General features: G+C 48.8%; 2 protein-coding genes, 2 long non-coding RNA genes and 1 pseudogene across 14 annotated transcripts; 4 read left to right on the forward strand and 1 right to left on the reverse strand.

Moving 5' to 3' along the window:
- The first annotated feature begins 4276 nt into the window (after window positions 1–4276).
- On the forward strand, window positions 4277–26324 carry LOC100608164 (uncharacterized). 2 transcript variants are annotated; one of them, XR_001708287.3, is made up of 5 exons: window positions 4277–4456; window positions 10848–10936; window positions 16470–16559; window positions 21460–22571; window positions 23008–26324. It is a non-coding gene; the product is annotated as an uncharacterized LOC100608164 (long non-coding RNA). The 2 variants fall into 2 exon arrangements; XR_001708286.3 differs by lacking the exons at window positions 16470–16559; window positions 21460–22571 and having other exon boundaries at window positions 4320–4456.
- A 72733-nt stretch (window positions 26325–99057) lies between these two features.
- CUX2 (cut like homeobox 2) lies at window positions 99058–418460 on the forward strand. 8 transcript variants are annotated; one of them, XM_016924219.4, is made up of 22 exons: window positions 99058–99266; window positions 279922–280032; window positions 283612–283659; window positions 332024–332102; window positions 359625–359759; window positions 361646–361769; window positions 363528–363604; window positions 364662–364728; window positions 366562–366610; window positions 371898–372002; window positions 374602–374793; window positions 374880–374938; window positions 375966–376014; window positions 376108–376207; window positions 377737–378378; window positions 379799–379900; window positions 387691–388454; window positions 390092–390251; window positions 402337–402606; window positions 406198–406386; window positions 409668–409941; window positions 415430–418460. In XM_016924219.4, the coding sequence occupies exons 1-22, from the start codon at window positions 99204–99206 to the stop codon at window positions 416229–416231; spliced, it is 4461 nt and encodes a 1486-aa protein (XP_016779708.2). In that variant the 5' UTR covers window positions 99058–99203; the 3' UTR covers window positions 416232–418460. The 8 variants fall into 8 exon arrangements, with proteins under 8 accessions (XP_016779708.2, XP_054519519.1, XP_016779710.2 ...); XM_054663544.1 differs by lacking the exon at window positions 99058–99266 and adding an exon at window positions 99873–99954; XM_016924221.3 differs by lacking the exon at window positions 99058–99266 and adding an exon at window positions 140503–140677.
- Window positions 418461–430524: 12064 nt separating this feature from the next.
- Window positions 430525–437140, reverse strand: PHETA1 (PH domain containing endocytic trafficking adaptor 1). 3 transcript variants are annotated; one of them, XM_063786056.1, is made up of 4 exons: window positions 436910–437140; window positions 434079–434223; window positions 433530–433617; window positions 430525–431423 (listed from the first exon to the last, which is right to left on the reverse strand). In XM_063786056.1, exons 3-4 carry the CDS (start codon window positions 433530–433532, stop codon window positions 430638–430640), a joined length of 789 nt encoding a protein of 262 aa, XP_063642126.1. In that variant the 5' UTR covers window positions 433533–433617; window positions 434079–434223; window positions 436910–437140; the 3' UTR covers window positions 430525–430637. The 3 variants fall into 3 exon arrangements, with proteins under 3 accessions (XP_063642126.1, XP_063642128.1, XP_001145381.3); XM_063786058.1 differs by lacking the exon at window positions 436910–437140 and adding an exon at window positions 436328–436896; XM_001145381.7 differs by lacking the exon at window positions 433530–433617 and having other exon boundaries at window positions 436910–437136.
- A 38-nt stretch (window positions 437141–437178) lies between these two features.
- On the forward strand, window positions 437179–444341 carry LOC129136554 (uncharacterized). Its single transcript, XR_008538367.1, has 3 exons — window positions 437179–437318; window positions 439967–440068; window positions 441910–444341. It is a non-coding gene; the product is annotated as an uncharacterized LOC129136554 (long non-coding RNA).
- Window positions 444342–453373: 9032 nt separating this feature from the next.
- On the forward strand, window positions 453374–456272 carry LOC104001717 (heat shock cognate 71 kDa protein-like; annotated as a pseudogene).
- Window positions 456273–472670: the final 16398 nt, after the last annotated feature.

Genomic DNA, 472670 nt, shown 5'->3' on the forward strand with positions numbered 1-472670 from the left:
TGGTTCAGAACACTGACCTCATGGGGGCGCTGTGAGGCTGGCTCGAGATAATTTTGAGCAAAACCCTTCGTTCTTCATAAATTCTGTTCCCGGGGGGCTAATCTGTGCCTGTTCTCAGATGAAAAGTCAGGATTTTTCCTCTCACTGTTGGGGAAAAGGACAACCCTAAGATCACTGAGTCCCAAATGGTCTTTTTTTTTTTTTGAGACAAGGTCTTGCTCTGTCATGCAGGCTGGAGCCTCAGCTCGCTGGAGCCTCAGCTCACTGCAACCTCTGCCTCCTGGGCTCAAGCAATCTTCCACCTAAGCCTTCCAAGTAGCTGGGACTACAGGTGTGCACCACAACACTCAGCTAATTTTTGTATTTTTTTTTTTTGAGATGGGTTCTTGCTATGTTGCCCAGGATGGTCTCCTGAGCTCTTCTGGGCTCAAGTGATCCACCCGCCTCAGCCTCCCAAAGTGCTGGGATTACAGGCGTGAGCCACCACACCCGGCCCCAAATACAGTCTTAATTCAGTATGTAGAATGTGCAGCCCCAAGCGGTCATCATAATTCAGAACTCCTCCCTAGAGTTCATGTCTAGTCTCCAGGCCTGTGGTGAGCACACAGCCACCCAAGGCCACACCCGCACACCCGCTCTCCTGGTCTCTGCTTCCGCCTTTGCCACCCGGCAGCCAGAGGGACATTAAAGAAAAACAACAACAACAACAACACCCAGCTCGGTCATCACCACCCACATTGTTTTTTTTTTGGATGGAGTCTTGCTCTGTCGCCCAGGCTGGAGTGTAGTGGAGCCAACTTGGCTCACCGCAACTCCCGCCCCCCAGGTTCAAGCGATTCTGCTGCCTCAGCCTCCTGAGTAGCTGGGATTATAGGTGCCCACCACCTCGCCCGGCTAATTTTTGTATTTTTATTAGAGACGGGATTTCACCATGTTGGCCAGGCTGGTCTCGAACTCCTGACCTCAGGTGATCCACCTGCCTTGGCCTCCCAAAGTGCTGGGATTACAGGCGTGAGCCACCACACCCAAACACCCGCATGTTTAAATGGCTGCCCACTCTCCTAGGATGCAGACCCTTCCATCTGCCTGGATCCCCCCCTCCATCCCCTCTTTGTCTGGATGGAGGTCTCTCACCTTTGGCACTGCTGACATCAGGGCCAGGTCATTCTTTGCTGTGGGGCTGTCCTGTGTCTCGGAAGATGTTGAACAGCATCCCTGGCCTCTACCCACCAGATGCCACCCAGTCATGACAACCAAAGATGTCTCCAGACATTGCCATGTGGCCCCGGGGAGCTGGGGCAAAACTGTTCTCCCTGAACTTCCAGACTAGGCCCTCCCAGCACTGCGTTCCTTTCTCCCTCCCAGTGTTGAACCACAGCTGCATTCTACTTTTTTTTGTCTGATTAGCTGATGAACACCCAACTTTCTGCTCAGACCATAACTCTACGGGACAGGCACCATGTCTATCTTGCCCACCGCTGCTTCTCCCGCACCCAGTACGGCACCTGGCACATAGCGGGCACTGCGTCAGCCCTTGTCGAATGACTGCTCTCTTGTGGCACTTTCTGCATTCTGCTTCATTGTTTGTTAGTCTGTTTCTTCCACTAGAATCTTCTGGGCCAGGGGCCAGGATTCATGCATCTCTGCGGTGCCCTCGCTCCTGGCACATAGTAGGTGATCATGATAGATTTGTTCCGTGGGACTGAATTCAACTGAGACCAAAGACGATCCTGGAGTAAGTCCAGGACACATGCCAGAAGGGCCTGAACAACTCTCTGTGCTGTGTCTCCAGGGCTGAAGGCATTGATCCTTGCACACCCACCTTGCTTGCCCAAGCCTCTCTGGGCCAGCTAGGTTCCCTCTGGCTAAGAGAGAATGGGGGTGTCAGGCCTCAGGAGAATTTTTTTGAGGTGAGTGTGAACTTTACTCTTTATCCCCTGTCTCCAGCCATGTCACAGAGGTCAGGGCTTCAGCTCATCTTCCCTGCCAACTCCACTCAGTAAGAAAGAGTGCTGTGGTTGATTAGCAATGTCTGCCATGGACTGAGTGAAGGAAGGGTGACATGTATGCCATTGCCACATGCTATGTATTTGCTATTCCTCCTTCGTAGGTGTCCTCTGAGACAGAAAGAAAGTTCTAGGGCCATGCATGGTGAAGAGAATAGGAGAGACTTTTGGGGTTGGGACACACAGTGAAACAGTTTCATTTCCCCCAGGAAAAGCCAGCCAGAAAAAGTTAGGCTGGCCCTGTTCTCTTGGGTGACTTTGGACAAGGGAACAGGAGCCCAAGGGATTAAGGGGGAGGGTGTGCTAATACCTCTGTATCCTCGTAGGGGGCCAGGGCATTTCACAAAGGACAAAAATAGATGAGAGAGAAGAAAGACAAAGAGGGATGGCTCATGGAATCCTCTCTGGAATGAAGGTGTGTGGCCAGCAAGGGCCTCGGAGGTGAGTCATGGTTTTACAAAGGGAACAGGCCCCAGGGAGGGGTATGGGCTGCCTGGTGCAATGCCCAGACACTGTCCTCAAGGTGAACCAGAGAATATTTAGACAAATGGAGAAAACCAGGATGATTTTAATTCGGAACAGAGAACTGGGACCCTGGATCAGTGAGGAATGTTCTGGGGTGCAGGTGATGGAAATCCATTAGCAGCAGCTTAAACAAACGGGGGGTTCGTTTTCTCTCAAGAAGTTGGGGAACAGACAGTTCCACGGTTGTTCAGCAGCTGGACATGATTGGGGACCCCAGAGTTGTCTCTGTGACTCTGTGGGAGTTCCATCTTGTGGTCCCAAGATGGTGGCAGCAGAGCCAAGTGTCCTGTCCTCACGACACTACGTTCAAAGCAGGAGCTGGGGCGGGGGCGGTGGCAGTGGGGGTGGGGTCAGGTGCAAATGTTTCTTTACTTCTCATGGAGGACAGTATCTTCATGGGGAAGCCCCTAGGAGACTTTTCATACATCTCACTGGCCAGAACAAGGTAAGGCGCCCACATCTAGACCAAGTCTGACCTACCTGCTTTGACATCCAAGGTTCTTTGGCCTAATCCTGAACATAACCAGAGTTCTATTAGCAAGAAAAAAGACAGGAAATGGACTTGGGGTAGGCAATGAATAATGTCTGCTCCACCCACACCCCCAGTAACTGAAGTAATGTTTCCCCAATATATATGGTAGAGCACACAATATCCTGCAACAAAATGGTTCTATAGGCTGGGCATGGTGGCTCACGCCTGTAATCCCAGCACTTTGGGAAGCAGAAGTGGGCGAATCATTTGAGGTCAGGAGTTCGAAACCAGCCTGCCCAACATGGTGAAACTCCGTCTCTACTAAAAATACAAAAATTAGCTGGGTGTGGTGGTGCACGCCTGTCATCCCAGCTACTTGGGAGGCTGAGGCAGAAGAAGCTCTTGAACCTGAGAGGTGGAAGTTGCAGTGAACTGAGATGATGCCATTGCACTCCAGCCTGGGCGACATAGTGAGTCTCTGTCTAAAAAAAAAAAATTTCTATAGCCAACAAGTGAGTCTAGTTCAACAGGTTCCCCAGTTGCAGATCTTCTCAGAGCCTTTAAACAATGATGACTACTTATTGACTATTTGCCAGCTGCTGTGTCCATAGCTACATCTCTATTATCTCATTAAATCCTTATAATAACTCTAAGGGACAGAGGAAATAGAAACTAAGGAAGGGGGCAGAGCCAGGAATTGAACCCAGGACTCTGATTCTAGACTTCTATGCTGTTCTTTTACTACAGAGCAAACATCTACTAAAAGGGACAAGTTATTCTTCTCTGGGGGGATACTGAATTAAGACCGAAAGCCTGGAAACTTCCAGCTTCTCTCTTGCTATTCCTTTCTCCCCGTAGATTGCCCCTGGCTCCTGGGAGAGGAATTCAGATAAAATCTCATGTCTTCGGTGTGGATTCCCAAAATTGAAGTCTGCTCTTTAAAAAATTTTTTTTGGTAACACCTTGTTTTTCTCTTTCAGGGCACTTACCTTAGTTTTTAGTCAGATATTTTCATTTATTTGTGCGTTAGGGACCTGTCTCTTTTACTGTAATATCGGCTCCATAAAGGCTGAGGTTTTTGTCTGTCTGTTTTGCTGCTGTAGCCCCAGTACCTAGAACTGTGGCTGGCACACAGTAAATTCACAGTAAAAATGTCGAGTCAATGAACAATCTTGACTTGGCTAATTGATAGGGTTTGGCTGTGTCCCCACTCAAATTTCATCTCCAATTGTATTCCCCACTTGTCGGGGGAAGGGCCTGGTGGGAGGTGATTGTATCATGGGGGCGGAGCTCCCCCTCCCCCTTGCTATTCTCGTGATAGAGCTCTCCTCACTTCTCTCTCTGTCTCTCCTGCCACCACGTGAAGAAGGTGCTTGTTTCCCCTTTGCCTTCCGCCGTGATTGTAAGTTTCCTGAGGTCTCCCAGTCATACTGCTGGTTAAGCCTGCGGAACGGTGAGTCCATAAAACCTCTTTTCTTCATAAATTACCCAGTCTCAGGTAGTTCTTTATAGCAGTGTGAGAATGGACTAATACACTAATACATTTCCTCTTTCTGAAACTGCATGTGCACATTTGTTAAAAAGTCTGGGTAAAAACTTGTTTTGAAATTCTGGTTTTGTGGGGTGGGTTTGATAAAAGGATACATGCTCACCACAAAACCTGCGAGGAAACCTAGGGAAACCAGAAATTCCAAAAAGAGATCCCTGGGAGTTGGCCTTGAATTGCACCTGGCTTCCATCACGGTCAGCCTTGGCCTCAACAGGAGAAACCCATTCATTGCGAGACGTGGACTCTGCTTGAATCCGGGTCCTGCAGCTGAGAGAATGGGCTGCATTTTTTTTCTCGGCTCCTCTTCCTTTCTGAAAAGGCCTCCCGCTGATCCATCTGGCTGCCTCACCCCCGATGACCTTTCCATCCTGTTCCTTTCCAAATTCCCAGGTGTACTTATTTGAAATGTATCTGGCCCAATCGCTGAGCGTCCGCGTTGCATTTCTCCAAACTTCCCAGCAGGGGGCGGTGCCACCTCAGGGCTCCGCGCAGCCACGGCTTCCCGCTGGCGAACCAAGGGCGCGGAATCTGGAGAGGGCGAGGAACATCTTTCCTCCCACCTGTCCCCCGCCAGGCCTGCCAGACCCGTCTCATCCGTGCTGCTGCTTCTGAAAATCAGAAGAGTGAGGATGAAATAAAGTCTTCATAAAGGAAAACCATTTGCTTGTTTAGATTTCATTCATTCATTACTCAAATATTTACTGAGCTCCTACTGTGTGCCAAGCCTTGTTCTACGCCCTGGGAGTCAACAGGGAACAAAACAGACACAAATTCCAATTCCTGCTTTCCTGGAGCAGTCTTTCCTGCTGGGGGCCGGTGGGCAGGAGGTCTTAGATGACAAACGTAATAAATAAGCAAACGACCTAGGAGGTTAGAAGTTGATACCTTCTATGGAGTAAAATAGGAAAATAGAACAAGGTAAGAGGGAAGAGAGACAGAGACAAAAAGGAAGAAAGAGAGAGAGAAACACGATTTTTTTTTTTTTTTTTTTTTTTTTTTTGAGACGCAGTTGCACTCTGTCACCAGGCTGGAGTGCAGTGGTGCGATCTCGGCTCACTGCAACCTCTGCCTCCCAGGTTCAAGTGATTCTCCTGCCTCAGCCTCCCGAGTAGCTGGGTCTATAGGTGCGCGCCGCCACGCCCAGCTAATTTTTGTACTTTTAGTAGAGACGAGGTTTCACCATGTTGACCAGGACGGTCTCGTCTCTTGACCTTGTGATCCGCCCGCCTTGGCCTCCCAAAGTGCTGGGATTAGAGGCGTGAGCCACGGTACTCGGCTAATTTTTTTTTTTTAATATACTTTATTGAGACAGAGTCTCTCTGTGTCACCCAGGCTGGAGTGCAGTGGCACCATCATAGCTCACTGCCGCCTGGAACTCCTGGGCTCAAGCAATCCTCTCACCTTAGCCTTCGAGTAGCTGGGATCACAGATGTGTGCCACCATGCCCAGCTATTTAAAAAAAAACTTTTTTTAAATAAAGATAATGTCTCATTTTGTAGCCCAGGCTGGTCTTGAACTCCCAGCCTCAAGCCATCCTCCCGCCTTGGCCTTTCAAAGTGCTGGATTACAAGCGTGAGCCACCGTGCACAGCCAAGACACAATTTTAAATCGAGCGGTCAGGAAGCCTCCTGGGGAAAATGACGTTTGAACAAAGACATGAAGAAAGTGGAGAATATTTGGGGAAAAGCATTTCAGGCAGAGGAAAGTGCCAGGGCAGAGGCCCCGAGGTGAGACTGTGCTAGCATGTTATTTAGTTTTTAGTTTTAAAAAGTGCAAAATAATATCCATTTACTGTGGGAAAATTAGACATTAAAAAAATCACTTCCTGTCCCTCTACCCAGAAATAACTGGTAACACGGTGGTGTATATTTTTGTGTTCTATTTTTAAGCATACACACATACATACGTGTGTGTGTATATCATATGTATTTTTTTTACAAAAATTGGGGTCATACCATCATACGGTTTCATAACCACTTATTTGCCTAATAATATAACAAGGCAATCATTCCATGTCAATAAATATTGATCCACATCATTACTGAAACGGTTGTAGAATGTTCCATCTCACAGATGTTCGGGATTTATTCAACCATTCCCCCACTAATGGGCATTTAGGTGATCTTCCCAATTATAAATAGCGATGCAGCCACCATTCTTGTAAAATTTCTACACTGTCTGAGTATCCAATTATTTCCTTAGGATGTGCTTCTAGAGTGGGAATGTTGGAGCAAAGGTTGTGCACTTTGCTCAACAGTCTGTGAGGCCTGCGTGTTTCTCAAGAGGGTTTGGGAGGGTTTCAGGGGGACCCTATAGCAGCCTGAGAACGTTCCATTTGGCAGGAAATCACCTTTTCTGAAGAGAAATGAGTACCCTACCACATTGCCAGGGCTTGCCTCTGGAGGGCTGGTCGTTTGGGTAATTTTAATTTTCTTCTTTATTCATTTCTATATTGTATTTTCGGTATTGGACATGCATTGCTTTTTGTATTAATTTTTCTAACGAAAGCAATTTTTCTTGTTATCAAAACCAAACACAAGAGAAGTACGTACAGTAGAAAGAAAAGGCCCACATCTCCCCAGAAGTTGCCCGGGTTCATTTTGTGTGTTCACCTGCTAGACATGGTTCAGCTCCTGCATAAGTTTTGTTATGGGAATTTTCCCTCAGTAGGAAGAAAATACTGTCATAAAAATAAAAAATTTAAATAAAAGTAGTATCACGTTACACGTTACAAAAACCTCCAAAAGGGTTCATTTAAAACATGATTTCTATTCCTTGCTTTCTTCTTTTTTTAAAAACATTATTAATTTTTGATTCTTTTGTAGAGAGAGGGTCTTGCCATTTTGGTCAGGCTGGTCTCAAACTCTTGGGCTCAAGCGATCCCCCAGCCCTGGCCTCCCAAAGTGTTGGGATTACAGGCATGAGCCACTGTGCCTGGCCCTTGCTTTCTTCTCTTAACAAGACAGTTGTCCCTTGGCATAGGTGGAGGATTGGCTGCAGGACCCCTTTGTATACCAAAATCCTTGCATACTCAAGTCCCGCAGTCAGCTTGAAAAAAATCCACGTGTAAGTAGATCTGCATAGTTCAGACCTGTGTTGTTCAAGTGTCAACTATCTTAGAAATTGTTCCCTATAGGGGCACATGGGCTGCCTTGTTCTTTTTCTTTTTCTTTCTTTCTTTTTTTTTTTTTTTTTGAGACAGGGTCTTTCTCTGTCACTTAGGCTTGAGTGCAGTGCTATGATCATAACTCACTGCAGCCTCGACCTCCTGGGCTCAAGTGATTCTCCTGCCTCAGCCTCTGGAGTAGTGGGACCACAGGCACGTGCCACCATGGTTAATTTTTTTATTTATTTTTTTACTGTTAGAGACAGGGTCTCACTATGTTGCTCAGGCTGGTCTTGAACTACTGGCCTCAAGTGATCCTCCCACCTTGGCCTCCCAAAGTCCTGGGATCACAGGCATGAGCCATCATGCCCAGCCTGCCTTGTTCTTTTTAATTGATGCAGCAATTTTCATTATGTAAAGGTCACATGAGTTATTTATTTGATCCCCTATGAATGGATAGCTGGGTTGTTTTGCCATTAAAACAATGATACATGGAACATCTCCATGCTCTAGTCTATGATGAGAGCAGGACCGGGCTGAGCAGGGCTGAGAGGGCCCACAGCCTCCATCAGGCTCACCTCTCAGCTGCATGACTACAGTAGCTCAGCTAGCCTCTCAGAGCCTCAGTTTCCACATCTGCCAAATGGGTACAATCACAGTTCCACTTCATGGTTTTGTGAAGATTAAGTGGCCAATGTTTATAAGTGTGTGGCACAGGACTTGCCACATCGTACATTCTCAGGACATTGTAACTAATATTTCTGGTGGGTATTTCCATCATTTCATTTCCATGAGTGGCTAGCTTGAGAAAAGTCCAACTGCACCAATTTTACAGGTAAAGAAGTTGAAGAAAAAGGGTACACACAAGCCAGGTCACCTAACCCATAACCCATGCATGGCAAAGAACTTGCCCAGGGCTGCACCATGTTCCCCAGCCCACTAGCATCTCCCTTGGTGTCATTCCTTGCCTTGATGAAAGACCCCAGAGGGTCAGGATGGGAACTGAGACCTTGGGCCCATCCCTGACTGCTCTGAGCCACCCACTACTTCACCTTCAGAGGAGGGTTTCAGAAGAGCTGGCCTCTGCCCTTTCAGCCTGAGATCCCACCAAGACTGACCCAAAACATCGGCGTCCCCTAGAGTGTCAATGTCACATCCTCACTTGAGAACTCCCAGCTCTCCTGGGGGCTGGGGTGGGAGAGCATTGGGGCAGGGCCCCTCTGCCAGCCTCTGTTGCTTGGCTCTGTGGGTGCACGAATGACCTCATTGCCAGGAAAGCTGAGATGTGAGCCCCTGGCACCTGCAGGATAGCATCTGTCACTGCCTTGAGCTGAGCTCCTAGCAGATCTCAACACAGAAGGGATGCACAGGGTTGGTTCCTGGGGAGGTGGAGGTGGGAAAGACAGGCAGGGAATTTTCCTTATTAAAAATAGCTGCCTTTCTTTGAGCGTTTCCCATGTGGCAGGCGCTCAGTTAAGCCTTGGTGTAAATTATGCCTTTTAGTCCTCGGGCCAACCTTGAGAGATAGGCACCATTATTACCACCCTCGTTTCACAGATGAGCGCACTGAGGCTAAGTGAGGTGCTGGGACTTGCTCATGGTGAGGGGGGTGGTGACCGTGGAATGTGCCACTCTCCCTTCAAGAGAGCACCTCTTTCCTCAAGGTGTTGGTGACAGCCCCCAGTGCCACATCTCCAGATTGACATGGTGTCCATTGACTGCTCCCAGCCAATGACTGGGCACAGCCGGGGTGGGAGAGCTGGGTCACGCCTGCCCAAGACGGGGACAGGCAACCCTTGCTCTGGGCTCCCCATCAGCCTGGGGACTTTCTCAGAGCTGTACTGCAATCTGAGGCTCCTCCTCCCATCTTTTGTCCTTATCATTCCCCTCTCCATTCCCAGGTGTCAGACCAGCATCAGGATCTGAAGGTGCTCCCTCCCACCTCCTACTCTCTCCTCTTTATCCTTTTCATTTTCTTTTCTTTTCTTTGTTTCACTTTTTTTTTTTTTTTTTTTTTTTTTGAGATGGTCTTACTCTGTCACCCAGGCTGGAGTTCAGTGGTGCGATCATAGCTCACTGCAGCCTCGACCTCCTGAGCTCAAGTGATCCTACCATCTCAGCCTCTTAAGTAGCTGGGACTATAGGCGTGTGCTACCATGCCTGGCTAATTTTAAAATTATTATTATTATTATTATTATTATTATTATTTTGTAGAGATGGGGTTTTGCCATGTTGCCCAGGCTGGTCTTGAACTCCTGGGCTCAAGTAATCTACCCGTCTTGGCCTCTTAAAGTGCTGGGATTACAGGTGTGAGTCACAGTGCCCGGCCCTTTCATTTTTTAAAATTTTTTGTAGAGATGGGGTCTCACTATGTTGCCCGGGCTGGTCTTGAACTCCTGGGTTCAAGCATCCTCCCACCTTGGTCCCCCAAAGCACTGGAATTACAGGTGTGAGTCACCCCTCCCCTTTATCCTTCCTAGGTATCTTCCTCAATAAATCTCTTGCAAGTTCACTTCCACCTTGGTGTCTGCTTCCCAGAGGGCTGACCTGGAACTCTGGGGGAACTAGAATTTGAATTCAAATCTTTCTGAGACCATGGTCTGCACTCTTCATCACTGTGCTATTTGTTAAGCTTAAAGCAAATGCCTAGGTTTGAGGACTCTCCAGAGAACCAAGAAATGGCCTAGTTAACAACTATTAACAAGGCTGTTTGTCTTCTGCCTTGGCTGAATCATGTAATGTCATAGGAAGAGTCCTCAGATTAGTGTAAACTTAAGCAAGTCACTTATCTTCTGGAAGCCTCAATTTCCCAGCTGTGAAAGGAAGATGGCAATGGTACCTCCCTTGAGGGTTGTTACGAAGATTAAATGAGCATAGAGAAGAATTGCAATAGAGAGAACAACAGTGCTGCCAGCAGTTGAAAGGGACACACCCCCTACACAAACACACACACACACACACACCCCACAGCCTCTACACTTAGGGCCAAGCCCAGGCATTGTGGACGTGATGGAAACCCCAAGAGATCAGTTAGGATCATCTCTGCCTGTAAACCTCTGATAATCTAGCTTAAACATAATTTATTTCACAAAATAAAGAGTTGGGAGCAGGCAACTCAAAGCTACGCAAAGCATCAAGGAAGCTACCCAAGATACCAGTTTCTTCTAATTTCCTGCTTCATTTTCTTAGGATATGGGACTTCCTTGTGGACATAAAATGGCTGCTGCAGCTCCAGGCCACACATGCACCTTCCAGGTAGAAAGAACTCACTAGGAAAGGTAAGAAGAAAACTGTTCTCCCTTAACAAGAACCTCCCCAGTTTCAGCTTTCTTTGTGGGGTAGTGGAGAGGCAGCATTCAGAGAACCCAGAATCAGACTCTGCTTAGAGAAGGTTGGCTTCTGGGGACATCTTTTGATCATATCTGCTCAATGTCACCATCTTAAGGCAGGAGGAAGCAACAGAAAACAGGGAAGCAGGTGTCCCAGGAGGAGCCCAATGCCATGGAAAGATGGGAAAAGAGGTGGTGGATGAGATCCTGGATTCTTACAAACTTTATCTACTCCACTTGCACAGATGATGGAGGATTTGAGGAGTGTCAGTGAATGCTCTGTGTGGACTGAACTTGGAGCAGACTGGGGCTGGAACTCTCCAGGGAGGGCAACTTTGACCGAAACATCTTAGGGTTTGCCAAGTCCTCAGCAGATGTTTTTTGATGTGCCTTGAGATCCTCAAATGAGAAGGGCAGTGGGATTCTTCCCTCTCCCGCCAGGACCACATCTGTGCTTTTCTGTAATTGTGTAAAAAAAAGGTCTTCTAAAATTTTCTGATGGAATATATGCTCATAGCCCCGAAAAAGAAAAAAAAAGAAAGATGAGTGTAAGGAAGAAAAAAATTATCTGGAGTTCCACTACCCACAAATGAGCATGGTTAACATTTCTTCTAGACTTCTAATGTATTCAGACACATGCACTTTCCGCCCCCATACTGTACATATTGTCTCTTAATCTGCATCTTTTTCACTTAAAATATGTCATGCACACCTCGGCATGTCAATAAATATAGAAGAATGTCGTCCCTTTTAAAGTTTGCATAGTCCATGGTTGTGCCAGCATTTATTTACGAACCTCCTCTTACTGGGGGTTGTAGGTTGATTTAAACTTTTGTCTGATTATTAGCCATCCTCTATTGCTTGCCCTTGTATGTATTTTATCTGACTACTGTTTTATACTTAATTCCTAATAGTGTAATTGGGGGGTCATGGAACTTTTTAAAAAAAGATTTCATGCATGGAACCAAACTGCCTTCCAGAAAGATGCTAATTTACACGCTCAACAGCTATATATGATATTATCCCACACATCACTAAAACTGCTCACTAGAGAGATTGGATATATTTCCAAATTGGTTTTTAGCCATTTTTATTTCTCCTCCTCATCCTAATTCTTCTTATTTTGCATTGCATGTTTCTATCTTTGCCTATGTTTTTAAAAACTGGCAATATATAGCCGTTATTTTTGCAAATATTTTTCCAGTGTTCTATTTGTCTTTGAATTATCTTGTTTATTGTGGTAAAATACACATAACATAAAATTTACCCTTTTAACCATTTTTAAGAGTCCAGTTCAGGCTGGGTGCAGTGGCTCATGCCTGTAATCCCAGCACTTTGGGAGGCTGAGGTGGGGTGGATCACTTGAGGTCAGGAGTTCGAGACCAGCCTGGCCAACATGGTGAAACCCTGTCTCCACTAAAAATACAAAAAAAAAAAAAAAAAAAAAGCTGGGTGCGGTGGTGCATGCCTGTAATCGCAGCTACTTGGGAGGCTGAGGCATGAGAATCCCTTGAACCTGGGAGTGGAGGTTGTAGTGATCTGAGACTGCGACACTGCACTCCAGCCTGGGCGACAGAGTGAGACTCAAAAAAAAAAAAAAAAAAAAAGAGTCCAGTTCAGTGGCATTAAGTACATTGACACTGTTGTGCAACCATTACCACCATCCATCTCCAAAACTTTCATCACCAAAATTTGAAACTGTGCACCTATTAAACAGTAACTCTCCATTCTCCCTCCCCCAGCCCTTGGTAGCCCTTATTCTACTTTCTGTCTCTATAATTACTCCAGGAATCTCACATAAGTGAAATCATACAATATTTATCTTTTTTGTGTGTCTGGCTTATCTCACTTAGCATGATTCTTCAAGTGTCATTCATGTTGTAGCCTATGTCAGAACTTCCTTCCTTTTTAAGGCTGAATAATATTTCATTGTGTGGATAGACCACATTTTTGCTTATCCATTCATCCATCGATGGACACTTGGATTGTTTCCATCTTTTGGCTATTGTGAATAGTGTTGCTATGAACATGGGTATACAAATATCTTTTTAAGTCCCTGCTCTCAATTTTTGTGTATATATACCTGGAAACGGATATCTTTAACTTTTAATGTTGTCTGTGACTCTTTTTGGTATGCAGAAGCTTTACATTTTAAAATACTCATCTATCAATATTTTTCTTATTGCTTTGGCTCTGGGTTCATTTCTATACTATTTTTAGAGACCTCTAGGTAAAGGTTCTATTTATTCATTACTGTGTAACAATGTACCCCATAACTTAGTGGCTTGAAATAAATAATAATCATTTATTTTGCTTGTGAATCAGCAATTTGGACAGGACTTAGTGGGGTCAGCTTGTCTCTGTTGCATGGGGCTTCAGCTGACACAGCTCAATGTGGGTGGGAAGATCCACTTCCAAGATGGCTCACTCACGTGGCATCTTGGTGCTAACCATTGGTTAGGAGCTCAGCCAGGGCATTAGACTGAGAACTCTGGCTCCTCTCCATCTGGGTCTCTTCAAAGGCTACTTGGGCTTCCTCACAGCATGGTGGCTGGGTTTCAAGACTGAGCATCTCAGTAAATCGAGGCAGAAGTATATGGTATTTTTGTGACCTAGCCTCAGAAGTCACATGGTATCACTTTTACTATACTCCACCAGTCAAGAAAGGCATAAATGCCAAACCAAGTTCAAGTGGGGATGGAACATAGATTCCACCTCTTCATGGAGGAGTTGCAAAGTTCCAGAAGGGCATGTGGGTTGGGAAATATTACTGCAGACATTTTTTGGAAAATATAATGTGCCAAGCTCACTCTCTGGCCACAACAATTCATATCCCTTTCACATGTAAAATACACTCCTCTGAGACCTCCCAGGAGTTTCATCCCATTGCAGGATCAGGCTTAGTATCAAGGTCCAGGATTTTATTATCTAAATCAGGTCCAGGCCCACATGATGCTCCTCAGGTATGATACTTTGGGGACAGCTCTTTGAGTACTTTTCTTTTTGACCTGAACATCTGTAAAATAAAGAGCAAATTAACTGCTTCTTACACACTCAACATGCAGTCATGGGTCAGGCACAAGACAACTGTTACAGGCACTCACATTTAAAGAGGTAGAAAACAGGAGGTAAATCACTGGTCCATAGCAATTCTAAAATCCAGCTGGGCAAGTGTTGCTAAATGTTGCCAATTCCTTGACTGGGACTCAGGATTGTTCCCTAGATATGATTCTGAGTCACTGTTACTTTCCATAAAGTACAGCCATGTTTGCAGCTGAGGGTTTTTCTTGGCTTGCTTCCTCCCTATAGAAGTTTGGAAAACCAAAGACCCCATTTTATTTTCTATTCTCTCAGTTCCTTTTAGTTCAAGCAGGCACAGCTTCCACCAGAACAATTCTATTAAAAACATCGTGTGTTTCCTACGAATCTTATCGAGATTCATGCCATTAAAGAAAAGCCAAAATCACAAATCTCTTTGAGATAAGCCCTTTCTACCGTGGGTTCCCATTGAGATCACTGTAGATCAATGCCTTTAAGATCTTAAAAAGGCTTGTCATATAATGGAAAGCGCCTGTGAGGCATGGCCTATAGATCCTTAGAGAAGCTTTTCTGTACTGGAAAGGTTCTATGAGGCACTGCCATAAATCTTTCTTGTGTCTTAAAGGAACTTACAATCCCACCTGGATTCGATATTTGGTCTGAGGCCCTTCCTTTTTTTTTTTTTTTTTCTGATGGAGTTTTGCTCTTGTCGCCCAGGCTGGAGTAGAATGGCATGATCTCAGCTCACTGCAACTTCCGCCTCCCGGGTTCAGGAGATTCTCCTGCCTCAGCCTCCCAAGTAGCTGGGATTACAGGTGCACACCACCACGTCCAGCTAATTTTTTGTATTTTTAGTAGAAATGGGGCTTCACCATGTTGGCCAGGCTGGTCTCAAACTCCTGACCTCAGGTGATCCACTTGCCTCGGCCTCCCAAAATGCTGGGATTACAGGTGTGAGCCACTGCACCCAGCCATTTCCTTCTTTTTCTTTGCTGTGTCTCTCACTTCTCCATTTTCTAAGTCAAAGTTACTGAAGTAAAATTTATATAGAGAAAAATTTGCCCTTTTTAGGGGTATAGTTCTGTAAGTTCAACAAATGCATACAATTATGTAACTACCACTACAGTCACCCAAAAAACTTCCCTTGTATATGTTTGTAGTCATTTCTATCACCCACCCAGCCCCTGGCAGTTCCTCATTTATTTCCTGTCCCTGAAGTTCTGCCCTTTTCAGAATGCCATATACAGGGAATAATGCAGTATGTGAGTAGAATCCCATTGCATGGATATTCCATAATTTGTTTATCCACATTGGTGGATACTTGTCTATTACAAATAAAGCTGCTATGGACATTGATGCTTACAAGTCTTTGTGTGGATATATGTTTTTGTATTTGTTTGCTATGGGTGCTATAACAAATCACCACAAACGTAGAGGCTTCAAACAACACAAATTTATTATTTTATAGTTCTGGGGGTCAGAATTTTAAAATGAGTTCCACTGGGATAAGATCAAAGTGTCAGCACAGCTGCATTCCTTCTGGAGGCTCTAGGAGGAATCTATTCCCTTGCCTTTTCCAGTTTCTAGAGGCCACCTGAATTTATGGCTTGTGGCTCCTTCCTCCATCTTCAAAGGCAGCAATGACCAGTCAAGTCTTGTCACATGATGTCACTCTCACACTCACTCTTCTGCTTCCCTCTTTTACTTATAGGGACCCTTGTGATGACATCAGGCCCACCTGGATAATCCAGAACAATCTCTCCATCTCAGGATCCTTAATCTAATCACATCTAAAAAGTCTCCTTTGTCATGTAATTTAACATGTTTATGGGTTCCAGGGATTAGGGCATGGACATCTTCAGGGGCCATTATTTTGCCTACCACGGCTTTCTTTTCCTTGGGTAAATACCTAGGAGCAGAATGGCTGGATCCTGCAGCAGGTGTTTAACTTTTTTAAAAAATTGCCAAACTGGTTTCCAAAGCGCTTGTACTATCTTACATTCCCATCAGCAATGTACAAGAGTTCCAGTTCCTCCACATTCTTCCCCAGCATTTGGAATGGTCAATATATTAGATTCCAAGGGTTGCTGTAATTAATTGCCACAAACTGGGGGTCTTAAAACAAGAGAAACATGTTTTCTCACAGCTCTGGAGGCCAGAAGTTTAAAGTCAAGAGTCAGCAGGGTTGATTCCCTCTGGAGGCTCTCAGGGAGAGAGCTTCTTGCCTCTTCCAGCTCTGGTGGCCACAGATATTCCTGGGCTTGTATATACATCACTCCAATCTCTGTACCTGGCTTCACATGGCATTCTCTTCTCTGTGTGTCTCTGTGTCTTCATGTGGCCTTCTTAAGGACAACAGTCAGTCAGTAGATTTAGGGCCTACCCTAATCTACTATTACCTTGCTTTAACTAATTATCTGAAAATATCTTATTTCCAAATAAGGTCACATTCTGAGGTTCCAGTGGACATGAATTTGGAGGCGACCCTATTCAACTCAGTATAGCCAGTCTTTTAAATTTACCATTCTAATAGGTATGTAGTGGTGTCTCATTGTGGTTTAAATTTGCATTTTTGTAATGACTAATAATGCTAAACAACTGGTCCTGTGTTTATTTGCCATCTTGTTTGGTGAAATGTCTGTTCAAATCTTTTGCCCATTATAAAAGCTGGGCTGTTTATTTTCTTATTATTGAGTCTTGAGAGTTCTTTATGTATTGTGGATACAAGTTTTTGTTTTTCTTTAATTCAGATGTGTAACTTGCAAACATTTTCTCTCAGTCCATGGCTCACATTTCCATTCTCTTAAAAGAGTTATTCAAAGAGCAGAAGGTTTTAATTTTGATGAAGATCACTTTTTCAATTTTTTTATGGCTCATGCTTTTGATAGTGTATCTAACAACATCCCGTTTGCCTAACCCAAGGTCACAAAAATTTTCTTTCTTCAGAAATCTTTGTAGTGTTGTATCTTTACATTTAGATCTATAAGCTGTTTTGAGTTAATTTTTACATATAAGATGTAGAATGCCTGCTGTCACCCATTCCTATTCAACACTGCAGTCGGTGTTACAGCCATTTTGATAATGCAAGGCAAAGACATAAAAGGCATTAACATTGGAAAAAAGGAAGTAAAATTTGCACATGATATGATAATCTTTATATAAAATCTGATGATTTTCTAGGAATTGAGAACTAGTAATTGAGTTTAGCAAGGTTGCAGGATACAAGATCATTATACAAAAATCAATCGCACTTCTAAATACAGTCAAGAACAACTAGAAATTGGAATATTAAAACACAATCTATTTACAATAGCATCAAAAGTAAAAAGTGTTACGGGATAAATCTGACAAAAAAGTGATGAAATACTTCTAGAGTAAAAACTACAAAACACTGCTGAAGGAAATTTAAAAAGAGCTAAATAGGTGGAGAGATATATCCTGTTCATGAGTTGGAAGACTTGGTATTGTTGTGATGGCAATTTCCCCCCAAATTGAACTATAGATTTAATGCAATTCTGATCAAAGATCCCAGAAGGCTTTTTTTTTTTTGGTAGAAAGTGATGTTTATTCTAAAATTCATAAAGAAAGAAAGACAAAGGACTTAGAAAGCCTTTGAAAAATAATAAAGTTGGAGAACTAACACTATGTGATTTCAAGACTTATTATAAAACTACAGTATTCAAGGCAGCATGGTATTGGTATAAAGACAGGAATATAGATCAATAGAACAGAATACAGAGTCTATAAATAGATCCACACATAAATGGACAACTGATTTTTGACAAAGTTACAAAGGCAATTCAGTGGAGAACAGATAGTCTTTTGCCCACTTTAAATTGGGTTGCTTTATAATAACATTGAGTTTCCTTTCAAAATTGAGTTTTGAGCGTTTTTTTATCTTCTTATTTTGGAAACCACTCCTTTATAAGGTATGCATTTTGTAAATATTTTCTCCCAGTTTCTTGTCTTTTCATTTTCTTAACCAAGGCTTTGAAAGAGCAGAAGTTCTAAATTTTGATGAAGCCCAATTTATCAGCTTTTTTCTTTTATGATTTGTGTTTTTGTGTCCCACATGAGAAATCTTTGCCAAACTTGAGTCACAAAGATTTTCTCCTATGTCATCTCCTGAAAATTTCATAGTTTTAGGTTTTACATTTAAGTCTATGATCCATTTAAAGTTAATTTTTGTACAGGGAGCTAGGTATGAACTGAGGGTCATTTTATTTTGCATATAATGTCCATTTTTTCTAGCCCTCTTTATTGAAAAAGACTATCTTTTTTCTATTGAATTGCCTTTGCACCTTGGTTGAAAATCAATTGACCATATACGAGCAGGTCTATTTCTGGATTCTCTGTTCTGTTCCATTGATCTATGTGACTATCCTCTCACCAATACCACACTGTCTTGATTACTGTAGACTTACTTTACAGTAAGTCTTGAAATCAGGTAATAAAAGCCTGAGGCCTTTTCTCAGTTTGAGAAGTTTTTGCCATCTAGAGAAGCTAGGAATGAAAAATAATTTTGTTTTCAAGTCCAGCAGATCCTGGCTCCTTTATATTTAATAGCTTGTTTTAGTTCGTTTCTTTCCTTTTACATTTTATCATAGGTAGCAAGAAAAGGCCAGATAACACTTTTAATATTCTGCTATAACAGTGAGTTCACTGGATACATGTCTTCTTTCTATGTTACCGCAGGTGACAAACTTTCCACCACCACATAACAAAGTTCCCCTTTCTTCCAGTTTCTAATAACATTTTTCTTAATTCGGCACTGACATCCTTCTCAGGACTCTACAAGCTTTTAGTATGTCCCAGGCCCTGCCAAGGTCTCTGATGCCTGGATCTGGCCCAGAGCCTCTTGCACAGTTACAGTCAAATGGAGCTGGTGCTGGGCTAGCAGGGGGCAGCTGGGTGTTCCTGAGCCTCTCTCTCTCTTCATGGAGTCTCCGGGCTCTCTGTGCAGTCACTCTGCATAGGCTAGTTTGGGCTTCCTCACAACATGGCAGTCTCAGGTTGGCCAAATTGTTTACATGGAGGCTGTAGGCTTCAAGAGTGAGTTTTCTAGGTCACAAGGAGGAAGCGGCACCATCTTTTCAGACTTAGCCTTGGAAGTCACCTATGGATGAAAGCCACTTCCACCATACTCTATTGCTCCAGGCAATCCCAAACTCACCCCAATTCAAGGAGAGGGGACACCGACTCTTACCTCTTGACAGTAGAGTGGCAAAGTACTAGAAGAACGTTTGGGAATACAAGATATTTTGTGGCCACCTTTGGAAAATACAATCTACCACAATAAGGAAAACCCCTCATTTAGGAAAAATTGTTCTTAATGCATAATTTTAAAAATCTCTCATGTCCCATAATTATTTAATGCATTTCCTCTTTTGTTGTTCTTGAAGCTTCCTCTGGGGATTTAGCTATCAAAACCAGAGGTATGCTGGAGGTAGCTCACACTGGCTCATGAAAGCCAATTGTTAAACTTCTAGAAATTTTGCAAGCTAGTTGTTAAACAGCAATTATTTTAAATTAAATTATATAACACTCAAAGAGATTAAATTAAAAACATATAATAAATGATGCACTACTCATTACTTTCTGATTATTTTATAAATTTTGCTATTATCTATGCTCTTGAGATTAAAGTCTATTGTATCTATATGGTGGAAATAATGTATAATGGTGGGTCACTCACTGTGCCTCTCTTTCCAACTTCATATTCAGTGACTCTATCTTGTTAGCTTGAATATAGCCATAGTGGGAATATTTACACCATGAAAATAGACAGATGCTACCAATCAGGGCTTTGGCTGATTGTCTAGACCTCAGAAAGAAATGAAGAAAATGTTATAATACAGATTAAATTTTAAAGTGTGTTGTGTTATACCCATTACATTGTGAATAGCAATAAAAATTGGAGTAAATATTCTTCCAGTATTAAAAACTATTATCCAATTTAGCAAAGAAGTTGATGGCTGAGTGAAGTCTCAACATATGTCTTCATTGTCTCACTTTCATTTTACTCATTAATGGAAATGAAAAATCAGCCAACATTCATGTTGGAAATACACTCATGGTTGGGGTGCAACTCCATTTGTCAAATCATGGTTGGCTTGCAGCCCGGATAACACAGAGAGACCCTATCTGTAAAAAAATTTTTTTAAAAATCATTAGCCAGGGATGATTGGTGGGCGCCTGTAGTCCCAGCTACTGAGGAGGATTCCTTGAGCCCAGGAGTTCAAGATCAGCCTGAATTATATCAAGATCCCATTTCAAACAAATGAAGGAAGGAAGGAAGGAAATCATGGTTAACTTGCAATTACAGATAGATAACAGCTACAGAGCTTGGCAAAACTAAATGAAACTTTATTATTATTTGCAAAATTTGCACCACACATCCTTTAAATCAGTAAAATTCATCACACAAAAAAAGTATGTATGTACATGCATACATGTATACATTTTTTAAGAGATGGGAGCTTGCTATGTTGCTCAGGCTGGTCTCAAACTCCTGGCCTCAAGTGATCCTCTTACCTTAGCCTCCCAAAGTGCTGGGGTTACAGGCATGTATCACTATGCCTGGCCTACAATTTTTTTAGGACAGCTGGTTGCTACTAGCCTGCCACTGATCAAAACCCACCACTGAAAGAATGACAGTTTTCATTTACTGAGAAGTTCGTGAATGTTGGAAAATAATAATAGCTAATATTCATTGTGTGCTGTTCTAAGCCCTCTACATGTCTCATCACATTTAATCCTCACAAGAGCCTGCGAGGTGGGTACTATTATTATTACCATTTTCAAGATCAAGAAACTGAGACACAGAGGGGTAGAATAACTTGCCTAAGGTCGCAGAGCTGAAAAATGACAGAGCCAGGATTTAAAGTCATGAAGACTGAATCCAGAGTCTGTGTTCTTAGCTCCTGCTCTGTGCTGTTTCTCCAAGGGTAATGTGCTATCTTGGAAAGGCATAAAATAATTGTAACGATTCTACTGACAATAAAATAGCTAATTTTTGGCTGGGCGCAGTGGTTCATGCCTGTAATTTCAGCACTTTGTGTTGCTGAGATGGGTGGGCTGCTTGAGACCAGTAGTTTAAGACCAGCCATGGGAAACATGGTGAAACCCTGTCTCTACAAAAAAAAATACAAAAAATTAGACAGGTGTGATAGCACACCCCTGTAGTCCCTGCTACTCACGAAGCTGAGGTGGGAGGATTGCTTGAGCCTGGGAGGTTGAGGCTGCAGTATGCTGTGATTGCACCATTGCACTCCAGCCTGGGTGACAAAGCGAGACCCTGTCTCAAAAAAAAAAAAAAGCTATTTTAAAAAAATCAATTACTTTCATTGTGTCAGGCTCTGTGCTAAGAGATTTGCATGTTCTGTCATTTAACTTCCAAATATACAATTTCTGCTACTATCCCCATTTTACAGGAGAGGAAAATGAGACCCACAGAAGTTCAAGTCACCAGGCCAGTTATTGTTGGGCTAGCACTTGAAGCCAGGTCTGCCTGAATTCAGGGCCTCAGCTCTTTCCCACGCATTTTTAGCCCAGAACCAAGCTGTTCATAAAAGGTGTGCCTGCAAATAGGAAACTAGAGAGCATGGGCCCTCAGAGAGAGCTCTGAACCCCATCTTCGACCTCGAACCTGTCCTTGGACTGAACCTGTCTTTAGGAGGTCTGCCCATACGGATGAATCTGGAGCAGAGGCCGGGCTCAGCAGGAGAGCTTCACAAAACTGAGATTCGATGAAGCAGAGCCCCGTTTTAAGGGCTGCACCAATCCACCCGGAGCCTTCCGTGTTCTCTCTCTCTCCAACAGCCTCCCTATGAGGAGCAACTGTAGGGACCGAGAGACAATAGCAGGCTGGGCCATGGGGAGGGATTTTTTTCCCGGGATCTCAGTGGAGATGGGGAGGTAGAGTGAGGGAAGGAAGCAGCCAGGCAGAGAGGCGCGGGGCTTTATTAATTAATTGAGGGAGAGACGTAATGGAGGGTGGAATCCACAGAGGGAAAGCGGGCTCCACCTCGAGTTTATGGGTCATTTTTCTGGTGGCAGTTCAGTTGCCCCAGAGAGGATAGCACCTCGGTCTGTCGCCTCCTGACAAGCACTAGGGGCCCTCAAGGCAAGTGGGATGTACCCCCCTCCTGGCCTGCAATAGAAAGAACTCCCTTCCCGGATTCCAGGCGCGCTGGCTTTGGCCACGTGGAATGGTCATGGTGGGCTGCACTGGGAACCACATTGCAGGTTCGAATCCCAACTGCACTGTGTAGGAGCTGCGTGACCTTGAGTGAATTGGTTGACATTTCTGTGCCTCAATCACCTCCCCTGTGAAGTGGGAACAACAGTACCTTCCTCGTAGAGTTGGGACGAGGATTAAATGCTTGAAATGACGCCAGTCCCACAGTAAAGCTTTCGGCAAAGGATGGGATTATTGGACCTGGGAAGGAGAAGACAGGTGCCTCAGTTTACCACGGATTCCACATGTGACCCAAATGCCAGCATGGGGGAAAGGAGACGTCTCCTTACCCCTTAGGCCTGGACAGTAAGTGGACTCCATCAATTCCACAGCCTGCCAATTTCTGGTAAATTCCTGTGTTCTTTTCTCCTCCACGGCCTCCTTCATCCACCATCTCTGCTCCTCCATGGGTACCTACGCAGACCCCAGAGACATCCCAGGGTCCCTCGGACACTCGCAGCTTCAGTTTCCCAGCATTGATTGCACTGCTCTGGGGAACAGTGCCCGTCCCTCCCCAAGGGCCCGAGGGCTTCTGGGAAGTGACATCCTCTTCCAGGGGTGGGGCCTGTGGCTGAGGTCTGAGCCAATCAGGATAATCCCTACCCCTTGGCTACAGTGATTGGCCCAAGGATGGGCATCTGACCTGAGCTTGTTCATCAGAATAAAGATGAATGTTTTCTACAAATTGAGGGAAGAGACTCCTTTGCTTGCTGGTCTAAAAAAAGGAATGATCTTTCTCCAGGTGCTGCTGACAGCCATCGTGTGCTGCGGAGGAAGATTGCCTGAGAATGGAGCCATTCAGGAGGAAATGGGGCAGAGAAATAAAGAGAAATCAAATCCCATCTTTTCAGTCCCGCTTCCCTCACTCCCTCATCCATTCTTCCTAGCAGACTATTCAGTTGTGCTTTTTAAGATTTATTCTGTTTTTGTTTTTCACCTAAGACGGTTTAGCTTGTTTGTTTTTCTCTTGTTTGCAACCACTGTGTTCTAGCGGTTATTACGAATTTAATAGACTTTATACAAGATTTTGTAAAGGGCAGAAAACTCAAGATTGGACAGTGACTTTCTCCTAGGACACTATCTTGCCGGTGCCCTCACCTCAGTCTCCACCCTGGACCTCCGATTTTGTCCCTGAAACTTCAAATTCTTTTCCTTCAATTATACAATGCAGCAGCTCTCCTTTCAGTAGTGCTACTTTGTACCCTACCCTGGGGAAGAGGTAGCTCACCTTCGAACCTGAGCTCTTGGCAAGGTCTTTTTCCAGATCTAAGGCAGTTCCCTTCCTAAGGGAGAGTCAGATGCCACTGAGGAGAGAGAAAGGTATTTGGAGGGAATGTTATGGCAGACACTGTGGTTGCTCACTAATGTAACATCCCTTCTCTTCTTCCTTGCTGTAAGGACTCTAATCTTGTTCCGGGATTTAAGGAAGGTGGGTTCAGCCTCTGGCTTAGAGGATGGGCATGTAACCCAGTCTGACCAGCAAGGTATAAAGGTCAATTTATGGGCAGTCTGGGAAAGTTTTTCTTCCCTGATAAGAGGAAAACATAAGGGGATCTCTCTGCTCTAAGCCTCCAGTTACTTCCTTCTCCAAAAGCAGTTATGTGAGGATGTGATGCCTGGAGCTGTGGAAGCCATTTTGTGACCATGAGGAGAAAGCCAAGAGAATAACAGAGACACTATCCCAATGTCCTGAGTATTGTTCAGCTATGAAACTAACCCTGGAAACTCCTTGGGCCACATAGTAGATATTTTAAGTTTTGCCAGCCATATGTCTCTGTCATGACTACTAAACTCTTCATTTATATCGTGACAGCAGCCTTTGACAATATGTTAACATATGGATGTGACTATGTTCTGAGAAAACTTCGTTTTCAAAAACGGGCTAAGGGCCAGATTTGCCCTGTGTGCCACAGTTTGGCACAACCTGTATTTTTGGCCATATTAGCTGGATTTGCAGTTACTTGCACTCAAAGCATTTCTAACAGAGCATGTATGGGCTGCCCTAGAGGGCAGTCTCTCACCCCAAACACAGCTGTGCTCACAGGCTCAATTGCCACTTGCTGGAAGCAACAGCTTATTTTCTTCTGTCTACCAACATTCATTCACTCAACAAATGTCTATTGAGTGCCTACTCTGTGTCAGGAACTGTTCTGATGCTGGGGCTAAAATAGGAGATGTTGAACCCTGTCCTTGGGGAGTTCTCTTTATATAACATTGGGAATCAAGAAAGCCTTCCTAGAGGAGGTGATAATTAAGTTAGCTCTGAAGGGTGAATAGGAGTTAGGAAGATAAAGGGCAAAACATGTGGGCCTGGGCGGGTAGGAGGGCATTCCAGGCAAAAGTAAGAGGGGACATGGCGCATATGTGAGTAGAAAAGGGAAAATGAGGGAAAGAGTGGAGGAGAGTGAGGCCAGAGAGGTTAAATGAGACCAGATCACATGTGAGCTGGTAGGTCATTGGTTTTCACACTGAGTGAGATGGGGCAATTGATTGGAGGGCTTTGAACAGAGGGGGACATCAACCACTGACAGCTGCCTGGGCTAGGGTGATGAAGAGGTCATGAACAGGAGATGGCCTTGAGAGATTCCAAGGGGTAAAATAGGACTTGAGGATAAAGCAGATGAGGGAAGTGTCTAGGATGACATGCAGGGTTCTGATTCTTAACTATTTTGTTGTATCTCTAAAGAAATAGACATAGAGCAGAGGAGAATTCAGAAAGTTTTTTTTGTTTGTTTTTGAGACAGAGTCTCACTCTGTCACCCAGGCTGGAGTGCAGTGGCGTGATCTCGGCTCGCTGCAACCTCCACCTTCCAGGTTTATGTGATTCTCCTGCCTCAGCTTCCTGAGTATCTGGGACTATAGGCACCCGCCACCACGCCTGGCTAATTTTTGTATTTTGAGTAGAGACGGGCTTTCACCTGGTCTCAAACTCCTGACCTCAGGTGATCTGCCCACCTTGGTTTCTCAAAGTGCTGGGATTACAGGCATGAGCCACTGTGCCCAGCCCAGAAAGTATTTTTGAGGCCTTTGTGCAGTGGCTTTATCAGAAAGAAAGGAGCAAAAAATAGACAGGAGCTTGGGCTCCTACCTCATAATCAAGTTTTGCCTTGCATTTGTCCCAGAAAATTCACTGGATTAATTGGACTTCAGCACAATTGTCTTAATTTATAGCATTAAGTAAAATCTATATATGTCAAGATGCAAAGTGCAGGAATGTAATGGGGACTGTCACAGAGGCTGCTACATGTGCAGTATTCTTTCCTAACTGCCTAAGAGGTGTTTGCCTGAAGAATGGGGGAGGACATGGTCTAAGAGCTATGCAGGAACTAGGAAGGGACCTGGGCCTCGACCAAAATTACATGAGAACACCATGTGTGCCAGGCAGTCCCTGAGTCCAGGGACTATTTTACTAACGACTAACACTCTACTAATCTATTTTAAAATTTCATTTTAATGGTTATCAAAATACTGCAGATACATTGATTTTTTAAAAAAATAGTCAAACAGTCCTTATATTTGCTATGGATTGCACATGGCTGCAAGTAACAGAAAACCCGATTGCTGGTAACATAAACTATAAGAATTGATTTTAATATTTTTGGTGTTATTCACAACCAGAGGTCCAGACGTGAGCAGTTTGTTAAGTGGCTCAACAGCATCAGGTCAGATGTTTTTCCATTTTCTTGGCCTTTCCCTCATGATCACAAAATGGCTGCTGCAGCTCCTTAAGTCATCAATCACATCTGTGTTCCAGGCAGAAGGAAGGTAGCAAAGACTTTCCCAGAAATCCCCAGCAGGTTTCTGATTGTGGTATTGGCAAGAGCTGTGTCTTAATTACCCCCAGCTGCAAGGGAGTTTAAGCTGGTGAGAGTTTTTCTTTTTTTTAGCTTTTCAGCCTATATAGTAGAAAGTCAAGATAAAGGAGGTTGGGATGGGTGTCAAGTGGTCAGTATCCACCATGGTCCCCGTTCCCTGTCCCACCTCTCCTCATCCTGAGTTCTTACTCTCCTGAAGTAATTCTCTTCCTCCATTTTTCTAAATAAAATGTTTATTCTGTAATTTCTTGATTTTTTCCTCCATTCAGATACTGATTTTCTCTCAACTATGAAAGGTAAAGATATCTTCCTTCATCACTATCCCCACATGCCACGCACATGCCACACACATACACAGTCTTCACCACTTCATATTCCAAGTATAGATTGGTGCCATTTAAATTTTTAAATTATATTTTACTTCTACTTTATGTTTAATATTTTAAAATTATTTAAGTGACAAACAGTACCTTAGGTGATCAAGATCAACATCAATAGTGATAAAACATGTTGATAATATATGTACCATTGGTATGATATAATGAAAACGGCACTTTACCACTGTGATCTTCCTCCTAAACACCCACAACTTAGGCTAATGGTGAGAAAAACATTAGACAAACCCCAGTTGAAGGACATTCTGTAAAATACTTGATCAGTACTGTTCAAAACCATCAAGGTCATCAAAAACAAGGAAAGTTTAAGAAACTGCCACAGTCAAGAGGAGCCTAAGGAAATACATACAAATAAATGCAGTATGGATTCCTGGATTGAATCTTAGAACAGAAAAAAATCATTAGGAGAAACTAAGGCAATGTTAATCACCCATGGACTTTAGTTGATAATAATGTATTGAGATTGGTCCATTAAATGTAACAAATTTCATGTCAGATAGTAATGTCAGATGTTAGTGATGGGGGAAACTGGATATGGAGCATATAGGAACTCCCTAAACTATATTATTAATTTTCCTTTAAACCTAAGACAGTTCTTTAAAAAGTCTATTCAAATATTGAATTAATATTTGATGGTTATATTATGATGATTGGGTTTTGTTGTTGTTGTTTTCTTGTTGTTTTTGAGAGACAGGGTCTCACTTTGTCACCTAGGCTACAGTGCAGCGGCAGAATCATGGCTCACTGCAGTCTTGACCTCCCAGGCTCAAGCAATCCTCCCACCTCAGCCTCCCAAGGTTCAGGGATTACTGGCAGGGAGCCACCATGCCCAGCCTGATGATTGTTTATATTATTCACAACTGGGCCACTTCGTGTGCTATGACTATAACATTTTGTTTTTCCTAGAGTTAGCCATTGCCTCTTTTTTTTTTGTCTTCTGTGTTCTTACAATAACTCATCCCAGGCTCTCTGCTATTCTTATAAATCTCTCAATACATTCAAGAACACTGAGTAATTTATCAGTTTAATTTATTTTTTGGCTTCAAGCGCTACTGCATTGTCCTAATACTCCATTGTCGTAATACTCCCTCAATCAGAAGGTAGCAGGGTTTTAAAACACTAAAGTAGTTTTAAATCTATCTCTTTTTTAAAACAAAATCTCGATTTTACTGCTGGAGAAGGCTGTAGAATTCATCAGAGAAAGAATAGAAACTGGGCATTCCTCTAACCACTGAACAGTTCTTTCCTTCCAACACCTAGCTCCTCTTAGCACATTTCTTCGTGTATTACAGTCAGAAAATAACAGGATATTGGACTTTCCAGGGCTTTTCAGTCTTTGGTTTAGGACTTCCCCTTAGGCTGATGGACAACAATTATCATAATAGCTACCATTTCTTGCATATCGTCTGGATGCCAGGCACTGTGCCAGGCACTTACATGCAGGATCTTATGTGACCTGCATAGCAACTTACTAAATTTGTCACCTTGGGTGTGGCACATGCCCAGTGAAACACCATCCTCAGGATTATTGTTTCAACCTGCCAACTTTATTCATTTATCTCCCTGTCTAGCCCCCTAGATGCCATCTGAGGCTTTGACGTTCTTCTCTAGGAAAGACCATATTTCCAAGTTCCAGATGGAAAATGGACTGGTTATGGCCAGTCCCTGTGGCTTCCTATGGCAGCTTAAAGGACTCATCTTGCAGGATCCTGCCCTGGGCTCCCTCTTCCTCCTGTGTGCTGGATATGATGACAGCTGTCAAGAGGGACAAGGCATTTCAGGTGGGAAGTTTTCTAGACCCAAAATGGGGATCAGAAGTCACAGTTCCAAGCACCAGGGCTTGCCCTGGGGCTGACTTCTCTTGAATCATTTCCTCTGAGATTCATGTTTTCCCATAAGAACCACTTGAATCCCCTCTTATTAGTCTCCCTCTGTCCTGAGCACTGGCCACACCCCTGTTCCTGTGTCTACATTCTCCTGCTTCCCCAAGGGCTGTTTCTTGGCTGAGGTTTATCAGGCATCAGAGCATCTACTCCACAAGGTCACATGACTCTGGCATCTTCCCACTCATGCATTTCTTTTTTTAAAAATTTTTATTTTATTTTATTTTATTTTATTTTTGAGATTGAGTCAGGCTCTGTCACCCAGGCTGGAGTGCAAAGGCATGATCTCGGCTCACTTGCAACCTCAACCTCTGCCTCTCGGGTTCAAGTGATTCTCCTGCCTCAGCCTCCAGTGTAACTGGGATTACAGGCACGCACCACCCCCGGCTAATTTTTGTATTTTTAGTAGAGATGGGGTTTTGCCATGTTGGCCAGGCTGGTCTTGAACTCCTGACCTCAAGTGATTCGCCCGTTTTGTCCTCCCAAAGTGCTGGGATTACAGGCGTGGGACATCACGTCCGGCCCCTACTCATGCATTTCCATCTAGCCATGGCCTGGCTGCCTGCAGCCAGTGTAAAATACCAATCCATCTTGATCTATACACTTTTAATGAGCAACTACTATGTACCAGGCATTGGGCATTTTTTCAGTGTTTCTCAAACTTCAGTCATTTGAGTTCTGCTTCCCAGGTTTTCCAAGTTTCATCTGTACTACTTTTGACTTAATAGTTTTCTTTAAATTAGCTCCTTTTTTGTTTCAATAAATTTATTTTGAAAAGGAACTTTAGAGCACTGCCATCAGTGAAAAAAACAGTAGACAGTAACATTTTTCAAAAGTAGACAGTAACCTTAAAATAAATGCATAACTATTAAAATAAAAACTTTTGCTCTCTGTCCCCCTAGTACCCACCAATGCTGCATATACCTGGAATGATGCTGCTTTTCACCCCATTCCCACAAGGTGGGTTTCATTGCCATCTCCATTCTACAGATGTGGGAACTAAGGTTCAGAGGGGTGAAGGGACTTGTCCAAGGAAAGAGGTTTGGAAAGTGGTGGGATCGAGGTTCAAATCCAGGTCCGTCTGGAATGAACACCAATGAGCCTCAACCACAAGGCTTGGGGCCTCTGAGGCCCAGTCTTGGTTCCCAAGGTGCATGCAAGGGTCTTCTGTCTTCCCAGTGGTGGTATGCATTGATTCCCCAGGACGATGAAAACTTGCCGTACCCCCTTCTCCATTTATCCACATATAAAAGAGGCAGAGATTACTGTGAAAGCTTCCTGATGGTGTGAGAGAGTCACAGAGGTTCAATCTCACATCACATGACCCAGCTTTGTTCTCTGCCCATTCACTAACCACTATCTGTACTAATCTCTGGCGGGAGCTGATTGGCCCAAGCTAGGCTCCTGGCTCCGGCTGGGCCAATAGGATTCTCTCCTCTACTCTCTCTTTCTCTGTCCTCTAGCTGGGCTTGGGTCAAGGTGAGGAGACAATCAGCCCAAAGCGGACCCCGAGTGGAAGGTGGTTGGTGTCCCAAAGGCAAATTAGGGTGCTGGTATCTGAGCAGGAAAAAGAGATATCAGGAAGGCCAAACAACAGACATTCCCTGTGGGCATAAAGTTGGTATTTGCAAAACAGCGCCAATACCTGGATATTCCTGTTACCAGAAAAACAAAGAGCTGGATCGCCTTCCCAGTTTCTCGGAAGGACACCGTGGTGTTTCTGAGGGAAGGTCATCAGGGCCCAGGAAAGTCGTTTTCTTTTCAGCCCCCACCCCGACCCTGGTTCCCTGAAAAGGTTGGAAGAGCTCCATCCCGGCCCTGTGGTGATGCCAGGAGATTATGTCCAGGGCACCATGTCTGGAATAGTTGACCGAGAGATCTCGAGATCCCTTCTCTCTCACCACAAACCTCAGCCAAGAAACAGCCCTTGGGGAAGCAGGAGAATTTAGACACAGGGACAGGGGTATGTGCTCAGGAAAGAGGGAGACTAACGAGAGGGCATTGGCAAAGAGATGGTGATCCCTTTCCTTCCCCACTCCCCTCCACCCCCCCCCCCCTTTTTTTTGAGATAGGGTCTTGCTCTGTCAGCCAGGTTGATCTCAAGTTATCCTCCCGTCTCGGCCTCCCAAAGTGCTGGGATTACAAGCATGAGCCTCCCCACACAGCTTTTCTTTTTCCCTTGTTCTCTCCCTCCCTCCCTCCCTCCCTCCCTTCTGCCTCTCTCTCATTCCCCCTCTCTTTCTATCCCTCTCGGTAGCCCAGATTCTCCCTTCCCAGACACGTGGCCTAACACCACTTCCCCACTGCGCCCAAATTTCCTTCCTTTAAAGGTCTCAGTGCAGCTTGAGTAGAGGAGAGAATCCGATTGGCCCAGCCAGAGCCAGGAGTCCATCTTGAGCCAATCAGCTCCAGCCAGGGTGGGGGTCACGTGATTTCCAGCCCAGTGATTTCAGGCGAAGGTGCCCAGGTCTCAGGAAGAGGGTGGTAGGGCCCAGGCTCCCGTCCGGAGAGAAGCCGTTAAAATCCACCAGCCTCCAGCTTCAGTCTAGTGACTTTTAAATTTCTATATTCAAATCAGGCCTCTCTCTCGGGGCATGTGTGTGGCGGAGAGTGTGAGGGCTGCCTTCCGAGTGATAAAAAAGAGATTTAATAACATTGTTCAAATATGGGAAAATGACACTGCGCCGTCCTTGTGAGAAGACAGGACTGCCCGAGCCACCGCTCAGCTCTGCTCAGAACTCCTGGGCCTGAGATAACATTGATTTGGGCGCTTGCATCACACATGTGCCACATGACGGATTGCTGGACGTTGACAGCATGGCTCCGCTACTAAAAACATATGACTCCATATGGAACGCCGTGGTGTGGGGTGGAAATCCTGGACGGCTCCAGGCTGCAGATGGCCATGTATAATTCACGGGATTTGTAAGACTCTGCATCTGCTCCGTTGCTCATTCTTCAGTTGTCAGACAGACATAATCCCGAGCCTCTTATTTTATAACACAGATCTGCCAACGGGAGTGGGGAGGGGAGCCGGGGAGGCAGAGCCGCTGCCAGTAGAACTCAGAAATAATTTGGGGAGAACATTCGGCATGTCAGCGAGGACAGAAGCGCGCACCGCAGGAAGCCCAGGCAAAGTTGGAAACAGGGCTGCCGGTTCCCTGGTCCCTCCCTGGAGGCCGGTTCTTGAAGAGGCTTCTGGAAGGGGGTGTGCTTTGATCTTGTCTCTGCATTCAGCTTCACCATAGCATTTAGGCTTAACCTGGATCGGCCTCACGGGTGAGCCAGCAGGCCAAGTGTCAGGATATTGAGGCATTCTGTACATGAAGTCTGCCTCTCTTAGAGGCTGTGTCATTGTCAGATTGTCGCACTATGTGACCAGCAAAGGTTAGAATTTTTGCACCACTACCTTAGGAAGCTTTTCCTGACTCTTCTTCACTAAATTAGGGACCTGTGGCAGTCATTGCTGGTAACCCATAGCTTCTCTAGGCCCTCACTGGAGTCATCTGCACACAGTTTTGGTGCAAGCCCCGGGGTTCTTCCATCTGCTTGGCTGGGGGCTTTTAATATTCTTTAGATGCCAGAGCTCGCTGGGTCCGTGCATGGGGACAGGCCAGAGTGCCAGGGAGTTGATGTCCCCAGGAGCAAATCTCAACCAACAAGACACAAGAGGTGGTGGCTAAACATCCCAGCATCTCACCCCTCCTGGGGCAACACCGAGATGTGTTCTGCACAGTTTCCTAGAGGGTCCTTGGTTGGGGGGTGGCAGGGTTGTGCCCTAGTTGCCACAGCATAAAGTCTGTTTAGTAACACACGCTTCAACACATATTCTCTCCCCTGTCTAACTTCCCGAATTCCCCTACCGTCACTTCCTGGGATTACCTCCCCCAAATCTATATGCTCTTAAATTCTTGCTTTAAGGTTGGCTTCTGGGGGACCAAAATTAAGATAGGGACACTCTTTCATGCTTTCTCAGACCTGGAGATTTCTTCTGCCATAACATTGATCACATTTGGTTGCCATGACTTGTTTAACTTTCTACCTCCTTGTTGCTCTGTGGGATCAGAGACTGTCTGTCTTATTCCCTTCTGTAGCCACAGTGCCTGTCACTTGGTAGGTGCATAATAAACATTTGTTGAGGTCCTCCTGGCCTCCCCACTTACCAGCTATAGAATCTTTAGCAAGTCACTTAACATGTCTCAGCCCCATCCATTCCCTCATTTGTAACACATGGACAATAATATCTACCTCACTAGTTTGTGGAATTGCAGTGAAGATTAAATAAAAGGATGATGGAGGAAAAGCTTAGTAAATTCTGAAATGCTCAACCAAAGTAAGGACCCTACTAAGTCAGAATTTCTAAAACTGTCACTGCACTGGTTTACATGAATCAATTTCAGATGATACCCAGAAGCAATCTTATTGATCTAATTGCATGTTTATTTGAATTAAAATAGAGAAAAAATATAAGCAGCCACTCAAACTTAGATGTATTAATTAGGGATGCATTTGGTTTCAAATAACAGAAAACTCAACAAGTAGTGGCTTAAACAAGTAAGGGTTAAATGTTTTCAGTTAACAAGATTTTTGGACTTCAACAGTCCAGGGTTGGTGCAGCTATCCAAGGACATTGCCAAAGACCTCGTCTTCTAAGGCCAGGGGTAGTGGATCATGCCTGTAATTCTAGCACTTTTGGAGATTGAGGCAGGATTGCTTCAATCGAGGAATTAAGAGACCAGCCTGGGTAACATAGCAAGACCCCATCTCTATTTAGGGGTGGAGAAAAAAGACCTAGTCTTCTAGCTTCCTTCTTTCATCCTTAGCATGAGGCTTTTATCCTTATAGCCTCAAAATGATGGCTCTACCTCCAGGCATTGCATCCTCATTCCAGGGAGGAAAAAGGGAAAGAGAGGAGGAAAAAGGATATACTATCTGAGTCTGTCCACCACCATCATTACCACTACCACTATCGCAATTTTTAAATTAGGAAAACAAGGAGTTATCTGGGAACTCCACCCGACAGACTTTTGCCTACATTTCATTGACAAGAGCTATGTTCCCTGACTACTCTTAACTACATGGGAGTCTGAGAAAGCTTATTTATTTATTTATTTATTTATTTATTTACTTACTTATTTATTTATTTACTTTGAGCCAGTGTCTTGCTCTGTAGCCCAAGCTGGAGTGCAGTGGTGCAATCATGGCTCACTGCAACCTCAACCTCCCAGGCTCAAGTGATCCTCTTGCCTCAGCCTCCCAAGTAGCTGAGATCACAGGTATGCACCACTATGCCTGGCTAATTTTTTTGTTTTTTGTAGAGATGAGGTCTCCCTGTGTTGCCCAGGCTGGTCTCATACTCCTGGGCTCAAGTGATCCTTCTGCCTTGGCCCCTCCCAAAGTGCTGGGATTTGAGAGTAAGTTTTTGCCAAGTACAATGCTAATCACTTAGCGGGTCCTCATGGTTATTTTTTTACCTAAATGAAGTTCAGGCTGCAAATGTACCTGTTATGGGTTAAATTGTATCCCCCCCAAAGCTATGCTGAAGCCCTAACCCCCAGTACCTCAGAATGTGACTGTTGGGAGACAGGGTCTTTCTAGAGGTAATTAAGTTAAAATAAGGTCACGAAGATGGGTCCTATCCAATACAACGGGTGTCCTTATAAAGAGGGGAAATTCAGACACAAAGACACACACAGGAAGAGGGTCATGTGAAGAAGAAGATGGAGATCGGGGTGCTGTTTCTACCAGCCAAGGAACACCATGCACTGCCAGCAACCCAGAAGCCAGGGAAGCGGCCTGGAACAGATTTGCCTTCACAGCCCTTGGGGGGAACCAACGCTGCCAATACTTTGGTCTTAGATTTCTGGCCTCTAGAACTGTGAGACAATACATTTCTGTTGTTTAAGCCACCCAGTGTGTGGTACTTCGTTATGGCAGCCCTAACAAACTAATACAGCACTCTTCTTCCATCTTATTTTGTTATTGTTGGATTTTTTTTTTGTCTTTCCCCGAATATTTTCTTTTCTTTTCTTTTTTTTTTTTTTGAGACAGAGTCTCACTGTGTTACCCAGGCTGGAGTTCAGTTGTGCCATCTCGGCTCACTGCAACCTCTGTCTCCCGGGTTCAAGCAATTCCCCTGCCTCAGCCTCCTGAGTAGCTAGGATTACAGGCATGCACCACCACACCTGGCTAATTTTTTTGCATTTCTAATAGAGATGGGGTTTCACCATATTGGCCAGGCTGGTCTCAAACTTCTGAGTGATCACTTCAAGTGATCTGCCTGCCTCATCCTCCCAAAGTGTTGGGATTACAGGTGTGAAGCACCACACCAGGCCTCCCCCAGTATTTTCTTATGAAAAATCCCAAATATACAGAAAAGTAGAAAGAATTGTGGATACCCATGTACCCACCTTCTACATTTTGTTATAATGTTAATTTTGATACGCTTAAGAAGTGCTCTGGCCTGACATAGTGTCTTACACCTGTAATCTCAGCATTTGGGAAGGCTGAGGCAGGAGGATCATTTGAGGCTGGGAGTTCAAGACCAGCTTGGGCAACATAGTGAGATTCCATCTTTGCAAGATTTTTTTTTCTACAAAATTTTTTAAAAATTAGCCAGGTTTAGTGGCACACACCTGTGATCCCAGCTACTTGGGAGGCTGAGGCAGGAGGATCACTTGAGTCCAGGAGGTCGAGGCTGCAGTGAGCTATGATCTCACCACCACACTCCAGCCTGGGTGACAGAGCAAGACCCTGTCTCAAAAAAGAAAAAAACAAAGGGTGATGTCTGCCACTGGGACCTTTCCCGAGGCCCTTCTCTGTGCCCAGCACAGTGCTAGACACTTTGCATGCAAAGCATCAGTCAGGTTTCTCATTGGCAGGCCATAGACACCCACCTAGCTGGACTGATTTAAGCAGATGAAGAATTAACGGAAGGACGTGGAGTCGCCGCAATATCACGTGGAAGAAGCAGCAGCTTCAGAAGGGGAAAAGGGCCTAAGGGGGACTATGCATCCCCAAGCACAGCCAAAATCACACCCCAAGCCAGCCTGGTGAAGGCTCCTGTGCTAACCACTGACCTAGGCGTTGCTGACTGTGCTAACCACTGACCTAGGCATTGCTGACTGTGTCCCCCACTGCTGGAGCTGGATGTGACTGCCATTGCTGATGCCCCCCAATAATATGTTTCCCTGTCCTGGTTTCTTCAAACCTCAGCTCCCATTTCAAAGTCTGAGGCCAGTGCACCTGATTGGCTGAGCCCATGTCATATAACCTATGACACAGGACACCCTGGCAGCCAGGGAGACTGGGAGAGCAAAGGCCAGGCTTCCAACTTCCAAAGAGAGATGAGGGTTCTGCCTTCCCATCCCCCATGACTGATACAGCCAAGAATTCCCAAAATGTAGAAAGGGACTTCAGATACCAAATGGCAAAAGAAGTGACAATGCCTTCTATGTAAATTCTTATTTAACCCTCATAGTAATTCAGTGAAGTAGGCCTGATCATGACGACCATGTTATAGCCAAGAAAACTGAAGCTAATAGCTGTTCTAGGTCACACAGTGTAACAGTTCTAACCAGGATTGCAACCCAGGCAGTCTGTCAAGAGTCCACACATTTTCCATGACATCTCCCAAAGCCGCCATACTGCTCAACTCCAGTGGGAGGGTCCACTTACATTGAATGCTGAAGCTGTGCAGCCCAGTAGCCCCAATTCATCTCCCAGCCCCAGGAGCCTGAAAGTTTTTGTCCATTGAGCTGACATTATGAGGTCAATACACCTTAAAATTCAAGCAGGAAGTGTGTCATTTGAGGAGTGTGTTACAGACCCAAACAGTAGCCATATTCAAAGCCTTCCCTGGCCCAGCCTTGATGAATGGGGCCAGGAACCTACCAATAAACAAAATAATTCAGTACATTATTTTCCTATTATCTTTTCACTGTGTGAGAAATAGTCCCAAAACTTAGTGGCTGAATACAGCAACCACTTTTATATTGCACAATTTTGTGGGTCAGCAAATCAGGCAGGGCTTAGCTGGGTGATTCTTCTGTTCTACATGGTGTTGATGGAGATCACTCAGGAGTATTCAGCTAGCCAGTGGCTTAGCCCAGAGGGTCCACTCCCATGTCTGGTACCTTGCTAGGGATGGCTGGAAGGCTGGGCTCTGCTAGGGTCCCCCAACTGAGGCTCCAACATGTGGCTTCTCTAGCATGGTGGCAATTACAATCCCATCCTGATTCAAATGATAAGCACGAAAGACCTCACTTCTCAATGGTGAACTGTCAAAAACTTTGCAGTCATGTTTTAAAACCACCACACCCATCTAGAGAGATGTTATCTGCTACCTAGTCTGTCCTGTCCCTGTAAGCAGAGAGGAGAAAGAAGTTTCTTATCTCTGCATCAACAAAGAGAAAAAATGAAATCAGAAAACACATTACTCTGTGACCTGCTTTGATCCCAGGCAGTGAGGGCTTCTTTGGCCACACACTGCAGACAGGACAGATAGCAGACAACAGATCATAGCACCGGAAGATTGCTACAACTGGCTGTCTTCCTTCTGCACCATCACAGTCCCTGACATTTTGACTTTGAGTGACCCAGTCACCCTTCCTCCCATCCCTGCTTAGCCCAAACCTCCCACCCTCGGTCTCCAGGCTGAACAAACTATCTTACTTGGGGACAATGGAAGCTTTTGTCGTCTTTTCCTTCCTCGTGTGGGCCACTGTCTGTACGAGAATCCAGATTACCCTTGAGGGCCACGCTAGTGATTACCTCAGAGAATCTCTTCATACCAGCCTCTCCTGGAAGTGAATCAGGGCTGCACAAAGGGAAGAATGTTATCACGGTAAACCAGGACGAGCCTGGCTTGGCTCGGTTGCAGAAAACACACTTCACTCATGCAGAACACGCCAAATTGAAAAGATCGTGGGTTAATCAAATCCTTTTCTCCTCTGTTTTTATCAAACTCGAGAGGGGCTGGCCTATTAATTAGAAACGCTTTTTCATGTAAAACACGGGCACTTTGGAGATAAGGAGGGAAGACCCTTGATTCTACAGTCACAATGATGTTTCAGTTATTTCATTACAAGGCGCCACATTCATCGCTGGCCCTATGGACGCAGCGCAGACCTCCCATCACTCTCGTGGAAAAACTCCCTGAGATTCAGAAAGTTTCTCTGGCAGCAGACAAGGGCAAGAGAGTTTCTTTTACTACAGACCAGATGCATTGAAGATCTCACATTTCTATCCAATGCTAACAGAAAAACTTAGCAGGCTTTTATTCTGTGTTGTCTGATTACAGCAGCCACCGGCCTTGTGTGGCTATTTAAATTTAAATTAATTAAAATGAAAAATTCAGTTTCTCAGTCCCACTAGCTGCATTTTAAGAGTCCAGTAGCAACGTTGTAGCTTGTGACTTCTATACTGGACAGCACAGATATAGAATGTTTCCATCATTCCAGAACATTCTTTGGAACTTCTCACACCAAGCTCACAACACCTCTTATTTGTCATTTGAGAAAACTGAGAACAGAAAATCAGAATGGCTTGATATGATGCATCTCTTCTACTGGAAAAAGAGGGGAAAACCCCTACTACATTTCTGCAGCAACACTTCTTGGTGTTGCTCTGCCTGGTGTCCACTTCCCTTCTTTTGGAAAAAGCACCTGATTTAGTCACCCTTCTCCTACTCTCTGTCCACATGGTTCAGGCAGGGCTAACCCTACTGCCCGGCCCAGGGGCATGCCCAAGACCTACTCCTGACCAATCAGCCACCTCCTTTCCCTTGGCCATGGTGACTGAGTCAGTGAAGTCTCAATAGGAGTGAGCCCTGGGACTTTTGCTGGGAGGAGTCAGGCCCTCTTCCTGTTGGGGTTGCCAAGGTGGTAGGATAAGTCAGGAACTGCTGGGGCCTTTGCACGTTACCCTGGAGAGGGTTGGCCTGTGAATGCCTCCATCGCAGAAGAAAGTGGAGTGGAGCAGAGAGGGTGGGGGGTGGGGAGTGGGGAAGAAAGAGTCTTGGTGACATTGTAGGCCTCTTGGCTGTAGCTGTGATTGATGACAGATCTACCCCCTGAACTTCCCAGTCACATGAGCTGATAAATATCTTCATGCTTAGGCCAGTTTAAATTGGATTTCTGTCATGTACAACCAGAAGAATTCTGATTATGTTCCAAGAATGATGATCCATTTACACACACAAAAAAATTAAAAGGATGCTATTTTCTTCTCTTCCTACATATTTTCATTCTCAAGCCATTATTAAGATGCACTTCATGGGATAGGAGGTTATCAGTTCCATATGGGTCTCACTGGCTGCCCATAATTCGACAAAGGAATCGTCTAACATAGAGGAGCCAGTCCCATAGGCTGAGGCTCCACCAACCAGCTTCTCTCTTTCTTGAGAATTTGGATAAAGTTGAAACGAAGACTGAGTTGGCAGAGTCAAGTCAATGGGAGCATTAGACTGAGAGGCCATGAACTTTGACTGCTGAGAACCCTGAAGTTGCTCTGCTCTCACCCTTCCTAAGGTCTGTGTCCTTTTAATAAACCACCTTGAATTTGAGATAGTTCAAGTAGCGATCTATTCCTCACAACCAAATATGACTGGTTCAGAGAATGTCAAAAGCCTGAAAAGTGTTTTATTTAGATCAAACAATTCTACCTCTAGGAATTTATTTCCAAAAAATAATCAAAGTATAAGTTCAAAGATTTAGCTATGAGCATAATTAATATAGTGCTCTTTATCCTAGTAAGAAGTTGGGAGAAATTATACATAATACTAGAGGCTCTCTTAAATACATCCTGAGACACAAAGTCACTCAGTAAATGCTTGCTGAGTGAATGAATGAAATACACAATAATCATACAATTATATTGGAGAAATATATTTATTAACATGGAATATAATTGTGATGTGTTAAATTAAAAAAAGATTAAGAAATGGCATACTCTGTACAATCTCATTAAAAACGAGATTCATCATACACTTGCATATGCATAGAAGAAGATTTGGAAGCTGGGCCAGGTGGCTCATGCCTGTAATCCCAGCACTTTGGGAGACTGGAGCAGGAGGATCACTTGAGCCCAGGAGTTCAACAGCAGCCTGGGCAGCATAGCAAGACCCCATCTCTGAAAAAAAACTAGCAGGGCATAATGGTACACACCTGTAGTTGCTACTATTCAGGAGGCTGAGGTGGGAGGATCACTTGAGCCCAAAAGGCTCAGTGAGCCATGATTGCACCACTGCATTCCAGTCTGGGTGACACAGCAAGATTCTGTCTCAAAAAAAAAAATTTTTTTTTGAAAGAATCATTAGCACCAAGATGTTAATAGTAATAGTGCCTGAGGAGGTAGAGCTATAGTTTGTGTGTGCGTGTTTCAAACATTTTCTTCTTTCTGCTTGTTTGGTTAGTTTTCATGTTGATTTCTGGTAATGAACATTGGTCTTATGACAAGGGAGCACCAGCCTCCTCCTCCCTCGTATAAAATAGTCAAATGGCATGTTTACATTAAAACAGTTTTATACCTCCAAAGGGGCCGGGTGCAGAGGCACATGCCTGTAATTTCAGCACTTTGAGAGGCCAAGGTGGGCAGATCACTTGAGGTCAGGAGTTGAGACCAACCTGGGCAACATGGCAAAACCCCGTATCTACTAAAAATACAAAAATTAGCCAGGCTTGGTAGTGCCCGCCTGTAATCCCAGCTACTCATGAGGCTGAGGTGGGAGAATCGCTTGAACCCAGGAGGTGGAGGTTGCAGTGAGCCGAGATAGTACCAGTGCACTCCAGCCTGGGCGACAGAGTGAGCCTCAGTCTAAAAAAAACAGAAAACAAAAACCCTCCAAAGGAACTTAAGTTCTGGGACTACCATGCCAGACTTTTCAGTTAATCTTGATAATTACAGACTGGACAACACTTTCAGAAAGAGGGTCTCCATTCACCTCCCTCCCATTCCCCACTCCTCCCGCCACCACATCATGTGATTCAGGAGGAAGACTGGTTAAGAGCAGAGATTTTGGAATTCAAATCCCTGCTTCGCCACTTCCTAGGTTTGTAATTTGGGGCAAGTTGCAGGATCTATTTAGGCCTCAGTGTCTCCACCTGGAAAATGGGGGTAATAAGTGTATATGCCACAGAGAGTTGCCAGAGGCTCCAACGAGCTGATACAGCTAAAAGGCCTAGCACCGCGCCTGGCAAGTAGCCAGGGCTCCCCAAACATTATTATTGCCACTGGTAGGGGGGCGTAGTGGGGTGATGGGAAACAAGAGAATTCCTGTAGGACCCAGCATTTCTACTCCTGGGCACATCCCAAAGAATTTAAATCAGGGACTCAAGCAGATGTTGCCATTCTGATCATTTCTGAGTATACTATTCAGTGGCCTTAAGTACATTTGCTTAGTTTGTTTAGTTTTCATGTTGATTTCTGGTAATGAACATTGCTCTGGTAATGAACATTGTATAATCAGAAATGGTCAGAATGGCAATATCTGCTGGAGTCAGTGTTGTGAAACCATCACCACTATCTCTTTCCAACACTTTTTCATCATACCCACTAAGCAATGCCAATATTGTTCATGGCAGCACTGCTGGCAGCAGGTCTTCATCCTCACGGTCTTCACGATGAAGGGGTTGGTCCTGCTGTCTCAGGAGTGGCAGAGGTGGAAGAAAAAAGTGGAAATGACCCAAGTGTCCAGCAACAGGTGAACGAATAAGCAAAATGTGGCCCCTCTGTACAGTGACATATTATTTAGCCATGAAAAAGAATAAAGTCCTGATTCTGCTAAAGTGTGGATTACAAACCTGCTAAAGTGTGGATGAACCATGAAAACATTGTGCTAAGGGGGAGACACAGACACAAAAGCCATATATTGTATGATTTCATATACAAGTGTCCAAAAGAGATAAATCCATAGAAACAGAAAGTAGACAGTAGATTAGAGGTTACCAGAAGCTGGGAGGAAGGAGGGAGGGGAGGAGTTATTGCTTAACGGATAAGGCTTCCAGTCCGCAGTTGATTAACACATATGTTGTATGTTACATGTATTATATACTATATTCTTACAATAAAGTAAGTTAGAGAAAAGAAAATGTTATTAAGAAAATTATAAGGACGAGAAAATATATTTACCGTGCATTAAGTGGAAGTGGATCATCATAAAGGTCTTCATCCTCATGGTCTTCATGTTGAGTGGGTGGAGGAATAAGAGGGGTTGGTCTTATCTCACGGGTGTCAGAGATGGAAGAAAATCCATGTGTAAGTGGACCCAGGCAGTTCAAACCCATGTTTGAACAGTCAACTGTACAAGGAAACTTTAAAACATGTTGTGATGTCCCCCACATCCCAATACTGTTTTGGAGAAAGGTACTTGCATTTGCATTATGGAAATTATTTGTATTATTTCAAACATTTGGAGCATCTGCTTGCCTGGTACCCTATGCATAACTGAATATTTTCTCAATGGTTGGAAGAGTGTTCTGGACAGAGGGAACAGCAAGTGCAAAGGCTCAGAGGCAGGGTGGGCTTGGCTTCTACTAGGAATTTTCTGTCCTTGAGTGGTGGGGCCACAGGATGGGAGGCCAGATGTGAAGCTGGACAGGTAGGCAGGACCCAGTCATGACGGGGCTTATGGGTCATTTGAAGAGTTTCAACTTGACCTTCAAGGCAATGGGAAGTCATTGAGAGGATTTAAATTGGGAGATGACATGCTACAGCATTTTTAAAAAGGCCTTCTTTTAGAGTCAACAAAATGAGATATTATTAGCCACAGTGGCTAGGGAAATTGCTTTTTAAAAAAACCCCGCAGGCACGATTTTTAGCTTGACAGTATTTTGCAGACATTCTGGAGTGGGTTTTTTTTTTTTAATTCATTATGCTGACACTAACTATCAAACCCCATTCCCTTGAGCTCAGCTGTGTTGTAGCTGAAAACTTGCTCAGTGTGTTTACTCCACACAGCACCCAATTTTCCAAATCTCTGCAAATTTGCCCTTAACTGTAAAATACCGGGTACAGAGCATCTTCCCACTCCACCCAAATTATCCCCCTTGGCGTGTGCTAACAGTCTGATGCTATGATTGTTGTTATGATGGGAAAGACTGAAGCTGTGTCTTTGTAAGCCTTTCTGGAGGAACCTGTGGGAGTTTTCTGCTTTAACCTTGTTGATGTCACAGATGAGGGTCATTGGACAACTCATTCACCCTCTGTAGCAGTCAGGGGAGACTGGATTATGCTGCAGCAACAAACATCTCCTAAGTCTCCATGGCTTACAACCATACAGGTTTATTTCTTGTTCAGGTTCCATGTCAATGGTGGGTAGCTTGAGGCTCTGTTCTGTCATCTTCTTGTTGGGATCTAGTGGCGTGGCCTCTGTCTGCAACGGCAGAAGGAAATGGGAACATGATGAACCATGTGTTGGCTCTTAAAGCTTTTGCTGAGAAAAAAAAGGAACCCATAATTCGCCTAACCTTTCACTCTGCCTGTGCTGACCACCTTTTAGGCATTCTTAATAGTATCCCAAATAATTATAACGATAATGAAAGTCATTATACTATTTCCCATTCACTGAGGGCCTACAGTGTCCCTGTGTCCTACAATAGTGCCTTATGTGGCACAACTCATGTAATCCTATGCAACAGGTGTTATTATCATCAAAAAGATGGAAGCTTACAAATTTCACAAAGCTTCCATCTCCTTGTCATTGGATGAGTGATAATAAGGTTAAGAGACTTGCCTAAAATTAACAGCTGGTATGTGGGTGGAGCTGGGATTCAAGGTCACACAGTATCAGTCCAGAGCCCATGCTCCCAACTGGCAAGTCTTTTCTTCCTCTTTTTTTTTTTTTTTTTTTTTCCTGAGACAGATTCTCTCCCTGTCACCCAAGCTGCAGTGCAGTGGCATGGTCTTGGCTCACTGCAACCTCTGCCTCCCGGGTTCAAGTGATTCTCTTGCCTCAGCCTCTCGAGTAGCTGGGATAACACGCACGCACCGCTATGCCCAGTTAATTTTGTATTTTTAGTAGAGATGCAGATTTACCATGTTGGCCAGCCTGGTCTCAAACTTCTGACCTCAGGTGATCCTCTCGCCTCAGCCTCCCAGTGTTGTGATTATAGGCGTGAGCTACCACACCCGGCCTATTTTTTCTCTTTTTCATCAATCCTCTCTATACCCATTGGTCCCATTATTTATAGCATCCATCACCTCCTTTCTAGTTCTTTACCTATGTCAAGCCCTATTACTTCTCACTTGGGCTATTGCAGTACCCTCTTGCCTGGTTTCCCAGCCTTCAGGCATTGCCTCATCTTGGGCACACTGCTATATTTCTCTCTGGGAAGCATGGGTTTGATAACACTCCTCTTCTGCTGAAGAAACTCAAGTAGCTTCCCATGGTCTACTAAAACAAATGGCAATTTGGCATCCAAGCCCTCCATGATCTGACCCCAGCCCATGGAACCCCAGTTTGTTCTTCCTGTGTTGTTGTTAGATTGCACTAATTGTGTGAGATCACTCTTTACATTCTTGCCTTCATCCTTAGAGATTCTCATGCTTCCTCCCAAATTCACATTGAAACTCTGCATGATTGTTACTTGAGTATGAATGTTAGCTTTCCTTCTAGATTATGAATTCTAATGAGGAGTAATATCATGATGGGGGGCAATGCATAAAAGTAATTTAACAGTGCTCCTTAAAAATAAGCTAACAGGAGCAAAGAACACAACACTTTCTGCCAACAAACAAAGCCAATAGTACAAAGGACAGCAAAAAATAGAGAAATTTTAGCACAAACTTGCATTGTAAAGAAACTAACTTGCATACATCTATTTTAAAATTAAGGTATAACATGATAAAGAGCACATATCCCTATGTGTTCAATTCAATGAATGTTGACAAACATTACATACACCTATGTGACCAGCACTCACATCAAGATACAGGCCGGGCATGATGGCTCATATCTGCAATCCCACCACTTTGGGAGGCTGAGGTGGGAGGATTGCTTGAGCCCAGGAGTTTCAGACCAACCTGGGCATCATAATGAGACTCCTGTCTCTACAAAAAGATTAAAAAATTAGCTGAGCATGGTGGTGTGCACCTGTAGTCCCAGCTACTTGGGAGGCTGAAGCAGGAGGATCACTTGAGCCTGGGAGGTCAAGGGTGCAGTGAGCTGTGGTTGCACCACTGCACTCCCAGCCTTGGCAACAGAGCAAGACCCTCTCTCTCTCTCAAAAAAAAAAAAAAAAAAAGATACAGAGTATGTCTAGCACCCGAGATGTTTCCCTCACACCCCTTGACCACCTTACCAGAGGGAAATGTAATTTTGACCCTCATTCATTTTGCGTGTTCTTTCCCTTCACATAAATGAATTCATACAATCTCTGGCTTCTTTCACTCAACATAATGTCTGTCTCACATAGTTTTGATTACAGCATAAAGCATAAAATAATTTGCACAAACTTAAAAGAAAAAGGCATTATTAAAATGATTATTTTCGGTCAGGCACGGTGGCTCATGCCTGTAATCCCAGCACTGTGGGAGGCTGAGGCAAGCGGATCACTTGTGCTCAGGAGTTCAAGACCAGCCTGGCCAACATGGCGAAACCTCGTCTCTACTAAAAATACAAAAATTAGCCGGGCATGGTGGCAGGTGCCTGTAATCTCAGCTACTCGAGAGACTGAGGCAACAGAATTGCTTGAACCTGGGAAGTGGAGGTTGCAGTGAGCCGAGATCATGCCATTGCACTCCAGGCTGGGCGGCAGAAGGAGACTCCATCTCAAACAAAAAAAAAAGAGATGATTTTCATCAAGAAAGAACGTGGAGGATCTTATAAGCACTCCCCAGTAGCATGATGGTACAATGATGAAAGGAACCAGAAATTTGGGTTTAATTTAATCCTAGGGCAAATAGCACATTAAGAGTTTTATAAAAGACATTAGGTGTATGAATTGGGTGGAGGGGTGAGAGGGAGCAAAAGAAGGAAGGGTTTGTAGTTTTGTGTAAATGTGCAGATCCGAGCATGGTCCAAAGTACTGGAGTGAGGCATTTCCTCCACCACAGCGCCCAACTTGCGTGGGCTTCGGTGGAGGAAGGAAATTCTGGCCCGTAACCAGGATGAGGGTTGAGCTCTGGGGCACAGCTGGGCAGACCCCTGACAAGGAGCCGGCCTCCTCTAGAAGCCAATGCCTGACCCTGGCATGCCTGAGCTTGCAGAGTTGTTCCAGGCCTATCACAAAGCTCCTTCTCACTGTTCTTTCTTAAATGCAATGACAGTATTTCAGAGCTGAAATTACCGAGGAGGCAGAAAGTTCAAGGATCAGGTTAGTTTTCCAGCTAATTTCATGTGATTGTGTCTACAGGGTAATTACTATCGGCCTCGGAGAAATTTGCTGTATTTCTTTACTGAAAAGCCTTGTTTCTGCATATGTGGAAGTGGAGGGGGAGACAGATGAGCTCACATCCAGCTGGGTGTGGCGTGTCACACTCAGAGCCTATCCCAGTGATATGCACACAGTAGGTGCTTACTAAGAGCTTGCAGAGTGGAAGAGAGAGAGAGACAAAGGGAGAGGAAGAAATAGAGAGACAGGAGGGAGGACGGAAGGCAGGTGGGAAGAGAGAGAAAGTGGAGGAACAGACATGAGGAAGGAGTGAGGCAGGGAGGGCTGGTTGGCTGGCAGAGAGACAAGGGCCCTCCTCACCCAGGTGAGTGGCTGCAGACCCAGGTGCCCAGTGGTAGGGACATGAGCTCCAGGCCAATGGCTGCTCCCACCTCCACCCCTCAGAAACACAGACCTCTGCTGCCTCCTGATAGTGCCAGCATCCCTGTAAGCATCCTCTGAAGAAGCTTCCAGAATGAAGAAGCTGTCCTGATCCAAACTGCTATGAAACTTGGGACAGGGGACCAGGCATGGTGGCTCACGCCTGTATTCCTAGAACTTTGGGAGGCTGACGTGGGTGGATTGCTTGAGGCCAGGAGTTCGAGACCAGTCTGGCCAACATGGCGAAAACCCATCTCTACTAAAAATACAAAAATTAGCTGGGTGTGGTGGCGCATGCCTGTAATCCCAGCTACTTGGGAGGCTGAAACACAAGAATTGCTTGAACCTGGGAGGCAGAGGTTGCAGTGAGCCAAGATTGTGCCACTGCACTCCAGCCTGGGCAACAGAGCAAGTCTCTGTCTCAAAAACAAGCAAACAAACCTGGGACAGGGGACATCTGTAAAATGGACATCACAGGGCCCAGTTCCCCAGTTCTCCTCAACACCCTCTCTAACACCCACTTTATCCACAGACAATACCTGCTGGCCCCTAAATGTCAATGGGGCCTGCGACCCCTGGTCTAGAGGCCACGTGTTTTTGTTCTCCACTGAATGACAAGGTGTCATTTCCATGCTTCATAGAAATGTGCATCAGGCTGGGCGCGGTGGCTCATGCCTGTAATCCCAGCACTTTGGGAGGCCGAGATGGGTGGATCGCCTGAGGTCAGGAGTTCGAGACCAACCTGGCCACTACACTGGTGGTGGCCCATCTGGCGAAACCCTGTCTATACTAAAAATACAAAAATTATCTGGAGGTGGTGGCCTGCACCTGTAATTCCAGCTACTCAGGAGGCTGAGGCAGGAGAGTCGCTTGAAGCCAGGAAGCAGAGGTTGCAGTGAACAGAGATCACACCACTGCACTCCAGCCTGGGCCACAGAGTGTGACTCTGTCTCAAAAAAAAAGAGAAAAAGAAATGTGCACCAGATTCCTGACCACACACCCAGCATCTTGGGACACACAGAGTGGTAGAGGCAAATCTGCAGATTCTACAGCAGAAATTTTTCATCCTCCGTTTATTCTTTCTATGATCATCACCAAATATTGAGGAGCTTTGCTATTCTTGGAAATATTTCCACTAAACAGAAAACACTCAGTTCATTGGCTTTCCAATTCAGGCATCCTTTGATTTGGATTCACTTCTTGGTTGACTAGAATATATCTTCAAGTAGCTTTTTCAAAAGATCATACAAGTATTACATTCTCTGAGCCCTTGACTATCAGAGAATGTTCCTTAGTTGCTTTCACACATGAGTAATAACTTGATTGAGTATAAAATTACTATGAACATAATTTTGCTCTGTAACTCTGAGGCTACTGCTCCATATTGGGGTTGCATATGTGAAATTCAATTCTTACCTTTCTCAGGCAACCTGTGTTTTCAACTTGGACCCTTAGAGGTTTTTCCTTGAAATATTTTTAAGGGCATGTTGGTAGGGATGGGAACTTGTTTCCAAGATGGCCACCATCCATTCCTTCCCTTCCTGTACATGCAAGCCTTTCCCGATTGAGAAGTACAATCTCTTTCTCCACTTCTTTGACTTGACCAATAGAGTGAAATGGAAAAGAAGACTCTCAGAAGACTGTGTGCCTTCTGAAGCTAGGCACAGAAGAAGCCTTGAAGCTTATTCCGGGGCTTCTTAGAACATTCAGTTTGGAGGAAGCCAGCCACCATGGGAGAAGCCCAGTCACCTTGATTGAGACTGCCAGGCTGTGAGGAGGCTCAAGCTAGCCCACAGACAGGTAGAGTGAAGAGAAAGAGATGCCCAGCCAGCCCCTACCTGTTCCCGCCATCCCAGCCCAGATCCCAGACACAACGGTAGAAGCCTTCAAATGATCTAATCCCTGCCACCAGCTGACTGCCACCAGAGACCCTGAGCAAGCTCACCCAGCTGTGCCGAGGGCACCCACAGAATCATCAGAGATAATAGTGAGATGATGGGGTTCATTACAAAGCAAAAGATAGCCAGAAAAATGTGCGCTTCTTCTCAGTAATTTTGCCTGAATTGTGATAAGTCCTTTTTCCTGTATAGTTGGCCTTTTTTTTTTTTTTTTGGAGGAGTCTCACTCTGTCACTCAGGCTGGGGTGCAGTGGTGTGATCTTGGCTCACTGCAACCTCCAACTCCCAGGTTCAAGCAGTTCTTCTGCCTCAGCCTCCCAAGTAGCTGGGATCACTGTCATGCACTACCATGCCCGGCCAATTTTGTATTTTTAGTAGAGATGGGGTTTCACCATGTTAGCCAGGCTGGCCTTGAACTCCTGACCTCAAGTGATCTACCCACATCAGCCTCCCAAAGTGCCGGGATTACAGGTGTAAGCCACCACACCCAGCAACTTGGGCTTTATTTTTTTCTGACCCAGAATGCTTTCTGTAATTTTTGTCCATGTTTGTTTTTGCATTTTATTTCTTTTTTTCCATCATGAATGCCCATTTTCCTTAAGCTGATATTGCCCCTCATAAATAATCTTTCTGTCCATAACATTTATCATTTTTCCTCTTTATGCTACAAGAGCTTCTCGAGCTTGGCTCCCATATTACTGATTTTGGTTTCCTGCAAGGTCACTGCTGCACTTTAACCACCCCCACTGGGGATTTAAATTCTGTCATTGCAATCATAGTTTTGCTTTTGTTTTTTAATCTCTGTCTACACTGTCCTTAGAAACTTCTGCTCCTATTTTATTGAAATTATCCCCTTTGTGTATGTTCTATGTAGCACACAAGACAAATTTCCATTGTTTTTCTTCTGGGACACACAGTAAATATTTTTTAAAGGTAGCTTCTTCCTTTTAGAAAGACATTTCCTTCCTCTCATTATGCAGTAATTTTTTGCATACTCTCCACCGATTGACTTTTGTTTATTCATCTTTGCAGAAGCTGGTTATTACCTAGGCTTGTGTTTACCGACAGACAGGTTGTGTGAATTGCCCTCAGTACCTCTCATTGTCCACTAAAGTACCGGTTGACCCCAGCTCCTCACCCCAAACGCCACCATTTTATTTGTTATTTATTTATTTATTTATTGAGACAGGGACACTCTGTTACCCTGACTGGAATGCAGTGGTGCGATCTCGGCTCACTGCAACCTCTGTCTCCCGGGCTCAAGTGATCCTCACACCTCAGCCTCCCAGGTAGCTGGGACTATAGGCACCCACCACCACGCCCAGCTAACTTTTAAAATATTTTGTAGAGATGGGATTTCACCAAGTTGCCCAGGCTGGTCTTGAACTCTGGGCTCAAGCCATCCACCCGCCTTGGTCTCCCAAAGTGTTGGGATTACAGGCATGAGCCACTGTGCCCGGCCACCACCACTTTATAATCTAAACCTGGAGAGGAAAGGCTGGCTGGTCTGTACAGCAACTAGAGGCAGTGTCAACCAGGCGCTCGCCTATTACACTGCGTTGAACTGAGGAGGGAACCCCTTCTATCCCACTGCACTGTTGGCTCTTTGGCACAATGAACTAAAAGAAATGCATTAAAAACTATAATCCCCAGCACGCACTCCATTCCATGGGCAATAGCCCTTCTGGGAGTTGTCCCTCTTGGGAATCAAAGTGCTTTTGACATTCTTCCCTCTATTTTATCTCCCCTGACCTATATAGTCTTCTAGAAACTTCATTTTTTAAAATGTTTTAATTTTTATTTTTTTGAGACAAAGTCTTTATCTCTCATCCAGGCTGGAGTGCAGTGGTGCAATCATAGCTCACTGCAGCCTCAAACTCCTGGGTTCAAGTGATCCTCCCACCTCAGCCTCCCAAGTAGCTGGGACCACAGGTGTGCACCACCACACCCAGCTAATTTTTGTATTTTTAGTACAGACGGGGTCTCGCTATGTTGCCCAGGCTGGTTTCTAACTATTGGCCTCAAGTGATCCTCCTGCCTCAACCTCCCAAACTGTTGGGATTTGAGGCGTGAGGCACCATGGCTGGCCTTGGAAACTTCAGTCTCTAACTTCAGTAGAACTATGGGCCAGTAAGAAAAAGAGTACTTCGCCTACAAAATTACACACCCCTCCTCACCACACAGTGGAGAAAACTTCCACCCCTCCTCCAACCCCAAGTTTCTGATTGGCACAGACTCCGGGTCTCAGAGACTGGGGTTGCAAGCAGGGAAATTGTTGAGTACTTTTCGACCTCTTTTTGGCTTGGAGTGGTTCCCCTAACTCAGGAGATAAAACCTGAACAGAATCCCCATTGTTTATCTCAACCCATCTCCATCTGCCTTGTATTTATGGAAATTCCTCCCAGATTCTAGCAAAAAGGGCCTGTCAGTCTTGGGTGTCAGCACTGTGAGTTTTCAATTCTTTCTGCCTTCTTAGGTATTTTAGTGGAAAGCTGGGAAAATACATCTCAGGAGCTTCTACTCTGGTGCCAGTTTAAGTTGACCCTCTTCCCCTTACAGTTTCACCTACTTTTTCACTCATTCACTCATTCAATCAACAAACATTTATGGGAAACTTAAAGTGTGCGGGGTATGATACCATACACTGGGAAGCAGAAGGTGAATTGAAGCTTCTCCTTGCCCTTGGAAGAGCCTCTCTTTTGGAGGAAGCACTGTCATAGTTCTAGTATGAGTACAGGAGTGGTGTGTGATGCTGAGACTTCGATAAACCAGAAAGGTTAAGTGACCTGTGCAAGGCTGCACAGTAAATTGGAGCAAGATCCAGAGAAGAGGCTGGTTCTCCTGGTTCTCCAGTCCACATTCCTCCCACTGTGTCTCCTGGCCTCCTCCTTCTTATCATCCTGAGTTTCCTCTCCAGCTCTCCCATCGCTGGGATAACTTATAGCCATTGCTCCATTCCTTACAGATATTTATGTGTGGAGTTCAAGCTTCTCCCCAGTTCTCACCCAGCCCCTGGTCCTTCTCACCCTAGAGCCCCTTTTTGGGCTAGGAACACCTCATATCACAAACTGGAGAAGGTGCCAAGAGGTCTCTGCTACACTCTTCTTATGTTGGTGGCCTATGACTTAACCCCTTTGCTTTTCTCCTTTGACCAGGTCTTTAGAGCAAATGGGCTGATGTCTGTGACCTTCAGATTCAGACAATCTGCTCAAAGCCCCACTCTGACACCTCTTTGCTGTGTGCCCTTGGCCAAGTTACTTGCTGTCTCTGAACTTCATCTCTTCACCTGTAAAATGCGAATAATAACACTGTTCCCACTATTGACGTGTTTAAATGAGCTTGTTTGAGCATGCATTTAGCACAGTGCCTGGAATGTAGCAAATGCTCAGTAAATGAGAGCTGCTATTATTACTGTTGTTGTTGTTAGTGCTAGTATTCCGCCTGGTTAGATCATGTTCTCCTTGAGGACAGAGACTGTGTCATTTCCAGGCTGCCTCCCCAGCACCAACACACACAAGTCTTTGACAAATGTTCATTCAGTGTTTGGTGACACACTTACGTCCAATCAAGATGATCAGGCTGCACCCTCAATTGTAAGAAGGTAAACTTGGAAAGGAAGGTGTAACCCAGTGGCTCCCAAAGTGAAATCCCTGGAACCCCAGTTCTTTAGCTTGTTTTGGGAAAAAAAAGCGTTCTCTATGCAAATCAACTTGGGAAACACTAAATCCTCTACCCCTTCTTGGGAAAGTCAAATGAGCCTTAAGACATTAAAAGCTCTGACAATTTCTGCATGAAATAAACCGTGGAACTTTGTTAATCTCGCTGTTGCCCATACTTAATTGACCAGGGAATGCTTTTCTCGTAGAACATCTATTATCAACTCACTAACTTTGTGTTCTAGAGGATACTCTCAAAGAGCCCCTGGTGCACACCATTCCTGAATCCCATCCTGTAGCTGCCACTCTGTAGGTATAATCTGCCAATTAGATTGCTTTCAGAATACCTGATAGGGGCTAGGCGTGCATTTGCTGTATCTTTCATGGGGCACTGCTACCAAAAACTCTGCCAATATCCCTCATGAGGCCAAAAGCCAAGGGGGAAGCCAGAGCACAGTGACTTCTTTTTAAACAACAGAATAGTCATCAACATGCATTTTTAAAAAAATCCTCAGTTTATTGTACGAACAATAATGAATAATTGGTTTGCTATAAAGACAGAAGAAAGATAGTTCCTGTGCCCTTGCCAAGGGTTATTTTGAACAATGATACCTTTGCAACTGACCTGAAACCTTATTCCTGTTTTAATCCCTGGGGTTTAAAGGGATTACATTAACATTAAAGAACTGGGGTTCCAGGGATTTCACTTTGGGGAGCACTGGGTTACACCTTCCTTTCCAAGTTTACCTTCTTACAGTTGAGGGTGCAACCTGATCATCTTGATTGGACTTAAGTGTGTCACATGGAAACTACATATTTATACTTTGCAATAAATGCTGTGATCAGATGAGGTCCCCCACTAGCATGTTCAGTTGGATCCAGAAATAGACTGGTTTCTCCCACCTTCCCTCATCATGCCTGTGGGTGTCTCTAGCCCAAAGTAACACCTTGCAATCCACAGCCCAGGCAATCTCCCTGCCTGTCTCTCTGCCTTTACCCTTGAGCACCTTTTTTCTTGCCTGTAATGGTAATAGTAACTGCCATTTGTTGATCACTTACTGTGGGCCAGGCTCTGCTGTAAGCTTTACCTGATTTAATTACCTGATTTAACTGTTACTTGATTTAATTCTTCTGGCAACTCTGTGAGTGGATATTTATAATCTGCAATTGACAGATGAGGAAATTGAAGCACCAAGAGGTTAAGCAATGTGCTGACACCTAGTAGGTCCCGCCCACACCTAGTAGGTCCCGCTCCTCTTCACATGGCTAGGTAGGAGGGCGGGTGGAGCTGCATTTACTCATCTATGCCTCCAGTTTTTGTTTCCATTGAGGTGAAATTCGCGTAATATAAAATGAACCATTTTGAAGTGTACGACTCAGTGGTGTTTATTAAGTACATTCACAGTGTTGTGCAGTCACCCTCTCTATCTAGTTGCAAAACATTTTCTTTGTCCCAGAAGGACACCCCAAACCCACTAAGCAGTCACTCCCCACTTCCCCCTCCCCCAGCCCCTAGCCCCTTTCATTCTGCTTCCAGCTTCCAGTTGATTTGGTCCATCCAGTATCTAATGCCTTGCCTGGAATAACACCTTACCTTCCTCAGGGAAATCATCCTTTCCTTGTGCAAAATCAGTTAGTCCTTGGATTCCTGGAGAGGAGGGGCTGGGTCTTGGTCCCTTCCGCATCTCCAGCAATCAGCATGGAGCACAACACAGATTTGTTGAAATAACAGAAGCTCCACCTCATTTCTAGCGGTTTACCTTTAATGTCTATTGAGTTTATTAAGGCCCCACCATGTGCCACTATGGAACTCTAGCAGGAGGCAGAAAAGATGATCCCTATCATACAGAAGGGGGAATTGAGGCTCAGAACATTTAAGCCACTTACCCAAAGGCTGATTTCACTGTGACTTTGTAATTACTGTTCCCTTGAACACCAGAGCTTTCTGCCCATCAATGCCCTTGCCATCCCTCCCCTCTCTGTTTGGGGTCTGGGTTTACTCCCGTGTTAAAAAAGCAAAAGGCCCGACACACAAAGGGAACCCACATACCCGTAAGGCCACCCAGCCTTCTTCAAACACCCAGCCGCTTTGCTCTTGGCTGGGATTCTCTGGGCTTTGGGAGCCTCCTGCTAATCAGAAACCCTGGTCTGCAGTTTGTACGTCTTTGATGAATAAAAAATGGGGAAACAAATTAATTATTACTTAATAAATTCAGTTTGGTTGACAAAAATTTTTCAGAACATGAGGCCTCCAAAGTTGGAGTCAGCCCAGGTGTCCATCAACGGGTGGCCAGTGAAATGGACCATGACGCCTTCTCATGGTGGCATGCCTGGGATGGGGAGCTCCGGGCAGTAACGTGGAAAGGTGGGAAGGTGTCCGGGGCATCATGTCTAAAGGGAAAAGAAAATTGCAGGGGAGTTTGAGTTTGGACAGCACAAACTCATTCTTGTGGATGGAAAATAAATGTACATGGGCAGGGATGTAAATATGATGTAGTCACAGAGAAAATTCTTAAAAAAACGCCAAATTTCAACAACAGTGATCTCTGGGTAAGAGGGTAGAATTAAGGGAAATTTCTGCTTCCTTTTCCTCACTGTGGGTAATTTATTTTAACTAAAAAATGATATAGAATCGATGTAAAAACTTTTAAACATTACAAAAATGCATAAAATCTAGAGAAATATCCCTGGTCTTCATGCATCTTATAGAAGTATAACCATGGTTTGGAACATATTCTTCCACAATTTTTTCTTTGCACACATAAACACATAATATGCATATATGTACTTTTGGAAGCTAAAAACTGAATTGTAGAATTGCATAGCATGCTCTGTCCCTGGGACTCTATATTGTGGGCATCTTACCAAGTCCGTTCATGTCGACCTAGTTTATTCTTTTTAACGACTTCATAATATTCCATGGTTTTTGTGCCCCAAGTGTATTTAAGCAGTCCTCTCTCATAAACACTTAATGTTTAGGTTGCTTCCAGTTTTTTGCTACTACAAACTGAGGTGCACTGAATATGTGTGAACATTCATCTTTGCACTAGGTGAATATGACTAGTTACAAGATAAATTCCAAGAAGTGAAATTGCTGGACTAAGGGGGATACACTTATAAAAATGTGGATGCAGCACTCCAGCAGGGCGCTGTGGTATCCATCTGTAGTCCCGGCTGCCCGGGATGCTGAGGCTGGAGGATCAATTGAGCCCAGGAGTTTGAGACCAGCCTGGGCAATGTAGTGAGACCCCCGTCTCAAAGATAAATTCATTAAATATGGATGGGTATTGCCAAATTGTCTTCCAAAAAAGTTGGTGAGATTTACCCCATCATCTGCATGAATGGAAGTGCCTTTTAACCACATCCTCACCAACAATGGATGTTCTCCCTTTTTTTTTTTTTTTTGTTTTTTTTTTTTAGATGGAGTCTGGCTCTGTCGCCCATGCTGGAGTGCAGTGGCACAATCTCAGCTCACTGCAAGCTCTGCCTCCTGGGTTCACACAATTCTCCTGCCTCAGCCTCCCAAGTAGCTGGGACTACAGGTGCCCACCACCATGCCCGGCTAATTTTTTGTATTTTTAGTAGAGACGGGGTTTCACCATGTTAGCCAGGATGGTCTTGATCTCCTGACCTCATGATCCGCCTGCCTCGGCCTCCCAAAGTGCTGGGATTACAGGTGTGAGCCACCGCGCCCAGCCTGTTCTCCCATTTTTTTAATCTGATAAAGATGGAGCTTATTATGGTTTCAGTCTGCCATCTTCAATTCCAAGTACAGTTGAATTCGTTCTCAGCTTAGTGGGCAGTTGTTTTTCTTCTGTGAATATCTACATGCTTTGCCCACTTTTTGTTTAAGGCTTTTACTTTCTACATTATATAGACTTTCTTATGGCAAATAGCCAGTTCAAGTCTACAATCCTTTATCTGAAACCTTTGGGGGAAGATCTATTTCAGGATTCAAAATCTGTGTGGCTCTTAGAAAGGCAGCGGGAGCCGTGTCTTATCTAACACTCCCAGAGAGGTTTGGGGCAGCACTCTATAATCAAACACATTAATATTTCTGCAGTGAAAGGTATAAACATTTCCACAAAGGGGGATGAATAAGTAATATAAATAACCTCATATTGGTTCCGATCAGCTTTTGCCACCACACATGTTAACCAGGAAGGACTCAACAGTTTCCAGAGCTTTTAGGACTTCAGAATTTTGGCTAACAGACGGTGGACTTGCATTATTTTTGTTTGCAGAGGGGAAAAAAAATGATAAAGTTGATATGGTTTGGCTCTGTGTCCTCACCCAAAACTCATGTTGAATTGTAATTCCCAGTGTTGGAGGAGGAGCCTGGTGGGATGTGATTGGCTCATGGGGGTGGAATTCCCCCTCAGTGCTGCTCTCGTGATGGTGAGTGAGTGTTGCAAGATTAGGTTGTTTAAAAGTGTGTGGCCCCTCCCCATCCCCTCTCTCCTGCTCCACCATGTGAAAATCTGCCTACTTCTCCTTCGCCTTCCGCCATGATTGTAAGTTTCCTGAGGCCTCCCCATTCAGGCTTCCTGTATAGTCTATGGAACTGTGAGTCAATTAAACCTCTTTTTTTTTTTTTCATAAATTACCCAATCTCAGGTAGTTCTTTTTTTTTTTTTTTTTTTTTTTGAAATGGAGTCTTGCTCTGTTGCCCAGGCTGGAGTGCAGTGGCACAATCTTGGCTCACTGCAACCTCCATCTCTCAGGTTCAAGCAATTCTCCTGTCTCAGCCTCCCAAGTAGTTGGGATTACAGGCATGTGCCACCACACCCGGCTAAATTTTTTTTTTTTTTTTTGTATTTTTAGTAGAGATGGTGTTTCACCATGTTGGCCAGGCTGGTCTCAAACTCCTGACCTCAAGTGATCTGCCCGCCTCGGGTTCCCAAAGTGCTGGGATTACAGGCATAAGCCACTGCAACTGCCCTCAGGTAGTTCTTTATAGCAGTACAAGAACAGACTAATAGAACAGTTAACCTTAAAATTAAGGCCGTGCTGGTTCACACCTGTAATCCCAGCACTTTGGGAGGCTGAGGCAGGTGGATCACCTGAGGTCAGGAGTTCAAGACCAGCTTGGCCAACATGGTGAAATCTTGTCTTTACTAAAAATACAAAAAAATTAGCCAGGCGTGCTGGTGGGCAACTGTAATCCCAGCTATTCGGGAGGCAGAGGCAGGAGAATCACTTAAACCTTGGAGGCGGAGTTTGCACTGAGCCGAGATTGTGCCATTGCACTCCAGCTTGGGCAACAGGAGTGAAACTCCATCTCAAAAAAAAAAAAAATGAAATGAATAATGCCCATGCAGGGAAATTAACAGCAAGTGACAAAGGGCCAGGGTTCCTTCCTTCATCTGCAGACTTTGGGAGCATCAAGGCAGGTGGGACGAGATGGGGAATATGTATGTTTAGCCCGAGCTCTCAGGGACAGAAGCACATACACCCCATCACAGTTGCCTTCAGTCAGCTAGCTTCAGCCCTCTCCCTAGCATGCTTTTTCCTCTTCCAGCCCTGTGGCCCTAACCCCACTCCCCCGATCCCCCATTCCCAATGCCTGTCTCCTGTGCGTCAGGGGCCACCTGTGCATCGGGGCCACCTGTGCATCAGGGCCAGCAAAGACCACCTTTCCAGCAGCCCCTTCTCCCCTGACAGCTGTGTAACATCTCCTTCACACCACGCCTGGATGCAGATGAAATTAATTCAGTCTCACGGAGCACCCTGGCAGAAGAGCCTCTCACCTCCCTGCCGTCCAAGAGCATAAGTCAGTGATTTCCACGAGGAGGCCCTGATACTAATTCTTTCCCCAATATATAAAAACCAGGTGCTTCCAGGAACTGTAAATATGAATCTACTTTAGGCTCTTAGAGCTACTGTGGAATTGAATAATCATAAAAGATACTTCTTTCATAGAGATTTATGCCTTCCTTGTGCCCCCACCCCCAGTTCCCAACCGATAAAAAAACCATATTTTACCAAAATATATCTCCCATCAGCGGTCCTGGAACACCTCACTAACTGACTATATTTATTGGGAAATGATTCACATTAATTTCAGGCATCATCCTAATATTATATTTATGACAGACTGTGTGAGCAGAGGCAAGGGCCCTCGCCTCGTTCCTGGCATACATTTTCTGTCTCTGCAAATACATATTGTAAACACTGCCTAGAGAGATAGAATCATAAAACCAAAATAGGTTATCTTTGGAAAATCTGTTAATCCTAATCAAATAAGACAACTGCTTGCCTGATTTGAGAAGCTGAGAGGCTTTACCCAAGGTCTGGGGGAGAATTTCCCTTGGAACTTTCTTATTCCCATATCCTTCCCACAACCATTTTTATTCTAAGATGTGACTCGACTTTTTCATGCTGGGGAGACCCTCACAGTGAATGAAGCTTGACTTTCAAATCCTGCCAAGTGAATAGTTGCTCATTGTGTGGAAGGAGGAACTAAAGGGTTAAAAGGAGACAAGGTAGGAAGATAAGATCAAGGTATGTTTGTTCAGTGAATGCATTTTGTGTCGTTTGATGCAGAGAGATGTCGTTATGGACCCAGATAGAGAAACCACAAAACGTCTGCCCCTAGGGATAGGGGGACTCTGGACAAGCCAGAGGCTCACCAGAGACAACTCCCTGATGCTGGGAGGGAAGAACCTGAAGGCTTTTAAGAATAGGAGATCTAATATTTAATCTTAAATTGCATTGTGCAATGTGATGTAGAGACACACACACGCACACACCATTGCAACTGTCATGTCTAATAAAAGTCATACACCCAGTATAACCTAGAGTTGGGGGCACTCTGGGGAAAAGGGACAAAGGGCTTTGTCCCACTTTGGGGTTGCTATCATCTGCCTGCCTGTATTCATTCCCGCATCTAGGAGCAGCACCCCTCACCCCTCCCTCACCCCAGTGCAAGGTTTGGGTGAAGCCCACCTCAACCCTTGGCTCCAAGGATGAGCACATGACTTAGACCTGGCCTATCAGAGCATTTTATCTGCCTCGACATAATGATTGGTTCCTGACACCCATGTGACTCGGGCCTAGCCAATTGGAGCATTTAATCCTCCTAGACACAATCACTGGTGTCAGACCTGGCCAATCAGAGCTTGTTGTCCTTCTGGCTACAGTGATTGGTTCTGGGATTGGCACACATCTAAGACTGGCTCATAAGAACAGGCTCTCTCTCTGGCCCCAGAGTTTGGTACAGGAAAGGGCAGGACTCAAAGACAGACTGAAGAAAGCCGATCCAGGATTTTTGCTGGAACTTTGAGGAAGGAAACGACAAGCTCTCTTTAGACTGGGGTTTTTGAGGGATGGGATGCAAGCTTGAGTACCTAGCAGGTATTTTCCCACCATAAGGGTGGAAAAATTTTGCCACATGACTGAGAATAAAGACCATAGACAAAAACAGCAGAGCAGTAAGAAAAGCTAGATTCCCAATGAGATAAACATGATGACAAGAATACGAATACTAATAACTCATATCTTGTGCTTACCATTGTCAAACTCTACTCTAGAAGCAATACCTATATTTACGTGGTCCTCTAACAACCCTAGGAGCTTTTATTACTTCCACTTCACAGATGAGACGATGGAGGTACAGAGAGATCACCCAGTAAGGGGCAGAGCCAGAACTGGAAGTCAAGCAATCTGGTTTCATAATCCCTGTTCATAACTACTGTGCCTCATTCAACAAACATTTACTGAGCACCTACTCTGTGCCAGGCTGTGTGAGGACATGGAGAGGAACCAGCCCTAATCCCTGGTGCATCAGTTTGCTAGGGCTGCCATAACAGAACACAACAAACTGGGTGGCCTAAAGAACAGAAATTTATCTTGGCTGGGTGCAGTGGCTGATGCCTGTAATCCTAGCACTTTGGGAGGCGAAGACGGGAGGATCACTTGAGCCCAGGAGTTTGAGACCAGCTTGGGCAACATGGCAAAACCTCGTCTCTAAAAAAATTTTTTTTTAATTAGCCAGGTATCGTGGTACATGCCCGTAGTCCCAGCTACTCAGGAGGCTGAGGTGGGAGGATCACCTGAGCCTGGGAGGTTGAAGCTGAGGTGAGCCATGATCGTGTCACTGCACTCCAGCCTGGGTCATAGGGTGAGAGCTGGTCTTAAAAAAAAGAAAAGAAAAGAAATTTATCTTTTCACAATTCTGGAGTCCAGAAGTCCAAGATCAGGATACCATCAGGGTTGGTTTCTAGTGAGGCCTCTCTCTTCCAAGCTTGTGGACAGTCACCTGCTTGCTGGGTCCTTAAATGGCCTCTTCCTTGTGTGTGCAGAGAGAGCAAAAGCGTGAGAGAGATCTATTGTCTTCCTCTTCTAAGGACACCAGTCCTGTTGGATAAGCCCCCCGGCCTTATGATCCCATTTAACATTAATTACCTCCTTAAAGGCCCTGTCTGCAAATACACTGGGGTTTAGGGCTTCACCATATGAGCTTTAGGGGAATGCAATCCAGTTCATAACTCCTGGTCTCCAGGAGCTCAGGGTCGAGGAGGGGGTCATGAAGGACGCAGGCCGGTTGGCCACTGGGTGGACTGAGCCACAAGTGCAGTAGGTGCCCTCAGCCCGCGACTGTGCTGCCACCTGCTTCCATTTGCAGAGACACTCATTCTCTTCAGGAGAGCAGCTCTGGCCCTAACAGGCCTTCAGAAATGTCAGGGGTATTTTTAGCCTGGAGAGTTGGTGCGTCCCGTGGCACATGAAAGAAACGAGACTGCTGTGGGAAGACAAATGGGAAGCCACAAGAGACTATTTCAGGAGAGGGGCTGGGTGCAGGGGCAGCCTGGGAGCTTTGTAGGGAGGAATGAGGGGAAAACAGCCAGATCACTGGGTATCTGGAACTGGGGAGGGGGCTGCTACTTGGAGGAGCCTGGAACCTTCCAGAAAGTGCCACCTTAGCCTGGGTGCGGTGGCTTGTGTCTGGAACCCCTGTACTTTGGGAGGCTGAGACGGGCAGATCACTTGAGGCCAGGAGTTTGAGACCAGCCTGGCCAACATGGCGAAACCCCATCTCTACTAAAAATACAAAAATTAGCCAGGTGTGAGGGCAGGTGCTTGTAATCCCAGCTACTTAGGAGGCTGAGGCAGGAGAATCGCTTGAACCCAGGAGGCAGAGGTTGCAATGATCCAAGATCCTGCCATTGCACCCCAGCCTCAGGGACAGAGCAAGACACTGTCTCAAAAAAAAAAAAAAAAGTGCCACCTTAGCATTTTCAGGTACATGAGGGAGTAGCACTCAGAGTGAGATGGCCAAATGAGCACAGAAAATGGAAATAGGTCCTTTAGCCATTCAACAAACTCACACTCTGTTGCTCCAGAGCCCAACACGCCATCAGTGCTGGAACATTTTGTTGAACGAAGAGTACTTGTTCTCTGAGCATGCATCCGCAGTGGTTCAGAACCATATCAAGAGCCAGAAATACAAAAAAGAAAGCACAACTGCTGTTCCTACATTAGCTGGAGGTGGAACATCGTAGAACAGTGTGGTAACCTCAGGGGCTCTGCTTACACTTAGCCTGTTTTGCAAGGTCAGGGAAGGCTCCCTAGAAGAGGTGACGCTTGAATTGGAGGCTTCAAAGGCAATCCAAAGAGAGCCAGGCTGAGAGGGGAGTCAAGTGCAGAGGCCTGGAGGTGTACTGGCAAGAAAAAGAAAATAATAAATAAAAATAACAGCTCCCCAGCCTGGCCGATATAGTGAGACCTCATTTAAAAAAAAAAAAAATTAGCCGAGCATGGTGGTATGCATCTGTAGTCCTACCTACTCAGGAGGCTGAGGTGGGAGGATCGCTTGAGCCTGGGAAGTAGAGGTTGTAGTGAGTTGAGATCGCATCACTTCACCCCAACCTGGAGAACAGAGCAAGTCTCCGTCTCAAAAAAAATTAAAATAACAACTCCCTGAGGAGCAGGCACTGTGCTAATTGTGTAAAGGCAAGACTGAGTTTCATCCCCACAACAACCCCAGGAGGAAAGTGCTATTATAACCTCTGATTTGCAGAGAGGAAAAATCTGGCTATAAAAAGTTAAGAGCATGGACTTTGTGGCCAGGTGCTCTGAGTTGGAATCCTGACTTCAACATTTACAAGCTGTGTTACCCAAGGCAAGTGACAGTTGTAAAAGGGAAATTATAATAGCGTCTACCTCATTTAGGGTTGCTGTGGGAGTCACATGAATTGCTGTAAGGAAAGTGCTTAAAACACTGCTCAGTGTGAAAGCCATTGTTCAGTAAGTGCGGAATGGATGAATGAATGGAGAAGTGAATGAATGAAATTAGGGCTTGATATGGTTTGTCTGTGTCCTCACCCAAATCTCATCTTGAATTGTAGCTCCCATAATTTCCACATGTTGTGGGAGGGTCGTGGTGGGAGATAATTGAATCATGGGGGCAGTTTCCCCCATACTGTTCTTCTGGTAGTGAATAAGTCTCACGAGATCTGATGATTTTATAAGGGGTTTCCCCTTTCACTTGCCTCTCATTCTGTCTTGTCTGGCGCCATGTAGGGTGCCATCTAGGGTGGTTCTGAGGTTTTGATGTAAGAACACATGTCAAAGGCTTAACCAGGGCTTCAAACATAGTCACTGCTCAAAAAACATTAGCCCCTTGATGATTCTTGTTAGCAAACACTACTATGTGTGTCCTCCTTGTTGGCCCTGCCTCTTGGTGCATTCACCCTTCTTTGCAAGAGCCCAAGTTTGGGTCCAGAAAAGCAACACTCAGCCTGCCTTTGCTGTTGGTCATGGCTCTGATTTAGGAGACGCTGGGAGGGGCCCTTTCTGTAGGTGCTCAACTAGTATGGACTGCTGGGTGGATTTCCAGGAACCAGGATTCACACCCAGGCCCTCGTGTTGATGCTGAGGTACAAAGAAGAATAAAAAAGTATTCCTGCTTTCAAGGCGTTGTTGTTCACCTGAATGACTTCTCTTCAGGCTATTCCAATGGGCTGGTTTGATTAACAACAACAACAACAATGATGATGACAGTCATAATAGTTAGGAAGCCACCTTTGTAAAGATAAAGAAAATTATGACCATGAAAGAGATTTCACCAAACTGACTCCATCTTGCCTTTCACCTTCAGGCTGCCCTTGTTCATTCCTGGGTGTAGGCAGAACTAACTTTGGGGGGAATTTTATTTATAATTTAGCTTTAAAATAAAAGTGATCACAGTGCCTCCCCAAAACAAACCTCCTCCTTGCTTAGGGACCAGACCGTCTTTGTAAAGCTAACACATTAGCCACAAGATTAGAAATAATGGCTCAGGAGTCATGCAGTCAGAGGCCACAAAATTTCTAACCTCCCCATTTGCTCCTATGGATAATGTTACTATTGTGAGACTTAAGATTGATGTTTCAGATATTTTTCAGACCCTACATTCTGATGGATCAGCTGGTGCTGCCCAGACAGGTAAGCTGGCTCATCTGTTCTTGGGGCCCCCGTGCAGGAACTGATTCAGCCCAAGAGGACAGCTTTGAATCCTTGTGATTTCATCCCCAACCCCAACCCCAACCAATTGGTACTCCCCATTCCCTAGCCCCCTGCCCACAAACTATCTTTAAACACCCTAGCTTCTGAATTTTCTGGGAGGATGATTTGAGTAATAATAAAACTCTGGTCTCCTGTTTAGCCGGCTCTATGTGTATTAAACTCTTTCTCTGTTGCAACTCCTCTGTCTTGGCAAATTGGCTCTATCTGGGTAGCAGACAAGAAGAATCCATTGGGTGGTTACAGCTGCAAATTTAATGACTGTTTACAACATGCCCGGCATCATGCCAAGGTCTTTATTCACTGCCTTCACGTGATCCCTCCCAACCCAGAGAGTAGGCAATATTATTACCCCTTCTACAGGTGAGAAGACTGAGCCCGCAGAGGGAGTGAGTGGGCCTCAGCCCCATGGCCGGCCTGGAGCTATGTTGTGAACATGAAGCCCATGCCCTTTCTGACCACTCAGAATTGAAACATGGATTTGTTTACTCTTGATTTTGCCACAGTCCTGGAATTAACCCAATCTTGGCTTTTTATCTAGCTATAGATGCCAGTTTGGCTGAGGTATCCGGTGGGTAACTTCTGAGACAGGCAGGTATCAAGGCTTTAGTCAGGCCAGCACCTGAAGGGACAGTCTTTGTTACAGCTCAAAGGGTCACTTTTTGGCCTGATTACAGGAAGCAACTGAGCCTTCAATACTTAAAGAATAGGCACTCTGTTAGATTTGATTTTTCCTACCAGGTGGCAGGCCTTTCCCTCCAAAGCCCTCCCTGCCTGCTACCTTCTTGGTGACCCTGCCTGTTGGTGCATTCACCATCATTTGCAAGACTCCAAGACCATCCAATTTGGGTCCAGAAAAGCAACACTCAGTCTGCCTTTGCTGTTACCCATGGCTCTGATTTAGGAGAGGCTGGGAGGGGCTCTTTCTGCAGGTGCTCAGCTTGTATGGACTGCTGGGTGGATTTCCAAGAACCAGGACTCACACCCAGTCCCTGGGACCTCCCAGACCAGATGGTGATCCCTCTGGTCATGCCAGTTAAGGGGCCAAAATGCCCATCCCAGTGGCTGCCTCCCCTCGCCTGCAGGGTGAGACAGAGGGTGAGTTCAGGGTCTCTGGGCCTGGGGGAACCATAGAAGACCCTCTAAGGCTCAAAAGACCCCAAGAGCACCCTCTCCCAGCCCGACAGCTTTGCTCCACCACCTTCCAGCGGCTTTTGCTGCACCGACTGGGACAAGAGCTGACTCTATCCTGTGTCTCTAAAACAGCCACCCAGGAGCCACCTTTCATAGTATCTTCCCATATGTACTGTTGTCACTTATTTTACACTTTTCTTCAAATGGACTCAGTTTTCTTTTTCTTCTTTTTACTGTAAATATATGTATTGGAGAAGGAAACATTACGTTGCTACTTTAAATGAAACATCAGTTTTCCTTTGCAGAAAAAAAATTAACAGAAAAATAAATCTACATATGTTAATTTTAAAAAATTCCATGTTTAACTTGGTATGGTCTTATCTATAATAGCTCCCTTTATATATTTCTTACTAATTACAAAGGGAAAAATTATAGTGGAGAAACCTGGCAGATACCACCCTATTCAAGAGGTAAGTAGGTATGACACCAGTGGGATAGACAGATGCCAGGTGCCTCCTGCTACAGTGCACTGAGGGGGACATAGCATCACTTCTGTGGTATTCCTGCTAAAAGTGCATCACCTGAATCTAATCTCCAGGAAACCCAAAGTGAGGGAAATCCTCCAAAATGGACTCTTCGAAAATGTCAAGACCAACACAAAGAAAGGCTAAGGAAGGATTCCAGATCAAACGAGACCAAAGAGACATGATCGCTGATTTCAGTGTATGGTCCTGCATTTGCTCCTAGACTGGAAAACCAATCGCTATAAAATATAGCATTAGGACAATTGGTGAAATTTGAAGATGGAATCTAAAAAATTCAGATCATAGAACTACATCAATGTTAAGTTCTCTGAATGCGATAATTGTACAGTAATTATGTAAGGGAATGAATGACCTTATTCTTAGGAGAGACACACTGAACTGTGTGTGTGAAGGATCGTGGTAGTGACTGCATTAACTCACAAATGCTTCAGGGGTTGGGAAATAGAGGCAAGAGAGATACAGTAAATGTGGCAAAATGTCAACATTTGGCAAATCTGGGGAAATTCAGGGAGCTTGTTGTACCTTACTCTTCTTGCAACTTTTCTTTTTCTTTCTTTTCTTTCTTTTTTTCTTTTTTTTTTTTTTTTTTTAGATTCTCCCTGTGTCATCCAGGCTGCAGCATTGACCTCATGGGCTCAGGTGATCCTCCCACCTCAGCCTCCCAAGTAGCTGAGACTACAGGCACACACCACCACTCTTGGCTAATTTTTATATTTTTTATAGATATGGGGGTTTTGCTATGTTGCCCAGGCTGGTCTCAAACTCTTGGGCTCCAGCGATCTGCCCACCTCGGCCTCCCAAAGTGCTGGGATTACAAGCATGAGCCACCACACCTGGCCTACAACTTTACTAATATTTTTCCCCAGTAAAAAGTTTTGGAAAATGTCCACCTGAGGAGAGCAAGAGCAACTCACACATCACAGGAACTCATCCTGCGCTGTGGAAAATGCTACTCAGTTGGTGCGATTTCTCCTTTATGTATTTATTTATTTTTTTGAGACAGGGTCTCATTCTGTTGCTCAGGCTGATCAGTGGCGTGATCACAGCTCACTGAAGCCTTGAACTCCTGGACTCAAGCAATCCTCTTATCTTTGCCTCCTAAGTATCTGGGACTGCAGGTGTGCACCACCACTCCTGGCTAATCATGTGTGTGTCTGTGTGTGTGTGTGTTGTTGTTGTTGTTGTTGTTGTTGTTGCTGCTGAGACAGGATCTCACTGTGTTGCCCAAGCTGGTCTCAAACTCCTGGGCTCAAGTGATCCTCCCGCCTTGGCCTCCTGAAGTGCTGGGATTACAGGTGTGAGCCACTGTACCCGACCTCTAATTATTATTTGTAATTCTTCTCCTCACAGCTCAATGATATCTTTGTAGACTCTGCCTACTCATTTCCCTCTTAGAGATTCATGACCCACATTAGCATACTAAAGGCTCTGAAAAGTCCTGCATCCACAAAAATGTGTTCAATATGTTTTTGCTCGAGGGAAGAGCTGCCATTTGTCGAGCCCCTACTATGTCCCTGGCACTATGCTGAGTGCCCTAGGAGGTGGATGCTATCATTATACCTGTTTCGCAGATGAGGGAACCAAGGCTGAAAGAGGCAAATCACTTATCCCAAGATTCCCAGATAGAAAGCTGCAGAGCCAGGATTAGAATACTTTCCCTTAATTGCCATGTGACGCCTCCTTCTGAAGCCACAAAGCAATTATTGGAGGCAATCTAGTGGCTGAGCGCACAGACTCTGGTTCAGGTCCCAGCTCTGCCACTTGCTAGCTGGAGTAGAACAAGTCACTTACCTGTACCATGGGGTTACAGAGCCATTGGAACAAATCAGTCATATACAGAGTGATCAGAGCAGTGTCTAACAGCGCCTGGGGGAAATGGAGATTCAGAGAGGTGAAGTGATTTGGCCACAGTCACACAGGAAGTGGCAGGCGCAGGGTTTGGACCCAGGCCTGGGTGACCCCAGAACCTCATGGGATCCTGTGTCCTGTTGACCCTGAGCTCACTTCCTGATTCTGGTCCCCGTTTGTCCCTGTATCTCAGGCTTCCTTCCGGCTCCCCATGTCCTAGTGGGTTCACCTTGCCTCCTGCCTAGACAGAGCCGATTTATCAAGACAGGGAAATTGCAGTACAGAAAGAGTAATTCACGCAGAGCCAGCTGGGCAGGAGACCAGAGTTTTATTATTACTCAAATCAGTCTCCCCCAAAATTTGGGGATCAGAGTTTTTAAGGATAATTTGGTGGGTAGGGGGCCAGTGAATCGGAAGTGCTGATTGGTTGGCTTGGGGATGAAATCATAGGGAGTCGAAGCTGTTCTCTTCTGCTGACTCAGTTCCTGGGTGGGGGCCACAGAACTGGTTTGCATGTCCAGGTGGGGCCATCTGGTTTTAGGAAATGCAAAAACCTGAAAAGACATCCCAAAAGGCCAATCTTGGGTTCACAACAGTGATGTTACTTTTTTTTTTTTTTTTTGAGATGGAGTTTCGCTCTTGTTGCCCAGGCTGGAGTGCAATGGCACGAGCTCAGCTCACTGCAACCTCCGCCTCCCGGGTTCCAGCGATTCTCCTGCCTCAGCCTCCTGAGTAGCTGGGATTACAGGCATGCGCCACCACACCCAGCTAATTTTGTATTTTTAGTAGAGACAGGGTTTCTCCATGTTGGTCAGGCTGGTCTCAAACTCCTGACCTCAGGTGATCCGCCGGCCTCAGCCTCCCAAAGTGCTAGGATTACAGGCGTGAGCCACCACGCCCAGCCTGAGCCACCACACCCGGCCGATGTTACCTTTAAGAGTAATTGGGGAAGTTGCGAATCTTATGAACTCCGGGATAATGGCTGGTAATATTTAGAATTCCAGCCCCTCTCATTCTAACTTGGTGGCTGGTGGCCTTTCATTCCTTTTACAAGAAGAGTTTAGCTTTTGGGAAGGGCTGTTATTTAAACTATAAACTAAGTTCCTTACCAAGGCTAGTTCGGCCTATGCCCAGGAATGGACAAGGACAGTTTAGAAGTTAGAAGCAAGATGGAGTTGATTAGGTTTGATAGCATTCACTGTCATAATTTCCTTAGTTATAATTTTACAAAGGCAGTTTCAGTAGTCAAGGCCTGCAGTGGGTGCCATGATGAAGACTCCATTTTCCTAGTCTAGGGGTGTCTCCAATCAGTCCTCAGGGGGGCAGGGGATATTTCTTCTGGGCCCTCAGCCTGGATCTTCTGCTCATATCCCACAGCCAGCCTGGGTGGGCAAGCTGGCTGCCCCTTCACTGCCACCCTTAACTGCCGCTGAAGTCAGTGCCACTCACAAACCCATAGGTTACCAGAATGTTCCCCTGGCTTACTCACTACCTTCCTTCAAGTGAACTGGGCCACATTAAAGCCATCGTGTGAGATATTTATTTATTCAGCAAAAGAGAATAAAACAACAACAACAATGAGAGCAACAGGGTTCGAATCCATTTCAGCCTAACTGATATTTTACACAATTGGATACGTTTGACTAAACTAATACATATGTATGGATACTGGTGCATTTCCATTCAAACCAATGTAAATTACCTTTGACCAATATATTTTTCTGAAAATCAATGCATTTTAAGAGGAGATAATATTTATGAAATTGAATTTTTTATTGAAGCTAATGCAATTCTATTCTATTTTATGCATTTTTATTAAACTAATGCATTTTAAATTAATCCATTGTATATTAAGTACAACAGACATTGGTACTTACAGTAAAATAATACATGCCCACTGAAATCAATACAGTTTCAAAACCCAGTGTTTTCCATTTAACTGAAGGGCGTCAAGAATACACAGCCATGAGTTCAGGCCATGTAAATGTAAAATCCTGTCTTTCCTTTTTCTATTTTTCAAAATCATTCTCACATAAAAGATATCGTGCCTCAATGTATTGAGGATTTAGAATTTAGAATGTATTGCAGCCCAAGGATTTAGAATTAATTCACGGTTGTAACAGCCAACCCAATCACATCCGAGCTTACCGACTTTTTGACCAAGTGGACAGGTGATTCTTAATCACAAGATGTAACACAAGTCACTTGTAGCTACTAATGAAATACCAAAGTTTGCAAATAACTTTGGGGAAACAAACAAACAAACAAAAGCTAATGAATCAGTCAGTGTCCTGGTAGGAAAAGGCAAAACCCTCCAACTGGCATTTACAGAGGAGTTTAATAAAAAGACATTTATGCATTTACTTTTAGAGACAGTGTCTCTCTGTGTTGCCTAGGCTAGAGTGTGGTGGCGGGATGATAGCTCACTGCAGCCTCGAAATCCTGGGCTCAAGTGATCACCCCATCTCAGCCTCCTGAGTACCTGGGAACTACAGGTGCATGCAACCAAGCCCAGCTAATTTTTTAAAAAAATGTTTGTAGAGACAGGGTCTTGCTTTGTTGCTCAGGCTGGAAGACTGTTTATGAAGGTGAAGGCAGATTTGGAAACAGCAATTGTGCTAGGAGCCACAGGGAGCTGTTCCCTTGTGGGCATCACTGAGATACAGAGCAAGCAGCTGGCAGAGAGAGAGAAGCCATGGCCATCGGTAGAGAAGCTCAGCCTCCCTTGGCAGTCCCCCAGGGAGGGAGCCAGAAGAATACATACCTGACCTCCCTCTCCTTCCTGCATCTGATCTCCTGTCAATATCTTCCATTGGCCAAATCCAGCAGAAGCCAGAGCTGAGGGAGGCCGTTGCAGTCCTGGGGCAGCACAGAGCAAGCTGGAGAGAGGTGAAGAGTGGATCTGGACAGGCAAAGTGAAGATATCAGTGCACTTACTTATTATAGCAAGTGCTTATTACAGGCTAATAAGCTTTCTCAATTAATTCTCACAACACCTTATCAGGAAGGTGCTATGATTACTCCCATTTCCAAGATGGGGAAATTGAGGCTCAGAGAGATTAAATGGACAGAGATCCAACTTTGTGAAGGAAGGGGACAATCTCTGAGGAAGATCATCCTTTTAAATAAAAAAAGAAAATGGCCAGGCGCAGTAGCTCACGCCTGTAATCCCAGCACTTTGGGAGGCTGAGGTGGGCAGACTGCTTGAGTCCAAGAGTTCGAGACCAGTCTAGGCAAAATGGCGAAACCCTATCTATACTAAGAGTACAAAAAATTAGCGGGGCGTGGTACTGCGCACCTGTAGCCCCAACTACTTGAGAAGCTGAGGTGGGAGAATCACCTGAGCCCAGGAAGTTGAGGCTACAGTGAGCCATGATGGCACCATTGCACCCCAGCTTAGGCAAGAAGAGTGAGACCCTGTCTCATAAAAATAAAGTAAATAATAAAAGAAGACAAGATTCTCTTTAGACCCATCATACCTCTTCCCTTCTGCATGGGACTCAGATGTGAGGACCTGATGTCTGGGGCTGTGGCAGCCACCTTGTGACCATGAGGGGAGACATCACCAGCACACTGAGTCTAGCAGAACAGAAAGAGCAGAGGAGTCTGTGTCCTTGTTGCCTTGGTTGAGTCCCTAAACCAAGCCCAGAACTCCCTACCTTCAGGCTTCCTGCTAATTAACAATAAATGCCCTTTTAAGTCTTTTAAGGAGGTATTAGTTGAGTTTACTGTTACTTGTAGCTAGAAGCATTCCTAACTGAAACACCGTCACCTATACATTGCTTGCATTTTTAATAATGCATATGTATTACCTTTGCAAAAGACACAAAAGCAAATAATAAACAGCTGTTAACCACATCCCTCATCCGACTTCACCAAACCGGTGGTAGGATTTTTTTCCTTCAGGACAATACCCAGGTGCACATGATGTTTTAAAGTTGAATTCACAGACCTATTTTATTACATTTTTATACAAGTTTTTTCATTATGCACATTCAGACAGCAGAACCACTCAAGCGTATGCATCTCGGCTCCCCTGTCACTGAGGACCCCATCCACAGCTCTCCCAGGGCACAACACTGCTATCATTGCATTTCCCGTGGGGTTCCCTTAAAAGCCTTCTCTCTCCCACATCCACCAGCTCTGAGTCAGTTCAGGGAAACTGCCAGGGTTCCCAGGGACCCGTGGGGAGCTCATGGCATTTTCCCAGAATTCTCCATGGATGTTAGCATCTTTCCTCTACGAGAGGAAAATTTTGCTCTAAATTTCCATCTTGCTCCTGTCTCTGAATATGGACTTGTAAAATTCTATACCTCAAGGGGTTTGGGAAATTTACTCCTCCCTCAGTGGTTTTCAATGGTGAGATTTCTGTGGAGCTTCAGTTTTGTCATCTGGAAAATGGGGGTGCCACTAGGATCTACCTCATAGGATTGATGCGAGAGGGAAAGAGTGAAAACATGTGGAGTGACCAGCACGGGGAACAGGCTCAGTGACTTCAGGCTCTTGTGAATAGCAAAACCAATACCATTATTATCACTTGGAGAGTCAATAACAGTTTGTAATGTGCCCATCCACATCACGACCAGCTTCCTCAGTGGCGTCTGCTCTTATGAAAAAATTTAGGTCATCACAATGTCTCAACTTGGGATGAGTATCTGTTTTATGAGCTCATCCATGGAACTGGTTAGCCAGTAGGAGTCAGTGGGGAGCTAAGAGCTTGGACATTAAATCCAGAGAAACCTGGGCTGGGCGCAGTGGGTCATGCCTATAATCCCAGCTCTTTGGGAGGTTGAAGCGGGCGGATCACTTGAGGTCAGGAGTTAGAGACCAGCCTGGCCAACATGGTGAAACCCCGTCTCTACTAAAAATACAAAAATTAGTTGGGCGTGGTGGCAGCCACCTGTAATCCCAGCTACTCACTTGAGAGGCTGAGGCAGGAGAATTACTTGAACCCGGGAAGAGGAGGTTGCAGTGAGCTGAGATCATGCCACTGTACTTCAGCCTGGGCAAGAGAGTAAGACTCTGTCTCAAAAAAAAAAAAAAAAAAAAAAAAAAAAAAAAGAAAAGAAAAGAAAAGAAAAGAAAAAATCCAGAGATCTGAGCTCAAATCTCAGCTTCACCCAGCCACGTGATCTTGGGCAAATCACTTTGACTCTCTGAGCCTCAGGTTCCTCATCTGGGAAACGGGACTAGTCATGGATGCCTCATGGGCTGGCTTGGGGATTAAATGAGGTTTGACACAGAAAGCCCTGAACACAGGGCACTTAAAAGCATCTGCCATCTCTCTTTATAGCTGCCATTTTTTTTTCTCTTGCCATGGAGGGAAATAAGTAGGAAACAAATGAATCCAGAGTCCTGTAGTCTACGTGCTGTTCTGTCTCCAGAGACAGATGGAGAGAGGAAGAAAGTGCAAGGAGGTTATTGGTTGAGTTAGAAATTTCTTTTCTTGAATAAAAGTGATTGGAAAGTTACAGAAAACATAAAAGAGATCCATTACTGGTTTTTGGTTTTTTTTTGAGACAGAGTCTCACTCTGTCACTCAGGCTGGAGTGCAGTGGCGTGATCTCAGCTTACTGCAACCTCCACCTCCAGGGTTCAAGCGATTCTCCTGCCTCAGCCTCCTAAGTAGCTGGGATCACAGGTACACGCCACTACACCTGGCTAATTTTTGTATTTTTAATAGAGATGGGGCGTCACCACGTTGTCCAGGCTGGTCTCGAGCTCCTGACCTCAAGTGATCTGCCCGCCTCAGCCTTCCAAAGTGCTGGGATTACAGGCATTAGCCACAGTGCCTGGCCCCATCATTGACATTTCAATACTACCTCTAGATTCCAAGCTCTTTGTGCACTGAGACTCAGCGAATGAACCTTGGCATTCTGCATGTGTCTAGCACTTAGCAGGTTCACAATAAATGCCTGTTGCTCTAAATGGAACCCTACATTCGTCAGCTGGGGCTGCCATAAAAAAATACCATAGACAGGGGGCTTAAACCACAGACATTTATTTCCTCATAGTTCTAGAAGCTGGAAATCCAAAATCATGGTCAGGTTCTGGGGAGGGCTCTCTTTCTGGCTTGCAGATGGCTTCCTTCTTGCTATGTCCTCACATGGCAGAGAGGGGAGAGAGAGAGCGCACACGCAGGCTCTCTGGTGTCTCTTCTTATAAAAGCCCTAATCCCATCATTAGAGCCCTGCTTTCATGACCTCATCTAAATCTAATTATCTTCCAAAGGCCCCATCTCTAAATACTATCACCTCAAGGTTAGGGCTTCAACATGTGGATTTCAGAAGGATACACTTCAGTCTGTAGCAAGCCCCTAAAATGTCATGCTTCAGCTGCAAAGTAGACACAATCTCGAGCTAAGAAACATGTGTGACAATCCTTGGATAAGGAGGATGGCAGGTGAAAGGGAGTCTACAGTGGGTGTCATAGGGAATCACAGACTCACCTGCCCTCTTCACTCTTGCTGGTGGCAGTGGAGTGGTTAAGAGTTCAGGAGCTGGAGTTCATTGCTTTGATCCACTGCTGTGAGACCTTGGGCAGGTGTCTTACCCTCTCTGGGCCTAAGTTCCTCTATCAGTAAAATTAAAGCCAGAGGAGACAAGCACTGCCTTTGCCTGCATACCATTTTTCTTTCTTGTAAATGTGGCTTCTTCATTTCTCTTTGGCTGGTGTACTCTTGTTACTCATTAGCACCCTGCCACAGCTATAGAATTGGGCATGTGATCTGGGCCCCATCTTGCAGAATCCTGGTGATTGGTTCAGGCATAGGCATATGATCCACTCTGGACTAATGAAAAGCTTCCCCAGGATTTCTGAGGGAACTTTTGGGAAGGGGCATTCTCCTTTCCTTAGGGATGTTAGGCTGGGAGGATGGAAGTCTGGGCTCTGGTAGCCAACTTTGCCCCTCTGAGAGGAGACGCCTGTCTAGATTGAAGACAACACAGAAGAAATTGGAGCCCAGAGAAAGAGAATATTGAAGTCAAAAATTCAACTGCAGAGGCTCTTGATCCAGCTATGACTGAAGCCCATCCATACCATTCAACTTTCCAGGTAAAGCCAATACATTATTTTAGGCCTAAGCCAATTTGAGTTGTGTTTCTGTCACAGAAGCCTGTGACTTACACAAATGCATTGGGTGGAGCTAGCTCAGGGTTTTGCATCTGTGCCTGTGGTATGTGATTTTCTCAGGTTTGGGATGGTCTCCGTCCCATATTTTCTCACAATGTTGAAGAGAATTACAACTTTTCTGAATCTTACTTCCCCCCTGAGACGTAGCTGAGCAGCTAGTGTCATCTTGTATAGTTCACACTGTTGGTTGCCTTTCCAGCATTCTTGCCCCTCTTCCGCCCCCCATTTTGTTCAAGTTCCCAGGCCCCTCCCCACCAAGTCACTTGCCTTAGGGGAAGGCGAGCCCACTGGGTTGCAGAAGAATCTCATTCCTCCTCTCAGGCACTGATTCAGGAATGGGTGTGTGACCCAGCTCTGGCTGTGTTATTCTGTTCTCACGCTTCTAATAAAGACATACCTGAGACTGTATAATTATAAAGGAAGGAGGTTTAATTGACTCACAGTTCCACATAGCTGAGGAGGCCTCACAATCATGGCAGAAGGCAAGGAGGAGCAAGTCACATCTTACATGGTGCCAGATAGGAGAAGAATGAGAGCCAAGTGAAAGGGGGAACCCCTCATAAAACCATCAGATCTTGTGCAACTTAATCACTACCAGGAGAAGAGTATGGGGGAAACCACCCCCATGATTCAATTAGCTCCCACTGGGTCCCTCCCACAACATGTGGGAATTATGGGAGCTACAGTTCAAGATGAGATTTGGGTGAGGACCCAGCCAAACCATATCACTGGCCAAAGGGATATGAGGAAAAATTTGCTGGGTGTGGTTTCTAGAAGCCTCCCAAGATCTATGAGAAAACCTCTGTGAACTTTGTCCCAGTGGAACCATTGCCATGTCCCAGTGGAACCATTGCCACCATCTTGCTTTGTCCTGAGGAAGAAACCCTGAAGATGGCAAAACAAAGAGATGGAACGTGCCTGCAACTGGGGTGACATGGTTGAACCACAAAGTCACCCACCTTGAGATCTGCTCCACTTGCAGGATCCCCGTTATGTGAGATCATAGTTGTCCCTCTCACTTAAACCAATTTTGAGTCTAGATTTCTGTTACTTACAATCAAAACTGTCTTGAGCAATACGCTCTCATTTTATAGATGAAATAAATAATTTCAGAGAAGGAAAGTAGCTTTCTCCAATATCTTGTCAAGATTATTTGGTTGCAAGTAACGGAAACCTGACTCAAACAGCTTGAGAAATAAAAAAGGAATTTAGGGCAGAAGTAAATTCAGAGTACAGAAGTAGACAAATGGCCCTCCACTGGTACATGGTGAATATACTGTAGCATATTCATACACTGGACTATTATTATCCAGTAATGAAAAAGAATAAACTACCGAATGTCAACAACATGAACCTCAAATGCATTTTGCTAAGAGGAAGAAGCCAGACTCAAAAGGCTGCGTAGTGCATGATTTCATTTATATGACAATCTGGAAAAGACAGAACTTTACAAACAGGAAACACATCAGTGGTTGCCAGGGGCTGCAGGGTGGTGGGGAGTAGGAGAGCAGATTACAAAGAACCAAGGAATGTGAGGTCAGGGGATAGAACTGTTCTGTATCTGGATTGTGGTGCTGGTTACACAACTGTATGTGTTTGTCCAAATGCACAGTAAAAAGGGAGAATTTTACTGTATGTGTATGTTATACTTTAAAAAATAAAAATAGGCCAGGTGTGGTGGCTCATGCCCGTAATCCCAGCACTTTGGGAGGCAGAGGCAGGTGAATCACTTGAGGTCAGGAGTTTGAGATCAGCCTGGCCAACATGGTAAAACGCCATGTCTATTGAAAATACAAAAATTTAGCTGGGCATGGTGGTGCATGCCTGTATTCCCAGCTACTCAGGAGACTGAGGCAGGAGAATCACTTGAACCCGGGAAGTGGAGGTTGTAATGAGCTGAGATTGAGCCACTGCACTCCAGCCTGGGCAACAGAGCAAGACTTATCTCAAAAAAATAAAAATAAAAATAATTAATTAATTAATTAAAAATAAAAGAAGTCCTGGGGTAGAAGGGGAGGTATTGCTTAAAGAGTACAGAGTTTCTGTTTGGGGTGATAAAAAATTTTAGAAATAGTGATTTTTGTTGCACAACCTTGCGAATGCCATTAATGCGTTGAACATTTAAATGTATTATACAACTTTCTCTTATGTAGAAGGGTCTTATTCTGGATATTAAAAGAAACTATAAATCTGGAAAGTGAGAAAATGGAGGAAGTCTCAAGTTATAAGCTCACTTCTAAGCAAAGTTGGATTTTTTTTTTACAAGACCCTAAGATTTTATGGAATAACCAAGAACAACACAACCAACAACACCTCATGAGAAGCTGAGGATGATGCAACACGAGACTCTTCTTGAAGATGTGTCCTCATCACAGTAGACCCAGTCTAACTTTTCCCTTTCTGAATATTATGACATTTCAAAATAGTGATCGATTCTCTAAAGGCTAAGAGCATTTCTGAGTAGCATAGTAGCCACACTCCCAATCTCCTTCACACTCACATTTTAGAATCGAATGCCCACATGACATCAGATATTTGCATCAAAGGAATCAGAGTGGGATGTGGGAAGGTGGGCAGGGACCAGATCAAAGGAGACAGCCAGGAGATGACAGCACTGGGGTTTGTTCTGTTAGCTCCACGTGGCTGGGGGAGCCTCACAATCATGGTGGAAGGCAAGGAAGAGCAAGTCACGTCTTACACGGATGGCAGCAGGCAAAGAGACAGCAATTTTAAAGACTCTAATACAAGGGAGAGGACACTATGGGCAAGCAGTGAGAGGGCTGGCTGGGCAAGATGGTAAGGATTCACAAAGGAGGTAGAGCTGTACATTTAAAAATGGTTGAAATGTGAATTTTATGTTATAGATAATTTACCATGATTTTAAAAGGAAAGGAGGAGGAAGGAAAAGAAAAGAGAGAGGAAGAAAGGAAGGAAGGAAGGAAGGAAGGAAGGAAGGAAGGAAGGAAGGAAGGAGATTTTTGGATTTCAGGCATGGCTGGATCCAGGATTCTCTCCATCTCTCAGGCTCCTTATTCCCCCACCTTGGCTTTATTCTCAGCAGGCTCTCTCCAAATGGGGACAAAGTTGGTATTTGGCAGTTTCAGGTACCATTTTAGGTATCAACCAGCTACTTTACAAGAGGAAAGTGCCTCCATGCCAGTAGCTCCTGAAAGTCCAGGGTTGTGTCTCATAGGCTTGCCTTGGGGCATGAGCTCCCCCCAACAACCAATTGCTGGGGCAAATGGGTTTGAATGACCTGATTGGCCAAACCTGGGTCACATGCCCGCTCCTAGGGACATTGGAGGAGCCCCATCCAAACCCCAAGAACAGAGAGCAGGGAGAGACAGACCTCAGAGAAAACCAAGGCACTTGTGCCAGCCGCCCCTATACCCAAGTTACATGTTGAATGGCCCAGCCCCAATTCTCTGCCCGACATTTCTGCAGGCTGTGCATTCTGTCCTTGCATTCTCTCCAGCAAAGCCCACGTAGGTACAACATACACTCATCATTCCGTCCCTGGGTTTGCATAAAAACCCACGTCCACGAAGTAGCAACTGCAATGTTTTTCAATCACACAGCAAAGATATTTAAAAATATCACCCATATGTGTTTTAAATACAGGCAAATAGCTGGCAAGGCAGCCGGCTTCACACCCGCGTGCCATTCTGAGTTATAATCTTCTCGCTTCCAACTCTCAAAATCACACGTTGAAGGCCAGATGAGCCCAGAACGCAAAGGCTGTGCATCTCCCCGGAATCTTCCCGACCTGCGCAGTCCAGCTTTCTTTCCTGGTGGAGGAGATGTGAAGGATCCTGGAAAGAAATTGAAGGGCCCTGGGCTTGAGCTGAAATCATTTGCTCTCCACTGAGAATACAGAAATGGAACCAGGAATTTGTTAATGACTTTCAATCCAACCTCCTTCCTGAAACCCTCCTTTTCATCCAGCCCAGCCAGCTCTCTCACTGTCCCCTTCCTGCCTGCCTCTAGTGTCCCCTCTCTCATGTTAAAATCTTTAAGATCCAACATCTCAGCTAGGTTGCTAGCTGATTTATAGTTTCCTTTAATATCCAAAATAATGTCCTTTTACTATAAGAGATAATTCCAACTCAAACAGGCTAAAAATAGAATAGATTATCTTAATCTTACACAAGAAATGCAGACGTAGGCGAACTCAGGTTTGGGTGATCAGTGGCTATGTGATATCAACTCTCTCTGTGTGGCCTTTAACCTTGGCCTGCTTCCCCTAATGGCCCCAAAGTGGCTGCCCCAGCACCAGGTATCAACACCTGGACACAGAAGCATCCACAGTAAACCTTCGCTAGAAGCACCTCTGCAGACCTTCCCTCACATCTCATTGGCTAAAACAGTCACATGTCCAGGCCTAGACCAATCACCAACAAGGGTAATGCAGGCATCGTAATTGGTATAGACTTTAGATTAATCAAGATTTAGTTCTGAAATTGGGGAGAGTCATCCTCAGCTTCCTCTGAGTCAGGATTTTGGGCAGATGGACATGCCCACAAAATTGAGAATGTGCCAGCAAGGAATATGGAGAGCATGGTTGTGAGGTTAATGTAACAGGCCCCATCAGTACCCCACCCCTGTTTGCTTATCATCTCATTTCAGGACAAGCCTTCTGACTGCCAACTGCTAGCACCTACATGTCACTTGCAGAAGGGTTTCCCTGGCTGCGGTAGCCCACCTTGCCCACCCACACAGGAATCTGGAAGAGCCAGGGAAGGTATGCCCCTTGGTGGTACCCCTTGGCAATGACTGATGGCTGTTGGTGTGTAAATACCCCAGCTCCCTCACTCCTCAGACAGGATAAGGCTGAGGGCGTGTGTTACTTTGTCTACAGCATTTCCTGGTGGATTAAACCATAGGCAACCAAGTTGATAAGTCATTTTTTAATGGGCTTCCTTCCCTTCCCTGTCTCACTTCCCCATTGCTCTGTGTGTCTGCCCTACAGTCATGCACCATATAACAACATTTCAGTCAATGTTGTACCACATATACCACAGTTGTCCCATGATGTTATAATGGAAATGAAAAATTCCTATCACTCAGTGACATGATAGCCATCATCACATTGTAGCCCAATGCATTACCTTTTCTATGTGTAGATATATTTCGATGCACAGATTCTTACTACTGTATTGCAGTTGGCTATGGTATTCCATACAGCACTATTCTGTGCAGGTTTGTAGCCTAGGAGCAATAGGCTAAACCGTATGGCCTAGATGTGTATAGGCTAGACCATCTGGGTTTGTGTAAGGACACTCCATGATGTCCGTGCTATGTCATTACCTAACCACGCATTTCTCAGAATGTATACCCATTGTTTAGTGACACATGACTGTACTTGCATTTGAGTGCTAATCTTGGGGTCTACTACTGGGGGTACTCAAAATCAAGCAGTTGGATAGGACTGCCTGCTGCAGAATGAAGATGGAAGAAGAAGAGGGGGAATAAGAAGAAAGAGAATCCGGGCATGGTGGCTCATGCCTGTAATCCCAGCACTTTGGGAGGCCAAGGGGAGCAGATCATGAGGGGTCAGGAGCTTGAGATCCACCTGGCCAACATGATGAAACCCCATCTCTACTAAAAATACAAAAATTAGCCAGGTGTGGTGGCACCCATCAATAATCCCAGCTACTCGGGAGGCTGAGGCAGGAGAATCACTTGAGCCAGGTAGGCAGAGGTTTCAGTGAGCAGAGATTGCACCACTGCACTCCAGCCTGGGTGACAGAGTGAGACTCCATCTGGAAAAAAAAAAAAAAAAGAAGAAGAAGAAGAAAGGGGGAAGAAGGAAGAAGAGGAGGAAGAAGAAGAAAGAGGAAGAAAGAAGAAGAGGAGAGGCAGGGTCAGCTCGGAGGAGGCGCTTTCTCAGAAATCTGGGAAGCTCTTATAATCCGCAATCCATGGATGGCATCCCTTGCTTTCTCTAATCCCTTCCTCTGGGCTCTGGCCTCTCCCTGCTCCCTCTGCCTTGGTGCTGCATGAGCTTGATGGAATGCATATCCTGTGCTGGGTATGCTGGATGTTTCTAGCTCATTTAGTCTTGTGCACCCCGACCTAACCTCCTATGAAGCTGGTGTAGGTCCATAGTCCCTTGTCTGCAATTTCAAAATCCCCAAAGCTTTGGAATTCGAAAGGTTTTATTTTCAAGTTTACGTGGCAAGTTCGTTTGACTGAAAAGTCTGACCAGGACTTGTAGGATGTATAGACTTAAAAAACAAAACAAAACAAAACAAAAAACACTTAATATGAACAGCCTTCCATTTGCTGCAGAAATATCAATGTGCTTGGTCACAGGGTGCTGCCCAGATCCTGCGTGTAACTAATACTCAGTATACAGTATTCCAAACCTCTGAAGAATTCTGAACTCCAAAATACATCTTGTCCCAAAGAGTTTAGATGAAGTGAGTTATGGAAGTTTGATTAATTTTATTATCATCTCCAATTCACAGATGAGGAAACTGAGACTCAGATAGGGTCAGTAGCTTGCCCAAGTTTGTATAGCGAGTGTGGCCTGGATTTAAACTTGGCACATCTAATGTCAAAGCCAAGGTCAGTACCCAATAGAATCCTTCAATCCTTGCCACCCACATTCTCAAATTTTGCCATATCCATGTATCATCTATGTTATTATTTTTTAAATATTTTTTCTCTAACTTGGCTCACTTTTTACTTAAATAAGTGTATTTGTAAAAGGAAACTTCCTATCACCACTCTAAGTAGAAAACTGGCATCTCTTGCCCTAAATAGAAAGGAGATACTTATAAATAAATATGTTGAGAGTAATGAATTACATTTTTGCCTGCCAGAGGGACTGAGCCTGTAACCTGCTCTCTCTCTATTTAAAAGAGAGATTTCTTTTTTCAAGTTACAGATGCACTAGCATCTAACTGAAGCTTGCACTTTGGGAATGATCAGAAAGATTGAGAGACATTTGAAATAGGGCCAGAGGAGGAATGTAAGAACAGCTGCTGTCAAATTGCCCATCTTCCATTTGAGATGTGGATGGGGTTTGAAGTGGAAATTAAATTGGCTTAAAGAACATAAGGAGGTCGGGCATGGTGGCTCATGCCTGTAATCCCAGTACTCTGGGAGGCCAAGGCGGGCGGATCACTTGAGGTCAAGAGTTTGAGACCAGTCTGGCCAACATGGTGAAACCCTGTCTCTGCTAAAAATACAAAAATTAGCTGGGCATGGTGGCACGCACTGGTATCCCCAGCTACCTGGGAGACTGAGGTGAGAGGATCGTTTGAACCCAGGAGGTGGAGGTTGCAGTGAGTTGAGATCGCACCATTGCACTCCAGCCTGAGCAATAGAGCGAGACCCTGTCTCAAAAAAACAAAAAACAAAAAAGAATATAAGGAGACCCACTGTTTCTTGTACACCTTGTCTGTGAACTGAGATGTGTACCTAATACCCATGGAGCTGGAAACCAGGTGTCCCCATACATGCAAAGTCTGTCTGGCACATCTTTCCCCAAGGAGAGTCTTGGTAGCCCTGCTGCAACCTGCTCCTTCCCCCAGATTGTCCCTTCTCTCAGCACTCTCTTCTTCGAGGACAAGGACTTTCTTACCAGTATCTGTGGGACTCCAGGATGAGGCTACAGATTTGTTGGCATCCTAACAATTTCTCTACCTAAGGCCGTCTATGCATTTTTCCTTGATTAAGAAGAGCAGAGCTTCCAGCATAGACAGAAGAGGATTTGAGCGATGCCAAGCCTGGCATCCCCTGCTTAGACCAATGTGATGTTAACCATGGAAGGCTGTACGAGACAATGCTTTACGAGGTGCTGTGTTTCCATTTGTCCCACCATGACCCCCCAGGGATAGAGGCTCCATCGTCCTGGGTGCCTGAGTGAGGGTGCTTGGGCAGAGCCCTAAGCTGACCCACAGTGGACACATAACAGGAACAAGAAACATACATTTGTTGTCTTAAGCCTCTGTGGTTTGGGGATTGTTACTGAGGAGGCCAGGAAAAGTCTGATGCACACAAATCCTACTTTCTCCAAGGAACCTTCCTTGTAACTCCAACCCAAGCTCTCCTTTTTCCTACCTTGACTGTCTACAAATACCATCTTTTCCCTCCTTCCCTTCCTCCCTCCTCCCTCTCTCTTTTACCTCTGTCTTTCCTCCCTCCCTTCTCTTCTTCTCTCTCTCATCCTTCCTTCTTTCCTTTTTTTTTTTTTTAACAATTTTTTTTCCTTTTTTTTTTTTTGAGACAGAGTCTCACTCTGTCACCAAGGCTGGAGTGCAGTGGCACGATCTCGGCTCATTGCAACCTCCCACTCCCTGATTCAAGTGATTCTCCTACCTCAGGCTCCCAAGTAGCTGGGATTACAGGCGTGTGCCACCATGCCCAGCTAATTTTTGTATTTTTAGTAGAGACGGGGTTTTGCCATGTTGGACGGGCTGGTCTTGAACTCCCGACCTCAGGTGATCCACCTGCCTCAGCCTTCCGAAGTGCTGGGATTACAGGTGTGAGTCACTGCATCCGGACTTAAGAGGTATTTTCTGAGTGCCTACTATGCAGAATTCACGCAGAATTCTGTGACATCAGTGCTCCATTCCAGGCTATATTGTGCCATGTTATCCTCGAACTGTCTCTCACCTGAGGCAGTTTCATGTCTTTTGGACTGTGATAGCCAAAAGGATAGTAACTCTTGAGACGTCGTCATTGTTGTGTCTCCAACACCAAGCACAAAGTGGGTTTGATGAATTACCTGTTGGCTGATGGAGGGAACAAATCGTAAGCTCCTCTGGACCTTGCACCATGAACATATTTTTGCAGACCCACTGGCCTCTTGCAATGGGCTCATAGAAATATGTTCTGGTTGGATTGGATGTATCTGAAAGTGTCCGGGAATCCACGTCTGGAGCCCACTCATTGTGTCCACTGGGTCTTCTTCTAGGAGATGCTGATGGGCAAGACCTCATCTCTTTTCAGCACAGGCATCACCATAGAAGCAAACGCCAAGAGGATAGCTGCCTCTCCCTTACCCTCCACAATTCTCATTTTCTTGGGTACCCCTAGACACCTTGCTTTAAGAAAACTGACATGAGGCTGGGCATGGTGCTCATGCCTGAAATCCCAGCATTTTCGGAGGCTGAGGCAGGAGGAATGCTTGAGGCCATGAGTTAGAGACCAGCCTGGGCAGGATAGCAAGACCCCACCTCTACAAAAAATATTAGCTTGGTGTGGTGACATGCACCTGTAGTCTCAGGTACTTGGGAGGCTGAGGCAGGAGGATTGCTTTAGCCAAGGAGTTCAAGGCTGCAATGAGTTATGATCATACTGCTGTTCTCCAGCATGGGTAACAGAGCAAGACCCTGTCAAGAGTAGGAAAGAAGGGAGGGAGGCAGAGAGAAAGAGAGGAAGGAAGGGAGGGAGGGAGAGAGAAAGAGAGGAAGGAAGGAAGGATGGAAGGAAGGAAGGGAGGGAGGGAGGGAGAGAGGGAGAGAGGGAGAGAGGGAGGGAGGCCGGGAGGGAGGGAGGGGGACATGAAGATTGGAACTTACCCAAATGATCAGTAGTCATCTTCAACAACTATCATGCACTTACTCTGCACCAAATCCATTCACTAGATGATTTCAGATCTTCACAGTTGCCCAGCAAGGACACTGAAGTCCAGAAAAACAAAGAACCCCCAGGGTCACACACTAAGTGGCAGAGAGGATTTTTAGTCCTTACATGTCCCTCAAACCAAACAATACTCCACTTCCCTGTTGCAAAATTTATTTTGATCTATTACAGATATGAGAAGAAGTGAAGAACAACATTACAGCATCTGTACACCTGCAACCCAGCTTAAAAAAATACAAGATGACCAGCTAACACCCCTCTACCTATCGCTCCCCAAGTTCAGTCCTTCCTCACCTGACCAGATTATCTCTATCTTGAATTTGGGGCTTATTATCCCTATGAATTAATGTGGTTTTTTGTTTGTTTGTTTGTTTGTTTGTTTTGTTTGTTTGTTTTTTCGAGACAGAGTCTCGCTCTGTCGCCAGGCTGGAGTGCAGTGGCGCGATCTCGGCTCACTGCAACCTCCGCCCCCCAGATTCAAGCAATTCTCCTGCTTCAGCCTCCTGAGTAGCTGGGACTACAGGCACGTGCCAGCATGCCCGGCTAATTTTTTTTTAAATTTATTTAATAGAGACGGGTTTTCACCGTGTTAGACAGGATGATCTCGATCTCCTGACCTCGTGATCTGCCTGCCTTGGCCTCTCAAAGTGCTGGGATTTCAGGCGTGAGCCACCGAGCCCGGCCAGTTTTTTGTTGTTGTTGTTGGGTTTTTTGTTTGTTTGTTTGTTTGTTTTTGAGATGGAGTTTTGCTTTTTTTTGCCCAGGCTGGAGTGCAATGGCATGATCTCAGCTCACTGCAAACTCCCCATCCCAGATTCAAGTGATTCTCCTGCCTCAGCCTCCCGAGTAGCTGGGATTACAGGCACGTGCCACCACACCTGGCTAATTTTGTATTTTTAGTAGAGACAGGGTTTCACCATGTTGGCCAGGCTGTTCTCAAACTCCTGACCTCAGGTGATCTGCCCACCTCAGCCTCCTAAAGTGCCAGGATTACAGATGTGAGCCACCGCGCCCAGCCTGAATTAATGTTTTATTGAGACTTGTGAATGTGTCCTGAAACAATATATAGCAGAGTATTGCCTGTTTTAAAAGTTCATATACATAATATTCTATTATTTGTGTTTTTCAGTCCCTCGCTTTTTTCACTCGGCGTGACTGTGTGAGAATCATCCATGTTGACTTATGTAGCTCTGATTCATTTATTTTTCCCACTTATAGAATTCTATTGTGTAAATACTGTACAATTTATTTATCCAGTCTACTGCTGATGGGCATTTGGTGACTACCTTTTTCCTTTTGTTTTTGGTGACAGGATCTTGCTCTGTCATCCAGGCACAAGTGCAGTGGCATGATCACGGCTCAAGGCAGCCTCAACCTTCCAGGCTCAAGTGACCCTCCCTCCTCAGCCACCCAAGTAGCTGGGACTAGAGATGCACACTACCATGCCTAGCTAATTTTTGTATATATATATTTGGTAGAGATGGGGTTTTGTCATGTTGCCAGGCTGGTCTTGAACTCCTGGGCTCATGTGATCCACCTGCCTCAACCTTCCAGAGTGCTGGCATTACAGGCATGAGCCACCACATCTAGCCCCTCTTTTTAATAACTGTTGTGAACAATCTTTTATAAACAATCTTATATAAAGATACAAATCATTTGCGTTCTGTCCTGGTACAAGAGTCTCTGCTGGGAATATTCCTAGGAGTAGATCGCTGGAACATACAGCATGCATGTTATCTGCTTCACTGGATGTAGCTGGATTGTGTTCTAAGGCGGTTGTACTAGTTAGACCCACCTCCTGCCCCTAGAGTGTATGAGGGCTCCAGTTGCTCCACATCCTTGCCAACACTTGTTCTTACCGGGCATTAACATTTTGGCCAATCTGGTGAGTGGGATACCTCATTTTGGTTTTATTTTGAAGCTTTCCTAATTATCAGAGAGGCTGAGCAGCTTTTCCTGTACTTACTGGCCATCTGAGTTTCCTCCTCTGTGAAATGCCCATTCATGGCTGTCACATGCAGTTCTAGAAAGGGATGTTTTGGCTGAGCATGATGGGTCATGCTTGTAATCTCAGCACTTTGGGAGGCCAAGGCGGGAAGATCACCAGAGCCCAGGAGTTGGAGGCCAGCCTGGGCAACATAGTGAGACTCTATCTCTACCAAAAAAAAATTAGCTGGGTGTGGGGGCAAGCACTTGTAGTTCCAGCTGCTTGAGAGGCTGAGGTGGGAGGATGGCTTGAGTCTTGGAGGTCGAGGTTGCAGTGACCTATGATCGTGCCACTGCATTCCAGCTTGGGTGACAGAGGGAGACCCTGTCTCAAAAAAAAAAAAGGAATCTTTTTCCAGGGCCAGTGGGGCTATGTACATCTTTATTTCTTTGTCATTGTGAGCTTGGCAAAGAAGCTGACATTCAAGACCTTCACGCAAAGGAGGAAGCAGGGAGAGGGTTAAGGAGAAGCTGGGCAAAGATCTGGGATTCTCCTCTACTTATCTCAGTGATGCCCCTTGAAGTAAGATTGGACGGCGGCTCTCATGACCCCTTAGCGCTCTGGAGGACTCATCTTTCCAAAGTGATGAATCTTCATGCTGACAAACTTGAGTCATGCAGAGAGTGGCACTCCCCTTTCACAGATGTAAAATAAGAAAAACGAGGCCTGGGAGGTGCTAGACGGCAGTAGCTTGTCCGAGGACACGTGGTATCATGACTCTGGCTAGCTGTGCGCAAGACCTGCTGGGACTGCAGAACACAAAGTGGCGCAGGCCACCAGGAAGACTGGCAGGAGCACCAGGGAACCTCATTCCTGGGCCAGAGTGGGTCCCCTCAAGGCAGTTGGATGGCCTAAGGGTGGACTCAATGGGAACCCACAGCTAATTGCAAGGAGCCCATAGTCTTAGGTCAGGGGGCTACAGCGGCTGAAAGCACAAAGTCCCATGGTGCCCAGGCTGTGTGACCTCAGGGGTTCATCCAGGTTGGCAAAGCCACAGGATTGGCTCAGGAAGGGGTGCTGGGTCCAGCTTCCAGGCGGATGGCTATAGATCCATCTGCTGCAGTTACAAGCAGGACCCACAGCATACAGACTCAGTGCGTGAGATGTTGGTTTCTTAGCCACGGACCAGTCCTCAGCAGGTGTTTCTGGGTGCCAGAGGCTTCCCCCAACCTGCCATTCAGAAACCCTGCCTCCTCCCTACCCTTAGGTCTTGCAGCCTTCTCCTGGGACCAGTGGGCTAGCCCAAAAATGTTCTTTCCATGGCAAAGGCAATGGCCCAACAAAACAAGTGAAGCACACAACATTTCTTGAGACGTGGGCTCAGAACCAGCAGACCAACACTTCTGCCTCGTTCTGTGTGCCAAAGCAGGTCACATTGCCAAGTTCAAGATCAAGCGGCAGGAAAATCACCCTCACCCACAGTGGGAAGGTCATTCGAAGTCATCTGGCATTGGGCACACAGAGAGGGAAGGGGAAGAACTGGTGCCAGTGACACCATCTACCACAGGCAGGTATTATTATTCTCATTTTCTTTCTTTTTTTTTTTTTTTCCTTGAACAAGGTCTCACTCTGTCACCCAGGCTGGAGTGCAGTGGCACAATCTCGGCTCACTGCAACCTCCATCTCCCAAGTTCAAGCAATTCTCCTGCTTCAGCCTCCTGAGTAGCTGGGATTACAAGCGCCCATCACACCCGGCTAATTTTTTATATTTTTGGTAGAGATGGGGTTTCGCCATGTTGGTCAGGCTGGTCTCCAACTCCTGACCTCAGGTGATCCACCCACCTTGGCCTCCCAAAGTGCTGGGATTACAGACATGAGCCACCGCGTCCAAATTAAGCTGATGTCCAGAGAGGTTAAGCAACCGGACTTAGATGCAGCCAGGTAGGCGCAGAATCAGGATTCAAAGCCAGTAGCTCCTGCACCACCCCCTGCCACGTTGAAAGTTGACCCCTCTATTGCTGGCATCATCGGGCAGTCATTTTCCATTGACTTTTAACTAAAGTGTGGGGTGCACACTTTCCCTTGCAGAATCTCTCTTTTCTAACAGCTTCTTGTCTGGGCCACCATCTGTCCCTCTGCCCCATGGCGTTGCTTCAGCAGTGGGGCGAGGCCCCACCAGCCAGGTTTCCCCCAACCTTCACGCTACTTAGCAACATCTAGCAGATGCAAGTTTTCTGACACGGGCTCCCAGGATTAGCAGATGCTCTTTCATGAGCATCATTTCCATCATGTTTATTACTTCCCTGAGATTATCTTAATTCCATAGTCCCCAGGAGACACATGATGCTTTTGTGGCCATGTGGCCCCCTGGAGATTGGAAGGAAGTGTAGGCCTGCTGGGGCTTCTTGTGGTGGAGGACTTGCCCTCTAAAACAGACTTCAGCTCCTAGAGAAGCTTCTAGACCTGGGGGAGGCTGGGAGGTCCAAGCTGTTATGACAGCTCGGTGGGAGTAGGAAAAGGGAGAAATCCAGAGGGCTCTGGAGTTAGCCTGTCTGTCTAGCTCCATGACCCTGGACAAGTTACTTCCCCTCTGTGCCTTCAGTGTCCTCATCTGTAAAATGGGGATAATAATAAAAGTGCTGGCTGGGTGTGGTAGCTCCTACGTGTAATCCTAGCACTTTGAGAGGCCAAGGTGGGAGGATCGCTTGAGCCAGGGAGTTTGAGACCAGCCTGGGCAACATAGTGAGACTCCATCTCTTAAAAAAAAAAAAATTAGCTGGACATGGTGGCACACATGCCTATAGTCTTGGCTGCTCAGGAGGCTGAGACGGGAGGATCGCTTGAGCCCAGGAGTTCGAGGCTGCAGTGAGCTGTGATTGCACCAGTGCACTCTAGCCTAAGGCAACAGAGTGAGACCTGTCTCAAAAATAGTAATAAAAGTGCCTACCTGTGGGGTCGTTATGAAGTTATATGAATTAATTCTTGGTGCTTAGATCAGTGCCTAGCACATAGTGATTAATTATAATTGATTTGAATGATGTAAGTATTATATTGGGCTCCTAAGGGTCAGCTCCACCCAGGCCTCCAAGTATCACTCATTTCCCCCAAACCTCGATGCTGATCATGCAGCCTGCATTCAGGGGGCACCTGTGGCTGCCAGGCTCTTCGCATGCATTGTCTTATTGTCACAACACTAGGAGGTCCCCATTAACCAGACTGGGAAACTGAGGTTCATAAAGGTGGAGTGATGGCCAGGTGGAGTGGCTCATGCCTGAATCCAGCACTTTGAAAGGCTCAGCGGGGAGGATGGCTTGAGGCCAGGAGTTCGAGAAAGGTAGAGCAACTTGCCCAAGGTCACAACTACAAAGTGGCAGAGGTAGGATTCAAATCAGAGTTCAAACCTGGTTGCTGTGATTCCAGACCTGCTTCTTGCAGTCCCTAAGCATTCTTGTGTTTGGTTTGGGAGGAAGGAGGAGGGAAACAGACTTCGCTTCCACGATGTTGATGGTTTCTTCCAACCACCCTTTTGGGGGTTTTGACCCACTTTACAGCTGAAGAAACAGGTTCAGGCAGGTGGAGTGACTCACCCAGGGTCACACACCAAGGAAGAGGCACAGCTGGGGTTTGCATCCTCATTTGGGCTTGGGTCTGACTTCAGACTCGTCCTAGGCTCTGTCCTGAGATACATAGCAATTGCTTTGTGTTCTGGTGTTACCTGCTTCCTCTGAATATCCGTTTGAGAACTTTACACCCATTTTACAGCTCGGTGGATGGGGCCTGGGAGAAGCCAGCGAGTGACAGAGCAGCGACTCAAACCCCTGCCTCTGGATCTGATCCTCTTTTTTGTCTTGGGCAAGGAAATTGCTGCTTGGGGAAAGGAAAAGATAGGAGGAGAGAAGGAAGCTTTAAGTGGGTAGGGGTGCCCCCAAGTCTAGCTTTGGGCTCCCTCAGTTATTACCAGTCAGGTTGGGGGCTGCCCAGAGCCCTCATTCAGGTCCCAAGGGCGCCCAAGCTTGGCGTATACACCGAGTGTCCACCAGGTGGGGCTTTTGCCAAAGGCCAGGCTCCGGGAAGCCCCAGGAGAGGCCAGGCTGCCCCACCCAGGGAAGGGAAGGTACAACCGGACATACCCTCCTGCCTGTATCTTGGCAGGATACTCACTCGTGTGCACATGCAAGCTGTGCAAACGTGTGTGTGAGCACACAGCCATGTCTCAGAAAACCTGTTTCTGGCTCGTGTGCAAATGTGCATGAAAAGATGTGCATGGGACATGCAGGTGTGTGTGCATGTGTGTGTTAATTTATGTGCAAACATGAATACATGTGAGCAGTGCAGAATGGGTGTGAGTGCAGGTGTGAGCAAGTGTAGACAGGAGCATGTGCAGATGTCTATCTGTGCATCTGTGTGTGCACATATGTGCAAATATGTACATATGTGAGTGTGTGCAGAAAAGGGTGTGGGCACATGGGTGGCAGATTAGACCCTGACCTTGGGTGCTGAGGTTCATTTTAGAGTCTCTTTCTTAGGCTCCAAAAATGGAGGCAAGGGGATGCAACCGATGACCTCTTGAGGTCCCCAATGCCTGGTACATTTGCCAGAGACCCTGATGGATGCCAAGGACTTGGAGCAAGAAGAGTCATGGCACAAGGGGCTGGATGTGCTTCCCGGGTCAGGGAGTGTGGCAGCGGGGCTGGTTGTGCTTCCTGGGTCAAGGAGTGTGGCAAGAGGGGCTGGATGTGTTTACTGGGTCAGGCAGCGTGGCAAGAGGGGCTGGATGTGCTTCCTGGGTTAGGGAGTGACTGAATGGGGGGATTTTGCTCCCCCAGATGCTGAATTCTTTAGTACTCAGAGGTTTCTGCAGTGTGAGGGATGGAGACGCACCCTTCAGAGAAGAGCTTTGAACCTTCCTCCTGGATGCTCAGAGCTCTGGGGAATGTGGCCCGAATCTGTGGCCGCAAGAGGGGGTTGGCTCTGACTTCCAGGCCTGACTCAGCCCCTCACCAGCTGTGCAGTAAATGTAAGGTCCCACGAAGGAGTTAGAGGTAGTCGAGAAAGGGAAGGGGTGGCATTAAAAGTCAAGAACTGGAGCCTTGGCATCAAAGAGAACAGGCTTTGACCCCTGCCTTTGTTGCTCACAGGCTGGGTGACCTCGGACAAGTCACTCACCCTCTCTGATCCCCCATTTCCTCAGCTATTAAAGGGAGGAAACAGCCACGCTTACCTCCAAGTGCTGTCGGGGAAGGAAATTAGATGACGGGGAGAGCAAGCCCAGCCCCATGAGGCCAAGTGGATCAGTTTTTGGTTTGCGGAAGCCAAGAGCTGAGAATCCAGAAGTTCCAAGGGGATTGAGGGAGTGGAAAGGCAGGGACTGGCTGCCAGGGCAGCAGACACGTTCCTTCTCCCCTCCCACTTGTGCCCCCCCAACACCTGCCCCCGTTGGCTCCAATTTGTCTGAATGGCATCTTTATCCCTGCTTCTCTCCTGCCCTGAGCACTGGCAGCAGAAGCTTAAACAGGGCAGGAAGGGAGGGTGGGAGGAGGGAGAAGAGCAGGCTTTTGTAGCAGGGCTGCCAAAGGGTGCACGTTTTCCTGACCAGCTTCTAAATTGTGCTCAGCCATCGTCCTGCTGAGTGAACTCAGGTGGGCTATTCCACCTCTCTGAGCCTCAGTTTACTTATCTGTAAAATGGACACAGGCATGCTCAATGTGAGATTTGGGGAGAATGCTGGGGATGGCCTCAGTGCATAGTAGGCACCATTATGACAACAATGATGACGATGACAATGATGATGATCGTGGAGAGGGACAGAGAAAATGTAAGCATCCACATATCCCTGGCTTACCAAAGGAATAAAAGAATTCTTTCTTTCTTTTTTTGCTTGGCTCCAGGCCCATGTTTTGCTGATGAGACTAAATGTGAGAACCTCCGATTTGAAGAAGAGGGAGGAGAAATGTGAGCCCAAGGAGGAAGAAGAACAAAGGAAGAGGGAGAAGAGGAGAAGGAGCTGGAGAATCGGAGAGTGAGTGATGAGAGAGAGAAGACGAATGAGCCGTTTGTAGGGAGAGAAATTAAAAATAGAGCCTGGAGAGGCTGCTTTAATGAAGGGGACTTAGGGGAGAGAAAGAAGCAAAGAGGATCTGAAGGCGGTAAGCCCTCCATGCCTTGCCCTTAAGAAAACCTGTAGCAATAGTCTGCACTCTTCATTGAGGCTTTGGGGGCCCCGTTTGTGGAGTTTTGTTTGGGTGGGTGAAGGGGTGTGCTGGAGGGCTCAGTTCTTCGCAGAGCACAGACAAGGCTGATGTTGCCTTTGGGAGCCCACAGTTCTGGATGCTGATGGAGGAATAGGCCACTGCCCAAGCCAGAAGAATGGGATCTGGGTGAGATGGAGGGTCAAATGGGTGCCCGGAATTCCACAGTGATTGTTTCTGAGGACTTCAGTCACTGTCTCACTTACGCACTGGGCTGCTAAAATAGGAAGGCAGACCTGGAAGGCAGGTGCTTGCCCTGGGGCCAGCTTCTCAGAGGCTCGCACGTTGTGTGCCCAAGGAAGAGCTGTACAGAGCAGGGGCCTCTAGAACATTTGACCTTTGGTGAGCGAGTGTCTCTAAACCTCCTGGAAGCTGCCAGCTGTCAAGTGGCGTTTCATTCCGGGGGTGCTCAAAGAAAATTCAGTCCTTGTTCTGGCCACAATCCAGTTCGGGAAGGAATCCTGGGCTATTACGTGACCAGAGCTATTAGGATGCTTTAAAACAGACAGACAGACAGGCAGACAAACATAGTATAGTGAAGTCAGATTAATCACAATATGATTCTTCCATTCCAATGTTCTGTGCTGTTGGAAAAAAGGAACAAGTTGAATTTCTTCAAATTCATGGTGTGCCGACATCTCCACCTGGGGTTGATCTTGGTGTATGGTGTGAGGTAGAGATCTAATTGTATTTTTCCCATATGGGTAGCCAGCTGGTCCAGCATCATATTGAAAATGAAATCTATCCTTTCCCCACTAGTTTATTATGCCAGCTCTGCCATCTACTCATGTGTTGGTTCTAAATTTGTATGAGTCTGTTTCTGGGCTTTTGATTTTGTCCCCTGGGTCAATGTGTCTTACTTGCTCTCTGTTATTACAGCTTTATAAGAAGTCTTCTTCTCTTATAGAAATGATTCTCCTATCTTGTTACTCCTCAAACTTGCCTCAGCTGTTCTTGACCCTTGCATCTTTGTAAGAATTTTTGAGATGGGCTTGTCATGTTTCATGAAAACTCTTATTGAGGTTTTCATTGGAATTGCCTTAAATGTATGAATTAATTTGAGGAGAAATGACATCATCCTGTTAATTCTTCCAGCCCATGAACAGGGAATCTCGCTATTCAGTCAGCTCTTCTTTTATAGACATCTCAGGTGGATGTGGTATGTGTATGAGTCAGGGTCCCAGGAAGAAAGAGACCCCCACCCCTCCCACAACCAAATGAAGATTCCTGATGAAAAAATAAATTTGTGCTCATAAAAAAGCTTAAAATGATGATGTAGAAATTATCCGGGCATGGTGGCTCATGGCTGTAATCCCAGCACTGTGGGAGGCTGAGATGGGAGGGTCACTTGAGTCCAGGAGTTTGAGACCTCCTGGGCAACATGGCTGGGGTCACAGAGAGACCCCATCTCTACATAAAGTAAAAAATTAGCTGGACATGGTGATGTGCACCTATAGTCCCAGCTACCTGGGGAGCTGAAGTGGGAGGATCTCTTGAGCCCAGGAGGTTGAGGCTGCAATGAACTATGTTTGCACCACTGCACTCCAGGCTGGGCAACAGAGCAAGACTCTGCCTCAAAACAAACAAACAAACAAAAGCAACAATGACAAAAAAGAAATGATAAGGGCCTGTAAGCCCATTTTCCAGAACTAACATCTGTTAACCATTTGATATCTAGTTTTGTTGACTTTTCCCAAAGCACCACATTTTAAGGAAAGAGATTATTCCATAATGCTGTTCTATAACCTGCTTATGTTTACTTTACCATATATCATAGACACATATAAATATATGCCTCAACATATATAAATAGCCCTCACTTTCTTAACAATTGAATTGCGTTCCGTGGTAGGGGTCAGTCAGGGCCCCAGCAGGGACACTCAGCTGGGATTTTTTTGTTTTTTGTTTTTTTTGAGATGGAGTCTTGCTCTGTCACCCAGGCTGGAGTGCAGTGGTGAGATCTCGGCTCACTGCAACCTCTACTTCCCAGGTTCAAGTGATTCTCCTGTCTTAGACTCCCAAGTAGCTGGGCTTACAGGTACCTGCCACCACGTCCAGCTAATTTTTGTATTTTTAGTAGACACAGGATTTTACCATGTTGGCCAGGCTGGTCTTGAACTCCTGACCTCCAGTGATTCATCTGCCTCGGCCTTCCAAAGTGCTGGGATTACAGGTGTGAGCCACTGTGTCCAGCCTTGGCTGGGATTTTTAAATGAGGAGACCATCTGCAGAGGTGTGGGCAGAGGAATGTTGAGGCCACCAGGTACCAGCAACAGGGGAAAGCCATTTCCATCCCGGACCTGAAGCAGGAGGAAGAGGGAGCAGTTGCTGGGACCCAGTGAGAGCAGGAGAGGGACAGCTTGACAAGGACTGCGTCTGTAGAAGGACCCAGTCACAGCCAAAATGGCAGCAAAGTAGGGAGGGAGCTGGGGAATGAGCACCCCAACCTTCTCTCCTCCTGCCTTCTTATTTCCTACCAGGGCCTCCCACTAGCCAAACCCAAGTGAAAGCCAGACAGCAAGGAAGCCTGGGAGATGTGGTCCACAGAGGTCAGCTTCCTGGGCACTGAGCAGGTGGAGAATGGTGCAAGAGAAGAGAAAAAGGAGAATGACCAACACAGCTTGAATACAAGATTGCTTATTTAACTAGTCCCTGGCATTGGAGGGGAATCAGGTCAAGGGAGCCTGTCCTTCTTGTGTTATTTCTCTCCACGGAGCATTGGCCACTGGGCATCGGCACATGGCTCAGGCCGCAGCCTTTGCTTTCTGGGAATCTGCTTTTGCAGCCATTCTCCCCCTCCATGAAAGGCAGAACAGCCTCAAGTGCAAAGAGCTCCAACTTGCTGTGAGTGAACCCAGGTAGTAACCCTGGTTTTGCCCCTTTACAACCATGTGACCATGAGCCAACCACTTCTCTCCAGGCCTCAGTCTTTGCATCTGCAATATGGGAATACCAATCCCTGCCCAGTCCATTGTGAGGCCAATAATAATGAGATCTAGTAGATGCTGCACGTTTACACAGTGCTTTACATGGATTAACTAATTAAATCCTCATCACATGTATGCAATGGCGCAATTATTAGCGCCATTGCATACATGATGAAAATGAGGCACAGAGAGGTAAAATAACTTGCCCAAGGTCACAGAGCTTGTAAGTGGCAGAGTTGAAATTCACACCCAGACAATCTGGCTCCAGATGGCTGTTAACCACTATGTTCTAGGCTCCTAACCACTATGCACCTAGCCACTGTGTTATGCTAGTGGTTTATTTATAAAGCATCCAACAACCAGGAGGTGTTTACTAATGGCAGTTGTTGACAGCATCGTGCCAGGATTGGACCTTGTAGCAGGTCACTCTAGCCACAGAATCCTGGACCTAACCACGGGCCAGCCTCCAGGAACACACCCTGCAGGTGTCCAGCAGACAGTCCCATATCCCTTACTCCTAGTGCTGTTTAATACTTTCAGATGAATTCAGATTCTGTAGTTGTTTTTCTCCCTGCCTGGCAGCTGCAGTGGGCAACGCGGAGCTACCGAAGGACATTTTCTTTTGTTTCAGCTTTGATCCTGGGGATTTCGCATATCATTATGTATGTGGCTAAGGACCTGCCATTATCTTCCCCGGGATTCTTGCACAGTTAGTGAATTTCCTAAAGGATCCCGGCTCTCTGCTTGCTTCTGCTGTTAGGATAGGCTGCCCCAAGCTGCCCTCTGATTCCTCTGGGGGAGGGGAGGTACTTTCTTTTCTACAGTAATTTTTTAATACTCATCTTGATGTGTGAGTCTTTGGGAATCAGGAATTAATCTGGAAACTGTTTAAGTTTTTGCCTTATCTATGTACGTGTGTGTGTGTTTGTGGCAGAGGGTGTGCTAAGAACATGAAAAACAGCTTTTCACAAAAATATTTAAAACGTTAGTGCTTTAGTTCTTAAATCTAAGGCCATTGTCTGCTGACAAAGTCTGAATTTCCTGGCTTATTATCCTTCATTAAGGACCACCCATAATATTTCCCCAGCTAATTCTGTTTGGGGGTAAACACTTATCTGCTTAATTCATTATTGCTAAGTCTGAGATGGTTACAGATGCCTTTGGAGTAGAAGCCCCCACATCTAATAAGCACAGGCACACGATGCACTTGGAATATGGTGGGGAGAGACGGCTGAAATTTATTTTGTGAATAAAGCAATAAGCCACTAGGCAAAGCTAATATGTTTCAGCCCAGACAGAAAGACACGATCATTCAGTATTTATGTAGCAACCCATTCCTCTGTGGGACTACAAGTTTCTACCATTAAAATTGTTGGAATTCTTCAGAGACCCACTGCATTAAGTCATTTAAAAATATCACAGACTTAAAACAATCTGAATTATTGGATTTTCTCCCTGCTCGTCGGTAAGCATGTTTGCTGTGGCAATTTCCTGCTGGGTCAAAGGTGCAGCCTACTTCAGTCAGGAAAGTAGAAAGTCCTGTGCCGAATTTTTATTTGGAAGCCAGTAGTCCCTAACAGGTGAAACGAAGTCAGACCTAGATTTATCTATTTTTTTCTTTTAATGCACTTTCAGATTCCTAGAAATCTTGCCAAGAAAGTAGAAGGAATTTCTGTGTACTGGTCACCTAGAATCTTCAAATGTTAACATTTTGCAACATTGCTTTATCACTGTGTCTAGGTAGACATATATAGATAAATAAATAGGTACATATTATTTTCATCTGCATTGCTTGAGAGTTGGAGACATGATGTCTGTCCCTTTATCCCTAAATACTTCAGTGTGTTCTCTAAAAACAAGGATATTTTGTTACATAGCCACAGTATAATAGTCAAAATCAGGAAATTAACATCGATATAACACTATTATCTGATCTATTGACTTTATTTTAAATTTGTCATTGGTTCTAATTCATCCACTTTATAGTAAAAGAAAATCCAGGATCGTACGTTATAATCACTTGTCAAGTCTCTTTAGTTTCCTTTAATTGGAAATAGTTCCTCCATTATTCTGTGTGTTTCATGTGCCACTGATGTTTTTGAAGTGAACAGGCTGTTTATTTTGTAGAATTTTCCCCTCCATTTGGGGTTGTCTGATATTTCTTCACAATTAGATTTAGATTATACCCCTTTGGCAGGAATACCACAGAAGTGATCTGTCCTTCAAGCACAACATATCAGGAGGTACACGATGTCAGTGCGTCCTGTTCCTGCAAAATCACACATAAGTTTAAAATAATTTTCTTCATCAAACCCTTGGCTTGTTAAACATTGCTTGGAAGGGTTTCACACTCACTCTAGTAGGACTTTAAAAAGCAGACCCAAAGACAAGGAAGCCACAAGCTTTACAGATGCTCAGGAGAAAAATGTAGCCATTTAAAAAATTGTAATGTGATAGTTATGAAATTTCCCTAAATTCATTTTGCAGAATGAGAGCTGTAATTTAAACCTGAGGTTATCGAGAGCTGAGATAAACCACACATCACGTGCAATTTAATCTGGCAGGGAAACAGGCCACTCGGAATTGCTAACTAGGCCTAATTCATTACATCTCGGTGAATGCAGTACTTTTGGTCTTACGCGTCTTTCAACTCCTGTATTAATATATTTACCCAGACCTCATGGAAAATGTATGGGGATGGAAACAGAAATACTGTATCCTTGTTTAAATCACATTTCATTTTTTAAACAGCTCAAATGATTGCTCAGAAAGATCACATCTTCTTCCGAAGCATTTATGAAACAATTATTTACATTACATTAAAAACTTTAATTGCCTCAAAGCACGTGCTCTGAGACACAAATATTGGAAAATCATCAAAAATATCCATCATGATTCTCTCTTCTTTATAACTCTTCTAAACTTTATCTTTTTTATAACCCACTGTATTGATCTATTGTCCCAGACCAAGAGTGATGTCAGAAGTCTAAGCTGGGCCATAAAAAGAATATAATTTCCATTTGCTGTCCATAAAAGCAAATCTTTTGATCAGAGAAAAAGGAAAAACATGTCCCCTTTTTTTGAGTGGGGAAGAGGGTGCAGTGCTATGTGTCAGGGGAATAAGCCAGAGAGGAAGGGTGACCTCACCTTTAAGGGTGGTGGCAGGGATAGGCAAGGGGGTTGGTGATGGAGGGGGCTGGGAGTATGAGTTCCCCTGGAGGTGACATCTCACCTCCAGGGGAGGTGGAAACAGAGGACCTCGAGCTTGCACAGAGGCAAAAACAAACAAACAAAAAAACAAAACAAAAAAGCAGACAGAAAAATGTAAAACAAGAAATCCAGTCACCCCGGTTGTTGTCAAGAGTCCGAAGAATTGCAAAGGACCGGAACCTCCCTCTAGCCATGCTAAAGACCCTCTCCCCAAAGACAATCACAATAAAGGAATGTCATGTTGCAAAGAACGGAGCCCCAGATAATAATGATGATAACAACAGCAGAAACCTCCGAGGTTTTTAAGGATCCGGAGCCCCCACAGCAGGGGTAGGGCACCCTCAACAGTCATAACAATAAAACAAGCCCACTGGGGGAAAAGGCCCTCCAGAAGTTTGGTTCAGAACCAAATAATAACAAAACCTCCAATAATCATCATCACAGTAAAAGGGTTTCACCTTGCAAAGCTGCGGGGGAGTCCCTATAATTGGGTTAAAGACCCCCCAAATAATAACAACAGAAATCCCTATTCCAAAGGACCTGAGGCCCCGCCCTCGGCCCCCGCCCGTAAAGAACCCTGAGCTACTACTCAGACGAAGCCCCCCTCCCCGCCAATAATAATAATATAATGGCGCGGAAACTGTGGGCGGCGGTGGTGACATTTCCCACGACTCAGTGGCGCCCCCGGGCGGCTCCCACCCTCCCTCCGGCCGGCGCGTCTACGCAGCCCCAAGTGCTGGCTGCGACCCTCGGATCCCAGGCATGTCTGGCGGAGGAGCGGCGGCAGCCCGAGGCACGTGTTGTGTGTGCTCCGATTGCAAAAGAAAAAAAAATGCATTTCAAACTATTAACTTTTTTTTAAGTGTGCAATGCCGGGAGCTGGGGGTAGACAGGTGCAAGCGGGGGTAGGCGCCCCGCGCGCCCGCCTCCCGCAGCGCCCCCTCCCAAACTTCCCTTTGCATTGATCAGCACGTTACGTCAGTATTGATAAGTTTGCAAAAAGCCAAAGTCAAGTGCAATCGCGCGGCACACCGACCCCGGACTTGGGGGGGAGATGCAGCGAGCGCTCCGCGGGCCCGGGAGCCGGCGGCAGGCAGGGCAGCGGCGGCGCCGGCGCCTCTCGGAGAGGCTGCCTCCCCCCTACCCCTCCCCTCCCACCCCATCCCCGGCTGCCTCCCCCGGGCGGGCGCCGAGCTCCCCCCCCGGCGCGCTCCGCCCGCGCCCTCCGGGGGTCGGGGGGGCGCACGGCTCCCGGGCCCGTTGGCGGCGGCGGCGGCGGCGGCGCGGCGGCGGCGAGGGGCAGCGGGTGGCAGGAGGCCGGAGGGCGCCCGAGGGGCCCCGGGCCGCGGCGCTCAGGGCCCGGGCGGCCGGCGGCGGCCCCGGGGCTGGGGGGAGTCCAGCCCGGATATTGAGTGCAGCCATTGAGAAAAGCCAAACTCTTGTGTGTGCGCGTCTCGATAGCCCCCAAGATGGCCGCCAATGTGGGATCGATGTTTCAATATTGGAAGCGATTTGATCTACGGCGACTCCAGGTTAGTGCGGGCAGCGCCTGCCGCGCGGCCGTGGGGAGCCCCCGGGCGCGCCCTGGGCGCATTGGGGAGGTCCCCGGGCGGGCAGGCGGACGCCCTGGGGCGGCGGGCGGCGGCTGCCGGGGCTCGCCGGGGCTCGGCCGCCCGCTGCCCATCGATAGGTATTAGGAATTGATCTCGCCGCTGCTCTTTGTTCGGTTCAGTCATCGATTAGCTGCCGCGACCATGGAGAAGCGCTAGTGAGCCCTCGGTCGGCGGAGCGGCCGAGCGGCCAGGCGGCCGGGCGAGGAGCGGGGAAGGCAGGGGCTGCGGCCCCGGGCAGGGGGCTGCTGGCGGGACCCCCCGGCGGTCCCCCCTGAGCCGCACTTTGCGCGCCTCCCAACTTCGCGGCGCCCGGGGAGGCCGCGGAGCGCGCCGCTTGCCAGTCCGCACCCGGCTGGGGCTCCGGCGAGGGAGGGAGGGAGCTGGCGGGCAGGGAGGAGGAGGAGGAGAGAGGAGGAGGGAGCCGGGGTTGGCGAGGAGGCGGCTCCGCGCCCCGCCGCTCGCCGGCACCTCAGCCTTCGCCGCCCGCCTGGCTGCGCAGCCCGGACGCGCCGCCACCCGGGGGCCGCCGCCGCCGCCGCCAGAGCCGCCGCCGCCGGACTGGCCGCCCGCGCCGGCAGACCTCTTCTCCTCGGGCCGGGGTCTTGGGGTTCGTCTTGCTTCTTGCCTTCCCCCCCCCCTTCCATCCCCTTCCCAAGTCTAGATGCAGACGGGCGGTGGAGGTGGGCCCCGGCGCTCGCAAGTTTGCGCTCCTGCCTCCAGGGCGGTGGAGAGCCGGGAGCGGCGCAGAGCAGGTGACTCCCAGCCCTCGGGCCCGAGGGAACTTTAAATGAGAGATTTCCTCGCTTGTTCTGCCTCCTGCGTTTCTCCCCGCTGCTCCCCTCGTCTCCTCTCTCCCGTCTCTGCTTTTCTTCTGTTTCTTTCCTCTCTTCCCTGCTCTTTCTCTCTCCTTCCCTAGGGCGACTCTTCGAAACCCCATCACTTTCTCCCCATCCTCCCTTTGTGGGAGTCTGTGTGCCTCCCCTAGATTTGGAGGTGTTCTCTGCGGACCCCCTAGGAGCCGGGGCTGGGAGGTGGAATCTCAGAGAACGCACCGTGGAGGCGCGGCTCCGGCCTCTGTTCTTTCCCGGAGTGCCCCGGACGCGCCTGGCAAGGCCCCCCAGCCTTGGAGTCTCGCAAAGTCTCGGCGGGTGCGGCGGGGATCAGGGGCGGGAAAATGGTGCCGATAACAGGGCGGTTAGAGCATCCTGCCTTGACCGTGACATTCGCGGAAGACGCGAGATCATCAGTCTGGAGATAAAAAGGGACCCACTTTTTTTTTTTTTTTAAATCCGCCGGCAAATCTCGTTAAGTTTCTTCTGATAAGTGGTTCCAGCACCCGCGCCTTCTCCCCGTCCTGGCCGCTTCCCAGTCCCCGTCCTTCCGAACGCCCCACTCCTCGCTCTCCCCCTCCCCCAAAGCCATTGAGCTGGGGAGAAAATCGGGGCACTGAGGCATGCAGTTAATAACTGCCGAGTGCCTTGCAATTCCGGGTCCGCACTCGAGTTGGGGCTACAGTTTGGTGGCCAACTGAGACGGGCAGGGCTGCGAGCTGTGCCTGCCGGCTTAAATGATGCTAAAGTGGCCTTTCTGGAAGAGTGGGGGTTATGGAGGCAGAGAGAGAGAGAGAGAGAGAGAGAGAAAGAGAGAGAGAGAATTGGGCAGCCACATTGGGCTTGGCACGAAGGCCAATGGTAATCGTATTCCCTGCTAATGTTTGTAAATGAGACCCGGGCACGGCTGGGGGACAGCGTCTTTATTTATGATTGATGTTCTGTAACATAAGGAATGACAAGAACGTGGCACACAAGAGGAGAGGAACCAGAAGGGCTGGCGAAAGCCCTTTGCAGGGTCCTATTGTTATTCTGGGCTGGAGAAAATTTCCGCGGCGAGATTTACAGCGCTGGTATTTGCTCCCGGTCGGCCGGAATGTCAGTTAACACAATTTTCATTAGATAACTCGTTTTCAATCCGGGGAGCTCGGGCTGCAGCCCGGGGAGAGGCAGGGGCTGGGTGCTGAGGGGAGGGTGCGGCTCCCGGGGGGTTAATGTCTGAGCTAGGGTGGTTGGAACCTCACTGTCTTCAGTCTTCTACCCAAGGGGTCTTTTGTGGAACGTTTGAGGTCACCCAAATCTTGATTCCAGCTGGACGCCCATTAATCTGGGAACCCTTTGTTAGGGTTTTAGAAGATGCATAGATGGAAAGCAAATTTGAACTGGAAAGGATAAAGGTAGGGGGTGGTGGAGGGGTTTGTTCAGGTGATGGGGAGATAGGACCCAGACCTCCCAGCCTACAGGGTGTATATGTGAAGGGGGGTGTTGTTCGTTAAAACAATGGCTAGTGTGTCTGGCACACAGGAGAAGGCTCTCAGGAAAGGGGGGTAAACTCATTTACATCGATATTAAGTGGAGGGGGTGTCCCTGTGGGAGTTTGCAAGGCAGCACACTTCTAGAAAGCAGAGAAATAAACGTGGCAGCCGTGGCCGCGTGCAAACATTTTGGCCCTCCATCTGCCGCGTTCCCCACCCCCAGCCTGAAATCTTCAGCTGGTCCCCTGGCCAACAGGCCCGCAGCCCCCCACCCCCACCTCACCCCATATCCTCACTGATGGCATTTTTGTTGGAAGTGGATTAGGAGCCTAAGCACTTTGGCCTGGGATCCTCTCTTGTACATAATGCCAGTGACTCCTACGACACAATTTTATTTTCATTTTTTCCCCCTCCCCTACTTTCCTCTTATAGGGGAGATAGCCAGAAAGGAGAACTTCTGCCGGCTTTTTCTGAGATCCAGGTAGGAGAGGCAGGTCCCCGTGCCCAGCCCCAGGCAGCCGGAGAGCCGTGGTCCCGCGTCCCGAGGCTGAGCTGCCTGTGATGTGAGGAGGTGCGTGGCTTTCATTCCTGGCTGTTCAGGTTGAATGGTTTCTCGCAGCGTGGTTGCTGAGCATTAAAGTGGCCGAGGCAACATGGGCGGCCCCGTGTCCCCAGGCCATACCACGTCGCTGACGCCATACCGATCCTGGCAAGAAAGGTGACCTTGTACCAGCCCGGCGTCCAGCCCTCCGGAAACGTATATTTTTCAAAAATGGAAGCGTTCCAGTTATTATTCCTTCCAGCGCCGTCTCTGTACACAGCAGGGCTGTTTTCCTAGGCTGGAAGTCAGTCAACAACCTTAATGACTTTGGGCCGATGGTAAAGGTGATCTGACATGTGCCACCCTACTCCGGCACTCCTGAAACTACCTCCCCCCGTCTTTGCTTCTTTTTTGCCTTTGCTGCTAGCAGCTCAGGAAACGAGAAGAAATAAAATTCCATCCAAAGATAATGCTAGGCATATTTCATTTGGTTATAAGATTGCTTTATGGTGAACATTACTAATGCAGTATTTTTTTATAGCTTTTCTGTGTATAATCGTCGTAACCGGATTCAAACCTTTATGATTTTCTTTTTCTGCTTAACTTTCTACTTTTTTTTTTACCATGCTCTGGGTCCAGTCTCCCATGCTGTCTTCCCTGACTCCAAAGAGGGTTAATTGAGCTAACAATGAGCTGGGGGGCACCCAGTCCAAATGAGGGTCCTCGGTCCAAATGCCCATCTGTGTTTCTGGGGAGAAAGGAGCTTGGCCAATAGGATTACATAGTACTAATTTGGGAGGAAGGGGCAAATTCTGCTTCGGGTGTCAGCAGTTGGGAGAAAGATCAACAGGATAAGCAAAGAGAGGCCGGACTTTTCCAAGGAGTTTGGAGAAACTTCCGGGAACACTCAATCTCCTGGCGCAGGAGAGCAAGATGGTGCTTGATGGAATATTTTCCCCTGCTCAAAGTTTAGAAAAGAGCAGGGATGTGATTAAAATATTATAACCTTATGATATTCTGAAGTGCATAAATTTTACATATCAGCCACAGAGAGTTTAGACATCCATTAGAGCCTCTGACAGCTTGACTTATCTAAATGTGCTATCATTTAACAATGTGTCAAAATTCCTCTTTCTATAGATGACAGCAGTAAATAAGCTATCAGCCCTGTTGGCGGAATCCTAACTTTGGAAACTTCACCATAATAGAATTGCTGCCGAGGTCCAATTGCAGCCGAGGTGGGGAGCGTGAGCCCGCAGAGCTTGGCATGGCTCAGCCCCCTGAGAGGGGTTGGCATTAGGTGAAGACAGCTCTGAGAATAAGACAAACCCTTGGACTCTCTTCTAACTCCAGCCAGTGGGTGACCCCATTCCCTCTGCCTCTCCAAGTCCGTAGAACCCACACCCTGTGGCCCTTTTCTGCAGAAAGAGCTAGAAACAGGTGTTGAGAATTTATTTAAAGAACCCAGCAGCCTTTTCTGGGTATCCCAAAATTGTAGTTTCTCAACTTGACAGAGATTGCTTCTCAAAAACGGGCTCTCTCTTTGAATGCTAGAAGAAAAAACAAGCAACATCTCGTCCCTCACTGGTTTTGCTGTTGGGGGTCTTGAAATTTCTTTTATTAATACTTGAATTCACTGTAGAAAATGGAGAAACCACGGACCAGCTAAAAGAAGCAAATAAGTGTCTCGGTGGGTTATTTCAGATGAGCACGGTGCTATTTTGACCAGAGGGAACAGCTTTTCTGATGGTGGTGGTGGCTTTTCTTTCTTTTACTTTTTTCTTTATTTTTTTTTTTTAAACTCTCCTGTTAAAAAGAGGATTCTATCTTCGAACTTGACATTCTGTCGTGGTAACCTTTCTTCCGGCAGATGGGATTTCAAACGTGAGCACCTTGGCTGGTGCTAAATATATGGTCCTGGATGATGGTAGACAAGGCTGCCCAGAAACTGTGGTTTTCTGTGCTGCTTCTGAAAGGGCTGAATTTCCGGTGGCTTCCTGGCTATCTAATTCAAAGGCCGGGCCTGGCAGAGGTGAAGCATTGGAAGGGGACTCAGGTGGTGACCTGCCTTTGTTCCTGGCCTTGGGATTCAGGGTCCCATCTTCTGTTTGATATTTTTCCTCCGGGGGTGCTCGTTATTTATGATGGTGTCATATACTGGAGGGTGTCAGGGATGGTAGAGGTTGGCAGGGGGGAAGGACCCCAAGAACTGTATTCTGTGTGGCCTTTAGTGTTCCTGGGTGAATCATCCCACATCCCAAGTCTCCTGCTTCTTAACCCTTGAAGTCAGCTGGCTGTGCCCAACTTTGCTGTACGAGTTATTGTAAAGGTGAAGGATGCTGACACCTTTGTGGGTCACTTAAATGCATTGTCTTCTTCTTTTTTGTTTTTTCAAGATGGAGTCTCGCTCTGCCACCCAGGCTGGAGTGCAGTGGTGCAATCTCAGCTCACTGCAACCTCCGCCTCCCGGGTTCACGTGATTCCCAAGTAGTTGGAACTATAGGCGCACGCCACCACGCCTGGCTAATTTTTGTATTTTTAGTAGAGACAGGGTTTTGCAGTGTTGACCAGGCTGGTCTTGAAGTCCTGACCTCAAATGATCCACCAGCCTCGGCCTCTTAAAGTGCTGGGATTACAAGTTTGATGACCTTGGGCCCCTCCCCTTCTTTCTCCATCATGGTCATGGTGGTGGGGCTATTGACCTTTTAAGCAATATTTTTGAAACAAAAAATTATGTCTAGGATGGAGTTATTTGGTTTCTAAGCCTCAATGAGCCCTTCACCAAAATGGCTTGTAGTGTTTTGGAGGATGTAGACATTATATTCCTATCATGGCCCAGGCGAGGTGGCTCATGCCTATAATCCCAGCACTTTGGCAGGCTGAGGCGGGAGGATTGCTTGAGGCCAGGAGTTTGAGACCAGCCTGGGCAACATAGTGATACTCCTTCTCTACAAAAAATAAAAAAATTAGCTGGACATGGTGGCACCTGCCTGCAGTCCCAGATATTCAGGAGGCTGAGGTGGGAGGATTGCTTGAGCCCAGGAGGTGGAGGCTGCACTGAGCTATGATCATACCATTGCACTCCAGCCTGAGCAACTGAGCAAGACCCTGTTTAAAAAAGAAACGGAAAAAAAGATACTCCTATCATGTTTAGATTAAAATTCAAATTCCTTTCCCCTGACAGATCCCCCAGGATCTGCCCCATTCTCTCAATCTCTCTGGCTCCCTCTCCAACCACTGTCCTGCAGCGGCCTTCTCTTTGTCCCACAAACACATCAAGCACATCCCCACCTCAGGGCCTTTGCATGTATGCTTTCCTCTGCCTGCGACCCTTTTCCTCCCATCTCCCTGTGGTTGGCTCCTTCATTTCTTTCATTCTGAGCCCAAATGTCGTGACCACTCAGCCTAAAGAAAACTAAAGAAGCTTCCACCACTGTTTCCCCACTGTAATATGCAGATGTGCTCCCATATTGCTAAGGACACCCCAGAGGGTTTTGACCATAGAACCCTCTCAGGGTATGGTCTCTCTCTACACATGCTAGGTTTACCATCAGATGGGGCCAACCTTTTTCTGTAGAGTTGGATAATAATACACTGGGCTTCGTGGACCATAAGCCTCCACTCTGCCATTAGCATGAAACAGCCACAATGAGAATGAATGGACGTGGCTGTGTTCCAATAAAACTTTATTTATACCAACAGGCAGGGGGCCAGTTTTGGCCTGAGAGCTGTAGTTTGCCTGCCCTGGGTCTACTGGTCTATGTCATGGCTGTCATATGTAGGCTGTGGCATGGCTGAAATTTTAACTTTTCAGTTAAGAGTATTAAAGTGGATCAAACTCAGTTCCCAAAACTTGTTCTTGACCCTTTCCCTCCAGAGAGAAGCATGAAGAGTCAGAGCAGTGAGAGGCCCCTGCCTGGCTTCAAATCCTGGCTCCATCACCTACTAGCTGTGTGACCTTGGATGAGTCACTTAACCTCTCCAAGCCTTACTTTCTTTGTCTTTAAATGGGACTAATAATAGTCTCCGCCTTCTAGGTTGTTCAGGAAGATCAAACCACTTTGAACATGAAAGTGTTTAGCACAGTGTGGGGCACACAGTTGCTGCCCTGTGAATCTGAGTGACTTCGTATTGTCATTGGTATTTTTAGAGTATGAGAGGAGAAAACCAAATAAACAGCAGCGGCTGGAACTTGCTGGCCTTGTAGGCTGTTTTAGAGATTTCTGAGCAAGTTTTCTCTTCTCTCTTACTCCATTGGGGTTACTATATTAGTATTGTACTAATATTATATGTAGTATCTTATATTTTGGGAGCTCTGACCACAGAAATTGCAGACGGGGAGCTATGTCTGGCCCATGGATGTGTCTGTCTAGATTAGTGAGATATTTAAAAACACTTTTGTGTAAGTTGTCAGCATTTAAAACACAAGAGATTTACCTAAGAAATCTAGGTGACCAGTGTCCCCTGAAAATCAGGAGCTCTGGCCACTGTAGGCAGGTCCAATGGAGAAGGGGAGTGGAGACCTGGGAGGGACATTTCCAGGCAGAGGGAACACCCAGTGCCAGGGCCCTGTGCCAGGGGTCCTCAGTGGGTCAGGCCAGCTGTCGGGGTCCTGAGGAGGGTCTTCTCTGTAGTTCAAGGCCACAGGCCGCACCTTCCCAGTGCCTAGTTCCAGAAGAGGCTGCATTTCCAGAACAAATGAAAGGCTCCTGACCAACGCATGAAGATACCTGGTTAGTAGGGTTCAGAGCCTGCTGTCTCTGCTTCTTCCCAGGAGCCCACACCCCCAAAAGTGGGCCTGTGGCTGTCCCCCGAAACCCCTCCGGAGCACACCCCAGCCTCTGCCAGTCTTCAGTTCAGCCCGATGAAACAGCAGTTCCAGGATATGCATTTGTCATTAAAAACAAAGAAAGAAAGAAATCAATCCTTCGGCCTCTTTGGCCTGAGCTGGTCGTCTGCCCAGAGACGCTGGGGGGCCCAACGGTGCTTAAGACTCTGTGAGCCACCGTCGCTCAAGCTGGACGAGGTAAATGGCTCCCGGGGAACCATTATGGTCGATTGACTTGCCCAGCCGCCGGTGTGGACTGTGGGTGCTGCGGATCCGGAGACCACAGGGGTCACAGGGGCCGCCAGTCCAGGGCAGATTTCCCTGAGTGGGGCCATCACTCCTAGGCCTTGCTGCTACAGACGCCTGTGAGTGTCTGTCATCTGCTACGAGTGTCTGTGGGTGCGGGTGTCCCAGGGGATGTGGTGTGAGCTGCGGAATCAAGCCCTACACCCTCCACCCCCAAAGACTACCTGGACTCTGGAGCCAGGAGGCCTCGGTTCAAATCCCAGCTCTGCCACTTACCAGCTGTGTGACCTTGGATGAGTCACTTAACCTTTCTGAGCCTCACTTTTCTCATATATAAAATGGGGATAATAGTAGTAGCCACCTCCTTAAGAATTGTTGTGAGGACTTTTATTATTATTTTTTTGAGACGGGGTCTCAGTCTGCCACCCAGGCTGGAGTGCAATGGTGCCATCAGGGCTCACTGCAGCCTCAACCTTCTAGGCTCAGATGATCCTCCCATCTCAGCCTCCCAAGTAGCTGGGATTATAGGTGCACCGCCACGACGCCCGGCTTTTTTTTTTTTTTTTTTTTTTAACGTAGAAGTGGAGGTCTCACCATGCCACCCAGGCTAGTCTCGAACTCCTAAGCTCAAGTGATTCTCCCAACTCAACCTCTCAAAGTGCTGGGATTACAGGTGTGAGCCACCGTGCCCAGCCTGTTTTGAGGATTAAGTGAGTTAATGCATATGAAGCGCTGAGATCCATGCCGAGCACATTGAAACATGATATAATGTTAAAGTAAATAATAATTGCTGTTATCCTTCACTCCAGAACTGTACATTCACCACTTATGGTGTAAATAATTATATATAAAAAACAAATACAATAACTAATAATTACATATTAAAGATGATATAGTAAGCAAGGAAGGCAAGGTGCCAGCTCTCTCAGAGCCCACAGGCCATGGGACGAGTGGATGCACATGCCATTTCACAGACGGGCAAGGGGAGTAGATTCCGAGACAGCATATGGCAAAGGAATTGCCTGGGTCTGGACCTCGGGGGATGCTTCCTGGAAGAAATGACCCTTCTGTTGAGATCTCAAGGACAAGGTTAGAGAAAAGCATCTCAGAAGAGGGAACAGCATTTGCGGAGACCCCGAGAAGGGTGGAAGAATTGTGCCTCCAAGGAACTGAAGAAAGCAGTATGGCCGGGAGAAGATTCTGAGCAGGTTACTGGGCCTGTCTCATTCTCACTTTTGCCACCTGCCAATGAGGAGTAGGGATGGAGGGTGTAATACGACACTGCATGGTGGCCGGGTGCGGTGGCTCATGCCTGTAATCCCAGCACTTTGGGAGGATGAGGCGGGCAGATAATTTGAGGTCAGGCATTTGAGACCAGCGTGGCCAACATGGTGAAACCCCTTCCCTACTAAAAATACAAGAATTAGCCAGGCGCGGTGGCTCACGCCTGTAATCCCAGCACTCCGGGAGGTACCATTGCTACACCCATCTTCCAGATGAGAAGACTATGCCTCTGAAAGGGGAAATAACTTGCCCAAGGACACATATCTAGGAAGAAAGAAGTAGAGCTAGGATTTGAATCCTAGTTGCCCTGTACATACTCACGAGACAGAAATGGTAGTAGGAGAAAGGGCATTCCATGAGAATGCATCTTGCCCATCTTCGACTTCAGGGAGCGTGATAGGACCCGTGCTGCACTGGAAATCCATCCCATAGCTGGCCCAGCCAGGGGCAGAGTGCAGCAGAAATTCTGGCACAGACTCGTACCTGGGACACACGGGACCCCTCTGCTAACTCCATGGTAGTCTAGGAGCTTCCGTCAACCAAACAACCTTCCTCCTGTCCTGTCCTCTCTCCTTCACACTGGCTCCCTCCGGCAGGTGCAGGCGTTGACCCTTACAAATCTCTTTGCCATATAACCCTGCCTTCAAGTCTGTTTCTTGTCCCACAGGAAAGAAGAAATGGGATTGGGACATCTGCATAAGGCTCTCAGGGTGTAGGAGACGCTCCGTTGAGGTCGCTGTCATGTCTTGGGGGAGGCTGGGGAGCTGTCACTCCCAGCACTGTCTCTTTCCTGGTTGCCTGTCCTTACTTGCCCTCAGGTTTTAGGATCCCCTCATCCTATCCCCCTCCCATCCCCTGTCATTCTCCCCCTCTTTATTCAAGCCCCTGTGGCCTCCTTGCTGAGCCTCAAACAAGCCAAGCAGGTCCCAGCTTCAGGGTTTTGGCACTTACTGTTCCCTGTCTCTGAGACAATTTCCAAACACCTCCCTTCAGTTAGTTCGGTCCTTTGCTTGAATACCACCTCCTCAGAGAAGTCCTCCTTGACTTCTCTTTCCAAATCAGCTCCCCTCTCCTCACTCTGCCTCACCTGATGTGATAATATTTATTTGTGTATTTATTTGTTCGTTTGTTTACTGTCTGCCTCCCTCTCTGGGGAGGGCAGGGACATAGTAAGTGCTCAATAAATATTTGATTGATGGGGTGGCTGAATCCACAGGAGGGATGAGGTAGGGGGCAGTTGCCCCTCGACTTCACCTTGAGGGGCAGTCTTGGGGGACCCTTGGCTGCTTCACCCCTCACTGGCTCTTGAAAGTTGCTGGGAATTGGGCACCGGCCTCAGGCCTGTGGCGAATGAGGGTTTGTTTACCTTTAGCTCCATCAGTCTCGCCTTAGGGTGACCTCAATTCCAACCTGGGAGGCAGCTCCCATCTAATTAGTATATCTATTTATTAATTGCTGGAAGGCTGCAGGCCATAAGCGATGATTTGGTGGCCTCAGCCATAGAGAGCTGAAAGCATCCCTACAGCCTGTGAGATGGCTGTCATCCAGGACACAAGACAGCCAGTTAATGTCCTCGGACCCGGGTGACATTCCTGACACTGATTCCCAGGCCCACTGGATCATCCCAGCAGGCATGAGAAAGCAGCCTGGGTCTCTGCACAGTGATCCCAGGGTTGAGGGGCTTTCTTTCCCACCATGCGCAGGGACCCCTCGTTTATAATCGGGGGGAGACCCATCTTTCCTTCTTTGGCTGGGCCCCAGTTTTTCTATCTAGAATGGAGCATCCCTGGTTTGTTGAGACAGGTCATTTATTCATTTGATGAGCATTATTCAGCCCCAGCTATGTGTCCCAAGCTGCCTGAGGTGTTGGGAGTGTAGCACAGAACAAAACAGACCAAGTCCTGCCCTCATAAAGCTTCTACTTCATAATCATTTGGAGGTAGAACTACTTTTCTTCAAGGATCGTGAGAAGTAGAAAGTGACAGCTCCATATAGACACTTGGCCTAGGGCTGGGCATGTTGTGAGCCTTTCCTAATGGTGATTATTATTGCTATTTATTATCTTTATTAGCAATTGTTATTATTATCTTTCTTAAAATGGGAGGGCATTTCCTGTTGAATTTCAGTTGCCTTGGGAGCTGCACCTGCAATGATGGGAGCTGGGCTCGGAGCAGTCAGATCTTGCTTCAGACCCCGGTCTTGCCACTTCCTCACTGAGAGGCTTTCGGCAGCTCCCCAGTTTTGTAAGCCTCAGCTTCCTCATCTGTAAAATGGGACTGAAACACAGCCCCTACCTCATAGGGACATTGAGAAGACTTGATTTGATGCAGAGCCCATAACACACATTTGGGACACCATCATTCCCCAGTAAACAAGAGTGACTAGTATTACCTTTATTATTATTGCCATCATTGTTGTTTGTCATTCACCTCCAGGCCCTCACTGCTCAGCTCAGTGGTGCCCAAATCTGGGTGGAGCCTAGAGATTCGTTTGCAGTATTAGCTGCTCAGGTATCAGATGAGAGAAGCTCACCTGAACTCCAGCCAGGTGCAGGAACCCCCACCACACCCTGAAAGGACAGGAATCTAACCTGGGTCTTCCTCCCAGCCCGGCCCACCCGGAGCCAGCAGCCAGCAGCCAGGTGCGCTGGCTCTTTGCAGAGAAGCTTGGGACAGGAGGTCAGGCCTCCCTGCATGCCGCTTGGCAGGGCTTAGCAAGGCTGGGCCTGGCTTTGTGGGTCAGAAGACAGCTTGCGGAGAGACCAGTGCAGGCCTGGGATTTCTTTAACAAATGGCGCCTGCACTCTTACTGCCATGCCAGCCAGTGTTCACAGCCCTTTGTATTGTCTTATTTTTAATTCCCACAGCAACTTTATGAAGGGAAAACTATGACCATTCCCATTTCACAGATGAACAGAGTGAGGCACAGAAGGCTCAGTCCCTGGCTACATTGCCAGGAAGCGGCCCAGCCTGGACTTGAACCCAAGACCCAGGGCTGTTGGCCACCCGTGTTCCTGCTCTGGACTCACTAATGGCCAAAGGTGCCCCTCCCAGGACTGATGGCTGTCTCACGCCACTGCCGAGGTCCCCCCATCTACAATCACTATGTCAGTATTTTTCTCTTTATGCTTTATTTTTATTTATTTGTTTTTGAGACAGAGTCTGGCTCTGTCGCCCAGGCTGGAGTGCAGTGGCGCAATCTCGGCTTACTGCAACCTCTGCCTCCCAGGTTCAAGCAATTCGCCTGCCTCAGCCTCCCAAGTAGCTGGGATTACAAGCGTGTGCCACCACGCCTGGCTGATTTTTGTATTTTCAGTAGAGACGGGGTTTCACCACGTTGGCCAGGCTGGTCTTGAATTCATGACCTCATGTGATCTGCCTGCCTCGGCCTCCCACAGTGCTGGGATTGCAGGCGTGAGCCACCACGCCCGGCCCCTTGCTGTTCTTTTTAAAAACCTCTGAAGATACCTTGCCACTGTCAACTCATGGAAATGGATTTGGGCCCCAAAGCCTGAGAAGCATGGGTCGGGGGAAGGTGAGAGAAAGCTCCCGGTTCCCAGCGTGTCTCCCAGCCTGGAGAATGAGCACCACCCGGCCATCCATCCCCGGCCCCCGCTGGGTCCCGGAGCCCCGTGGCGCGCCCTGTCGTCCGGCCTGCATTCCGCGAGATGGAATTCTCGGCTGGGGCTGATAATAAGCAGGTATTGATTGCTGCCGTGGTCATTATCAAGATTTATTTAGTCAATATGGCCTCCCCGGTCAATAAATCGTGTCGTTGATAAAGAAGGAAGGAGATAGACTTGTAGCCTTTATTTAAAAAGTTTTTTAGATTTTTTTTTTAAAGCCAAGTCCAGCCCTCCTTTCTGTGGCTGTACCAGCCACACTCTACAGTTCGCGTTTTTACCTTATAAGCTCTTTCTTTCCATGGCAGACCTTATACTCATTGCTCTGACTCCAAGAAGCAAGGACTTGGGGCTGGGGCTAGGGCTGGAGAATGGTCCCTGACCTTTGTTCTTTCATTGAATCCTCCCAGCATCCCTTGGGGCAGGCTCTGGTGTCACCCTATTTTGCAGCTGAGGCTACTGAGGCCCAGGGAGGTTCATTTACTAGCCCAAGGTCACACAAGACTCGAACCCAGACAGTCCGGCCAGAGTCTTTGCTCTGAATCTGACATTCATCCATCAAATAGCAGGTATTTCTTGAGCACGTGCTATAGGCCCTGCGCAATGCCAGCTGCTGGGTGTGGAAGGGCAAGCTAAACAAATAAATGTGTAATGACAGAAATAGAAAGAATGGAGGAAAGAGCACTGAAATCACATGGAGGGGCCGCCTGTTTATTTAGGGTGATGATGGAGGCCCACACTGGGTAGGTGACATTTAGGCTGAGACGTGAACCATGAAGAGGAGCTGTGCAGGCACAGTTCAGGCAGGGGAGCTCACAGCTCCAGGAGGAGCCTGTGCAAAGGCCCTGAGGTGGGACTCAGCTTGGAAAGTCCTGGAACCAAAAGGAGGCCAGTGAGGCTAGAGAGGGGAGAAGAGGGGAGGGAGAGAAGTCACAGGGGGAGGTGGTTACTGCTCACGCAGGCCCTTTTAGACCACGGTAGTGGCTGGATTCCTTTGAATTCTATTATCATGGAAGTGGGAAGATACTGAGGGTCTAAAACGGGAGAAACGAGATCCAATTTATGTTTGGCTCCCGCTGGGTTCAGCCTGATAGGAAACATTGAAGGGAGGGAGGGGACGTTTGGAAAATAGGCAAAGGAGAGCATCTGTGATGAACTGGATGTTGTCATCTCTGCCCAGAGAGGAGTTCTTCGTGGCGGGAAGCCTTTGGGCACGCAAACGTTTCGAGGACTAGCACTCTACAGCATTGTGGGAGTGGAGAGATTGCCATGGGAACATGCCTGGTACCCCCAGCAAGGTGGGAGCTGTGCTTCCTTGGTAAGGGTATGGCTGGTTTTCTGTGTGAGTGGCCAGCTGGTGTGGATTTGTAGGCTTTTAGCGGCAGGCATGCAGTGGGCAAGGGGCGCCTTCTCCTCTCCTGGACATAGAACTGGTGCAAGGAGGGTCATGGGGGATTGGGTTATGTTCTGAGAAGGGCCCTTTGCCCAATGGTCTCTGTGGGCATTATTACCAGTGTGTTTCCAGGTGCCACTTGTTAGGAAAGGCCATAAAAAGATGAGGTGACTAAGACGGCGTGGCTGTAGAGCCTGGGCCACATGCAGGTGTTCTGTCCCAGGGGGTCGTGTGCTGACTTTCATATATGGGGATGCTGTTAGGTGTAAGAGAGGTTGAATGTCTACCTGGGGGACTGCAGGGGATGTGGGCTGGAGTATGGAATAAAGAGAACTTTTTCACCTTTTAGTTTTGTCTAATCTGTGAGCACCTGTGGACTGGAAGTAGCAGGGGTTGGGGGATCACCTCTTTATCATCCATCATCCACTCATCCACCACCCACCCAACATTGTCTTATCTACTCATTCATAAATCTGCTCTCTCATCCACTGTATCCATCCACCTAACACTTTATCCAGCTGTACTTCCCCATTTCTTACTGATCTTAACTATCCATCCATCTCTTCACTCATCCATCCATCCATGAATCCATCCATCTATCCATCCATGAATCCTTCCATCCATCCATTCATGAATTCATCCATCCATCCATCCATCCATGAATTCATCCATCCACGAATTCCTCCATCCATCCATCCACCCATCCACGAATTCCTCCACCCATCCACCCACCCATTCATCTATCCATTGATCCACTTAGCCACCCAGCAACCTTCTCATCCACCCATCCACATATTTGTGCATCCAACAAAAATCCCTTCCTCCATGCATGCATGCATCCATCCAACATCTACTCAGCCAACACTAGGAATGTAAAGATGAAAAGAAAGCAGTCCCTGTTCTTAAGAATGCTTTAGATTGGTGGAGGAGTCAACTGTAGTGAAATAACCCCAAAATGACATAATTAGCACAGTAATCAGAGGCTGTACACAGAGCTGTGGGGAACAAGAGGGGAGACAAACACTGGCCCTGCAGGCCTGTGAGGTTGGTGAGGGCTGCTGGAGAGGGTTCTAGACTTGGGACGTGTAGTTCTCCCCTCCTTCCCCATCTGGATTCAGTGATGTTCTCTAGCCTAGGTAGAGGGTGGGTGGTCTCAGAGGGAAGCCTGCCTTCAAGGAGACACCACAGGAACCATGGTCACCAAACCCTGGATGGGCCCAGGAAGGACCAAGCTCTGTCCTGTAGCAGATTGGAGCCCAGCAAGGTCTTTTTGGGAGAGACTTTTTTGGGCAAGGGGGATGGTCTGTGACCAAGGAGGTGGACAAGGCAGATCATCAGGTCTGCCACTAGGACAGGGGCTCCCTGGTTTTACTGTTCAGTGGAGATTAGCAGCCCCTAACCTCTGCATGGTGCTTGGAGCCTGTCAGAAATGGTTCCACCCACCTATGCTGTTGGACCACCTCCCATTCTGCAGAGGAGGAAACTGAGGCAAAAGGATATATGAAGGAAGGCAGGGCAGAGAAACCCTTCACCTACATCCTCCTCTCCTGCTCAGCCACATTTATAGAGCATCTGGCTCACACTGTATCTCCATTTCTGTATCTCCCACCCACCCTGCCGCTTCCCCCACAGAGCCCCCTCTTGGCCCTCCTGATACTACATTCTCTTCATTTTCCTCCTACCTCTTGCCGCCACTTCCCTGTTTCTTTTCAGACCCATCCTCCTCTGGCTGGCCTCTAATTATGTTGGTCCTTTCAAGGTCCATCTCTTCTCACTCTGTGCCCTGACCCTGTGTGACCTCATCTGTATCCACAACGTCACTGCCTCCCAGCTCTCCAGTCCCTGCCTCTGGGTGTCAAACCTCTCTGTACAATAGCCTTCTTGACATTTCTGTCTTTCTTTTTAAGCCACTTTATTTGACTTTTCTTGAATGTCTGTCTCAAAGATGTCTCCAGGTCAAGACGTTCAAAACCTAATTTTCCTCTCCATTGTAGGGTCTTCATCTTAGGGATGGCTCCATCCGGGTCTACAGGACAGAAACCTGGGAGCTACCCTGATTACCTCCCTCTCCTGTATGCCCCCTATGTCCAGTTCATCACTAAATCCTGGGGATTTACCTCCTAGATACCTCCTGCATCCCATCTCCTACCTCCATCTCCACCATCGTCACTTGGACCCATGCCCCCATTGCCTCTCCCGCTGGACTTTGGTTCCTAATTTCTTCCTTTGCTGACTCTGGCTTCTCCACTCTTTTGACCACAGCAGCAAGTGAGGTTATTAAAAACTTGTTAAGAATTTTTTAATAGAAGTTTAGGAAGAAGAATTTCCAGGGGACGATGAAGAGAGGTTGGTTAATGGGTACAAACATACAATTAGATAGAAGGAATACATTCTAATGTTTGATAGCAGAGCAGGGTGACTATAGTTAACAGCAGTGTATTGTGTATTTTAAAATTGCTAGAAGAGAGGACTTGGAATGTTTCCAGTACCTGGGTGATGGATATCCTAATTACCCTGACTTGGTCATTACACATTCTATGCATGTAATGAAATATTACATGTATCTCATAAATATATACAAATATTATGTATCAATTAAAAATGCATTTTGTTTTAAAAAGTACCATTTCCAATGGCCCTCCATTGCCTTTGAGGTGAAAGCCTCAATGTAACTAACCTTCCATGCTCAGCATGGACTGGTCACTGCCCTCTGTTCTTGGTTTATAGTGTTGTTCAAGTCTTCTATTTTCTTGTTGATTTTCTGTCTAGTTGTTCTTTGCACTGTTGAAAGTGGGGTGTTGAAGTCTCCAACTGTCGTTAATTTGTCTATTTCTCCATTTCTGTCAATTTTTGCTTCATATATTTTAGTGTTCTATTAGGTGCATATATACATTTATAATTGTTATCTCTTCCTGACAGATTGGCCCTTTTATTTAGCAAAGGTCCTTCTTTCCCTAGTAACTTTTTTGTTTTGTTTTGTTTTAGAGTCTATTTTGTCTGATATTGGTATAGTTACTCCCAGTTTCTTATGGTGGCTGTTTGCATTATATATCTTTTTGTATCCTTTAATTTTCCATCTGTTCATGCCTTTGAATCTAAAGCGTGTCTCCTATAGACAACATATAGTTGGATCATGTTTTTTATTCAGTTGAAAAACTCTGCTCTTTGATTGGATTGTTTAATCCATTCATATTTAATGTTATTATTGCTATGGTAGAATTTATGTCTGCCATTTTGCTTTTTGTTTTCTATATCTTTTTGTTCCTCTCTCTTTTACTACTTTCTTTTGCATTGAGTGAATATTCTCTAATGTAGCATTTTAATTAGTGAGGTTTTTTTTTTAACTATATTACTTGAGGATTTTCTTAGTGGTTTGCGCTAGGGTTTACCATATATATTGTAACTTATAGGAATCAAGTTCAGATTTATAGCAGTGTAATTTCAGCATGCCTTTCATTCTTTTTTAATCGACACATTATAATTGTACATGCGCCCTCTGTTCTTGATCCTGAGCCACATTCCCTATGCTCGCCATGTTCCAGTCACACGTGTCTTCTTTGTTTCCCCAGCACCATAGCCCCCATGGGTGACCTGCTCTCTCTGCCTGCGACACTCTTCCCATACTTCTTCCCATCAACTCCTCCCAGATCCTTGGAGCTTACTCAATATCACTTCCTTGGGGCAGCTGCCTGCTCCACATTGTATGACCCCTTGAGGCTGTGCACCCCAACTTTACAGCACTTACCATAGCAGGTGTCAGACATAGCTCTGTGGGTTACTGATGAACACCGGCCTCCCTCTGTGGATTGTCATCACCATGAGGGTATAGAGCAGCTTGTCCCCAGAACTAAGCAGCAGAGGGCAGAGCACATAGTAGGCCCTCAAAAAAAAAAATCAGTCAAACAAACAAACAGGGATGGATGTGAGTGTGATGTGAGTGTAATGTGAGTGTATTTGTATACTTACGTGTGTATGTCTGCATCTTTATGGGCACGTATCTTTGAGTGTGTTTGTGGGTCTTTTAATTTTTGTGTCTGTGTCCTTGTATGTGTATCTTAGTGTGTTTCTGTGTGTGTGTCTTTGTATCTGTGTTTTTCTGAGTATGTCTCTGAATGTGTGCCTGTGTATCTGCATCCACATGTGGGGATCTGTGTGTGTGTGTCAGTGCGTGTCTTTGTTTATTTGTGCACCTTAGTATGTCTGTGTATGTGTTTGTGTGCTCATGCTCCCAGGCAGAACTTCTTTCAACATCTCCTTGCCATGCAATTGTATTCTGTCTAGTTTGGTGTGGCATTTAATGACTTCCCCAAAGCTAAGCATGGCCACTGCAGAGTTGATCTCACTGTGATGGAGGTGACACGGGCATGTGGGGCCAGTGGCAGGCACTGCCTCCCCAGGATTGCCTGCTGTACCTGCTGAAGCTCCCCTACCCCCACCTTCATCCCTTTGAGGGGAAAACCCCAGACAGGTAGCTAGGTGCAGGGGCAAAGCAGGGTTCTTGCCGAACAGACTGGCTCTGCTCTTGCCAGATACATGAGGCCGCCAGAGGACTGCTCAGTGCCTCAGTTTTCTCATCTGCAAAATGGGGGTAGCAAAAATAATCCCCTCATAGCATCTCCACATGGAGGAAATGAGCGCCTGTACATGCAGGGCCCAGCACGGCGCCTGGCACATACCAGGGGCTCCAGAAATGTGATTTTGTTTCTCGTGCTTGCTCCCCGGTGGCTCTTGCCCCAGCAGTGGGAGAGTGATTTTCCACTAAGTCCCACTAATGACAAGAAACGCTCTTCCTTCAAGGGGGCCCTTTCCCAGTGTCATCTCTGGGGCCATCCAAGGGCTCTAGTGAAAGCAAAATCCTAACCCACTTAATGCTGAGATGTTCAGAGGCCTCCCATGGACACACAGCATTTCCCCAGCAGAGATGGGATTTAGCCCCAAGAGTATTCTATGAATCTGCCACGTACTTCCATAGTCTCCATCCTTAGCATTCTGTCTCACTATCTCCGCTTCTACATCCTCCATACTCCTCACGCCTCCCAGCATTGCATTTTCTGTTTCCTCTGCCTGGAACACCATTCACATTGCTCTTCGTGGGCCCCGGCCGTCTTTCCCTGACTCTGCGCTGGGTTGGATGTCTTCTTTTAGGTCTCACTTGGACATCCCTGGCCTGGGCTGCTTTCCGTGTTTCCAGATGATTCCCCAGTTCCTTGTTGGTCTCCCCTATCAGATGGTGAACTCATTACCATACATTAAAGCTACAGTACTTGGCATGGTGATTGGTAAACATTGAATGCCTGGTGGCCTGATCAAAGGTCACCTTTTAAAAACTCAGAGCTGGGCGCAGTGGCTCACGCCTGTAATCCTAACGCTTTGGGAGGCCACAGCGGGTGGATCATCTGAGGTCAGGAGTTCGAGACCAGCCTGGCCAATGTGGCGAAACCTGTCTCTACTAAAAATACAAAAATTAGCCAGGCATGGTGGCACACGCCTGTAATCCCAGCTACTCAGGAGGCTGAGGCAGGAGAATTGCTTGAACCCAGGAGGTGGAGGTTGCAATGAGCCGAGATCGTGCCACTGCACTCCAGCCTGGGTGACAGAGCAAGACTCCATCTCAAAACAAAAACAAAAACAAAAAACAGATTCCTGGCTTTCTCTTCAGTGTGAGAGCTGGCGTCCCCAGGCCTGCATTTCACACAGGGCTGGGTTCTGGGGGTGTGGGTTTCCCATTTTGCAAAACCTCTGCTGAGCCCAGGCCTCCCTGTGCAGCTTTCAGTGTGGCCCTCATATAAGCATGTGAGTTATAATAGCAACCTCACCCTAGGCATTAGCTGTGCCAACTTTGTGACTGGTGTGGAGGTGACTCTGCCTTCTCTGGCCTCAGTATAGCCATTCCAGATAATGGGCAGAATTTACATGACCTTTCAGCAATGAGAGCAGCTCAGAAGAGCTTTTTAAATTTTTTTTAATTTTATTTTTATTTATTTCTAGTTTAACAAGCACTTGCCAAGGGTGGCTATGTGACTCTAAGTACTTTCTAAATACCATCATTTAGTGGTTTAATTCCCATCACAATTTTATGGTGTAGACATTCTTTTTTGAGATGGAGTCTCACTCTGTCACCGAGGCTGGAGTGCAGTGGTGTGATCTTGGCTCACGGCAGCCTCTGCCTCCCGGGTTCAAGAGATTCTCTCACATCAGCCTCCTGAGTAGCTAGGACTACAGGCGCACACCACCACGCCCGCCTAATTTTTGTATTTTTAGTAGAGATGAAGTTTCACCATGTTGGCCAGGCTGGTCTTGAACTCCTGACCTCAGGCAATCCACCTCCCTCAGCCTCCCAAAGTGCTGGGATTACAGGCATGAGCCACCTCACCCGGCCCTAGACACTCTTAATATTCCCATTTTGCAGAGGAGGCAGCTGAGGCACAGAAAGGTTAAGTGACTTGTGCAAGGCCACACAGCAGAGCCAGGCAGTCTGACTCCACAGTCCATGTTCGTACGCTCTCCTGTCTCTTGTTATTTCTCTTTACTATGCAAAGCAGAGACTGTGTATCATTGGGACAGGGCTACTACATGTCCAGGTTCCCTCTTTTCTCCCCAGAAGCTGCTGTATGTGCAGATTGGCCTCATAAAGGTCTAATGTGATGGTGGGTGGCTCTTGGTGGACCATGTTGTCTGGCAGGAGTGGGAGCCTGGGCCCAAATTACTGGGACAAGCATCAGGGATGTCAGAGTCCCAGGGGCCACCGTCAGAGCTGGTCACCATGGCAGCATACACTGGGGGACTAGGCCGATTTCCTGTCCTTCCTATCCTGGGGTAGCTGGACCCTGGGACCCTCGGGCCAGCAGCCTGGAAGTCGCAATGAGGCGGCCCTGGCCCTCGGAGGACATCCTCTTCAGCCTCCGCGAGCAAGGGGGTTGGTCCCACGGCCCTTGGCCTACTTTGTGAAATTCATCTCTGGAAAAAAATTATTCTCTGAGCAGAGCAGAGCATCTTGGCATATCACAGTGGGTGAGGCCTGCTGAGGCCGTCTGCCTCCCTGGAGGGGGCGAGGAGAGAAACCAAGGCCCAGCTCCTGCCTCCCGCCTGGCCCCCAAGGTGGGGCGCCTGAGGAAGGCGGCCCCCCTTCCCCCAGCCCCCGGAGCTTGCCCGACTGCCCCAGCGGTCCCATCGGCGCACGTTTCCTGTCCCCTGCCCAGGATGGCACCCCTAGAAGGTTGGGGCTGGCCCAGCCTCCCTACAGGTAAGTAGGCTTGAGCCAGAGGATAATTTGTTTCTGTGGGATGTATTGATGAGCTGCCCTAATTAGGCACCTTGCTAATGAGAATCAAACCACTTGGCTGGGAGTCGGGCTGATCGCAGCCTAGCTCTGCCGTGAAGCAGCCATGGTCCTGAGCAGGCCACTTAGCCGCGTGGCTCTCAGTGTCATCTTCTGTAACACGGGGCTTCCTGCGTTCTTTCCCCTCCACAGCTAGATCGTTTGCTATGCCCCTGGAGACCTCGGGGGCTGTTGAGATCCGAGGCAAAAGGCGGAGGCCAATTGTGGCTTTCTTTGGGTGTTCTTGTCACTGGTGGACAGATCCATGGATGCGTTTCTCATGCCGGCCTCTTGGATGGATCTGCCAGGGAAGGAGGATGCTAGAGATGAGGACTGTTCTTAACATGTGTGACTGCATGTGTCTGTGTAAACGCAGCAGTCATTTGTTGCTGGGTAGCAAGCCACCCCAAACTTAGTGGACAGAAACAACTCTTGTATACCTGATTCTGTGGGCTGGAATTAGGACGGAGCCCAGTTGGTTCAGCTTGTCCCCACTCCATGATAGCTGTGGCTTCATCTGGGCAGATTCAACATTTGCGGGTAATTTGACAACTCCCACATCTGGCAATTGATGCCAGCTGTTGGCTGGAACCTCAGCTACCTGTGGGAACCCCAGTTTATGGCCTCTCTGCAGGGTCTCTCTGTGTGTGCTCCTTTGGGCTTCCTCACAGCATGGTGGCTGGGTTCCGAGAGGCAACATCCTGAGAGAGCCAGGTAGAAGTGAAGGTGTTTTCATGCTCTTGCCTTGCAAGTTGCTAGTATCACTTCCATCTACTCTGCTGATTGGGGCAGTAACAAAGGTGGGCCCAGGTTCAAAGGGAGGAGGTCATAGATCCCACCACTGGGTGGAAGGAGTGTCAAGGTCACCTTGCAGGAAGCCTTGGTGGCGAGGGATATTATGGCAGCCATCTTTAGAAAAGACAGTTGGCTACAGTGAGGGTGATGGTGGTGGTGATTCAGGTGACTCAGGCTGGTTGTGACAGGCTGTAAAGGGAGCCAGTGCGGCAGGAAGTGGCTGAGCAGGAGAGTAGATGTGACAGGAGGTTGTGTGAGGTGAGTTGGTGTGACAGGAAGTAGTCAAGTAGGGAGTGGGTGTGACAGGAGGATGTGTGGGGGAGTGAGTGTAACAAGAAGTGGCCAAGCTGGAATGGTTGTGACAAGAGGTTGTGTGAGGGAATTCAGTGTGACAGGAGATTGTGTGGGGGAGTGAGTGTGACAGGAAGTGGCCAAGTAGGGAGTGAGTGTGACAGAAAATGGCCAAGCTGCAATGGTTGTGACGGGAGGTTGTGTGAAGAGAGTGAGTATGACAGGAAGTGGCCTGAGCTGCAGCGGGTGTGATAGGAAGTGGCCCAGTAGCAAGTAAGTGTGACAAGAAATTGTGTGGGGGAGTCAGTATGACAGGAAGTTACCAAGCTGGAGTGGATGTTACAGGAAGCTGTGTGAGGGCAATGGGTGTGGCAGGAGATTATGTGAGGGAAGTTAGTGGGACAGAGATGGCTATGTGAGTGGAGTGGAGTGGGTGTGACAGGAAGTGGCCACTGGAGATCTGGCTTTGTCTGCCATGATGGAAGTGGGCCTGCCAGTGACAGGGCCCTAGATGCTGACAGCACCACCTTTCCTTGCTTTCCAAGCTGCCCTCTTGAGGGCCTCAGGGTGACCAGGCCGATTCCAACGTGGGGACCCAGACCTCCTTACACGGGCCCCATCTTTCTCCCTGCCCTAGCCTCCACCATCTTCCTGTCTTCCTGTGGGCCCCTTGCTCCCCACTTCTGCCAGCAGCCTCCCCTTCTGCCAGAAAGAGTGACTCCCACCTCAACAGCCTGGAAGCACTCCAACTACCGTACTTTTCTTCAAATAAAAGCAGCTAATTAACATTATTCTTTAATTATTGCCTTTATCAACAAGGGGTCTGATTTCTACCAGCAGGATAGTTGCTTTCCCTTAAACTACCCAAGTGAATGCTTCAGTTCCTGGTGCTTTTGAAATGAATTTGATGTCATCTGCCCAGAGTCACTTAATGGGGACGCCTGGGTAATGACTGAACGCGCTAACTCCGTTAGCAGCCCTGGAAGCATGTAATTTGGCCCCTCAGGCAACAGCACTTTTGAAATCTCTGGATAGTTTTGAACTCTCTGTTCTTAATTAAATATGCAATTTTTCACGGTAACCAGGTTAATTCTTTTGTGTTGTGTTGTAATACTGTTAGGAATTTTCATAGTTCTTATTAAACATTATTCAGGCATTGTGAATTCCATAATTAAAAAAAATGAAAAGAACAAAGCTTGATTCACTCCTTTCTTTTCCCTGGCTAATTTATCAAATGAATTTTGCAAATTTTTCTTTCTGTCCCCAGACAGTGTGGCAAGTGTTTTAAAGGGGAAGGATTTAATTGCCCTGTAGGGATTGGCTGGTTATGAAGGATTTGGCTGTTTGATTAGTAAACCCAGTTGGGAATGGTCTAATGCTCCATGATCTTAAAAATTGTCTGATTGTACCCTCTCCAAGGAGGCCTCTCTCTTCGTTATGTAGAGCATCAACTTCACACAAGTGTGATTATTAGGTAGTGAGGAAAGGGAAGAGAGAAAGATCTGACTTTACTTTAAATTGGGGATCTTGGGAGATTTTTACCCCCATTTCCCTGGCTGGGGAGGAAGGGAGAACACTGAAGAGACACAGAGAGAGAGAGACAGAGAGAGAGAGAGAGAGAGAGAGACAGACAGACAGAGAGAGAGACAGAGAGGGAGCAATTCTCTCATCTCAGATACAGGAGAAGCTGGAGGGTGGCTGAAAGGGTGGGGTCCAAGGAGACGTTTTAGTGCACCCTTGCAGATAGTGGTGTTACAGGAAAGGGGTCCCGAGCGAGACCCCAAGATCTCACGCAAGAAAATTCAGGGAGAGACCGCAGTGCAAAGTAAAAGCAAGTTTATTAAGAAAGTAAAATGGTGAAAGAACAGCTACTCCACAGACAGAGTAGGACATTCCTGAAAATAAGAAGAGGAACACATCCACCCTAGGTACAATACTCGTATATATGGGGAGATGTGCTCTGTGACAAGGGTTTGTGATAAAGGATTAATTTTCTTAATTACTATATTTTGCAATAATCAATATTGTTATCTTTAAAGCAAAATTAGGAATCCCTTTGTTCTCCAAATATTGGGATATCTGGACACTCCCAAGTCTGGGTGTGTTTAGTAAACATTATTAATTTGTTCCCTTAACCGTAAACATCTAGAGGCTCGGAATGCTGAACTTTCTGAGGATGCAGCCCAGCAGGTACCAGCCTCATTTTCCAGCCCTCGCTCAAAATGGAGTCGCTCTGGTTCAAATGTCTCTGACAGTGGCACCTGCCACACTGGTCAGCTGGAGGGGGCCCCTCTTTGCAGGGCTTCTAGGGGAGGTGGGAGGGGAGGAGGGCTACATTTCCATTCTGGAATTGGGCCCGGTCTCTGAAAAAATGTGCAGACTCCACACGGAGCAAACTGGGTAGAAATAACCATATCGCCCAAATGTTCTTGATAAGGCTAGGTGCCCCTGGCCCCAGCGAGGGGCTTCTTGGCAGAGATAGCCAGGCCAACTCCCAGTGAGGGGAGCAGGACTACTGCCTGATTCCTGGACCATTTTGTTTTCTATGAGGGCCCCATTGATGCCTCAGTTTCCCTCACCTTCCAAATGGGGCACGTGACTCTTCTGACTTTCCTAGGTCCCCCCACCCAGGGTCAGCTTTCTGTATCCTAGAGGTGGGGAGGTGGGAGATGAAGTGGGGGCAGGGTGGCAGGAGCCAGATCACCTTGAGGGCTCTGGTGAGGAGGTGGGATTGTTTTCTAAAGATAGAGCCCCTTAGATATAGGAGGAGGGGAGGGTGATGTGGAAGGGGTGCTACCAAGGAGAAGGTGGTCGTGGGGGGTCCTCAGTCCTGGCTGGGATGCCGAGGGTGGGGGCAGTGAGGGAGGTGTTGGGGAGAGCATGGGCCCCTTTCTCCCCAGCTTACCCCTACCAGACTTAAGCCTGACTTCTGGGGAAGCCCCCTTCCCTGCCCTCGACCTTGGGATCCTGACTCACATGGTCTTTCCAGCAGGTCCAGGGCTCCATTTAGAATCACTCCCAGGAAATCATGGCAGGGAGGTGGCAGTGACTTCTGTTAGGTCTTGTGGCAGTGTCGTTTGTTGATTCTCTTGGTTAAAACCAAGAGTTTTGGACCCTGAACTCTGCTGTGAGAGATCTTTATTGAAACCGAATCATGACCCCACACCCTCTCCCCAACTGAAAAGCTTTCAGTGGCTCCCTATTGTTTATGGGACAAAGTCCAAACTTCTACCTTATGAGGCTGGTCGTGAGCACCTCCCCTCACCCTCATCCAATCCCACCATGTCATCTCTTATAAACTTCCTCGTCCCCAAATCCCCCAGCCAGGGTTAAATTATTACCCAGCCCTCAAATGCCTTACGCTGTCTTACATCCAGACTTGGCATATCCTGGTCTCCCTGCCTGGAACTCCCTTTTTAAAATCACCATACAAACAGACACACTTCTCTCATCTTTCGTGTCTGATCTGGGAGGCTCTCCTGAACCTCCTGGCTGGATTAGGGGGCTCCCCCATAATAATGCACATCATAATTGATTGGAGTTCCTTGGCTAGTCTTCTTAAGACCCATGAGGGCAGCATTTGTATCTGTCTTCTTGACTCTTGTCACAAGCACAGAGTTTGGCACATATTAGAGGCTCAATAAATGCCCATGGATGGGCCAGAGTTTTGGGAAGCAGGGATCTCACTCCTGAACTTGCTGGAACCCAGTAGGAAGCAGGGGTTCTATCTGGTTTGCGGATACTGAGACGAGCAAATTCCCTTTCCCTCAGGCCCAGCCCGGCCCAGCCTGTAGCTCTGGAAGGTTCTGTTGGAGCTGACAGCCTCTGGGAAGTGAGGACTAGACAAAGTCCCTTCTCTAAGGGCCAAGGAAAAAGTTAGGCCATTGTGGCCACCCTCGGGAAGCAGAAACGGAAGCCTTAGCCCCCTCTTCCTTCTACCCTCTTGTCAGCTTCATCCTCTGGAAGGCCAAGTGCCAGGGACAAAGATGAAGGGATGTGACACAGTTATCGTCCCTCCAGGAGGGGCGTGAGGCCTTCAGAAAGGAAGCAGTGACACCTGCCACCTCCCAGCCTTGGGATGCCAGGACCTCCAGCTGGCCCTGCTGCCCCCTCCCCCGCTTCCTTGGGGCTGTTCATGGGAGGCTTCCCCTCATGGCTGTGGCCCTGCAGAGGCCAGCCCCTGATCAGTGAGTCTCTGCAGGCCCAAGCTGTCCCCAGATGTGTGCATGCATATGCACACACACACACACACACACACACACACACACACACACACACACAGCAAGGAGGATGCCTGGCTTCCTGAGCTACAACCCAGGACCCATGCACACCACAGTCCATGGCATCCTTTGCTCTCCTTTCTTCCTATTTTTATTCCTGTTTGAGTCACTATGGGACAATGAGGAGAGCCACTGAGGAAAGCTTTTCGGGATGGGGGAGGAGGAGGGAAGCATGGGCTGTAGAAGGGTTTTCGGGGAATCCCACGACTGCAAGTGAAAGAAGGGCTTTTTAAAAGTAATTTTGCATTATGGAAGACAAAGTCGCCCCATTATCGGAGGGCTTTACAAATAGAGAAAAGAGGAAGAAGGAGACTGGAAGAACAGCCTTTGGCATGGTGTGTGTTTCTGTCTACACCCTCGTCCTGCTTTGCCTGCCTAAGTACATCCAACTCTGCATCACGGTCTTTCCACTTATACCCACATAGCATTCTCCACGTCATTTTGCTGTCTTTCGGACAAGCGTTTTACCTGCCCGATGTTCTGTGAAGTGAGTGGGTCACTCTCCCCTCAGCCTGGCCCTGGCCCTGGGCATCTCTGGGTTTTTTGTCGTTTTCTTTTTTCTGCTGTGATGGAAACACTGTGCTTCCAGTTTTATGTACTTGGCCTTGTTCTCAGCAGGCAGGGATGTGGGGGGCGCCTCGTGGCCAAACACCAGGCTTTAGAGTCAGGCACAGTCAGGTTCAAATTCTGCCCCTGCCAATAAGACTTCAGCGCGTGCACTCCATCTGTGCCTCAGCTTCCTCGCCTGTGAAATAGGTTGCCTCGCAGCCTCACTCACAGGGAGTGTCGGCAGGGTTAGATGAGTGAATTTGCCTGAAGCATGTAACCCAGGACTGTTCTAGCACGGAGTAAGTGCCCAATCCATGTTAGCGCTTCTGCTATAGCCGCCGGCGGGTCTGCCATGCTTAGTGTATACTGGGTGCTCACTTAATCCTTGCGGAATGAATGTGGGTGGCACCTTCCCATGTAGGTACTTTTCTGCCTGTGTGGCATGCACGTTTCTGTTGGGGACACCTTGTGTAGAGATAGATGTGTATCACACACTCACACACGCTCACTCATCTACACCAAAGGGAGTGCACAGGGCTGTCCTCCTGGTTGAGGGTCCACGAGCATTTTATTGTGATTAAATATTTATCCGGGGCTTGTACTATGAACATTGCACTTTATGGCAGATAAAATGATGTCATGTAAAAAAAGGCTTGAAAAGCTGTGTGGCCCCATTCACAGAAAAGGCAGCTGTCACTAGGGAAGCAGAGCTGGGAGACGGCTCGAGCGAGGGGAGTCATCCATTCAACAAGTATTTATCTCAGCACCTACTGTGGGCCTGGGCCCAGGCCACGTGCCGGAGATGCCCTGGTGATGAAAACAGACATGCTCTCTGCTCTCGAGGTGCTTTGGTCTCTGTGGTGTTTAGAAATCAAATCCCTGAAGAGACCCACATTAATCAAATAATCACATATTTGAAGTTGCAAGCCCAGCTAAGGGCTGCAGAGGAAATGAGCTAGGAATGATGAGACCGTATTACAGGGACCAGCTTTAGTCTGGAAGTCAGAGAAGGGCTCCTGAGTTAGCCCAGTGAGGAGGCGCATGGTAGTCCAGTTAGAGGGTAGGAGCGAGATGTGCGAAGGCCCTGGGGTGGGAGACCATACCTCTGGCTCCAGCAAGTGAAAGGTGGGCAGTGTGGCTGGAGTGCAGGGTGAAGGGCAGATAGGCAGGATGTGGCTGAGAAGCAGGGGACAGGGCAGGGTCCCATGAGGCTTGTAGGCCCTGCTGAGGTCGTTATCATGAATGGGAGGGGACGAAAGAGGAGGAGGATTGAAGGGGTTTGAGGACGGAGAGCCTGGGCTGGGAGACCTGGCCAGACAAGGAGGCTTAGTTGTTGCCTCCACCATCCTCTGGCCCAAGTCTGTATGTCTGGCCTCCCTGGGCATCCAGAAAGTTCCCCAGTCTCCCAAGGTTGGCACAAGAATAAAGCAATTTCCCTGGGCAGATGAGGAGGGGGTTGAGGGTGGTCCTCACCACATTCAAATACAGGCTTCTTTTCTGCCATGTATTATTTACCTAGGGGCTTGTGAAAAAGAGAAGGATCCAAAAAAAACAACAGCAAGCAAACACCCCCTCCCCCCACCACCCCGCAGTCCAACATTGCTCCAGGCGTGCAGCCTGAGGGAATGAGTATTTTTTTTCCTCCAGTATCTGTACGTGTGTGAGCATGTGAGACGCTGTGCTAGAGCTCCAGGTCCCAACCAGCATAGGTGGCTCTGGGGCCTTTGGGACATCACGAGGCGGCACCATCGCCTCCCACAGCCCCGGCAAAGGTTGGCCTCACGGGGCCTGCACTTTGAGATACGGTGGGCTTCCGTTTTAGATCAGTCTGGTGCTCCAGTAACTCCAGCAGGGCCTGCCTTGGGGGCTGGGGGTTCTCAGGCAGGCTGGCTCCTGGAAGGGTAAAATTCCCAGAGGAAGGGAGGTAGCGAGTCCGGGGGATTTGGCGGCCGCCCCTGCATAGCATTATTCTGTGCCTCACACATTCTTATTAGCATCGTAATCGCTCCAAAATACTGATTCATTATTGCACTCCGAGCTGCAGACGGAGGCAATGGGGTTTAATAGTTCCATATGAGCCATTCTGGGCTGTTGAGTAAATATTGCTCATTGTGAAAAATTGGGTAAATGTGTGTTTATGCTGTCGAGGAGCGAGGCACCAGCCAAGTAGGTAGCTGGTGTCTGGACATGCACCCGGCAAGGTGGTGGGGACAGGGGAATGAATGTTCTCTGGGAAATATTTGCTTCCTGTCTGGCTGGCCTTGGAAATGTTCTTTGGACATGGACGTTGGGATCAAGAAAGGGGCTTTACCTCAAAATCAAGGTAGAAGGAGCCTCATGTTTCTTGTGCGTGTACAAATGGCTTAGGAGTGGGCAGGAAAGACCCTGGGCCTTCCAAGCTTGTAGAGACAAATGATTGGATTCAGAATCAGAGAGCTGGTTACCACCAGCAGCAGGAGGCGATGTGGCAGGTGAGAAGTGTGCAGGTGAGAGGGTTTGACTCTGGGTTCCCTGTTCAACCACCTGCTAATTGTGGGATTTCAGGCAAGTTACCTGACCCTTCTGTGGCCTCAGTTTTCTCATCTATAAAATGAGGATAAAATAACTTCCTCGTAGGGCTATCATGGGATTTAAACATATGCTTATAACATTCAAGTGGTGTCAGTTGGCATCATGCACAAGAAATGTTCACCATTAATATGATTCTGGTCTAGCGTGGAGAGAAGGCCTGGATTTGAGTCTGGCTATCTCAGGGCTTTGATTTTGAGAATCTGATGAAAGCTATGGATCTTCTTTTTGGAAATATGATGGAGACTTAGCATTTTGCATGTAGTTTCAGGGAGTTGCAAGATTCCCCCAAATCTAGCCATGTACCCCAAGTTAAGAGCTCCTAGTTTTATCATGCACCTTGCTCTGGGGTGGAAGTGAGGCATAGAATTTGGAACTGCCTAGAAGTGGGTTTCAACCCAAGGCCTGGGTTTTATCCTGGCTCTGCCTCATATTTGCTGTGAAATTGGGCAAGTGAATGACCCATCTCTGAGCCTCAGTCTTTTTTACCTAATGTTGAGTGGCTTCATGTGGAAAGGACTTGGAGTATATAAAGCACTGGGCCCAATGCCCGGCATACAGTACTCAGTAAATATCATCCTCATAATTCCTTCTGGTTAAAGACCTAAGAGTTGCTAAATATAGACTCTGACTCTCTGCTGTTTTTATAGTCTGTGTATAATAATTTCATTATCTGAAGTTCTTGGGTGTGATCCTGCTAATGTTGCCTGTTGATCTATGGTAGACCAGTTCCCCATGTGTTTTGTAATTTTGGATTGAGAGGTCATCTTTGGTAGGCTTGTATCTCTGTGAATTCTATGTGACCAGGATTGACCTTAGTGCAGAAGTCATCCAGATAGCAAATATTTTTCACTTTGCAGACTACAGTCTCTAACACAATGACTTAACTCTGCCTTTGTGCAAAAGCAGTGATAAACAATAAATAAACTAATGAGTGGGGCTGGATTTGACCCAGGGCCGATGGGATTTGGCCTACAGGTCACTGTTTGCTCACCCTTGTTTTTTTGTTTGTTTGTTTGAGACGGAGTCTTGCTCTGTTGCCCAGGCTGGAGTGCAGTGGCACGATCTCGGCTCACTGCAAACTCCGCCTCTCCTGAGTTCAAGCAATTCTCCTGTCTCAGCCTCCTGAGTAGCTGGGACTACAGGTGCACATCACCATGCCTGGCTAGTTTTTGTATTTTTAGTAGAGACGGGGTTTGACCACATTGGTCAGGCTGGTCTCGAACTCCTGACCTCAGGTAATCCACCAGCCTTGACCTCCCAAAGTGCTGGGATTATAGGCATGAGCCACCGCACCCAGCCACCCCTGTGTTATTAATAGAAATATTTTGTATTTGTTTTGGCTTAATGTCCAGCAGTATTACCATGTGAGAATGATTTTTAAGTTAATTTCTTGGCAGAGAACAGTAGTTCTCAAACTGTGGTCCCTGGACCAGCAGCATCAGCATCCCCAAGAAATTTGTTAGACATACAAATTGTCGAGCTCCAACCCAGATCTCCTGAGTCAGGAATCCTGGCAGTGGGACCCAGCAGTTTCTATTTTAACAAATTGCCCAGGTCATTCTGATCCATACTCAAGTCTGAGAATTCCAAAGGGACAATCAATTTGAACTCCAAACCCATGCGAGTGCAGGATTATGGTTATACATTCTCAGGGGAAGCTACCTTTTGGTTTTCCAAACTAGAGGCAAGGCAGAGACAGATCAAGGCATGTCTTCTTCCAGTGTTAGTGGATAGAGGTGTTCTGATCCACATACTCGCTGAGTGTGAAGGCCTCTTCAGTACTAAGATGGGCACCTATCCCATGCCCCACTCCTTTATTGCAGAGGGCACTTAATTATTAGTTCACATACTTAGCAGTCTGAGTGAGTTCCCTCTTCAGTTTTGGCCCTTGGGAATTTCTTACTTTTTCCAGAACTGACCTATATATTTAAAGGGATGCTGGTATACCTTATCCAGTATTTCTGGGTGTTTTATAGTGGGAGCATTTCAGGTTATATTGTCTTCCATGTTACTGGACACTGAAGTCCTCTCAATGTAATGAAAATTAGTTTCTCCTTTAGAATTCTTTTTAGAAGGTCTGGTAGCCTCCTGCTTCACTGGTGACCTGACACTTTTCACTTACCCTGGGGTCTGAGCCCACTTTGTCACTCACAGGGACCAAAGGCTGAACAAATCCTGGGAGTCTCTCTACCTTACCTCTGCCTGGAGCTGGAGTCCAGTTCAGCCAACGTTTGTTAAGCACCCATTGGGTGAGGGGTGAGGGGAGTTCACTTTATACAAGTGACAAGTATCTCTGCTAGAGGACACCACCCCATGGTCAGTGTATTCCAGCATGTAAATCCCCTTGCTCTGCTCTAGGGGAACTTGACTGCTCTAAGGAGGAGGGTCAGAATGGTGTCAGGGTGAAGAGCTCTGGCTTTAAAATCCATTGGAATCAAGTTCAACTCCCAGCTCTGCCTTTTACAAGCTGTGTGATCTTGAGTGAGCCTCTGCGCCTCTCTGAGCATCAGCTTCTCCAACTGCAAGGTGGGATGACAGAGGGTTGCTGTTAAGGATCCAGTGAGATCATTCATGGAAGGCACTTGGCCAAGCACCTGGTACATGGTGAGTCCTCCAGGGAGCACCTCCAATGAATGTTTGTGACTGGAATGGCCGTTATGAGTCTGCTTCTCATGATAACCGACTTGGAGAAGTCAGGCTGGGGAGGTGGACTGGCCCTTGGGTGCTCCAGAGGCCATCCTGTCACAGATACAACTTGGGGCAGCAGCTCTGCACCCCACCACTATTCCTGTAGTGACCTTTCTTCATGCTTTCCACCTCTACACAGTCATGTGACTCAACCCAGGAAGACAGGGAAGCTGCCAGTCATAGTATGCCATCCCTCTGGCTACAGTGATTGGACCACCAGAGAGTCACATGACTTAAGCTGGGCCAATCAGAATTCTCTGGTACTTTTCAGCTGGAGCAGGTCTCTGTTTTCCCTATAGCTGAGATGTGGGAAGGAAGAAAGGAAGGAAGCCTGAAGGAAGGAAGTCTAGAGCCGCCTGGAGGCAGGGTTTCAGACAATTTCATGGGGACAGAGTGAAACCAGCCTGCAGGGAGAGGCTAAGAGACAGAGTCCTGATTTGAATCATCCTGAGGGCATTCTCTCTCTTTATCGTTTGATTACAGGAGCCCAACCCATGTTTTTATTTGTGTATTTGGTTGTTTAAGCTTGTTCAGACCGAGTTTCTGCCACCTACAATCAGAAACACCCCCAAAACATGTCTCCCCATGGAAGGTTCCAGGAACTCTTGGCCACTCCATTCTGTGTGACCAAAATTCTCCAAAGGTGAATCAGACACAAGTCATGTCTGCCAACCTGGCCTGGTGTTGATAGGCGGGTCTGGTGCAGGATGTACCCTGTTGTTTGAAGAACATCATGTGGAGAACAAGGGGACAGAGGGAGGCCATAGGGTGTGCCAGGACACAGGCCTGGGCAGAACTCCACCACCCTTGGGATTTGAGTATCCCAGAAGAAGGAACATTTGGGCAGTGACATGGCCATGTTCGTGTCACTGAACCACCCTGAGAAATAAGGTCCCGCGCAGAGCTTCAGCAGATGTGGAATAGTTCCACCCCCCGCCTCAGATTCTTTTCAGGACAGCCCATCACGACCCCTCTAGCAAGAGTTACCTGCCCTCCCCACCGATCATACCCTAGCCCAGCAGGGAATGGCTTTTGCCCACTTTTAAAAAGTGGCCTGCAGAGCCTGGCGAAGTCCCTCCCGTGTCCCCAAGCCCACCACACCTGCTTCGTTCTGCATAGTTCTCCCCGCTTTATCTTTGATCTCAAAAAAAGATCATCTTGGAAAAGATTGTTTTGTGTGCAGTTTACCCAAATGCCACTTTTTCTAATTTTGCCGGAGTTGCCCTCCCCACTTTCCCTCTTCCTTTTCTTTCTTTCTTGGATTTGCTCTGGGGTTGGCTTCCTCGAACCAAAATAACTCTCACAATGCACAGGGAAAAGTGCTTCCTGTGGATGAATGACATCTGTATGAAAAGCCAGCCAGCCGGCCGATTTCTGTCCTTTGAAGACGCTTGTCAGCGAGTGCTGCGGTGAAGTGTCAGGCGTCACCCGGGGTGACTGTGGAGACGCCTGCAACAGTGAGCTTTTTAATTTTTTTCCAGAAAGCCTTCAGCCCAAACTTTGGGCTCTCCGGGGACCCAGGAGCGCATCCATTTTCTGAGGAGATGAAAAGCGATGCTGGTTTGAGCAGCTGGTGTTTTCTCCTGTGTTCCCGGCAGGGCCCTGCAGCAGTGCCTTTGTAGCTCACCTGCTCTGCCTTGCGTGGTTCAACTCCGCTCCCTTCTTCCCTGATTCGTGTGCCCATGTCAGGGGCTGTTTGCACCCTGAGAGGAGAGGAGACGGGGTGCCGGTAATGCCCCCATGGCTCTCCTGTTGGACAGGAGGGGAAAATCTCATGGTTAAGAATGTGCCGCAATAAACATACGTGTGCATGTGTCTTTATAGCAGCATGATTTATAGTCATTTGGGTATATACCCAGTAATGGGATGGCTGGGTCAAATGGTATTTCTAGTTCTAGATCCCTGAGGAATCGCCACACTGACTTCCACAATGGTTGAACTAGTTTACAGTCCCACCAACAGTGTAAAAGTGTTCCTATTTCTCCACATCCTCTCCAGCACCTGTTGTTTCCTGACTTTTTAATGATTGCCATTCTAACTGGTGTGAGATGATATCTCATTGTGGTTTTGATTTGCATTTCTCTGATGGCCAGTGATGATGAGCATTTTTTCATTCACAATAGCAAATACTTGGAACCAACCCAAATGTCCAACAATGATAGACTGGATTAAGAAAATGTGGCACATATACACCATGGAATACTATGCAGCCATAAAAAATGATGAATTCATGTCCTTTGTAGGGACATGGATGAAACTGGAAACCATCATTCTCAGTAAACTATCGCAAGAACAAAAAACCAAACACCGCATATTCTCACTCATAGGTGGGAATTGAACAATGAGATCACATGGACACAGGACGGGGAATATCACACTCTGGGGACTGTGGTGGGGAGGGGGGAGGGGGGAGGGATAGCATTGGGAGATATACCTAATGCTAGATGACGAGTTAGTGGGTGCAGCGCACCAGCATGGCACATGTATACATATGTAACTAACCTGCACAATGTGCACATGTACCCTAAAACTTAAAGTATAATAAAAAAATAAATAAATAAATAAATAAATAAATAAAAAGAATGTGGCCCCGGGCAGGGTTTGGTGGCTCATGCCTGTCATCCCAGCACTTTGGGAGGCCGAGGCGGGTGGATCATTTGAGGTCAGGAGTTCAAGACCAGCCTGGCCAACATGGTGAAACCCCATCTCTACTAATAATACAAAAAATAGCCGGACTGGGTGGCCTGTACCTGTAATCTCAGCTACTCGGGAGGCTGAGGCAGGAGAATTGCTTGAACCCAGGAAGCTAAGGTTGCAGTGTCCGTAGATCGCACCTCTGCATTCCAGCCTGGTGACAGAGCAAGACTCGGTCTAAAAGAAAGAAAAAAAGGAATGTGGCCCTGGAGTCAGACTGGGTCTGGGTTCAAATCTCTGAGCCTCAGTTTTCCTATCTGAAGAATGGGGTTGTTAGGTTTAGTGAAGACAGTATGGGAAAATTACTTCCTTGGCACGGAGCCCAATACATAGTACGTGCTCACTTCTCCAGGTTCACCCTGGCTGACCCTTCCTCTCAGCCCATGTGCTGCCATATTGAAGTTAGCGCAGCTCTGGAGGGCAGTATTTTCTCCCTCTTCCATGCTCTTCCCCTTGCCCACAGTAACTTTCCATACTTCGTCTGTCCAGTGGACTCCTGTTCATCCATCAGGGCCCAGCTTAAAGCATCACCTCTCTGTAAACCTCAGTCAGCAACCCCTCCATCCTAAGGCTGGCCAGAAACAAAGCCTTGCTCTGTGTGTGTGTGTATGTGTGTGTGTGCGTGCGCACGTGTGTGTGTGTGTTATTTTCTCATAGCTCTGGAGGTTAGAAGTTTGAGATCAAGGTTTCAGCAGGTTCTTTCTGAGGCCTCTCTTATTGGCTTATAGATGCCTGTCTTCTCCCTGTGTCTTCACATGGTCATACCCTGGGCATGTCTGTGTCTTAATCTCTTATTAGAAGGACACCCATCAGATTGAATTAGGGCCCACTGTCATGATCTCATTTTTACCTTAAATACATCTTTAAAGGCCCTGCTCCAAGTACAGTCTCCAAACACACATTCTGAAGTCCTGGGGGTTAGGACTTCAGTTGGGGAGGCGGGAGTTCAGCTCCTAATAAAAAAGTCACCATGCCTAGGTGTGCTTCTAGATGATACCTGTGTGGGCTTCAGTCTCTACAGGACCCTAGAGCATGGCTTTAGACAGCCCCAGGGCCCAGCTCCTGTGATGAGGATGGGAGGGTCGCTGCATGGGGGATGCCGGCCTGGGAGCTCCTGGCCGCAGAGCTTGGCTGCCTTCCCTGACTTGAGGCCTAGGCACACACCTCCATGCTCTGCCTGGTCTTACAAGGAGTTTGTAAGTCTCTGAACTGCCCACAGCAGCCATGGAGGCATAGGGAGCCAGAGTCTCAGATATCCAGGGAGTGGGAGAAGGGAATGGGTGTGCCTGAAGACATCCTGCCCAGCTTCAGCAAGTGGGGGTCTCTGGACAACCTTCTAGGGCCACACAAGAAATAAAACCGTTGTTAACACTATCTATGGGTTTGTCCTCCCTCTCTCCCTTCCTTCCTTCCCTTCCTCCCTTCCCTCTCTCCCTCCCTCCCTCCCTTCTTCCTTCCTTCCTTCCTTCTTTCCTTCCTTTCTTCCTTCCTTCTTTTTCAAGATTTTCTTTACAGCAGTTTTAGGTTCACAACAAAATCGAGAGTTGCCGTATCCTCTCTGCCCCAATATGTGCATAGACTCCCCCATTATCAGCATCTCCCACCAGAATCGTACATTTGTTACAAATCAATGTACATTGACACATCATTACCCAGAGTCTGTAGTTTACATTAGGATTCATTCTTGGTGTGGTATGTTCTATGGGCTTGGACAAGTGTATAATGACATATATCTGCCATCATAGTATCATACATAGGATTTTTGCTGCCCTAAAAATCATCCGTGCTCTACTACTTCATCCCTCCCTGCTCCCTCCAACCTCTGGACACCAGTGACCCTCTTATTGTCTCCATAGTTTTGCCTTTTCCAGAATTCCATATAGTTGGAATCATACAGTATGTAGCCTTTTCAGATTGGCTTTTTTCACTTAACAACCTGCATTTAAGATTCTTCCATGTGTTTTCCTGGCTTTTTAGCTCATCTTTTTTTAGTGCCGAATAATATTCCATTGTCTGCAGGTACCACCGTTTATTTATCCATTCACCTACTGAAGGACATTTTAGTTGGTTCCAAATTTTGGCAGTTATGAGTAAGGCTGCTGTAAACATCTTTCTCTAGGTTTTTTTTTTTTGTGGACATAAGTTTTCACCTCCTTTGGGTAAATATGAAGGAACAAGATTGCTGGATCATATGGTAAGAGTATGCTTAGTTTTTTAAGAAACTGCCAAATTGTCTTTCAAAGTGGCTACACCATTTTGCCTTCCCACCAGCAATGAATGTGTGTTCCTGTTGCTCCACATCTTTGCCAGCATTTAGTGTTATCAATGTTCTGGATTTTGGCCATTCTGATAGGTGTGTAGAGGTATCTCACTATTGTTTTAATTTGCATTTTCCTGATGATATACGACTTGGAGCATCTTTTCATATGTTTATTTGCATATACTGTATATCTTCTTTGGTGAGGATCTGTTAAGTTCCTTGGTCAATTTTTTAAACAGGCTATTTTCTTATTGTCAAGTTTTAGGAGTTCTTTGTATAAAAGTCCTGTATCAGATGTGTCTTTGGCAAATATTTTCTCCCAGTCTGTGGCTTGTTTTCTCATTCTGTTAATACTCCCTTTCCAGGAGCAGAAGTTTTTAATTTTAATGAAGTCTGGCTTATCAAGAATTTATTTGCTTTTGGTGTTGTATCTAAAAAGTCAACACCAAACCCAAGGTCATCTAGATATTTTCCTATGTTATCTTCTGGGAGTTTTATAGTTTTGCATTTTACATTTAGGTCCATGATCCATTTTGAGTTAATTTTTGTGAAGAGTATAAGGTCTGTGTCTCTATTGATTTTTATTTTTTATTTTTGGCATGTGGCTGTCCAGTTGTTCCAGCACCATTTGTTGAAAAGACAAATATCTCTTCTCCATTTTATTGCCTTTGCTCCCTTGTCAAAGATCAGTTGACTATATTTATGTGGGTCTATTTCTGGGCTCTCTATCCTGTTCTATCGATCTATTTGTCTATTCTTTCTCCAATACCACACTGTCTTCATTACTGTAGCTTTATAGTAAGTCTTGAAGTTCAGTAGTGTCAGTCCTTGACTTTGTCCTTCTCTTTCATATTATGTTGGCTATTCTGGGTCTTTTGCCTCTCCATATAAACTGTAGAATCAGTTTGTCACTACCCACAAAAATAGCTGGCTGGGATTTTAACTGGGATTGCACTGAGTCTATAGATCAAGTTGGGAAGAACTGACAACTTGACAATATTGAGTCTTCCTATCCATGAACATGGACTATCTCCCCATCTATTTAGTTCTTCTGTGATTTTATTCGTCAGAGTTTTGTAGTTTTACTCATACAGATCTTGCACATAGTTTGTTACATTTAGCCTTGCTTTATTTATATATAGTATTTAGTCTACATGTGTTTGTGTTCCTGTCAAGAGCAGGTTCCCACACCCTGTGGGCCTCCCTGCCCCCATGCAGTTCCCTCTGTGTTTGTAACCCTTTGTCCATCTCTCCATCACAATACAGTGCTGATTGCAATATCTACCTCAAGGAATGGCAAACTCCCATGAGCTTAGGGACAGGCAAGTAACATGAATGGTGGATCTGGCTCTGAGTAAAGTAGGAGGAAGTTTGTTGGGGGTATGGGGTGCTAGGCAACTGGGGAGACCTGGCCCTGCCCCAGGGAAATAAAATTGATTAAAATACTGGGCTGGATGGATAAAATACCTGATTACTGGCTGACTGTGGCCCTTGGGCCTGCTTGTTTACAGTCTCTGGTTCTATTTATGTCCTCTTCCCAGCCCCATCAAGGCAGGGAGCCCTTTGAGGGCAGGGACCCCTCCCCCAACCCCAACTTCAGTGTCCTCTGCTGGGGGGCACACACATTGCAGAAGTGAGCAAATTTTTGATGAATGAAGAAACACATTTGCTGTTATCCTACTCATTCTTTTGAAAAGTAAAATATATTCAATGTGGCCATTATAGAAAGAACAGATAAGCAAAAAGAAGAAAATAAAAATGGTCCACTTAAGAGATAAATTTTTGTCACGGTTTCTTTAGATCTTTTGTTGACATGTCACAGACAGAAAAAGGCACAGATCCTATAGGTTCAGCTCAACTGTCACAAACTGAACATACTCGTGGAATTTCCACTCAAATTAAGAACTAGAAAATCCCTGGCCCACTTAGAGGCTCCTTCATATCCCTTCCAGTCACTGCCAACCACCCACCCCCCAGGGTGAACCCTGTGCCCACTTCTTACAGCACAGATTGGTCTTACTTGTTTGGAATCAACCAGCCTGTGCTCTTCTGTGTCTGGTTTCTTTTACCAACATTATGTTCTCAAGATTCACCTGTGTTGTGCGGCATTACAGTTTGTTGTCATTGCTGTGTAGCATTCTCTTTTGTGACTACACCACAATTTTTCATCCATTCCCCTATTAAGGTACATTTGAGTGGCTTCAGTTGGGGGCTCCTACAAACAGTGCTGTTAGAAACATTTGTTCATTACTGTCTTTTAGTGCACAGGGGCACACAGTTTTCTTGGGTATAAATAAGGGTTTCTCAGTCTTGACACCATTGACGTTTGGGGCCAGAGAATTCTTTGTTGTGGGGGCTGCTCTGTGCGTTGTAGGATGCTTAGCAGCATCTCTGGCCTCTATCTACTCAGTGCCATAGCATCTCCCAAATTGTAACAATGAAAAATGTCTCCAGGGGCTGGTCATGGTGGCTTATGCCTATAATCCCAATGCTTTGGGACGCCAAAGCAGGAGGATCACTTGGAGCCAGGAATTTGAAACCAGCCTGGGCAACACAGGGAGACCCTGTCTCTATGAGAAAATTTAAAAATTAGCTGGGTATGGTGGCAAGCGCCTGTAGTTCTAGCTACTCCGGAGGCTGAGGCAGGAGAATGTCTTGAGGAGTTCAAGGCTGCAGTGAGCGATGATCACACCACTGCACTCCAGCCTGGGGGACAGAGGGATACGTCATCTCAGAGAAAAACAATTGAATTTTAGATAAACAGTGAATGATTTTCAGTATAAGTATATCCCATGCAATGTTTGGGATATACTTATACTAAAAAAAAAAACATACATTGTTGATCTGAAATGAAATGTGTCTGGGTGTCCTGTATTTTATCCAGCAATCGGCTTAATTCCATTTCTTCTGTCTTCTGAACACTGCAGTGAATAACATCCTGGAAGCTGAATCTTTGCATACAAACCATGTTTCCCAGTCGAGGCTTCTCATTTGAATCACCTGGGGGCTTGTTAAAGCCCAGCATCTGGCCCCACCCCAGGTCTCTCGAAACAGATTGCAAATTTGGTTGAGACTGAATCTGTAACTAAGTCCCCAGGTGATTCAGAGCCAAAGAAGTAGGGTAAACACCTGAGTAGAGTAAATTGTGAGGGCCACCCGCCTATTTCGCTAAAGTGGAAGATGGGGCAGGGAAACATTCTAGCTGTTTCCTGCCTGATCAGCTGGGTCAGCTCTCTGCTGTGAGTGAAGATAGAGGCTTGTCTTTGCCCAACCTTGCCTGGGACCTCTCTGCCTGTGGCCTTCAGCTTGGACAGGGGGCTGAGGGGGTGCCCCTACCTTGAGCTGCCCCTCAGCTCAGCCCAGAGCCTGCCCTGACTTCACAGGAAGCAGCAGCTGAACTTTGGCAGCAGGAGGGAAGTGGGGGGTTGTGGGCACCAGAACCAACTGCATTGATTTCTGGCTGCAGTTCTTGGAAGGCCTGTCATGAGGAAAACAGGCAGCGGGTAAACAGCAGACGGCGGCAGGGCCCAGCAGCTGGGAGGACCTGGCTGGACCTAGGAACCTGTCTTAGCTCGTGGTACCGGCCAGGTCTGGCCACCACTGTTGGGGACACCGTGCCCCTCGGGCCCAGGCCTGAGCCTCTCGAGACCCCACCATCTAGCCAGGTAAGGTTTGCCCAGACCTGGTCCCCCAGAACTGTCTCCCTTGCTCTGCCCCTGCCTGTTCAGAGCCTTAGGGATTCTGGGTTCATTCATCCAGTCCCCCACAGGCCTTCTCTGGACCAGGCCTGGCGGAGTCACACCTGAGGGCTGCAGAGGATGGAGGAGACAGCCACCACCCCCACCCCCCACCCCCCCAGCCGCACCCTGAGCCCTGCTCACAGGAGCAGCCGCTCTCCCTGGCTCTGGAGGGCAGATCTGATTTCTGTTCCATCCCAGCTGCTGCCGGGCACCCCTGGAGCCATCAGACCGCAGCCAACTAGGCGGGCCGACCCTGTCTGCGCAGAGCCACCGCAAAATTACAGCTCAGACAGGATCAATAGGATCAGGTCGAGGGGCCTTTGGAGGATGATGTTGCTTTGAGGAGAGGTCAGAGGGGCTTCAGACTTATAAATTTATTATTTAAGGGAGGATTCCTGGTGGTCCGTAAGAGTTTGTTGGACAGGGAGTTGGCCTCTCTCTGGTCTCCTGGATGTTCTCTGGGGTGGAGTCAAAGCGTCTAGGCTGTTTGCGATGGGATAAGCTGGGTGCCTTCCCCGGCAATGGGTAGAGGGGATGATCAGGGTTTGGGGGCAGCGTTTGGATGCGGAGAGGGAGCTGCTCACCTTCCATGTCCATTTGCTGCTGATGTTTTTTGGGGAGAGCTCAGTTGACAAATATATTTGTGTGTCATGCTGTCTTTTTACTTATTTGGGCGCTTATTGTAGGCCTGGCATTATTCTAGGCTGAGGGAATCAGGTCATGACCAAGCCAGATGGAGCTTATAAGTCTCATTATTTGTCCTTACTGGGGAGGAATCCAAGGCCCAGAGTGTCTGAGTGATTTGCCCAGGGTCACTCAGCAAGAGGCCCCTGCCAGGTTCCACTCTGCCTAGGAAATGAGCAAAATAGTCTCCATCAGACCAAGTGGGAAACTGAGTCGGAATAATAATTATGATGATAATAACCAGCCTTCAGTAAGGGCTTAGCAGGTGGCCGGGAACTGTGCTAAGTGAACCCTATGAGGTTGGTACTATTGTCTTCCCATTATAAAGTTGAGAAAACTAAGGCTCAGAGAGGTGAATTCACATTCTTGAAGTCACACAGCTAGTCAGTGGCAAAGCTAGAATTTGAACTCAGGACTTTGGCTTTCAAGCTTAACCACACATCATGTGGATACTTTCTGAAGTTCCCACTAAAGCCTTGTGCACTGGAGAGGCAAGTCAGCATCATCATTTTTATAAAGATCAGGTCCTCAGGCTGGGATGTGCAGTTGAGGAGGATGCTAATCCACCACCACTGACTTTATCCAGAACTGATCTAAGGAGCAAAACAAAACACCTGGCATATAATAGCAATATTAACAATGGAAACAACAGATGCCATTTTTGAGCAGTTGAATAATTCCCATGTGCCTCCTACCATGTAGAGATGACCTAGAGAACTTCAAATCCATAGCTGCATTCTTGTTCCCATTTGATGGATGAGGAAACTGAGGCTGGGAGACTCACTTGCCAAAGCTCACACAGCCAGGAAGTGGCAGAGCCGGGATTTGAATTCTGTTGGCTACACAGCTCACAGAGCCTCCTTGCTGGTCCTACCAGCAGCTGCTCCAAGGAGCCAGTGGGAGCTTCTGTGCTCTTCTGGGGTCTCTCAGTAGCTCAGAGCATAGATACAACTCACCCTTCTCTCCATCACTCAGCAGACGGGCTAGCCTCCTCCCAGGTTCCAGTCTGTTTCCAGCCCTGCTCGAGACTCTTATATTTTCCCCTCCCAAGTCCTCCTTTCTAATCAGGTCAGCCGTTGACTACGGGCCCCAAAATAATGCCAAGTGCAGCCTTTGCTGCATTGGATTTCCTGCTTGCTTAGCAGAATGGAAACTTTGGCATGGGTATATGTGTGTCCTTAAAAAAAAATCCTTTATTTACTCTGCTCTTGTTTTTATAAGATATGACTCTTAACGAGGCTTTAATTCAAGGTCAAAGAGTCGAGAAGTTGGTGAGAAAACCCGTCGCCCCTCGGGGCCCTGCTGGACACATAAACGGCCAAAGGATGGCTCTTTTCATCTCCTCTTTTAAACAGTCCCATTGCAACAGAGCTATTCCTTGCACGAGGAGGTAAAATATTTGAACTGATTGTATTGCCTGTTCCTAACTGTTTGCAGAATACATCTCTGCCCCCCTTGACTATTTATTTTTTCCTTTGCTGTAGTTCAAGGGAAATAATTTATTAACTTGGGAATTCCAAATAGTGCTCCCAAACCCCGCAGCCCCCCCGAGGCCCAAGCTGGCCTCTGCCTGCCCTGCTTGGGTTGTTGAAAGAGGCCTTTCCTTGAAAGGCGCAGCCATGTGGCAGGGCCTGGGCAGACGTGGGTAATGTATTCACAGACATGACTCCCAGACCCCGAGTGTCTTGAACCCCAGCCTCTGGGGACTGGCGCGGCCATGCCATCGACCTGAACCCCCTGGACTTCTGCCCCCCTGGACTGATGGCCTAAATCCATCAGGCTCACCAGCCCCGGTCTTGGACCACTGAATAATTTACGGTCCCTCGGAGCGGCGAGGAGCAGGTCACTGGAGTTCATGGGTTAATAACAGGTTTGGTTTTCGATGTCAGCAGCTCTCTTGATAACGTATGAAAGAATCCTATTCTGTTGATTAGATTTTGAAATGGATCAATTTTTAATCAGCCAAACACCTGACTCACTCAATAAGCGTTGCATTGTGGAGACAGGATGGAGGCCAGCTTTATTTACAAGAGTGTTTGTTTTTTGGGGGCCATACGCAAATTCCCACCCAGATCCCTCCTCCTGGAAGAAATTGACCAGATTATCTCCCACCTCAAATGGCAGCGTTTGATTCATCTTCTGATTAGTTGGGAAATCCATGGGTCTGTTTAAGAGATAAGAACAGCAGCTAAAGGTTTGATTTAGTCTTCTGTGGTTATTGATGGGAAAAGCATTTATTTGTCAATGAAGAAATTTTTGCTTAATGTAACAGCAAGAAAGAAGAGAGGAAACAAAGGGAGTCCAGGTTGTACCCAGGGGTGGCAAAGGCATCTCAGCTCTGGGGGTACCTGGGGTTTCTGTCCCTGTCCTTGGAGATTTTCAAAACAATGATATAGAAATCAGCAAATGAGTACATTGAATTTGTAGGTGGCTAATTGTGGAGCAGTGGGGTGTTGCTTCTGGTCATTGTGTTTATTCATTCAACAACCAGTTGAGCCCACACTGTGCCCGGCACCAGACTAGGCATCGGGGATGAGCCGACATTGAGAGAGACAAGGCTTCTGCCCTTGTAGAGTTTCCATTCTGGTGGGAGGAGCCAGGCAGGAAAGAAAGGACAAAGTGTTCAATCACTAAGGCATGCTGAGCATTGGGAGGAAGCAGAGAGGAAGTTACCAGAGAAAGGAACAAGAGCATCTCATTTCAGGTGTTGGGGGCCAGGTGCAGCAGCTTATGCCTATAATCCCAGAACTTTGGGAGGCTGAGGCAGGAGGCTCACTTGAAGTCAGGAGTTCAAGACCAGCCTGTCCAACATAGTGAGACCCCCCATCTCTACACAAAAATTTAATAAATTAGTTGGATGTGGTGGCATGCACTTGTGGTCCCAGCTACTCAGGAGGCTGAGGCGGGAGGATCACTTGAGCCTGGGAATTTGAGGCTGCAGCGAGCTATGATCGTGCCACTACACTCCAGCCTGGGCGACCGAGAAAGATCCTGTCTCTAAAAATAAAAAGTCAGCGAAGGAGTTTGGGTTTTCTATACAGTGCAATGGGGATCCACGGACAGGTTTTGAACAGGGGGGTGGCTTGTTTGAGTTTGGTGATGGAAAAGGTCACTCAGAGGCGGGTGGGCTGGGAGACCCCTGAGGGGTCTACTGTAGCCATCTGGTGAGTGATGATGGTGGCTTAACTGGGGGAAGCGGATGGATTCGATCATTCTGGTCAGGGGCCAGGTGGCTGAGGAAAAGGAGTCGTGCGTGGGAACACCTGGGGTCCCAGCCTAGCCTAATGAGGCCTATAACCCCAAGCCTATCTTGGCCTGGTCCCATGGGGGCTGAGGAACTACTTGCAGCAGAACATTAGCTGTCTATGGACTGGGAAGAGCTGGGACCTGGTGGCCCAGAGCTTGCAAACTTGGGCTCTAAGATCAGATAGATGTGGGAGCTTCCCATCTCACTGCCTTTTACAAACTGGTGGCCTCAGACAAATTGTCATTCACACGTACAAGCAGGTTAGAATAATTTTTGGTCTAAGACTTTCCTTCTGGAAAGAAGAAACTACCAAAAGTGGTTGCCCCTGGAAAGGGATTCTTGGGGTGGGTGGGGGATTTACTTTCTCCTCTGGTAGCCTCTGAGTTTATGCTATAGGTGAGTATTATCTAGTCAAAATTGTCCACATCATCTGCGACACACAGCAGCATGGACCTGTGGTGGCCTTCTGAACGAGGACTGGTTTTGCTGCCCCATTTTACAGATGAGGCTCAGGCAGGGGCAGTCGCTTGCCTGCAGTCACAAAGCCCTACCTGGTCGCTCCAGCCCCTTCCCAGGCCCTGACCCCTCCCTGGCTTCCCTTCCCTGCTGTGTTTTCGGCTTGTCTTCCTCGTTGCTGTTGGTTAAGTTTGTAGACTTAGTGAGACCTAGAAGAGCAAGATTTTTCCTGGCACGAGTAGTGATTTCTCATTCCCCCATGCTCTGCTCTAAGAATCATTGATTGGGCAGCTTTATTAGCTTAATCTTTGCACATCCCTCAGCGGCACTGTTCTCCCACCTGCTTTGTCCAGGGCAGAACAGCCTGTGCGTACACCTGTGTGCATGTGTGTCCAGGTCAGTTTGTGTGGGTGTCCACATGGGATGTTCCAAGTGTGGGTTTGGGACTGGGTGGGAGGACGCCTCACTTCACAGCTCTCCCTGGTGACAAGCAGGTGCCCACAATCATCTTAATCCAGGCGCAGCACACAGGAATTGCTCACCGAGAGATGGCAGTGGAAAAATACCCTCTGGTCTAATGTCAGAAGTCCGGTTCTAGTCCTGTCATGCCCACTTGCTTGCTGTGTGACCTTGATCAAGTCACTTCTGTTCTCTGGGCCTCAATTTCTCATCTGTAAAACGGGGATGATGATAATATCTGGCCTTCTTGTTTCTTGAACAGACTGAGCACTTTCTCACCTCAGGGCCTTTGCACTGGCTGTTCCCTCTGCCCACGGCAGCCTGCCCTGCTCCTTTGCTCTGTCTGGTGGTCTTTCAGAAGTTACCTTCACAGAGAGGCTTCTCCAGCCACCCTGACTAAAATCCCGTAACACACACACACACCTACACACGCAGCCCTCACTTCCCTTCCCTGCTGTATTTTCTTTCTTCCTTAGCACTTAACATGACTGAACATTTATATTTCACCCATTTACCTTGTTTGCTGATTTCTCCCATTAAAATGTCAGCTCTAGGGCCCTGAGTGGTGGCTCACGCCTGTAATCTCAGCACTTTGGGAAGCCGAGATGGGAGGATTGCTTGAGGCAAGGAGTTTGAGACCAGCCTGGGCAATGTAGCAAGACCCCATCTCTCTGTCTCTCTAAAAAAAAAAAAAAATAGCCAGGCATGGTGCTATGCACTCATAGTCCTAGCTACTCAAGAGACCGAGGCAGGAGGATCACTTGAGTGCAGGAGTCTGGGGCTGCAGTGATCGTACCACTGCACTCCAACCTGGGTGACAGAGTGAGACCCTGGCACTCAAAAAATAAAATAAAATGTCAGCTCTAGAAGGGCAAGGATTTTTGTGTGTTTTGCTTACTACTGTCTTCGTAGCACCTAAAATGGCACTTGGCACAGAGTAGGTGCTCAGTAAGTATCTGTTGAAGGAATGAGTGAAATAAGTCAATATAATATAGGCACTTCCTGGTATATAATAAGCACTCAACAAATATAAGTTATTGTTATTATTACTGATATTAACTGCTATTAAGCTTTCTTGAGCCTTAGTTTCCTCATCTATAAAGTGGAGACGCTGCTGATAATAGCTATGATAGAGTTATTGTGAAGTCAGTGCTGTAACTGTCGGCTCCTAAAATTATTCAATACATAGGAGCTCTTATAGCTGTCGGTACAATGAATAATAAGGGCCAGTAGTGGGAGTGTTTTTGGAGAGTGGAGTTTGTGTCCAGGACCCAGGCCTCAGCCCTCACCATGCTGTCACCGTTTCTGATTGACTGCTGCAGCGGTGGGAGGATTGATCTTTTTGTTTGCCCCCTACTGTTGTCCACCCAGAGTGTCCAGCTGAGGTTTACAAACACCCCTCTGGGAGTCCAGCTTTCTCGAGCGGTGTCTCAAATTCTTCTAGATAAAGTTCATTTTATTTTGTTTTTATTGTCTTTTTAAGTATGGGAAGTTTCTGTTTGGGAGGGGAAGACCAGTGGATATTTATTGTCCTAGGGAAACATCCCTAGCACATTGCTCTATGGATGAAAGCCACTGCCAAGCAGCATGTGTGGTGTAGTTTCTGTAAATTAAGAAAGCAGAGCCTCCTCTGACCAGGGGAATGAGATCTAGTCTCACCCCTAGAGTCAGGGAAGAACCTCACCCAGGACTCTTAATTGCAAACAACAGAAACCGACTCAGCCCCCACCAAGACTCATGTAAGGAGGGGCTTCTCCACCTATAGGAAGGAGATTCTGATTCTGACTGGCCATAAAGCATGACAGATGTTGGTGACAATTGGGAGAAGTTAGGATGAGGTGAGGAGGGGACCCCAAATGAGAATAAGGAGTGATTTCTGGATGCAGCGGGAATTGGTGCTGTGGTGGTGACCAGCCACTGTCCACTGTGTAGCCTGAGATAGGGCAGAAGATAAGCAGGTGCTGTTCTGTTCCCCTTGGACTTTTTAGTGTCTTCCACGAGCTTCCGCCTGCTGGTGACTGCATCTCTGTTTTTTTTCCAAAATTGTAAGACCACTTTGCCTGAGAGAGGGCAGGCCAGAAGTATTGAGGCCGTAAACCCCCAGGTGCAGCCCTCCAGCCTCAGGAGTTGGCATATAAATGCCCCGGCTCCCTCACCCTGAGAGGAATGACACAGATGCCTGTTTTGCTCTTCCTTGGGGTGGTGGAGATTATAGGCAATTTTCGTGTTTGGCTTTCTTAAGGAGGATTTTAGGTTTTCAGCATAGAGAATGTATCATTTTGCCATTTTAAATCAACCTTCTACAAAAGGACAGGAATATCCCTGGGAAGGTTGGGGATGTCTGTGTAGGGACAGCAGGTGTTTTGAGGCATCTCTGTGTTGTATCTGCTCATGTTGTGGACAGAGCAATTCGGGCTTCTTCATCCAGCAGAGATGAGCGGGAGAGAGAGAGAAGGGAGAAAGTGGAAAATCACAATATATTGGAAGGAATATGATATCTGTAAAGGAATTAGAGTCAGTCCAAATAAAAGCCTGGTGGCCTGAATTGGTTTGATTCCAGGAGTTTTCTGAATTTGCCACTTTAGTGGGAAGAGGGATTTGAATTAATTTCACACCTCTTGAATGCCTACGGTGTGCCAAGGACCGTGCTGGGCAAGTGTCCGAAAATGTCTGAGAAAATCAAAAAACAGCAGGGACCCGGGTCGGACTGGAGTGGCAGGTCGCCCCTGGGATGTTAAAGCCCAGGGTGTAGGGACAGAGGAAAGAGAGTGGTTAGACCAGCCAGGGAGCTGGGAGAGAGGACACAGCTTTGAAACCAGACAGAAACTTCCCCTCCCAAACAGAAGCTTCCCATGAAACTTCCCTGAAACCTGGAAGACTCGCCGGGAGGTGGAGGAGGCAGGTGCCCCAGAGCAGAGCATGAGCAAAAGCTCAGAGGGGAAGGCATGGCCACACCCTGGGGGCCCTGAGCAGGCTGGTTTGACTTGTCTGGGAAGCGTGAGCAATGTGGAAGTTAGGCTGGGAGATTGCAGGAGCATGGGTGTCGTGAAGAGGGGTTGCTGGGTAGCTTGGTGGGCCATGGGGAGCCATGGAGGACATTTGAGCAGGAGGAGGAGGTGTTCCGAGCTGTGCTGGAAAGAGTCTTCTATCACAGTTTCTCGACTCCACATTGTTGACATTTGTGGCCGTTTCGTGGTAGGGGCTGCCCTGTGCCTTTTAGGGTGCTTAGCAGCCTTTCTGGCCACTCCCTTCTAAGTGGCAGTTGCCTCCCCTGCTAAGTTGTATCAACCAAAAATGTCTCCAGATACTGCTGAATGTCCATTGGGGGTCACGAGCAACCTCAGCCAAGAACCACGGTACCACCTTAGGAGAGAGATGAGCAGGGTGACCAGCCAGAGAGCAGCCACCAAGCAGGTGACCATTGAGGTCGCCCAGAACTGGGGCAGGGCAGGGGAAAGAGGGCATGGGTGTGAGAGGCCTTCCAGAGAAAGGATTAAAAGGCCAGGGATCAGCAGGCCAAGGAGACCACGAAGGAGACAGATGTTGGAGCCTGGGGCCGGGGTCCAAGGTCTAGGGCCTGATGGGTCTATGGGACCAAGGACAGATGGGAAGGGAAGAGGAGTCCTTTGGGGTGCGTGGAGCTTGAGGACCCCAGAGTCAATGCATCTTGGGGTGCCATCCAGGGCTTAACATAAAGTGGGTCTGTGGTGATGGGGTGGGTGTTGCTGAGTGAATGAATGAGCCAGATATAAGTCACTTAGGCAAAAGAGGACTGAGGTTTAGGAGGGAGTTAAGAGGCTGCTTCCTGTGCTGTTCAGTGAGAACCTGCTATGTCTCGGATTCCATGGAGAATACAGCCCAGTGGAGGGGACGCCCACCGAGCAAACTCACAGGTAATAGAAGATGACAGCTGGCGCTGAGAGCTCCAAGAGGGAAGCACGAGAGTTTGTAGTCATGAACCTTGGGGCTGGCAGGGAGATTGGGAGAAAAGGCCAGGCAACCAGTCAGGGGCTGCCATCCACAGGGCAGCCCGCCTTTGGCCCAGAGAACGTGCTTGTTCAAGGTTACTTTGATGGGGGAAGAACAACAAGCCAGCCCTTGGCACAAAGGGCAGTGAGAGTAGACAGCAGGGCCATCTCCTCGAGTACCAGGGTGGGAGTAGTCAGGGAGGGCTTCCCTGAGGAGGTGAATGCTGGAGCTGAGGACGGAAGGATGAGTAGAAGTGTACATGGGGAAGTGTGAGGGAACAGCATATGCAGAGGCATCACACTGTGCTTGTCAGAGACCAGAGGCAGATAGAGCCCTGACTTGTCTTACTCCTTACAAATAAATATGATTTTTCTCCTGGTCTACAGCGGTGAAGACTGAATCAGCAGGAGTGGAGTGGTTAGTGGGGCCTGGGCTGGTGGGCATTCTCTGAGCCCTGAGACATAAAGGATTTCAGCCCCCGCCCTTTCCTCCCATTCCTGCCCAAGTACCATCTGTTTCTAGGGGAGCAGGTGGAGGGACCCCAGATGTCCCCTGTCCCCTGCTTTAGCAGTTGACAACCTGTGAATATTTAGAAAGTGTGATTTTCAGTTCCTCAGTGCACCGCTGGAGAAAGCAAACTTTAACTTTTTCCTCTTTTTTTCTTCTTTGTTTTTTCAAGGCCAATTTGAACAGAATCTTTTTTTTTTTTTTTTCCCCCTAGAACAAGCCACTGGCTATTACAGAAATAGTAAACAGGAGTCAGGGCTGGGGCATAAGTGGCCTGTTTTAATTAGAACATTAAAGTATTTTAACGCTTACACTTTATATTTCTGCGAACTTGATTATATAGCATTTTAAATACCTGTGAACGTTTTAAGGACTCACAGCGATGAATTATTTGCAGGTTCACAGGAAACTTCTATTTTAAAAGCAAAATGGTATGAGAGTGGCTGTGAAAGCTTTGCAGCAGCGACGGCGCTGTATAATGAGGGGCCACATGGCGGGCGGGCTGGTAGACAGCCCGCTGTACCTGCTGTCACTCGAGCTCCGGGGTGCCCACCTTCTGGAGAGGCTGCTGCGGGGTGCAGGGGATTGGAGGGACCTCACCCCCTCTCCTCCCATTCTTCCTCTTCTCACCACAGTGAAGCCACATGGACCTTCTCATCATTCTTTTATTCTCTTGGTATTCATTGAGCATCTACTATGTGCCAGGCATTGTTCCACACACTGTGACAGAGCAGGCAACACTCCCTGCCTCCGTGGAGCTGACCTTCTAGTCTGGGGAGACAGGTGGCAAAGAAAAAAAAATAAATGAACATCATGATGATAAAAATGGTGAAGGAAAGGAAAGTAGGATAGAGGATGGGGATGGAGGTGCTGTGGTGTGCTGGAGTTGGCTCATACCAGCTCCTGAGAGCTGACTGTGTGTGTCTCTTCCCAGCCTTTCATTCAGTGACATTCCATGGGCAGCTTAACATCAGCCAAGGTGGAAGTATTTACCCCATGGAAATTGGCAGATGCCACAAATCAGGGCTTACTCCTTAGAGAGCCCATTGTTAACCATTTACCAGCATGCATCTGAGCAGGTCATGCAGAGATCTGGGGGAGGGTTGGGAAGGGTGTTCCAGGCATTCCCTGATGTGGGAATGTGTTCAGAAGGGTTGAGGAACATCCTGGAAGCCAGTGGGGATGGGATGAGTGAATGAAGGGGAGAATGGAAGGAGATAAGGCCAAAGGAATTCTGTGAATACTTTTGGTCTCTGAAATCCTCTAATCAGTTTACTTGTGCCTCCAGAACTTTGTGCATGCTGTACCTCTGCCCAGAATGCTCTTCCCCTGGCTGATTCCTTTGGTTCCTGTCTCCCCTAGAGAAGTGTTCCGGGACCATTTTTGCCACAGCACATCTTTCGCCTTTATTCTTATATCAGCACTACTTGGTTCCCTTCCCAGCATTTGTTTCCAGTTGTAATTGGGTATTGGGTTGTTTCTTTGAGTTTGGAATCTGTCTCCCTCATTGGACTGTAAGTTCAGAAAGATCTCGTCCCCTGCCATCTCCCCACCTTCCAGCAAGGGCTTACACAGGGCAGATGCTTGAAGCATTATTGTCACATCAGTGAATGCTGGTGGAGAGACTTTTCTGCACTTATTATTGGTTTGGGAAATGCCCTGAATGGTGTGAGATCAGGGATCAGGAGCAGATGTAGCTGATGGAGAAGCTAGAGGCTCCTACCTTGTGCCAGGCCTGATCCAGGAGCATAATTCCTAGGTCCCTTCTAGTTAACTTTGAAGCAACACAGTGGCAGATTGAGGCCACTCTAATGATGGTCATAGTAATTACCCCCACCAGCTACCAACCTGTCAGTGAGAAAGAGCATTCTCTCTGCTCCTGCTAAAGACATCGGCCACTTCAGTGGTTAAATATTTCTATTATATCATGGTAGTATCACAGAGCAATGGATGTGAATTCAGAACTTAAGATGAAGATTGTGTCACTGATGGAGAAAGTACTTAGTTCACAGGCAACTGGAACTGTGTAGCCTGGGGTGCATCAAAGAAGGAAACATTTTCATCAAAAGAATCAGGTTTGGCTGACCTGATTATTTCTTTTTCTAATGATGAGAGCTTAGAACATAATGATTGAGGTAATCAGCATTTAGGCCTTTCATAGTTAATGAGGAACTGTCCAATTTATCTTAGAAACAATTGCTATCCAGGGCCTTTAGTGAAGTGTGCAGTGCCTGGGAGAGAAAGACACTTAACATCACAGAGCTGGGTGCAGACAGGGAGAGGAAGAAGGCTCCTCTTTTAGGACATCAAATTGACTCTGTCTCTGAGGGTTTAAATCCTGGCTCTGCCCTTGCCAGCCATATGCCCTTTGGCCACTTGTTTAGCATCTTGGAACCTCAGTTTCCTCTTCTTTAAAATGGGGCTGATGGAGCAGTTATCTCAGGGAATGGTTTTTGGTTTATGAGGATTAAAAGTGATGAGGCACAGCTGGGTGCAGTGGTGCATTCCTGTAGTCCCAGCTACTTGGGAGGCTGAGGCAAGAGGATCACTTGAGCCTAGGAGTTTGAGGCTACCCTGTGCAACATAGCGAGACCCCATCACTAAAAAAAGTGACGATATGTGTAAAAATCTGAGAATGGTGCCAAACATGGCACTCAAGAAATGTTACCCATTGCTATTTGAGCTGTCAAGTGACATACTTTTTATAGCCTATGAAATAGGAATGGACATAGTAAGTTATTCTACCGTAACAAGGGACTTACTAAAGAAAATGCTGTGGGACGGGCCCAGTGGCTCACACCTGCAAGCCCAGCACTCTGGGAGGCCGAGGCGGGCGGATTGAGGTCAGGAGTTCATGACCAGCCTGGCCAACATGGTGAAACCCTGTCTCTACCAAAAATAAACACACACACACAAAAATTAGCTGGGCGTGGTGGCGGGCACCTGTAATCCCAGCTACTCGGGAGGCTGAGGCAGGAGAATTGCTTGAACCTGGGAGGCGGAGGTTGCAGTGAGCCAAGATCGTGCCAGTGCACTCCAGTCTGGGCAAAGAGTGGGACTCCATCTCAAAAAAAAAAAAAAAAAGAAAGAAAAGAAAGAAAATGCTATGAAGAAGTCACCAGAGTTTTCTAGCCTGCCAACTGGTGGCTTCATCTTGATGCAATGCATGTTTTACTAGCAGGTAATACTATTCCTTGAGAAAACACACGCAACTGCTTTGCACTTAACCTGGCTCACTGGAGCAGCTACTAATTTGATCATTAATCAGAGAATGCTTTTCATTTCTGTGTGTGGCTGTAGAGTTGACTTAGCCATAAGTTGTTTGTTCAGTCATTTTGTTTTGTATCATCCAAGAGGACAGAGGCTTTGTCTGCCTTTGTGTGCTGTCTCCTCAGTGCCTAGAACAGCCCCTGCACATAGTAGGTGTGTGATGGATATCTGTTGAATGAATGAAATTATATGCCTGTATGGGTTTAAAAATGAAGGACTATATCCTAGGGAACTGAAAACTGAAGTTTACCCCAAAACATGCACACAAATGTTCCCAGAAGCTTTATTCATGAGTAGCCAAAAAGTGGGAACACCCCAGATGTCCTTCACCAGGCCAGTGGTTCAACTGTGGCACCCCCACACCAAGGAGCACTACTCAGTGATGAAAAGGAACGAACTATTGATAAGCTAATGATGTGGATAAAGCTTGAAGGAATCGTGCTGAGGGAAAAAAGACTATTTCTAAAGGGATTATTTACTGAAGGATTCCACTTACTTAGCATTCCCGAAAAGACAAGGTTGGGGAACAGGGAATGGAGTGGGAATGGGGTCAGGGAGGAAAATAGGTGTGCTTATCAAAGGGCAGCACAAAGGCCTGGGGGTGATGAAATGCTCTGTACCTTGACTGTGTCAATGTCAGTATCCTGGTCCTGCTGTCAGTGTTGTAAAATGTGACCCTTGGGGGAAATTGGATGAAGGGGGCAAGAGATCTCCCTGTATTCTTTTCCAAACTTCTGACCTCAAGAAATCCTCCCTTCTCAGCCTCCCAAAGCACTAGGATTGCAGGCATGGGAGCTACCACGCCCAGCCTCTCTGTATTCTTTCTGCATGTGAATTGGCAATTATCTCAAAATAAAAAGTTCAATTAAAAAAAAAAGTAAAGGACTGAAAGCACTGCATTAATTATTCAAAATGCAGCGGGCTGAATCCCTACGATGTGACGCATTAACTGGAGTCTTCATAGCAGCGGACTGAATCCCTACGATGTGACGCTTTAACTCTAGTCTTCATAGGAGCCCTGTGGAGTAGATGGAGATGATGTCACCATTTTTCAGAGAAGGAAAAGGCTCAGAGAGCTTAAGGGACTTGTCTGAAGACAGACAGCTGGCAAATGGTAGAGACAGGACGCAGACCTGGGAGTGTCAGGCCCTGAGCCCTTAGTTCTTTCCTCTAGACGTGCAACTCTGAGCGCCTCAGGTTTGGACAATGAGCTGAGCTATGAAGCTCACCTGTCGTGCATGGACATGAGATGTCCGACCGGGCAGCTGGGTGCTATGGTACCCCCGTCTGACGAGGCTGACAGCTCTGCAGTGGGGAGAGGCGGTGGAGAGTCATCTTGGGTTTCCCACCTGCCTGCTCCTGAGTGAGCTGCTGACCCCTCAGGAGTTACGACCCCCTCCCCACTCCACTACGTTTGCCTTATCCAGGGGCGGTGGTGTGCAGTGTTGGGTGGTATTATGACATTTTACAGGTGGGGAGACTGAGGCACGGGGCGAAGGGACCTGCAGGATATTCCAAGTGGAGATGCAGTTCTCCCTAGCTCCAGCATCCTGTGGTAATGATCACGGTCAGTTTGCTTTGTCCTGTGTAGTTCCTGTTCTCAGAGCATCTTCTGCCCTGTGACAGTGATCAAGGGCACAGGCCCTGGAGGCCAAGTCCAGCAGCGCTGGGATTGAGTCTTGGCTCTGTAGATCACCAAACTGTGGCCTTAAGCAACTGATTTCTCTTCAAGCCTCAGTTTCCCCATCTGAGAAATGGGAGTAATGGGGATTAAATAGAAAATATGTTTGATAACACACTGTAGGGGACAAAAAATGCTAGCAGCATCTGAAGGCTGTAATTTGGAACCCTGGTCTGTCTGCTCTGAGGCCCAGGGCTCTGAGCTGAGAGGAGCAAAGCCTCCACCTGAATTATCCGCCCTGATATTACCCCTCCAGGCCCTGCAGCGCTCTCCTGGACCCAAGTTCTGCTAGGCTGTTGGTTTCCTGAGCAGGGCAGTATGTGTTGCAATAGCGGCCATCCAGAGGGCCTGGAAAGCCCTCTGCAGGAGGCATCATCAAAGCTGAGAGCTGAAAGATGGCTGGGCATTCCTAGGTTAATGGGAGGAAGTAGAGGGAAAGGCATTCCAGAGAGAGGGAACAGCAAGTACAAAGGCTCAGAGGTCAGAGAGTGCAGGTGCTTTTGGGGAACTGTAACCAGAGCATTCATGCTTGAGCATTAAGCAGGCAAAAAGCAGAACCTAGTTACTGTGGCCCTGGGTCTCCTCTTCAGTTAAAACATCACAAAGCAGGCTGGAGGCCTTTCAGGGGGCTCATGGGCAGATAAGGAGTTTGGACTACATTTTGAGGGTGATGGGAGCCATGGAGGTTTTGGGGCAGAGGAGTGATGCAGGTGGGCTTAATGTGAGGAAGGTGCCTCTGGCCATCATGTGCAGTGGAGGGGAGCAGAGGTGAGCTCCAAATGGAGGCAAGGAGGCCAGGGAGGAGGCAGCTGCAGCATCTTGATGAGTGATCTGATCCCCTGTCCTGGAGCAGAGTTGTGGGAATGGGCTTGGATAGGAGTGACCAGCTAGGGACATTTGTCAGTGCTGAATTGACAGAGCTCTCCATGGGGCCAGATGAGGGAGCATCTCAACTCAAGTGAGCGAGGTTTCTGTCTTGGGTTCTGGGCTGGCCCGAAAGGGGCAATCCCTTTACCTCTTTTTTGTTTTGAAATGGAGTCTCTCGCTCTGGAATGCAGTGGCATGATCTCGGTTCACTGCAACCTCCGCCTCCTGGGTTCAAGCGATTCTCCTGCCTCAGCCTCCTGAGTAGCTGGGATTACAGGCATGCGCCACCACACCTGGCTAATTTTTTGTATTTTTAGTAGAGATGGGGTTTCACCATGTTGGCCAGGCTGATCTCAACCTCCTGGCCTCAAGTGATCCACCTGCCTCAGCCTCCCAAAATGTTGAGATTACAGGTGTGAGCCACTGCGCCCGGCCTGCGATCCCTTTACTACACTATTCTTTGGTCTCTGTAAAACAGAGGTGATTTCCACCTCCCCATCTCTTGGCATCCTTTTTCTGGGTGAGGGTCAAATGATATCCTCCCTGAGCCCACACCTTGCAGTGAACTGCAAAAAATCCCAAACCTCACCAAGAGGCCCCTCATGTTAGAGATACAAGCTCCATCATTTTGTCCGGTGGTTTTTCAAATGTGCCACCAACCCATCAGCTGAACAGAGATGCTACTTCTCACTCTCTCTGTTTTTTTTTAATTGTAAAAACCAGTTTGAGGTCTCCTTCTCATCTCAGGAGAGGCGCTGAGAAACAATGCCATCACCAAACAGCAGGTTCTAAGCAAGCACAAGCCAGCATTGATGGAGCACCTACTGTGTGCCGAGGCTCCCTGTGTGCTTCTCCTTGATCTTCTGGGTTAAGGCCACGGGGGAGTGAAATCTGACAGAGTGAGTCTGTGCCCGGCTGCGCCGCGTCCTCACTACATGGGACCTTGAGCCAGGAATTCAGTCACTCTCAGCCTCAGTTTGCACATCCGTGTGCACATCCATGTAAGGGGTTACTCACTGGACTCACCCAAAAGGTGGCTGAAGGAGTCAGTGTTCCCACTCCAGCCAGGGCCAGGTGAGCGGGCACCATGGACTGGATAAAAGACAGTCTTGGACTTGGCCCCAGGAGGTTGGCCTTATTGTTCCTATTTGCGGAGGGAAGTCAGATCCGCAGCCCCAAAGCTGCCAGAGTGTACTTCCTGACTCAGCCGTGCCCTTTTCACAAAGGCCCGGAGGAGACACAGCTGGGGTTGCTGCTGGCGGAGGTCAAGTGCAACCGGGCAGCGTTCACTCCTCCCTGTACAGACCCCTAAGAACAGAGATCAGGCCATCGAGGGGTACAGGATTGGGCCACCTCATCCCAGTTGCCCAACTGATGGGGCCCACTTCAGTTTTTCACCCCACCCAGCCTGGAACCTTCCCAAAGCCCAGATAATTGTCACCTAGGGTTCTATGCACTTTTTATAGAAGAACACTGTATTCCTTTCTGAGGACCCTTGTAACAAATTACCACCAACTAAAGGGACTTAAAATAGTAGAAATTTGTCCTCTCATGGTTCTGGAGGCCAGAAGTCCAAGATCAAGGTGTCTGCAGGGCTGTGCTCCCTCTCCAGACTCCAGGGGAGGGTCCTTCCTCACCTTCCCCAGCTTCTGGTGGCTGCCAGCCCTGCCTGGTGTTCCCTGGCTTGTGGCCACATCACTTGGATCTTGCCTCCATCACCACATGACTGTCTTATCTTTGCGCCTGTCTCTTCTTATAAGGACAAGGGTCGCTAGATTTAGGGCCCACCCTAATCCTATATGCTCTCATCTTAACATAACTGATTAAATCCACCCGCCTTGGCCTCCCAAAGTGCTGGGACCACAGGCATGAGCCACTGCGCCCAGCCAAGCTCTAACAGATTTAAGTTTCTTTCTGACCTTATCTTATTTCCAAATAAGGTCACATTCTGAGGTTCAAGATGATGTGAATTTTAGGGTACCACAATTCAACCCAATACCAGCATCTTTAGAAAACGTTGAGAGCAAGGGTGTCCTTTTCACCCTGACCTTTGTTAGGAGTTTTGTGGGGAAGAAGAGAGAGGGTGTGCGAATGTCTCCCCCATCCGCAGGCAGGAAGAAGGGCTCCAGCTATTAGTCCCAGATGTGTCTCTGAATGAAACACTGAGACTTGAAGTCTTGGCTGCAAACAGGGGGCTGTGTGGTCAGGCAGGAGGAGCAGAGTCTTCTGAGCAGGCTGAGCTGAGGTCTAGGCTATTGGCCTTTCCTCACAGCTTGCCTTTCCCAGACCCTCAATTTTCATCTCTGTAAATTGGGCATAATAATAGTACCTTCCCAATGCGGCTGTTGGGAAGACATCACTGTGGGTTTTAATGCTAGACACTGACTAGTCCAAGGTCTCATTTGGACAAAGAATCTGGGACTGGGAGAGGAGCCGTAAGCAAAAGTGACAGGCCTGGAATCAGGGCTGGATCTGCTGCCTCCAAGAACAGTGTTCCTTTCTCACATCCAGCCCTGGTCCTGCCAGCGATTGGCTAGGAGGGTCTAAGACCTTTAATAATAAAGCTGGCAAATAGGAATGGCAGAGGCTAATCTTTGCGGTGACCCTCTGAGGAAGGGACAGCTGTAGTAATCCATATTTATTTTCCAGATAAGGAAACCAAAGCTCTGGCAGATTTTTTTTTTTTTAAGAAAAGTTCTCGCTATGTTGCCCAGGCTGGAGTGCAGTGGCCCGATCATGGCTTACTACAGCCTCTGCCTCCCAGGCTCAAATGATCCTCCCCACCTCATCCTCCCGAGTAGCTGGAACCACAGGTACATGTCAACAAGCTTAGCTAATTTTTGTATTTTTTGTAGAGACAAGTTTTTGCCATATTGCCCAGGCTGGTCTCGAATTACTGGGCTCAAGAGATCCACCTGCCTTGGCCTCCCAAAGTGCTGGGACTGCAGGCGTGAGCCACTGCACCAGGCCAGGCCCAACAGATTTAAGTTTCCTGCCCAAGGCCACGCAGTTGGAACGTAGTGGAGCTGAGATTCAAATGCAGGTACATCCACCTCTATGTCTCACTTCCTCAGGCTCCCCTGTACCTCAGTTTCCCCATCTGGAAAATGACACCTGTTTCAGGTTCCCAGCTTAGATGACCCCGACTCCAGTAGAACTGTGCTGTTACATAAACTCTGGCTCGCCCAGGAGGGTGTCCTAGCTTTTGCATCTCCTGCCCCTCACACCACGGCGACTTGAGATTTTTACACAGACGAGAACTGTGTGTGGGGCGGTGAGCAAGTAAGTGCGTGTTTGCAACAAATATTTTATAATAGACAAGCCTCGTCTGCCACTTCTAAAAGTAGTGAAAAAAAAAAACCCACTTTGAGAAAGTAAAAATAACCCAACGCCTGAGTCACTGAAGTCACTGAACTCAGCCGGAACCGGCAGCTCCAAGCTGAACTGACTGCTTCAGCTCACCCAGGGCAGCAGGGCTGGGGCCAGAAATTTGACGGGGGGGCGATGAACACCTGAGCTTTTAGGGGGAAGTCCCAGTGGTTAGTTTGTGGGTGAAGCGCCTGTCGCTCTTCCTTTTATTTTAAGCTGCGGGATGAAATGGCTCCCTGAAACCCTCTATCTTCTTTTTCTTTTAAAAGTGACTTGACAATTGATAATTTTGCCCTGGCGATGGACACCTTAGAGCTTTTATTTCTTGGAGGCCAAACATTGATGTTGTGTGAAATGGGAGCTTGGCGGAGCCTTTGTGCGGATCTCAAGCTTCCTGAAAAATTTATTTACTGTGACTGTGATCCGCAGGAGCCAATTGATGTTTATCTATAGTCGTTCGCGCCAGCAAGGAGGGGAAAAATGCATAACTGCACTTTCTTCGGAAGCCTTGCGAGGCTGTTTAAATAAGTATCTAATAGTGAACTTTCAATAGCAGACAGGCAGTTTGACGGACAGGGGACAGTGTATTATTAACCATAAGCAGGCTTAATCTTTCCCCCACATTTTAGAGGAAGCTTTATAACCTTCTGGCAGAGGAATTCATGAAAACCAGGTAATTGAAGCTAAGCAAAAATTATCCTGGCCATTCCCGTGGCAGAATCGATCACTCCAAGAGCCGCATGAAGGAGGGGAACAGGCTGCGGCTGGGCCCAGTGTGAGCAGCCCTGGCCACCTCATTGTGGCGGAAGGGCCCGAGAAGTGGACAGGGACCGGGAGCGGGCAGAGGGAGGCAAGGGTCGTGCTGGAAGCCTGGTTTTCCTGCCAGGTAAGTAACTTCTGCTGTTAACTGAGCTTGGGGACTGGGGTCAGAGACCTGTGTCTTCCCCCTGTGCCCCGGTTGCAACAGCACCTAGCTTTTGGCAGCATCCACCTTTTTTCTTTGAGACAGGGTCTTGCTCGGTTGCCCAGGCTAAGAGCAGTGGTGCAGTCCCAGCTCACTGCAGACTCAACCCCTTAGGCTCAAGGCATCCTCCCACCTCAGCCTCCCCAGTATCTGGGACTACAGGCGTGTGCCACCATGTCTGGCTAATTTTTTTGGGCTGGGGGGAGATGGAGGTCTCACTGTTTGCCCAGGCTGGTCTCCTACTTCTGGGTTCAAGTGATCTTTCCATCTCAGCCTCCCAAACTGCTGAGATGACAGGCATGAGCCACTGCAGCTGGTGCATCCACCTTTTAAGCAATAGAAGTGATTTATGTGATACTGTTCAATGCATGTCTGTCTTGTTCATTGGGCCGGAAGTTTTGTGCAGCCTGGAGGCTGTCTTATTTAACCAAGGAGGCTCTCTTGATCTCTGGACGAAGGTAGACTGGCTTAGTTACAGAATTGTCCCCTGGCCCCCTGCCTGGCTGTCATCACCTTGGGAGTAATGCAGCCTTCAGTGTCTGTCTCCTCCTGTTTAGAGGGTCAGCCGCAAGCACCCAGGGACTTCACCTCAGTCTGCCCAGCACCAGATACCCCATAGCATCTCTTATGCTGTTTATTGAATGACTAGCCATGTGTTTTCCTGGGGTGGGAACAGCTGTGGTTAACAGCATGAGGGTGGCCAGGCGCAGTGGCTCATGCCTGTAATCCTAGAACTTTGGGAGACAGAGGCAGGTAGATTATTTGAGCTCAGGGGTTCAAGGCCAGCCTGGGCAACATGGTAAAACCCCATCTCTACAAAAAATACAAAAATTAGCCAGGTGAGGTGGCGCACGTCTGTAGTCCCAGCTATTCTGGAGGCTGAGGTGGGAGGATCGCCTGAGCCCAGGAGGTTGAGGCTGCAGTGAGCTGTGATTGTACCACTGCACTCCAGTGTGGGCAACAGAGTGAGACCCTATCTCAAAGAAAAAAAAAATGGATGAAGGTTAGATACTCTTGGTATCAAATTCCTGTCTGTTACCCACTGTGTGTTCTTAGGCAAGTGGTCTGCCTTCTCTGAGTCTTTATTTCCTGGTCTAATGAGGTAAGGAGGGAAATGACTTCACCATTTTAAGTCTCAGTTTCCTCATTTGTAAAGTAAGCATAGCAGTGCTCCCCTCCTTGAGGGCTGCAGTGAGAGGTAGATGAGAGGGTGCAGGTGGAGGACTCAGTGTGTGAGTTATAGCTGTTCTTATTAAAATTGTATTGATCAATATTACCGTTACTACCATCACTACTTTTTCTCTCCGTGAAATAAGCGAAACTCACAGCCTCCATTTTGTCTGCTTCAGACATTGTCACCCCTTTCAATGTCTCAAAGCCAGAATGAAGGAGCATGCTGGGTGCCATGTAGGGTCAGGAAATGCTGGGCCTGGAGTGAGTCCCTGCACATGGTGGTTGCTCTCATGCATCTGCTCCGTGCAGGAGCAGTGAGCTGACCCTGGAGCTGAGTCCCCTTGTGCAAGTCCGAGCCTCCTCGAGCAAGGGCTCAGAGGCTGACAGGGTCAGCAGTGATGCTGGGACAAGAGAGAGTGCCAGGGGCTCAACAAGTGGCTCGTGGATGAGTGATGGTTCCAGGATTAAGTGTGCCACTGAGCCCCCCATCAGCAGGGAGAACCAAGAGCTGCCTGGTGCCCAGAGCAGTTATCACCAGAGTCTGGTCCGCATTCTTGCCGACAGCCCAGAGAGTACAAAGTGGAGCCCTCTGGTGGGGGTGAGGGGAAATCAGACCTTGGAGGTCTCAAGTTCCCTACCTGCCTGGGCTGAGGTTCTTTGTCTGCCCCGGGCTGTTCTATCCCCTACCCCTCACATCCTTTCTTGCTCTCCCAGAAGCCAGTTGGGTTTACCCAAATTATCATCCCCATGGCCACCACAGAGCAGAGTGGGAGGCCGGGCCCTTTGCTGGGTGCTCCCTGTATGGAATCTTAGGAGCTTTTATCACTTACACCCATTTTCCATAAGAGGAAACTGAGGCTCACAGAGGCAAAGTCACTTGCCCGAGGCCCCATAGCCATCCCGTGGTCCTGTCCCTCTTCTCTGATGCTTCACATCCCTGCTTCCCAGCTCAGTGGCACCTCCAGCCTCCTCTTTCCCTCCAGAAAGCAAGGCCAGCTCAGCCACGGGGTGTGTTTGTGAGTTGAGCTGGAATTGTTCAGGAGATCTGGCTTGAAGAAGTTGGTAGGCTATAATCCCAACACTTTGGGAGGCCGAGGCAGGTGGATCACTTGAGGTCAGGAGTTAGAGACCAACCTGGCCAGCATGATGAAACTCCATCTCTACTAAAAATACAAAAATTAGCCAGGCATGGTGGTGGGCACCTGTAATCCCGGCTACTTGGGAGGCTGAGGCAGAGAATTGCTTGAACCCAGGAGGTGGAGGTTGCAGTGAGCCAAGATCACACCACTGCACTCCAGCCTGGGCAACAAAGCAGGGCTCCGTCAAGAAAAAAAAAAGAAAAAGAAAAAGAAGAAGTTGGGAGGCAGCTAAGATCTTGGCTTCAGAACGTGAGTCCCTGTTGTCAAGATAAAAAGGATTAAATCCTAAAAGCAGAGCCTTGCCAACGCATCGGACAGAGCCCAGCACCCCCGAATGTTCTGCACTGGGCATCCTTCCTGTTCCCTTCTCATGCCTCTGATGGGAGCTCTGGTCCAGATACACTCAGGAAGGTGACATGAGACCCTCAAATGTGTGTGTGTCACCTGAGACCACCAGGTGTGGCCTTGGAGTGAAAACCCATGTTGTTCTGGGCTCAGGTACTCAGATGCCTGTCTTGGGGTGACAAACCCCATCTCCCACTGCTTCCTGTTCAATTTTGGGAAGTGTTTTGGGAAATGACACACTGCTCACCTGCTTGTCCCCAAGCCCTCCATCTCAAGAGAGCAGGATGGGAAGTTGGGGAGGAAGCAGAGGAGCCAGGGTCTTTCTTTTTGGCTTTATTTATTAGCAACAAACTAATATGAGAGCTTAGAGCAAGGCACCAGCAGCAGAGGGATCCTAAAATGATATTAATCACAGCAGCAATAACTAATACATATTCATGTGCCTACCCGGGGCCAGATCTGGGGAGCTCCTAGATAACTAAAATGGGCTCCTGCTCTCAGGGGGGTCACTGGGGTGAGCAGACCACCCGTGACTGCACAAGACAGCGTTTTCTCACAGCAGCAGGTCCTGCTCGGCAAGCGAGGCGCTCAGAGTCAGGAGCCAGGGAGGATCCGCAGAGACTGCAGCGAGCAGGCAGAGGATGGGGGTGGCTGTTTTGTACCTGGGGCACAGCATTGGGCACCAGGAATGGCGTGGGCATTGGCACAGAGAACCCAGGCTCCAGGGTGTGTGAGTCGTTTTGCTGGGTTAGAGGTGAGCTTGGAGTGGTTGGTGGGTGTCAGATCAGACAAGGCCCCAAGGCCATCACATGGAGTTTGGACTTTTCCCCGAGGCTCAGAGTAAGGATTTGGGGAGTTTAGTTCTAAGAGCTACAGGAAGCCATTGAAGGGTGTAAGCTTGGGACAGTAGTGACAGGATCCACTTACCTTTTGCAAAGAAGTCTCAGGCCACCATGGAGAGGAGGGTCGTAGGGGTAAGAACAGAGTCGGGAGCTGGGCGCTGTGGCTTTACGCCTGTAATACCAGCACTAGGGAGGCCGAGGCAAGTGGATCACTTGAGGTCAGGAGTTCAAGACTAGGCTGGACAACATGGCAAAACCCTGTCTCTACTAAAACTATAAAAATTAACCGGGTGTGGTGGTGCCTGCCTGTAATCCCAGCTACTTGGGAGGCTGAGGCAGGAGAATCACTTGAACCTGGGAGGTAGAGGTTACAGTGAGCCAAAATCATGCCACTGCACTCCAGCCTGAGCGACAGAGCGAGACTTCGTCTCAAAAAAAAAAAAAAAAAAAGAACTGAGTGGGAGAGACAGGGAGGAGCTGCTGCAGTCATCGGCCTTGGCACCGGGGATTCCCGGGTACAGGCCAACGAGGGACCTTTCAAAGTAGATACGCATCTCTGGAGGGAGGCCACTGAGGCTGCTGTGAGCTGCCTTGCCAGCATTTCTCCTTTCCATCCCACATCTTGACGCTCGGGGACTGCGGAGCCCCAGTTGACAATATGGTGACATGTTAACGGGGGAATGGCCGGAGGGGACCTATACCCCCAGCCCCAGAGGAGCTCAGACAAGAGCAGGAAGCCAACGTCACCTCCCTCTCTCTAGCAAGGACTCATGTTGGTCTCCTGATTCCCTTTCTCTTCGTGAGTTCAGAGGAGGAGGACAGTGAGCCACGCTGGAGGGACTTGGCCTCGGCTGGCACAAGCTGGGTATTCATTTATTCATGCACTTAGCAGCCGCCCATGGGGCTCATGCCTGGTGCAGGGGAAAGGGGGAGCACCGCAGACTGCCTCCTCCCCTCAGGGAGCCCCCAGACAGGGACGGCCAGAAGTGCAGCATGTAGAACCAGCCTGAGAAGAGCTGTCCCTGAGTAGGAGCCGGGAGGCCTCTGGAGTTAGGATAGGTGCTCAATATAGCCTGGAAGGCCAAGGAAGTCTCCCAGAGGAGGCCGCCTACATCATATGCTCAGTGAAGGCAGGAACTGGGTTGCCCCATTCAATACAGGATCCCAAATGCTCAGCAGTGTGGAAGGAAGTGACTTGGAAGCTCAGACCTGAAGGGCGACCAGGTCCTGCCCCAGCAGAGGCAGGAACGTGTGTTCAAGGTGGAGGAAACGGCCTGGCCAAAGGCTCGGAGGTGGGCTTTGTGCAAATCACTGTTCAGAGTGCCTGGGACCTCCGGGTGAGCAGGGTGTGGCAAGAGCTGAGGCTGGAGGTCAGAGGCAGTGCTGCATTTTGGGGTCTAGGCCTCTGAGCTCATAAAAATAGCTCGGTGCTTTCTTAAACCGTTGTGTGGTTTCTCTTCTTCCTTCATTTCTTGCCAAGCCCGGAAAGCCAGGTTGGGTCACTGCTGGGAGGTATGAGGTGAGACTCGGGTTTGCAGGCAGGGCAAGTTGTGGGGAGGTGGGGGTGGCCCCCTATTTGTTGGGGGCAGACCTGCCATTTGAAAGCCACCATCCTCATGTGTAGCCCTCACATGGGAGAACAGGATTGGACCTGCAGGGATCCTGGCTGGGGTGAGATGGAGTCTCAGGGGAAGGTGGGGGATGTCTCTGCCAGCTTTGGGGCTCCCAGTCTCTCTGATCACCTATTGGGTTTATTGGGCGCCGAAACTGGGGCCTGCACGGATGGTGTAAAATCAGACCCAGGCAGCCTGGGTCAGTGCCCATCATGCAGAGTGACCCTCTGTCCCCTCCATGCCCAGCGGGGCCGATGGGCAGCTAGGAGGCGAGGTACCGTCTGGCTCAATCGAGAGCCAAAGAGGTAATGCTAATGTCTTTTAAAATTAGAATGAAAATGTTTATTGCAGAGCAGAACCTGCGTCAGCTCAGAGTCCTGTGGGAAGGGAACGACTTTATCGCAGCCTTTCGCTTTTATTTTTGCACATTCGCTTTTTATTTGCCGGTGGTGCTGCTGACGGGCCCTCGGAGCGGGGCTGTGTCTGGACACTTCTGGGAGCCTTGGACGGCTCTGGAGAGGAGGCAGGAGCTGCCCAGGGTGAGTGCAAGGACCCGCCGAGGGTTGAGAGGACTTGGGGGATGTGAGAGCAGGAGCCTGTGACTGTGTGTGTGTGTGTGTGTATGTGTGTGTGTGCTTGTGTCTGTGTGTGTCCTTGTGCCCCTTTGTGTGTCCAGCTCGATGTATGCGTGGCCTGTGTGGCTCTCCGTGTGTCTTTCTCTGTGTGTGTGGTGGCCGCGAGAGCCGTCCATGCATGAGATTGAGTGTGGATCTCTGCCTATCTCTGTGTGTGCACTCATGAGTTGTGTGTGTGTCTGTGTGTCTTTGGAGGTGGCCATGGGTGTGGCTGGGTGTGGGTCTTGGCCCTCTGTGTCTTTCTGTTTGTGTGGATGTGTGTGTGTATCTTAAGGAGACACATGGGTGCGTGACTGGTGGGTCTGTGTGGGTGCAGACACCCATGTGTGCAAGTCAGAGGGGTATGCATGCGTGTGTGTAAGCATGAGTGTACACCCACAAGTGTGTGAATTGTATACATTTGAACATGTGAGCTTGCATGGAGGAGGGTGTCACGTGGCAGAGTGAGTTGTGTGCATGTATTTTGCATGTGTGTGCTACATATGAGAGCATGTGGACTGAGCACACGTTGCACAGGAGGGTGTGAGCAGTGCTCATGTGCTGGAGCACCTGTGTGAGTATGTATGTGAGCACATGTTGCATGTGTTGCATATGAGCACATGTGTGGGGCACTTCCATCTTGCATGGGGGAGCCCCCAGTAGAGCCCTCCCTGGGCAGCTCAGCTTGCCACCAAGGAGGTCACTGTAGACTCCCAGCCTCTTGCCTCAGCCCCAGCTCCAGTCAGAGCCTGGAAAACCCTCCCCGGTCCCTCTGAGGGCTGTGGCCATTTTTAACCCACCCTATTCCAACCAAGATGGTTTTGTCAAGATTTGCCTTCTGTAGCTTGGGCTATAAAAACAATGGGTGTTTTGTTTTTGGGAGGGGTGTTGCTTTCTAAATACCAAAGCATTTTGTGACACGAATGCACTTTTTCAAGGTGCACTCACCCCTCGTGATGAGGACCCCTGGGTGACAATGGGTCAGTGCGGCCCGGGGGAGGCTGGTGCCCCAGGATTGGTTCCTGGGATGCACCTTCCAGGAAGGCTGCCCTGAGCTGTGTGGTAAGGGACTCTGGCCACAGCCCTGGAGACTGTCAGGGTCCCCCAGATGGCCACACCACAGCAGCCCTGCATCCTGCCACCTGCAGGGTGTGACCCCCTACAGCCGCTTCTCCAGGCTAGAAAATCCATGCCTTGCAGGGAACCTGGTGGCTGCCGGGCTTCTCCACAGAGCCATGGAGCCAGAGGAACCTCCTTTTGATCTCTGTCCCTGTCCGGCTCACTGTCCCTTCACTGGGATTTGTCATGTTGTGGTATCACCCTCTGCAGATCTGGGTGGGTGAGTGGGTAGGGGGAGTCACATCTTACAAAACAGAAACCAGGTACTCTGCAGAATAGAAGATGGTCGCGCCAGTGCCAGATGCATATCTGGAGCCTGGCTTCAAACACTGTGTGGCCTTGGGCATGTTGCTGAGCTTCTCTGAGCCATAGTCTTCCCACCTGTAAAATGAGAGTCATAACAGAGCCAGGCTCAGGGCTGTCTCTTACTTGTTACCTTGGGGTCTTTCTGGAACAAGGCAGACTTCCGTGGGCCAGATTGGTTCGGTGTGTCCTAGCTATGTGTGATATCAGGCAGGTCACTTTATCTGTGCCTCAGTTTCCTTACCTGCAAAATCGGGCTAAATACAGTACCGACTACATGGGGATGTTGTGAGAGTTAAATTTCTTACTTTAAATAAAAGGTTATAGTAAGTACTATAGAGCAGGAGCTATTATTGTTATTTCTGGAACGCCTGAACTCAGATTAAAACGTCCTGTCGGCACATAATATCCTCTTTTTTTAAAATCACACAATGTGTAACCCACTCTTTCTGCAGCCTTGCCCACTGTGTGCTGCTGTCAGGCAGCTGCTGTGTGCCAGGCATCTGGCTGGGCATGCCCGAGGCATCGTGGTATGGGTTATGGGGTGGGTGTCCTGCGTGGGTGGGCCGCGCCAAATGCTGTGCCTGTCTCTCCTCCAACAGTCTGGTGAGGTGGGCAGGGACTCAGGTTAAATCACCCTGGGCAGCAGCCAGGTGTGGGAGCCAGCCGACAAGGAAGCCACCTGGCAGCTCTCCCTCCGAGGGAGGATCTAGCAAGCTCAGGCTTGTGGCAGTTGTGGGCACCTGAGACTGTTTTGTGCACTTGTTCAAAGCCGACTGACATCTGAGCATTGGTGGCAGACAACTGAGAGGAGAGTGGCATGAGATTTCCCCTGAGCCTGGCACCACACTGTGCCCTGAGCCCACCCCACCTTCAACCATGTCACGGACATGTTGATGATGAAATACTCAGGCTCATTCAGTGAGGCCCTCTGCCTGGGCCAGGCCTTGTGCTGAAACAGCTTGCATGCATGATCTCGTCTAGTCTTTGTAGAAACCCCTCAAAGTAAATCCTTATTCCTATTTTATGGGGAGAAAGCTGAGGCTTGGAGACATTTTGGAGTCTTCCAAATCTGTGTAGAAGTTCTAGTTCTTCCAGTTGCCGAGTGACTTCAGGACAGCTCCTTAACCTCTCTGAGCCTCTGTTTACCCACTTCATAGTGGGTAGCAAAAGTTCAATGAGACAGTGTAGCTAAAACATTTAGCTTGGCAGTTTGCGTAGTAAGTGATCAAAAAAAAGCTGTTATTGTTATTACTATTGTTACTATCTTATCTTTTTGCAAGGTGATATTCCTTGCCAGTTTAATGATGATACCAACAAGATTTGAAGTGGATGCCTTGATGTTTACAGAAAGGGGTTATTTTTTAGGAATAAAACACTTTATTTTTATTATTATTAGCAACAGATAATTTTGTAAGTTTCCTGCCTAGAGGGGACACTCCTCTTACCTTGACGGTCTTATTGGATGGGGGTGAAGCTTTTTCTATTTCATGGATTTTTGCCTCCCTCATTGGGATGCTTTGAGCAAAAGGTCTGGTGTATAGTAGATGCTCAACCAATGCTTGTTGGATGGGTGGACAAGCGGTGCACCATGCTCACTGTGGCTAACGGGTGATTGGGTTCGGGAACGACCTGGCAGTTTCCCATAAACAGGGCGCCTGATGGAAGCATCTTCCCTTTGCAGAGTTGTTCCTGGGTGCTGGGAACATACCTTGGAGTCAGTCACTTAACTGAGTGTGATGGCCAGAGATAAAGGAGCTGGCAGGAAACTGAGATGCTATCTCTCAACTCGAAGACCAGGGAATGGGTTAGAGGGAGTGAATATGACCTTGACAGACAGGCGTACATCAACTGTGAGGGAAACTTCATTCATTCATTCATTCAGTGAACATTTCTGTGCTCAGTGCTGGGATGCAAGGAGATGCCCTGTTGGGGCCAAGTGAAAGAAGAGAACTGGTTGATGCATGAATCTCAAATAGACTTTTCAGGGACTTTGTCACACTTGGGGAGGATCTGGGGCCACTGTCTACTATAACAGGCAGGACTCTTACGGTTCTATCTGAGAGAAACTTATCTGGAGTCAACTTAAACAAAAGAAAATTTTTATTGGCTCATGTGACCTGAAACGGTCAGGTGTCTGGCTTCAGGCATGGCTGTATCCAGCTGCTCAAATGGTGTTATCTCATCCTACTCAGATCTTGGCTCAGCTTTTCCCCTGTATGGGTGGGCTTTGTTCTGAGCCAGGATTCTCCCCTGGCAGCTGTTTCACCACCTTGGCAACTCCCAGGGAAAGAAAGCAGCTCTTTCCTAGGCTTTAGCAAATGTCCTGGGATTCCCCCTGATTGGACCAACTTGGATCCATGCATTTGCCCAAGCCGTTCCGACCACCTGGAATGTCTTTCTTTTACCTAAACCTAACCTATTTGTGCTTTGAGTCCTGCCTAAGCGCCACGGCTACTACTAAGAGCCTCCTCTCTTTCTGTCTTTATTGTTGTCTGCATTTTCTCTCTCTTGGGGCACAATCATCTTTTTTATGTCTTCTAATTCCAGCATGTCCTGGCTGCACCATGTTCATGTTAGGTAGACTAGGGTCCTTCATAGGCCAAAGCTTCCTTTTTCTGCCTTTCACTCTTCCCCCCTCACATAGTATAAAAAACAGGATCCGTGTTGAATGCATGCATGGATTTGGGGCGTTAAGAAGGATTTAATCGAGAAGCCAAATCTCAGGATGGCTCATGGGAGGTTTGTGGGCTAACAAAGTCCAAAGAGAAGCCCAGGAATTATCTTCTGAACCCCATCATTTGCAGAGGGTTCCAAAGCTTTGGATAGTCACACTGGCCAGGTGGGGAGCTGGGAAAAGGGGAAGAGCCTGATTCAAAAGCCAGGTTTCCCTGGTTCAAATTCCAGCTCTTCACCCTCTGGCTGTGTGATGCAGGGCAAGTTGCTTTACCTCGCTGTGGCCCTGGTTCCTCGTCTATAAAATGAGATAATTCACACAACATATTGAAGGAAAGGATCTGGCACGCAGTATGGACTGCTGGCCATTATCTTTATTGCTGGGTTGTTTTCAGAGCCGCCAGGCCAGAAGAGGGGTTTTAAAGTCCGTTCCTGGTTACCAGAGGAGGAAACAGCAGCCCATTGAGCTTCAGAGACACCTGCAAGTTCATGGAACACCAAGAGTCAGATTGGCCCCACCTGGTGACCTTGACGCCTTTCAGGACCACCTGGGCTCGCAGCCAGCTGTGGCCCTCAGAGAATGTGGATGCTTCTTTTGGAGAAAGGACAGGGATAGGGAGGGGACCCTGTGGCTCCCATATTGGATGAATGGGGCGTGAGTCTTGGTGGTTCTACCCGAAACACTCTGTTTCTCCCAGCCCGGTTTTCCCAGGTATGCCTTATAACCTGTTCTCCTCTAAGGAGCCGTCCTTGGCTGATCTGTCCAGGGACCTGGGCTCATCGCTATCCCCAGAATTGACTCGGGGGCCACATTGAGGGTCAGGGCCCTGCGCTGGGGAGAGCCACTGCCCTGTTCCCTGGGTAGTGACCTTCACTGCTTCTGGTGCTAAGATGTATGGCCTGCCTCTCCCCAGGCATTTATTTCTGCCTCTTCAGAAATATTTGGGGGTGATTAAAAGGAAATATTCATTTAACTGTAATGAAATGGGGTTTGGGGGTTTTGGAATGATCAGCCATGGCCTCGGGGGCCCAATGCTGGTTGATTTGATCACTGAGTTGATAGGCAATGGCTATTGATTTCTGTCCGCCTCCTCCCAGGAAGGGGCTGACGGAAGAGGTGACTCAGCAAAGGGGAGATGTTTTGAAATTCAGGAGAGGGCTAGTGTGGGAAGCTGGAAAGCTCTGTGTGTGTGTGTGTGCGTGCGTGTGTGTGTGTGCGCGCGTGTGCATGCGTGTGCTCACGCACGTGTGCATGTGAGCTCTCCCTGCCTCTCCAGAGCCTATACTGCACACCCCCAGGGAGATGGGGACTGTAGATTGCTTCCTCTCCAGCTGCCTTTCCCAGGAGTATCAGGAGAATAACTGGGATTTGGAGCCACACAGACCTGGGTTTGAAGCCTGCATCTGTCATTTCCCAGCTAGGTGGTAACCTTGTGCAAGTGGCTTTACCTCTCTGTGACTCAGTTTCCTCATCTGTAAAGTGGGTGAACAGTAATACCTGCTGCATGGCTGTTCAGAGACTTAATTGAGAATTTCTCTAATGGTAATTCATGGCAGCTCTGATTTCACTGATATTAACTAATAATGAGCCTTTTTTTTTTTTTTTTTTTTTGAGACAGAGTCCCTCTCTGTTGCCCAGGTTGGAGTGCAGTGCCATGATCATGGCTCACTGCAGCCTTGACCTCCTGGGCTCAAGTGATACTCCCATCTCAGCCTCTTGAGTAGCTGGGACTACAGGCATATGCCACCACACCTGGCTAATATTTTTATTTTTAGTAGACATGGGGTCTTGCTGTGTTGCCCAGGCTGGTCTCAAACTCTTGGGCTCAAGCGATCCCCCCACCTCAGCCTCTCAAGTAGCTGGAACTGTAGGCTGGTACCACCATACCTGGCTAATATTTTGTAAGGATAGGGTTTTGCCATGTTGCCTAGGCTGGTCTCAAACTCCTGGACTTAAACAATCCATCCACCTCGGCCTCACAGAGTGCTGGGATTACAGACATGACCACAGCTGGAACTACAGGCAGGTGTCACCATGCCCAGCCCCAGCTAATATTTTTATTTTTAGTAGAGATGGGGTCTTGCTATGTTGCCCAGGCTGGTCTCAAACCCCTGGACTTAAGCAATTCACCCACCTTGGCCTCCCAAAGTGCTAGGATTACAGGCATGAGCCACTGCCCCCAGTCCTGGCTAATATTTTTATTTTTAGAGGAGATGGGGTCTTGCTATGTTGCCCAGGCTGGTCTCAAACTCTTGGGCTCAAGTAATCCTCTCACCTCAGCCCCAAAGTATTGGAATTACAGGTGTGCACCACCATATCTGGCCTAATAATGAGTGTTAATTCCTGATAGAAATAAGAAAAGGTACCAGGTAGGTGCCAAGGAAGGGGTGATAGATTTTGACTGAGGCAATCCTGGAAGACTTCCGCGAGAAGGGCCTTGAATGATGACACTTCCAACAACATGTGACAGAAAGGGGTGGGACAGAAAACACATTTCTGGTTCAGGAATTCATAGGCACAAAGGCAGGGAGGCATAGAATCTCTGGTGAGATGGAAGAACAGATGCTGTCCATTATGGCCGGGAGAGGAAAGAGGGACAGGGGACAACCTGGGGACAGGGAGAGGCAAGGATGTAGTGGAAGAGAAGTGTTGGGCTTTGTGTCAGCAGCTCAGTTGATAGGGTTGCTGGACAGGCTGTGTGCAGGCAAGGCCCACATGGTGGCAAGATTGTTGCATTTGAAATTCAGAAGCAATGATAACACGCAATGCCACCTTCCATTGGCTGGACAGTGTGTGCCAGGCATTGCGTTAACTTATACCATCTCATTAAATCCACACCTCTGTCCCCATTTTACAGGTGAGGAAACTGAGGCTCTTTGTAACATCTACAGGTGTACCCAAATGTACAGTTTTTGGTGACAGTGGGCCATGTCCCTTTGAATCACACCTAAGGTCTGCCAAGACCCCCCGGTGGCCTTCCTGCTCTGTGGCCAAGCCCACAGGCCCCTCACACAGCCTGCCCACCTGGTGTGCACCTGGAGTCCTTGAACCCATGTAAGTTTCTCCTTTGCAGGAACTTTTTTGACATCTGACTGGGGTGCATCCATTCTTCTTCAGGATTTCCTGCCTAATCTAATCAGGCAAAGATGTCATGTACATGTCACTTATAATTCTTTTCTCCGTGTTCCCAGCTAAGTTCTTCTGTTGCCTCAGGGAGTTCCGGGAGCTGCAGGTTTCACCTGGGGAGGGCCCAGTGCTGCAGTTCCCACCGTATTCTGTTCTTGCTGGCTCTAGGAAGTTGGGAGTATTGGGACATGTGCCCTGGCAGGCAGAATGCCCGTCCTCTAGGTGAGGGAGCAGAGGGTGCAGGGAATGGAAAGGTCTGGGATGGGGCTTCTAAGTTACAGTGAGAAAACAAATGCCTGAAATTAAAATTCAAGAGGATGAAAAGCAAATAAATGAGATAGGGCAGTTAGGGAAAGCTTTGGGTGTAATTTATTTAAACTTTTTTTTTTTTAACTTTTCATTTTGAGATAATTTCAAAAAGATTGACAAAAAGTTACAAAAACAGTACAAAGAATTCCCCAGATTCCCTGAATGCTGACATCCAGCCTAACCACAACACAATTACAAAGTCAGAAAAATTAACGTGGCTGAAACACCATTACATAATGGACTGACCTGACTCAAATTTTGCCAAGTGTCCCACTGATGTCGTTTTTCTGGTCCAGAGTCCAGTTCTGGATCATGTGACGCATGGAGTTGTTATTTCCCCATAGTCTCCCTTAATCTCGAACAGTTCTTCAGTCTTCTTTTGTCTTTAATGACCTTGACACTTTTGATGAAAACTGGCCATTTATCTTGAAGAATGTCCCTCCATTTGAGAATGCAGGGTGTTTACTTATGATTCAATTCAGGTTGTGCATTTTGGGCTACAGGAGTGATGTTGTGTCCTTCTCCATGCATTGGATCAGGAGGCACCACTGCTGTTAACTTTGGTCACTTGCTCAAGGTGAGGACTGGCTGGATCCTCTGCTGTAAAATTATTATTTTTCTCTTTGTAACTAATAAGTGCTTGTGTGGAAACATTTTGAGACAATGTAATACTCTCTGTCATCATTCTTTTGCCCAATAATTTTAGCATGCATCGATGCTTCTTGCTTGAAACAATTATTGCTATGGTGTTTGCCAAATGGTGATTTTCTGTTTCCATCATTACTTCTACATTTATTAATTGAAGAGCTTTTTTCCTTCTTCCCCATTTATTTATCTATTCAGTTTTTTATTTATATCAGTGTGGATTCAGATTCATATTTTAATCTGTTTCCCCTCTCTCTCTGCCACCTCCATACCCACTGTCTCTACCCACTATCTTTTCTCTCTCTTCCCCCACCCCATCTCCCCTCTGTCTCCACCCATTTTCCCCCTTCTCTTTGCCCCACTCTCTTCTCCTTCACTTTCTCTTTCTCTCTCTCTCTCTTTTTTTGCAACTTTTTTTCTTGCTGAAGAAATCAGGCTGTCCTGTAGAGTTTCTGTCCATTGGGTTTGGCTGAGTGCATCTTCACGGTGTCATTTAATGCTCTCCTCCATCCCCTGGGTCTCCTGTGAACTGGTGGTAACCCCAGAGGCTTGATCAGATGCCAGATTGACATTTTTGCCAAGACCACGTTGCAGGTGGCCACATGCCCTTCTGGTAGAGGCACACGAGGTCTGGCTATCTCCCTTTCAGGACATGGAGATTGATTGGTGGGTTCAGGAGCTGTCAGCCGGTCCATCCATTGTCAAGTTTCCCATCAGCTTTTCATCTGCTGGGTTTCATGACCACTGATAATCATTGCCTGGGTCCATGAATTCATTAGGGGTTGCTAAATGTGCTTACGTTCTTCCTGTCCCTCTTTCTCTTTCTTAGCTGGGCAATTTTCTCTACAGGGAAACCGCCCCTCATCAATTATTTGTTTACCCTGAAGGAAAATATGTTTACAAAAGGGAAGATAGATGCTTAAATCTTTCTCTTTATTTGCTGGTTTTCAAAATAATGAGCTGGTTCCCTAACATCCTCCAAAGATGGCCTACGAGAGTTTTAAAAAATATCATTGTAAGCCCATAGTTGCAACTGTAACAGAAGTGTCTTAATCCATTTCAGTTACTGCCCTTATTTATGCTCCGACTGTCCCATCTCTGGCATGTGGGGGCCTCTGACCCCTCTGGACTGCCCCAGCGACCTTGGATGCCCTTCTTGCTTTCTGGGAGGACAAGTTGATCCAAGCTCATTCCATATGTTTCCCACCTCAGTCTTGGACTCAGGCTTTGCTCCAGGGATCCCTGGACCAATGGTATTTAGAGACCACAGTCTGGGTGCTGAAAGAACAAATGTACAAAACATCTGTTATCACACAGGTTGGGGCATTTTTGGTAGTCCACAGTGGATAGGATGGTGGAGAAGGGGAAAGGCAATGGCTTTGATCTTGGATCTCATCTCTTTCCTAACCCAGTTGCAGGTTAATGAGCCACTGGAAACCATTAAATTACTTCTCCAACTTCTTCATTTAGAAAGCAAGGGTGGATCTCCCCCGATCTCTAACAACTTCTTTTTGTTTTTTGGTTTGAGATAGGATCTCACTCTGTTGCCCAGGCTGGAGTTCAGTGGTACAATCATAGCTCACTGCATCCTCCAACTCCTAGGCTCAAGCCATCTTCCTGCCTCAGCCTCCAGAGTGGCTGGAACCACAGGTGCCCACCACCACACTCAACTAATTTTTTTTTTTTTTTTTTTTAAGTAGAGACGAGGTCTTGCTTTGTTGTCCAGGCTGGTCTCAAACTCCTAGGCTCAAGCAATCCTCCCACCTCAGCCTCCTGAAGTGCTTCATCTCCAGCTTCTTAATTAGTATTGGCATTTTACTGGGGAAGGTCTTTGAGGTCAGAGACGCCCATAGACAACCAAGGCCACTTGTGATCCATCCATCCCCAGTTGGATGCTACATGCTTTTGTTTTGCTACTTGACATGATACAATCTAGCACAAGGAGCTTGTCACTGCTGTTTGCCTCTTAGCATCTTAGGGTTGAGGGGTGGCAGACATCAAGAGAGTTCACTGAGGGACCTCTTCTTCCCCCAGCAAATCCAGACCAGACAAATGCCATATAATATCCCTTCGCCAGAGTGACTCAAACATTAATACGGGCCTCCAAGTGTTACCTCTGCCTTTATCTGAGCAGGCTGCATTCTACATTTGAGATTAAAACTCACATTTCATTTTTATATGCTGTGCTTAATCCAATAATGATTTCTTGTTACAAACAGCAATAATATCTTTCAGCATAGTTAATCAGAATAGACTTAATGCTGTCACTATTTATTAACCTTTGTTGAAAAGCAAGAAGTTTCTCTCTAATCTGTGATTGCTGGTCTTGTCAGGCTCTATCAAGTGAAAAAACAGTTTTGGCATTCATTAAAACAGTGCGAATCCTGAAATGACAATTGGAGCTGGATGGTATTTGGTGCATGAAATCTTCGTTGTGTTCACCAGGATAACTGAGAAGGCTGGGGAGGCGTGAAGGGGGAACCCACACATTCAAAGGACTGAGTGTTTCATCCCCAAGTCCCTCTTGGATAAAGAAACTGTTCTTACGAATTGGGAAAGTGGGGCAGAGGATGGGGTGCAGGGGAGGGGAAGGGTGAGGCCTGCTGGTGCCTCTTGCCAGAGAAACATCATTAGTTCAAGACAATGGCTTTTGGCCAGGCACAGTGGCTGACGCCTGTAATCCCAGCACTTTGGGAGGCCAAGGTGGGCAGATCACCTGAGGTCAGGAGTTCGAGACCACCGTGGCCAACATGGTGAAACCCCATCTCTACTAAAAATACAAAAATTATCTGGGCGTGGTGGCGTGCGCCTGTAATCCCAGCTGCTCAGGAGGCTGAGGCAGGAGAATCGCTTGAACCCAGGAGGTGGAGGTTGCAGTGAGCCGAGATTGCGTCACTGCACTCCAGTCTGGGTGACAGAATGAGACTCTGTCTCAAAAGAAAAAAAAAAGAGAGACAATGGCTTTGAACTTGGATCTCAGATGCCTCATCTCTTTCCCAACCCTATCCAGCGCTAATGATCTACTGGGAGTCATTTATTCACTTTTACTCCTCCCCACAACTTCTTTTTCATTTAGTAAACAAGGTTGGGTCTCCCCGATCTCCAAGGCCCACATTCAGTTGGAGTCCAGTTGAAGATGTCCATCAAAGCAAAATGGCAGCCATCAGATGTCAAACTTCTACGTTAATAGAATCCTTTGGCAGTGATCTCAACTGGTAGTCCTCAAACTTCAGCATGCATAAGAATCTCCTAGAGAGATTCCCCATTCCCAGGAATTTAATAGGCCCGGGGGTACTTGAACTTCTGCATTCCCAGGTGATGCTGATGCTGCCTAAAGCACACCACACTCTGAGTAGCAAGGCTTTGTCAAATAACAAGAAAACCCAACAGTACAGTTAGCCAATTGCTGGGCCTTTCTGGACTTGAATTATAGAGTTTGAGTCTTGCTAACGGCAGCAAGTCCCCTAAAGGCAAATTTGCCTTTAAAAAAAAAAAAAAAGAAAGCTTTCAACTTGCAGTAGCCTCTTGCAAGGGGAAACGGTTCTCCCACGGGGCTTCTCCTTTCTTTTTCCCTCAAAGAACCCACAGACATGTTTCTCAGGAAGTCCCTGTGGGGTCTGTACCTCCCAAAGGTGATTTGGAGAAAAATCTAATCTAGTAAAGAAGTCCTGATGCTGGGAGGCCTGGGCGGGATAGTCTGCTAAGCAAAGAAAGTGGTTGCTCAGGACTTGGGTGAGGGATCGAGGTCTGTGGCCAATTGATCTCTCCTCTCACAAGAAGGGTCGAGTGGCTCAGTGAGTTTTGCCTATGTCAACGGGGAGGTGAGCAGGTGCTGTTAATTATTTAGGAAGAATTAAGCAGTCTGGGTGGGTGGGTTTTATGCTCTGTTTGGTAATAAAGATTGCTGCAGAAAGGAATTTTAAAATTCAGTATTCTCATTTGCCTCATATTGCAAAGAAGCCGAACCTGGGTTTGACTGGTGGAAGCATCTGGAATTAATGAACCACCTTCTTACAGTGCAGAAATCAATGTTTGCTGCATTAATTGCACGATGCTGAAACCCCGCTTTTTATTTCTGACTCGCAGAGCTATGGCCTAAGAAATCTCTCTTAAGCGGCGTTCTGGGGCTTTTGCTGTTTCCTTAATCTGTCTGGGCGTGGGGAAGGAATTGCTTCATCATGGAGGTGTGACACAGGGGGACGTGGGGGGAACTTTTGGACAAGCTGTGTGCTTTGGGGACCTAATGGGGAGGGCCTGGGAAGCCCACAGCAGGACTTGAGGATCTGGCTTCTCTTAGGTAGCCGTACTCTGTCCTGACTTCCATCTCCTGAGAGTTTCCAGCTCATCGAGTTCTTTTAGGTTAAAATAAGCCTTAATAAAGAAGTTCATGTTTTTCAGCTGGACAAATGTCCCTTGCTTCTCCTGCGTTTTATATTATAACCCTTTTGGAATGTGGACACCTTGATCCGAGGCATAACTTGGCCAGCATTTTCCTAAGTACTGGGTCATTGGACAGCACCACTGTGCTCACCCCGGCTGGGTTCAGCGTCTCTGCAAACTGAGCCTCAGTGCTTGGCACTTTGGACAGAAAGTGACGCGTATCCGAGGATAGACATATTTGGAGGATTTGAGGCATATTTGACTTGATTTGAGCCATATTTGGAGGAAAGCATAGGAGCTTGCCAGGGAGGGAGGAAAGTAAGGGCATCCCAGGCAGAGGGAACAGCATGAACAAAGACCCCGAGGCCTGGAGCCCCGAAGTTAATAGAGTAGGAGTGATGGAGGGGAGCCGGGAGGGGTAGAGAGGACCAGCTGGGGGGGAGCCTAGGAAGGTGCATCAGGCCTTGACCATCTGACTCAGAACTTGTGATTCTCTCCAGTAGATGGTGGCAAGACTGGCAAAGTGTCTAAGCAGGGGATGAGATGACTGGTGGAGTTTTAATTTTCATACTGTAATTTTTTTGTTTTTGTGTATATTCCATGAGCTTTGACCACAATCAGAATATGGAACAGTTCCATCACCCCCTGAAATTTCCTTGTTGCTGCTCCTTTACATCCAACCCTTCCCCCACCCCCTACACCTGACAACTGTTCTCTGACCACATTGCTTTGCCTTTTTCCAAATGTCATGTAAATGGGATGATGCAATATGTGATCTTTTGAATCTAACTTCTTTAATTAATTAATTTTTTATTTTTATTTTTTGAGACAGAGTCTCGCTCTGTCACTCAGGCTGGAGTGCAGTGGCACGATCTCAGCTCACTGCAACCTCCACCTCCCAGGTTCAAGTGATTCTCCTGCCTCAGCTTCCTGAGTAGCTGGGACTATGGGCATGTGCCACCACACCCAGCTAATTTTTGTATTTTTATTAGAGATGGGGTTTCAAACCATGTTGGCCAGGCTGGTCTCGAACCCCTGACCTCAAGTGATCCACCTACCTCAGCTTCCCAAAGTGCAGGGATTACAGGCGTGAGCTGCCGCGTCTGGCCTCACTTCTTTAATTTAGCATAACACATTTGGGATTCATCCACATTGTTGCAAGTATCTGTAGTTTGTTCCTTTTTATTACTGAAAAGTGTTCCATTGTGTGGTCATAGCACAGTTTGTTTATTCATTGACCTGGTGAAAGATGTTCAAGTCATTTGCAGTTTCTAGCAGTTTCAAATAAAGCTGCTAAACATTTGCATATAGGTTCTTGTTTGACCATAGCTTTTATCTCTCTAGGATACATACCTAGGAGTGGGATTGCTGGATCATTTGATAAGTGCATGTTTAACTTTTTAAGAGATTGCCAAATTTTTTCTAAAGTGGCTGTACCATTTTGCATTTCTACCAGTAACATATGAGAGTTTCAGTTGCTCTACAAGCTCACCAGCATTTGATATTATCAATTTTTTTTCTTTTTCAATTTTATGCATTCTAATAGGGGCATAGCAGTATCTCATTGTGGTTTTCATTTGCATTTCCCTAATGATTAATGATGTTGAGCATCTTTTCATTGCTTATTTGCTGTCCGCATGTCTGTTTTAGTGATGCTTCCCTTCATATATTTTGCCCATTGTTTAGTTGGGTTGTTTGTTTTCTTCTTGTTGAATTTTGAGGATTCTTTATATATTCTGGGGATCAGTTCTCTGTTAGATAGGTGATTTGGAAATATTTTCTCCCAGTGTGTGGCTTGTGTTTTCATTCTCTGAAAGTGCAGGTAAAGATGCTGCAGCCGTGAATGTCTCTAACTCTGCCACACTCCAGCCATACTGGCCTTCTTTCAGTTTCTCAAGAAAATGAACCTCTTTCCTTCTCCAGGGCCTTGTCCTAAGCTGTGCCCTCTGTCTGGAATACACCTTCTCTCATATCTGCTGTAAGAAATCTTTGCTTAGCTCCAAAGATATTCTCCTATGTTTCTTTTGGAAGTGCTGTTGCTTTAGCATTTATGTTTGGGTTTGTGATCTGTCTCAAATTAATGTTTGTGTATGATGTGAGATAAGGGTTTGAGGGTCATTTTCTTTTTTCTTTATGGATATCCATTTGTTCTAGCACCATTTGCTGGAAAGATTTTATTTATCACTTTCCATTGTTTTGATTCCTTTATTCAGAAAGCAAATGAGCATCTAGGTGTGGATCTATTTCTTGGCATTTTATTCTTTTTCATTGATCAATATGTCTATCCTTATAGCATTACCATACTTTATTGATTTCTATATCTTCACAGTAAGTTCTGAAATTGGATAGATTAAGTCTTCCAACTTCATTCTTCTGTTTCAAAGTTTCTTTGGATATTCTGTGTCCTTTTAATTTTATGTAAATTTTAGAATTGGCTTTTCAATTTCTACAAGAAACAAGCAAACCTGCTGGTATTTTGATTGACATTGCGTTGAATCTGTAGATCAATTTGGAGATAATAAAATTTCTTTTTTTTTTTTTTTTTTTTTTTTGAGATGGAGTCTCGCTCTGTCGCCCAGGCTAGAGTGCAGTGGCGTGATCTTGGCTCACTGCAAGCTCCACCTCCCAGGTTCACGCCATTCTCCTTCCTCAGGCTCCAGAGTAGCTGGGACTATAGGTGCCTGCCACCATGCCCGGCTAATTTTTTGTGTTTTTAGTAGAGATGGGGTTTCACCATGTTAGCCAGGATGGTCTCAATCTCCTGACCTCGTCATCTGCCCACCTTGGCCTTCCAAAATGCTGGATAAAATTTCTTAATAATATTGAATCTTCCAATCTATGAACATAGTATATCTCCATTTTCTACCCCATGCTCTTCCCCTGCTTACTCTTACTCCTCTATCAGGTGCCAGTTTAAGTGTCATCTTCTCAAGGAGGTCTTTGTTATCTCCTGACTGGATGATCCAGCTCCTGTTATACCCTCTGGTGCCCCCTCTTTTTCTTCTTGGAACTAATCACAGTGGTATTAATAATTATTAGTGTGAGTATCTGTTTTGCATTTGTCTCCCCCACTAGACCATGAGTTCCATACAGGCAGAGATCAGGTCTGCCTTGTTCACAGACTAGCACACAGTAAGTTGTCAATGAAGATTTATAAATGAATGAATGAATGAATGAACGAATCCCCTCCTATTCTTTGACATAGATCTGAGAACACTGGCTGTTGTCATTCACAGTTTGATGAATACCTTGGTCTCTGTTTGCTGATGGAGAACCCAAGCCCTAATCCCTCACCCCTTTCTTGGCCTTCTGCCTAAGGCTTAGTTCCTGCTGATATGCATTATATGTTGAGAACTCCTATTCATTTGACAGGTAGATGTGTGTAATTATGATTTCTAAAAATGAAATTATACATCTACAGAGAATTTTTAGGTAATGATTATAATACAGAAGTTTAATTTATCTGGGGGAACGAAAGATGTTGCTTTCACAGCATCAGTCAGAGCATTGGAAAAACCAGTGGTGGAATCTTGATTGAATTAGGCTGTGCTTATAATTAGGAAATGCCAAGGCCTGCAGAATATTGAGAAGTGGTGAGGACAAAGTGATGCAATTAAGAGTCTCTTTTCCCCCCTTTCAGCAGTTTAGAAGCATTGTGTTGTTAACTAATTGGTTTGTGGATGTTACTTGGACTTATAGATTTCATTCTACATTTTGATCCCAAGTCAATATATAGGCCCTGGCATTAATTAAATCCCCAGGGTGAGCATTTCTACGGAAGACTTTAGGAAGAACTTTCTGAGAAGGAGTGTGATTGTTGGGACAAGTTCCCGAGGCATATTACAGAATGTTGGTGATTCAGAGCAAGTTGAGAGAGAGAAGAAGCCCAAGAATGGAGAGTCCTGTGGAGGACTCGACTTCTGGAAGAGACCAGAGATAGTTTACTCTGAATTGGATCTGGAGCTGGTTAATATAAACAAAACAGAAACTCAATCGGAATTCCTTCAGGGCTTTCCTGAAGAGCAATGGGAAAAAAAATCTAACTTTATCACAACCAGAGATCATAATTTCCTCCAACAATAATAGCTTATGTTTCTATGGTGCACTATCTCATTTTAGTTGGAGAACATTCTGGTAAAGCAAGGGCACATACATTCATCCTTATTATTTTCATACCACGGACTGTGACTGGCCTGAGGTTGCAGAGCTGGCAAGTGGCAGATTCAAATGTAAATCATTAGACAGCTAATACTGTGCTCCATTCCTTACACTTTGCCAATGAATTCATATTAATTGAAGTTTTCCTCTTAGAGGCATATGATCTAGGTTGAAAAGAGGGTAAGAGGTTTTAGATGAATGTTTGTGGTTTTGGAGAATATGGTGATATTGCTAATAGTAGTCATGAATTCCACTCATTGAGCAATGTATCAGTAAGTACAGGCTACATTATGCTGCAGTAACAAAAGACCCCCAAATTTCAGTGGCTAAACTTAACAAAGCAACTTTCATACTCGCATGACCCATTCATTGGCTACATGTACATCATATATGGGCAGTGGACTTGGCTCATCAGTGTCTCTTTAGGGACCCAGGCTGATGGTGCAGCCACCAGCTCTGATGTGCCATTCACCATGCTAGAAGTACGGAGACCTCTAAGGGTCTTGTACCTACAGTAAAATGCTCCACTCTGGAAGTGACACATCACTTACTCATTGGCCAAAACTAGCAACTTGGCCTCATTCAACCACAAGAAGCCAAGAAACACAATCTTACCTTGTGCATGGGAGAGAGAAATCCAGAAATATTTGACAAAACAGCATGAATGATGACCATAAGCACTCAGTAAACAACAAGGAGTTCCTCTGACCCTACAACAGACCTCCAAGATGACACTGAGAGCTAATGGTTATTGACTATTTACCACATGCCATGTACTGTTTACCTACAGAGCACTTTTAACCCCACAACAATCCTATCAGGTAGATACTCTGAGTATTTCCATTTCACAGATGAGAGGACTGAGATTCCAAGAGGTGAAGTTACTTGCCCAAGATCACACAGCTGAGGAAGCAGTAGAGCCACTTGGCTCCGGGTATTTGAATGCAGGCCAAGCTTGGCTACAGAACCCATATTATAATAACCCCATTTACTTGATGAGAAATCTCAGGCTCAGAGAAGCAAACCAACATGCCCAAGGTCACACAGCCAGGAAGCAGCAAGCCCTAGTTCCTTTGCCTTACCGTATTTCCCAGGTAAAGGCTGGGAAACCTCCCTTTGCAGTTTCAGTTGGTGATGACCAGACATCCTTCCCCAACTCTTTCCTGTGCAAGTGACTCCCAACTCTTGGCCTCTGATATGAATTCTGTGCTAGTGCTAGTTTATATCAGCTCACTAGAGCCAAATGTTAAATTTTCAAGACTTTTGCAAACTACTTACTAAACACAGATATTCAAAGGTAAGTTATATAAACTTACTAGAGTGTAATTATATTTCAAACCAGGTACTCAAAACTCATCACTTCCTAATTATTTTACTGCATTTTACTATTATATGCTCTTTAAGGTTATTTACATCCACCAAATGTGTATGGTGGAAATACAACATGTTAAAGCATGATAGAGTGCCCCTGTACATCTCTCCCTAGCTGTGTGCTCAGTGATGTCCAGTTGGTAGATTGAAATTGGCCATGATGGGAATATTTACACCCCAGAAATTGGCAAGCATTACCAGTCAGGGCTTTTTTCCCCCTGTAGATCCATTGTTAACCATTTACCAGCATACCACTGCCTGAAGCCCCCTGCCTCCACCATCAAGCTGTACCATTCGCCTCCACCATCAGCCTCAATCCAGGACCACCTGGCCCTCCCAATGGATCCAACTGGTCCCAGGGCCGGACCAGCTTCCATGAGGCTGCTGCATTGGGACAATAGGCCACATTCATCCTTGCAAACATGCTAGACTGATATTCCTCCCCCTAAGACAGTGGTTAGACCCTTGGCTGCCCATTAAAATCACCTGAGAGAGCTTTAAAAAAATACAGATATACAGATTTTTTTTACAGGACACACCACCAGAGATTCTGATTTAATTGGTCTGGGGTGTGTCTGGCTTTTGGGATTTTTTCTAAGCTTTCCAACCAATGTAGAGAAGTACAACTCCAAGCAAACTCAGTGTGCAAAAAACATGGGCTATCAAAGGAGAAAACATGTTAGGAAAATTGAGAAAGTTTGCCATGAGTTAAATCACCCGTCTCCTAATCTGGGCTCCTATCAGATTGCAAAATGGGTGATTTAATTCATGGGAAACTTTCTCAGTTTTCCCAACAATAATCTGGAAGGAACAGCAGCAGAGGGCAAACCTTTTCTCTAGAGGGCCAGATGGTAAATATTTTTTACATTGTGGGCCATAGGGTCTCTGTTGCAGCTACTCACCTCTGCCATGGCCATGTAAAAGTAGCCATAGACAATCTGTAAAGGAAGGTGCATATGCAGGGTGCATGCCAGTCCCCATCTATGGTGTCCCTTACAGGGTAGCCTGCCTTGAGATTGTTCTTAAAATCTATGCACATTGGCCAGGCATGGTGGCTCATACCTGTAATCCCAACACTTTGGTAGGCTGAGGTGGGTGGATCGCTTGAGTCCAGGAATTTGAGACCAGCCTGGGCAACATAGCGAGACCCCATCTTTACAAAAAAAATTTTTTTTCTTCATTAAAAAAAATAGAAAAATCTATGCACATAATTACCTTGAATGTTCCCACTGAGCCAACAGATTAGTTGGGTCTGTGGAGTGTCCCTCTGGCCCCCCAGATTCTTGAAGCAGTTTTAACTGAACTTACTCATCTGATAGGCAAAAACGTTGACTCGAGCATTGATGGACTGGAAGTTCTTTCAAGGGGAGGATCCCGTGAGTCTTGTTCTCTCAGTCTAGTGCCCGACCTTTGGGTCTCATGTAACAACAAAAAAATGGTTGCATGAATACACTGAAAAGATAAATAACGTTTACTATTGTTAAAAAACATTATGAACTGGGCACAGTGGCTTGCGCCTGTAATCCCAACACTTTGGGGGGCCAAGGCGGGAGGATCACCTGAGGTCAGGAGTTCGAGACCAGCCGGGCCAACATGGCGAAACCCTGTCTCTACTAAAAATACAAAAATTAGCCAGGCATGGTGGCACGCGCCTGTAATCCCAGCTACTCAGGAGGCTGAGGCAGGAGAATAGTTTGCACCTGGGAGGTGGAGTTTGCAGTGAGTCAAGATCACGGCACTGCACTCCAGCCTGGGCAACAGAGTGAGACTCCATCTCAAAAAAAAAATTTTTTTTTAACATGGAGAATTGCAAAAGGGAATAGCCTGGAGAATCCCCACATCCCCATGGCCTCGCTCCATCATGATATTGAAGTCACTCTTTTGGTTGTGTTTCTCTAAATTCTATGAGGACAGCAACTCTCTTCATTATCCTCTATATCATTGCTATGCCCTGGTGTTGTGCCCGGGGTACAACACGTAGTAGGTGTTCAATAAACTCGGGTTGGATAAATGGAAGAATGAATGACTGATGAGCTGGTGCACTTAGATGTGATTTATAAGACTTCTAGGGGGATCACCGGCTATTACTTAGAACTGTATTGTGGGTCAAATCACGTCTCCTTCCCCTTAAAACCACAAATAGCCGGGCTTCAGCATCTGCAGTGGACATCAGAATTCCTGAGAACCTTCTGAACCGTGTTGGCTCCCAGGCCCCACTCCTGGGAGTTGTTGGGCTGTTGAGTAGACTGACATATTGGGAAGCCTGGTAGAATCTCACAGGTGTAGGAAAATCTAGCTGCCTAGGGTTATAAAGGATGCCCTTTGTCCTCAACTCCTTTGACACCTTCTCTCTGGAGACCTGCTGAATAAGGAAGGGAGTGACCACAAGGAAAAAAAAAAAAGGCAACAAAAACCAACTGGTCTAATTTAAACCCCTTCAAAGTTACCAGGCTGCTGGAGATTAGCGTAGAGAAAATATGTCGGGGTCCACTTTGATTTGCAATTTGAGATAAATGCGGGAAACGTGTTTGTGCTTCCTCGGAGAGGATTATGTTGCCTTGCAAGTTGGGTTGTTGTCACTTTTGATTTTAGAATACTTACTTGTGCCTCCAGTAATGAACAAAAACCAAACCACACTGAAACCAGCCCGTGGGGGTCCTGCTGTCTCAGAAGCCCAAGGTATTCCTGTTTCTACTGAATTGCTATTTCCAGATTCCTGCCTGTCACCCGCCAGACTTTTAAGGGTTCTACGCTTGGGCTGCATCAACGCTGGTAGTTTATTTCAGACATAAGCAAATTGTCTTAAAGTTGTTACCACAAAAAAAAAAAAAAAAACAACCCACAACTAACTCGATATCTTATTTTTGAGGGGGTGAATCATTCTTTACCATATTGATTTAATGTGCATTAATAATATAGTCCTCGCTCCAATAACCTTTCTATGTCACCCAATTGCCCTCAACCAGAGTAGCAGCGAACTCAGTCAAATTTTAGATGCATTAAACATGAGCCTGGAACTTAAACTAGAAGGCAGATTCTGAAATAAATGTGTTTTTTCTTTCTTTTTGTTTTCTTTTCTTTTTTCTTTTTTTTTTTTTTTTTTGAGACGGATTCTTGCTCTATCGCCCAAGCTGGAGGGCTATGGCGCGATCTTGACTCACTGCAACCTCCGCCTCATGGGTTCATGCGATTCTCATGCCTCAGCCTCCGGAGTAGCTGGGACTACAGGTGTGTGCCACCACACCCAGCTAGTAGAGGTGGGGTTTCATCATGTTGGCCAGGCTGGTCTTGAACTCCTGGCCTCAAGGGATCCGCCCACCTCTGCCTCCCAAAGTGCTGGGATTACAGGTGTGAGCCACTACGCCCGGCCAATAAACGTATTTTCTATAAATAGTACTTTACCCAGTAATTGAACTTTTAAGAAAAACAGGATTTTAAGATAATTTTTCCCCCATTGAAATATGCCTGTATAAGTTATAGGCCACAGATGCTTTCATGGGAGGTGTCATTATAGGTATGAATCTGACAGTTCTTGAATGCAGGGGCATTTGGGGTAAGGTCTTGCCTTTCCAAATTCTTAGGTAACTGCTCAAGAGCCCCTTCCACTGAGACCTAAAATACATGTGCTATTTCCAGGTGCTACGAGTTCTCAAAAACAAATCATTCCTAGGAGGTTATATTCCGTTTCCACAGCTCATATCAAAACACCATCCTCCATCCCTCATGCAGTCCCCTGCTGGAAGTTTCTGGTTTGACTGGCTGACTGCTCTGTGGTCTAAATATAGCCATTTAAAAAGAAGATTATGGCCCGTCCACCTGGGACTGCCAAAAAGCCTTTCACGAGAACTCTTGAAAGCCTGATGCCTTTAATCCTCAACTTTAATTTAAAGAAATCTTCTCAACTCATATTCCATTTTCTACATTCTCTCCCCCACCCGTCCTCCACGACAGATCTTTTAATTTCCCCTATCCCACCTTTCATTACCGAGGAATAAGACTCTTTACAAGTAGTTTCTAGAGTAAGGATGGGCTAAGCTGTTTTAATTTCTTGCAAGGATGTTTTTATAGAAGAAAATCAAGTCAACACTCAAGAGTATACACAGCCCTTTATGGAGATGGAGAGAATTAATCAGGCCAGAAAGTTCGGAATATAAAACGGGACGGGGGAGGGGAAGGATGTTTCATCAAACCGAACTGCTCTGGGAGATGCAAAGATAAAAGGATTTCCCTCTCCGAGTGCCTTAAATATTGGCAGGCAGTAGGGTCAAGATTTTTTCTTTTGTTGTTATGGAAAGCCATACAGATAATTAATGCTGTTGAAAGAAGATTGTTCTGTTGGCGTCTGCAAGGCTGGCCCCCTAGTCTGGGATCTTCTGGAAAGAAACAAGTCAGGGAAAAAAGTTATGCACCAGGGGAGATCCTGCCAATTTGCACAAGCAATAAATAATGTCCAGAGAGAAAACAGCCACCGGCTAGTTGCTCGTGGCTGCAGATATTTGATATGGGGACACAAGTCAGTGCATGCAGTGAACTTCAAATGGGGCAGGGGACTGACCCACCCCGCCCTGTCACAGGCTGCTTCTTTTAAACAATAATTATTAAAGAAAGGAAGTTGCAACAGAAGCCCAGGAAGGTTATGCATCGGCTTTGATATTTACAGTTTTTATTTCTTCCTGGATGGATAACTCCTGCTGTAATTTAATGGGCAGGAAATGTTTGATCGCCTCCTTGGATGTCCGATGCAGCCACAAGGTCTGGGAGTCCTGGCCAGGCCTGCTGGGCCCCAGGAGCCTTCCGTGTCTCTGGCTGACCCAGTCCTGAAGGGACTCAGAAAACTCAATAAACCCCAGAGTGATAACAGAAATAGCTAATGCTTACCCGGCATATAGTTTCTTTCTTTCTTTTTTTTGAGACAGGGTCTCCCTCTGTCGCCCAGGCTGAAGTGCAGTGGTGCCATCGTGGCTCACTGCAACCTCCGCCTCCCAGGCTCAAGTGATTTTCGTGCCTCAGCCTCCCAAATAGCTGGGATTACAGGGGCACACCACCACGCCCAGCTAATTTTTTGTATTTTTAGTAGAGACAGGGTTTTGCCATGTTGGCCAGGCTGGTCTCAAACTCCTGGTCTCAAGCAATCCACCAATCTCGGCCTCCCAAAGTGCTGGGATTAGAGGCGTGAGCCACCACGCCCAGCCATTACCAGGCACTTTGTATGTGTTGGATCACATGCACTTTCTATACATTAGCTCACTTAATTTTTTTTTTTGAGACAGGGTCTCACTGTATTGCCCAGGCTGGAATGCGGTGGCACAGTCATGGATCACAGCAACTTCCACCTCTCAGGCTCGAGCGATCCTCCTACCTCCACCTCCTGAGTAACTGAGACTATAGGTACATACCCCCACACCTAGCTAATTTTAGTGTTTTTGGTAGAGACGGGGTTTCACTATGTTGCCCAGGCTAATTTCAAACTCCTGAGCTCAAGCAATCCCCCTGCCTCGGCCTCCCAAAGTGCTGGGATTACAGGCGTGAGCCACCGCGCCCAGACAAACTTAATCCTCTTAAAACCCACAGAGGGTGATGCTACTTTTGGTCCCCTTGTATCAATAAGGAAACAGGCTCAGAGGGGTAAAACACAGCAAAAGTCAGAGCTGGGATTTGAACCCAGGTCTTCTGGCTCTAGTCAACATTTTTTCCTAGACGCAGTGAAAGTCACATAACATAAAATTAACCATTTCAGAGTGAACAATTCAGTGGCTTTAGTACATTCATAGTGTTGTGCCACCATCACCACTATCTAGGTCCCAAACATTTTTATTCCCCCAAAAGGAAACCGCATACCCCTGAGCAGTGTAGGGGCCAAGGGAAACTTCCCTTTCACTCTCTGAAGGTTCCTTGAAAATCGGTGGATGAAAGGCAAATTCATAGGAGAAAAGGCATACAAATTTATTTGATCATCGTTTTACTGACATGGGAGCCTTCAGAATGAAGACCCAAAGATACAGGGAAAACTATTCATTTTTACGCTTAAGTTCAATCAAGTGTGGACAGCCATGTAGAAACAGGATTGAACAAAAAGATATGATGAAATGCTCAGACACTGAGTTGGGAAGCCCAGTAAGGCCTATCTGTCTGGATTCTTCTTGGCCTCCGTGCAGCCTGCCTGCCTTGTCTGTGTGAGGCAGGACCCTTTCTGGATTGGGGCTCTTATGACCTACAGTCAAACAAGGCAGGTCAGATCATTTCTTTATGGCCAGTTTTTATATAGAAAGGTAGTGGGAAGTTCAAGTAATATTTTTAGGTTTTATGGCTGGTTTGGGGAAAAAGGAGTTCTGAGTTCTTTTTTTCTTTGTCTTTTTCAACTTTTATTTTAGATTCAGGGGGTACATGTGCAGGTTTGTTACCTGCTTATCTTGCCTGATGCTGAGGTTTCAGGTACAAATCCCATCACCCAGGTAATGAGTGTAGTACCCAACAGTTGGTTTTTTGACCCTTGCTTCCCTCCTTCCCTTCCCCTTCCAGGGGTCCCCACTGTCTATTGTTGCTATTTTGATGTCCATGAGTACCTGATGTTTAGCTCCCACATACAGGTGAGAACATGCGGTATTTAGTCTTCTGTTCCTATGTTAATTTGCTTAGGAAAGGGTTCTGATTTCTAATGATTCACCCTGGGGAAGAGGATTCTAGTTTCTGTGGCCAGTCTCAGAGAATGAGGGACCAGAGACAGGAGGGCAGGAGAAGGCCAGAGAAGAACCTTTGCTTCTGAGGCTGCTTTTGAGGCCTCCATTTTGGGGTACCATTTTCTGAGCCCTAACAGGAGCAACTCCCCATTCTCTCAGCCCCTAGGAGCCACCAGTTTACATTCCCTCTATGGATTTACCTATTCTGGAATTTTTTTTTTTTTTTTTTGAGACAGAGTGTCCCTCTGTCACCCAGGCTGGAGTACAGTGGTGTGATCTCAGCTCACTGCAACCTCCGCCTCCTGGGTTCAAGCGATTCTCCTGCCTCAGCCACCTGAGTAGCTGGGACTCCAGGCACGTGCCACCGCACCAGGCTAATTTTGTTTTTAGTAGAGACAAGGTTTTGCCATGTTGACCAGGCTGGTCTTGAACTCTTGGACTCAGGTGATCTGCCCTCCTCGGCCTTCCAAAGTGCTGGGATTGCAGGCATGTGCCACTGCGCCCGGCCTGGATATTTCATATAAACAAAATCCTCCACGGCGTAGCCTTTTATGTCTGGCATCATGTTTTCAAGGTTCATCCATGTTGGCACATGGATCAGTAATTCATTCCTTTTTATGGCTGCATAACATTCCATTGCCTAGATATATCACATTTTATGTATCCATTCATTTGTTGCTAGGAATGTGGCTTGTTTTTTCTTTTTGGCTGTTGCAAATAGTGCTGCTGCAGATTCCCCATGGATAGGATAATGAGGGAAGCAGAGCAGATATGAGGCTTTAGGGAGTGGTGGAGACTGAGGCTAATTAGAGAATGGGCACCCAGGCAAATGGCTCTGAGGATTGCCAGTCAGGAGTGCAAGCACAGTGTGGTCAGATGTTCCAATTTTTTCCAGAGAAAATGAAAATTTAGATCTTTATGTTAAATATCTGATATTCAAGAAAAAGCAGAAACTAAATGAAACACATCTGCAAAGGCCAAATGGGCCACCGGGTTATGAACTATATTAGGGTTCTCCAGAAAAACAGATTCAACACGATGTATTATGTTTGTTTGTATGTGGGGTGGTGGCGTGGGGGGGGGATTTATTATAAGGAATTGGCTCATGTGTTCATGGAGGCTGAGAAGTCCCGAGATCTTTTTTTTTTTTTTTTTTTAAGATGGAGTCTCGCTCTGTTGCCCAGGCTGGAGTGCAGGGACGTAATCTTGGCTCACTGCAACCTCTGCCTCTCAGGTTCAAGCGATTCTCCTGCCTCAGTCTCCCTAGTAGCTGGGATTACAGGCATGTGCTACCATTCCTGGCTAATTTTTATATTTTCAGTAGAGATGGGGTTTCACCATGTTGGCCAGTCTGGTCTCAAACTCCTGACCTCAAGTGATGATCCACCCACCTTGGCCTCCCAAAGTGCTGGGATTACAGGCAGAAGTCCCAAGATCTGAGTCAGCAAGCTGGAGACCCAGGACAGCTGATGGCGTAATTCCACTCTGAAGGCCAGCAGGCTCAAGAACCAGGAAGAGTCAGTGTTTCAGTTCCAGTCTGAAGGCAGGAAAAGACTGCTGTCCTGGCTCAAGTAGACAGGCAGGAGGAACTTGCTCTTACCCGAGGGAGGGTCAGCTTTTCTGTTCTGTTCAGGCTGTCAGCTGATTAGAAGAGGCCCACTCACATTAGGAAGGGCTGCCTGCTTTACTTGGTCTTCTGACTCAAATGTTCATCTCATCTGGAGGCCCCCTCACAGATACCCCCAGAATAATGTTTGGCCAAATATCTGGCTACCCCATGACCCAGTCAAGCTGACACATAAAATTAACCATCACAAGTCCACCCCTTGTCAACTTGGCACCCATATGCATCTCCTTAAGCCATGTTTAATCTCCAAGTAAAGATAATAACAAGGTCATAATCCCACGTAATGTGATACAACTATCCTGTGTACAACCAAAAATGCACTAACTCCTTCCTTGGAAGAGGAAGTAAAGGCCTTCAGTGATGTTTACTCTTTTCCTTGATACCCTACAGCTTAAATACTGTGATGTAAAATTAACAATATTCAAGTACCGTAATATAAAGTCAATATATCTTATGTTACCTAATAAGGGAATGAGAAGAAAGAAAACAAAGATAATTGCTTAATATGTATCTTTATACACACACACACAAATAAGGAGGAAATACTCATGAAAATTACAGTCCTCAGTTCTGTAACTGATCATGTGGTCATAGCTGGTATAACTACTTTCTTCCACTTTGGGGTTCCCAGTCCATATTCCCTTGGCCTTCGGCAAACAACTCAACTGGTCATGGTTCTTTACCTGGGCAAGTGACCCAACTTTCATTCCTGAAGGGTCTGGGCCATTAGCAGTCCTGCCTGGACTGGGTTGTAGTTTTCCATTGACCTTAGTTTGTCACAGGGCATGGTAAAACTAAGGGATCTCCTATATTCCAGGCATTCTTTCTTACCCCCATTGTGGCCTAGTTGTCCAGTGACCCTCTGATAGGGTCGTCACATCAGCCAGCACAGTAACTCCCTTCTTCGCCTGTTGTTCAGAGGCATGAGAATCCCAAAGTGGCCAGCTAACAGTCTTAACTTCCTTTTCAGTGGAATAAGTGTATCTCCTAGTAGAAACAGTCTTTTCTCTGGAACTAAGACCTCTAGACCAGCAAAGTATAAGGCCACAGGGTAAGAAGCAAACATTTCATTAGTGGCTCTTTACAGGTGTATTAATCTGTTCTCACGCTGCTAAGAGACATACCTGAGACTGGGTAATTTATAAAGGAAAGAGGTTTAATGGACTCACAGTTCCACGTGGCTGGGGAGGCCTCACAATCATGGCAGAAGGCGAAGGGGGAGCAAATGCACATCTTACATGGTGGCAGGAAAGAGCTTGTGCAGGGAAATTCCCACTTATAAAACCATCAGGTCTTGTGAGACTTATTCACTATCACAGTATGGGGGAAACTGCCCTCATGATTCAGTTATCTCCACCTGGCCCTGCCCATGACATGTGGGGATTATTACAATTCAAGGTGAGATTTGGGTGGGGACACAGAGCCAAACCATATCAGTGGGTAATAGTGAGTGGTGCCACTCCCACTTCCACCCCTTGATTCTTGGATCACAGGCTTCGTCCTCAAATTTTCTTGTCACCAATTTTCCAATTATGTTCCTTCCAAGTCCCTGACCATCGAACCAAACCATTAACCACAGCCCATCAATTGCTATAGAATTGCAGGACTGGCCATTTCTCCTTCTAAGCCAAGTAAACAACTAGGGGCACTGCTTGAGGTTCTGTCCACTGGGAAGATTTCCCTTCACCGCAGTCCTTCAGGGATGTCCCAGGAAGGAGCTGTCTGCTTGCCAGTGGTGCCTACATATCCTGGAGAACCATCTGTAAACCAGGTCCGGGTCAATTCTGTCAGTTTATCATAGGGAATTCCCCATGAGGCCATAGGTGCAGGCTGGGAGAGAGAAGGCAGTGCAGCAGGAAGGGGGACCATGGGCATTTGGGCCACTTCATGTAACTTACTGGTGCCTTCAGGGCCTGCTTGGGCCCAATCACATATATACCACACCATTTGATGATGGAATGCTGCTGTGCATGCCCACCTTTATGGCTTGGAGGGTCAGATAACACCCAGTTCATGATGGGTAGCTCAGAGCACAGGGTCATTTGGGGGCCCATGGTCAAGCATTCAATCTCCACTAAGGCCCAGTAGCAAACCAAGAGCTGTTTCTCAAAAAGCAGTTATCTATAGATGATATAGGGCCTTGCTCTAGAATCCTAAGGGCTTGCACTGTGATTTATCCAGATAGGGGCCTGTCGAAGACTCCAGATAGCATCCTTATCTGCCACTGACACCTCGGGCACCATGGCATCTGCTGGGTCATATGGCCCAAGCAATAGAGCAGTTTTCACAGCAGCCTAGACCTGTTGCAGAGCCTTCTCCTGTTCTGGGTCCCACTCCAAACTGGCAGCTTTTCAGGTCACTCCACACATGGGTGGAATTAACACACTCAAATGAGAAATATGTTGGCTCCCAAATCCAAAGATGCCCACTAGGCATTTTGTCTCTTTTTTGGTTGCAGGACCAACTAGATGCAACTTCTTCCCTTTAAAGGGCTCTCTCCATTTGCCTCCACACTGTGGAGCCCTAGATATTTCACTGAGGTGGAAGGCAGCTGAATTTTTGTTAGATTTATTTTCCACCTTATGGCATGCAAATGTCTTACCAATAAGTCTAGGATCATTGGGATTTCTTGCTCACAAGGTCCAATAAGCATAGTATCATAAGTGTCATGGGCTAGGGTGAAATCTTGTGGAAGGGAAAGGTGATCAAGGTCCTTGCAAACCAAATGATGACGTAGAGCCAGAGAGTGCTGTACCTGAGCTAGGACAGTGAAGGTGTGTTGCTGGCCTTGCCAGCTGAAAGCACAATGCTTCCAGTGGGCCTTATGGAAAGGGTTGGAGAACAAGGCCTTTGCCAGATCAATAGCTGCATACCAGGTCCCAGGAGATTCAGGCAATGAAACCACATCTGCAATTGGATGTGGTACTGCAGCTGCAATTGGAGCCACCACCTGGTTAATCTTACAGTAATCCACTGTCATTCTCTGAGATCCATCTGTCTTCTACATAGGCCAGATCGGCAAGTTGAGTGGGGATGTGGTGGCAGTCACCACCCCTGATCTTTCTAGTCCTTTATAGTGACGCTAATCTCTGCCAGCCCTCTAGGAATGCAGGATTACTTTTGGTTTACTAATTTCCTACATAGAGGCAGTTCTTGTGGCTTTCACTTGGCCTTTCCCACCATAATAGCACTCACTCCACAGGTCAGGCATCCAGTGTGGGGACTGCGTCTGCTGGGTATGTCTATTTCAATTATGCATTCCAGAACTGGGAAATAACCATAGAATGCATTTGGGACCCCACTCAGCCCCACTGTGAGATGAACCTGAGCTAAAACTCTATTGATCACCTGACCTCTATAAGCCCCTACTCTGACTGGAGGGCTACGGTGACATTTTGGGTCTCCTGGAATCAATGTCAGTTCTGAGCCACTGTCCAGTAGTGACTGAATGTTCTGATTACTTCCTTTTCCTCAGTGCACCGTCACTCTGGTAAAAGGCTGCAGGTTCCTTTGTGGGGGGCTGGGAGAAAAATTAACAGTATAAACTTTTGGCAGTATACCAAGGTCCTCCCTTAAGGGGACCCGGCCTCCCCTTCATTCAAAGGGTTCTGGGTTTATAAATTGGCTCCAGTCTGTGAATTGATTGACACTCTGTTTTTATGATTCAGGTTAAACTTTTGATCCCTTGATCTAGAACTTTACTGCTCATACAGATCAAGTAAGAATTTAGTAGGTTTCCTCTGCACTTCTAGGAACACCATCACCAACTAATTAATGTCATATAGGTCTGTGTGATTACACTATTCTGACTGCTGCTTTGATGCTGCTGTCTGTTACAGTGAGTGTCCCCACTTGGCCCCTCCCACTCTGGGATCCAGTTATACCCTTTGTATTTAGGTTTCCAAATTCAGTGACCTCAGTTCCCATGGTAAGGATTGGCTTACAGAGAAGAATGATCTCAGAGCTCTTCAAGGATGATGGGGCTCCCCCAACAAATTTATTTCTCGCAGTGTTGGTTGATAATCATGTCTTCTGGTCCTTCCCAGTGTGGGTGCATAGGTCTTAAATAACAAATCCACTCTACTGTCCCAGTCTTCAATCTCTTCCTTTTAGGTCCTTGAATCTCTTCCTTTTAGATTAAACCAAGGCAGTTTTGGCATCTCCATCTCCCTCACTGTGAGCCACCTTTTGGTCCATGTTTCAGCCAACCAACCCAACACATGGTTAGAACCCTTTCTAACTCCCAGGCTGCAACATTAAATGCAGAATCTCTGCTTAGTATGCCTATATCCATAAATTTAGCCTGATTCAATTTTATGTTCCTTCCACCATTATCCCACACCTATTGCCATGCATGTTCCCCAGATTTCTATCTTATGAATTAGAAAACTCAAGTTGTTCTTTTGGAGTGTAGCACACCTCGTGGGTCACTTTTTTTATGCCTCCTATATTAGTTTGTTTTCACACTGCTGATAAAGACATACTTGAGACTGGGAAGAGAAAGAAGTTTAATTGGACTTACAGTTCCACATGGCTGCGGTGGCCTCAGAATCATGGCAGGAGGCAAAAGGCACTTCTTACATGGTGGTGGCAAGAGAAAAAAACGAGGAAGAAGCAAAAGCAGAAACCCCTGATAAACCCATCAGATCTCGTGAGACTTATTCACTATCACGAGAATAGCATGGGAAAGACCAGCCCCTATGATTCCATTATCTCCCCCTGGGTCGCTCCCACAACACATGGGAATTCTGGGAGATACATTCAAGTGGAGATTTGGGTTGGGGCACAGCCAAACCATATCTTTCCACCCCTGGCCCTTCCAAATCTCATGTCCTCTCATTTCAAAACCAATCATGCCTTCCCAACAGTCCCCCAAAGTCTTAACTCATTAGAGAATTAACCCAAAAGTCCACAGATGAGCCTTGTCTCATCTGAGACAAGGCAAGTCCCTTCCACCTATAAGCCTATAAAATCAAAAGCAAGCTAGTTACTTCCTAGATACAGTGGGGGCACAGGTATTAGGTAAATACAGCCATTCCGAATGAGAGAAATTGGCCAAAACAAAGAGGTTACAGGGCCCATGCAAGTCCGAAATCCAGTGGGGCAGTCAAATTTTAAAGCTCCAAAATGATCTCCTTTGACTCCAGATCTCACATCCAGGTCATGTTGATGCAAAAGATGGCTTCCCATGGTCTTGGGCAGCTCCACCCCTGTGGCTTTGCAGGGTACAGCTTCCCTCTCAGACACTCCCACGGGCTGGCATCGAGTATCTACAGCTTTTCCAGGCTCACAGTGCAAGCTGTCAGTGGATCTACCATTCTGGGGTCTGGAGGACAGTGGCTGTCTTCTCACAGCTCCACTAGGCAGTGCCCCAGTAGGGACTCTGTTGGGGAGCTCCCACCCCACATTTCCCTTTTGTACTGCCCTAGCAAACGTTCTCCATGAGGGCCCCACCCCTGCAGCAAACTTTTGCCTGGTCATCCAGGCATTTCCATACATCTTCTGAAATCTCGATGGAAGTTCCCAAACCTCAATTCTTGACTTCTGTGTGCCTGCAGGCTCAACACCCTGTGGAAGCTGCCAAAGCTTGGGGCTTCTGCCCTCTGAAGCCATGGCCCGAGCTGTACACTGGCCCCTTTCAGCCATGGCTGGAGCGACTGGGACACAGGGCACCAAGTCCTTAGGCTGCACACAGCATGGGGACCCTGGACCCAGCCCATGAAATCACTTTTTCCTCCTAGACCTCTGGGCCTGTGATGGGAGGGGCGGCTGTGAAGGTCTCTGACATGGCCTGAAGACATTTTCCCCCATGGGCTTGGGGATTAACGTTAGGCTCCTTGCTACTTATGTAAATTTCTGCAGCTGGCTTGAATTTCTCCCCAGAAAATGGGCTTTTCTTATCTACTGCATCATCAGGCTGCAAATTTTCTGAATTTTTATGCTCTTGTTTCCTTTTTTTTTTTTTTTTTTTTGAGACAGAGTCTCACTCTGTCACCCAGGCTGGAGTGCAATGGCACTATCTCAACTAACCACAACCTCTGCCTCCCAGATTCAAGCAATTCTCCTGTCTCAGCCTCCCAAGTAGCTGGGATTACAGGCATCCACCACCACGCCCAGCTAATTTTTCTATTTTTTATTAGAGATGGGGTTTCACCACATTGGCTAGGCTGGTCTCAAACTCCTGACCTCAGGTGATGCGCCTGCCTCGGCCTCCCAAAGTGCTGGGATTACAGGCATGAGCCACTATGCCTGGCCTGTTTCCCTTTTAAGATGGAATGCTTTTAACAGCACTCAAAGCATATTTTGAATGCTTTGCTGCTTAGAAATTTTTTCTGCCAGATACCCTAAATCATCTCTCTCAAGTTCAAAGTTCCAAAAATCTCTAGGGCAGGGGCAAAATGCTGCCAGTCTCTTTGCTAAAACATAACAAACCTTTGCTCCAGGTCCCCACAGGATCCTCATCTCCATCTGAGACCACCTCAGCCTCAACCTTATTGTTCATATCACTCTCAGCATTTTTGTCAAAGCCATTCAACAAGTCTCTAGGAGGTTCCAAACATTTCCACATTTTCCTGTCTTCTTAGCCCTCTAAACTGTTCCAACCTCTGCCTGTTACCCAGTTCTAAAGTCGCTTCCACATTTTCAGGTGTCTTTTCAGCAACACCCCACTCTACTGGTACCAATTTACTATATTAGTTCATTTTCACGCTGCCGATAAAGATGTACCCAAAACTGGGAACAAAAAGAGGTTTCATTGGACTTACAGTTCCACATGGCTGAGGTGGCCTCAGATTCATGGCAGGAGGTGAAAGGCACTTCTTACATGGCAGTAGCAAGAGAAAAAAAATGAAGAAGCAAAAACGGAAACCCCTGATAAACTCATCAGATCTCATGAGAGTTACTATCATGAGAATAGCACAGGAAAGACTGGCCCCCATGATTCAGTTACCTCCCTTTGGGTCCCTCCCACAACACGTGGGAATTCTGAGAGATAAAATTCAAGTTGAGATTTGGGTGGGGGCACAGCCAAACCATATCACCTCCCCTTTAGGGGCCTGCTGGGAATTCAGTCTAGTTACAAGTCTAGAAGCAAAGAGGTGGTTGGGGGCGGGGGTCTTTAGGAGACTTAGGATTGTCTTGTATGGCAGCTACATCAGGGGAGGCTGTAAGAGTTTCCCCAGGCAGTGCAGGGTTAATTCCCTCAGTAGGACATGGAGAGGCCACTCCAGCTGGTGGTGGGGAGACTTCTTCCACTGGCAAGGAAGACTCAGAGTTTAGGGTCTCAGTGTGCCCAGCTTCACCAGGGTCTTCCCACCTGTCCCCATCCTAACTTTCAGGGTTCCATTCCATCACAATGCCTTCACTTTAGCAGCAGACACCCTACAAGGCTAGGAGTTCAACTTGCATTGTAATTCAGCCAGTCACAGAATGAGATTCTGGGTCTGATTTTCAGCAATCTCAGCCCTGCAGCTACAGGAGATTAGAGTCTCCCTCAGGGCATGCATGGAAGCTTTCAGGCCATTTATGTGGCACTTGAGCTGGTAACTTAAATCTCTAAACTCATCCTTTTCTTTCCCCATTGTGTCCAGAGACATTAGGAGCAACCAGCCAATGTCATTGTATTCCTAGTTTGCCAAAAATGTTTCAAAGTATCTGGCATATCAAGTGGGCCTTAAAAAAGAAAGTATTATGGACACTGTCACCCACATGCGTGCTTCTTATCAGTGGTTGATTTGGAATATCTATTGGAGATAGTTTGCATATCTCTATTAGGGAATAAACACCATGGACTATCAGCGTTCTCTTTACTACTGGAAATAGAGTCATTAGCATCTTTATATCTAATTGAATTAGAGAGCCAACCCCAGAAATCCCAAAACCATGTCTGAAAACTCATCCTTAAAATTCTGTTCCTCTCTAACCACTCCTGGTGCCAAAATCTGTATTAGGGTTTTCCAGAGAAACAGAACCAATAAGATCTCTTTCTCTCTCTCTCTCTCTCTCTCTCTCTCTCTCTCTCTCTCTCTCTCTCTCTCTCTCTGTGTGTGTGTGTGTGTGTGTGTGTGTGTGTTTCTGCTGCTGGTATAGTCAAACCAAATATGTACCTAGAGCAATGTAAGCTGATATAGGTGGTAAGGAGATGCCCAGGGAGATCAACTGAATTTTGCCTGGAGAGGTCAAGGAAGACTCCCTGGAGGAGGTGACACTTGAGCTGTGTTATGAAGGATAAAAGAGGGTTTACCAGAAAAACTGGGTGGGAAAGGGAACTCCAGGCAGAAGGACCATGTGTGCTTGGGTTCCTACAGCTAGTTCAGTGTGATCTAAACACACGGTACATGTGGGGACATGACAGGGACATGTCTGGAGAGTAGGGCAAGGGATTTTCCCTTGAGGGCCACAGAAGCCATTCAGGGCTTTGAGCAGAGCAGTGGCTGGGGTTCAATTGTGTACTAGAAAGACTGCTCTGGGGACTGTTGATTGAGCACCTGCTGTGTGCCAGGCCCTGGAGTTTCAATGGCGAGACAGAAAAGGTCCATTTGGAGCTCTATTTTAGAGAGAAAGACTGTAAATAGTAGAAAGGTATGTGTGTGGTCTGTCCACAGTGATAAGTGCTATGGAGAAAAAAAAAAAGAGAAGAAAGAATGGGGTGCAGGGGAGGGTGGGGTGTGGGATAGGTAGAGCTCATGCAGTTTTAAATAGAGTTTCACTGAGACAGTGACATTCGCACCTTTGAAGGATTTGAATAAGGCAGCCATGAGGATATCGGGGAAAGGGCATTCCTAGCTGAGTGAACCACCGATGCAAAATGCAAAATGGTGCAGCTGCTGTGGGAAGCAGTTTGATGGTTTCTCAGTAAGTTAAACATAGACTTAACCATGTGACCCAGCAATTCTGCTCCCAGGAATATACCCAAAAAAATTGAAAACAGGTGCTCCAACCAAAACATATACACAGATGTTCACAGCAGCACTATTCACACTAGCCAAAAGGTAGAACCAACCCGCATGTGCATCGCTCATGAATGGATAAATACAATGTGGTCTGTCCATACAATGGAATATTATTCAGCCATGAAAAAGAATGCATCTCTGACACAGGCTGCAACAAGGATGAGCCCCAAACACAATGCTGATTAAAAGAGGCCAGACGCAAAAGACCATGTAGCGTAGGATTCCATTTATACAAAATGTCCAGAACAGGCAAATCCATAGAGACAGAAAGCAGATTAGTGCTTTCCAGGGGCTGGGGAAAGGAGAATGGGAAACGGATACTTGCTGGGTCTTGGGGTGATGAAATGTTCTGAAACTAGATAGAGGCAATGGTTGTACAATATTGTGAATGTACTAATAAGTGCCACTGAATTGTGTGCATTCAGATATTAATATGCACTCCTACAATTAGTGTCTGGTTGACTGAAGGAGGAGTGAGGGGGCAGGTGGGTGCGGGGCCCGGGTGAGGACTTCAGCCTTTGCTCTGAGTGAGCTGGGAGCCTCAAAGGTTTGGAGTAGAGGGGTGAGGTCATTGACTCCGGCGGCCACATGGGGAACAGGCCTAAGGGGTGTGGATTGGAGCCAGGACCCCATGAGAAGGATGCAGGAACATCGCGTGTTCCTGCACGTGATGAGGGTGGGAGGGAATGGAGGGGTGAGAAGTGACGCGATTCTTGGTAGAATTTAAAGATGGAGCCAACAAGACTTGCACGTGGGAAGTGAGAGAGAGAGCGGAGTCCACAATTTGGCCTGAACTATGGGAGGATGGAGCTGCCCTTTCCTGAGATGGTGGTGCCTGGGAGAGAAGAGGGAGGATAAAGCCAGGTGGGGGCTCTGCTTTGGGGCCAGAGGGGGCTGCTGCATTGACCTCGCCAGACCCAACAGGGGCAAGGCCTCTTGATAGGGAGACCCCAGCTGCATTTGAGCAGCCTCTGGAAAAATTGCAGGTGCAGCAGGGCCAGGAGGTTTTGTGTCAAGAAATAAAATGACAGGCACATCTATGAAGCCCTCAGCTCTTGGTTGGGCACTGTGCTGAGAGCCTTTTGCCCTTCATCTCATTTAATTGATGTAGCATCCCCTGGTGGTTGCTACAGTTATTAACCCATTATACAGGTAGATGTGGAAGGCTCAGAGAGATTTGCCCAAGGTCACCCAGCAAGTAAGTGGCCAGCCAAGGTTTGGATCTCTGGGAGCCTGGCTCCAAGACCCAGCCATTTGTTTGTCAGGAGTTCTTGCCTTCCAGGACTGGAAAGGTCAATGCCTTTGAAGTCAGTGCAGGAACTTACAGGGTCTCACTAAACAGTCTCAAGTGGCTGAGGCAGGGGAGAGTGTATGTGTCAAGATTTGGTCTAAGAATCCGCTGTGTATTTTTTATGGCTTTTTTTTTTTTTTTTTTGAGACAGGGTCTTGCTCTGTTGCCCAGGCTGGAGTGCAGTGGCACGATCTTGGTTCATTGCAACCTCTGCTTCCCAGGCTCAAACAGTTCTCCAGCCTCAGCCTCCCGAGTAGGTGGGACCAGAGGCACGAGCCACCACACCTGGCTAATTTTTTTTTTTTTTTTTTGGTAGAGATGGCCATCTTGGCCAAGCTGGCCTCAAACTACTGAGCTCAAAGTGATCCCCCTGCCTGGGCCTCCCAAAGTGCTGGGATTACAGGCATGAGCCACCACTCCCATCCAAAATCCACTGTAAAGGGACACTGTAAAGTCCACTATAAAGGGACAGAGGCAAGAGAAGTATTGACCAAGTTGGTCTTAGTGCTGTCACCTCTCTTCTGCTGATGTTGTTGTTGTTGTTGTTGATGTTGTTAAATAGAATTGAAATCAGACACTTTGGGGAAAGGTAAATTCTGAAGGGGAAAATGGTAGAGCATTACTAGAGGTTATTTCTGAATGATGGGATTTTTATAAACTTTATTTATTTACTTATTTAATTTTTTTTTTGAGACAGGGTCTTGTTCTGTCACCCAGGCACAAGTGCAGTGGCCCAATCACAGTTCACTACAGTCTCGACCTCCCCAGGCTCAGGTGATTCTCCCACCTCAGCCTCCAGAGTAGTTGGAACTCCAGGTGCATGCCACCATACCCAGCTAATTTTTAAATTTCTTCATAGAGATTGGGTCTCACTATGTTGCCCAAGCTGGCCTCGAACTTCTGGCCCCAAGCGATCCTCTTACCTTGGCCTCCCAAAGCGCTGAGATTATAGGCATGAACCAGCCACCATGCACAGCCCACCCAGAATTTGCTTAGGGGTGAGCGTGGGGCAGGAATGAAGCACTGGACCACCACTTCCCTGCCCTGACATTGATGGCGGAACAGTGGAACAAGCTCTGGTCATGACAGAATCAGGTCACCTGAGTCCAGCCCTGCTGTCTGGCTTTGGGCAAGTGTCTTAACCTCTCTGGGCATCTGGAAAGAGACCGTATGGGTCGGCCATGTGACGGCTCTAGCCTGGACTGCTGAAAAGGTGGGGGCTCCAGCTGTAGGAACCCCTACTCCCATCCCCTTTACCCCTCCCACAGAGGATCTGCCACTGCCAGGCTGGCCGAGGGGAGGGGCTTGGCATGAGGACCAGCAGATGCCAGTCTCGCTCCACGCACAGATGTATCTGCCAGTTTCTGATGGGGAGAAGCGATCTGGGAGTCGCTCACTTCATTGATAATTAAATTCAAATTAAGAGAGATTTGCATTTATCAAAAGCCTGTTTGACAAGGTGTCACTGTTGTCATCCAGCACCCGGGCGCTGGGGAGCCAGCAGGGGGAGGTGCAGTCATGTGGGGGTGGGGAGAGAGGAGGGGTAGGGGTGGAGGAGAGGGGAAAACAGCAGAGAGGCTGCCTGTCAGCCCTTCATTATTCCAGAGGGTCGCAGCTCCATGGTAAGTGGCAGGAAATGCTGTGTGGCCTCGGTCAGGCTGCTTGACCTTTCTGAGCCTCAGTTTCCCCATGGCAGCCCCCAGGGTTCCCTCCTCCATGGACTGCTACCATTTGGCTTCTGCTTAGGTTAAGAATCCCCCATCCCTACCACCCTTCTTGATTGAATGCTAGGAAGGAGAGCCATACAATCTCCAGGGGACATTGTTGGTGGCCCACCCAGACCCCTTTGCCAGGCAGCACCCATCCCCGCTGTGACTTGACTGTTCTGTTCTCCAGGGAATTGCAAGATGTTCCATCCCATCCCACCCTAGGGGCAGCCCACAGCCCCTGAGTGACTTGATTCAGGGGAAGAGTAAAAGCCTGGCCCGCTTCCCTCAAGTTGGGACTGCACTATGGTACCATTCACCCCACACAGCTCCCAGGGGCGACACTGGACTCTCGCTGAGCCCACATTTCCACCCAGCTCCTCTCCTGCCCCCACCTGCTTCCCTTACTCCTGCCAGCTTCCTCTTGAGGGCATATCCCCGTCCCTCAATAAGTCACTAGCCCCCAGATCCCCATCTCAGCCCCCAGAGAACCCAACCCAAGACAGAATCCCATCTGGACTACAGGCCCGTCTTTGATCGCCATGTGACCTCCAGCAGATTGTTAAACTCCCTGAGCCTCAGGGACTTCGTAGGGGGCATGAGGATAAGATAGCCCTCACTCTTTGGGATGGTCTACGAGGACCAAGGGACATGATGGATTTGACATTCCTTCTTGTAAACCAGAAGGTTTCATGTAACTGGAGGCTCTCTTTGGAGAAGAGAGAAAGATCCTGCTGGCCCGAGTGGTCCACAAGTGCTCAATAGGAGGAGAATGGATGGGGTTTGGGAGAGAAAGGAGAGGGGTATGTGATGGGGACATTTTCTGCCTCCCTGGCCTGGGATGAGCTGCAGAGAGTGGATGAACCACAGATGGCATTTGTGGCAAAGGTTTGAGCAATGGGCCTATGTTCAGAAATAATGGTGGTCGAAGTTATGGTCATTGAGATCGTTATTTTTCCAGCACTGCGTTGGGACAGATACTTTCCAACCCCTCAGAGGAGGCTCTTCTAAGGCAGCGGGCATTTCTGGCTTTATCTGATCCAGCATCATCTCAGCCACAGCCGGCTGCTATTCTTCCTTGGGAGGCCTTTGTATCATGAACACCTGATTGACAAAAATCTGCTATACAAAGTGGATGAACAAAGGAATAGTTGTATGCACTGCATACAGTTCATCCATTCCTTCCACGGAGCTGAGCTTCCCAAGGTCATGGCAAATAGGATAAGCATTCAGAATAATTTTCTCCCAAGAACTGCCTACTGTGTCAAAGGTGGTGGACCCACCTTCACTCTGCCCGAGAGCCACTTGGACTTACAGGTCCAGATGTTAAAATCGGACAAACCCAGGTGCTAATCCAAACTCAGCCCTGAACTAGCCATGTGACCTTGGGTAAGTCACTTCCCCTCTCTGAGCCCCCATCACCTGGTCTGTGAAATGGGGATATAAATGAGGGTGGTTAGGAGGATCAGTGAGGCAGTCGTGGGACCTGCCCTACAGTGTAAATGTCAGTATTTGGCATTTCCAGTAACTTCTCTGTTCTTTTTCTTCCCTCTGCTGGCTCCACTCCCTGTCCCTCACTGTGTTCCTTAAAGACATTTTTTCAGTGTTGAAACCTTCCAGGACAGCGCTGCTTGCAAAAATAGCAAAAGACTTGGGGTGAGCTGGAAACCCATTTAACAACTTTCTGAGGACCCCTGCAAGGCTATACAGGGACTTAATTTCCCAGGCAGAGGAGCGAGAACAGCAGGTCCTGCGGCCATTGATGGGGGACAATTGACAATTGAAGGCAACTCTCACTTTTTCATCAATACCATAGATTGAGCTAGCAGCGAAGAGATTTTCAGAGTTTTATTCTTTTTGTGAGTCACAGCACCACCTATCAAATTGAGCACCCCCTCTTGATCTAGGAATATTAGTACAGAAGATAATATTATTTTCCCGGCCATGGTGAAGGCAGGTCTTCAGAAGCACTCAGCTTCCAGCTTCGTGGCTGGGTGCATCCTCCTCTTTTATATTAATAGGTTTCATCCACTAGATGTTCTCCATTTACACGCGAAACTGGAAAAAAGCAGCAGCTAAATATAGCCCCTGCACAGGCAGGCTGCCGTGGTCCGAAGCTAGGGGAACAGGCAAAATCAGAATAGGGGTGGGGGAATGCGCAGCCCTTGTCACACTCCAGTTGTGACTCCAGGGTGGCAGAGGTCCCTAACGTGAACTCGAAAGCTGTGTTACCTTTGGCAGTTTACACTACCTCTCTGAGCTTCAGTTTTCCCCTCTCTAAAGTGACATCATTTCTCTTGATGATATTTCAGTTTTATTTCCTTGGCTCAGTGTTCCCACCTGGGGACGATGCCTGAGAAGTGAGCAGGGAGCCTCAGGTGACGCCTGCAGGATATGTTTCTCTGGTCTCATTTTTTAGTGTCGTTCTGAAGATTGAGAGGAGATGGCACGTGAAGGGAGATGTTCTATGTGGACCACCAAACTTTGAGATGAAGATGAATCAGATAAAGCCAGAAATGCCCGCTGCCTTAGAAGAGCCTCCTCTGAGGGACTGGAAAGCATTTGTCCCAATGCAGTGCCGGAAAAATAACAATCTCAGTGATTTCTCAGGCCCTTTGAATTAAGACTATAGTTTAAATCCTCATCTTAGGTACAAATTAGGGACTCAGGGGCTTAGGTCAACACACACACACACACACACACACACACACACACACACACACACACATTCTTCTTGGTAGAGGTGTTCTTCCTTTTGCTCTTCAAAGGAGACAAATCTTTGGTGGCAGTTAAGAGACCTGTGCCTGTACTTGTTTGGTAACCTGGATAAAGTATTTCCTGTCTCCAAACCTCAGTTTCCCCACCTGTAAAATGGGCACAGTGCTAACTCCTCGGACTAAACAAGATGAAAATAAAAATGATTGACATTTATTGAGCACCTACTCTTTATCTGGCCCCATGCTAAGCCTCATCTAAGTATCTAAGCATCTAAGAACAGCCCCATTAGATAAGTACTAGTATTATCCCTATGTTACAGGAGGGGAAAATGGAGACTCAGAGAGGGAGTGACTTTTCCCCCAGGTCACACAGCAAGTAAGTAGAGCCAGGACATAAACCCAACTCTGGGCAATTTTAAAGCCTAGATGCTCTTGAGCTCCCAAGTCATGTGTCCCCCAATGAATGTCAAGGTCTTAGTTCCATGCATGGTACCTAATAGGCACCCAGTAAATATTTGCTATGGTGACCGTGACATTGATGGTGATGTTTGGAAAACTAGGCTGGGCAGTGGCTCACGCCTATAATCCCAGCACTTTGGGAGGCTGAGGCAGGCAGATCACTTGAGGCCAGGAGTTCGAGACCAGCCTGGCCAACATGCGAAACCCTGTCTCTACTAAAAATACAAAAATTAGCAGGGCATGGTGGTGTGTGCCTGTAATCCCAGCTACTCAGGAGGCTGAGGCAGGAGAATCGCTTGAACCCTGGAGGTGGAGGTTGCAGTGAGCCAAGATCACGCCACTGCACTCCAGCCTGGCTGACAGAGTGAGACTCCATCTCAAAAAAAAGGGAAAACTATTGCCTGGGGGCAGGGGAATGGAATATAGGATGCCTTTCCTAGCAAGATTTATCATGGAATTTGTAAATTTCCATTAGATTTCCAAATGGGAAGGATCATGCTGACATGAGCCACATGCAAAGTATGGCCCCTCCAATTCAAAATAAAAGGGATGTATTTATATATCCACATCCTCACATTTTGGTATCTCAGAAACCAGGCAGAATACTGTGAGGCAATGTACAGTGGCATAAAAGATCGTCCCAATTTAATCCATCTATCTAGTGTTCCATCTAATTACTATATTAGAAAAGTCTTCAGACCATGTATTGAACATTATAAATGGGAATAAAATGATTCTGGTAATGGCTTAATAAAACAGGTGAGGTAGCTCCGTCTGTCTGCCTGTATCCTTGGACCATGGCCAGATTGATTTGTCAGGGAAGGAAAAAAAAAAAAAAAACAGAAATGGGCTTGTGTTGTTGCACTTTGGAGATTGTCTCCATTAGGGGCCTTTGATTTTATTCTTGTTTTTCCTTATGAGAAGTGCTTATCGGTTCCTTTTGTTAACAGCAAAATATGTAGAACTGATGGAAAAACTGACAGCAGCCGCTTCATATTTTATAAAGCTGCTCCCGGCTTGTAATTTGCTGGTTGGGATGAATCGAGGAACCCTGAAACTCCTGGTGAATTTCTAGCTGATGACTGCAGTCTCATTGGAGGGCCTGTGTAACCGCTGGGATTTTGCTGCTGTGGGGAGCTGCAGCTGGGGGAGGCAGAGAGAGCCCAGGGTCAAGAAGCGATGTGCCAATCACAGAGGGCTGGCATTGCCCAATCAGAAGGGATCTGAGATCCATGTGTATTAGATCGCCTTTTCTCCGAGTGCCTAGAAGGTGTTCGCTTTTTTTGGAATCTCTGAGGCCTTCTGTATCTATCAAAAAAGGACTTCCTCCTTCTCTCTCTACAAATGCCCACTGTCTTTGCACTTTGTGCCATGAAGTCTCCTGTCCCCTTTCCTCAAGAGCTGCCATTGCTACTGAGACTTGACACATCCTGTCTGAATTTGCTCCTGGCTTCGGGGCTGGTATCCAGCAACCAGCAACAGGAGGGCCACATGACTCCTTGGTGCAAATCCCTTCCGGCTTCCAAGGAGCTGCACTGGATGAAGGAGCAAAAAACGCCCTTCTCCCACAAGTGCCTTGGGTGTTTCCAGCTCCAAACTCTAATTTCTGCCTCCAAGTAGACTAATATGCGGGTGTTGGAGGTTAAATTCCAGTGCATCAAGGAGGTGCCCATTTTTCACAGAGCCCTGTCATTCGCACCAGGCGTCGTCCACGTTGTCATGGCTACACAGGCCCGGGACCCCAGAGACGGGAGTGCAGAATTAATGGCAGTCCCGAGTAAAGGATTCCTGTCTTGGCAAGGTTGATGGATTACATTGATGTACCATTTGTCATACTGTAATTGTTCTGGCAAATGTAATACCCACTAGTATAAACATTGTACTGCTTTGCTAATAAAACCCAAAATAGGGAGAGAAAGGATGATACAGTGTTATGCTCACTTAAAGAGACAATGCCGACTTTCCAAGTTGGAGCTCACTTCTTTTTCTGGAGGCCTCGCCGCCTGATGCCTTCTCCATCAATGTGCGTCCCTGTGCTAAGCACTGTCCACCACCCGGCTTCCCTGCATGCCTGGCATGGGCCATCTGGGGTGTGTGGGGGGGTTTTTTTCTTGGAAGCTCTGGGGACTCAGTTTCCCTCTCTGTCAGCACCTCCCAGGATTCCTCTTGGGAGTTGTTGCCCAAAACCTCTTTGTGTTTCCTTGGTGCCTGCTTGACATCACTAGCAGAGTCTGTTTATCCAAACTGACTCGGCATTCAAGCCTCTGCTCTGAAGTGGCTGATGCCTCCAAGAAGCCCTCCCTGACCAGCCAGGCCTTCTCCAAATTCTCAGACATTGCTCAGGCCTGTGTGACAGGCAGCGGACCCCCCACTGCCTGGTGCCTGTACTGCTGTATGATCCCCCCTATTAGATCATGAGGTCTTTAAAGGCCAGGCCTGGGCCTTTAATATCTCCATCTCCTCCTGTCTCACTAATGATGCCCAGAACTGTGTTTGGGACACAGAAGGTGCTTAATTAGTTCTCAATTATTGACTCACTGGTTTCCCATTGGGCATGAGAGGCTTAACTGAGCAGCTTCATTGGCCTATCTCAACCTTTCAGGACCCCCAGACACCCACGCTGCCTTTTCCGGAGCCATCAGTAAAACCCTGCTTTTCCTCCTATTCGGAACGTCTCTTTTGGCCTCTGCCTGGCCTTTATCCATGATCTTCCCGGTCACTAGGCTGCCTTTTCCCAGCTTTTTAGCTGATTAACTCCCAACTCAAATGTCACCTCTTCTGGAGAGCCTCCCCTGACCCCAGATCCCCACACTGGGTTTGTGGGGGGCTTCTCCTTGGGCTTCACTCTGCAGAAGCACATATCACAGTGGGGGACATGCATATTTCCTCTCCTGTGCATCACTGAGGGCACCTCTGTGTCACATCTCCCTCGTGCTCAGCTCTGGAGCCCAAGCATCCAGCTTGAAATTCCTGAATGCTTAAAGATGAACGAATGAATGCCTTTAGCTTACCACTGCTGTCCGTGGGTTGAGCTATGCTTAAATCCCCATTGTTGAAGGCAGCAGTTGAGGGTGAAATTGGGGGCCAGGGAGGGGGTGCCTATCCAAGGATCTTTACCCGGAGGCCTGAGGATGGAAGACTGTGGGCCGGGCAATAGCTCTTTCTCTTGTCACTGGGTCAGGCTGTGAGTGAGCTGGGGGTGGGCTCTCTGGTCATACCTTTTTCCTGTCCCACCGTCTTCCACCTGAGATAGGCAGGGCAGAGGCTTCTGCTGGGAACTTGGGGAGTGCCCTGGACGCAGCTTGGCCTCCATCTTCTTTCATCTCACCTCCTAGCCTCCAGGCTGAGTTTCTGCTTTCCCAAGAAGTCTTCTGAGCCATAAGCATTGATCTTTCTGATCCCTGCAACCCTCTTTCCTCGAGCTGTCAGGGCACAGGGACAGAAGGGCCTGCACAGAATCTGTGATCTCATATAATGCTTGTCCAGGCATGGCTTGGCTTTCATGTGTTAACATGCAGGATTTCTTTACTCTGTCCAAACCCCCTCTATCCATGTGGGGTGAGCCCATGGCCCTAGCACCTTCTGAGGTTCACTCCTATGAGGAATGTATTCAGCTGCAAGTAACTGGAAACCCAGCTAACCAGTGCCTTAAGCTTCATTCATTTATTCATTGAAACAGGGTCTCACTCTGCCATCCAGGCCAATGATTGGAGTACAGTGGCATGATCATAGCTCACTGTAGCCTCAAACTCTTGGGCTCAAGCAATCCTCCCACCTCAGCCTCCCAAGCAGCTGGGAATACAGGTACACGCCACCATGACCAACTAATTTTTTTACTATAGAGATGGCGGTCTCCCTATCTGTTGCCCAGGCTGGTCTTGAATTCCTAGCCTCAAGTCTTCCTCCTGCCTCAGCCTCCCAAAGTGCCGGGATTACAGGCTAGAGCCACCATGCTCGGCTATTTATTTATTTATTTTGAGACTCCATCTTGCTCTGTCACCCAGGCTGGAGTGCAGTGGCGTGATCTCGGCTCACTGCAGTCTCTGCCTCCCAGGTTCAAGCAATTCTCCTGCCTCAGCCTCCCGAGTAGCTGGGATTACAGCCATGCACCACCACACCCAGCTTTTTTGTTTGTTTGTTTGTTTGTTTGTTTGTTTTTGTTTTGTTTTGTATTTTTAGTAGACGCGGGGTTTCACCATATTGGCCAGGCTGGTCTGGAACTCCTGACCTTGTGATCCACCCACCTTGGCCTCCCAAAGTGCTGGGATTACAGGTGTGAGCCACCACACCCGGCCCTGGCTATTTATTTTTAAACAAACTTTGTATTTAGAGAAGTTTTAAGTTCACAGCAAAATTGAGCAGAGCATATAGAGAATTTCCATATATGCCTCGCCCCTACACGGCACATTCTCTACCACCAGCAACACGCCCACCCAAGTGGGACATGTGTTATAACTGATGAACCCACACTGACACCTCATTATCACCCAGAGTCCACAGTTGACATTAGGCTTCACTGTTGGTGGTGTACATGCTATGGGTTTGGACAAATGTATGACGACGTGGCTCCACCATTGTAGTATCATGAAGAAGAGTTTTCCTGCCCTAAAAATCCTCTTGTATTCCACCTACTTATCCCTCTTTCCCCCAACATTCCTGGTACCCACTGATCATTTTACTGCCTCCATAGTTTTGCCTTTTTCAGTATGTTGTATAGTTGGAATTATACTGTGTGTGATATGGTTTGGCTGTGTCCCCACCCAGTCTGTGATACTTCTGCATGGCAGCCCCAGGAAATGAGAACAGATGACAGCGGGGAAAGGGGTTGGGATAGCTTGTGGGTGGCCAATCTGTAGCGTTTGCCACAGGTAGATTCTGTTATTATCACATTTTACAGAAGAGCAAGCAAAGCGAGAGAGGGTTAGTAACATGTGTATTTGATCCAAGGACACTAACGTGCGGGTGTGAGAGGTTAAATTCCAGCGTGGTCTAGCATGATCATCAGAGTTTTAGTCCCAGAGTCAGACCCCGTAGGTTTAAATCTCAGCTTCCCCACTAATAATTCTGTGTGACCTTGACAGAGTTGCTTCAGCTCCTGGGGCTCGGTTTCTCCTTCTGTAAAATGGGCATAATAATAGCTCTGGGGCCAGGTGCAGTGGCTGACACCTGTAATCCCAGAACCTTGGGAGGCTGAGGTGGGCAGGTCACTTAAGGTCAGGAGTTCAAGACCAACCTAACCAACATGGTGAAACCCTGTCTCTATTAAAAATACAAAAAATTAGTTGGGCATGGTGTCACGTGCCTGTAATCCCAGATAATCGGGAGGCTGAGGCAGGAGAATTGCTTGAACTCGGGAGGCAGTAGTTCCAGTGAGCCGAGATCATGCCATGCACTGTAGCCTGGGTGACAGAGCGAGACTCTGTCTCAAAATAAATAATGAATGAGTGAATGAATGCATGCATGCATGCTCTGATCTCCAACATGAGATTTAGATGAGATGAACTGTGGGGAATTATTTTCAGAACTATTTTGGTAGATGCTAACAAAGCTGGAAATTGAACCAGTTCTATCTGATTCCTAGTCCTAGCAGTGTTTGGGGAGGGGAGAGGAGGTCCTAGCATTAATCTTGCTCCCCCAGCCAGGTGGCCCACTCAGAGCAATACAAAATCACCTGGGATTTATGTCCCCGTGGTCAACTCTCACCACATTTGTCCCCACTGCCCGCCAGGCTCCCACTGTGCCCCTGTCTTTTCCCTAGTCCCTGCCCAAGGGGCCCCCTTTCCCTGGCACAGTTCCAAGCTGGGATTCAGAGCCTTTTTCAAGTTCATGGTTCCCACCCTCTCGTGCTCTAGGCTCCCAGGATCCAGCTGTCATAGGTTGGGGGCCCCCAGATTGCTCGATTGCATGGAGCAGGGTGTGATAACAGAGCCCGGCATTGAGAGGAGACAGGATGAAGATGGATGGCAAGCCTGCTCAGAGCTGGGCACCTGCAAGGCTGTCACAAGGTCACCTGGCAGAGGAGGGAGAGGGCGAGGGAGGTGGCCTGGAGCAGATCTCTATGATGCCACAGCAAAGGTAGCAAAAGCCCAGGTAGGCATGCCCAGGAAGGCGATGTGTCCAGCAGGTCTCAGCAAACGAGTCCTCCAGGGGGCCCAGGCTCCCAGACACAGGGGCTGACTTGTCAAGGAGGTTTCCCACCCAGGCGCCCAGTCATTGGCCTAGCTCTAGAAATACTGCTTCCAATACAATGCTGCAGCCACTATGGGAGACAGTACGACAATTTCTTAAAAACTTAAAACTAGAAGGACCATTTGATACAGTGGTTTCGCTTCTTGCTACACACCCTAAAAATTGGAAAGCAGGGACTCAGCCATGCTCACAGCAGCATTTTTCACAAGAGCCAAAGGGTGTAAGTAACCCAGGTTGCCATCGGTGGGTAAACAGATAAATAAAATGTGGTCCATCCATACAGTGGAATACTATACAGCCTTAAACGGGAAGGAAATTCTGACCAGGCCACAACACGGATGAACCTTGAAGACATCATACTAAGTGAAAGAAACCAGACCCAAAGGGACAAATACTGTATGATTCCACTTATAGGAGGTCCCTAGAGTAGTCAAATCCACAGAGAGAGAAAGTAGAGTGGTGGGTGTCTGGGGCGGGTGGCGGGGAAGAATGGAGAGTTCGTGTTTGATGGGTACAGGATTTCAATTTGGGAAGGTGAAAAATTTCTGGATAGTGGTGATGTTGCACAATTATGTGAATGTATTTAATGCCACAGAACTGTACATTTAAATAGGGTTAAAATTGTAAATTTTATGTTATGTATATTTTACAATAAAAAGTACTGCTTTCATTATTACTACAGCTACTGCTGCTACTACTATTAATACTATGTTACTGCCACCACTAAGTAATGCTGCAGTGCGTACGTGACACAAAGTATCTCCTGTAATCCCTCCGATAATCCTGAAGAAGTAGATACTATTAAGAAGTAGGTAAGGGGCTGGGCCCGGTGGCTTACACCTATAAATCCCAGCACTCTGGGAGGCCGAGGCCAGATGATTGCTTGAGCCCATGAGTTCGAGACCAGCCTTGGCAATACAGTGAGACCCCTTCTCTAAAAAAATTTTAAAAATTAGCCAGGTATGGTGGTGCATACCTGTAGTCTCAGCTACTCGGGAGGCTGAGGGAGGAGGATTGCTTGACCCCAGGAGTTTGAGGCTGCAGTGAGCTATGATTGCACCACTGCACTCCAGCCTGGGTGACAGAGCGAGACCCTGCCTCTAAGGGTGGAAAAAAAAAGAAGTAGTAGGTAAGGACACTTACCTACACAAACTTAATAGTATTGCGTTTCAGAGAGGCTAAATCATTTCTCCAAAGTCACACAGCCAGCAGCAAGTGGCCAAACTGGGACTTACCCACAGGGTGTCTGTGTCTAAGACCCAATCTTCAACCATATCATCCTGGCTAAGCTTGTCCAACCTGTGGCCTAGGACAGCTTTGAATGTGGCCCAACACAAACTGGTAAACTTTCTTAAAACATCATGAGTTTTGTGGGTTTTTAAAGCTTATCGGCTACTGTTGGTGTATTTTATGTGTGGCCCAAGACAATTCTTCTTCTTCCAAAAGATTGGACACCCCTACCCTAGACCATCCTAGAATGACTGAGGCAGGGTTTTCAACCTTGACACTTTTGACATTTGGGCTGGATAGTCTGTTGTGGGGGGTTGCCTGTATATTGTGGGGTGTTCAGTGGCATCCCTGCCTCTCCCCACTAGATGCCAGTAGCACACCGCCCCCCACAATCCCAAAGTGAAATGACCAAAAATGTCTCCAGATGTTACCAAATGTCCCCTGGGGGGCAAAATCACCCCTGGTTGAAAACCCCTGCTTTAATGGGGGCTTCCTGGCAGTACGGAGGATATTGGACAGTCACTCGTGTTTTAAAGCCACACCAATCCATAGAAATCAATCAGGTTGTGCAAAAGAGGTCATTTGGGGGCAGGGGTGGAGTAAAAATGCTTTCTTTACCTGTTGAAAGTTATTTTTTCACTGGAGTGCACCATCTCTTCACACCCTCTCTCCCTTAAAACGCCAAGACATTTTAAGTTTCCATTTTGGCCTAGGCTAGGCACACCCTTACTTGTAGCCTGAACAGTTTTTCATTTGGAAATTGGTTTATTTTGCTACAAAAAGGTCCTGCTCAGGTCTGGGTAAGTGCACAGTCTGCACACACAGTGGAATTGTAGCCTTTTAGTTAAAGATGTCCAGGACATCTGGACAGTGACTTTGTGGGGTGAATAAAGCCAGGAGTAGTACATGATCATTTTGAGAAAATGTACATGTCAGCTGACACATAGAGAAAAACCTGGAAGGATGCAGACCAGAGTGTTCCAAAGGTTTGTCCACTGCTGCATTCCCAGCGCCCTGGCACATAGTAGGTGCTTGCTTCATTACTATTTGTCGACAGCTAAATGCGAAGTGGCAAGACAGGGCTGTCAGCTTTCTCTTTGTGTTTTTCTCCATCATTTGAATGTTTTAGAATGAGCATATATTAACTTGGTGGGTTAAAAAAATTTTTTTAACCTTCCTCCTCCCCCCAAAAAAGGGCCGGGAAAAAGAAAGAATCATGCCTTGAACTTGCCTAGCTTGTCCTTCCACAGTGCTCCAAACACACATGCCCCTCTTGCCAAAGCCACGCAAAGAAACAAGTCTGGTGTTTTACGATCCTTGTTCAGCTGTGTGTGGGTAACATGGGGCTCCGGGAGAAAGCTGGTTCTTTATTTCTCTCACTTTGGTTTTTCCCCCTTGGGCTTTTGGAGTGGGGGAAACACAACAGATGAGTGGGTGTGGACAGGAAGGCAGTTAGGGAAGGGAATAAGGAGCCTGAAATCTTCATCTTACTTCTGCCCCGGGCAGGAGGCAGACGGCTGGACCAAATCATCTCTTCATGAGCAACCAGTGCCTATTTCTGTGGCTTCCTCTTTCTGTAGCTTCAGGATCCTTCCAGAGCTGCCCAAGAGCTGGGAAAAGCCTCAGGGGGTGGGAGGGGTGGGGTGTGTGGAGGCCAGGGAGGAAAATTAGAAATTGGCATCTTTCAGGGAGCAAGTTTCTGGACCACGAAGACGAGAGGTCACGTCATGTTTTATTTTGTTACTATTTCGCAGCAATGGTGGGAGGGGGAAGGAAACCCCCCCAGCCTCCTGATTCCCAACAATTCCAAAGGTCTTTGAGTTTATACAGTTGCATCTCAAACGTTTTAAAGTTTTCAACTGATCTGATTCCTAGAAAAAGATAAACACCCTTCCTATGTTTGGAGTCATATGTAATTTTTATCTCTTGACCTTTAAATGTAAGCAGCAGTAAAATGAAGAACTATAGCAGTCATTTAACACTCCGGCTGTACTAACTGGTTCCTGCCTGAGAACCGTGGTTTTAAATTGGCTAATGCAGAATACTTGCAGAGCTAATAATAATTCAGATTATTCCTGTCAGCTATTCCGGTTTCATGGGTAATTTAGTAGTTGAATAAATTTTTAAAAAAATTCATTCGTTACCATGCGCTGTTATGAATCAGTAGATGGTTTACCATTGGCAGCAGTAACTGTAAGAAGATTTAAATTGCTACTGAAAAGGATTTGAGTGAAGGTAATGTTTTATAATGTTCTAAGCCATATGCACTACTTTCAGGCCTCATCAGTTTTACATTGATTCCTAGTGAAGTGTTTAATTGCATCATGAATGCAATATAATTCAGTTCTTTCTGCTAATATGGTATATATCTCAAAGTGATATACAGCACTGACAGGGAGAATTCGCAGTTTCGTCTGGATTTGGGAGGGCAGCGAGAATTGGGCACCTACTGAATGCGTGGAGGGCAGACGGCAGAGGAAGACGACTGACGCTTGGCTCCATCTTGCCGAGACTTAGGGGCGGTGGACTGTGTCTGTCACCGGCTCTCAATGCTGAGGGACAGCCAAAGAGGGATCTGGTGTTAATTGGCCTCCCCTAGGAAGGCAGGGAGATCTCTGTGCTGTCTGGGAGACTCCTGAGGGCTGGCCAGGCTCGCTCCGGCCATCACAGTCTGATGGTTCGGGCATCTCTGTTTCCAAGTGACTACTGATGATTGGGATTCCTGTTGCTGTTTGTTTAGTCATTCGAGTATTTACTGAGGACCTACTGTGAACCAAGGCCGTCAGTGACCCAGGCGATTGGCCTGGATCGCATCAGTCATTGATTTTGATAGAAACCTCACGTGCTCTGAAGCAAAGGTTTAAGAAAGACTCAAGGCCGGTGCGATGGCTCACACCTGTAACCCCAGCACTTTGGGAGACTGAGGCGGGCAGATCACCTGAGGTCAGGAGTTCGAGACCAGCCTAGCCAACATGGGGAAACCCCATCTTTACAAAAATACAAAAATTAGCTGGGCATGGTAGCACACGCCTGTAGTTCCAGCTACCTCAGGAGGCTGAGGCAGGAGAATCGCTTGAACCCGAGAGGTAGAGGTTGCAGTGAGCCGAGATCATGCCTCTGCACTCCAGCCTGGGCGACAGAGCAAGACTCTGTCTCAAATAAATAAATAAATAAATAAAAAGAAAGGCTCAAAACCTCACAGCCCCAGCTGGTGGTGCAGGCAATAGACCTGGGCGAGGTGACCAGACCCTGGGACCTCAGCTCTCAGGGCAAACTGGAGCACCTATGGCTCATCTAAAGGGACAGTAGCCCCACAGCTCCAGCAAGCGCCACCATTGGCCTTGTGTTGTCAGAGTTTTAAATTTCACATGAGAGGCTGGGCCTTGGGGTTTCTATGCAAAATCACCCATTTTTAAAGGAAAATTAAAAGATATACACGATGCAGGCCAAACTAAATATGACTGTGTGCATATTCTGCCCGAGGGCCACCTGTTTGCAATGTCTGTTATTGGGCCTGATTCTGCTGTGAAAGCAAAAACCATTTGCTCTCGGGGCCTGAAAAATATACGCATGTTAGAGGCGGTAGAACTCGCAACGCCTTGGCAGGCAGGGGTGCGGTGCTGCGGGAGCCTTGGATGTGCGTGGGGGACGGAGGAAGGAGGTGTCAGCTTCCCATCTGGCAGTCAGGGACTGGGGACAAGCCACTCTAGATGGGGCCTGTGAGGCCACTTGCTGCATCTCCAGAAACATAAAGAAGGCACCTTCTGGGAAACAGAACCAAAGAGAGAAGGGACAGTGTGGCTTTGGGCTTGTAAATGGGAGATGCAGGAACGGTGAGGTGTGATTTCTGCTGGTCAGGAACCCCGCAAAACAGTGGTGGAGATGGGGTGGTTACAGCTGGAGCAAACCTTTCTTTTTGGCTTTTTCTTCTCTGAATCCCGAAAGCCACCCGAGGTTCAGGGATATTCTCACTGGGGAAGGCCCCTGGATTCTAGTTTTAGAGGCATCTCTGGCTTCCATCCTTCCAAACCGCAATGTATGAAAGCTATTGGGCGCCTGCTGAATGCATGGCATTCTTCCTGGCATTCACTCATTTATTCACTTATTTATTCATTCAATAAGCGTATTATGATAAGCCAGGCACTGTTCTAGGTGCTGGGGATATAGTGGCGACCAAGACAGATTTACAGTCATGCATCACTTGACAACCGGGATACATTCTGAGAAATGCGTTGTTAGTCAGTTTCATTGCTGTTGAACATCATGGAGTGTTCTTACACAAACCTAGACAGTAGAGCCTGCTACACACCTGGACTGTTGCTCCTAGACCACAAACCTGAACAGCATGCAACTGCACTGAACACTCTAGGCACTTGTAACTTGTGGTAAGGATTTGAGTATCTAAACATCCCTAAACATAGAAAAGGTACAATGAAAATATGATACTAGAGTCTTATACAATGGAACCACCATTGTATATCCATCCATCACTGAGCAAAATGTCATTATGTGGTACATGACTATACCTGCCCTCTTGGAGCCTCTATTCTATCGGAGACAGACCATAAGCAAACATATAGTTAAGAACACAAATTGGCATCACTTACTACTGAGGGCCTCACCCCAGGAATGTATCTCAGTATATTCGTTTGCTAGGTCTGCCATGACCAAGTGCCACACCTGGGTAGCTCACACAACAAGGATTTGTTTTCTCATGATTCCGGAGACCAGCAGTCCAAAATCAAGATGTTGGTCGGCAGCGGCGGTTTCTTCTAAAGCCTCTCTCCTTGGCTTGTAGATGACCACCTTCACGTTCATTTCTTCTGTGTTTCTGGGCCCCAAGTTCCCCCTTTTTACAAAGACACCAACGATATTGGATTGAGGACCACACTAATGAGCTCATCTTAGCTTTTTTACCTCGTTAAAAGACCCTGTCTCCAAATAAGGTCACATCCTGAGTTCTGGAGGTTAGGACTTCACCCATATGGATTTGTGGCGACACAGTTCAGCTCTTAGCACCCCACAGAGAAAGCCAGCCTGTGTGATTGCAGCAGGCTCGCTGGGGCTCTCGGTGAAGGGGACAAGAAAGCAGCACCACATGTAGTGTCACTGGAATGTTCTTTCTGTTAAGTCCCGTGAATGATGCAAAAGTCAGATGTGCCTGACGTGTGCATCCCTCCTGGAGCGAGACTTCAGATCCGAGTTCACATGTTTGTGGCAATCTGATTGTCATGCAGTCCACCAGGCAGGAGCCCAGGCCACAGAGCTCCTCCCTCAGCCTGGCGCCACGATGTAATCAGAGCCTTCTTTTCCTCCTCACTCTTGAGGAAGGCCAGCCGGGCCACCTTTTTGATCATCGTAACCTTGACGTGGAAGAATAATTTATCCATGCCCCCAGACAAGGAAATTGCAAAATATTATTTATGAAGGCAAGTCGGCACGTCATAATTCTGGCCCTGCATTTCTGGATGTGTCTGGCCAAGACGGGGAGATGCAGTTGATGTTTGATAATAAAATGGGACCTCGTGCCTGGGAGATGGAGCTGTGCGGGAATCAGAGAGGGAAGGGTTTTGCAAGAGAGACTCCAGGGAAGGACTGTTCCAGAAACTGACCCGAATTGTTCTTCTGTGGACTCCCGGGTCAGAAGTGGTAGGACAAAAGTCTCCATGAAAAAGCAGGGAAGCCAGAATGGGTGGGGATGTTGGACATCTGTTTGGGGAGGCCAGAGATGTGAGGACCTTCCTTTGGGGATGATAGCCTTGCTTTGGGGCACTTGGGCAGTTGTGTAGCACAGTGGTTGTGAGTCCTGGCTCTGTCACTGCTGCTGTGGTAGGTGCTATGGGGCAAGTCAGGCAATACTTCCAAATCTCAATTTGTTCATCTGTATGATGGGAATAAGAACATATCTACCTTAAGGATTGCCTCCAGGTTAACACGCGATAATACAGGTAAGACATAATTGTCAGTGGGCCTGACTTCAATTAAGTTGAGTGATTAAAGATGCAGCTCTGGAGCTGACAACCTGGCCTGGCATCCCAGCTCTGTTCCTTACTGGCTGTGTGACCTTGAGCAAGTCACTTCACCTCTCTGAGCCTCCATTTTCCTCCTCTGTCAAATGGGTACAAAAAGGGTCTCTAGTTCATACAGTAGTCTTGAGGGTTGAATGAATGAATGGAAAAAAAGAGTTTAAAACAGTGCTTATCTCATAGTAAATGTTCAGCAAATGTTGGCCATTAATATTACTTCCTGGGCCATGATTCTTAGTGCTCTTTCTTTGAAAAGCTTTACTTGGATTTACAAGCAGCTTGTCCCATTGCTGATGCCATCAAACAACATGCTTAGTTTAAAAATCCAAACAGACTTGCACTCCCATTGATAATTGCAAAATTTTGCAAAATTTTCATTGGGAAAATTCCTCTGAGCATTGGAAAGCTTCTCCCAGGGTGATGAGGTTTCTCCCATATGTTCCCAGGGAAACCACCCTAGCCTCTGTCCACTGCAGAGGGAATGGCAGACCCGGACAGCTCTGACCGCCCGATTCACTAAACCGCACACACCAACTCCTGAAAACGCCACCACACGCTCTCAGGCACTAGCCGGAAAGTTCAGCCTGGCAAGTGTTTTGCAACCTCTCAGCATTTTGTGGTTCTACCGAATTAGCGTTTGGTATTGAATTAGTATTCATTTTCTCTAATATGATATAAAAGTATAATCACATTAGTGACTTTTATAGCACATTAGATTGTACATTTGGAACACATCCCTGCCTGAAACAGCTTAAAAATTAAAAAAAAAATAAAAATAAAAACCAGCCAACAATAATAACAAGCAAACCCGCTCACAAGCCCTGGCTTTTCCAGCTGGACTGCAGCAACCTGGATAGAAAATTCTTGCTTTCTGCCTCCTGGTCCCTACAGAGAAAGAATTTTCATTCCACCGCCCTGATTTGTGAAGCATTGAGTTTAAGACTTTAATAGTCGTTCCAAATGAATGTTTCTTTAATCCCGGGGCAGAAACGTAGGCTGTGGTTGAGATGTAATTAATAGCACTAATTACTCTTCCCTTGCTCTGTATCCTTTCCCTCCTGCCCTCATCCCTGCTTCCCAAGAAACCTGATGGAAGCACCAGGAATGTTCCCCTTTTGCTCTAGGATGTTCCTCTTTTCTTCCTGCCCTCATCCCTGTTCCCCAGGAAACCAGTTAGCAGGCTCAGACTATCCCCATTCTAAACTCCTTATTTCGGAATATTTTCTCTTTCTCCCAGTGGTTCCTTCAGCTCTTCGGACTTCTGGGCTTTCCAGAATGTTTGATTTTCTAGAACCTGTTTTTCAGCCATCCTGGTGACTCAGCCAGTCATGAAGGTGATGCTCTAAAGAAGCAGCAGTCCATCACCTGACCCCTAGCGTCTTTCTCTGCAGTGACAGCCTCACTGATGCACTGGTCCAAACATGGGAAAGACCCCTGAAGGTCCCTGCCACCAGATGCCCAAAGCCGAGGAACCCCATTCAGCAGCCTGGTGAGCCCAAAGCACAACCTTAGCAAACCATTTTCCACTACAAAAAGTAAACAAAGCTGAGTGCGGTGGCTCACGCCTGTAATCCCAGCACTTTGGGAGGCTGAGGCAGGTGGATCACTTGACATCAGGAGTTCCAGACCAGCCTGACCAAAATGGTGAGACCCCATCTCTACTAAAAATACAAAATTAGCCAGGAGTGGTGGCGCATGCCTGTAATCCCTGTAATCCCAGCTACTTGGGAAGCTGAGGCAGGAGAATTGCTTGAATCCAGGAGATGGAGACTGCAGTGAGCCGAGATTGTGCCACTGCACTCCAGCCTGGGCAATAAGAGCAAAACTTCTCTCAAAAAAAAAAAAAAAAAAAAAAAAAAAAACAGAAACAAACAAAAAACAGGAGTAAAACACTTTGTACATATTATGAAAGAAAATAAGCCGATCAAGGGGGCTACACTGATTTTTTTGCACACTGCTTCATTCCCAAATAGTCAGAGATGGGTAGAATCGCCCAGTATCAGAACAGACTTTGAGGGAGGCTGCATTTTGCATGCTAACCCTGAGAATTCACTGGCAGCTTCCTGGAGCTCTGCGTTGACAAGGATTCTTAGACTACATTCTAGATCAGCAAAAGAGAGTCTCATTCAATCTATAAACATTTTGGAGCACTTACTATGTGCCAGGCACTAGTCGGGAGAGGCTGGTAATAGATACTAAAAGACCAGCTCATGCAAAACTCAAGCACAGGATAGAGTTGGCATCTTATTCTGAATGCATTGAGAAGCTATGGGAGGATTTTCTATGGGGAAGTGCTAGGATCTGGTTTATGTTTCAAAGATTACAGCTTTAAAAAAAAAAATCACTCTAGGTTGTGTATAGAGAATCAATGGAAAGGAGGAAGGAAGAGATGCCAAAAGACCAGGTTCAAGGTTATTGCAGGTGAGGATGGGTGATGGATAAGAATTTATTTGATTTGGGCTTTACTTGAAAAGTCCAGTTGACCAAATTCATCGATGGTTTGGATTGCAGCATAGGAGTTGGTGATCCATTAGTAATGTCTACCATGGACACGGGAGGTGGCAGTGAGCATGCACATGCTACATATTCGTTATCTCTGCCTCGTAAGTCATTCTTAGGTTGATGGGAGGGAGTGGGGAAGATGAAGAATCACTTAGAGATAGTAGTTTATGGCTTTAGCAACAGCTACAGATATTCCAGGAGATGTATTTGAAGAGGAATGTTCACTGGCCATTCCTGCAGACATTAAGCAAAGACATGGATTAGCACAACATCCATGAGACCACATGAATGCCATGTTGTCTCCACCTGAAATTGTTTAGGAATCAGTAAAGCAACTGGGACCCTCAGAAGATGTAAAAATTAAACCAAATCCCTGGAGAGATGTGCAAAGGACCAATGTGATTCCACAGAGATGCAATCAGGAAGGTTCAAAGAAAAGAGGCAAGGCAGGAGGCCAACGATGGAACAGATAATAGAAAAACAGTTTTCAATTATGTCAGGTGAAAACGGAGGATCAGGGATAGTCTCCTTCCCCCTCTTTTCCTCACCTCACAAACAGGAAGAACCTAGTAAGGATGGGTGGGGTGTGGAGAGCAAATAGCAAATGACCTACTGGAAGCACCTTTGATTTTTTGTTGTTGTTTTCTGTCAATCCCCATCTTTAAGAAGAATGAGCTCAAGCACGGTGGCTCATGCCTATAATCCCAGCACTTTGGGAGGCCAAAGTGGGAGGATCTCTTGAAGCCAGGAGTTTGAGGTCAGCCTGGACAACAAAGTGAGACCCAGTCTCTACCAAAAAAAAAAAGAATTAATTTTTATTAAAAAAAAAAAAAGCTCAGCCATGATCAGACACTTGGAGAAAGTATGCCGTTGTGTGAGTGGGCAGTGCAAAGATAGCCTGGGCTGGGGAAGGGAATGGGACTCTGGGGAGGAACAGCTGTTTTGAAAGCTGGGAGCATCTGCATGAAGATGGGTGACAGCAGCCTGGGGACCCTGCCTGTTTTACACGATTTAAAACAAACAAACAAAAAATCCTTTAGGAGAAGGGAAATGTTGTGAGATTATTATATTGAATAGGGCTATAAATGTAATTATAACTTTCTACTTAAAGAAAAAAAAAGATATGAGGGCAGTCTGTGATTTTTGGCCCGGTCAGCCCAGCTTCCCTTCCTGGGAAGAGTCTAGAAAAAAGCTGTCAAGTCGTGAGCCAGTCTCTGCCCATGTACTCTTGGATGTAACAGCAGCAGTGTGGCCTTGGGAACAACACTCAGCCACAGAAAAACTTATTTCCTTCATGGACAGACAGGCTGGTCGTGAACACAGAGGGGCGCAGGAAATGGGAGCAAGGTGCTGTCCCTCAGGCCTGGGAAGGGGCTGTGTGGACCCCCATTTCTCAAGCCCAGGTGGTGTTCCGATCCCTCATCCCACTCAGACAGGTGTTGATAGTACCCACCTGAGAGCCAAACCCAGCTTCTCCTGCCAGGATTTTGTTGTTGTTGTTGTTGTTGTTGTTGGAAACAGGGTCTTGCTCTGTTACCCAGGCTGGAGTGCAGTGGCGCGATCGTAGCTCGCTGCAACCCCAGCCACCTGGGATCCAGTCATCCCGCCTACCTCAACCTTCAAAGGTAGCTGAGATTACAGGTGTGCGCCACCATGCCCAGCTGTTTTTTTTTTTTTTCTAGAGAGAGGGGCTCACTATGTTACCCAGACTGGTCTTGACCTCCTGACTCCAAGCAATGCTCCTGCCTTGGCCTCCCAAAGTGCTGGAATTACAGGCATGAGCTACTGAGCCCGGTCACCTGCAAGGATTTTAGAAATACTTCCCAAGGGTTCTGAAGCTGGACCAGTTTGAGAACATTTGGGTAGCTCATTTAAAAATATTAATTTTTTAAAGATGCATTATTTCATAAGCAACTGATCTGTAATTTTTAAAAATCAAGACATTAAAAATGATTTCAGAATAAACAATGAGTCTCCTGAACTTCCAGCCCCCTTCCGGCTATTCACATACTTCTTATTTGTTTTCTCAGGACATTTTGACACATAGGCAAGCATGCAAGTGCAGCCCTGTTTAAAAACAGAAAAGGAGGCCAGGCGCAGTGGGTCACGCCTGTAATCCCAGCACTTTCGGAGGCCGAGACGGGTGGATCACCTGAGGTCAGGAGTTTGAGACCAGTCTGGCCAACATGGTGAAACCCCATCTCTACTAAAAACACAAAAATTAGCCAGGGAGGGTGATGCACACCTGTAATCTCAGCTTCTCTGGAGGCTGAGGCAGGAGAATCTCTTGAACCCGGGAGGCAAAGGTTTCAGTGAGCCGAGATTGTACCACTGCACTCCAGCCTGGGCGACAAAGTGAGACTGTCTTAAAAACAAAACAAAACAACAACTACAAAAAAAGCAAAAGGAGTTAGGGGATGATTCCTTCTTTCCTTCAATATTCATTGAGCTCCTACTGGGTGCTGGGCGCTGGGAATACAGCAATGAACAGAAGAATGTCTCCTGGGACAGGCAGCATAGGACGGGGCTAGGGGGACATTTGCTAAGCATGTCAACAAGTTGTGATAGAAGAATTACAAATTGTGGTTCTGCAAAGAAACAGCATGCCATGGTTTGGAGGGCTATTAAATGGACCCCCTAAGGCTGACGAATCAGACCAGTCAGAGATAGGTGTGTCTGGCCTGTGTGTGCAGGGTGCGTGTCAGAGTGTGTATGGGCAAGCATGTGTGTGCGGGCATCTGGGTGTATTCGGGACGTGTGTGTAGTGCAGGGTGTGTGTGAGTGTGTCTGAGCCTTCATCTCTGTGCCTGTGTGTCTGCATGTGCACACGTGCGGTGTGTCAGGGAGGGCCCTTCCTGGTCCAAGAACTCGCATGACCCGGCACAGAGGGGGCGCGAGATGCGAGCAGGGAGCAGGGTGGCACTTGGCTGTGGAGGTCTCCTTGGCCACACGAAGGGGCCTGGGTTTTTGTCTCCATGTCCAGGGAGCCAATGGAGGGCTATGCAGAGGAGTGACGCAGTCCAGTGGCATTTTCAGGGGATTCCTCTGGAACAGCACCGTGGGGGGCAGGCGGTGGCCTGGAGGAGGAGGCTTGGTGACAGAAGATGGCTTGGACTTGGCCTTAGGAGTGGGGCTGATGGGGCTTGCGGTGATGATGTAATGTGTCGGGATGGAATGAATGAAGATGACTCCCGGGCTCCTGGCCTGAACAGCTGGGTGGACTCCGTGCCGCTTCCTGCCATGGGGAAGATGCAGGGAGGAATAGTGGGAGCAGATGGGACGTGAGAGTGCAGAGTTCCCTTTTGGCTACGGGTTTGAAACCTGAGATGCCCATGGTCTCCCAGAGGGGTTATCAGGTCCGCAGTGGGTGGGTGGTGGAGCTCAGAGACCTGGGGGCTGGAGGTGAGCCCTGGGCTCGACCACAGACGGGGCAGACTGTCTCCTTGGCTCAAAGGGCCAGCCCTTGCCTGGCTGCCCTGGGCTCTGAGCCAGAGCCCTGGATCACTGGAAGGGTACTTAAGCGTGGCCACTTTATCCCCATCAGCTGTCTCAGCACAGCCCCTGGGCTCTGATGGGTGACACCCATTAAAGGGATGCACCCTCTGGGGACTCAGCCCAAAATGAACCAGAACCACAGCAGCAGGGCTCCATAGGGCTGGGGGATCGTGAGGTTGGTTCCCCCAGCGTTGAGGCCTCAGAACACTGGGTCACCTGGGGGCTGGGACCAGCTTCCCAGAGTCTGGTTCATGTCACGCTTATCTCAGAAAATAAGGACACACTTTGTTACTGAAACACTCTCTTGCATGCCTTGGTTGACGGTAATCCTAACAGCTAATGTTGAGTATTTTACTGTGTGTCCCCCCTGACTACCTATTGGCTCAATTAATCCTCACAACAACCCCAAGAGGAAAGTTCTACAATTATTCCCATTGTACAGATGAGGAAACTGAGGTTCAGCAAAATAGTAGTTGCACAGCAGTATGGTGTGGACAGGACTGAAACAGGGCAGTTCAACTGCAAAACCCGTTCTCTTAGCTCTCACACTCTATGCTGAGTGTCGCTAGATGCCATTTCTTTTCTTTTTTTGTTTTCTTGAGACAGGGTCTCACTGTGTCACCCAGGCTGGAGTGCAGTGGCACGATCACAGCTCACTGCAGCCTCAACCTTCCAGGCTCAAGCAGTCCTCCCACTTCAGCCTCCCAAGTAGCTGGGACTACAGGCATGCGCGAACATACCCGGCTGATTTTTGTATTTTTTTGTAGAGACAGGGTATCCCTATGTTGCCCAATGTGGTCTCGAACTCCTGGGCTCAAGCGATCCTCCTGCCTTGGCCTCCCAAAGCACTGGGATTACAGGCGTGAGCCACCGCACCTGGCCAGGATGTCATTTCTTAAAGTCACATCTACCCTTCAGCAGGGGTGTTATTGTTATGCCCATTTTACAGAGGGGGAAAGCTGAGGCCCAGAGAAAGAAAATGCTTTGTTTAGAGTCACACCACTAGTAAGCAGCATTACCGGGCCTGGTGTGAAGCCCTGAATTCTCTTTCAGAGGTGAGACCTGCCCCTGGCCACCAGCCCCTGCCTTCCTCCACTGGAAGTGAAAGTCTCTGTTCCCCTACCCCAGCCCAAAGTATTCCAGTGACTGCCACGGGTGGGAGGTGGGGCTTTGTCCTTGGAGCTGTGGGCTTCTCAGAGCTCTGGGACCAGAGCTGGTGAGATCCTGTTGCAAGAGAAGCAGGCTTATCACTGGAGCCTGTGCATGGAGCCCTGGTGGGTGGGCTAAAGCCCATGTTGGATTGGAGCTGTATTGAAGCCCTACTGCTGGGATGTGCGGCCTTGGCCCACTTTGGGCGCTTGAGCCACCCTGTCCAGGAAGAACCCAATGGCTCACTGGGACAGCTCTCTCCATCACAGCGATGATGGGACAGTGCTGAACAGCTCACAAGCAGAGGAAGCTCTGTGGGTGATTGACTACTTGTTTTAGCAAGTGCATGTATGTTTCTTGAACCCATAATTGGAAACTCACACCCTAATTTAGACACCTACCTACTGAAGCTTCCCAGAAGACCCTTGCTTGATTAGCAGAGAGATGAAGAGCATAGAATTTGGGGTAAGGGCCGGGTGTGGTGGCTCACGCCTGTAATCCCAGCACTTTGGGAGGCCAAGGCGGGCAGATCACCTGAGGTCAGGAGTTCGATACCAGCCTGGCCAACATGGTGAAACCCCATCTCTAATAAAAATACAAAACCTAGCCAGGCATGATGGCAGGTGCCTGTAATCCCAGCTGCTCGGGAGGCTGAGGCAGGAGAATCACTTGAACCTGGGAGGCCGAGTTTGCAGTGAGCCGAGATCCTACCACTGCACTCCAGCCTGGGTAACAGAGCAAGACTCTGTCTCAAAAAAAAAAAAAAAAAAAAAAAGGAATTTGGGGCCAAGCTGCTGAATTCGAATCCCAGCTCTGCTGCTGACTGGCTGCCTGACCTTGAGCTTGACCACTCCTAACCTCTTCATGCCTCAGTTTCCCCACCTCAAAGAATTGTTGTAAGAAGCAAACAAATGCTTAGAACTATATCTGGCATATAGTACTCACTCGGAGGGTGTTAGTTAAGTATTATTGACGGCATTGCTGTCTAAAATAGGTTTTTCTGCAAATGGCCAGACAGTAAATATTTTCTGCTTTACAGGCCGCATGGTCTCTGTTGCAATGACTCAACACTACCATTGTAACCGAAGAGTGACGGTGGACAGTACCTCAATGAATAGATGTGGTTGTGCTCCAGTAACACTTCACTGTGACTTATATATGAGCCTGGGGGAGAAAAGTGTTTTTACCTGTGGGAGGATGTAACCCTAGGGCTGTCAGCAGCCATTGTCCCTCCATTCCTGGAGGAAGCCAGCCATGGTAGGAGAGAAGAAGGACAGCTCACAGGGGGTCAGATCCAACAGAAAGAGATCAAACCCTGCCAAGGTTGTTTGAACTGCTGGATCCAGCCATACCTGAAACTACCTTGGCACTGTTTGGATATGTAAGCAACAGTTTCCTTTTTATGCTTAAGCCACTTTGCATTAGGCTGCTGCTGCTTACAACTTGAAGAGTGCCAAATAATACAGGACTCTTCTCCTTCTTCATCCCCCTGAATCCAGCCAGGAGGAGTCACTTGCCCACTTATTTCTGCTGACTCACGCCCACCCATGCCTGCCAGGGGTCAAGTTACCCAGGGGCGTTCCTTAGTCCCCAACATAGAACCATGCCCCACACCTACTTTTCCTCTAGGAGTTTAAATCATTTCTCTTTTCTTTTCAAGGTTGTATAACCTTGAGCAGGTGACTTTGTCTCCATGAACCTTAATCCCTTCATCTGTCAAATGGGGCTAATCATTGGACCTAGGGCATAGGGTGAGTTAAAAAGATTAAATGGATTAATATCTCTATAGCACTTAGAACAGTCTCTGGCATGTAGTAAGTACTGTCTAAGCATATGCTGTTACTATAATACTACCTGGAAACTGAACTCACAGACTCTCTGGGGGTTTTCCTGCAAAATGAAGGGAATTGTCAGCTCCCTGAGGCAGGGATTGGGCCTTCCCATATTCCCAGCACCCTCCTAGGCCTGGTATTGACTGGACACTTGGTGTTTGTTGAGTAGGAGTTAGAACAGGGGCCGGAGGTGGTGGCTCACGCCTGTAATCCCAGCACTTTGGGAGGCTGAGGCGGGTGGATTACTTGAGGTCAGGAGTTTGAGACCAGCCTGGCCAACATGGTGAAACCCCATCTCTACTAAAAATACAAAAATTAGCTGGGCGTGGTGGCACGTGCTTGTAATCCCAGCTACTTGGGAGGCTGAGGCAGGAGAATCACTTGAATCTGGAAGGTGGAGGTTGCAGTGAGCAGAGATTGTGCTATTGCCCTCCAGCCTGGGCAACAGAGTGAGACTCCATCTCAAAAAAATAAAAAAGAAAAAAAAAGAGAACAAGCAAAAGACAATAACGGAAAGTGAGCATGAGGGATCCACACAAATTGGATCAGCCCCCCAAGGTGTTCGTAGTTAGAAGTCACACAATAATTGCTTTGGGAGTTTATGAAACCTTGAGGCACAGAGGAATGTTAGGGGTCCCATGAGCAATTTGGGGATGTGAATGTTGGGGATTCACATCCTCACTGCTAACAGTGTGGTCCACAGTAGAACTGAATTGCTCATTAGAAATGCAGAGACTTGTCCCTGCCTGTACCCCCTGTAGCAGAATCTGTACTTTAACAAGATCTCCAGGTGACTCATGTGAAAATTAAAGTTTTAGGGCCAGCCATGGGGGGAGAGGAGGAGGACAGATCAGAGGGAAGCAGAGCCAAGAGACAGAAATCAAACCCTGTGAATAGCATTTGAACTGCTGGATCCAGCCATACCTGAAGCCACCACTCCACTGTTCAATTATATGAGCAATGGATTCCCTTTTTTTCTTAAGCTACTTTGTAGATGCTGTCACCAGGGCCTCTGTGTCATAAGGGACTAGGGGCTATTTATGCAGGTAAGGATGGGGTGGAGGCTATGATCCTATGTGCCGTTTTATTAGGAAAACATTTGGTGTTTAGCTGTCTGGGTAGGGAAGAGATGCATCTTTCTGCCCCCTGAGAAAAGAGAAGTAGGAAGGTCATGGAGGGCCATGGTGACCCACATGGCAGGACGTCTTCAGAGCCAAACCAGAGTGACCTCATTGAGACAGTGGCCTCCAGAAGTTGTCAAACAGAGTTAAGCACAGAAGATGCAAGGGTTTGGTAGAGGGTGGACACAGACTGTCGTCTGTCTCTACCAAGACGGTCAGTGTTATTGTCTAATGGCGGGGAATTTGGGCCACGTGCAGAGAACATGAACTTTAAAATCCACACAGAACTGGACTCAAAATTCTGGTGCTGCTGCCACTTGCTCACTGTATGACCCTGGGTGAAGAAATATGTGTATCTGGGCCTCATTGTCCTTGTCTACAAAATGGGGGTAAAAATAGCACTGACCTCATTGGGATGTGGAGAGTGTTCATGCAGCAGTGACCGGAGCTGGTGGGTGAGAACCAGCTATAAGCATCGCCTCCCAGCTCCACGTGTAGTGACATCACAGCAGGGCTTGAAATTGACCATGGTGGGAAAATGTACACCATGGAAATGGTAAATATCAGAATTTGTCCTTTTTCTCCAGAGAGCTGGTTGTTTAACATTTACCAGCATCCTACTGGTGAAATGCCAAGATGTATTTAAATTGCTATCCACAGTGTTTGGTGGTTGGTGATTACTAATTACGATTATATTAAGCATGTTACTCTAATATTACTAATATGAAATGGTTTTCATGATTGCGCTTTCAGTGTGTCCACTTTGACTCTTTTTTGTTGTTGTTGTTTTTATAGACTGGGTGTCTCGCTGTCACCCAGGCTGGGGTGCAGTGGTGTGATCACGGCTCACTGCAGCCTCAACCTCCTGGGCTCAGGTGATCCTCCTGCCTCAGCCTCCTGAGTAGCTGGGACTATAGGTGTGCACTATCACACCTGACTAACTTTTTTCATTTTTTTGTAAAGACGAAGTCTCGCTATTGTTGCCCAGGCTGGACTTGATCTTCTGGCCTCAAGCGATTCTCCTGCCTTAGCTTCCCAAAGCACTGGGATTACAGGCGTGAGCCACTACGCCCAGCCTGCGACATTTATTTTAACTGCTTGGAAGCCTTTTCTTCTAACCCTCTGGCTCCTAGCTTCATTCTGGAAAGCTGACATTATCAGTTAGCTGAGTTCTGAGTAGACGACATACTGTAGATGGTAATACCCAAACTAACGTTTATTGAGCATGGACTAAGTGCCAGGCACTGGAAAAGCACTTCCTGCAGATATTCTCATTTAACCCACCCGACAACTCTATGAGGTATGAACCCCATGTTGTGAACACAGCCCGAGGCTCAGAGAAGTTAAGTGACTTGCTCTGGTTTGCACAGCTGCTTGATGGAGGGGCCAGGCTTTGAACCCTCGCATTTTGACTCTAGAGTCTGTGCTTTCATCAGGAGGATCTGCAGAGGCTAAACGTGGAAGGGGCCGGTGTTTGGTCCCCGAGAGTGGACCCTCCTTGCTGGGAGGCTTGGGCGGGGGTAGCGGACACTGCCCAGGACCGAGAAGTCCTGACGGCATCATCTGCTTGGCGAACAGCAACCGTCCAACTTTCTGGGACGCGTGCCGGCCGCATTCTGATTGGCGAGGGGATGTCTCTGTTGGAAGGGAATCTTGGCCACTTGCCCCTTGGCAGCAGGCTGCTGGCTGCCACGTGGAGTGCCGTTTGGAGGCGGTGGGAATTATTCGGCAACCTTGCCTGGGATAGCTTGGAATGGATTGTGGCAGGGCAGGGCGGGGGCTCTGCCAGTCTCCTAGACAGGCTGGCAGGGAGAGCGAGAGCGCCAGCACTGTCACAAGAAGCTCACAGTCTCAGCTTCTGCACTGTCCTCCCTGCCCCTGTCTGTCTCTGTCTCTTGCTATCCCTTGGCCTCTCTTTCTGCCAGGACTTGAGCTGACAGGTGGTTTGGCACCAAGGGAAGCACCATCCCCTGTCCCCACAGGCCTTCTTTCCTTCACCTGCACTGAAGCTTAGGGGCTTTTGCTTCTTCCACTGTTCCCTATTTCCATCGAGATAAAATTCACACTCCTTGACTTGGCTCGAAAACCTCTTGTGATATGACCCCTGCCTCTCGGTTCTGTAGCTTGTGCCCCTAAGTAGACCATGGGCTTCTCGAGGGGGAGGGCCTGTTTCATTCTCAACTTTTTATTTTTCTGTAATGCCTAGCCCAGAGCTCACTCAGAACAAGTGGGTGAACTTGAAAGGCAAGGAGGGGTGACCCCTGTCCATGGTGGAGGGGACCAAGTCACTTCCGGATTTGCAGTCATAGCCTGTGCTGCATCTTAAGGCAGATTTACCACGTGTCAGATGCCATGCAAGGCTCTAAGTTTTTTCTGTTCCTATCTCATTTAATCCTCCTAACAATCCTATTAGGTTGGCCCTGGGTTTTTTTGTTTGTTTGTTTGTTTGTTTTTTGAGATGGAGTCTTGCTCTGTTGCCCAGGCTGGAGTGCAGTGGCATGATCTTAGCTCACTGCAACCTCCGCTTCCTGAGTTCAAGTGATTCTCATGCCTCAGCCTTCTGAGTAGCTGGAATTACAGGTACACGCCACCACGCCCAGCTAATTCTTGTATCTTTGTAGAGGAGGGGTGTCACCATGTTGGCCAGGCTGGTCTCGAACTCCTGACCTCAAGTTAACCACCCACCTCCGCCTCCCAAAGTGCTGGGATTACAGTTGTGAGCCACTGCGCCCAGGGTAGGCCCTGTTTTATCCCCATTTTACACAGGAGGAAACTGAGGCACAGAGAGATCACCTAGAGAGGGCAGTGATAAGATTTGAACTCAAGCCAGTCCGGAGCCCAGCTGGCTGGAGTGAAGTCTTTCTAAACTGCCCTGACAGATGTGCACCGTCTCAGCGCCGTTCCTCCCCAACCCATTTCCTGAGGGCTCATCAGACAGCAACCCAGTTTGTGGCTCCTCACATCACCCCAACTCTGCTGTGTTCACACATCCTTGATGAATTAACCTGGGCAACACCAGCCCTGCCTGTCACACCGATAAAGGTAGAGCTGTAGAGATCTGGGTTGCAGAAGATGTCACAAGCCCTTCTCTCTGTCTGTCACCTGTCCCCTGCAGATTCCAGGGCTGCTCGGATGTTTTGGAGAATAGCTGGAAAGATCCTTAATTGGTCTGATGGGTGGGTGTTTGGAAACAAGGAGAGACGCACTAAGTTGGTTCGTTCCAAGCACGACCTCCCACCACACCAGAACCTCGTCCTGTTGGTCAAGGGTGGCCCATGTGGCTCAGCATGCTGGGGACTGATTGTTTCCGCGTTCCCCAGCTCTGCCTGACAACAGAGCGACATTCCTGTGCCATCACAGGGGAGAGTCGCATTGTGTTAGTGACTCCCCATCAAACTGTGTCATATTGGGATTGTATTGTATTCATAGTTGTTTCCACTAATGTGATATGAAAGTTACTAATCGGAGAAGACTCCTGCATTGTATTAGGGAAAACAAATATTAATATGAGTCGATGGAAGTAGCTAATAAGAAATGCAAGTTGCTAATAGGACATGATGGATCAGTGGGAGGAATTTGGGTCGGGTGCTTGAACTTTTCTGGAATGCTCAGCCGGGTGGGGGTTGCAAGATGGCAGGAACTCTATGTTATAGTTGCTCAGAGTATGAAGGTCCATATCAGAGCCCCCTGCCTGCCCCCTCCCCCCACTGTCATCACTACCCCTCCATCTCACCTCTGTCCTGCATTGAATGGCATCCCCCAAAATTCATGTCCACCTAGAACCTCAGGGTATGACCTTATTTAGAAACAGGGTCTCTGCAGGTGAAATCAGTTAAGATGAGGCCATACTAGAGTAGGGTGGGCCCTAAATCTAATGACTGATTGTACTTGTCAAAAGGCCACATGAAGCCAGGGACACTCAGGGAGAAAGTCATGTGATGACAGAGGCAGGGATGGGAGCGATGCCACAAGCCCAGCAACACCAAGGATGGCCGCGACCACCAGGAGCTGGAGGTGGCGAGGAAGGACCCTCCCCTGGAGCCTGCAGAGTGAGCGGAGCCCTGCCAGCCCACACCTTGATTTCAGACTTCCAGCCTCCAGAAGCGGGAGAGAAGACATTCCTGTTGTTTTAAACTCCCCTAGTTGGTGGTAATTCATCACAGCGTCCGTAGGAACAGAACCCCCTTTCCCCACCATGCCCCAGAAAAGCAGGGATGGCCACAACCATACTCGTTTTATTCAAAGATAGCCAATCGGATCAGGGACATTCTTCCACCCCCAGCGGGTCGGCCTGGCTGCCTAACCAGCCCTGAGGATGGAGGGCTGGCTCTCTCCCCGACTTTGTTCTTTTAAAGAGGAAAAAGCCTCCTCAGTGGCAGGGTGGTTGGCATATGGGCTCCGCAGCCTGCTTCGCGTCACGTTAATATGTGATTAAAGGGGTCTTAAAACGCCCATTAGTCCCCCTCTGGTATCTAATAGTGCTTTTGGATTTAGAACAGAATATTATTTACTCATTAGCTGATAATAGACCCTGAGTACACGCCTTATGTATTGGGACAATTATTAGAGTCGATTACACACAGAGACATGGTTCTGCTGGGGTGGCTGGTGGCAGGCCAGGGTGGTCCAGAGGGCATGAGGGTGGCAGGGAATGACTATGGGCCATATGTGGACAGCAGGGAGCCCGCTAGAGATTGTGTGTGGCAGCTGTGGATGGAAGCATATTCCCTGTGCAAACAGGGCCACTGGATGCCCCATGCAAGGTACTAGGGGGAAGAATTTAAGGAAACTGCCTCCAAGAATTGGGGTGCCAACAGTAACAGCCCCTATGCAGCAGTAAGGGATTGCACTTGAGCATTCGTCCTGAGTCTCCCAGGATGAGAGTATTAAGAACAATAACTGGCCAGGTGTGGTGGCTCACGCCTGTAATCCCAGCACTTTGGGAGGCAGATCACCTGAGGTCGAGAGTTCAAGACCAGCCTGACCAATATGGAGAAACCCCTTCTCTACTAAAAATGCAAAATTAGCCGGGAGTGGTGGCACATGCCTGTAATCCCAGCTACTCGGGAAGTTGAGGCAGGAGAATCACTTGAACCTGGGAGGCAGAGGTTGTGGTAAGCCAAGATCATGCCATTGCACTCCAGCCTGGGCAACAAGAGCAAAGCTCTGTCTCAAAGAAAGAAAGAAAAAAACAAACTGCCCCCACCGGGGATCACAGGATAGGGTGATGTGCCCAGGATACACAGCTAGGAAGTGACTGAAGCTGGATGCACACCCCCAGCTCTTCTTTTTTTTTTTTTTTTTTTTTTTTTTGAGACGGCGTCTCACTCTGTCACCCAGGCTGGAATGCAGTGGCACGATCTCAGCTCACTGCAACCCCTGCCTCCTGAAACCCAGTTCTTCTGATGACAAAGCCTGGGTTCTTTTCAACATCCTCTCCACTTGCTGCAGAAACTGCTCAATGATTCCAATCTTCCCCATTCTCCGACAGAAAGAGGAACTTTGACATCACTTCCTCTTATGTGTGGTGTGTTGGAAAGATGAAAATAGCAGGTTGTTCCTCTCCGTGGCTGGGTTCCTGACCTCAGGCCCAGCGTGGTAGGAAGGCCGAGGTGGAGGGAATAAGCATGTGGAAGCCATGGGAGTGTCTCCTGGGAAGCGGGAGAGATTAAGGAGGGATGGACCGGGCCCATGTCTGGCATCGGCAATTCTGGTCAAGGTGCATGGGAATGGGAGGGGAGTGGGGAAGCGCCAGGCAGGGTTCAGCAAGGTGTTCTGGTTGCCCTGGTGATGCCTCTTGGGCTGTGACCCAGAGTGGCGTTGGCATCTAAGGAGAGAATAGGTGCTGGTGACACCTGGAGTCATCCCAGCAGGTGTCAGTGGCTGATTCCACTTGGGGGTGACAGATGGAGAAGTTGGGCAACCCCCAGTCTGATGGACGGGGTGCAGAGTATGGAAGGAAAGCCTCGAGTTTGACCTTCACACACGCCTTGACCTTGGCAAGCCCGATCTGCAGGTCATCAGTTTGCAGTGATTTTGCCAGTGAACACATGAGCCCCTTAGTGCATTGTGCGGCCTGCTGAGAGCACCAAAAACCTCCCCTTAATACCCAGACTCACTGCGGCTTTTCTGAGACCGGCCAGAAGGACAGACGAGAGGGGTTTCTTATGTACCAGTGGGAGTGGGTCTCTCTCTGACCCAATGCAAGCAGCCCGGAGACATCTTGCTTCCTTGTTTCCATGGCTTGTGGGGAAACCCCGGTCCCGTGTCCCTGTGCACGCAGATGGCTAGTGGCTCAGTGGGTCTCCGGAGCACAGCCACCTGACACATCTGGGGCTATGGGACGGAAAAGCCCAGAGTGCCCTCTCTGAGGAGTCATCCCAGCCTGTGGCCACAGTGATGCTGAAGGGGTTTGCAGGCCATAATTAGGGGCTCAGTGTCACCTTTGTCCAGTGCCTGCGCTGAGAACAGGGCTCCCTGGTGAAAGAATGGCAGGGTCCCTTTTCGCCTCCCGGGGAAGGAGCCGGGGAGAAGGCAGAGCTTGGGAAATTGGCCCTCTGTCTTCTCCCATCCAGATATGTGGGTCCGGGGCCTTACCTGTACCAAATAAATAACCCATTTCCCAATGGGCAGGCAGCATATGCACTCTCTGTGTGTGCGTGTGCCTGTGTACACGTGCGTGCGTGTGCATGCATGTGCATGCACCTGTGTGTGTGCATGTGCCTGTGTGTGCGCATGTGTGTGCATATGCCTGTGTGTACCTGTGCCTGCGTATACATGTGCATGTGCACACATGTGTGCATGCACCTGTGTGTATGCATGTCTCTGCGTGTGCATATGCTTGTGTGTGTGTGTGCATGTGCCTTTGTGTGTGCATGTGCCTCTGTGTGTGTGTGTGTGTGTGTATGTGCATGTGTGTTTGCCTGTTTTTTAATAAAGCTCACCAGGAGCCAGATATCAATTTCTGTCAGAGAGACGCAGAGCATCTGAACCAGAACTAAATAAAAATAAACATTAAACAATTATTGGAATTTAGGTTTATTTAAAAAATCAGCAGGGTTGAGGGAACCAGCCACCCATTAGTGAGGCAGAACTATCGGGCCTTTTAACAACCCGCTGGTTCTTGGCTGCCAGAGAGATTTGGGCTGTCCAAGCTGTAGAAACTCCAGATCCTATTGATTAAAGGTGATGCAGTAATGAACAAATTATATCGTCGTGGCTGCTTGTGGCGCTGGCCGACACTGGCCACCTGTTTGTCTTGATGGAAATGGCTCTATTTCGGGGACTCCGGGAGGGTGGTTCAGTGTCCCCATCCCAGCCAGCGCTTTCCACTCTGTGCAGTTCCTGCAGCTGGGTGGAGGCTCCGAACCTCGAGCTGTCTGGGGTTCTTGCGTTTTTCTCCTCTCTGTCCCTTCCATGGACATCTGTAGTTTAAAAGGAGTCTGTGTCTTGTCAACCAAATCAATGCAAATAACCAGTGAACGTTTCTCGACTTTTCAGTAATAATTGATCTTCCCAGAACTGATATCGTTTGGAAAACGTAAGTAAGGAGATCAGCAGTGAGCCAGATGTCCGCACTAAGAGAATATAATTGCTCTGAGTTATAGGAAAAGAAATGATTTCCCTTCCAGCTTTAGCTCCAAGAGCTGAGCAAACTGCCGTGCAGCATCGAGAAGCTTCCAATAAACTCGGGGCTTAGTTCGAGGCAGCCTCAGCCTCTCAGCCAGAAGACTTGGGTGAGTGCGGGATTGGAATCTTCCAAGCTGATGGGCAGACTTCTTGCCTGCAAATTTTTGGTCTCTAGGTTTTTATCTGGAAGCTGTCTGCACAGCCAGTTGCTGTCAGGGAGAGAGAGGTTTGTTGTTCTTCTTGAGGGATGTTCAGGCTTAGACCCTGAGCTGGGCATCCACTGCATGGGAGTCTCCCCTTGGCTGGTTCTTTGGTTGATGTTCTTGTTGTTCTAATTTGATGGTCATTCCCATACATTGCTGTGATTGGCTCCTGACTTGACCAGGGTGATACTCAGAAAGTCAAATGGGGACGGGGACAGGGTTGATCTGTGGGCTGGTGGATGGAAAATAGGATGCCAGGGGGCACTTTCTTTATGAACACTGTCATTCTTCCAGAACTCATTCATTTGTTCATTTGAGCATTCATTCATGTGCTCATGCAACATATAGTTCCGGGGCACCTACTCTCTTCTAGGCACGATGAGGTGCTGGGCGCACAGGGGTACCTGCCCTCCTGGAGCTTTTAGTCTAGCTATGAAGAGGCACAGACTTGAAATAGTTCCTGATGACATCACAGTTGCCATAGTGCTTCATAGAGGTGAGGAGGCAGCAGCAGGGGCTCACGACAGCAGGAACCTGGCCTCATGTTGGGGTGTTGGTCTGCTGGAAGTAATGTTTAAGCTGCAACTTGGCTGAGGGGTAGGCCTGAGTTAGGCCATTGATTTTCAGACTTGAGCATGCATTTAAATCACCTGAAATTTCCTTGAAAAAAATCGCCAGGCTCTACCCTCAGAGTTTCTGATTCAGTAGGTCTGGAGCCCGTCCAAGAATTTGCATTTCTAACAAGATCCCAGGTGACACTGATCCTGCTGGGCCAGAGACTTTGGAAACCACTGAACTGGGCAAAGAATTGGGAGGAGAGGGCATTCAGGTAGCGGAAACTGCACGTACAAAGGTCCTGGGGCTGGTATGGGCTTGGCAGTTTCCAGGAACCAAATGAAGGGCCAGAGGGTGGGAGCAAAGCACAAGGACTGTGGGAGGAAATGCTGTAGAGAAGCAGGCAGGGCCCTGACCACACAGGCCTTGCAGACTGGGCTGGAGAGTTCAGATTTGATCTGAAATGGAATGGGGAGTCCGGGGAGGTTTTAAGCAGGGAAGTATCAACATCCAGTTTACATCTTGAAATGCCCTGTCTGGCTGCCAGGGTGGAAGTGAGATGGCAGAGAATTGCATGGAGCCAGGGAGGCCCCTGCAAGCATCCAGGCAGGAATTGGCAGTGACCGGACCAGGCTGATGACAGCAGGCATGGAGAGGCACGGGACGTGTCTGAATGAGTCCACGCTCCTGCTTTCCAGGAAGTTTTCCTGATCAGTTTGGTTCCACCCTTCAATCTGTGAACCCTAATTTCTCACTTGAAGAAGTTGTCCTATGTTGACGTGACGTTAGCAGTTCCTTGAGGGTAGGGCTGTGTGTGTCATATGTGAGTCACACACAGCCCTTGGTTGGATACACAATACCTTATACTAGCTGGCCGAAAGCACGGGACGGTTTACCTGCAATGGTTACCACATCCAGTTTTCCAAATACCCTGCAGGAAAGGTGGAGTTGTGCCCATTTTGCAGAGGCGGAAAACTGAGATTCAGAAAGGGCACGGGATACTCCCAAGCTCCCCAAGGTGGGCTGAAGGAAAAGCAAGATTCCCTCTACAGACTGGGGTGCCCTCTGGTGACCAGACAAAGGGAACAGGGACATCGCCACCCGTGAATCCTAGACAGCAACCACAATTCTCTTTGGAGGTATCAGCAGCCTTTCCCAAGATGATGATCAGGCCACCAGAAATATTAAGCAGATAGAGAAGAAATTGCAGTTTTGAAGAAGTCAAAAATGGCCAAATAGCAGCAGTTTCCTGTGGTTCAACTGAAATCGAAATATAAAGAGGAAATCTTACAATTCCAGAAAATTCTGCTACAGCATGAGGAAGAGGAGTCGCCATGCAGTCTAAATTGTCTCTGGAAGCAGCTCCCCACCACACACAGAAGAGGGGGCCGTACAGGGATGCAGCATCTTAGAATCAGTCTATAATGCAATCAATTTTGTACATCCCTGGTGAAACAGCAACATTTATTTAACGTCTTTTATAGAGCAGCTGAGTTTTATCACAAATCACATTCCATTTCTATTCATCTGGGACTCCTTGAAGGCTAAAATGCACTTACTTTTCTCCGAGGAAATTTACCAAATCTTCAGTAAAGACCCATTTGCCTCTGTATGTAAAATTGACACATTTATTGAATATTAAACATTTAAGGTTTTTTTTTACCAACCCCCTCCTCACCCACACCTTTTTTTTTTTTTTTTTTTTTTTTTACACTTTTCCACAAAGCTTCATAGTCATTAGGGAACCTTCCTCAAAGTGGTGAGAAACACGTATTTATGGGCAGAAACCAGCCGACATTTAAATTTGGGGCTTTCTGATTACTGGGAAATGGTCAAGTGACATCAAAAATTTATAGAGCAGCACCCCATGCCTTTGAGTGGCCTCTCTAAGCTGTGTGCTTTTCCCATCTCTTTGTGGCAGGCTTGGTCACGCGGCAATATCGTGTTGGGTTCTCAACAAAAGTTTTTTTGTCTACACTCATAACATTTGCAGAAGGTAGGGACTGCCTCCCTGGCAATAAATTGTGCTAATTAGCATGAGGGCCTATTAATAAAGCAAGTTTTCTTTTATCCATGTTACTGAATGGTCGGAGACATCAATTAAAGTGTATGTTCAAGACAATGTCTTTTTCACCACCGGTTGCGGTGTTTTTGTTTAAAAAAAAAAAGTAAGCGGGGATCTGGGCAGCTTATTGAACATGTTTTTGTGTCTTTAACATGAGAGACGGCTGAACTGTTGAACTTAGGTCTTGAATGTTGGGTCCAGATCTCCTACCTCTGTCTCTAAATCAAGGCATTAGGTGGCAGGGGCGGGAAGGCAGTGGGTGCTTTTCCCTAGATTGGGGGGAGAACTGATGGGGTTTGAGGAGTCTCTTCTTCTTCTTTTTTTTTTTTTTTTTTTTTTTGAGAGACAGAGTTGTTTCACTCTGTTGCCCAGGCTGCAATACAGTGATTCGATCATAGCTCACTGCATCCTCAAACTCCTGGGCTTAAGTGATCCTCCTGCCTCAGCCTCTTGAGTACCTGGGAACACAGGTGTGCACCACACCTAATTTTTTTTTTTAATTTTGTAGAAACAGGGTCTCACTATATTGCCCAGGCTGGTCTTGAACTCCTGGCCTCGAGCAATCCTCATGCCTTGGCCTCCCAAAAGTGCTGAGATTACAGGTGTGAGCCACCATGCCCAGTGTGAGGAATATCTTCCTAATGAGCTTGGGGATCGGGGATACTCAGGCTCCAGTCCTGACTTCCCTACCTGCCGTCTTTGTAACCTTAAGCAAGTGACTTTTACCTCTTGAAGCCTCAGTTTCCTCTTCTATTACATACGGATAACCACAGTGCCCATGTCATGGGGCTGTGGGCAGGATTAAATGAACTAATCCATGGAAGATTCTGGAAGGAACCCCAAACATCATTGCTCTTGTCCTGGGGACTTTATTCAGTGCCAGGTTTGGATGGGGAAAAAAAGGTTGTTGTGTCCAACCCCCACTCCAGGCTCGATTTTCCCTCCACAGGATCTATCAGGTCACCAGTATATGCTGGGCCACCTTTGGGGACAGGGCTCCTGACCATCAGGGCTGCTTTCCTTTGTTGGGCTGAAACTTGTTCACATGTGACTTCCTTGGCCCACACAGATCTGAACTCCTCTCCCATTCATTCCCCAATTCCTCCAGTCTGTTCACCGGAGGAAATGCCTGCAGGTCCTTTGAAATCCAGTTTTCTCAACCTCGCACATGAAGGGCATTTTGGACTGGAAAATTTCTCATCGCAGGGCCGTCCTGTGCCTTGTAAGATGTTTAGCAACATCTCCAGCCTCCACCCACTAGACGCCAGTAGTACACCCCTAGTTGTGACTATCAAATATATCGTTAGACATAGCCAAATGTCCCCCAGAGGACAAAATCACCCCTGCTTGAGAACCACTGTTCTAGAGTTTTGGGTCTTCCCCGTGCTGGGCTCCTTCAGGATGTCTTATCTCTGTGCCCTCTGGCATGCCAGCACCCCTGTGGCTTATGCATCCAAAATGTTTTCCGTGCCTACTTGGGAGCAGGGCCCGCGTTTACTTGGCACAAGCTAAACCTTGTTGAGAGCCTGAGACCCCAAAAGCAAACATCATGAAAAATCAAATAAAATTGCCCCCACTTTTCCCCCCTGCAGCCATCTCTGCAAAAGACAGGTACCACCGGGACCAAGGGGGTGGCTGGGGCTTCCTAGTTGCAGTTTTCATTTTGAAGACAAGAATGATTTTTTTTTAGCGGAGTCTCACTCTTTCACCCAGGCTGGAGTACACTGGTGTGATCTTGGCTCACTGCAGCCTCTACCTTCCAGGCTCAAGCAATTCTCCTGCCTCAGCCTCCCGAATAGCTGGGACTACAGGTACGCGCCACCACGCCTGGCTAATTTTTGTATTTTTAGTAGAGATGGGATTTCACCGTGTTGGCCAGGCTGGTCTCGAACTCCTGACCTCAAGTGATCCGCCTGCCTCAACTTCCCAAAGTGCTGGGATTACAGGCGTGAGCCACCGTGCCCAGCCGAGGATGATTTTTCTGGTAGCGTTCATCTGAACAGTTAGAGCTAACTTTTCATGGAATGGAAGGTCAGTGGTCATTGAAGGTTTCTGACCAGGGCTAGCCCGAGGCCTGGGTTAGCATTCGGGTTTTGCTGTTGATTGTCCTAGTGACGATACCTCTGTGGACCTCAGTTTCCTCATCTCTATAATGGGAATAAAAATATAACTGTCTCAAAGCATTGTTGCTGCCATTCAGAGAATCACCCCATACAAAATGCCCAGCGCGTAGTAAGCAATCAATAAGTTATAGCTGTCATTGTTTGTTCTTATTGTTGTTTGCCAATAAGAAATACACATCCAAAGAATGAGAGTAATTCACCCAAGGTCACTCAGTGGTTCTGTGTAAAAACACTGGGTCGAGCATCTTTTTTCCAGAAACCCTGGGGTTTTCTGCAAAGGTCTGTCTGTGTCTAGAAGAAGAGATTCCAAGATGATCTATTTTATGTGATTCTCACCCCATTAACAGCCTGCAGCTTTGCCAGAATATCCTCTTTTCACTTTCATTTTAAAAACCAGCCAGTGTAATAAATCTTGCCCCGAAATCTCGGCAGCACATCTTGGCTGGAGTGTATGATAAATCTAATATACTGTGGCCTCTCTGTATGAGAGACCCTGGTACATATCTGTATTTTGGGCAGACAGCCCTGTGGTCTGGCAGGAATATAATTTGCTGTCAGGTTGACAAGTCCAGCCCTCTGACTGGGTTCATCCTTGTTCCACAACTTCCTTGGCTCAAGGGTGGACTTATGACCCGGTCTAGCCACTCCCCCTCCCCCATTTAAAACACAGAACGTGACTGAGAACTAGAACTGGATTTGCAAGGGACCAGCTGGGATGGAAAGGGAATGGTCACGGGTGGGACACTGGGAGGGAGGGCAGGGGTCCCCACTTTGATCAGTCAATGAATATTTCTTAAATACCTACTATGTGCCTGGCATCATGCCAGGGGCTGGGTACACAGGTGAACAAGACCGAGTCAGGGTTTAATGAGGGAGATGGACATTTATGGGATGGCCGTTTGGAATGAAGTCCAATGATTTATGCCTGTGATGAGGGCTCAGATGGAAGCGCAGGGGCCGTGGGGGCTTGGGGATGTCCTGTGGTGGTGATATCCCAGGGCTGAGCTGGAAGACCGTGTGCATGTGCCAGGTCCAGGAGCGTGTCTGGACTCTGCAACGGGGAATGACAGCAAGGGGGTCAGCGGTCGGCGCAGGGGAAAGCAGGGCTGAGAGAGGCCTGGGAGCAGACTGTGCAGGACCACACAGGGCCTTTTGCTCAAAGCCAGCAGCAGCCAAGGGGGGTTTGGAAGGATTAGTTTACCTTTCAGATGTTCCCTGAGCTACCGCACAGAGATCAGACTGGACAGGGCAATAGTGGGAGCCCTAGAGGGGACTGTGGACTCCCCTCCTCATTGAGGATCCCCTCACAGGGAGCCTAGCAGGACCCCTGGAAGGCCAGGAAACAGTGCCCAAAAGGGTCAAGGACTTTGGAATGCATTTCAGCCCCAGCCCTGCCCCTGACTGACCTGTTTAAATCACTTCCCCTCTCTGAGCCTTGGTTTCTTCACCTGTAAGATGGGCATAATACCAACACCCGCCGTGGAGGAGTATTACAAAGATAAATCAGGAGACCACATATAAGGTGCACAGGATGGGGACACCAAGCACCCAAGAAATGTTCATGATGAATTCTGTTTACTAGCTGTGTGACCTGGGGATGTTTAACTTCACTTCTTTGGGCCTCAGTTTCCAAATCTGCAGAATGGCATTAATAACGATCCTACTTCATGGTGGTGTTGAGAGGATTGAATGGGTTAGAATGGTGCGTGGCACAGAGTTCATTCCGGCTGATCTGAGCCATCACCGTGGTTGTTGTTGTTGTTGTTTTGCCTGCCCTTTCCTTTAGTTTCGTGTATGACATGATTGGTCAGCAGGGGCCATGGTTTTGTTTTTTTTTTTTTTTGGTGTTGAGTCTCACTCTGTACCCCAGGCTGGAGTGCAGTGGTGCGATCTCAGCTCACTGCAACCTCCACCTCTCGGGTTCAAGTGGTTCTCCTGCCTCAGCCTCCCGAGTAGCTGGGACTACAGGCACATACCACCATGCCACCATGCCCAGCTCATTTTGTATTTTTAGTAGAGACAGGGTTTCGCCCTGTTGGCCAGGCTGGTCTGGAGCTACTGACCTCAGGGGACCTGCCCGCCTGGCCCACCAAAGTGCTGGGATTACAGGCGTGAGCCACCGTGCCCAGCCCCTGGGACTGTGATTTTTACCCTGACCCCGGATCATGCCGTGGCACTAGTCCAGATCCTGTCTTGTGCTCCACTGCATCCCTGGCAGAATTCCAGCCCCCATGGGGCCCCCTGACCCCACCCTCCCCCCACCTCACCCTGCTGGGCTTCTGACCCTGTGTCCCTCCTCACCTCGGACAACAAGCTCATCAGAATTAAAGGAGTCTTCGGGAACCCTCCACACCCCTGACTGGTGCCTGCAGGTGTTCCTCTCTACAGTGTCATTCATTCCCTCACTACTTCCTCCCTCTCCTGCTTTCCAAGAAGCAGAATCACCTTCCACTTCTCCAGCGCAGGACATGAGCAGATCCCTCTACAGGGAGGGAAACCAATTCCACGGACCCTTAAGAATTGCTCCTCTCAGCCTGAGTCTGCAGACCTCCACCGAAGAACCCTTGACATGTGGCATTCAAATCTTGGGCTAAGAAATGATCCTTCAGCCGCCAGCTGTCCCTGCAAAGGAGAATTTGGGCCTTTACGACAGGCCGAGAAATAATTTCTTTGGATTCGTGTCAACATAGAAAAGTAAAAGGAACGGTTAGGGGACACACAGTTTGGAAAACGCTGGCTTTGGCTCTCATATTCTGGAACTTTCTTCCTCCCAGTCTGATAGGAACAAAGGGCCTCTGAGGATCTGGTGGGACTGAGGCCTCCAGTCCTCTCCTCTCCTGGACCTCTCAGCTCCTGCAGCTGTGGTGGCCCCATGCCTGGGTCCCAGGGAAAACCTAGTCCTCCCCCAGCCTCCCCAGACCCAAGGTTGCCTCCCCTCCTCAAAGTGAGAAGGCCAGTGGGCGAGGCTCCCCTGAGTTATTGAGGGAAGAAATACGGCCGAGAACCCTTTCTGTAAAAATAACCTCCCGGCCTCCTCCTTTATGGGTGAGGGAAAGTGCTTAAAATGCTTAGAGGGAATAAACAGCTTTTAATGAAGTTACATTGCCACATAATGGGTATCATAAAATTGCCTTCATACTACAGGGTCCCAGGATGGCATTTATTATCGACTGCGCCGGAATAGTCTTTGCAGAGCTCCGGCAGCTGCAGAGAGAAGAATGCAAAAGTCTCCTTAAATTACCTGATTGAAATAACCGGGCGGAATATTCCGCGGGGCCGCCGCGTGCCAGGGAAGCCGCCTTTGGGGTGGTCTGTCAGAGGCGGTTTGTGCATTCTGAGGAACACAGGAGTTTCATTGCAGCAAAACAGATGTTCATCTTGTTTCTCCATCGGCTGTTTGATGAGAAATTTATTGCTCTTCCGCTGGGCAGGAGGCCCCTCTCGGCTGTGGAGTCTATTAGGCAAGCCAGCAGCTGGCGGGAAGCCAAGGTGAGGCTGTTTTGATGAAACCCATGAAAAGCTTTGGCTTGGAGGCGCCGGTAATAATGCACTGGCTAGACTCTCCTGATTGGGCGATTGATTGGCCTGATTTGATTTATTGATCAATACCCTCAAATTTGGCGTCTGAGAAGCTGCACTAATCTTTAACTGTTGTGAACATCTCTACCTGCTGGAGAATTAGACCCTGATAAGGAATGTATGAAAGGAATCGGGGCTTATCTTAATCACACACCGGGCCCCAGCACTGCCCGAGCCGGCGAGGGCCTCTGTGCACCAGCCCTATCGCCAGGCAGGCCTGCGCAGATCTATAAATTGATGGAATTCAAAGCCTCCAGCATCGATTACCGTTATAACAAACAGTGGTGCACAGAATGTCTGATTATTTTTAGACAAAGATTCTGTTCTCTCAGCAGCAATTTTGCTGAGGCTGTCACTGTGTCAGATGTCTACTGTTGATTGCAATTAGATGCAATACAAAAAAAAATTAAACTATCTGCATCCTCACTCTTATTTCCAGTTATTAAATCTCTCTCTTTGTTTGCCGTTTCCTCATGATATCTACAGCTGGATGAAATATTTGGTTGGCAAGAGAAATCCTTGTAATTCATGGGGGGTGCAAGGACCCACTGACTCATCGGATTATCTCCGACGGGTGCACCTAATCTGGGAGGAGGGGAGGCGCACAGGGAGGTGGGGGGACATTTGTTTAAAAATGTGCAAAGGGAAGACTTGATGCAAAGATGTTTCAGGGCAGGGTCGGGGGATAAAAATCAATCTCTGAAGCCCTCCCGAATGACTGTGATGGGTTTAATCTGTGTTCCGTTCCCTTCCACATAGAGCAGGACCTAACTAGAGACATGCCCCCATCCTAGGGCCCCGGGGAGGTTATCCATAGTGATCAGAGCTCAAAGGTTGGCGCCACTTGAAATAATTAATTCCTCTAAACAGAGTACCCCTTCCACGCTAAATCATACCTGAAGAGTGGGCTCCAGGTAATTGCAGGTATGAACAAATTAGGCATTCTCTTTTACATACAGCCCGGCGGCCAGCACCCTGGCGTTGGGCAAATCCATTCATCATCCTGACGTTCTCCAGTTGATCCGTCTTCTCAGAGCCATTAGCCCCCGCGTCCTTGACGGTGGAACAGCTGTAAACTCGAGACCATCCGTGGGGTGGCTGAGACTGACAATTCATTACGCAGTTGGATGGAGAAGGCGGCTCAGGTGACAATGCCGAGGCCTCCCAGTTCCCAGAAGCTGGCTCCGCTTGGAATTGGCAACTGCCGGCTAATTTTAGAACAGTCATAGTTGGGGATGGAGAAGGAGGAGGAGGAGGCAGCTTTGACTTTGGGGTCAGACGAGCGGGTCCTGCAGAAATTGGCTGAGCTCAGTAACACATTGATCACCAAGGCAAGTGGTCATCTTCGTTCAGGTGGGCATGGGACAGTGGTCCCTGAGCCAGCCCAGGATACATTCAAGTGCCCCCAAAAGGACATTCCAGGGGAGCCAATGAAGGGACTCATAGCTCCCTGGTGACGGGGAAAGGGCCAGTCTCGTTCAATAATCGGAATAGCACCAGCCATTTATTCGCCACCAACTGCCCCGGATCCTGTACCAAGCATTCGACATGCACCTTCCTCCTTCAATCTGCCCGGGTACCTTGGGAGGAGGTTATAATTCTACCTATTTGGGAGATGCAGAAACTGAGGCTCAGAGGCCTTGAGCAACTTGTCCAAGGTCACACAGCTAAGAATGGGTGAGGCTGGAAGTCAAATTCAGGTCAGTTTCTGAAGTTTATGTGCTTCACCCCAGTTGAGAACTCAATGAATATTTGTGGAATGGCTGGATGAATTACTGAATGAATGAATGATATGTGAACATCCAGTGGGGACTCAGCTGGGCTCTGGGATAGCCAAGAATGACAGGGTCAGGCTGTCCCTCAGGCAGGCCTGGCATTTGGGCCTCCAAGCCTGCTGGGGGTGGCTCCTGCTTCATCTTCATGGGCATAGAGCTGTGCCCAGGCTCCAGTCCCCTCGGAGCCAGTTTAACATCACCAGAGAATTCTGTGCAAGGAAATCTCAGGGTCTGAGGGGTCTGGCAATAGGCAGAAGCAACGCCGGGGTCTCAGAGGCAGGGTGAGGTTGTTGTTTACCTGGCTGGGAACCAGATTGCTTCGAGCCAGGATAGCATGGGGGTTAAACGCTCAAACCCTAAAGTCAACAGACCTTGGTTTGAATCCCAGCCTCATCACATTCTTAGCTCTGTGTGACCTTGGGCAAGTGACTAAACCTCTCTGGGCGTCACTTCTCCATCCTGCAGGTAGGGCTGATGACAGTGCGTCCCTGTCCAGGTGACTGTGAGATAGAATGAGGTCCTACGCATCAGTGCTCACACAGTGCCTGGCGCGTTCTGTTTGGTGGCAGTAATTATTGGCCTAGGGCATTTGGGGAGTCCCACCACCCCCCTGCAGATATTTGTGACTAACAAGCTTATTTAGCTCAAGGAGAATTCCAGGTCAAGGCAAAGATGTATCAAGTGACCTCCCTGAAGTCACTGTGAGACTTTTTCCTTGGGTGGCTGGCACCCATTGCTACCTATTGTCACCTATTGCCACCCTCTTCTGGACACACTTCAATCATCCGTATCCTCTGCCTTTTCCCTTTTACATCCCCGACGTCCTGCCCCTCATCCTCGGCATGGCTGCAGGAAAGAGGCAGTCCCTTGCGGGGTTGATGGGAGCAGCCATCAATGTGGTCCCTTTGAGGGGCAAGCTGGCAACATCTATGACATTTACATAGGTGCAGCTGTGTGACCCAGTCCTTCTTTGTCTAAGAACTTATTCTTCAGATACACCCATATGTGACTACCAAGATGTACATCTCAGTGTGTTGGTGTGGCATTAATAGTAAGAGGAAACCCTGGAAAAAACCTAAGTATCCATGAGTCGGGGATTGGAAGTAACCTAAGTTTCCACAAGGCGGGGACTGGAAGTAAACTAAGTGTCTATGAGTGGGGAATTGGAAGTAACCTGAGTGTCCATGAGTAGGGGATTGGAAGTAACCTAAGTGACTGAATAGATAAGACTCATCCATACAAAATATTCTGCAACCATAAAGAGGCAGAAGGATGCTCTTTATGTACTGATAAAAAGGAGCAGACAATAAATTCTATGAAAATGGCACACTGTCAGCCTAGGCAACATGGTAAACCTTCTCTCTACAAAAAAAAACAGAAAAATTAGCTGGGTAAGGTGGCACGCACCTGTAATCGCAGCTACTTGGGAGGCTGAAGTAGTAGAATCACTGGAGGCCAGGAGTTTAAGACTGTGGTGAGCTATGACCACACCACTGCACTCCAGCCTGGGCAACAGAGTGAGACCCTGTCTCAAAAGAAAAGAAAATGGCACATCGTGGCTGGGTGCGTTGGCTCATGCCTGTAATCCCAGCACTTTGGGAGGCCGAGGCGGGCGGATCACGAGGTCAGGAGATCGAGATCATCCTGGCTAACACAGTGAAACCCCGTCTCTACTAAAAATACAAAAATTAGCCTGGCATGGTGGTGGGCACCTGTAGTCCCAGCTACTCAGGAGGCTGAGGCAGGAGGAGAATGGGGTGACCCAGGAGGCGGAGCTTGCAGTGAACCAAGATGGCGCCACTGCACTCCAGCCTAGGCTACAGAGTGAGACTCCGTCTCAAAAAAAAAAAAAAAAAAAAAAGGCACATTGCATAACAAGGTATGGGATATCCTCTGAGTAAAACAAAGGAAAGAAAGATTCTGCTTCTGTATTTGCTTGAATATGAGTAAAGTATCTTTAGAAGGACACAGAATAAAGGTGGGCACCTCTGGAGGAAGAAGACTTTGATGTTGAACTCTTCTGTGCTGTTGCCATTTTTATCCTATGCATATCATACTTTAGCAGTGTCAAAATGGTACTGTTTTTAAAATGAGTATCATGGAAAGAGAACCTGGATTCTTGGAGTCAAATTTGGGAGCAAGTACTGGCTCTGTTATTTACTGGAGGGGTGACCTTCGATAAGCAATGGCAGCTCTCTATGCCTCACTTTTGCCATCTGTAAAATGGTGGTCACCCAGAGCAGGGACAGGTGTCGGCGTGATCGTGTACTGAAACCACTGAGCCAGCCTGCGCTTCACCCACAGTTCCTAGCTGTTCTTATCGCCAGCTGCAGGCTGGAAGGAGGTGCTGTTTCTGGCTGTGGTAGGCCCAGAGCCCTTCGTGGGGGTGTCCAGCACTGGCTGAGTAGGGTGCTGAGGACAGAGGTCTGGCCCTGAGCCCCGAGGGGACCCCGGCACACACTCAGTGCAGCCCCTGAGCCCATTAGCCTGGGAAGGCTCAGTAATGGAGCCCTCCCAAGAGGCCCAGCCCCTACAGTCACAGCTCTTCTAATGAGGCCCAGTCCCAGCTCAGCCTGGCCGAGGGGGACAAGCCGGGGGCTTGACAGTACCTGCCTGTGTCAGCTCCACAGTCCGAGGGGGGCTGCCTGCAATGTAGGAGCTGCTAGGCAGTAGTTGGTCTCTCTCTCTCTCATACTTCATCCCTCCCTCCCTGTCTTTCTGTTTGTCTCTGTGCCTGTCTCTCTCTTCCCCTCTCTTTCTGTATTTCTCTGTCTTTCACTCTGTCTTCAGACTCTGTTTTCTGGTCCTCTCTCTTTCACTCTCACTCTCTCCCTCCCTCCCTTCCTCCTCCTGCCCTCTGTTCTGCCCTCGCCCCCTTTCTGTCTCCGTCTCACTAGATTTTGCTTTCACATCCTCTCTCTTGGCATTTCTCCTCTTTCCCACTCTCGGCATCCATCCTGCCTTCCCTTCCCTTCTCTCCTTTCCCACATCAGCTATCTAAGGCCTGCCTTAGTTGTCACTGTGGATGCTTAGTCAGGTGACACTTATGGGGACTGGCTGTGTACTGAGCCAGGTGCTGGGAATAGGAGGCAGGAATGTGGTCCACCCAGGCCCCTGCCTTCAGGGGTGGACACTCCATGGGGGACGCAGGTGCTGAGAAAGTGGCATGAGGGCCTTGTGGGGAAGGCTAAGTTGCTATGACGTTAAGCTGAGACCCGAAGCATAAACTAGGCGGGGAACAGGGGAGCGAGAAGGGCACAGGCGCAGGTCCTGAGGTCGGGTGGGGAAGAGGGAACTGAGCACATTCTGGCCACACCCGGCCACCAGGACCCATGGTTGCTGAGAGAGAGAAGGGCGACTCTGTGGAGTGAGGCTCGCAGCTGCACAGAGGCAGGGTCCCTGGGCTCGCCTTCAGCGCCGCCATCTGCCAGCTGTGTGACCTTGTATGACCTTGCCACTCTGAGCCTCTGTTTCCTTCTCTGCGAACTGGAGATGGTGATGGTGCATACCTGAGAGGGTCGCTGAGACATGTGCAGGTATTAAAATCGATATGATGTATGTATGTTTTTTTTTTTTTTGAGACAGAATTTCACCGCATCACCCAGACTGGAGTGCAGTGGTGCAATCTCAGCTCATTGCAACCTCCACCTCCTGGGTTCGAGTGATTCTCCTGCCTCAGCCTCCTGAGTAGCTGGGATTACAGGCACGTGCCAACCATGCCTGGCTAATTTTTGTATTTTTGGTAGAGATGGGGTTTTGCCATGTTGGCGAGGCTGGCTTCAAACTCCTGACCTCAAGTGATCCACCCGCCTCGGCCTCCCGAAGTGCTGGGATTACAGGCATGAGCCACTGTGCCTGGCAGCATGATGTATATTTTTATGCTCTAAGTATGAATGTGCTTAGAACTTGCCAGTGCAGAGCTGGGGCTATCCAGGTGTTCACTTGTGCTACCCTTGGTGGCGTTATTCGTGCTTCCTGCTCACAGTGCAGTGCCAGGCCTCCATATCACCCAGCAGCCTGCAGGTTCAGTGACGCCAGCATCAGGACCCATCCTTCCCTTGCTCGTGACTCCTGTAGCATTGGGGCCTTTGCATCTGCTGTGCCCCCTCATAACGGACTGTTGCCCAGAGAGCCACGTGGCCTGAGTCCCCGCTCCTTTAGGTCTTTGCCTAAAAGTCACCTCTTCCATGACCCTCCCCTGGCCCCCCCACTGCTCTGTGTGAAATTGCAGCTCTCTACCACCACCTCCCCCTACTCCTGACCCCTTTCCCTGCTTGAGTGTCCTCCCTCCCCATGTCCACACCTAAACGCATTTCAGTGGCTCATGTGGCTCATAGGTTGGAGACCTGGGTGGGGATTGGGGTACCCTGGCCTTGGGGCCTGCCACCCCTGGGCACCCCCATGCCACTGGTGCCTGGAGTCGGCCTGTCTGTGCACAACAGGCCGGCTGGGTCTCCTGAGGTGCCACTCAGTCTCCTGAGTGGCATCTGTCCATGCAGAGCTCCAGCCTGGGGTTTCTGTGGCCCCCTGTCCAGGTGACCATGGACTGGCCCACTGGCCTGCTTCTTCACTGCTGGCTTTGGCCCACAGATGTCTGTGCTGGGGGCAGGGGTGATGGGGCTGAGAATGGGCCTGGAGTGCTGGCTCAGATCTGTTGAAGAGCCAGGTCCAACAGAGCCCCAGGTGGGCACAGCTGCCAGGCACCCTGCACCCCAGAGCCATCGATCACAGGCTTGCACTGAGTCACTCTGTTTTTAAACTTGGCCTATCTCATTTTCTTACGTCCCTCAAGGACATATTTCGAAAACCTTCAGTGGGCTGGCCAGGCTGTGTGGCATAGCCCTGGAAATCGATGGCAGCTGAGCAGCAGGGGGGCTCAGGAATACTATGCAAATGCATCATTTGGCTCTCCAGGCCACTTCTGGCCTTGTTCCTTCAGCAAGCATTTATTGAGCACCTACTGTGTGTACTTTGTGGAATGGATTTTCTACGTCAATAGACAGGTTACTAACACAAGTGTCTGCAACATCAGAAATCAAGAGCAGGTGAGAAATGGCGGAGGAAGAGCACGATGCAGTGTGGAGGAGGAGCAGGTGCTGTGTGCCAGGTGCTGCCCTGGGCTGGGACATGGCAAGAGAGACATGGACCCTGCCATCAGCATTGGGCAGGAGAGACTGCTAGACACCAGCAAAGGTGCTATCAAAGCAGCATGCAGAGCTCTGTGAAGGAAGCCACCAGGGGCCGAGGGAGAGGAAGAACAGGGGTCCCATGTAGCAGGATGGCCAGGGAAGGCCAGCAGGAGCCAGTTATAGGAAAAATCTAGGGAGAAAGAGGTCCAGGCATGGGAACAGCAGGTGCAAAGGTCCTGAGGTAGCCAGATGCTTGGCCAAAGAACACCAGAGTGGTTGGAACCCAGAGAGCGGGGGGGAAAGGAGGGCAGAGAAGTGGGTGGGGCCAGGTCACACTCAGCTTGCTGGCCCTGGGGAGCATTTGGTGCCCCAGCCTCAGGAGCAATGGGAAGTCACCCCTCTTGTCATGGCAGGTTTTAGGCTGCGGAGCGGTAGGATCTGATTCATGTTTGTGAACGCACCCATGGTTGTTGGAAGAGAGGGCAGCAGGAAGACCAGCAAGCAGTCTCCTGCACCAGTCCAGGTGAGAGAGGATGGGCTTTGTGGCCGTAGAGACAGCAAGATGTGGGCAGATTCAGGAGTATTTGGGGCAGAAGGAAAAAAGCTGATCCTCCCTCCCTTTACCCCCAGAACATTCACACAGAAAGGTGCACAGACCAGGCACAGTGGCTCACAAAATCCCAACACTTTGGGAGGCTGAGACGGGTGGATCACTTGAGCCCAGGAGTTTGAGACCAGCCGGGGCAAAGTGGGGAAATCCCGACTCTACAAAAAATTAGCCAAGTGTGGTGGTGTGCGCCTGTGGTCCCAGCTACTCAAGGGGCTGAGCTGGGAGGATCTCCTGAGCCTGGGAGGTTGAGGCTGCAGTGAGCCATGATTGCACCTCTATACTCCAGCCTGGGTGACAGAATGAGACCCTGTCTCAAAAAGAAAAAAGAAACAGAACATTCCCTGCTACCCAGAAACATCCCTTGTACCCATTCTAGTCCATGTCTAATCCACCCTACCCTGCCAGCAACATAACCATTCTCCTGCCTCCGAACTACACAGGCTTGATTTGCCAGTTTCTGTTTCTTACGTAAATGGAATCGTACAGTGTGTGTGCCCTTGCACTGGGCTGGTTTTGTTGCACATTGCATTTGTAAGATTTATCAATATTGTTTGTTGTGGTAGTTCATTCATGCTCGTGGCCACACTGTAGTATTCCATTGGGTGAATAGATCACAATGTATTTATCCATTCTCCTGTTAATGGGCATTTGGGTTGTTTCCAGTCTGGGGCTATTATGAATAGTGCTTCTATGAACATTCCAGACCAGCGCTTCTCAAACGTTAATGTACTCATGAATCACCTAGAGAACTTGTTAAAATCAAGATCCCGATTCAGTAGGTCTGAGTGTTTGCATTGCTCTTAGGTTCTCGGGTGATGCTGACGCTGCTGGCCTGTGACCATACTTTGAAGACTGGGGCTGTATTTTGGTGAACATATTTCTCTGGGGTAGGTACCCAGGGGTGGCATTGCTGGAGCATGGGGAGGCATATGTTTAGCTTTAGTAGATGCTGCAAGTAGTTTTCCCAGATACTGACATTTCCTCCAGCCCTGTGTGAGGTTCCAGTTGATCCACATCCTTGTCAACACTTGGTATTATCTGTCTTCCCTTGTAGCCATTCTGGTGGGTATGTAGTGCTATCTCCTTGTGGCTTAAATTTTCATTTCCTTGGTGACAGATGAGGTTAAGCATCTTTTCGTGTGTTCATTGACTGTTGGGATCTCCTCTTATGTGAGGCACTGATTTCAGTCTCTGGCCCATTTTTCTATTTGATCATCTCTTCCTTACTGAATTTTTAGGAGTGCTTGATTCTGCACACATCAGATAAACTGTACATTCCTTCTCTCTCTCTGTGGCCTTGCCTTTGCGCTTTTATTGCACTTGTTCTTTTTAATGCAACAATTACTGCTCAGGACTCGGGAGTAGGGTGCAGAGGTTCCCATTTTGCCCGTCCTAACCAGATTACAGTATGTTGCTGGTGGGATTATCTTTCAGCTAGTTATTCACGCACACACCCCACACTCTTGTTCCTGACCTTTCTCAGGGAGACATCTCCCCAAATTCATGAACATTCCTCCACCTAGCCTGGCCCCACTATCTAAACTGCTCAAGCCAGGGTGTCCACTTAACCATGGTCTTCCTTTTGCATTTTCCCACCTCTTGATGCTTTTTGACTATGAGATGAGTTCATCTTTCCTGGACATCCAGAGAGATGCCTGGCATTTTTAGCTGATCAATAGACCCTTTGTGGCCTAACAGAGACACACCTGAAGGTGGTTGGTCCCAGATGCGAGGAGCAAAGGCAAAAGAGAGGCAGGTGGGCATCTGCCTCTATGTGTAGCTTGTGCAAGATTGATTTCATTCTTGATCAGCGAAGATCTCTCACTGTTGGGTCTGCTGCTACCCCAAAGCTGAATGCCCCGGCTTTTAATCTGTGTGCGTTGACTCCTGCCATGAAACTGACACCCTCCAAGGACCCTCCTCACACTCACCTCCTGTTCGATGCTGGTCTCCAGCCACCTTCACTCCTGACCCAGCAGCTGAGCACAGCCGACCTGCTCGCAGATCCAGCACGCCAGGAGGGTCCTGCTGTCCAGCTTCCCACGGGACCCCACCCCCTGGCATCCCTTGAGGACAAACAGTAGAGGGGCAAAACTTGGAGCCTCCAAAGCCCCTCTGCAGGGGCTGGATCTGCAGCTACGCCACTCACAGATCTTGTGTACCAGGCAAGTGCTAACCTGTCTAAGCCTCAGTTTTCCCATGTATAAAATGGGGATGATGGTGGTACTCAACTGGTAGAGCTGCAGAGGGGGTGAAATGAAGTTTCACGGGTAAAGTGCTAAGAACGTGCCTGGCCCACAGGGGTCATTGTGTGGCTGTCTACCACTATTATTGTTCTTATTCTTTTATTATTTATTTATTTATTTATTTTGAGACAGAGTCTTGCGCTGTCACCCAGGCTAGAGTGCAGTAGCATGATCTCAGCTCACTGCAACCTCCATCTCCTGCGTTCAAGCAATCCTCCTGCCTCAGCCTCCGGAGTAGCTGAGATTACAGGCACACGCCACCACGCCAGCTAATTTTTGTATTTTTAGCAGAGACGGGGTTTCGCCATGTTGGCCAGGCTGCAGAACCTGACCTCAAGTGATCTGCCTACCTTGGCCTCCCAAAGTGTCGGGATTACAGGCGTGAGCCCCCATACCCAGCCCTGCCACTGTTATTCTTATGACTGGTCTGCCCGTGCCCAGGTTCTCTCCACCTGCCTTCTCCCATCTCATACCTGCTGATATCCACTGTGCCTTCTCCCACTTCCAGGCCTTTGGACCTGCTGTTCCTCTTGCCTGGAGTGTGCTTTCCTCTGTTCTCTACCTGGGGACCCCCCACTTTGTTCATGCCCAGAGGCCAGTGTCACCCCACCTCCTTCGGGGCACCTCCCTGACCCCTGGTACTGGTGCTCTGAGCTTGCCAGTGGGATGGATGGTTGGTCTTCAGGTTGTGGGGAGCAGGAGTCGGTCTCTCATGATGCTTATAAGGGAGGATATTTATTGAGCACTTACTGCATACCAGTTTAATTATGGGGGCTTTTTATTGAGCACCTTATCTTGGTCTTACTAACACCCTGTGACCACCAGCAATAGAGGCCCACGCATGCAAAGCCCCAGGTTCTGCAGTGAGAAGGTGGCTGAGGGGATTATTATTATTTGTTTATTTATTTATTTTTGGAGATGGAGTCTTACTCAGTCACACAGGTTGGAGTGCAGTGGTGTGATCTTGGCTTACTACAACCTCTGCCTTCTGGGTTCAAGTGATTCTTCTGCCTCAGCCTCCTGAGTAGCTAGGACTACAAGCACACACCACCGACGCCCAGCTGATTTTTTTGTATTTTTAGTAGAGATGGGGTTTCGCCATGTTGGCCAGGCTGGTCTCGAACTCCTGACCTCAAGTGATCCTCCCACCTCAGCCTCTCAAAGTGCTGGGATTACAGGCGTGAGCCACTGCACCCTGATGGCTGAGGGGATTTGAACCCAGCCCTGCTCCTCCAGCCCTTTCTTTTCCCCGAGAACTACATAACCTGCCTTCCAGCTCATGCCTTTTTCCTGCTTTCACTAGATCTTCATCAGGTGAGGCTGCTAATAACCCCTGCTGGCTGCTCTCTTCCCCCACCAGGAACCCTAGGAAAGGAGAACTTGTCTGTCCAGTTCATCATCGCAGCCCACCCGGGGTCTGACACAGAGAAGGACCCAGAAAGTCCTGGTTAAGTCAGCAGCTCTCAGGGTGTGGGTCAGTGACCCCTGGATGTCCTGAGACCTTTTCCTTGGGGTTTGCAAGATCAAGTTACTTTCGTAACAATACTAAGCTGCTACTTGCCCTTTTTACTCATATTCTTTCACAAACGCATGGTGGAATTTTCCAGAAGCTATCCAAGGTGTGATGACATCATCGTTCCTATGGCTAATAGCGTGTGTGTTTGTGTATCTTTGTGCTTTAAACATGTCTCAGTTTTAATTTTGAATATGATGACTATTGATTGCTGTGACCTACCCAGACAAAGCCCTTTAGGTTCCTCCGTCATTTTTAAGCACCTAAAAGGGTCCCAAGACACAAAAGTTTTGAGAGCCACTGTGTTCAATGAATAAATGAATGAGTTGGGTGAAGGAAAGAGTGAATGGAGTGTGAGCCAAGGCATTTGGACCTGGCTTGTCTTTAAGGGATGGTGGTCAGGGTGGCGGAAAATGGATTCAAGGGAGGAAAGAGCGACACAGGAGTCCAGGAGAGAGGGAGACGTGGAATTACCCAAATCCGACCTGCCTGACTGCGCCCCATAGCCCTGATTAGTCCCTCCAAATACCCTCTGACCTGGCACAAGCATCCCCGGCACAGCCGGCGGCTGACTGTTCTGAGGTGTTTTCTACAGCAAAACAATTTGAAATAATTAGAACTTTACAAAATGTCTTTAAACACGCTGGTAATGGGCATAAGAAAACACTTGTGAAGTGTAATCAGTTATTAGCAGCTGATCAATTATCCTCATGGATAGCTGTTGGGGGGGAGAAAAGAAGCAATAATAAGCCCCTTGATTAACTAATTTGAATATCTTTGGGGAACAAATTCTGAAATTTCTTTCTATTTTCTCCCTCGCTATTGTAATTGTAACGCCGGCCGCACATCTGCTGGATAAAGACGGATGGAAATGGTAATGAGTGTTCTGCTGTGAACAGGCCCCTTGTTTGGGATCCAGGAATGAAGGCACTAGAGGTGTGGGGGCTGCGGGGGCTGCCGGCTGGGCCTGGGGACCTCTCACTGGCTGGAATGGGCAGCACTGCCATGGGCTTGGCCTCCGCCTCCTGATGAGATGTCAAGGTCGGGGGAAGCCGGCTGCGATGGGCAAAGGGCATGGGCAGACAGGTGCCCCTCTGGGAAACAGTACAGATTCTCCTGAAGACCCTCTAGGGCCAGCTGGGACGGAGACAGTCTGTCCCAGGATGGAGCAGACAGTGAAGGAAACCAACATTCTGGATGCCACTCTCAGCCTTGGGCTCCTCCACAACCTTGCTGGGTGATAGGCTTACGAAAGGCAGGGGCGACTCAGCTGGACAGCATTAAGGACCTCCACATTCCTGCGGGGTCTTTGATCTCACAGTACAACATGAACATATCACACCAGTGGCCACCTGGCTTGCAGTAGCCTTGTCACTAAAGCGAATCTCTAGAGCCAGACTCTTTGGCTTGAATCCAGCTCTGCCCCCTCAGCTGTGTGACCTTAGGCAAGTGACTTAACCTTTCTGTGCCTCAGTGGTGCTCATCAGTGAAACAGGAATAATAACAGCACCCCCCTCCTGAGGTTCTTGTAGCACAGGGCCATGCATGTGATAAGCACGAAATAAATGGAAGCCGTCATTGTTATTATTCTCTCCATCCTGCATAATTAACAGGCTAGACCCGAGTTTGCAAACTGGCAGGCCGGGGTCCAACTCCCCAGTAAATCTGTTTTGTTTGGCACAAACTGCATTGTTAAAATTTTTGTCTGAACTTGTTGCCAGTGATTACAGTTCAGGAGATTTTCACATCAAAAATCTGGATTTGGGGCCTTTCTGGAGAACTAGACTCCCGACCCTGCTGGGCCCACAGTTCCATGCAGCACCAATCGGCCAGAGCTGAGCATTGCAGCCTCCTGTAGCAGGGACGCTGGTCTTTCCTTTGCCATGTCCCCATCCCACCCAGTCATTCCAGGGCATCACCTCGTGGGCCCCTGCCCTCACCTGTAAGCCCCAGGAGGTCAGCTGGGAACAGGTCACCTCGGTCCCTGATGTACCTGTTGCCCGTCACACAGCAGGTGCTTAAAGCATATTTGAATGAGCGTGTCTTCAGATGAGAGGCTGATTACATGAGCAGATCCAGTTCGTAAGCAGCCCCAGAGCCTGGGTGGTCTTGCCTGAGCAAGGCAGCAAACTCTAGCCTTGGTTGTGTCTATCTGGGGACCCCCAGCTGTCCAGCTCCTGTACCACCCAGTGGCCATCAGAAGAAAGTCCTGCTGCCTGTGAACTCCCATCTCCCTCTCCCCACCCCTACAGGAGATGTTCTGGAGACCCACATGCGGGGGTGTCAAACTCCTATCCCTTAAGCAGCAGGTCTGAGGCCCAAAGTGCACCAGAGAAGCCACAAACAGCCCCGCGGCCAGCCAGCACCTGCAGTCACTGGTCCACGTTCCTCTCATTCAGACAAGGCCTTTTCTGTGTTTTGTTTGAAGCTGTTCAAAAAAGAGCATGTGAAACCACTTTTAAAATCCCTCCCTCCCTTTCCTGCCCAACACACCTTTTTTTCCCTCCCCTGACTGTTCCATCGCTTAAAAATGGCTTAACCAATTTGGGTTATTTTTAGAAAAATGCTGGTATGTTGGCTGACAACCTATATTCTAAGTTTCAACCTGATATGGAAAAGACAGAGTTTATAAACCCCTAGGAGAAAAAAAAAAGAAACACAAAACATTGCTTTAGAATAGAAATCATCTGAAACTGACCCCATGGGTCCCGGCCAGCGGGGCATCACTGGGCACCAGCCTCCGGTGTGAGATTTCAAGGGTACAGAATGAAATTGGTTCTTGCAAGCTTCTGCCAACATCGCTGGGAGAACTGGGTGGAGCATCTTGTGGACTGACAGACACGAGTTGGAACCCTGGTTCTTCCATGCTCTGTCCTTGAGCTGGGGAAGCGCCTTCCCTGAGCCCTTGGGTCTGCCATCTGTGACATGGGGATACTGGTAATCACCGTAGCTAGGGACACAGAGCCCAACACTAAGGACTTGTCTATAATGTTTGTTATAATCTTGATGGACCAATGCAAAGACAAGGCTCTCAAAGCCAGCACGAGCCTTATGAATATGAGGAGTGGCTGCTAAGCCTAGCTTCCCCTACCTCCTCATTTCTTTTTTTTCCAGCAGCTTTATTGAGATATAATTGATATGCCATGAAATTCACCTATTATACATGTACAACACAATCGATTTAGTATATTTATGGAGTTGTACAACCATCACCACATCCAGTTTTAAAACATTTCTGTCACCCCAAAAAAGATCTTTTGGGTCCTTTTCCAGTCACTGTCTGGTCCCACTCCCAGCCCCAGGAAACCACAAATCTATTTGCTGTATCCATAGATTTGCCTTTTCTGGTCGTTTCGTACAAATGGGATTATACAATCTGTGGTCTTTGTATCAGCTTCTTACATTAGGTATAATGTTTCCAAGATTTGCCCATGTGGTAACATGTATGAGTATTTTGTTCTCTTGATTGCTAAATAATATTCCATTGTATGGATAGACCACGTTTTATCCGTTCATCGGTTGATGGGCATGTGGGTTGTTTGTACTTTTTGGCTGTTGTGAATAGCACTGCTGTGAAAGTTTGCACACAGATCTTTGAACACATGTTTTCGATTTTCTTGGGTAGAGGAGTGGAATTGCTGGGTCATAAGATACATTTATGTCTAACTTATTAAGAAACTGCAAAACTGTTTTTCTGAAGTGGCTGTACCATGTTACATTCCCACCAGCAGTATCTGGGCTTAGTATTGTCTTTGTTGATATTTGAGGTTGCATTTTTGGTCCCTGGTTTCAATGAGAATTTGGGCTGGGAATTCTGGGAGCCACTGGAGCTTGAAGAAATGAATGGCAGGTGGGGGGCGTACAACAAAATCGCACATCCTCAGGTGTTCTAAAACAGCACTGTCCCATAGAACATGTAGATGATATATATCTGAACCATCCTGTACAGTAGCCACTACCCATTGTGGTTACTGAGCACATGACTATGGCTTGTGCAACCGAGGAACTGAATTTGTGATTGCATTTCATTTAAATTAACGTAGAGGTACTAAATTTAAATAACTACAGGAGGCTAGTGGCTGCTGTATTGGACAGTGCAGTTCTAGAAGTTCAGGATCACCGCTCAGTATGTTCTGGGTCCTTGAATCTTTCAGAGGATTGAGCAGAGTTCAAACCTTTTAATCATACATAGCTGGAATAGGCGTGGGGCTCAGGGGCTAGGGGCTGCATGTACAGGAATATTGTGTCTAGATGGTGCTCAGTGACTCAGAGAAGAGGGGATTTAAATTGGGGCATCTTGTAGAGGCACTAAAAGAGAGTGGACGGGCTCTGGAGCTAGGAGGACCCAGGTACAAATCCTAGCCCTGTTGCCTCCCAAGGCTGAGACCTGGGGCAACTGACCTATTCCCTCCTAGCCTCAGTTTTCTCATCTGCAAAATGGAAGTACTAATATCTCTCTCGAAGGACTGCTGTGAGGCTCAGAGAATAATTCCTCTAAATCCCCTAGCTCAGTGCCTACCACTTAGTCAGTGTGGGAAAGGATCAGCTTCTGTTATTGTTATCTTTATTGTTGGTACTATTCTGCCTGGCCCCCAGGACTGGATCAATGCCATGTCAGCCCAGAATCCCATCCTCATCCGTGAAAGCTGAGATGTTAGACTGTCAGCATCACGCAGGCAGGGACTTTGCGGTGGCCACTGTTGGATCCCCAGTGCCTGGAACAGTGCCTGGCACAGAGGGGATGCTCCTTACATGTTTGTTGAACGAATAAATGCGTACATGCTACTGGCTTGTTGGCAAGCAGCGTGTAGGCATCTTGAGGGTTCCTGGAGAAAACAACACCCTCCTTCAGAAATGTGACTTGAAAAATAGCACTGGGTTCAATGCCAGCGGTGGCCTGTCTTGAGTGAAGGCAGAGACAGCTTCCCTGTCCTTAAATGGCTTCATCCAGCTGGAACCTGGCTGTGGCTCAGGCCAGTCTAAGGTCATCCAAGGCGGGTGGTAGAATGGGTGAGGCTTGGCCAGGTCAGATCCACCTCCCACCACCAGGGAGCCATAGGAGAGGTTCACACAGTGAAATAACACAGCCCCAAAATGTGCATGGGTTTACATACAGGTAATTCTCCCAGGCCCTAAAACATCAGGATGTGCTCACTTTTCCCACAGCAGTGCCCCCGCTCAAGCCTGTTTGGGGGAACCCAGTGGTTTCATCCCTTTCATCTGGAATTTCCTGCTACCCTCACTTCTTTCTTCCCTTTCTTGCTGCTGTTCTTGATCTCTCCTTCCCCACCCTGGACCCTAAAGTGAGATATTTCCATTCTTCCAGAATTGTAATTTTTTGTTTTATTTATGTGAAATATTCTTTAGTTATCAAAATCTTTTCATACTCATTATTGTCATTCCGTGGGCAGAGAAACTTGGTGAGGTGAATATTCATTTAAAAATTGTCTATTAAGGCCAGGTGCGGGTGGCTCATGCCTGTAAGCCCAGCACTTTGGGAGGCCGAGGTGGATAGATCACTTGAGTTCGGGAGTTTGAGACCAGCCTGGCTAACATGGCAAAACCCCATCTCTACTGTAATACAAAAATTAGCCGGGTGTGGTGGTGAGCACCTGTAGTCCTAGCTACTCGGGAGGCTGAGGTGGGAGAATCGCTTGAACCTGGGAAGCGGAGGTTGCAGTGAGCCGAGATTGTGCCACTGCACTCCAACCTGAGGGACAGAGTGAGACCCTGTCTCAAAAAAAAAAAAAAAAAAGTGTCTATTGGGCTTGGACCAGGCACTGGCCTAGATGCTGGAGCTATGGAGGTGAACAAAACAGACAAGAGTCCCTGCCCTCCCGGAGCTTTAGTCCTAGGAAGGAGGCTGATATTAAATATGCAGATAACTATCTTTGCAAATGATGTTGAATGCCCTGTGGAAAAGGAGGAAGGAGAAAGTGGATCTGCTTTAGAGGCAAGGGTGCCAGTGGGGCCAGCGAGGGCCCTGCTGAGAAGGTGGCAGCACTGGGGGGATGGGGAGGGATTGCAGGCTGCAGGTACTGCACATGCAAATGCCCTGAGGTGAGAAAGAGGCTGGCTCATCGGAGGCCCAGGAGCAGCAGGTGTAGCTGGAGTGCATAGAGTTGGGCAGAGAGGGGCCCCCCTAAGGTATAGGAAGCTGTGAGCAGTAGCCTGGCCCTCTAGGCCCAGTGAGAAGTCTGATTTCAATCTAAGACCATGGCAAAAATCATGGACAAGTTTCAAGCCAAGGAAAGAGAAGAGATGATTCACGTTTTGAGCGACTCACTCCATCCACCATGTGGAAAATGCAGGCAAGGGTGGGTGCGGAGAGAGAAGGGAGGAGGCCTCGGAAATAATCCAGGCAGGGGAGGGTAGCAGCTTGGACAAAGGCGGCAGTGGGAGTGGGTATTATTTCTGGACGTTGGCGGGATTGAAGAGACGTGGCTGGGATTCGTTCAACATCACTATTATTCTAGTGGTACAAGTGAGGACACTGAAGCTCGGAGAGGCACGCTGACTTGCCCTGGGGTTAGAGCTAGCAAGAGCAGCAAGCAGATTCGAACTCGGGCCTTCCTGGTGCTGGAATCTGCATTCTGCACTTCAGTACTACTCTGGGCAGCTCAGTGTGGTATCCAGCCCCATCTCTCTAGCTGAAATGATGCCCACAAACATTATCCCCATTGCGCAGATTAGGAAACAGACTCAGGCGTTAGGATTTCCTGGCTGGAGAACACCAAAGACAGGATTTGAACCCAGCCCACACACCTAAGTTGGGAATGTGCGTGCCCTGCATCCTGGGCCTCTTCAGGCTCTACAGAAACAAAGGGAATGAGATGGGCGGAGAGAAGGTCAAGGATCCACAGGCCCTGGTCTAGGGCAGGCCGGTCTGTCATGCTCAGGTTTTCTCTTAGTCAATAGAGTAAGAACTCAATTCTGCTGAGACGTCTGGGTGCATCTGTGTATGTGTGTGTCTCCATGTGAACGTGTCTGTCTGTGGTATGTGTCTCTGTGTCCCGGCATCCCTGTATCTATGTTTGTACGTGTGTTTCTGTGTGTTTGTGTGTTACATGTATGGATCTCTGTGTGTGTGTATGTATGTGTCTGTGTGTGCATTTATGTGTCTGTGTGTATTTATGTCTCGTGTGTCTGTGTGTCCATCTACAGTCACAGAGAAAAAAGCCCGCAGGAAGGCTCTTTTCTACAGCACTCTGTTTTCGTGCTGCGTGGTACCCTGCTCTTCGGTTTTTCACAGATGACATGCATTACTGTACTGTTAGAATCAGGAGGGGAGGTGAACAGAGATAAAAGTCTCCTCGGGTTGCGGGGGAGAGAGCATTTGGAGAGAAAGGTTTTGCCTGTGTTGTTTTGGGAAGTGGCTTTTTATGGTTTGGGGAGAGGAGAGGACACCCCCTCTTGCAGCAAGGATCCGAGCCCTGTCTTTGAACTCTCCCACAGCTGGATCTGCACCTGCCCTGTGTAGCTGTCCCTGGCCATACCTTTATTTACAGGGGAGGCAGTTGGGGGTCTCGGGTGCAGCTTCAGGTAATTAAAGTCAGCTGGATAGGCATTTCACATTCATGTTGATAATAAGCACTTTAATAAAATGTAGAAAGATCAAATGGGATTTTTTTTTTTTAGGTTGTGTTTTTCTTTCCCTCCCTCCCCCATTCTTTCCTTTCTGGAAGTGGCAAGAACTGTATCTCAGGACCCCGTACAGCTTGATGTGAAATACACCTGGGACAGGGAACGGCTACTTGGACACTGTTTATGGAGTGCTGGGGGGAGGCTAGGATGGGAGCTTCTGTCGTGGGGTCATCTGGGAAGCAGGAGCCTCATGGCAGACTCTCGGGTAACCCTACCTGGCCAGCCCCCATTCAATCCAGGCCTCCCTCCCGGAGGTGTCGTCACTTGGCTCAGTGTCTTCAGACCCCAAAAGAATAGCCATGATGTACGTATAGGATGCAGCCAAATTTGGGGTGTCCCCAGGAGTCAGGAAGTCCAGCAGAATTGGTGGGGGGCAGGAACATTTAGTTCGACCTCTCATTCTCTCTTCCTCCTTATCACCCCTACGAAAATTGTCTCTTTATGAATGCTTCCATCTTCGTGCTTACAAACTAGCCTCCGCGGGGGCATTTATATTAGCAGTGATGCTTCCCATTTGTTTAGGAAGAAATTGCATCTACTGGTTTCTGCTGGGCCTCTCCGTAAACCCTCGAGGCATCCTTGCTCTCATTTAAACAATGGTGGGGCAGGGGGAGGTCAGGCACTCGGCAAAGTCAACAGCAGGCAGGGGACAAGCCTGTGTAGCCCCTGGGCTAAAATGGCTTGTGACCACCCTGGCTGCCCCTCGTTTGAGGGCCTCCCCTCTCAATCTCACCTTCAGCCTCCCTGGCCGGGGCTTCCAGTTGCTGGGAGGCATTGGCTCCTTGCCAGTCCCTGAACTCCATCAGCGCCCTCTCCTGCCTGATGCCTCCACCCACCTTCCCCTCCGCTGGTAGCAGGGGATGATGTGTCTGCTCTGCCAGCCTCTAGGCTCAGTCTCTTGCCCGCACGGTTCCCTGCAGCTGCCTGGAGGTGGGGGTGGCACCTCTGCTCAGCCAACCCCTCTGGCTCCCAATCGCTTCTTGCCTTGGTCCCACAACTTCCCAACCTAATCCCCACGAGGCTGTAAGATACATCCAGATGGTCACCCATTCCCCAACAGCCTGAGGGTTCCAGCCCCACTCATGCCCACAGCTCCCTCCTCCTCTAGTGCCTTCCCCCAGGCCCCACGTGCCCTTAGGCGCAGCTCTCTCCAGGTGTGCTTTTCTTGGGACTACGCCTGCACATTTGTGTGGCAGTCCTCCCCAGTCCTCCCCAGAGCACAAGGCTCTCGGAACCCTACCCAGCATACAGTGGGCGCTTAATAAATGCTTCCCTACCTGGCACCTTCTCAGCCCTGCACCTGGCACCTTCTCAGCCCTGCACCTGGCACCTTCTCAGCCCTGCATGCCAGAGAATTTTTCCAGAGCTTCCTGAGGTTCCCACAGACTTTCTTCCCACCCCCAGATGCTCCCAACCTTGAAAAAGAGGCTGCTGCAAGAAATGAGTTAGAGAAAAGATGTTGAAAGTGGCAGACTTCAGAGAGGATGCAGTGGTTTGGAGAAGAGTGGACCAGAGTTCAAAGCCCAGCTCTGCTTTTGCCTGATTGTGACCTTGAGGCAGTGACATGATCTCTCAGGGACTCGTTTTCCCAGCTGCAAAAGGAATTATTAGGAACACAGACCTCCCAGAAGATGCAGTGGGCCAAGGCGTTAAAAGTGCCCTCATGCAGTAGGCGTTCGGCTTCTGTGATGTGAGTCATTGCCACTGTGGCCCCTAGCAAAAGCCTGGCATGTAGTAGGTGCTCAGTAAACATTCATTGACGAATGAATGAGTGAATGATCATTTCGTGGGATCCCTTTCCCCCGCCCCCATTTTGCCGGGGGAAGCACTCTGTGGCCTCTCACCCAGTTGGACCAGACGTGTCAGCCCTACGAGGGGCACAAGGGGTCCCCAGCCCCTCACCTGACACCTGTCAGAGTGGGGGCTATTTTGTTTTCCTGGTGCCCGTGAGGTTTTAAATTCCGAGAACTCCGGAATATAAATCAGCAATCAGGGGCAGGAGGAAGTGATCGGATGTGGCTCTGGTTTTCTGGGCTTGCCGACGAGATAATTAGGCATTTGATTGGCATCCTCTCTCAAGGACAGCCGCCTCCAGGTCCCGCCTGCACAGGAGCAGGCTTGTTTTCCTGCCTGATGCTTGTGGCGGGGGACTGATGGGGGTGACGGGTGGGATTGGGGACCCAGAGTTAGCCAGTCTTTCATCTGTTCATTTGTTCATTCATTAATTCAAAGTATTGAGCACCTAGTGTGTGCCAACCATCGGGACACAGCAGTGACCCAAACGGACAAAGTCCTTGTGCTTGTGGAGCTGACATTGGAGGGGGCAGGAGGCGGGCAGGGAAAACAGGCAATAAACAAATGGAGAAGTGACTACATAAATGTGTCAACGGCAAGGGCTTGGGAGAAAAATAAGCAGAGGGCGGCTGAGGTAGAGAGGAGGTGCTTACTGTTTTAAATAGGACGGCAGGACAGGCTTCTGGGAGAAGGTGGTATAAGAGCTAAGCCTCCAAGCAGGTGAGGAAAGAGGGAGCAGCCAGTGCAAAGGCTCCGAGACAGAAACGTGCTTGGTGTGTTCAAGAATCAATAAGGGCTGGGCACCATGGTTCACGACTATAATCCCAGCACTTTGGGATGCCAAGGTGAGCGGATTACTTGAGGTCAGGAGTTAGAGACCAGACTGGCCAATGTGGTGAAACCCCATCTCTACTAAAAATATAAAAATTCGCTGGGCGTGGTGGCACACGCCTGTAATCCTAGCTACTCAGGAGGCTGAGGCAGGAGAATCACTTGAACCCAGGAGGCGGAGGTTGAAGTGAGCCAAAATCATGCCACTGACTCCAGCCTGGGCAACCGAATGAGACTCTGTCTCAAAAAAAAAAAAAAAAAAAATCAGTAAGGGCCAGGTGCAGTAGTGCACTCCTGTAATCCCAGCACTTCAGGAGGCTGAGCCAGGAAAATCACTTGAGCCCAGGAGTTCAAGACCAGCCTGGGCAACTTAGTGAGACCTTGTCCCTACAAAAAAATAAAAAGTTAGTTGCACGTGGTGGTGCACGCCAGTAGTCCTAGCTACTCAGAAGGCTGAGGTGGGAGGATCGCTTGAGCCCAGAAGGTTGAGGCTGCAGTGAGCTGTGATTGTGCCACTGTACTGCAGCCTGGGTGACAGAGCAAGACTCTCTCTCAAAAAAAAAAAAAAAAAGAAAAAGTCAAGAAGAACCCATGTGCCTGGAGCAGAGTGGGCCGGAGGGTGTAGAAGGAAGTGAAGCCCAACACGAATCATATGGGACCTTGACTCAGACTCACATGGGAGCCATGGAAGGGTTTTGAGCAGAGGAGGAACAGGGTATGAGTTGGGTTTAACAGGATCTCTGTGGCCGCCAAGTGGGGAAGGGGCTGTAGGAGGGTGAAAGTGGCAGTAGAGAGCCCAGTGAGGAGGCTCCTGTGGTCACCTAGGCAGGCAATGACAGTGGCCTGGCCCAGGGTGGCAACAGTAGAGAGGAGGAGAAATTGTTAGATCAGGCTGACAAGATTTGCCAATTTACATCAGCCTGATACCTAAGGCAGGCGGAGCAGCTGCTGCCTCCCAACTCCCAGGGCCTCAGGGCTGGTGGCAGCCCCAGCCCAAGTGCCAGCCTTGGCCCAAAGCATCCAGCCCTTCCCAGGCACCTCCCATAGCCTGGAACCCCTGCAGTCCACCAGCCTGTCATCCTGCCAGTCCCCAGAGAGAGGTGATGCCCTGACTGCATTTTGCAGCAGTGAGAGTCCTAGATACAGAGAGGCCACAGGTCTGCCCAAGCTCACAGAGCTGGCAAGCAAGAAGGTCAGGACCTGAACCTAGTCTGCCTGCCAAATGCTGGCTCTTGGCCTGCCTCAAACTAAAAAACCAACCACTGCCTGGGCTTTCTGGAAGCCTGAGCTACGGAGCTGCCAGGTGGGCCTGATGTCCCACAGTTGTAATTGCCTGTTGTGCTCCCCATGTAACCACATGCTCCATGTGCGCAGGACCTGGGTCTCTCTTGTCTCTGGTAACACTGTAGGCACACAAAAAGTAGTTATTGAGTGGATAGATGGATGGGTGGATGGACAGACAGCTGGACCAGGCCTGGTCATGCTCCTGGTCTTCAGGCCACGGCAGACCTTGTAGAGACAGTTTAGGGGAAGATTGTCCTCCAGGGAAACAACCCAGAGGAAAATCAGAAAGTTATAGGTTCGGGTCCCCATGATGGCACTTCCTCGCCGTGTGATGTGGGACGAGTGGCTTTGTCTCTCTGCAGGTACCGTGCATCAGATGACACCTGCATCCTAAGACCCTTCATTGGCTCCCTCAACAGATGTTTCTAGAGAATCCACTGCACTCCAGATGCCACTGGGAGAGGGAAATGAACTTTTGTAGTGCTGGTCATTGTGGACCTAGTCGACAGCCAGCCCTCTATGGGGCAGTTGTTATCCTGCTGTTCTCACAGCACTGGGAGTTTGCTAAGAAGTTGTTGGCAGTCTTTTGGCTCACACACAGGCCTGAGGCTTGGCTCTTTGATCCGAATGTGAACTGTCCATCACCCTGGCCCAGCTGATAGAACGCGGGGAAGCCAGCTTGGCTGGGAACTGTTTCTCATAGGCACCACCCCTTGCCCTGGCCTCGGATAATTGGCCCAATACATCTTGGCATCTGAAATTTACATATGGCGCAGGGAGTGATGGATGGCTCTGGTAACCCCGGCTGTCTCCCAGCCACGGCTCAGTTATCCATCTCGGCGGGCTGCGGAGCCATCCGTCTTGTCTTGTCTCCTCACTTATGGCAGGCCGGCGGGTGCCCTCCATCCCGGGTCATCCCCCAGCCCCCTCCCAGAGCTGGCCCTCTGAGGCCCCTCTGAAGGCGACACTCCCAACCTGCCCCGCAGTAGATAGAACAAGTCCCTTTGCTCTGAACGTCCCCTGAAGCCCTCCTCAGTGTTTGCCAGCAACTCTGATAGCAAAATCCTGAAGGACCTCCATGGGCCCAAGATGCAGAATAGGACATTTGCTCCCACAAAGTTGTCCCTCCATCCCCCCGCCACAAGGGGCTTCTCATACTTACTCCACTAATAGTCATTCCACAAATATTTATTGAATGCCCACTGTGCACCAGGCGTTGAACTAGAACCCCTGGATAGCTGTGAACAAGAACTGTATCACCCAGTCATGCACACAGCCCCCACCCTTGAGGGACTGTGTGCCATTGGTGGTTGTCAACACTCTGAAGACCCTAGACACCAAGCCAAGCACTTGACCTGCTTACAATCTGGTTCTCAAGGGGTCCTGACAACCCTATGGGCACGAATTCTTAGCCCCATTTCATAGACACAGAAACGGAGGCTGAGTCACCTATCCAAGGTCACAATGCTAGTGAGGCATCAAAGCCAACGTTTGAACCCAGGTCAGTGGTCTGTGAACCATGTCACTGTTTCCCAGACAGACCGGGCTCTTTAGGGGTCTCTGGCCTTGACACATAGCATTCACTCATTCATTCGACCAACAAACATTTCTAGAATGCCTACTGTGTATCAGGAACTCTTCTAGGCACTGAGGATATCTTGTTCTCATGGAGCTTTCATTTTAGTAAAGAAGTAAAATACACAGTGTATTTGGTAGTGATACATGTTAAGGAGAAGAAAACTCAAGACAAGAACCTGAAGACCAGGACAAGTGTAGTTGGTGCACGCCTGTAATCCAAGCACTTTGGGAGGCCAAGGCAGAAGGATTGCTTGAGCCCAGGAGTTTGAGGCCAGCCTGAGCAACATAGCAAGGCCCTGTCTTTACAAAAAATAAATTAGCTGGGTGTGGTGGTTTGCACCCATGGTCCCAGCTACTTGGGAGGCTGAGAAGGGAGCATTGCTTGGGCATGGGAGGTTGAAGCTGCAGTGAGCCAGGATTGTGCCACTGCACGCCAGGCTGGACTACAAAGCAAAACCCTGTCTAAGAAAAAAAAAGTTAAGGGCTTTTGCAACATTCCTATTTCCTCTGCCTGGGTTGCTTGGCTTCTTTATCTGACAGATTCTTCATCCTTCCAGACACAGGTCAGATGGTCCTATCTTGGCAACTCTTTTTCCCAATCACAGTAAGTAACCTTGCTCTCTGTGTTCCTGTCATACTGTTTTTATACTTCTCATAGTGTATGTTGGCACATAGTGTTAGAATGGTTCTCCTTGTCTACCACACTGTACTGTGAACTCCTCAAGGACAGAGACTGTGTTGGTTGGTTTCTGTACACCAGTACCTAGCACTGTGCCTGACACAGAATTGGGCCAGTGATTAGTTGGATGGTTAATTGGATGGGGTTAGATAACTAACCCACCTATCCACCCAAGGATGGATGACTGCTTGAGTGATTGGGTACCTGGATGCTGGACAAGATCAGTTGGATGAATAGATGAATGGATGATCCTTTCTAGATGATCAACTGTTGGATAAATAGATGGTTGGTTAGGTGGGTAGACGTATAATTGGATGAATAGATAAAGGCATGGTTGGTTGGATGGGTAGATGTATAACTGGATGAAAATGGATGGTTTGGTAGATAGATATATGATTGGATGAATGCATAAATGGATGGTGTTTGGATGGGTGGATGTATGTCTGGATGAATGGATAAATGGATGATTAGTTGGGTGGATAGATGTATGATTAGATGAATGGATAAATGGATGGTGGTTGGGTAGTTGGACGGATGTTGGATAAAGGGCTTCCAGCCTGGTTAGCACTTCAGTGGTTACTGGCAGCCCCTGCCCAACTTGAGACCACACTATGATTTAATTAGAAGAGGTAGATTAAAGCTCTACCTCTCCTTTGCCTGATCAGTTTCCATACCCACCCAAAGGCAATACAAAAGACATGTTAGGGTTTCACTCTTCTCCAAGCCTGCACTAAAGATAATGTCTCTGCATGATGGCCTTTGTCACCTTTCACTAAAATTACTTATACCCAAGCTTGTCTGGTTTCTGAGCTCTTGGAGGATCCAGGCTATATCTGGCTTATCATTTCCATCCTCCTTATGAAATGCCTAGCACATCAGAGACCATGAATGCGTTGATGGACGAGTGGATGGGTAGATGAGTGGGTGGACAGATGAGGTCCAACATCTTCGGTTGCATCCCCCTGTAGTAAGGTGAAAGCAGAGCCCCTGTCTGGATTTGGGGGGTTGGTGACTGTACTGGAAGTCATAATCACTGCTCATCTTTGTTTCTGAAACCTGGCCTGGAATCTCGACCATCACTTCACATACATATCCTTACAAGAGATACTGTACATAAAGTGCTTAGTGCACTCAATAAATATTAGTATATATGGTGTAATAGACTCAATAAATGTTAACTATGAGCTATTGTTTCCTATAAGGAACTTCTGTGTAAATGTTCTAGGGCTTAAAAAAAATCTGGTAGCAAATATCAGAAAGAGTTAACAGGGGCTCAAAGCAGACACCTAACTTGGAGGGGTGTCTGGGAAGCCTTTCTGGAAGAGGAGACATTTAAGCTGACACACAAAGAGATGAGTAAGATCAACCACAAAGACAGAATGAGTTCATCTGAGCTGAGGGAAAGGAGACTGTGGAACCATGGAGTCAGAAGGTTCTGGTGCATTTCGGTTTCTGCACGGAATTTGGTCCAGCTGGGAAGGAAACAAGGAGAAGGGGAAGTGGGAGGGACCCAGGGACACCCAGGAGTGAGGAGATTGTCCTAGGCCAGGTTTTAAACCAGGAGGGACATACTGAGAAAGAGATTGTTTGTCTTCATGGAATCTCTTTAAAGCCTAGGAACAGCTGAGGTCCTCAATTCCTTAAACCCAGCTCCCAACAATCACTTTTTAGGAGGTTTCTTCTCGGAGGTGGCCTTAGGGGGATATGTCTGAGTGTGAGGTGTCCTTGGAGCTGAGAAGAATGTGGGCACAGATAGGCGGGATCTCAGGTTGTGTCTTAACATGTGTTCCCCTCATAAGAACACAGATTCTAGCCCAAGGCTCTTCATATAGCTGACACTTTGGGATCAGGTGTGAAATTACTTTAAAAACTAAGTGTTCTTGTAAAATTCCCAGTCCCTCCTGGTTGGGGAAACCCAGACGAATTGAGAATGCTGGACTTGCTTCCCCATAGATAACCAACCATAGGATCCTTCCCTAGCCAAGACCCACCCTCCCCTCTGAGAAAATCCAACCTCTTAACTATGTGTGATGTGGGTGGGTAACCAAAAGTATCTGTGCCTCCGTTTTCTCATCTTTAAATGGGAGACTCAGATATGATTCATATTTACTGAAGTGTGGGACACATACCCACTGACGGGACATGAAATTGTAAGCATTCAGTAGAGCCTGTGTTAGAAGGGATTGACTTGGGTTCTGAGGAACAGTTCTGCCTTATCTCTTCCACCCTTCTTCATTCCAACAAGCAGAAAGTCTCTGTAGGGGACTGCATTAACACCCCTCCAGCACTTGCTAACCTTTTATAACAAACACAGGCAGCAATGATTTGTTTTTGGTTATACTTTTGTTTTAATGGCTACCATCTGTTTATGGTACATGATTCTCTAGTGACAAGAAAGTGTCCTTTTTAAATACACTTATTTAGGTTTAAAAAAAGGGAAGGAGTCATTAGGTAAAAGTCAGGAATAGGAAAAATGTGTCTGTGATGCCAGGGTCCAAATCATGGTTACTTTTAGGGGGTACTGACAAGGAGAGAGTACTCTAGGGAGTTTTCACAGGCACTAGGAATGTGAACGTTCTACATCTTGAACTGGGTAGTGCTTACTCAGGTGTAAACCATTCACTAAGCTTTCACTTGAGCCTAGGAGTTCGAGACCAACCTGGGCAACATGGCGAGACCCCCATCTCTACAAAAAATAAAAACTAGCCTGGCGTGGTAGCACATGCCTGTAGTCCCAGCTACCCAGGAGGCTGTGGGAGGGTCACCTGAGCCTGGGAAGTCAAGGCTGCGGTGAGCTGTGATCATGCCATTGCAGTCCAGCCTGGGTGACAGAGCAAGACCCTATCTAAAAAAAAATTTTGTAATTCACTAAGCTTAACATTGAACTATGGAACTTAAAGTGATCCATATCTCAAAAAGAGAACCATAGGAGTCCCTTTGAAGAGAAATATTAATTAATCATATTTTAGATGCTATATCAATATGACAAAATTCACACAGAGGGACATGAGTGGTCAAAGTTTGGACAGCAGTGACCTGAGCGACCTTGAGGATTCCTTCTAGCTCATATGTTCTGAGTGCCTTGGAGGACTAAGTCCCAAGACTGTTCAGCACACCAATGGCAAACCCTCTCAGAGACAGGGGCTCTCACTAGGCAGTGGGCACTTCCAGGGGGTACTGCAGATCCCATCAGAAGAGCCCCTTCCTCCAAGCCCCCGGCTTCTCCTGCAGCACCCGGTCCCGGGTGCAGCTCAGCCCCGGCCTCCTTTCTCTCTGCACATTGGCCCGAGCCTCAGCTGCATCTATCATCTGCTTCAGGCTCATTAAAATTATTTCTTTTTAGTTGCAAATGGGCTGTTTATGATGATCATTATTTGAATGGTCTGCGCCGGGCTCCGGGCTGTCTGTCTGCTGCTGATGGCCGGTTAATCAGATGAGTCTCCTCCCTGCCTGGGCCTGGCCCAAAGTCTGGGGCTGTGTTAATCATGGCTCCCCCAGGGCTGGGGGGCTGGTGGGGCCAGCAGGGGCTGGGTAGGAGAAGATCCTGATTTCTGTTTGATTACCAAAGCTGTGTGTGTGGTAGTTCGGACATGCTTTCTAAAACTCAGTTTTAGACCAGTGCTGGTTTATGTTTGTGATAGAATTTTTTTCCATTCCTTCAAAATAGATATAGTGCCATGAGCTTTTTAATTTTAGCTGTGTGTATTATGAAAGACCCGTGCCGATGCTGTCATTGGCCCTCTTGCTTTGCTGATATTCAAATATCCTTTCTTTTAGGGTGGGAAGGAGTGGTTTTTAATGTCTTTGCTTGATACAGTAACATTTGGCAATACTCTACCGGTCTTCCTTTCATTTTAAAACAGAATTTTTACTGAGCTGTGAAATCCAAAATTCTTGGAATCATTGATCTGGTGGGGTGTTTTCTTAGCTGTCAGTTTATCTAAACATAAGATTAATATCAGCCAAGGCCAGGCACAGTGGCTCACACCTGTAATCCCAACACTTCGGGAGGCCACAGCAGGTGGATTGCTTGAGTCTAGGAGTTTGAGACCAGCCTGGCAACATGGTGAAACCCTGTCTCTACCCCAAAAAAATGCAAAAATTAGCTAGGCATGATGGCACATGCCTATAGTCACAGCTACTAGGGAGGCTGAGGTGGAAGGATCGCTTGAGCCTGGGAGGTCGAGGCTGCAGTGAGCTGTGACTGCACTACTGCACTCCAGCCTAGGTGATGAGAGTGAGACCCTGTCTCAAAAAAAAAAAAGAGACAACATTTATTGAACACTTGAAGCTTTATACATCCATATCATTTAAAACAAACGCCCTGAACACCCCCCAGCTGATGGAGACGCAGAGCAGAAGCCCGCTGAAGAGAAGGGCATTAAAAAATATGCCTTTATAATCCACCAAGGAGATAATCCACACCTCAGTTATTAGAATTGACTGATCACCATACAGACAAGACACATTAATGTGTTTGTTCCATGAGATGATGTATGTTAGGAGCGTAGCGTAGTGCCTGGTACATGTAAGCTTTCCATAAATGGTAGTTATGAGTATTTACTATTATTATTATTGGTGTTAGTGTGTTTACCAGTGAACTGTGGCAAGAATTCAGGGTTGAAGGACAAGCATAGATTTAGGCAAAATTGAGAAGAATGTGGATGTCAGTGACTTCGTCTGCTCGAGGAAAGACACCAAGGGCTGGGCTTGCAGTGGGATCAGGGTGAGGGGACTGGTGATATCCCCCTGCCTTCCCTGGCTCTGTTCTCTCTGCAGTGTGGACACAGCAGACATCCTGCCTGTCAGATTTGCACCCACCAGCAGCCTGGGAGGTGCAGGTGGAGGGAGTCAGGCATAATTGTCTGTGAGGACACATCAGGTGGTTGGACTTATCCTGCTCTGCAATTTCCTTTCAGAACCTGGGCTGGATGTTTTTAATGAGAGGCAAAGTTCGCCCCCACCAGGTATATTGGTTGCTGCATTGTGGGAAGGCACCAGTGTCCCTGCAATAAGAACATAGTGTCAGACACAGCCGGGTGTGGTGGCTCACGCCTGTAATCCCAGCATTTTGGGAGGCCGAGGTGGGTGGATCATGAGGTCAGGAGATCGAGACTATCCTGGCTAACACGGTGAAACCCCGTCTCTACTAAAAATACAAAAAATTAGCCGGGCTTGGTGGCGGGTGCCTGTAGTCACAGCTACTCGGGAGGCTGGGAGGCAGGAGAATGCCGTGAACCTGGGAGGCGGAGCTTGCAGTGAGCTGAGATGGCGCCACTGCACCCCAGCCTGGGCAACAGAGTGAGACTCCGTCTCAAAAAAAAAAAAAAAAAGTGTCAGACACACAATAATCCAAGATAGAGAGCTGTAAACCCATGTCCCAGTTCTGTTTGTCCTGTAGCAATGTGAAAATCACATCTTTGTCTTCAAGAGAGATGAGAAAAACTAAGAAGAGCTGGGAGTACGCTGCTGCAACTCAAATTGACCCTGGCCCTCCAGTTTTTTTCTCTCCTGCCAAGTGAGATTCTGTCCACCTGGCCGCGCCAACCAGTTGGGTTTTGTCTACCTTTGTCTGTTGCTGCAAACACTGATCTCTCCTGTCACTGGATATTTCGGTTGTGGTCAGTTGTAGTTTCTGTATTAGAAACTGTGATTAGTTTTAAGTGATGATGAACCAGAATTCCCCCTTTTTGCTCATAACACCTTGTTCCTCACCTGGCTTAATCCTGATAAAAACCGGGCTTTTAAACTGGAAGCCCCCATGTACTTTCAAGTGGGAGTACCCTGTGCTTCGGCAAGAATTGGTTTCAGCACCTTGGAGAGCACCTGTTTCCGCTCCCCCACCAAAATAGAGACAGGGTCTCTCTCTGTCACCCAGGCTGGAATGCAGTGGCACCATCACAGCTCACTGCAGCCTTGACCTCCTGAGCTCAAGCAGTCCTCCCACCTCAGCCTCCCAAGTAGCTTGGACTATAGGTGCAGTGCCACCACGACCAGCTAATTGTTCTATTTTTTGTAGAGAGGAGGCCTCACTATGTTGCCCAGGCTGGTCTCAAACTCTTGGCCTCCCAAAGTGCTGAGATTACAGGCATGAGCCACTGCACCTGGCCCTTGCCTCTATTTCAAAGCTACTTTGGTGCCTCTACCTTCTCCCTTCTTGTCTCATAATTTTCTAAAGAAGTTAGACATTTCTCCAGAAATAGAAGTTCCTTCCTGGATTTCTACAAAGAAATCCATAGGTCAGGGACACTCATCCCAGCTTGGGGTGCCAGGTTTATGGTGCTCTGGTGAGCTGCTATTGAGCAGATTTACTGACTCTCAGACATGATATAAGACAATTACCATGCATTTCGTCTCTTAGAGGGAAAAGAATTTGCAGTGGGTTAATAGTACTTTTATTTCATTATCTAATGGCAAAAGTGTTTCATTGTGTGTGCAAGATGAATGTGTATTAGTGATGACAAATGGGGTCTTTCAACACGGTGCTGGGCCTCATCATACATATGTTAGATTAAAGAGTTCACCCTAGAAATACACTCCCGCATCTGCGTGTGTGTTTTTAATAAATCTGATTGCAGAAATTTATTGCATCACCGGATTTAGGAAATTATGGGGCTTGATTGCTGCAAATATAATCGGATGATATATACAGAAATGATCCTCGAGTTATGGTCCAGAAAAAAAGCCCATCTCGGGATGGTGCAAGGAAGCAGCCGACCACATAAACAGAGCATTTCTTGAATTATGCAAATGAAATCCATGACAACTCATGGTGAATTGTACTCCCCTTGTGAAACTGCCACCATTAAAGTGAAGAAAGCTTCGAGAGGGGTGATCAAATATACATGCACGACCAGCAGACATTGTCTGTGATGTGTGTGAGCCGAAGCATCCCCCCTTCCATCTCTCTCTCTTTTTCCCTCGCTGGTACATCCTATAAAAACCTGGTCTGATACCTTCCTTGCATATAAGCCAGCAAAGCACCTTCCAATCCATTTCTTCTGAATCCAGGAGTCTTCAATGAAATATTTCTTAGACTTGAAGTGAACCTTAAATGATTTACTGCGAGATACACAAAAGGTCAGCTTACTTCTTATTGGCACCTTCATTTTTCCAAAATCTACTGAAATTAAAAAGCCATCTATATCTTAAAAGGCGTATTTATGAACCTTTAAGTGTAAGTAAGTCATAGTTGGAGCCGTTCCCACCTCTGATATATGAAAGCTGTCGACAGCACTTTCTTCCACTATAATATGCCCATACAATATGCCGCACTTTACTATTTTGACATGGTTTGGAGATGTTTTCTACAGTTACTGACAAGCTTATGCCATCACTCCTTTGGAAATTTAAGAGGTGGGGCAGGGGGTGGGGGGAAGAGATGGAAAAAAAAAAACAACCAACTCCACCCAACTTTATAGAAGATTATTGATCTGGCCTGACTTCCGACGAGCAAAAAAAGCTGTCCTGGATTTTTTTTCAGTTGCATCCCAGTTTTGTAAATTATTTATTTGTGCCAGGAGTCAATATCCTGTCTTTTCTCAGCTTTGTAAGTTAAGAAAACTTGTTCAGAATGCTGTTTTGTACAGTGGTTAAAAAGGAAAAAAAGAAAAAAAAATCTTTTTCTCTTCTCTCTCTCTCTTTTTTTTTTTTTTTTTTTTTTATTGTTCCAGAAGGAGCTTAATTCCGTCGCTTCTGAGCTGTCTGCACGGCAGGAGGAGAGTGAACATTCTCATAAACATTTAATTGAACTCCGCCGGGAATTTAAGAAAAATGTACCTGAGGTATGGTATATTTGCCGTTATAGAATTAACTCAGTAGGAATGCAGATTTCTCTCCATTCAAACTATATTTTGAAAACTGTAGATGCAAGTGACTAACAAGAAAAGAAGCTAATTAGCCACAGAGAAAAATGACAGCCCCTAACCTTTCGGGGTTTCTTGGCCTAGTGGTGCTCAGCGGTGCCTACTGAAGGGAGGGCGGGGCGTTTCTCCATCAACGTCATTGTTTTTTGAGGGCGCTGTGAAACATCCATTTCCCCCCCACATTCATATCCAAGTCGGATGCCTGGCCTTGCTGGCAAAGACAATGTGCCTTAGAGTTCTTGATTTTATTTTGCTTTCCCGTTGGCGTCTGGAGGAAGACAGCCGTCGACTCTCTAACACCCTCTCGGGGCCTGCCGGCACTCATCATCTCTGAAACTCGGCCTCTCACCCCCTTTACGTTCACCTCATTCTTCCCCTTCACCGCCTCCCTTGCAATCTCAGCAACCAGCTATGCCTTTTCTAGCAGTCATTGCAGGGAGCTTGGTGGGGCACAGAGAATGACCAGCCCCCAGCAATGTAAGGGCCCCCCAAGGAACAGACTAGAACAGACAAGTTTCTGTTATTTACCGGCCCGGATGTGTGAATTCTTTTCCATCCTCTCGCAGGCCCCCCTATTGCTTCTCAAATTACAAAACAAATGATGAGAATAAACACAAATAGAGAAAATAAAGCCCTCTGACTCTATATAAAAAGGATGTGGCACATCAGGGCTGTGACAGGGAACAGACATCAGAGGTCTCTGCGTCCAGATCTCCCCAAAGCCAACTGTGTTTCATTCTGGTCGGCAGAAGGTTAACATCTGTCCTTACCTGCTCAGGTGTGCTGGAGGAAGGTGGGGCAGAGTTTGGCATTCAGATGGGAGACCTTGATTCCAGCAGTTACACTCTGCCAGTCTGATACCGAGATTGGTGGGGGGTCCTGTTGCCATCTCGCTGGTCAGGGAGGGGAACATGGGAAGACAGGGAAGAGGCAGACCCAGCCAGGGATCAGGTCATATGACCACAGAGGGGAGAAGCCTCAGGTCCACCTCAGCCTCTTAGCTGCAAAATCCATCTCACACAAGTCATAAATGTCTTTGGTTCTTCAAGGCAAGAGAAGGGACTAGGATCTAGCTAGAATTTGTCCATGGAGCAAGTCTGGAAGGAAGAGAGTGTCTACATGGAGAAGGGGCATGAATCTCAGGTCTAAAAGCCTCTCCCATGTTGTGGCTTCAGAAAAGCCAAGCCAGGCCTTTGGTTTGACTCCAAGAGCCAAGAAGGCATCAGTGATGCCGAGAACCCTTCCTTCGCCTTTTAGAACAGAGCTCAGCTTGGTCTGGAAACTCCCCAGAATGAGGTTACCTTTGACTCTCCTTTGACTCCAGGAGTCAGAGCTGAATCGGCCCCACATCTTCACAGCTGCACATGCCTTCTCCCTGGTCAGCTTAGACCCTCTATCTCATCTTCCTTCTAGCCCAACTGACTTTCTTCTGAGGCCATGTGGGAGCCCCCAGGTGATGAGGGAAATCTAGGCCATGTTTTAAGCCTCTGAGTTCAGCTTACATAATTTTAATACTGCATAATTATGCAATTATGTAATTAAGAGGAATAAGTTTCCATTCCTATTATAGTCATGCCTCTGAAAATTCTCCTTTTTGGATCCAGTCTCTCCTGATGGAGAAAGTCACGCCGAGGCTTTATTTAAGAGCTCCTCTGGCTGGTGCCCAGCTCACCTCCTGCTCGCGCCTGTGCTCGGCGTCCCCCAGCCGTGAAGCAGATGAGGCGGCGTGCTTCTAGAAATGGGCAGCATTAGCACGAAGTCCCGCCAAACCCATCCCTCCCAGAATGCTCAGATACTTGAGTGTGGGGTTGTGAAAAGGGCCTGTTTGGGGAGTCCAGTGACCTGGGTTCAAATTCTAGCTGCGCCATTCACTTGCTGTGTGACCTTGAGCAGGCTAGCCCCTCTTGGGACCTCAGTTTCCCCTTCTGTAAACTCAAGGAACTGAGAGATGGTTTCTGAGAGGTCCCATCCAGAACTAATGTTTCCTGAACATGGACCAGAGGTCTCCCGCCATCACATTTTTATTTAGTCTGTAAAGTCTTTTGAACTTTACGGTGGGTTGCCAATATTTAGCATCTCAGATGATTTCACCTAAAAACTGGATTTCCGGTGCCTTTTGAGAATATTTGGTAGATTGTGCAACCCAGAGGTTCTGTGCTCATGCTGCCGTCATAAGCTAGAGCAGAGCACGCCACCCCATCGGTGGGGCTTGCATTGTCCCAGCCTCCCTCGTAGCTGCTTCCTGCCTAGCCTGGTAGGCATTTGAGTTCACCACCTGTGACCCAGATTCTCAGAAGTTTCCTTATCCATGGCTCAGCCTCGCACCCATGGCACCTTATGGTCAAGTCTACTAGGACTGTGTCTCCCCTGAAGGTCCCCGACATACATCAGTCTATCAATCAGTGGCTCAGGAAAGCCCTGGGGATCTAGAATCAGGGGCAGGAGCAACACAGTGTTATTTGCATAATGAAGGGGTTTATTCTTTACCTGCCCATAAGTCTTCAACCCATCTCTTCCTTTTCTGCTCTGTCTGGGGCAACCCCTCCCCACCCTATCTAGTCCCTCAGTGCCTCCCATGGGGATTACTGGTAATTGTGGCTGATTGTGATGGGGGAGTCACACCAGCAGATCTCACAGGAAACTGGAGGATTAGGGTTGGAGTCTCGGGACACATGGTTCTTAAGGTTTCCCTCTTACGTGCCAGGGAGAAGAATACATAGGAGTTTGCCAGGCTAGCCCAAGTTGCTGGGAACCTCAGGTCACTTATGAAAGCCAGGAAATTAGAGTCTGGAAATAGGAGGCTCAGGGTGGCTGGGACAAACCTCCTCTGAAGACAGCCCATGTCCATAGAGTTCCTCAAACATTTGCAGAGCTCGAATGGGGTACAGACCCAGCCTAGACTGCAGAAACTGCACGTTTTGGTGAGGAAGGAGAGTCAGTTACACAAGTGGCATTGCTAAAATGCAAAAGGCAGTCTTTGCTGGAGAGGTAGCTACAGGGTAGGGTCACGGAGACCTTGCAACCTGAAAGAGGCAGCCCCGGGCAACACCTTGAAGGGCAGAAGGTTTTTAAGGAAGGGCTTTCATGTAGTGCTGAGCATGGAGAATTGGGGTTACCTCTCCAGCCCCCACCCCACTCCAAAGTGTGACCTGGGATGGACCACCTGTCTCACAAGATATTTCGCATAAAAGACCATTCTATGATCACATTCATTTGAGAAACGCCACTTCCTTTGTCTTCTGGAAATTCCCAACATGCATTATATGAAAGACTCCAGAAAGTCCTGCAGGAAAGAAACCCCTTGGACTTGACGTTTCCCAGTCTGGTGTGGCTTGGTACCCCTGTTTGCGTTTGTCCCTTGTGAAATCCAATGGAGTTCAGGCCCCACGGGACATGCTTGGGAAATGCTGAGCCAGGGACAGCAGCGAGCTACAAGCAGGGGCCACGGGGGCGTCCCACCTGGCACTGTAGTGAACTCTTTGCTGATCTCTTTTTCAGGAAATCAGAGAGATGGTGGCTCCTGTATTAAAAAGCTTCCAAGCCGAGGTAAGACCCAGGGCCCACAGCATGTCAGAAAAGTGCCCCCAATGGCTCCCCCTCCTCTCCCACCTAGAGTTGCCCAGGGGGGCCAGCAGCCTCCAGAAGCTTTGGAGAAGCTTCCCTGTCCCCATTGCAAACTCTGTGCCCTTCCCTCTGGTCTCCCATCCGAATGGTATAGTAATGAGAATTGGTTCTCTGTTCATTTTGACAGAATTCAAGTCTGATCCCAAGAAATCTCCCTCTCCCTCGACTTTGCCCAACCTTACAATGGCTCTGCTACATGTGAGATCTGTGACCTTGGGGCGTACACAGTGGCTCACACCTGTAATCCCAGTGCTTTGGGAGGCTGAAGTGGGAGGATCACTTGAGGCCAGAAGTTCAAGACCAGCCTAGGCAGCATAGCAAGACCCCCATCTCTACAAAAAAATTTTAAAATTAGCTAGTCATGGTGGCACGTGCCTGTGGTCCCAGCTACTCCGGAGGCTAAGGTGGGAGGACTGCTTAAACCCGGCAAGTTGAGGCTGCAGTGATTCATGATCGCACCACTGCACACCAACCTGGGTGACAGAGCGAGACCCTGTCTCTAAAACAATAAAAAATAAAATTTAAGAAAGATCTATGACCTTGAACAAACCTACCTCACCTTCCAGCCTTGGTTTCCTATTTTTAAAATCAAAGGTTGGTACTAGATGACCTTTGCCCTCTCTTGGCATTCTGCTGTCCTTTGATTCTCTGAGGCAGCCTTGCAGATAAGTCCACACAGTTACCAGCCCAACCAGAAATTCTTTGCACCAGCCCACTCTTTGAGTATAAAAGTGACATTGTCCACATTCTTTCCTGCTGACCCGCTGAGCCCTAGTTCCTTTGCGTCCTCAGTAAATAATTTCTCTTGCTTTTTGGAAGCCCTGTGATCAGGGTGAAACCCCCCCCCCCGCCCCCATTTCTCCTCTTTGCTTGACTTCGTAACCAAGAGTCTGATAATGTCCACTTGTCTGGCTGGCACAGGAGGCAGGCCAAGAAAAGACTGGAATCATGTGGGTCCAGGGATTTCTAAAGCGTTCCATCTTGAGGGGGCTCTTCTCAGGCTTCCCTGGACTCAGGCAGGACCCCAGAAGGATTGGCCGTACTCGGATCTCACCAGAGGGGATGCATTTTAAGTCTGTCATCCACCAAGCGCCACATTACTTTAAATCTGTCTCTTTGGAACCACATAAGCACATAAGGCAATATTAAAGTAAACAATAACTGGATTTACACAAATGTCGCTGATTTCCGTATTTTTCATCCTTTCATTTTATTACCTAGTTGACTGATGTGCTTATTTATTTATAGGGCCATCCAGTATTGATTCATTTGGTTGCAAGGTGCCTGGGCTTGGAAGAAAAAAACTAGACAGACCAATAATGTTAGGAATGGGGGTTTTCATGACTTTGTGTTACAAAAAAAAAAAAAATAGAGGTTCCCATCTACCAACTCCTAGTCCCAGGAGAGCTGCTCAGCACACAAGCTCCCTATAGCAGCTGATCCCTCTGCCCAATCCAAAGACAGGCATTCAGCTGTTTGTAGAGAGCATCACTTTCTCAGCTGTTTCCTTGCTTGAGTTGGTGTGAACAGAGCATCCCTTGGCCTCTTAGAGCCTCAGTTTTCCCTATCTGTTAAATGGGAGTGTAAAGACACTAACAAGTCTTTTCATGTTGTTTTGAGGATTAACTGAGATCTAATGCAGGGAAAGGGTTTAATGTAATGTCTGACACATGAAGAGCTGTTAGCGGGTGAAGAGTACAGATGCTGGAGCCAGCCTGGGTTGGAATCCCACCTCTCCCACTTACTAGCTGTGTGATCTGAGGTGAGCTACTTAACCTCTCTGTGCCTCCATTTCCTCATCTGTAAAATGGAATAATAATTATACATATTTCAGGCCCGGCAGTGGCTCACCCCTGTAATCCCAGCACTTTGGGAGGCCGAGGAGGGTGGATCACTTCAGGTCAGGAGTTCGAGACCAGCCTGGCCAACATAGTGAAACCCCAACTCTATTAAAAATACAAAAATTAGCCAGGTGTGGTAGTGGGCACCTGTAATTCCAATTACTCAGGAGTCTGAGGCAGGAGAATCACTTGAACCCAGGAGGCGGAGGTTGCAGTGAGCCAAGATCACGCCACTGCATTCCAGCCTGGACGACAGAGCAAGACTCTGTCTCAAAAAAAAAAAAAAAAAAAAAAAATTATGCATATTTCACAGGGTGAGATTGAGGAAGAACAAAGTTAACACTGATGAAGTGCTTAAAATGCTGCCTTGCATATGAGAAGTCTTGGATATTTTATTCCTATGAGCAGTGACCTCCAGTACAGGTTTACTGGGTCTCTAGTATGGCTGAGCTGCCATCTGCCACTTTCCTAACTAGGTGTTGAAGGCTTTTTATCTCAAAGATGGGTTTCAGGGTTTTTTTTCCTGTAGGAAGTGGGTATGACTTATGTTATCTTTTCAATAGGAGAAATCCTAGGTTTGGGTGATGTTCGGGAGAAGACCTGACTGAAGCATGGTAGAAAATACATGCAAATCTGACTCAGGCCTGGTCAAAACCTCAACTCTGCTCCTAAACCAGCTGTGTGGCCTTGGGGAAATTCCTTAACCTCTCTGAACTTCAGCTTTCCTCCTCTGGCAAATAAGGCTAACAATAAGGATTCAGAAGCCAGGTGCAGTCACTCATGCCTGTAATCCCAGCACTTTGGGAGGCTAAGGTAGGAGGATCACTTAGGGCCAGGAGTTTGAGACCAGCCTGGGCAATATAATGAGACCTCATCTCTGCAAAAAAAAAAAAAAAAAAAAAAAAATTTAAATGAGCTGGGCATGGTGGCTTGTGCCTGTAGTCCCAGCTACTCAGGAGGCTGAGGTGGGAGGATCACTTGAGCCCAGGAGTTCAAGGCTATAGTGAGCTATGATTATACCATTTCTTTCTAGTATGGGCAACAGAGCGAGACCTGGTCTCTTAAAAAAAAAAAAAAAAAGGAAAAAGGATTCAAACACTTCAGCAGCATGGAGGCAGTCCCAGGGTCTGGCACACCGTTGGTGCTCAGTAAATACTAGGACAGAGAAAGTCTTAGGCCAAAAGGAAAGACAAAGCAGAATTCTCATTTTCAAAACCCATGTGGCATATTGAATAGATGCTGCTTTAATAGCTGGAGACCTTAAAGAACTTTGTTAATTTTCTTAAGAGGGCTTTCCATCGTCCCTTTAATGTACCAAGAAGACTACATTTGTCTGGAATTTTATTCCCGAAACCCCTGCTTTTCTCGTGATCTATTGACTAAGCCATCGTGGCCTCTGTGTCCTCCTTGCGCCTCAGGGGAGAGACGCTGCCAAAGGAAGGTGTTAATAAAAAGCATCTTCTTCGTCCAGAAAAAGCTGCACATGCACAGGCCATTTATAATCCAAATTTGATTTTCATTTTAATTTTTTTAATGAGGCCTCATCCTTTATGCCGCTGTCCTCTTGCAATCCACCAGGCTCTGGGCTGGCGCTGCGATTCCCAAGTGGGTATTAATCACCTCCTGGAAATATTCCCTGGAGCAAACACCATCCCAAGTCACATAAACTAGCCCATAAAACGCCAGGGCAGAATATCATGCCCGTCATTCCTTCTTCCCAGTGCAGGCCTTTCCTTGAAATATGCCATGTTCAGTTTCATGGTATGTACCATGAAATATACCATGTTCAATAAAATATACCATGTTATTCCTGAATTTTGCTTCACCAGCCCTGGTGTGTTCAGAATCTGGGCATACTTCTTATCTTTTTATATTATATATGTGCGGGTCTCTTTTCTTTCTTTCTGTGTGTGTGTGTGTTTGTGTGTGTGCGTGCCGGTGGGAGGGGGTGGAGAGGAAGTGAATTTGCCCTGCTGTGAATCAAGGAAGCTTCTCTGTCTGCCTTGATTGCTTAAAGGACAGTTTTGATTTCTCCTGTTCAGGGAAACAAAGACAGCCAGAGAAGGTGGCTTAATGGAGACAGCTTGAAATGGCCAAAGTTTGAATATCCTTGCGTACAGAGAAAAGAGCAAGACGAAAGCCTCGCTAATTATAAAAGTTGCTTTATGAAAGATAATTCAAAGCAATAATTTAGCAAACATAATCAAGTCGCACAGATGGGGTTGTTGATGGATGGATTGCAACATGCAATTAGCAGTTCTCGCAGTTACATATCATTAACCCTCCGAGCACAAAAATTATTTTCTCATTATTAGTTGAAAAGGTAAAATTAAGCTGACTAGACAGTAAAGGAACAAACTACAATTAATTACCTTCATTTATTACAGTCATTATTTTAAACTTATTTTTACTTGGAGGGAGACATGAAAACATCTAAATTAAAAGTTTTGTTATGCTAACTCGGAGGTGAAACTTTTCTGAAGCGCGTGTGCACTGTCCCAGCTTGAAAGACCACAGGGCCACTGTTGGGAGATTTTCTTTTTCTCTGCCGCCTTTTTCTTCCACCATAAAGGGGATGTGGCCTGTATGGTGGAAAACCTTTTGGGTTGGATTGGAACAGAGACATTCACCTGGGCCTGATTGAAACACAGTAGTTTGGAGACCAAGTGGGCTGACCTGGCCTCTGACACCCAGGAGAGGTTAGACACCTGTGGTCTGAGCCCCACCCTCACACTGACAAGCTTATGTGACCTTGGCGAGTGACTTTATGTCTCTGAGCCACTGTTTCCTCATCTGTAAATAGGGTCAGCTCATAGGATTGCATGAGATTCAGTGACATTCTGTGTGTCAAGTGGCCAGTGAGTCACTTGTTGTCACCACGGTGGGCGTGCATGGTTGTGTGGGACTGAGAACATTCTCCCTCTAATCACTCAGGGTCTGGGGGAATTCGTGTGGTGTGATCACCTTCTAGGAGCTTAGAGAAGGGGGTAAAGATGCATTAGATCATCACTTGAGCCCATGTAATCATTTAGTCACCTCAACAAGCATTTATTGAGTAGCTGCTGCATACTAGGCAGGGTTCTAGATGCTGGCCCAGTGATGGTCACAACCCAGTGGTCACCTCGCCTCCTTTTGGTATGAGGGAGAGCAAGCATTTTTGCAGTACCCAGAAGAAGGACTTCCCAAAGGAGACAAGGCCACCCTTCTATTGGCAGCGTGCAGGTCTGCTCAACAGATCCTTGTGGAGAACCTTCTATGTCCCAGGCTCTGTGTGAGGACTGTTGCAGATCCAAAGATGGTGAGACACCATCCCTGCCCTCAAGGATGTCCCTAGGATTCCGCATGGAATCCTTTAAAGAAAGAAAAAGAAAAAATGTCTGTAGGAGCCAAGTCCCTGTGATTCTGAAATAATGTCCAGAAGCCCAAGGGAGGCCATCGGTTCCATCCCAGAGGTTCTATTTGTTTGCTGTGCTTCACATTGACACCCTGCCCCGATGACAGCCACGGCAGTATCTCCATCCCATGCACATCTGCCGTGTGTCCCTGCATTCCCCTGCCAAGAGATGGAGTCTGTGTCTCCATCCTTTGAATCTGGGCCTGTGCCTACTTTGACCAGTAGAACATGGTGGAGGTGACACTGTGCCATGATCCAGTGTAGCCTTTAGCCTACCTGCTGGCTCTCCCCACCACACCTCTCCAAACCCATCCTTTATGTGAGAAGTGTGACTACCTGGAGACCACCCTGCTGTGAGAAGCCCACCCTGCATGGAGAGGTTCTGGGGGATAAGACAGTACATGGCGGAGAGGCCAGGAGTGCTGAGGTACCAGACTGGAGTCAGGGGCCATGGTGGACATCCAACCCAGTCAAGCCGTCAGATGACCGCAGCCCCAGCTGCCATCTGACTGTGAACACCTGGTTCATTCGCACCTCAGGGTGTCAGTGCTTGCCATGCCCTCTGCCTGAAATGCTCTTCCCTGCACCATCTCTTTGCTGGATGAACTCCTTTCAAATGTCAGGTCCTGGGGGAGTAGGGAACCCACCCTGACCCTCCATCAACCCTGGAGCCCCTGGCATTCACTGGTGCTTAGCATCATCTGTCTTTATGCATCTGGCTAAAGCTAATGGCTTGAGACTACTGTAAGGACTTTGACTGCAACTCTGAATAAGGTGGGAGTCATGGGAGACTTTAGAGCAGAGGAGGGACCAGCTCTGACTCAGATTTTAACAGGATCCCTCTGGCCACTAATCTGATAACATGGGGGCCCTGGTCTCTCAGAGATGACCGAGAGGACAGACCATTCCCCCGTCCTCCCTGCCTCAGGCCCAGATGCTTTCTGAGACACTGAGATTTTTCTGATTTTCCCACCAAGACAATCGTCGGTGGGGAAGGGTAGTCCTAACCTTGGAGAAGACCTTTCTAGTGGGTCACTTCCTGTGCTTGCAGCCAGGCTTCCTGAGAGGGGAGTGGAGGGTTTCCTCACAGTTGAGATCACCCAAGATGTACACATCCCTCCCTGCTCTGGCCCCGAGCCCCGACCCAGCCCCATGTGCTGCGTCCTTCTTTGGTTCCTGTGCCCCCCTTCTGCTCCGTGTCTGCCTGCAAACTCTTGCTCTTCCGTTTGAGCTGAAATTTAATTACAGGGCTTTTTTTTTTTTTTTTTTTTTTTTTTTTTTGCCTTTTAACGTTATTTGCTCTTCCAGCTGTCTTTGATGGCATAATTCTCTCACTCCCTAAACTACCCTTTTCCCTGGCACTCCTGGCACTGGTATGACTATCCCTTTGTAAACAGGGCCCCCTTAGAACCACAACAGATGTTAGATGCGTGCAGTTCTGACAGCAGGGGAGGGCAGGGAGCAGGGGAGGCCAGGGAGCAGTGGCCTTGCTGGCCGGTGAGGCCACCCTGGGGGATAAGCAGTAGGGGCAACTGTGGGTTTTAGGGCCAAATTGGCTCAGGCTTACATTTTAGATCGTCTGCTTCCTGGCTGTGTGACCTTGGGCAGGGCACATAACCTCTCTGGGTTTCACTTTCCTCTGCTTTTACTTTTCTTTTTTTTAATTTTTGAGACAGAGTTGCTCTGTTTCCCAGGCTGGAGTACATTGGTGCAATCGCAGCTCACTGCAACCTCCGCCTCCCAGGCTCAAGTGATCCTCCCACCTCAGCCTCCCGAGTAGCCGGGACTATGGGCACACAACACCACACCCAGCTAATTTTTGTATTTTTTGTAGAGATGGGGTTTCACCATGTGGCCTGGGCTGGTCCTCTGTTTTTAAATGGTGGTAATAGTACCCACTTCATAGGAGTGATGGGAGTCCTCGATGAGTTGATACTTGAAAAGCCCCAAGAACAAAGCCCACCACATGGTGAGTGCTCAGTGAGCATGAGTTGGCATTCCCAGCAGGTGAGCTGAAACTGAGCACATCATGTTTATCCCTCCCATGAGCCCCATGATGAAGTTTCTGCTCCTACCCATTGCTCAGGTGAGGTGACTGAGGCTCAACCCGCAGCCCATGATGGTGAGTGGGAACTCGGGCAGGGACATCAGCTGGCAAGGTTTATCCATCACTTAGCGGGATGCCTGTTGTGTCACCTCCTCTCAGCAACGCAGCCAGGGAGGCACAGCTGGTATTGTCCCCTTTTATAGGTGTAAAACTGGGGCTCAGAGAGGTCAAGTGACTTGCCTGAGCTCACACAGCGATTCATCAGCTGAACAGAGAGCAGAAGATGCAAACCTCAGCTTGGAGGGCCAAACAGGCCCCTTGAGGGGTCTGGGGGTGCAGAAGGAGCTGAGGATGGTGATTCTAGATTTAGGGACCCAGCTGGAGATCTGTAGATGGTTAGGGCCAGAAAGGAGCTCATCACTCAGCCAGGCCCATGCCTTTTAGATGTTTCTTTGCTGAACTGTTCTTTCAGGCAGAATCTGCCAGGAAAGCCCGTCGCATACAAAGAGCTGTGATTCGAGCCCAAGTCTGTGTATCCAGCCCAGAACTTGGTACATAATAAGTGCTCAATAAACAGGAGTGTTGCTTGCAGCTCACGTCAGATATAATGAGGAGAAGGCCTCCCATCCTCTCTACTGCCCCCGACATGCACATGTGCACACACATGACCCACCCTTTTTCCACTGCCAGAGTGCAGTGGCGCAATCTCAGCTCACTGCAACCTCCGCCTCCCGGGTTCAAGCAATTCTGGTGCCTCAGTCTCCCAAGCAGCTGGGACTACAGGCGTGCGCCACCACACCCAGCTAATTTTTGTATTTTTTGTAGAGACTTGGTTTCACCATGTTGGCCAGGCTGGTCTCGAGCTCCTAGCCTCAAGTGATCCTCCTGCCTCGGCCTCCCAAAGTGCTGGGATTACAGGCGTGAGCCATCACACCTGGCCTTCCCATCCTCCCTCCTCTTTGATAACAGAATTCCTTTGATGGTGCATGCTCCTTGGCTGCCCATAACCAAGTCTTGCCCCTCTGGAAGTCTGCCCTGCCCAGCTTGGGGTAAAACTTAACGATGAACTGAATGAACATCCTTCCGAATTTAATATTAAGAACTCACCAAAGCATTATTGAACCTGTCACGCCATATTACAACCAAATTAAGAACCAGCAGCAATCCTCTTTCATTCAGTATTATATGCCTTATAAAGTAAATTATTAATGCTTTTTTCCCCCCAGTTAAGTAGTTATTTGCAGTTGTTCCGGGTATTTCTCATTAGAAATAACATCATCTAAAGAACGATATTGATTGATTTTTTTAATCTTGGAGTCATGGACGTGAACCACATATTTATATGACATTCCCTTTAACTAGAATTCTCGCGCTTTATTTTTATATTATTGATCTTTTTGACACGAATTGCTTTTTGGCCTTGTGCGAATGTTGTAAGCTTTCCGCCTGCAGAGGAATGGGCTGGCGTCTGGGCCGGGCTGGGAAGAGTGATCGCTCCAGCCGCGTGGCAGTAACATTCCCGCACATTTAACAACAATTAGTCTGTGCCGACGCCATGGTAGGCTTTCGTGTATGAAAATTTACAAGCCTTTTAATGGACTGCATTATGGAAGGCCGTGCGGGGCCAGTCGGTGGGGAGATAAGGCCGCTGGGCGTGCATCCATCTCATGGCTCAGTCGGCCCAGTGTCTCTCAGTGCTCACGTCTGCCTCCTGGGAGGTGGGAGACACAAGATGGAAGCTACCACGACAGCCCCACCGACACCAGCATGGATCTTGTAGCCACTCTTGCAGTCCTGCATTTATCTGGTCAGTAGATGTTTGTTGAGCACCTACTAGGTGCCAGGTGTGGCGCTAGATGCAGGGGCTGAGGTGGTGAACATTACTATTTACTCATGCGTTCAGGAAGGATTTGAGTACCGACTGGATGTCAGGAGCGGCACTGAATTCCGGGGGTGAAAGGGTGAGTGCAAATTCCTCATTCATCTGGAGCCTGTGGCAGTGGAGAAGTGACTTAAGCCTAGAGTCGCCTGGAGCTAGGTTCAAATCGCAGCTCGTTGCCCATTGCCAGGTTCTTCAGTGAACCTCAGTTTCCTTGTCTGTAAAATGGGGACCTACCTCCTAGGGAGGCTGGCAGGATTCGGTGCAGATCAAGAGCTTGATGCAGAGTAAAGAGGATCGTGGTGATTCAGTGTTGCTACCAGCTGAGCTCTGGACACTCTCTCTGTTCTCTCCAAAACCTAAGGTTCCAGGCGTACATGCCGCCTTCCCATTGGGCTGCAGTCCTCATAGCTTCTGGGGTTGGGGCAGCCTTGTGTCCCCCTCCTGCGCACTCTGGCTTTCTCCTATGTTTTCTTGTTGGAAAACCAGCCAGGGCAGCCAGCTGGGGGCAGGCAGTGATGGAGGCTCCCCTAGAGGGCACACCCCCACCCCAGGGGCCAGCCCTCTTCTCCCCAAGTGCCCTCACCCCTCCAACCAGCTCCCCTAGAGCACACCCCTGCCTCCCTCCAGAGACCTTTATTTCGCAGCATGTATTTGGCACCTGTTGTATACAAGGGTGAGTGCCAGCCTTCAGGGATGTGGCAACGGGTGGCCCCAGATACCTTTCCTGTCCTCACAGCACACATGGCCTCATGGGAGAGACAGATGGACCCACACACCCCTACACAGTGCCAGCGGCAATCACGTTACGGTTGAGTTTCACAAGGTCAGGATATGGGGATGGGAGAGAGTCACCAGCCCACCCATTCCTTCATTGAGAAATGCTTTCTGGAGCCCCACTATATGCAGACCCTGTGCAGTGCCCTGGGGATAGGCAGGGAACAAGACACATGCCCCTGTCTCTAAGCTAAAAGTACAGTGAGGGACATGCATACTTACATCATGCACAGGAGTTACCTGAAAGATAGTATAGCACAGTGGTTAGGAGTGTGGTTCTGGAACCAGACTGCCTGGGTTCAAATCCCAGTTTTGCTACTTATTATAGTCATCCCTCAGTATATGTAGGGGATTGGTTCCAGGACCTGCCCCATACCCAAAACCATGCAAGTCCCCCTGCATATAGGAAAAGCCGGCTCTGCATATATGCAGGTTTCACATCCAGTGAAAACTATGGTGTGTGTGTGTGTGTATAATTTCTTGAGACAGAGTCCCGCTCTGTCTCCCAGGTTGGAGTGCATTGTTGCAATCTCGGCTCACTGCAACCTCCACCTCCCAGGTTCAAGCGATTCTCCTGCCTCAGCTTCCTGAGTAGATGGGATTACAGGCCCGTGCCACCATGTCTGGTTAATTTTTTTATTTTTAGTAGAGACAGGGCTTCATTACGTTGACCAGGCTGGTCTCGAACTCCTGACCTCAGGTGATCCACTTGCCTCAGCCTCCCCAAGTGCTAGGATTACAGGCGTGAGCCACTGTGCCGGGCCTTAAAAACTATGTTTTTTATTGCATTTGGCTGAAAAAAAAAATTCTGTGTGTCAGCAGACCCGCACAGTTCAAACTTACGCTGTTCAAGGGTCAACAGTAATCTGTGACTGGGGCACTTTTCTTTTTTTCTGTGCCTTGATGTCTTCATCTATAAAATGGGACTCTCATCGTCATCTGTAAAATGGTGCTTGCAAGCCACTGCAGGCTGACCCCAGTAAACCACCATAGACAATCTTTGTACCAAGTGAGAACAGAGGTACAAATGGCACTTCATCTTATAGGTGAAGGTGAAGATCAGATGAGGTAATAGATATAAAGGCGTAGAACAGTGCCTGGTGCAGAGAAAGCTTAGATCAGTGTCAGAGGCTGCGATTACCATGATTATTACAATTAAGATGATTATGACTCTAAAATAATCCCCCGGTGTATTAACTAATTGTGGAGGTGCCGAATGCTGCCTCCACAAAGGCAAAGTACAGTTGCACCCAGAAAGGCCCCCACTCTTGGCCTAGCTCAGAGGCAGAGGGCTGGACTGCGTGACCCCCTAGGGTCGTTGCCAGAATGGGGCTCCTGAAGCAACACCCCCAAATTTAGATACAGGAGAAGGAATCTTTCTAGATGTGGGTGTCCTCTCTGAGGTGGGCCCTGCAAGAGGCCTTCAGACATCCAATATCAGTCAAACCTCCCAGATGCCCTGAGCAGCAGGAATCAGGCCCAGAGAGGGTGAGAAACCCATCTTAGGTCACACAGCCAGGAGAAAGATGGGCCCAGGTCAGGTCACTTTCCCTCTAGCCTGTCTCCTGTTCCATAAAATGGGTTCTTGTAACATCCACCTTGTTTATCCTGGGGGGATGGGTGAAGAACCAATGTGATCACCCAGTTGAAAGAAATTTGCCTGGCTGGGTATGGTGGCTCACACCTGTAAGCCCAGCACTTTGGGAAGCTGAGGTGGAAGGATTGTTTGAGCTCAGGAGGTCAAGACCAGGCTTGGTCTCTACCAAAAAAAAAGTTTTTTTGGCCAAGCACAGTGGCTCACGCTTATAATCCTAACACTTTCAGAGGCCAAGGCAGGCCAATTGCTTGGGCTCAGGAGTTCAAGACCAGCCTGGGTAATATAGTGAAACCCCATCTCTACAAAAAAGTTAGCGAAGCGTGGTGGTGCACGCCTGTAGTCCCAGGTACTAGGGGGCCTGAAGTGGGAGGACTGCATAAGCCCAGGAGGTCGAGGCTGCAGTGAACTGAGATCGTGCCACTGCACTCCAGCCTGGATGACAAAGTGAGACCCTGTCTCAAAAAAAAAAAAAAAAAAAAAAAAAAATTCCAGCTACTCCAAAGGCTGAGATGGGAGGATTGCTTGAGACCAGCAGGTCGAGGCTGCAACAGTGAGCCATTACCATGCCACTGTACTTCAGCCTGGGTGACAGAGCAAGACCCTATCTCAAAAAGAGAGACAGAGAAGGAGGGAGGGAAGGAAGCAGGAGAGGAGGGGAGGGGAGGAACGGGGAGGGGAGGAATGGGGAGAGGGAAGAGGTGAAAGGAAAAAGAGATTTGCCAACCAAAGTGGGACTCACAGGTGAGTTCCAGAGCTGAGTGTGAGGCTGCCTGTGTGCTGCCTACAGCGGTGTCTTTCTCTAGAATCTTTCACTATTCAGTGTGGTCACCAGGCCAGCAGCATCCACATCACCTGGAAGTACCTTAGAAGTGCAGTCTCCATCCCCCACCTCCATGTCCCAGACCTCTAAAACCAAGATCTGCAGTTTAACAAGGTCCCCTGGTGATTATGGGCACATGAAAGTTTGAGACACTCGACCTCAGAGCCCACTGGCTTCCAACCCTGGCTGCCCAGTGGAATCCCCTGCAAGCTTTAAAAAATACGAAGACCTGGGTCCCAGCTCACAGTGGCTGGTGTTCTTGGTCTGGCATGAGGCTTGAGTGTCAGGATTGTAAAAGATTCTGGTGATTCACATGTTTGAGAGCCCCTGCCCTGAAACTCACCATCTAGCGGAAGAGACAGACCTGTGGAAATAACCAGGGGTGTGCTGGTAAATGCTGAACAACTAGCTGGCTGGGAGGAGCCCTGATCTGTGGCATCTGCTCATTTCTGTGGTGTAAATATTCCCACCGTGGCCAATTTCAAGCTGCAAACATGATGTCGTTGACAGGGGGCTGGGAAGAGATGTGCAGAACATTATAGAGTGTTTCCAGCACACACACAGTAGATGGAAAAAACCTCAGAGCACAGACAGCAGTGGAATGTAGTCAAATAATTAGGAAGTCATGAGCATTGAGTATGTATTGCCTTTTTTTCAAATTTTGTATTCTGGTAAAATACACGTAACATAAAATTTACCGTCTTAACCATTTTTAAGTGTACAGTTCAATGAGTTAAGTACACTCGCCCTGTTGTGCAACCAACACCACCATCCATCTCCAGAACTCTTTTTATCTTGCAAAACTGAAACTTCCACCCATTGAATACTAATTCCCCCCATTCCTCTCCCCCAGCCCCTGGCACCCACCATTCTACCTTCTGTCCCTATGCATTTGACTACTCCAGGGACCTCCTATAAGTGGCACCATACAGTATTTGTCCTTTCGTGACTGGCTTATTTGGCTGAGCTTAATGTCCTCAAGGTTCACACATGTGGTATTACATTTATGTTTAACAAAATTTGTTTAGTTGTAGGTTTATATGATTTAATTTTGTGGCTGTGTTTAACAACCAGATTGCAAAATTTCTGAAAACGTAAAATTGCTTTGTAAGCCACTGCAGGCTGACCCCAGTAAACTACCACAGACAATCCTTGTAACAAGCGAGAACAGAGGTGCAATTGCATGCTTTAGGTCAGAAGTCAGCAGACTGTGGCCATTGGGCTAAAGCCTATCTTTGTAAATAAAGTTTTATTAGAACACAGTCCATTTGTATCCATGGGTTCCATGAACTCAACCAGCCTCAGATCAGCAATATTTTTTAAACCACTAAAAAATAATAGTACAACAATTAAAAATAATATAAATTTTAAAAATACAGTATAACAGCTATTTATATAACATTTACATTTTATTAGGAATCATAAGTCATCTAGAGATGATTTAAAGTATACAGGAGGGGCCAGGTGCAGTGGCTCATGCCTGTAATCCCAGCACTTTGGGAGGCTGGGGCAGGTAGATCATGAAGTCAAGAGATCATGACCAACCTGGCCAACATGGTGAAACCCTGTCTCTACTAAAAATACAGAAATTAGCTGGGTGTGGTGGTGCGCCCCTGTAATCTCAACTACTCAAGAGGCTGAGGCAGGAGAATTGCTTGAACCTTTGTAAAAGAACACAATATTCTCAGGATTCTCCAGAATATTCAACAACAGCCCAGATGTCAGATAACTAGCCCTGAGTGTGACACTCAATCAGTGTCATACAGAGGCAGAGGTTGCAGTGAGCCGAGATCGCGCCACTGCACTCCAGCCTGGTGACAGAGTGAGACTCCATCTGAAAAAAAAAAAATATATATATATATATATATACAGGAGGGTTGGGCACAATGGTTCACACCTGTAATCCCAGCAGTTTGGGAGGCTGAGGCAAGAGGATCGCTTGAGACCAGCATGGGCAACATAGTGATACCCCTTCTCTACAAAAATTTTTTTAAAATTAGCTGGGCGTGGTGGTGCACACCTGTAGTCCCAGCAACTCAGGAGGCTGAGGTGGGAAGATTGCTTGAGCCCAGGAGTTTGAAGCTACAGTGAGCTGTGACAACCACTGTACTCCAGTCTGGGCAACAGAACAAAACCTTGTCTCAAAAAATAAAATAAAATATAAATAAAAGTATACAGGAGGATGTGCGTAGATTATATGCAAACAATACACCATTTTGTATAAAGGATTTGAGCATCGGAGGATTTTGGTATCCTCAGGGTGTCCTGAAATCAATTCCCCGTGGATACTGAGGCTGTTGATAGCTCAGAACCTATCTAGCCCACAAAGATGAATATATCTGACCCCTTACAGGGAAAGTTTGCCAGCCCCTGCTTTTAGGTGTGGAGGGAATGGGAGAAATTTAATCACCTTATTCATTTACATATTCATTCATTCATTTCCTTAGCAAATATTTACAGAGCACCTACTGCCAGGCACTGCTATAGACACAGAAGCAAATAAGACAAAGACGATTCCCTCACAGAGCTGACCCTTTCGCGGGAAGACAGATGTAATTCAGACACTCGCACATCAAGTAAATATATAATTCCAACTGTACCAGGGAGCTTCCTGGGGCTATGAGAGCATCCTGGGATGTCAAGGAGGGCTTCCAGGAGGAAGTGACCTGTGTATGAATTGAAGCAAGAGTAGGGACATTCTAGTCACAGGAAGAGAGGAACGGCATGCCAGGTAAAAGGAATAGCAGGTACAAATGCCCCAAGGCAGGAGGCAAGTGGGAATTGCAGGGCCTGAAAGCCAATGAGAGGTGGTCTGAGCTCCCAGGTCTGCTCCTGTGCCCTGGCCCCCAGTCTCTCCATATCTGCTCTGCCAAGCACAGCATCATCTTGAGCCAGGTGTCTCTGGCTCGCTGGCCACCATTGCCTCCCTACCCTTGAAGACCGCCTCTTAAATTCTGTTTATTCTCCCTCCTGGCCCTGGAGTCCACACTGCAACAGACAAAGGTTCTTATTTATTTCCTTCCTGAGGTTTATAAACTCCTGCCCTATAATAAAATCACTCTCACCACAAGCACAAAATAATAACACTTAATTAAAATACATAAAACCAAAGACTGGCAGAATCCAGTGAAGATTAAAATCAACTGAATCCTACAGCCCAGAACTGAGCAGAGGTCCTGCCCTGAGACCCAGGGACTGAGACACAGAGACGGGGTGAGGGAGATGGGAGGGGGCGGGGGAGCAAGGGGAGTTCCTATTTCTTGAGCACTGATTGAGTGTCATACTCAGGGCTGGTTATCCGTCATCTGGGCTGTTGTGGAATATTCTGGAGAATCCTGAGAACATTGTGTTTCTTTTACAAAGGGGAAACTGATACTCTGATTGAGACACCAAGATCACATACTGAGAAGTTGAAGAGCTAGAATTTGAACCCAGGCCTGTCTGCATTAGTCAAAATGGGCTCGTTTCTGTTGTAACAACTTCAAACACAGATGAGGTTACATCACAGTCTAGCGCTGATTGATGGAAGTTGTGGTGGGGGAGGCTCTGATCCATGCAGTCATTCAGGGATCCAGGCGTCTACCATCATCTGGTAGGTGGGAAAAGAGGAAAACATGATGGCCCTCCTAGGAGGTTCTCAGGGACCAAAACTGGAAGTGGTCACATCATTTCTGCCCACATTCGTTTGTCCAGAACTCTGTTACAAAACCATACCCAATTTCAAGGCTATAGTCTAACATTATATGCCCAAGAGTGGGTAAAAAAACAGAATTAAGTTAGCACATAACCCTGTCTGCTGCCCTGTGGACTCCCTCACAGATAGAGCACCTCACTCACCGTCAGGGAATAGGACAGAGCCCTGAATACACAGCCTTGCACACAGTGGTACATTTTGGACAGGTGAATGGGAATGAAACCCAAGAGGCCTGCCAAATTCAGGGAGCAGCAAAGCAGGAGCAAGGAGGGACTGTTAACAATTTGGCAGATGTTATAAAGCTCCTACTATGCATTCTTCCCTGTGCTGAGCTGGCTAGAGAAAGAGATGAACTCTGTTCAGCAAGGAGGCTGAGCCACCATTGGGATCCCATGCCCAAGGTCCACTTAAAAAAAAGCCAGTGTGCAGTAGGAACAAATGTCCCAGGTGTACCAATGAGAGTGGTTATTTTTTAGGCAGGCAATCAGAGAAGACTTCTGGAGGAAGTGAGGTCCCAGCTGAGATTAGGAAGATTGGGAAGGATGGAACATGGGGAATGAAGAGTGGTGGTGAGCACAGGCCTTGGCATCAGGCAGACCTGGGTTCAAGACCAGTTTGAACACCGGTGAGGTGATCTGAGGCAAGCCACTTCCCCTTTCTTTTTTTTTTTTCTGAGACAGAGTCTCCCTTTGTCGCCCAGGCTAGAGTGCAGTGGCGCGATCTCAGCTTACTGCAACCTCTGCCTCCCAGGCTCAAACAGTCCTCCCACCTTAGCCTCCCAAGTAGCTGGGACTACAGGTACACACCACCACGCCCAGCTAATTTTTGTATTTTTAGTAAAGATGGGGTTTGGCCATTTTGGCCAGGCTGGTCTGGAACTCCTGACCTCAAGTGATGCCCCCATCTCAGCCTCCCAAAGTGCTGGAATTACAGGCATGAGCCACTGTCCCCGGCCCACTTCCTCTCTTTCTGACCCTCAGTTTTCTCATCAATAAAACGGTACCTAGTACATAGGTTTGTCAAGAGGATGAGTGAGCTGGTAATGCATATCAAGTGTTCAGCATGATACTAGCACAAAGGAAGCTTAAAATGAATAATTATTCCCGGATGGCTATTTAGTGAGCAGTGCTGGGAGGCGGGGCTGGGGGAGAGGACAAGGCCAGGAAACACACATGGGCAGGACACCAGGGTCCTGAATGCCAAGTTAAGTCTGCAGTTTGTCTGTGGGCAGAGGGAGGTACCACAGAAGCTTTTTGGGTATATAAGGAAGGATGACCGGAAACCAAGTTCCAGAAAGATCTCTCTGGAGGTATACAGGCAGGAGGGGGCTGACTCAGAGTTGGGTTGTGCTTTGGAGCACTTAAGAATGAGACGAGCGGCCAGGCACAGTGGCTCATGCCTGTAATCCCAGCACTTTGGGAGGCTGAGGCTGGTGGATCATGAGGTCGGGAGTTCGAGACCAGCCTGATCAACATGGTAAAACCCCATCTGTACTAAAAATACAAAAATTAGCCAGGCATGGTGGTATGTGCCTGTAATCCCAGCTACTCAGGAGGCTGAGACAGGAGAATTGCTTGAACTCTGGAGGCAGAGATTGCAGTGAGCTGAGATCGCGCCACTGCACTCTAGCCCAGGCAACAGAGTAAGACTCCATCTCAAAAAAAAAAAAAAAAAAAAAAGAATGAGGTGAGCACTAATGGTAGCCTGGCCTGGGATAGCGACAGAGGAGCCGCAAAGTGGAGACAGGTTTGAAAGAGTTGGGAAGTGGGGATCCAGGTTGATGTGGCAGGTGGAGACAGAGGGTCTGGGGCTCAGGTTTTGGGGGCCAGTGGGACATGACACCATTAGCAGAAGAGGACCTGGCTTCAGGGAATCAAGCCCCTTTGTTGGATACCCAACCTGTGAGATTCAGTCTGGGAATCCTCCAGGAGCCAGTGGGACCTGGCACGGCCCCAGGTCTGCCTCTCGTCAGCCATATGACCTTAGGCAAGTCATCTCCCCTCCTTGAGCCTCATCTTTCCTATCTGGAAAAGGGGGGATAGTATTTGTCCTTCCCTGATAGCGTTGTTGTTGGAGGATTCCATGAAACTATGCCTAGCACATAGTAGATGCTCAAGAAATGATCCTTGTTATCACCATCATTTTTCCCATTGAGACCAAACACTGGGCTAAGAAAGGGCTCGTGCTGAACCAACAGATTCCTCAAACACGCTGCAGACCAAGAATACTGTTCCTAGGAACATCAGTAGCCACAGCAGCCAGATCTCCTGGGTCTCAGTATATATCAGGCTCTCTGCTAAGCTTGCTACACATGCTGACTTTAGAAATCATTGTCACAAGCCCCTGGGATAGGGGTTATTATTATACCTGTTGTAGAGATGAGTGACTGAGGCGTAAAGACCAGGCAGGTAGGAGATGGGACGATCAGCGCAGGGGCCTCAGTTACACAGAGCAGATCTGCTTGCAAGGTGGATAATCACGCTCAGGTCACATGGAGTGTCAGGTCCAGCTCTGAACCCCATGCCCTGGGGTGAGACAGGGAGAGAGAGAGTCTACAGGAGGCTTCAGGACCACAGGCTGAGTCCTGATTGGCACTGGTTCAAGAGAAATGCCCAGAAGACAAGAAAAAGAAATAAATAATACATCGAGAGGCAGTAGGAATTTTATGTTCAATATAATAGGGGGAGACCTGGGTTCAAACTCTGCCACTGCACTAGCAGCTTTGAGTTATCAATCTGTGTTTTAGTATTCTTTTCCATGAGGATTTCAAAAATAATTGTCTGAGAAATATTGCCTCCTAAAAGCGGCAAAAGCGGCTGGGTGCAGTGGCTCATGCCTGTTATCCAGCACTTTGGGAGGCCAAGGCAGGCAGATCACTTGAGTCCAGGAGTTTGAGACCAGCCTTGGCAACATGATGAGACCTCATCTCTACAAAAAATACAAAAATTAGTTGGGTGTGGTGACATGTGCCTGTAGTCCTAGCTACTTGGGAGGCTGAGGTAGGAGGATCGCTTGAGCCTGGGAGGCCAAGTTTGCGGTGAGCCGAAATTACACCATTGCACTCCAGCCTGGGTGACAGAGCAAAACCCTGTCTCTGTAAACAATAATAAAATAAAAATAAAAGAGGCAAAAGTTTTCCAGCATCCAACATAAGGAAGGGTTATTATATCCATCCCCCATCACCTGACAGCTTGACCCTGATTTATCCCAGGTAGCGAGCTGCTGTGCCAGGCTTCTGAGCCTTTGTACATTCTGTTCCCTTCTCCCAGGATGCTTTTCCTCCTGTAAGCCCCCTGGCAAATCCTCAATTGTCCTTCAAGACTCCACTCAAATGTGGCCTTGGCTGTGAGACTTCATGATCCCCTAGGTCCCTGTCCTCACCTGGGCCTCCTGAATGATGGGCGTACCCACCTTGCCTTCACAACCGTGCCCGACTCGAAGGGCAACAGTGGGCTGTCCACGTCCCTGTCTCTCCTGAAAATAACTCAGGCATCACAGAATCCAGCCCCTTGCTTCCCAGATGAATTTATCCAGCAGCCCAAGTGAGCTGTTTAGAAACAGGTATCACATGGCACGCCTCCCTGTTTAAAACCTCTGGGAACTTCCAGTGGTACCCAGAATGAAACCCAGACCTCCGGCCACCACCTCCAAGACCATCTGCTCTCCAGCCCCTGCCTTGCTGCCCACTTGTGCCCCTTCCCTCTTCTCACCCGTCATTGCACTTCTTTGAAAATGCTGTCCTCAACTCAGGGCCTTCGCACCTGTTCTTCCCTCTGCTCTTCCCCTGCCCCCGTTTCTCCCCCTGAATGCAGGGGTTCTGAGTGCTGGCACTATGGACACTTTGGACTGGATGGTTCCTTGTGGTGGGGGTGCCCTGTACATTGTAGGATGTTAGCAGCATCCCCCACTCCCCACTAGATGCCAGGAGCACCTTCCTCAGCTGTGACAACCGAAAATGTCTCCAGACGTTGCTAGATGTCCCCTCGGGGACCAAATCACCAAGAACCACTGACCTAACACCTACGTGTCTTTCAGATCTTTGTTCAAGTGTCACTGCCTTGGGAAGGTCTTCATGACTTACCCAAATTCAAGCAGACCTCCCCAGTACATGCCTTCCCAGGACCTTTTACAACGCTTAGCACAGTCTGTAATTATATGTTTATTTGCCTAATTACTCACATAGTACTTGTCCCTCCCACTTAACCAAAGGAAGGAGGCAGCATTTTGTAGACTGTGATGTTCCTGGGTCCCTCACGGTGCCTGACACACAACAGGTGCTGAGTAAATAGTTATTAAGTGACTGTTGACACATAATAATGTTGGCAGACATTGCTGTAGCCGTTTCTATGTTCTAGACAACACTCTAGGTCTTTTGCAGATACCACTTCATTATCTTCCATGACTCCCCTTTAAGGGAGATGTTGTTATTCTCAACATTTTACAGATGAGATGAATGAGGCACAGAGAGGTTAGGTAACTTACCCAAGGTCACACAGCTGGTGGCATGTGGCAGAGACAAGATTTGAACCCAGGCAGTCTGGCTCAAGAGTCCTTGCCCTTAACTATTATTTATTAAGTGCCTACTATGTGCCGAGCTCTGGGGATACAGCAGTGAACAAGAACTACATAACCTAGTTTTTGTGTATATATGAATACATCCACACACACACACACACATGAATTCCACTCAGGTCTCAAAAGGTGGCTCTGGCCAGGCATGGTGGCTCACACCTGTAATCCCAGCACTATGGGAGACCGAGGCGGGTGGGTCACTTTAGGTCAGGCGTTTGCAACCAGCCTGGCCAATATGACAAAACTCTGTCTCTACTAAAAATACAAAAATGAGTTGGGCATGGTGGTGCATGCCTGTAGTCTCAGCTACTCGGGAGGCTGAGGCTTGAGAATCCCTTGAACCTGGGAGGCAGAGGTTGCAGTAAGCCAAGATCACACCACTGCACTCCAGTGTGAGTGACAGATCAAGATTCCGTCTCTAAATAGATAAATAAATAAATGGCTCAATTTACAGGTGCAGACACTCAGGCACAGAGACACTCAAACGTTGGCCAAGATCACACAGCCAGTTGGCAGCAGAACGCCTCTCCTTATTCCAGTCTTTGTGTGTGTCTCCTACTATACCATGTGTCCACAGGCTAGGGACACTTTGACAGTTTAACCAGTCAATTACAATAATATTTTTCTCTCAGAATGTTTAAAAGAAAAAAAAAAGTTGGTTTGCAGAAGTATAATCATGGCTCAGAGGCCAAGCTGACATTAGTTATTAATTAGACCATTATGCATTCCACAGTGATAATTGCCTTGCTGCAGAGTCACCAAGCATGAAACGGACCCAGCACAGAAACACAATCTATCAATCTGAGAAGTCGCAGCCCAGTTGCGTTCTCTCACCTTGAGTCAGGTGTACGCCTTAGCAGGAAACAAAAAGAAATTAATGATACATCGACAGGCAATAGGAAGCCGGACCCCTCACCAGTCCTGGCCCCAGGGTGGTTTTGTACCTGGCTGTACTCGAAAATGGCCAATTCCCTTTGATTTAGCTGGTGGCAATCTTTTCATCTCCTTCCCTTTTTTTCCCATCTTGTTATTTAGGGAGAGAGGGAAAAGCCATTTCTCTTCCATCTGTTTGTCTCGCCTGTTGCTTTCTACAATGAGTGGGGTGGGGGAATGGCACCTGCCAGGGCTACCTGGGCCATCAGGAGTAAGTGCAGCATCTCTGTCTGTGTTCTGTGTCTGTCTGGGTTCTATCCCTGGTGTTGGTCGGGGAGGGAAGGAGACCCCCCTGCACCTGGAGCATTATCCTGGGGTCCTCCACAAAGACAGGGTCATTGTCAAGGGCAGCTGGAGGACAGTTTTAAGTGAAAACTTTGGGGTGCAAGAAACAAAAATGCGGCCAAGTGAGCTTCACAGCAGAATTGGTTATAATATTAGCTGTGCGCCAGCTGTGCAGACCGTATCCTTCATTTAGTCCTCAGCAGTCCTGTGAGGGAAGTATTGCTATTCTCGCCACTTTACAGATGAAGAAACTGAGGCTTATCAAGGTGAGAGGATTTGCTTGAGGCCTCACAGCCAATGGTGGAGCTGGGATTTGAGCCCAGGCTCACTAGCACAGTGCTGTCCTGTGGCTCTCTGGCATGAGAGGCCAGACAAAGCAAAACTGGGCCTCCCAGAGGGTGGGACAAGCACCCAGGTGAACAGCCCAGAACCAAGGTGGGTGCTTCCCCCACAAGGGCGAGGGTCCCCCCTCCAGCCCTCTCTCTAGTCTGGCTTTCTCAGCTGCCCCATAGACTTTGGTGGAAGGTACCCCCTGACAGCAGCTGCTTACCTTCTGGGTTCCCCCACAGCACTCAAGCTAACAACCCAGACCAGTCAAAATCAACCAGTTCTAAATACAAACTCCCGAGTTAATGAGTATCACCGGTCTAGCCTGAGATCAGTGTCAGCCCCTGGTCCAATCGGCTGAGGTCAGGACAATGCCTCGGTGCAAAAATGGCCACCACAGCCAATCTTAGGGGAGGAAGGAAGATCACAAATGAGCAGCCTGGCCATCCACCTCATCCACCCTCATGTCACTTAGCACAGAGTTGTCCTAAAATTGAGTATGAATGCCTTGGATGGAGTCCAGTCTCCCCTCAGCCTCTCTTCTCATCTCCTCTGGGCTACTGCACCTCCTGGACTTAGCTACCTGTGAGGTTCCTGAAGACATTTGGGTTTTTGCTCTCTGGAGGAATGGTGGAGTGATTCTCAGCAAACAGAAATGTTAGGTATCTATTAATACCTCAGGGTCTAGAAAGCTCTGCAGGTGTGCCGATGCCAACCAGCCCCATGTCAGCAGTTGGGCAGAGATGCCAGCAGGTAGAGCCACCCAGGAGGCTAGTGGAGAGGGGCCTGTCTTAGTCCGTTTTGTGTTGCTATCATAAAATACCTGAGGCTGGGTAATGTATAAAGAAAAGAGGGTTACTTGGCTCACCGTTCTGATGGCTGCAAAGTTCAAGTTTGGGAAGCCGCATCTGGTGAGGGCCACCTTCCTCTTGGGGTGGTAGGTGGAAGGGGAGAGGGCGTGTGCAGAGATCACATGGTGAGAGAGGAAACAAGAGAGAGAAACCAAGGAAGCAAGACTCTTTCACAACCTGCTCTCAGGAAATAATCCATTCCCAAGAGAGGACATTAATCTATTCATGAGAGATCCACCCCCATGGCCCAAACACTTCTCACTAGGCCCCGACTCCCAATACTGCTGCATTGGGGATCAAACTTCAACATGAGTTTTGATGGGGACAAGCCATGTCCAAACCATAGCAGAGCCCAATAGTCTGTAGTTTGTCCAGAAGTCAAGATAAAGAAATACATGCTGCTGAGAATGGGTTGCTTCCAGTTCTAGCCCATTGGAGCCAAGCCCTGATGTCATCTTGTTTCATTCTTCCACATGCTTTTCCTAGGATCAAGACTTAACACCCCCACCCCACCCCCAGGTTCCCTGTGAAAGGGGAGCACCTGCTCCAAGGAGGCCTACTCCAACAGTTGAGAGTTAATTTTCATTTCAAACAACATGGCGGCCAAGACTGGATGTAGACATCCCACGTTGGCCCGAACCCATGGCTCATTCAACCCATGTTTCTGGCCAGGCCCTTGAGGGGCAGCTGGAGCAATCTGCTTCTTCCATGATACTGATCATCAGAACTTGGGCTGGCCAGCTTCCTGGGACCACCCCTGACAGCGTGACACTTTACAAAACTCAGCCTTCAGCTATGCAGTCTTAGGAAGCAGATCTCATGAGCTGACTCCTTATTGTGTGAAGTAGGATTCATGTCTCTGTTCTAAATTTTCCTCTTTCAATGTACAAGATGGGCTGATAGTTTGAAAAGTCATGAAAAGACCATGTTTTCTCATCCTTGCTTTCTTTGCTTGACAGGGGCAGACATAATTGTTCATCATTTCAACAAATATTTATTGGGCTTCTATTATGTGCCAGATGCTGTTCTAAGCAGTGAACAAAATGTTCTAGCAGAGTATGACAGATCAATAACAGTATCACCTGCTATTTGTTGAGGACCTACTACTCACTTTGACACTGGGCCAAGCTCAATTCATTATCGCATTGAATCCTGGCCTGATACAGAACTGTGATTATCCCCATCTTACAGGGGAGGAAACCTTAAAGGTTGAGTGACTTTCCTAAGTTGCAACAGCAAATAAGTGATGAAACTGAATCCTTCAAGACCAGAGGTTGGCAAATTATAGCCCGTGGGCCAAATAAAGTTTTATTGGAACACAGCCATGCACATTCGTTCACATATTTCCTGCAGCTGCTTTCTCACGACAAGGGCAGAGTTGAGGAGTTGCAACAGAGATCAGGTGGCCTGAAAAGCTGAAAATACTTGCTCTGTGGCTCTTGATGAAACAGGTTTGCTGATCTGTGTTCCTAGATTAGATTTGTAGGCCAGACATGGTGGCTCATGCCTGTAATCCCAGCAGTTTGGGAGACCGAGGTGGGCAGATCACCTTAGGTCAGGAATTCAAGACCAGCCTGGCCAACATGGTGAAACCCCATCTCTACTAAAAATACAAAAATTAGCCAGGCGTGGTGGTGCATGCCTGTAATCCCAGGTACTCCAGAGGCTGAGGCAGGAGAATCGCTTGAACCTGGGAGGCAGAGGTTGCAGTGAGTCGAGATTCCGCCACTGCATTCCAGCCGGGGCAGCTGCATCCATCAACCCATCATCTATATTAGGTTTTTCTCCTAATGCTATCCTTCCCCTAGTCCCCCACCCCATGACAGGCCCTGGTGTGTGATGTTCCCTTCCCTGTGTCCATGTGTTCTCATTGTTCAACTCCCACTTATGAGTGTGAACATGAGGTGTTTGATTTTCTCTCCCTGTGTTAGTTTGCTGAATATGATGGTTTCCAGTTTCATCCATGTCCCTGCAAAGGACATGAACTCATCCTTTTTTATGGCTGCATAGTATTCCATGGTGTATATGTGCCACATTTTCTTTATCCAGTCTATCATTGATGGGCATTTTGGTAGGTTTTCTTTTACTCTTTATTATGGAAAAAATCCAGCATACAAAAGTAAAGAGAATAAAATAATTGGTCAGTCCCATGGACCCAGTTTCAACAACTATTCCTGCATAGCCACTTTCCTCTCACACCTCTGGATTATTTTGAAGAAAACTCAAGTCATTGTATCATTTTACCTGTAAATATTTTAGTATATATTTCTGAAAAAATGAATCTCTTTTTAAATGTAACCACAATATGATCTACCCTCAAAATTTTAATAGTGCTTTCTTAATGTCATCAAATACCCAGTGTCCCTGGTTAGCCCTCCCATTTTTTGAAACAGATTTTTGTTTATATCAGGACTCAAATAGGTTCACACATTATGATTGGTTGATGTGCCTTTTTTTTTTTTTTTTTTTTTGAGACAGGGTCTCGCTCTGTTGCCCAGGCTGGAGTGCAGTGGTGCAATCATAGCTCACTGCAGCCTCAAATTCCTGGGCTCAAGTGATCCTCCCACCTCAGCCTCCCAAGTAGCTGGGACTACGGGCATGCACCACCATGTCTGGCTAAGATGCACCTCTTAAGTAGAGTGATCAACTGTCACAGCTTGGCCCTGGACTGAGGGGTTCCCGGCAAGCAGAACTTTCAGTTTTAAAACTGGGAAGGTCTTGAGGTGCACAAATTTCCATGCTAAAACCAAGAAAGTCCCAGGCAAACTGAGACAAGTTGGTCAAGCCATGTCTTCTCATCTGTAAGCTCCCTGTCCATCCCTTCCTGTATGTGTGTGTGCATGTGTGTTCGTGAGCACATGTGCCTGCTCTTTGTATGTGGAAGTGACCAGAACAGTTTTTCCTAAAAACTTTCCTCTGACTGCAGCTGATTGGACCAGGGGCTGATGCTGGTCTCAAGCTAAGCCAATGATATTCATTATCCCAGGAGTTTGAATTCAGAACTGGTTGGTTTTGACCGGTCTGGGTTATTAGCTTTTTGGGGTTTTTTTGTTTTTGTTTTTTTAAAGAGGCAGAGTTCCCCAGGCTGGTCTCGAAATCCTGGGCTCAAGCAATCCTCCTACCTTGGCCTCCCAAACTGGGTTGTTAGCATGGGTGCTGTAGGGTGAACCCAGAAGCTGAGGCAGCCATTGTGATGGGCACTTTCCACCCAGGAAGTGTGTGGGGCAGCTGAGAAAGTCGGCCTAGAGAGGGGGCTGGAGGAGGGACCTCACCCCTAGTGGGGAAGTACCCACCTTGGTTCTGGGCTGTTCTTCTGGGTGCTTGTCCCGTCCTCTGGGAAGACCAGCTGTGCTTTCTCCAGCTCCCCATGTTGTCGCTAGATAGCACTGTGCTCATGAGCTTGGGTTCAATCCCAGCTCTGTCCGGAGCTGCAAGACATTGAGCAAGTCCCGTTACCTCTAGCTGAGATTTTGCTGATCACGACCCCATGGTGTCATTTAACTTGTTCTTCCATCCTTGTATTTGCTATGTATGAGCAGTTGGATCTAGAGGCATGATCAGGTTCAGGTTCAATGTGTTTAGCAAATCTACTTACAGGTAATGCTGGGCACTTCCATCGGGAGTTTCCCAGTGTACAGCCTAGTCAATCCCAAGGCAGGGGCAGGGGGCAATTGGTAGCAAGGTCTGGACTGATCAGAACAGAACAGTTGAGGCTGCCTGGGGTTGCATAAACTCCTCTCCCCCAGGGTGTCAGGAAACCTCAGCCCATGTCATTGGTCATTAATGAAAGCAGAAACCAGATTTCATTGCTGTGCAAGGTAATTAAATTACTTCAAAAATCTACTCACACATGATTATTTCCATGCTTCCCACCAAATACATGCCTCTCTCTCATTTGCTGCCATCCTGGGCTCTTAGCTGGGAGCAATGAAGGCTGTTGTGGGGGCTTCTCAAGGCTGCTTGTCTTTGAGAAACAGAATGAAAAATGGGGTCCCCATCCAAGCCCCCCTACTCTGAGAAATGGAAGCAACTTCTCCCCACAGAGCATAGGGGATACAGCACCATTTGTATTTCCAACCCAAGGTGAACTGTTCTTGGTATTTTTTTCCCTTATAAATCATGTTGTTTCAAAGTTTTGTTCTATGGTATGGCAGGAGGTGAGAAGGAGAGCAGAAAAAATGCTTATATTAAATTGGTGGTGCAGCCAGGCACAGTGACTCACGCTCGTAATCCCAGCACTTTGGGAGGCCAAGGCAGGAGGATCACTTGAGCCCAGGAGTTTGAGACCACCCTGGGCAACATAGTGAGACCCCCATCTCTACCCAAAAAAAACTTTTTTTTTTACTTTTTTCTTAATTTTTTTCCATTGTTTTGATGCTATCTACCTAGTCATCCAGAAGCACAATTTTTCTTTTTTTAATAAACCAGACATGGTGGCACACCCCTGTGTTCCCACCTACTCCAGAGGCTGAGGTGGGAGGATCACTTGAGCCCAGGAGATCGAGGCTGTAGTGAGCCATGATTACACCACTGCACCAGTCTGGGCAACAGAGCGAGACCCTGTCTCAAAGAAAAATGATGCTGCTGGTATTCCTGGGAAAAAGAGAATGAGAAAACAATGAGGAGCATTCGAGCTAAGAGGTTTTCTCTGTGTTTTGTGTCAGGTGCAAGGGGACAGGGTAGGGACAGAGGAAAAGGAGCTGGGTCTGCCCCACCCAAGTGCCTCCTGTTTGTGTCCAGGTCCACAACCTGGACACAAACAGAAAAGTAGGACCAGGGTGGCGTTTCATCCCCAAAGCAGAGTTGCAACCTCAGTTACCCACGAGGGCCTGGCAGGTGCACAAAATGGACAACGCAGGCACAGATGAGACAACAGGGAGGAGTGGGGACTGGGGCAGGTGGGGACTCTGTAAGCCATCTGAAGGAGTGGCCTGTACCCCACTCAGGCAGATTAAAGCAGTCTGGTCTTGCAGCTCATTTCAGGAGCTGAGAGCACAAACTTCAGGGCCAAGCTGCTCTGTCTCCCGATCCCTACTCTGCCAGCTTTCCTAGCTGCATGACCCGGGGCAAGTCTCTTGACTTCTCTGCGCCTCAGTTTCCTCATCTGGAAAGTAGAAATGATAACTGCACCTGCCACTGGTGTGACACAGAGATTCATATAGTGAACGCCACCATCAGTGACACTGATTGCATGAAATCTGCCATGGTGGGAGTATTTACACCACAGCCATTGGCAGACACTACAAATCAGACCTTTTTTATTTTTTCTCACCAGACAGCCACTTGTTAAACCTTTACCAGTGCAGGCACCTTCCTCACAGGGCTTTTAGGATGATTTCTAGACTTAATATATATAAAGCACTTAAAACGGTGCCCAGCACACTGGCCACCCTCCAATTCACTGTATTCCTCTTTGTGTGATCAATGTGATTATAATGGGGGAACATGACACTACTGTGGCCACATCTTCCAATTCTTCCAGAGAAGCTGGAAATCTTGATTTTTATGCAAAAAACAAAAATCTCCGGATTCTTAAAGATTGGCTAACATCAATCATTTTTAAAACCTGAGCAAAACAAAGTGCATGTGGAATTTGGACCACAGGCTCCACATTTGCAAAGTTGGACTTAGAGGAATGGACTGTGGGTGTTGTCTGGCAAGGCGAGGTCCTTTCTCACCTCTCACCTTTGTATGCAACTGCTCTCCCTCCTGTTGAATCAACGGCCCGCCTCTCTTGTGTGAGCCTGTGCCTCTTCCTCCTTGAAGCCCTCCTAGCTGTGCCCTGCAGGGTACATGACTCCGTCCTTGACTGTCCCTCCTCAAAGCGCTGCTTCCCTGCCACCCTCTGCTGTGGTCTATGTCTTTCTGACTCTAGGACTGAGGGGCTGGGGCTGTGTTTTGTTCATCTTGGCATAGGGCTGTGTACATCAAGGATCATAATAATTAATGATAATAAAATCAACATCTATTGAGTATCTTCTGTTTGCTAGGCTATGTGCTAAGCACCTTTTATGTATCATCACCTTAATCCTGATGATAACCCTCAGATGTGGATATTTGTGGCCAAGGCCACAAAGAGGGAGGCATTTACTGGGAATCAAACCCAGGCTCCTCACCTCTGGAGCCCACTGCAGACGGCTGAGTCCACAGCGAGCACCGCACGTGGAAAGTTAGGCAGCAAGGACCCCGGCTAGACTGGGCTGGGATCAGACAGTGGAGGGCATGCATGCCCGGCTGAGGCTCTCCCGGGGCTGTCTCCAGCCACACTCCACAGATACGTCCAGAAAGGACGCTGCTATATTTAAAAGCCTGGGCAGGGTGGCACTTCAGTGACATTTGGGCAGCCGCCTTTCCAGAAAGGGCAGACGTGTTCTTTTAGCTCCGCTCTTCTGAGCTGGTATTTCGGAGAACTTGTCAGGATCACTGCAAAGGGGAGGCCGCTGCCACTTGGGATCCCTGCAGCCTTCCCAGAGACATGGCTACTGCAGCACAGGGCTGAGAGAGCACAGGGTGGCGAGAGTTCATGGGCCAGGTCAGGGTCACCAAGCCAGGTCAGGGGGCAGCAGGTGTCACTGGGGCCTGGCATGCAGACCCTGGACAGCCCCAAGTCTCAAGAGGGCGCCTGTTGCTGGGGGCAGGATGGGGAGAGGCGTTCTTGGCATTGCTGACCCTCTGCCCACGCTCTGGTTTTTTGGCTTCAGCCCTCATGTTCCAGGGGCGTCCACCCCTCATGTTCCCCCTAGACGATGTCATCTTCTCACACACCCTCACAACCCTTTGGCCAGAAATTCCAAGAACCGTCTGTGGCCTGGCCAACCTCACCCTGTGTTTAACAGTGAACAAAGCATATCTTTTGTTTGTTTGTTTCTTTGTTTTTGAGACAGAGTCTCTTGCTCTGTCACCCAGGCTAGAGTGCAGTGGTGCAATCTTGGCTCACTGCAGCCTCAGACTCTGGGTTCAAGTGATTCTCCTGCCTCAGCAACCGAAGTACAGGTGCCCGCCACCACGCCCGGCTAATTTTTTTTTTCCATATTTTTAGTAGAGACAGGGTTTCACCATGTTGGCCAGGCTGGTCTTGAACACCTGACCTCAGGTGATCCACCCACCTTGGCCTCCCAGAGTGCCGGGATTATAGGCGTGAGCCACTGCGTCTGGCCCAAAGCATATCTTTTAACTGCTGATGTCTTCACACCCCAGCTGGGTCCCGATGTCCCTGCTCTCTAGGTGGGGACACTGAGGCACAGAGTGTTCCAGGAAAGCTGCTAGTTCTTTCTCCACCTAGGCATGCCTCACCACCCAGGAAGTCTCACATTCCTGCAGGCACCGCAAATGGCCTTTTTCTCCAAGCCCAGGTTGGAACTGAGTCAGAAGGGCCTCTTCTGTGTGCAGGACTCACATGGAGGTTCGGCTGGCAGTTTGCCAGCCATAGGAGGGGGAGGTGGATGCTGCCTGGAAGCAGAAGTAGGACAAGGACCAGCCCTCCTGTTGCAGCATTGTCTGTCTGTCACCCGGCTATGCAATCACTCCTTCAGGGTTGGGGAGGGGCTGGTGGGCTTTGAGAAATTTCAAGGAGGGGGGCAAACCCAGGATAAAGGGGGTGTCGGTCTAGGCCACAGAGAAACGCTAATGCTCATGGGGCCTGGACGGGCTCACACCCATACGGGGAGCCAAATGCAGACCCTCAGCCTGTCCCAACAGACGGCTGACACCCAGCTCCAGGTGGCCGCTGTCGATGGAAACATGGGCCCAGGGTGGCCAGATCCTCTAATTTCCCAAGAGAAGCCAGCAATTTGGAACTCTTCTGGTTTTTAAATACTGGCTCAATATATATGCACATATTTTCATGCTCACAGGACTTTATGGAGGTATAATTTACATACAGTAAAATGCGCAAATCTTAAGTGTATAACTTGATGAATTTTGACAGCTCAAATATTTTTAAAACACTGGAGGGTCCAAGAAAATATGTTGTCCATGGGGTGCATCTGGCCGTGGACCCACCATCCATGGCCCCCAGTCTCGTGTGTCGTGTGACCCCCATGAACGAGGTGGGACACACATGTGCAGGGAGCACACATGGCAGTATCCCATGGGGAGGGGCAGGCTTTGGCAAGAGCCCAGTGATCATGCATCATCCCTTTACTCACACAGCGCAGAGAACAGGCTCTGGAGCCCGGGCTGGAAATCCGAGCTCTGCCACTTGCTGTGTGACTTTGCACACGTTTCCCCACCTCTCTGAAGGCTCATTTTCCCCATCTGTGAAATGAGGAAGAGAAGGATACGGACCCCAGGGCTCTTGCACAGATTCACTGAACTCACATGATAAGCACTGAGAAAAGTCCCGGGTGCTATTGCCTTTTTTTTATTTTATTTTTTTTTAATTAATAGACCCTTTTTTTTTTTTTTTTTTTTTTTAGTGGGGTTGGAGACAGAGTCTCACTCTATTGCCCAGGCAGGAGTGCAGTGGCATAATCTCGGCTCACTGCAACCTCTGCCTCCCAGGTTCAGGTGATTCTCCTGCCTCAGCCTCCCGAGTAGCTGGGATCACAGGCACGCGACACCATGCCCAGCTAATTTTTGTATTTTTAGTAGAGACAGGGTTTCACCATGTTGGCCAGGCTGGTCTCAAACTCCTGACCTCAGGTGATCAGCCTGCCTTGAGCCTTCCAAAGTGCTGGGATTACTGGCATGAGTCACTACGCCCAGCCTAGATCCTATTTTTTAGAGCAGTTTTATTTGGGCTTAGAGAGAATTTGAGCAGAAAGTATAGGGAGTTACCATAGACTCCCTCTTCCCCCACCCCAATTCCCCGATGACTAACATCTCGCATTAGCATGTGGTGCATTTGTTACCGTGATGAACCAGTGTCAAGACACAATTATTCACTATAGTCCATACTTTACGTGAGGGGCCACTCTTTGTGTTGCAAAGTTCTAGGGGCTTTGACAAATGCATGATGTCATGTACCCACCGTCACAGTGTCATATAGGACGGTGTCACTGCCATCGGGAATATTTCTTAGTTCTCATGGCTGCTACAAAAAAAAAGGCCAAAGTGGCTGACAAAGAGCTCCTGGTGGGAGCCCACCCCCTTTCCCTTCCACTCAGGGAATCACAGCACATTCAGGTGACAGAAGGGACATTTTAGGGGTGAACCTGAGTTTGTTCTGAATTACCCAAAATGGAAGCCACTTGCCCACTTCAGGTGTGGGGGTGGGGGTGTCACACAGATTCCAACCCCAAATTCCTTACCACACAACTGGCTCTGAGTCCAAAGACAGCCCCCCGCCCCCCAATTCACACCCTGCCTTGGCCCCTCGTGTGTGTATATTGGAGCCGCCTTCTCAGCCTCTCTGGGCCTCTAAAACAAGAGGACCCAGGGCTGCCCCTGGGAGCGTTTGGAGGCTCAGATGCGCTAATTCCCGTGAAAAAGGTCTTTGTAAGCTATAAAAAGCTCTAGATTAAAATTGGAAGGTATTATGATTATAATCAGTTAGGCAGAAAAACTGAACTGTTGGCAAAACGAGCCTGGCCTTCGGAGGCTGAGCCTTGGGAAGACATCCTCATCAGTTGCACACAGGGGGCTGGTGGCAATTGTCTGTGGTTTGTTCCTCTGGGAGGAGGTGGCCCAAAAGACACACAGCTGGAAACTGCTTCTGGCTGGAATGGCAAGGTCAGAGCCGGAGCACCCACTCTAGGTTGTTCCTGCGTGCATGACCTGCCAGCCACATGCCAAGCAGCGTGGGGCCATGCTTGTGGCATCAGCAGCTCCCAAAAAGAGAAAACTGGACATAGATGCTTCCCAGAGCCCATGAAAGTGGATCTGGATTCCCAGCTTCATGTACTGGCCACACCCCAGGCAGGGCAGGAAACATAACTCCTGCCCTGGTCTCATCTCCATATATGACCATATCAAAGAATTGATACTGCAGCTTTCGGCTCATTATATGAGCGTATAGTGTATTTTTTTAATACCCAAAAGCGAAATTTATTTGCAAGGCGCTAAAGAAAGCCTCCTGTCCCTTTTATGCCAGGAGCCCTCGGAAGAGAAGAGAAATTGTGTATTCACTGCTAAAAAAAAGCCCTGGCTTATACAATTTTAACAATAGAAAAATGATCTTTGTGCTTCGGTGCATGGATGCTTAGAGGAAAACAGGCAGTCTGTTCAGGTAGCTGGTGAATTACAAATGAGTGATTCCCCTTTGTTTTGAGTGACAAGCAATTTAAATGCAGTCTTACGTGGAGGCCTGGAAATTGTTTTTCCCCCAGAAGAGAGAGAACGAGAGGAAAAGGAAAAGGGAAAAAAGCTTCCTTTTGGAACTGAGAGATTATATTAGTTGCCACCGAGCGGAGGTGAGAAGTTAGAACTTCATTTGATAATTATAAAATCAGCAGTTTGTGATTGGACATAATTGATGATTACACTGTTGCTAATAGCAGACCTGCCAGCCATTGCTTGTGGGACATTTCATTTTTGCACTGCTTCCAAGCCGTGAAAGCCAGCCTGGCACGGAACACCACTCGCGGTATCTCCGGGAGCCTGACATAAATGCATTTGGGGGATTGTATTATGTTGGATCAAAAGTGTTCTTAATGCCGACATTTGAAAACACTTTGCTCTGTGCCTTATTTTTACCCTGGGAATAATTACAAATATTAGAATAAAATTGCATGGTGTTCCTCTTCCTGCAGACCCTCCCCTCAGCTAGAGCCTGGGTGGGTAGGTGGGCTTCCTAGGTCTTGCACTGGCCTCATTAAAATCCCAGCGGTGGTCCAGAGGGGTGCAGGGGATGTTCATGTGAGGACAAGACAATATCTGTCTGTCTCTCTGTCTCTCTATCTGTCTGTGTGGGCCAGGATTACAAGGCTCACACGTGTAATCCCAGCGCTTTAGGAGGTCAAGGCAGGAGGATCACTTGAGGCTAAGAGTTCAAGACCAGCCTGGGCAACATAGCAAGACCCCACCTCTACAAAAAAAGAAAATGAAAATATTAGCCAGGCATGGTGGCGTGTGCCTGTAGTCCCAACTACTTGTGAGGCTGAGGCAGGAAGATCGCTTGAGCCCAGGAGTTTGAGGCCACAGTGAGCTATGATGGCACCACACCACTGCACTCCAGCCTGGGTGACAGAGTGAGACCCCATCTCTAAAAGATATGTATATTATATCTGCCTTGGTGAATTAGAATCTAGAATCAATGCACAACTGAGTTTGAAGGAGCCTTCGGCCCATAGCCCAGCACCTTCACTTTACAGATGGGGAAACTGAGGCTCTGAAAGGGAAAATGACTGCCCAAGGTGAATGGGGATGCAGGCCCCAGTTAAAACCAGAACCCAGGTCTCCTCACCCCCAGGCTAGTTTCTCCTCTTTCCTACCCTGCTATTTGCTTCCTCAAGACAAGTGCTGGGACTTCTGGGGCACATCCTGGGCCTCTGTCCCCTCCCTACCAGGGAGCTTGCAAGAGGTCTCCACAGAGCAGTCAGGACCTCAGCTGAGTTTGAGCTACTAGGAGGGCATCATTCTCCACTGTTCTCTGGGAAGCCTCGGGGTTTTATGTAAGTTTGGCAGTTTGGCAGGATTAGCTCAGGGAGGCTCTTAAGTTCCTTCCTTATATTATTTATGGTTTGTTCATTCATTCAGTGTTGGTTTATTGCCCACTCTGTGCCCAGCCCCGCCTGGGCTCTGAGGGAGAAAAATGTTAATGTCATAGCAGGAGCCATTGAAGATCATCCAGTAGGCCAGGCGTAGTGGCTCACACCTGTAATCCCAGCAATTTGGGAGACTGAGGCAGGAGGATCACATGAGCCCAGGAGTTCCAGACCAGTGTGGGCAACATAGGGAGACCCCCATCTCTAAATGAATGAATGAATGAATGATTATCCAGTTGTTAAAGCCCCAAGCTGTGGAGTCATCCGTGGCCCCTCTGTTGCTCTTATGCCTCCAACATCCACTCTGTGTTCCCAAGGAGCAAATCCTGTGGCTCGACCTTCACAATCCCAGAATCCTAGCACCACTGCCACCATCCTGCTCTGAGCCGCCTGGGTTGTTCTCCTGGAACTCGGCAGGAGCCACTTCCCTGGTCTCCCTGTTTCCACCCCAGACCCTCAGTCCCTTCTCCGCACAACAGCCAGATGGGTCCTGTTAAAACGCGTGTCAGATCACAGGAATGTGCTCTCCTCTGCACAAAACCCTCCCGTGGCTCCTCAGACCCCTTGGAGAAAAAGACTGGATCCCCGCAGTGACCCCCAGGGCTCTTCCCCCCAACTCACCTCCCGACCCCCTTTCTTCTTCCCCTTTGTCTACCATCTCCCACCACACCAGCCTCTCTGCTGGCATTCAAACAAGCCAGACAGCCCCTGCCCCAGGGCCTTTGCACCTGCCGTTCTCGCTGTCTGCAATACTCTTTCCCAAAGCTCCCCACGACGCCTTCCCCTCCTGTGGCCCCACATGCCCTGCCCAGGACTCCTGTCACCTCCCTACTCCATTCTCCTCCCCTGCACTTGACGACTGTCCCACATTCTCTTTCATGATTTATTTCATTGCTCGCCTCTGCCTCTAAACATGTCAGCTCCACAGAGGTAGGTGTTTGCACCAGTCTTGCTTGGTGCTGAATGCCCAGTACCTAGAACAGCCCCATCCCTAGGAGATGCCTGATTAATATCTGTTAAGCAAATAAATGTATTAGGCATCTGTGATGGGTCAAGCACCGTCTTAATGCTTTGCATGTATGATTTTATTTTTATTTAATTTATAAAATACTGTTTTTTTAGAAACGGCCTTTTTTTTTGAGATGGAGTCTCACTCTGTTTCCTCAAAAGTAGTTGTGGTTTTTGCCATTTTTGTTTTGTTTTGTTTTGTTTTGTTTTTGTTTAGTAGAGACGGAGTTTCACTATGTTGGCCAGGCTGGTCTCGAACTCCTGACCTCAGGCGATCCACCAGCCTCAGCCTCCCAAGGTACTGGGATTCCAGGTGTGAGCCACCATGCCCAGCCATATTCAATTTTTTTAAATGCTAGTCTCTACCCTTGGGATGCCCACTGGCTAGTTGAGAAAATGGAGCAATGTTTGGATAGAAGCTAGCATTCCTGCAGCCCTGATGTCAGCAGATGCTGACGGATGCGTGGGTGCCCTGTGTTCAGAGGTAGGGATGCTCAGAATCCAGACCAAGCACAAACACCTCCTTTCACTAAAACACAAACACAAATCAGGGTGCCTGGTGCTTCTCCAGACATCCCTAAGGATCACTATATATTTAGGCACTGGGGAAGGGCTGGCTTGAGTCCCTGGGCACGCACATAGTAGGTGCTCAGTGTGCACCATCTGCTGCTGTTGCAGAGTTGCTGTGCACCCCGTGCCCATCATCATTGCAGGTTGAGGCATAGAGGGCAGAATCTGGAAGCTGGACCTGCACATCTGAGGAGAGGGGGCCTCAGAGCTCAAGCTCTGAATCACTGACTTACACATGAGGGTTCAAAATGAATTAATGACTTCCACCTGTGAGTTCAGAATGACTTAGTGACTTACACCTGTGAATTCAAACTGAGTGACTTACACCTGAATGCTCAAAACGAATTAATGACTGACACTTGAGGGTCCAAAAATGAATTCGTGACTTATACCTGAAAGTTCAAAAGGAATTAATGACTTACACCTGAGGGTTCAAAATGACTTAGTGACTTACCCCTAAGGGTTCAAAATGAATTAGTGACTTACACTTGGGAATTCAAAATGAATTAGTGATTTACATCTGAGAAGGCAAAACAATGACAATGACAGGTGGCCAAATGCGTTAATTCTGTTCCAACCAATCAGTCTTTTTTTTTTTCTTTTTGAGACAGAGTCTTACGCTGTCACCCAGGCTGGAGTGCAGTGGCACGATCTTGGCTCACTGCGACCTCTGCCTCCCGGGTTCAAGAGATTCTACTGCCTTAGCCTCCTGAGTAGCTGAGATTACAGGTACTCTCCTAATATTTGTATTTTTAATAGAGATGGGGTTTCACATGTTGGCCAGGCTGGTCTCGAACTCCTGACCACAGATGATCCCTCCGCCTCGGCCTCCCAAAGTGCTGGGATTACAGGCGTGAGCCACCACACCCAACCTTAATCAGTCTTTAGAACCAGCTAGTGCTGGCTCCTGAAACAGGCTAGGATGGGGCCTCTCTTGGACCCCTGGGTGACCCTCCAGAGGGCCAGAGAGGGTCTCCAATTTCTGCCCCATTTTAGCAGGAGCCTGAGAACCCAGTTTGACAACTAGCTATCAAAAACAAAAGTCAAACTTATTTCTTATTTAATCCCTGACATTAAAATGTAATTTTCATTTGCTCAGCAGCATCACTGATGGATGGCAGAGAGCACGTTAGCACTCACCCGGGAACGGGGGCCCCAGCAGACACACCTGGAGGCAGGCAGGGTTGAGTCCTGCAGCTCCTCCTGGCCTCCCGTCCCCCACCTACCTGCCGGCCTGGCTCCTCCAGCTCTTTTGGTTATTCCAGCTGCTTCCACCAGCCCCCAACCAAAGAATCAATTCTGAGTGGAGGCTGAGAAGCATGGGCTTTGCTGTCAGACTAAGCTGCGTCCGAGTCTCAGCTCCCAGCACCATGTGGCCATCACCCTCTGTGCCTCGACATCTTCATCTGTTAAATGGGATAGTCACACCCCCAGAGGGATGAGGGTTAAGCTAATGTGCATCCAGTACATAGCACAGTGCCTGGCACAGAGTCAGTGCTCAGTAGTCACTGTTATCATCAATAATAATGCACAAATCAGCCAATCGAAGTAGCTGTTACCCCCATTTTCCGGGTGGTAGGAAATCAGAAGGGTGCTGTAAAGAAAAGGGATCTTTCACAGAGACTGTCAGAGTGAGTGGGAACCCTCAGGATAGTCTAGCCAGACCTCCCCACATGTGGGTCTCCCTGAGTACCTTTACAGCCTCACAGATACAGGGGCATGTACTTGGATGCCTCCCCTGGTGGGGAGCTCAGTACCTCCCACCCAGACCCCAAAGCACCCCTGAGTGGTCAACAGGAGCCCCTCCCCCTCTGGTACATCTGAGCAAGTCTTGGCCCTGCTTCATGGCTTCCAGGGGTTCTCATCGCTCCTCTCCACGGCCCATCGGCCCCTACCCACCGCACCAAACCTATCTCCCACCACAGCCCCCCTAGCTCTCCGTGGCCCTCCTTTCTTCTCTGAGCCCCCCTCGCACTCTTGCCCCTCTTTGCCTTCTGTGTGGCCCGCTGATCTGCATGCCCTAGAGGGACAACCAGCCTTCAGAGGCCATCAAGGGACACCCCTTCCCCTCTGAACCCAGCTCATTCCTTCACTCCCCAATCTCTGGGTTGCCTTTCCATTGCCCGAGTTCATTCTGAGACCCTCCAAGCACCTGCCTCCTCTCGCTTGTCCACCAGTCTTCAGCTTCTTCTGGAATTCCTGCCACATCAGACATCCACCCCCCATCATCTCTCAGAATCACTCTACCCTCTCCAGAGCCCAGGACCCAGTGGTAGAGGGAGGCTGTTCTCAAAGTATGTTCCACGGAACCCAGGGAAGGAGTTGTGCAGTCTCGATGGCAGGTCCCCCTTTTCATGCCCACAGCACTTGGAGAAGCACAGTTTGCAGCTGCAAGTCTGGGCCCTGGAGTGAGAGGCACCTGGGCACCGATACCACCTCTGCCACTAACTAGTGCTCTCATCTTAGCCAAGTGACTTAACATCCCTGCCCCTTAGTTTCTTTCTTCCTCTGTAGAAAAGGGCCGATCACAATGCTCACATCCTAAAGGTGTGCTTGGGGGAAGGCGGGGATTTCAAAGAAGACGCCTGGAGCACATAGTAAGGCTTAGAACTTGGCACAGAGTGGTTCTCAGTGGCTCCCAGATGTCCCTGCGACCTCAGACAGCTTGGCGGAGCTCAGCCTAGGGGAGGGGGCCCAAATTTTCTGTTTTTAACCACCTGGCTGAAAAGAGCTATGTGGCTAGAACAGGCTTGACTCGCCCCTGGCAGAAGCAGTTCTACACCTGCTGCGTTCATCCTCGGGGGACTAAACACATTGTCACCCCTCGTATCACAGTGGGCTGCGTAAATGCCATGTGCTTCCACAGATGCTGAGCTATTCCTGACAGTGACCTTCTTGAGGGTGTCTGTGGATGGTCTCCACCTCCTCCCTCTTCCCTCCTCCTCCCTCTCCTTCCTCCCCCTCCCACTTCTTCCTCCCCTTCCCTTTTCCCCCTACTCCTCCCTTTTCCTCTTCCTCCTCTTCCTCCTCCACTTCCTCCTCCTCCTCCCACTTCTTCCTCCCCCTCCCACTTCTTCCTCCTCCTCCCACTTCTTCCTCCTCCACTTCCTCCTCCTCCTCCCACTTCTTCCTCCCCCTCCCACTTCTTCCTCCTCCTACTTCTTCCTCCTCCTCCCACTTCTTCCTCCCCCTCCCACTTCTTCCTCCCTCTCCCACTTCTTCCTCCTCCTACTTCTTCCTCCTCCTCCCACTTCTTCCTCCCCCTCCCACTTCTTCCTCCCCCTCCCACTTCTTCCTCCTCCTCCCACTTCTTCCTCCTCCTACTTCTTCCTCCTCCTCCCACTTCTTCCTCCCCCTCCCACTTCTTCCTCCCTCTCCCACTTCTTCCTCCTCCTCCCACTTCTTCCTCCCCCTCCCACTTCCTCCTCTTCCTCCCACTTCTTCCTCCCCCTCCGACTTCTTCCTCCCCCTCCCACTTCCTCCTCCCCCTCCCACTTCTTCCTCCCCCTCCCACTTCTTCCTCCCCCTCCCACTTCCTCCTCCCCCTCCCACTTCCTCCTCCCCCTCCCACTTCCTCCTCCCCCTCCCACTTCTTCCTCCCCCTCCCACTTCTTCCTCCCCCTCCCACTTCTTCCTCCCCCTCCCACTTCTTCCTCCCCCTCCCACTTCCTCCTCCCTCCCCCACTTCTTCCTCCCCCTCCCACTTCTTCCTCCTCCTCCCACTTCCTCCTCCCCCTCCCACTTCTTCCTCCCCCTCCCACTTCTTCCTCCCCCTCCCACTTCTTCCTCCCCCTCCCACTTCCTCCTCCCTCCCCCACTTCTTCCTCCCCCTCCCACTTCTTCCTCCTCCTCCCACTTCCTCCTCCCCCTCCCACTTCTTCCTCCCCCTCCCACTTCTTCCTCCCCCTCCCACTTCTTCCTCCCCCTCCCACTTCTTCCTCCCCCTCCCACTTCCTCCTCCCTCCCCCACTTCTTCCTCCCCCTCCCACTTCCTCCTCCCCCTCCCACTTCCTCCTCCCCCTCCCACTTCTTCCTCCCCTCCCACTTCTTCCTCCTCCTCCCACTTCCTCCTCCCCCTCCCACTTCTTCCTCCCCCTCCCACTTCTTCCTCCCCCTCCCACTTCTTCCTCCCTCCCCCACTTCTTCCTCTCCCTCCCACTTCTTCCTCCCCCTCCCACTTCTTCCTCCCCCTCCCACTTCTTCCTCCCCCTCCCACTTCTTCCTCCCCCTCCCACTTCTTCCTCCCCCTCCCACTTCTTCCTCCCCCTCCCACTTCCTCCTCCCCCTCCCACTTCCTCCTCCCCCTCCCACTTCCTCCTCCCCCTCCCACTTCTTCCTCCCCCTCCCACTTCTTCCTCCCCCTCCCACTTCTTCCTCCCCCTCCCACTTCTTCCTCCCCCTCCCACTTCTTCCTCCTCCTCCCACTTCTTCCTCCCCCTCCCACTTCTTCCTCCCCCTCCCACTTCTTCCTCCCTCCCCCACTTCTTCCTCCTCCTACTTCTTCCTCCCCCTCCCACTTCTTCCTCCTCCTCCCACTTCTTCCTCCCCCTCCCACTTCTTCCTCCCCCTCCCACTTCCTCCTCCCCCTCCCACTTCCTCCTCCCCCTCCCACTTCTTCCTCCCACTTCTTCCTCCCCCTCCCACTTCTTCCTCCCCCTCCCACTTCTTCCTCCTCCTCCCACTTCTTCCTCCCCCTCCCTCTTCTTCCTCCCCCTCCCTCTTCTTCCTCCCCCTCCCACTTCCTCCTCCCCCTCCCACTTCTTCCTCCCCCTCCCACTTCCTCCTCCCCCTCCCACTTCTTCCTCCCCCTCCCACTTCTTCCTCCCCCTCCCACTTCTTCCTCCCCCTCCCACTTCTTCCTCCTCCTCCCACTTCCTCCTCCCCCTCCCACTTCTTCCTCCTCCTCCCACTTCTTCCTCCTCCTACTTCTTCCTCCTCCTCCCACTTCTTCCTCCCCCTCCCACTTCTTCCTCCCCCTCCCACTTCTTCCTCCCCCTCCCACTTCTTCCTCCCCCTCCCACTTCTTCCTCCCCCTCCCACTTCTTCCTCCCCCTCCCACTTCCTCCTCCCCCTCCCACTTCCTCCTCCCCCTCCCACTTCTTCCTCCTCCTCCCACTTCCTCCTCCCCCTCCCACTTCTTCCTCCCTCTCCCACTTCTTCCTCCTCCTACTTCTTCCTCCCCCTCCCACTTCTTCCTCCCCCTCCCACTTCTTCCTCCCCCTCCCACTTCTTCCTCCCCCTCCCACTTCTTCCTCCCCCTCCCACTTCTTCCTCCCCCTCCCACTTCTTCCTCCTCCTCCCACTTCTTCCTCCCCCTCCCACTTCTTCCTCCCCCTCCCACTTCTTCCTCCCCCTCCCACTTCTTCCTCCCCCTCCCACTTCTTCCTCCCCCTCCCACTTCTTCCTCCTCCTCCCACTTCTTCCTCCCCCTCCCACTTCTTCCTCCTCCTCCCACTTCTTCCTCCTCCTACTTCTTCCTCCTCCTCCCACTTCTTCCTCCCCCTCCCACTTCTTCCTCCCTCTCCCACTTCTTCCTCCTCCTACTTCTTCCTCCCTCTCCCACTTCTTCCTCCTCCTCCCACTTCTTCCTCCTCCTACTTCTTCCTCCCCCTCCCACTTCTTCCTCCCCCTCCCACTTCTTCCTCCCCCTCCCACTTCTTCCTCCCCCTCCCTCTTCTTCCTCCCCCTCCCTCTTCTTCCTCCCCCTCCCTCTTCTTCCTCCCCCTCCCTCTTCTTCCTCCCCCTCCCTCTTCTTCCTCCTCCCTCTTTCTCCTCCTCTTTCCTCTTCCTCCTCCTCCCCTTCACTCTTCCTCCTCCTCCTCTTTCCTCTCCCTCCTCCTTCTCCTCCTCACTCTTCCTCCTCCCTGCTCTTCCTCCTCCCTCTTCCTCCTCCTTCCTCCTCCCTCTTCCTCCCTCTTCCCCCCTTCCTCCCTCCTCCTTCCCCTTCCTCCTCATTCTCCATCTTCCTCCTCTTCCTCTTCTTTCTTCTCCTCTTCCTCCTCTTTCTTCTCCTCTTCCTCCCTCTTTCTCCTCCTCTTCCTCCCTCTTTCTCCTCTTCCTCCATCCTCCTCCTCCTCTTCCTGTCTTTTTCTCCTCCTTTCCGCATGGCCTTCAAGGGTGTTCCTGTCATAGGGCAAATCTGTCATTCTGGGCACTTTGCTGCTGCCCTTCTGTGTGGTTGGGCAGAGCCATGAGACAGAAACACACAGCCTTTTATTGAACATGGCCTTTTATGCCAAGCTCACTTGTTCTCAGCATGTGGGTGAAATGCATTGAGTTTCAGCCCTTGGAAAAGATATCCTATGTGATTAGAAGAAGAATTTTCTGATTTATTTGAAAGCTTTCATCAGCTTCCATGGGACTCTTTGCTGCATGTTAGCTCATCCTGCCCCAACAGCTTTGTAGGCAGGTAGAGGTTATTCTTCCCACTTGATGCACGGACAAACTGGGGCCAAGAGATGCTCATAGTGACATTAGGCCCAGTACCAGGTCAGGCTCTGATGCCATCAGGAATTTAAGGACCGCAGTGGCTCACACCTGTAATCCCAGAACCTTGGGAGGCCAAGGCGGGCGGATCACCTGATGTCAGATGTTTGAGACCAGCCTGGCCAGCATGGTGAAACCCTGTCTCTACTAAAAGTATAAAAATTAGCCAGGCATGGTAGTGCATGCCTGTAATTCCAGCTACTCAAGAGGCTGAGGCAGGAGAATCACTTGAACCTGGGAGGTGGAGGTTGCAGTGAGCTGAGATTGCGCCACTGCACTCCAACCTGGGCGACAGAGCAGGACTCCATCTCAAAAAAAAAAAAAAAAAAAAAAAAAAAGAGGAATTTAGGGACCTGGCCTTCCACAGACAGCCAGTCATTGCCTTGAAACAAGACTGAATGAGGCAGGAAATCTACACGGCTCCTGTCTTTGAAAGTCAGTTGACTTTGGGAAGCCCTAAACATGAACTGATTCACACTGAGTGCCAGTCCAGGATTTCTTTTGATTGTAAAGATAGAGTCTCATTCTATTGCCCAGGCTGATGTGCAGTGGTGTGATCACAGCTCACTGCAGCCTCGAACTCCTGGGCTCAAGCGAGCCTCCTACTTCAGCCTCCTGAGTAGCTGGGACTGCAGGGGTGCACCACCACACCTGAGTAATTTTTTCAGGATTATTTTTCTTTTTTTGAAACAGGGTCTTTTTCTGTTGTCCAGGCTAGAGTGCAGTGACACGAGTGCACTTAGAGTGCATTGCAGCCTAAACCTCCCAGATTCAAGTGATCCCTCTTCCTCAGCCTCCCAAGCAGCTGGGACCACAGATGTAGACCACCACACCCAGCTATGTGTGTGTGTGTGTGTGTGTGTTTGTGTGTGTGTGTGGAGATAGGGTCTTGCTATGTTGCCAGGCTGGTCTCAATCTCCTGGACTCAAGTGATCCTCCCACCTTGGCCTCCCAAGTGCTGAGATTATAGGTGTGAGCCACTGTACCTGGCCTCAGGATAATTTTTTATCTCTGTTTTTAAAAATATTGTCCAGCTGTTAGATGAACCCCTAAAGCAAGGATCAGCTAACTTTTTTCTAAAAGGGGCCAGATAGAAAATATTTTTAGTCTCACGGGCCACAAAGTATCTTCCACAACTACACAACTCTGTCCTTGTAACATAAAAGCAGCCATAGACACGTAAAACAGTGACCATGCCTTTGTTCCAATAAAACTTTATTTACACAAACAGATGAAGGGCCAGATTCACACCAAGGACCAAAGATTGCCAGCCATTGATCCATGAGATCAACAGTGTCCAGCAGGAAAAGAACACAAGCCACATTTGTAATTTAAAATTTCTAGTAGTTACAATTTAAAAAGTAAGAAGTGTAGCTGGACGCAGTGCCTCACGCCTGTATTCCCATCACTTTGGGAGGCTGAGGCAGGCAAATCACTTGAGATCAGGAGTTCAAGACCAGCTTGAGCAATATGTTGAAACCCCGTCTCTACTAAAAATACAAAGATTAGCCAGACGTGTGGTACACATCTGTAATTGCAGCTACTCTGCACTCTAGCCTGGGTGACAAAGTGAGACTCTGTCTCAAAAAAAAAAAAAAAAAGAAATTAAGAAGTGGGTGAATTTAATTTTAATAATATATTTTATTTAGCCTGATATGTTCATAACACTAGCATTTCAAAATGTAATCAATATAAAAATTATTGGTTTTGGGAGGCCGAGGCGGGTGGATTGCCCGAGCTCAGGAGTTTGAGACTGGCCTGGGCAACATGGTAAAACCCCGTCTCTACTAAAATACAAAAAAATTAGCCAGGCGTGGTGGTGGGCACCTGTAATCCCAGCTACTCAGGAGGCTGAGGCAGGAGAATTGCTTGAACCTGGGAGGCAGAGGTTGCAGTGAGCCGAGATCACACCACTGCACTCCAGCCTAGGCAACACAGCGAGACTGTCCAAAAAAAATTTTTTTTTAATTATTGCCGGGCGCGGTGGCTCACACCTGTAATCCCAGCACTTTGGGAGGCCGAGGCGGGCAGATCATGAGGTCAGGAGCTCGAGACCATCCTGGCTAACACGGTGAAACCCCGTCTCTACTAAAAATACAAAAAATTAGCCAGGCATGGTGGCGGGCGCCTGTAGTCACAGCTACTCGGGAGGCTGAGGCAGGAGAATGGCGTGAACCCAGAAGGTGGAGCTTGCAGTGAGCCGAGATCGTGCCACTGCACTCCAGCCTGGGCTACAGAGCGAGACTCTGCCTCAGAAAAAAAAAAAAAAAAGTATTGGGGTATTTTACATTCCTTTTTCTTTCTAAGACTTAGAAGTGCTATATTTTACACTTACAACCCATCTCAGTTTGGAATCGTTGCATTTCAAGTGCTCAGTAGCACATGGACCGGTGGCTGCCTTATTGAACAGCTCCGCTCCAGTGGGGAAAACTTAAGACCAAAACTATTATCCTCCTTATAATGTTAGATTTAGTCTTCCCCACTGGAAGAGATAAATCATGGACCATTATACACTGATAAGTGCCATGAAGGGAAAGTAGGGGGTGCTCTAGGCAGGGACAGGGAAACATTAAAGGAATCTTCCAGCACTTGTCCCCACCCTTGCTCAGTCTCTCATTGGAGGCCAGTGCCTTTCCTCAGACCCCAGCCACCACATGCACTCAGCTCAGGCAACCGTAAAATGGAACATTGAGTCATTCTTCTGGCTGGTCTTTGATAATTCTCCTTCTAAGACCCATGAGATGAATTGCTTTTGTTTCTCATTGTTTTCTTGGGTGCCAAGTCACCAGCACCGCAGCCTCTCGCCCAGGGCAGCTATAGTTGGCTTGTAAGGCAGCGGCATCCTCATGGGCCCTGAACACCCGGCCCCACTGGCTGGGGTAATTTTTCTATCCAGGACAAAAGGAAGGCAGCATTTGAATTCAGAGTGGCAATTTGAATCCCCAGACCTGGTGTGAATCTTGGCCCTGCCATTTGCTAACCGGGTGACCTTGGGCAAGTGGCTTGACGTCCTTGAGCCTCCGTTTTCTAATCTGTATCATGGGGCAGGTGGCAGCAGCCATTCGGTGATTGATGTGTCTGTGGAGACAGACTCTCATGAATAGTAAAAGCTTCTGGCACACAGTAAACGTTCGGTGCCATTTGTTTTTATTAGCCCATCAGGGATGCCCCCCCGCCCCCGCCCCAAGATTCTGAATGAATTGCCCCCTCCTCAGGGCTCACAGTAGCCGCCAGTGTTTGCACCTCCTCCTGTGCATTTGTTTTGTTTGTAAAGATAGGGTCTCATTCTATTGCCCAGGCTGGTGTGCAGTGGTTACGCTTCCTACTGGCCATAGCTGTGTCTCCCACTCAATCGCATGTCCCCAGAAACTCACTCTTGTCCATCTAAGCAAGGACAAAAATCTACCCACAGGGCCAGGCGCAGTGGCTCATGCCTGTAATCCCAGCACTGTGGGAGGCCGAGGTGGGCGGATCACTTGAGGTGAGGAGTTCGAGACCAGCCTGGCCAACATGGTGAAACCTCATGTCTACTAAAAATACAAAAAAATTAGCCAGGTATAGTGGCAGGCGCCTGTAATCCCAGCTACTCGGTAGGCTGAGGCTGAGGAGAATTGCTGGAACCCAGAAGGCAGAGGTTACAGTGAGCCAAGATTGTGCCACTGCACTCCAGCCTGGGCAACAGAGAAAGACTCTGTCTCTAAATAAATAAATAAATAAAATTTAAATTTAAAAAAGACCTACCTACAGCTTGGTGATTTTCCCTTTGTCTAGCTTCTAGAACTTTTTTTCTGCCCTCCCCCAAGTGACTTCCCCTTCTCAGGGAGATAATTCCTGATGTTCTGTTACCAAACTGGGTCAGCCTCCCCCCAATTTACACACTCCCAAGGCCACCCTGTGCTTTTCTGCCAAGCGTTTAGCACTTGTAATTAATGAGTCATCTGGGGAAGCTGCCTTAATGCCAGTGTCCCCACCGGACTGTAAGTCCCATAAGGGTGGGACATGAGTCTGCCTTATTCATGGCTGGGTTCTCAGCCCACAGTGCTTGGCGCATAGCAGGTGCTCAGGAAACATTTGTTGAGGGAATGAGAGACTGTCATCCATGCTGGAAGGTGAGAGACCAGAGACTTTCTCAGACTAACAATGAGAGAAATTACAGAGATTTTGTAATGGATCTTTTTTTTTTTTTTTTAAGATAGGGTCTCACTCTATTGCCCAGGCTGAAGTGCAGTGGTGCAATCATAGCTCATGGCAGCCTCGAAATCCTGGCCTCAAACAATCCTCTTACCTCAGCCTCCTGAGTAGCTGGGACAACAGGCACGAGCCACCCTGCCTGGCTAATTTTTTTATCTTTTGTAGAAACAGGGTCTCACTATGTTGCTCAGGCTGGTTTCGAACTCCTGAGCTCAAACAATCCTCCCGCGTCAGCCTCCCAAAGCACTGGGATTAAAGGCATGAGTCACCACTCCCAGCCTAAAACTAACCTTTTTTAATCACTTTAATCACCAATACATTTCTACCTCTTTTAAAGAGGGTAATTCTGTTACCCTCCAACATTTGTTAAAGTTGTTTGATATCTTACGAGAGCTTTAACAATTTCTCTTTCATTTTTAGTGGCAAGAAATATTCTCTAGACGTGTCCCACTTTCCTCCTAAAACATGTATCATATTTGAACTTCCAGTCTACCCTTTACTAATAAGAAGAATAACAGGTGTCACCAACACACCGTGTGCCGGGCCCTGTGCTTAGCACTTAGGTGCGGCTCCATTTAATCCCAACAGGGGGGTAGGTCCTGTTATTTACCCCACATTTTACAGATGAAGAAACTGAGAATCAGAGAGGGGCAGTGCAAGGTCACACAGCCTGCACACAGTGGAGCTGGGCTTTCAACCCAGATTTTCTAACTCCAGAGCCCACACTTTTAACCTTCATTTCTCCTTCTTGCCCCTCCCCCATCCCATGTTTGCACAAGTAGAAAATGACTAAGGCCAGGTGCGGTGGTGGCCTGTAATCCCGGCACTTTGGGAGGCCGAGGCAGGGGGATCGCAGGAGGTCGAGACGAGCCTGGGCAACCTGTAGCAAGACCCCATCGCTTAAACAAACAAGAAAAAAAATACATGGCCAGCCATGGTGGCTCATGCCTGTAATCCCAGAACTTTGGGAGGCCAAGGTGGGCAGATAACCTGAGGTCAGGAGTTTGAGACCATCCTGGCCAACGTGGTCAAACCGTCTCTACCAAAAGTACAAAAAAATTAGCTGGGCATGGTGGCAGGCACCTGTAGTGGTAGCAGGCACCTGTAATCCCAGCTACTCAGGAGGCTGAGGCAGGAGAATTACTTGAACCCAGGAGGCGGAGGTTACAGTGAGCTGAGATCATTCTATGGCACTCCAGCCTGGGCGACAGAGCAAGACTCTCTCTCAAAAAAAAAAAAACAAAACAAAACAAAACAAAACAAAAAAACCTGCAGATGTTTTCTTGTGGAAAAAAAAAAAATGATGAAATTTGCTTGCAGACACAGATGCCATGGTTACACGTGACTCTTTCTCTTGTTGTCTCCAAAGGTGGTGGCCCTTAGTAAGAGAAGTCAGGAGGCGGAGGCTGCTTTTCTGAGTGTTTACAAGCAATTAATTGAAGCACCAGGTAAGAAATGCTTGGGCTCCGTAATTGAATAGTTAACGACAATAAATAGCCATTAGGACTGTGACACAGGGACTTTGAGGTGGGATGTGGGGACATGCCTGGGCTCCTGGGTGAGGCCAGGCACTCTGTATAGGGCAGGGGGAGCTGTGGCCAGTCTGGTGTGACATGTCCCCACAGGGCTCCCCCCATCTTCCTTCATCATGTTGTCACATCAGCCAGGAGCCTGCTTTAGGGGGACTCCTGATGAGATATCCCACCTGGACCTACTTGGGGAGCTGAAATCTTACCCACTAGAGCCCCCATCCCATTAGCACAGAAGACTGAGGGCACCCAGTGCTCTCTGCCTGCAGGTGACAATAGAGGCAAGACCTCCAGTACCCCCAGAATGGCACAGCCAACCCCAAAAATCTGCTGTTGAGTAAAAGCCAGCCCCAGAAGAGCACATCCTGTAGGATTCCACCTACAGAAAATCTAAAAACAGACAATTAATGTTACTCAGTGGTCAAAAGGGGGAAGCAATCCATATGGCCATCAACGGATGGATGCATAAACAAAATGTGGCCTAGACTTACAAGGGAGTATTACTCCCTTTCCATGAAAAGGCATGGAGGGCCGGGTACAGGGGATCACGCCTGTAATCTCAGCACTTTAGGAGGCCGAGGTGGGCCGATCACCTGAGGTCAGGAGTTCGAGACCAGTCTGGCCAACCCAGCGGTTTTAGTAGAAATCCCATCTCTACTAAAAATACAAAAATTAGCCAGGTGTGGTGGTGGGCACCTGTAATCGCAGCTGCTCGGGAGGCTGAGACAGGAGAATCGCTTGAACCCAGAAGGTGGAGATTGCAGTGAGCTGAGATCATGCCTGCACTCCAGCCTGGATGACAGAGCAAGACTGTCCTCTGTCTCAAATAAAAAAGGAATGGAGTTGTGATATGTGCTTCAGTGAAGATGAACCTCGAAAACACAGTGCTGAGTGAAGGAAGCCAGAAACCAAGGCCACGTAGTGTAGGATTCCATTTACATGAAACATCCAGAACAGGCAAGCCATAGATAGAGTCGATTGTTGGTTGCCCGGGGCTGGGGAGGGAGATTGGAGAGTGACTGCTTAATCGGTATGAGTTTCTTTTTGGGGGATAAAAATATTCTGGAACTAAGTGAACAAGTGGTTGTAGAACATCAAGAATGTACTAAATGTCATTGAATTGTTCACGTTAAAATGATAGATTTTCTGTTGTATGAATTTCACCTTAATTGAAAAAAAAAGTCAACCTGTACTATTGGAAATCAAGATAGTGGTTTCAAACACTTGAAGGGGGCCAAGAGTTCCTGGGAGGGGCCTCTGGGTGCTGGGACTGTGGTTTCTCGGTCCTGGTTTGGGTTACAGTTTGAGAACATTTGGTTGTACACAAAGGATCTATACATATGCCAGACATCCATAAAAGCTTCCCCTATTTTATTTTATTTTATTTTATTTTTGAGACAGGGTCTTGCTCTGTTGCCCAGGCTGGAGTGCAGTAGTGCGATCTCAGCTCACTGCAACCTCCGCCTCCCGGGTTCAAGCAATTCTCCTGCCTCAGCCTCCCGAGTAGCTGGGATTACAGGCATGCACCACCATTCCCGGCTAACTTTTTGTATTTTTAGTAGAGACAGGGTTGCCCTATGTTGGCCAGCCTGGTCTCAAACTCCTGGCCTCAAGTGATCCGCCCACCTCAGCCTCCCAAAGTGCTAGGATTACAGATGTGAGCCACCAAACCCGGCCAAAACTTTCCCTTATTTTAAATGGCCCATCCCCTGCTACCTTCTCATTTACTGACCCAGAAACAGCAGCCCAAAGAGTTGAAATGATCTGCTTACCAATGGCAGAGCCCGGAGGAGGCCTTGCTGTGCTAACTCTCCCCACCCAGACCTCTCCCAGTCCTTTCCCCATCCTTCCACACAGTGGCAGGAATCAGCACTGCGGGAGGTGTTTGAGGCTGGGGGCCTGTGAAGAGGAAAATGACATCCCACCCTCAGCTGTCCGACTGCAAAACCCAAGCCACAGAGAACACAGAGTCATTTAGAGTAGATGTCAAGGTCATTTCTGGGATCTTTGTATTTGGGGTGGGAAAGTCCACTGTTCCTCTGTCTGGGGCAACTGTAGTGGGTTGGATAGTGTGGCCTCCAAAATTTATGTCTACGTGGAACTTCAAAATGTGACCTTATTTGAAAATAAGTCTTTGCAGATGTAATTAGCTAAGGATCTCAAGATGAGATCATCCTGGCTTTAGGGTGAGCCCTAAATCCAGTGACTGGTGTTGTAAGAAGTATGGGGCCAGGCACAGTGGCTCAAAGCCTGTAATCCCAGCACTTTGGGAGACAGAGGCAGGAGGATCACTTGAGGTCAGAAGTTCAAGACAACCCTGGTCAACATGGGGAAACCCCATGTCTACTAAAAATACAAAAATTAGCCAGGTGTGGTAGCCTGTATTCTCAGCTACTCGAGAGGCTGAGGCAGGAGAATCGCTTGAACCCAGGAGGCGGAGGTTGCAATGAGCCGAGATCACAACACTGCACTCCAGCCTGGGTGACAGAGCAAGACCCTGTCTCAACAACAACAACAACAAAAAAAAGAGACTAGGGTACAGAGATAGCCACTGAGGAAAGCCGTGTAAAAACAGAGGCAGGGTGGAAATGATGTAGCTACAAGGCAAGGAGCACCAAAGATTGCCAGCAACCACGAGAAACTGGGAGAGACAAGAAGGATCCTCCCCTAGAGTCTTCAGAAGGAGTACAGCCCTGCCAGTGTCTTGATGTTGGACTTATGGTCCCCAGAACTACAAGACAATAAGTGTCTGTTGTTTTCAGCCCCCAGTTGGTGGTGCTTTTCTACTGCAGCCCTGGGACATTAATCCAGCAATGCTGACAAAGCTTGCCCTCCGACAGCGTGTGGCCTGGATGAAGAGGGAGGTCTTCTGGCCTGTTGCTACTCAAAGTGTGGTCTGTGGACCAGAAACATCAGCCTCACCTGCAAGCTGGTTAGAAATACAGTCTCAGCCGCAGGTGGCGGCTCATTCCTGTAATGCCAGCACTTTGGGAGGCCCAGGTGGGAGGATCACTTGAAGCCAGGAGTTTGAGACCAGCCTAGGCAACATGGAGAAACCCTGTCTCTACAAAAAAAATACAAAAATTATCTGGGCATGGTCGTGGGCGCCTGTGGTCCTAGCTACTTGGGAAGCTGTGGTGGGAGAATTGCTTGAACCCAGGAGGTGGAGGTTGCAGTGAGCTAAGATTGTGCCACTGCATTCCAGCCTGGGTGACAGAGCAAGACCCTGTCAAAAAAAAAAAAAAAGAAAGAAAGAAAGGGAGGGAGGGAGGAAGGAAGGACTACAGAGTCTCAGGCCCCATCCCCGGCCCACAGAATCAGCTTCTGCATTTTATCAAGCTCCCCTGTGATCTTGGAGCATGGGAAAGTTTGAGCGCACAGGCCTGATATAGAAGTTGCCTTTGTTCTGTGCTCTGCGTTTCACACGCCCCATGGGAGCAGGTCCAAGCAACTCGCTTCTCTGTGGCACAGAGAGGTTGAGCCCGATGCCCAAGGTCTCACAGGCAGGGAGAGATGTGACTCGGGTCTCATCATGTATAACAAATATTTCCAGACTCTGCTCCGTGTGACAAGCTGGCTGCACGTGGAAGGCTGAGTTAGTTTCCTACGGCTGTTGTAATAAATTACCATGGATGCCTTAAAACAACAGAGATTCATTCCGTCCCTGTTCTGAAGGCCACAGGCCCAAGATCAAGGTGTCAACAGGGCTATACTTTCTCTGAAGGCTCAGGGGAGGATCCTTCCTGGCTTCTTCCAGCTTCTGGTGGCTCCAGGTGTCCCTTGGCTTATGGCTATATCACTCCAATGTCTCCTCTGTATCTTTGTCTCAATCTCCCTCTCCTTTCTCTCTCTCTCTCCTTTTTAAAAAATATATATGAGGTCTTGCTTAACAAAGCCCAGGCTGGAGTGCAGTAGTGTGATCATAGCTCACTGCAACCTCAGACTTCTGGGCTCAAACAATCTTCCTGCCTCAGCCTCCCAAGCCCAGCTAATTTTTTAAATTTATTTTTTGTAGTCCCAAAGTCTCACTATGTTACCCAGACTGGTCTCAAACTCCTGGCCTCAAGTGATCCTCCCACCTCTGCCTCCTGAATAGCTGGGATTACAGGTGTAAGCCACTGTGCCCAACCTCCTTTCTCTTATAATGACACTTGTCATTAGATTCTGGGGCCACCTGGATAATCCAGGTTGATTTCATCTCAAGATCCTTAATTATATCGGCAAAGACACTTTGGTTTTTGTTTTTTTGTTTGTTTGTTTTTTTGTTTTCGTTTTTTTAAGAGACAGGGTCTTGCTCTGTTTCCCAGGTTGGAGTACAGTGGTGCAATCTTGGCTCACTGCAGCCTTGACCTCCTGAGCTCAAGTGATTCTCCCCCCTCAGCCTCCCGAATGGCTGGGTCTGCAGGTGCAGCCACCATGCCCAGCTCAAAGACACTTTGAATAAAGTCACATTCACAGGTTCCAGGCGTTAGGACACAGAGGTATCCTTTTGGGGCGGACTTTCAGCCAGTACACATGTGCCTGCTGCCTGGTCCCATGCTCCACCCCATCCCGCGCTCACAGGAACAGTCCAGCCACGTGGGTTTTCCCAGTGATGAGAGTGGAAGGAATGGCAAGAGCTGATGGCACAGCTGCAGGCTGTGGTCCCTGCGAGGACATGGCGCTATGGCACGAGGCCGAGACAGCCCATGTGTCTGCAGCTGGGGTCATTATCACCCTGACTGCTGGCCATAACGTACTTATGGCCAAGAGGCCCAGTGGCACCATTCCTTGCCGCCTTTTTGCTTATAATGTCTCTGCTCTCATCAGTGATATCTAGAAAAAGACACCCTCTTATTTCCCACCCTTTTCGATCCTTTGGGTCCCACTGTGTCAGCGACAAATGACACTGGAGGATGACCCTGTACAGACCCCAGAGATGCCTCCCAGGGGTCCCCAGGCAGCGCTCTCCCACGGCACCCCGTAGTACCTCAGTTGTAACACGAGGGGGCAGCGCTGAGATATGCGTGTGCTTTCAGGCTCAAAGACCCAGATTCAAATCCTGTTTGTGTCACTTACTGCGTGACTGCAGAGGAATTAATTCACCTTCCTGAGCTGCAGTCTCCTCTTCTATAAGTTGAGAATAATATTAGAACCTGCCTCGTGCTGTTATTTGGAGGCATCAAGGTTCACAGTATACAGCAGGTGCTTACTAAGTGTTAACTATTCTCCTTATCATATATGTGTCCAGCTTTCCTAGGAGATGTGAAATGCACCAGGCCTCGGACTAAATCATACTAAATTCATATACCCAGAACCTGGTACACAGTAGGCACCTAATAATTGTTGAATATTAGAAATAAGACTCAGCAGCAAAAACGGGAGGAAAGGTTATTGGAGCAAAAAGATACTTCATCAGTGAGACCCCCCTTCCATGCACATCTTGTGTTGTTTACTCAGATAGCATTTATTGAGTGCCTACTGTGTGCCCGGCACTTGCTGGACACTGGGAACACAGCTGTGACCCTACAAACACAGACATGGGCCCAGCCCTCAGAAGCTTACCTTTGAGTGGCAGAAGTGACCAGATCATCGGTCACATAGCCTGTCATCACAGTCACAGGGGGACACCAGCATGTCTAGTGCTTGGGGGTACAGACAGGCAGGAAGACAAAGGGAAACAGAAGGGTCTTACGGCCCCCCACTTGGAAACGAGCCCTCATTTTGGGGGGTGTTCTTATGGGACCCTCATCTTTCTGGAGAGAAGACTGTTAAAACAGTCACAGGCCAGGGGCCACTCAAGGTCCCAAGATTGCTATGGAACCTTCTGGAAGGTCCATATATCCTCTCTCCTCTTTCCCCAAAGCCCGGGAGCAGGAAGGTCATTCCAAGCCCGGTGCTGACTCCAGGAGTCTGATTTCCCAACTCTCCTCCCCAGAAATGCAGGGGCGGGAGAGCTGTCCCCAGCTGTCACCGACTTAGAGAACGAGGAGCCTTAACTGATGGAGACGTACCATGCGAACAGCCCCTTTAGGGCCTCTAATTCATTTTCGAGACATTTAAGCATAACAAAATGTTTTAATGATTTCTTAGGGGAATTAGGAAGACATATTTTTGTTCTCATTAAATTTTATCCTCAGACACAAGAACCAAATGTCAAATGTGTGTTGGGCGCTTCCAGCTTCCCCGCTCACTGCTGGCCCCCCAGCTCCAACCCCCTCCATAAAAATAACACTCCTGGAAAATTCGCTGGGACGCGCACACTCCTGTTTTTATATTTCTTGACAGGCAAATTATTTGTCGAAATACTCCTCCCCGCCACCCAAAGCCACACAAGTCCTGATTCAACATTTTTGTTTTGAGTGACTGCTGCCAACACAGATCTTTGGCAGAGAATACGACAGAGCCTGATGGCTCAGCAAGTATTTTGATAAGTGTGCAGCCTGGATGTCTGTAATTACGAAAGAAAACCGTAAATCTTTTGGATATTGTTCACACAGATGTGGCGTGAAGTGAGGAAAAAAAAGCAGTAAAACGTGTTAAAAGCATAATTAATGTCATTGTTGTGGGTGATGATGTGATTTAAACCTCTCTGACTTCTGTATTGGTGATGGCTGATTCCTTTATCGCACTCGTACAGTCACTAGGTACGGACCCAAGCTTCAGAAGGCTAACTTGTTAACTGAGTGATTAGTTAAAAGGAAAAAAAAAAAAAAAAAAAACAAGGAACGAGGAAATGAGAGGGCAGGCAGATGAACATTGCTGAGGAGATAAGAGACAGGTGAGTGCCCCAAAATGTTGTTTTCTACTGTGCTTTGGTTTTTACAAATCTGATGCAGATTTGCAATTCCTGGCAGACATTTCTCACCTTGCTCCTCTCTTGTGGGGGAGGCTGATCAGGAAGGTGCTCAGTGCCCAGGCTATAGAGGTTGACACACCTGGGTGGAACTCTGTTTGGTGTTTTGTGCTGTGTGACCTTGGCCAGGGGCTTTAACCTCTCTGAGCTCTGGTTTCTGTGTCTTTAGAAGAGGGATAGTAATAGAACCTACTCAGGGGTGGACGTGAGGATTCGCTACGCTGTACATGAAAGCATTCCGCAGGGCTGAGTAATCAGCAGCCCATTGACATCAGGGTATAACAGTTACAGGAGTGACAAGCATCTGCTATTGATTCTACGAGGTTCAGTCTGTGTCAGGGACATTGGATAAGCAGTGGTGCAGGCAACAGGGTTCCTGAGCCTATAGAATAGGAAAATGCTCTACAACGTTTAAAATTTTTAAATTTGTCTCCTCGATTATAAAAGTAGCATATGCATGCTGTCAACTTCAGAAAATAGAGAGAAACAGAAAGAGGGAAAACGACAGCTAGAAAAGCATTTTGTTGTTTTTCTTTTCCGTGATTGTTCCCTGTGTACTTTTTCAAAACAGTTGCTGATTCTACATGTACCGTTTTGAATTGTTTCCTTTATCTGACATGAAGCACTCATATTTCCCTGTGTGATTACAGATCCCAAGTAACTTTGATTCATTGTACAAGCCTAACAATCCCTTGTATAGCTGTATTGTAATTTACCTAACCCCTCTCCAACTCTGGACAGTTAGGGTGCTTGGGAACGCATCCCCTATTGGTACTGTGCTGTACCAAGAAGAAAATTTGGGAAGGAAAAGTACATTGTAGCCTTGTATTGACCACAAACCCCAGGATCAGTGACCAGAATAAGAATGTTTTTCTCCTTGCTGATTTTATATTGCAGTCCTTTACTTACTAGTTCACTAAATATCTTTTCATATGTTATAAAGCATTCATATTTATACTTTTAGAAATCTCTGGTTTATGTCTCCTTAGCCCAGAGAGTGGATTTTTTCTACCAGAGAGTAGATTATTTTCTTATTGATTTGTAGACACTCTTTGTATATGGGGGATATTAACCTTTGTCCAGGTATACATGTTTCATATATTCTCCCCTGGTTTGCCTTTTGTTTCTCAACTTAGTGTGTAATGTCTCTTGTCTATTGTATGTAGCAGGTATTCAAAAAAATATTTGCAGAAAGCAAGAAATCTTAGCAAATCTTTGCTTTGTAGCTTCTGAATATCAGGTCCTGTTTTTAAAAATCTTTCTCGCCTCAAGGGTATAAGGAGTTTTTTTAGTACTTTTGTGATCTTAATTTTTAAACATTTACATTTGAACCAGCTGAAATATAATAGATATTGATAGAAGTAGCAGGGGAGGTGAAGCATGTAGCTTTGTTTTTGTCCCAAACAACTCGTTTCAGTGCCATCTAGTGGATAAGCCACCTGCACAGCTACAGGAAATAGAGATTTTCTATGATTAGAAAGTGTTGTCTGTGCTAACCTTCCCTCCTTCCCTCCTCCTCTCCCTCCTCCATGCCCACGCTTCTGCTCAGTTAGTCCCATAATGGTCAGTGGAACACTGAAGGTTAGCATAAAACAGTATTTCACCCGTTAAAAAAGGAAAAACTTAACAATGTCAATTTTCCTGAAGATGACAGTTAATTTTATTATTATTATTATTATTTTCAGAGATGTAGTCTCACTCTGTCACCCAGGCTGGAGTGCAGTGGTGCAATCTCAGCTCACTGCAACCTCCGCCTCTAGGGTTCAAGCAATTCTCATGCCTCAGCCTCCCGAGTAGCTGGGATTACAGGCACATGCCACTACACCCAGCTAATTTTGTATTTTTAGTAGAGACAAGGTTTCACCATGTTGGTCAGGCTGGTCTCGAACTCCCGACTTTAGGTGATCCACCTGTCTCGGCCTCCCAAAGTGTTGGGATTACAGATGTGAGCCACCACACCCAGGTGACAGTTAACTTTAGAAGGCAGTGTCGCACCATTTCCTGCCACACCTCTGCCCATGCCATTTCCTCTGCCAAGAGCACCCTTTCCCCATGACCCCCTGGCTAAACTTTGCTCCTCCCAGCAGCTCAGGGTTGGAGAGCAGACTGAGTGAAAGCATCCAGCCAGGTGCTGCTGCCTGGGAGGTGTTCAGTAAAGGCCAGTCCCTTTCAGAACGGAGGACAGGCATTCGAGCCGTGGCGTCTCATTAGCTTATGCTCTGAGTGCTTGCTATGTGCCTAGCCCTGTGGGAACTCAAGCTCAAGTCCAGGCCTGCCCTTGGAGACTCTCGGGTTCAGCAAGGACAACATGACCCAAAGACAGACAACCAGAATACACAACAGAAAGCAGGCTTCAAGGAAGGATGGCTGGCAGAGGCCTCAGAGAGGGAGGCCTTTGGACCTGGTTTTAAAGGTTGAAGTGCCACCATGTGGAGGTCATTTCTGGGGTACTTTCTGTGTGTCAGGCAGTACCCTTACAGATCGGCCCTTACAGATACAAATTCACTGATTCCACACACACCCGTACCCTGGGAGGTAGGTTCCATTATCCTTCCTCACTGGGAAGCTGAAGAAGTACAGGCTCAGAGAATTCAAGCCACTTGCCCAAGGTCACACAGCAGAGAAGTGATGGAGCCTGAATCTAGACCCGCCCCGACCCAGCTCCTACCCACTACCCCAGTTGCAAGAGGAATTTAAAAATCCAAGGAGCTTGGACAAAACCACTGGAGATTTGAGCTCTATAAAGAGTGAAAAACAGTTAAAGGGTCTTTGCTGCCAGTAGATTGAAAAGTCCCAGGCTGGAAGGATGAAGCCTTTACTGAAATGCAGATGTGTTGCTCGAGGAAGAACAAGTGGAACTTTCATTCTGGGGAGAGTCACACAGCTCCCAACCTGGCAGGTGGAGGAAGAAGGAGCAAGACTCCAGGTTGAAGAACCTCCCTGCAGAGCCAGGCCAATCCTGTGCTGCCATTTTGCTTCCCACATCACACTTGACTTCTCCGAGCCTCAGTTTCCCCAATGTAAAATGTGGATAATGACCTCCCCTCATTATAAGGGCCATTGGATGGGTTCAGTGAGCAACAGAGAACACTAAACATGGTGCCCAGCAGTCATTGCCCCATGCAATTCATTCAGTAAATATTGAGTGCCTACTGTTTGCCAGGCACTCTGTCAGCAACAGGGGCACAATGTTGAGCAAAACAGACACCACCCCTGCCCTCCTGGAACTTTCTGTACAGCTCAGTATATAAGAACTTGATTTTTTGTTGTTGTTGTTTTTGGGGGTTTTTTTGTTGGGTGTTTTTTGTTTTTTGTATTTTTAGTAGAGACGGGATTTCACCATAGGCCAGGCTGGCCTTGAACTGCTGACCTCAGATGATCTACCCGCCTCAGCCTCCCAAAGTGCTGAGATTACAGGCATGAGCTACCGCGCCTGGCCAAGAACTTTACTTTTATTGTAAGACATGTGGGTTTGAGTCCTGGCTGTGCTATTCCCTGGCTGGGTGGCCTTGAGTAACTGGCTCAACCAACCTCTCTGAGCAGCTGTTTCCTCCTTTGGAAAGCAGACTTACCTCCCAGTGCCACTGGGAGGGCTGAGTAAGGTGAGGAGTGTAAAGTCCTTAGCTGGGTGTCTGGCACATAGTAAATGCTCAGTAAACAGTGGCTGCTGCTGTTGGTGCTGGTGGTGGTGGTATTATTATTACCATCAGCACCCAGTGCCAAGAAAGAAGACCCTCATTCCCAGTCCTCTGTCCCTGTCCAAGCCAGGAGGAACCCCCTGCCAGCCCTACTGCCAACTGCCCCAAGAAAGGAGTGGGTAGACACATGGCTCACAGCTGCATATAAAGGCTTGGCACCCCATCTGCCATTGAAAAGTTTAGATTAAAGGATCAAAGTTAGTCTCGCTGCCACCATCAATAGCCTGAGCCTCCCACCCCCGCAGGCGCCCGGAGCCTGGGCCCAGATGGGAGAAGGCTTCTGTCTCGAAGATATTTTGGAGGGGTGCACGCATACTTCTGCATAAATGTGTTTCTAAACAGCCTCTCGGACAGCCTTTCCGGCTCCGTGTTTCCTAAAAAAGCTCCAAATGCCACTTTCCTTCAGATGGACATAGTGGGAGGATAGAGACAGCTTTTCCTAGATTCCCCAACCCCCTCCATGATTTAAAAAAAAAAAAAAACCACCAATAGCATCAGCTAGTGGTGAAAGATGGAATAGGCGAAGTTGTACCCACCTCCCTGACAGTGCCTTTAGAAAGCCTGGTGTGGTCTTCAGATATTATCAGTCCTTTGACTGTGTTCTCTATGGGTTTGGATCCCATGTAACCAAATGAATTAGCCATTTTACTAAGTAGTTTGTGCCCCAGAGCAGGTTGATGTGTGTCGGACAAAGGCGGGTACATTTCCCCACGGTGTCCCCCATCCCTGCACGCCCATCAGGACCTGCCATCTCTGAGGGCTCATAGTGGGTCCAAGTCTGCCACTCATCAGCTCATCAGAAGGGTCTGTTGTATTTAAACACTTTAGATTTGGGGTCTGTACATCCAGGTTGGATCTGAGGCTGTTTGATCATCGTGGCCACCGCCCTGGTCTGTCTATTGACCATCTGTGTATTGTGGGAGTGAGTAGGTAAATGAAGTCCCGCTCACACCCCTGCGTGGTGCTGGCAGCTCTGGGCAGCCGCATGTGTCGGCTGGAAGGCTTCCGGGAGAAGTGCTGAGCCCAACAGAAACCTGCATCGCTGGCTCCAGGCAAGGAGTTGCACGGATGCCCTGTCACTTCTCCTGACACTAGGATACCAGGCTTGCCAGATGCTGGAGTGGGGGCATGATTTTAGAGGTCGGGGGCTTGGCAGCACCTAGTATTTCCCCAAGTGCGGAGTCCACATGATATTGGAGACAGCCTGGGTGTACCCGGACCCAAGACTGAAACTTTGAACACATTGCAGGATGTGCGGGTGCCACCTTTCTGCTCCCCTCTGAGTAAAGTCTCAGCCAGGTACTGGAGCATCTTCAACACCTCCACGCCACCAGCTCTCCCCTTTGAACCTCAGGAGAGGCGGCCCAGGCTCAAGGTCTTGGGCAGGCCACAGGGTCTAATGAAAATTCAGATTCAGTAACATCCATTTTCTGTTTTGTTTTGTTTTTTTCCTTGCCTTTATTTTTATGGTTGAAGCACCTTCTACTTATGATACAAGATCCCGATTTTCTATTTATGAAAGTGAGATAAAACATTACTTTAAAATATATATATATTTTTAAAAAGTGAGTCAGCCCGGGCACACTAGCTCATGCCTGTAATCAAAGCACTTTGGAAGGCTGAGGAGGGAGGATTGCTTGAGTCCAGGAGTTTGAGACCAGCCTGGGCAACACAGCAAGACTCTGTCTCTACAAAAAAATTTTAAAATAGCTGGGCATGGTGATGTGTGCCTGTAGTCCTAGCTACTTGGGGAGGCTGAGGTGGGAGGATCACATGAGCCCAAGGGGTCGAGGCTGCAGTGAGCTGCCAGGATCGCACCACTGTACTCCAGCCTGGATGGCAGTGTGAAATGCTGTCTCAAAATAAAAATAAATAAAAAGTGAGTCACATAGGGCAGATGTCAAGTTAATCATCTTTCGGGGGCATATGGACACAGCAGAAGTTATAAAGGGAATACACCAGAGTCTGGCATTTGGGTCGCATTGGCTTGGTGGAAAGGCCTGGGTTCAAATCCACCTCTGACTTTTTCTTGCCTAGTGACCTTGAGCAAGTGGGTTCCCTCGGCTAGGCCTCAGTGTTCTCATCTGGAAAAGGGGGGTGATAGTGATAGCTCACGTAGTTGTTTCCTTTTTGTTTGTTTGTTTGTTTTGTTTTGTTTTGTTTTGAGACGGAGTCTCACTCTATTGCCCAGGCCGGAGTGCAGTGGCACCATCTCGGCTCACTGCAGCCTCCTGGGTTCAGGCGATTCTTCTGCCTCAGCCTCCCGAGTAGCTGGGACTACAGGCGTGAGCCACCATGCCCGGCTAATTTTTGTATTTTTAGTAGAGACGGGGTGTCACCATATTGGCTAGGCTAGTCTCGAACTCCTAGACCTCGTGATCCGCCCGCCTTGGCCTCCCAAAGTGCTGGGATTACAGGCGTGAGCCACCGCACCCGGCCAATTGTTTCCATAATTTAAGTGAGATATAGAGATAGGCAAAGTGCTGGCACTTGTTGGAGGTGCGGTCAAGAAATTCCAGTTCCTCTGAGCTCTTGGCTCAGGATATCAGGTGGGGGTCTCATCTGCCCCCTGCCCTACCCAACCTTGTGGATGTGGGGGCCCCATCTGCCCCAGGATGAATGGTTGCTGGAGTTTGAGGGATGAAGCCCAGAAACTCACATTTGGAGGGCCGCAGCCCACTCTGAACCCAGCTGCCACCCTCGGCCATAGCAACCCGCCCTCCCAGCCTGCACAGGGAGGGGAAAGGAGATTGGCACTGGGCGTCCCCTGGGCCAGCCCCACATCCCCATCTGTGAAATGGGTTGGTCGTTATGAAGATGGAGCAAAGTTGTATTTCTGGGACGGTAACCCCAGGGGACGTTAGTAGGACGGTCAGCTGCCATTTCCTTATCTGATGCAAGCCGTTTCTCCTGGTATTTCCTGTGTCTAGAATACTCCCCCGCGACCCCCCTGCTAGCTGCCTCATTAGGGCTCCGCAGAGACACCACTCCCCTGACCAGGCTGCCCATTTAGTGCCACCCAGCCCACCCTCTCCCCCAGCCCTGCTTCATTTTGCTTCTGAGCCCATCTCACTCCAGTTGCCTCACCCATCCTTTGTCCATCATTCCCTCTAGAGTGTCAGCCCCAGGAGGGCAGGAATTTTCTATCATTTCCTGCTGGACCTCCACGGCCCAGAGCTTTCCCTGACACACAGCAGGCACTCGGGAAATATTTGGCAACTGAAGAAATGCTGTCAACACGTAGTGGACTGGTGGATAAATGACGACTGCATTAGGGACTCTTAGTCACCTGTCACGGCTGTAACAAATACCATGAGCTTAGAGGCTTAAAACAACACACATTTATGATCTCACCGTTCTGCAGAACAGAAGTCCAAGATGGGTCTCACTGGGCAACAATCAAAGCATTCACAGGGCTGTGTTGTTTCTGAAGGCAGGAGGCTGCAGGGGAGAAGTCATTTCCTTGTCTTTTCCACCTTCTCGGGCTGGGGCTGCCTATGTTCCTTGGCTCATGGCCTCTTCTTCCATCTTCAAAGCCAGCCAGGCAGCCTCTTCAGTCAATCTCTGACTGTGATCCCCTTCCATCTGCAACTTTCAGTCCCTGTTCCATGTAACATAACACTCACGGGCAGGGTGTGTTGGCTCACACCTGTAATCCCAGCACTTTGGGAGGCTGAGGTGGGAGGATCACCTGAGCCCAGGAGTTTGAGACCAGCCTGGGCAACATAGTAAGACCCCATCTCTACAAAAATTAAAAAATTATCTGGACGTGATGGCATGTGCCTGTGGCCCCCAGCTACTCCAGAGGCTGAGACAGAAGGATTGATCGCTTGAGCCCAGGAAGTCGAGGCTGCAGTGAGCCATGATTGTGCCACTGCACTCTGGCCTGGGCAACAGAGCAAGACCCTGTCTCTAAAAAGAACAACAAAAAACACTCACAGGTTCTGAGGGTCAAGATGTCTTTGAGGAGCCATTATTCTGCCTGCCACAGAGATGCCCCCATGGAAAACTCTCAAACTCTGTGGCGCCCTGCCCTCTCACCCAGAGCTCTAATAATTTCATCATTTATCACACATTTCAAACAACCCACGTTAATTGAGCACCTACTATGTGAAGAGCCCGAGCAGGACCCAGGGAAGGAAGGGAAGACTCGGGAATGAAAAACAAGATTCCCTTGGTGTTCATGGCTGTCAGGTTCTCTGAGAAACGTTTTCCAAACATTTTAAAGATTTTTTGTCATTTCTCTCTCTTTCAATTTGTGTTTGTAAGAGCAGCCAGTGACATTTAGCTGATGCATCGAATAATACCATTGGACAAAGTAAACGGGAGGCCCTCGGGTTTGCCAAGCTGCCCGGCAGAGCATTCTCCTCCATAGAAGTTGGCAGAATCCTGTAATTGTCTGGATATTAGTAATTTTTTCCTCCATACCCCAGCTCCCAGCAAGGTAGCTCAGGGCTCCATGAATTCCTGCCAGATAAGGAAGGTGGGAAGAAATGAGTTCCCTGTACAATGTAAAATCTGGGAACACAGCACTGTGCGCTGGGGGAGGAAACAAGGAGTGGAAAATACCCAGGGAAGTAAATGATCATCGTAGCTGTGTACTTTCTAGAGCAGCCAACTGAACCCAAAGCCCAGTTCCTCAGGAGTCAGAGAGAAAGAGGAGGCAGGAGGACCAGTGCCTAGGACCTGTCAGGTCCCCTTATGGCATGGGCTTGTCTCCCTGAACGGCAAATGAAATGGGTATAGCAGGAGAGAAGTAGGTTAGACTTGAGTGAGGACTTCCTTCCTATGAGACTTGGAGCCTTGGCAGTTCCTCGGTCCTGCCTGTCTCACAGTTTGTATTGAGTCCATTGCCACATGTTATGGTTTGAATTGTGTCCTCCAGAAAGATATGTGGAAGTCCTAACCACCACTACCTCTAAATGTGGCCTCATTTGGAAAAAGCATCTTTGCAGGATATAATCAAGATAAGATTAGGTCATTAGAGTGGCCTCTAATCCAGTATGACTGATGTCCTCAGAAGAAGAGGAGAGGCCAGGTGTGGTGGCTCACGCCTAAAATCCCAGCACTTTGGGAGGCCAAGATGGAAGGATTGCTGGAACCCAGGAGTTTGGCACCACAGTGAGCTGTGATCATGGCACTGCCCTCCAGTCTGGGCAACAGAGCAAGACCCCATCTCAAAAATAAACAAGGAGCTGGGCTCGGTGGCTCATGCCTGTAATCCCAGCACTTTGGAAGGCCGAGGCCAGCAGATCGCAAGGTCAAGAGATCGAGACCATCCTGGCCAACATGGTGAAACCCCTTTTCTATTAAAGATACAAAAATTAGCTGGGTGTGGTGGCACGTGCCTTTAGTCCCAGCTACTCGGGAGGCTGAGGCAGGAGAATCACTTGAACCCAGGAAGTGGAGGTTGCAGTGAGCCGAGATTGCGCCACTGCACTCCAGCCTGGTGAAAGAGCAAGACTCCGTCTCAAAACTAAACAAACAAACAAGGACCAGGCGCGGTGGCTCATGCCTATAATCCCAGCACTTTGGGAGGCTGAGGTGGATGGATCACTTGAAGTCAGGAGTTCAAGACCAGCCTGACGAACATGGCGAAACCCCATCTCTACTAAAAATAAAATACAAAAACTAGCTGGGCATCGTGGCTTACGCCTGTAATCTCAGCTACTTGGGAGTCTGAGGCAGGAGAATCACTTGAACCCGGGAGACGGAGGTTGCAGTGAGCCAAGATCGCGCTACCCTACTCCAGCCTGGGTGACAGAGCAAGACTCTGTCTCAAATAAATAAATGAATAAGAATCAGGGAGAGACAGAAGGTCACATGACAACGAAGGCTGAGATCGAAGTCATGCAGCTGCAAGCCAAGGAAAGCCAGATTGCCAGTGACACCAGAAGCTGGGGGAAAGGCCCGGGTCTCCCCTAGAGCCTTGGAGAGAGCATGGCCCTACTGACACCTGGATTTTGGACCTCCAGCCTCCAAAACACAGCAGAGCAGATTCCTGCGGCTGCTGTGCCCCATTACCACAAACTGGGTGGTTTAAAGCAACAAATGTTTTCTTTCAGCTGCGGAATCCAGAAGCCCCACATCAAGATGTCGGCAGAGTTAGTTCTTTCTGGAGACTCTGCAGGATGTCACACGCCTCTCTCCCAGCTTCTGGGGCTGCCAGCAATCCTTGGCACTCCTCGGCTTCTAGATGTGTCATTTCCATCTCAGCGTCCATCTTCACATGGCCTCCTTCCCTGTGTGGCTCTGTGCATCCTCTCTTCTTCTCCTGAGGACTCCAATCATTGCATTAGGACCCAACCTACTCCAATATGATCTCATCCTGACTTGATGACATCTGCAAAGACCCTATTTCCAAATAGGGTCACATTCTGATGTTCCAAATTCACATGAACTTGGGGAAACACTGTTCAGCTCAGTGCACCAGGTCCTACCAACATTTCCTGTGTAACTCTTGAATCTGAGTGCTGCTCCCACTTCTGCCACCACTGTGACCACAGCCATCATCATGGCTGCCAGGACTCTTGCAGTAGCCGCCTATCTGACGCCCTCTACACGCCACTTTTCACAGAGCAGCCAGATGAGCCTTTGAAAAAGGCAAATTAGAATGTGTCCTCCCACTGCCCTTAGAATAAATCCCAACCCTCATCTACATTATCAACAGAGGGGCTTTGGGATCTATGTGCCACCTGTCCCCCCCATCTCCCCCAACTCCACTCCAGCCACTGGGACCTGGTGTCATGTCCTCAGATGCCACTGAGCTTTGCACAGATTCCTTCCAGCCACCAGCCTTTTGCACAAGCGGTGCCTCCCACCTAGACCTCTCTCCCACAGATCTTCCCTGCTTCTCAGCAGCACCCCTAGTTCCATGTCACTGAGGTCTTTCCCAATCTCCTCCCTAAGGTGAGTCGAGATCCCCCCAGGGTCGGTGTTGATGGAAACATTCTCTATGGTCCCACTGAGCACCTTTGCAAAGGAGCGGCATCTGTCTCCCCCACTGGGATGTCGGCTGCACAAAGACAAGGGTCTCATTTATCTCGCTCACCATCATGCCTCCCACAGACGCTCAATAAACTCGGGCTGAGTGAAGCAGGCGCAAGGACTCAGGTGCCCTGAGGATCTCTGCCAGCTTCAGACTCATCACTGCAGAATGCACCAGCACCAGTCACAGATTTCATATCCACAGACTCCTAGGGGGAGGGTCTGTGTTTGTCCTTGTTTTACAGATGGGGAAACTGAGGCTCTGAGAAGCAAGTGATTTGGGTTCTCCGGGAGGCAGATGCCAAGACAGCTTTAGATATGCAAGGGATTTATTAGGGGAAGGCCCGTGAAGGAAAGAGGGGAGAGAGAAGGAGGCGGCGGGATGCTGGTCTGATGCCTGAGAAAGAAGGGAAGGAGGAGGGAGGATTAGACAGGGTGAGCCTCGGACTGCAGCACGGCTCTGAGAAAATCTTGGCCAGGGTGGTGGGGAGTTTCAGAGCAAGGTGTATTGGTCAGCTCCAGCTACCATTAAAAACATACCACAGGCCGGGTGTGGTGGCTCACACCTGTAATCCCAGCGCTTTGGGAGGCTGAGGCAGGTGGATCACGAGGTCAGGAGATGGAGACCATCCTGGCTAACACGGTGAAACCCCGTCTCTACTAAAAATACAAAAAATTAGCTGGGCGAGGTGGTGGGCGCCTGTAGCCCCAGCTACTTGGGAGGCTGAGGCAGGAGAATGGTGTGAACCTGGGAGGCAGAGCTTGCAGTGAGCCAAGATCGTGCCACTGCACTCCAGCCTGGGCGACAGAGCGAAACCCCATCTCAAAAAAAAGAAAAATACCACAGGCCGTGTGCCTTGGCTCACGCCTGTAATCCCAGCACTTTGGGAAGCCAAGGCAGGCAGATTGCCTGAGGTCAGGAGTTTGAGACCAGCCTGACCAATATGGTGAAACCCTGTCTCTCCTAAAAATACAAAATTAGTCAGGTGTGGTGGCCTGCGCCTGTAGTCCCAGCTACTCAGGAGGCTGGGGCAGGAGAATCACTTGAACCCAAGAGGCGTAGGTTGCAGTGAGCTGAGATCACACCATCACACTACAGCCTGGGCAAGAAGCGTGAAACTCCATCTAAAAAAAAAAAAAAAAAAATCACACAGAACAGGAGGCTTAAACGCAAGAAATTTACTTCCCCACGGTGGGGTAGGCTGGAAGTCCAAGATCAAGGTGCCTTCAAGGTTGGTTTCCAGTAGAACCTCCCTTCCTGGCTTGCAGACAGCTGCCTTCTTACTGTATCCTCACACAGCCTTCCCTCTATTGGTGCACAGAAAAAGGAATGGTCAATGGGTCATTTAAATTAATGTCCGCACCTCCCCCCACCAAAGGCTGTTCAGAAAGTCAGGGATGCTTCTGACAATCTAGAGGATACCATAGGTCGGGTGTGGTGGCTCACGTCTGTAATCCCAGCACTTTGGAAGGCCGAGACGGGCGGATCACTTGAGGTCAGGAGTTAGACACCAGCCTGGCCAACATGGTGAAACCCTGTCTCTACTAAAAATACAAAAAAAAAAAATTAGCCAGGTGTGGTGGCGCATGCCTGTAATCTCATCTACTCTGGAGGCTGAGGTGGGAGAATCACTTGAACCCAGGAGGCAGAGGTTGCAGTGAGCCAAGATCGCGCCACTGTACTCCAGCCTGGGTGATGGAGTGAGACTCTTGTCTTAAAAAAAAAAAAACCTATCCCCAAATGTAGTCACATGGGGGGCAGGTTAGGCCTTCAGGATGTGGGTCTGCAGCAGACAGGGTCACAGTTCAGTCCATGGTACAACCGTCTGTTCCAGCATTGGGCAGGACTACCCCCACCGTGCTCAGCCATTGGAAGATGCCACACCTGGAAGGTGTCACCAATGCCTCGAGGGAGGTTTTCTCTTGAAGGGAGCTCTGAGTGGCACCTTCCACAGCTGCCACGAGTCATAATAATAAGAGCAGCACTCATTTGGAGTCCACAGATGACGGGCACTGAAGCGGGAGCTCGGCATGCTCAGATAACCCCAGCATAACCCCATGCCGTAGGTCCTTTTGTTATCTCCCTTTTACTAATGGGGAAACTGAGGCTTGGGGACGCTAAGTGACTTTCCCTGGTGATGTTACAGCCAGGGTTTGACCTCCAGCCTCCCAGCCTGGCTTCATTTCCCTTTCTCTAAGCGTGTCTTTGGGGATTTGGGGAAGTCACAGTGTTCCCCAATTTCTGTATTTTTAGTAGAGAGGGGTTTCACCATGTTGGTCAGGCTGGTCTCAAACTCCTGACTTCAGACAGTCTGCCCACCTCAGCCTCCTAAAGTGCTGGGATTACAGGCGTGAGCCATGGTGCCCAGCCTGTGGTATGTTTTTAATGGCAGCTGGAGCTGACCAATACACCATGCTCTGAAACTCCCCACCAGCCTGGCCGAGACTTTGTCAGAGTCGTGCTGCAGTCCGAGGCTCATCCTGTCCAATCCTCCCTCCTCCTTCCCTCCTTTCTCAGGCATCAGACCAGCACCCTGCCTCCTCTCTCTCCTTCCCCTCTTGCTTTTGTGGGCCTTTCCCTACTAAATCCCTTGCGTATCTCTTGCATCAAGTTCAACCCTGAGGGTGTCTCATAATCACCCTCCCTGATCATCCCAGCTGTAAGGGATAGACCCAGGGCCAAAGCACCCGCCTCCATGGGATCCTGCCTCTATCTGATGACACCTAATGTTGAGTGCATGCCTAGGATATATTGTAATGGGCATTTGGACAGGGGAACCAGAGAATTCAGTGCATTGTCCAGGGTCACACAGCAGGCCAGCAGCAGGACCGAGGGCAGCCATACGACTTGTGCTCCTGGTCTAATAGTAAGAAGCCAGGGCCCTCATGCTCCATCTCAAAGCAGCCTGGTCCAGGAGACAAGGCCGGGCAGGAGCACAGCAAAGCTTGGACACGAGCATTGGTCCCCTCTGGCCTCCCTGGGGATCAGTCCATTGTTCTTTACTGAGCACTTAGGTGTACCAGGCACTGTGTTAACTGCTTTACAAAACTTAGGTTTCACATCTTCATAGTAACCTTGGTAGATGCAGTTAGTGTCACCATTTTACAGAAGGGAAAACTGAAGCTTAAAGGGCTGAAATGCTTACTTAAGACCACACAATGAGTAAGTGGCAGAGATGGGATTCTAACCCAGATGGCTCTGCCTACAGAGCCGTGCTTTGAGCTCACCTCCCGCTTCTTGCTCTCGCTCTAATCAAACCTCGGCTCAAGTGACGCTTTCACCTCGTGCAGCTCGGAAGGGCCTCTGGTCTCTTCGCCAACCTCTCATTGTCTCAGTTAGTGAGCAGATGTTTATGAGGCACCTACTGTGTGTCAGCAAACAAGACAACCCTTAGAGCCTGTTTCCTCCTCTTTCCTTCCTGGAGGCGCACTGCAGGAGTCCACCCCTCCTGGTTGCTTCCTGGCCAGGCTGCCCTACACCAGCCCTGTTTAAGCCACAGGGTTTCCTTTCTCCCCCAAACCTGTGACGATGTCCGGGAAAGCCCAGGGTACACCTGGCCCTGCACCCTCCTGAGCATTCAGTCCTCAGTCTCTTTATTATTAGGCCCAATTTTTACCCAGTCTTGAAATGAACCTATATCTTAGGTCTCCTTTGGCCCAAAATCACTCATCACATGTATCCATCAGGGTTCTTTAGTGTCATGCAGCAGAAGCCAGCTCTGCAAAACTATTAGGCACGAAAGGAATTTCTTAGAAGGCAGAAGGTGGGGGAGAATGGTGAGACCACCTGGGTCAGATGGGACCAGAGCAGTGGGTAGCTGGGCCGGCTGAGGGATTCATTCAAATTCCCAGGGCAGAGCATCTGACCCTCTGCCAGGGGAAGGCGGGGCATCTTAATTGACAGCTCCATTGTATCTAAGAGAGAATGGAAATCACCCATTAGTTAGAAGGTCTAACAGCCGAGCCATGAACCACCCCACCTGCTCCCTGAAAGGACTAAGATTGACACATGTGAGAATCTTTAGGACTGAGTCCCTGAGATGTTTGACAAATTCCTCAGGGGACTCTGATGTGCCCCTGCTTAGAGCCAGCAAGTTCTCTCAAGCACCCCATTCTGCCAAGCAGGGCCAGTGTCCCTGGATGGCAGCCCAGCCCTCCCTGCCTCACCCTGGGGAAATGACTTCACCCCAGTGCCTCCGTTTTTCTGTGTGGGAAATCGGGATCCAGCAGTGCCTGCCTCCGTGTTGTGGTGAAGACTGAATGAATTCTAATCCGTGGAAAGGGCCTTGGCCGTTAGGACTCCGTTGCAACCCGACTTTGGCCAAGGCATCTGGATGTCACCGCCACCTTCTCCCTCAAGTTGGGGAATCCGGGGCAGCACAGTGTGAGAGGAAGAGGTCTAAGGGCCCATCTCAGCCTGCCACCAACTCTCCAGCGGATTTCAGGGATAATATCAGACCCCACTGTGTCCTGGGGTGGAAGGGATGTTGGCCAGATTGATCTGATAGATCCCTCCCCAGTGTGACTCTCTAAGCTTGAATCTTTGGATCTCAGAGTAGAGTTAGCTCAAAGCAGGATTATTAGATTCTGGGTCTCTGAGGGACTGATGCAAACAGGTGAAGCCATACTCTGTCCCGAGTTCCACAGAGCATATCTGCCCAGACAGCCAGCGCCCAGAATGCCAGCACCTGGTGTGCTGCCTTGTCTAGGGGTGATGAAAGCACACAACACCTAGCAAGCCCCACCCTGTGCCTGGCACTATGCAATTCTCTGCACACCTTCTCTCCCCCAGTCCTTAACCACCCTACACATGCACCCCCATTTTACAGATGAGGAAACAGAGGCTCCAAGAGGTTAGCTTGGCCAGTTGCAGTAAGAGCTGACACCCGATCCCTAAATCACTACTGCCTCTCTCAATATCTTTTTTAAATCTTCCCAATAAAAATTCCTGGGAAGGCCAGGTGTGGTGGCTCACACCTGTAATCCTAGCAAGCCTAGGAAGCCAAGGCAGGAGGATCACTTTAGGCAGGGGTTTGAGACCAGTCTGGGCAACATAGCAAGACCCTATCTCTACAAAAATTAAAAAATTAGTGACCAGGCGCAGTGGCTCATACCTGTAATTCTAGCGCATTGGGAGGCCAAGGCAGGTGGATCACCTGAGATTGGGAGTTTGAGACCAGCCTGGCCAACATGATGAAACCCCATCTCTACTGAAGATACAAAAATTAGCCTGGCATGGTGGTAGCTGTAGTCCCAGCTACTCGGGAGGCTAAGGCAGGAGAATCGCTTGAACCCAGGAGGCAGAGGTTGCAGTGAGCCAAGATCGAGCCTTGGCACTCCAGCCTGGGCAACAGAGCAAGACCTTGTCTCTAAATAATAACAATAATAATAATTCCTGGGAATTAGGAAGTTTCCAGGTTATAAGTGGAGAAACTGAGGCTCCAGGCCCCATGGGATCTGGACCCTGAGCTGGACTTTGGATTCTGTGAGCTTAATGACTGTTTTACACTGTACCTGCAAAGGAAGGCAAAAAGACAGAGCTTTGAAATCTATGGACCTGAATCAAAGGTCCAGCCAGCCCCTGTTCCCACCAGCCTCTCTGGGGAGCCACCTGAGGCCAGCCTCCCCAAGACAGAGCACACAGCCAGCAAGGAATGACCCAGAGGGCCTCGGAGTAGAACGAAACGTCAATACCTAATCCCTGCGAACAGGGTGAGTGACAGACATCCTTTATCACCAAGTATAGTCGTTTGGCTCAATGGGCTCATGGCCAGCAGGGCCCCTGGGCCACGAGCCGGATCCTCCCCCTCCTTGGAACCGGAGCAAGCCCTCCGTGGCCCTGCGCAGTCCGCTTGGCACCGCACTGTCTTGTGTTTGTCTAACTTCCCTGACCCCGGCGAGTGCTCGTTGCCTTTTTTCCTCCTGTCTCAAAAACCAGGACACAATAGGAAGCGTTTCCTTGAACTTATTAAAAAATCCAGACTTGTAAATTAATTTGTTCGTGTTGTACAAAGGCAGTGCAGATGGACTCATTAGCATGCACACAACAAATAATTATAGATGAATTTTTAGCTGGCCTGCCTAATGCGCTTGCTGGGTTAATTATGTCAATGTATAATTACATCAGCCCGGGGAGACATAATGGCATACCCTGCTGCGCAGGCCCTGCCTAATGACGGGGCGTGGGGGCTGCCGGCAGATGAAAGCCACCGCCGCCTTCCCGCGCACCTGCTTACCTCGGCATGGATGCCCATTGTCCAAGCCCCTGCCACCTAAACAAACAGGCCACAGCAGAGTAAAACAGGGAAGCCGCCTTGTTCCAGCCGGACCTGAAGGCCCCATGTACAGGCATTGCCCCGTTTCTTCCATCAGCAGATCTTTGTTGGGTTGGACTGTGGGTCATACTTCATGGTAGGTAGAAGAATTCCAGCAGGGTGGGGGTGGAAGGGAGTGCAAAAACATGCAGTCTGGCCTTCCCTTGTCGAGTTTGCAGTCCAGTGGGTGTTAATTAGGTGAACCTGCAAATAAACATGCATTAGAACTGCAGTGGGTACCGTGAAGGAAAGGTGTAGGCAGTTCATATCAGAGGACAGGTTAGTCGAGGAGGGCTTCCTGGAAGAAGTGACGTTTGAGTTGTACTATGGAAGGCAAGTAAGTGTTTACTAGCTGAAAGGGGTAGGTCAGGGGAGGGTGTTCCTGGCAAAGGTTCTCGTGCAAAGGGTCTGAGGTGGGAAGGTAAGAAGAAGCCAATGTGACTGGAGCTCAGAAAGAAGTGAGGGCTTCTGCTTACTCTGAGCTGACCAAGGTCTGGTGCCATGTGGAGCATTTTACATGCATCCTTACCACAGCCCCATGAGGTTGGTACATTTATGGTGAGGCACAGAGAGGTAGAGTCACTTGCCAAAGTCATACAGCAATCCCAAGAAGCAAGTATAGATTAGCAGACTCCAGGGATACCTAACCTTGAGGTCCACACTCTTGATCCCTCTGCTTCCCAGCAGAGAGCAAGGGCCAAGCAGATACTGGCAGAAAAATCTGGGGGAGCGACCAGGCACGATAACTCATGCCTATAATCCCAGCATTTTGGGAGGCCAAAGCAGGCAGATCACCTGAGGTCAGGAGTTCGAGACCAGCCTGACCAACATGGTGAAACCCCAACTCTATTAAAAATACAGAAATTTGGCCGGGCGCAGTAGCTCATGCCTGTAATCCCAGCACTTTCGGAGGCCAAGGTGGGTGGATCACCTGAGGTCAGGAGTTCAAGACCAGCTTGGCCAACATGATGAAACCCCATCTCTACCAAAAATATAAAAATTAGCTGGGTGTGATGGCGCGCATCTGTAATCTCAGCTACTCAGTAGGCTGAGGCAGGAATGTTGCTTAAACTCAGGAGGCGGAGGTTACAGTGAGCCGAGATCGTCTCACTGCACTCCGGCCTGGGCAACAGCACAAAAAAAAAAAAAAAAAAAAAATACAAAAATTACCCAGGCGTGGTCGCACACACCTGGAATCCCAGCTACTCGGGAGGCTGAGTCAGGAGCATAGCTTGAACATGGGAGGCAGAGATTGCAATGAGCTGAGATCACGCCACTGCACTCCAGCCTGGGCAACAGAGCCAGACTCTGTCTCAAAAAAAGAAGAAAGGAAAAAAGAAAATTCTGGGGGAGAGACCAGGAAGAGACAGGGCTTCCATGCATTAGAAAGAACTGAACCAGACTAGGCCCCTTGGTCTATATCCAGGACCCTGGCTTTCCTGGGTGCCATGGACACCATCTGCACCTGCTGGGGCTGTCAAGAGCAGGCACTAGGACAGGAGGCCTTTGTGATATCAAAGCAAGAGACCCAGATTCGAGTCTCACATCTACCTTTCAGCAAGTCACCTGGTTTCTCTGAGCCTCAGTTTCCTCATCTGTGAAAATGCCTTGGATCCAAGCCAGCCTCCAGGGGATGCCGTGAGGATGCTGGGAAGCCAGTCCTGTGCATGGGTTTTGTAGCCTGGAAGGTGCCAACACACCTCTGAGATGATCCACATTTCTTAGTCCCTGCCCTAGATGGGGACTTGGGGAAAGTGTCCTGGAAGAAGTGAGGCAGGACTCCAGAGTGTAAGGAAGCGGATGTGCTTGCGGTGTAAAGGGCTGGGAGAGGGAACCGAATTCCAGGCAGAAGGACCTGCACGTTCCTCACCTTTGAGTGATTGGGGAATTGGTGGACATCTTACATCTAGATGTGTGTTTTGCCCCCGAAAAAGTCCTTAACCAACAACGTGTGTCACAAATGATGGTGTCACCAGGTCCACCGAGAAGCACACCAAGGATTACATGGGAGAGGATATTGGTGCAAAATAGGAATGCAGGGAGCGGGAAGGCTGGGAGAGCTCGCGGAGAGGTGGGGCAGCTGCCTGGGAGCATCTAGACCCCCACATAGCCTACAGAAGTGCTGGCCGAGGCCATGGGGGAGTCATCACTCCAAAGTCAGTCCTCAGAGCAGTCCCACCTCGGTATCCCCGCTTCACACAGGCATGGTTGGCGGAGGCCGTGGGAAGATTGGCCTCAGAGCGATGGATCTCAGAGCAGCAGCCAGATCCTTGCTCAGTGCCCCTCGCTGTAGTTGGAGGTCTGCAAGGCACAGTCTTAAAGTGCCACAGATAGCATCATAAAATCAAGAAAATGCAATGAAGCCAGGGCAACATGGTGAGACTTGTCTCTACAAGAAAATACAAAAATTAGCTGGGCATGGTGGTGCACACCCTTGATCCCAGCTACTCGGGAGGCTGAGGCAGGATCACTTGAACAGAATCTCACTCTGTTGCTGAGGCTGGGGTACAGTGATGCAATCTCCACTCTCTGCAGCCTCGACCTCCCAGGCTCAAGTGATCCTCCCACCTCAGCCTTCTGAGTAACTGGGACTACAGGCATGTGCCACCATGCCCAGCTAATTTTATTTTATTTTTTTGAGATGGAGCCTTACTCTGTCCCCCAGGCTGGAGTGCAGTGGCATCATCTCAGCTCACTGCAACCTCTGCCTCCCGGGTTCAAGTGATTCTCCTGCCTCAGCCTCCCAAGTAGCTGGGATTACAGGTGCCCACCACCACACCCAGCTAATTTTTATATTTTTAGTAGCAACGGGGTTTCACCATATTGGTCAGGTGGTCTCAAACTCCTGACTTCAGGTGATCCACCTGCCACAGCCTCCCAAAGTACTGGGATTACAGGCATAAGCCACTGCGCCCAGACTATTTTTTAAATCTTTTTGCAGAGATGAGATCTTGCCATGCTGCACAGGCTGGTCTTGAACTCCTGGGCTCAAGTGATCCTCCCACCTTGGCCTCCCAAATTGCTGGGATTACAGGCGTTAGCCACTGCACTCAGCCAACCTTTTTTTTTTGAGACGGAGTCTTGCTCTATCGCCCAGGCTGGAGTGCAGTGGCGTGATCTCAGCTCACTGCAATCTCCACCTCCTGGGTTCAAGCGAGTCTCCTGCTTCAGCCTCCCAAATAGCTGGGACTACAAGCATGCACCACCACGCCCGGCTAATTTTTTTGTATTTTTAGCAGAGACGGGGTTTCACCATGTTGGTCAGGCTGGTCTTGAACTCCTGACCTCAAATGATCCGCCTACCTTAGCCTCCCAAAGTGCTGGGATTACAGGCATGAGCCACCGCACCCGGCCTGGCCGACTGTTATCATTGTTAGTATTATTCCCAGCTGGGCAGGATACCCATACCCTGGAGATAGCAGGTGCTCCCCTGAACAAGTGCCTGGACAAGCCTGCTCCCTCGTAGAGCAGAAAGTCCATGCTACTTCCTGTAAGCCAGCGGGGTGACTCCGATGGCTCCTGTGGGACCTGCCAGGCCCTGCAGCCACAGCCCGGGTGTCCCTATCCATCAGGCCCTCACTATCCCTGTCTTTCTCTCCCTGCACAGACCCTGTGCCTGTGTTTGAGGCGGCACGCAGCCTAGACGACAGACTGCAGCCCCCCAGCTTTGACCCCAGTGGGCAGCCCCGGCGAGACCTCCACACTTCGTGGAAGAGGAACCCCGAGCTCCTCAGCCCCAAAGGTATTGATAAGGCCTTCTCGGAGCGTCTACAATAAACAACCAAGCTGCAGATCTTCAGAGCCAAACTCAGCCAGCCTTGTTGCGGGGTGGCTGGGGCAGGGAACTGGGCAGGTGAAGGCCTTTGGTAACCATCTAGTTCCTGGGTATATATTGATCCTGGTGCTGGAAATGCAGTTAGGAGTAAAAGAGAAAAATCCTGCCCTTGTGGTGATGATCTTCTAGAAGGGGAGACTGTCAGTGAACAAATTAGTAAGACTCATAGTGTGGCAGGTGGAGAGAAAAGTCAACAGACCCGTTCAGGTTCCCACCCTCCGTGGCCAGCCCCAAAGCACCCTCTGCCCCAGTGACGAATTCAGCACCAAAAGCACCCACCAAGCCCTGGGATGAGGGCTTGCCGAGATGGACATGACGCAGGTGAGGCCAGTGATGGCTGAGTGTCCACATGTGCGCCCTCCACAGTAGGGAGGGGAAAATGTCTGGCAGTCCTTCAGTAAGTAAAACACAGGCTCACCACATGACCCAGCAGCGCCACGGCTAGGTGTGGACCCCAGAGAATTGAAAACACAGGCTCAAAACAGTGTACACAAATGTACATGGCAGCGTTACTCATAACAGCAAAAGCAGAAACAACTCAAGTGGCTTTCAACAGCTGAATGGACAAATAAAATATCCATAGAATGGAATATTACTCGGCCATGAAAAGGAAAGAAGCACTGATCCATGCTACAACATGGATGAACTTTGAAAACATGGTGCTGGCCAGGTGCAGTGGCTCATGCCTGTAATCCCAGCACTTTGGGAGGCCAAGGCGGGTGGATCACAAGGTCAGGAGTTCCAGACCAGCCTGACCAATATGGGGAAACCCCGTCTCTACTAAAAATACAAAAATTCACCGGGTGTGGTGGCTCACACCTGTAATCCCAACTACTTGGGAGGCTTAGGCAGGAGAATTGCCTGAACCTGGGAGGCGGAGGTTGCAGTGAGCCAAGATCATGCCCCTGCACTCCAGCCTGGGTGACAGAGCAAGACTCTGTCTCAAAAAATAAATAAAAAGAAAACATGGTGCTGAGTGGAAAATGCCAGACAGGAAAGGCCACATAATGTACGATTCTGTTGGTGTGAAATGTCAAAACAGGCAAATTGGTAGAGACAGAAAGGAGATTGGTCGTTGCCTAGGGCTGGAGGAAGGGGAATGGGGAGTTGTTTAATGGGTATGAGGGGTTTCCTTTTGGAAAATTGTGAATATACTAAATGTCACTGCAAAGTGGTGGTTAAAATAGTGAATTTTGGCCAGGCGCGTTGGCTCACGCCTGTAATCCCAGCACTTTGGGAGGCCAAGGCGGGCAGATCACTTGAGGTCAGGAGTTCAAGACCAGCCTGGACAACATGGTAAAACCCCGTCTCTACTAAACATACAAAAATTAGCCGAGCATGGTGGCAGGCACCTATAATCCCAGGTACTCGGGAGGCTGAGGCGGGAGAATCGCTTGAACCCAGGAGGCAGAGGTTGCAGTGAGCTGAGATTGTGCCACTGCACTCGCAGTCCAGCCTGGGCAACAGACCAAGACTCCGTCTCAAAAAAAAAAAAAAAAAAGGTGAATTTTATGTGACGTATATTTTACCACAATTTTAAAAGTATAATAAAGCAGGCCGCGGAGGCATGAGCAGGCAAAAGAAGGTCTGCGTGTGCTGACGCTGGTGCCACAGTGGAAATGACCTGTGTGCTGAGGACATGCGGCCCGCAGGGCCCCACAGCTGCGCTCTCTCCAAGGCCCAAGTTTGGGAAATTGATCATAATCGATGATCGATCCGGTTTACAGAAAGCGGCTCTGGCTGCCACGTTGCTCTCTTGGCAATGGGGGTTTTCCCTCTTTTTCTCCCTGCAGAGCAGAGAGAGGGGACGTCGCCTGCCGGGCCCACGCTGACCGAGGGAAGCCGCCTCCCAGGCATTCCCGGGAAAGCCCTCCTGACAGAAACCTTGCTGCAGAGAAATGAGGCGGAAAAACAAAAGTGAGGAAGGGAAGGTGGGTGGGAGGGAGGAAGGAATGGGCAGGGCTCCTGCTGCCCCACCTGGCTGGGTTGTGGACGGGGAAAGTCTCCTACCAGAATCCAGATGCAGGTGGGAGACCGAGATGAGAAAGGGCCGAGGGCTTTGGACTCCAACCAGGTCTGGGTTCAAGTTCCACTGCAGGAACTCAGTGGCCAGCCCTGGGCAAGTCACATCATCCTCTGAGCCTCAATTTCCCTACCTGGGAAATGGGGCTAAGGGTGGTCCATTCCTCAGCATTCTCTAGAGAAACTGAACTGGTAGGATTTTTTAAATGATTAAGACATGTATTCCTAGGACTTAGCTTATGCAGTTGTGGGAGCTGCCAGGTGCAAAATTGGTAGAGCAGGAGTTGGTGCTGCAATCTTTTTAAATTTTATTTTACAATAATTATAATGTTTTAGAGATGGGATCTTGCTCTGTCACTCAGGCTGGAGTGCAATGGCACAGTTATAGCCCACTACAGCCTGTAATCCCGACACTTTGGGAAGCCGAGGCAGGAGGATTGCTGGAGGCCATGAGTTCAAGACCAGCCTGGGCTACAGAGCTGGAGTGCAGTGTTGCAATCTTGGCTCACTGCAACCTCCACGTTCCGGGTTTAAGCAATTCTCCTGCCTCAGCCTCCCGAGTAGCTGGGATTACAGGTGTGCACTACCACACCTGGCCTATTTTTGTATTTTTAGCAGAGACAGGATTTCACCATGTTGGCCAGGATAGTCTCAAAATCCTGACCTCAAGTGATCCTCCCACCTTGGCCTCCCAAAGTGCTGGGATTACAGGTGTGAGTCTGTGTGCCCATATATATATGCACTTTTTTTTTTTAATTAGCCAAGCATGGTGGCGTGCACCTGTGGTCCCAGCTACATGTGAGGCTGAGGCAGAGCAGAGGATCACTTGAGCCCAGGTGGTCGAGGCTGTAGTGAGCTATGATTGCGCCACTGCACTCCAGCTTGGGCAACAGAGCAAGACCCTATCTTTTCAAAAAAAAAAAGAAAAGAAAACGGGCCAGGCATGGTGGCTCATGCCTATAATCCCAGCACTTTGAGAGACTGAGGCAGGCAGATCACTTGAGGTCGGCAGTTTGAGACCAGCCTGACCAACATGATGAAACCCTGTCTCTACTAAAATTACAAAAATTAAGCTGTGTGTGGTGGCAGGCGCCTGCAATCCCAGGTACTCAGGAGGTTTAGGCGGGAGAATTGCTTGAACCTGGGAGGCGGAGGTTGCAGTGAGCCGAGTTCGGGTCACTGCACTCCAGCCTGGGCGACAGAGCGAGACTCCATCTCAAAAAAGAAAAAAAAAGAAAACGGAGGAAATATTCCTCCCCCAGGACAGTATAAGTAACTCACAATATTGCAGAACTATTGGGGGCTGAGCACACCACTGAGCACGCTTCACAGTACCCCCTGAGGCAGACCCTATCAGAAACCCCATTTTAAAAATAAGGAAACTGAGGACCAGAGAGGTTGCTTGCTACTGTAAATTTTGCCCCTAAAAATCCTGGCAGAAACTAACAGGAGCAGCCATGACAGGGTCCACATAGGCAGTGGAGCAGCAGGACAGCCAGGTGCCTGAATGTCGTGTCTAAGGACTTGCAGAAAGACAGAGGTGCAGGTTACAGGGAGTGGGCAAGGGGTAGGAAGCAAGATGGGGCTCGACTCGGGGGCCCCAGGCAAGGCCTGTCCCTGCAGCCAGCACAAGCAGGCCTCGTCTCTCCGCAGGGGCCTTCAAGAAGTACAGATCACTTTGGCGGCCAGACTGGGGGAGGCAGAGGAGAAAATCAAAGTCCTACATTCAGGTATGTGTCGGCACCATGTGGCCTAGAGGGAGGACTGGGAGGGGACGGTAATGCTGTCAACAAGGGGTCACGGCTTGGGGTCTGCCACATCCAGGTGTTTTAGAATCAAGAGGGCAAAATGGGAGTTTGGGAAGAATAATCTTACCCAGTGTGGGGCTGAGCCTCTATGCCCCAGAGGCCACATTGCTGTAGAAAGAGGATTTGAGACAGAATTAATTCAGGTGATGGCCAGGCGTGGTGGCTCACACGTGTAGTCCCGGCACTTTGGGAGGCTGAAGTGGGAGGGTCGCTTGAACCCCAGAGTTTGAGACCAGCCTGGGCAACATGGCAAGACCCTGTCTCTAATTAATCAATTAATTAATTAATTAAATACAACCCCTGCAGGGGCCAAAACGCTACCAAGCCACCGACTTAGGGGAGGCGTTGGGGAGGGGTGAGGTCTGGGGCAAACTGGAGAAATGAGGCCTCATCTAAAGAGCCAGCCACTGCTTAGTACCAGCCAGGCGCTACCATATGGTCCCCTGTGGCCAGGCCCTTCCATTTTCCCAGAGAAATTAGAAATCTGGAGTTGTATCAAAAACGCTCGTTCGTTGTAACACATGAATCTGTTCATTGTGTGGATCTTCCCTGTCTTCCGGCCTGCCAGGTTGGAACCTCGGGGTGGCTGAGCACATGGATGGATGGCCCTGCCCAGGTCCTGAAATGACTTAAGGGTGTTGGGGGGCTTATACCCCAGGTCATGGGGCAGACAGCACCACGCCTCCGCCCCCCAACCCCGGCCTGGGTCCCCTGAGCTACCTAGGCCCATGGAGAGACCTCATCTGCCCCGCACTGCCCACCCCAGCCACTGCACATCCCTCTCACCAGCCTGAGCCCCTTTAGGGGCAGGAAACTCATTCCCTGTCACCAGTTCTGACGGAGAGAAAGATCTCCCTCACTACCCGAGCTCTCATTCTGCCTGCTGGGCTTCGCAGAAGGAGTGGGCTCCACCTCCCTGGGAGACCCAGCCCCTTCCCACTCGGAGGTGGGGCCTCACCCTGCCTCTGCTTTCTCCCAGCGCTAAAGGCTACGCAGGCAGAGCTGCTAGAGCTGCGGCGGAAGTACGACGAGGAGGCAGCATCCAAGTAAGTGAGCCCTGCTGAGGTGTACCTCCTCCCTTGGAGGCCTCCCAGACAGGCCTCCTCTTTCTGACCCTCCAGTACTTGCCTCCTCCCTCTGACCCTCCCAGACACACCTCCTCCCTCTGACCCTCCAGTACTTGCCTCCACCCTCTGGCCATCCCAGACACGCCTCCACCCTCTGGCCCTCCCAGAGAGGCCTCCTCCCTCTGACCCTCCAGTACTTGCCTCCACCCTCTGGCCAGCCCAGAGAGGCCTCCTCCCTCTGACCCTCCAGTACTTGCTTCCACCCTCTGGCCCTCTCAGGCCTTCTCCCTCTGACCCTCCCAGACACGCCTCCTCCCTCTGACCCTCCCAGACAGGCCTTCTCTCTCTGACCCTCCAGTACTTGCCTCCTCCCTCTGACCCTCCCAGATACGCCTCCACCCTCTGGCCCTCCCAGACAGGCCTTCTCCCTCTGACCCTCCCAGACACGCCTCCTCTCTCTGACCCTCCCAAACATGCCTCCTCCCTCTGATCATCCCAGACACGCCTCCACCCTCTGGCCCTCCAGTACGTGCCTCCTCCTTCTGATCCTCCAGGACTTACATCCTCCCTCTGTCCCTCCAGACATGCCTCTTCCCTCTGACCTCTCAGACATGCCTCCTCTTTCTGACTCTTCTCCTTCCTCTGAGTCTTGGCTGGAGGCCCCCGTTTCATTAAGCACCTCTGCTCCTCACCCCCAAAGGCACACAGCTGTCATTTGCTGTGCCACTCACACACCACAGCCATAAATAATGTCCTGGGACCTGGGCTGAGTGAGGGGCTGCTTGGTGGGGGCCTCCCACTTTGCTCTGGCCCCCTGGGACTGTCCCCGCTCCCCAGCTCCACACTGCAATCCTCAGGGGCTGAGAGGCATTCACCTAAATTACTCTGGACTCAAGCGTTTCTTTAGGCTTTAAGAAATCATTCATTCTGCAAACACTTATTGAGCACCTGCTGTTTATCCAGTGCTGTTCTGGGTCCTTGGAGGAAACATGAGAACATGACCCTGTCCTCAGTCAAGGAGAGGAGACAAAAACTGATGTGCAGTGATACATTTGTTCATTCACACATATTGAGCACTTACTGTATGCCCAGCACTGTTCTTGGCACATGGCAAATGCTACAAAGGGAAGAACTGGGGATGGGAAAAGAGAATGACAAGCAGGGGTGGGTCCTTTATCCAGGGTAGTCAGGGAGAACTCCCTGGAGGAGGTGGCTTTCAGAATGAGGAGAAGGCCATGTGAAGAAAGCCGGGAAGGGTGCTCCAGGCAGCAGGAACAGCTTGAGCCAAGGAAGGCCCTAAGCATGCATGAAGCATGTGTGTGGCCTTGGGTCACAAAGTGCTCCCCACGTGCCCCCCGCGTCTCCCACCCCCTGCTAACAGAGGGGATGCCTCTCCCAAGCCCCTCCATGCTGGCAGCCTGGAGGGGGCTGGGCAGCGCAGTAAACAAGTGACCACTGGGGACAGTGCAGGGCGGCCTCCCCGGAGAACACTGTGATCAGGGTTTTAAAGCCGGGGGCTGTTCTCTTGAGGATGGGCATTCCAGGCACTACCAGGACAAAGGCTTGGAGGTGGAGTTCAGAGAGTGGTCCCTGGGGGAGAGGGGAGGCCAGGCTGTCCTGAAGAGGTGCAGTGCTGACGCCCTACTCCCTTTTCCTCGAAGCCTAGGCTCTTTTCTCCCCAGCCCGATTTCTCTCCTGTAGCAAGGCCTTCAGCCCTCCCCTGGGCTCAGGCAGGGGCTGGGGGTGTCAGGAGGGGCGGGGGCCTGGAGCCTGCCGGAAGCCCTTCCTCAGGGCCTCATCTTTGTGTCTCAGGGCAGATGAAGTCGGCCTGATCATGACCAACCTGGAGAAAGCTAATCAGGTGAGGAGGCGCAGTTCCCGCCCGTGGGTGCCAGAGGCTCCCTCTGCCTGGGGTGGGGGTCTCGGGCCAGATGAGGAGAAAGGGACTGAGCTTCATCAATATTTATTCAACTGTGGGTCTTGTGCATGCCAAGTGAGGGAGCCAGGAGGAGTCTGGGCCCCAGGCCCTGCCCTCCCCAAGCTCCCAGGGTGGGCCCAGGGTAGGGGGTTGGGGTAGGGAATGCAGACAGACACACTTGGAAATAGAGTGCTCCAAGCAGCAACAGGCAGGAAGGGGCCGCTGACCCAGACTGCGGGAGTCCAGGAAGACATCCTAGAGGAAGGGGTGTGGAGCTAAGACCCAAAGAATAAATGACAGCATATCTAGGCATGGATTCTAAGTGGGGCTCCCGCATCCTGCCTTCCTCCGGCTCAGAGGTGCTGCCATCTGGTGGGCAGAGTCAGGCAGGACTTTAAAAGAAGGGCAGCCACAGCCAGGGGGCTCCAGCCCGGAGTCTTGAGTGCCCACCATGTCTGTCCCCCAGCTCCCTGCAATGCCACCAGCCAGAGACATGGCCAGGAGAGGCCAGCAGGGCCTTGAGCCCTCTGTCCCTTGGCTCATCTTCCTGCCTGTGGGGTGGGAGAAGATGCCCACCCGCCCTGAGGTCTGCAGGCCCGCACTGTGGCAGGGAGAGAGGTCATTTTCCCCAGGGGCAGTTAAAAGGGGCCTCTTGGAAGACATTTTGAAGCTGGGTTTCAGAGTCCTGATGCTGTCCCCTGAGGGAGGGCAGCCAGGTAGAAGGCTTAGCAGGAGTAGAGGCCCGAGGTGTGGCTCTTTGGGCACAGGGTGGGGGCACTCCCTCCTACAGAGGAGACTTGGATAAAAGGGCTGATTCTATGTCCCTGGGAAGCCACCAGAAGGTGCAGGCCTGGGCTGGAAGTGCTGAGACTCTATGAGCCCCTACCCCTATAGAAGCAGTGTCCCCTAGGAGGGTCGGGAAGGCCAAAGACAGGGCTAGGTTACAGTGGTGGTGGTAACCGCAGTGGCTTCCCTGAGCTTAGGTCCAGCATATTTTTCTGAAGTGATCATTAAGTAAGCCCCATTTTGTATAGGCTACATAGCCTTTTTAGAATGATTTTTTGAATAGGTAATGCATTCATGTAGTTCAGAACTCAAGAAGCTACACAAGGGCCTGTCTAGGAAAGTCCAGCTCTCCTCCGAGTTCTCCTCCCCTGCAGCAGCCTCTCTCACCAGCCCCTGGGTTCTCCTTCCAGAGATGGTCAATCCATTCACAAGCCCACGAATATATCTTTTTGTGGGGGGCAAGGGGGACAGGGTCATACTCTGTCGCCCAGGCTGGAGTGCAGTGGCACAATCATGGCTCACTGTAGCCTTGACTTCCTCGGCTCAGGTGATCCTCCCACCTCAGCCTCCCAGGTAGCCAGTTAGCTGGGAACAGAGGCGTGTGCCACCACGCCGTGCTAATTTTTTGTATTTTTTTGTAGAGATGAGGTTTCACCATGTTGCCCAGAATATATCTATTTTAACCAGCGGCCTCTTTTTGTTGAGACAGGCAGGGTCTCACTTTGTCATCCAGTCTGGAGTGCATTGCTGCGATCACAGCTCACTGCAGCCTCAACGTCTGGGGCTCAAGCAATCCTCCTGCCTCAGTCCCCCAAGTAGCTGGGACTACAGGCACGCACCACCACATCCGGCTAATTTTCATATGTTTCGTAGAGATGCGGTTTTGCCATGTTGCCCAGGCTGATCTCAAACTCTTGAGCTCAAGCAGTCCACCCTCCTGGGCCTCCCAAAGCACTGGGATTAGAGGTGTGAGCCTCTGTGCCCAGCCACCCCTTTTAAAAACAAAATGATAATATACTATGCATACCATTGTGAACCTTACTTTTTCCCGTCTATATCTTTGAGCTCCTTCCGTATCAGTATAGAAAGCAGTTCCTCCTCTGTTTTACGGCTGTGTGGTGTTCCTCGGCAGGGTGCACCATTGTCTAACCCAGGGGAGGGTAAACTTTCTATAAAGAGTCAGAGAGTAAATATTTTCAGCTGTGCAATCCATACAGTCTCTGACACAGATTTTCAACTTTGCCATTATAGCATGAAAGCATAGACAATATGTAAGTGAATGAGCATGGCTGTATTCCAATAAAACTTTATAAGAACAGGCAAGACTGCACACAATAGCTCATGCCTCTAATCCCAACACTCTGGGAGGCCGAGGTGGGATGATCACTTGAGCCCAGGAGTTTGAGACCAGCCTGGGAAACATAGGGAGACCTCATCTCTACAAAATATTTAAAAACTATCCAGGCATGGTGGTGTACGCCTGTAGTCCCAGCTGCTCAGGAGGCTGAGGTGGGACGATCACCTGAGTCCGGGAAGATGGAGGCTGCAGTGAGCTATGATCACACTACTGCATTCCAGCCTGGACAACAGAGTGAGACCCTATCTCAAAAAAAAAAAAAATCCATCTTATAGTACTTGGAATAGGAAGCACGTCTAATAATGTTTCTCCTGAGTCCAAAACTAAAACCCACACATTATGGAGACGTATAGAGAAGAAAATAAATGTCAGTGTATTAGGTTTTTAATCTCTGTATTTATTAATACTATTTTAATGAGGATGCTGGGGTACAGCAGATCCATATTATTACTTACAGGATAATAACCACACCAGTTTGCCCCAATTCTTACTCCTGGGGTGAGAAAATGAGAACCAGCTGTCATCCCACATGTACTTAAGTTTGTACTCTAGGCGAGGACCGCCCCAATTCTGAATCTAGGTGGTTATATAGGAGAGGGACCTTCTGAGAGAGGAAGGGAAAGAATCTACCTCCCAAGTGTCATGTGGACAGAGACAAGGACGCTGGCTGTTAGCCTCTGGAATGTAGACACATCTCTGGAGGGGGAGGTAAGACTAGTAGCTTTTTTTTTTTCTTTTCCAAGAGACAGGGTCCAGCTCTGTCACCCAGACTGGAGTGCTGTGGCAAGATCCTAGCTTACTGCAGCCTCAAACTCCTGGGCTCAAGGGATCCTCCCAAGTAGCAAGGACTACAGGCTCACACCACCACAGCCGTAATTTTTTCTTGCTGTTGTCAAGATGGTGTCTTGCTATGTTGCCCAAGCTGGTCTCAAACTCGTGGTCTCAAGCAATCCTCTCACAGTCCTGGAATTATAGGCATGAGCCACCATGCCCAGCCCCAGCTAATTGCTTTAAAACCCAGCTTTACTGTTCAGGGGCTGTCTCCATGATGTGGGTCTCACCCACCCTTGATGTCTAAACACATAAACCTCCAGGGAAGGAAACCTCTGGGGTTCTCAGTAGCTAATCAGCCATGAGTTGAATTTTCAAGGCTTGTCCTTTAGTCCAGATCTCAGCTTTCAATCAGATATGCTCAGAGTTCCCTAACTGTACAGAAACATAAAAATATTTCCTTTACAGTCCCACATACCAGGAAACTCTTCCTGAAACAAAATTGACTTGAACCATTTCTGGAACAAGGCAAGATACGTATAAATAAATAATAAATTCAAATGTGAACATGAATGTGTATGGGTCTCAATATGCATACATTGGGCATAGCATCCTGATTGTCCAGGTCATTATGTAGTTAAACATAATCACTATGACCTGCATTACCAACCAAAGGCAAAAATACAGCCACAGCTCTTTTAATTCTCTAAGTAATGGCTCAAGTAATATACCCTCATGATGTTAACAAAGTTAACCAATTATTGATGCATTTATATGTGCCAGGCACCAAGCAAAGATATCTACCAAATTGCATTTGGCCAAACCACTTCATTTGCAGAACAACCCTATGAGATAGTTGCCTTTATAATCCCCATTTTATTAATAGGGAAACCGAGGCTGGGGAGATGAAGCCTCTTGCCTAAGATCGCATAACCGGAAAGTTGCAAAGTCAGAATGTGAGCCCAGGTTTCTCTCCAAAGCCACAAGATTGAATGTATTAACATTTGAATGCTTCCTTCCAGGTAGAAATTTTTTAAGAATTAAGATCTACCAGCTGGGTGTGGTGGCTCATGCCTGTAATCCCAGCACTTTGGGAAGCCAAGGCAAGTGGGTTACTTGAACCCAGGAGTTCAAGACCAGCCTAGCCAACATGGCAAAACCCATCTCTACTAAAACTACAAAAATTAACCAGTCATGGTGGTGCACACCTGTAATCCCAGTTACTCAGGAGGCTGAGATGGGAGGATCAATTGATCCCGGGAGTTGGAGGTTGCTGTGAGCCCTGATTGCACCACTGCACTCCAGCCTGGGTGACAGAGCGAGACCCTGTCTTGAAAAAAAAAAAAAAAAAAAAAATCGACCGTAGACCCAGTTTAGTGAACCGCTGCATTCTGATTTTAACCACTCAAAACCTCTTTGTGTTAGATGTTTTCATTGCCCCCCATTTCAAAAAGAGAAACTGAGCTGGGCACGATGGCTCACTCCTGTAATCCCAGCACTTTGGGAGGCTGAAGCGGGTGGATCACCTGAGGTCAGGAGTTCAAGACCAGCCTGGCCAACATGGTGAAACCCCACCTCTACTAAAAATACAAAAAATAGCTGGGTGTGGTGGTGTGCACCTGTAATCCCAGCTACTTGGGAGGCTGAGGGAGGAAAATCTCGTGAACCCAGGAGGGGCAGCTTGCAGTGAGCCAAGATTGTGCCACTGCACTCCAGCCTGGGTGACAGAGTGAGACTCCATCTCAAAAAAAAAAAAAAGAAAGAAAAGAAACTGAGACCCAGGGAGAGGAAGTGACTTGCCCAGGGGCTGCAATAACCTGTGGCCTGGGAAAGCACCTTTGCAGATGCTGTGTCTGGGACTCATTCCATACCAGGTGGCATGAGAGTTGGAACAGCTCTTGCCTTCAGACTAGCCAGGCCTGAAGTTAATGTGGCAGACAGAAGTATCTAGAAATGTGTGAAAACCTGCCAGTCCCACCCAGAGAGCCTCTCTCATCCTGCCTTCATAGAGCAGGAATGTTCTGACTCCTCTGGGGGTCCCAGGCACCCCACAAGAACCCAGAACCTCCTCAGAGGGGCATTTCTTCCTGTCCTCTCAGCTCAGGAGTAACCCCAGAGGCTGCTATTTCTTGTCCCCAGCCCAGACAGGGCTCTGTGACTGGTCTTCATAGCTCCAGGACAGGGTCCGGGACTAGGAAGGCAGGACCTGAGGCCCTCGGAGGTCTGCCTCCCCAACCCCTGCCTGAAACAGTGCAGGGAGAAGGTGGAAGTGCAGAGTGGGCTCACCTCTCGCCCACACTGTCCCCTTCTCCCCAGCGAGCTGAGGCTGCCCAGCGGGAGGTGGAAAGTCTCCGGGAACAGCTGGCCTCTGTCAACAGCTCCATCCGCCTGGCTTGCTGCTCTCCCCAGGGGCCCAGTGGGGTAAGGATGGGGTTGGGGAAGTGAGCAGGGAGGGCAGAGAGAAAGATCGGGAATGGCTGAGTTTGCAGGTTTCAGCATGTGGGTGACACTTTGTGGTTGATTGCGTGCATCCATTTGAAACTGGGAGTGTGAATGTGTGTGGGTCTCTGTGCATACAGTGAGCATAATCACTATGACCTGCTACACCAGCTGAGGATAAAAATACAGCTACAGTTCTTTACTTTTCAAGCCCACGTTTCCATATACCCTTTATTACCAGGAGTTCCAGTATCTTCCTTTGGAGGCCTCCCTTACCCCCAATTATCCAAGAATGCCAGGAACTTCCTCAGACCAAAGATCATTCTGATTTCCAGATGCACCAGCAAAGACATGGGGGAGAGGGAGTTTGAGGCAATACAGCAGCATGCAGTTTTGGTGGATGCCACCAGGTGTCGCTGTTGAACACTGGTCATAGCAGCTTGGTGCATGCTTGGGATGGTGATGCCCCTGCTGGTTTTCAGTCCCAAAACTGGGTACTTTTAGGAGTGTGAGCCAGCCAACATATCAATAGGCAGTCATCACCAGGACTGCAGTGGGGCCACATACCAAGATAAAATTTAACATTCATACTCAGCCATTGGTTTCCAAAGCATGCCAGGTGATTCTAGGGGGATTTCCCACCCTAGCCGCATGCTGTGAAGAGCCAGTCTTCGGTGATCAACCCTGAGGTTCTTGTGTTAGGCCTGATTAATCAATTCATCTTTCTCTTTCCTCCTGGTTTGTGCCTCTTTGGGGTCCTAGTGTCATTTCTTGACAAGAGACTTTCATCAAGGCCACCCCAACCTACCCTTCTGTCCTATATTAGCAGTCTCCATCCTGGCTCTCCCAGAGAGCCTTGGGTTCATTATGTGAATTGGTCTGCCTTATTTCCAGATCTCTACATACCAAGGGGTGAGATTCATGATTCCTTACATAATAACAGGTCTGCTCCAGGATGACTTCCCTCTCCACCCATGAACCTGAACTTGCGAGCATAATTTTCACTTCATCTGACACCCACATATACAGGCCCAGGTGTCTATGTCTCTCTTTCTGTTTGAATATTGGAATGAGTCTCTATGAATGTGTTACTGTGTATGTGTGTCTCTACTTGTGACCTTTGGGCAACTGACTGTATTCTTAACCTGACTGTGCCTCAGTTTCCTCATCTGTACAATTAACATCTACTTTATAGGGTTATTAAAAGGATTACATGAGTCAGGCATGGTGGCACATGCCTGTAGTCCCAGCCTCTTAGGAGGCTGAGGCAGGAGGATCACTTGAGCCCAGGAGTTTGAGTCCAGCCTGGGCAATACAGCAAGATCCTGTCTCTGAAAAAAAAATGGATTATGTGTAAAGTGCCTAAAATGGTGCTTGGGTCATTGTATATGCTCACTGAGTACTTGATGCTACTGTTATAATTGTTAATGTGTCTTTGGTGTGTCTGGGGTGTTTTTGCTCATGAGAGCATGTGGCTTCTTTGAGCATGCGCATGTCTGTTGTGTGTGATGATGTGTCCTTGTGAGTGTCTCTCTTTGATGCGTGTGTATTTGTGTGTGTGTGTCAGCATATTTGGGAAACTGCATGTGTTAGTGTGTGCTGTGGCTATAGGTGTGTCCTTGTGTGTCAGCCTGTGTCTGTGTCCCAGGAGATTCTGTGTGTGTCCATGTTCCTGGGTGACGGCGTAACACAGAGAGAGTGAACACAGGAGAGAGAGGCTGTGTGGAGAGAGATGGAGAGTGAGAGCCCATGAGGATGCCTCGTAGAGGAATTTGCCAATGGTTCTTAATTAACCCCCGTGGAACCCGGCAAATGCCTGTGCTAATCAGCCCCAGGGAACTTTGCTGGTCTGGGGGGTGTGCTTTTCTGAGCACAACAGTGGCACTCGATGCTAATTAATTTAATGTATTAATGGCATCCGCTTCCTGTTTTAATTGGCATTTATCTCCATGGAAGAAAGCTGGGGTTGGGTTGGGGCTTTTTGTTTGGTTTTTTTTTTTTTAATGTTTCTTAGATGTATTTGTAACTAAGCCTGACATCAGCCTGACTTCAGGTTCCTCAAACAGCAACCTCTCCATCTTCATCCAGGACAGAGGGGCCATTTCCTAAAATGTGGAGAAGCCATGGGTCTTGGGGCTATCAGCAAATTAGGCGGAGGAAAGAGCCGCCCATAACGTGGTCCGTGGCTCCAAGGTGTCAAGTCTAATCCTGAGGGTCCCTTATTGCCTAGAATGGGGACATCCCCCTGGAGTAGGAGCCAGACCTGAGAAAGAAACTCAAACTTTTACCTATGCTGTTTCCTCTGGTGCGAGCACCCAATCCCCAACCTCAGCTGACTCCTTCCTTTTGTCATGGCTATTCTTTTTTAATAAATCTTTTAATCAAAGTGTAACTTAATACATAAGGAAAAGTGTACAAGTCATAAGTATACAACACTTTGAATTTTTCAACACAAGCACACCCCATACCATCATCCAGATCAACAAATTTGCATTCTGCTTGGGATTCAGGGGTGGGGAGGCCAGACCTGTGGACCCCCATCCCTCACCTCTCAGCCCCTCAAAGACCCCTTTGCCTGCAGGATAAGGTGAACTTCAGTCTGTGCTCGGGCCCTCGGCTGGAGGCCGCGCTGGCCTCCAAGGACAGGGAGATCCTGCGGCTGCTGAAGGACGTGCAGCACCTCCAGAGCTCGCTGCAGGAGCTGGAGGAGGCATCCGCCAACCAGATCGCCGACCTGGAGCGGCAGCTCACGGCCAAGTCCGAGGCCATAGAAGTGGGTCCTGGGGAGGAGGCAGGCGGGCAGGCAGCCCCATGCAGAAGCACACAGACCAGCCTCACCATCTTTCTTTGCTCTTCTAGAAGCTGGAAGAGAAGCTCCAGGCCCAGTCTGACTATGAGGAAATTAAAACGGAGCTGAGGTACCATGTGGGGTGGGGCTCCACAGACCCCCAGCGCTCTTCCCTGGCCAGGAGCTCTTGGCAAAGTTCATCATCTTCCTCCCTCCTACTAAACCCCATTTGTTCTTCTCTCCACTAACACTGTGGATATCAAACCTTAACCATCCTCAGGCCGGGTGCAGTGGCTCATCCCTGTAATCCCAACACTTTGGGAGGCCCAGGCAGGAGGATCGCTTGAGGTCAGGAGTTTGAGACCAGCCTGGGCAACAATGGGGAGACCCCATCTCTGTGAGAAGAAAACAATTTTAATTAGCCAGGAGTGGTGGTGGTGCGTGCTGTAGTCCCAGCCACTCAGGAGGCTGATGTGGGAGGTTTGCTTGAGCCTGAGAGGTCAAGGCTGCAGTGAGCTGTGGTGGCACCACTGCACTCCAGCCTGGACAACACAGTGAGACCCTGTCTCAAAAACAAAACGAAATGCAACCATCTTCAGTCCTTTTCCATTAAGAGCTGCCTGTACGGGCAGATCACCTGAGGTCAGGAGTTCAAAACCAGCCTGGCCGACAGGGCAAAACCCTGTCTCTACTAAAAATACAGAAATTAGCCAGGTGTGGTGGCGCTCACCTGTAGTCCCAGCTACTTGGGAGGCTGAGGCAGGAGAATCGCTTGAACCTGGGAGGCAGAGATCGTGCCACTGCACTCCAGCCTGGGTGACAGAGTGAGACTCCATCTCAAAGAAAAAAAGAAGCTGCCTGTAGACCATACAAGGGAACTTATTATGGGCATGGTAACTGGAAGGTGATTCATTAACCAGCTAAACTCAAGCTGGCCAGAATGGGTCAGTTCAGGCAGCACCCCTCCAGGTAACATCGCCACCTGTTAATGAGCCTGCTACTTCAGGCCTGGGGTTGCAATGACTCTGGAATTAATGGGGTTCTGGGGAATGGAGCAGTCATTGTCAGGGAGGTAAGCCGGGTCAGTGCCTCTTGAAAGACTTCTCCTCCAGCCCGGGGGCTGGCTGACCTCAGACCCTCTCCACTTGCTCTGGCAGCATCCTGAAAGCCATGAAGCTGGCCTCCAGCACCTGCAGCCTCCCCCAGGTAAGTGTCCCTGCCACCATCCCTGCAGGGCAGGCTGCCCCAGTGAGCCTTCCGCCCACCAGGTGCCCTCTCAACCTGCCTCTTGTCTCCTAGGGCATGGCCAAGCCTGAAGACTCACTGCTTATTGCAAAGGAGGCCTTCTTCCCCACGCAGAAATTCCTTCTGGAGAAGCCCAGCCTCCTGGCCAGCCCTGGTAGGGGAGGAGGATACTCTGGGGCTGAGGGCTGGGGCGGGGGCTGCCTGTGGGTCTCTGGCCTTCTCATGCCCAAGGACCACTGCCTTCCATGCAGGCAGGAGAACGACAGAACAACAGGTGTGCATTGATTTGGCACCTGCTGTATGCCTGTCCTGCAGGGCGTCCGCAAACACCCACGTCATCGTTGGGGTCACACAGCTGGTTTGGGCCCTTCCAAGGCCCCCTAAAGAGCTCCACTCCCCACTGAGCCTTCTTGAGCTGCAGCGGCTTTCATGAAGAGGTCACAGGGGGACAAGCAGGGCATTGTCATTACACCCCCCACAGCCGACCACTGTGGGGAGCAGGAGGCTGCGGACATGATCACCCTGTCAGCCACCCGCTGACTTTTTTTTTGAGACCGAGTCTCTCTCTGTCGCCCAGGCTGGAGTGCAGTGGTGTGATCTCGGCTCACTGCAGCCTCCACCTCCTGGGTTCAAGCAATTCTCCTGCCTCGGCCTCCTGAGTAGCTGGGATTACAGGCATGCACCACCACACCCAGCTAATTTTTATATTTTTGCAGAGATGGGGTTTCATCACATTGGCCAGGCTGGTCTCAAACTCCTGACCTCAGGTGATCCGCCTGCCTCAGCCTCCCAAAGTGCTGAGATTACAGGCGTAAGCCACCGCACCCAGCCACCCACTGAACTTTTAGCCTTGTGGCCCCAGGCAGGACACTGTGCTGCCTCTGTTTCCTCATCCATAAAATGGGTGTGACCTTGGGGCCCACTTCATGGGTGCCATGTAGGTCTAGTGAGTCAGCTCCAGGGTGGGTGCCCAGCAAGGGCCCATCTGCAGGTGGTGGCAAGTTCGACTTCCCGCCCCAGGCCAAGATGCTGGGCCCATAGCAAGTTCTCAGCTGATGCTCTTGGTGATGGGGGTGGGGCGCTCCCCAGAACTGGCATTTGGATGGGGCCTGGAAGAGTGGGAGTTGGAGAATGGAGGGGGTAGGGCAGAAACAGCCAAGGTCGGCGCTTCCAGCTGCTGGATGCCTATAGCACTGCTCCCCACCCCCACCTCCCCACCAACCCCTTCCCTCCTCCTCCTCCTTCCTTCCTCTATTTCTGACTTTCTGTCTCTATATATGTCTCTGTCTCTCTCTCTCTCTCTTCCCCCCCGACCCTCTCCCTGCCTCTCTCTGTCATGTTGTTTTTCACTCTGTCTCTTTGTCTCTTTATCTCTCTCTCTCTCTCTCTCTCTCATGTGGTCTCTCTGTCTTGCTCTCCCTCTCTCTCTCTCTGTCCCTCTCATGTGATTTCTCTGTCTCTCTCATTGTCTCTTTCTCTCTTTCTCTCACATGTGGTCTCTCTGTCTCGCTCTCCCTCTCTCTCTCTCTGTCCCTCTCATGTGGTTTCTCTCTCTGTCTCTCTTTCTCGTTGTCTCTCTCTGTCTCTCTCCCGCTCTGGTTCTTTTTCTCCCTGTCTCTCTCTCCCCTCATCATCGTCTTCCCCGTCTGTCTGTCTGTCTGTCCGTCTGTCTGGGTGTTCTAGAGGAAGACCCATCAGAGGACGATTCCATCAAGGATTCACTGGGCACGGAGCAGTCCTACCCCTCCCCTCAGCAGCTCCCACCTCCGCCAGGGCCAGAAGACCCCCTGTCTCCCAGCCCCGGGCAGCCCCTGCTGGGCCCCAGCTTGGGGCCTGACAGCACTCGGACTTTCTCGCTGTCCCCCTTCCCCAGCCTGGCATCAGGGGAGAGACTGATGATGCCCCCAGCCGCCTTCAAGGGAGAGGCGGGCGGCCTGCTGGTGTTCCCCCCAGCCTTCTATGGCGCCAAGCCCCCCACAGCCCCTGCCACCCCGGCTCCTGGCCCTGAGCCACTGGGCGGTCCTGAGCCCGCGGATGGTGGTGGGGGCGGAGCGGCGGGGCCCGGGGCAGAGGAGGAGCAGCTGGACACGGCAGAGATCGCTTTCCAGGTGAAGGAGCAGCTGCTGAAACACAACATCGGGCAGCGGGTGTTTGGGCACTACGTGCTGGGGCTGTCGCAGGGCTCAGTCAGCGAGATCCTAGCCCGGCCCAAGCCCTGGCGCAAGCTCACGGTGAAGGGCAAGGAGCCCTTCATCAAGATGAAGCAGTTCCTGTCAGATGAGCAGAATGTACTGGCGCTCAGGACCATCCAAGTGCGGCAGCGAGGTGAGTGCCCAAGAGGGCCCGTCCCCGCTGGCCACCATGCCAGGTCCAGGGCATCAGGGCTGGGGGCTGAGGACACGCGCTCTGGGTTCAAAGCCCAGCTCTACCACCACCTGGCTGTGTGACCCAGGGCCAGTGACTTTGCCTGTCTGTGCCTCAGTTTCCCCTCTGTAAAAGCAGGAAATACATCCTCACTCTCTCCTTCCTGGCCCTGGCCAGAGACAGGCTGCCCTTCCTGGGGCACTCAGGATAAGGGTGGCGGGAAAAGCCTCCAGGCGCTGCCCTGGCAGGTATTCATCAAGCACTTCCAAGCCTCAGTTTATACATTTGTAAGACCGCCAAACTTACCAGACTTGATTTTTCAGGTAATCAGTATGAAGGGTCCCAGCTGTGGCCTCACAAATGCCTGAGTTTGAGTCCCAGCTCTGCTGTTCACCCACTGGGTGACCTCAGACAACTCCTTTCATCTGTGCCCCGGTTTCTGCATCTGTCAGCCTCCAAGAGGCACCATGAGGATTAAACGGGCATCAAGCACTGACCACAGCACCTGGCACGCAGTGCTGCTTGAGAACTGTTAGGGGTGGCGGTTGCCATAGTCATTGTCATCGTCATTTCTTTTTTTTTTTTTGAGATGGAATCTCACTCTGTCACCCAGGCTGGAGTGTAGTGGCACAAGCTCAGCTCACTGCAACCTCTGCCTCCTGGGTTAAAGCAATTCTGCTGTCTCAGCCTCCCTAGTAGCTGGGATTACAGTCACAATGCCACCATGCCTGGCTAATTTTTACATTTTTAGTAGAGACAGGGTCTCACCATAGTGATCAGGCTGGTCTCAAACTCCTGATCTCAGGTGATCCACCCGCCTTGGCCTCCCAAAGTGCTGGGATTACAGACATAAGCCACTGCACCCTATTTCTTTATTATTATTATTATTTTTTTTTTTGAGACAGAGTCTTGTTCTGTTACTCATGCTGGAGTGCAGTGGCACAATCTTGGCTCACTACAACCACCGCCTCCTGGGTTCAAGCGATTCTCCTGCCTCAGCCTCCTGAGTAGCTGGGATTACAGGTGCAAGCCACCATGCTTGGCTAATTTTGTATTTTTAGTAGAGACAGGATTTCACCATGTTGGCCAGGATAGCCTCAAACTCCTGACCTAAAGTGATCCTCCCACCTCGGACTCCCAAAGTGCTGGGATTACAGGCATGAGCCACTGTGCCTGGCCTTGTTATTATGATTCTTATTTCACGCCAGAATCACTCACAGGCCCACAGTTTGTTACACAGACTAAGCAGTGGCCCTGCCATCTCACTGATGGTCTGACCCTCACTCTTCTGGGAGGAGGAGACAGCCCCCCCACCCCACCAGGCTCCGGAGACTGAGCCCAACATGCAGATCCTGCCACAGATGCCTTCTTGCCTCCCCAGGCAGCATCACCCCGAGAATCCGCACGCCCGAGACAGGCTCAGACGACGCCATCAAGAGCATTCTAGAGCAGGCCAAGAAGGAGATCGAGTCGCAGAAGGGCGGTGAGTGTGACCCCTGCAGGCAAAGCCTGAGGCCCCCGGGGCCAGCTGTGAACAGGAGATGAGGCTTCGTCTACCTTTGTCCACCCCAGAGGGAATCCCAGGTGGATCAGAACCGCCAGAGGCCAGAGGGACCTGTCTAGAGCGCATGGGTAGCTGTGGCACTGCTCAGAACCCTGCCATGGTTCCACACAGCTATCAACATAAAATCTTAACCCTTGGCCAGGCACAGTGGCTCATGCCTGTAATCCCAGCACTTTGGGAAGCCGAGGCGGGCTGATCACCTGAGATCAGGAGTTCGAGACCAGCCTGGCCAACATGGTAAAACCCCATCTCTACTAAAAATACAAAATTACCTGGGCATGGTGATACGTGCCTGTAATCCCAGCTACTTAGAAGGCTGAGGCAGGAGAATTGCTTGAACCCGGGAGGTGGAGGTTGCAGTGAGCCGAGATCACACCACTGCACTCCAGCCTAGGTGACAAAACAAGACTCTGTCAGAAAAAAAAAAGAAAAATATCCCAAGACTCGACAAGGCCTACAGGCCCTACAGTCTTCAGGCCCCTCCATGCCTGTCACATGAACTGTTCATAGTCATGCCCAGCTGCCGTGCACCCCACCCTGTGCCTCTGATGCTGTCCTTACCCCAGACACTTTTCACCTGGCCAACTCCTGCTCATACCTATGACTCAACTCAGAAGTCACCTCCTGCAAGAAGATGGATTGGACACTGCACCCGCTTCCCTCCACCCCCACCACAGTGACCTGTTTGCTTGGTGTAGTGGAGCTGGACTGGCCACAAATTCTGGCTCTGCTGTTTATTGGCTATGTGACCTTGGGCAAGTTACTTAGCCTCTTTGTGCCTTCATCGTCTTTTTTTTGAGACAGATTCTCACTCTGTCACCCAGGCTGGAGTGCAGTGGCGCAGTCTCAGCTCACTGCAACCTCCACCTCCTGGGTTCAAGCAATTCTCCTGCCTCAGCCTCCTGAGTAGCTGGGAATACATGCACGCGCCACCACACCTGGCTAATTTTTTTTTTTTTTTTTTTGTATTTTTAGTAGAAATGGGGTTTCACCATGTTGGTCAGGCTGCTCTTGAACTCCTGACCTTGTGATCCACCTGCCTCGGCCTCCCAAAGTGCTGGGATTACAGGCGTGAGCCACCGTGCCCGGCCCATCTTCTCATCTTTAAAATGGGGACTGTGGGAGGCCGAGGCGGGCGGATCACCTGATGTCAGGAGTTAGAGACAAGCCTGCCCAACATGGCGAAACCCTGTCTCTACTAAACATACAAAAAAATTAGCTGGGCGTGGTGGCGCACACCTGTAATCCCAGCTACTCAGGAGGCTGAGGCAGGAGAATCTCTTGAACACAGGAGGCAGAGCTTACAGTGAGCCAAGATCACGCCACTGCACTCCAGCCTGGGTGACAAAAGCAAAACTCCATCTCAAAAAGAAAAAAAAAATGGGGGCTGTATTAGTTTTCCTTTCTTAGGGTTGTGTGAGGATCAAATGAGGTCAGTGTAATCCTGAAAGATCAGCCATCATTACAGCAAATATTATCATTATTACCTCCCTGTTGCAGTTCTGCGCTGTCACAAATGACTCTGCTGGTCTGGCTGTCCCTCCGTCTGCTGTGGGGGCTTCTTGCAGCCAGGGACCGAGTTCCATCCTCACACCCAGCACAGCGTAGACTGTGGCTGACTGAGACCCTGGACTCCGGTTTCAAAGCCCTCTTCCATTTTTGTAGTGTCTGCTGCCCCCTGGTGGCTGCTCCGAGCAGGTGTCCTGAATCCCTCCAGTTGCCGCCAGGAGCCAAGATGTTTCCCAATGAATGGCCCTCCCTCCTGCCTGGTCCCCGGGAGGGGTGAGGGGATAAGGGATTTACCCGGCTACCCTGCCCCACCTGTAAAATCCCCTGAGCCTAATTTCCCTCTTGGTCAGTTCCAGTAGCGAGAGAGATGCAAGACAGAGAAGGATGTAATCATGCAGTAAACATTTATTAAGCACCTACTGTGGTCTAGACACAGATTTCAGATATGGGTGAGACATGATATGGAGATGAAAAGAACCATGAGAAATAACTAGCCAGGGCCAGGCGTGGCGGCTAACTCCTGACCTCGTGATCCACCTGCCTCGGCCTCCCAAAGTGCTGGGATTACAGGCATGAGCCACCGTGCCCAGACCATCTTCTCATCAGGGCCTCTGGGAGGCCAAGGCTGAGGCGGGCAGATCACCTGAGGTCAGGAGTTTGAGACTAGCCTGGACAACATGGTGAAACCCCGTCTCTGCTAAAAATACAAAAATTGGCTGGGCATGGTGGTAGGTGCCTGTAATCCCAGCTATTTGGAGGCTGAGGCAGGAGAATTGCTTGAACCTGGGAGGCAAAGGTTGCAGTAAGCGGAGATCACACCGCTACACTCCAGCCTGCGCAACAAGAGCAAAACTCAGTCTAAAAAAAAAAAAAAAAGAAACCCCGTCTCCTCTAAAAATACAAAAATTAGCTAGGTGTGGTGGCACACACCTGTGGTCCCAGCTACTCAAGAGGCTGAGGCAGGAGGATCACCTGAGCCCAGGAGGCAGAGGTTGTAGTGAGCCGAGATCTCATCACTACACTCCAGCCTGGGTGAGAGTGAGATTCTGTCTCAAAAAAAAAATAATAGAAAAAGAGATAACTAGCCAAAGTCTCCCACTAAACCAACAGGACAACTGAGGCCAGGGAGGGAAGACATGAGTTCAGTTACACAGAGACAGAGGGAAACCCCAGGTCTCTCACCTCTTTATACAGCACTTTCTCCTGGGGGTCAGAAGCAGGCACCAGGGCAATGTCAAATACAGCATCGCAGCAGAGGAAAACGTTTGCTCTCCATGGGCCAGCCAGTAGCCTTATATTCAGGGTCTAGGAGTTCAGCAAGAGGAAAAATACAAAGGTTATTGCCCCATACCCCTGGCAAAAAAAATGAATGCTAAGCAGTGGGCACATGAGCCGCTGCCAGGGAGGAAATGAATGTGACTAACTGCTCAATCACGAGTTCTGCTTCTGGGATTGGAAGGAAATGTCCAGAATGGGGACAGGGGTTTATATATAAGCTGTTCCATCATTGTTCATAAGAGTGACAAACTGGAAACAAAACAACCTAAGTGTCCAGCAGTGGGGGATCTGGTAAGTAAAGCAGATAATATCCCTTTAGCAGCATGTGCAGCCCTTAAAGGTAGAACTTTTAATGATAAGAAAAAATGGGGCCGGGCACAGTGGCTCACGCCTGTATAATCCCAACACTTTGGAAGGCCAAGACAGATGGATCACTTGAGTTCAGGAATTGGAGACCACCCTGGACCACATGGCAAAACCCCATCTCTACTAAAAATACAAAAATTAGCCAGGCATGGTAGTAGGAACCTGTAATCCCAGCTACTCAGGAGGTTGAGGCAGGAGAACCACTTGAACCTGGAAAGCAGAGGTTGCAGTGAGCCGAGATCGCGCCATTGCACTCCAGCCTGGGCAACAGAGCAAGTCTCGGTCTCAAAAAAAAAGAAAAAATTTAGCTGGGCATAGTGGCAAATGCATGTAGTCCCAACTACTTGAGAGGCTGAGGCAGGAAGATCGCTGAAACCCAGGAATTTGAGACTAGCCTGGGCAACATACCAAGACCCTGTCTCCAAAAAAGAAAAAAAGAAAAAAAACACTCATGTTGATACTAAATGGGGACAAACCAGACTACACTTCCACATATTGAGTATGATCATGCGATGCATGTAGTTTAGAAAACAGACTGGAAGGGAATACATGAGAATATTTCACGTGGTTGCCCCTAAGAGACAGTAAGGGTGACTTTCATTTTGATCTTGACTTTTTGTGCTTTTTTTTGCATGCTCCTCTGTGCTCCCATAGTAGGCAAGTATGAGTTTTTTTTAATCGAGGTAAAATTCTCATAACATAAAATTAAGCTTTTTTTTTTTGAGACAGAGTTGTGCTCTTGTTGCCCAGACTGGAGTGCAGTGGCGCGATCTCGGCTCACCACAACCTCCGCCTCCTGGGTTCAAGCGATTCCGCCTCAGCCTCCCGAGTAGCTGGGATTACAGGCATGTGCCACCACACCCGGTTAATTTTTTTTTTTTTAATTTTTAGTAGAGACGGGGTTTCTCCGTGTTGGTCAGGCTGGTCTCAATCTCCTGACCTCAGATGATCCGCCTGCCTCAACCTCCCAAAATGCTGGGATTACACGCTTGAGCCACCGCGCCCGGCACTTTTTTTTTTTTTTTTTGACAGAGTCTTTTGCTCTGTCGCCCAGGCTGGAGTGCAGTGGTGTGATCTCGGCTCACTGCAACCTCCACTTCCCAGGTTCAAGCAATTCTCCTGCCTCAGCCTCCTGAGTAGCTGGGATTACAGGTGCGTGCCACCACGCCCAGCTAATTTTTGTATTTTTAGTAGAGACGGGGTTTCACCACGTTGGCCAGACTGGTTTCAAATTCCTGAGGTCAAGTGATCGGCCTGCCTCAGTCTCCCAAAGTGCTGGGATTACAGACGTGAACCACCACGCCCGGCCAAAATTAACCATTTTAAAGTGTACAATTCAGTAGTAGTTAGTACAGTCAGTGTTATGCAACCATCATCTCTCTCCAGTTCACACATGTTCATCACCCCAGAAGGAAACCCTATACCCATTAAGCAGCGCTTCTCCATTCCACTCTCCCCCCAGCCCCTGGCAACCACTGATCTGCATCCTGTTTCTGTGGATTGACCTGTTCTGCACATTTTGTGTAAATGGAATCATATCATATGTGCTACCTTGCGTCTGGCCTCTTTCACTCAGCCCCATGTTTGTAAGGCTTATTCCTGTTGTAGCCCCTGTTAGTGCTTCATTCCTTTTTATGACAAAATAATGTTCCATTGCTATATTACTTTTTAATTGGAAAAGCAATGAAAATTATTTTTAATGGGTCTAAGAGGACCCACTAGGATGAAAACTACACAGAGATAATGAAGAAGGGGTTACATTGATCTGGCTTTCTGCAGAGCTAGAGAGACTCTGGTGTCGGGAATGCTTCTCTGAGGGCAGAGGGAAGCACCTTTTCATTTACTGGTTAATTGTCATTCCTCAGGGCACAGATCCATCTATTATCCTTGGTTCATGACACACTCTCAGGGCTGCCGCCTGCATGGCCTTCTCCCGGGTGTGTGTGTGTATGTGTGTACACACGTGCATATATATGTGTATATATGTGTGTGTATATTCATGCATTCATTCATTCGTTCACTCATGTAAATGACAGAATGAACCTCTGGGAACATATTGCCCAACCCAAGATTTAGAAAATTCCCAATAACTGAGATCTGGCATTTTCCTCCCCATCCCACCCCTGCCTTCCTCTCCCAGAGATGTCTTTCATCCTAAAATTTTGTCCTGTTGTTCCTTTGTGTTTGCCATTTGTAGAAAAGGTTTTTCACTAAATCATATAGTGTTTATGTTATTTGTTATGGAACTTGATAGAAAACACGTGATACCGACCGGGCGCGGTGGCTCACACCTGTAATCCTAGCACTTTAGGAGGCCAAGGTGGGCAGATCATTTGAGCTCAGGAGTTTGAGACCAGCCTGGCTAACATGGTGAAACCCGATCTCTACTAAAAATACAAAAAAAAATTAGCCAGGCCTGGTGGCGAGTGCCTGTACTCCCAGCTACTCGGGAGGCTGAAGCAAGAGAATTGCTTGAACCTGGGAGGCAGAAGTTGAGGTGAGCTGAGATCACGCCACTGCACTCCAGCCTGGGCAACAGAACAAGACTCAGTCAAAAAAAAAAAGAAAAAAGAAAACGTGATACTGAGTGCCATCTTATTGGACTTGTTTTTGTTGTTGTTGTTGTTATTGTTGTTGTTTTTTGAGATAGGCTCTCACTCTGTTGCCCAGGCTGGAGTGCAGTGGTGCAAACATGGCTCACTGCCACCTCGACCTCCCAGGATCAAGTGATCCTCCTGCCTCAGCTGGGACCGTAGGCATACACCACCATGCCTGGCTAATTTTTTTTTTCTTTTTTTTTTCTTTTTTTCACTTTTTTGTAGAGTCAGGGTCTCATTTTGTAGCCTAGGCTGGTCTTCAGCTCCTGGGCTCCAGTAATCCTCCTGCCTCACCCTCCCAAAGTGCTGGGATTATAAGCATAAGCCACTGCTCCCAGCCTTCACCTGCTTTTTTCACTCAATATTATGTTATTAGGATTCACACAAAGGGCACGGTAGCTCATACCTGTAGTCCTAGCTACTCGGGAGGCTGAGGCAGGAGAACCACTTGAGCCCAGGAGTTTGAGACCACAGAGAGCTATGATCGCACCTGAGATCGAGCCACTGCACTCCAGCCTGGGAAGCATAGCAAGACCACATCTCTTTTTAAAAAAAAAAAAAGATTCATATCTGATTTTGCATGAGGACTTCCTTTTTCACTGCTGCATAGTGTTCCATTGTGTGATCATCCCACTATTTTTTTTTTCTAGAGATGGATGTCTCATTCTGTCACCCAGGTCGGAGTGCAATCTTGGTTCACTGCAGCCTCGAATTCCCAGGCTCAAGCAATGCTCCCAACTCAGACCCTGAGGTACAGGTGTGAGCCACCACGCCTGGCTAATTTTTGTATTTTTTGCAGAGACTGAGTTTTGCCATGTTGCCCAGGCTGGTCTCGAACTCCTAAACTCAGACAATTTGACTGCCTCAGCCTCCCAAAGTGCTGGGATGACAGGTGTGAGTCACTGTGCCTGGCCCATCCCACTGTTTTTGATCCATTCTCTGCATGGGCATTTGGATTCATTGCTATTAGAACAAGTGAAGGGCTGGGCACAGTGGCTCGAGCCTGTAATCCCTACACTTTGGGAGGCTGAGGAGGGCAGATCACTTGAGCCCAGGAGTTTGAGACCACCCTGGGCAATATGGCAAAACCCCGTCTCTACAAAAAATACAAAAATTAGCTGAGCATGGTGGCACATGCTTGTAGTCCCAGCACTTTGGGAGGCCCAGGCAGGAGAATCACTTGAAGCCAGGAGTTTGAAACCAGCCTGGGCAACATGGCAAGACCCCATCTCTATGAAAGAAAGGAAGGAAGAAAGGGAAGGGAAATGAGGAAGGAAAGAAATATTTTTAAAGAATTTTTTTTTTAAAACAGAACAAGTGAACAAGCCACTTTTCTGTGCCTTCGTGTTTTCTTTGTCTTTGAACATTTGCTTGGTTGGATCATTGCCTATGTAAAAGTCAGGTCAGGCCGGGCACTGTGGTTCATGCCTGTCATCTCAGCACTTTGGGAGGCTGAGGGGTAGATCACTTGAGCTCAGGAGTTCGAGACCAGCCTGACCAACATGGCAAAACCCTGTCTCTACTAAAGCTAAATAGCTGGGCATGGTGGTGCACACCTGTAATCCCAGCTACTCAGGAGGCTGAGGTAGGAGAATTGCTGGAAGTGGGGAGGCAGAGGTTGCAGTGAGCTGAGATCGTGCCATTGCACTCCATCCTGGGCAACAGAGTGAGACTCCATCTCAAAACAAAACAAAACAAAAGTCAGGTCTGTGTTTGCACTGCATTATCCGCATGAGCATGTTCTCTGCATATGCCAAAACCTCACTGTCAACCGAATTTTGGGTGGCTGCCTAATATTCTGCCACAGGGAGGGATCATAATTTAGTTAGCCAATCCCCAGTTGCTGGACACAGGTTGCCTGGACACCGTGCTGGCATCAACAGGGATGCTGTGAACATCGTCCCCTGCATGACGAGCCCTGACCCTGGGCCTCGGGCCGTCCTGTCCCCCTCCCCGCAGGCGAGCCCAAGACCTCGGTGGCCCCACTGAGCATCGCCAACGGCACGGCCCCCGCCAGCACCTCGGAGGACGCCATCAAGAGCATCCTGGAGCAGGCACGCCGTGAGATGCAGGCGCAACAGCAGGCGCTGCTGGAGATGGAGGTGGCGCCCAGGGGCCGCTCGGTGCCCCCCTCGCCCCCGGAGCGGCCATCGCTGGCCACCGCGAGCCAGAACGGGGCCCCGGCCTTGGTGAAGCAGGAGGAGGGCGGCGGGGGCCCCGCGCAGGCGCCGCTCCCGGTCCTGTCCCCCGCCGCCTTCGTGCAGAGCATCATCCGCAAGGTCAAGTCCGAGATCGGCGACGCCGGCTACTTCGACCACCACTGGGCCTCCGACCGCGGCCTGCTCAGCCGCCCCTACGCCTCCGTGTCGCCCTCGCTGTCCTCCTCCTCCTCCTCTGGCTACTCTGGCCAGCCCAACGGCCGCGCCTGGCCCCGCGGGGACGAGGCCCCTGTGCCCCCCGAGGACGAGGCGGCGGCAGGGGCGGAGGACGAACCCCCCAGGACGGGCGAGCTCAAGGCTGAGGGCGCGACGGCCGAGGCGGGCGCGCGGCTGCCCTACTACCCGGCCTACGTGCCGCGCACCCTGAAGCCCACCGTGCCGCCGCTGACCCCCGAGCAGTACGAGCTGTACATGTACCGTGAGGTAGACACGCTGGAGCTCACCCGCCAGGTCAAGGAGAAGCTGGCCAAGAACGGCATCTGCCAGAGGATCTTCGGGGAGAAGGTGAGTGCAGGGCGGGCCCCCGGTGTCTGGGCTCTGGGAGGAGATGTCGGAGAAGTAGGATGCCCACCCAAGCAGGCTGGCGGGACCCCAGGGGCCCAGGCCCTTCATTCCTGAGTCCTGCTGTCCCTGGGTCCCGCAGGAAGGAGGGCCACTGTTCTGCTCCGTGGTTGTTAAAACCAGGAAATGCTTCCATCCTGGCCAGCAAACAGCCACTTAACTCCCCTCCTCCAGGACCCTCCAGATCGCCTGAGGTCCAGCCACTAAAGGGTTAAGTGGCAGGACTTGGTGGCTCACGCCTGTAATCCCAGCACTTTGGGAGACGGAGGTGGGAAGATCTCTTGAGCCCAGAAGTTTGAGACCAGCCTGGCCAACGTGGTGAAACCCCGTCTCTACTAAAAAATACAAAAATTAAGCTGGGCATGGTGGCTCACACCTGTAATCCCAGCACTTTGGGAGGCTGAGGCGGGCAGATCATGAGATCAAGAGATCAAGACCATCCTGGCCAACATGGTGAAACCCCATCTCTACTAAAAATACAAAAATTAGCTGGGCTTGGTGTCCTGTGCCGGTATAGTCATGGCTACTTAGGAGACTGAGGCAGGAGCATCACTTGAACCTGGGAGGCAGGGGTTGCAGCGAGCCAAGATCTCGCTACTGCGCTCCAGCCTGGGTGACAGAACGATACTCCATCTCAAAAGAAAAAAAAAAAGTGTTTGGGAGCAGCCTGGGCAATGTAGCAAGACCCCCATCTCTACAAAATAAAAAAAATTAGCCAAGTGTGGTGGTGCACAGCTACTCAGGAGGCTGAGGTGGGAGAATTGCTTGAACCCAGGTGGTCGAGGCTACAGTGAGCCATGATCACACCAGTGCACTCCAGCCTGGGCAACAGAGCAAGACCTCATCCCCCCAAAAATAAATAAAATTTTAAAAAGAATGGGTTAAATAAAGCTCACCCCAGCCAGGGGACCTCAGTGTTTCCTGATTGGTTGGTGCCCCTGCAATGCCAGTTTTAAGTGTCACCTCTACCTTTAGCAAGGGAATAGGCAAAGGGCCAAGCAAGCTCGGAGGAGGGAGAAATGACTTAAGTGGGAGGTCAGGGAAGGCTTCCTGGAGGAGGGGGGCACTGAAGGATTTTTACATGTAGGGACATTAGGGAGGGTACTGGAGGGGAAGGGCACAGCAACAGCACATGGCAGGCACCTATGAGGAACAACTGAAGGCCGCCTGGACTCCAACAGAGGGGAGGGGAGGGGATGGGAGGCTGGGCATGGTGGCTCACGCCTATAATCCCAACACTGTGGGAGGCTGAGTTGGGTGGATCACTTGAGGTCAGGAGTTCGAAACCAGCCTGGCCAATGTGGCAAAACCCCATCGCTACTAAAAATACAAAAATTAGCCAGACGTGCACCAGCCTGGTACAAGTCCCAACTACTAAGGAGGCTGAGGCAGGAGAATCATTTGAACCTGGGAGGCGGAGTTTGCAGTGAGCTGAGATGGTGCCACTGCACTCCATCCTGGGCGACAGACAAAGCGAGACTCTGCCTCAAAAAAAAAAAAAAAAGGTTGGGGAGGAGAGTGAGGGCCAGGCCCATGTCCCAGGGGCCTGCTGACCTACCCCCCTGGCCCGCCCCTCGCAGGTGCTGGGCCTGTCACAGGGCAGCGTGAGCGACATGCTGTCCCGGCCGAAGCCATGGAGCAAGCTGACGCAGAAGGGGCGGGAGCCCTTCATCCGCATGCAGCTGTGGCTCTCTGACCAGCTCGGCCAGGCAGTGGGCCAGCAGCCTGGTGCCTCCCAGGGTGAGTGCGGGCAGGAGCATCTCAGGGGGTGCTGGCAAACTTCCCACCTGCGCAGTGGCGCGTCCGCCTGGCTTTACTGCCCGAGTCTACCTATCTCTCCCTCCCCACTGCCCTGGCTTTCATCCCAGTCACTGTCATGGCTGCACTGGAACATGGCGGGGGGTCCTGGGGTTTCTCTGCTCCCCTTTCTTCCTTCCTCCAACCAGAGGGAGGCTTCTAGAAGCCGCATGCCTGATGCACTGGGTCCTGGCTTTAAGCCTCCAAGTGGCTCCATGGTGCTCAGAGCAGGTGGAGAATGTGTTTTGCATGTGGAGTCCCACATGTGGAATTGCTCATCGATCTCAGCTCTGTTTCCTGAAGACCTAGCGTGCAGCCTCAGACTCCTTCTTAGCACAGGGCCTTGGGCAGTGCCACCCAGCTGTCCATGATGGCACGAGCAGGCTGGAGTGTCAGCTTTGCCAGGGTGAGGAAATGGAGGCTCAGAGGGATGCCCAAAGTCCCAGAGTCTGGAAGTGCTAGGGGGAGCCCCAGCTCCCTGCCGCTGTGGGGACCAGCGGATAAGTCTGCCAGGACCCTGGTGAGGCACCTACCCGGGCCCTGCACTGGAATGAGGGCATGTGACTGCAAGGACAGGACATCAGACCTGCCCACTGAGAAGGGCAGAGACCAGGGGAGGCCAGACCCTGAGTCCAAGGATCTGAGCTCAGTCTTGTCAATAGGACAAAACCATATCTCAGGTTCACAGAAACGAGCCAGGTCAGCAGGCCCATATCAACAGGAATATGGACTGGAAACATAATGTCAAGTGACAAAAGCCTCCATCCCAGTGACAGTGCTTACCATAGAAGCTAACACCTACAGGATGAGACTGCACACTGGTGTAGCTGTATGGCTGCAGACTTATGCATTAATATTTAAAAAGAGGCTGAGGACAGGCATGGGGGCTCACGCCTGTAATCCCAGCACTTTGGGAGGCTGAGGCTGGAGGATCTCTTGAAGCCAGGAGTTCAAGATTAGCCTGGGCAATAGAGGGAGACCGTGTCTCTACAAAATATAAAAATAATCAGCCGGAATGGTACGCACCTGTGGTCCCAGCTACTCGGGAGGCTGAGGCAGGAGGATCACTTGAGCTGTGATCATCCCACTGCACTCCGGCTTGGGTGACAGAGTAAGACCTTGTCTCAGAAAAAAGGAGGCCGAGCACAGTGGCTCACGCCTGTAATCCCAATACTTTGGGAGGTGAAGGCAGGAGGATCTCTTGAAGCCTGGAGTTTGAAATCAGCCTTGGCAACATGGCGAAACCTCATCTCTACAAATAAAAAATTAGCCGGGTATGGTAGCATGTGCCTGTAAGGGTGAGGCAGGAGGATCGCTTAAGCCCAGGAGTTCGAGGCTGCAGTGAGCTATGATCATGCCACTGCAGTGCATCTCACACTGCACTGGGCAAGTGAGACCATCTCTAAAAGAATTAATAAAATGAAATGTATAGGCCGGGTGTGATGGCTCACACCTGTAATCCCAGCACTTTGGGAGGCCAAGGCAGGTGGATCACAAAGTCAGGAGTTCGAGACCAGTCTGGCCAACATGGTAAAACCCCGTCTCTACTAAAAATACAAAAAATTAGCTGGAAATGGTGGTGCGCACATGTAATCTTAGCTGCTTAGGAGACTGAAGCAGGAGAATCACGTGACCTGGGAGGCAGAGGTTGCAGTTGAACTGAGATCCTCACCGTTGCGCTCCAGCCTGGGCAACAGTGTGAGACTCTGTCTCAAAAAAAAAAAAAAAGAAAGAAAGAAAGAAATGCATAAGGAGGCAGCCCCCCAGCTGGGGAGGGAGGTTGCACTGGGCAGGGAGGGGGCCAGGAAGAGGCAGGGCGTGGTGACTTTGCTCTGCACCTTTCCTATTCTTTTTTTTGTTTTGTTTTGTTTTGTTTTTGTTTTTGTTTTGAGACAGAGTCTTGCTCTGTTGCCCAGGCTGGAGTGCAATGGCATGATCTCGGCTCACTACAAGCTCTGCCTCCCGGGTTCAAGCGATTCTCCTGCCTCAGCCTCCCGAGTAGCTGGGGTTACAGGTGTGCGCCACCATGCCCAGCTAATTTTGTATTGTTAGTAGAGACAGGGTTTTCTCCATGTTGGTCAGGCTGGTCTTGAACTCCTGACCTCAGGTGATCCACCCACCTTGGCCTCCGAAGGTGCTGGGATTACAGGCGTGAGCCACAGCACCTGGCCCTTTCCTGTTTCTTTAAAACAAGAAGGAAGATTGGAAGTGACGGGGGTGAAGTGTCAGCATCGATTATGGTGATGGGTGGAAGGGAGGGGAGGACTTATATATTGTTGTCTGTATATTTCTATATGTTTTTAATAGTTTATAAATACAATGATTTAAAAACTCCTCTCTATAAGGCTGTAACGAGGATTAAAAGCAGCCATGCTGGCCGGGTGGGGTGCCTCATGCCTGTAATCCCAGCACTTTGGGAGGCTGAGGCAGGCAGATCACAAGGTCAGGAGATTGAGACCATCCTGGCTAACTCGGTGAAACCCGTCTCTACTAAAATTACAAAAAAAAAAAAAAAATTATCCGGGCGTGGTGGCAGGCGCCTGTAGTCCCAGCTACTCAGGAGGCTGAGGCGGGAGAATGGTGTGAATCCGGGAGGCAGAGCTTGCAATGAGCCGAGATCGTGTCACTGCACTCCAGCCTGGGTGACAGAGCGAGACTCCATCTCAAAAGAAAAAAAAAAAGCAGCCATGCTAATGCTAATGACCGCTGCCACTTACCACACATAGCACCAAGTAGTCGAAGTGCTTTGTCCTGTAATCTTCATATCAGTCTCCACCAAAGGGACTGTTTATCATTTCCATTTCACAGATGAGGAAATCCAGGGGCACGGTAGTGCAGTGACTTGCCCAAGGCCATCATCCAGTGAGTGGCAGAGCTAGGATGAGCACCCTGGGCTGTGGGCCATCAGGCTTCCTGCCCCCTAGGGTCCCCAAATGTGTCTACCCCAGAGCCTACCTGGGAAAAGACTTCCATCCTTTTTTGTTTATAGTGTTGTGGTGGTGAGGGGTTGGTTATAGTGTTGTGGTGGGGGAGGGGTGGGTTTGTTTTATAGTGTTGTGGTGGAGGAGGGGTTGGTTTTGTTTATAGTGTGGTGGTGGGGGAGGGGTTGGTTTTGTTTATAGTGTTGTGGGGGAGGGGTTGGTTTTGTTTATAGTGTTGTGGTAGGGGAGGGGTGGGTTTTGTTTATAGTGTTGTGGTGGGGGAGGGGTTGGTTTTGTTTTATAGTGTTGTGGTGGGGGAGGGGTGGGTTTTGTTTATAGTGTTGTGGTAGGGGAGGGGTTGGTTTTGTTTATAGTGTTGTGGTGGGGGAGGGGTTGGTTTTGTTTTATAGTGTTGTGGTGGGGGAGGGGTTGGTTTTGTTTATAGTGTTGTGTTGGGGGGTGGGTTTTGTTTATAGTGTGGTGGGGGAGGGGTGGGTTTTGTTTATAGTGTTGTGGTGGAGGAGGGGTGGGTTTTGTTTATAGTGTTGTGGTGGAGGAGGGGTGGGTTTTGTTTATAGTGTTGTGGTGGAGGAGGGGTTGGTTTTGTTTTATAGTGTTGTGGTGGACGAGGGGTTGGTTTTGTTTATAGTGTTGTGTTGGGGGGTGGGTTTTGTTTATAGTGTTGTGGTGGGGGAGGGGTTGGTTTTGTTTATAGTGTTGTGGTGGGGGAGGGGTTGGTTTTGTTTATAGTGTTGTGGTGGGGGAGGGGTGGGTTTTGTTTATAGTGTTGTGGTGGGGGAGGGGTGGGTTTTGTTTTATAGTGTTGTAGGGGAGGGGTGGGTTTTGTTTATAGTGTTGTGTTGGGGGGTGGGTTTTGTTTTATAGTGTGGTGGGGGAGGGGTTGGTTTTGTTTATAGTGTGGTGGTGGGGGAGGGGTTGGTTTTGTTTATAGTGTGGTGGGGGAGGGGTGGGTTTTGTTTATAGTGTTGTGGTGGGGGAGGGGTGGGTTTTGTTTACAGTGTTGTGGTGGGGGAGGGGTGGGTTTTGTTTATAGTGTTGTGGTGGGGGAGGGGTGGGTTTTGTTTATGGTGTTGTGGGGGAGGGGTGGGTTTTGCTTATAGTGTTGTGGTAGGGGAGGGGTGGGTTTTGTTTATAGTGTTGGGGTGGGGGAGGGGTGGGTTTTGTTTTATAGTGTTGTGGTGATGGAGGGGGTTGGTTTTTGGTTTTTTGAGACATAGTCTCACTCTGCCACCCAGGCTGGAGTGGTGAGCCACTGCGCCTGGTCTGTGGTGTTAGGTTTTAACTAACTTTTTTACTGTAGTAAAATTCACATAACAGCTGGGCACCGTGGCTCACACCTGTAATCCCAGCACTTTGGGAGGCCGAGGCGGGCCAATCACTTGAGCCCAGGAATTTGAGACCAGCCTGGCCAACATGGAGAAACCCCGTCTCTCCTAAAAGTACAAAAATTAGCCGGGTGTGGTAGCACACATCTGTAATCCCAGCTACTCGGGAGGCTAAGGCGAGAGGATCGCTTGAACCCAGGAAGCGGAGGTTGCAGTGAGCCGGATGGCACCACTGCACTGCAGCCTGGGTGACAGAGTGAGACTCTGTCTCAAACAAAGAAACAAACAAACAAAAATCACATAACGTAAAATGTACCTTTTAAACCATTTTTGAAGTATACAATTCAGTGGATCTAATACATGCACAATGCGTGTGACCATCACCTCTGTCTAATTCCAGAATATTCCCACCGCCCCAAAAAGGAACCCCATACCCATCCAGCAGTCATTGCCCATCCTCCTTCCCCCCAGCTCCTGGAATTCCGCTTTCTTTCTGTCTGGATTTGCCTCTTCTGAATGTTTCACATAGATGGAATCCTGTACTACTTGGCCTTCTGTGGCTGGCTTCTTTCAGTTAACGTGTTTTCAAGGCTCATACAGGCTGTAGTATGCATCAGAATTTCCTTCCTTTTTTATGGCTAAATGATATTCCGTTGTATGGATAGACCCCATTTTGACTATTTTGAATAATGCTCCTATGAAAATTTGTGTACATATTTGTGTTTGAACCCCCATTTTCAGTTCTTCGAACATATATCTAGGAGTACAGTTGGCTAGATCATATGGTAACTCTTGTGTTTAACTTACTGAGGAAGTTCAAAGGGTTTCTGTTTCTCCAGGTCCTTACCAACATGGGTTATCTCCCATTTGTTGACACTAGCCATCCTGGTGGGTGTGTAAGTGGTATTTCACTGTAGTTTTTATTTGCATTTCCCCAATGTCTGATTGTTTTGGTTTTAGATTTTATTGTCATGGAAGGATTTGACCACAGGTAGGATAGAGGTAAGCAGAGAAGATGGAGAATGGTGTTCCTTGTGGAAGGAATGGCACAGGCAGCGGCTAGGAGGTGGGACCATGCACGGCCTGGGAAGGGATGTGAGTAGAGGTGGCGGGGTCCCCTGCTCTCCCAGAATAGGAAGCCAAGGCTAGGCACAGTGCCTCACACCTGTAGTCCCAGGACTTTGGGAGGCTAAGGCAGGCGGATCACTTGAGGTCAGGAGTTTGAGACCAGCCTGACCAACATGGCAAAACCCCTTCTGTACGAAATTACAAAAATACAAAAATCAGCTGGGCATGGTGGCAGGTGCCTGTAGTCCCAGCTACTCAGGAGGCTGAGGTATGAGGATGCTTGAGCCTAGGAGGTCAAGGCTGCAGTGAACTGGAGTGAGTGCATTCCAGTCTGGACAATAGAGCGAGACCCTGTCTCAAAAACAATAATAATAATAATGAGGGAATCAGGCCTGGAGGTGGCTACTGTAGCTGCTGGCCCTAGGGAGAGAGGTGATGGCAGAGCCACCCTCACAGCCTCTGCTTGTTCATAACCCACTGGGCCTGGAAGCAAAAGGGTGTATCCATTGCCCACAAAGTCCCACAGAGTCTGGCTGTGGGGCTGGGTGTCAGGACCTGTCCAAGCCCCGCTTGTGTATGCCCTGGCCACTGGGGCGGGCAGGGACCGGCACTGGAACCCTGACCATACCTGTTACTGAAGTTGAGCCAGATGCCATGGGAGGGTTATAAAGCACGCCCTTATCCCCACGTCCACTGCCAGGCGCAGCCCTGGGTATAATCAGCGCTACCTACCGTGGCAGCATCAGTATTCCAGACCCTTCCATCCGAGGTTTCTCAGAATTCTCAAGCAGTCAAGGAAGCCCTGTCCTGTCCCCATACACAGTCCCTGTCTTCCCTCTGTCTCTCTCTTGGTCTCTGTCTCTCTCCTCCAATTTCTTTTGTGTGTGTGTGTGTGTGTGTGTGTGTGTGTGTGTGTGTGTGTGTGTGAGACAGAGTCTCACTCTGTCGCCCAGGCTGGAGTGCAATGGTGTGATCTCGGCTCACTGTAACCTCCGGCTCCTGGGTTCAAGCAATTCTCCTGCCTCAGTCTCCGAAGTAGCTGGGATTACAGGCACCCAACTAATTTTTTGTATTTTTAGAAGAGACAGGTTTTGCCATGTTGGCCAGGCTGGTCTTGAACTCCTGACCTCAGGTGATCCACCCACCTTGGCCTCCCAAAGTGCTGGGATTACAGGCATGAGCTACTGCACCCAGTCACCTCCAGTGTCTTCTTTCTGTTTTTCTCACTCTGCATTTTTTTGATTCACCTATCTCTCTCTCTCTCTTTCTCTCTCTCTCTCTCCCCCCCTCCCCCTCTCCCTCTCTCCCTCTCCTCCCCCCACCCCACTCTCTCTCTCCCCCTGCCTCTCTCACCATCTCTCTCCCCCTCTGTTTGCTCTGTCTCTTCCTCCCTGACCCTCCCTGTCCCTCCAGTGCTCTCTTTTCATCTCTCTTGCACCATCCCTATCTCTCCAGGAGAGAGAGATTTCCCAGGATCTGGAACTTTCTGTAGTAAAATAAGGAAAGTCGCGGGCAGACTGGGATGGGTTGGTCACTCTGCTCTCTCTCCTGTCCCCAGCTGCCCACAGCCCTGTCTGGCACCCCACCCACAAGCCCAGCAAGGCAAGAAGACCCTGCCTCTCCCTGTCGTCGCCTCCCTCTCCAGATAACCCAGTTGTTCACATGTGACTCCCCCAGCCCTGTAATTAGCACAGTCTTCCTGATAGAGATAATTTCTGAATCTTTCCATCACTTCGTCAGAAGCGATTCTCAGTCAGAGGAGTCAGAAAGGCGGGGTTCTCCCTGGGGGAGTGGGATTGGGGGGGTGGCTGTGTTCTTTCCTGCCAATCATCTCCATGTCATCCTGTTCGCTTCGCTTCTTGGCCCTCTAGGTTGGGACATGGGTGCAGATAGTTTTCCAAGAGGGAGATGCCTTCAAAGACCCTCAGTTTTTTGTGTTTTTTGTTTGTTTGTTTGTTTGTTTTTGAGGTGGAGTCTTGTTCTTTCACCTAGGCTGGAGTGCAGTGGCGCAATCCTGGCTCACTGCGACCTCTGCCTCCCAGGTTCAACCAATTCTCCTGCCTCAGCCTCCAGAGTAGCTGGGGCTACAGGTGTGTGCAAACACACCTGGCTAATTTTTTGTATTTTTAGTAGAGATGGGGTTTCACCATGTTGGCCAGGCTGGTCTCGAACCCCTGACCTCAGGTGATCCACCCGCGTTGGCCTTCCAAAGTGCAGGGATTACAGGCGTGAGCCACCATGCCCGGCCCAAAGACCGTCAGTTTTCCAGCTGGCCCCAGCCCCTCTCCTGCTGCCAACAGTGGGCAGACACCTAGGACAGACTCTCACTTTCCCAGACTGGCCCTCCCACACCAACATGGCATCAGTGTTGGTAACAGTGAGCCTGGAACATGCCCACGTCAGCCTTGGCATCACATGGATGCTACCTGAATGGCCAGGATCAGCTCACTTGGGGCTGGGGGCACAATAGACTTCTTGAGACCTCACGGTCACAAAGGGCCGTGATGCTGCTACTTCGAACTCAGGGGCTTCACCTTGCCCTCTTCAGGAGTACTCAGGGATCCTGGCTGAAATTACTCCATAGGCATCTGCCCAGAGCCCCTGCCCCACCCCCAGGCTCTGGGGACTCACCTGTGACTAACTTGTAGTCCTTGCCTTCAAGGGGCTCACAGTTGGTAGATGAGAGGACAGTGTTGGGCATAACCCAACCCCAGCTCAAGTCCTGACTTTGCCATTTATTGCTGTGTGATCTTGGACACGTTGTCTAACCTCTCTGAACCTCGGTTTCCTCACCCATAAAATGGGATGACATAGCACTTACCTCTTAGAGGTGTCATGAGGGTCACTTGAGATCATGAGCATTGGCCAGCCACAGTGACCCATGCCTGTAATCCCAACACTTTGGGAGGCCGAGGCAGGAGGATGACTTGAGCCCAGGAGTTTGATACCAGCCTGGGCCACATAGTGAAACCCTATCTCTATTTAAAAATACATATACATACATATATATATATATAAAGAGAGAGGGATCATAGGCATAAAGCACATAATACTACACTGGGCATGTAGTAAGTACTCAATAAAGGGAATTTATTAACATCATCATCATTGTCATCAGTAAGGAAGAGATCTGGCCCAAGCAAGAAATTATAGCAAACTGTGACAATATATATTCAAGGTGCTATTAGACCCCAAAAGTCTAATAGACCTCAGGGAAGGGACATTTAGGACTGGATCTTGAGGAATGCATAGGAGTTCAAGATTAGAAGGAAAGTCCTCAGGATGGCAAGACCAGCCTGAGCAAAGACATAGGGGTTTAGAGAGGAGCCTAGATGTTTGTGAAGGGGAGTGAGGGAAATGCTGTAGCTCCAGTTGTCAGGGACAAGGGAGTTCAGAGCCTTAATCACCAAGACAAGGTGATAGACATTTCTTGCGCAAGGGGCAATGGGGAGCCATTGATGATTCTGGAGCATAGGAGTGGTCTGATCCGAGTGACCAACTCACCCACGACAGAGAAGGAAGGAACCCATCCTGGGCTCAGGATGTCTCTTCTGAAAGTAAAGCTGTTGCTCCCCTTTCTTCCAGCTGTCATACATTTTAATGGTTATTTTAACAAGTTTCCAGCAGGTGGCAGTTGAATGCCTCAAGGAAGAGGCATCTTTTTCTAATTTGCTGGGATTAGGTGTGGCCAGTGCTGGGATTCCTAGACCCCACACCATGCTTGCCAACCCATTAGGGGTGCCTCCCTGGGGACGCTCCCACCTTTCCTGGTTTCTCAGGAGGCTCAGCTCACACTGGGACTCCCATGGGTGCCTCTAATGCCCCAGGAGGTGGAGGTGGTAGAGGAGGTGGAGGTGGGCCCTTGCCCCACGTTATCTCATGGAGGTCTCTCGATGGCCCCAAGTAGTATGTGTAATGCTACGTGTCTTATGGCCCCATTTAACAGATGGAAGGACGGAGGCTTGGCAAAGTCATCCACCCGAGATCACAAGCCCCAGATATCTTTCAAATCATTTTTCCAATATATAGTCACACAAAATGTCTTTTGAAAAATGAAAAATGGGCCCGGCATGGTAGTTTAAGCCTGTAATCCCAGTACTTTGGGGGGGCCGAGGAGGGTGGATCACTTGAGGTCAGGAATTCAAGACCAGCCTGGCCAATATGGTGAAACCCCATCTCTACTAAAAATACAAAAGTTAGCCGGGTGTGGTGGCAAACGCTTGTAATCCCAGCTATGGGGGAGGCTGAGGCAGGAGAATCACTTGAACCCAGGAGGCTAGGTTGCAGTGCGCCAAGATCATGCCACTGCACTCCAGCCTGGGCGACAGAGTGAGTGAGACTCCATCTCCAAAAAAAAAGAAAAATGAAAACTGTAGTTTAAAAATCTGTCTACCTTTTTTTTTTTTGGAAACAGAGTCTTGCTCTATTGCCCAGTCTGGAGTGCAGTGATGTGATCTCGGCTCTCTGCAAGCTCCGCCTCCCAGGTTCAAGCGATTCTGCTGCCTCAGCCTCCCGAGTAGCTGGGATTACAGGCATGTGCCACCATGCCCAGCTAATTTTTGTATTTTTTAGTAGAGACGGGGTTTCACCATTTGGCCAGGCTGGTCTCCAACTCCTGACCTTAGGTGATCCTCCCACCTTGGCCTCCCAAATTGCTGGGATTGTGGGCATGAGCCACTGCACCCGGCCCCAATCTAGCTTTTTAATGTGGCATTGCACCATGGACATCTTTTCATTACATTTTCTTTCATTGCCTCGGAAGAGCCCACTGCAGGGATCCCCCATATTTTATTCAGCCAATCTCCTGTGGTTGAACTTGTAGATCATTGCTGACTTCTTTAGTTGTTGCCGTTTATTTAACTTTTCGTTTTGAGGTAACTTCTAATTTACAGAAAAATTGAAACAGTAGAACAGCAAACTCCCTGCACTGTACCCAGTTTGAACAGTTATTAATTTTGCCACAATCGTGCTCTTTCTCTGCCATTTGAGGAATTCATTGACATCTTGTCCCTTTAGCCCTAAATGCTTCAACAAGTGCTTTCCAAAAACAAGAAATTTTACAGTGGTAAAATACTGGCATGTATCCCACCATCTATATTCAGGTTTCTTCAGTTGTCCCAATAATATCCTTTATGAGCTATATAAATTTTTAGATACAATATATAAATCTTGGCCAGGTGCTGTGGCTCACGCCTGCAATACCAGCACTTTGGGAGGCCAAGGCAGGTAGATCACTTGAGATCAGGAGTTTGAGACCAGCCTGGCCAACATGGTGGAACCCCGTCTCTACTAAGAATACAAAAAATTAGCCGGGTGTGGTGGCATGCACCTATAATCCCAGTGACTTAGGAGGCTGAGGCACAAGAATCTCTTGAACCCGTGAGGTGGAGGTTGCAGTGAGCCAAGATCATGCCACTGCACTTCAGCCTGGGTGAAGTTTTTTGAGACAGAGTGAAACTCTTGTCTCAAAAAAAGAAAAATGAGCCAGGCATGATGATGCACACCTGTGGTCCCAGCTACTTGGGAGGCTAAAGTGGAAGGATCACTTGAGCCCAGGAGGTCGAGGTTGCAGTGAGTTATCATCAAGCCACTGCACTCCATCCTGGGCAACACAGCAAGACCCTGTCTCAAAATGAATTAATTAAATAAAATATGTAAATTTCTTTTCCCTGTGCAGGATGAGATTCAAGATCACTTGTGTTTAGTTTTCATGTTTTGATTTCGACAGTTCTGCCTTTCTTTGTTTTCCAGTGTTGCCCTTTCTGAAGAGTAGAGGCTGTTATTTCCTGGACAGTCTGAGTTTGGTTGCCTGATGTTCCCTTGAAATCAGATTCAGGCTGTGTACTTGGGGCTGGGAATATCACAGAAGTGATGCCATGTCCTTCTCAGGCCATCCTCTCAGGAGGCCCATGTTGCTGACTTGCCCTGTGATTGGTGATAGTAACTTGGATCATTGGTTAAGATGGTATCCACCAGTGCCTGTAATCCCAGCTAGTCAGGAGGCTGACGCAGGAGAATCGCTTGAACCCGGGAAAGAGGTTGCAGTGAGCCGAGATCGCACCACTGCACTCCAGCCTGGGTGACAGAGAGAGTCCAACCAGGTCTCTGTACTGTAAAGTGGCTACTTTTCCCTTTGTAATTACTAAGCATCGGCCAGGTGTGGTGGCTCATGTCTGTAATCTCAGCACTTTGGGAGGCTGAGGCGGGTGGATCATGAGGTCAGGAGATCGAGACCATCCTGGCTAACATGGTGAAACCCCGTCTCTACTAAAGATACAAAAAATTAGCAGGGCGTAGTGGCGCATGCCTGTAGTCCCAGCTACTTGGGAGGCTGAGGCAGGAGAATCGCTTGAACCCGGGAGGCAGAGGTTGCAGTGAGCCGAGATCACACCACTGCACTCCAGCCTAGGCAACAGAGCGAGACTCCGTCTTAAAAAAAAAAAAAAAAAAAAAAATTGCTAAGCATCATGTGGGGAGATACTTGGAGACTTTGTAGAAATCCCAGTCCAGTCCTCATCAAACTTTCATCCACTAGTTTTAGCATCCAGGGTGGTCCCTACCTGAGCGATTATTACTACAGTGGTTGCAAAATGGGTGTTTGGCAACTCTTGGCTGTAAGAAGCAAGCCTCCCGAAAGTGGATGTGTCTGTGCCAGATTATAGTAACCACCTTCTCTTTCTCTGTGGCCCACAGCCAGTCCCACAGAACCAAGGTCCTCACCATCCCCACCCCCCAGCCCCACAGAGCCTGAGAAGAGCTCCCAGGAGCCGTTGAGCCTGTCCCTGGAGAGCAGCAAGGAGAACCAGCAGCCAGAGGGCCGCTCCAGCTCCTCGTTGAGCGGGAAGATGTACTCAGGCAGCCAGGCCCCAGGGGGCATCCAGGAGATCGTGGCCATGTCCCCCGAGCTGGACACGTACTCCATCACCAAGAGGGTGAAGGAGGTCCTCACAGACAACAATCTAGGTACGGAGCGGGTGGGAATCGGAGAGGCTGCCTCCCACCTGGGTTGGCTCCTACTTGCCTTGAAAAGGTGTCTGGAGCTGGGACCCAGTGGCTCATACCTGTAATTCCAGTGCTTTGGGAGGCCAGGGAGGGAGGATCGCTTGAGGCCAGGAGTTTGAGGCCAACCTGGGCAGCATAGCAAGATCTCATATCTTAAAAAAGCTTTTTAAAATTAGCTGAAAACTCCATGCATACAAACTTCACACGTGTTGGTGCATGCCTGTAGTCCTAGCAACTCAGGAGCCTGAGGCAGGAGAATCACGTGAACCCAGGAGTTTAAGGCTGCAGTGAGCTATGATCATGCCACTGCATGCCAGCCTGGGCAACAGAGCAAGACCTTGTCTGTAAAATAAATTAATGGCTGTGCATGGTGGCTCACACCTGTAATCCCAGCATTTTGGGAGGCCCAGGCAGGTGGATCATCTGAGGTCAGCAGTTCGAGATCAGCCTGGCCAACATGGTGAAACCTCGTCTCTACTAAAAATACAAAAAAATTAACCAGGCATGGTGGCACATGCCTGTAGTCCCAGCTACTTGGGAGGCTGAGGCAGGAGAATTGCTTGAACCTGGGAGGCAGAGGTTGCAGTGAGCCGGATCACACCACTGCACTCTAGCCAGGGCGACAGAGCGAGACCTCATCTCAAAAAAAAAATCAGTCAATCAGTAAAATAAAAAACAGGCTGGGCCCGGTGCCTCACGCCTGTAACCTCAGCACTTTGGGAGGCCAAGGCAGGCGAATCACCTCAGGTCAGGAGTTCCAGATCAGCCTGGCCAACATGGTGAAACCCCATCTCTACTAAAAATACAAAAAGTAGCCGGGTGTGGTGGCATGCACTTGGAATCCCAGCAACTCGGGAGGCTGAGGAGAATCGTTTGAATCCAGGAGGTGGAGGTTGCAGTGAGCCGAGATTGCACCACTGCACTCCAGCCTGGGCAACACAGTGAGACTCCATCTCCAAAAAAATAAAAAATAAAAAAGCTTCCTAAAATTAGCTGCAAACTTCATGCAAACAAACTTCACACATTGTGGTGAATGCCTATAGTCCTCAGGAAGCTGAGGCAGGAGGCCTGCACGAGCCCAGGAATTCAAGGCTGCAGTGAGCTATGATCATGCCATTGCACTCCAGCCTGGGCGACAGAGGAAGACCTTGTCTCTAAAAAAGTTAAATTAAAAAAAAAAAAAAGACAAAAGTGCCCACGGTGAGATCCCAGGGCACTGGAGTCAGCCCCAGGGCATCCAGGACCCTGTGTGAGGCATCTGGCTCTGACCTGGGTCTGGGATGGGACAAAGTGAATGCAGGTCTGAGAGGACCTGGAATTCTCAGCCCACGGCTTTAAAAACTTCCTTCCAGGAAGACGTGGAGAACCCCAATCACTGCGGAACTCCAGCTCAGTCCTCACCCAGGGCTGAAGTCTTTGCCCTCTTGGGCCACAGTGGAAAAATCTCTTCTAGGGCTCTTTCCCTTTTTGGGACACAAATTCCTCTGAGTCTTAAATGCAGGTGATGCCCCCCTCCCAGAGGGATGTATGCAAACCCCAACATTTTCACTACAATTCCTGTTATAAAAATAAGACATATTCATTGTTTTAAAGTATACCGAAAAGTACAGGAAAAAAAAGTTACTAAAAAAGTAAATAAATCCCTCCCCATTGGCCTCTCAGACACTTCAGTGTTGTGTGTGTGTGTGTGTGTGTGTGTGTGTGTGTGTGTGTGTGTGTGTGTGTGTGTTTAAGATGGAGTCTCCTGTCACCCAGGCCCCAGGCTGGAGTGCAGTCGTACGATCTCAGCTCGCTGCAACCTCCGCCTCCCAGGTTCAAGTGATTCTCCTGCCTCAGCCACCCTAGTAGCAGGGATTACAGGCCTGAGCCACCACTCCTGGCTAATTTTTTTATTTTTAGTAGAGACAGAGTTTCACCATGCTGGCCAGACTGGTCACGAACTCTTGACCTCAAGTGATCCTCCCGCCTCATCCTCCCAAAATGCAGGGGTTACAGGTGTGAGCCACCGTGCCCAGCCCACACTTCAGTTTTTTAATGTCTCTTTGACACTTTCTGAACACATATAAGAACATATATACACTTAATTTCCTCTCCTTTTTTTTCTGTGTAGACGAAATGATACAAATATTGCGTTGCAACTTGCTTTTGAAAAATGAACACTAGGCTGGGTGTAGTGGCTCACACCTGTAATCCCAGCACTTTGGGAGGCCGAGGCGGGAGGACTGTTGGAGGGCATGAGTTCCAGACCAGCCTGGGCAACACAGCAAAACCCCGTCTCTACAAAAAATAGAAAAATTAACTGGGCATGGTGGTGTGTGCCTATAGTCCCAGCCACTCGGGAGGATAAGGCAGGAGGATGGCTTGAGCCGAGGAGACAGAGGTTGCAAGGAGCCAAGATCACACCACTGCAGTCCAGCCTGCGTGATAGAGCCAAACTTTGTCCCCAAAAAAATGAAAAATAAAAATACAAAAATTAGCCAGGTGTGGTGGCTTAAACCTGTGCTCTCAGCTACTTGGGAGGCTGAGGTGGGAGGATCACTTGAACCTGGGAGGCAGAGGTTATAGTGAGCTGAGATCACACCACTGCACTCCAGCCTAGGTGATAGAGTGAGACCCTGTCTCAAAAAAAAAAAAAAAAAGAAAAAATGAACACTATTTTGTGGGCACCCTTCCACCCACGTTAGAATAATTCTATTACCCGCATTCTTTTTCACCACTGGAGAGTGTTTCAGGCCATGGATGTGCCACAGTTTTTTACCCAACTGATGGGCATTTTGGCTTTTTCCACTTTCCTGCTGCCTCTAAAAATAAGTCTGTGTGCATCTGTGTGAACTTGGGCAAGTGCAGCTATCCCAGGCAGTGGAACTGCTTGCTCCGAAGCTGTGCACATTTAAAACTGGGATGGAATCTGTCAAATTATCCTCCAACACGGTGATACAAATTTGTGTGTATGATGTTGGCAGACAATTTCAGGAATCTCCTAGGAGTAAAGAACCTCTTAAGTTAAAAAAGCACTTTTGGGCCAGGCCCAGTGGCTCACGCCTGTAATTGCAGCACTTTGGGAGGCCAAGGCAGATGGATCACCTGAGGTCAGGAGTTTGAAACCAGCCTGGCCAACATGGGAAACCCCATCTCTACTAAAAATACAAAAATTAGCTGGGTGTGGTAGTACGTGCCTGTAATCCCAGCTACTCGGGAGGCTGAGGCAGGAGAATTGCTTGAACCTGGGAGGCAGAGGCTGCAGTGAGCCAAGATCATGCCACTACGCTCAGCCTGGGCAATAAAGTGAAACTGTCTCAAAAAAAGAAAAAAAAAAAAAAAGCTCTTTTGTTGGTTGCTGCCTCGTCCTGCCCCCAAATCTCTTTTACAGACAGATCCCCCTCGGCTTCACATCAGGTGTGGGTCCTCCGCCGTCTCTGGCCCTCCCTTCGGAGTCAGTGGAGATAGCCTCGAGGCTCTCCCCTGTGTCTCTGGCCTATTCCATGTCTCTCCTGGGAGTAGGCTTCTCTGCCCAGCCTGGGGTAACAGATTGCTCCCCTCCCCTATCCCCAGGGCAGCGGCTGTTTGGGGAAAGCATCCTGGGTCTGACACAGGGCTCCGTGTCTGACCTGCTGTCCCGGCCCAAACCCTGGCACAAGCTGAGCCTGAAGGGGCGGGAGCCTTTTGTCCGCATGCAGCTGTGGCTCAATGACCCCCATAACGTGGAGAAGCTGAGGGATATGAAGAAGCTGGAGAAGAAAGGTAAGACTTGGGCAGAGGATGGGCCCCAGCACTGGGTCTCAGATTTTCCCCAGAACCATATCTAGCTGTAACCCACATAAACCCAGGGCTCCCATGGTCCAGTCTCAGCCTACTATGGGACTGCATGAAATTGCAACCTTGAAAAACAATGTAACAATGTGATTGAAAGCAGTGAAGATATTTACAGCCTGTCGCAGTGGCAGGGCATGGGTAGTCCTGGCTGCTTGGGAGGCTAAGACAAGAGGATCACTTGGGAGGCTAAGGCAGGAGGATTGCTTGAGGATCACTTGGGAGGCTAAGGCAGGAGGATCGTTCAAGGCTGCAATGTGCTATGATCAAAGCTGTAAATAGCCACTGCACTCCAGCCTGTGCAGTGCAGTAAGACCCCATCTCCAATTTTTAAAAAAATTTGTAAATATTTACTACCTCTCCCATGAAAAGCCAATACTCTGCCAGGTGCAGTGGCTCACGCCTGTAATCTCAGCACTTTGGGAGGCCGAGGCAGGCAGATCACCTGAGGTCGGGAGTTCAAGACCAATTTGGCCAATATGGCAAAACCCTGTCTCTACTAAAAATAAAAAATTAGCTGGGCATGGTGGTGCACACCTGTAATAGCAGCTACTTGGGAGGCTGAGGCAGGAGAATCACTTGAACCTAGGAGGTGGAGGTTGCGGTGAGCTGAGATCACGCCACTGCACTCCACCCTGGGCGACAGAACGACTCTGTCTCAAAAAAAAAAAAAGAAAGAAACAAAAGGAAACCTAACACCCCATCTCTTGGTGTCCTTTCACACCTCTGAAGCTACACCAAAGTCTGTTGCCAGCCCCAACTGTCTATTTCCCAAAACTCTGTGTACCTCCCTCCCTCCTCTGCCTCAGCCCCCTGTTTTGTAGATCAGCCCTTGGCCCATTACCCAGATTCTACATAACAAAGGACAGGACCAGGAACCGTCTCTTGTAGGGCTGGGCAAGGAGATTGCAAGTTCTCACATTGTCTGACATTATATCCTGATAAGATAAGCTGGCATTGTCTACAGCCATACCACCCGGAATGCTGATCTCGGAAGCTAAGCCGAGTCAGGCCTGGTTAGTATTTGGATGGAAGATAAGCTGGCATTGAGCTGGGCACCCAGTCTCATGCTATGCATCAAGGATTCCTCTATATTTCCAAAGGTTCAAAGTCCATTGGAAGATAAGATAGGAGCAGTTGAAGTTGCCATCCAGGGCGTGAGGGCAGGTCGTGTGATGACCCAGGGACACGCCAGACTGTGGAGAGCACCTAGGGCTGGGCCATCATCATCAGACAATGCTGTGGTTGAGAACTTGACCTTCTACCTCCTTGCCGTGTGACAACCTCAAGCTAGTTACTGAAAATAAGAGAGCTGGCTGCTCTCTATTTCTGAAAACAAGAGAGCTGGCTCAATGTGGTGGCTCACACCTGTAATCCTAGCACTTTGGGAGGCCAAGGTGGATGGATCACTTGAGGCCAGAAGTTCAAGAGCAGCCTGGCCAACATGGTGAAACCCCATCTGTATTAAAAATACAAAAATTAGCTGGGCATGATGATGCATGCCTGTAATCCTAGCTACCTGGGAGGCTGAGGCAGGAGAACCGCTTGAACCTGGGAGGTGGAGGTTGCAGTCAGCCAAGAGGATCGTGCCACTGCACTCCAACCTGGGCGACAGAGCGAGACTCCATCTAAAAAAAAATGCATTTTCAGAGCCACAAAGCATTGCTGTGAGGATTAAGTAAGACCCTCATACCTTCTTTCATTCTGAAGTGGGCTTTTTTCTCCCCAACATCTTCATGATCTGGGGTCAAGATGCACCATGCAGTCAGTAAGTCATTTAAGTTACTGTCCCTACCTATTGCCCACCGAAGGCTGTTCAGAAATTCAGCGATGCTTCTGACAATCTAGAGGATATTGCAGGCTAGATGTGGTGGCTCATACCTGTAATCTCAGCACTTTGGAAGGCCAAGGTGGGAGGATTGCTTGAGGCCAAGAGTTTGAGACCAGCCTGGGCAACAGAGTGAGATTCTAATTCTTATGTAAAAAATAAAGTTTCCCCTTCAAAGACTTTCCTCCCCATTTAATTAGGAAAATAGTAACTTCTCTTAGAAGCAAAATTTATTCAAAGACCTGTGCTAACATTCTTAAATATCTGCTAGCCGTGATAAAGACATCAATGTACTTTACGTTCTTAGCTCCCAGGATTTAGCCTAAATATTTGCCCCGGCATGCTTATAGTGGTCCAAGCAAGCATTAGGTCACAGCCTGTTCCTCTTCCTTATTTAAAGGTGTTTTTACCTTTCTCAACTTTTTCCACAAGTTACTTCCTCCTTCCTTTGTTCTCCTCTGCCTTTACCTCTTTTAAAAAGTTCTAAGTTGCTAGCCAGTCAGGACAAACACAGCATGCGAAGTCCTGTTCCAGCCAGTGGAAACCGGACACAGCAGTAGGGTGGAAGCATCAGGTTATAAATGACCCTGTCTCCTTTGTTCGGTGTACTCTAGTGGCAAAACTGCTGGCGGGCGTACCCTTTCTATAGAAAGTATAAAAATGGCCTCACTGAGTAAATTAAATTTATATTCAAGTGCTATTTCTTTATGGCACCAGGGAACAAGCATTTCAAACACTCTACAAAACGATGAGCCAGGCATGGTGGCGTGCACCTGTAGTCCCACCTACTCAGGAGGCTGAGGCAGGAGGATTGCTTGAGCCCAGGAGTTCAAGGTTGCAATGACTTGTGATTGTGCCACTGCATTCCAACCTGGGTGACAGAGAGAGACCCCATCTCTATAAAAAAAATTAAAAATTAGCCAGGGGTGGTGGTTCACACCTGTAATCCCAGCTACTTGGGAGGCTGAGGCAGGAGGATTGCCTGAGCCTAGTTGGTTGAAGCTACAGTGAGCCATGACTGCACCCCTGTACTCCAGCCTGGGTGACAGCGTGAGACCTTGTCTCTACAAAAACAGAGAGAATACTGTAGAGCACCCTGTTTCAAGTGCTTCCTATGCGTGAGGAATGCTCCTGAGTCTTCGCTCATGCCAGGGCTCCCGGGCGGGCGAGGTCAGGCTAGCATCTTGTGGCGGGGGGTTGGGGGTTGGGAGATGCAGAAGGAGAGTGAGGAGGGAGAAAGGCTGGGGGGCGGGCCTCTAAGCTTACGGCATGATGGCCTCCGAGTGGGCCTGACAGATGCACTCCCACCATGGAACTCCTGCTGGCCAGGAACTTTTGGGGTGGGGACACCACCTCTCAGCCCTCCCTCTCTTCCTGGCCCCAGCCTACCTGAAACGTCGCTATGGCCTCATCAGCACTGGCTCAGACAGTGAGTCCCCGGCCACCCGCTCAGAGTGCCCCAGCCCCTGCCTGCAGCCCCAGGACCTGAGCCTCCTGCAGATCAAGAAGCCCCGGGTGGTGCTGGCACCCGAGGAGAAGGAGGCACTGCGGAAGGCCTATCAGCTGGAACCCTACCCCTCGCAGCAGACCATCGAGCTCCTCTCCTTCCAGCTCAACCTCAAGACCAACACCGTCATCAACTGGTTCCACAACTACAGGTGGGACTATGGGGGCGTACCCACAGGCGGGTGGCAGAATCCAGGTGGGACCCCTTCCCCATCCCAGGGCCTGGAGGGAGCCCCACATGGCCTCTGGGAGATGGGAGACCCCATCACATAGGCACTTAGATATAGAACACAGGCCCAAGTGCAGTGGTTCATGCCTGTAATCCCAGCACTTTGGGAGGCCAAGGTGGGAGGATCACTTGAGCCCAGGAGTTTGAGACCAGCCCTGGCAACATAGGGAGACCTCGTCTCTACAAAAGAAACTACAAAAATTAGTTGTGTGCGGTGGCATACACCTGTAGTCCCAGCTACTTGGGAGGCCGAAGTGAGAGGGTCACTTAAGCCCAGGAGGCAGAGGCTGCAGTGAGCCAAAATCATACCACTGCACTCCAGCCTGGGCGACAGAGTGAGACTCCATCTCAAAAAAAAAAAAAAAAAAAAATTTAAAACACAGGCAAATGTGGAAGAAATCCCAGCTCCATCACTTTCAGCTGTGGAGCCTTCTTCACTTCCCTGAGCCTCAGTCTTCTCACCTGTAAAATGGGGTGGACAGTAGCAGGATCTACTTCATAGAGTTGCACAGAGGATTTGATAGACTAACATAGTTACATAAAATACCTAGCGTGTAGGCCAGGCGCGGTGGCTCACACCTGTAATCCCAACACTTTGGGAGGCCGAGGTGCACAGATCACCTGAGGTCAGGAGTTCGAGATCAGCCTGGGAAACATAATGAAACCCCATCTCTTTGAAACATACAAAAATTAGCTGGACGTGGTGGTGCATGCCTATAGTGTCAACTACTTGGGAGGCTGAGGTGGGAGACTCATTTGAACCCAGGAGGCGGAGGTTGCAGTGAGCCGAGATTGTGCCACTGTACTCCAGCCTGGGCAACAGAGTGAGACTATCTCAAAAAAAAAAAAAAAAATATCCAGCACATAGTATGTGGTGGGTATTGATATGATTATTGTCATTATTTTTATTATTATTTCACCCTGGTTTGCCTTGCGTCTGCCTCAAAGAAGGGACAGGGAAGGGTATTTGGGGGTACAGGCCTGAGGAACCCTGACTATTCATTGAGCCTCAGGGTGGATCCCTGATTTGGGGCTCCTGGCCCCTCCTACCCCTGAAACCGAAAGAAAAACCCCCTGGTATCCTCTTCAGGCTCCACCACCTCAGAGAGTGGGTGATTCCTACTTCAATGGCTGCTTCTTTCCATAGCTCTTCCCACTCTTGACTCCCTGGTCTCACAAGTCACTGGCCTGAAGTAGGTTGAGCTTCCTAGGAGTTTAGTCCCAGGGCTGGCTCTGAGGAGACCTCTGTAAAGAACACTTGGGGGGATTTCAAGGACCATCTCTGAGGAACATCCCCCGCCACACCCCTGCCAAGCTTCCTGAGCAGGAAAAGTCTCTGGTGCCCACATGGTACCAGAGAAGAAAATCTACTCATCCATTCCAGGGGGAGAGAATGTCTCTTGATCCCCAAGGAATCAAGGAAAGAGGAGATTGGTGGGAGGAGCAACTCAGCATCTCCTCTCTCCTGGGCACCAGGGTCCTATAGACCTGAGTCCATACCCTCTCTCAGTCCCCAATCCCCCCACAAGTCATTTTACTTCTCCACGTCTCACCCTTATTTTACAGATGAGGAACCTAATACCTATCCCGCAATGCTTGATTATAGATCAAATGAAATAACTCTGGGTATAAACGCATTATAAAATATGGTTTTGACCGGGCGCAGTGGCTCACACCTGTAATCGCAGCACTTTGGGAGGCCGAGGCAGGCGGATCACCTGAGGTCAGGAGCTCAAGACCAGCCTGGCCAAAATGATGAAACCCCATCTCTACTAAAAATACAAAAGTTATCCAGGCAGGGGCTTGTAATTCCAGCTACTCAGGAGGCTGAGACACGAGAATCACTTGAACCCAGGAGGTGGAGGTTGCTTTGAGCCGAGATCACACCACTGCACTCCAGCCTGGGTGACAGAGCGAGACTCTGTCTCAAACAGATAAATAAATAAAATAAAATATGGTTTATCATCTGGCTCAGAGCAGAGCCTGCCAAATAACAAATGACATAGGTCCTTAAAGCCTGCTTATTTCCTTCCCTCCCTGGGGGATATGGGGACATCTTCTCCTCTCTGATTCCCCACAGGAACTGAGCACTCCGTTATTATCCAACATATTCATTCAACAAACATTTCTAATGTATGCATAGTGAACCAATCCCCGCCCTTAAGGATCTTACAGTCATAAAACAGAACATTTCACTATAATCTAATAAATGCTGTGAAACAGGAAGGAACAAGGGGCCAAGGGAAAAGGGAATTCTGCCTGGGGAGGACTTTACAGAAGTGGTATTTGAGATGGGTTTTGAGGGATGAATAGGAGTTTGCACAAAGGAGAAGAGAGAATTCCACTCTCAAAAGAACTCTCAAAGGGTTATAATTACAGAAGAACACATTATTTCATTTGGTAAATGTTTACTGAGCATCTACTCTGTACCAGACGCCACAGAAAACAAGACAAAGTCCCTCCCCATCGAAGCTCTTCCCACTGGAGGGAGCTGAGGGAGGTGGGGGAGAGCTCTGGAAGGTGGGCAAGGTCACCTTTTTGGAGGGATTGGGGACTGAGAGACGGTACGGACTAGGTGACCCCTCACAGTTCCTCCAGGCCCAGGATCCTGGGATGGGGCCCCACAGGACCTGAGCAGGGAGGCAGGGGCAAGAAAATATAAGCCAGACTGCTAGGTTCAGAGCCTTGCGACCATGCCAGTTCCTGTGCCCTCTCAGCCTGGTCTCCTTTATCAGTGCAAATCAGACTAGTGTATCATAATGAGATTATTATATTAGGTTGGTGCAAAAGTAATTGCAGTTTTTGCCACTTTTGTTTCTTTTTTTGTTTAGTAGAGATGGGGTTTTACCATGTTGGCCAGGGTAGTCTAGAACTCCTGACCTCAAGTGATCCACCTGCCTTGGCCTCCCAAAGTGCTGGTATTACAGGCATGAGCCACCACACCCAGCTGGTTTTTGCCATTTTTAAAAAAATGTTTTTTGATCCATTTTAAAGGATTTGCCATTTTTTTAAAAAATGGTTTTGCCATTAAAATAAAAAGTCACAAAAGGCCGGGCACAGTGACTCACACCTGTAATCCCAGCACTTTGGGAGGCCGAGGCAGGCAGATCACGAAGTCAAGAGATCGAGACCATCCTGGCCAACGTGGTGAAACCCTGTCTCTACTAAAAATACAAAAATTAGCATGGTGACGTGCACCTGTAGTCCCAGCTACTCCCGAGGCTGAGTCAGGAGAATCACTTGAACCCAGGAGGCAGAGGTTGCAGTGAGCCGAGATCGTGCCCCCACTGCACTCCAGCCTGGCAACAAAGTGAGACTCCATCTCAAAAAAAAAAAAAAAAAAAAAAAGGCCGGGCACAGTGGCTCACACCTGTAATCCCAGCACTTTGGGAGGCCAAGGCGGGTGGGTCACGAGGTCAGGAGATCGAGACCATCCTGGCTAACATGGTAAAACGCCTTCTCTACTAAAAAACAAAAAATTAGCCAGGCGTGGTGGCGGGCGCCTGTAGTCCCAGCTACTCGGGAGGCTGAGGCAGGAGAATGGCGTAAATCCGGGAGCTTGCGGTGAGCCAAGATCGCGCCACTGCACTCCAGCCTGGGTGACAGAGCGAGACTCCGTCTCAAAAAAAAAAAAAAAGTTTCACGAAAAAGCAAAAAAAAAGGCAGAAAATGCAATTACTTTTGCACCAACCTAACAGAAAATGAAATAAACAGGCTGGGTGCGGTGGCTCACACCTGTAATCCCAACACTTTGGGAGGCCGAGGCTGGTGGATTGCTTGAGGTCAGGAGTTCAAAACCAGCCTGACCAACATGGTGAAACCCCGTCTCTACTAAAAATACAAAAATTAGCATGGTGACGTGCGCCTGTAGTCCCAGCTACTCGGGAGGCTGAGTCAGGAGAATCACTTGAACCCGGGAGGCAGAGGTTGCAGTGAGCCAAGATCGTGCCCCCACTGCACTCCAGCCTGGCAACAAAGTGAGACTCCATCTCAAAAAAAAAAAAAAGTTACACGAAAAAGAAAAAAAAGGCAGAAAATGCAATTACTTTTGCACCAACCTAACAGAAAATGAAATAAACAGGCTGGGTGCGGTGGCTCACACCTGTAATCCCAACACTTTGGGAGGCCGAGGCTGGTGGATTGCTTGAGGTCAGGAGTTCAAAACCAGCCTGACCAACATGGTGAAACCCTGCCTCTACTAAAAATACAAAAATTAGCCTGGCATGATGGCGCCCACCAGTAATCCCAGTTGCTCGGGAAGCTGAGGCAGTAGAATAGGTTGAACCCGGGAGGCAGAGGTTGCAGTGAGCCGCGATTGCGCCACTGCACTCCAGCCTGGGTAACAGAGCGAGACTCCATCTCAAAAAAAAAAAGAAAAGAAAAGAAAACCGCAAAAAGTGCTTAGCCTAGTGCCCAACACATGATAAGCGCCCATTATTATTATGTTTGTAACTATATAGTTGCTAATAGTCTATATTAGTATACTTTATTGTTAACATAAATGGCCAGGGAGCCACAGCATTGAAGGTGCTGAGGAAACAGAAACCCCTGTTGTTCTATGACCTTGGACAAGTTACTTAAAATTTCTTGACTTCATTTGCTGTAAGAAAATAATTGGGTCCAGGCCCAGTGGCTCAAGCCTGTGATCCCAGCACTTGGGGAGGCCAAGGTGGGTGGATCACCTGAGGTCTGGAGTTCAAGTCAGCCTGGCCAACATAGCAAAACACTGTCTCTACTAAAAATACAAAAATTAGCCAGGCATTGTGGCACATGCCTATAATCCCAGCTACTCAGGAGGCTGAGGCAGGAGAATTGCTTGAACCCAGGAGGCAGAGGTTGCAGTGAGCCGAGATCGCACCACTGCACTGCAGCCTGGGTGACAGAGTGAGACTCTGTCTCAAAAAAAAGAGATAAAATTAATCATAATCATTTATTTGATTTAGCCCAATATAAACATTATTAATGAGATCTTTCACTTTGTTTTGTATTAAGCCTAAGAACTGGTGTGTATTGTACCCTTACAGCACATGTCAATGTGGACTAGCCTCATGTCAAGCACTCAAGAGCCATGTATGGCCAGTAACTGCTGTGTTGGCCAGCACAGGTCTAGATCATGAGCTTTGGGATTCAGTAGTCGTGTGTTCAAGTCTCGGTTCTGCCACTTACTAGCTGTGTGACCTGGAACAAGTCACTTAACATCTCTGAGCCTTGTTTCCTGTGAAGTGGAGATAATAATAGCGCCCACCTTGTGGTGTTGTTGAGAAGACTTAATAAGATGGTGCAAGTATGGAGGCTTAGTGCCTAGAGAGCCCCAGGGCAGTGGGTGGGACCAAAATGCCATGTATGCAGATGGAGTCCAGGGTTTGGGAGTCCCCTGTCCAGCCCCAGGCTCACCGCCGTCTCTGCCCCAGGTCCCGGATGCGCCGGGAGATGTTGGTGGAGGGGACCCAGGATGAGCCAGACCTTGATCCAAGTGGGGGTCCTGGAATCCTACCGCCAGGCCACTCCCACCCAGACCCCACCCCGCAGAGCCCTGACTCTGAGACTGAGGACCAGAAGCCAACCGTGAAGGAACTAGAGCTTCAGGAGGGCCCTGAGGAGAACAGCACACCCCTGACCACCCAGGACAAGGCCCAAGTGAGGATCAAGCAGGAACAGATGGAGGAGGACGCTGAGGAAGAGGCAGGCAGCCAGCCCCAGGACTTAGGGGAGCTGGACAAAGGCCAGGGTCCCCCCAAAGAGGAGCATCCCGACCCTCCGGGTAATGATGGACTCCCAAAAGTGGCTCCCGGGCCCCTCCTTCCAGGTGGATCCACCGCAGACTGTCCCTCACTTCATCCCCAACAGGAGAGTGAGGCCGGGGAGCGACTTCACCTGGACCCTTTAAGTTTTAAGTCAGCCTCAGAGTCCTCACGCTGCAGCCTGGAGGTGTCACTGAACTCGCCCTCGGCCGCCTCCTCACCAGGCCTCATGATGTCTGTGTCACCTGTCCCCTCCTCCTCAGCTCCCATCTCCCCATCCCCACCTGGCGCCCCCCCTGCCAAAGTGCCGAGTGCCAGCCCCACTGCTGACATGGCTGGAGCCTTGCACCCCAGTGCCAAGGTGAACCCCAACTTGCAGCGGCGGCATGAGAAGATGGCCAATCTGAACAGCATCATTTACCGACTAGAGCGGGCTGCCAATCGGGAGGAGGCCCTGGAGTGGGAGTTCTGAAGGCAGGGTGAGGGGGCAAGGGACATACCCTGGTAACTACCTTCCTTCTCGCACTTACTTTCCTCAACAGGATGGGGTAAGGGAGGGAGGAACTCAACCATCAAAATGTGGACAGCAATGTTATGCCGTTTACGTTTTTTGTTGTAATCCTAGTTCTATGAAGCTGTATGAGCAGGTGGGTCAAATGCCATTGCCTCCACTTTTCTGCACCCCCCTGCCCCTCTTCACCCTGACCCCTCTGCAGGAGGCAGAAGCAAAATGGCACCACATATTCACCTGAAACCTCCAAACTCTTTTAGAAAAATAAATAAATATTTATAGACCTCTTTTAGATATTTTAATAAAGGATCCTTTGGAATTTATCCCAGCTGATGCTGTTTTGATATTACAGAGAGTTATAAAATCAGGATGCTGTCACAACTGTTGCGAAGTATACACTGAAGTTGTGTCGTTTTTGCCACTAGATGAGATTAAAAGAAGACAATTATTCAAAGCCATCACAAAACACTGTAAGACTGACCAAAATTTAGATAACCTTTGAACCACGATTTTTTTCCACATCTGTCTGTGAGACACAGCGCAATGCTACTGCCCTTCCAGAAACTGTGCTAAAAAGAGAAAGTCCGAAAGACTCTAAACAAAAACCTCGATGCCGTTGAGGATGTGTTTCATTCTGGTGGTCTGTTTTGCAAGCTTGATAACAGAATGTCCGTGCCATTGTAAATGTTGTAGAGATGTGGGCTGTGGCCCAACCGTCCTATATGAGATGTAGCATGGTACAGAACAAACTGCTTACACAGGTCTCACTAGTTAGAAACCTGTGGGCCATGGAGGTCAGACATCCATCTTGTCCATCTATAGGCAAGAAGTGTTTCCAGATCCTTTGGAAAGGTGGGCATGGGGCAGGTGCTTGGAGAGTGGCGTTTGAGCCAGAGCGACCCCATTTCCCATGTGAACCATAGGCACAACCCAGGAAGTTTCCCCACTTGTAGGAGTGTGGGTATTCCAGAGCAAGACTGTGGCCACCATCTTCCCCTCTTGGTGTTTTCCAAAAGTGACAGTGTTGGTCATCCCATGACCACTGAAGCTTAGTAACCAGCGCCAAAAAGTAGATTCATCAAACTAGAGACCCCAGCTCCCCTTCTCGCCATCTTCTTTCTCAAGTTGACCGTGGTGCTGTTTCTGGAAGGCATCTGCAACTCCAAGTCCATGCAGAACTCTGGAAGGCCAAGTTCATCGCAGCATGTTCACCATATCCCAGCCTCCAAATCTATCCTCCTACCTTCCAACGCATGACCTGTTGGGGAGCAGAGACTTAACCCCCAACTCAGAGGAACCCTTCCTCCAGCGTCTTTGGCATGGTTTCTAGGGTGAGAGTTCCCAATTTGGATAGAACGGCCACCATATTGGTTATTGAATCTCTCTCCCTTGTTTTTATTACGTTTCCTTTTTCAAACTGTCCATGGGAAGGCTGAATTGAGTGACTCCCCAGAATGAAGATGAGAAGGTGAATATAATCAATGCCGATGTAATGCCAGTGGGTGAGATGGCCGATGGAGGTTTCAAAGATGTAGCTAGCATTTTGAAATCATATGGGCAAAACCCGGCAACCAGAAGGGGACAGATAAGGACCGTTCCAGAAATCCCAACTCTCACACCCAGCCCAGGCTGCAGTCTCCACACCAAACAGTCAACAAAACACAAACCCTGAAGGAAAACCTTTTCCATACACCCAGGCTATGCATTGAAGAGTTTTCCACTGTATACATTTTTATCCAGATGAAGGTATTTTTATATTTTGACAATAGGAAACAGTGACCATTTTCAGAGTAATCAAATCTGGAAGAAATGAAACATCTTTTAGCCACCACCACCCTGTTGCAATTAAGACAACCGTGGGGGAACACACCACTTTTTACTGTTGAAACCAACACAACGTTGAAATCCAGGCTTATATGCAGACTCCGATTCCTAGAGAACTAAATTTGGCTTTAGTGTGACGGGATTTGATTAAGCACTTAGTATAGTCTTTTGAACATGGAAATCCTGTTGTACTTAAAGCTAGCGGACCCGTGAACAACTTTGTCAGGTTCACGTCCTATAACGGTTAAAAAAAACACACACACATACACAAACCGTTTCTATGAGAGATTGATGAACTTTGTTTAAAATTTTAAAAAAAGGAACACGTTCTGTAAACGAGTCGCTAAATACAGAATTGTATAATAATTCTGGGTGTCTTGCTTCTTTGTTCTGGGGCTAGGAGTACAAACTGGAGGTCAGATCTGGCCCTCAGAGATGTTTTACAAAATGGTATTTTTTAAAACTAGTTTTTAAGGCACAATGGCTCACACCTATAATCCCAGTGCTTTGGGAGGCCAAGGTGGGAGGATTGCCTGAGCCCAGGAATTTGAGGCTGCAGTGAGCTATGATTGCCAGTGCACTCCAGCATAGACAACAGAGAGAGACCCTGTCTCTAAAAAAAAAAAAAAAAAAAAAAAAAAATTTAAGCCTGGTTTCTAAATTGCCAACATTGGCTGGGCATGGTGGTTCAGGCCTGTAATCCCAGCACTTTAGGAGGCCAAGGTGGGAGGATCACTTGAGGCCAGGAGTTTGAGACCATCCTGAGCAACACGGTAAGACCCTCCTCTCTAAAAAAAAAGAAATGGCCAACATTTAATGGGCATGTCCCATTAAAAAGCATGATTATGAGCTTCTCCAGGAAATAGTCAAGATCTTGGCCACACTGGGCCCACGTTCCAATGTGACAACAGCCAGATGAGGGCTGGCTGCCTTTAGATGGGGCATATGCCCATGATTTGCTTCAGCCCTCAACTGTGCAACCTGCCTGGGCCTTGTGGGCATCTGGGTTGGCAAGTGTGCCTTGTGGACCAGCCTGCAGCAGAGTAGAAGCTGCTCAGACTCCAGGGCCTGGTATGAGGAGTCAAAACTGCACTCTACCCCTAAACCAGCAAGTGAACCAGCTTGTAAGCTGTGCCCACCTCTGTACAGTGTGTGAGTGGTTAGTGCCCCCAGCCCCGATGGGAAAATGCCAAGAGGGGCTTCCTGTTGACCAACATAGCATCACACCTTTCCTAGTTGTATAACTGGGGCCTCAGTTTCCTCATCTGCAAAATGGGGGTATCACAGCAGCCAACTCAGAAGGTCATTGTGAATAATATACATGCATATGCATATGCGTAAAACTGCATGGCAGTAAGAACTCGATAACTAAATACAAAAATTAGCCAAGCGTGGTGGTGGGCACCTGTAGTCCCAGCTACTCGGGAGGCTGAGGCACGAGAATTGCTTAAACCCATGAGGCAGAGGCTGTAGTGAGGCAGAGGCTGTAGTGAGCCATTGCGCCACTGCATTCCAGCCTGGGTGGGCAGAGTGAGACTTTTTTTTTTTTTTTTTTTTGAGACGGAGTCTCGCTTTGTCACCTAGGCTGGAGTGCAGTGGCGAGATCTCAGCTCACTGCAAGCTCTGCCTCCCGGGTTCACGCCATTCTCCTGCCTCAGCCTCCCGAGTAGCTGGGACTACAGGCGCCCGCCACCACCGCCGGCTAATTTTTTGTATTTTGTTTAGTAGAGATGGGGTTTCACCATGTTAGCCAGGATGGTCTCGATCTCCTGACCTCGTGATCCACCCGCCTCGGCCTCCCAAAGTGCTGGGATTACAGGTGTGAGCCACCACGCCCGGCCAAGTGAGACTATTAAAAAAAAAAATGCCAGGCGCAGTGGCTCACATCTGTAATCCCAGCACTTTGGGAGGCCAAGGCAGGTGGATCATGAGGTCAGGAGTTCGAGACCAGCCTGACCAACATGGTGAAACCCCATCTCTACTAAAAATACAAAAATTAGCTGGGCGTGGTGGTGTGCACCTATAATCCCAGCTACTCAGGAGGCTGAGACAGGAGAATCGCTTGAACCCAGGAGGTGGAGGTTACAGTGAGCCAAGATCATGCCACTGCACTCTAGCCTGGGCGACAGAGCAAGACTCCATCTCAAAGGAAAAAAAGAAAAAACTCGGTAACTATTAGTTATTGTTATTGTAAGTAGGGGGTAGGTTCTTCCAGCCTATGATAGTGAGTCTCTGCGCATCAGGCTGCAGGAGGGGTTTTTTTGTGACCTATGATGTCAGGAGAGTCCCTGAAGTGGCACTAAACATTACTCACCCATGAGCCCAGCCATGTGGCTGACCCAAGACAGCCCTTTTCCCTTTGTCTGGAAATCTTCCAATTGCCCCAGTTTTTCCGTATATCCTTGCAGGGAGCGTTGAACAATTACCCCCGTCTCGGTTAGGATAACTAATTGCTCCAAGCCCAGCAGGACAGCCCACTGGGATGCCTGGGCACCCCATCATGGAGTGGTGGGAGTGGGAGGTGGCAGGTCAGGGCCCAGGCCCCCATCAGCCCTGGAGCTCCTGAGTCAGCCCATTGCATGTGACATTTCAGGCGAATGGATGGCCTGTCCTCAGAGCTGGGGAGGAAGATGGGAGTCAAGAGCCAAATGGCCTGGTTTCAACTCTGGCTCCGCCTCTTAGAGCTGTGTGGCCTTGGGCAAATGCCTAAACTACACAGTGCCTCAGTTTCCCAGCCATAAAGTGGAGGCGGTAGGAATGGCATCTTGCTCACAAGGTGGTTGTAAAGATTCAAATTAAACAAAACCAAAGAATACCCTTTCAGACCCTCAGTTCATTCACAGCTCTTCAGAAGGTTGGAGGTCAGAAACCCCCAGGGTGTGGCCCCCTGTGGGACCAGGCTGGCAGGAGTGGAGTCTGGCACCACGCAAGCCACCTGAGAACCCGAGGGAGCAGGTGCCTGTGGGCTTCAGGGACTGAAGCATGTTCTGGGTCATCAGCTTTGGTGTTGACAGGGTGTCTGCCACCACTGCCCTGGAGTGAAACAGGCAGCAACAGCGCAGCAAAATGTGGAATTCTGCGCTGGGGGGCTGCGGGAAAGTGGAGGGGCTGGAGAGCAATGAGAAGGCCAGGACAGCCCCCAGGAGGAGGCGGGTTTGGATCGGGGCACAGAGGAGAGTGGAGAGCCCAGCTGGGGGCCATTGGGCAACTGTTCATCAGCTGCTAAGTATTTATTGAGTACCTACTGTCTGCTCAATGCTATAAGCATTTATTGAGTACCTATTGTGTGCTCAGAGTTGGGTGGAGGAAACACAGGAGGCCATGAAGGTACAAGTAGTGGGGTCCAGGAAGGCTTCCTGGAGGACGGGGCATCCCAACTGATGCCTGAAAGATGACAAGAGTTAGAAAGGAGAAGTAGAGGAGGAGTGCAGAAGGAACCATAGGCAGGAGGTGGAACTGGGATAAGAACCCGGGAGGAAGAAGCCCAAAGGAGGCTGGAAGTTGAGGTAGGGCAGTGGGGAGGAAGAGGGATGGAGCCAAATTGTGAAGCACCTTGGGGCATGGCAGGAAATATGCCTTTCTCCTGAGGGTACTGGGGAGCCATGGAAGGTGTGAGGCAGGGGGTTGCTGTGGTCAGTCTAGCACTTTGAGGAGGTTAGGAGGTCCCATCTGCCTGGGTAGAAGGCACACCAGAGCACTGAGGGCAGGCCCTGAGCCTCAGGTCTCCGTGCACTCCTCCCTCCTAGTTTAGCTCCTCCCACTGAGCAGGCAGCCCCACATCCCATCACCTCCTAGAAAATGCACAAAACCAGGCCCTCCCTAGCTGACTGGCCCTTGATGTGGTTGGTCATTCTGAAGCCCTACCTCCCCACAGCCAAGGCTTCAAGTTGTGCCACTATGGAAACCAGGCTGCCTTTGCAGGTACCTGGGACGCTGAATGCACTCCCAATCCCAAGAGCAGGGGGCCTGGGGCAGGGAACGTCACCCAGATAGGCCAGCCAGGTGACCTTAACAATGGTGACTCCTCATTCCAGGTCTGTTTCCCTGCCTGCACACAATGAGAGGGAGAAATAGTTAAGCTCTTTGCTGATCTGTGACCTTCTCCAGCCTCCTAGGGTATAGCTGTGAAAGTACAGGCTTTGAACTTAGCCTGGCCTGGGTTTGAATCTCCACTATCAGGTAATTCTAGAGCCCTTCCATGAAACTTAGTTTCCTTAACTGGAAAATGGATTTGATCATCATAGCATCACTTTTACTAGTTGTCTATTACTGCATAAAAACTATGCCAAGATTGAGTGGCTTAAAACAATAAGCATTTATCTGTCATAATCTCCATGAGTCGGGAATTTGGGGATTGTATAACTGGATGATTCTGGCTGGTAGGTCTTTCAGGAGGTTACAGTTAAGCCATCACCCAGGGCTGCAGTCATCTGAAGGCTGTTCTGAGACTAAAGGGTCTGCTTCCAAGATGGCACACTTCTATGGCCCACAAGTTGGTGCTGGCTGTGGGCTTTAGTTCTCCAGGTAGGACTCTTCACAGGGTTGCTTGAGCATCCTCACAACATGGTGGCTGACTTTCCCCGGAGTAGTCACAGCGGAGGATGTAGTGTCTTCTGTGACCTCGATTTGGAAGCCCCATTGTTGCATCCAGTGCAATCTATTGGCCACATGCGCCCACCATAACTCAGTGTTTTTCCCTGGTATGGGAACTTCAGTTCTTTCCCTGGTATGGGAAAGAACCATACCAGGATGTGAATACCAGGAAGCAGGGTCACCTGGGGCCCATCTTAGAGGCTGCCACCACACTACCTTATCATTTCTTCAGCTGTGGCCCTAGAATCCCTTGCACCCTACTCAAAATGCAGTTTCCTGGGCCCTGCCCAAACCTACTGAGCCAGGGCCCAGGAATCTGCATTTTTAAGAAGCACTCCAGGTGATTTGGACACAAACTAAAGGTTAAGCCCCACTGACTGTCATAGGTCTCAGAGAGACTTGTCATCCAGTTGGTTTTCTTTGGCCCCCTGGGTGTGCCAGCCCCTAGGACGGACACTGGCAAACAAGAGAATGACAGAATAGGAGCACAGAACAGATACTCACTGGGTGTCTTACAGTCTAGAACTGTTGGATTGAAAGAAATTATAACCCACTTAACTATGCAAATATTTATTGGGAGGATCCAGGGGAGATCTTCGAAAACCCAAAAACAGGAAGTTTAGCCAGGCTTCAATAGGTGTCGCACAGGCTATTTTGATCTTAGTTCTCTCTAAGGCCTGGCTGTTTCTCTCCCTGCCATCGTGTCCCAGAAGGGTCGCTCAACCATCAGCTCTTAAGTTTAGCACTACGGATACCAAACTTAGTTCCCAGGACCCTGATTGGCTCAGCTTGTGTCTGACCAACTCTCATCCGATCAGCTGTAGGCAAGGAGGGAAGACTCAGGGGAGCTGAGAGAGGGATGGAAGCAAAGATTGGCTTCTCTGTGCCAGGCCCCAGGGAGGGACAGAGGGGAGGCCCCTTTCTTAAGGAGCTGCAGCCTAGAGGGCCTGGGTGCCCTGCCCTGGGATTTCTCAGCATCACAACTAGAGAAGCAATGACAGCTGTGCCCCTGGACCATGAAGAGAGGGTAGCAACCATGGCCCCGGCCCTCGGCTGCTCTTAGCCCCAGGCACAGGGGAACCGCAAAGGCAGCTGGCCCCTGTGTCAGGAGCAGGAAATCCTCTTGGAAAAAACAAATCTATGGGCCCGCCTTTATTTTGTTATTATTATTGTGGTAAAATATACATAATACACATAAAGTTTGTGTTTTTTTTGTTTTGTTTTGTTTTTTGAGACGGGTCACTCTGTCACCCAGGCTGGGGTGCAGTGTTGTGATCTCAGCTCACTGCAACCTCCACCTCCCAGGCTCAAGCAATCCTCCCACCTCAGCCTCCTGAGTAGCTAGGACTACAAGCATACACCACTATGCCTGGCTAATTTTTGTGTTTTTTGTAGAGACGGGGTTTTGCCATGTTGCCCAGGCTGGTCTCAAGCTCCTGGGCTCAAGCAATCTGCCCACCTCGGCCTCCCAAAGTGCTGGGATTACAGGCATGAGCCACCCCGCCCGGCCATAACTTTGCCATCTTAACCATTTTTGAGTGTACAGTTCAATGGTGTCAAGAACATTTATAACAATGAAGCCATCATCACCCTCCATCTCCAGAACTCTTTTCATCTTGCAAAACTAAACTCTGTCCTCATTAATCACTAACTCCCCATTTTGCCTCCCCTGAGCCCCTGCCACCCACTTTTCTACTTTTTGTCTCTGAATTTGGCTACTTTTAGTATTAGGTCGGTGCAAAATCAATTGTGGCTTTTGTCATTAATTGCAAAACTGCAATTACTTTTGCATCAAAATAATACCTCCTACAAGTGGAATTATATAGTATTTGTTTGATGGCTGGCTTATTTCATTTAGCCTAATATCTTCAGGGTTCATCCATGTTGTAGCATGTGTCAGAATTTCCTTCCCTTAAGGCTGAAAAATATTCCATTGCCTGGATAGACCACAGTTTCTTTATCCACTCATCCACTGATGGACACTTGGGATGGACACATGAGTAATGCTGCTATGAACATGGGCATGCAAATGTCTCTTCAAGACCCTGCTTTTGCCGGGTGTGGTGGCTCACGCCTGTAATCCCAGCACTTTGGGAGGCCAAGGCAGGTGGACCACCTGAGGTCAGGAGTTCAAGACCAGCCTGGCCAACATGGTGAAACCCCATCTCTACTAAAAATATAAAAATTAGCCGGGCATAGTGGTGCATGCCTGTAATCCCAGCTACTTGGGAGGCTGAGGCAGGAGAATTGCTTGAACCCGGGAGGCAGAGGTTGCAGTGAGCCGTGATCATGCCACTGCACTCCAGCCCAGGTGACAGAGAGAAACTCCATCTCAAAAAAATAAAAAACAAAAAACTCTGCTTTCAGTTCTTTCGGATATATACCAAGCAGTGAATTGCTGCATCACATGGTAATTCTATTTGTAACTATTGAGGAACCACCACACTTTTTTCCACAGTGGCTGCCTCATTTTACATTCCCACCAACAGTGCACAAGGGTTGTGCAATTTCTCCACATTCTGGCCAACACTTGTTATTTTCTGTGTTGACTGCAGCCATCCTAATTTGACTTGTATTTTGCTGCTGATTACTCATGGTGAGCATCTTTTCATGTACTTATTGGCCATTTATATATTTTCTTTGGAGAAATATCTACTCAAGTCTTTTGTGGTTTTTTTTTGGAGACAGAGTCTCGTTCTACCCCCAGGCTGGAGTGCAATGGCACCATCTCGGCTCACTGCAACCGCCCCATCCTGGGTTCAAGCAATTCTTATGCCTCAGTCTTCTGAGTAGCTGGGATTACAGCTGCCTGCCACCACGCCCAGCTAATTTTGTATTTTTAGTAGAGACAGGGTTTCACCATGTTGGCCAGGCTGGTCTCAAACTCCTGACCCCAGGTGATCCTCCCATCTTGGCATCCCAAAGTGCTGGGATTACAGGCGTGAGCCACTGCACCTGGACTATTTGTTTTGTTTTGTTTTGTTTTTTGAGACGGAATCTTGCTCTGTCACCCAGGCTGGAGTGCAGTGGTGCCATCTTGGCTCACTGCAACTTCCACCTCCTGGGTTCCAACGATTCTTCTGCCTCAGCCTCCCGAGTAGCTGGGACTACAGGGACCCGCCACCACACCTGGCTAATTTTTGTATTTTTAGTGGAGACAGGGTTTTACCATGTTGGCCTGGCTGGTCTCAAACCCCTGGCCTCAGGTGATCTGCCCGCCTCAGCCTCCCAAAGTGCTGGGGTTACAGGCATGAACAACCTCGCCCGGCCTTTTGCCCAATTTTAAATCAGGTTTTTTGTTGTTGTTGTTGAGTTTTAGGAGTTCTGTCTATAGTCTGCCTATCAGATTGCAAATGACTTGCAAATATTTTGCCCACCTTTTAAAAAAGTCTTCATCAGAAAAGTGCAAAACCTACAGCTAGGCTTAGACAACTATTATTTTACCATCTTCAAAGAGTTTCATGTTGAATGCTGAGATTTTAGAAGTTGGGACAGGTAGCAGGAACTTTTTCTTTTTTTTTTTCTTTTTTTTTGAGACAGAGTTTTGCTCTTGTTGCCCAGGCTGGATAACCTCCGCCTCCCAGTTTCAAGCAATTCTCCTGCCTCAGCCTCCTGAGTAGCTGGGACTACAGGCATGCACCACCATGCCCGGCTAATTTTGTATTTTTAGTAGAGGCGGGGTTTCTCCATGTTGGTCAGGCTGGTCTCGAACTCCCGACCTCAGATGATCTGCCCCCTCAGCCTCCCAAAGTGCTGAAATTACAGGCATGAGCCACTGCGCCTGGCCACAGGAACTTTTTCATAACAAAGTTTGTGCAAGGTGAGTGAGGTGAGGTCATCCGTGGAGGCGTTAGGGAGAGCAGACAGTTAGCACCAGATCTAGCCACACAGCACATAGTGGGGACAAAGCAGCCTCACTTAGGAACATCCAAGATGCAGGGCCATAGGGGGACATGATCTTCCTTCAATATTTGTTTACTCTTTAGGAAGGGATAAGAAGCAGTGGCCCCTTTACTGTAACAGGCAATCCCATTCTAGCCCCAACCTGCACCCCACTGAGCCAACAACAGCCCTGCAGTTGGTTACCCAGAACCACCCTGGAGTGTGCGCCAAACTCAGTATGGAGCACTTTCTTTAGAGTGGTCAGCTTCATGATTGCAAGATGGCTGCCACAGTTCCAGGCATCACAGACATTACTCCCCTTCTCCCTCCCCACAGAGAACAATGAAGAGATTTTTTTTTTTTTTTCCTGAGACAGAGTCTCGCTCTGTTGCCCAGGCTGGAGTGCAGTGGCACTCTCTCGGCTCACTGCAACGTCCACCTCCCAGGTTCAAGCGATTCTCCTGCCTCAGCCTCCCAAGTAGCTGGGACTACAGATGCATACCACCATGCCTGGGTAATTTTTGTATTTTTTAGTAGAAACAGTGTTTCACTATGTTGGCTAGGGTGGTCTCGAACTCCTGACCTCGTGATCCGCCTGCCTTGGCCTCCCAAAGGGCTGGGATTACAGGCGTGAGCCACCGCACCTGGCCAATGAAGAGCTCTTTATTGTGTGTGTGTTTTGGAAGGAAAAAGACTCTTCCAACTCACATCTCATTGGCCAAAATCAGGCCACATGGTCACTCTCTGGCAGTAAAGTTTAGCTATTCCCTGAGAGCCTATGGCAGCGTAACTGATTGCATTTGACTAAGTATTTAGGGTGCATGGATGTTTGGCAATCAGCCTAACCTCTCGCTGCAGTGTCCTGCTTGAGGGCCTCACCCTCTACCCCAAGTGGCTTCTCAGAATATTCCTTCTGACCACATACAGTGCCCCCTTAGACTTGTGCCCTGAACACCTCCCCTGGGTCCGGAGGAATCACTGACATATCAGCAGTTGGATGTCCAGCATTTTGCTGTTGACCCTCCCTCTTGGAGCTGTTTTTCTCTCCCGCTATTTCCCCTACTCTTTGCCCCATGCTGTACGGTGGCCGCGGTCACAAATGCCACAGGCAGTGCCCTGACTCAGCTTGTGTGGGGAGCCACTTCCCCAGCCTCCATCTGTCAGCTGTGGTCCCACAAGAGATGGAAAAAATTATTCAGCATGCACTAGATGCTCACAAGGGCCATGATTCCCTGATCTTCATACTTTTCATTTCTTGAACTTGAACGAGGACTTTAGGTTGCTCACCCTAAGCCACATGTTCCTAAATGTACAGGATTTTTCCAGGCTGGCAAGGGAGACCTGTGACCCAAGCTGAGTCCACGTGAAGAGGACCTAGGGCTTAAGTCCATCATGCTAGGCCACCTTGAGCCAGCCCCTTCTATGAACCCATTAACCCAGTAGACAGACTCAATCAGTCAGAGAGCGGATACATGGCATGAGCACCACTACCAGCCACATGGTGCTCACGGCAGATTTTACTAATCAATCACAGACTCTTTCCCTCTGAACTTGCATTGGTGCTAGAATCCTCTTCACTCCAGCTCCCTCCACAGCCTCCATGAACTTATCAGTGAGAAGCACGCAGTTTCGACTCTTCCATCTGCCATCCTGATCAGGATTGTTGTTAATGTCCCTCCCAACTCTCAGGTCTTCAGCCCAGTTAGCTTTCAAATCTTTGGCTTTTCCCTGCCTTCTCTACCTTCTGAAAAGGAACTTTCGGCTCCGTTTTCCCTCATATTCCTCCTGAAGACTCTGTCCTGTCACGGGATTTCAGAGATTTACATCCCTGCTCTTATACTCTCTAGTTATGTTGCTTTGGCAAGTTTCATAACCTCAGTGAGCCTGTTTCCACATCTGTAAAACGGGACCAGCATCTGCCTTGAGAAGTGAGAACGTGCCTGGCAGGGCACCAGCCATGTGGGACCACACACTAGTCCCTGCCCTTGCACAGCCTGCTCTGGGCTCTGCCAGGGAAATCAATCAAGGATTTTGATGATGGGGAAAAAAATGACACAATCAGCCATTACTTGACAAAATTTTACTTTAGCCCTTGCATCTCCCTGCCAGGCTGCCGGACAGCTCCCCCGACACCCAACCCAGGAGGCAGCCTGATCCCACCTTGTGCTTTGGTAGGGGACATCCCTCACCCCTCTCTCCCAGGAGACCAGGGCCAACATACCTTGAGAGTCTGTAAACCTACGCCAGGACTGGGGTTGACACCCCAGCCCACCAGCTGAGTCTGCCAGGACACAGGGCTCTGGGCAGCTCTGAACCCCTCCCATGCCCCAGATCCTGTGCCACCCACACCCACACCACTCAGGACTCTGGAAGGAGGTGAGCGGGGACCGTACCAAGACCCCAGAGGTGCCTGTGGAGGAGAGCAGGGCTTGCTGGGGGGAAGACAATGAAGCAGCCAAGGATCCCTCTCGAGGGGCTCTGTCTCTGGCTGTGCTTCTCCAGCCCAAGCTGCCCCTCTCCCCGGGGGCAGTGACAACTGTTCCCCCAGAGCAAGTCCAGAGGCACAGACCGTATCCCCTCCCACCAGCAAACAGGAAACTAAAGCAGTGAAAACATCAAGCTTTGTTGCCAGAGAAAAAAAAATGAACCCTAAGTATTTAAAATTCAGACGGAAGTCCCAGCCCACCGGGCCAGCTGTGAGCTGCAGAGGCCTTGATTGCAGACACACACCCCTCCATATTTCCCCAAGCTCAAGGGTCTCCAGAGACAGAAGGAAGGGGTTTCGGGCTGAGTCTGTCACCAAGAGGCAGCGTTTGGGAAAACCAAGGTCAGGGTGGAGGTGTCCTCAGGGGGCCACTGGTGTGGGGCACTGAGGACTGTAAACATGACCCAGGGTGAGGGCCAGGAGGTGTCCCAGCCCCGAGGTTCTTCCTGGATGAAAAATGGGCACTGTGGTGAGAAGAAAGGGGACCGGCGGTCAGCCCCGAAGCCAAGCAAGACCTGGTCCCCACCAGGAGTATGGGGGTGGGGGCTGAGCTCAGGAGGGGACATGTTAGAGGGGGCTGCCTGGAGCTGAAGAGGGGCTCTGGAAGCCACACTCGGTGTGTGGCTGTTTTTTCTCTGCCACTAGGTCAGCACCTGGGCCTTCCTAGGTGGTGAGTCAGCTGGTGGCCTCCCCTCCCTGGGGGAACCTGCTAGAAGGTCACCTCGGGCCATGGCTACCCAGCCCAGGAAGGGAGGTCAGGCAAGCTCCCAAGGGGCCCCAGGCCCAGGGGCCAAGACTGAAGGATGCAGTCAAGGAGTGTCTGGAGAGCCCTGTGAGAGCCACCACGGAGACACAGACAGGGCCCGCGGCCAGAGAGCCACTGCCACCAGGAGCACCACCATGAGGCCTGGCAGGGGACTTGGCAGAGTCCTGCCTCAGCCAGCCCAGGCCAGGAGCCCCAGGGACCAGGCCACCTCACCCTTCCGGTCCTGCACTAACACCTGCACCTGTGTCCCCAGTCACTACCCTCCAAGCCACCGTCCTGCTCCTGGAGGCAGGCAGGCACAGAGCCAGGCCAGCTCCTCTGGCAGGTCCTGGAGCAAGGCCAGGCCCAGGTGTGGCTGCCATGACCGATCCTCCCTCTGTCCACCCTGAAGGCCCGGTCAGGAGCTGCACTAACTATGCATTTGCTTTTCAGGCCACAGATCGCCCTCAGTCCCAGTGACCCTCTGAGCTGCAGGCCCGGCAATGCCTGTTGCCAGCACAGGCCTCTGCCCAGCAGCTCAGGCCAGCCTGGGGCCGGAGTTCTCAGGAAACCTCCCCCTCAGGCCCTGGATTCTCCTTAGTGTTGCACATGACGTTCCCCTCAAGGGTAGGCCTTCTGGGTCACATGGTCCTAAAGGCCCACTCAGAATCCAGCACCTTCTCAGAGCCTGCATCCCCCAAAACCAGGCCACTCAGGGCCTGGGGGCCAGCCTTGCCCATGATTTCCCTCAGGATCTGCTCCCCCAGTCTCTCCAGGACCCGGCCTGTCCCAGAGGGCGTAGAGCTTGTGTCCCCTTAAAACAGGCACCCTGGTGGCCTCAGGGCTGGACCCGGCTGCTGAGCCACTGGCCACGCAGGGCCCGGATCTCCTGGCCATAGCACTCGTGCAGCCGGGCGAAGGGGGCCATGTCCAGGGGCCCGTGGGGTGCTGAGGCCCGGCGGCGAGGCGGTGGTGGAGGGGGCTCGGGTCCAGGCCTGAAGGTGGCCTCAGTGCTCCAGACAGCGCAGCCATTCTCCTTGGGCGGGAGGGCACTGGGCCGGCGGGGCAGGGGCAGGGCTGGGACCGGGGCTGGGGCAGAAGGCAGGGACAGGACTGGGGCCGGGGCAGAGGGCAGGGACGGGGGCAAGGGCAGGGACTGGGGCTGGGGCTGGGGCAGGGCCATGCCACCCCCGCCACGTACAGCCGCCAGCTGCTGCTCCAGCTCGCGCACCACCAGCCGCAGGTAGTCGAAGCTGGCACGCGACAGGGCCTTGACCCAGCCCTCCATGGCATCCTGACTCTCAGCGGCCAGCACGTAGGTGCGCGCCCGGGTCCCCGCGAAGCGCACAGCGAAGGCGAACTCCTCGGCGGCCTCCACCAGCTCCACGGTGCAGCCCTCCAGGATGATGACGCCCACGGGCTCACGGCTGGCAGCGTCCTCGAAGTAGAAGAGCATGTTCCCGCGCAGCACGAACCAGCGCCGGTGGTAGGCCGCGTGCCGCCCACCCTTCTTGTACAGGAAGCCTGCATTGTCCACCGGGGCGTCGCAGGTGGCATAGAAGGCCAGGCTGCGCTCATTCAGCTTCATGGTGGCAATCGCGGGGCCTGGAGGGGAGCCTGGGGCCTGGACCCCATAGAAGGGCTGTTATGCACAAGGCCACTGACGCTAGGTCACCCAGTGCCCCAAGGGGACCTTGCAGCCACTCTACATCCCCGTTTCACAGATGAGGAAACTGACGCTCATAGGGTGGAAGCAGCTGGCCTATGCGCCCACAACTCCTAAGAAGCAGAGACAGGACTGGAACCTGGGTCTCACAGGCCTCCCCAGACAGCCTCATAACCTCCTACCCTCCTGTATCCCTGAAATAATGTTGTGAGTTCCTGCTGCATGCCAGACATTTCAGAGGAATGAACTCACTTTATCTCACAATAGACCTTAGGTCACAGGGACTGGCCTGGCACCAGTGCAACAGATGAGGAAACAGAGGCACAGAGAGGTTAACTGCTTCCCTGTTGTCACAAAGCAGGTTGGGCAGGGCTGAAATCCAAACCCAGGCCTCATTTCAGGCGCTGCTGTTTCCATCATCCCAAGAACAAGACCAGCTGGCCTTCTGCAGTCCCTGCCAGGTCCCAGCCCTGACTTTGTGGTTCGACGTTGGTTTGTTCATCCATGAAATGGATGAGCAGAACCAACTTTGGAGAGTTGTAGAGATTGATTTCATTCATAAAATGTTTATTAAGCATCTATTGTGTGCCAGGCATTGTTCCAGGCCTAGGGATATAGCAATAACAAGATGGACAGGGTCGACCAGCCTGGCCAACACAGTGAAACCCCTTCTCTACTAAAAATACAAAAAATAAGCCAGGCGTGGTGGCGGGCGCCTGTAATCCCAGCTACTCGGGAGGCTGAGGCAGGAGAATCACCTAAACCCAGGAGGCGGAGGTTGCAGTGAGCCGAGATTATGCCATTGCACTCCAGCCCGGGCAATAATGTGACACTCTGTCTCAAAAAAAAAAAAAGATGGACACGGTCCCTGCCCTCGTGGTGTTGAAATGCCACTGGCAAGTGAAAGGGAGCAGACAGTTAACAAACAGATAAGACGTCTGCCAGGTAGTCTCATGTTCTATGGAAAATAGTAAGACAGGGGCTGGGCACAGTGGCTCATGCCTGTAATCCCAGCACTTTGGAAGGCCAAGGCCAATCCTTCTCACCTGAGGTCAGGAGTTCGAGACCAGCCTGGCCAACATGGCAAAACCCCATCTCTACTAAAAAACAGCCAGGTGAGGTGGTGCACGCCCATAATCCCAGCTACTTGGGAGACTGAGGCAGAAGAATCACTTGAACCCAAGAGGCGGAGGTTGCAGTGAGCCGAGACTGCGCCATTGCACTCCAGCCTGGGCGACAGAGCAAGACTCCATCTCAAAAAAAAAAAAAAAAAAAAAAAAAAGCCAGGCATGGTGGGGGGTGCCTATAATCCCAGGTACTTGGGAGGCTGAGGCAGGAGAAGTGCTTGAACCCAGGAGACAGAAGTTGCAGTCAGCCGAGATCGCACTACTACACTCCAGCCTGGGGACAGAGCCAGACTCCGTCTCAAAAAAAAAGAAAGAATTTGGGGAAAGATGCAGGCCCAGGGCTAGGCTGACTTACAGGAAGGAGGGGCAGGGGGTCGTCCCGTGCCATTTAGCATAGAGGACTCTAACTCCATGCCGTCGGCCACAGTGACCCCATCCACCTTCCCCCAAGGAGTATACGATGGGGCAACGCTGGCCAGGAAGGACTTGTCGGGAGGTGGCATCTGCGTCCCTGGCCTGGCCACCTTCCCTTGGGGTTTTCCATGGCCATTTTGAGAGCCTGCCTTATCTCCCACTGCAAAGCCTCAGCCTGCATAGGATGGTAGCTACATTTTTCAAGAAGCAAAGGATATAAAGTCCTGGTACGCAGTAGGCACTCAGTGTTCATTCCCCTGCCTGGGTGGTGTCTTTCTCAGAGCCTGGTGGAATGAGGTCAGGGTGGTGGCTCTCCTGGGAGCAGGTGACCGCAGTGAGGCCCTGCCAGACTACCTGTCCTAGGGTGGAGGGGGTTGTCCTTGCCACCTCCTGTCAGCCACATAGGCAGTCAGGGAAGGCTTCCTAGAAGACGGAACATGAGTTGTGACTTAGAAACTGAGATCAACCAACCCAAATGCCCATCAATGATAGACTGAATAAAGGAAATGTGGTACATACACACCATGGAAAACTATCCAGCCATAAAAAGGAATGAGATCATGTCCTTTGCGGGGAAAGAGATGGAGCTGGAAGCCATCATCCTCAGCAAACTAACACAGGAACAGAAAACCAAATACCGCGTGTTCTTACTCATAAGTGGGAGTTGAACAATGAGACACATGGACACAGGGAGGGGCAGAACACATATCGGGGCCTGTTGGGGGATGGGGGGTGAGGGGAGGGAACTTAGAGAACGGGTCAATGGTGCAGCAAGTCACCATGGCACACGTATACCTATGTGACAAGCCTGCATGTTCTGCACATGTATCATGGAACTTAAAATAAAAAAAGAAACGGAGGTCAGTTTGTCCTGACCTAGTGGGAGGCCAAGGCCAGAGCCCCCAAAGTCTCCAGGTGTTGAATCCCCACCCTGCCTCTCAGCTACAGCTGTCCCTCTCTAAGCCGCAGGGATTCACGCATTCCCCACACCACCACCCATCAACTCCCATGTGGATGCTGGCCCCAGTTCTCACAGGACCCTCCCGCCCTGCTCGCCCAGTTCCGCTCCTACCTCTCAGGCCACCACTTGCCTCCCTGCCCTCTGCTCAGCTCCAGCCTCAGCTCGCTCTTCTCTGGATTCAAATGTCAGCTCTGCAGCATCTGGGCTGGGGGACCCCAGGCAGGCTATTCATCTCTCTGGGCCTCTGTTTCTGCATCTGTAAAATGGGATCGTAACAGTGCCTAAGTCAGGGCTGTTGTGACAATGATACAGTGACTATATGGACTTTGCGGAGCATGGGGCCAGGCACACAGTGCCTGCTGAGCACGGGTGCAGTTCACATTTTTCTTGGCTTTTCCCCAAACATCCCCATGTTGTGCTTCCGATCTCAGCAAATGGCCCTTGGTTTCCCTCTCACCCCCGCATCTGATCGCACATCAAGTCCAGTTGATCCCCCTCTCCAGCGTCTTCCAAATCAGTTGCCTAATCTGTCCACTCCACCTCCCCATTCTAGGCCCCATCACCATTCACTGGGATGGCTGCTGTAGCCTCCTCATAAGTCTCCTTGCCCCTCCCTGTCCATGTTCCTCAAGGTAAGATCCAAGCCTCCTTCCTAAGCTCTTCTCCGAGCCACACTGAAATCCACTTCCCACAGATGGATCCTGTGAAAATTAAGTCCAATCACACTCCTCCTCTGCTCTAAACCCTCCCATGGCTCCCTACTTCTCTCAGCATAAAATTAAATCCTTAGGCAGGGTGTGGTGGCTCACACCTGTAATGCTGGCACTTTGGGAGGCTGAGGGGGTAGGATTGCTTGAGTTAGAGACCAGCCTGGACAACATAGCAAGACCCTATCTCTATAAAAAATAGAAAAAAAAATAGCTGGGCATGGTGATACAAGCCTCTAGTCCTAGCTATCTGGGAGGCTAACATGGAAGGACCCCTTGAACTTGGGAGTTATCACACCACTGCACTCCAGCCTGGGTGACATAGTGAGATTCTGTCTCAAAAAAAAAAAAAAAAAAAAATCCAAGCCTCCCTTGGCTTCCAAGTTCCCTTTCCCTACCTCTTTCCCCCTTGTTCACTCAGCTCCAGCCATCCTGGCCTCCTTTCTGTTCCTCAAATACACCAGACACATCCCCACCTCCAAGACTTGGTCCCGGCTGTCTGCCTGCAGGTCTTCACAAGGCCAGCTCCCCATCCTTTGGTCTCAGCCTAGCTGTCACCTCCTCAGAGAGGTGGTCCCTGGCGGCCACCCTATGCACAAGAGACCCCCCAGTCCCTCTCCTGTGCCTCCACCTGAAATTAATACCTGGGTCATTTCTGCCTGCAGGGGCGTTTGTGGTCTGAATTCTAGTGCCTGGCATGCAGTAGGTACTCACACAGCTGTTTGATTCATTCTGCAGTATCTTCTGAAACCTTTCAACAGCCCCAAGACAAGGGATCTCACCCCACATTCACAGATGTGGAAATGGACACAGGGAGGTTCAATAAGTTGGCTAGAGGCATACAACTGTGCCCAGAATCACATGCTCCAGGCAAGCCACCCAAATAAAGGGGCTGATCTTGGGGTCTCTCCACCCCATCAAGGCCAAAGGAATAGCAACTTCCCTCCTGCTCAGCAACCCTCCTCCCCCGACTGCCTAGATAGAGGCCAAACTGGTTCAAGGTCACCAGCAGGCACAGGACCCAGCTCTGCCCCATGACCCCTGCCTCCACCAGAACGGGGAAGACAGGAAGCTGCAGGGGCACAGGCGCCAGCCTTGCCTGGAGGGAAGGCCTGGCCCCTGCCTTATCTCCCCACACTGTTTTCCAAGAAGTTCAGAGTCCACTGTGGGCACTGCTGCTGATTCAACAGCCCATGGCCAGACAGGAAGCTGGAGGGAGCCTGGCCCAGCTCTGCTCCCAAGACAAAGTTCCTGCCTCCGCAGGTCCAGGCTGGAGGACCTTGGACAAGTCGTTTCACCTTTCCAAGTCTCAGTGTCCTCATCTGTTAAATTGGGCGGTGTGGCGAGGGTTCATGAGCTAAAAGAAGGAAAACCCACTGGCAAACTATGGGAAATGGATTGCAAATATTAGCTGCTGTGAGTCGGAGTTTTTTCTCAGCCTCATCTGCAAAATGGGGACGTTAACTTCCATCCCTCTAAGGGCTGAGTGAATTGACTCCTGAAGAGCCATTTTGCAAAATACTTGGTGGGTAGTGAGCTTTCAGGGAAAGAGCTGTCAAAAAGGCAAATAATTCATCCAAGATCTCCAGGGGCACAGCTGGCCCCGGAACCCAGGTCTCCTGGGAGACTGAAGCATGGCATTTTGGCACTCACATCAACAAAAAGAAGCCAGAACCGCAGGTCCTGGGGTTGAATCCAGCTGCCCTCGGTGTCCCCCAGCAGCGGGCGTGGGGAAGAGGGTGTGGCAGGCACAGGCTGAAAAACATGTGTGCCAAGAACACTAAAGAGCAGCCTGGCCGTCACCGCCCCAGCAGGGACCCCAGGGACACGCCAGCACCGCCGTCCAGACACAGGCAGCCCCCTTGTCCACGGCAGGGGCTGCTGCTCCAGGTGTGGCCCTGCTCCCGGCTGCTCTCTGTCCCTTTGTGTGTTGTGCGTGGGAGCTCTCCTAAGTTCCTTAAAGGACAGCCAGAGCCCCAGATGGGTGATCAGCGGCAGAATGGGGGGCTTGTCCGCAGTCCCCACCAGCAGCAGACGTCCCTATGGGCTGAGGGAGGGGAGGGTGGTCATCGGCCAAGTTCGCCTCGGCAGCTGGAGAAGTCACCACTGGTGCGGAGTCCCGCGGGGAAGATCCCCGCAACGCGCTCTCCAGGTGGCCGGGGGACCCCGAGGCCCAGGGCGGCCCGACCCGGGTCCCATGTCCTCGTGCATGTCCCCCCGCCAGGCCCGCCTTACCTCGCAGCGCAGGCCTAGGGCGGCGACGGGACGGGAGGCGCGAGGTTGCGGGGTGGCCCGGCCATGGTTCGGGACTGGCCCGGTGGCGGCGACGGCGGCGGCAGCGCTTTGTCTCCTGGGCGGCCGGGCCGGCGCAGCCGCGGGAGAGCGCGGATCCGACGGAAGGAGGCGGGAGCAACCGGACAGTCCGCGACCCACGGGCGCGCCCCTTTAACCCTTCCCAGCCTGCTCGCGCCGGGCCCGCCCCCGCGTTCTTCCCGCCTCCCGATTGGCAGGCCCCGAACCGGCACGCCCCCGTGAGCCCGCCCTCGAAATCACTCTTAAAGGGTCCGCTCCTGGCTCGCGACTCCCCAGTGCCCTAGCCCAGAAAAGCGGATTGGAGCCCGGGAAGCTCATTGCGATTCCAAAGGTAAGGACTGGCCCAGGTCGTGGATTAGCCTGCAAAAGCATTTGGGGGTCCTGGGCGGGCCATTCGCTGAAGTCCTAGGCTTAAGTCCGAACTCCCCCCAGGACGAGGCAGGAGGATTGCCTGAGCCTAGTAGTTCAAGACCAGCCTGGGCAGCAGAGGGAGACCACCATCTCTACAAATAATAAAAATATTTGCTAAACCTGGGTTGCCAGGTTTAGCAAATTTAATGCCCAGTTAAATTAGAAAAATAGCTCTAATTCCTGAAAAATGTGTGATTGGCAGAAAAAACAGCTGAATCCAGGACATTTGCGTACAGCACTGTTCCATACGGACAGGGCGCCTCGCAAGCTTCCCCTGGCTCCAGGTGAAGAGAGAAAGTTCTGGAATTAGGCAGACTTGAGTTCGAGTCGCACTAGGCCACTGAACACTGTCTGAGCTTAGAGAAATCATTTCACTTCTCTAAGCCTCCGTTTCCTCATCCGGAAAATAAAGACCATTATGATATGTAAAGTGCAGGGCACAACAGAAAGCTCTCAAGAAATAGGAATTGCTGTTGTTTTTGCCCTGCCCACCTCCTTGAACCCTTCCTTCCTGTTCCTGCCGCCTCTTCTCCACCACCTGCCACCTCCCAATCACTATTAAGTCCTGGCCTGAAAGCAGGAAGAACAGGACAGACCAGGGTCAGCTCTCCATTGTACAGCCTCTCACTAAGTGCCTACTGTGTGCCAGGCACTGTACCTGAACCAGGTAAGCAGGTGCAGCCAGGAATCAAGACAACACAAATGAGTTCTGGAAGTGATTCATGCTAGGACTGTACGCTAAGGCAATGGGGCAGAAAGCCTGGGAGTGCAGTTGTTTTTTTTTTGTTTGTTTTTTGTTTTTTGTGTTTTTTTGTCACCCAGGTTGGGGTGCAGTGGCACAATCACAGCTCATTGTAACCTGAACTCCTGGGTTCAACCGAGCCTCCCACCTCAGCCTCCCAAGTAGTTGGGACTACAGGTGTGTACCACCACACCCGGCTAATTTTTTTTAATTTTTTGTAGAGATGGGGAGGGGGGGTCTTGCTATCTTGCCCAAGCTGGAAGTGCAGCTTTTAGACAAGGTGGTCAGGGAAGGCCTCTCTGAGGACAGACCTGGAGGAATGAGGGAGGCAGCCATGTGGCTATCTGGGAGAAGGAGGTCCCAGGCAGAGGGAACAGCAAGTGCAAAAGCCCTGAAATGGGGCCATCCTGGGCATGTTTGAAGAACAACGAGGAGACCAGTGGAGCCAAGTGAGCAATGGGAAGAATAGTAGGAAAATAGGTCAGCTGGCTGGGCGCAGTGGCTCACGCCTATAATCCCAGCACTTCGGGAGGCCAAGGCAGGTAGATCACTTGAGGTCAGGAGTTCGAGACCAGCCTGGCCAACATGGTGAAACCCGGTCTCTACTAAAAATACAAAAAAAAAAAAAAATTAGCCAGGCATGGTGGTGTACACCTGTAATCCCAGTTACTTGGGAGGCTGAGACAGGAGAATCACTTGAACCCAGGAGGCAGAGGTTGCAATGAGCTGAGATTGCACCACTGCACTCCAGCCTGGGTGACAGAGCAAGACTCTGTCAAACAAAAAAAACAAAAAACAAACAAAAAAAAACACAATAGATCAGAGATTATTGGCAAAGCCAGAAAGCCAGGTGACCTAGGGGCTTAAGGACCAGAGGAAAGATTTTGCTTTTACTCTAAGAAGAATGAGGAGCCATGGGAGGGTTTTGAGCAGAGAGGGACATGGTCTGTGTTAGATTTAACATGGTCCCTGACTGCTATGGGCAGGGAATGAGAGTAGAAGCCAAGTGATCAGGGAGAACACCACTGCAGTAGTCCAAGCAAGTGATGGTGGTGGCTTAGAGTGGAGCAGTGGAGGTGGAGAGAAGTGGTTAAGTATAGATATATATTTAATGGATATATGTATTAGTCCGTTTTCACACTGCTGATAAAGACATACCTGAAACTGACAACAAAAAGAGGTTTAATTGGACTTACAGTTCCACATGGCTGAGGAGGCCTTGGAATCATGGCGGGAGGTGAAAGACTTCTTACATGGCAGTGGCAAGAGAAAGTGAGGAAGAAACAAAAGCGGAAACCCCTGATAAACCCTTCAGATCTCGTGAGACTTATTCACTATTACAAGAATAACGTAGGAAAGACTGGCCCCCATGACTCAATGACCTCCTCTTGGGTCCCACCCACAACACGTGGGAATTCTGGGAGATACAATTCAAGTTCAGATTTTGGTGGGGACACAGCCAAACCATATCATTTCGCCCCAGCCCCTCCAAATCTCACGTCCTCACATTTCAAAACCAATCATGCCTTCCCAACAGTCCCCCAAAGTCTTAGCTAATTTCAGAATTAACCCAAAATTCCACAGTCCAAAGTCTTGTCTGAGACAAGGCAAGTCCCTTCTGCCTATGAGCCTGTAAAATCAAAAGCAAGCTAGTTACTTCCTAGATACAGTGGGGATGCAGGTATTGGGTAAATACAGCCATTCCAAATGGGGGAAATTGGCCAAAACAAAGGGGTTACAGGGCCCATGCAAGTCTGAAATCCAGTGGGGCAGTCAAATTTTAAAGCTCCAAAATGATCTCCTTTGACTCCGGGTCTCACATCCAGGTCACGCTGATGCAAGAGATGGGTTCCCATGATCTTGGGCAGCTCCACTCCTGTGGCTTTGCAGGGTACAGGCTTCCTCCTGGCTGCTTTCACGGGCTGGTGGTGAGTATCTGTGGCTTTTCCAGGCACACAGTGCAAGCTGTCAGTGGATCTACCATTTCGGAGTCTGGAGGATGGTGGCCCTCTTCTCACAGCACCACTAGGCAGTACCCCAGTAGGGACTCTGTGTGGGGGCTCTGAACCCCACATTTCCCTTCTGCACCACCCTAGCAGAGGTTCTCCATGAGGGCCCTGCCCCTGCAGCAAACTTTTGCCTGGGCATCCAGGCATTTCCAAACATCTTCTGAAATCTACGCAGAGGTTCCCAAACCTGAATTCTTGACTTCTGTGCACCCACAGGCTCAACACCACATGGAAGCTGCCAAGGCTTGGGGCTTCCACCCTCTGAAACCACAGCCTGAGCTCTGTGTTGGTGCCTTTCAGCCATGGCTGGAGCAGCTGGGACACAGAACACCAAGTCCCTAGGATGCACACAGCACAGGAACCCAGGGCCTGGCCCACAAAACCACTTTTTCCTCCTGGACCTCTGGACCTGTGATGGAAGGGGCTGCCGGGAAGTTCTCTGACATGGCCTGGAGACATTTCCTCCATGGTCTTGGGGATTAACATTAGGCTCCTTGCTACGTAATGCAAATTTCTGCAGCCGGCTTGAATTTCTCCCCAGAAAATGGGCTTTTCTTTCTATTACAAGTTACTTCTTATTTTTTTCTTTTCTTTCTTTTTTTTTTTTTTTTTGAGACAGAGTCTTGCTCTGTTGCCCAGGCTGGAGTGCAGTGGTGTGATCTCAGCTCACTGCAACCTCCGCCTCCTGGGTTCAAGCGGTTCTTCTGTCTCAGCCTCCTGAGTAGCTGGCACCAGGTGCACGCCATTGCACATGGCTAATTTTTTGTATTTTTGGTAGAGATAGGGTTTCACCATGTTGGTCAGGCTGGTCTTGAACTCCTGACCTCAGGTAATCTGCCCACCTTGGCTTCCCAAAGTGCTGAGATTACAGGTTTGAGCCACCGCTCCCAGCCTGCAAGTTACCTCTTGAATGCTTTGCTGCTTAGAAATTTCTTCTACCAGATACCCTAAATCATCTCTCTCAAGTTCAAAGTTCCACAGATCTCTAGGGCAGGGGCAAAATGCCGCCAGTCTCTTTGCTAAAACATAACAAGAGTCACCTCTGCTCCAGTTCCCAACAAGTTCCACATCTCCATCTGAGACCACCTCAGCCTGAATTTTATTGTCCATATCACTATCAGCATTTTGGCAAAGCCATTCAACAAGTCTCTAGGAAGCTTGAAACATTCCCACATTTTCCTGTCTTCTTCTGAGCCCTCCAAACTGTTCCAGCCTCTGCCTGTTACAGTTTCAAAGTCACTTCCACATTTTTGCCTATCTTTTCAGCAACACTCCACTCCTGGTACCAATTTACTGTATTCATCCATTTTTGCACTGCTGACAATGACATACCCAAAACTGGGAACAAAAAGAGATTTTTTGGGTTTTTTTGTTTTTGTTTGAGATGGAGTCTTACTCTGTCACCCAGGCTGGAGTGCAGTGGCGCAGTCTCAGCTCACTGCAACCTCTGCCTCCCGGGTTCAAGCGATTTTCCTGCCTCAGCCTCCTGAGTAGCTGGGATTACAGCTGCCACCACGCCTGGCTAATTTTTTGTATTTTTAGTAGAGGTGGAGTTTCACCATGTTGGCCAGGCTGGTCTCGAACTCCTGACCTCTTTTTTTTTTTTAATACTTTAAGTTCTACAGTACATGTGCACAATGTGCAGGTTCGTTACATATGTATACATGTGCCATGTTGGTGTGCTGCACCCATTAACTCGTCATTTACATTAGGTACATCTCCTAATGCTATCCCTCCCCCCTCCCCCCACCCCACGACAGGCCCTGGTGTGTGATGTTCCCCATCCTGTGTCCAAGTGTCGAACTCCTGACCTCTTGATCTGCCCTCCTCAGCCTCCCAAAGTGCTGGGATTACAGGCGTGAGCCACTGCACCCGGCCAAAAAGAGGTTTAATTGGATTTACAGTTCCACGTGGCTGCGGAGGCCTCAGAGTCATGGCAGGAGGCGAAAGGCACTTCCTACATGGTGGCGGCAGGAGAAAATGAGGAAGAAGCAAAAGCAGAAACCCCTGATAAACCCATCAGATCTCATGAAACTTATTCACTCTCATGAGAATAACACGGGAAAGACCAGCCCCCATGATTCGATGACCTCCCCCAGGGTCCCTCCCACAACACATGGGAATTCTGGGAGATACAATTCAAGTTGAGATTTCAGTGGGGACACAGCCAAACCACATTAATATATATTTAAGATATATGTAAAATTTGATGATAGGTTGCATGTGGGGAATCAGAGAGAGACAGAGAGAGAGGAAGGAAGAAAAGGAGTTAAGAATAACTCCACCTCCCTCTCCCGTCTCCCGTCTCCCTCTCCCGTCTCCCTCTCCCGTCTCCTGTCGCCCGTCTCCCGTCTCCCTCTCCCGTCTCCCTCTCCGTCTCCTTTCCACGGTCTCCCTCTCATGCCGGGCCAAAGCTGGACTGTACTGCTGCCATCTCGGCTCGCTGCAGCCTCCCTGCCTGATTCTCCTGCCCCAGCCTGCCGAGTGCCTGCAATTGCAGGCGCGCACCGCCACGCCTGACTGGTTTTCATGTTTTTTTGGTGGGGACGGGGTTTCGCTGTGTTGGCCGGACTGGTCTCCAGCTCCTAGCCGCGAGTGATCCGCCAGCCTCAGCCTCCCGAGGTGCCGGGATTGCAGACGGAGTCTTGTTAACTCAGTGCTCAATGGTGCCCAGGCTGGAGTGCAGTGGCGTGATCTCGGCTCGCTACGGCCTCCACCTCCCAGCCGCCTGCCTTGGCCCCCACAAAGTGCGGAGATTGCAGCCTCTGCCCGGCCACCACCCCGTCTGGGAAGTGAGGAGCGTCTCTGCCTGGCCGCCCATCGTCTGGGATGTGAGGAGCCCCTCTGCCTGGCTGCCCAGTCTGGAAAGTGAGGAGCGTCTCTGCCCAGCCGCCATCCCACCTGGGAAGTGAGGAGCGTCTCTGCCCAGCCGCCCATCGTCTGAGATGTGGGGAGCGTCTCTGCCCCGCCGCCCCATCTGGGATGTAAGGAGCGCCTCGGCCAGGCCGCGACCCCGTCTGGGAGGTGAGGAGCGTCTCTGCCCGGCCGCCCCGTCTGAGAAGTGAGGAGACCTTCTGCCTGGCAACCGCCCCGTCTGAGAAGTGAGGAGCCCCACCGCCCGGCTGCCACCCCATCTGGGAAATGAGGAGCGTCTCCGCCCGCAAGCCACCCCGTCCGGGAGGGAGGTGGGGGTCAGCCCCCCGCCAGGCCAGCGCCCCGTCCGGGAGGGAGGTGGGGGGTCAGCCCCCTGCCGGGCCAGCCGCCCCGTCCAGGAGGGAGGTGGGGGGCTCAGCCCCCCACCCGGCCAGCCGCCCCATCCGGGAGGTGAGGGGCGCCTCTGCCCGGCCGCCCCTACTGGGAAGTGAGGAGCCCCTCTGCCCGGCCAGCCGCCCTGTCCGGGAGGGAGGTGGGGGGGTCAGCCCCCCGCCCGGCCAGCCGCCCCGTCCGGGAGGGAGGTGGGGGGCTCAGCCCCCCACCCGGCCAGCCACCCCGTCCGGGAGGTGAGGGGCGCCTCTGCCCGGCCGCCCCTACTGGGAAGTGAGGAGCCCCTCTGCCCGGCCAGCCGCCCCGTCCGGGAGGGAGGTGGGGGGGTCAGCCCCCTGCCCAGCCAGCCGCCCCGGCCGGGAGGGAGGTGGGGGGCCCAGCCCCCCGCCCGGCCAGCCGCCCTGTCCGGGAGGGAGGTGGGGGGGTCAGCCGGCCAGCCGCCCCGTCTGGGAGGTGAGGGGCGCCTCTGCCCGGCCGCCCCTACTGGGAAGTGAGGAGCCCCTCTGCCCAGCCAGTCGCCCCGTCCGGGAGGGAGGTGGGGGGGTCAGCCCCCCGCCCGGCCAGCCGACTCGTCCGGGAGGTGAGGGGCACCTCTGCCCGGCCACCACCCCGTCTGGGAGATGTGCCCAACAGTTCATTGAGAACGGGCCATGATGACAGTGGCGGTTTTGTGGAATAGAAAGAAGGGGGAAAGGTGGCGAAAAGATCGAGAAATCGGATGGTTGCCGTGTCTGTGTGAAAAGGGGTAGACATGGGAGACTTTTCATTTTGTTCTGTACTAAGAAAAATTCTTCTGCCTTGGGATCATGTTGATCTGTGGCCTTGTCCCCAACCCTGTGCTCTCTGAAACATGTGCTGTGTCCACTCAGGGTTGAATGGATTAAGGGTGGTGCAAGATGTGCTTTGTTAAAACAGATGCTTGAAGGCAGCAGGGTGGTGCAAGATGTGCTTTGTTAAAACAGATGCTTGAAGGCAGCATGCTGGTTAAGAGTCATTGCCACTCCCTAATCTCAAGTACCCAGGGACACAAACACTGCGGAGGGCCGCAGGGTCCTCTGCCTAGGAAAACCAGAGACCTTTGTTCACTTGTTTATCTGCTGACCTTCCCTCCACTATTGTCCTGTGACCCTGCCAGTTCCCCCTCTGCGAGAAACACCCAAGAATGATCAATTAAAAAAATAAAAATAAAAATAAATAAATAAATAAATAAATAAAAAGAATAACTCCAGGGGCCGGGCACAGTGGTTCACGCCTGTAATCCCAGTACTTTGGGAGGCCAAGGTGGGTGGATCACAAGGTCAGGAGTTCGAGATCAGCCTGGCCAAGATGGTGAAACCCCGTCTCTACTAAAAATACCAAAAAAATTAGCCAGGCGTGGTAGTGGGTGCCTGTAATCCCAGCTACTCGAGAGACTGAGGCAGAGAATTGCTTAAACCCGGGAGGCAGAGGATGCAGTGAGCTGAGATCACCCCACTGCACTCCAGCCCGGGCGACAGAGCAAAACTCTGTCTCAAAAAACAAAAAAAAAGAAAAGAAAAAAAAGAACTCCAGGGCCAGGTATGCTGGCTTACATCTGTAATCCCAGCACTTTGGGAAGCCGAGGCAGGAGGATCACTTGAGCCTGGGAGTTTGAGACCAGCTTGGGCAACACAGGGAGACCCCATCTCTACAAATAATAAAAATATTACCCAGGGCTGGACACAGTGGCTCACACCAGCAATCCCAGAACTTTGGGAGGCCAAGGTGGGTGGAGACCTCGTCTCTACAAAAAATAAAAAATAAAAATAAAAAGGACTCTCAACTTTTGGACCTAAGTAATGGGGAAAATGGAGATTCGAAGGGAAAAATCCAGATTAGTCTTTTCATCAAATTGAGCTGGAATAACTGGATATTCATATAGAAAAAAACAGCCTTGATACTTACCTCATGCCATACATAAAAATTAACTCAAAATACATCAAACTCTTGCACATAAAAGCTAAACTCTAAAATCTCTAGAAGAAAATAGGGGCGGCCAGGCACAATGGCTCATGCCTGTAATCTCAGCACTTTGGGAGGCCAAACAAGGTGCGAGGATCGCCTGAGTTAGTGACCAGCCTGGGCAAAATAGTAAGAACCCATCTCTTAAAAAATTGTTTTTTAATTAGCTGGATGTGGTGGCGCATGCCTGTAGTCCCAGCTACTCAGGAACCTGAGGCAGGAGGATCGCTTGAGCCCAGGAGGTCAAGGCCACAGTGAACTAGGATCACGCCACTGCACCCCAGCCTGAACGACAGAGTGAGACCCTGTCTCTAAAAAATAAGTAAATAAGGTCGGGCACGATGGCTCACACCTGTAATCCCAGCATTTTGGGAGGCCGAGGCGGGCAGATCATGAGGTCAGGAGTTTGAGACCAGCCTGGCCAACAAGGTGAAACCTCATCTCTACTAAAGATACAAAAAATTGGGCCGGGCATGGTGGCTCATGCCTGTAATCCCAGCACTTTGGGAGGCCGAGGCGGGTGGATCACCTGAGGTCAGGAGTTCAAGACCAGCCTTACCAATATGGTGAAACCCTGGCTCTATTAAAAATAAAAATAATTAGCCGGGCGTGGTGGCGTGTGCCTGTAGTCCCAGCTACTTGGGAGGCTGAGGCAGAAGAATTGCTTGAACCCTGGAGGTGGAGGTTGCAGTAGCTGAGATTGCACCACTGCACTCCAGCCTGGACGACAGAGCGAGACTCTGTCTCAAAAAAACAAACAAAAAAAAAAAAAACACAAAATTAGCCAGGCATGGTGGCACATGCCTGTAATCCCAGCTACTCGGGAGGCTGAGGCAGGAGAATCACTTGTACCCGGGAGGTGGAGGTTGCACCGAGCCAAGATCACGCCATTGCACTCCAGCCTGGGCCACAGGGCAAGACTCTACCTCAAAAAAAAAAAAAAAAAGGAACTAAAAATAATAAAATAGAAAATCTTTACAACTTTAGGATAAAGATTTCTTAAGACTCAAAGAGCATAAACTAGAAAAAAATAAAAATTGGACTTCAGTAGGTTTGGGGGTTTTTTTTGTTTTGTTTTTTTGAGACAGGATTTTGCCCTGTTGCCCAGGCCGGAGTGCAATCTCAGCTCACTGCAACCTCCACCTCCTGGGTTCAAGCATTTCTCCTGCCTCAGCCTCCCAAGTAGCTGGGACTACAGGTGTGTGCCACCATGCCTGGCTAATTTTTGTGTTTTTAGTAGAGACAGAGTTTTGCCATGTTGGCCATGCTGGTCTCGAACTCCTGACCTCAGGTGATCTGCCGGCCTCACCCTCCCAAAGTGCTGGGGTTATAGGTGTGAGCCACTGCACCCGGCCCATATTGACTTTAAAAAAGATAAAGGTTGTTTTTAAAACCTGTTTAAAAAGAGAGAGAGAGGGAGGGAGGGAGGGACGGAAGGAGGAAGGAAAAGGGAAAGGAAAAGGAAAAGGAAAGGAAAGGAAAGATACCATCAGAGAAACAAAAAGATAAGCCACCAACTAACTGAGAAAAAAAATTTTCTTGATATATATATCTGACAGAATCTGAATGCCAGATCTATATAATGAAGTCTTACAACCCAATAATAAGATAAGCAACCCAATCTAAAGACAGGCAAAAGATGTGTGTGTGTGTGTGTTTGAGACAGGGTTTGGTCCTGTTGCCCAGGCTAGAGTTCAATGGCATGATCTCCGCTCACGACAACCTCTGCCTCCCAGGCTCAAACCATCCTCCCATCTCAGCCTCCCAAATAGCTGGGACTACAGGCGCGTGCCACCATGCCTGGCTAATTTTTTTTTTTTTTTTTTTTTTTTTTTTGTATTTTTGGTAGAGACGGAGTTTCACCATGTTGCCCAGGCTGGTCTCAAACTCCTACACTCAAGCAATCCTCCCACCTCGGCCTCCTGAAGTGCTGGGATTACAGGCATGAGCCACCATGCCTGGCCCAGGCAAAAGATGTTAACAGATATTTTATAAAAAGCTGTAATATGGGCCGGGTGTGGTGGCTCACGCCTGTAATCCCAGCACTTTGGGAGGCCGAGGTGGGTGGATCACAAGGTCAGGAGATTGAGAATATCCTGGCTAACCTGGTGAAAACCCGTCTCTACTAAAAATACAAAAAATTAGCTGGGCATGGTGGCGTGCGCCTGTAGTCCCAGCTACTTGGGAGGCTGAGGCAGGAGAATGGCGTGAACCCGGGAGGCAGAGCTTGCAGTGAGCCAAGATTGCGCCACTGCACTCCAGCCTGGGCGACACAGAGTGAGACTCTGTCTCAGAAAAAAAAAGCTATAATATGATATACTGGCTAATAAGCAATGAAAAGATGCCCAGTGTCATTACACATCAGAGAAATGCAAATTGAAACCAAATGAGCTAATACCATGTTCCAATTAGAAAGGCCAAAATTAAAAAGACTGACAACACCAAGTGCTGGTGAGGATGTGGAACAACTGAACTTCCATACTGCTGATGGGAAGGTAGAATGGTATAGCCACTCTGGAAAACAAATTGGCAATTTCTTGTAAAAATGAACAGAAACTCTGCCAGGCAAGGTGGCTCATGCCTGTAATCCCAGCACTGTGGGAGGCTGAGGTGGGCGGATTCACCTGAGGTCAGGAGTTTGAAACCAGCCTGGTCAACATGGTGAAACCCCATCTCTACTAAAAATACAAAAGTTTGCTGGGCGTGGTGGTGGGCGCCTGTAATCCCAGCTACTTGGGAGGCTGAGGCAGGAGAATCGCTTGAACCTGGGAGGTGGAGGTTGCAGTGAGCCGAGATCGCACCACTGCACTCCAGCCTGGGTGACAGAGCAAGACTCTGTCTCAAAAAAAAAAATAAAAAGGCCGGGTGCAGTAGCTCACGCCTGTAATCCCAGCAGTTTGGGAGGCCAAGACGAGTGGATCGCCTGAGGTCAGGATCAAGACCAGCCTGACCAATACGGCGAAACCCCATCTCTACTAAAAATACAAAAATTAGGCAGGCGTGGTGGCGTGCGCCTGTTGTCCCAGCTACTCGGGAGCCTGAGGCTTGTTTGAACCTGGGAGGCGGAGGTTGCAGTGAGCCAAGATTGCACCACTGCACTCCAGCCTGGGTGACAGAGCAAGAGTCTGTCTCAAAAAAAAAAAAAAAAAAAAAAAAGAACAGAAACTCACCATGTACAACCCAGTAATCCCACTCCAAAGTATTTACCAAAGAGAAATGAAAACATGACCACACAAAGACCTGTATGTGACTATTCATAGCAACTTTATTCAGAAACACCAGAAACTAGCAACAACTCAAATATTCATCCACAGATATATGGAGAAACAAATTGTGGTACATCCATTTGATGGAATAGTGCTTAGCCATGAAAAGAAATAAAGTTTCCATTGACATTAAATAACCAGGAGAGCCAGCCACGATGGCTCATGCCTATAATCCCAGCACTTTGGGAGGCCGAGGCGGGCGGATCACCTGAGGTCAGGAGATTGAGACCAGCCTGGCCAACATGGTGAAACCTCGCCTCTACTAAAAATACAAAAATTAGTTGGGTGTTGTGGCGTGTGCCTGTAGTCCCAGCTACTCGGGAGGCTGAGGCAGGAGAATCGCTTGAACCCAGGAGGTGGAGGTTGCAGTGAGCCAAGATTGTGCCACTGCACTCAAGACTGGGTGACAAAGGGAGACTCTGTCTCAAAACAAAACAAAACAAATAACCAGGAGAGAGAAATCCAAAGAGCAAGAAATATTTGTGGTTGCCCAGGGTTGGTAGGTAAGGAATAACTGCCAACCAGCATGATGTTTCCATTCGCGGGGATGAAAAAGTTCTGGAACTAGATAGTGATGATGGTTGCCCAACAAAGTGAATGTACTTAATAACATTGAATTGTACAGCTTAGCAGTTTAGAATGGTTAAAATCAGAGGTGCGGGGTGTGTGTGTGTGTGTATGTGTGTGTGTGTGTTTGTCAGACACAAAACCAGATCCAGGATAAAATGGTAAGTTTTATGTTACCTGTACTTTTCCACAATTAAAAAAAGGAAAGAGGCTGGGCACAGTGGCTCACATCTATAATCCCAGCACTTTGGGAGCCCAAGGCAGGAGGATTGTTTGAGCTCAGGAGTTCAAGACCAGCCTGGGCAACATAGGGAGACCCCCATCTCTACAAATAATAAAAATATTAGCCAGGCTTGGTGGCACATACCTGTGGTTCCAGGTACTGAGGGGCTGAGGTGGGAAGATCGCCTGATCCTGGGAGGTTGAGGCTGCAGTGAGCTGTGATCACGCCACTGCACTCTAGCCTGGGTGGCAGAACGAGATCCTGTCTCAAAAAAAAAGAAGAGGCTGGGTGCGGTGGCTCACGCCTGTAATCCCAGCACTTTGGGAGGCAGAGGCAAGCAGATCACCTGAGGTCGGGAGTTTGAGACCAGCCTGACTAACATGGAGAAACCCCATCTCTACTAAAAATACAAAATTAGCTGGGCGTGGTGGCGCATGCCTGTAATCCCAGCTACTCGGGAAGCTGAGACAGGAGAATGGCTTGAACCCAGGAGGCGGAGGTTGCAGTAAGCCAAGATTGTGCCATTGCACTCCAGCCTGGGCAACAAGAGCGAAACTCCATTTCAAAAAAAAAAAAAGAAGAAGAAGAAAGACATGCGACAACCTGGATGCCTCTCAAACATTGAGATTCTGAGCAAAAGATGCTGGCTGGGTCCAAGTGAAAGATGATGGTGGCTTGGAAAAGGGAACAGCGTTGAAAAACTGTACAAGATGGTCACAGGTTAGAAGTGGGAGGTGAAGGGATGGGAGGAATCGATGCAGTGGCTAGGTTCCTGGTCTGGACATCTCAGCAACTTGAGCAGGGGGACAGGACCAGGACTCAGAGAAAAGAGTATAAGTTTGGTTTTAAATATGCGGAGAGACTCATTACATGTGAAACAGCCAAAATCACCTCTTCTAGGAAGGCCTCCTTGACTACCTGCTCTATGGCCACCCCCATCATTGCCAACCCTTGCTGATTTCATTTTCTCCACAGCTCTCATCACCGCCTGAGAAGTTTCTTGTCTGTTTATCTGTTTGGTGTCCATAAACACAGGAATCTTTATCTTCTTGCCCACCACCAGATCTCCAACACCTGTCTCCATACCTAGCACACAGTAGGTGCTCAGTAAATGCTTGTGGGATGAATGGAGCGCCACCTCTGGGATGTAATCTCCATGAAAACTGAGGCTTTTGTTTTAGCACTGCCATGTTCCCAGCATGTGGCACACACCAGATCTTCGCTAAGTGCTTGTTAGACGAAGAGAGTACCCACAAAAAGACAGTCCCACCTTCTCATGTGAAGGCAGGCTCCCAGGCCAGCCCTGGCTATGGATGTTCTAGCAGGGTAGGGTTTCCCGCTGAGCTTCCCACACCCTGTCCCCTTCCCCAAGGCCTCTTATCCACTTCCACCATGCTGTCAGCAAACTCAGATCCCATACTTTGTGTGTGCCTCACATTTCACAGGTCTGCCCTGGCTCAATGCGTTGTTGGTCACAGTCGGAGAGAAGGTCCCTGAGCCTTTGACCCACGGCATGGGGAAATGAATGCCTCGTCAGGTCAGGGACTCTTGGTTGTGTGATCCTGGGGAAGCCCCTCCCTGCTCTGGGCTTCACTCTTTTCAGGGAGACAGGGCTTGTGGACCTTGGAGAATAGATGTGTGGTGCCCCCAGGAAGACACACACACACACACACACACACACACACACACACACACACACTCTTCCATGGAAGGCATATTGCCCATTAGAATAGATGTGTGGTGCCCCCAGAAAGACACACACACACACATACACACACACACACACACACACAAACACACTCTTCCATGGAAGGCATATTGCCCATTCCCTCTGCCTGGGCAATCAGAATGGTCTGTGCCCCTGGCTATGATGAGGGGTTCAAGGATAGACATGTGACCCATGCCTGGCCAGCCAGGCTCAGACCTGAGACCCTGTTAAGTGGGAGGAGCAACACCTGCCCCGATGGGACAGAGCCTGCCTGATAGTGAAGCCAGTGCAGAGGGAAGATGTGGAGGGAGAAGGCTACCAGGCAGCATCAGTGGAGCCCCTGGATTCCGGGCCAGCACTAATGCTGGCATCATTCCCAGGGCAGGAAGGGCAAGGTGGAGTATCCCCAAGTCTAGACGTTCACCAGGAAAGGAAAATGCCAGGCATATGGACATATGGGCCTTGATGTGGGTGAAATTCCAGGGGGCCTGCGAATCTTGGTTCTCAGAGCCCCTCATGCTGGAGTCAAAGGTTGACCTGGGTGAAGGAGGCAGACATCAGAAAGCATGAGCATGGCTTTTTTTTTTTTTTGGTCGGGGGTTGCGGGGGGTTCCTTTTATTCATTATTTTAATTGAGGGAAAATTCACAAAACAAAAAGTTAACCATTTTAAAGTGAATAATTTAGGGCCAGGCATGGTGGCTCACGCCTGTAATCCTAACACTTTGGGAGCCCAAGGCGGGAAGATCACTTTGAGCCTGGGAGCTAGAGACCAGCCTGGGCAATACAATGAGATCCCATCTCTCCAAAATTTTTTTTAATTAGGGTCTCATTGAATATGGCCACTGCTTTTAGGGTTCCTATGTCTCTCTTCACAATCTGAGCCAGGCCTGCATGCCAGCAACCGTTTTCTAAGGGAACTGCATTTAGTGTTGATCTTGGTTCCACCAACTCTTGTGTGGGTATTGTCCAGCACAAAAAGGTAAAGTTAATTGTCAATGATTGGGGAAAGTGAACCACTCCAAGCTACGTCACCTTTACGGCTACTGAACGATTGATTGGTGATGCCATAAAGAATCAAGTTGCAATGAACCCCAACAACACAGTTTTTGATGGCCAACATCTTATTGGATGCAGATTTGATCATACTGTTGTCTGGTCTGATAAGAAGCACTGGCCCTTCATGGTGGTGAGTGATGCTGGCAGACCCAAGGTCCAAGGAGAGAACAAGGGAAAAACAAAAAGCTTCAGGCCAGGTGTGGTGGCTCACACCTGTAATCACAGCACTTTGAGAGGCTGAGGCAGGTGGATTGCTTGAGCCCAGGAGTTCGAGACCAGCCTGGGCAACATGGTGAAACCCTGTCTGTACTAAAAATACAAAAATTAGCCAGGTGTGGTGGCGTGTACCTCTAGTCCCAGCTACTCAGGAGGCTGAGGCGGGAAGATTGCTTGAACCCAGGAGGTCAAGGCTGCAGTGAGCCATGATCACGCTACTGCACTCCAACCTGGGCAACAGAACGAGACCCTGTCTCAAAACAAAAAACTTCTATCCAGAGATGTCCCCTATGGTTGTGACAAAGATGAAGGAAATTGCAGAAGCCTACCTTGGGAAGACTGTTACCAATGCTGTGCTCACAGTGCCAGCCTACTTTAATGACTCAGCATCAGGCTACCAAAAAGATGCTAGAACTATTGCTGGTCTCAATGGACTTAGAATTAGCAACGAGCCAACTACTGCTGCTATTGCTTATGGCTTAAACCAAAAGGTTGGAACTGAAAGAAATGTGTTGATCTTTGACCTGGGAGGTAGCACTTTTTAAAATTTTATTTATTTATTTTATTTTATTTTTTGAGACAAGGTCTCATTCTGTCACACAGGCTGGAGTGCAGCGGCATGATCTTGGCTTACTACAACATTGCTCTCCTGAGCTCAAGCAATCCTCCCACCTCAGCCTCCCAAATAGCTGGGATTACAGTTGTTTGCCACCATGCCCAGCTGATTTTTGTTTATTTTTTGTAGAGATGAGGTCTCACTATGTTGCCCAGGCTGGTCTCAACCTCCTGGTATCAAGAGAGCCTCCCACCTTGGCCTCCTAAGTAGCAGGACTATAGGCGTGTGGGATGTGGCACTTTTGATGTGTCAGTCCTCACTATTGAGGATGAAATTTTTGAAGTCAAATCTACAGCTGGAGAAGGTGGAGAAGACTTTGCAACCAAATGGACAGCCGTTGCATTGCTGAGCTCAAGTGCAAGCATAAGAAGGACCTCAGTGAGAACAGGAGAGCTGGCCGGGCATGGTGGCTCATACCTACAATCCCAGTACTTCGGGAGGCCAAGGTGGTTGGATCATTGAGGTCAGGAGTTCAAGACCAGCCTGGCCAAAATGGTGAAACCCCATCTCTACTAAAAATACAAAAGTTAGCCGGGTATGGCTGGGCACGGTGGCTTATGCCTGTAATCCCAGCACGTTGGGAGGCTGAGGCGGGTGGATCACGAAGTCAGGAGATTGAGACCATCCTGGCTAACATGGTGAAACCCCAACTCTACTAAAAATACAAAAAATTAGCCGGGCATGGTGGCACGTTCCTGTAGTCCCAGCTAGTTGGGAAGCTGAGGCAGAAGAATCGCTTGAACCCGGGAAGCGGAGGTGGCAGTGAGCCGAGATCGCACCATTGCACTCCAGCCTGGACGACAGAACGAGACTCCATCTCAAAAAAAAAAAAAAAAAAAAAAAATTAGCTGGGTGTGGTGGCAGGCACCTGAAATCCCAGCTACTTGGGAGGCTGAGGTAAGAGAATCATTTGAACCCAGGAGGCGGAGGTTGCAGTGAGCCAAGATCGCATCATTGCACTCCAGCATGGGTGACAGGAGCAAGACTCTGTCTCAAAAAATAATTTTTTTTTTTTCAAAAATTAGCCAGGCGTACTGGTGGGCGCCTGTAATCCCAGCTATTCAGGAGGCTGAGGCATGAAAATTGCTTGAACCCGGGAGGCAGAGATTGCAGTGAGCAGAGATTGGGCCACTGCACTCCAGCCTGGGTGACAGAGGGAGACTCCGTCTCAAAAAAAAAAAAAGAGAAGAAAAAGAAAGAGCTGCCCGCACGCCTTCATGCGGCTTGTGAACATGCAAAACATACTCTCTCTTCCAACACCCAGGCCAGTATTGAGATTGATTCTCTCTAGGCAGGAATTGACATCTATACCTCCATTACCATGCCCGATTTGAAGAATTGAATGCTGACCTGTTCCATAGCATCCTGGACCCCGTAGAAGAAGCCCTTTGAGACACCAAACTAGACAAGTCACAGATTCATGACATCACCCTGGTTGCTGGTTTGGCTTCTAACTGCAAGATTCAGAGCTTGCCCAAGACTTCTTCAATAGAAAAGAACTGAAGGCTGGGCATGGTGGCTCATGCCTGTAATCCCAACAGTTTGGGAGGCTGAGGCAGGAGGATCACTTGAGCCCAGGAGGTTGACACTGCAGTGGGCCATGACTGTGCCACTGCACTCCAGCGTGGGCAACAGTAGGAGACCCTGTCTCAAAAAAACAAACAAAACTGCATAGGAGCATTGACCCTGATGAAGCTGTTTCTTACGATCCAGCTACCCAGGCAGCCATCTGATCTGGAGACAAACAGATCAGAAAATCAGAAAATGTTCAAGACTCATTGCTCCTGGATGTCACTCCTCTTTCCCTTCCATTGAAACTGCTGGCAGAGTCACAACAGTCCTTGTTAAGCATAATACTACCACTCCTACCTAGCAGACACAGACCTTCACTACCTGCTCTGGCAACCAGCCTGCTGTGCTTACTCAGGTTTATGAAGGCGAGCGTGCCGTGAGCAAGGATAACAGCCTGCTTGGCAAGTTTGAACTCACGGGCATACTTCCTGTGACAGTGCTCCTCACACTGAAGTCACTTGACACTGATGCTAGTGACATCCTCAGTGTCTCTGCTGTGGACAAAAGTATAGGAAGCTGGGTGTGGTGGCTCACGCCTGTAATCCTAGCATGTTGGGAGGCCAAAGCAAGTGGATTGCTTGAGCCCAGGAGTTTGAGACCATCCTGAGCAACAATGGTGAAACCCCATTTCTACAAAACAATACAAAAAAATTAGCCAGGTGTGATAGGGTGAACCTGTAGTCTCAGCTACTTGGGGGTGCTGAGGCAGAAGGATCAGTTGAGCCCAGGAAGTCAAAGCTGCAATGAGCCGAGTTTGTGCCACTACACTCTAGCCTGGGCAAGAGAGCAATGTCTCAAAAAAATAAAAAATAGTACAGGAAAACAGAACAAGATTACTATCACTAATGAATGACAAGGGCCGTTTGAGCAAGAAGGACATTGAGCGTATGGTCCAGGAAGATGAGCAGTACAAAGCTGAAGATGAGAAGCAGAGGGTCAAGAATTCATTTGAATCCAATGCATTCAACAGGAAAGTCACCGCTGAAGATGAGAAAATTCAAGGCAAGATTAATGGTGAGGACAAACAGAAAATTCTTGACAAGTGTAATGAAATTATCAACTGGCTCCATAAGAATCAGATGACAGAGAAGGAAGAAATTGATCATCAGCAGAAAGAGCTGGAGAAAGGCTGTAACCCCATCATTACCAAGCTGCACCCAAGTGCAGGAGGACCGCCAGGAGGCTCACCTGGGGGAGTCCCTGGTCATGGAGCCCCTCCCTCTACTTCCCTACTTCCTCAGGGATTCAGCCATAGAAAAGAATGAAGGACTGCTACAAGCCACAATGGGATGAGCCTCAAAACCACGATGCTAAGAGACAAAGCCAGTCACAAAGAAACACGTAGTGTCCCTACTTCCTCAGGGACAACCATTTAAGAGGTTGATTAGGTCGGGCATGGTGGCTTACCCCTGTAATCCCAGCACTTTAGGAGGCCAAGGTGAGCAGATCACGAGGTCAGGAGATCGAGAACATCCTGGCTAACACAGTGAAACCCCGTCTCTACTAAAAATACAAAAAATTAGCCGGGCGTGCTGGTGGGTGCCTGTAATCCCAGCTACTCGGGAGGCTGAGGCAGGAGAACGGCATGAACCCAGGAGGCGGAGCCTGCAGTGAGCCAAGATGGCACCATTGCACTCCAGCCTGGGCGACAGAGCGAGACTCCATCTCAAAAAAAAAAAAAAAAAAAAAGAGGTTGATTAAGCCAACCTCAATATAAAGATCACATGATTCCACATAGTCAAAACATTGAAGAACCCAAATTTGTAACAAATTCTGTGGCAGTTTTAATGCTGAGCTGCTAGGGGCCAGGTGTAGTAGCTCATGGCTGTAATCCCAGCACTTTGGGAGGTTGAGGCAGGTGAATCACTTGAGGTCAGGAGTTCAAGATCAGCCTGGCCAACGTGGTGAAACCCTGTCTCTACTAAAAATACAAAAATCAGCTGGGCATGGTGGTGCACACTTGTAATCCTGGCTACTCGGGAGGCTGAGGCAGGAGAATCGCTTGAACCCGGGAGGCGGAGGTTGCAGTGAGCAGAGATTGCGCCACTGCACTCCAGCCTGGGTGACAGAGTGGGACTCTATCTCAATAAATAAATAAATAAATAAATAAATAAATAAATAAATAAATGAAGTCGAGTTGCTAGAGTAAATTACTGGACATTCTCAATGCTTATATGGAACATGTGGAGTAACATTGTAGTTTATAAGCACTGTATTCTAAGTGGAAAATGCAATGTCTTAAATAAAACTATTTAAAATTGGCACCTCCCAAAAAAATAGCCAATCTGGGTGGCAGGCACCTGTATTCCAAGCTGCTCAGGAGGCTGTGGTGGGAGAATGATTGCTTGAGCCCAGGAGGTTGAGGTTGCAGTGAGCCATGATTGCTCCACTGCACTCCAGCCTGGGTGATGGAGCGAGACCCCATCTTGAAATAAATACATAAATAAAGTGGACAATTCAGCAGCATTTAGTACACTCACAACATTATAAAGGTACCACCTCTATCAAGTTCCAAAACTTTTATTTTTCCTTTTTACTTTGATAATTGGAAGCATTGATCATTCCAAAACATTTTTATCACCCCAAAAGGAAAAACCCTGTATCCATTAAGCAGTCACTCCCCATTGCCCCTCCCCCCAGCCCCTGGCAACCAGCCATCTGCTCTCTGTCTCTATGGGTTTCCCTATTCCGGACATTTCATATGAATGGAATCAACACTATGTGTTTCTTTGTGACTGGCTTTGTCTCTTAGCATCGTGGTTTTGAGGCTCATCCCATCATGGCATATATCAGTCCTTCTTCTTTTCTATGGCTGAATCATGTTCCCTTGTATGGATACCTGACTTTTTTTTTTTTTGAGACAAGATCTCATTTTGTTCCCCAGGTTGGAGTGCAGTGGCACAATCATGGCACACTGCAGCCTCAACCTCCTGGACTCAAGCAATCCTCCCACCTCCGCTTCCTGAGTAGCTGGGACTACAGGTGCATGCCACCACTCCAGGCAATTTTTTTGTTTGTATTTTTTGTAGAGACAGGGTCTCACTATGTTGCCCAGGCTGGTCTTGAACTAAACTACTGACCTCAAGTGATCCACCCACCTTGGCCTCTCAAAGTGCTGGAATTACAGGTGTGAGCCACTGCAACTGGCCAGATATGCCACCTTTGGTTTATCCATCCATCCATCCACTGAGGACCACAGGGTGTCTCCGTTTGGGCTACTGTGAACACCCAGGCATCTTTGTGGCTGGGAACAGGAGAGGTGTGGAGAGCAGACAGTGAGTCAGAAGAACTAAAAAGGGGAATTTGGGAACTAGAACTGGGCTTTGGCCACCGAGATCAAGTCCTGATTTTACCTCCAAACCATATCTTGAATCCATCACTTCTCCATCTCTGCCACCACTTCCCCATCCCAGGCCACCACTATCTCTCCCCAGGTTGGTTACTGCCGCCTCCCTTCTGGCCTCCCTTCTGCCACTCCCAACTCCCTCATCCCCAGGGTTCATTCTCCACTGAGCAGCCGAGGGATCCTCTTAGAACTTTCATGAAATCAAGTCATGGCACCCTCTTGCTCAAAGCCTTTCCATGGCTCCCTATGGCCTTGGGAGCAAGTCCAGACTCCATCCCATGGGTGACAAGGCCCTCCTTATCCTGGCTGCTGGCTACCCCTCAAGCCTCTTCACACATGGTTTACTCTCCTCACGCTTCGCTGCAGCTGCCTGGCCTCCCTCTCTTCCCATAGTGCGCCAGGCTCCAGGCCCTTGCATGTGCTGGTCCCCTTCCCAGGAGGCTTCCTCCCTCACTCAGCCACCCCTCATCCTTTAAGTGTTCACTCAGCCATTGCCTCTTCCAGGAAGGTCTGTGACCCCAACCCTTCCCCTCCGGCTAACTCAGAGGCCTTCGCTTCTTCCCATTAGCCATTCTTTCAACCAGTATTTACTGGGCACTGCTTTGTCCCAGGCACCAGGGATAGAAGTTAAAAAGACAGGCAATGGCCAGGCACAGTGGCTCACACCTATAATCCCAGCACTTTGGGAGGCCAAAGCAGGCGGATCATTTGAGGTCAGAAGTTTGAGACCAGCCTGGCCAACATGGCGAAACCCCATCTCTACTAAAAATATAAAGGTAGCCGGGCATGGTGGTGCTTGCCTGTAATTCCGGGGTTCTCAGGAGGCTGAGGTGGAAGAATCACTTGAACCTAGGAGGCAAAGGTTGCAGTGAGCTGAGATCATGACACTCCACACCAGCCTGGGTGACAGAACAAGACTCTATCAAAAAAATTAATTAACAATTAATTAAATGGTTAGTTTTGCAGGGCATGGTGGCTCACACCTGTACACTGGGCTTTTTTTTTTTTTTTTTTTTTTGGAGTCCCACTATTCAGAGGCTGAGGTAGGAGGATCACTTGAGCCTGGGAGGCCGAGGCTACAGTGAGCCATGATCCTGCCACCACCACACTCCAGCCTAGGTGACAGAGCAAGACTCTGTCTCTAAATAAATAAAAATAAAATGGTTAGTTTTGCTGGGCGCAGTGGCTCACACCTGTAGTCCCAGCCTCTTGGGAGGCTAAGGCAGAAGAATCACTTGAGCCCAGGAGTTCAAGACAATCCTGGGCAACATAGCAAGATTCCATCTCTATGTAAAAAAAAAAAAAAAAAAAAAAAAAAAAGTTTTATGTTATAGGAACTTCACCTCATTTAACTTATTATTTTTTTAAAGACAGACAAGACAAGTGCCCCTGCCCTTCCTGATCAGAGGGGAAAATAAGTAAATAACATTCGTACAGTCCATGAATTGAAGTTAAGAGCCCAGGAGAAAAATAAGCAGGGCAAGAGAATATGAATTGTTCATGAGGATGGGTTGTGGGGCTTGTCATTTTACTATGAGGGGACCGAGGAAGGCCTCCTTGAGAAGGCAGCCTTTGAGCAAAGACCTGAAGGAAATAAGGGCACAAACCATGCAGATGGCCAGGGAACAGCGTTGTTGGCAGAGGGAACAGCACATGCAGAGGCCCGCAGGCAGGAGGCCATGTGGCTGCAGCAGAGAGGAGGGGAGAGGAGAGATGACATCATGGAGGCCTGTGGGCTTTTCTCAGGAGGTTGGGAAGATGTGGCAGAACCCACAAAGGAAATGAGAAGATACAGCCAGTGACATAGGAGAAAAACCAGGAGAAGCCAATTGCAGGTCACGTATCTGGGCTTGATAACTATGGATGTACCCTTGGCGGACCTCTCCCCACATTGGAAGGCAGGTCCAGGAAGGCAGGGGGTTTGGTCTGCCTTGTTCACCGCTGTGTCTCAGCACCTGGCAGTGCCCAGGACATAGCAGGTGCTTGGTGACCAGGATATGAGTCAGTGGCTGAGCTGGTGTCCCCTGGCCCTGCTGTTTGGCATCCAGATCTCAGTCTCTGGACCCTTTCCAGTGATGCCCCTCTTCACCTAGCCACCAGCAGGGGCAGATGGTGGTCCAGGTGGGATCTGAGGCAGAGCTTCCTTCCACCATGGCCACCCCACCCAAGAAGTGGGCTGAGCCAGCCACCCACAAGAGGGAACTGAAATCATCCTCCACCACAAACACGCTGGCCTGGCTCCACACTGGGCAGGACATGGAGGAAGGGGGAGTGATAGTGAGGGCCAGAGTCCCTCCACTTCAAGGGTCCCCTTCCCCTGGTATATACATGGGAAAAAGGAGACACCAGCCAAGGGCTGGGTTGCTGTGTGTGAGTGAATTTTGCTGAAGTCCCAAAGACCTGGAAGGTCATGCCGGCTCATCCCCTGCCTCAAGTGCAGGGGTTTTTGTTGTTATTGTTGTTGTTGTTTTAATTTTTTTTTATTTTTTTATTTTTTTGAGACAGAGTCTCACTCTGTCACCAAGCTGAAGTGCCGTGGCACGATCTCAGCTCACTGCAACCTCTTCCTCCCGGGTTGAAGTGATTCTCATGCCTCAGCCTCCCAAGTAGCTGGGATTACAGGTGTGCACCACATTGCCTGCCTAATTTTTTTTGTATTTTTAGTAGAGACAAGGTTTCGCCATATTGCCCAAGTTGGTCTCAAACTCCTGAGCTCAGGCAATCTGCCCACCTCGGCCTCCCAAACTGCTGGGATTACAGGTGTGAGCCACCACACCTGGCAAGTGCAGGATTTATGAGTCCTGCTTTAAAAGGTGGCACATGAGACATGGTGGCTCTCACCTGTAATCCCAGCAGTTTGGGAGGCTGAGGTGGGAGGAATGCTTCAGGCCAGGAATTCAAGACTAGCCAGGGCAATATAGCAAGACTCCCTCTCTACAAAAAATAAAAATAAAAATTAGCTGGCCGTGGTGGCATTCACCTGTACTCCCAGTTACTTGGGGGACTGAGGCAGGAAGATCACTCAAGCCTGGAAGGTCGAGGCTGCGGTGAGTGATCACGCCACTGCATTCCAGGCTGGGCGACAGAGCAAGACCCTGCCTCAAACAAACAAACAAAAAAAGCTGGCATTGCCAACTTCTCCCTTTATCCTTTTGTCCCTCCTTTAAGGGGGCCTCTCATTTCCCCCCAGACCCCTGCCACAGACGCCCAAATTCCTGGACATTTTCTCCCAAGGGGCAATTTCAATTTCTAAATTTCACCTGCTCAAAGCAACGAAGAGGTATTGCCTGGGGCTGGGGCTGTGTTCATTTGACATGGTGCCTCACTGTGAATCCTCAACCCAAAGCTCCGAGATGGTGAGTGAGGCACCAGTGTTCTCACAGGAAGAGGCAGAGCGGGTGCTAGCCTACTGGTCACCAAAGCTGGTGTTCCTTTTTTTTTTTTTTTTTTTGAGACAGAATTTTGCTCTTGTTGCCTAGGCTGGAGTGCAATGGCGCGATCTTGGCAAGAAATTCTCCCGCCTCAGCCTCCCGAGTAGCTGGGACTACAGGCATGCGCCACTATGCCCACAAAGCCGGTATTCCTAACCACCTAGCACTCTCCACTTCAAATCCAAAAAATCCTATCCAAGTACTGCTTTAGCAAAACCCACAACCAACCAACTCCCGCCCAGAAACCCAGAATGGCTGCCTTCTGTAGATAGATTCCGTGGGATTTATTTTCCTTCTGGCTCTTCAGGGTCAGGAGCTGAAGGGAGGTGAGGCTGGCAGGCATGGTTCCTGAGTCGCATCCAGGATTGCGGAAGAGCAGAGGAGGTCTTTCATTTGCCGGTGAAGCCCCAGACTCATAAAGCAACTTGTGCTAGGCGTGGTGGTCCGCACCTGCAGTCCCATCTACTCGGGAGGCTGAGGCGGGAGGATCGCTTGAGGCCAGGAGTTCAAGGCTGTAGTGCGCTATGATCGTGCCTGTGAATAGCCACTGCACTGCAGCCTGGGCAACACAGCGAGACTGTCTCTTAAAAAAAAATTTTTTTTTTTTTTTGAGGCGGAGTCTCACTCTTTCGCCCAGGCTGGAGTGCAGTGGCGCGATCTCGGCTCACTGCAAACTCCGCCTCCCTGGTTCACGCCATTCTCCTGCCTGAGCCTCCTGAGTAGCCGGGACTACAGGCGCCCGCCACCACGCCTGGCTAATTTTTTGTATTTTTAGTAGAGACGGGGTTTCACCGTGTTAGCCAAGATGGTCTCGATCTGCTGACCTCGTGATCCACCCGCCTCGGGCCCCCAAAGTGCTGGGATTACAGGCGTGAGCCACCGCGCCCAGCCAAAATTTTTAAAAATAGTAAAAAGCAACTTGTAACCATGCATTAGGCTGGAAATTAATGGGTTTAATATGCATGAGTGGGTTCTAATCCCCACTCTGCCATTTACAAACTGTGTGTCCTTCAGCAAGTCACTTTACCTCTCTGTGCCTTGGCCTCCTCATCTGTAAAACAGGGGAAACAGACTGGGCGCGGTGACTCACGCCTGTAATCCCAGCACTTTGGGAGGCTGAAGGGGGTGGATCACCTGAGGTCAGGAGTTCAAGACCAGCCTGGCCAACATGGCAAAATCCTGTCTCTACTAAAAATACAAAAAATAGCTGGCGTGGTGGTGTGCCTGTAATCCCAGCTACTCGGGAGGCTGAGGCAGGAGAATGGCTTGAACCCAGGAGGCAGAGTTTGCAGCAAGCTGAGATTGTGCCACTGTACTCCAGCCTGGGCGACAGAGCAAGTCTCCAGCTCAGAAACATAAAATAAAATAAAAATAATAGCTAATGTTTACCGAGCACTTGAGGGTTTCGCTTCTTACCATGACACTGATAATTAGGAAAGACTTTACTATCTCTATTTTAAACATAAAGAAACCAAACAGAGAGGTGACGCGGCTTGCCTGAGGTCACACAGCGAGCAAGTAAACCCCAGCTTAGAATCTGAGTAGCTGTGCAACCTTGGGCAAGTCACTTCACCTCTGTGAGCCTCAGTTTCCTCATCTGGAAAATGGAGATGATAAGGGTTGTTAGAAGAATTCAGTGAGCTTCATGGCCCATGAACTTGTCACTCTGTATTTAAGGGTATTTAACTTGTCACTTTGTATTTAAGGATTCACTTTCCAACTGCCTGTCTACCATGAGAACAAACACCATGTCTGCTGTGTTCCCTACTGTATCCCCAGTGCCTGGAGAAGTCCTAGCACATAGTAGGGGCTCAACAAATCTCAAGTTGAGGGGCAGTGTATTCTCTTGACCTTATGGGGCCCTAACTCCTCTCAGCCTTCCTCTGCTGCCTGGTGCTGCAAACTTCCAACCCCAGGGCCATTCCAGTCGATCCAATAGATGCAAACAGGACCATCCCAGTCTCCTGTTTCAGGTATGAGGAGCCCACAAAGCACATTTGGGTGTTATGATTGCTAGGAGGACCCAGTGCTGTTCTCTGGCCATTGCCAAGTGGCTAAAAGCTGCACACAAACAGGCTTCAGCCAAAAAGAAATGACTGACGTACAGAGCTGAGAAGTCCAAGAGTGACTGCTTTCAGGTATGGCTGGATCTAGGTGCACAGACATTGTCATCAAGATGGTTTTTCTCTGTCTCTGGGCTTTGCTCTACTATGAGTGTGTTCACTCCCAGGCAAGACAGCCCTCAGAAATTCCAAGCTCATGTCCTCTGGAGTGCAGTGACACGATTTCGGCTCACTGCAACCTCTGTCTCCCAGGTTCAAGCGATTCTGCTGACTCAGCCTCCCGAGTAGCTGGGATTACAGGCGTGCCACCACGCCCAGCTAATTTTTGTACTTTTTAGTAGAAATGGGGTTTCACCATGTTGGCCAGGCTGGTCTCGAACTCCTGACCTCAAGTGATCCGCCTGCCTTGACCTCCCAAAGTGCTAAGATTACAGGCATTGAGCCACCGTGCCCAGCCCAAATGAGGTATTTTCTTATCCGACTGTGCTGTTAAAGACTGGAATTGAGGCTCATTGGCCCTGCCCACCCTTGAACCAGTCACTGGGGCATGGGAGGGAGGGTTAGCCCCAGAGAACATCTTGAACTCCGACTGGATGGAAAATCAGGTGCTTCTACCAGCACAAGGGGAAGTCAGGCAGCCACAGCCCATGTCCACTTCGACTTCGGCCTCACGGTGAGTGGCTTCCAGCAGGGAAACGCAGGGTCAGCTGTGCTCCCCACCCTCCAGCCCCACCCTCCGCTTTCTACTTCTGCTTCTAACAGTGTTGCCAAATACTCCCCTCTCTCCTCTCCTCCTTTCTATGGCCCTGTGGCCCCAGTTGCCTCAGAGACATGAAGTGACTTCCCCCAAGGTCACACAGCAGGTCTATGTGGCAGAGCCCTGAGGCGCACCCAGGCAGCTGGCCCCAGTGTCCTGCTCTTGACCCAAGAATAAACTCAAGCCCACCCCTGTCTGAGTTCTGAAAGGAAGTGACTCAGGTGCCTGAGGCTCTGAAGATAATCCCTTTCCATCTGGGTGACTGATGGTCTGGTCTGATAGGCCTGAGAACCCCACAGAGGGCAGAGGAAAGTGCAGCTCCTTGCACCTTGCACCCTGCTTGCTGGCTTGGGGCACTCTCCTGGCTCGGGGCCCTTCCGGCCATGACCTCAACTCCTGCCTCCCCCTCTGGCACCCTCTTTTCATATATGTGTGTGTGTGTGTGTGTATATATATATATATATATATATAGAGAGAGAGAGAGAGAGAGAGAGAGAGAGAGAGAGAGAGAGAGAGAGAGATGGGGGTTTCATCATGTCGCCCAGGCTAGTCTCAAACTCGTGAGTTCAAGCGATCTGCCCGCCTTGGCCTCCCAATGTGCTGGGACTACAGACGTGAGCCACCACACCCAGTGCCCTCTGACACCTTCTGCCCCTCTCTGAGCATCTTGACATCTTACACCCCAGAGAGGCCCTGCTTGCTGCCTCCTCCAGTGCAGAGGGCACAGGTGGACAAGCTCCAGGGGCGGGCACCCCCATGCCTTTCTGCAGCCTCAGGCCCTGCCCAAGTCCCCTTGGGCTGGCAAGGGGCTCAGGAGGCCTCAAGTTGGTGATCTAGAACCAGGAAGCCACCCTGGCCGATTTGCAGGCGAGAAGTGGCCCGTACATATGTCACCTCCTCTGTGGGAGCAGCCCCAGCCTCTGCCAGGTTCTGGGGGTGTGGTGGGAGAAGAACTTCCCAGCCTCTGCCGCACATCTGCATGTTGGGGTCAAGATCACCTGGGCAACAGGATGGGAGATGGAGGATGGGGGTGGGGTGGGGGGATAGGGCTGAAGGAATAGAGAGGGCAGGGTGCATCCTAACACCTTTTTCCACATTAAAAAATTTAAGGTGAAAGTCACATAACAAAATGAAGTAATTAATTTTAGTTAATGAATTAACTAAATTTATTCATTTACTTAGAGACAGAATCTTGCTGTGTCACCCAGGCTGGAGTGCAGGGGCAGGATCACCGCTCACTGCAGCCTCAAACTCCTGGACTCAAGTGATCCTCCCACCACAGCGCCTCCTGAGTAGCTGAGACTACAGGCGCATTCTACCTTGCCCGAATATTATTATTATTATTATTATTATTATTATTATTTTATTATTTTGTAGAGATATGAGTCTCACTATGTTGCTTAGGCTGGTCTCTTAACTCCAGGGCTCAAGCAGTCCTCCCACCTTGGCGTCCCCAAATGCTGGAATTACAGGTTTGAGCTACCGCACCCGGCCTCATGAAGTAACTAAATTTAGTACATTCACAATGTTGTGCCACCATCACTTATCTCAGTCTAGATCCAGAACGTTTCATCACCCCTAAAGGAAACCCCATACTCATTAGAAGTTACTTCCTATTCCCGCTGCCCATAGCCCATGGCAACCACTGGTCTACTTTCTGTCTCTAGGGGTTTACCTATTCTATATACTTTACATAAGCAGAATCACACAATATTTGTCCTTTTATGACTGGCTTATTTCACTTAGCATGATGCTTCAAAGTTTCATCCACATTGTAGCATATATCAATGCTTTGGTCCTTTTTATGGCTGTGTAATATTCCATTGTATAGATAGCATTGTCTTGATTCATTCATCCCCTGGTGGGCACATGAGTTGTTTCTATCTTTTGCCTATTGTGAATGGCACTGCTATGAACATTCATGTACAAGTATCTGTCTGAGTGCCTGTTTTCAATTCTTTTGCCTCTGTACTTTAGCTAACATTTTTGTTTGTTTAGAGATGGGGGTCTCACTATGTTGCCCAGCTTGGCCTCCAACTCCTGAGCTCAAGTGATCCTCCCACTTCAGCCTCCCAAAGTGCAGGGATTACAGGCATGAGCCATCTCACCTGGCTTTAGCTAACATTTTGATGCTTTTTTTTTTTTTTGAGATGGAGTCTCGCTGTGCTGCCCAAGCTGGAGTGCAATGGCATGATCTCAGCTCACTGCAACTTCCACCTCCCGGGTTTAAACAATTCTCCTGCCTCAGCCTCCCAAGTAGCTGGGATTACAGGCATGCACCACTACGCCTGGTTAATTTTTGTATTTTTAGTAGAGACAGAGTTTTGCCATGTTGCCCAGGCTGGTCTCGAACTCCTGACCTCAGGTGATCCACCCACCTTGGCCTCCCAAAGTTCTGGGATTACAGGCGTGAGCCACTGCACCTGGCCTTGATGCTTCTTTTAATGTAGATTAAATGAGGCGGGTAGGATTAAGCTGTTCTTAGTAATCCACTCCTCATTGTAAAAGAAAGACCTGAGAACAGGTTTAGCTAGTAATAGTCAGCATTATTTGTTTATTTATTTATATATTTTGAGACAGTCTCACGCTATCACCCAGGCTGGAGTAGTGGCACTATCTCGGCTCACTACAACCTGTCCCTCCCAGGTTCAAGCAATTCTCCTGTCTCAGCCTTCCAAGTAGCTGGGATTACAGGCATGCACCACCGCGCCAGGCTAATTTTTGTATTTTTAGTAGAGACAGGGTTTCACCCTGTTGGCCAGGCTGCTCTCGAACTCCTGGTCTCAAGCAGTCCTCCCACCTCGGCCTCCCAAAGTGGTGGGATTACAGGCGTGAGCCACCACGCCCCACTGGTGTCCTCATTCTTTGTTCCCATTTTACAGATGCGGAAACTGAAGCTCAGAGAGCCCAAGTCATTTGCCCAAGGTGACCCAGCACTGAAGGGAGAAGCTAGCCATTAAGCTGTCCCCAAACCCGTGTACTCAACGTTGATGGCTACTCGATGGTGGCTGAGAGGCATCCAACCTGGAGCCTGGGAAGCTTCCAGGAAGGCTTGGGGGGAATCCAAGAGGAAGGTTCTTTGCGGGAGAAAGAGTCAGGCAGGGGAGTTTAGGAGGCCGCTTCCCAGCCCTCGATCGCCCCACAGCCACCAGGGGGCGCCAGAGCCCCGCGCAAAGCGGCTGCCACCAAGTGGCTGCCACCGCGCGTTACCACCCTCAGGGCCTGATGCCTGGGACTGCGGCCAAGTCCCGGCCCCAGGAGCTCGCGTGCCCCACGTTGATCCCGGGTCAGGGGTGGGGACGGCTGGGGTAACTGGGTTGTACGTCCTCTGCGGAGCTATTAGGGACTCTAATTACCGGGATTGGAAGTGAATAATTATCTACTGGGCCTCAGGCCACTGAGTCACTTCCCCCAGAAACCAGATTCCCCAGGCTAGCGGAAGAGGGGGCGGCTCGCAGGCTGAGGTTGGGGCGGGGGAAGGTGGAAGCGGGGCCCTGGGGTTGGGGTGCGCGGCCGCCGCTGTTTTTGGTCAAGATCAGAACTGGGGAGCCTGGGTGTAAATCGCTGCTGGGCCACTTACCAGCCACTTGAATTGGGGAAGTCACTTCACCTTTCGTGCCTCAGTTTCCTTTCTGTCAAATGGGGGAAAACAACATTCTCTCCTTACAGTTGTTGGGCAAAGTAAATTGTAATCTACCTAAACTAAGCCCTCAGAGTAGTCCCTGGCACATAATCCTCTAATAATTCATTAATCACTCAGAATTGTTAATTAGGCCGGGCGAGGTGCCTCACGTTTATAATCCCAGCACTTTGGGAGGCGGGTGGATCACTTGAGGTCAGGAGTTTGAGAGGAGCCTGGGCAACATGGGGAAACCCCATCTCTACTAAAAATACAAAAAATTAGCCAACCGTGGTGGCTCATGCCTGTAATCCCAGCTACTTGGGAGGCTGAGGCACGAGAATCGTTTGAACCCGGGAGGCAGAGGTTGCAGTGAGCCAAGATCGAGTCATTGCACTCCAGCCTTGGTGACAGAGCAAGACTCCCTCCCCCAACCCCCCCCCCAAAAAAAGGACAAAAAAGAACATTAATTAATCATTAATGATTGGGCCGGGTGTGGTGGCTCATGCCTATAATCCCAGCACTTTGGGAGGCCGAGGCAGGCAGATCATGAGGTCAGGAGTTCGAGACCAGCCTGACCAACATAGAGAAACCCCGTCTCTACTAAAAATACAAAAATTAGCTGGGCGTAGTGGTGCATACCTGTAATCCCAGCTACTCAGGAGGCTGAGGCAGGAGAATCGCTTGAACCCAGGAGGTGGAGGTTGCAGTGAGCCGAGATCGAGACATTGCACTCCAGCCTGGGTGACAGAGTGAAACTCCATCTAAAAAAAAAAAAAATCATTAACCATTAATTCAGAATCATTAATTCTGTTATTATTACCATTTTTTATCACTTGGGCTCAGTAAGTGATTAAGAGGTAGGGCACTACAGTGAGGCCAGTCTTTAGTCCACACCAGCTGCTTCATTGCCATTCGTGTGACATGGACATGTCACTTCACTGCCCTGTGCCTCAGTTCCTTCATCTGACAAATGGGAAAATGAATAGCAAACCGTTCATTTGGGGTGGAAGAGATAAGGCCTGTGATGTTCTCAGTGTGGCGCACGCTTCCATAAATGGAGTCCAGATTGTAAATACTGTTCATGCTTTTCTTAGGGAAGGACTTGTGGCAATTTTAGCTTCTAAGGCACTGGGAGGACAGAAAACAGAACTGAATCCAAGGGAAGGAAGCACAGGGAGAGATGACATCAGGCACTTGAGCTCAGCAGATCAGACCCTGAGCCCAGGAATCGGCCTTGGGAGTTCTGCCCCCGCCAGGCAAAAAGGGAAGAACCCAGTAATGTAATTATTTTCTGGCCTGGGATAGATGTGTATTGACCAAGGGGGACCATTTCCTGAGCCCTCTTCGTCTCTGTTGGACCCTAATGGGTGGGAAAAGGGTTGGTTGGACCTCACCCCCCGAAGGTTTCTTGAGCTCTGTGTTAATTATTGATTGCTGGGTAACAAATTACTCCTGCATTTACTGGCTTAAAACAGCAAACCTTTATTATCTCATATGGTTTTAGGAATTCACATGCAATCTGACTTAGCTTGTAGTTCAGGGTCTCTCACTCCTGAGATGGTAGTCCGAAACATGGGCTGGTGGCACGCACATGCAGTTGCAGCTATTTGAGAGGCCGAGACAGGAGGATTGTTTGAGCCTAGAAGTTCAAGGCTATAGATCGTGCTATATGATCATGCCTGTGAATAGCCATTGCACTCCAGTCTGAGCAATGAAACAAGACCCCGTCTTTTAAATAAACAAACAAACAAAAATGGGTTAGGACTGTTCTCATCTGGGGTCCAACTGGGGCTGGATGATTCACTTCCAGGATGGTTGGAAGTGATGGTTTCAGTCCTGGCTGTTGCCAGGAGGTCTCTGTTCCTTGTTGGCTAGTGGCAGGAAGCCTCAGTTCCTCTTCACACGGGCCTCCATAAAGCTACTTGGGTGTCCTTAAGACACGGTGGCTGGCTTCTCCCAGAGTGGACGGCTCAAGAGAGTACAAGGAGAAGCCTAAATGCTTCTTATGACTCAGTCTCAGAAGTCACACAGCGTCACTTCCACTTTAGTCTCTGTTAGAAATGACTCATTAAGGCCAGGTATGGGGGCTCACGCCTGTAATCCCAGCACTTTGGGAGGCCAAGGCGAGCGGATCACGAGGTCAGGAGATCAAGACCATCCTGGCTAACACAGTGAAACCCTGTTTCTACTAAAAATACAAAAAATTAGCTGGGCGTGGTGGCTCGTGCCTATAGTCCCAGCTACTCAGGAGACGGAGGTTGCAGTGAGCCAAGATCGCACCACTGCAGTCCAGCCTGGGTGACAGAGCAAGACTCTGTCAGAAAGAAAGAAAGAAGGAAAGGAAGGAAGGAAGGAAGGAAGGAAGGAAGGAAGGAAGGAAGGAAGGAAGGAAGGGGAAGGGAAGGGAAGGGAAGGAAGGAAGGAAGGAAGGAAAGGAAGGAAGGAAGGAAGGAAAGGAAGGAAGGAAGGAAGGAAGGAAGGAAGGGGAAGGGAAGGGAAGGGAAGGGAAGGAAGGAAGGAAGGAAGGAAGGAAGGAAGGAAAGGAAGGAAGGAAGGAAGGAAAGGAAGGAAGGAAGGAAGGAAGGAGTCATTAAGTCCAGCCCACACTCAAGGGCAGGGGAATCAGGTTCCACCTTTTCAAGGGAGGTATGTCAAAGAAGTGTGGACTGTTTTTAAGCCACGAGGAGCACCTATTATGTGCCAAGAACTGTGCTCACAAGAGTGAGCAAGACACACAAATGCCTGGCCGAGTGGAGCTGACCTGCTCCTGGGGGTGGGGGAAAGAGACTGCCAATAAACAGATGAATTAATGATTGTGGTATCAGTCAGGGGGCCACAAGGGTGAGGAAGAAAAAACATGCAGAGGCAAGTCAGGCACGGTGGCTCCTGTAATCCTAGCACTTCGGGAGGCCAAAGTGGGAGGATTGCTTGAGCCCAGGAGTTTGAGACCAGCCTGGACAACATAGAGAGACCCTCTTTCTACAAAAAATAGAAACAATTAGCCAGGCATGGTGGGGTGCACCTGTAGTCCCAGCTCCTTGAGAGGCTGAGGCAGCAGGATCGCTTGAGCCCAGGAGTTCAAGGTTGCAGTGAGCCATGATTGTACAACTGCACTCCAGCCTGGGTGATGGAGTGAGACCCTGTCTCTAAGAAAAAGAAAGAAAAAAAGCAGGAGCAGAAGAGAGATGGAGATGGTCAGCAATGGGGGCAGGGCTGGTTTAGGTTTGGTGGGCAGTCAGACATCTCCTGGGAGTGAAGAAAGCAAGGGTAGACAGCTGGGCGCGGTGGCTCACGACTATAATCCCAGCACTTTGGGAGGCCAAGGCGGGAAGATTGCCTGAGGTCAGCTATTCAAGGCCAGCCTGGCCAACATGGTGAAACCCCATCTCTACTAAAACTACAAAAAATTAGCTGGGCATGGTGGCTTTCACTTGTAATTCCAGCTTCTCAGGAGGCTGAGGCAGAAGAATCACTTGAACCCAGGAGGTGGCAGAGGCTGCAGTGAGCCAGGATTGAGCCATTGCACTCCAGCCTGGGCAACAGAGTGAGACTCCGTCTCAAACAAAACAAAAAAAAACATCTGGTGGAAGAGCATTCTGGGCACAGGGAACAGCCAGTGCTAAGGCCTTGAAGTGGGAGCATGAAGGTGAGTTTGAGGAACAGCCAGGAGGAGCCCAGTGTGCTGCAGTGTCCTTTGATAACGCTCAGCACTCTGTGCATTCACTGAAGGCCACTAGGGACAAAGTGTCCTACACAATGTCATTTCCCTTCACCCAACTACTATCATGCCCATTTGACAAGCCAGAGATACTGAGGCTCAGAAAGTGGGAGCCTGTTGCTGGTGGCAAGAAGGGACCTTTGGAGGTTGCACAGCAGTGCCGTGATGGAAACTCGGGCATGGGAAACACCAGCAGTAGCCATTGCCCAGCTGGGGGCCAGGCCAGGCCAGGTCCCCGGGCCTCCTCCTCGCCTGTGGCCCAGGCCTGCAGAAGCACATTTTACAAATGCAGACAGCAAGGCCTCCACTCTGGCTGGGTGACCCTGGGCAAGATCTTTGCTCTCAAACCTCAGTGTCTGCATCTATAAAAGGGGTGTGAAGCTCTGTTGTTTACAGGACTGGTCTTTGTGGCCACTCCTCTTCACAACCCTCGAGGGACATGGGACTCTCACACCCAATCATAGATTATAATCACATTCTTTTTTTTTTTTTTGAGACGAAGTCTCACTCTTGTCACCAGGCTGGAGTGCAATGGTGCAATCTCGGCTCACTGCAACCTCCGCCTCCCAGGTTCAAGCAATTATCCCTGCGTCAGCCTCCCAAGTAGCTGGGATTACAGGCACCCACCAGCACGCCCAGTTAATTTTTGTATTTTTAGTAGAGACAGGGTTTCACCATGTTGACAAGGCTGGTCTCAAACTCCCGACCTCAGGTGATCCACCTGCTGCAGCCTCCCAAAGTGCTGGGATTACCGGCATGAGCCACCGAGCCTGCACTATATTCAACATTCTTTATCAGTCGTTGCTATGTGGAAGTACCTCCCCCACTCCTAAGCCCTCAATGTGAGTTTTCTCATCAAATTCCCCCTCAACCCAATGGGGTCAGTCCTGTCACTGTCCCCATTTTCCAGATGAGGAAACTGAGGCCCAGAGAATCTATGTGACTGCACAGCTAGGAGATACAGAACAGAGAACTCTTTTTTTTTTTTTTGGAGACGGAGTCTCACTCTGTTGTTGCCAGGCTGGAGCACAGTCGCGTGATCTCAGCTCACTGTAACCTCCCCTTCCTGGGTTTAAGCGATTCTCCTGCCTCAGCCTCCCGAGTAGCTGGGACT

The sequence above is a fragment of the Pan troglodytes genome, chromosome 10 (genome assembly GCF_028858775.2).
Source record: "Pan troglodytes isolate AG18354 chromosome 10, NHGRI_mPanTro3-v2.0_pri, whole genome shotgun sequence".
Lineage (NCBI taxonomy): Eukaryota > Metazoa > Chordata > Mammalia > Primates > Hominidae > Pan > Pan troglodytes.

What these genes read in the sequence shown, in the direction of transcription:
- CUX2 (XM_016924216.4), top strand. Translation starts at nt 165,646, where the DNA reads ATGCTAATGTCTTTTAAAATTAGAATGAAAATGTTTATTGCAGAGCAG. An exon ending in TTAAGAAAAATGTACCTGAG is followed by an intron (nt 280,033 to 283,611) that starts GTATGGTATATT and finishes TCTCTTTTTCAG; the next exon opens with GAAATCAGAGAGATGGTGGC. An exon ending in AACTGGTTCCACAACTACAG is followed by an intron (nt 409,942 to 415,429) that starts GTGGGACTATGG and finishes TCTCTGCCCCAG; the next exon opens with GTCCCGGATGCGCCGGGAGA.